Raw genomic sequence first — 418106 nt, 5'->3', positions numbered from 1 at the left:
ATACACGGTGTTCAGTTTCATCGAGGTGATTTTGGCTGCGCTAGTGGTAAGACAACAGCCAACACAAAACAAACACTGCGGAGGTGGATTTCTTGAAAGCAAGAGGACTGGCATGTCTCCCAAAAAAATCTCAGATGAGGCATCTATAAAGAGTGAAAGAAAAATAGAAAGCATCCTGAGTGATGGACTGACCCTCAGGCAGCATGTGAAGACAGTTCTTCCTGATGTTGAGTTCTCGTAAGGCTTGAAGCCTCCCGACCTGAGCTGGCAGTACCTGGATCTCATTACAACTCACGTCCTGCAAGGGGGAGACAAAGTGTAAGAAATGGGATTACACTCTGTCTGCACAGTAAAGGTCACATGCACTGATGCAAACACACTGCTCACCAGCTCCATCAACTCTTTGGCCTTGCCAATCTCCTCGGGGATGGATACCAGCTTGTTGTTGCTCACAAGCAGGACTTTGAGGGGGAGGGTGAACAGATATTTTGGCAAAATTGACAGGAGATTCCGGCTGTGGGAGAAACACAAGGCATTGACCTACATTCAAAACAGTGTACAGAAGCATATAACAGCAAGGACATGATGAGTGGGAATTGAGTTTCAGCAAAAGAGGAAATGTGTCTCTTTCATTTGAGCATTTTCGCCCTGTTTGTGTACTGAAAGGGGAACAAAGCACCTCTCGAGAAACAAAAAAGCTGCAACACATAAACACTCACTTTTGTTGAATGTGTATAATGAAACTGGGGAACATAACTGAAAGTATAGTGTTAGAAAGAGCTCACCTGATGTCAAGATAAGTCAGTATCTGCAGATTGATAATGGCTTCTGGGATGCACTTGATGCAGTTGTGGTATAGGTTGAGGGACTCGAGGGGGGCGAACATACACACTTCTGGGGGGACTTCTGTGAGACGATTCTTGGACAGATCTGCAAGGAGGAAGAACTGAAGTTAATGAAATATGTCCGCCTGAAACATACAGGTGACATTCCGACTGTAACCTTTTCCAGCTGTGCGCACCCTCCTTTGCGTTTGCTTTAGGCCATAGACTTGACAGCCTGATCAATACGTTCCTGTGTCAGAGTAGTGGGTAACGTGCCTCTTCATTGAACACTGGTCTAAGATTACACCAGAGTCTTGGGCTTTGAAGGACTAAGTGCTACTGGCAGTGTGATATCTCAGTATTCCCAACATCGATCTCACTGGGAGTGGCACAGTAATGGCTTTAGATTACTATCAAGGGTGTAGAGTGGTAGAAATATAATTGTATTTAGCTTAAAAAATAAATCTGCATTTTTAATAAACATGGACTTGATTAACAAATATTTAAAGTTTTATATTTGTGAAATCGGTATTGTAATTATAAAAACACAAAAAAGGGCCATTTCACAGGTTGTTGTTTTTTTCTGTAAAATGGCTATTAAATTAAAACTATATGAGAGAGTTAATGCGGACCCGACTACAACTCGATGTCTCTGCTTTACCACTGAAGCCAGTTTGCAGTAAAATCACAGCCCTGCAATCATCAGCGAGGAGCGGCTGCTTCTATCCTGCAACTCGAATATGAATGCAATCTCTGCTCCAGTCAATGAATACGAGCACAGCCTCCCATTTGCAGCTGCCACTTATGATAAAATATTTAGGATTCTGGCACTATCACATCAAAGTAAAGCAGCACACTCAAGCAGATACAGTTGGTTAATGTCATTACTCGGCTGTCTGTCCTCATTCCACATTTTCCCATGTTTCTGATCATGTCAAATCTTAAATTAACTTGCAATTGTAAAATAAATGATTTCTTCAGGGCCTGATATTAAACAACTTTAAGTCTAGAACATATAAGGGGGTAATTTAAGGCTGTTCATTATAGCAAACAGCAAACTAATGATTTTGCAATTCCTACAACCTTATCAACTGCAGAAGTAAAGGGAAATGCCAAAACCAAGAAATCTTTAGGCATGTCAAATGACAAGAAGCTCATTGTGGGTTTAAAAAGGAAAAGGTTCATCCAATAAAACTGAGTTAAACTCATTACTATCTGCCCATTAAATTCTAATATGTCTTATGTACAAGTGAAGCATACAAGTTAGACCTCTAATTGATGCTTCTAATTACTGCTTTTGTATAAGCAGTGCATGTATACAACATACTCAATCCTCATATTCAACATAAACCAGATTCATTCAGGAGTCCTACATTTTCTGCATGCATGCATAAAGCGTGAGTACCGGCACATTATTCTTCAAGGTTGCTGAATCACTCACGCAGCCCATGACATTTCCATGCACACACATGTGCACAAAGCCATAAAATATTTCCATCACTTTCTGTCTGTTTTCGGTTAAATAAACCCTGACACAAACAGCATTTCGACAGGAAAAACGAACATGCATAGGAACCTATGAGAATGAGACATGTAGAGGACACCTTGCATTGTAGAGAATTCACCGGCTGCAAATCGAGGGGGGGGGAATCAATGTGTGTGTGTGTGTGTGTGTGTGTGTGTGTGTGTGTGTGTGTGTGTGTGTGTGTGTGTGTGTGTGTGTGTGTGTGTGTGTGTGTGTGTGTGTGTGTGTGTGTTAACAATCTTGTCTTCTGAATTATCTCTGGGTGACAAGATAATTAGAGACCTGTGTGAGGAGCTGCACAGCTCCAGATAAACAGAGAGCTTTCAATTATTCTGTCCCTCCTAACTGAAGTGGCCCATCCTCACTGCTGTAAAAGCAAACACTACTGCTCCTCCATCCTCTTAATACATGCAACTCCATGTAGCTACCAGCCTTTATCAAACAATTAAGCTCCATGAGCTTTACTGAAAGCAAACACTCATTGACCTACTGTTAAGGGGTTGCTGTTTAGTGTGGATGGATTGGCACAAAGCGTATACATCTATTAGCTTTTATTCAAATAGCATTTTAAGATACTCATGCATATGTTGGAACTGTTAACCCTAAAAACAAACAGTGTGTGAGTTCTGCCTTGGCCTTTAAATAAACTCTCATTTTTGACCAGCCTTAAACGACCAACAGCAGATCTGACAGGCTGCACTCTGTTGCAGACAGCAGTCAGTAAGCAGAAGTGAGAAGCAGACCAGGAGACAGTCAGCAGCACAAAGGGAAAAGAAGTCAAGAGGTTGAGGTAAACAGAAATTAGCACATGGGGGTAAAGACCAAAGCTGAGGTCACAGGCTATACTTGCTTTTCATTTTGAGTTAATTCTGCTTCTCCCTACAGGCCTGGACCTTGATGCTGTAACTCAGCTGTAAACAGACTCCTCCCTCCAGCCCCACAACTGGGGATTCTTCTGGAGCAGTGGAATCATGTGGGTCGATGGGAGATGGAGTGGGGGTGGGGGTGTGGAGGTGGTCTTTGTATGCCTGTCCGCCTCCATCCCCTTCTCCCTCCTCCAACCGGAGACATGCACCATCTGCAGCCCACAGTGGGTCTTTAATCCACCTGCTGGTCGCCTAGAGCTCCCGCAGGACAGGGCCGAGGCAGATGAGCACTCCACCAAGGCTCCACTATGTGCTGCACCCTCAGCAATCTATTCATTTATGTTGTCAGTGCAGATGATGCCTGGATATGTCTTCTTATGACACAGCAAACTCTAATAGATATCCTGCTGAGTTCATAAATGAATATAAGACGTCTCTCCACTGTGAGTTGCTACAGAACAGGAAATGGTTGTAGGCCTATTAAGATTGCCTTCAGCCTGTGATCATCTTACTGTAACAATACAACAGCAGTACAGCACTTATGGTCTACAAGAATCACAGAGTGAAACTGTAGAAAAATTGGACCAAAATATAGAAATCTCTTTTTAATTTTAGCAACATCACCACAGGGTTCAGTTTAATGAAAACAGAGAAGGAACATGACAAAAACATGATTAATTGGGGTTAATTAATTGCCCTCTGCAGCAGACGTGACCACAGAGTCTGGCTGGCAGGTTGTGGGTGTGGTCAGGACTGCTGCTGTGTGTTCACAGCAGGCAGGCACCTTCTGTGGGTTATAGTGTGGGCCTCTGTGTGGATTAAGGTGGTTGGTGCTCAGTCTCCTATAGGTGCCTGAGAGGGCTTAGCATTTTTTAGATTTACAGAGTGCCGATCACTGACAATAAAATAAAGCAGCGTGGGAGTTTGGGTGGGCTCCCGGTTGAGGCGCGCAGATTGTTCTGGGTGAGGTTTGGCCTCAGGGAGCGGGCGGTCTGTGGATCAGTTGTATGCTCAGTAGTAGGGGGTTGTTGTGGGGGCTTGTAATCACAGTCAGCCACAAACTTGGTCTTGTCTGAGCATTACACCCACAAAGGAACTATACTCCCTGACCAGATTAGCTCAAAAATCTTGTAGACATTTTGACAGTCTTCACTCAGCGGCTCCATACTGACAACACACACATGCAGACACATTCATAGACACCCAATTGTACACAAACATAGAGACACATCATTATAAGCTATAAAGTCCATATAATGTTTGATTATGTTGTCAGGCTTTTCCATATATATAGTGCCTAAAATATTTACTTCAAAGTCTTACTTTGAGTCTTTGATCCTGGAAAATGAAATTGGTGACTGGATGAAATGAAATCACATATCAGACAATTGACCTATGTTCTGCATTGTGCATGAAGAAGCAGAAGCTGTGGCTGCACACTTGATACACAGCTTGACACTACAACACTAGAACTACCTGATTAGCAATGTCCCATATGGGATGTGTCACCGCAGCTAACGTCTGATCTTACCCAGACATAAAACGACATCAAAAATTAGCACAGCTTCCCTTATATCACTAACAAGCTTCTCTTTGTATTTTCTCACGATTAGTACAGACTACAGCTGGTTTTGACAAGTCACTCATCAAATGTCAAACACTTGGTGGTTCATCTTTTTTTAGTGTAGGCTATCTGTTTAATATCAATGTAACTTCAATACCTTGATTTTAAAGCTGTTGTTCAAACAAAAGAATCAATTAGAGATGTAACATGAGAACTGAGCAAGTGCTTTCTGACATTATAGACTAAAATATGCATGATCTATTGAAAAGGCAGCATACTGATAAAATGAATGATGAAAACAATCCAAAGTTGTGCCCTTAAAATGAACCCCTGCTATACTTTAAACATAACTGCAGCTTTAACATTATACCCTGGCCAAATTTAAGGTTTTATCAGTGGTATGGGCTTGTTAAGAACAGGTTGCGTTTCGTTTTCCATCCAGCTCCTAAAATATCCCAGAAATCTGACTGGAGTCAGCATCTTCAGACTTCTTAAATTACTGAAGTTATGTGAGGAAGACTTTCCTAACACAAGATCAGTGTCACACTTCCAAAATCTCCAGTAAGCATTTACTAAGAAACCTGTTCCAACGGTTTAATATCCTGCGAACAGAGACATACTGCATTAGTATCATTCAACTTCTGGTGGCTTCATATTAATATCCAAATATTTAACAGCAGCATCATCAATATGATAAGGCCTTGCATACTTGTTGACAGGAATGCCTGGGTCTTGTCCAGACATGCAGAGGTGCAACTAGAAAGAAAACTAACCAGTCTGGAATGTGAATTTTTTTCAGGTTACTCTCTTTTTGCTGATCGCTAAAAAACTGGTTACAAATAAAGACAATCAGCCGTTTTCTTAAAAGATGCACTCTATATGGTGTCTGTTGTATAGACATTAATTGTGGGGTGCAGTTCTTTCGAGTAGCCTCCAAACTGGGTCTGCTATTCACAGGTCGGCCATGACATGAGCAAAGAAGAGAGGCTTTCAGAAGACAAGGATGATATTTAATTTAAGTATGACAGAGCACCAAGCATGAGAAGCACAGTGTGGTGTTGTGGGTATATTTTTGGAGCTGCCAGGCCTCTTGGAGTCTTTGGAACGAGTCAGCCTGCATGGTGCTTCTATTCTAATGAGCAAGGGCACTTACACTGGTTGATTATTAAATCCAAGAATGGCAGCTTTTGTCCTTGTAGAGCTCGTCCTTCAAGAGTCAAACTTCTAAGGAATGTGGCAACGACACAGTGTGAGGTTTACCGTGTGCTTCAAGTCACACTAAATCAAACAAACTGTGCTGCGTACATTTTGCCACCTGATTCAACCAGCTCTGGTACGCTACAGAAGTTTGGACATGTTTTTGGTTTGTTCTTGGCTGTGAAATTACTATTGCATGCACTCTAATTTGGTGAAAGAAATCACACTTCTTTATAATTTCTTTTACCTCACATTCTTTCTATCTTCAACTTTATTTGGCTGTTAAATATTACACTAAACCCTTCATAGATAATACATGAAAGTGTGAGTAGAGGGAAGATTTGTAGAGATTCTGTGCTGTCTGCAGGGTAAATAAACTAAAACCACAATCTCCTACATGTTCCATATTCTTACTGCAAATAAACTATTATAGTTTATGTTTAAAATGTCTTTATTAGGATTCTACAATTTGTTGTAAGTCTGAGAATAATGCATTTTAAACACACCACAGTGGAAGCACCTCACACTTCGACATGTGCGTACCCTTGGGGTTAGGGTAAATGGCAGGCATGGGGCAAGCTGGGATACGAACCTGAGCATCTGCCCAGGTCAGTGCGCTCCTCCCTTGCCCCTCTCAGCAAGGTCAGGGCAGCATCTCGGAGCTCTTCACACTTTCCCATGGGAAAACAAACTGAGTGGAGACAAACTGCCAGCAGCACACTGCAAACAGACACCCTCGTGTGAGCAGGCCTCTCACCTTCTGCTGCTCAGCTGTCAGATGGAGGCCACTCATTAGACACTGCTCTGTGTGTGACATCCTCTGCCTTCTGACTTGTGAGAAATTGCCCTATAAAATCTAAATGAGCTTGTTTATTCTACCCAGTTTGAATGGCTTCTGATGTGATGTGATTCACCGATGCTCCAGAAATGCAGCATCGTAACACACTTTTCACAGCAGAGTTTGTTGATGTAAAGGATGACACTATGAGGTGTTGATCTCTCTTTCCACATTTGAGAGTGACACTTCCTTCTGGCACACCTTTTATTCGACGTACTGAAGTGAAGATGTGAAAAAGAAAAGTTGAAAAGACAATGGCATTCATGGTGGCTGGATTAGTCACAGTCAAAACAAGAGATCAAAGGTGAGTCAGAAATGAATTCTCTCATCTATTTGAAATACTATCTGTTATATAACACACTTGAGGTAACAGCAGTTACTTCAAAATCTTACATGCAACCATCTTGACAGACATTTGGACAGTCTTGATTCAAACAGAGGCAAGCTGATTACCATAACAGTCGATTGTAACAAGACAGGCCAACAGTCCAGAAATAGTTCAAACTAACTTCCTGTTGTGTCTCTTTAACCAAATAATAGGCAGTCTGTGGGACATATTCAGGGCTTCAGCTCTTCAGGGGAAATATTTTAATCATACAAGTCATATACTGTAAGTCTCTGCTGTCATGTTTATTTTGGAGAATTAGGTTAGGTTAGGTAGTTACTTTATTAATCCCTGAGGGGAATTTTTTTTTCGCTACAGCAGCATACAGGAAGCAATAGATAATAATAGAATATTACTGCATTAGACTGTTGAAAGAGGGAGAGTCCAAAGACAGGTCCAAAGAGCCTATAGAATAACATGACGATCAACACAGGACATAGGAGCAAACAAAATCTATGAATCTGTGTGCAGCTTGGAAAAAATGTCTGCTTCAAAAACCTGTTCTCCATCCATGATTGGTCTCCAGGGGCTGCAGTCAAGTCAATCAGTGTCTATAATGCACATTTTATGAGCTACAAATAATTTGAATTTACTTCTGATTTGATGCATGTGTTTAAATCTGTCAGTTAACAAAAAAATGCCTGGGTATGAAGATGTACCAAAACCCTGGCGCAGAAGATTTATATACCCATAGGGTAAGAGCTTTCCAGCAAACCAGTGACTCTCCATGAGCTGCAGATGACAGAGTGTAACCATATGGCACGTGTACACATCAGAGGAGGACACTATTGTTCAGCACCTTCTTGATGGCCGTGATAATGACCGAGAAGGACTAATAATAATCCAATTTCACAATTATTCATTCAATCTGCCTTCTATTTACGAACTTACAACCATGATGCCCTCATACACTAGGTTTCCAGTAACAAAATCTTATTGCAGTCCAATCTGGGGGTCCTTCATGTGTGACAGTTAGACAAGCCCTTTGCTAGAGCACCATGTCTAGTAGAATTTAGTATGTATGACCTGAACCTTTGGAAAACGTGAGCCTCATACTGACCTACTGACTGACCAGACTACAGAGAAAGGTGAGCCAGAAAAAGGTGACCCAATAAAGATCCAAGTCCCAAGATCAGCTAAACAGCAATCAGGCTGCACATGAAACCAAAAGCAGACCTGTGTCTACCTCTTGTCTGAGCTATATGGGCATATACACCAAGGCAGGCATGCAGGAAGGCGGGCAGGGGGGAGAGGCTGGCTGCAAGTACCTTGCATCTTTTGTCTGGGAAAAAAACAAAAAAACATTTGCATGTATCACATGCTCACCATAAATGATATATTGGGAGTAAGAATTTCTACCTGGGCTCAGGCTTCATTCACATTGTTCCCCACATGCAACGTGCCAAATCAACCGCAGCTCGGTGTGCAAACCACTGCACAGCGCCTGCTTGGGTGCGCCTGCCGTCTCATTCATGTGTCTCACGGGGAGGGGGGAAACGATCGGCGTCGATCTAAACAACCACACAACAGCAGCCGAGCCCCTTGTGCAGTAAACTGGTGTGATACACGAGCCTGGGTGCGCATGGGGATTACAACCAGGATGTATACGTGCATTTAGAAAAGTCCGGTCAGTGGACGGCATATCCCTTTAAATATTGTCACCTCCACGTTAATTCGCCCCTGTCCAGAAAAATCAGACAAAATCCGCGCACAATGCGGGCATGCAGCATCCACAAACGCATTAATCCCCGAGCACATTTTTACACGAAGCACACTGAGACTCACTCTCGTGATTTCCTATAGAGTCCGTGCATGCACATCCACCCACCTGCTTGTGTCGTATCGGTCAGATCGTAGCTCATCCCCGGGTACTCCCTCAGCTTCCTGCCGCTCAGGTTCAGGATCCCGGAGCACAAGGCATCCTCCAGAGCCCGGTCCAGGCTGCGGGCCGAGTGGTGCTGCTGCTGCTGCTGCTGTTGCTGCTGGTGCTGGTGGTGGTGCTGGTACTGGCTGATGCCCGGGCTCCAGTGAGGTCCGCTCGGGTTGTGATGGCTTTGTAGAGCAGTGACAGCTCCCACACCTCCCAGACTAGACGCCATTTTCGTAAAAAAAAAAGAAATTACTCCTACAATAATAACAGCGCACAGCGGCAGTTTCTCCGCCCATGCGCATACAGAGTAGATTCCCGGGACGGACGCTAGGGGATGGGCTTCTGAGGAGGAGGAGGAAGAGGTGGTGGTGGTGGTGGTGGTGCTTCTGCTGCTACTGGTGATGATGATGATGATGATGAGCAGGGTATGGAGGCCATTTTAGGCTTTTACCATTTTTTTTTTTTTCACCTGGTAATACCCACCTCTTAGCAGGGGATACAGTACATCACAGGAGGCTGCAGCTTGGGAGAGAAAAACAGAAATTAATCTCTTAAATTTGACTCTCATGCAATAAGAATAAGAAATCAATCAAATTTAAAAATTTAAAAAAATGTTTCAACAATGCTGAGTATCATGTGGTGCCACATCCCTCTGAATAAATTAAGATTGCATTAGATATTTGCATGATATAGGAGGTTGTTTAAAATGTACATCTAGGGTCATTACAGTTCACTGGGTATCAGTTCTGGTTTACTGCTATGAGTAGGAATTAGCACATGACAGAATGAACAAAGCAATGTATGTTTATCCTTTTAAAGATTTTTACTGTGATACAGCATCTTGATTAAAAAAGGATATGCTTGAGTCCAAATGGTGCTTTTAATCTGCTGGAGGAGTGCTAAAGTAGGACGATGGCCCAAGCCCCCATCATATGCCAAAGTAGTCCTCAGGTCAAGTTTTGGAAAGTAACTCGTACTGATACTCAAATAATAAAATTTAAGTACAAATTCAAGGTAGTTGTACTCAAGTATTCTTCTCTACTACATCTCAGAGGCAAATATTGTACTTTTTACTTGACTACAGTTCTCTGAACTCTAAAGGATCTGAATATTTCTTACACTCCTGCTTGGATCAGTTTAACCTTTGATTGGTCCAAACACATCTACAGTGAACACTGGTGCCCAAACACTTCCTAATGTTCAGCTCGAAGGTCCTGCAAGTGAGCACTAAAATTAAGAGATGATCAATAAATGGCCATTTCTATAGGCTACCTTTTACTCTGACACCTTTTGCTTGATTAGATGACCAGTGTGCTGTGCTTTTATAGTTATGCTCATAATAGGAATGGATGCTCAGCTCAAAGGTCCTCTATTCTTTACTTTTTTTTCAATTCTGTTTATCAGATGCTATTACATGTTGAAAAAGATGTTGATTTTATTGTTGGTGAATGGCAACAATGTATTTTAGTAAATGTTGTCTACTTTATGTTACAAATGAAAAAAATATGTCAAAAATGATCTATTTGTCGAGTATCTAATAGAACATGTAACTAATATTCATGTAAATGAAAGGTCTATCATTTCATGTATGCACCAGGTTGTCATCAGCAAACTGATGGATGATTAGAGTAATTTGACGAACACAGGTATATATAAGGGTCATCTGTCCTCTACTGATGTTCAAAACCAGCTGTTTTATCCCTAGAAATCACTTTATTCCCAACATGATGTAATTTAAATATTAAAATATGAACACTTTAATGGGTGTAAGGATCAGGAGGAAGCATTGTGTGCCCTGGATTTTAAGTCTTAAGTATCCTGAAAGTTTTTTTTCCTCAGACCCAAAGTTTGGAAAAGGTCAAATGTGACACATCTAAGCAGTGATGGAAGAAGTAATCAGTGCCACACAAACAAGTAAAAGTCCTGCATTCAAAACCTTATGTAAGTAAAAGCATGTAAGTATTAAAAGTAAAAGTACACACTATATGCAGTAAAATGTTCCCTGCCAGTGTTTTACTATACGTGATGTTTTTGAGTTAATGTTACTGCAGCATTAATCTGCATTTTACTGCTGTAGTTCATTAGGGTGGAGCTAATTTGACCCACTTTACAGTAGGTTGGTTTAATCTACAGTAATCAGCATCATATTTGACAAGATCATCATATTTGTTGCATCGTTGTGACACTTCCCAGCTGGTCCAAAAAAGTCTTCCAATTGATTATTTAGCTTAGGATATATTTTTCCATCTCATATAAGGGAGCATTTCGTTAAGTCTATTACAAACATTCAAATTCAAAATAACTATTTGGAGGTACGTGGTTTTCACCAGACAGGAAGGGTAAAAACTAATCTTAAAAAGCTGCTGCTGTCAGAAAAACTGAGTGGAGTAAAGAGTACAATAATGGCCTCTGACATGTAGTGGAGTAGAAATATAAATCGCGTGACATGGAAATACATGGAAGTACAAAGACCTCCAATTTTCTACTTATATATATATAAGTTTTTAATATTTTTTAATTTAAATATTATTATTTTTTAATAAGTTTTTATATATTAAAATATATAATATATATTATATTATATATAATACAACAGGTGATTAAAACACACACAGTAATTGCGTGAAGAGTTTGATTTGACTGAGGAAAGTCAAAACATCCACGAGAGCCTGTCTCCTTCATGAATATGCACGCGCGCAGGGACGTGCGGAGCGTCCTCCTCTTCCTCCTCCTCCTCTTCCTCCTCCTCCTCCTCTTCCTCCTCCAGTCGGATATCTCCTGGCATCTTATTAGCACGCTGTGTTAGAAAAACAGTCGTCCGTCGCAACCAAAAATGGTGAAGCAATAGCACAACACACATTGTAAGTTGCGGGTTTTGGAGCTTCTTCGTGTTCGTAGTTCTGTCTTGATTAGTTCTGTCTTGATTAGTTCTGTCTTGATTAGTTTTGTCTTGATTAGTTTTGTCTGAATGTTTTGCTGCGTCGTCGGTCGCTGCAGAAGAACATGTTACAGTTGTGTTAGCGAGCTAACTGTGTCTGTCCAGTGTGCGACAACCAAGAGTTCAGCGAGCAGACGGTAATTTATGATCACGGACGTGAACGTGGCGTGTTTTGAAGAAAGGTTTTACGGGATTGTCGTGAGATTTGTTGACGGACAACATCTTGTGCGTTGGACCGTTTCTCTGGGGAGTCCAGCGACTGTTAGCTGCTAAGCTAACGCTAGCAACGTGAAGTGATAGCTTACATTTAGTCCAGGCCCTTTTTTTTATTTATTTATTTATTTTTAAAAAGGCTGTTTGAGCTGCTGATGGACTGAAACACCGTCAGGATACGTGTTGAATGGTGTTTTTTTTGGTTTTTTTAAAGAGCTACACCATGTGATGGAGTTTAATCTTCTCGGGTGTACCTCCATAACCTGAGTGTGTCCACCTCCATCTGTCCTCAGGTCTCTGCAGTCAGCAGTGGGTTTCGCTAATGAGGCGTTATGTGAGGTTTAATTGTGCAACGTTTCCCTGTTTGTGTTATCTGACCAAAGCAGTGACACAAATTAGACTCAACAGAAAACATTTACGTGTAGACGTGTCTGCTGTGGGCCCTGTCCTCTGTCCTGGTCCCCTGTCCTCTGTCCTGGTCCTCCCCCCCCCCCACAGGACCAGGGAGCTGTCGTTACAGTCATCCTCATCATCTGACCCTGAAAGTGATGTTTGTTATGTGCACACAACATCAAGGACGCCAGACATGTTTGAACACCTAATTGGTGAAATGTCTTGGGTTCATAGAAATCCCTCCTGACAGTAATCTCAACATCTTCATTGTATTTATTTATTCTGCTGTGATTGGTTTTTTGTTGTTGTTGTTGTTGCAGTTTGAGCATGGCAGAAAGAAAAGGAAAACCAGCCACCCCAATCAAGCCGCTCTCAAAGAAAGAACAAGAGGAGCTCAAGAAAAAGGTTTTTTTTGGGGGGGATGTTTATAATATTGGACATAATGCTAAGTGCTTTTTTTTTTTAAGTGGATGAAACTGATTTTTGTATTTCGAGGCCTGTTTTAATACAAATAAATGTGTGAAATAAGTGCACATTCGTGATGAACAGTTTCTGCATTTTGAATTTGATCAATGACGGACAAAGGGAAGGGATAAAATACAAATACTTTGTGTGTTTCTGTGTGATGTTTTAGGAGGAAGAAAAAGCGGCAGAAGTTTTTGAAGAATTCTTGGCATCGTTTGAGACCAGCGAGAAAAGCGGAGTGAAAACTTTTGTCCGTGGGGGTATCGTGAATGCAACTAAAGGTGAGCAGCTTGGGACTATGAATCAAGTTTTATGATATGATGGAGCTGCGTTGCAATTCTGTACCATTTTTTATTTTTTTTAATCTGTTTTAATAATGTTAAACCGAATTACCTGCACATGTTATAATTAATACAAAATATCAAGCTGACTCGGCGTTTAAATACTGCATCTCACCATCTTACTTTTTTAGGGCCCACATCTGAATGGTTTCATAAAATTCATCAACTCTTGGGACTCAGTCAGCACTCCATTATCATTTTAATTAAAAATAAATCAATCTCATCCAATATTAGGCAGATCTTCACCTGATCTCAAACAGGTCTTCAAGGACCTCCTGTCATACAAGTAGACGTCCCTTTAACTTCATTTTTAACTGCAAACTCAGCATAAAGACTGAGACTTAACTGATTTTTATTCAGATTCATGGTCGTATTTCTTGCTGACAGGCAAAAGAAAAGCGATGAGAATAAAGCTGCTCCTGTGTTTCAGACCGACACAACTATCATCTAAAATTTCTGAGTGTTGCTATACTCTTTGCAGAGGAGGAAGCAGCAGAAGTCAAGAAAAGTAAGCTGTACCGACCTGCTACGAAGTTTGTACCCGTGTCCCAGCATGTCTCACCAACATCATCTGCTGAAAGCAAAAAGTCTGTAAGTTTGTGCTCTGATTTTTGTTCGATGACATTGTTACTGAATTCAGTAGGAATGAAAATGAATTATTTTACATTTTCCTTTAAATGTTGGTCATACCCTTACTTTGGTCAGAGCAATTGTTAATCATTCAATTGTAATAATAACCACAATGGCTACTTGTTGGATCAACAGACATATAAAAAAAAATCAGACGAAAAGAAGAAAAGTAATCTTGAACTGTTCAAAGAAGAACTGAAGCTGTAAGTATATATTTTTTGTTTTTACAAATGAGCCAGATCATGTTTCAGTGTGCTCTGTTGAAATATCGTTTGCATATGTAAGGTTGTTTTTGTGTGTGCAAAAAAATGCAGAATACAAGAAGAGCGCGAGGAAAGACATAAAAGGAAGAAAAATGACCACGGCGTTGGCGCAGGAGGAGGTGGAGGAGGATTTGCAGATCTGGACTTACCATTATCCGGACGATCAAGTAAGACTCTGCCTTCATTATCAGTGTTTTACTTGTTGGAAAATGTGGCTACCTTCCAAATGATGCTAACCTGAGTCCTGTTTCACTGTGCAGCATTGTACGATGACCTAACAGTGCCAACCACCACGAACCTCTACATAAGCTGCATCAGCCCAAAGGTAAAGAAAGGCGCACTCTGACTTTGACCTGCTCAGCTCAGCGCAGATGTACATCTCTCACTTCTCATTGTTGTTACGTCTCAGATGAACGAAGAGATGCTCTGCAAAGAGTTTTGTAAGTACGGGCCGCTGGCCAGCGTGAAGATTATGTGGCCCCGAACGGACGAGGAGCGCTGCAGGACCTCCAACAGAGCCTTTGTGGCTTTCATGACACGGAAAGATGCGGAGAGAGCCTTGGCTGCACTTGATGGTACTGTTCACTTTTACAAATGTTTTCAATCAGCATTTCTCTTTCGTTAGTGGTTCTGTTCCAGACCGCCTGACTGTTAATATATTTTGTATTGTAGGGAAAGTGATTATGGGGTTTGAAATGAAGCTGGGATGGGGCAAACCAGCTCGCATCCCACCTCAGCCTCTCTACACACCGGTGGGGGTGAGAGCCACGCCGCCGCCCCCATCCGGCCTGCCTTTCAACGCTCAGCCAAGGGATCGCTTCCGCAACGACTTCACCAAGCCGCTGGGCTTGTCCAAGGGAGAGCTCGACAAGGTAAACATCAATCTCCAAGTAATGAGTGTTCACTGCATTGGGACGGTGATGTTGGTGTGATAGGTCAGGAATCACAGCCTGTACAAGAATGTGAGAATTAGCTCATGAAAAGTGTTTTCCTAAAGACTTAAAGAAGTTAGTTGTCTTAAAAGTTCTGTCCCTTTTTTAGGGAAATGCACAAAGTGAAAATTAACCATGTGGCCTTTATGTTGCATTGAAATACAATCATTGCAAACCTCAGCTTGCAACTGTTTTAGAATAAATCCCTGCTAAAGAAACAGAAGCAGTGTTTCCCACACATGGACTTTAGACTGGCTGCTCAGGTGTGTTACCCGCCGTCCAAGCATATTTTCTGACCCACTTTTTTTTTTTTTTTAATTTTTGTCTGCAATACCGACGCCATGCCCGACCGATTGACTAGTGAACAATCTTGCTCTACTTCACCTATCTCTCTCCTTTGCGCCGTCTGTGTGTGCAGCAGCAGCTGAACCACACCCCTCATGAAACACAGAGCACAGGAGAGAAAGTAGAGCCATTGTAAAGCACAGTAGAGACTCATACTGAGCTGTAAACAAAGCAGTGTACCTAAATTAGGTAAATAACATAAATAATATATTTTTTTTGGCTGGACCGCAACAGCTTCTAAACATGACTGTCTGTCACTGATCGTGAAAGTGAGGGATCACACCAATGGCGCAACTTCCATCTCAAATTAAAAGCCCTCTCGTATTTCACACACTGTCCAGCCATATCCTCGGTTCTTACCTAGTCTTGTGTTTATTTGAGCCAACACGGGGGAAGGGGGGGGGGGGTTTCAAGTGGGAGCAGAAACACCGGCTTTCAACTTTGATAAATCGTGCATTACAATGTCTCACTCTTTTTGAAAGTATTTTGGCTTCACACAAATGAATTGTGCTGCAGTAACTGAGAGGGGACTAGAGGCTACATGGTGGACAGCCATTCTGCAGGCGTCTACCGGTGGTCTGCATGAGGCGTTTAGGGAGCATCTGGAAATTGTAGCCACAGAAAATAACCTGGTTTACATTCTCCCCCTTTAAATGCATGAATCTCTGCATGTACATTGGTCACACACCACTTAAAATGAATTATCAACCTGTGGGAAACACTGAACAGTGTAATTTGTCACCAATCATTGCAACAATATTGGAAATAGTATTATTCTGATGCCTATTTTTTCTTTTATCTAACTGATCACCTGTCCCTGCAGTGCCATATTACAGGATGCAGGGGTATGGCAGTACACAAAGTCAAAGTAACATAATACTTTGTGATTACAAAATGTTGATAGAACCTTTATGCTCTTAAATTCAAGTACAAAGATGAGCTCAGCTTGTATAACAATATTAGAAGAATTTCCTGGAGTATTAAAGCTGTGTCACCCTCTTCATTTCACTGACTATGAATGCTATCATTGTTTTCTATGCTGTATGTATCCTGCAGTGTTTCATCTGTACAAGTGCTCACGTTTTAATATTTTTACTATTTGATTTGACTTCACAAACAGACTCTGTCCGAAGCCGTAGTCAAAGTGGTTATCCCAACCGAAAGGTACAGACACTCTTCTTACTACGACCCACCAGCTGCTAGAGTACAATGTTAATAGGACAGAGGCTGTGCTGCACTGTTCTTTTGTCCTTCATATTCTTTGAGGCAGGAAGACTCGGGCTAACAGCTGTAAATGCACTCATTATGTACACATAAACAACACTAAATCTTTCGAGTGTTGCAATACTTGCAGTTGTAGGATGTCGGTGGACATTTTGACATCTGCGACTTGTCGACGTCAAAGATCTCCAGAGCCTCAGATGTACGTGTGGAGAATGTACCTAGTATTTGGGTTGACTCTTGTATTTCCATGTTTTAACTGGGGAAACAACCTCATAATTGACCTCGTTTCCAATATAGTATCTGTCCCTCTATTTGTTTTATGATTGTTGTGATCAAAATTGCTTGATTTTGTTGTGACTTTTCTTTGAAATTGTGTTTTTTATTTCATTGCGGTCAAATTGAAGGAACTGGCAAAAGTGCAAGTCGAGGACATAAAATAAACTCATGCTAGAGGGCTGTATGATTAGACTGATGCAGGGACGTGCAACGATTGGTTGCCTGGTTTCCATGATTAAGACCACATTTCCCATAAACCCAGTAATTTCACTTTTTTTCCCCCTGGTCAATCAGCATGCAGCTTGTTTTGATGATGAGATGAGCGCTTGAAGAGTCTTTCTGACTGTAGATAAGGAGGGTTGGTTTATTTTGTTGTTTGGAAAGGCTTACTTTTTTACTTTAATGCCCACAGCAGAGATTTGTTTTGAGTACTCATATTGCAGGGACACTGCGGGAACATTTCAAGCTCCTGCAAATATTGCGGAGATTGGTTGAATTTGGGTTTATTATTGCGATCGTAAGATTTCCTGGAGGGACTGGTAATGTTTAGGCAGTGTTATTTTGTAAAGTGAACAGCAGTAGTCTTTGTATATGACTTTTGGAGCCGTTCATTTATACCAACATCTCTGAGCCCTGGGTTTCCCACGGGCTGGCTGAGACACTGCAGACCGATACAGCTAGAAGGCAGATAGATTTAATATTAATGTCAGGAGTATTTTCATGCTATTGCCATGAATCAAGTTTAGCACCGCCTCAGGTCAGAGTAGTGAGCAATATGAAAGTATAACTGTAATGGTAGATATGACACAACATTATTGCATGGACATACATTGATGCTCAATATGATAGTTTTCAGGCCTGAGGCCCCAATCCACAGTAACTATTCTATGCGTGTTGTCACTCCAATTCTGACTTACCATGTGATTCATTTGTCGTGTTCCAGTTATAGTCTGAAAGTGACGATTTTGAAGAAAAATCTCTAAAAGAAAAATAGCACCTTTTTTTATGAATTTTGTAGATGAGCCCAATCTTTTTTTATCACAAAGGTTCTGCAGAGTCCAAATAAAAATCTGGTCCTCTGAATTCTCATGTGAGTTTTGTAGCTTGAATCTTCTAAACAATCAAGGCAAAATAACTCAACTTAAACTTTGGATTGGGGCTTCCAATTCTTAAACCCAGTCATTTTTCATGAAGACATAGTGATTTGTGTGATTTCTGTTACCCCTTGAATGGACAGTGTCTCTGGAATATTTAAATATGCTGACACATTGTCCCCTGCAGAAGGCAGTGACTATGCAGTGTTGTACAGTCATAGAGTCACATGGGCTGTCAACTTATTCTATTCAACATTTTTTTTTTAAATTGTGAATCGTTTGAGCTGCAATGACATTGTTGCAACCAACTCCGTGCAGTCTGAGAGTCAGCCAATCATTTTCACGGGCCACTAGTTCCCTGTAAAGAGGTAGCAGAGATCCTGTACTGTAGCTCAGAGAGAGATGAGAGTACACTGAGAGGTTAAATACAAAACCTGCTCTGATAAACTCTTCTTTCCCCGCAGGAATCTATTGTTCCTTATTCACAGGATGATAGAGTTTGTGGTGCGTGAAGGTCCCGTGTTTGAAGCCATAATTATGAACAAAGAGAAAAACAATCCTGATTACAGGTAGGTATGCAGTAACCGGTCACATGTTGGTAAGTGACCCCGGAGAATAAGTGATTTATTGATTCTTTAATGTCGCAGGTTCCTTTTCGATAACAAAAGCCAAGATCACGTGTACTATCGCTGGAAACTGTTCTCCATACTCCAGGTATGTACCATGCTCATGCTGATTTCAAGACGCTTTTCAAATAAACGGTTTTACTCCATGAAAATACAAGTTTATATGTGCCTGGCTTTCATCCCTACCACAGGGAGAGACCCCGACAGAGTGGAGGACGACGGACTTTCGTATGTTCCGAGGAGGCTCATTATGGAGACCGCCGATTCTAAACAACTACTCTCAGAGAGGTGAAGAGAGAGCTGAAGTAGAGGAGGATGTTTCCCCCGAGGAGGAAGTGAAGAAAGGGCAGCTCAGAGCCGAGTAAGTCTTTCTAGCAGACACACGCTCCTTTACCGCTGCCGGGACCGGCCCGGCTCGACCGGTACCAGGTACCCGGTACCTGGTGCTACTTTTGGTATCACCTCCATGGAGGTTCCAAGTGCCAATACTAAAAGGTGATGTGAAAACACTGCAGACCAGGTCAAAGAGAATTGTCCCAATCACCGAGTTACACAGGACAACCAACGCCATCCCACCATTGTTAACTAGCTAAGCAACTGTAGCGGCTGCAGTTTTTCCAATTCCCTGGACTACTCAATGGCAAACCGCTGAGGAGGTCCTGACGTTCTTCTTTCTGGTTGCCAACAAAATGATCCAGCGAGAGTGCGTCACGTTGGATATGGCATCATGATAGCTTCGCTATAACGGCACCGCATTTAGGGGGCACAATCTGCAACAGAAAACGAAACATAAAAGTCCCTGGTACCAAAAGGGAGTAGATTCACGCGGAGTAGAGCCGGTGCTGGCAGTGGAAAAAAGGACTATAGTGACATTTCTGCTTGTAACTTGAGTTGACCTGAACGTTTCTCTTCTGTAAACACCTTCCAGGCACAGACAGAGACTGGAGGTGCTGCTTAAAGAGCTCACTCCAAGCAGGGAAGACATTGCCAATGCCATGCTGTTCTGTCTTGACCGAGCAGATGCAGCGGAGGAAGTCGTGGGACACATCACGGACTCTTTCTCATTGCTTCAGACGCCCCTTCAGAAGAAGGCTAGTTAGCTTCCTTTTGTCTTCATATAAACAAAGTTACACAAAATGTCTGTAAAGTTAAATATTTCATTAGATTTAACTTTTTTGTTTGTTTGTCCTTGATCCCACAGATTGCTAGATTGTATCTTGTTTCTGACATCCTGCACAACTCGTGTGCCAAAGTAGCCGGTGCATCGTATTATCGTAAATAGTAAGAAACGTTCCCTCAATCCAGCTTCAGCACTGTCAGATGGAGAAGAAATACAATATGATCAGTCTTAAAGTGCTTCTTTCTCTTTTCAGTTTTGAAACAAAGCTAACGCAGATATTTGGAGACCTTAATGCAGCACACAAAAACATACAAGCCAGGCTGCAGGCTGAGCAATTTAAGGTAATTGTGTGATTCATTTGCCTCGCACAGCGACATTTCCCAAAAATAGAACAACAAAAAAACAGTTTCATTATCTTGTCTCCACAGCAAAAGGTCATGAGTTGTTTTAGAGCCTGGGAAGACTGGGCCATATACCCGGGGCCTTATCTAATCCACCTTCAAAATATCTTTCTGGGCTTCGCTAGAGCAGGGGAGGAGCCGGCAGAGACGGCAGAGGTGGGCTGAATATTCATCTCCTTGTTACAGACATTGTGGTCCTTTTTATGATGGCTTTTCAACAACACGGACAGCTGCAAGTGTTGGGAAGAATAAACAAACTGGGACATGAACAACTTTAAACGTATGTATATTGGTCTGGCTCCTTCGTAGGAAGCACCCTGTGATCTTGATGGTGCGCCAATGGACAACACACTTATAGACGGGTTACCTCTGGGCAGAACTCCTGTGAACGACCTGGACGGCTGCCCTCTGCGCTGGGACCCTCTGGACGGAGTCCCTGTCGATGACATAGACGGCGTTCCCTTAGGAGTTGTCATTGATGACATCGATGGGATGCCCTGTGAGTCCGCCACGTATTAAAACGCACACATTTCAAGCACAAATCCACATTTTCACACCCCATTTATTAATTATCCGCCCAACTTAATGTGTCTTTCATCAATACACTGATACAGCTGAGTAGGCACTCTGATCTCCTTGCGTCCAAATACAGGCTCTTCCTACAGGGATAAATAAAGTCGTCAACACCATTTAAAAAAAAGGAAACATAAACCACAATCACGGTGTGACCTAAAGCATTTCTGTCCTGTTCTGACCTGTCCTTTTCCTGACTCGGCCGTCTGCTTTGTTTCCTCAGTAGATGAGAGCAATGCTCCTCTCTCCAGTGTGCCTTTGTCCAAGTGGGAGAAGACTGGTGACAGTGGGACGTTTTCTCAAGGTAAGACATGTCGGGCTGCACTCTGTCATCAGTCTGCCTCCTGCGATCGCGCTCATCGTTCTCCTTTCTCTCTCAGCCAAGTCTGAGTCGAAGTGGGACACCGTGGTGGAGCACAACAGCGAGGATGAAGTGAATGTTAGGTGAGGACTAAGTGGCCGGTTTCACGGCATCAAAGAATGCTGCTACGGAAACTCATATTTCTCCCCTCCTCACTCGCACCAGTGGCCACTCGCAGGACGGAGACGAGGACTCGGAGAGCGACAGCAGTGCCGACTCCTGCAGTTCGCCAAACTACGACAGTGCAGTTTTCCAGAGCTCGCTCCGAAGTTTTCAAATGTCGGAGAGCAAAAGGAAAAGGTTGAGAGAGCTGGAGGCGAGTCCACATTTTTCATGAACATCTTCATGCAGTTGTTTTTCTGTGGTCCAACTCGGCCTCTTTTTAAAGTCATACTTCATTTGTCCTGTTGCATTTGTATTGTTATCTTCTGATTCCCCACTGATTCCCCCACTGGAGCATTTTCATCCATTGGAAAATATATCAAATTAAATATGCAGTTTTGATTCTGTAACAGCTGAGGGTGATGAAGATCCAAGATGAGCTGGAATCAGGCAAAAGGCAGAGGAAGTCTGGGATGAGCATACAACAGCAAGTGGAGCTCTACAGAAACAAACTGCTTCAGAAGGTGAGCTGATGGACAGCTGCCATTTCTGTGGCTTTTAGTTCATATTGTATATTTTATTTCACTTTTTGGAGGACTGGAGGGGAGGATGGGGGGGGGTGTCCTAAATTTTTAAGTAGTTAATTGTGCAGTTATTATTTCCCTCATACTTTTTTTTTGTACGGAGGGGTTGCTGAAGAAAAGTTGCTGCTATCATCAAAGTAGCATTTCTTTAATTCTGAACAGTATGAGGTAAGATGTAACGAAAAAAATTTCCCCTCGGGGATTAATAAAGTAACTACCTAACCTAACCTAACCTAACCTAAATGATACTGATGCAGAGCCAGCTCTCTAGTAGTTTCAGCTCTACAGATTTACACAAATGTGCGCCACCTGCAGGGGAGGAAAGGAGCTACATTTTTTTTGTTAAATTAATCCAAATTTTGGTTTTATAGAAGCAAAGTTTATATTCAGTACTAAACTAAGAAGTTTACACTGCTCCAGGTTTTCTTATGTATTTAGTCCTCATTGTATGTTTGGACAACTCTGAAAAAGTAGCAGGATTTGCCAGGTTTGACAACTCTGCTGTGCCTTTATCTAGTGGTTTCATTTAATGAATTAGGGCTCTGCAGATTTGATACTGTGTGTGTGTGTGTGTGTGTGTGTGTGTGTGTGTGTGTGTGTGTGTGTGTGTGTGTGTGTGTGTGTGTGTGTGTCAAAGTTAATTGAATCAGTTAAGCATATATCAAACTGGTCTGATATATCAAACAAGTCACCGTGTGAAGAAACTGCGAGCTAGAGACCATGAATTTGTGGGTTTGTTTGAAGCAATGTCCACGTGGTCTTTTGCATTTTATCGGGCAAAGACAGAAGCCTCCGTCTGACTTGATTGATTTACCTGGTCTCCTGTAGGAGTTTCAAAAAGATGAAGAGAAGAATGAGAGATCAATATCAAAGTCCAAAGACAGGTCGAAGGACGACAGAAGGAACAAAGAAAGGAGCAAAAGGAACGAGGACGGGAACAGAAGGCGGAGCAGTGAGTCCGGAGACCCGCCCCGAAAATCAAGAAGCATCTCTCCTTTAAAGCAAGTGCCATGACACGTTTCTGTAGCATACAAGTCGATCTATCCTGGTGGTTCTCCTTGAAATTAATCTACTATCATATGTTCTGTCTATTAAACAGGACAAGGTCTCCCAAATGGTCCAAACGCTCCCGATCACCATCTCCAGACCAGAAGGCAAGAAAATCCAGGTCACGGTCACCTCATCGCTCCCACAAGAAGGCAAAGAAGAGCAAACATTGACTCTGTCTGGACCTTTTCCTCCATTTCTCTGCTGCATTGGCCTGCTGATGTCCACAAGTTTCCACGAGGCACTTCTGCAGTGCTCCGTAAACAGACTAACGTGTCTGTTCTCTCGGCTCCAACTCACACTCTCCAACGCAAGATTCAGCACTCTTTTATATGAAGAAGTTTGAACACTGTAACTAATTATATATATTTTTGTTTTAATGTTTGTTTTTCAAACGATAACCAGAAATGTTGCTGCGAAGTTCCAACACTAAATAAATCACTGCTGGTGATGAACATCTGTGTGGACGACGTGATTAGTAGTAAACTTATTATTTATTTATTTTTTTCCCCGGTACTCTACAAATTAATTGAAACAGCTTGTCGACAAACATCCTTCTAGTTTGTGTGGATTTTTTTTTTTATTGAGGAAAGAAATAGAGCATCATTTTTGTTTACAAAAGCAGTAAGTACGCAATGTTACACAGTAAATTTACAGTACTATTTTATATAATGAAATGTGCTTTCATTAAACAAAGAAATGTATCAAAAGTACTTAAGAGCCAGTATTGTTTCTGGAAAAAAAAAAACTTGAAGATACCCAGCCCTAGTAATTAGTAATTGTTTACAGATTTCCTGTAGAGTGGCTCTGCTGTTATCTGCTGAAATGTTTGGTATATTTTAGAGGAAAGCTTGAGAACTTGGATTTAGAAAAGCAAATCTAGCTTTTGTAGGCACAAATAATCTGTAAATGACACTTCAGTCCACCTTGATTTCAAGACAAACGCGTCTTTACACAAGACACATTAAAATTGGACTGACTGACAGTGTCTTGGGTCTCTGAGGAAAACTTGTCAAAGAAACTTGTAAGGTGCCCATACTGTTACAAACAGCCTTGAAGCTACACTCAGTCTTAACCGTACAGCTGTACATTTACACAAACATCCCTGAACTGATTTAAGTTTCTGCTCAAACAATACACTTTGCATTTCTGGATCTTTTTTTTTTTTTTTCCTTTATGCCAAACCATTCACAGTTGCTTGGTATGAAAGATAAAAAATAGAGATGTGATAGGGAATCTCACCGTGTCCGCTTTGTACAGTCCATTTCTTCCAACCATTACCTCATCCTATATTTTAGGGTCCCTGTTCTCCAGGAAAAGCTACAGACAGCTTTGTCTCAGAGCTATAACCGTTAGGTAGTTGTGTGACCTCGGAAGTCTTCTGACTGGTTGTCCTCCATCTTTAGGACTGATCCTCAGGCCTGAACGCGGAGAGCCTCGGAGCCTCAGATGTACTCAGTACTTTTTTACATTGATGAAGACTTTGATGGCTCCGGTGAAGTCGGCAGAGAGAAGAACCTCGGTGTGATCTGTCTTTAGGGCTCCTGCGAAGAAAACAAACAATGCAATTTTATAGCACCGACATGACAGTCTTGATGGCATTAAACCTGTCTGTGAATAAACTCGGGCGGGCTCACCTGAGGGTATCGTTTCAGAGTCTGTGGAGTCCAGGCTCTTGCACTCTGCTTCGGGTTTATCTGCTCCAGTTTCTTGAGGAACAATAAGGCCAGGGTGGGGTGCAAATATGGCGGAGGTGACCACTGCATTGTGTGCTGCAGGATAAACAGTGCTTTAGTAACAATCCGACGACCGGGAACAAAATGATTTCAAATGACATGAAATGCTGTTTGTCACTCGACACGCAGCGCAGTTTCGTTACCTTTAATCCCTTCCCAGAAGTCGTTGCGGTCCCGTCGTACAGATGTGAATTTGCTCAGGTCGTGGTAAGTGCTCCAGATGTACACGTATTTATCCTCTGAGCCACTGACTATGAAGGAGTAGTCATGGCTACAAGAAGACAGTCCCATAATCAATTCGTTTTTGTGTTAAAGGGGGAGATGTAGTGCAACATACTGTCAAACAAATAAGACTTGTTTAGGTAAAGCGGCCCCCGCCAGTTGTTAACACGGACGAGAAAAGATTCATGAGAAGCAGCGTTTATGGTAAATAAATAAATCACTAGCACTACTTATAACTTCATTTGTTGGAGAGGGATGTATTGGTGCGTGTTACTTTGACAAGGTAAAGCCAAAATTACATGAACCCTCCTCACCTGAAGCTCGCCTTGATCTGGCTGCTGCTGTTGACGTAACCCTTGTACTTCATGGATAGAGACAAGTCCCTCAGGTCGTAAAGGCGAATGCGGGAATCATTTGAGGTCACCAAAATCTGCGGGGACGGGGTGAATTTTGACATTTAACAAGCGTGACTGACATGTCTCATTGCAAGGACGTCAAACAAGCTGCAGATGAGATATTTCTTATTACCTTGTTCTCTCCAGGCAGAGGCTCAATGCCAGTTATTTTGCGTCCCACTTTGTTCCTACCTCTGGTGGACCTCACGTGAATTTGAGTGTGGTATTTCAGACGCTGAAGAATGTGCGAAGACAAAAAATAAATTTGGTACATCATCTAATTGCATGCAGTCGTGACAAAAAAGGATAAGAAGGAAGTGATCAAATCACACGTTATCAGAATAGAGCAGTGAAACTGGATACCTCCGTGTCGTAGAAGATGCAACGGCCATCGTAGGTGCCGATGACGGCATACTTCCCATTTTGACAGAAGTTGGCGGCAGTGATGAGCCGGGTTTGGCCATCCACCTCGTTCCACAGCGCCACCTTCTTGTCTGGAATGTTCCACAGCCGAAGTTTTCCATCCAGAGAGCCGCTCAAAAAGTATCTGTCATCCTTATAAAACGAGACAAACCTGTTACTTAAGATACAGCCTGGGAGCCCAAATGAATACGTGTGATTTGTGCCGAGAGGAGTAAGGCAAGGTGATCGGACTTACTCTGGGATGGAAAGCAATGGCTGTGACAAAATCAATGTGCTGAAAGCAGCAGAGACACTCTCGCCTGGATATATGCCATAATCTCACGGTTTTATCCATGGAGGAGGAGAGCAGGAAAAAGTTCTAGATCGACACAAAAAACTGAAAAAGTGAGACGAGGGATATCACCAGTAATGTGAGAGTCTAAAACGTGCGAAGTGAGACGATCACCTTCGACCAGGATAAATCCAACAGATCAGCTGTATGACCTTTGTACTTGCAGAAGGGGATTTGGCGGAAAGGGGCATTTCTATCTTCTGTGTCTGGGTCCTCTGGCATACAACTTGCCTACAAAATAAGTGCATGAAATTGGGGGAAACAGTCACACAACAGTCATTTTTCCTGAGCACTTGACATCTCACAGATTCAAATGGTTGTTAATGTCACTCACCCCTGGATCAGTGTCAGATTTGGAGGAGCATAAACTTTCCTGAGAAGGCGAAGGTGAAACTCGACCTGGAGGAGGCGAAACAAAAAGAACGTCACTGCAGCATGCGGATTAAAATGATCAATCAGAAAACAATGTTGTTGTTTTTTTTACAATGAGGTACCTTCAGTGTTGTACTTTAATCTCATGTTATTAAAGTAGTCAAAGGCCGTCTTTAAGACCCAAATGCGGACCACGTTATCTTGGCCTGCAGTTGCCAGCAGCCTCCCACAGTGCGAGAACTTCATCGTCCAAACAGCTCCCTGAAGAAAGGACAAAGATGCTGGTACACAACTTCCCCCCAAACATCAATAAACCAAAAAAAAAAAAAAAAAAAGAAAGATCCTGTTACCATGTGCTCTCCACTGAGGTCCTGCACCACCTTAATCTGGTCAAAATCAAAGGGACCCTTGAAGCTGTGCGCCGCCTTGAATTTAGCAGGCCTGGTGTACGGCGTGCCCTCATCGTCACTCGACGACGGGTCGTCCTGATCTGTGTGAAACACTGAGAGCCCAAAACAAAAAGCACAGCTGAGAGATGATCAAAACCGCATTAATATTTCATAAGCATGTGCCGACATTATGTTTAACTCCATGTAAATGTTCACAGCAAGACGTAGTCTGAAAAAAAGTCAACAACTGTTTTGTATTAGCAGAGGTTTTATGATTATGTAGCGCGTGTGCCAGATCTAATAGTCACACTTTGTCACAGTGAAAAATCTTCTGCAAGTCCTCAGGGATACACTGTGTCAGGTCTTATTGGAAAACAGTTTCATAAACACCACAATGTGAATACATGAAGACACAGATGAGACAAAAATGGGGTTTACAAAGCAGTGGGAAATTTATAATCTGCATTTTTAGAGGAACAAAGTGTGTCGCTTTTATTGATTTGTGGGTTTTGATGATTTATATCTCCTTTATTTGACTGCTGCCATTTATGGCTACAACAGTGAGAAGCTAGAATGAATTATTATCTGTCCTGTAATGTCCTCAATGTCCACGTCCATTTACAAACAGTAATCTCAACCAAAACTCTTCTCCTGCTGACACTTATCTGTGCTGCATCTTGTTGTAGCTTCAGTTTATCATAAAACCTAATCAGCCTACACATCCCGTATGTAAAAAAAAAACCACAAAATACAGAGATACGTCTCCATAAATGCTTCAGATTACCGTGCATGTTTACCTTCATCTCGCACACTTTTCACTTTGTTGACTGCCTTCTCTCCATACTCCTCAGCGAGATGCTTGGCCTTCTTCACAGACTTGCCCAGGAATTTTTTAAATTGTGTTCTGATAGAAAATATAAGGGACATCAAATTGTTACATTCTATATTAAATGATGTGGTGAGAAGGAGAAGAGTGTCAATTCCAGCAGTGAGAGGCTTCGGGAAGTCCGTGCTCCTTACGTTTTCTGCTTCAGTTTCCCTCCGTCTGTGTCTGCCAGTGGAGCCTGAGGCTTGTCATCGTCATCTGACTGTGCTGCATCATTTCTGGGAGAAAAATATTAAAAAAAAAAATAAATAACATCCTTCCTCTGGAAAATGTACAATTTATTTTTACATAAACCTGAAAAAAAAAATCCTTTCCATGGGACAATGTTCAACATGTGTGCAAACTGCAGAGGACAGAACACAGACAACAGCGTCAATGCAACACGCAGCTACCAGTTTATTCACGAGCTGTCAAAATGGCTGTTTTCGTGGAAGCTTAATTTGATGCTCAAGTGTCTCGATTCAGTTTAATTTTCCCCTCTTTGACTTGTATATAAAGTAGTACTTTGTCCAGAATTCAATTAAAATGTGACAAAACAGCAGCTTAAACAGAAAAAGTGATGCTGTGCTTACGTAATGTACTCCTTGGTCCTCCTCATGATGTGTAGAGTGAGAGGGTTGATCCCAGCAGGAAGCTTCTCCTCCGCCTGAATTAGAGGGATCTCTTCCCCGGTGTCTAAGTTCTTGATCATCACACTGGCCAAGATTTCCTGTTTTGAGGTTGCACACGAGTATGCTTTTGTCGACTAGATGATAAGTCAAAGGAATGCGCAAGAGATTTGGGATATACAAATATTTAATAAAAACACAGAAAGACTCCTACTTCATCTGTCAGTTCTCTACCAGAGTTGGAACGTGGCCGCTGAGGGCCGGGAGTTTGTCCTTCACTCGGAGACGAGGCCTGTCCGTCCTCATTTTCCTAAAAGCAAACAGATGGCACAATCGATGAAGAAATTGCGACAATATATATATATATATATATATATATATATGCCAACATATATATATATTTTTTTAAACGTCATGCCCGACCTGTGCCGTCACCACCTTGTCCCCACTGGTGGCACTGGCCAGATCCAAGGAATGCTGTAGCTCTTTGGTTAGACTCCTCACTGTGCTGCTGGGAGACACCAGGCCAGAGGGCTCCAGAGAATCACCGCTGACTGGACTGACTACAGACACTGGACAATGAGAAACCACAACACTTGAACTGAAAAACTGGACATCCTTTTCTGTCTGCTTTGCATATGTGAGCTGTGTTTTGTTATTGTAAATGTTCATGGATAAAAAGCAAGAAAGACATCTGGCTTAAATGTTTTCCTGTTACGTTAAAAACAGCTATAAAATAAAGGTTGTCTACAATGGCATGTAACCCTAAAATATGACTTCCTAGTTTAAAATCAGTGATTTACCAACTTTCTCTCCTTGTATCCGAGTACTGGCTGCATATGTGGCACACTTAGCTAGGTAGAAGGTCATACCTTGAATTTCTTATCATCCACACACAATATTTTGTTAGTTCAAGCCATTCCTCATTGATCTAAAACACTAGTCACGTGTGGTGAGCGCAGGCCTGTCATTCATTCACACATACTTTGCAGTGTCAATGTAAACAAGGAGCATAACTTTAGAGCTTCTGCTAAGAAAACTATGACAACTGCTCAACAGCAAAGTCACACGCTTTACAGCAGCTCCCAATGCAGACATGCTTTCAAATTTGAATTCAGCATTTCAAAACGCACTTTTAATGCATCACTTTAGTGCCATTAACTCAGCAATGTGTTCTCTACCTTCCAGTCCACTTGGCCTCAGACACTCCTGTGACTTCTTGGAAGGTAAGCTCTGCCAAGATGGTGGAGGAGGTCGAGGTGGAGGACCTCCGCTAGGAGGCGGCGGGCGTGAGGGAGGAGGCTTCTTTGTGCTGGCTACAATGTCTGGTTCCATTGTGAACTGCCGTGGGGGCTTCAGAGGCCCAGAGGAGTCCGAGTCAGCCGGACTGTCTGTCAGGGGAACCTGGTCTAAGATGTCCGCAGGTCTACACTCCTGCTCGCCTTCTGCAACCCCCACAGCCCCATCAGGCTGACTCTGTTCGATGGTGCTGGTGATGTCTGGAGGCTGAACGTGTTCTCGCGACCTCACCGATGGCCCAGGGAGATCCGAGGGTTCGGGAGCAGGTAGGGTGCATTCTCCGTTTGTTGCTACACTTTTTTGTTGTCCCTCTGACCTCTGGACAAATTGAGGCTCACCAGCTGGCGCCGATAGCTCCACAGGAACTCCCTCAGCATTATCGTCTTTCTGTGTCCCCGGCTCTGCTCTGACATCAACGTGGAGCTGATCTAACAGCTGAGCCACGTCACCAACACTTCCCTTCTGACTCTCCTCAATGATACTATCAATGATCTGTAAGCAAGAGAAAATAACATATTATTTAACAATGCAGCAACTAACGGAATTTTTTTTCTTTCTTCTCACAGTAAGTGTGACACCTGGGAACTGGGTGGTACAGCAAACGAAGCACTGCTGAATATGGAATTTCTTAAACGTACGAAATCTATGAAAATCTCACTAATTTACACTTTTCTTGGACAAAAAAATATGAGAAAATGTTGGAAATCTAATATTTTGATAAAGATCTTTTCTCTTTTCATTTTACCAGAGCCATAGTCTCAGGTGGGACACTGTGCACGAACAGAGAAAACTGTACCTGCAGGGAATCGTCTTGCTGAGTCTCAGATGTGGCACAGCTCGCATCCTGTGCAGGGATTACTGATCTCTGGGAAAGCTGTTCAGACAACAATGGAAAAAAATAATATATTAGTACCAACAATAGACACATAAAGGAAATAACACAAGTCACATGCCAGCTTTGACTTACATAAAGACTTAGAAAGCATATCAAGGCTGACCGTACTAAAATCGGATTATTATCTGTGCGGCATATGAGTGACTGTGAGTGACGTTGAGGTGAAGTCCTGCATGCTGATTTCACTTTGCTACAAAAATCTATATTTTCAAGTAATGAGACGTACCAACGGGATGTTATGGTGGTCTGTATCCAAGGTTTATTCAACTATCAGTTCACTATTCTGCTCTTATTTCCTCAGTTTTTACTTGTCAATAATCTCTTTCATGAGAAAGTGTAATTCAAGGTAGGTAGGTAGGTAGGTATATACTTTATTAATCCCCGAGGGGAAATTTTTTAATTCTTTTAATTCCTATTCTCACAGTCTGTGTGGGAACCATTGAGAAAATTACATTTTTACAAGTAAAAACAAACCCGTGCAGGAAACCAACATTGTAAATAAGCCTTTCTCCAAATGCTAGTCCAGTGAGATTTTTTTTTTCTTTTATGAACTTAAAATGTGAAAAAAAAAAAAAAATCGAACTTTAACTGTGGCATCTGCAAAGGTTTGGGCACCTATCTAAGAGTGAAGGATCAGAACTTCATTAACTCGATAGGTCCTTAGTGACTCATACAGCCGGTCAACAACCTGCACAGTTTAAGAAGCTCTCTGACTCTTAAAACGTTGTGGTCACACTCAACAACCAAGCACTTGACTGAGGACATGTTCATAAAATTTTTCACAAGAAGATATGAAAATAAAAGCTGGTGCGGGGGGAGGCTATAAAAAGATCAAAGTGCTTTTAGCTTGCCATTTTACAGTCCAAAAAGTTGTTTCAAAATGGCAGTTTAACGTGAAAGTCAAAATAGGATCTGGAAGAAGACTTTCTGATGAAACTGCACATCTGCTGAACAGAAAGGACAGTAAAAATAAAACCCCATCTGATTGCAAAGAACCTGCAGGCAGGTTTAGCTGACACAGGATTAATGGTGTCCAGTTCCACACGGTCAACAGGGTCTACATGACAGAGTCCTCACAAGGAAACTTAACCTTTAACCTCATCACAAGAGTCAGAGGCTGAAGTACACAGAGCCGCATATGGATAAGCCACAGTTGGTTTTGCTGTGCAAAGATTAGGTTAAAATTTTGCTCTTTGGCCACAATCACCAAAAGTATAGAGAAAAGAAAATGAAGCAGCGTCTGATGAAAATAACACCTTGACATCTGCTAAACATGTGGACAGAAATATTCTGCACTGGAAGGAGAAGAAGGGATTTCAAACTGAATACAAATGTCACAGTCAGTCAAGAAAGTGAAACTCAAATGAGTTTGGCTTCTACAAAAGATAATCTATCCAAAGTACATGTGACCACTGACCTAATAGAGCACTTATGTTTGTGCACAAACCAGTTATTGCTGGTGGAAGATATGCTATTTTTAGTTCCTCAAATAAAAAAAACAACCGTGTCTAATCAATTGAGGAGAGGATTTTTTTTTTCTTTCTGTTTGCTGCAGTATTATTTTTTTTGGTACTTTTTCCACTTAAAATGAACAAAATATGTAATTTGCCTTAACTTTTGCGCACAACTGAGGCACTTACAGTCGATGCACCTTCAAGGAGAACTACGATTAACACTTCAGTCACCACTAAATAGTTAAACACCTCATGATATAACAGTGTAATGTATAAGATTTAATCCTTGGTCATTTTCAAACTTAAGTTGGACTAATCATTCCAACGGCAGCTCAGCACCACACATAATGCCTTGTTTTCACAGTACCTGGGTTTAGATAAACATACCTGAGGTGAAGGAATGACAAACTTTGAAGGCGACCTGTAAAAAAAAAAGAAAAAAAAAAGACAAGAGTTGCAAAATGCAGTGAAATTCAAAGTATTAAACACAACAACCTAAAACCAATCTCGCCAAACCAAATATGTGATTAATTTTCTCATAATAATGTGTGCATTGCACCACTTTGATCCCAAATAATAATACAAATTTGCAGCTCTCCGGTGTCATCAAACCTTTTGGTTTGTAACTCAGTAGTGAGCTTATTTACTGACAACGACACGATGGCCCGACAGCCACTTTCCGTAATGAAAGCGAGCATAAAATCCAATAGATCTTGATTCATTTTTAGTAATTGTCAATTGATCCATTCTAAGATGATTACATTTCCTGACACTATATTGGAAAACTGTTGTGTTTTCTTGGTTGATCCCGACTTCAGTCACCCACACCCTTTTTTTTTTTTTTTTTGGTGTTACAACAAACAACGTTTTGAACGGACGTATCAATTTGCATCTTGGTGTCAAGTTCTCCAAAGGAAACCTGTTTCCTAAACGTTATCCCACTGATCCCAGGGACAACACCACGTGACCCGTGTGTTGGGGGTTACACTCCTGTCCTGTGGTTTCACAGCTGGTGAACTGAAACACCCCCGTTTGACACTAAAACAACACTTTCACTATTCAAATACAAAACTGGTCGCACGGTGTTTGGCACCTGACTCGGGGCGTTTGTTGTTGTTGTTGTTGTTGTTGTCGTTAAAGCAGCTGAGTTGACATCGTTTATGTAAATGGGTATATTTTTTTTGCAAACGTAACGCTGGCTGACGTGATAATAATAATAATAATAATAATAAAAAAAAACAAGCAGAAAAAGATGCGCGTCTGCCACTTTTATCAAATGTAATCTTAACAACAACAAAACAAAAAACAAAAACCCAACGTGTTTTCTTACACTTTTGGAGAAGGAGTAAAATTCACGTCTTCGGGAGCATCATAGAATTCCTCCGTGTCACTTGTGTCTGACGCCATGCTAACGTCAAAGCAGCGCGCTAGCTCGTCCGACTCGGCCGCCGGGCAGCTCGTTTGAAAGCCTTCAACCTGCGGATCATTCACGGTTTACACACAACGACGCGCTCGGTCTCTCTGTATCGCTGCCCTGTCGGTATTAACAGCGCGATCTCGAAGGGCTCGGCGTGGACGTCGTGGAAAAACAACCACTTTTCTCTCTCTCTCTCTCTCCCCCCACCACCACCACCACCCCTCTCCTCCTCCTCCACCTCCTCCCCCCGTCTGACGTCACGCCATAACGTTACAATATGCTAAGCCGACAGCGAAGCTAACGTGTAATCTGGTTGTACGACGAAGCAGCGACCAAATGCTAACTAGCCTTTCTGTCTCTTTGATATCTTGGTCTCTTTCGCGATCGAGACAGATGGCCGCCCCCCCCTCCCTTCCTCCACCACCACACACACACACACACACACAAAAAGCGCGTTTTTTACAACACCGGCGTTCACTTTGATCAGCTGTCAAAGCTACCGGAGCCGGTTGACCGCGTCACAAACAAACCGGTCACACAAACAATACATGTTAGCGAGGTGAACCAAAGGGCGGGGCACCAGCGCCTTTCTTCTTCTTCTTCTGCGCTGCTCTCGGTGTGATTCTGACACACGACTGGCCTCTACTGGCCTCTACTGGCCTCTACTGGCCTCTAGCGGCCTCTAGTGGCCTCAATGAAGAACAGCAAGCAAAAGGGTCGGGGGGGGGGGGGGGGGGCAAAAAAAAAACCCCAAAAAACATGGGCTTGGCTGTCAGGTGCCATGAGACGGTGAGTAAGAAGGAGTACTACATTAAAAATGCTGTTCACGTGGACATGTCGATGAAGTACGTTTTTCAGTCATTTATATATTTTATAGCCGTGACGCTCTCAACTGGACCATTTTGCGTAATGAGCACTTTTCCTTTTGATATTTTAAGTTGACGCTGGATTTGTAAAGCAGACACTGACATAGACGATGATATTTTAATATTTTTTGATTAGAATCACATCCATTTGGTTAATAAATAAATTTAACGAGGATATGTGAGGCTACTGATCAGAACATCTTACAGCTGAAACATTTACTTGCCAGTGAGCTCTGGTGATGGATCTATTTGTTAATTCATCCTCTACTCTAAACCTCACAATCCTGCTGAATTACTGCTGCCGGGCCCTTTTTTTTTGTTTGTTTCTTTGTTGTTCTTGGACCCTATACATTTTACAATACAAGCTTCTCCTAAATGCCACATTCATCCTGCAATATCTTCTCTAAAGATCCTACAATCCTTTATTCTGCCTCTTTCCACTCCTTGTATCTGTGTAACCCTGCAACATTTAAATCATCAAACAATCTTTAATTGTATAATTTAATTATAAAGTGTAATTAAATTGTAGTGTACATCTATTGGAGTGCATCTCATGAGGTAAAAGTAAGTTGAGAAGCAGCTGCAGGTCCATCTCATTTATTCCGACATGACGTAGTCAGGCACAATGAAGAACTGTAGACCAGGCCACAGTTTGGCAAAATTACAACTGAATTTGAAGTAGTTTCATATTCAGTCAAAGCCCTCTTTGTTCCAGATCAATGCGTCAGCTGATTAATAACAAGCTTGCAATTTTACTGATGATTTGAGAGCAGACGTTTGGAGGTGGTAGAGAAGTGATTATTGAAAGAGTCTCTTTAATGAATGCATACACTGTTTTTGTTTTGGTCACATTGTAATTGAAGACTGTAGCTATTATTAATCAAGCATGGGTTGAATATTGATTGCATAGATAATCACTGTTTTCATGGTTGAATAATTAAACCCAACGTTCATTGTTTGTTTGGCATCATGAGGTTGCTGTTTTAGGAGTAGGCTTCAGTATTGAACAGTAAACAATATGTCCCTTCATAGGGCGTTTTGTGTTTATTTTCAGTGCCAGTGTTGCCTCCGGATTTATTTTTACTTAATTTTTTTTCTTCTTCATTTAAAGGTCAACCCATCAAGGCAATAACACTATGTACAGTCTGGCATTTAAAGGGAAATGACAGTCATTATTAAATAAAGAAATACAAAAATAGTTTTGGCCAAACCAGTAAAGAAAACTTGAGTTTAAATTTGAGAAAAAAAAATGAATGAAAATAAGTATTTGACAACTTTCTTTGATTATTACCGCAACCACACCCACAGTATCTCTGCTGTGACTGTATAAAAAGATAACTTTAGTGTTTGAACAAGAGCAGTCTCTCATTACATACTTTAAATTAACGCAATTAATCGTTTCGGATTCAGTCACTTCAGCCTCCCAAGTGCTTCAAGTAAAGGGGACTCTTCTTAAAACCACTTTATTTAGTAACGGAAGTTTTGAGCCAATGAGAGAAGAGTGCCTTACTCTTCCACCAATAGAAAGTTCGGATGCTGCGGTTCTCCCAGTAAGCGACGAGCGGATTGGATGAAACGAGGAGGGCGGCTCTAGCGCATGTAAGTGGATTTGAGGGCTTGGGAGGAAAACAAGGACGCTAGTTATCGTTATCCCGCTGTTGAAGGTATGAAATCTGCTATTTAAAAGTTTACAGAGTGTATTTTAGATCCGTGCAGTGATCGGAATATCAAACACGGCATGTTAAGTTCCAGAAATACCAGGTTGACAGTTTGTCACAGGTATATGCTGGCGGTGGCAAATCAACAAACCAACCAACCACACCAACTAATAACTAAAGTAACTAACTCGCGCTGAGAGCAGGTTATTTACGCCGTCGTTAGTTCAGCTGACAACGACTGAAGGTAAAGAGAGCACAACTTGTCCGTCTTACATTTGACAACCAAACGGGAACGTTTTTGGTTTTTTTCTTCTTCTTCCAAGCTAGCCAATGTTAACGTTAGGCTTAGCTTCAGCTAGTTAGCCCTAGCCTGTCCCCCCCACCCCTCCTCAACAGTGAAGACAAGTCAACACGGCGGGGACATTTAGCGAAGCGCCGATCTGACAGCGTCGTCTCCTGTGACAAAACAGGTGTTTCGTTCAGGCTAATAAAGACGAGCTTTTTTTTTTTTTTTTTTTTTTTAAAACGTGGTATCTTTAAACCGGGAGCTAGCAAGCCAGCCAGCTGCCCTCGCCGTGGACTTTAGTTGTAAGTTTCTCCCCAGCGACAACAAACACTTTTAGCTTTTTAAAAGGACCGACCTCTCCGACAGTGTGTCAGCGCGACCGGCGCTTTGCGGAGTCCCCTCTCCATCTCCTCTGTGTGTCTTTATTATTATTTGTCACAAAGAAATCACAACGGTAACTAAGGAAACTTTACTGCTTAAAAAAAATAAAATAATCCACGTTTGGTACGAGTCGACTAAAAGAATCGATATTTATTTTTTATTACGAGCCAGACAGATTGTGAATTTCCAAATGCGAGGAAGCTTTTTTTTTTTTTTTTTTTTTTTTTTTTTTTTTTCTGCCAAGTAACACAGTGCCGATATTTTTAGCTCCAATTAGCCTACTTCTGTGTAAAGCAACAAGTTAGAAATATGATGCAACTGTAACATCTCAGCGGGGGATGAAGGAGGGTCAAGAAACGACCTCTCACCTTGTTATCAACTCCTGCAGGACGTTTTCCATCCCAACATAAGTATTATGAAACCTGGCTTTCATACTCAACATCTTGAGTCTGTTAATTGTCGTTAAATTGTGTGTGAAAGACACAAATGTTTGCTTGAAATTTTGTGTTTGGATGTTTATTTACTGGATTATTCCGATTTTGAAACACCCAATTTAAACAAGTGAAAGGGATTTGATGGGTTTTATGGTCCATCTCGGTAGCATAAATTGTGCAATGTACATTTATACGTGTATTTATATATATTTTTTTTTAAACTGTGTTTACCTGGAAGATTGAATACTTGTGATCTGTAGTACAAAAATGTATTTGTTTTCAAAGCGTCTTTTGGAGACGGCTCGCCAGATTGCGGAAAGGTTTAAGAATGGCTGTGGTGTGGAAAAGAAGACACCGTCAACGGGAAGCAATGTCGTGTCTCTTCTGTTAAAACTGACAGATTTAAAATAGACGTCGGATTGCTGAATTTATACCCTACAGTCTAAAGTTAAAAAGCTTCGTCTTGTTTTTCTTAAGCGAGATTGAATGTATGTCCGTTGGTGGAAAAATGTAATACAAATGTTGACAAGTCTGATGTTTGTGTTTTTGAGGTGTGGTTCTGGTGAGGGTATGGAGCACCCCATACACAGAGGGGAGACAATGCCCGTCGGACTGCATGACAGGTAACGCACAATGTTTCATTTTCCATTATTTAAACTAGCTGCTGTTAATATGTGTATTGATCCACTTTAATTGAACACATTTTCACTTTTAAACTGGAAAATCTTACCAAAACTTCGTAAGTGATCAACAGACAGTTTTTTTTTTTTTTTTTTTTTACTGGTCTCTACATTAATAACTGCAACAAGTCACAATGAATACTTTTTTTTAAAAGAGTGAACCAGATGTACCACTCTTCTACTGTATAGTGCAGCAGTTAAGAGTCATGGTGTCAATCCTGGCAAGGAAAAAGCTTCCACCAGGAATCAGAGGTGTTAATAAAGTAATCCCTGATTACACTGTGAGAACGCTGAGCAGGACTATGGTAAACATGGACCGGGATTGAGAATGACTCCTGAGAGTCTTTCCAGAGTGTCTCCCAATGATTTGTAAGAAATTACAATTTTTCTGTGACTGTATTCTGTTATACACACACACCCTCTGTCACTTAAAGTCAAATGAATCAACTTGATGTAACATGACCTGATGTGGGAGAAACACTTTGTATAACTGTGTTGGATTGTGCACTTTGATCTCAAATTCTGACAGAATGTCAGTAAATACAAAGTTATTGTACAGAATAAACACGTGAAGATGAACACCGACTTTACACACATGGTGCTGCGCCTCAATTAGGTTCTTTAGTCATCTTAATTGATTGTTTTTCCTCCTCACCCTGACTTATTGTATGGTTGCTTGTGATAAAACCACACAATGCCCTGTGATATGATCAAAAAGGCGTTAAAGAGAAAGTATGAGCTTTTTGTAGATTTACAGGTGGCTATTTTTAGCCAATAGGCAGCTTATGACTTCCAGCATGAAAGAAAATGACAGATGGGGCGACAGATGGGGGCAAAGTTTCTTGACTTGGCTACAGAGGAATATTAGTTTGACCGCGAACGTGTTACAGAAGAGCTCAGAGAAACACATGTGGAGAAGAACTTTGGTTCAATTATCCAATTAATTAGTGTGTGTGTGTGTGTGTGTGTGTGTGTCAGTCAGTCAGCCTCACACTAGGATCAGCTTGTGTGTGACCTCGGCAGTAAGTCATATTACTGAGGGTGAGCAATGGCTGAGGACACTTAAACACACAACCGTCCAGAAAGGAGTATACTTTGGTTTTACATTATTCAGAAAAAGGATTCCTTATTTATGGGACCCACTTCCTTCAGCAAACAGTAACTGGTATGTGTTAATTACTCATTAAAAAAAAAAACAAGGCTGGAAGAGTCTTTATCACATTACGTCAGTGTTGTGATCACGTGACAACTTTGATATTCAAATATTTTCACAGCACTGTACCAGAACATTGCTAAAAAGCGTTGTTGTTTCTGTTAACTGACCAAGAACTCGCTTGCGGCTGTTTGTAAGTCAAATGTTGCAAAACAGTGGGACTGAAAGAAAGAATATTTTCATCATCAGTGAACATGCCAAATACTTTCTTCACTAATGGATTAATTGTTTGGTTGCAAAGTGTCAGAAAACTGAAAAATTATCATTACAATTTCCCAAAGTCCAAATATGTACCTAGGTAGGTAGGTTGTGTGGGACACTTGCTGATTTTGAATTTGGTGATTTCTGGAACCCTAGAAGACATCTCCACATGTTTTTAGTCCCTTCACCATTTCCAGAGAGTCTGCACTGCTGGCATGTTGAATCTACAGTGTAGTCACTGCAGTGAGGGATTTCTAAAATGCAGACCAAGTCTGTAAAAGATTCTCCTTCACTCGTAAACAGAATTGTGACTGTGTGGAGGGGGCTGACACCAACACAACTGGATGGGCACTTACGGAGCACAATTTTAGTGGTTATGTAGTATTGTAATTAATGAAGGTGGATTGAGTGACTGTCTACCGTATAAACTATTAATAACCAATATTAAGATAAATACTTTGAATTGATAAGAGAAGCATAAAACATCATGGCATCAATTCTCCATTAGTTTATTGGTTTTTATATTATTAATTAGTAAACCTTGCTATCCACAGGCTAAAGTTCCCTACTTCCCTCTAAAATAAATTCTTGACAGGTGGGGGATTAGGACGAGGCTACAAGCATTATGTGAAACCGGCGTCCTTACTGGGGATTTGCTGTTTTGCGAGGAGAGCGATAGAGTAGACGTGAGGATAACAGGTGGTTCGCTGAGCCTTCAGGCTTTGACAGAAGCGACAGTTTGACTGCTGCCCTTGCAGTCGACTCAAGGTCATTCTGCCACTTCCATTAAAGCTGGGAGGAAGAAGGTGTGATGACAGGGTTTTTATGCGGATAGCGCTGTCGGTGTTTGAAGAAGACAGGAAAAGGGTCACGACCAAGCTGCGGAGCAATGTACTCTAACTTCTCAAGGGGCTTTGGGGTTTTAAAAGTCATAAAGGTGGTACAGGGTTTTCTTCTTCATAGAGGAGAGAAAAATGTGTGGTTTAAAGTTGGTGTTTAAGTAATCAACAGTACCATCATGTTTATGTGGGGTTGGGTTGGTACAAGACAGATGTATGTCATCTCATCCGTTACAGAATGAGTACATATCGTACACGTATGCAGGGCAGTTGATATCTGACAGAAGAACAGATTAGGGGAACAAATATGCATCTTTTCTGAAAAGGACATTGTTATTAAATCTGTCAGCAGAACGGACTTGTGCTCCCGCTTTTCTGTAATAGCTTCACGGTGCCATCTTGCCCACTTGCAGTTGCAACAGTCTGACGATGATTTTGACTGTGAAATAGATAAAACATTAAAAAAAAGAGGACTTTTACTTTAAACCCTTTTTTCTCAAAGCTTTTTCCTCAAAGCGTCACTCTTACTGAGAATCAATTTTCTTCTATTTTCTAGTATTAAATATTACATCAGAAATTGCTGCTTTTGTAGTCTCTTTCACAATAATCTATCAAGTTAAATTGATTTGATAGAAGTGGGGCAAGATGACAAAGGCAAAGACTGTCTGAGTTTTTATGGTGTAGAGTTGCGCTCTAGCCTTTGCTAATACCTTCATCACAACAAATATTTGAATACTTTCCAAAGTACATGAAAATCCATCAGAGATTATGCAGAGAAGTTGAATGTAATAGCAGTGTTCATACTGAATAATACCAGCAGTTTTTAAATAACCAGATCTGAATTTATCTACTGGACAAACTTTTAAAATAAATTGGTGACAGTGAACATTTTTGTAATTTTTTTTTTTATCCTGAACTACTTTTGCGTAGCCGCCCATTAAGTCTTGTGTTCCTGATAGCAAAGGGTTTTGCGAGACGTTTTGTGTTCCTTGCAATCATTTTTGAATCCCTGCTGATCCATATGAACAGTCGGGTGTGTTGGTCCAGTCTAGTTATAATGCGCTGCCTTTTAAAGGAAACAGTCTGCTGAGAATACAGAGCTTAGTGATGTTATGATGCATTTATTTCTTATTCCGTTCCCAAAAGTCTTGAGTTTTGGCAGCACGCAGTCACAGTCACTGGTTGAAGCGACTTTTCCCAGCTGTGCCGAGTGAAGCTGTGGAAATGGATACTGCGCAGATTTCTACTGCATTCACATGGTTGAATTGATGGTGCTGTGGATATATGTAGCTGTTCTGTAACTACTCCATACCGCTCCTGTCCCCCAAAGCCAGGAAAAAAAGCTCTGTGGTACCACACGGGATTTGAGCTCGCGGTTCTTTTACCAGTTATGACAGTTTTACTGATACAGCACACAGTTTCAGTATGCTCAAAACATGAAGTCAGTCACTGCACACGCAGAACCCCTGCATGTAGCTACTATTACAACCATTATGAATGAATGTGTCACGCCCATAATATTAAGGACCGAAGCGCATCCACGGTTACGGCTGCAGTCACGGTAACAGCTCTGTCATCCATCCCATTCACTGCTTACAGTCTGACTCAGTCCACCTCGGCAGCAGTCGTTGAGGAAGCTGGTTGAACTGGCTCCTCTAGTTAACTCCCCAACGTCAATGCTAAAATTTCGGTCTGAGAAGCCGCAGCTATACAACCAGCAGCGGTCTACAAACACAATACTGCATCACAATACATCTCAGCCTTTCTCCTTTAATCAGAGGGAATGGAAAAAGTGACGGAAAGTATTGTTAGCGGAAGCAAAACGTCTTTGAGGAGAATGCAGAGGCAGTTTATTAAAAAAAAAATGTCTGTGATCCATCAGGTCTTCAGTAGAAAAAGTCCTTTTTAAAGCATCAATTCATGACACGAAGGCTTGTATTGTGAGGCAGGTGTAGGAAGTGTTACCTTGACATTAAAGACAGGAAAAATGTACAGCTTAATATCAATTTGACCAAATCTAGATGTGGACTGGTTTTGGTATGTTTTCAATAGATCAGTCATTAAGTAGTGACACGCCTATTTGTCAAGACCCTTCTGGTGGAATTGTATAAAACCTTTTCCTTTTTTTTTTTCTTCTTGATCTGTCATCTTTGCATAGCGCGCCACGAGCTGTAATCACAACTCCTCTAACAAGGTGGCACTGTTGCTTAGCTACTGGTCTATTCACAGACCCTGAAAGGGTGATGGGAAGGCAGGGCTTCTTCCCCCTCCTACCACGAGACAACTGTGAATGCAGCAGGGCAAGCAGTCGTGGTGGATGCAATCTATTGGCTTCTCAGTGCTGCCTCTAAAGTCACAACCCCGACTGTAGCCCGCACTACCTTCACCAGTGTATTTCTGTAGCTGCTGGTGCCGCTGCTGCTCTCCCTCCCCCTTAAATGGTGTGGGCAGAGTGGGATGGAAGACTGCATTGGAAACCTTTTCGTGGACATGGTCTTTGCTGTTGGTATTGCTGTAGCACCAATCTGGTGACAACAACATGCCGTTGAAATGGAAAAGCGGTTCTCCTGTCAGCTGGAAATTCCCAGTGCCAGTTCTTAAGACATCCAGGTCCTCACCCCTTTCACCTGCCTACATGTGAGTAAGAGCTCAATGGCATGCACAATATACAATTGTAGCAATGTGTATGGAGATGGATTTCTTTTCTTTTTAGGTTCTGATATTTTTTTGGAATTTCTTTTTGTAAATTAGTGTGACAGCATTATTATTTTTTTGTTTTGTTTGTTGCAGTCCTAATTAGACAGAATGCGATTGAGCCTTGTAGTGTGTCAAGAGATTTGCCTTGTCCAGCATGAATGTTCTGGTTCGTTGGCAGCACGCCTTGCTCTCGGGCAAAAGGACTCATTTTGCCGCTAGCCAGGACATGGCAAGCAGCACATCCCCGACTCCTGCCCTCTCCCTGTGGCTATGTTTATTTGGGAACCCGGACTCAGCAGCTTGGGAGGAGCCTGCCTTTGTCAGGATGTCTGGCGTGCCCTGGTTTTAGAAGCTATTGTCATCTGCTACTGTTCAGGAAGGGGGAAGGGTAGAACGGGAGTGTTTCACACAGCCTCTCTCCATCCTCTCTCTTTACCCCTTTTTCCAGAGCTCTGCTTAAATAGACAAGTGTCTTGTTTGACTTTTTGAATGATAACATGGTTTTGGCTTACAGACAATGAGAACCAACATTTTTGATTTAAAAAAAAAAAAAAAATGGTTTTCAAGGCAACCTTGGCTAACTAATAGCCTAAAGGGAAATTCAAAGGCTACCAGGGCTTACTTGGATGGATTTTTACAAAATTGGATTTATGCAGTCTCCAGTTATCATGTAGCTTTACTTATGAGCTTAAGAGCTTAATTTTGATAGTTTTACACAAATGTTTATTTTAAGTATTACTGCTTCACACTAGGAGAAATCCAAGCTCTTTCCCCTATTTTTTTTTTTTTTTTTGCACATTTTCCTTTAAATGTCCTCAGTGAAACTGGTGATATCCAAAACATGCCTATATATGTAAATGTTCAAAATAGTAGTTATGGATCAAATCTTTAATTCGGGTTGTTTAGCTCGACCGGCCGGCCTCACAGTGACAGCTATTCACATTCACTCCTGGATGCTCTGAGGTCAGTGTCATCTGTTGGTGTTAAGGGCTTTGTTCAAGGGCACCTCCGTGGTTGTGGTGATCGAGGGCGAACGGACTGTCCCACCTACCGAGAGCTTGGTGATCCAAGTCATTAAAATTTCACTGACAACGCTGTGGCATAGGATCCTTAACATGAGTTGTTCATGTAAATTGAAAAGAATATGTCCTACTTTGTAATTTAGTGGAATAAGTGAACTGAAATTTCCATATGACTCTTCATCTTGTCCGCGGACATTTGAAAAATCCTGCAGATGTATTGACTGTGTGCCTCATTGTTAATCATTGGTTATAGTTCTTGGTATGTAATGACGCTCCTTCAAAATACAGCAACACGCATACAAAATAGATTTCTCACCAGTAAAATTTTTTCTATACATTGGTCTGAATTATTATCATTTACTCAAATGTCCTGTATAATTTCTGAATACCAAGCATGTGCTGTTCATTTTTGCATGGTAAGCTCAATTGTATTATATTTCACGGTGGTTAATATTAATAGAACATTATCTTTCGCTTGTATGATTTTGGCTCTGGCAGATTATTTGAAAACACATTTTTTTTTTTTTTTTTAAATCTCATGCTGTGTCAGTGCCATAAAAGCAACTTTTATCTACTTTGTATTATCTGTGAGTGCCTCCAGCATTCATCAAGGCCTTGTCAAAGACCGTAAGCATTGTCTCGACACAATGTTCACGTTATTTTCATCACTTGGCATCGTACAAATGCGAGAAGAGGATCTTTAAACCAGCATGTCGGTGTGTGATTTGGAGGACTGCGACAACTCTTCCAGTGAAGTCACAAGGACGAGAGACCATCAAGAGCGCTGAAGTGGCTGCAGACGGCCTCTGCCTGTGATCTTAGGACATCGCATGTGCACACTTGCAAGTGATGTGTATTGAAGTCTTGAGACTCCACCTTAACTCTACCCAGTGTGGCTCTGCCCCACCAACACCGCTTACTATTTTGAAACGTGTAAGCTGTGTTTTTAGGCAGGCTGATATTGGGCCCCCCAATTATAGGTTACCCTGTGGCCAGGGAGAAGTCACTCTTTATAGGCCCTCTATCTGTTTGACTTTAGGGACTATTTTAACTTGGCGTGTTGGTAGGGTACATTTTCAGGCATCATAAGTAGCAGATTGACGGAGCACACATGAGAGCGAGTTTTTAGAATATGTGACACACGATACATCATGTATAAAGAATTAAGATTTGTTTGCACAATGAGCTTGCCTGTTTTGAAACCACCCTAATCTATATATGGACCAGTAAAACTGCCTGTGGTGCAAATGTTATGCCAGCAAGGGGTGGTTAAGGTTCACTGCCAGTATGGCCTATGGAATAATCCTCAGCTCAGGAGGAAGTCATTGGGTTTATCTTTTTCTCCACAAAAAGTCCTTGAAATGGACGTCATCCCTCATTTTACGGTGGTTCAGGACTAAGCACTTGATATATGTGACTGCTGTCTTTAGTAATCACCTCTTAGAGGCGTCCTGGTGAGCCAGCAACCTTAAATGCGGGCAAATGCCTGTTTGATTCCTGTCAGGCACCTTTAGCGCACGTCATCCTCCTTTTCGCTCTCCCCATGTTCCTGTCACTCTTTGTCAACAATCTAATTAAGGTAAAATGCTGGAAAATCAACCCTATAAAGAAAATCAAAAGAGGAAGTCCCATCGTGTACATTTTATCTTTAGTAACCTGTTATATATTTGTATATTAAGAATCTATAAGTGACTTTGGCTGTTTTCACACCTGAAAGTTCCTTAACAAGGTTCACGTTTTTTTCTTACATTGAACACGTGATCCAGTTCGTACTGGTTTTACGTTGCAATTTTGCAAAAGCACCGAAGAACTTTGTGTTCCTACACTTGACATTGACTGGTTTGTAGATCGGTGTGCATTTGACTTACTTTGATGTGTCGTCAATTCAGACAGCAGCCTTTTCTGCTTAATTGGGGACAAATTAATGAAAAGGTTAATTTCATTGCTGCCATATTACTATTATGATGGCGTTACGACCTGAGCTTATTTTCCTCTCAGAAAATAAGTTATAAGTTTGGGCCTTTCATGCATTTCTCAAGCTGAGCTTTAATTTATTTGCCGTAGTTAAATACTCTCCTTCTCTCTCTGTTGCCGCAGCTCATTTTTGCCTCTTTTCCAGTTCTTCTTTTTCTTCTTCTATTGTTTAATGAGTTATGATACTCTGCCTCAGTTTCCTATAATTGGTCCAAAAGACTGAGAGTGCTTTCAAACTACAAATGAACTGGACCATGATTCTGTTTGATCTGGACAGAGACGACCTCTGTTAGTTAGACCAAATTTGGTCCTTTTGTTTGGACAATGGTCCGTTCTCCCTTTCACACCCGCTATTTTTAAACACACCCTTAACTGAACGTGATGGCTTCTTGCAAATTGGCTTTACGAGGATGAGGCGAGTTTACTTTAAGTACTTCGTCTCTTTATAAATATTCTTTTATTGTAGCAAGTAGTGAGACTGCAGTTAAAGGCAGTGAGCTCAGATTAAATTGCATAGCTAAAGGTAAAATGAAAGTTTTGACAGTCTGTTTGACAGATTTTTGCGAATGAAGATGTTTCACGTGTCTCATGTCTCAGGTAAATAAGCCGTTAGCTGACATTTGTGTCTTTGGAATCTGCTTCATGACAAACCGAATAAATTCATCTATTGTAAAATAACAATTTGACAGCTGACATTAAACTGAGTAAAAGCTGGGTGTTTGCGCTGGTGGATTTTCATTCGCTTCAACTTTGAAGATCAACCTTGACTGACAAAAGAAATTTTTCAGAATTAAAAATACATAAAACAGCAGAATTATTCTTAAGGGTCTCACCAGATAAATCAAACCAGGATTTTTTTTTTATTAACTTGTCTCTTCCAGAGATGATGTGCCAGAGGATAATTTAAAATCATAACCAGTGCACTGTAGGATTCTAATACAAAGTGCGACGAGAATAAGAGACTTACACATTAATGTACAGATAAGAGCACATTGCAATAAATTATGTATTGCTTGTTACTTGTGTCTTATATGTTGGCTTCTCCATGGAATGACAAAAACAGTCTGCTCTTAAAAGAAGACATTACACATGAATGAATAATATGCTCTCTAAACGCCTGGCTAGATAATCCCTGATCATGGTGATGCGAAACAACGTATGATGATTTTCATTAAACATTTTAGATGAGCTTAATTCTTTGCTTGAAAACCACAGAATATTGAATATCCTCTTTGTGAGAGCAACATCTGTCACTGTTTTTAAAATGAGGCCAGTATTGTGTCAAGGTTTTGATATTCATGTGTTCTTCTTTCTCACACACACACACACACACACACACACACACACACACACACACACACACACACACACACACACACACACACACACACACACACACACACACACACACACACACACACACACACACACACACACACACACACACACACACACACAATGCGGCTTAACATGCTGCTGAATGAATTATAAACTTAAGAAAATCATTTCTGAGCTTTTAATTCATTACCCTTTGGAAGAAATGTTTAGTTCCCGCTGACTTGTGGCCATTTTGCACAAAAAGCAACCAGGGATCATTTATTTTCATTGAAAAGCCAGAGGGGAGGCGCAGGCAGTCTGGCTGGCAGAGCATCAAGTGTGTTCAGTCAGGTGAAACTGTCATATCTGAGCTCATCTCACACACACATACTCACACTTGCCTACTCAAAGATGATGTGGGATGAAGTTCTGTATAGTTTCATCAAATAGTTGACCAGTTGGTGTGTGTATATCTAGTCTGACAAAAATGAAAAAACAAACCCAGATGAATTGCAGAAACTGGATTATACTCCCGTATCAGGTGCATCATGTCAGATTCAGCATGCTCCTATGTAGATGTCACAACGTGCTGCGGAGTACAGTTAGGAAACAATCCCTTAGGATCCCCAAAGTAAAAGTGTGACTTCTGGGGGGGGGGGGGGATGCTCAAAGCAACTGGAAACATCGGAACAACTGTCGAGCCCAAACGTTTGGTCGAAAATAAATGTGTTATTTCAGGTTTAAAGACTGGTTTGCAAAACTAATCTGCAGCCAGTCTACTGCAGAGGTTCCCATAATGCCTATCTAAGTGGAAAACTTTGAATCTCGACCCTATCAGCAGGTCAGATCAGAGCTACCTTACTCTCTGCCAGGTCCATCTTTTTACACCTTGCTGCTTTGCTTTTTCATTGAGGTATAAAGTTCCCTCCGTTCGTTCCCACCAAAGCTGCTACCCTGGCACCTTTAGCTCCGCTTACATAGTTGCATGTAATGAAGGGCGCACAACATCAAGACAGTCAGGGGAATTAAAAATAGAAATAAACTTCAATTATTGCTGACCCGTACGACTGTGGCAGGACCTGCAATTCATCGTGCATCCCCGTTTAGATAGTGACAGGTTAAGCTCCTTTGTATGCAAAGCAATGCCCCCTGAGTATATAGGTTATATTATGCTGACGCTTCTCATTCTGTATTGCTTTGACACAACTCTTGCCTTTCTGTTGAGGATCTGGATTTAGTCCTCGGGTGCATGTCGCCTGCTTAGCCGCCATATGCTGAATAATTCCACAGAGCTGCAATGGTCATCTATGTTGTCTATATTCCTTAAAAAAAAAAAAAAAAAAAAAAGGTTCGTGCAAGCTTTCTTTACAAATTAATATTATTCTAGTGGTAGTTGTCATTTTGGCTTACACAAACTGGGTCTTGCTGGGTCATGTTGCCTCTAGCAGCCTCCTTCAGGTTGATTTAGCATTTGCCACATACTTATTAACAGACTGTCTGCTCCGCCCACAAGCAAACATGCTATGAAGCTCGTTTGGCTTCACCACTTGTAGTGTAGGTTAAAAATGGGTTTGGGAAACTCCATTTTAGATACCCGTCCTTTTAATGAATGGCCTTGACCTGAGTGCTCTTTGATTAGAAAGTATAATTACAGACTCATTATAGCAGGCAGTGCCTGCTAAGATTATTAGCAGTGATTGGAGCAATTATCTGGAGATCATGGATGGCTTGTCCCGCATTTTCCACTGAAGACGTGTCCGTCACGTCGCGTGTGCGCCGCAACTTTGTTCCTTTCTCTGCGCGGCTTCATATTCCGCCGTCGGCATGTCGGACACGGACCGTTCTGTCTGCCCATTTTATCTTCCTTCCTGATTTGGTCATACTTACTTAAGATATATATATATATATATATATATTATATGTTTTATATATATATATATATTTAGTATATATATATTATTTTCCTTTTACAGCAATTCGTTTTTCAATTACTGTTCAATTAAAACCTGCAGGTTCAACGATATTACAATTTGAAATAAGAAGTCAGTCTGTGATTGAAAGCACTTAAAAGGGCAACTGTTGAGTCTGTTAACGGCACACTGTAATTATTCAGTTAGTTAAGCCAAAGTATTAATTAAAGAAATGACCATGGGCCATAGATGTTTGAAATGGTCTGCTAACGTGTTCCTTGGAACCATGAATTGGAAAAAAAAAAAAAAAAGAAATTCCATTTATCATAGGCTTTTTTTGTATGTTGGTGCATTCAAAATGGCTGTATTGATTATGATGATAAATGTATTCACATTTTCATGTTGCAATCTAGCCACCAGACCAGCCATCACATTTTAGATTCACCAAGGTCTGTTTGATGGAATCGAGATGGTATCAAAAGACAATTTGTACACTGTGCCACTACCTCTTTTTCTCTACCTTTGTTGTGTGGTGTGTGGAAACAAACCCTGAAACTAGTTCTCTGAAATGTTGAAAAATATTTTCCTCTCAATTGTGGCTTTTTTTCCAATGAGTTGGAAGAAAATAAAATAGAGGTTGTGGCTGCAAGGAAAACAAAAAAGCTTATAGAAATTTGTAGCAGCTCAATCTAAGCATGTTTGTAGACTAAAATGCAGTAAGCCGTTGGATAATCATATGGCTTGGCTCATGCTGCAATCTGTTAGATTCGGTATTTGATATTATGTGTTCAGTATGGTAATATATAAGCAAGCTATTTTTTAAAGTGGCATATAGATAACATTTGCAGCAGTAGGCATCTCTGTGACATTATCCTTTATCCTACATTATCCTTTACATTTGCAAATAGGGCCTTAGTTAAATAATACTACTGCCAGAGCAGTGTGTCATTGTGTTGTTGCTACAGTCATTTCTGAGGCTTTGATCCCGGTCTGTGATGCTCATGCATCGTGTTGCATTATACTGGAAGGTGTTTCTAAAATGTCTTGTTTTCAATTTATGGAAGTGGAATGTATCATTGTTTTGGATTGAATTGCATTACACAGTACTTGAGCACATGCATCTTTTTTTTTTTTTTTTCCCCCTCACAACTAAAAGCTGTTCAACATTTAGCTTTAATGCAGAGCTGTGCTCAGTGGTTGAGAAGACTCTTCACTATAGGTGTCTCTGATTTCTCTGCTTACTAGGACAAATGGGATTTCTCTCCCGACTCACTTCAGAGGTGCTCCTATGGTTGTCCTTGTTTTGTTTCCATCCGTGCACCTCGTCACCTTTACTTGTGCCTTTCTACTTTTATGTTTGTGGTTTGGATTCAGCTGCTGGAGCGTATGTTCTGAGAGCAGCAGCCAGACTCTAGGAGTCTTGTGATCTTTCTATTGGGGTACACACACACACATGCACACGCACATGCACACAATCAATGGGTTCTGAAAATATTTATTTGCCTTCACTTTATGCACATTTTCTTGTGTTGTGGATTTAGTTTTAAATGGATAAAATTCCATTTTGCCCATCAATCAGTCTATAACCAATAATGACAAAGTGAAAACATGTTTTCTGATTTAAATTTTTTTTTTTTTTTAAATTCCAAATGTGTTAAAAAAAAAAAAAAAATCAAAAACTAAAGTCTCTCATTTTCAACAGCATTCAGACCCTTATATTCAGTTATTTGCAGAAGTTAATTTTGGTGGCAAATCAAGCTTGGAGTCTTGGGTTATTCTCTACAAGCTCTGCAAATATGAAGTTGGACAATTTATCCTATTTTTCCTTGCAAATCCTCTCAAGCTCTGTCAAATTGAATGGAAAGTATCTCTGAACTGTCATCAAGTCTGTTCACAGGCTTTGTATGAGGTTTAAATCTTAGCTTTGGCCCGGGCCTCTCAAGGTCGTCCCGGCTGAATGGTTTGGGCTGAACATTGACCCTTCATTTGTACTTTGGAGCAGGTTTCCTTCAAGGAACTCTGTGTTTGACTGCATTCATTCCCTTAGGTTTGACCAGTTTTACTTCCCCTGCCTTCCAGAAACATCATTCTGCCACCACCATGCTGGTGATGAGCACTACCTGGTGTTTGTTAGCGATAGTGTTTGTAGGTCTGCCCACAGAGTTCAGATTTTCTTCTCAGACCAGAGAATCTTTTTCCTCATGTTCTCGAGAGTCTTTCACATGCTGTTTGACAAACTCCAAGATGCCTTTTACTCAAAAAGAGTGGCTTCCATCTAGCTACTTTACTTTAATAACCTGCTTGAGTAAGTGCTGCTGAGAGGGCTGTCCTCCCAGCACGTATCTCTGCAGAGGACTTCTGAATCTGTAGGAAGAGTCCTTGTGGTTCCAAACGTCTTCCTTTTCACAATTATTGAAGCCACCATGCTCCTGGGAACACTCAAAGCTTTAGAAATGGCTTTATACCTTTACCCTGATCTGTGCTTCGCCACAGTTTTGTATTTGTAAGCCATGACAGTGAACCCACATGAACAACAGTAGGACCTCCCCTAAGTGGGACACAGCTATCATTGATACACTTCTGCTTTTCCAACAGTGTCGAAATGTCTGCCATGAAAAAGGTTTATTAAAGCAAACTGGATGCACAATTTGAAGGGTCACAGCAAAGGACACGAATACTTTTGTAAATGAGAGATTTACATTTGAGATTTTTAATAAATGTGCAAATATTTCAAAAATGTGTTTGCACTTTCATTATGGGTTATTTAGCATAGACTGACCACATTGTCTTACTCTCATGCTGTTCTTGTATTCTTGGTAAAACAATATATCGCATTAATCCACTGTAACTGTAGCAAGTAGGAAAATGTCGTGACATTTTGTAATGGCTCTGTAACAAAGTTGGAGAAAAAATGGTCAAAAGTGGGCTGCAATCAATTTTTCATCGCCACTGCATACTTTATATTTGGGATTTCTGGCTTTGTTGAGCTCGTACTTCTCTCTTGTATGTATGAGGTCATTTTGAAGCCGGACTCGGCAATGGACACAAGTCTTGTGTCTGATAACAGACTGAATCACACAGCATATCAGTCTTTATCATATCTAGTAACTTGTTCCCTTTTTTAGTCCCCGTTACGGTTTTAATACTAACCACTAATAAGCCATTGCTCAGGTGCACAATGAAATGTATGTGATTTATTTCAAAAAATGTGAACGTATCCTTTAACATGTGTGCTAATGTAATATCTGGTAAATTACACCGTCCAAGTTTGAAGGTATTTTTCTCCAGAAACCATGACATGAGTCTTACAGCTATTGAGGACCTCAAATAGATGAGATTAATAAAATGTCTATCAATGCATAGCTAAGCATGACGAGGCAGTAAAGCCACACTCATTAATCTTTTAAGACCTTTCCTCTGTCATACCAGGCAAAAAGCCAACTTGACTTTAGCTTCCTGAACTGTCACTTGTGGAAGGATGTTTTTAAGCTTTCCACTGATGAAGGGACCGCACAGACTGCCACCCTTGTTCCTTCATTACTTCTTTTTCAATCCTCCAACTTCCTTCTCTTCTTCTCAATATTTTCATTTTATCTCTCTCTTATTTGGCTCTTCTCAAAACCGAAATTGACGCAAATGAATGTAACATTGCTGCTCAATGAAAGTGTCACTGATATTAAAGCGGGATCTGTAGCGTCACATTCTTCTTTCTTGTTCTTTTCATTATAGTTAACAATATGTTTTCCTGTGCTCGTCTTGGTAAGAAAAGCCTTGAAATGAATGAGGCTGCGAGAGTAAAATGACTTGTAGCGTAAACTCGAGCGATTGCTGCACTCACAGAACCTCAAGATAAAAGCTTTCTTTTGTGCCATATCCACACAAGTGATGATTGTTCTCTAACTGAATTGGTGCCATCAATGTGCCATCCAGCTATAACGTAATAGGGGATCTAAGATACTACCATGTGCTAATAATCAAACTGGGAATCTAAAATATAATGCATAAGATCAAGTTTAGTTCTTTTTATTAAATCCAAAAACATTTATCTTAATCTATAATCTATTACTTCAGCCTGTGGTCATTAAGCTGTTGGAATGGAAAACACATGAAACAAGAGCTTTCTTTGATCATTTCAATTCCTCCTAATGCAAAGCTTCTGACAACAGTATCCCCTTCAGGAGATGAGCAGGATCACACAATACATGGCTTAATATGAAAGTTTATATTCATCCATCCAATCCATCGTCATTTTGTTTAAAAGTTTAAACGTGCTGCAGTTTATTGCTAAATATTAAACTAAGCTGTGAAATTGGGGTCTCATTAAACTCATAAAAGCCTTTTTAAACATACATTTTCCACAACATTATATTTACCAATCCATCAGGTAAAGCTCAACATTGAATTAAGAAGTTAAAAAAACCAAAAATGAAATGCTAAACAGAAACTGTAATTGGCCTTGGTAGTAGGCATTTCATGGGCTAATAGTTTGTGAAATATTCTTTTGATGTTTAATAAATGACTTTTGCACTCGTCAGTGCAGAGCTGCTCCAGTGGTTTATTATCATTATCCTCCGACTCTCACTGGTCACGGATACAGCTAGAGATTCAGTCCCTGTTCTCTGGTGTCTTCGGGAAGAGCAATACTTTTATGTGGGATGCTGTAGCTGTTGTCTTTTTTGTTGTTGTTGTTGTTTCATTCCGGCAGCCACCAACACTCCTTTGTGGTTTGGACTACCCACTCTGTCCTCGCTGCCTGTCCGACTTGCCACCTGACGGGGTAAATGTACCTGTACATCGCCTGTGCTCTGTGTCGGTGTGACTGTGACTACTGTTAAGCCATCAGCGTTTAGTGGTACTTCTGTTCACAAACTCCTGCTAGACGTGATCCATTATCATGTTCTTGTAAAATGTACCTTCTTACCGATCCCTTCCTCTCATCGTCATTTTTAAAGATGGTACTGTATTTGATTAAAAATCATCGAGGTTCCTATGCACCACACCTTGAGCACATGCAGCCAGATCATAGCTTTCTACCTAGTTTTCCTTACCTATTGTTGTAGTAGAAATCTCCATGTTTTTGTGCTTAGTTTAGTCTTTGCTGTTTATGTATCCTCATTGGTCTCCCTAAGTGTTCCTCAGTTCAGCATGTGAAGGGCCTGACAGTCCGATTCAATCTCACCTTCTCTTAATGTTTTTCCATCATATATATCCAAGATGTCTTTGCCCAATCGTTAAAGTCTTGGAAATAAAGTCTGCAGTGGACTGTTAGTTGGCTGAAGACTTCGTGGTGTGTTCAAGTGCAAAGATGTGAAGCGATGTGAGGTGAGGTGACACAAAACGTTTGATCAGTCAGCCTTTGTCGGCTTTTAAGGTCGGCTTAGTGTTTCAGAGTCCTAAAGTGAAGTTTCTTTTAAGAGGGAAAGTTTTCATCCCACAATTCCTGGCCATGGAACTTTTATTTTAGTAAGACTAAAATGTAAAAGTGCAGAACTTTCAGTTTTTCCAACATCAATGACTTTTATAAAAGCAGCTCATGCAGCAAAAGCCAGACTGAAATGTGTTATAGTTCAGGAGCTAACTTCCTATTCTCACCTCCAAGTGACCCTAAATATTTGTGCCTCACATCATTGCAAATAAATATTGTTTTGCAGTTCCAGCATGATGTTCTTTTTCTGTTTTATTTAATTTTTTTCTATGACATAAAGAACAACTCCTGACATTCTCATGCAGTTCGTAAAGTTAATCAATTACTTTGCAACAGAAACTTTAAAGATAATTATTAAAGGGTGACTGTTTCAATTTCATACTATACGTGTTCATCAAAAACATCACAAGACCCAAGTAGGCGTTTTACTTCCATTCTCTGCTGAACAAAGCAGTCTAAAGAACGTTTTTCTTCACTCGTAAAATGTTTGTTTTTGTTTTTTTTTTTTTTCCACAGTCTAAAGCATGGCATTAGCAGCAATACATCCAAATATGGAAACGCTAATCATTGCTTTATTTTACTTTGGTAAATGGTGGGCCTTGTTGAAGTAAAATTTGTTAAAAATATCAGATCACAAAAGGTCAAATCTGGCACATTAATGAATACGTTATTTTCAGACATGCAGAAGAATATTGTGGCGTTGACAGTAACCTGCTTAACCTTTTTTAAGTGCATCTAAAAACTATGTTTTATTCAAAAATGTAGAGTAACGTCCCTTCAAAGCGCTGGAAAACATTTCCTTACAAATGGTAAAACCACTCTGCTAACCACAAAAAAAAAATCAAGTGTTCAGCCAGACAAGGACTTTGAATTACTTCATTATATAAATAGTCCACCCAAAAACCATTAGTCTTCCACATCTGACAAGTGTTGCCTGCTTCATGGGCCTGTTTGAAGACACAAATTTACTGCTATGCTGAGCCAGGCATTTTTGTAAAAGAATATTTTATCAAAAGCAGGCCAATCTTCATCTGGAAATGAACACTTTTCAAGCCTCCGATGTCACATTCATTGAGTATTCTGTCATCTCCATACAGTTTATTGCACTGAGAGTAGTTGTAATATTTTAAGCCGTGTTTTCATTCGGTGGGAGAAATGCTAATCTTTAGTTGACCATTGTGGTTTGTAGATATTCTGTGTGCTTCACCTCTCGTTAGAGACAAAGTAGGTTATGACACTTTTTGTTGTTGTTGTTGTTTTTACACAAATCGCCCCCATTATTAGTCATGAGTCATTGTTGTGCTGTTGACATTAACTTCATCATCTTACTCAAAGAATCCTCGTGTGCCTGAAGTCAGCTGCGCCCTGCTTTTTCTAGAAACGCAGTAAGAGATGAGTCGCTTCCGATTGGTTTGTTCAACTTTAAACATCAACGTCAGCTGTTTTATCGACACCGCTGTCTCACTTTAGAAAGAGGTGCGTCCAGTTTGAAGCAATGCACAGGGTTCGCTTGTTATATAAACTACAGAGACCACTATGCCGTGACAAATACTCAGCTGATGTTTATTGACCCACAGTTTAAGGTAAGTTTTTACCCAAATGAGCTCTATTCTCTAATGTCAGTTTTGTCTGCACAAAATGTGTCCATATCCCGAGAGCGTACCCCCTTAGGGCTCTGAGTCACACTCACCATCTTTCCACATTCATTCTGTACAGAGCAGTTAAGGACTTTGCACCGTATTACATCACATGTTGAGGGTCCTTAGTTGTATCGGCGCTCCTTATCCTTTTACACAGTTTTGGTTCGGCTGTCCTTGTGTACAAAAATTTAAGAAATGGACTCCACATAATGAGAAGCGCCACATTATCATGTTCACACAGTGTTGATTTTTATTTTTCCTTAATAGAAGACTGGTAAAGACTTTCTAAACACAGTTTTGTGTAGAAAAACAACTTTCATTTACTTCAGTCATCATTAGCAGTGTTTTGTCTCCCAAGTAAAAAAAAAATTCAGCCCCAAAGCACTGAAAGCTGAGAAATAATGACTGCGTATGGTTTCATATTTTAGTCACAGTATTTCTTAAAGCGAATGATCTTCTCAAAGCAGTGCAGCTATCTCGAAATAGTTTATTTTCATTTCATGTCCTCGTTTAACTCGGAGAGACGATGCATCACGGAGCTGTGTAGTTTATTGAAGGGGAACGCTTCCCGACCCGTCAGTATCCTGCAGAAGTCTTGAGAAGACTGTGTGAAAAAAGGCAACATCGCGGGGTGTTTACCAATAAGTCTCCACACAACAATTTCAATTTTTATGCACTGCCGACATGTCCTTCAAGCATGAACTTGAAACATTCGTTTCACTTTCCCCCCCTCCTACTTACTTTTGCAAATACGTATAAGGACATTTTTCCGTGATGCACTTTTTATGTCTTTGGTGGTAAAGCCTCGCTGGCGGCTCCTGGAGGCCACGACATTCATTATCACCTGAAATACAGAAGCGTCGCATGGAGCAAACAACATGAAATAATGCCGCGCTGGTCTTGGATATGGTGCAAGAGGGAAGGCCGTTCTCAATGGCTTAACCATTTCCAAATTATTCATGCAAATTTTTGGCAGTGTCTGTTGCATTGAGATGTATCTTGTAGACATTTTAGCCCGAGGGAGCCACCAGTTTAAAGCTGGCGTGGACCGTTCTGAATGGATCATCATCCAAAGGGCATGAATGTGTTCAATGTATCTTTGAGGAACTGGTCTTTAGCTTTTTTTTTAAATGTTTATTCAGTAAAGGTTAATGGTAAATGAGACGTGTTTATATCATAATTTTACTCAAAGCCCTTTTTATCCAACGCTGGCTACCATGCAAAGTGCTGGACAGACCTCCGGGAGCAATTTTGGGGTTGAGAGTCTTGTTCAAGGACACTTTGACATGTGGACATGAAGAGCTGAGGATTGAACCTCAGCCGCCCGAGTGGAAAAGGTCACCTGTGACACTAAGGTTCATTTTGAGGCTACATTAAATTTCAGGGCGATCCAACAAATAGTTGCGCAATATCAAAGGTCAGTTGCAAGTATGACTGGGACTGGTCATCTCCAGAAGTTCATTAATATTCATGCTGGATTTTAAGACAGTCTGGACAATACTATCATATCTCACTTTGGACCAAACAGTCTATGGACAGACTGACTAATGAAGTAACAATCCCATTGCTGGCTCCTGCTGGCAGTGTGGCAGACGGGGGTTTGGATTATGGAGTCTCTCAATATGACCACACTCATTCATTGTTTTAAAAGGTTTTGTGTTTTGAATTTGTTTGCTTACACATATTGGTGTGTTACGACTGTTAATACAGTGTGCAGCAGTTACTCAGCTTGATTGAGTGGTAGCCTTGGGTATTTCATAGTTTACAACTCAGACATTTGACTTCCGAATAATGAAATAACTGAATCACAATCATCTCTGGGGTTAGGAGAAAAAAATACTTGCATGATATTTAATTTATCTTGAGTGCCTGTTTGCATCATGCTGCTTAATAAAGCTCTCTCTAAAAACTGCTTAGATTTCATGTGGATCTCTTTTTTTTTTTTTTTTTTTTTTTTTAAACAAGAAGAGACTGTTTTCATGAAATCCACAGGCAGCTAGTCCTATTTAAGACCAGTGAGCGGCCTTAATAGAACTGGTGTTTTATTAAGTTATCCAAAGGCACATTGGGAAGGCAGGAACAAACCTTGTTCCCTTGCCGCACGCTCCCCCACTGGTTCATTCTTTCACACCTGCAATTTTTAGGTGACAGTTTGTCTAACAACTAGGCTACCTTAAGTCGTGTCACATTGAAAACTTATCTGTCCTACTTTCCATAAGCTAAAATGAGATGGAAACAAATCTTTTTGGTACCCTTTTGAAATAACGACTTCTTCCCTCTCTTCTCCCTAATAGATCCCTCGTGGAGGACGACGACGCTCACATGAAAGTGGCCCTGGGCTATGGTGATATGGGCATCTCTGCTCACCTTCAGGCATCAAAGACGGGAAACACTCGATTCTTCACAAGCAACACACACAGCTCAGTGGTTCTTCAGGTGAGAGATCGGACGCATGCCGATGGTGTTTTCTGAAAAAGTACATGTTCGGTGAAATGTCTTCACTGTCTGATGATGTTTACACTTTCTTACTTTCTGTTGAGGCTGCAAAGCTCAACCCATAAAAGGTGGCTGATTGCAAGCTGGGAAGACGGTGATTCGGATTTCTTAGCATCAATCTTGAAATTAGATAAGACGTCAATGTATGCCTACTACAACACTACACACTAGAATATTGGTCCTTATTGAATTTCTTTGCAGTTATACCGCCAAATCCAAACTACATCAGAAAGCCACGGTTAGGAATTACTGAGTACAATTTCAAAGCTAGGAAAATATTCCAATAAATACAAAAAAATATATTTTTAATTTGGTGTTTGTATATTTTGATGTCAAGAGTGAGCCCAACATGGATGTTATGATATACTGCTGATCAAATGTGTAACTAAACCTTCAAGTAACCTACTGTTCTTCCCCAAAAACTGTTTCCATCAACTTACACAGATGGTGTTTTTAGTGTTTGTCAGTCAGTCAGGAGCCTGAATCCTTCGACTGGTGGCTGCTCGAGCACGTCACCACCGATTGGTGTACAGTAAAGATTTCTAAACTTGTGCTAGTAGGTGCCAGCGTCGTGCTGTTTGCTGGAGCAGCAGTGGCTGTCCTTCATCACCAGCTCTCATTGAAAATGAACGGCCGTTGGCTGCTTTTGCTGTTCATTAATCTTTTGCCGTCACAGCACAGTAAGATATTGATGATAATTTTTCTACCCTTTCTGATCTCACACCCTGATAGTCCAATCTGTTAGTCTCAGTTAGGTGGTGCATTTGGAAACAACCCACCTTATTACCTGCCCGCTTTTCATCTCAGGAGTTTGAGTTGTTGTTGTTGTGGTATGTTACAGTGTCAGCATGCGTTATATGTTTTTTGGCTGTGATAGTCAAGTGGTAGGTAGTGACATCAAGTGTGGATAAGTGAGTGCAACATCAACAATTTCCCTGGAGAGACAAAAAAAACGGTGAATTGTTCTGTATAGCTGTAGTCAGATAGACTGTTGCTCATGCCGTTTAGCTTGAACTCCCCTCTACGTTGCTATGCCGACAAGGGGACATTATAGCCGCAGCTATAAACATATAATTCTGTAACAGTTACGTGAAACAGACAGCCAAGAAAACAAGCAGGCCACAGCTCAAGTCGACCGGAGAGCTGTCAAACATCCTTACGGTTCTGTCAGCTCATGTCTGACAGGGTGTTGCTGACGGTATTTCGATTTATCCTTACTGAAGCACTCAAGTTGCAGTTTTAGATCAGATGGAAAATAAATTTTTATACAGAGATTGTTTGCAGCGGCTGTTTTTTTTTTCCTTCTATTTGTGACATTTTTCGACTAGTTTCAGTCGTCATATGGTCTTCTTAGCCTGCCCTCGACTGAGCTGAGGTCTTCTGCTATGGGATAAAACCACTACGTATTTCAGATCTTATTGGTTCAGTGACACTCCTCTCCCACATAACTCTATAACTATTGTCTTTTTTGTTGTTGTCAGGGATTCGACCAGCTGAGGATAGAGGGTTTGCTATGTGACGTCACGCTGGTGGCCGGGGACGGCGACGAAGCTTTCCCTGTACACCGTGCCATGATGGCCTCCTCCTCCGACTATTTTAAAGCCATGTTCACAGGTGGGTCTTCGAAGAACCTTCCTACTTCTTCCCACTTCACTGAGACCGACCTTATGCCCACCTCCTTCTCATATTGCGTGTATTTTCATGTTATAAAACCAACTTGCTCAAGTCTTCGTAATGCATTCATGTTCATGGTCGTTTGTGCTCGTAATGAATATAAATGAATGGAATGTAAATGTGAGTTTCATCTCCTCGCTGCACTGCATGCAGAGGCAGAGGAACCTTGAGTACTTTTAAAGACATACGTGTGTGTTGGATATTTTCAGGAATGACTTCATTTTTAGATACGACCAACATTTTAAGACGTAGAACTGTAATTAAACAGAAAAAGACAATTGTGTTATTATATTTCATGAGCAGAGCTTTCATTCGTAACTGAGCACCATAATTATTTGAATTATTTTGTATGTAATGAGCCGAGTTTTATTTTGGAGCAGCTGACAGGGTTACTGTGGGGTCTCATGGCAGTATAGGAAGTCAGTTCTGAGATTTGGCATTTAAAGTGTTTGATTAAGATGAAGAAGGTTCTGCAGTGACGACAGAAGAAGGGAGTGAGGGATAACTGGTTTGTGATAAGGGAGCAATGTGCGCGTAAATACGAGTTGAACCGTGTGTAACCATCACTTTGTTATGTATCCCTGATTCTCTCCTGATGCAGGTGGAATGAAAGAGCAGGATTTAATGTGCATCAAGCTCCATGGAGTAAACAGAATAGGCCTCAAGAAGATCATTGACTTTATCTACACGGCAAAGTTGTCTCTCAACATGGAGAATCTGCAAGACACACTTGAGGCAGCCAGCTTCTTACAAATCCTTCCTGTGCTGGACTTTTGCAAGGTCTTTCTTATATCTGGGGTGAGTCAGCAGACGCACGAGCCACAGCTGCACATGACTGCACAGTGCACAGCTTTCCTGAGGTCACTTTTGGTTTATCTAAAACATTTCTAATACATTTTATAGTTTGATGGAATTTTAAGCCCAAATGTTTTGGACTTAAACTGCTGTGAAAGTCCTGCGAAGAGAGTCTGTGAATTAGAGGAGCAAAAAAAAAAAAAAAAAAAAAGCAAAGACTTCTTAATTAAATGAAGGAAAGCACAGATCGAGAAGGTTGCAAAGGCTGACTGTTGTAGGCTGACTGGTGAGTCAAGAGAAAATCCTTTATAATCATTTCGGATTGATTTTTCCCTGCTAGATAAAGTATCAACAACAACAACAAGGACAGGTGTCACGTGATAAAAAAGGAAGAAGAGGTTACATTGGACAATAACAGCAAGGTTACACAAGATCAACCTAGTGACATCTGAAGACAAGTTGTCCCTGTCAGGACAGAATTACCTGTTAAGACCTCCTACAATTTTCAACATGAACTCGAGTAAAAAGAGTTGTTTTGCTTTTTTTTACAGCACATATTCAACTGTCTAGATAAATATGAGTGTTGAGAAACGCTGACAAATACAATATTAAAGAGGCTCCAATAGAAAGTACCAGCAGTCACTGTATAAACATTTCATTTGGTTCTGTTTTCAGAAGGTATGTGCTTTTTTTTTCTTCTCCATTTAATACACAGCTAAAATATATTTCATAATTCCTAGAGCTCATACTGACGTCTCTGTTTATTTCTCTTGTCAACTGCCTAAAATCCAAAAGACATTAAATAAACTGACATAAAGTAGAGAAAAGCAGAACATCCCCTTCTGCAGATCCAGTCACTCGTGTCCTCAGATGTGTTGTCGGTCTCGGTCGCAGCTTTCCAAGATTTCTGACTTGTTTTTTCTTTGCAGGTTTCTCTCGACAACTGCGTAGAGGTGGGGCGCATCGCCAACACGTACAACCTCACCGAGGTGGACAAATACGTCAACAACTTCATCCTGAAGAACTTCCCCTCGCTGCTGGGCACGGGAGAGTTTGTCAAGCTGCCGTTTGAACGCTTGGCTTTTGTACTGTCTAGTAACAGCTTGAAACACTGCACCGAGTTGGACCTGTTCAAAGCCGCGTGCCGCTGGCTACGCTACGAAGACGGTCGTATGGACTACGCCCCGAAGCTCATGAAGAACATCCGCTTTCCTCTCATGAACCCGCAGGAGCTCATCAATCACGTGCAGACGGTGGACTTCATGCGCACGGACAACACTTGTGTCAACCTTCTCCTGGAAGCTAGCAACTACCAAATGATGCCCTACATGCAGCCGGTTATGCAGTCAGAACGGACAGCCATCCGCTCGGACAGCGCCCACCTGGTCACGCTGGGTGGCGTTCTGCGCCAGCAGCTGGTCGTGAGCAAGGAGCTGCGTCTCTTCGACGAGAAGGCTCACGAGTGGAAGGCGCTGGCACCCATGGATGCGCCACGCTACCAACACGGCATTGCGGTCATCGGCAACTTTCTCTACGTTGTGGGTGGCCAGAGCAACTACGACACCAAAGGCAAAACGGCGGTGGACACGGTGTTCCGGTACGACCCTCGCTACAACAAATGGATCCAGGTGGCGTGCCTTAATGAGAAACGTACCTTCTTCCACCTCAGTGCACTCAAGGGACACCTCTACGCTGTCGGAGGGAGGAACGCTGCCGGGGAGCTCGGTGAGTTTATCCCCCCGCGTGTTTGTTTTACGCTTCCTCTTAAGCAACAACACAAAGCCGTTAATTAATGTTGTGCGAGATTTTACTCTTTAAATATCAAGCAGCAGTACGAGAAAGAACGGGCGCTTGAATGCGACTACAGGCACGCCGACGCCCGTAATCCAGCGTTGTGACTACACGTCATTTGCTGTTTCAACATGTCGCATGCATAATATCTGTGTAATTTAATCAAATTAAGGAGGGGCGCGTAATCACAGACACCCTCCCGATCTAATGTAATTCATTACTGAAGCATTTTGTGCAATCAGTTTCAGTCGTCACTTTCCCAGAGAAGAGTCATGTCAGGATTTCCGAGGTGGTATTTTGGTGAGGTGTTGTTTTGACTTTCATTATAATATTGTTTTTACATTTATGACATAGTGCAATACAACAAAGCCACAGCCTTAGGTTTTTCTGTTAAATTGAACACACTGATACAGTCTCAACACATTTTGAAGATTAAAGTTCTCAGTGTTATGGTTGTTGATGGAGAATAACCAATCTGGAATCTGTGCAGCCGTAACCGTGGACCACAGAGAGGTGCCACCCAATACTTAAATTCAGCTTTGCAACTGCAGTGGACGGAGAGAGGCCACTGTGTGAGCAATCTTCTCTTTCTGGGTTATAATTAGACCAAAGCAACGCAGCCCCAGTTCACTGCCTGTCTACAAAACTGCTTTTTCCTGGAACTCGTTCCGCTGCCTTTTTCTATGCATGTGGTTCAGGGTGGATGTTTTCCTGCCCCTGCGTTGTGTTTGTTTACTCCGGATAGGTCATACGGCTGTGGTTTCTTTTTTTTGAACGTCTGAAATGCCTAGATTTCAAAAGAGGAGTGGAACAACTTCAAGGCAGACATTTACAGGAGGAAGCTTTCAATCTTAACTGGCCCATTTTTATGTGTGCGTAATCAGACACTCACTCTCAGGTTTGGTTTTGTTTTTGATGTGATCCTTTCAAAATAGTAGAACAAATATCTATGTTTGAGTAATACTGGTGATCAAATAACATTTAGATTTTTTTTTTTTTTTTTTAAGATGTGGTTTGTTACCATGATATCATAAGATTTAGGGGTGAAATGGTTAGTATATATTATATGTTTGTCAGTCAACTAACTCTAAAAGCTCTTCTTGCACTGTAGCAGCACAATCATTTTAATGTAAAAGCACTAAATAATGCATACTTTAAATGGTCTATAAGGAATAAACAATCTCTTTTTCATACCGGCTCTGCAGCAAAATGTCCAGATCAGCAAAGATCTCCAGATCACTGGCTCAATTTTTTTTTTTTTTTTTTTTTTTCATTTTCTTCTTGTAGCCCTTTCAAATGAAACAATATCTGAAGATAAAATCAAAGGCAAAAAAATAAAATAAACTGAATTCATTGTTGCAGAATGTTATTCTGCGTTTCTTTCTCTTTCATCATCTTCTTCTTTGGGACCAATCAATATTTTTTTTTTTATCCCATTACAAGGTCCTGGCCCCCATTTTGGGAGCTGCTGCTCTACGACAGAAAAATATGTTTAATAGAAACAATCACCAGATTTCACCAGCTGCCAGCTTGACCCTCGGAATGTTATATTCATTTCTGATGAAAGAAAATTCATGCTAATTAGAAATGTGACCTTTACAGCTGATCAGACATAAGTCTGATAATAAAAAAGCTCTGTTATTTAAATTGATGTATCTGTTAATGAAAATACGTCATCCTCAACCTCTGGTCTCTACAGGAAAATCATCAACTTTCAGAGTTCATGCGCAATTAATCATTTATTTATTCAAGAACTTCTTCTATTTTCATTTGAATTGTTTTTTATTTTTAGGGCAGCTCGATGCAACTCATGTCTTCTAATATATCTGTACTTCTCTCACTGAGTAGCTACAAAATAACTTGCACTGCTGAAGGTCACTTTGATGATAGTTGTTGAGCAATAAAGGTATTCTCTCATTCTGCCTGCAGCTGCCCCCCCTCCCCCTCCGTATTTGGTCCTGAATTTACTGCTGTAATTTGTAACGAATATGATTTTTTTTATTTTTTATTTTTTTATATATTTATATATATATATATATATATAGTTGGTTAAGTCAGTAATTTGACCAAAGCCTTTTAAAAGTGCAAAATTTCATCCATAAAGTTCAGCTGAGGGCCATATTGTCTCTGGGCCCCATCAATCACGAGATATTTTGTCTATTTTCTCAATTCCTGCTTGTGGCATCATGTTACAAAAACAAAGTGTCTTTTAACCTCTCCTATGCAGACGGGAAGATGACAAACAATAAGAATGAATCAATTAAATCTTATTTCTGTAGAACATTTCAAATACATCAAAGTTTTACAAATGAATGACAAAATGTTAAAAATGGAATTAAAGACTTGTGCACACAAATCCCAACCCTTTCTCCCAACGCAGCGAGCCTCCAGGTCGATGGACCCTGACTGCTTTTCATGCCGTCGCCCAGCCGCAAATCGCTCGCCTACGAGCGTCATCCCTATCCGGCGTCCCTGTTCTGATTTCTCCTCCAAATTTTGTGAAAGCGTCCTCGGGCCCTTTAAGATAAAGGATCTAACAATCTCCTTATTTCCTGTGCAGTCGGTGCTTTTGGGGTTGTGGGGATGTGTACTCTGTATTTAAATCCGTGTTTTAGCTCCCACGCTGAGACCCTCCAAGGCCTCATTTGCTGCTGTTTGTCCTCCTTAGTTGTGTCTTGACCTACTTTCTACTAATACAGTGCCTTTTTTTTTTTCTTTTTTTTCCCTTCATCTTTTTCTTCAAGCTACGGTGGAGTGCTACAACCCAAGGACAAATGAATGGACATATGTTGCCAAAATGAATGAGCCACATTATGGCCATGCTGGGACGGTGTATGGTGGTTATATGTATATTTCAGGTAAGTGACTACAGGGAGCTTAACTGAGTTTACAATCTCATCTAATACAGAGGAATATGTCATGTTTTCTGAATGTGCGACAAGTTTAAATAATTGATTGCATGTCTGATTGTCATGATTTGAATGAATTTTATATTCTGCATGCATTAGAGGGGAGCAGGGGGACTGGGGTTACAATAAATATAATAATATATAATTCTGTAGTATCAACTGATTTTATTTATGTTAGTATTGGGATGTAGTCGGTGTTAATATTTTGGAAGAATACTACACACGGGAGATTCTAGTTTTTTTTTAACAGTCTGCCAGTGTTGGGTAGTATTTATCTTTTGAACTTCCTCCATCATATAAAAGGAGTTCATTTCTCAGACTTTTGCACATTATGCCACTCACACTGGATTCGTCTATGCTGAGCATGCTTTTTAAAGTCTTTTGAGGGTTCACCGCTCAGGGCCCAAAGTGGACACTGAGATCGGGCCATTGGGCAGACAGTGCTTGCTCTTTCGGTGGCACCTCAGCCCTTGTTCACTTCATACGATTGAAAACAAATCCTGCAGTATGGAGATGAGCCCTAGTTTCTTAGTGTGACTAATCCCGAGCCATGCTACAAAGCAGGGGAAGGTTGGTGGTGGTAGAGGGAAATTGGGAAAGATGGAGCGACGAAGTGGAGGACTGAAGCCTGTGTAGGAGGTGTAACACAGAAGAGACTGTGTTAATCTCTCCTGGCCATGCGTACCAACATCCCACTGCAACACACCATCAAGTGTTGTTCAGAAAACATGAACAAATCCAATCCTGGAAGTTTCCAGCAGTGTTCTTTTTCCCATATCGGGGCTCGACACTTAACAGTTGCCAGGTTGCCCTTGGCAACCATTTTATGAAATTGGCAACCAGTTCTTGGCGTTTGGTTTCCGTCATTGGCAGCTAATTTATAACATAAGAAATAGAGCTCTCAAACAGCAAAACGTACACACCAAAATAAAAAGATTAAAAAAAAAATGTTTCCATTAGTGATATTTAAATACTGCAGTTACAGTCAGAGCCAGAACAAAATGCCGCCGCACGGGCGTTTGTACGTTTACTTAGGTGTGTTCACAGTTTTAGAGACGATAGCAAAGCAAATGAAGTTGTTTGACTTTGGGGTGAATATTTCAGGTCATCACACAAACTCGTCGTTACCACAAACAAATGTCTAAATTTATGCATACGTAGCATGTTACTTCCTCAAAATTGAAGGTGACCCAAAATGTCGGCCGTATGTTCATTAATGTTGAGTCTATTGAGTTGATATATATGTTATATATATATATGTTATATGTTTGAGTATTTATATTTTTTTAGGCAGGAGAGAGAGAAGGCTCCCACTACAATGCTCCCACCGTCACAACAGTTTGACCCAACTGTCAATCTAAGAATAATTTGACCTGGCCAGTGTACCCAGCTAATCAACCTTTGAAATTCACTTCTTAATACTAGTAAATGTCAGTCTTGCCACCTTGCATTAATCTCCTACGAGCCGTGCTTTCACGGCCATTTACTGTCTGGCCCGGTCGCCACGCAGGCTGCCGCTGGAAAGGGCGAGTTTCATTTCCTGCACGCGCACATGTTTACGCACGACGCTGTTATCTTTTACGAGCTGCAGTTTATAAACCCGGCGTTTATCAATAGTAATAAGTAGTTTCTCTCTCATTTTTGTCGGGCACAAAGTCACAGGACGGAACACAGGCCTGCGAGTGGATAGCAAACGAGCAAGACGGAGACCAAGACTCCTTAGTTAGAGACGGACTGAGAGATTCACTCCGAGACGCATCAACTTAACCTTAAACTTCATCTTCTTTTTTTTTTTTTTTTTTTAAGTTTTCTACGGTAATTCCATTTCCTCCTCTTATCAAAAGTTGTAAACATTGGCAGCCACTACGACACAAGCAGGAGGCGGAGCTCTTGCATAATTTGTGTAGTTTGCGTATATGGCTCAATACTACTCGATATATTACTGTAGAACTGAAAACAATAATGTGACCACACGATCTGTAATCAGTGTCATCCTGAAAATGCACTAGTGTACAATGTTTTCTAAAAAAAAACAACCTCGGATCAGCATTATTTGATCCGGCTTAGAAATTGAACCAGTGGAGCTAGATTAAGTAAAAAAAAAAAAAAAAAAAAAAAAAATCTACTTACTAAAGTAAGAAACACCAGCTGTGTGAGTAGTTAAAGAATTACAAGCAACAAAACCGGAATTTGAAGCAATGCACCGGCGTGTCCAGGAACCATTTAAAACAGTGGTATGTTGGCATTGGAGGTTTAGTCTCCGTAGCCTTGGTGATGCATTAATATCTTTGCCACCGGCTGCACTCACAATACCACCTGGGAGACTTAAATATTAATAATCTCTTGAGTAGTAATATAGATTGAGCTGATTTGCAACGTTACACGATGACTGTCTTCCACATTTCATCAGAATCGGTGCACTGCATTTGATCATTAAATATAATCCATAGATCTGCAGGAGCTTTATCAGTGTTATGTAATTATACACAGAAAACATTACCTGTCATATTAGAGTAAATCATTTTTAAGTATGATTAGAAACTTAACAGCTACCACCAAAGTTTTTTTTTAAATTTTTAATTTTTGGTTTAAGTTGTGTTTTTTTGTTTTGATTGTAAAAACAATTTGTTTTGCAGAGAGAGTTGTCAAGCGAGCAGTGCGTGTCACCTCTTTTAATTTGATTTCATATTAACTAACTCTGACTGGCTGGAGAGACGCCAGAAACGAAGAAGCGCCTCCGCACGTGATCGCTATCGTTACACAAACAATTTACAATTAGTTAATATTTCACACATCCAGCCGAAGAACCGGGGCGTATTTGAGACCGCGGACCGTGAGAGAGCTCATATTAGCGCAGCGGAGATCAAAGCCACGGTTCCATTTTTTTTTTTTTTTTAAATGACTAAACTGAAACGATGATCAACATAATAGTCACGGACTGAGCTAATCTGCTGGTAGCCAGCCGTGTCGTTCTTCTTGCCTCCGGACGTCCTCTGCGGTACACGCCATTTATTGCTCGCTCTTTTTTTTTTTTTTTTGGGGGGGGGGGTATTTGGAGTTCCCGTTTCACCGATGCACGCCGTTTGCAGGTCAATAGTCTGACAAACACGGGTATTGTACCAGCCCCCCCCCCCCCCGGGACGGAGCTGGTGAAGCAGTTTTGCGACTGCAGCTGCGGGTTCTAACTCCAAATGGCGCAGGTAAACGAGCGTTACCCGATGCAGGGCTTTCGCTGCACCGAGGCCCTGAAGTAGCGCCCGCGGTCTCCGGGGATTGCAGTCTTGCTGAGCGAGGTGACCCGTGCTGGAGTGCAGTTGTGTGTCTTACCCGTCACAGCGCATCACGTCACTTTCTGCGCCCGTGCTGCTGCGCTGTCTGAAGGCGTTCCGTCAGCCGGATGAACCTGACAAATGCACTCAGCCCCGCAGCCCGTCAGCGCTCAAGTGGCGTGGCAGAGTTCAGACACGAGTACTAAACCAGCACGGAGCCGCCTCCGCCGTCTTATCCCGGAGATTAAGATCCTTTGGTTTTACAATTCAGATTTGTTTTTTTTAATTTTGGTCATTTTTGGTGGTCGTCTCCAATAAAGACTTTTGTGTGTAATTTAGATTTACAGTTGTTGCCGTGACAGCAGCCAGTCTCACAGATGTCTGATTATTTGGATGATTTGTTTGTGATTACAAGGATTTGTTGTATTTACAGCCTGACTGCTGCTGCTTTTTTTTGTGTGTGTATTATCACAATACACAACAGTATATCTGTGAATATTATATTTTTTTTACATAAATAATAGGCAGAAATATCTGTTGAAAAATCAACAGATATTTCTGCATGACTACATTTTCTGGTTACTTATCAGCCAACATTTCCATTAATGCCAATATATATGTGTAATAAGTTCATACTGGCAGACGGCAGCCCGGCTGATTTACTGGTTCAGTTCAAAGCTGTCTGCCAGTTGCTAATGCTAATGCTAGGTATTTGTATCTTCTTTTTTTATTATTATTATCTTGCTACATCATATAAATGGTGTCTTTTACACTTACAGATTTATGCAAATCATACCTCTCACACACTCGACTCGTCTACGCTGAGCATGCATTTAAAAGCGTTTCGGGTCGACGCCGGGCATTGAGATTGGGTCTCAAAAGGGCGGGGATCTATGAAGTCCGCTTATATCCCGCACGCTTCATCATGTTTGAAATATTGCACGTATTGACAATAATTGCAGCTCTTGCAGCTAATGCGGGTAAAGACCCGAGTGTGAAATCGCACTATTTATGATTAATGCACTGCGGTACATCTCGGCCATTTTATTTTGAGTGTGAAATCTACGATCTGCCGAGTGCCGCTGGAAGTTCTCGCGGTGGAATGAAAATAAGTCGTTTCCGCTCGCTGCTAATATTCCCCAAAAATAAAACGTGTCGGCTTTTATGCAAGTGATTTCATTGCGCGTCTCGAGCGCTGAAAGTTGATGACCCGTAATGGCTCTTAAGTGTCTGAAATTGAAATTTGCTGTTCACCTCGTAGTGAATAACTTGTCTTTTACATGGAGAGAAGTGGATAGCGAACGAGGGAGTGATGTAGATCTCGCGCTCCTGCGGGGGACTGATGGACCGAGTTGTCAGGAACTGTTAAAATGAACTTGACGGGACGACTCGCAGAGGATGGTTGTACTCATTGGAGAAATGCAGGTTTCCGAATGTGTCTTCCATGACTAGGGAGCATAAATAAATAAATGAAAACCACTTTATTTTAATTTTTTTTGTAACTTGCTTTGAAAAGTGCAAAAGAGTGTGAAAGCTGGAACTCGAGTACTTTCAGTTGCTTTCGTCACCCATGCCGAGCTCCCTGTATGTTAACGTCGATCCATATGTTCCCGGCCGTCCTATAGAAAAGTTGATCAATACGTACTGTAGCTCGGTTGTGTCTTCAGCCGTGTGCAACCTCGAGGGACTTAACATCGGACACGAGCACTAATCGTTACCAGTTGATGCAGGATCTCGACTCTCGGACCCTCTTAATCATTATTGAGTATTTTTGGAATTTGCTGAGCCCCCTTTTTTTTTTTTTGTCTCACCTCAGTGTCTATTCTCCGTCATCTCTTCGGGTCCCACGTGTGCCGGCACTGATTCAACCAGGTCACTGGTTTTACAAGGGGACTCTGCAGTTATTGTATTTTTTTTTATCTACATGGCAGCACAGGGAAATGTTTGGGAACCGTAAAATATCAGCATATGTTACAGACAAAACAAACGACAACAACAACAACAACACACTGTCTATGGAGGACCAAAGGCTTTTAGTCTGTCTTTCTGAGATGGGATCAATTTGGCAAAACCCCGTCTGCTCTTAGTGCCTCGCTAATGGCACAGATTGGACATTGAGATACTGGGATACCGATCAGATGTCATTGTATCAAGAAAAGGCCAAAGCCCTTGAACTGGATCAAAATAGCACTAGGAACCCCTGGAGAGGAATTAAAAGGACCCCACTTGGACTCGAGCACTGTTCTTTTGTCAGGATTTAAATAGCCAACTTGCTCAATGGACTGCTTGGATGAAGAAAATGGATAGTCAGGCTATCTTTGAATGTGATCAGTGAAGGAGGTGCAGCACCACAGATCTAAGTCATGGCAGCTGAATAGACAGCTTAGGCCTCGACAATTAAAGCGAGCACACAATCACTGGGCAGCAGCAAAAGAGGGATTCTGCCTCCGTCGTTCGTTCCGGGTGCTCCGCAAATCTTCCCTGCATTTGCTCCGAGTCACTCTGCCTAGGGGGGAGGGGTGGGCTGGCTTCCACCCAAATGCATGCTGGGATTGTGTTCCTCTTTATTTTAAGCCTTCCCTGTAGACATGTCCTGTTTTTTGTTTTCCCTCTCCCCCTCCTCCCCACTTTCCTTTAGCTTTTTGTGTCCCGGCGTCTGCACTGTTTGTGTGTTGTGCGCTTTGTACCGAGTGCTCATCATCAGCATTATTTCACAATGTAGAAAAGAGGCCGAACAACTCCTGATATGAAATTAGTTTGAGTGGAGGTTTGAGAAACGAAGATTCACAGGAAGGTGAGATTTCAAAATGTGTGTACACTCTTATTAACTGAAGCAAATGTGACCGTTCCCAGTGTTGCGGCTGGTGCGCCACATGGCCTAGATAAGTGAGAAATGTTGGTTGACACGGGTGAATGAGTCACCGATCCGCCTGATTGACAAATCCACAAAGTGTTTTCCTCCCCCCAAATGATCAGCGTTGAGGCTAACTTGCGCAATTTCTTCTTTTTTGTTTTTGTTTTTTTTCCACTCTCTTTTCGCTGCAGGGGGAATCACTCATGACACTTTTCAGAAGGAGCTGATGTGTTTTGACCCAGATGCGGATAAATGGACTCAGAAAGCACCCATGACCACGGTGCGCGGCCTCCACTGCATGTGCACCGTGGGCGACCGTCTTTACGTGATCGGGGGCAATCACTTCCGGGGCACCAGCGACTACGACGACGTGCTCAGCTGCGAATACTACTCCCCCGCCCTCGACTTGTGGACACCTATCGCCGCCATGTTGCGAGGTCAGAGCGACGTCGGCGTTGCCGTGTTTGAGAATAAGATATACGTGGTGGGCGGCTACTCGTGGAACAATCGGTGCATGGTGGAAATAGTACAGAAGTACGACCCCGAGAAAGACGAATGGCACAAAGTTTTTGACTTGCCCGAGTCGCTGGGCGGCATCCGAGCCTGCACACTCACAGTTTTTCCCCCTGAGGATATCACGGGGTCGCCCTCCAGAGAGTCACCCCTCTCAGCACCTTGATGAGTAAAGGGGGGGGAGCCCTGTTTTGCTCATACCCCCGTAACCCCTGACCCCCAGAGCCCCCTCAACAAACACTCCTTATAGACATTGTTTGCACTTCCTCTTCGGACAACATCCGTACTGCATCCCCCAGTATCACCGACTCCACGTCCCCTAAAGCACTCCCCGAGTGATTTAAACCTACGTACCGACATGGTTTGGCAACCTAATTACATGTTAATGTTGCATACTCGGTATATTTTGGCAGGAAATACCTTGACTTGAAAAGTGACTTTGCAAATCAACTTTTCTACCTGATGTCGACAACGTTTTCTTATGTCTCCTTTCTGTTGGTGTTCTACCCTGAGATGTTGACTACCACACTGACTCTCTCTTCTAGTCTATGCCAGGTTAGACGCAGGTGACCCCAGAGAGCAGAAGTCCAGGGACGGACGAGCTCCAAAAACACAAGACGGTTTTTAACTCAGGGGTTGGCCCAGGCCCCATCAATGTCTCTCGTACAGTTTCAGTTCTTTCCTGCTATTGGTATGAAACTGCTAACAAAATCTTTGTTTTCTAAATTTAATAAACATGATTTTGAAATTAATTGAATGTTGTTGTCATTACTGACTACAGCAGACTCGGGCCGATACTCAAAACCCCTCAAACTGGAGGTTGATTAAACAACCTGTAGCGTGTAATACACCCATCAGTCCACTAGAGGACACCGTCAGTGTCATATTTGACTCCGCCTCCGTGTGAAAAGTAAGGTACCAAAAACGTCGCGCTCAGGTTGAGGAAAAGCTCACAGTTTGTGTTGAAATAAGTAATTTCACATAACGTTACCTACGGAGTCTGTTCATTTTATGCAAATATCTTGATTATGTTTCCTAAAAGAAATCCTGGTTTTCACACGTAAAGCCAAGCTCCGTTTAACCATTCCCCTTACGCAGATTTTATCACTTATAGTTCCTCACATAACCTTTCTCTTTGACCTTGGCCATGGATGTGTTTACTTTACCAGGCAAGATAAAACGTAACGTAACCCACACAGGGTTAACAGAATACTCGATATGAAATGGACCGGTGTCTAGATTCGTAAGGGAGCGGTTGTAAGGAGATAACGGACCCAATAAACAACTGGAGCCGCAGGGATACGTTCAACTGTAATTGTAATAAACTTAAAATAAAGATATTAAACTATTTACTAATCCCCTGTTCAAACTCGCATTCTAGGTTTTCAACATATGCAATACTTAATGCATTCAAAGTAACAACAACTGCTTAGCAGCTTGAAAACATAACACTGATGAACTTGTTATCAATATCACTTGTGATGACAAAAAAATGGTCTCTTTAGTGCTAACAGTTCTTTGGATCCAAACACTGAAGTTGATTTCGTGTTGAAGTCGTAACAGTTTTTTCCGTCGGATAAGTCCAGCCAGCCAGCCATCATCTTCCGCTTATCCGGGGTCGGGTCGCGGTGGCAGCAGGCCGAGCAGGTTGACCCAGACTTCCCTCTCCCCCGCAACATTTTCCAGCTCATGCTGGGGGATCCCGAGGCGTTCCCAGGCCAGCTGGGAGATTTTATCCCTCCAGCGTGTTCTGGGTATTCCCCAAGGTGACGTTCCACGTCCCTAGAGTCGCCTGGAGGGGTGGGACTTAAACCCATCCCCCAATCAGAAACCTGCGTTGCCTAATATAGCCAATGAGAACTACGTTTAGCAAATAGACAACAACAAAGGAAACATCTTATAACCCGCGCAGTTTTACTACTGGGTTACAGTCACACTTACACGATATCCTCTAGTGGACCGATGGGTGTATTGCAAACTTTGGCGTGATAGCAGGCTGTGTTTAGCATACAGATACAGCAGCGTAAAAGTCATGTTTGGTCTAACGTGTTGGTTTATATTGGTATGCATCCATAGAGATTTCACAGAGCTGTGTTTATGTTGGACGACTAGTAGTAGATTGGTTAGTTTGGATTTACTGTTATTGGATTTCAGTGAAGCCTCTTAACCCTGGTGCAAGATGTGTGGTCATTAATCAGCCGTGAGAGAAGTTGGCTTCCTTTATGTTTGTTTTGTAAACTTCTCCGTGCTCAAACGAAGAAGATCAATCATCCCAAATGAATGGTCATTTTGCTCAACTTAGAAACGGTGTATTCTGCATGGTTGGACATGAACTACGCAGTGCAGGATAACCGCAAACATGAAGCGTTTCTAAATCTACATTTTGTCTCATGAAGGCTCGACCAGTGGTCAGAGCCTTGGTCTACGTGCAGATGTGATGTCGCCTACAGACACACTGATCAGCCTCCCCGGTGACGTAAACATGCCGCTGACCACCGTTAACAGGAAACTGGCACCGGCACCGCTGTCACCTCTCCTCCTGGCGTGGAGACAGACGGTGGTGTCGCCCACAATCTGCCCGCCTGCTCCCGGACGATTAAAGCCTTAATGGCAGCATATGGTGTCAGAGGCGTCTGCTTCACGCTGTTCCCGGGAACAAAAGGTTTGTATAATCATCAGGTGAGTTTGTTCTGGAGCTTAAAATCCTCATCATGTTCTCATTATATCCCATTAATGAGATGCTGTTAGTGGTGCCTCTGATTTCAAACTGTCATGCCTGTTTCTCAGCTTAACGCCTCAGCTGTGGGATTGTCATTATGTCAGGTTATTTTACGTAAGATGTTTTGCATTCATGACCTGGATATTTTTGTTTTGGTGCCTTTTTAATGATTCACTTTTCAGGTTGGGACTCCGAAGTGTCTACGGGATCTTTTCTCTTTTACCAATTGGTACAGTTTGCATGTTTTCCTGCTTGTTTTACAGGTCAGTCGTGTTTTTTTTTTAAGCTTCTTCACATTGTTTTGAGAAGTGCTCTGCTAATGCCTTTGTTGTGACATTCAAAAGCTCTATTTTGTGCAGCAGCTTATTGTTAAGTCGTTTTTGACGGAACAGTTTGCATCATTCTCCCAATTTAAAGAAATAGGCCGTTTGTAATCCTTTAATGGTAAGTCACTGAACAAAGAGAAAAGCAAAAATGTGATGAGCAACGCTTCGGGAAAAGGCAAACATGAGCACAGATAGAAAAAAAAGAGTAGGAATTAAGTGCCACTGTTGCCTGGACATAACACTGTTTTATCATCTACCTGCTGTATTGCCTGAATCTGAGGGCATTGGTGAGAGCTGGAAAAGAAAAGGGAGTGATGCTGCAGTTAGGAAGTAGGAAGACGATACAGAACAGGTCCAGTTAGGCCATAGTATTTATGTCTGTTTAATTTCCTGGGAAAAGGCTGATTATTTTGCCTAAATATCTCCTAAAGGCTGATAACATAATCGGCTTCGTGTCAATTTATGTTGCTCTTACCTAAAAACTAAAAGACTTGGTTGATTTGGGATAAGCAAATTTTGGCTTTTTTTTTTTTTTTTGAGGATTTGCTTATTAAATACCATCTTAAAGATATAATATTCCTTAAGATTAATATGTACATTTGTCATATGGCAGACTGTTTCCATACTGTTTCTAGGCGTTTTATTTCTTAGATAATAATAGGTCGGAATCAATGCAGCAGTGCTTTAAGAGAAAGTAAGACATTTTAACTACTCTAGTGGTGTGGCTCTATTTCACTCTGTTGGTCCGCCACTTTAGGTCGTTCCCAAAATATCTCAACAGCTTATTGGAAGTATTGTAATGAGAGTTTATGTAGACATTCATGGTCCCCAGAGGATTAATCCAGCTCACTTAAAGAGATCCCCTGACTTTTCCGCTTGTGCTATCAGTATGTTGATATTTTGGGTTTGGAATAAAAAGTCTCTACAGCTACTGCTTTGGATTCCTAGAAAATGTTGTACAGACATTTGTTGTCGCCTGAAAACAACCCTTACCCACGTTGGATATCCCCAAACGTTTCTCCTAGCACCTTGTAACGTTGACTTCTTTTTTTGTTGTTTTAGGAAATATCCTGAAAACTACGATTTGTTGTGAAGTTTGGTGACGGACATGGTTCCCAGAGGATGAATTACAAAACTTTTATCCCCTAACCAGAACAAAATTAGTTTATAACACTGAACCATGGTGACAAACTTACAACCATCGAACCTGCTGCCATCAACATGCCGGTTTTGTTAGCATTTAGCTCAAAGCGTTGGTATGGTACAGCCTCACAGAGCTGCCAGCATGACTGCAGTCTTGTCATGACTTTAGCATTTTTGTGATCAAATACTTTCATTTGTCAGGTTTTAATTAAGTTGCTGTAACTGATTGCCCCCTTCAAAAATTCAGATGTTATATCCCTTCTTATCATCATATAAAATGACTTGTACCATGCAGGATGGAGGATTTCATCCACCCTCTGCGTCAAGTTCAGCATTGTTCAAGCAGGGAAACCAGACAGAGTTGCATCCTGCTGATTTGTGAGAAGACACTCTGTGCACTGACAATTTAATGCCCTTCAAGAGGAGTTTTGAAATGACTCACAAAAAAAACCCCTCAGCATATCCATAATCTCTGTAGCGATGCCGCACATGATGTTCCAGATCCGCTGTGTAATTCCTGCCACATGGTCGCATTGTTTCCTGGTGTGTATGCGAGCCAGTGTCAATATTACATGACGAAAAGCTTTGTGTATCCTCAAGACTGAAGGCTTGGATATTAATGAACAATGTGTCCTCAGCGCTAAAGCAAAGAGAACTGGAGCAAGAAATTACACCCGTTCACCCCTTACCCCCTCCTCCGCCTCTTCCTCCTCCTCCTCCTCCCCTCCTCCGCTTCACTACCTGTGTTTCTCAGTGGATTTCATCACCACTGGAGGCATGTTCACTTGATTCATGGAGCAGATAAAAAGAGGAGCGTGTGGATTATGGGGTCTGACTCTTGACACATGAACACAACACACATTTGTGGCTCGGTGTGTCTCCAGACGACTCCTCCTCTCATCTCATCCCAGCCAGAAAATGACCTAGATTCTCCAGGCTGCTGGATGTGTTTACATACACAGAACACTGATGACATTGTCAGTCAGAGAGCATCACTCTCAGCAGCGAGGATGCTTTTACTGTAACCAAAGCTCCCATCCACCTCCCATCACGATGAAATAGTCTGCAGAGCCACGGATCCCCGCTGTCCTCCGACTGCATGCATGATGGTGTTAATGGCTATTGATCCTTCCGGCTGGCAGACAGCCAAGATATCCTGATGTTACTCCTGCTAAATATATTTATTTTTGCACTGAATCACAAGCAGCCCTCCGTTATTAGACACCACAAAGGTCTTAGGTCTGAAAAAAGGTTTACATCTCTCTTCTCTCCCCCGTCATGAATATTCAAAAAAAAGGTCAAGTCCTTGCTCTCCTCCTGAGCTCTCTATCCTCCGTGACTGTGTCCTGAATAATCTGTCCCTGATTCATCTCTTGTTCCAGAGCTTGTTCCTGCCCCGGCTGTATTTTTTTTTTTAATTTTTTTTTTTTTTAATTTAAAGCCGAGGTGGGAGGGGTAGAACTAATTGGGATTTGTTTTGTTCAACATCTGGCCACGCATCAGCCCTAGATTTTTGTTTACGCCTCAGTTATATCTCAAAGCGCGGTGTGCACAGATTTCACTTGTGTATCTTCATACTGTGCTAGATTAAAGGACACACAACTTTGCCGGGCAGAAAGCTCCTCATTTCTTTCTCTATTAAATCTGTTATCCAGCGCCTGGCCTAAATACAGGACACGATGTGCACAAAACTACCTCTCTGCCATCTTGTATTGAAAAATTCCTCTTTCATAGCTGTTGTGTTGTTGCAGTGACGCTGATTAAGAAGTGTTTTTTGGACTTATCTGTGTTCAGTTTGCATGTTTTCCCACTTTTTCATGCAAGTTTCCTCCAACTGCTCAAAGTGGATTGGAGACTTGATAGACGGGAAGCCTGTCTAAAGTGTCTCTCTACATTCAACCCGATGCATGCTGGGATATGCTCCAATGCCCCCCTGACAATGAAAAGGAGGAAGGTAAAGAATATAAATCAGTATAAGCACAGACAGAACGATGCTGTTTGCACACAGAGAGACATAAACTGTGAGATTCTTCTTTGAGGCTACAAAAACACGATGTTTTTTAATGTGCAGACAATTATCACAAATCACAAATATGCTGTAAGTAAAGTAAGAGCCACTTCCTGCGGACCAGCTGAGAAGAGCAGGGAACTGGAACAGTTCGGCCGCTGTGGGAAAACTGCTTGACTTCAGAGGGTTAAATACAGCTCCGGCTTCACTTCCCTCCAGGTTTCCTACGGTGTTGGAGATTCAGCTGACTGCACCTGATCTTAAATTGAAGCTTTTTACAAACTCGGTTTAAGCAAGTTACTGGTCAAACATTTAAAGCATATTTATGAAGCTGACATGCTGATTGTAAAAATGTAGGAACTTTTTTCTTTCACAGGTAACCAGCTAGTTAGAGAAAATGAGATGATGTTGGAAAATAAGCCTAAAAAATATCAGCTTGAGTTGTTGTATTTTATGTATTAATATTTATGACATATTTTAATTTGAAAGGTCTACTCTAAAAAACGATCAATTATTTGGCATTATAATAAATGAAAATATCCTCAAATGAGGGGCTGCAAATCATATGATCATCATAGCACAATGCTATAACATTTTGTATCCCAATGATGAAATGTTCCCTCATGCTCTTGAAATACATTTGCAACACTGCTCAATTTCTTTATTCATGTAGTGATTGATGTCACAAAAATATTTGTATTATTTTCTTCTTGTTCATTGTAAGCCTTTAACTCTACACAGAGATCTGCTATTTGTTAAGCAGCAGCTTTAGTTATTGCGCAAAGAATAACTGGCTTTCTATTGGAAAACAATCTGGAGCATAAAAAAGTTAAAAAAAAAAAAAAAAGACAAAGAAACAAATCCTAAGAGATCAGATACTAGTGATGGAAGAAGCACTCAGATCGTGTGCAATGCAAAATAATATAAAAAGGGCTGCAATCAACATCCTTCTAAAATATTAACACTCAATCAAAAATAAAAGTACTCATGCTGTAGAAAAATGCCCCCTGTGATCAGATTAAGTGGTTCTAGTTTAGTCCACATGTTCCCAACTGAGAAGTCGGGCCCTTTCAGAGGGTCACAATAAATCTGAAGGTGATCATAGAGAACAAAGAAAAAACAAATAGACTGTTTGGATCAGTTAATGAGTTATTGGAATGAAGCTGGAGCTAAAACGTGACTGGACTATGCAACTATAAACACGGAATAAATCAGTCTATTCCAATATGTTGTATTCGTTATAAAATCTTAATCTACAAAGTAATTACACACTATATGTCTAATAAATGTGGTTTAGTAAAACGCCCAATAATACCTTGTGAATTGTGGTGAAATATTTGTCTAAAGTAACAGAAAATGGAAATACTGATGTCTAAAATGTAACTAAGGATTGTACTTAAAAAATACATCAATGAAATAAATGTTGGCGTTTCTAAAAGAAAACGTTGCAATCTGCAAACACTTTTCTCACCTTTGTGTGTGTGTGTGTCTTGTGGCACAGTGACATGTCTGCAGTTCCATCAGAATCTCGACACCGAAAAACTGGAGTGAGTCTGTTGTTCTCTGATGAAAAGGAAAATGTCATGATTCCTAGCCTGTAAGTGACGTGAAGGGTGAAAGAGCAGGTGTGTGTGTGTGCGTGCGCGTGTGCGTGTGCGTGCGCGTGTGCGTGCGCGTGCGCGTGTGTGTGTGCGTGTGTGTGTGTGTGTGAGACAGTGCTGATGCCTAAGTGACTGATAACTCTCCGCTCCAAGCTGAGCTCAGTTTCAACCTCCTCAGCTCTGTCCTGTATAATGCCAGGTTGCCATGGTTACCCTCGCTCTTCATACAAGGAAATGTTGGGGGGGGGGGGTAAAAAAAAAAAGGGAAAGATTTTCTCCTCCTCTCCTTTATGACACGCTCTTGCGAAGCTATCCTGGGGAGTTGAGAGCAGAGTACTGACCTGGCTGTCGAGCAGTGAATGGAATTTTTTGTGAGAGGAAGCGGTGATGGAGAGCAGACATTCAGCTGCCTCTTCCAACACAAACTCCTCTCCTCAAACTCCCCTGCAATGTACAACTGTGGCTGAGCTGATTACCTCTGCAAACTCATTTTCATCCTTATTAGAACAACTAATTTCCATTTCCACCACATTATCTCTGAGTGCATGCCAGAGTTGCCTTTAATCTCTCCAGCGCTCTTTGCAATAATGACCTCTAGTGGTTCCTGTGAAAACAAACAAAAGAAGCTCTGACTCACACACACACTGGACCTGTTTGTAAAAGATGTCTGGATGAAGAAAGATGTCACACTTTTGTTTTTGTTTTCACGATGATGCCAAAAGAAGAATCTAACAAACGCTCTGCAGCATTAACATAAACCCGATCATCCTGCGAGTGACATCAGACTTACACTTGGAGACAGAAGTTAATCTTTTTATTTACAGAGTTGTGGTTTGAGCCAAGACAGACAGACCCAGGAGTAAACAGGATGAGACACCCGCAGGCGGGGGATCAGTTTCTACAACCACCCACTAAGACCCAGAGTTTCCTATATGAGGGCCTCTGCATGTCCCAGGGTCCCCTTGTAAAAAGCTGTTTTTAACGCTCAACTAAACTGCACCTCATTTAGCAGGAAGGTTTTTGATTGACATCCTTTCATTTGTCTTTATTGTACTGTCGGCAAAATATTTAAAAAACTGAAGACATGAAGACCTTTCTACATTGAAATACGAACCAGCATGCATTCTGGCACTGAGTATAGAGGACGGTCCAGTTCCAGTAATGGGCACTGATGGATGTCTGACCTACTTTGAACATTTTATGCCCTGTACAAGCTGACCCCAGCGGGAAGAGGAAGCAGCCATTAGTGGATTACTAATAATAAAAAGCAGTGTTAATTTTTCCCATTGCCAAATGCAAATTAATTTTTCATGAATAATGAATTGCATGAAATTGAATGACAGTTTTCAATAGGTGTCAGTATAACATTATGAGCTAAATATAATATTACAACCTACAATTACTTTCATAGCAGAAAAGCCCTTTAAAGCTACATGCTGCAGCCATGAAAATACAAGCAGTAAGATCTAGACATGAAATAATCTGTCTTTATTCAGTGTGATATCGTACACAACACAGGAGGTGGACACATTTTTTTTACAATTATTTAATTTTGAAAAAGCTGCAACAAAAAAAGGGTTAAACTCGGCAGTCATGTGTTATTTTTCAGCTCCCTTATATTCAAATCTTCATGTTTCTGAAGGTTATCTACTTGAGTAATTCTTCTTCGTTGTCATTTCAGTTTGCTGAAATGATATTTAAACTGACACATTCAATATTTTTGCAGAATGATGAATGACACAATGAAAACAGCTGCCTGACGTATCCAGAAACAACACTGACGAAGATGATGATAGTGAACCTGAACAGTGAGGCTGCGAAACAATGAGATGAAGGAGGCTAAAACGCTCCACAGAGCTGCACAGGCAAGTGATATTTCACCTTTTATTACACTTTTGATCCAATACAAAAGCAATAAATTAGAATAGCCTTAATTAAAGGACATAAATGCTTCTCCCACCTTTACATTTTGCAGTATAGTTTTCACTGGCGCACCTGCAGACCTGTTTTGCATCATCACTTTTCCTTCTGTAATTGACACTGGGCTTAACATGGTCCGTTTTTGTGGACATGATTATTATTATGCTCCTTTTGTGTTCATGTCCTTTTCTGTCCTTTAGTGCAGGCAGGCCTCCTCTCTCAGGTTTAAATGTGACCAGCAGAGGGCAATAAGTTAAAACTTCTTCTCCAAGCCCGCAGACAGTTAACACAGTTCTGTAAAGGGTGCTTTTATTTTGTTGCATTGTCACACTGTGACTATCTGCTCTATTAAGATCCATTTATACCTGAAGTAGAAAATCCTCCCAGATGCTGAAAAACACAGATAAAAGTCCTGGATTACTTAATACACCTTTAAAATGTCACATCCGCTGCAGGGCCAAAGTGCCATTTTCATGTTTAGTAGAGCTCATTCAGTGAGTCAGTTTTATAACACAGTCTGTTTATTTGTCATTAGCAACAGAACATAATGCAACACCTGCAGGTAAAATCCAAAACCTCGCAAACAAATGAAAATATGTCAAACATCAGTTCATAGACTATACAAATACTGTCATTGTTAGTCATGCAGTTACACTAACAGGGGCAGCAGAAGGAGGAAGACACAAAGTATTTCCAGACTGAATACCGTAAAAAATCAGGCTGATTCACTGCTTTATATGTAACTTCTTCACCACAAAAGTAAAATGAGTCACCAAAAGACTGAGTGATTCAACACGACCCGTGTCCAGCGAGTAGTGTGTCAGCACGTATCCTGCTGCTGATCTCAATGCAAAATTCACCTGCAGTTTCACAATTTGTCATACCCGAGATTCATCAGTGCTGTTAACGTAGCTTTCTTTTTCACTTAATGATGCTGAAAATGAAAAACTGTTCCTGCTCCTACATACATTCTGCACCGCACCTCATTTTTTTCTTTTTTTTTTTTTTTTTACAGACAATCCCCCACATTTATTCCCTCTGACATCAAAACCTGTTCAGAGAGACACTCTGTCTGCCTCGGTGCTGTAGTCCAGCAGTGAAAAAATGTTGGGATTTTTGCACTGCAAAGCTTGGGAGAGCCATCAGGAGCCCAAAATATGCAGACAGAAAGCAGCATTGGCAAATGGTGAACGGGTGATATAAGAGGAGATGTGTTCTGTGCCAGATGTCCATTAAATATAATTTATAAATGCATATATTTATTCAGTTTATTTGCTCACATTTTTAGATCAAAACAATTCTAACACATTTTCCTCACATGACAATCTCACATTTCATTCAAGTGATATTCTTACTAAGAAAAAAATATATGGAAGCAAAGCAAAGCTGCCGGAATTTGAAAAGTATTCTCAATATTGAAAATCAATTACCACTGAAGTTAAAGCATTGAAATATATTATATTGAAAGGGGGAAATGCAGGTTTTGCTGTATTCAGGGTTCGCAAATTCAAAACTTCATGTAAGGTCAAAAAATTTAGTTGTTCTGATTTGATTTGAGAATTTCAGACACTAAAATTCAAGATCAAAAACTTGAACTTGAATATTTGACAATACGGATAACAAATTCACTACTAATAGAGTCGATCGATGTGCTGTCACTCGTGATCCAAGAAAAAAAAGTTTAGGTCAGCCACTGGAAACTTTAATTTTCTGTCTAAATTTGTGAAAAACAACCAATTAAATCAGGTTTTTGTCACAAATTTTAGAGAGGAGAATTCAAGCCACATAAATTCACATTCATGTTTTCAAATGAAAACATTTCAGTGCAGCAAGTTTAGTGGGACTGAAATTTAATTGCTCAGTAGTGGTTCAACCTTCAGTTGCTTTTTGATTTAAATCATAGACATTTTGTACTTGCATATCAGGAGATGATGGAGATCTCTTGAAGAGGAACCGGTGGCTTTTTGCCAAGCCTCCTCCAAATTTTCTTTGCAATCATGTAACTCTTAGGTCTTATATTGACGTTATCTACTTTTCATTCTTATCATCAAAGAGCTCAGAAGCTTTAAACTCCAAGGACAGCTGCAGAGGTGATGTAACCACTTCATACTTCTTTCAGCTGTATAACTGGACATGGTGCTCATTGAGAACTTTTTAACTTTGTGTAATACGGGGAGATTTTAATGTCTTCACAATTCAGTATCAAAACACATTCAGTTTCTAAAAAGAAGTTTATTTTCAAAAGGCAAACCACGTACACTTAGAAATACAATATTTTTCTTCTCTTAAGTACATGTTGTTGTGTTCTGCTGTCATCGAGCACAGCATGACGACTCTATGACTGGTTGTGGTTTTGTCCAATTCTCCATTTGCTTTAAGTATAAACATCTTGGTCTGTTTAAAACGGTCTGCTGCCAACAAATGCACGCTCCTGTTTTTACATTTCATCACTGACCCATTCAGGCAAAGATTTCCCTCCCAGTTTGAGAGAGACTGTTATATGTGTCATAAAAGAAGCATCTTGAGGCCATTTCAGCCACTAAAATGAACAGTCTGTTGTGTCTCCAAATTACAGCTGTTAGATGACTTCCATACAGCACTGTGCGATGTAAGTTGTGCAGTTGGAATAAGAGAGACGCCAGGAGCAGTGGAACAACTGCGTGACAGCAGCCAAAGCAAAAAGGAATTATAACATTGCTGCGAGACATGCAGATGGAGGCTTGAACATGAGATAAACTGGGAGGATTAAAATATTGGACTTTCTCTCTCTCTCTCTCTCTCTCTCACATCATGGCAGAAAAAAAAGAAGAAAGAAGCCTGGAGCTTCTCACCAGCCCAATGCTGCATGACTGCAAAAAGTCTCAGCCGGGATGAGACGAACATCGCACAATCCGTATCCGCTGAAAAGGCTGTTGTGTGACAGCTGGAAAAACAGCGCTGAACACTGTTGCTCATCCAGTTCACTGACACAACTTCCGACATTAAGACAGATGGAAAAACACACCCTTGCAACAGCTGCGACACATTTTATACACACTGATGCAATAGAAACTACAAGGCAACGTTTTACTTTTTAATTTAAGTTTAATAGTTAGACTTTTTAACAGACACTGCAGCTCCAGTCTGAACAGTCAGTTCACCCTCTTTATCAAACGAACCAAATAATGTTCATAAATACAATAGATAATACAGAATATCAGTCACTTTTATTCCCCGAATGCCACCAACAATCCAGTCACACTTTAAATACATAACACAACACAACTCTCAGAATTTCAAAGAAAACATTTAGTTTATAATACATTGTATTTCATAGTCAAAAACTGCTACCAAGTCCATTGTAATTTCCAGTGTATTTTATAAAGGTAAAGGTTTTCTGCAACAAAAAAAAATCCCTAATTTAAGTTAAGTTAAATCGTGAGGGGGAAACATCTTTTACTTCCTAAAGATAAGTAATAAACAATGAGTTACTGGTGTTTTTGAAAGCGTTATCCTGCTAACTACTCATATTTGACTCTACTGTGAGCATGATGCACATGCTGGGCTGTTCCTCTGAGTTTAATTTAGAAAAAAAACACAGCAATATTTTTTTATTCCGCTGGGTATCAAATCATAGATGTGGGAATTTTGGGAAGTTTTCACAATAGATTTGAGAAATGAACATAACCAGTTAGATACATTTATGTGAGGTGTCGAACCCTGTTTCCTCCTGTTTTAAAACAGCCTCTTGGTGCAGAGAAAACCTCAGATATTTGAATGCTGTCGCAGTTCATTAACTGCGACAAAAAGCTGAAGACTCTTTTGGGACAGAGTCTCACTGAGCGTCCAGTCTTGCAGTCTTGTCCGTTCACCGCGTCTCCACTGTGTTGTGCATCGAGATGCTGGCCTCCTGCTTCCTCTGCCTCTTGTGCCTCCACAGCAGTACGGCCAGCAAGAGGAGCAGCAGGAAGCCCAGCGCTCCCCCGATGATCCCTGCAGTCAGAGGCAGGGTGTTGTCCCTCGGCTTGTACGCCATACAGGACCCATCACTGTCTCCAGCTTCATTCACAGCAAACACACAGACTTCCGCTTTATGGACTATGTCACCGAGTGCGCCGCTCCTCTGACGCCCCGTGAACCTCTGCCTTTCTTGCCCTCCGACTGTCACAATATAGGATGTGACGTGTGAATAAGGTGCACACCACTTGAGTACAACCTCCGACCCGTTCCAAGACACTGACTTCATGAAGGGCGATTCTGGAACCACATTACGTAGAGTGAACCCTGGACACAAGCAGCCAGTGGAGGCAGCCAGGACAGCGCAGGGTGCCTGCCCCTCAAAACAGGGATTGTAGTTGCACCGCTGGATGGTCTGTCCATCTGGAAGCGCTCCCACGGGCATTTCCTGGGTGACTGTATCGTCATAGTAATCCGGTGGTGGCATCTCAAGGTCCTCTGTCGAAAACCCACTTGGTGTGAGTGTCTTCATGGGATCCATCGCTGTGGCATGTGATGTAGGCAGGGGACAGTAACCTCTGATGAAAACCAGACATACGATCACAAGGGGAAAAGGAAGGTCCCTCATGGCGGCCATCGAGCTGGGGATCATGAAAAGAAAAATTCCATCAGTAAATTTGAAAATCTGTTTTTGTGCACAGGAATGAAGCGTGTCAGCCCCTTGGGTTACCAACTATGTCTAGATTCACCGAATCAGTTTCTTTTGGTCTCGTATGAAAGAGCCTGAATAAGGACATAATGTTATTTCTCCCCTGATTCTGCGTCTTTTAGCGATTATAGACTGCAGAGGGGAGGACTATGTGGAATGAAATAAAAGACTTAAATACGGGCCTAGTTTCCATTGGAAAAAAAAACAACTACTTCACGAGGAAGCATCAACTTTTCACTATACCAAAACAACAAAATATTGACTTTTAAGCAGTTGAAATGTCTTATTCTGTGGTGTTTGTCAATGAGTTACGCTGTTGTATAAACAACTGCTTGGAATAATCCTCATTAGTTATATTTTGGAGGTTCTCTAATTCAACATTCCAGGCGGTATTGCACAACAGGTCCAAATGCCTGCACACCCAAGACACAGCACAGCCTTGTCAGCTGGATCCAGTTACAGGAAAGCTGCCCACATGTGCAATTTACACAAGAATTCACAAAAACATAACTGAAATACGCTGTGGTCATCACGAATGGAGAAATAACAATGTAGCCCATTCAAAACTCTCCTCAGACAAGACTGTGTTTAAATGCATTGAAAACTGAGCGGGAGCCCCCATTGAATACTAATTTAAGTGCTCTTTGTTCTTACCACAGCTACCGTGCCTTCAACACTGAAACTGTGGAAGAAAGTAAAAGATTTGAACTTACCTGTTGCTTACAGAAGTTTGTATTCTTTATCTGAACGTGTTCGAGCTCCTTTCTCCTCGTCTTTCCTCCACTTGCTCCCTCTCTTGCTTTCTCCCTCACTTATATGTTCCCCATCTGCTCAACAATCACCTCCTTCTTTCTGCCCTCCCACAGTCCCCCCTTCTTCCTGACCCTTCTGCACCAGCTCCACCTCCCTCCTTGCTAAACGGTTAAGCTATGTGAGTGACTGTGCACGCTATTACTGTTACACTATTATTATTAAATTCTGATTAAGTCAACCGCATGAATTCTTGTTGCATGCTTTCCGAGCAGGTTATTCAGAGCGTGTCTCTCGTTAATGAGCACTTGTTTTCCTTTTAGGGGCAAAGGAAATTAAATAGGATTGGAAATTCTTTGTGTAGGGGCCTTGATCCATTGAAACTTTGTCATCGCTGACATGTATCAGCGTGCAACAACCAATCCCGTCTTTGTGTAGCCACCATAACCTCTCACCTAAATAAAGTAGATGGCTACACCTGAAACACTGCTGTGAAACTGAAAGAGCTGAGGAAGAAAGATCCTAACTGAACTTGTTCTGGAAATCATTTTGTAATGTATGAGACTGTATCAAGCTGATACCTAAAAAAACCCTCAGAAATGAATTCAAATATGATGATATTATATGGTAAAATAGCAGGTAGTGGTACTCATCAGGTCCCGTTTAAGAGATCTGAATGAGATGCTTTGTTCGTGTGAAAATGAAACTTCATGTGACAGCTGTTGCTTTAAATCCAGATGCTCATCGCATCTCCACGCTGTCAAAAAATGACCACAATTAGCCGGCATTGTCCTGTAGCTGAGAAATTCTGACGAAGCCAGCTCAAAACTGACTTGACACACTGAGTCACTCAATCTTATTCCTGATAAAGTACGCACATATATTGTTCTTGCCCTACGTGTAATTCAGCAGAAACCAATGTCGACAAGCACAACCTCATGAATACCTCAAATTTCATTTTGTTAGTTTCTTTCCTGCGTGTGCGTCCATCAGTGGGTGTACGAATGTGTTTTGGATGCACTGTAAGTACATACATGGGAGAGTGTGGGTGTGTAAGTGCGAAGGAGATGCATATATTTGCATACAGGATGTGTGTGGGTAATACCATGTATACATACGTATTGTGTGATCCAAGCTGGGTTTATGTATTATCTTTCAAACTAATACTGCTAAACACATATGTTTTTGCATTATTTCATAATAATTGTGTTTATTTCAGCTGTTGCAGAGTGAGTCAGGAGTGGGATTGAAAGGACTTCATTCCCAATCAGGCCACAAAGAAGCTGAGACACAAACTTGTCTGTATAATATTATAATAAGATGGCAGAAGAAGCTGTTTACTGGCAGAGGTGAAGTCACACAGTAAGAACTCTTTCTATGGAAGTGACACAATTTCAGGCGGCAGATGGTAAGTGTTAGATAGGTTGTTACATAAGTCCACAATGCATTGCTTCTAGTTAACCACAGACGACGTCAGTTTTTCCCTAACCACTGCGGCTGGCTGGGCTGGGACTGTTTTCCTCATCAGAAATGACTTCATAAGGAATACATTATTTTTATTTATGAATTGGAAGCCGCCCAGTTGAATACCACCAGGTCCTTTTATAGCAGGACCAGGACATCTTCTGAAGTTTGTAAGAATTAAATAAGTATGCCAATTTATTTCCACATATTATGGTCATGTAAATCATTGTTGTGATTTTTCATACAACTACAGGGGAAAACAACAATAACTTGCAGTTGCAGCCTCAGCCCACAGTCTTTCTGTATGAGGCGAAGGACTATTATTATCAGGCCGATTCATTTCATCTCTAAAACATCCAGCCTTCTTACTGTTAAATACAAGCAGAGATGAGGCACACATTTTCCAATAATAATGTGATGAATTTATCAGGCGCAACTCAGCGAACGGTGCAGCTCGTGATTTATCTAATCTTTGTGAAAAAGAAAGAATTAGGTGATGGGTAAAACTCAAGTGTTTTCATGTTAGTGAGGACATTAATTCTGATGATTAATGTAGAGGCGCTGACCTCAGTATCATTCATTATTTAAGGAGTCTTCAGTTCAGTCCATAAAGGCTGCACAGTAATTATAAGCAACGCAGGACTATATCGTGAATAAAGCAGATCTGGTCCATATCTTTCGTGTAACTGTAGCTGCTTGACATTTAATTAGTTTTCATGATGGACTGCACTGACAATGAAACGGGTCATCTGCGCAGTATCAGAAAGTTAAATGATGACTTTGGCCGGTTTCCCAAATCAAGAGGGCCGCAGCGTTTAAGACGCAGTCTGCAGCAGCCTGTGGAGGACAGACGATGTTCTCTTTTCCACATTTACAGTCTGTGTAACCAAGAGGTCGGTGACATGCGGGTATTTTAGACTCTGAACCCTGACACTATCATTTAAAAGTCGCTTCTTTTCTCTCTCTCTCTCAAATGGCTGCTGCACTGCCGCACTGCCGCGAAGGCATGGAGCATTTTTCACCCCGAAAGTGACCTACAGGCTGACAGGCAGAGCGCATATGACGTAGCCTGTACCCTCGTGGTTCTTTAATAAACGATTTGGTAGACATTGATTTAAACTTATATAAAAGATATTATCAACATATATGTAGGCTATATGGAACCAATCAACGGCACATCATTTATTTATTGCAATGTCCTGTAAATAGGCTACATTTTACTTTTGTATACGCCTATTTATTGTTGGATTAAACCATCATTCAATTGAATCTTTATTCAATATGGAAAAAAATAAAAATAAATTTAGGCTACTGTTATTTCCAAGTTTCAAAGGCTCATACCTTCACATCCTTCCTTCTAAAACGCGAATCAACTGAACTGTGTAATATTTGATATATTCGATGAACATTGAAGTAATAAAAAAATATTTTTTTTTTTTTACATTTCGCACAGCTGTGCCAGCCACAGAAAAGATGAGATTAGATTTTGTTTATATAGCGGTAGTTCAGAATAGTTCATATAGATGGAGAGAAGAAAGGAGGAAAGTGGAGGTTTACAAAGAACAGATAAGATTGAATTGAAAATACACGTCTTGGTATGCAGAAGATAATATAAATACCTTTATTCAAAGAGTCGTATGTGCTGTGGAAGTGTTTTAGGCTATGTTGTGTAGGCTATATATTGTAGGCCTATGTTTAAAGGCATTAACTAGGTTATTAAATAGGATATTTTTGATAACGTTTGGTAACATTATAAAAGGAAAAGGAAGCCCACCTTCGTCTGACTTCTTAAACTCGCCTGTCGCGGGACGAGACTCCCTTCAAGTCAAAGCGCAGGGTGAAATGACCAGGACGTCAAGCTGCTTGGTTGACGTCATAACTGCGCGACGGGCCTCTGCGTGCAGCACAGTGCAGCTCTGCAGACAGAAAGGCTGGAAATGGGTGAGTCGCTGTTGAGGGCCATTTATTATTATTATTATTTATTTGATCAAAGTCTTTGAAGAATAACTCGCTTGTTTAACGAACGCATTTAAAGGCTGTCGGCACATTTGTCCTGCAGAGTCACGTGAGTTTGCGGGAAGACGTCTTTAACCGCCCGGTTGTTTTTTTTTGTTGTTTGTTAGCTTTAAAGCTAACAGGCGCAGCGAGGACTCGACCACATAGTTTGTGTCCGGGTCGCCTGTTAAACAGCTAATTAGGCAGATGTGATCGGTGTCAGTCAACCCCCCCCCCCCCCATATCCTCCTCCTCCTCCTCCTCCTCCATTTATTACAGCAGCAACACCCGCCCAGTTCAACCCAGTTCGTTTGAATCGTGGCCTGTTTACAGTAGCAGCGCACGCGTCATGACTTCCCGGAGGACAGGCTACGCTGGCAGCATGGAGTCCTCTCCATCAAACAGCGGCAGCGGCTCGGTCCTCAGCGGGAACCGTAAACAGAGTATCATTAACATCCCGGACAGGACCGGGCCGGAGTCCTGCTACGAGCGCAAGGCCGACAAAGGCGGATACGGAGCCGCGCAGGGCGGCGTGACCGTGACGTCGCTGAAGTCGCGACTCGCCCCGACCATCCAGACCGCCATGTCCGCCGCGGTGGACACGCTCCTCGGCGAAGTGGCGCTCGTGCTCAACGAGACCCAGCAGGAGCTGCTGCACAAGGAGCAGGAGAACGAGCGGCTCAAGGTGCGCCTGGAGGTGTCCGAGAGGGAGCTGAAGACTCTGCAGGAGTGTCTGTGCAGCGCGCAGAAGCTCATCGATCAGCTCCAGATCTCCTACTCGGGCCCTCAGACGGTCAGCCAGTCCGTCTTCGCCCAGTCGCTGTCTTCCATGGCTTCGATGACGTCGGGCCTGGACCGGGACCACCAGAACCCCAGAAGCGTGAACGGGTCGGGCGTGGACTTGGGCCTCGGCGGCCCCGTGGACGAATCGCTTCACGGGTTTGAACCTCGGGACGACTACAAAATGTGTCAGCTTTCAATCCAGCCCGACGGCTCCGTGACCAACCACGCTCTGGACTCCTTCACGTCCAACACGTCTCACATGTGCTCCGACACCAGCCGACCAGGTAAACGCGCCGCGCGCGCGCCCCCGTCGTGTTTCCTTTTTTTTGCACAAAGTTTACAAAGCGTCGACTCGACGTCTCCCGTTAACCGTCGCCGCTTGTCCTTGTTTTGTCCGTAGATGAGCGGCAGCCTCAGGGACCGGGCGGAGCGCCGAGGTTCGAGATTAAAGAGGAGCAGGGACCGATTTCGGGCTCCGGTCCGGTCGGCAGGAAGGAGCCCGGGCTGCGCGACGACAGCAGAGTCGGGGACGCGGAGCGATCGTCCCACAACGTGGGGGACCTCGGCTACGGCCCGGTCGGAGGGGACGGAGGCTCCCAGCGCGCTTTTACTCACCCGCTGCGCCACCAGAGGCCGGTGCGCGAGTGCAGCGGTGCCTTGCAGCAGGGCGCACTTGACGCACAGAAACCGCTGGCCAGGACTTCTGGAGCAGGGAGAGGCGACGGTGTTTCGCCGGGCCGGGCCGAGGACTCGGCGGGACCGTCGGCCCCCGACCCGGCGGGGGAGCCCCCGGGAGATCGGCCCCACCACTGCCTGGAGTGCGGCAAGACCTTCCGCCTGATCTCCAGCCTGAAGAAGCACATCCGCATCCACACGGGGGAGAAGCCCTACCCGTGCGGCGTCTGCGGCCGCCGCTTCCGCGAGTCCGGGGCGCTGAAAACCCACCTGCGCATCCACACGGGCGAGAAGCCGTACTCCTGCTCCGAGTGCGGCAACTGCTTCCGCCACCTGGACGGCCTGCGCAAACACCGGCGCACGCACACGGGCGAGAAGCCCTACGTGTGCGCCATCTGCGGCAAGCGCCTGAGCCGGCTGCAGCACCTCAAACACCACCAGCTCATCCACACCGGGGAGAGGCCGTGCTGCTGCCCCTTCTGCAACCGCAGCTTCAAAGAGCCCGCGGCGCTGCGCAAACACATCCGGACGCACCGGGAGGAAGGCGGCCACATGGGAATCGGCGCCAGCGACGACACGGACCCAGACGCCATGGACGACATTAACAACCTCCACCCGGCAGCTCCGTCTCCTCAGATGAGGTTCGGGGAGTGGGGTGCCGAGGAGGACGACAGCTCGGTCGTGGACTGCGTGTAGGGGATGATTTGAAGGTTGTGTGTTTGTTTTTGTTTTTTTAGCATGAAAACACACCCCGGGTGATAAACGTGGAGCGAGGCGTTTGTGTAGTTTCTCAACACGATGGACATCATCAGGTCATCTTTGATCAATGCTGTTACAGTAAAGAATCGGGCTACATATCACCCTGGCCTCTGAGTTTAGTTTATATTGGACATTTTCCTGTTTTAAATGTAAAAATACATTTTAAATTTTCCACTGTACATTCTTCAACAGAGAGAGGTCTTTTTTTTGTCTCCTGAGATTTATTGAGCAGCAGCAGCAGGGTTGTTCTTGGCCCAGCGAGTTTTCTGGTTTGCCAACTCTCCTGCAATAAGTTGGTCAGTAGTGGACGTGAGCTCAAAGGTGCCTTGAACACGCAGTCAAACATCGACGGAGTCGCTGCTGCTGCTGCTGTTCCACCGTTCCTACCTGGATTTCAGTCGAGACGAGACGGGTACGATTCCGGTCGCGACTTTCTGAAAGCTTACAGTTAATAGAAATGGATGCGCAGTGCTGGCTCATGCTTCATGTACGGGACAAACCACACGCACTGTGTAACTGGGTATTTTTGAATCTTGATTCAAGTGAAGTGGTCATCTCTGAGCATGCTCCGCAGGTGCTGTCTCACCCGATGGATATATCTTACCAAATCTACGGAAAAAAAAGGCCGACGACATTAGTGTCGTCATTCTCATGAATATGATCTGAAACGGTAAATTTAACTTTGTTAAAACGTTTGATCAAGTTTGCTGAACTTAAATGCATCTTTTAAGATTAGGAAACTAAAACGCGTAAACTGTGGTGGTTTTTATAGCCACCATCGGTCTGCTATCACGCTCTTGGTATTTTGTTGATATATGTGCGAGTGGCGAACAAACTGAACACTTCCGATGTCATTTAGAAAAGTTCTGCCCCGATTTTTATGTTTTGTTTTTTTATCCAGATCCTGTGTGCAGGTGTTACAGCACTGTAGAAAACCTGTGGTCAGCCTGAGCCCGGGTCTCTCATTTAGAAGAGGAGGTCATTGATATCAATACACCTTAAAGACAGAGACGCAGAACAGCCTGTTCGTGGTAGAGCTCCAGAGAAGCTCAAGAAAGTAAAACAATGTTCAGATAGCTTTTGGTGCTTAAACCTACAAAAGTTTTGTCTTATGGGTATCAGGACTGCAGATAAAACACACGGAAAAGTGTCAAATATGGGACATTTAAAAAAAATCTAGGAGTATCTCAAAGATGAATGCTTACGATTGTTATTAATGGCATCAATGTCGCCACTGTTTTCAAGTTCTAAATCATGACTATAAAAAATACCATAAAGAGCACGAGTTGACCAAAATCAAAAGAAATATTTGATCTCCGTTTACACCGTTTGCGTGTTTGTCTTTATGAACCACGAGCCGGTTGTACTCCTCCGCTGACGCCTCGTGTCTCCTTTTCGCTCTGCAGAGCGTCATCATCGGTCACACACTTGTAACGTGTTCCAGCTGAAGTTCAGATATCCTCATTTGAAGAAGTCAGTACATGCATTTGTTTGTTCACCAAAACATGCAGGATTATTTAGCTGGCATCAGGACGCACCCACATCAAAGCTTTAACACTCTTTTATTGTCTCTCTCTCTCTTTCTCTCTCTCTCTCTCTCTCTTGGACCACATCTTGACATTCCTCTTTTCTTTTTTTTTCTTTTTTTAAGCTGCTACTCGACGTCCAGAAAGCCTTTCCCCTTCTGGACTTGTGCTCTTGTTACCACCCAGTTACTGGCAATTATTAGCAGACAGACTTCGGTGCTTGCATGTGCGTATCTGTTCCTCCGCTGCATGGCAACACCGCCTCCCAGACGTCTCTGTATATAACAATGTCAGGTGTTTTTTTTTTTGTTGGTTAAATAAGGGTTAACATTTGTGAAAAAGTTAATGTGCAAAATAATAAAGTAACGTGCTTTGAAACCATTAGTATGCTAACATACAATGTAAATATATATATTTATAATCTAATTACAATTCTTCCTGGTGCTCTGATGTTGAAGCCACTCATGCGTCAGGGTTAGCAGCAGAGCATTACTCCTCTCAGCCTTTTGAGCTCGACTGTCCGGTGTTGTTTAACACGTATACTAGTATAACGATGTCCATGTAACTATTCTATGTACATTTACAACTGTAGGTCCTTTTAAAACAACAACACTTAAACTGTAAAATATCTGTCACTGTGTACACCCAGAAAAACGATTGCCAAGGTAGTCTTCGCCCCCCAGATAATCATATATTTTTTTTTATATGACACAGGGGGGGCCTCTGCATGTAGGTGTGAACTGAAATGGCATTATTCCTCAAGAAGTCCACGTTATATGTGAAATGAATTACTTTTTTTTTAAATGTTCAAACTCCTATCCCCTCCAACCCCCCCCCCCCAACATCACATTCATCCTGTTACCTACTGTAAATGTTACTATATTAAAGGGCCTTGTTTATACTTCTCTTCTTCCTCGTTGTCGTTTATTTAACATGGAGTATTAAGAAGAAAAAGGATGAGTTCGTAGTGGAGTTTTGTCTGCGTTAAGCTGCAATGACGACACAAACTGGAGCAACTTTTGTTGAGCCCGAGTTTAAAATACGACCGCACTGAAACGATGTTACCACCTGGACGAGCAGCGTTCACCCCCGCATGTTTCATTTCATTGTATCGTGGCAAGGGAAGAAAAAAACAACAACAAAAACAAACCCGCATGAACCCCCGGAGGAGAGTTTCCACTCCGACTGGAGCGTCGCCAGACAGATCGGTGGTCACGCCCCGAGACGGATCCCGAATAACACCTTGCTCTCCTCCCGCAGTGCCGAGTAACGACGAACGGGTTCACACACACACACACACACACACACACACACACACACACACACACACACACACACACACAGAGAGAGAGAGCGCGCCGTGTGTCCGCCGGTGCCATGACAGACGGTGACTGGAAAACGCGTGGATTCATGTTGTTACACCCGTAACTCCGGTGTCACGTGGTGGCGATTCTCTGGTTTTCTTTTCATTTCCAAAAAGCAAAAGTTTAAAAGGTCGATTTCTTATAAACATTTAACACATCTGTCAAAAACATGACGACCTTGATTGTGTGCCTGTAAGCAACGTCAGTGACGCGGAGGTGGTTTTTTGTTGTTGTTGTTTACTGCTCTGGGATAGTGTGCGGGGTTCGTAAGAACAAATCAAGATATAATGAGACGTCTCTTCAGTCCACCAGCAGTCATGACTCCTCCTCGTCCCTCCCACAGCATGTTGGCGTGACATACTGTTAAAGATGCGTTTAGGATTCTCGTCAAATGTTTGAAATGTCTCAACACGATCCCTCGACACTGAGCTGCATAACCCTTCATCACAGAAAAACGGGATTAGTACAAATATATAGTTACATAACTATAATTAATACATATTGGTGCGTATATATACGGCAATTTTCTTCGGGACATTATTTGGGCTCTCCTCAACAAGAAGAAGCCCTACGATCAATTTGTCATCGCAGTGATAATACTGTATTGTACACTGTTAGTTTTGTATTTGGTCACAAATTTAAATGGGAAAAAAAAAAAAACTGAAATTTGAACCTGCTGATGCACGCGATGAAAAGATGCAGGGTCACTGAAGTTAGTGAACTATAGCTCATCCTACGCGATGCAATTAAGAGCTGTTGAGACTCGAAGCCACAAATGGCGACCTTGTGGTGGCGCTAGAGGATCACCTAATTCATTAGTCCTCATCCTGTCTGGTCTGGAGACCATGAATGTAAAAAAAAAAAAAAAAATCAACAAAGGGTGAAAATTACACTGTAATGCTCACCTTCCATAGTTTGTATGTCACAGGAAAAATTGTTTGCAGCTGATGTTTTTGTAAATGCAAATAATCTCAGTGTTGATCAAGAGTTTTAGCTAAAAGGAGGAATTGCAAAAAAAACCCCCAAAAAACAGGTGGATATTTATTTGGTTTTAGTTTCTTTACATCAAAACTCATTTACTTTCACTGTTATGTTAAATCCACCTGGAGACCTCGAATCCAACGTGACCTTTTGAAGTCCCTCATTTAGACCACTGGGTAAGTGGTGTATCAGAGGCTGATATAAATATATATATATATATATATAGCCATATAATTTCCCTTGAACTTGGCACTGACAAATTGGAAAAAGTCCCAACGCCCCTGAGTTACAGCAGGAGGTTTTTCATGAATCCGGTTCAATAACTGTTCTTATTCTGATGTTTCTCATTCCACCAGACAGGAGCTGCGATTGTGTTTGTTCAACTTATAATACTGTTCCTTAGCGGCTGCATAGTTTAATACTGTCAGGGTTTCGTTCTGCTGCATATTGAGGACCTCTATTTGAACTTTTCACACCGTTAGCTCACTTTCCTCTATGGCCACGTTCACGTTGGATTGTTCAGAGTTTTACTTCTACGTGATTGTGTTGCTACTTTAACTCAACCACTGGATCGAGAACTCCCACTGTCAAGACAGACGGAGCAGTTTTGATCTGTAGGTTGTGAAATGTGCTTGTTTATTTGTCTTTTCTGTTTCCGTCATTATTGTCTGGCGCAGTGAGCGACGCCAATTATATTGTGCTAACGATAATACTCGGGGATGACTCTTTTGTAACCCACATTCTGCTGCGCGCGTGTGTGTGTGTGTGTGTGTGTGTGTGTGTGTGTGTGTGTGTGTGTGTGTGTGTGTGTGTGTGTGTGTGTGTGTGTGTGTGTGTGTGTGTGTGTGTGTGTTGGCAGCTGATGATGCAGTGATGGTGAGCAGCAGAGGCAGAGAGAAATGTGAGAGTGCCTGTGAACTCTGCAGGCCCATGCAGTCATTTCCTCCACGACTGAAAGTAAACACTCTCACTTTTTGGAGAGGAAGTGACTCAAGGTCCCCCCCCACACCACCCCCCACCACACACACACACACACACACACACACACACACACACACACACACACACACACACACACACACACACACACACACACACACACACACACACACACACACTGTGTCTCTTGACCTTTCCCCAAGTGACCCCAAACACTGGCGGGGCCCCTGGGATCCTTACACTGCTTGTGTCTTATCATTTTTGATTCCTACTGGTGGATAATCAGCCTAGTGACTTTTCCCTGAACATATCAAACATGAGCTGTGGTGTCAAATTTACTGCCTCACTTTTATCTGTCTCAGTCAGAGTGCATGGCAGCGGGGTTTCACGCACCGACGGCAACGGTGTAAAACTGTAATATGTTGCAGTTGTTGGAAAAAAAAAAAAAAAATCAGAGCAGCCAATACTTCAGGCGGAGCAGGCACGTGTACTTCTATCTGTGAGCAAATTAATTTTTAACCACATTTGAAAACATTATGAGTTGATACTCTGATTTAAATTGAGTCCAAGTCCGCGAGTCCATGAGGTTTTTTTTTCCATGCAAAACACGCAGGAAGCTGATCATTCATTGCTGAAGTCCACCTGTCGCGAAAAGAACATTGTCATGTTCACGCAATACAGTAAACAGATAACACATCTGTAAATCCTTGGTACAGATGTATCCACATCTCATTTGATTTAATTTGCTCTCTTAATTTGAAGAACTAAATATTTAATTATCACAAGACAATAAAAAAAAAAAACCCGCCCAAGTTCCTTTATCTTTACAGCTTATGGAGCTGCTGATGACCTTCCTGACCCCTGACGACCCAACATAATATCTACACATTTTAGGTACGTCTGTAACAGGGAAGACTTTTTTTGTTGTTGACATTTTTGGAACACTGTGAGAATTTATTATTGTAAGCAGACATGCAGGCCTACTAATGTGGGTCTATGTAACCTCAGGGAGAGCTATAAAAAGAGATCGTTGACTTATCCACAGCTCATGCTCATACATTGTATTTCCACACATTAAAAACCTTTTCTTTTTTTTCTTTTTCAGAGTGACACACACAGCTGTGCAGCTGTGATTTGCAGAGTGGGGTCTGTGCGGGGGCAGCAGAAAGGAGAGGAGAGAAGAAGACAGGAGAGGAGGGGTGTGAGGAGAAATAACCAACAAGGAAACCGCTTTCAGCTTTGCTCCTGCACCGCCTGGCTGGCCCGCGGCCAGGTTTCTCCAGAGAGGGTTGGCTCACTCCTTCTCCTCTCCTCCCTTCTTTCTCTCTCAAACCCACATACGCACTCTCTCCGACTCCCCAACGCAACAGGCGAGAAGGAGGAAGAGCGACCATAGCGAGGGCAACTTCAGCAACTTCTGGAAACGAGGGCAAGGAGAAACTTCCAAAGATGCCAGACGTGTCGGTTTTGCAGACGGATCACTTGGGTACGCGAGGAAAGTGATTTTCTTTTTCCTTGAGGAGAACGCAGGAGGGAGGACGCGCGTTTTTTTTTTTTTTTCGTTTTTTTCCGCCGTATATGAGACGTCAAACTTTTCCCTCGGTTAACAAAGCAGGCGCTTTTGAGCTGGAGCCCCCACAGCTGGCGATTTAATGTCCCCGGGTCTGCGTGGAGGGTAGTGAAGGATGCCAGGATGCCCTCTCTGATCCCCCATCTGCTTGTCATCTGGCTGAGCGTCCACAGGCTGGTGTGGTGCACGGAGCGCTCCTCCACACGGGAGCGCTTCAAGGTGGTCATCGCTCCTCTCATCTGCAAGCGGATCTGCCTGAAGGGACAGTGTCAGGATACCTGCGAGCAGGGCAACAACACCACGCTGATCGCGGAGAACGGGCAGGCGGCCGACACGCTCATCGGACAGGGCTTCAGGGTCGGTGAGTGACCGGGGCTGAAACAATGTTGTTTATTTATGAGGTGGCTATAAATAGCTAATAACTAATAGTGCTGCCATGACCTCGGGGTTTATGGGTTTTCCTCTGGAGAAGTGAGGGAGGCCTGTTTGTTTGCTCATAAATGGACTTTTTGTGGACAATGAAATTGCTAATTACCTCGTGGAACTCCATAAAATGCGTAAAACTAAAGTGAATAATATACTTTAACACATCTTTAATGTTATTGCAAGGCAGTGGTGGAAAAAAGCATTGAGATCCACTAAATAAAGGGCTCCTCTTGTGCTGCTTTATAAGGAAAACATATTTCTTAGTTTCTTAAGTACTAATGACTTGAGTAAAAAATTACTCCTTTCAGCTTCTTTCAGAGTTAATTTGAACCTAGTCCAAGTTGTGCTGAGTCTAATAAAAATAACAGAAATAATAATTAAACTGCCAGATAAGTGAAGTGTAGTCGAGTAAAAAGTAGGATTTTGCTTCCATAGGCATTGGGGAAAAATAAAGTCTCTTAAAATAGTAATTCTTCAATTGCTGTATGATAGAACAGTACCACAGTACGGAAACGCCCTTTTCTCATCAAAAATATAAACTCTGACCTTCTTTAAACGATGATAATAAGCCACACAATAATATAAACAAAAATCCAATATATCTAATTCATTCATGGCTTCATGGTTTGATGCCTGCTGCTGCCATCCACCATGCATTCATGTGTCAAGTGGGTAGAAACTGCACTCCGCAAATAAATAGGTGGCTATAAGATGAGGTAAGGTCGGTTTACCCTCCACTGCCTCGCTGGAAAATGTTCCCCTGCCGCACTTTAATTAGTAAGGCATGGCTCATTACATAGCATATAAATGTACTCTTAAGATCTATTCTCCCCCGGACTCCAGTGTCTGGTTGGCATGAGTGGAGCATTTTCTGTGCTGTATCAGATCAGCTGTGGTGAGACATGGAGCCTCGCAGTCTACATTAGACTCCGGTGTCCACAAATGGCTCTTTACTTTCACTTGCTCAGTGTGTGGAGTGAAATAATACTCAAAGACAAAGAAAAATGACAGAAATTAACTTAAAAAACACACATGGTCCAGGTCATTTTAAATCACTAATTGTTTATCACTTTGTTTGTCTCTGTTTCACCAACATGACTTGACATTCACTAATGTGAACTCCATATTGTTCATGAAAGTAATACAGTAAGTCAAAACAGTAGTATTTTGTGTCTTTTTATGTAAGTATAAAAGACATTTAAAAACGAATGTCTCGGACTGCCATCAAAAATCAAGTTTGTAAGTAAAATCTAAAATTAGTTGGATTGCAAACAATTATCCCTAATAGTTGGTTTTGGTCACAGACTTCAGATTTTTGCTTATGAAGCCTCTTTATTGTGTTATGCAAACCTTTGAGTGCAAATCAGCCCTCTTTAGATGCAAGTCAAAAACTTTTGGTTGCAAGCAAATGGCAACTAACAGTGATGTCACCCTTTAGCTTTTGAACTGCCATTCTGGGTTTGGATTTTGTCTATTTTGGAGCCAGAAGTGACCATATTTGGGAGGAGCGAGCTGTTGATCTGACTTATAACCCCCTCCCCCATAGCATAAATCTGACTGCACCACAGGCCTGTCAATCAAACAGACACACCCCCCCAAAACATATCGCTTTTGAGGCCTAATATCTAATAAATGATGGAATTATTTCCAGATGGACAGACAGAAAATTAATAACAAGGAGTGACTTTAGCGAATGACACTATAATGACTTGTGGAAAAAAATTCTTGTCTTTGTATTTGTTGGGAGAAGTTGAATGGAAGTCTATGAAGCCAGAGTGTTTTTGGAGCCAACTCATACCGGCCCTTGGGGGTGTTGCACTTCCGCACTGGCCTCATTTTTCAGAACAAGAAGCTACGTCCACTTTTATATTCAATCTGTGGTTGCAAGTATCTGTTTGTGGATTTGACCTGGATCCACAGCATGGCTATCCACACACAATTTCCTCCTCCCACAGTATAAACAGTTTAGACCACACCTATTGTGTCCAATTCAACTTGCAACCAAAGAGGCCTGATTCACATAAACAAGTTGTTTTGACACATTAAAGAGGCTTCGAGAGCTAAATCCTTAAGTTTGTGATTAAAACCAACAAAACTGTATGGGAGAATTTGTATGCAATCCACATAATAAAATCCCCAATTCATTTGTTTTTACTTACAAATTGGATTATTGATTGCAAGTCTGAGAAATTTGCTCCAAAAACTGTCTTCTATGCTACCTTAGCCACCATAATGGGATTCAGCTTCATATTTCTGCGGACATTGGCCCCAGAACCACTTTCCCTTCATTCCTCTAAACTCACATCTTGCTGCCTTATTTCTAAATGGTAAACAGCCTCTCTGGATACTCACATGTTTCTATGTTTGGATCTTAAAAGAGAAACTCAGATGCAGGTCTTACACAAGGCCTGTAGGATGTCAAAGGCAATGTCAGTGAGAATAAATCAGGGTTGTGCTTCTCAGTTATCACACAGTTTTCCACAGAGAAGTTGGAGTTGCTCATACAGATGTAGCCTCTGCAGCTGTGTTCTTCGGTATGCCTGTGTGGAGGGACAGCAGGCTGGATTTAACCGAGGTTGGGTGAATCCTACTGGTAGCGCAATGACAGTATTCTTCCTCTTTGGCACAGTGGAGAGTCGGAGAGTTGGCTTCGGACACCAGACTCCCACGATTTCCCTGCAGTGCATCACGTTTTGAAGCATCTGAGTCAAATAATTCAGGAGAGACATATTAAATTCCTGGAATACTTCATGTTGCTTCACATTTGGTCTGTATAACGTAACTACAATACAGCGACCTGTATCCTGGATATCACACGCAGAGTTGTGTGATGAGGGACAGAGCTTCAGGCTGGACAGGAGATGTGTGTTGTTCAGAGCGAGTGCTGGAATGTGGAGTGGACAAGTGGAAATTTCTCTCTCCCGTGTTAAAATGGCGTTGTAGCAGCAACAATATGAAGACTTTTCCATATTTGAGCGGTTGTGATGTCAGCGCAGCAAGGCTGAGGCCCATAATGAACAAACCCAACTACATCTGCCCTCAAAAGAAATATAGTTCCCGTCAGTGTGTGGAAGTGCATTAATGTCTTTCAGTATGTGTTCTTCATTATGAACGGGGATTTTTAAAGTCTGAATTTGATGAACAAACAGGTCAAAAACACAGTTTTTAGTCAGGATCTGATTCTGGGATTCCTGTCAAAAGGTGGATGTCATTTTATGGCCATAACTTTAAAGTAATAGAGAGAAAAAAAAAAACTGTTGGTCTTTTTTGGGTTAACATGAGAAACTGAGTGAAAACATGAGGATGACAAACTCAAAGTCGCTGTCAGAGAACACATCCGTGATGGCAGACGTTTGTCTGGAAGAATGCTTTCAGTTTTTATGGTGATATTAAACTTAAAATCCCATTGATATTTTTAACCAGCAAATGTTGGATATTTTTAGCCATGCTGGTCATGTGGCTCTATCAATCCTGGATTGTGATGTCACTCTGTAGGTCTGTGTAGTGGCTGATGCAGGACTTTGTCCCAACTAAATTATTTCAAGAACTGCTGGATGGATTGCTGTGAAGTTTAGGACAATATCTGTGGCACTAAGAGGATGAAGCCTACTAACTTTGTTGATCTTCTGACTTTTCATGTAGTGTGGTGCTACATGCGAGTATCTGGTACAGACACTCATTGACCCCTCAGGAAGAGTTTTCCACTGAAAACAGATTCTCCAGATGAGCCAGAGTGACACAAAACTGAACCAGTGAGCTGAAGGATGTGAAAACGTTCTATAGAGCTGCGGAAAATGGTCAATTCAAATGATAATGCTCTGTAGGTCACTGAGTGACACATTATATGTTGATTCTTTCTTAATATGCATATAATTAATAGGCAAAGCAAGGTGAGTGTGACATGGTCCTAAAACAATATCATGATTTTTTTTTAGGCTACCTTTGCGATAACTATATTCTTGAAGATGCGATAAAATACTGAAAAATATGCACTTTATTATTCATTTCAAAAACATATAATTGAAACTAGATAAGATTTATGTCTGCATAAACGAAACAGTTTTCCTTCAAATATTCATGACCTAAAAACAAAAAAAATATTTATCAGTTTTTTTGTTTGTAAACAACAACAACAACAACAACTCAGATCCTTTATACAAATGTAGGCACTTTCTGCCATTATTGCCATTATCACAATATTCATTTATTTATCATATCAAAAACGATCCTGCTATTATTATGAACGATGCAATGTGACACATCGATGGATAATAAAATGATTAGAGCAACTTTAAACAACTCCTCTCAGTTTCTGTCACTTACTGCAGCAGTATATCAGAGTAAGTTTGTTTGTGTAGAGGCACGGTCATTCAATCAACCTTCTTTAATCATCATAAAAACATACATTTTCTGATCATCTTTCAGTCAGTCAAGAAATGAATAAAACCCTCTTTGATCTGAGCAGGAAGTGTTTATGCTTTTCCACACTGGTGCAGACAGACAGACAGACAGACGACCACCCAGATCGTCTTAATCTGGATTACCTGCTGTACATCAAGAGCAAATCACCTGAATGACTGGCAGTTTATTTGCACTTCATGTCCTATGTGAGAGCGATTACACACAGAGATTATATGATAATGTTAAATAGCAATCAGAGTCAGTACTGTTCTATTTAATGTACAGAGTACAGAATACATCACAGCAGCATTCACTGCAGTTCACACACTTGTCAGATTAAAAACTATGAAATTCTCATTAACAGATTTTTACTTGACATAATTAAATTTTAACGTCATTGCAACTAAATTGAAAAGATGTCCGCTATGCTCGCGTTGTTTCAATATGTTTCCAGGGAATCAGGGTGTCATTGACAAATTTATATTTCACTGTACACTTCCTAAAACTGATGAAAGCACAGAAAGTTGAAATCCTCCGCAGGCGGACAAGAGTCGACGTTTGCAGCAATATGTGCTGCTTTCATGGACTCCATATGGTATCTGTGCCAGTGATCGTAGACTTCTGCGGGGGCGGAAGCAGAAGCAGTAGCATCGTTTATGTCAAGAAAAAAAGAATGTGTGCATATTGCTCTACTGAAGTTGAATTCTCCTTTTTATATACCACAGCATTCAGAAGGTGTCGAGAAATATAGAAAAGGAAGAAGGGATTGTTGGTGATATTTGTTGGAAGTTTAAATCACAAAACCTTGAATGAACTTTTGCATGCTGATCCCGTTGCATGCGTTCTTCCACATTTCTCCTGAACTTGAACCTGTTTATTGGCAGATGAAAACTGCCTTTGTGATGATCTCCATGTGTTTGGCTGACAAAAATATCCAACAGCCAACTTATTTTCAACATTATGTACTTGAAATTTTGCTCAAAATTCTTGGAGAAAGAAGAATAGAAGCTGATTGAATGTTTTTTTGCTTCTTGGAAACTGTGTTTTCGTATGTGTGTGTGCATTTGTCTCACTTTTTCAGACTCATATTTTAAGTAGTCAGCAAAGACAACCTTTCAAAATAACGTGGTTATATAAAAATCTGTATTTGTACACAGTCCTCGGTTGCTCTGACTTAAGTATGTTTTTTCCAACAAGAATTAGTCCAAGTCCGATTTTTTTCTTCCCGTTGCTAGCACAGAGGCATCCCATATATCAGCCTCTACTGACAGCAGCTGCTCGGCTCCCAGAAAGCCCTCTGTGTCTCGTCTCCCCTCTACATCTCAGCAGCATCCAGTCTTTATCGGGGCTCCAGACACCCAGGCTGCTCTAGATTCCTGTCTTTTTCTGGAATAACTAAGAGCATGGGGCCTCAAGTAGCACAGGATGTGGTCTTATCGTGTCCCACCCTGGGCCCGTCTCCCCTAAAATGGGCAAGTGGAAACGGCTATTTCAGGATTTCCCATGTGGTTTTGTATTTAGAGTAAAGTGATGGTAGTAGTGTGGTTTGTTTTGGTTCTCCCTTGGCATGGGTCAGAGGTCCATGGGAGCCTGAAAACGAAGACAAGTCAGTTAAATCCAGTAGACGGGCCTGGTTCTGCTTTCTCTCTATTTAGGGAGGTGAGTTTATTTTACCTTTCAAAGCCTTCGACTCGTCCCCGCACACTCCTCTTGCTCTCATGCCAAACTTTGGAGAAGGCGGTCTAACACAGGCAACCAAAAACCTGCAGCACTCTGAGTTTTTGCCACAGGTTGGACTGAACTCAGAGGCAAAAGCTGGGCACGGCTCCCATGCTCACACCCTCGCAAACAGACATGCGTGGGGGGAGTTTCATGCACATTCATTGGCAGTTTTTTTTTAATCATGAACGCTGCTAACCTTCGGCGAAAAGTATGTGGGTTTGCAGCCAGGCCATCATCCTCTTGTTCAGGCTGAGTTTTAATATGGTACACATTCTGTCACCTCTGCCTGTCTATTTATGCCTGGTGGTAAAATAATACATGGGGTTATTTAAGGGTCTTCTGTTTTCATTAACCTTTTACCACTTTTTCACAAGCAGGCGCGTGAAAAAAACAAAACAACACAAACACGGATGTAAAAATGGTCGAGAATATGGAAATTTAATGATTCAATAGATTAAACTCGTTTTCTAAAAGTGTGCCCTGCTATGAAATAATCAAGGTACAATTCACAGTTTAGTCTCATACACTGTATATAAAAGTGGACGTAGCTTCCGGGTCTGAAAGATGAGGCCAGTACAGAATACCACTGAGAGCCACTAGAGGTTGGCTCCAAAAAGCTCCTGGCTCCACAGACTCCCATTGAACTTCTCTCAGAATACAAAATCAGTACATTTTACCCCCAAGTTCTTGTACTATTGTTAGCTTAAATTACTCTTTCCTATTAGTTTTCTGGTGGTACATCTGAAAATAATCCCGTCATTAATTAGAAAATAAGCCTCAAAAAGACATGTTTTTGGGAGCGTGTCTGTTTGATTAACAGGTCTGTGGTGAAGTCAGGTTTCCACTATCGGTGGGCGGGACGTAGTAATGTCGGGCTTCCAATCAGATGGAGTCAGATCCACCGCTCGCTCCCCCCCAGATCGTCCAAATATGGTCACTTCTGGCTCCAAACCGCTCCGAACTAGCCAGATGGTGACGACTAAAATACCAAACTCCAGGCTTCATAACAGCAGTTCACAAACAAATGGGTGATGTCACTGCTGGTTGCCAAGTTCCCCTAAATTAGACAGTCCAACAAAGTGATGAACATGTGAAAATCTTATGTCCAGAATAATCATAAGGCTGCAATGATCGCAGTCAGTATCTTTTAATTTCATTGCGACGAGCCCCCCAAAAAAGGGTGTCGTTAAAAGGGTTAAATCCACAGTCAGTTTCTTCTGTTTTTATGTGTGTCGATGTTGCACCACTCATTCAGAGCCAAAATCCACATGATCTTAGCAGGAGTTTCCCATGAAATCAGACTCTTCCATGTCATCACTTTCTGTGAAAAAAAAACCCCTATATTCTGCTGTGCAGATTGAAAAAAAAAAGCACCAAGTTAAATAAAGTTTGAAAAACAAAGCAGCAATTAGTTTTTTTTTTTTTTTTTAAATGACAGGGGAACAGTTTGTATATTTGCATGTGAGCGTGCTAAAGAGCAGTGTACTGAACTGAACTCAAACAAACAACCTTCTTTGCCATCTTTAACACTCTCCTCCCATTTGCTAGCAAGGGGGAGAAACGGAGCAGTTATTTAAAGCCACTCAGAGGAATGCGAGCGCGAGGGACTGCACCAGCACCGTGCAGGACACTGTAGCTGTAGCGATTAGCCAGGGTAAACAGAATAACACGGACTCTGCCAGCGCTGCCTGCTGCCACGGCCTAAGACTGTGCAGCCTGCAGGCACTACCTGCCACGCGCTCCAGTGCTGAGCATCCCACAGGGCAGGTATCTGACATAATCTCAGCAGAGCACTGTCAGCACTCCTCTACCTGCCTGCCCTGCAGTCCCTACAGCCTAGGCCTTTAGATAGTCATTATATGACATCATCTGCACGGGTGCCAAGATTCTGTCTGACTCTTTGCACAAACATCTCAGCCGGAGGGAAGTGACAGGGTGATGTTGGATTTTTGCCCACCCAAGAGCTATGTAAACCACATTGCATATTTCCGTGACATTTGAAAATCACATTGTGCAAGGCAGAGTTTGATTTAGATTTAGATAATTGCAACCTTTCTTACCCAGATTCGTCCTGATCTTCTTAATGCTGCTCCAGGAGGAGTCTGTCCGTCATCATCGTCCAGTTTCTGTAATGCTAACAAACTGTTGCTTTAGCCCGACTGTGAGAGGTAATGAATGCCTTTGGTGACAGTGCTCAACTCCGGCAAAGGGCAGCACTAATGTTTGGATAGCTGAAGAGAGCGCGAGGGTTTCTGGGGGGTGACGGAGCACCGAGAGTTTGGCAGTGGGAGGAGGAATGCGTTTACGCAGGTTTGTGCTTTCAAAAGGCAGTGATTATGTCATTTACTCCAACGTCTGGCTCAGCTGCAGCAGTCTGACCCACTTCATAACGCCGCTCCTCACTTTTTGTGGTATGTGGTCTCACAGGGCCAGTTGATGGTTGGAGTATTTGGGGACGTGGTTTCCTGGTTTGAAGCTGATGGTAAAAGAAAGCACGTCAGATGATTGTAGTCATTCTCCTCTTCACTTTTGAAACAGTGACTCCAGTAGCATATGTGTGGACTGTTTTTGGGCCCAGTCTCAGGCAATGAGTCTAGCAAAGAAAACTCATGGAAGTACCTTTAAACAATGTGTAATGTGTGACAGTCACAGTGGTGAACCCACTGAGAGTTAACATCTGTACCTCTATGCAGCTTTTAGCCACTCGAAGGTCATTGTTTTGGTTTGTTAGGCTGAAAGTTTGAACCTCACAACTTTAATACGACACTCTTGTGTAGAAGAAGTTGCACAAAAATGTGAAAATAGAGACTCTCAAAAAGCGACACCATAGGTGTTTTGTGCAGCTTATTACCAATAAAGTCAAGCGCTCTCTTACGGCCGTATAAATAAGAGCAAGAGCAACAGCAATCTCGCCTCTCACTTCATAATGACCTTTGACCTTACTTGAAATGACAGCCTCTTAACACTACATTACTTGGTTGTGGCAAATAATGTGGTACAATCGAAACAAAGCCAATGGAAAGTCATTTAGGATCGTTTGTGTGAGTTGGAGAAGTGACACAGTTCAGATGACGTCTTTATAAGAGTTTTTCTTGTTAGGAGGCGGCAGACTGAGTGGAAGAACTCACTTTATTGGCTCAATAAAAAAAAGAAGAGAAGATGTTCCCAAACAGATTCTGAAGTTTTTATGAAAAAACTTTTACATTTAATTTGCTGTCATTGGTGATCAGTCCTCCCAATGAAACAGCTGTGTGAGATGTATTTTAAGAGACGGCATCTGCATTATGCATCACAAATTCAGTATGACAATTGGAAAATTCTACCAGTTGAAACATGACTCGAGGTGGTGTCACAATCCGTATTGGTGAATCTGTATCAGCCAACGAGGTCATGGAAATGAACGCATTTTGACCAAAAAGGCATTTTTTTTAATTTTTGAAGTGGGTTGATACAGACAGAGACTGAATCATAGTGAAAGTGACTCAGTGGGCATAATCTCTGATTTTGGTGTGTGAATCTTGCAGACTGAGCAAATTGCTATTTGTAGTTCAACCAGAAGACTGTACTCAAAGAAAGGGACACATCAGGCCATTGTGTCTTCTGTTGGGTTGATGATGTCTGCAGTAGCTTTCAGCTCAGCTCCCTGTGGTTTGTAGGACTGTAATTTGTTGTTTTTGTGCTGGGAGGGTGCGGCTGTGGCTGAAAGGACCCTATGGAGGGGGGGGGGCTGTTGATGCGTCATCTCCAGACGGACAGGAGTGAGTGGGTGGGTGGGTTTTCACAGGGCAGTCAAAGGGCAAACTTTCCTTTCTTTGTTTCTTTGTTTTTATCTTAACACAAATTTTTCTGTTCAGCTCGCTAAAGAAGTACAAGGGTAGAAAACCTTTCCCACTACTTATCACCTTTCATATGATTAAACATATGAGAAATCTGAGTCTGCCTTTATGTGTGGACATACATGGTTTCTTTTTTTTTTTTTTACATATGTCCTGTTAGTCACAGTCGGTTCGCTTACTTAGCAGTTGAGGAATGTTCAGCATGTTTTTTTAAAGGAAAAAAAAGTGTCTGGGAATCATAGTAATCCCATTGAAACACCACATTATTCTTTATTCTCTGGATTTTATATCTCTCCGCTTCATGTTGACTCACTTTCCCAGATCTATGACATACAGTGTTTGACAAATACTGAGATCTGTTTTTCTCGTCTTCAAGTGAAGAAAGAGCTCTCAGTTGTATGTCACATGAAATGCTGACGATAAGAGACTCCCCTCCTTCTGTCTCCTTATGCAGTTCAGTTCGCTCTTCGAGTTGAAGTGAGTGCCATGTGGGAAAATTATACGTTTCCTGACTCCTGGAACGTACCTGAGAGCTGGCTTTAGATGTTTTCTTAGCTTAACTGAAAGCACATTTTGGAAAGACATAGCTATGTATTTAATGGCTGTACAGTGTGTCCTCATTCAAATGATTAATTAATCAACACTTAGTGCAGATCTAAGTGCCACAGATTAGTAATCTCTGAATCCTGGATTGTTTTTAACTTCCTCTGTTTTCTTTGACTTGAACATGTGGCAGGTAATGTTTATGATAAGTCTCACCCCCCCCCGCCATTCAGACACTCAGCCTTGTTCATGCCTCACATTCACTTAGCCCACCTAATGACTCTTAGGCACGTTTGATTTTTAACAACACACCACCTCTAGTCTGAGGAATGTGTCAGATCTGTTAAAACAAAGGTGTGGTACAGAACAAGGGCGGCTGCTGCCTCTGAGACGCTAAGCTAATGGAGACAAAGACCGTCAGTGAGTGATGTCAGATCATAAATCCTGCTAATGAACTCCGAGGTGATGATTTAAGGGGAGATTCCGCTGGAAAGTAAAATCCTTGTTATGATCTCAACTTTTTAAGTCCTTTGCTCTTTTCAGTGTGTAATGTGGTGCACAGCAGCTCACACACACCCTGCACTTAATATAACTCACACTCCCATTTACATTCAAGACCTGCAGAAACCATTAGCCTGTGCATCGCCAGTCTTACTTGAATGAAGGAGGTAGATGTGAAGGAGAGGATTGCAATTATAACATCCAAGTTATTCAGTCCTCCTGGAGCTCTGGAGACAAACAGATATGAGGCAGCTAATTTCAACACAATCCAATATGTAAAATGATAAAAGCATGAAGTGCAGTTGTAAAACCACCTGTTGTTGGGAGCTTTAACTTGATGCTGAGTGGTGATGAACATAGAAACCTTCCCCAGCCCTGTATCAGCATGGGTTTAGCTTACAATCAACTGTCAGCAATTATATTGACACACAGTTTATTATCAATACTGCAGTTAAATGCGTTTGTTTTTTTGTTTTTTTGGCTATAATTATGATTCAAATGTTGGGAAATTCAAAATGCTGAAAATTATTTTACACTTCCCCAGACAGACTGCTGAAGTTGCAAAGGCAATTCCATTTACTGCATTTTGTGTTTTATTACATATTGTTATTAAAATGTGCAGTTAAAAGAGTATGTTTTTGATTAAACGCTAAAGCATCAAGTAACATGTAGAAGAAGAACATATAGATACAACACAAGAAGCTGGAATACTAAGTAAATAAACACAGCACCTAAAATATGATGGTTTGTTTCCTTCACAAATGGCGTCCTAAGTCTCTTCCTGCTATTGCTCTTTAGTCACACAAAGACAGACTGGACATTTTGTGATCATATTCAGTCTTTATGATGTTAATAAATAATGTTACATAAGGTACAAGTTTAGTCAGAGCTGCCATCTCACTTTGCACAGCTTCAGAAGTATATTTCCAGACCTGTGAGGGGTGGAGTTTAATCTTATATAGGGCCAGGAGACACAAACAAGGGAGCATATTTCCCACAAGTCGACTGTCGTTCATGCCAAGACTACATAAAAATGTAATTTATGTATGCTGTGAATGGTATACTCTTTTTTTTTTGGCTTGTTTCCTGTCTGAGTCAACATGCGAAATGGATAAAACTATGTGTTTCATGAGTCAGTGTAAAACTGAACAGTCACAGAAACAATAGAAGTGATGTGATCATGCACCAAATTGGGAGTCATAAACACTGCATGTCAGAGTAAGTAAAGGACAGTTTGTGTGGGTCTGAACTAAATTAAATACTTGCCAATGTTTTGAAATGATTGTTATAATCAGCACTGTGTGTTGCAAAGCACACTGGCTTTATTTCACAACATCAAAAGGTCTCATTCACAGCACCCACAGCGCTGTCCCCACCCAAGTAATATAACCCAAGATATGAAATATGATTTCCCTCCTTTCCTTTGTGTTCATTGGTGTAGCAGAGTCTACATCAGAGTTCTCACTCAGACACCTTCCCAGCCAGATGGGGCCACTAGTCCAGACTTTGCCTACTGTACGCCGTCTCACAGTCTCTGTGGGTTTACATTGTGTAATAGCATTTGGAAAGAGGTCATTTTTGCTCTCTTTCTGTCTGCAATCTCAATTTTCAACCCCTGCATCTTTCCCAGTTTCCCCTCCTTCTAAATCCAGTACTGAGATGAAATCTGAACCATGGAAACTGGAGCTCTTATGTCAGAGGAAGTCTGACAGAGTTGAGCAGGCTGTGCTGCTCACCGTCTTTTTCCTGCCATGCCTCAGCCTTCCTGCTTAATTCTGCATGTTGCTGCCTGCACCCAGTACCGGTGGTTAAAGACCATTGTCATATAGTCTTATATGTAGTGAAAGGCTGCTTCTGAAGTATCCATCTTGCTTCAGATTTCAAACAATTTGCCTCTCGAGTCGGGTGTTTCATTGAGGTTCTTTCCTTTTTCTGCCAGACTTTCACTATGTGAGGATGTCCCTGCTGTGTTTAAAGTGATCTAGTCCCCTAATTATGCCGCCGTCCAGACTCCCTGGCAGTCCTCACCTAATTACGTCCATGTGTACACACTTGGCAGAAAGAGGCCTCCTCTCCTCTCCTCTCCTCTCCTCTCCTCTCCTCTCCTCTCCTCTCCTCTCCTCTCCTCTCCTCTCCTCTCCTCTCCTCTCCTCTCCTCTCCTCTCCTCTCCTCTCCTCTCCTCTCCTCTCCTTTCCTCCTTTTCAGCTTTATGTATGTACTCATTCAAAAAATTTTGTTGATTTACTCTGTATTTTGTTCTTAAGTATTTGAATGCTTTAGGATTTCAGCGTTTCAGGTGTTTGGCTGCTATTATAAAATGACATCAAAGTTTTTTGTGAACATAATATTCTTATACATACTTAGATATGCATGCAGATGAAGGTGTTGCAACATGTTTTTCACAGTGAAACTGAAACTCAGGGATATTGACTCAGGTGTCCTAAACTTTTGAATGTCTCCCAGCTGTAGCACTTACACGGAGTGCTGAAATGAGGTTGCCTTCCTGTCTGAACTTTCACTTTTACTTCATTAGCTGTCACAGTCGTACTTCTAGTCGTATGTTTGGTTGAATCTCTCTCTGGATTTATCCCTGCTTGCTTTTTTCTCCTGTTCTCTATCTCTTTCCTCTGATTGTTCTGTTGTGGGAATTTCAAAAACACTGGACTGAAATAAACACTCTGGGAGACCCAATAAAACTGCAGTGAATACTGTGTATGCCATGAACCTCTCTCCAGCCAGCAGCTTTCCCACAGATTTTGAGATCTTTGCCATATGTCAGAATGAAGCTGTTATACAGATCAATGACTTTACCTGCTTTCCTGCTCAGCCGAGCGGCTGCACGCAGTGACCTGCCACTCCATCAAGCTGATGTGATTTTTACAGGGCTGCAGTTCAAAGTGAACATTTTTACGTGGCCCTGCTTATGCCACAAGTTTTTCTGTCTGTCTGCCATATTTATGTTATTTAACACCCAATCATCAGGTTGATCACATGATCATATAAAAGATCCTATAAAAGTCTGTCTCTGAACTCAGTGGATTCCAAAACAACAATTTCAGTCTGATGAGACTTATGGATATACTTCGATCTTTTTTTTTATTTTTATTTTTTTATAAATTATTACATGTTTGTGCCACTGTTGTTTGTAAGTTTGTCCTCTCATCTGATGTGAATCATAGCTATGCACTGTTCTCTGCATGACAAACTCCTCCCCGGTCTCTCTCTCTGCAGTCGTGTGTCCCCTGACGTGTATGAATGGAGGAGTATGCAGCTCCAGGAAGCACTGCCTGTGCCCTCCTGGCTTCACTGGTCGGCTCTGCCAGTTCCCTCTCCAGCAGATGCAGCAAGCTCAGGCAGCGCGAGGCAACAAGCAGCCCGTGTACCCCTTATCTTTGAAGCCCGACGGCCAGAAATTCGTGGAGCAGTCGGGCTTCGGGCGCACTCAGTTGACGCAAACACACTCAGTTTTCACCTTACCCCTGACACAAGCGGGGCACCACTCATCAGAAGGTATTAATCATTTCCTTAATTATTTCTCAGTTTGGTTTGTGGTGTATTTCATCCTTCTGATGTTGACCTCTTCTCTGTTTTCAGTGCAGATTAACGTACGTGTCCACCACACGCCAGACACCTCGGTGGTCATTCAACCTCACCCAGCAGATATCAAGCCTCCTCTCAAGACCGGGTCGCGCCTGAGCCCATCGAGGTACAAACCAAAGGGGCGCTGCTTCCAGGAGACCACACCCAAGCAAGCCGTAAGTTTACTTACATGCTGCGGTGATAAATATTGAACCTGAAACACGAGTTTGTCATTTCCTCTAATAACCTCTCTCTGTTTTGGTGCTTTAGTGCAACAGCACCCCGCTCCCTGTTCTGACCAATCAGGAGGACTGCTGTGGCAGTGTGGGGAATTCATGGGGACAAAACAAGTGTTATCAGTGCCCCAAACTACCAAGTGAGTCACATTGTACTTCATGTACTGTCTTATTTAATTGTCAAAAAGCTCTAAATCACTTTTCCAGCCTTGTAAATGTGACACTCTTTGTTCATCACATCCAGTGTTTATAATCAAAATGTGACAAAAAAATTGTTTTCTTCCTTGTTACATTTTTATCCAGTCAACATCTTGTGTGTTCCTAAAAATAAATTACTGTTTATTGAGCCAAAAATGTCAAGCATTCCCACCAATTTATACCCTCCACTTTATGAAATTATGGCCCTGGATTAAAACAATCACTTCATACCTCTATAAAAAAAAAAAGTGTTTGAATGTGTACATGAAAGTTAGTTGTAAGGTGGGGTGGGGAGTGTGTGAAATGTTGGGAAGGAGAAAACGGAAGAAATTACGGCAATTACACACAGACAGTGAGACAGAGAGAGCGAATGTGGAAAATAACCCTCTACTTAAGCATGTTCCTATGGGCCTGCCCAGCGCAGGACTGTCATCATACTGCACAAGATTGAATTTCAAGAAAATCTTGGCTACTCACGTTTTTCCACTCCGCTATTATTCCGTCTCTCAGCTCTGGCTCAGACAATGCGGTCTTTAACAAAACCTGATACTGTACGTCTGCTTAGTCTTTAAACAATGGGGTTCTTGCCAGGAGTGCTGTCTGTTTTGTTACATACGTGTCCGTTTTTTAAGCTCCTCTTTGTTTTTTCATGAAAATGGCAAAGTGAAGCCGTGATCTTGTCTCTCTTTTCTTTGTGCTTTCACAATGTGCAGTGTTCCCGCAGCTCTGTAATTTAACTGCCTGACATGTTTTTACTCTCTCATGGAAAGGAGCACAGTCTTCAGCCAGGTTCAAGGCTCATTTAGGGTCTGAATAAGAAGAGGAATGTTGCATTTTATGAGTTCAAACCACATAAAAGACCTTTTTCACTCTATTCTTTCACAAGCTGTGCTTCGTCAAAGGCTTCAGAAAAACCGTCAATAGAAAAGAAAAGAAAAAACAAAGAAAGAAGAAAATAGTAGTTTGTTCGATCACGAAATCAAGCCAAATATTAAAGGAGTAGTTTGACATTTGGGGATTTTTGACACTTTTTGACAAAGAATTCAGGTTGTTATGTATGAAGACAGCTGCAGGCTATCTTAAAGTTAACTTAGCACAAACACCTGGGAGATAGCTTTGTCCAACGGAAACAAAAATCCACTGTGATTACACTCCACATAACGCAGTGGGCTTTATTTTTATGGATGAGACAAATTAGACATAAAAGGTTTGGCAGAAGTCCTATTATGTGGTATTTGTCACTGTCAGGCCGAGCCAGACTAGTTGTTTCCCCTCTTTCCAGTGTATTAACTAAAAGCTAAGCTAACTAACGAGTAATGTCATCCAACTCTCCACCAGTAAATAAATAAGCTTTATTGCCAATGTCAAAATTCTACAAGTCAAAGTTGGCTACAGCAGCTGCAACTGCTTTTACACTTTATTAGTGCCAAAAAATGCAGTGCTGCCTCTGTAATTGGACTGTAGTGAAGCTTTCTATCTTTTTAGACTAATATTCATGCACGCATCAAAGGGATAATTTGTCACCATGGAGTATATTTATCCGCTTTCCTGCCAAAAATCACAACTTGTTATTTTAATGCAGATTAAACCAAGGAGATACAATTACTAAAGTTTTATAGGCAGTGGCGGGTGTGTTTTTTTTTTTTTTTTTTTAATTGGGACAGAAGAAGCCCAGGTATATTCAACAATTTCCAGTTTTAATGTGAAGCAGGATATCACCTCTCATCTTTTGCTCAATGCACAGACGAATGAGGTATCATTCTTCTCGTGCAACTCGCACCAAAAAAAGCAAATAGGGGCTTTTCCCAAAATGTCCATATACTCCTTACAGGCCTCACTATGCATCAAATGAAATCAAACGCAAAAGTATAGTCATGTCACAATCTATACCCTTTTTCTCCTGTCGTAGATGATAGATCCTATCACAGTGGATACTGGGTAAAAGACAGGGTTCAACCTGGACAGGTCCTCAGTCCATCACAAGGCCAACACAGAAAGACAGAGAACTGTCTTCTCTCTCATTCACACTTACGGCTGGTTTACAATCACCAGTAACCCTGGATAAAACCCACGCAGTCACAGGGAGGTGTCAGTGCTACCACTGCTACACTGTGCCGCCCATTGTGTCCCAATGAACAGTACAAATCAGAAATCTTCAACATTTCTTAATGTTTTTGAAGCTAGTGCTGGTAATTGTTCACTTTTTACAGCCTAAATGCTTCCAGGTGCTGAAGTTCGATGCTATATTAGGTGTTCATACTAGAAGAACTACAACTACTTTTTAAAGGAATTATTGGTTAGGGCTTTTACAGTTTTATTTCATATTGTATCCACCTGCAGCCCTTCTCTCTGCTTTTCTCAGACCTTTTCCTTGCTGTGTCTTCTCCTCCCACAGATGCTTCAGTCAAACAGACCATTGTGGAAGACTATGGGTCTACCTGTCCACAAGGGTATAAAAGATTCAACAGCACTCACTGCCAAGGTAACACTGTCAGCATGTCGCTCATAACACAGAAAATGTTGAGCTAAGAGTTCAGTTTGTAAGATGTTTCTACTATTTTAAGTTTTTATGTAGTTAATACAACTTCTGTTCCCTTGTGATAAAGCTGCTGCATCACTTGCTTTCTGAATAGATATCACCAAAATAACCTTTTAATTTGTTACACTTCTCCTTCTGGTCCTGAAGACATCAACGAGTGCTCCATGCAGGGTGTATGTCAGAACGGAGACTGTCTGAACACACTGGGCAGTTTCAAATGTTCCTGTAAGTCCGGGTTTGTCATGGAGAGGAATCGATGTGTTGGTGAGTAAGAGGCCTCTCTTGGTTTTGTTTCTACTTGAATGACATTCAATTTTCATTCCATATATTCAAATGTTTTGTCAAGATTGATCACCAGATGAAACCCTGTCGTCTCCTCTGTTAGAGTCTCCAGCTGAGCAGGATCAGTGTTTCCTGATAGCGTCTGAGGCCAGAGGTTGCGAGCACCCGCTGCCAACCCACCTCACACAGGAGATGTGCTGCTGCACGGTGGGCAAAGCCTGGGGCCATAACTGTGAAAGATGTCCTGAGGTGGGCACAGGTGAGTGATTTTCAATGAAGGAAATGCTCGATAAAAAAACACATTTTGGTTCATCCTGTAAAGGACATTATGTTCTGGTGAAATCTGTCATGCATGTGAACACATTTCAATTTCTTAAAGAGCTTATGATAAAAATTTAACCACAGGTTTCCTCTGTATATTAAATGAACACACTTTTCTTCTGTTTTGACATGTTGCGGGGATCATTTCAGGTCATTATGCAGCTTCAATGCGTTATTGTTCATGTGAAGAGTTTGATACTCTACTAACCAGGAAACATCCTTAGAAAATGTTAACTTCTGAGCTTTGCATCTTGTTGCTGTTCAGTGATGATTCTGTATTTGATTAAGAGTAAACATTTACTATATAATATGAATATATAAGTCAATTAACATAAAAATGATCAGCAACAATTGTTATAGTTAGTTAATGTTTTGAGTTTTTCAAGCACAAATAACAAACATTTGGTGACTCCAGCTTCTCAAATGAGAAGATTTACTGCTTCACTCCGACCTATATGATGAACTGAAATTAGTTTTGTTTTTTTTTAACTGTTAGACAAATAAATAAACTATATGATGACAATGAAATGGTTACTCAATTAAATAATCAGCAGATTATAACGAAATACATTTTAAGTTTCCACCCTTCGCACAATATACTCTGTACTTGGTGTCGCTACTAAATCAACTTTAACCCTCCCGTTGTCCTCGGGTCAAAATGACCCGCAGCTGTGTTCAACCAAGTTCTATTTTATTTCTATATTTTTATATTTTTTGGGATCATTGGTGATCATTCTTTAAAGAAACCCTCACAGCCTCCTTGTCACCAATGATCCCCAAAAATATGAAAATAAAATAGAACTTGGTTGAACACAGCTGCGGGTCATTTTGAAAATGATCAGCAACAATTGTTATAGTTAGTTAATGTTTTGAGTTTTTCAAGCACAAATAACAAACATTTGGTGACTCCAGCTTCTCAAATGAGAAAATAAAATAGAACTTGGTTGAACACAGCTGCGGGTCATTTTGACCCAAGGACAACGGGAGGGTTAATTACATGTTAGATATATAGATAGGTTTTATTTCAAGTTATAACTGAGTATTTTCGTACATGTTTTATACAGTTTATGTCGTTTTACACTCCAGGATCTTTTCTACTTGCAAACATCAAAACAGTGATTCTGAAAAAAAGACAAAATTTGGTTGCATGTATTTTTGCAAAATTCTAACAAACTGAAATAAAGTAAAAAAATTAAGTTTTCTCTTCTTTGGTATTCAGTGGCCTTCAGTAAGATCTGCCCTGCTGGAAAAGGCTACTTCCTCCAGAATATAAGAGAGACTGTGGCCTTCCCTCCCATCATCTTCCCCCACAAGCCTGACAAGGAAGGTGAGTCCTTCAATACGTTTCTCATCACTCCGGATCTCTTTAAAGCATCAAACATTTAAAATCACAGTTTAATTCCTCTCTATCTGTTTTCCTTTCAGAACCACAGCGGACGGTAAGGCTTGATTTATTTCTGTTTTTAATGCAGTAATAACAACTGGTTATTTTTGCTGTTGTGAAATCGGAGTGTCTCTTTCACTCAGGAGAGGCCTCCAGAGACGACGACCGCTGTGCAGCAGGCTCCCACCAGCACCAGCAGCCCTCGTGTGCCAGGTAAACACACCTCGAGTGTCATCAGTCAGAGTCATACATAAACCCACTGATAAAACATGTAAAAATGTGTCAATGTAGTGGTACTAAATGTACTTCAGTTGTCACTGTGAGGGGAAAGTTTCTTCCATGCTGCTAACTGCAACAACTGAATGGTGTAGAGAAAAGTTCCCTTTATGTAGTGAAGACAAAATTATCAGGACTAAAGTTCAACATGTTCCTCCTAAAGTCTGTCCACTTCATTTCTCCTCTGTTGGATCCACAGTTGTTAAACCCACCCCTCCGACAATCATCAGGATGACCCCCGGCAATGACCCCTTCGAAACACAGACAAAAGTCTTCCGTGAGTTTCACACAAACACTCAAATTGACTTCAAAGTCTGCTCTGTATTAACCCCATAAAGAGTTAAATCTTTAAGTGCTGGTTTATGTTTCATCCACCTCAAAATTTGAAAATCTAGCTCTCCACATTCCCCAGAAAGAGAGGATATTGTGGGGAGCTTTGGGTCCATTTCACACAGATGACATGATGAGCGAATAGCTTTTATGCATAAAGGTTATTTTAGATTGTCAACATTAAGACATGGTGCAAGAAATAAATATAAATGAGTCCAGTAAGTTTAAACCATTCGATGCTTTTATAAATTATTACACAATGCTATTGGGAACCTCGCATGTCATGTGCATTCAGCCATGAGGCATGAACCAGCCTGGAGGCTATGTTCACACTCTTTCTGTTTTATGGAAGCAAAGTGTTGTTATAATGACATTTGGTGTTGGTATTTAAAAGCAAGTTGTGTGACACAGACTGCATTTCCATGAAGAGAAAAGAAAAAAAAAAATCCCCAAAGATATAGCTGATAAACACCAACAGGAAACAGTCACAGGAGTTCTGGAAACCGCTGCTGCAATCTTTTCTGCTTCTGCTTCTTTCTCTTTTGAATTCTGGTCTGTCTTATGATGTTTTTAGAAACTATTCCTTCAGATATTCAATAGAGTCTCCTCTTCAAAGCAGCTTCAATCTGTCTTTCTGACTGATGTCTCTCATTGGCTTTGATATGAAAAAGTCAAAGGTATTTTAAAAGCTAGTGTGAACATGGCTGGAGACAGAAGACTTGAGGCATGGCATGAGCATTATCAGTTTTATATACACCGATCAGCCACGGCATTAAAACCGCTGACTAACATTGATTTTCCTGTTACAATGACCCCTGTCAAAGGATACATTAGGCAACAAGTGAACAGTCAGTTATCAAACTTAATGTGTTGGAAGCAGGAAAAATGGACAAGCATAAGGATCTGAGTGACTTTGACAAGGGCCACATCGTGATGGTTTAAAGGTCTCAGTTAGAGCATCGCTGAGGCGGTAGGTCTGGTGAGATGTTCCGGGTATGCAGTCGTTATGATCTACCAGAAGTGATACAAAGAAAGACTACAAGTAAACCTGCGGCAGGGTAATGGCCGGCCAAGGCTTATTTGCCCATGTGAAGGCTGGCCACGGTTTGTACGGCGCTGTGTAGCTATAGACCAGGCAGAGTTCCCATGGTGACCATTGTCCTTCCCTGAAAGCACCTACAGTGGGAACGTGAGCTTTAGTACTGGACCATGGAGCAATGTAAGAAGTTGGCCTTGTCTGATGAATCAAGTTTTCTTTTACATGATGTACTGAAGATGGCCAGATATGTGTGCATCATTTACCTGTGGAAGAGCTGGCAGCAGGATGCACTATGGGAAAAAGGCAAGCCTGCAGGGAAACCTTGGATCCTGGCATTCATGTGGATGTTACTTTGACAACTTCCACCTTCCTAAACATTGTTGCAGACCACATACCTCCCTTCATGGCAGCAGGATTTCTGGATCGCAGTGGCCTCTTTCAGCAGAATAATGCACTGTGCCACACTGCAAAATTTGTCCAGGAATGAATTGAGGAACATGGCAAAGAGTTTAAGGTGCTGAATTTGGTTCCAAATTCCCCAGTCCACAGTCTGATCGTGCATCTGTGGGATGTGTTTGTAAAACAAATCTGATCCATGGATCACAACTTCTCAACTTGTGCTACTAATGTGTTGATTCCTGCTACTATAGGGCACCTTCAGAGGACTTTTGGAGTCAATAACTTGAGAGGTCAGAGCTGATTTTGAAACACAGTGGTAGGGACCTACACAATATTCAGCAGGTGGTTTTCATGTTGTGGCTGATCGGTGTCATATGTTAAATAATAATGATGATATACATCTATGTATCCATATATATGCATGTTTATATATGATGTCGGCCCCTTCTTTGTTCCCTCCTTGAAGCAGAGACAGATGAATGTAGGCTGAGCAGAAACATTTGTGGTCACGGAGAATGTGAGAACAGCCTGAATGGCCACATCTGTCACTGTCACCCTGGCTACCATCTCAACCCGCAGAGGAACATCTGTGAGGGTAAGAGACAATGGTAGAGACAGCGGTTAGAGGAGGTGCAGCAACGGGACAGCGATGAAAACTGAGGAAAAATTCCTCATGAAGTTTCTTATGCATGAATTTCCACTGGCAAAAAAACAACCAAAAAGTCATGGTGGTTCCAGGAAATCATCTTTTATATTAGTTTCAAGCAAACTTTTCCCCTCATACTTACATATAGAACTGACTGGAAAATATGTGAATAAAAACCTGTTACTAAGAGTTCACATTAAAGAAGTCCTAAAGAATTTATACATCCATGAATTTCAACTAGTATGATCTCTGATCCTGTCTACTGGCTAATAAATGGATGCTGCTTTAAAGATGAGCATTAAAATATAAACTTTGGCTCTTAGATCTAATCACTCGCACTGTTTTCTGAATTAAAAAATACGTATATAACATTAAAGATAACTGAAAATAATGTTTCCATCTCCTCAGAAAATAACAGGTTTTTGTATATTTATTAATATTGTCTGGGTCCAAACTGATTCTCATTATGCTGTTTATGTCTTGACTGTAAAGACCCATTCACATAACAGTATTCAAAGATAATTGCACCTGTTCAGATAGTCAAGGCATTAAGTATAATAATCATAGTCATTTTTTTGGCTTATGCAATTGAGCAGACTTCAATTGGTGCAAGTTAAATCTTTTTTAAGCTTTCAAAAGAAGTGTTTGCGCACAGATTCAAACTAAGAATGGTCAAAATTTAAGGCAGCAGAGGCAAATTTATCCCAACTTTTTGTGTCTTTTGTCAGTCAAGCTGGTTGAAAATGCTGAATCCCAACAAGTCTGAGACTAAATTATGTTTTTAAATGCACTTATATTTCTGTTTAGGTGTGTACAGAATTTTGAGAGTGAAATTAATTTACTTATAATATTAGAAAAGTGTAGTATTTTTATCATGCATGTGAATGAATTTGATATTAAGTAAAAGACAGTAGATTTTACACATGGCAGATACAGTTATCACCACTAAAGAAATAAGGTTAGGGTAGGTCTTGAAAAATAATTCCTGGAATCTGACCACTTTGTTCTCTGAGCTATAAGACCCTCTGTTGTCTGTACAATATTCAACTGTTTGTAGTCACAGTATTTTTCACACTCACTCACTCTTGTTGTCCAGATGATAACGAATGTGAGTCTGAGCCATGTGGCCACGGCAGAGGTCTTTGCATCAACACAGAGGGAGGGTACAAATGCCTCTGTCGCCAGGGATACAAGCACATGGTGCAGCATGGGAGACTTAAATGCATTGGTAAGTTTGATTGAGTGATTGCCATGTTTATATTGTCTTTACTACGGGCTATCTGATCCTGTATTGGCTCTAACCTTTTTGTTTTACAGATGTGAATGAATGCGCCAAGCAAGACATCTGTGGTGTCGGAGGCCAGTGTGTGAACCTGCCCGGTTCTTATAAATGTGAATGTCACAGCGGCTTTAGGAGCAAGTCACACCGTCATCCAGCCTGTGAAGGTACAAAGACACTGATTATTGACAGTACATTAGTGCACAGGCTTTTCCCTGACACAACACGTATTATGTGTGTGTTGATATAATGTGTGTTTTATGTGTTTGTGAATATATGTGCAAATATTAACATTTAAAAACCATGTAAAACACATTTATTCCAGACATAAACGAGTGTTTGAATCCCAACACTTGTCCCAATGAGCAGTGTGAGAACACGCTGGGCTCCTATGAGTGTGTTCCTTGCTTGCCTGGTCACGAGGCCCACGCTGGCACCTGCTACGGTCAGTGCAACCCTGTTATACAAGATTCATCACTTATTAACTATTTAAAATCTCTTTTTTTCTGGTTCTGTGTTTCTGTGGGCATTATCCAATTATTATTATGCTAAAATAAAAAATAAAAATTGGTCGGCACGGTGGTGCAGTGGTTAGCACTGTCACCTCACAGCAAAAAAGGTTCCGGGTTCGAATCCGGTCCTGGGCCTTTCTGTGCGGAGTTTGCATGTTCTCCCTGTGCTTGCGTGGGTTCTCTCCGGGTTCTCTGGCTTCCTCCCATCATCCAAAAACATGCACCTCAGGTCAGGTTACCTGGCGCCGCGCTAGTGGTAGCCTGCTGCAGCATCTCCCCCCTGAGAGCCCCCCTGCTGTAGTGAAGAAATTTCCCCTCGGGGATTAATAAAGTGTATAAAATCAAAAAATCAAAAATAAAATGTAAAAAAAAAAGTAAACCTGCTTGGGTTAGGATATAAGGTAGCAGCACTGAAATAATGTACAATATATTAGTAGGAGTTAATCTATGGAAAATACCATGGATATTACTTCAGTATTGTGAATTTGCCCTGTAGTGATGATAAAAAATGTTTCTTGAAAAAAAAAAACCAGCCATCCAAAACAAGTTAACAATACGTAGTTGAACTGGGCAAGAGTCCACATAGGAAACAAATGTGTCAATGCACCGTTAATCTGTCCTACATGTTTCTCCAGATATTAATGAGTGTCAGAAACCCGGCATCTGTCCGAACGGCCGCTGTGAGAACCTCCCTGGTACTTACCGCTGCCTGTGCAACGAGGGCTTCCTCCCATCTGCAGACAGCAAAGGTTGCAGTGGTAAGTCATACCCACCAAACCTTTACATGACACTACATGGAATAATTTACTGGCTGTTTTATGCACCCGTAATGCAATGAGGAAGGTGTGTTTTGCAGATTTGAACCCCCGTATTTTTTTATTTCTCCCAAACAGACATTGATGAGTGCGAGGACGTTCGGCTATGTGCTTACGGCCGCTGCATCAATACAGATGGCTCCTTCAAGTGCCAGTGCTACCCAGGATACCAGCGCACACAGGAGGGAAGCCACTGTGAAGGCATGAATTATTCAAGAATTTGTGTGTTTATTTAATGTTTACATAGAACAGATCGTCAATTGTCTATCACCAGAAAGTGTTAGGATTATATTAAAGTCACTGGATAGTCCATCAACACTGGACTGTCCAAACAAAGTCTTCACAACTTCGGGGAAGGTGCAGAGCTACATATCCTAACATTGTTTTTATTTCCTTCCCTTCAGATATCAATGAGTGTGAGAGGCCGTCAAGCTGTCAGAGAGGCCGCTGTATCAACAGCATGGGCTCATTCCACTGCGAGTGCCAGAAGGGCTACACAGTGGTCGGAGGCAGGGGATGCCAAGGTCAGTCTCTTCAAAATAACTCGTGTGTGGTAGATTTTCCTCATATTTATTAATTTATAAATAAATGTATTAATGTTTTTTTTTTTTTTTATAGAATCTTTATCTTCAACATATTTAGTTCATTTTTTATTATTTTATCTGTAATAATACAGATAAACAGTGTTTTTATTTTTGTCAAAATGTTGCAATGAATTATAGAAGACCTTTTTTGGTGAAATATTTCAAGAATTTAACTAAATTCAGGCTAAATGTCTGAAAAAAACACAACAATAACCAAATGTTTTCTTATTTACAACTCAGATGGGGTTTGGATTGTAACAACAACTGAGAGCAGCCAATGTGTTTTCCCTTTCAGACATAGATGAGTGTGCCGCAGACAGAAGTCTCTGCCAGCCCTACGGCTCTTGTGAGAACAGACCCGGATCATATGTGTGTGGCTGCAATCACGGTTATGTCCTCTCAGAGGACAAACACAGCTGTGAGGGTAAGCCTGCTCTGATTCCTTTTGCTTCACTGTAGACCCACATTCATCCCAGGGTTTTAACATGCTGAACATTTAATCTTTGCCTGCCGCAGACCCAAAACTTTTCAGTTCAAGTCCAAACCCAATCTAAAGGCCTGAAATTCAAACAATTTTAATCACAAGACACAATTTCACTATAGACAATATCTGTGTGAACCAAAGCACAAACTTTAAAGAAAGGCCAGTAAGCTCAAGTCTATTTAAAGTCCAGTGAAGTCATTGGATATTCACACTAAAACCTCTGTCTCCTTTATTTACCACTCTGTCTCCTGCAGCAGTTCAAATGATAATGGATGAGAAGAAGGAGTGCTATCTGAACCTCGATGACACCGTGTTCTGCGACAGCGTCCTGGCCACCAACGTCACTAAGCAGGAGTGCTGCTGCTCCATTGGGGTGGGATGGGGAGATCACTGTGAGATCTACCCCTGCCCTGTCTCCCAATCAGGTACATTTGCATCATTACTTCCTATTTATGTCCAGAATATAGAAAACATTATGTCATATTCTGTATCTGTACACGTACTGTTAATTAATATCTTCTCCTCCAACCCAGCCGAGTTCCACTTCCTTTGTCCAAATGGACATGGTCTCTACTATGAAGAGGGATTCCAGTACAACCGGCCTGCCTACCACGGTATATAATTGAGTAACTTTAAACACAACATTTATATAGTGCACACCAGGAGTTAAACATGGACACAATATTGCACCAATACCTCCATTCTTTGATTATAAAACAAGTAGCAATTGAATTAAACACAGTATCATCCCTATCTGAAGAAGTTGATATTTTCTAATGTTTGCATGAGAAAAAGCTGTTCTCATTACGTTGAACAACACTTCCCATAATTCATCCCTGCAAGTGTTTCGACCTGTGAATCTATCACTGAAAAGAGATCTCTCCTTCCTTGTCTGCAGATATTGATGAGTGTTCTTTGTTTGCTGATGAAATCTGCAAGAAGGGTCGCTGTGAGAACACACTTCCAGGCTACGAGTGCTACTGTCAACGAGGCTTCTACTATGATAGCAACCTTCTCGAGTGCATTGGTAAGTGCTCAGATACACGCCATTAAAAGGCAACTCAAGCAATTCTTCACAAAAAACAGCTGTTAAAGCTCTTTTTTTATGCTTTGTAAAAGATCTGTGTTGTTTAATATAATGGTTGCACGTTCTCCCTCAGATGTAAACGAATGCCACGACGAGTCTCTGTGCACCAATGGTCAGTGCGTCAACACCGAAGGGTCATTTTACTGCAACTGTAACCGGCACTGGACCCCAGACTCCAACAAGAAAAAGTGTGTGATGGCAACAGTAGCAGGTGAGCAAACTGTCTTCTCCCAGCATTAATGAAGCTTCTGGAGGAATCAGTCTGAGCGTCGACCTTTTTGTTGTACAGATGTGAATGAGTGTGAGGACCCAGCGAACTGTAAGAACGGCCTCTGTGTGGATACTCCGGGGTCGTACTACTGCATCTGCTCTCTGCCGTGGATTCTGGCCAACGACCGGAACAACTGTGTGACTCCTGAGGAGCAGGCTGGTGAGTGCAGACCCTTTGCAGTAGGAAGGCTACAAAGAGGCAGTGGTGGGCAACAGCAGTTTAAACTGGGAAAAGCAAAACAGAGAAATAATTGTGTTGGTTTTCTTTTTAGACGCAACATATGTGACACAAATTCAATTTCTGTACCAAGTTGAAAAATATGGTAAAAAAAAATCCACAATCCATTTTGTAGGTTTCATTACTATGAACGACCTTAAAAGTCCCCAGTGTATTTTTTTTACATACAGAGATGGGTAGATAGTGATATTGGAATATATTTTATTATATCAACTGAGCTACACCACACAAAGCCTGAAAAAAGCTTGCTCTTTTCAAGGTAAACTAATTGAGAAGATGCCTTTTAAATAAAGTTACAGATAGTGATTGGAAAAATTAACATATAAATGACATATCCACACATATACCCATTTACATTTTCTGCATTTAGACTGTATTATTGTTTGTTTAAACAGCACATTGCTCATATTTACAGCCATTACTGTAGTAAACATGCAGAGTGGTTGAAATTTAAAAAAAAAGTGTTATCATATCACACTTATACCCCCCACATAGTAGTTCTGGCTTTGTTATGGCTGTATATTTGATAGCCCAAAGTAACTCCAGTCAGTGGTTACATGTATTTCTACAAATGAGCCCTGGATGTTCCAAAGATGGATGTTTGTTAGCATCATACCACATTGCAATTTGTTGTGCAGCTGTTTCATAAAACATTAAGCTGATGTTTTAGTTATGAGGATGAAAAAAACTTGATTTTGAGTTTAATCACATACCAGAGCGGCCAGGTTGACCCAGTCATCGAGTCAGGTTTTTGTGAAAACATCTGGCAGAGAACTTCACCCTTAAAGAAGGGTTAGACTGCAGCAGAATTACTTCCAGGAGCAAATTTATTGAAGCAATAGTAATAAGCGACAGTGGTGGCTATTCAATAAACATGTTGTCAGAAGTTATTGGTCAGAATTACTGTGTGCAAATGCAGTCAAACACTCAAGTTTGGCTCTGTACATCAACATGTGTGTCCCTGTCACCATGTCTTTTTGTTTGTCATATTTATGAACATGACCAAGCTGAGGTCTGGAAAGTGTCTGGTTGACATTGAAGTGCCGTTGCAGATATGCAGATGATGTTGTTCTTTTAGGCCATAATTCTAATGTGCACAGGAGTAGTTTGATTGTGGCAAAGCTGTGATCTTGTCCCACAAAAGGGAGGATTACACCTTTCAGTACAGGTGACAGGAAAACAGCAGTTCAAATTGGAAAATTTCAAGTAACTTATGATCTTATTCAGAATCTTGACACTGACCTCTGGTATTCTACCTTGGCTGTAGCAAAGCAGATGTTGTAGCTGGATGTGGTGACTCAAATCTTAAGTGCTGATAAAACCTTCTACAATGTATTTGAGCCTCCATAGCTTTGGGTAGAAACTCAAGCAATCACAATGGAAAGCACCTCCATATCAAGCCTTCCTTACTTAGTAATGATTGACATGGAAGAGATGCAAACAGGGAAGACGTCTTGAATAACATCACCTGGGTTTTGGGGAATGTGAAGTATGGTTGGCTCAGTACAGTCATGGCATTAATAAATTAATTAAGGATGGATGGATACTGTTGAGCTTAAATACAACTTCTATGCATGATTTCATCATGAATCCATTAATTTTAGAATGTATTTAGCCTTTGTTAAATCATAGATAACTGTGTCCATCACAAAGTCCTCTGTATTTAAACTGAAGTCAGAAATCGTGTGTTAAAAGTTGTTTTAAACTGAAAGAACTTAGGAAACACATTGTTGTAATTTGGTTTAATAATTTTTTAAGTATGGTAAGTTTTAGGAACAGGTTGAATGTGAGGCTTGTCTTGTAATATCTTCGAATTAGAACAGTTGGATCTATAAAAGAGTTGGAAAACCAGATAGATGTCTGTTTTGAGCTTGACATATGAATAGTTCGCAGACCCTCAATCCTGCAGGTTTCAGTGTAGAGACACCATATTGGTTTTTTATTAAAGTAATAAATAGAAACTTCTTCCACATAACAGTACACACTGGCCTACATATAGGATCCTTGCAAAGTGCTGCAAGAACCAAGCTTCCTATTTTAATCTAGCAGATATTAGTGTGGTTGCATTTATACCAGAGACCAGCTGCAGCAGCCTGCATGACTAAATTTATCATAAGCATGCAACACGTAGAAAGCTCAACAGAAAGCAAACGGGACATACAAGGGGGTGGACACAATAACATTACCCACTGTACATTATTATTATATAAAGCCAGTACAATATCACTGCAATAAATGCTACACCTAAAGCGGTTTAGTTTTAATGGGACTGTGTCACAAGTATGTTTATTAAACTCGTGCTGTACAGAGTGGAACAAACGTGTTTTCCACACAGTCTCAGGAAAAACTGGACATCTTACAGTAAACCTGTCAAGTGGAACATTTATTGCAGGACTGAATTGTACTCGATTTCATGATGTAGCACAAGTTTTGTTGTTGTTGTTGTTGTTATTGTGTCCACCGCCTACAGACGAAGAGCTGGCCCCAAGCAGATGTTCAAACTGTAACCAGTGTCTGTGGTGCCCTTTGCAGATGTGAATGAGTGCCAGGACCCCTCGTACTGTAAGAATGGGAGGTGTGAGAACACGCCCGGCTCCTTTCACTGTTTTTGCGACCCTCCCCTCACCTTCAGTGCAGCGCTGAAACAGTGCGTCTATGACGGTGGGTAAAAAACAAAATCAGCGTCGGCTCACCTGAGTCTGACCGCTCAAAATGAGTTTTGGCTTACCTCGACCTCTGCCACTCATGGTGCTCTTTTGTAATTCCTCCCAGTTTGTGTCCCATCTGGCCTGTACTGGCTTCACGGTGTAACATTTCCCCTTTTGCCCACTTTATAGAGACAGTTTCCTTTTCTCAAACACACATCACCTCCAGTAGTTATGAAAAAAGATATTGCATGCACGCATTTATGCACACAAAACAATATCAGTATGTTCAGTGTGAAAATAAGTGATTACATTTAGCATGTTTATTTTTCCAAAAACAATTTGTGTCACTTTTGTTTGTGTTATATATTGTGATTTTTTTTTTTGTAATAGAAGATTGAGCTCTCTAATTATATTTCTGTATGTAATATATATATATGATTCACAGTAATTAAACGTTTTCAGTGCCCTTGGACTTCCATTTATACACAGTAATGAATGTTAGGAATATGGGTGCTTTAATATTTTTAATTGACACTACAGAACTGTATTAGTATGGCAAAATTACATTAAACAATATTATACTCCATCTTCACGGTCGTAAAAGACGTGGCAACATACCGTCCCCACAAGCAACTGAGCTATAACAATAAGCTGTTTGCCTAATGAAACTAAACTGCAGCCATTATTCTTTCATGTCAACCAAACAGCACTGCGAGCCTGTTGTTTATTACAAAAGATTGGTAATCCGATTTCAATAATACTGCTCAGAAATGTCCTGTAAAGTTATGACCATATTTCAGTTTCTGAGTTTGCATCATCTTATCAACATCTTACACTACATTTAATTACAGTTATTTATTTGTCACTGGAAGCAGAGATGTTAAAAAGTGTACTGATAATTGTAATCAGGTTGCCAGATATAGGGTATATATTAATAATTCTTATGGACATGGCTGTGACTTGAAGTGTCATAGTAATGTATAACTGGTGCTCATTTTTTTTACATTTTTTGTTTGATCACCAAAACATTTATCTGTAGATTCTAATAGCTTTAAGTGTAAATAAATGATTAAAGCATATCTATTAAAGCATATTAGCGTCTCTGACCAGATCTTCATACTGTAGAAACAGTATAGTTGCTTTATTCAGGCCTTTTCTTTTGGTGTATCTATAACTTACAGAGGGAATTTACTTAATGTCATAGCAAGCTGGAAAAGTATCACGGCCACTGTAAGCTATAAAGCTCCCCACTGTATTACATGGACACATTTTTGCACTATGGCTGATAGATACTTGGACAGACTCCTGACCTCTATTACCCTCAACCTTTACAAGCATGTACAGATGTTAATGAGTACATATTTTTGCAGTTATTTGCTATTTAAGTCAGATTTATGTTTCACTGAAGCATATTTAAATGGTTTCCTAACTTTTAAATGTGCCATTTATTGAAATTTGACCACATGACCAACATCCATCATCAATTAGCTGATGCTGAATGTCACCAACAATGTGAACTGATGTAAACTGTATATATTTTAAGGCTTCATTATTCAAAATTGCATCCTTTGTTTATGTCACATGCTGAACACACCTGAAATGGTTCTTAAAGTTACTCATTTTAATTCTTCCAGTTGGTTGCAAAACTCTGTCACTTATGTACACCTGAGAATTTAACAGTGAAATTTCATGTGTTTTTCATCTTTTTTTCTAACTTAGATCGCACTGCAGCCCACAAGGATGTGTGTTTCCTGCAGGTTGATGAGGGCTTGATCTGCAGCGAGCCCAGGAACGGCATGGTGGTGACCTACTCAGAGTGCTGCTGTCACTATGGACGCGGCTGGGGGCCTGAGTGTAACACCTGTCCGCCCAGAAACTCAGGTGAGCCAACTAAAGAACCAAATGGCCTCTCGGATTTGACTGCCGAACTTGTACTAAGAAGAAGTTAATTGTTTGTGTTCAGAGATGTTCAGTCGTCTGTGTGAGATGCATCTTGAGACTGAGTCTGATGGGGAGCATGATTTCCTGGCAGCTTTCGCCAACTACAACCCCGGTAAAATCATACATCCAACTTTATACAATCATGCCATTTATTCTTCCTCAATAAAGCTTTATTTACTTTTCTCTTTCTGTGACACATTTTCACTTTTCTTCTGCCTGTTTGTTCATAAAAAGGTGACAGTTCAGAAGAGGATTCAGACGAATGCAGCTGTGCAAATGGCCGCTGTGTCCGTTCCTACCTGGGCACCATGTGTGAATGTAACACAGGCTTTAGGCTAGACCACTCCCGCACCCGCTGTATAGGTTTGTACTACTACATTTACAAATATACTTCTTTTTATTCATAAAAATACTTTTTACTTTTTAAGGAAAATATAGTAGCCAATAAAGGAACATTCATGTACATTTTCTGCTGTTGAATGCTGTTTCATTTTCTGTTTTACTGCTTTAGACTATACAATAAATCACCTCGGCCAAACCAATCTCACAACAATAACACCGTTGCACTGTTGTTTGTTTGTTTAAATCTTTGCACTATTGTTTAGTTAGTTTAATGTAATATTATTCTATTTTTATTGTAAATATTGTGACTTTTTTAAATTTTTATATTCAATATTTTTAACTGTTATTTTTATTGCTTTACCCTGTATAAATGGTGCTGTAGCGGAATTTTTTTTTTTTTTTTTTTTTTAAATCCCCCCTTGTGGGGTTAACAAAGTGACTATCTATCTATCTATCTATCTATCTATCTATCTATCTATCTATCTATCTATCTATCTATCTATCTATCTATCTATCTATCTATCTATCTATCTATCTATCTATCTATCTATCTATCTATCTATCTATCTATCTATCTATCTATCTATCTACCTATCTATCTACCTACCTACCTACCTACCTACCTACCTACTACCTACTACCTACCTACCTACCTACCTATCCTACCTACCTACCTACCTACCTACCTACCTACCTACCTACCTATCCATCCATCCATCCATCCATCCATCCATCCATCCATCCATCCATCCATCCATCCATCCATCCATCCATCCATCCATCCATCCATCCATGCATCCATGCATCCATCCATCTATCTATCTATCTATCTTTTTGTACACTCATTCTTGCTTGTGTTTATTTGCTCCAGACATTGACGAGTGTGCAGAACCAGGAGCTCGTGTGATTCCATGCAAGAACGCTCGCTGTGTGAACACTTCTGGCTCATACAAGTGCTTCTGCAAACACGGCTTCATGGCCACACGCAGGCCAAACGTATGCGTCCGCCGCAGAACCCGGTAACCTCTGTTTGTGTCACTCTGTGTGCCACCCTGTTTACCGCTATCTATGCAGACGCACACACACACACACACACACACACACACACACACACACACACACACACACACACACACACACACACACACACACACACACACACACACACACACACACACACACAGCCAGCCAGCACACGCTGTATGTACACTTCCCTCTCATAGGACAAACTTGGGACTGTGTGTACGCAGTAAACTGAAAAATGTGTTTTCATCAGAAGCCACATCATAGCAATGGCTCACATGTCATATACAAAACATATCGTTGTCAGCTCCTCTTTCATTCGCCATTTCGCATTTTAAGAAAGTAATCAGTACAGACGAGGAATACGTTTGTTTATTTGTTAAACATTTTGTGTAATTATTGTTTTTTTAAAACTGTTTTTGTAGTTTAAGTTTAAATTGTGCATTTTTGTGATATTTTTCTTGTTGGCATTGATCTTGTGTGAATCTCTGATCTCAAGCTGCCCATTATACTACTAAGTAAGGTTTCTATGGATGGATTTCTATGGTATTAATGTTGTCTTCAGCCCATGTCATATTTGTATACTTAAAGAAATGTTATGAGAACTTAAACATGACATACTATCCCCCTACACATTCCCATTAAAATCCACATTCTTTCATGTTTAATTCTAAATAATCTGATTTGTATATTTCAACCAGATATTGTTGATTTTTTTTTTTTTTTTTTATTGTACAGTTTGTTCAGACGAATGGTCCTGGTCCTCCCCCCTGTTTATTTGTTCATGTAAAATATGAGAAACCGGAGGTTTTTGTATAATTTAACATGTTCACCAAAGTTGACTTAAGCATGATTAAAAAAATGCACTTCGCAAGGATGCTAAATGTAGCTTATTTTGAAAAACCAAGACAGTTGAACATGTATTTTCATAATTGCAGCATCAAAGTATTTAGAAACCAAAGACGCTGTTGCGGCAAGAACAAATTCAATTAAAAAAGGAAATGTCAACCAGTCATCAATTTGTTCTTTTGTGTTAATTGAGTTTTGTTCACACATGAAGGCATGTAAAACAGAGAAAACAGCAATGCCTTATATCTTAATTTCAAACAGTGAGGCACAGAGTTCTCATACAGTCCGGTTAAGAAGTATGCTACACTGTACTGTGGATGATTCAGTGGTGCCTCTCAAGCACGCCTAGAAAGCAAATAAACCCAGCAGCACATGGCAAGTTCTCGATAGGTCTTCCATTAGGTTTACTAAGAAGATATTTTCCTAATGTACAACTCTGTAACTTTCATAAACTTGTTTTCTTTTGTTTTGTACTGACTTTGGATGGTTTGCATGCTATTTTTGAACATTTGTGAGATTTCTTACTTCACCCAGCCAGAACACAGATCTAACAATTCAAACCAGATATTTGCAGCATCTAGAACACTTTGGTTTTATTTTAGATGGAAATTTGATGTTCCTTAAGTACTGCAAATTATTTCCTGGAAATATTTGTGCTACCAAATTGTTGGCATAACCTTTTCAGAGCATGCACTGAGATTCTCGTGAATCAGACATATTGATACTGTTCTCTAAGATGTCTTTGATCACCAAGTCTAACTAACTTATTCCATTACAGACAAAAACAGGTTTCTATTGGACATGCTAATATTCTGCAGAAAGAACACAGTTTATGAGGATATGTTGCAAGAAGATAAAAAGGCTGTAGGTAAATAACCCCCATGACCAAGTTCTACCAGTATTTGGTACCCAAGGTTTGCATCTTGTGCCATCTGAGTTCACGTTGATCTGAATCTTTATCTGAAGCCCCTCAAGAGGTTTATTATATTTTGTCAAACAAGAAATGTCTCCTGATTTAAATGAAACCTAACATTTTCAATAACAAATAAATTATTTGCTTTGGTTTAATTGAACAGTTCGTTAACCAGCTCTGATTAAAAGGACACAAAAATCCAAATGAATGACTGATGTTATGAAATATTAACAGAGGCACTAAAATATAATAATAATAAAAAAGAAATAATGAAGCTACAGTTAACCATGTTCTCTTGTTTTTACAGTGTTAACTGACCTTCACACAAGACTTTAAGTCGAAAGTTAAGTGAATGCTTTTAATCTGGACCTGTAGTTGACAAATGAAGGAGCAAATCAACTGCTGTATTGAAATTTAGGAAATCAATCATTTTTAAGTGTTTTAATTGTTCAAACACAGAGTATGATTTCAATTTGGATTTATCAGATAAGTTGACAATGACTAGATAAGAGGAGTACCTCAGTGGAGTTGATTTGACTCTGAATAAAGTGCCCGTGGAGTGGTGGATATGGGAGCGTAAACCATGAAGCTCCCTGATGGTATCAGCTACCTGAACAACAGCAGCATCTTGTGGACTACTTGTGTTACTGTAATTCCTGCAAGAAACCCAGGAAACACCAGCACTTCTTTATGGCAGCTCAGGTACTGTAAAATCCACCTGTTCAAAGACACCAGAGAGGAACTGTGCAGAATTTGATGAGTATGTTTTAGTTTAATGTGTGTGTGTGTGTGTGTGTGTGTGTGTGTGTGTGTGTGTGTGTGTGTGTGTGTGTGTGTGTGTGTGTGTGTGTGTGTGTGTGTGTGTGTGTGTGTGTGTGTGTGTGTGTTTACTGAGCTGTGCTGTGCTGTGTTGTGCTGTGTTGTGCTATGCCTTAATGTGCTGTGCTATTCTGTGATGTGCTGCACTGTGATTTGATTTGTAGTCGTGATTTTATGTCAGATTATTTTATTTTTAAATGATTTGATATGATCTCTGATGATTTGAAGTGATTCGATGTGAGGTGTTTTGATGTCAGATGATTTAATTTGAATTCATTTGATTTGATGTCAGATGATTGTATTTGATATAATCTGATTTGATTTGATATAATATGATTTGATTTGTTTTATTGGATGTCGGGTTTTTTTTTATGTCAGATGATCTAATTTGAATTGATTCGAATTGATTTGACTTAATGTCAGATGATTTAATCTGATCTGATCCAATCTGATCTGATTTGATTTGTTTGATTTGATGTCAGGTGTTTTGATTTTGGATTGGATTGGATTTGATTGGAGGTGTCATATTATGGTTTTTACTGAGAAATATTACCATCCACTGATAAGTGTATGGTAATGTATGTATTTGTAACCAAACTTGTGACTCCGGTCACGGTGCCTGTCAGAGTTGAACATGATCTGACCACATTGCAGTGGAGTAATAAAGACTGGATTGGTGTCATTTTGGCCTCTAGGTAACTCTCCTCACTTCCAGGAACACGCAAAAGACAAACAATACAAATGGGGTAAGTAAGAGTATTTCTTTCCATGCTGGCCATCATAGAGAAATGTGAGAGAGGTACACTTAAAACACATAATTTTTTTATTGAGCAGCAAAACTGACTAGCAACAGAATTTTAAAATATTGAGTTTGATAGATATCAATGAAAGAAAATCATTCAAAATATTCACTGTGGTTATTTTTTGTGTGATTTTTTTTTTTTTAACTATTGGGGTCCTAAAATGAAGAGACAAGGCTAGCAGATGTTACAAGATGTGCGACAGTCCCAGGGTGACAACAATGAGACCACTGAACCTACCTACCTAAAGTAAAACTGCAAGCAGTGATCTGCGGACCCTCGCGCGCTTCACGTCTGGGATGCAGTGGGTCGGGGCCACTGGCTCCCCGGTGCGCAGCACACGAGGGTCCGCATATTCCCCCTTGCAGTTTAAATTTTTTTCTCAATCTTGTTCCTTATTATTCTTTAAAAAAAATGGCCTTTTTTTGGCGGCTTTAACATCTTCAAAAACTCATGAAAGTTGGTGCCTGACGCAAGTTTCGTGAGGTTTGGAGCATCGTTTGACCTTAAACATCAACTTCCTGAGTCACGGCGAAATATCAAAAGTTAGCCGCATCACCCTGGCTGTATATACTCTATACTATATACAAAAATGACTTTTGGGTCACTTTTTGGACAACATGCTATACTATGACTTTTTTTTAAATATTTTGGACAACATACAGTATGAATTTTTTTTTATCACTTTTTGGAGTATGACCTTTTTCTGAACTGAAATGCATGCCTCAAGTGGGGATTGAACCCAGTTACATCTCACTGAGGCAACTGCTCTAACCACTCCACCACTGTCATACTATAGCATGTTGTCCGAAATATGATAAAAAAAAGTTTTACTTTTACATGTTGTCCGAAATATGAAAAGAAAAAAAAAAGTCATACTATGTCGTCCAAATTATGGAAAAAAAGTTCATACTATAGCATTAAAATGTATTAATGGGAGCTTGGGGGATAAAATTTGTGGTAATTCGTCAGAAATCAAAGAAGCTTTAGACACCCTTTATTTTTATTTGAGTATTTGTTTTGTATTGTTGTTGAGCTCTGCTTTTAGTATGGCTGCATTTACAATGCAAATCCCAAACTGTGTGGCTTACCCTTAAAGGGGGCTCGAACCCACGCCCTCATGAGGTTGTTTCCAGTGCTGAAGCAGCATTCGTAGACCACTGGACTATCTCCAGCGCTGAATAATGAGTTACGGCGAAGAAAGTGTTTCACGGAGTTCACTCAGAGCTTTCTAGTGACTCAACCAACAGTCTGGTTAACTCAACAGGTAAAAGATTCTACTTCACCAAGGTTGCTATTAATGGTTCAAATTCCACCTTGGCCTGTTGATGGTGATTAAACTTTTAGTGAAGTTGAAACGTTTGGAGAAACTGAAAAAGTTTTGTATAGACTACACATTACAGGAAGATATTTAATATCACTGCAGACCCCCTTAAAGACGCTGCTTCAGAGCTGGAAACAACTTCATGAAGACACGGGTTGAAGCCCCGCTCAGGTATTACACATGGTTCATGGAGAGCGAGTCCCTTTAATAAGCCACATGGTTCACAGAGAGCAAATCCCTCTAAGGGTAAGCCACATGGTTCACGGAGGGTGAGTCCCTCTAAGGGTAAGCCACATGGTTCACGGAGGGCGAGTCCCTCTAGGGGTAAGCCACATGGGTTTGGGTTTGTACATGCAGCCATACTAATACCAAACCAAAAGTCAACAACAATACAAAACTCAAACAAAAATTAAAATCCCCAAAAAGAGACTTTTTTTTCATATTTCGGACAACAAAATATAGTATGACACAGTGGTGCACTGGTTAGAGGAGTTGCCTCACAGTGAGAAGTAACTTGAAGCATGCATGTCAGTTCAGAAAAAGTTCATACTCCAAAAAGTGATAAAAAAAAGTCATCCAAAATATCCAAAGTATGTCGTCTAAAATATGCAAAGAAAGTCATACTATAGCATGTCGTCCAAAAAGTGACCCAAAATTCATTTTTGTACGTTGTATATAGTATATAGTATAGCCAGGGCGATGCGGCTAAGTTTGATGTTTCGCCGTGACACAGGAAGTTGATGTTTAAGGTCAAACATGCGTCAGGCACCAACTTTCATGAGTTTTTGAAGATGTTAAAACCGCAAAATTGTTTTTTTTTAGAAGAATAAGGAATGAGATCGAGAAAAAAATTTAAACTGCAAGTGGGAATATGCAGACCGTCGCGTGTTGCACGTCGGGGAGCCGGCGGCCCCGACCTGCTGGATCCCCGACTTGCAGCGTGCGAGGGCCCACATATCACTGCTTGCAGTTTTAATTGGTAATGTGTTGAAAAAACAGGAATAAAAAAAAGTCCCAAGATACTTTATATCTATATATGTATAGCTGCTGTCTGAGAAAATGCTTTATTATCTGAAACTTTTTCATGAATTTTGCTTTTCTTTTATTGCTCTTCAGGTTCTTCAGTCAGACCCCAAGGGACAAAAAGATCCCTTGTTAATGAAAAGTAACCCAATGTAGCAAAATAGCTCCATAGGTGCTTCATGTTTACATAAAAATAGTACTGTGGTTTGAGAAAAATGAAATGTTTTATCTCAGAATCAATAAAATATTTATTTATGTGTTTGGGTGACTCCGATATACCAGAAGATAAAAGAAAGCCTCATAGAAGAGAGGATAGCAGCAGAGGTGGAAATCTACCCCAGGAGGTAACGCCATGGAGCAAAATAGCTCTGTTGGTACTTTCAGTTTACATAAGTACAGTGCTTTGTTTTAGGAAAACTGCATTTATTTATCTTAGAATCAATAAAAGATTTATTTTTGACTTGGGTGACTCCACCATACCAGAAGATTAAAAAATACTCCAGATTAGAGAGGATGATGCCGAGGCGAGGATCAACGGGATTCACCCAGGATGCACAAGCAGGATGGACGGCAACAGAGAACCAAAAGTAAGATGAGGGAGTAAAACAACTTCATACTGCACATACTTCATGTTTATTTAAATAAATGTGTTACTCATTTCAGAATAATAAAAGATGCAGTGTGTTTTGCATGTTTGCTTCCTTCCGTGTTGTCATTGGGTGAATGGCAAACGATAAAAACAGTCCAGTGGCCCCAGGATAACAGCGTGGATGAGCAACAGTCCACAGTGAATGAACACGTTGAATTGGTCCAGCCTAACAGTCTGATCTCCTATGACGAGGGAATTCTGCAGTCTCTGTGGCCCCAACCTCCTGGAGACTGTTTATCCAGGCTGAGTTCAGGAAAGCTTTATTATATAATGTAATCCTTTTACAGTTAGAAAGTGAAGTAAAGTATTTTTCTAGTTAATCTTTGTAGTATTTGTTTCAGCTGAAAGCAAGCAGCTGACAGAGGACCTGACAAAACCTGAACAGTGGACAGTGCCACCAACAAAGTGAAAGATTTGGATAATGTTTAACATGAACAAATAAAAATAACAACAGTGTTTCAAATGCATATACTTTTTTGTGGATTGAACTCAATTCTTATATTGTTATTGTAAACTGCTACATTTGTACCTCTTGTAAAATTAGACAAACAATATTTGCACACCAGTGTGCATCCATCATTCATAAAAAAGCAAGGCAGTAAAGCTTTAAATTGCCTTTTTTTTGCAGCCTGTTGGAGCATAATTGAGATTAGAGAGAAATTGCTCATGAGGAGGGTGCAGATTGCTTGTAGCAACCCCATTATGAGCACAGACTATGTAATAAGACACGCAAACTATTGCTTTCTGTCATATAATCCGTCGCACATGGTTTAACTTAATTTTCATGAATCACAATTTAAAATTGAAATCATTAAACAGAATAGTTTAATAGTCCTCTTGTACAAAGACTGTCACATTGAATTTTTTCAATGCCAAAAACAGACATCACCATCTGGGGCAAAACTAATTCACAACATCTTCCACTAGAGGGAACTGCTGGTACATATCTACAGTACTTGTACATTATTAATCTACCAAGGTCCTCACTATCAGCATGTCTCCACTCCGACTTCACTCCATGATGCCAAAATGAAAAAGGGTTAGAAAGTATAACTATGACATGTGAATGAGATAAATCTAAGGGATAAGAGTTGGTTGACAGAAAGCCACAGTAAATAAATAAATCATGTTCATTTTGTTTTAATTCAAAAGCTGCGGGTGGAAACATGCTGTAGATGTTGTATTCATAAATGAAGCCCTGGTTTATAATCTTCAATGTCACTGACAACATTAAAAAAACAAAAAACTTTTTTTTATTTAAATAGGTCCAAACAATGTTATTTCTGGCTTTGGACCGACATAATGAACAGTGTCAAGAAGTAAGAAGTTTGAATCTATCATTGTGAGATGTGTAAACAATGCTCTCATTGCCTTGTGCTTTGGACTGGAGATTCAGGTGTGTTTTGTATTGGCTACCACACCTGTTGTGCGTTCCCCAAAACACTAATTATTTCCACCTTGAAATGCTCTCTAGTTAAATACGAATGAAACCACATGTTATCTTGTGATTCACAAATGTTAACTGCCTGTGGAACAGCTTGTCGTCTGATTCGCACACCAAGAAATGGGTGTTATTACTCACAAAACTGTTTCGCTCCCTCTCTGCCCAGACCTTAAGACAGTCTTCAGCCTGTGAGCTCAGTGAGTCACGTTGCACCACGGTGGCACCACAGCTCCTTACTGTCCTGGTTTCATTCTGTCTAATTATTATATCATTTTTTAACTGGAACAGCAGGGTGACCTCCAGCAACTAGTTTAGAGAGAAACAGAGAAAGGGAAAGGAACGGGAGAGACAAAGGATGAGCAAGAACCAAAACAGATATAGCACAGTTGTCCTTGGGAGGTGACTCAAAAAGTGATATATAAATATCTTTTAGTAGGTCGCCCTGACCGGAGTACAACCCACTGGGTAATGGTGGAGGTAGACTGCAGCTCCTAAACTTTCTTCTGTGTTGATCCAATATAGCTTCAGCTGCTTTTGGAGGCTGAGGGACAAATATGACATAACAGAGCAAGATAATGACGCTTTCAAAGAAATGTCACACTTGGCACAGACCTAGACAATCTGTCTCTCATAAACACTGATTAATTTGAGTGATTACGTCAGTCAGTCAGTCACTTCAGATCGGCTCAGTCATCAATCTGCCTGTAAAGTAATTGCAGTGGTTGATTTATGCAAAGGGGGAAGAAAAAGAGCAAGATGCTATATGTCGACAAGTGTTTTTACAATGTGCTTGGAAATCCCTTTTACGTTGTATCTTGTAGATACCTGGATACACAGTAGGTGAGTGATTTATACACAAAAAGGAACCAATGACCCTTACAGAAAAAAACTCATGATCACATGACATACACATGGTGATTGTGGACATGTGAAACATGTTTTTGCACAGGAAACATGGAATATTTTCATGGGTAATGTGTGCAGCCCATGTAAAAATGTTTCCCCATGCTATCAGATGAGGCAATATGTGTCATACATGTGATCACATGTCCTATGTGAAAACTTGTTTTTTCTGTAAGAAAAAGAAAAAAATAGCAAACCAAACACCTGCTCATATATTTACATAAATACAATTTAAGATGATAGTTTATCTTTGTCTTTGAGACAAATGAGTAGTGAGGCTGCATTACAAAACACTTTCTTGCCTGGCCAAATTCGGAAGAGGAATGGCTGTTATAGCATCAGGGTGAATAAAGAAAAATATAACAGGGCAGCTTTATAGGGAGGAGGTTAATCAGCTAAAATAAAGTCGCATATAAGGATGAGCAAATGCTGTTTGAACATGATTTAAATCGGAAGTAATCTACACAGAAGTAATGATTCAATATTTGATGTACTATAACATGTAACTATGGGACTACAGTTGTAAAAGTTAGAGGAGAAACTGAAGGCCTTCTTACAATTTATATCTCCTGTTGAGTGTTTGGATTCGGTAGTAAACCTGGCACAAAGCTGTACATATCACTAACAGGATGTGTTTACTGCTTCGGGCCTCAGAGACCTGTTTGCTGTGCTCTATCTGGGGTATTCTCTCACTTTTTTTTTTTTTACTCCAGCTCGTGTGTTTGCGTGTCCCTGCCTCAGACAGACACAGCACCGAGACCCCCTCCGTTACCCAGGATTGGAGTCATATGATTCAGCTTTAAGGTTGGAAATATCAGTCACACACACTTATTGTGCTCGGAAAAAAGAATAGCGATCATATCCTCCCAGCTGTGAAGGTATATAGTCACACCAACTTTACCAAAACACCACCCGCTTGCTCCACCCTGGTCACTGCACGCACCAACGATGACCCCACCCATCCAGGTCCCGTCTATAGTGAGCAGACAGAGGGGGGTTTAGCTCAAACTGCTGCAATCTGCAGAAATCACTGTGCTGGACACACTCTGGCAGCCAGTGGCAGCCCTATATCCTGCGCTCAGCTCTTTCCCTTTGTCACGGTGGATTGTGGATGAGCTCTACACCGGCGTGTGGGTCTGTGAGCAGAGGTGGGGACAGGGGCCGGGGTCTGGGGGTGTAAACAGGCTCTGTGTGTGCGCGCTATCAATGCTGACACACATGCGTGTCGCTCAGATGAGTGAATTTTGAAGACCTGGGACTTTCTTTTATCCTTAAACACTACTGAATAGCGTCTGGACAGAGAGCCCGGTTTGATCTACACTGTCCGCTCTGGAAAGTAAAATGTGAATTCATAAGAACTCTTTTTTTTTCAGTTTTGAAAAGGTAAAGTTGTAACTGGCTGATATAAGGTTGTTTTAAGAGCCTGTATTTTGTTTATACGTATTGTGTGATTATGACCCACATGCTTTAGAGGATGTCAATAAAATAACAAAAAAACACTGAGATTAATTACATTTAGATTCAAATCTGTCTTACTGAAGAGTACATAAAGTAAATACAAGATTACATGATTCAATTAAAAGTGTATAAGAATATATCTGAGTTTTTCTATCAAAATGTGTTACAATAAGTACCAAAAACGAACTGTAAGTAGTATCAATTTAGCTATAAAGTTATTTGCTATGCTCAGAGAAGCCAAGTGTTTTCTTCCACTTTCTGACTGTCAGTGTATTGATCTCAAATGTTATGTTATTGAGTTGAAGCACAAAACATATACTGCATGTGGTGTTTCTTGATTTTAATAAACCAGTCAGAGAAACAAATGTTGCAAATGTTTTTAACTCATAGTGTTGAACTGTGACCGAAGAACAAACAGACCATCACCACAGAGCATATACTGTGTAAAAAAAAAATCTGCCTAAAGAAACCTTTGAGTAAAACACACTGACAGCCAAAGATGTGACAGTATTATTTGTGTTTGTTATCAAATTTACAAAATAATCCTAAAAACAATTATTTCAATCCAAAGTAAAATGAGCATTTCTGTCTAAATACTTACTGGCCACTACCACCTCATTTCTTTTATCTACGTATGACATATTTCTTAATTCATTTCTTTGTTTAAAATGTTAATAGTTTGGGCCATTTTAATCATCTAAAAACTGACAACACCAACTTTCCCCACCACTTTAGCAGACCGTGTACTGTTTAAAGCACAAAGGCCGCTTTTAAACCAGCAGCATCTCGCCTCAGCTCAACTCAGCCGTCCATCAGCCCTCCCTGAAACGAGTCTGTTGAGGCAGGTGCCGTAAAAATTCTAAGCGGTGACACATTTGCTCAAATCTGTTGACAGTGCCAATGAAAACGAACCATTGATGGTATAGCTACAGTTTAAACGAGCATGCACACTTAGAAAGCTTCAACTACGATAATATATTCACAGCAAAAATGCAAAATCCTGGAACAACACTAACAACACAGCAGAGCTTTTTCATTACCACTAACTATTTACAATGAGCAGCATGTTATTTTCCAAATGGCTCAGCCCTCCATAAGAGACCCATCATCCCATAAAGTCCTCACCACGACCACTTTATTGGTTCAGCTACACCCAAGCTCACAGACACACACCCTGTAGAGACGGGAGCAGACGAGAACACAGAGGTTCAGAACTAATTTAGGTGTCAGAGAGAGTTTGGGTGCCCTTCTCAGACCGTGTCTTAGCACCAACATGAATGAGTCACTCCATATGTTTTCTAATTCAACCATCAAATCACTGCTCACATTACTATACGGTGCAAAAGAGAGTTGCACAGGGGAAAACACTTATCCTGGTCTTGAGGCTCTCTGGCATCTTCCGGGGCTTTATGAATAACCCAGATCTTGATGACTTGCTCTATGTGACACTCTGGCCAGGTGCCCCACGGTGTCTCAGGAATAATTTAGAGCAACTGCAGTTCCTCAGATGAAGGGAGGAAAATCGAAAGGAAAAAAAAAAAAATCAAAATTGTAGTGTTGGAAAAAGGTTTTTGTTTCTAAAAATCACGTTTGACTCAATACATAATGGATTTCCTTCAATACATCACTATTTAATCCTGCAATTCAATTCAATCCAATTCAATTCAATTCAATTCAATTTTATTTTATTTTATTTTATTTTATTTATATAGCGCCAAATCACAACACAGGTTATTTCATGGCACTTAACACATTAAAGTCCTTAAAGCAAAACTTTACAATATTATACAGAGAAATCCAACAATTCAACAATTCCCACATAAGCTAAGAGGGAAAAAAAAACCCTCCTCTTTAAGGGAGAAAAACCTCCAACAGAGGGAAGAAACCTCCGACAGAACCAGGCTCAGAGGTGGGAGGCCATCTGCCTCGACCGGTTGGGGTGAGAGCAGAGCAGAGAGAGAAAAGGACAGCATAGAGATACAAGAGAAGAACTGTTGGTGGAGACCACCAGAGCAGGGCAGAGACACGCAGCTCCATGACGGGACATCTGCAAAAGAAAGAAGAGAAACTACGCCAGCGAGGGAACTGAATGGGCAGAATGATGTATGGATATAAGAGAGTGTGTGTATGAACTACCAGGGGGCTTTCTGTTTTTAGTAACACTGATGAGGTGAATCCAGCATCTTATACGGATTCCCTTTTTAAGAAATCCTCACAAATTAAGATATAATTGGAGAATTGGAAGCGTTGAGGACCATGTGACATGTTTAAATCCACGATATAAAAAAAAAAAAAAAAAAAAATTTGCTGGCAGGATTTCCCCCATTAAGATCAGTAACAGGCAGCAAGGCCACATGTGAATGTTCCGTTTTAGCACCAGGGACAGCACCAGACTCGAGCACACGGTCTCCCCCTCACTGTTGTTCTCGCAGTGATTGTGGAGAACACTGGAAATGTGCGTTTCGAGACACGTGTGTTTCCGACGTGACTGTGAAGGGTCGGAAACACACCTACACACGCGCACACACACACACACACCCCCTCCTCCTCCTCCCCCCACGCACGCCCCCACCCCCACGCACACCCCCTAACTACCACAACCACGTCCACTCTTTCTTTCTTCTCCCTGTTGAACGGGAGCACGGGGGGAGCGGGAGTCGGTGTAGTAGCTACGGACGGTCCTTCGGATGCTCGGCCGCGCGGAGGAGGAGGGGGGGGGGAGAAGAAGAAGCCGCTGCGGATATCCGTCTCGTACCTGCCTCTAAACGCGGGTCCTCTCGTCGCTTGTTGTGTGTGTATACATTTTTTTCCCCCCCTTCTTCTCCCTCCCCGCTTGACGGTTTTGTGTGAAAGCCAGATAAAGAGAGCCTGGTTCGGTTTCGTAACGCGCTGCACCGGTAGCAGCGCGGAGGGAAAAGATCTTCTTCTTTTTTTTTCTTCTTCTTTTTTTTTTTTTTTTTTGTCTCCGAGGATGCGGATTTAACGGAGAAACGTTATCAGTCACCTGGATTTTATTTTTTAAACCGTAAAAAAAAAAAAAAAAAAAAAAAAAAAAAAAAAATCGAATTAGCGTAGCGGCACGCGACGGTAGCGAAGGGAGCTATTTTTTCATGTCTGGTGAAAAATCACGTTTAGTGACGCGATAGAAACAATATCGACAGGTTCTTTACCAGAAGACAAAATAAGGGGTAAGCGTGATTTTTTTTTTTTGGTCTTTTTTTTTTTTGGTCCATTTATTGTCCACCAGCAGCAGCAGCAGCAGGCTGCCCAGTAATAACAAGGCTAATGAGAGAGGAGGCTTGATATTCAGGTGACTGCTGTTAGCTCGCCACTGCTACCAGCTCTCTCCGAGCCAATAGATCACATTAATGTACCGCATTTTCTGTAACTCTTAAAAGAGACAAACCCAACACCCCCCTCTCCACCCACCCACCGTGCATCTCTGAAATGTTAAGCTGTCTGGTTGAGAAGTGTCTCACTGCAACGCCTCAGTTATTGGGAACCACGTCTCTATATGTCCTGTCTCTTCTTGCCTTTGTTTGAATCGATGTCAAACGCAGCCACATTTTTATCTGCGTGTTCAATACAGCCAGCCTGTGGATCTTTTCAGCATCTGCTTGTAAACCAACCAAGCCTTGTTGCTTGCCCCTGATTATAATTTTTTTTTCTTCTAATCTTAGCAAGATATGTTACAGTGATGACATCTTGTAAAGCTGCAGGTTATTTTATTTTTTTTCTTTCGACATTGTGTGCTGTGTGGTTATGTTATGATAGGTCAAGAGATTTACACTGCGTGCCTGGCCTAGACTGTGACTCATAGCAGGGATGAATCAGGTAGAAGTGTGTTTTAAAAGGTGCCTTTTACTAGAAAAAGATTATTTTTAATTCTAAAGCCAGTGAACGCGTTGTTTTGAAATGTGTAAGTTTGCTAAATGCTCGCCAAGCATTAGACAGCACCTCCAAATCTAGCAGACAGCACAGAGCTTGACATTTACAGGCTACCTACCACGTGCAGAACCGTGTTTTTATGGCCACGGAAACATCAGCCCATTGAAAAATTGTGGAACAAGAGAAACACATGGACACGCGTATAATTACTTTTAAATCGCCAGTCTTGATGGGGAATTTTACATTTTTGTATTTTGTCAAGCATAGATTGGTGGGTGACACCCATGATGGAGAGGGTAGGGTGGTGGTTACAGCCAGATACAGTATATTCAAGGAGTGATGACTATTTTTTTTTTTGTGTTGATTTTCTGAAATATGAAAGGAAAAAAAAAATCAGAGAAAAGGATGAGATTCTGCAAGACAAAGCTGTACCCTCATTAAGGAGGGCATTGATGGCACTGAACTGCTGTTTTGTGCATTTTTGATTGACACTTTGGCTAGAGCGATGCTTTTTTTGTGAAACCAAACCCATTGGTGTCTAAATCACGGAAGGGTTATACGACCCTGTGTCAGTGGGTCTTACACCACTCACTGCTGTCTTGTTGGCTCATTTTATATTTAGTGACTGATTTACAAGTCAACTGTGGGGTTAGATAGAAAGCCATGAGTTCATTCTGTTGTATTTAAATTGCCTCCTTGTCCCCCCCCCTCCTCTTCTTCTTCGTCACCTGGAAACTGGTTTATTTTGAAGACTAAATTTGACAAAATGATAACAGTTAAATAGATCTAGAAATATAGATTCATGTCTAAATAGACAACAAAATTGGCAATAGTGTATATTATTTAGGTTAAGAAGTTAGTTTATAATTATTTCATGTTTGCCTAAATTTATTGCTTTCCATTATTTGTTTCTTTTTATTATTCATGACTCTTATTTACCACTTGGATCATTTTACTTTCCTATGTATGGTTTGGCCAGAACTTCTTTTTTGTTTATATCATTGTTATTTTACTTATTGCGAACTTCCCACTGGATATTCTCATCAATTTATTATCTTTTGTCTAGTCGGGAAGGATATTTCTGTGTGGACATGACTGCTCAGTTATATACAGCCTCAGATACACTTTATACATGTTTCATAGCCTCTTGTAGGGAGTCTGCAATTTAATTTACTCAATGCCCCCTGGTCCCCAAAACAAGCAACAGCTGTACAGATTTTGGTTTAGTTTGACTTGATGGCTTTGGTCTGAATCTCAGTTAAATAATGGAGCAACCTAGCGTAATCCTAATAAAATGACTTAAGCAGCTTTGAGGTCTCTGTCTAAGTAAACACATGCATATGCTATTAAGGTATATACTCTTTGAAATTGTATTTCAATTTAGGAAATGACCAAAGAAGACAAACAGGTTATAAACTTCTTTTGGAGTGTATGTCATTGCACCTTCCATCGTCTTGCATCTTTCAGCACCTCCACATCCAATATAAAGTTGAACTTAACTACTTCCATGAAATCTTTTATGAAAGACAGCAACATGATTTAGTACCATAAAATGGGCTGCAAATCTTACACTTTGACAATCCTAATAACATTTAAGAAGTAAACTACAGTCTGTGGGCTGCCACATACCTGAAAGCAGATGTTACGTTGAGCTGTTTTGTACTGTTCTGCAGTTAAAATCTTTAAAATCTCCTGTGAAGCTGAAAAATGACCCAATTTCCACGGTGCCACAATGTCTAAATAGTCATACGCAAAATATTGCGGAGGTACTGATCTAAACATTCAATATTAACCACCCTGCATGTCACGTTCATTGTGGAGTAGATCCAATATTACCTTCCTACAGATAGAATTGGTTTCTTTGATAATAATCGAATGAATAGGTTAGTCATTTTCTTTGTTGGTATAAAATGTATGTAAAGTAGTATTGTACCACTAGAGGGCAACATGGTGACTTTCCCTTTGTTGCTATTCACCTTGTTGATGGGTTATGGGGCATTGCCGGCAGGCAGCGTTAAGGATAAGGTTGGAGCTGGCCACAGACAGTATATTTAATAATTAACAACATCCCTTTGGGGCTGTAGATGACATCTATTCTCACAGACCTGCCGTGATTTGACAAAATGCCAAATGGGGAAGTTGCAAGGAAAATAACACTGTGTAATTGTGCATCAAAACACTCAGTGGACTTGGAATAATTTATTGGCCAGTGTGCAGATCTTCTGTCTCCTTAATGCTTTGCCCAGCCTTCCTGTGCAAACAACATCAGCCATCATTAGTCCTACTTTCAGATTGTTATGGACAAACTGCCACACTTACAAAACTGAATCTGCCTGTGAGAGAAAAAAATATAAATATATGAAATGCCTGTATTTCCTATACTTGCAGAGAATGTCTGTGGAAACATCAAATATATCAGCATCTCATTGCAGCGTCCGTGGAACTGAGTCTGGTTGTTCTTCTTGGTAATTGCTGGCAAGAGAGAAAACGCATATTAGTTGAAAGATTATTTTTGTATGAGCTTAAAAAGTGTGTTTAAAAAAAAAAAAGAAAAAAAGTTGATTCATTGCAGCTTTTTAAAGTGAGCATTTATCTTCAGGATGGACATGGAGTTTTGCCGTGATGAAAATGATCTGTTGTTATTCAAAACATTTGGTTTGTGTTTCAGTTAGCACTGCAATGTTCCCTGTAAGAACAAACTGAAACAGACTTCATTAAATGAACCAACATCCTTTCTTTATTCTATATATATTTATATATATATATATATGTATATAGTGTGCATGTTGATTGTTAATTCTCGCCTCAAAGGATCCCAGTGAGATCATACTTTGTTATTGTGTTCATGGCCACAGGCTAAAATAACTGTGGAGTCTTTTGAGTGAGAGGACAGCTTGTTGTGATGATAGATGGATGAGAAATGTCTGTTAGCTGTCTGGGTGGCTGGCTAGATGAGCAGCGTCCAACAATAGGATGGGACTGTGAATGTGGCCCCCCATCGTGCTGATTCTGAAAATCCCTCTCGAACAAGCTTTTTTTTTTTTTTTTTTTTTCTTTTCCCATTCGTGCCATTCACACTTTCATTTTGCTGCAGTGAACCATGTCTCTAACCCAGCTTATGTTGTGTGTAGCAACTGTTTAATGTGCAACTCTTCATTTAACTTTTAAATTTATTTTTAATTTTTTTTTTTTTTTTTTAGGCCCATGTAGAACAACACCGCAAACTACAATGGACAGTTTAGTATGGGTAGTCATTATGTCCTCTCTTGCCTTCATTTATCCAGTCTCTTATGTCCAGTTTTGATGAATGTAAAATACCCTGAGAGCAAAACTGTTGCCATGTCTACACTTTGTAGTGAAGACCGAAAAGTGACATTGATAATGGACCTGAAGTCAAAATGTTTTTTTGTTTTGTTTGTTTTTTAATCTGCTTGATGGGCAAAACATGGGCACAAAGGTTTGAGGGAACTAAAGAACCAGTGAGGGTGATGACATATTTTCAAAGTCAAATCAGATGAACGCTGTTTATCTTTATTCTTGAAAAGTTGACATTCTGGAGATACATTTGAGGTTTTCACTCACTCGAACAGACCAGTTTATTTTCAGATTTTCACAAAGTAGGTCAACAGCATGATTAGCATTTTACAGCATCTTTCAAAGACAGTGTGGCCATATGTAGATCATCAAAATGATCCCCTTTAAGCTGTAGCTTTCAAGATGTATATATATTTTTTTAATGTTTAAACCAACTAAAGAAAAGTCAACCAGAGAACTATCCTGAGCAATTGTGTCATCTGCATAAAATATGCATTTTGTTTTTAGATATCATTAATATGAATGGGGAATTATCTCGCATCTATAATTAAACCGTAACCAGTGAGTGCTTTTGATTGAAAGGTTTTTTTTTTTTGCTTTAATAGCATTTACTTTTCAGAGCTCAACAATAGATGGCATGCAGTGAATAGCATATACTTTTAAAGCATGAGTGTTGAAATGGTCTTCACTGACCTCAGTCCTCTTTTTCTATACTGACAGCAATAAATTATATTACTGTTGATTTGATGCCAATATTCTTCCTACATAAAAAACGTTTCTAATGTCCCTTTGAAAGTATTGGAAATACCAGCCATGTCTGGTACGAGTTGGACCACATTAACTCTAAACTTCGACTGCAGGCTTCAAAATTACAAGAGAATATGATAACTGTAGCGCACTGTGTAACGCTCAAAGTTGGAATCACAAACACAGTTAAATGCTGAGGATTTTTGAAAGAGGGCTGTCCACTAATATCCTCTATTTTTTGAATAATATCCCAAAAATGTAGAGAGTTAAAATGACAACAAGCTCTATGAGAGCAGGACAGAGCTGCACAACCTTTGAAAAAGGCCTTTATTTTGTATTTATGACACATTATGTACTATTGAAACTGTATATGGTGTGCTCCTAATACATAAATACCCCTTTTAAAGATTAGGTCATTGGAAGGACTTTGTTCAGCGCCTCTTGCGTGGGCAGACTTTTCATCAGAGATGGAAAGTCCGAGCTGTTTTCTTCCAGCTGTGTTTCATGGGGCACAAAATGTTGCACACCTCCTTAGAAATCCAAAAGCACAATATCTCACTGCCAGTTCAAGTCATAGAGTCATGTTGAGAAATACTGACGTGGGCAGTATTATAGTACTCAGATACTCATAAAGAAAGCAGTGTTTGTAAACCTCTACATTGTATGTATACCATTTATTGTTTGTGTTCAATTTATGAGTCACTGCCTTTCTGGGGTTCTTTGATATTATATTTAGGTTATGTAGGTCCATATTCATGTCGTAATTGGATCGTTTTGTACGTCAGTTTTTTTTTCATTGTCTATGAAGCAGTAAAGCCTTTTCACTGATACATATCTGATGAGTCCAATAAAACACACACACACACGCACACACGCACACGCACAGGAGCAGCCTTACAGGCATGCTGACAGTGCGTATCTCTGCGCTTGGTCTTGTGTGTTTTAAGATGGAAAGAACCATTCCACAGTGGGTGAGTCTGATTTGCATGAATAATTCATTCACTAATGTTTTTCATTTGGATTTTTGGCAGATTAATGCTGCGACTGTCTTCCAGCCAAATTAATTTAGAAGTACAGGTTACGCTTCGGACTCATTCAGCTATTGTAGCAGGACAGGAGCCAAAATCACTATAACTTTTTCCTATTATTTGTACCAATATTAATAGGCCATGCCATGGATGGGCCTGAATTGCCATTGGGCTGCTTTAAAAAGGCACAATATCTCTTTTTACTTCCGAGATGTATGTTGGTTGTACCAGTGGGATTATACCAGATTTGGTTCTTGAAGTAATATTCTGTGAGTTCAGCTATTGAACTTGTTATTTAGATAAGCAAGTGCAGCTTGTGTCACCAACTGACCTGTGATGCACTGCTTCAAAAATGAGACTTTGAAAACGATTGAAAGTGTGACTGTGACACTATTTAAGATAATTTAGAACATACTTTAGAAATTCATAAAATATTCATTCAAATAATACAGTGCTCATTTGGATATGAGATGAAAAATGGACGTCGTTTACAAAGCAGGTGCTTCTTCTTTGTCCATGGACAAGACAAAGGTTATAATAATAGTAATAGTACTTCAACGAAGGAAAAAGAGTATATCATCTGGAAATTTTGTTGTCTATTGATTATATTCAAATATGGTATAATTAGATTGTCATAAGATTTCTTGTCATAATGCATCTACATTAACTCCTGTGTACCTGAAATCAGTCATCTGATTTAAAAAGAATAATTTTGAAAAAAAGTTGGATAAAATAGAAATAAAAAATAAGAAAAGAAAACATCCCTTTAAACATTAAATATGTATTATATACCATTGTGCTGTATTCAGTGCTGGTGCTGAAAAGCAAAGTAACATGTCTACGTGGATGTGTGGCGGGCTCGCTGGCCGCTTGAGTGTTTGATGAATGTGATGCTACAGGTCAACAAAGGACCTCTGCTGTCCTATTCAGCGTGGCATTCAGGCCCGGATCAGCAGCCTGCGGAGGGGCCCCTGATGCATATGTGCCTCTGGCCGCCTCATCTCTGCAAACAGGAAAGGCTTGAACGGCTGGCCTCAACTCTCTGCTGACTCCTCCATTGTGTGGGGCCAGTTCGGCGGGGCAGGCTTTGTGTGCAGCATTTTGGGATCTGCCTCCCCACCCTGCTGGATCATCTGGGCATCACAGGCAGGTTGATTTGGGGCCGATACAGAGATGCCACCTCAGCTTGAACGGAGGCTCGTGGCTGCTTTGCGCTCATAAAACAGCCACACACAGTTGTTTCTTTAATTTCAGAAATGTTTCGAAGGCATATTGACGTATGAAAGATGTTTCACTGATGCCGATTTCTGAAACACATTTAACATTTAATAATTGTGTTATTGAATACCAGAATTATACTGTGGCTTTGAGTCGGAGTTGTATGGCAAGGCTTATAGCTCCTTTGTTTGGCATCAGAGGGAGTGGTTGTGTGTGTGGTTGTGTGGTTGTGTGTGTGTGTGTGTCCTATTCTATTCCCCTGGTGCATGGCGGCAGTGTGGCTGGCTAATGTGCACAGGCCCTGATTCTCTGCGGGTGAGTGATTGTGGGCTATATTTCTCTTTTCCTCTCTCCTTGATTAACGGTTGCAGTGACAAACAGAGCAGCTGAGCGAAGGGAAGCAGCACTGGGAGGGGAGGAGCGCTGAGAATGAAAAAGAAAGAGGTGGTGGCGCTGCCTATCATGCCGCTGGCTCTGCCCTGCTTCCTTTACCAGTGTCATTCTGTTTGTGAGCGATGGCCTGATGCGTGTCTGCCCAGTCAGAAGCTGGGGTTTAGCCTCGAGGCAGTCCTCTGTGCCCCACTTTGATTCTTCCCCTTTTCAGAAGCACTATATTTCTGAACAGTCACACTTGCCGTACTTGTCCCGCTTTCCTATTTTAAGTTGAGAAAGCGTAGTTTAGCATATTCGCAAAGGTTACATTTCACGTCGGCCACACCTCGTTATCCATGTTTTCATTCTGTTCACAGCCCTACGGTGTTGTCCAGTTATTGCAGTTATAAGTGGCTTATATTATAGGTTCTTTGGTATTATTTCTTTCTTTTTGTCTTGATTACACTAGGAAGTGTTCAGGGAGTCATTTTTCTAATGGCATATTGATATATGAAGGATAAGTGACAGATTAAAAAAAAAATCTATCATTACATTAATGCGTGTCCTTTGTTATCTATTGGTGGATTAGGCCTCGAGGGGATTTTCTTTCATAGAACCTCTTTTATGCCCCCTTTTTTGTGCCACATCTGTCTGTCTGCCTGTCTGTGTCTTTTTTTTTTTCAGCTGTGCTGTTTGAAGTTGCATTGTGGTAGCTTTGGGGGGGGGGCTATCATCTGATGTCTGCAGAAGCATTGTTTATGGAAAAGATTGTGCTCGAACGGATCATCTACGTCTTTTAGCTTTGTAGCAGAGGGGCTTCTTTTCTGTCACTGATTTTTTTTTTTTTTTTGTGTGTGTTTTTTCTCTGTCTGTGCAGGGGGGAGGCGCTTGCACATCACTCACACTGGCTTGAGTGTAGGTGTTGAACCGACCCATTTTGTGTGCTGAATACTGATACTCTACATGGTTACATGCTCAGTGGGTGGATTTGTACGTGTGGCTGTTAGAAGCATAGTGTGTGTATGCGAGAGGAGGGCTGGTGGTGGTGGGGTGTAATAGGTCAGCTCGGCTTGCATGTGGGGTTTTTATGCCACACTGTGTTGTGTGGAAGGATGAGTACAGTAGTTTGTATCATAGTAGGTCAGGGGATTGTTTGTCTGATCCAGTGAGGAGCGATTAGTGCAGACACTGAGCCGAGCCTCTTCCTTCCTACAACAAGGGGAGGATTTCTCCTCCCTTGCTATTGTGAGACTTGTGTGACACCCCCCCCCCCTCCTACTCCTTCCCTCCCCCCCATCCTCCATCCCCCACCCTAGTTCACCGCCTCAAACAGATTGCCATGGTCATCACTGCCAGGCCTGTCTTGGATAGCGTGTCCTCTTTGTCGCTTTTGCTTCCATGCTGTGACGTTTTGGTTTTTTAAGCTGCGTAGAAATCTAACCACTTAACTCTTTGTCAGAAGCACCACACTACAAGCAGTCGCTTAGTGTAGGTCTGCCTTCACTTTTCATTTATTCTTTTATTAATGATCCCTATAAGTTGCTACGGTGATGAAGAGGGCATTAACTTAAGAGCGTGTTAAGTTGTCAATCGATGGTTGGGGACTGACTGTGTAATAGCATTTTTAATTACTCAACATTCAAGAATAAATATTATACTCATAGGGTTGAAGGCACTAGCCAAGATGTGGAGTGAGTGGCGAGGTGGCAGATCGGGGGGCGACGTGAAGGCGTTGTTCTGCCTTCTTCTCTAATCCCTGCATTTAGTTTCTATTCCCAGCCACTTCTTAATCTACTACTAATAGGATTTGCCAAGGTTTTTTTTTTTTTTTTTTCAATATAGACAGAATGTCTGTGATTTGTTTGACCCTAAAAATTGTAACGTTTACTTTAGGGATGGGATGGTGGATATTTAGCATCCAAGCATGGTCTGCGGGTTCAAAATGTATTTTACGAAATGTTATGTTTCAGTTATTAGATGTATTGTAGCATAAGTAGTAAATTTATTTGTATGTGAAAAATATAATTTTTGAAGTATATTTTACATGGCATATCAATATTAAAGTAGCTGTTGTCCTGCATAACAGAATTAACTATGACCATGACTCTAACAAAATCAAAGCCTCTTTGGTTGATAACAACTTATTTCAAAACAAACCTCAATGCATCCACCACATAATTGCTACAATATTGCATCTTATCACCCTCTTTCTTGCTTGTTTTCTGTCTTTATCCATACTGCAAACTATCCCATAAATACAACATTGCCAAAAAAAAAGATTGTCAAGAAAATACTAAACAAATAACATAATTGACTGTTTCACACAGTGAGTCGCCCCATGCTCTTCAGCCACAGATCATTTCTGTGCGTGAACTCTCTCCTTGCAGTTTGAAGACAGAATAGCTAACAAAGTGCTGTAAAATAATGTTGGAGATTTCATTTTATAAAATGTAGCCCACCTCAGTCTCTCTTTATCGATACTACTCAAGGATGCCGTTGTCTGTCTCGTTTTTCCACTTAATGATGGAGGAATAAATATGGGCCCAATCCTGCTGTACGCAAGAAGTGCACAATACCAATAGGCGTTGGTTCTGGCAGCTCTTATTGATTTCCAGGTTTGATTTAGAGGGTACATTGACCCGATATGGCAGAACAAGTCCAAGAATGGTACCAGCGGACACATTAATGACAGCTTAACATCCAAACAGATAAATCTCTGCCATCGACTATTATCCTGCTTTTCAGTCACACTTAGAGAAAAGAACAGGGAATGAATGCATAGCCTCATTATGTTATGTGTTGATCAGCTGGCCCACTTAATCTCCCACAGAGTGCCGCCTTGTTTGCTCTCTCCCTTCCATCTGCTCTCTGCAGCACAATCTAATCTAACAGAGGCTAAAGTCAACTTTTCTGTCTGGCATTAAGAACAAAGTTTAGTTTACCAAAAAGTTAGAACTGCAGTTTGTATCATCAAATAAATGAATTGAACATTGATCCAAAGGGGAGGGTTAGCAGTTCTCAAAATACCTTTTTGAGCAACCGACCACTTTTCTACCTTTTGTCCTTTCTCTCATCCATCACCTCCATATTCTGTCTCCCTGAAAACGTCCGCCACAGCTACTAGAGACAACAGAAGATAAACTAACAGGTATTAGCAAACTGACTACTCAACCCTGTCTATTAATCTGTTCAATGCTCTTAAGCAAATGGCCTCAGTTAGTTAATGGGTCTCTCTGGTGGTGGTGGTGGTGGTGGTGTGTGTGTGTGTGTGTGTGTGTGTGTGTGTGTGTGTGTGTGTGTGTGTGTGTGTGTGTGTGTGTGTGTGTGTGTGTGTGTGTGTGTGTGTGTGTGTGTGTGTGTGTGTGTGTGTGTGTGTGTGTGTGTGTGTGTGTGTGTGGTGGGTGGGGGGTAATCTTAATGTTGGTCCCCATTGTCTGTCCGTGCATAATACTAAAGACAAGACCTGTCTGGTTATATGCACTTAGTGTTGTCCTTTGTTTTTGACAATGAAGTGAAATTGCTAACAAAAAGCACATTGTTACCGATAGCACATGGCTGATGTTCATATATCATATCCTCTATTCAGATTTTTTTTTTTTTTTTTTTTTTGTGTACCTAATGTCAAAATATTAAACTTTCATCCTTGCTACTGTCAGTTGAACTGTTAGGTTGGTACTACTGTCTTTGTGACATTGAGGATTCATCCATGTTATGTTATGATAATATGATATGATTGGATATACAGATTTTTTTTTTTGGTAGTTGCGGTATTTCTGTCTGGAACAGCCATATTATCTTGGATATATAACATTACTTGTGCAGTCATACAGGAATTTATACCCATTTCATCTGAATAATTGTCACATGCAACATTAAATGAAGTCGAGGAAATAATGCCGTTGCTTCTGACTCAAAATCTGACACTGAGAAATCTGACCTCCTTGTGTATGAAGTATTGATTGTTACCATATTCGGTAGCCTTGTTTTTTATATCTGGATGCTGAGGTGGTGCAAACAGCAGGATAGGAGGGATGTTGCATGGCTAGCAGTGTTGCAAGGACAGTGACTGAGTGATGTGTTCTCTGGGTTTTTGACCACTAGTAGGGTCTTAACGTTTTGCTGTTTGTATCATATATTCTACCAGCGCACTCACAAGTTCTAATTAATGTGTGGAGTTTTCTCTGCCATCCAACACTCAGGATAAAACGAGATTACTGGACTACCATTTGCTGTCATTTGAACATATAAAACTAGAGTGTAGCTGGGCAGCTGTGTGGAGAGTGTAGGTGATGTGCTCCTATTGAAATAGAAATAGATGCTCAGTTTCTAAAATTGAATCTTCAAAACATTAGCTCACAAACATTTCAAGTGTTGGCCTTGTGAAGCTTCTGGTATTATGCAACGTCTTCTCCCTGCTATGTATAACACTGACTGTGGATGGTTTTGTGTTTCTCTTGTCTAAATTGTAGGTTGAATGTGTTTTCCTCCAGCCTGGACACCATGAGCACAATATCGCCTACGGACTTTGACAGCTTGGAAATCCAGCAGCAATATAATGACATCAACAATCGCTGGGACCTGGCAGCAGAGACTGACTGGGATAATGAGAACAGTTCGGCACGCCTCTTTGAACGCTCTCGCATTAAAGCTCTCGCAGGTATGTCACACTTCAGGATGCATCAAAGTTCTTTACATGCTTAAATTATATTATTATGCACCGATATAGAAATATTTGGTTCTGTTTCAAACATGAATTTGTCACAGTTTGATAACAGGAGTGATTGTACCTCATACTTCTATTTCCAGTTTACAGTACTGTAACACTGCAGTTATAACGGTTCAGTTTGTTAGGTACACCTGTACAACAAGGTACAATCCAATACAAACACTACATTGTGAATACTATGTTTTGTTTTTGTTTTTTGTTGATTAAGCTCTGATCATTTTTGAGGCTGCAGTCAGTAATTTTGTTGTGTTAGAGTGGATTATCTGAAAGGTATTTGTAATATTGCAACTCAATAGTGCCAATAGTTAGGTAATAGACATAATAGCATGCGTATGAGTCTACACCAAAGTTAAAGTGAAAAGGGAAAAACGGTCTTCTTGTCAAGTGTTAACTAATCTTTAGTTGATGGAAAAATTGCAGTGCCTGCTCCATTAAATTGAACAATGTGGTAAATTATGTTATGATCAAATAATACAGTCAAAACACTTGAAAAATACATTCTCAACTGCAAGCAAAAGGGACATTCAAAGATAAGTTTGGACTAACATTTTTTTATATTTAGGCCAATATGTTATTAAAGTTACAGTTTTAAATAGAAGAGTTTGAGAAACAGATGACAGTTGTGACAAAACCACACACTAACAGTAATGTGCAAAAATCTAATTGGGCTCTGTAGACTGGGAACAGATTAGATTCTTTTCTGTCCCAAAAGGCACAATTCTCTTTTTATAGGGCAAGACAGGAATACCTCCAAAAGGAGGTCAAAGACAGCCAGCTGCATAGTCAGTTCACCAAAGAGCAGCTTTAGTCAGGTTCATTTGTTTCTGGATAAGAGGGGTTTTTGTGCCAGAGCTTTCTGCAGCAGAACTCATGTTATGTGGTTTTATTGAAATGAAGGAGGAAGCTGTACTTTTGAATAAAATGCTAATGTTGCTTTGATGATAATTTTATTTCAAAACTTACGAGCCTACCCTTGAGTCTTGACATCCTTCCGAACTGTGAAAATGCACGCCTGTCTGGCTTTGTTGGAAGCTTCAAATAAGGTGACCCAGGTAAAAATCCTGATGGCCTTATTTGCGGTTTCATTACATTCAGTGTATGTCTGTCTGTGTCTGTTTATTAATCTATCCTGTTCGGGTCGATATTCACATCCTATCGATAAAAACTCTGTTGTTAATAGTCAAAACAAGTTGCAGTATCTTAAAGAACCCAGCAGAGGGGAGCACCAGGCAGACACCATGACACACACACACACACACACACACACACACACACACACACACACACACACACACACACACACACACACACACACACACACACACACACACACACACACACACACACGCTCGCGCTACTAAAGTAGTCAAAGTATCTCTGAAAGATAAACCTAATTTCACTTACAAATGGAGCCCACCTCGTGTCCTCATTCAGCAGAAAGCACTCTTTAGGTGAGCTGTATTCTGATTGTGTACACATTGTGCTGTATTTAAAGATATAGTGAGTTTCGCTGTCATATAATTATATTATGTTGCGCCATGCTTTAGTGTGTGTACCCCTGAGTGAATGCCTGTGATACCATCTCAGTTTAACAAGTGTGGACTTGATGTGCACATTCTTTCATGTGCTACAGCAGCTCCCCCCCCCCCGAGGCTCAGCTCCTGCCCACCTTTTACAACTTCTCCCCAAATATCGTGTTCTTCTGCATTCTGTAAGGTCCTGCTCACTTACACTTCTCACTTACAGTGTCTCTCAATCTACTTTTCTTTATGTAATATGATCGTTGGATTTCCTAGTTTACACTTCTGGCATATCTTCTAGTGGGTTGGAGTCCTTTTACTTCTGGTCTTACAGCTGTGGGTGCCACTTGTTTCACAAGATCATTATAATTTGCATCTACTCTTCTATACTGTGTGGATAGCGAGGCAAGCTGTGCAAATTTGCATTATTTTAAGCAACGCCCTGCTTCACAGTTACATGTATTTACTTTCATTTACTTGTATTTCCACAGTTGGAAAGAATAATTAAAAAAAAAAAAAAAGTATTTGAAGCACTTTGGAATGTATCCAAATGAACACTGTTATTCTTCACAATACATATGTAATTACATGACAAACCAGTTAAATATGGAATATATTGAGACTATGGCTTTATATTTGATGGATATATGATGAACTAAAAAGCACAAGTCATCAAAAATCATACACTCTCTCCCATTTGGCCACAGTTGTAGACATTGGTACTCAGACTTTAGTCGCTCTCATGAGAAATCAAGCCTATTAGCTCCAGAGGGATTCCCCTTCAGATCAGATATTTACTGGCGGTTTTGGGAGTATGGTCCAGCCTTCCGTCCTCCCCTGCATCTTTTGAAGGGGTTGTGCTCTGAGATGAATAAAATTTGTATGCTCGGCAATAGATCTCCCCTTTTCCCACTGGTAGTGCTTACTCCCCCAGCAGCTTCTGTCTTTTCCTTTTTCTCGTCTGGGTTCATTCACCACACCACGCCATCATTAATTATTATTAATTCTGGTTTGCTCAATGCAAGAGTTTCTCCCACATTTCACTTTAACAGATAACTCAGTTTTTTTTATTTTTTTTTATTACGACACAACATCCACAAAGTAGCCTGTTAATCTTGTTCAGTACATTTCTTTATCAGTATATCCAAATGATTGATGGTTATCAGGAGGAAACTGTTTTTAACATATGTTAAGATGCATGTGCCAGACGTACTATCTGCCTGCTGTCACATCTGCGTCTGATGTTAAATGAGATTGTGATGTCTGATATATGCCCAATGGGCTCCTAAATGGGCATTACTGTGGTTTACTAGTTTTCTCACTGCACGTGACCATAACATAGCTTCTGTTCCTCAGAGGAAGTGTGTCCTCGTTGGATCTCATTAGTCCAGTCCCCCTCCTCCATAAATACCTAGTCACAGAAGGCCCGGGGCATTTTGTCCGCTAATGAGACCCATCCAGATGCTGCCAGCTCATCAGTACAAACACAGATCAGAAAATAATGAGACTTTTACACCACTGCGCCCTGTCCAGGCCAGATCAAAAAGCTATCTGCTCATAAGAAAGGCTATGACTTTAGTGCTCACTGTGTTTATAGTCTTGTGTAATTCTTGCACTGCCATTTATTAACTCTGTAGCTTTGCACTACAGTTAGATTCTTCAGGGCGCTCAATTAAAGACCGCAGGAAGTAGTAAATCTTCCATTCACTGTTATTCACTTCTCAAAATGTATTTATCAATACATTTGCATTAAGAAATATCAACAAAAAAAAGTTCTGCACACATAAACTTGCATTAGATTTTGAAATATGCACAAAAAGCTGCAATTACTGTTGCTATAAAATAATGTTACTTTGTTCATTGATAGAGGAAAATACTTGTTTTGAAACTTCAAAATCCCAGCCCAGTTTCCTACAGTGTTTGCAAACAGGCTTTTAATATGACAAATGAAAATACCATGATAACAAAAAAGAAAATACATTGTCTCCTTAACAAGAGGTAACATAATCATTTCCATACTTGTCCCCGATCTAGTAAGACATGAAATGTGTTCACGCAGTATAATTCTATAATTGTTTTAGGCAGGTAATGACTCACTTCCACCCCAACCACTGCCTAACCATCTGCTAAACAGACACCCAAATTGACATTTTGAAATCTTATTGAGGCAGGAAAACGCTTGTTGTGTTTCTGAGACTTTCTCAACAACTTCCTTCCTGTGTTAACGCCTTACATCGAGGCAAGCACAATGTACAGAACAGGGAAGATCAAATGTTGTCTTTGACAATGATAGAAAGAAGAACAAACCACACGGGGATAAGACCGCATAAATTGATGGGGACTTTTGTGATGCACCTTCTTGGCAGGCCACACCCCGGAGCTCCCTGGAATTAAGGTGGAGTTGGATAATCCACCTCGAGCTACAGTGAGCAAAGGACTCTAATGGTTTAGTCCACCTCTATACCTCCTCCCTCCCTTTACCCTTCCACCATGTTCTTCCTTTGTGCTCCTCCCCCAAACACACCTTATGCAAATGGTACCATTTTTCAGACTGCACAGCAGGCTTTGTTTACACAGCTATCCAACCATGGCTGGTTAACTTGCTCTGCTGTGCTCTGCATCAGCAAATGCCTGTTCAGAGTTTGGAGGGAAGGAATACCCAGGGTTTCTTTACCAGAACCACAAGGGAGTGAAACCAGAGGGGTTTTTTTTAGTTTTTTTTTTTTTTAACTTTGCTCAGAGGCTACAAGCGTGGTGAAATGAATGAAACAAGAGAACATTTTGTTCTTCAGTTTTGTTTGAAATGATTCTTTGAAAAAAGCGTCCACTCTGCTGTGTTTTCATTGGACAAGGTGGGACATACAGTAGATGAAGACAAGAACAGGCGGCAACATTTTTAAGCTCGTGTTGTGCCTTGCCGAGGCGCACCAGGGAATCTAATAGAGGAGGATAAACCAAGGCATTTTGGATATACAAAACATAACTTCTGGACAAGCCTCGAAAAGATTTTGGTTGCAAAGGTTGCTTCTGCTGTGCTATGTAGGAGAATTCTGAAAGGAATATTTAGGCAGATCGAGAAAAAAAGACTATGGAGTGGGAACACAGGGACAGAGAGCCCTGCTTGTCTCCAGCAGCATTTGTTAATCAGGTGCAATACTCTAACATCCTGGAGGGAAGATTTAAACAGCTGCAAGGTAAGAGTTATACAAATCTGTCAATTTGTTTAAAAGGGAAATTCTACGAATAAATAACTTTACATCATACATTAATCCACCAGTTTGTTTATGTTAGTTGAGTGAGCATATTTGAATATATAAAGTAGTTGTCCTGTTTGCTTCACAGTTAAGAGTCTCAGGTTGTTTGGCGTGTGGCTTATGAAAACATTTGTTAATGTGAACAAATTATTGATAAGATAAGCAGTGTTACCTATTAACACATGTCTGTGCATTTATTGAAACGGGAAATATTAAGTAGGATTGGACTATTTGGCTAGGGATAGTCCCATGTGCACGTGGTTTGGGTTGTAAATGATTCCCCAAATAGTTCAGCATTTTTCTGGCATAAGTGATTACCTGTGGGAAGTTGATAAAATCCCTCTCTCTGTTCTGTACTATTTCCGATCTGTATATGGAGAGAACGAGGATAGCAATTGTACACACGCAGTAGGCTTCAGCTCAGATCTAAAGCAGGCCGGCAGTCTGGCACCTGATCACTGGGCCACCTGTCCTTTCTTATCTTATTACAATGCACTGCTCTGTATCTGCCTAAAGCCTGCGAGGTCTGTGAGGTTCGGCGCACAGAAATCACAGTAGTGGGTGGTTGTGACATACTGTGGTAACTGGCAAAAAATCTTGGACTTTACCACTTAGTGGTTTTATTTGAAAGTAGTCCTGGTACTTCCCAAACCCAATTACCTTCCTAGCAAACATCTGTAAGCACTTTTGTTAAATATTAGTGAACATTATTAAAATAAACTCAACTTTGTGGTGTAACTTTAAACAAATTATTTTCTTGAATTCTTGTATTATCACGTGGCCTGTTCCTTTGATGTTTAGAAGTCTTAGTCGTCACAGGCCACACGGTAAAGTATTTGAAAAAGCTGAGTGTGTACATGCAATAGTGAATGAACACACACACACACACACACACACACACACACACACACACACACACACACACACACACACACACACACACACACACACACACACACCACACACACTTGCCATCTGGAATAGAGAGCTGTCTCTGAGTCTACTTGAGGGGCATGCCTACTTTTCCTGCAAGTTTGACGTTCTTACAGTGGACCAACAATATTTCACATTCAGTATTTCGCAATATTTCCTGTGCCACCAGACTAGTCTGCTGAAAGGATGAATTAGTCGTGAGGTGATGTCTGAATAAAAAGAAATGTCTGCATGCTGACGGCACCAGTGCTCTTGACTGGAGATAATAGCCACAGAAAAGATGGAATCTTTTTTTTTTTTCAAAGAAATATATAAGATTAACAGCTTTATGCACCCAAAAGCTCAGGGTACATTCCTACATTTATTTTTCCACTTGTCAGACAAGAAGATCTGGAACTCACTCTAGTGTTGGGGGTCACCGATAAGCCACCAACCATGATTCAGTCAAACTTCCCTATAACGAGAATATTGTGAAATTTTCAGGCCAATTCAGACTGGACTGACTAAATCTGTAGTAGGGAAATTGAAATAGGAAACAGATGTATGTAAGATAGATATACCTCTTATGTAGTTTGCTGATCATCTCTGTACATGGATATGTTCTGGATAAAAGTTGCTGTAAATATGCACAGACCAAGATGTGTAAACACATTTTTTAGCAACACCCACTTGTATATCCAGTTTGACTACCCTGGCTGTCAAACCCTCTTTGTTTTAAATCATGATGTCTGCTGGAATGACAACATAGATGTCTACTCACATTTTGCCACCACTTCACACAAATAGAAGCATTTACAAAATAGTCTTGCATAGAAAATGTGCACTGAGTTTGAATTTTGTATGAAATATTTGTCACCTCACAAGCTATTTGTGCCAGAGTTACACCCTTTTTGGACAGAATTTTGACCTCAGCTTTACAATATATATTGCTGTATTGATTTCCATGCGAAGGCTAAAACATCTTAACAGGGAAACTTGAACAAGAATATTTTAAAAAAAAGTATTTCCAGTGGCTTGAAATAGGCAGTTTTTTTCCTTGACTTGTCAAACATGAAAGTGCCCAACACATCTAGCATTTTCTGACTGTTAGGTTATATTTAACTGGTAAACATTAAACAGAGCAATTAGATTAATATGGGATGGGGAGACGGTTTTAATGAAACACCAGTCCCCATGGTTTGTGTCAAAGAAGCAGTCTCTATTTAAAGATGGCAGGAGGGCTGTTGTTTTGTGCCATACTTTGACACTTCAGCATTTTCTTGTTGCCCAAATCATATTGTGCACTGTGTACTGTGCATAATATACTGTGCCTTTACGGTGCCTCTTGTGTGTAAAGTACAATAGAGAGGTTTTAGTGCCTTTATATTTCAGTTATGGACCTTGGTGCCAAGATAAATACATTGTAAGTTTGGTTTGACATCCCACTCCATAGATAAATACAGCGGTATGTTAGAGTTGTGTTAGGCTACAGGATCTCCGTCCAAAGGGTCACTGTCCAAGATACGAGTCGACTGCTGTGGACTTTAGCTGGACTGTCACTCAGCAGGCATTAGCAGCATGGCGTTATTCAAATACACAGTACTTTGACACAACAATTTTTTTTTTTTTTTTTCCCCCTCAAGGCCTTTAAAACAAATATAAAGTGAAAAGATGTCCAAACAAAAGTCTGCAACTTAGACTTTTTTTTCTTCTTTTTTTTGTGCACTGAATCGACTGATTTCACACTGTAGTGTCAACTTGTGTACTGTTGGTCCTCTATTTTTTTTTTTTTTTTTTTTAAGTCAAATTTCAAAACAGAAGTGTCCAAAGCAAAATGGTTTTTTTTACTCTCGGTGTGCGTATCTTACTTTGTCAGAGGCATTTTTGTTCTCATACTTTATTTAAGGATTTGAATTGATACTGAAAGAGATCAATGTTGCATTTTGGTCAAATTTCAAGTCTAGCAGCTCACTATGAATTGAAAATGGTAATTTAATATTTCTAAAACTGTTAGTGAATGCTCTGACTCTAGTGGCCTCCAGCTGTAACTCAGAGTCACATTACCTTGGTGAGGGCTCACCATATGTACACACACACACACACACACACACACACACACACACACACACACACACACACACACACACACACACACACGAAATGGCTTTTTGTTTGTACAGTTTTGCTAATATTGACAGGTTCCTACTCAGAAAGGTAACAGGAAAGTGCAGTTCTGGAGACTTAACGATATTTGTTGTCTTATTTACATTTTACGCCCCTTTGGTGTCCAGATGTTGTTGCTGAGAGGTGCTTGTTTCTGTCCTCAGCCTCATGAGATTGGCCTTGGCCTGTCCCCTCCTCCCCCATCTTCCCCATTATCAGCTGCAGCTGGCACAAAGAGATGTGACTGAAAGGCATGTTCACTGCCTTCAGAAAGGGACAGAAAGGCCAGTACTGCGAGAGGTTTCTCTCTTACAGTCATTGTAATAACAAACCTGTTAAAGTTAAGCAAGTTTCTATACTTGCAACTTCAAACTATTAAAAGTGTAAGAATAACTCATGCCACATGTGGCAAGGCGGCGGTTTTACCACAGCCCTATTTTCAAAGTCATAAGCAAAGGAGAGGCAGTTCCGCTTTTATCTGGGGGGAAAACGACAAAGCGTGTGCATCTGCATGTGGCAGTTTGCACAAACGTTACCTCAGTTCACACATTTTCAGTTTCCTAAACACGTACTAAAAATTTCAACATTGCACTGAATAATTTGACAAACAATGGCAGGTGTACACAGTGCAACACCTTATAACTTTTTAACATCTAATGATTGATTTTTCTTAATTGCTGCCTTCCCAAGACTGTTTGAAGCAAATTCTGTTGTTGTAGATATTTGAACATTCTTTTAAAAGTATGAAAATGGTGAATTTGAAAAAGCAGCGAAGAAAGAACTTGTGTAGGAGCACCTTTGGCCCACAATGGAAACTTATTAACGTGTCACTGTGTCCTTGGTTAGGTGTAGGCAGTTACCAAGGGCAGGAGAAAGATTCGAGTCACTCCACATATTCCTTTGTAGAGTTAATTTCTAGCCTCGTAGCTTTAAGTGCTGTGTACACCATGCATTGCTTTCCCACTGTTGCTGAACCATTACTTACGAACGTCGACATCTCTAAGATGGTTGGTCCTCTTGTTTTTGCGTTGCTCATGTCACCCCACACCTGATTCACAGTTGTTGTCTCAGCTCAAACCAGCCACTGGTGTGAGTAAGAAATGGTAACCACCAACCACAAAGCTTACAAGCTGCTTTTGACTATCTGAGTTATTTTTTTTTTTTTTTTTTCCACTACTGTACGTGATAAATGGCATGGCATCCCTGTAATGAGCGCCCTGGGTCTACTCTGTAATCTTACACAGAAAATCAGTTCAAGGCCAATGACTGTGGATTCTTGAGCTTCAGGGCGTTTCCAGATTAGGTTGGTTTGTATCAATTGTTATTGTTGTGTATTTTGCCCCACCAGACCACAGTTTTGTGGCCATGTTCTCGTTCTCAACCGCATTTATTTTTGTGTCAAATGTTGCCACCAGTGCAGCAAAGAATGCGGCATGTCTGATCTTCTATTGGTTATACATTTATTAAGAATTACCTAAATATATCAAACGGGCAGTTAAATATCAAACCGAAATGTTCATATATAGATAAATGAATACGTAGGGTAAATACTGTAAGCGTTTATAAACATATACACCCCTATAATAATGTGGTTTACCTTTTAACTTGCATTACACACATCACACTTCATTCACCCTTCATTTATTCTCTTTAAACTTTGACTCATAGAAAATTTTATGTCCAGTTTAAATCCAATAATATTCTGAATTTACAATATAAAAAAAAATTGTAGCGTAACAATCTGCATTTGCAATATAGAATTGTATTTTAGCTGGGGAAAAATATATACATACAATTACTGCAGAGCTAAAAAATAAGGAAAAAAGTCTGACTCCCAGTGATTAGTGTCTTTCTCTATACCTTTTGGCACAATATGATAATCTTGTTTGTGTGGCGAATGTTCAAGAGAAGGTCATTAAAGTGGACAGATTGATGGAGGTAGTTTCCTCATTCTTTTGAAGGAGGGGGTGACCACAGGTACTCATTTCACAAACTGAGAGTGGGTGACGGACAAGATGTTCCGAGTTTACAGTCAAGGACATCTCAGCTCAGCTAGAAATGGAAGAAAACAATGGCCAAGGACAAAGGCATGACCTGGGCAGGACATGAAACCAGGTGAAATTGTTTGCAGCACTTAATGACGACCAGCCTGTGCCGAGGCCTGACCTATTGCTTAAAGCCTTTGTTATCTCCTCTGAAATGTAATCACTAGACCATATCCCTGTGTTTGACAGTAAATGGCCCGCCAAATGAAAACTTGCATTGCGCATTTGGTGCTATTGTGAGAAATGCTTACTATGGGAAGTTATTTATGGATGGAGTCACTACTTGCCCGCTGGGCAAAAATGATGCCACAGGGAGTCCAAAGTGCAGAGTCATGCAACACAGTGGAGGGATGCAGAAGATGGTGAGCAATAAGGCAAAGTGGCCTTTAAGAAGGAGAATCTCTATTCCTCCCCAACTAATGCTTACTTTTGTCTCCGTGATGTGAAAACAGACAGGAGGACAACAGTGACGGCATTGTCTTTGTTGAAGGAGCAGTGCTGGCATTTTGTTCTGGGCCGGTGTCTGTTGTGTATACAGCAACATATACCAAAATGTTTCGGCCAGTGAGGTGGACGTTTACAGGAACGTGAAGCTTCAGTAGAATTTGAAGATTGTAAACACTAAAAGTTGCTGTCAAAGTCTTCATCAGTTAGTGATGGCCAGTGATCTTTGGATTTGTTGTTTGGCTGATCAAGTGATAAACTGCCTCCGTTAAGTCATAGTTTCCATCCAACTTATGTCAGGGTCAGGGATTTTTAACATTTTACCCATTTGTGCAGTATGAAGAGGTTAGTGACTGGCCAAGATGACTGTTCAACAATGTCCACATTATGCATGCTGGTAGTTAGAAAACAGATTGGTAATGACAAATGGGCGCAGTCTTTTCTTAAACTAATTTCGCTGTGTACCAGCGGGGCAACTTCCACTCAAACATGATTCTGACATAGGAAATCAAAGTATGTGGTGTTTTTAATGAGCTCTTTAAGTGACATCAGTGTTATGGTAAAGCTTTTTTCACAGTACAGGATTCAAATGTGTTTGCATATTTTAAATATGCACCCACCAAAACAACATATTTGTTTTTTTTTCCAATGACAGTCATTTGATGACGTTATTGTTTTTGTTTTTTTACATTTGCTGGTGATCAGACTATCTCTTCTCTGAGATTGTCAGCTCAGAGAGCAGCAGACTTTACAGGCAATAAATGAAACATGAAATATAAACAAGAAATGGGAAATCATTGGGAAATGGGAAATTGTTTCTCTGATCAGTATCAAATGTCCAGGTACCCACAAAGGATCAGCTAAACATTAAACGACCTCAGTACAATCAGTGCAGCTGATAATCACTTAATCTCTGTCCTAGACTGCACGTACGTTGTTCTGAAGACCAGATATGATATGGTTTTCTTCTGCTCACTAAGTCAATGTTAGTTCAATCTGTCTCCATGTGATCACCAAACATGATCCCAGCCACTATGAGCCACACAGACAGGATTAAGCCTGGCGGCATATTTGCTCAGATTACCTGCAGATACTCATCATCGTCAACAGTGCCCAAGTTTGTTTGAATGCGAAAAAGGAAAGCAGCAGTGCGCTAAACCCCAGTACCTTCAATTGTAAAGAGGGCACTGGCTGAGACAGGCCCTCGGTCTACTTCCTCACTCTGACATATACTTAAAGCTTACAATCAAACACGAACATGTTCAAAGTGACTGGACAAGCCCAAATATGCTGTCGAAACATCTAGTGATGCCTCTAACTACTAGTTTTGATCTGTCATTAGTAGCCGAAACAATGGAGAAAAACATGCCATTGAAAATTTGAATCACTTGTGTCTCTGTAGCTCAAACACACACAGGTCTAAGGAGAGATAGAGTTCAAGGATAGGAGAGGGGTTTCAAAACGGATTTAAATGTTCATATCTGTGAAACTCGAATAAGAATAAATGTAAATCTTGTCCCAGAGGGTTTTTAATGCAATTTAGTGGTTAGGAGTACTTGTGTTTCTACACGTTTCAATTGTTGAAAAAAAAAATATTTCAGTAGATTGAATCCTTATTAGACAATGGGGTACACTTGTTAGGATTCATATAAATACCAGAGCAGCCATTTTCTGTTTTGTGCTGGATTACAGGCATGTATACATCAATACATTAAACATAATATTATCACCTTCTGTAGCCCCTGATGTTGGCACAGTGAACTTTAGTGAGAGTCATCACTTTGAATTATGCATGTTTGAAGGCTGGTGTAGAATGTCATTTTAGAAATATTTGTTTGTCAAATGAAGCTAAGATTATGCAGGATTTAGCAAGACTACCTGTAATTAGTACGGTTGGTTTCTGTAGTCCAGATTTCCCCGTTCATCTCTCTTGTCGTCTATTGTGTAGAAATGTTGGTAGGCTCTGCAGGTATTATGCATGATTTTAGAAATCTGACCTTATAGAGGAGGCATAGCTGCTGTTTCCTTTATATTGTCACACCTTCAATTATCAGTATATGCTCTGTTAAAAAATACACTCTCTCACTTCCTGTTGTTGAGGCGGTGCGTTCTTACAAGTTAAATTATAGTTACTCACCATTTATATCTACATTAAACTTTATATATCTTCCTATGCACGAACCAGACGATCCACAAGTGTCGCATTGTCAGACGAAACAGCTGCAGCAGTCTTGCCCTTATTTGCTGCAGCCGGACCTGATGACAAGTTTGTGTTTGCTTGCTATAAATGAGCAAACACGTCAGGGACTGATGTCTGTGTTTGTCTGTCCTGTGTTCTTGTGCAGTAGCCTTGTTATTAGGACTGCAGCACCAGCACGGGAGCAGTATTTCTTCTTTAGGACCCCTGCCGACCGCCTCCTCCTTAATGCTGGGTGCTGTCACAACATGACCAAGCCGCAGGAAGAATGTGGGCTTGTCCACGGTACTCCATGTACCGCAGCAACCCACCTTTTCTGGCTCATTGAACAGCTTCAAATCAATTTGTGGTCTTTTTAATGATTTAATAATCTGTCAGTACACGAGTAAGATGGGAAGACCCACAAATCAGGTCTGGTGAGCGTCTGTTCTTGGAGGGAAGAATGACAAGAAACTTGAACCACAGCCCAAAACCGCCAATTTGTTGTAAAGCTAAAGTAGCGCTGTTTAACTGAGTGGCTGTTTAATTGTAACAGTATAACATTCCTTGTTTGTCTTGATATCTTTGAGTTTAGATAAACCAGGAGAAAACACATTTATCCAGGAGACAAGAGCTGTTAGCCGGGATAGCAGGGAACGCCTGTTTTTGACTTTGTAGTTGTGCCTGTAGGCCGTGACTCTAGTCAGCCCCGGCAGCTGCTTGGAGTTCATATTTCTTTCTGAAGCCACCTATTTTTTTTGCCTTCAACTGTTAAACTTCTCAAATGAAAATTTCAATTATACAGTCGCTTCAGAAAGTATTCAAACTCCATCACTTTTGGCACAATTACTTTTATTTCAGTCAACAGGCAGTAACATGAAAGGTAAAAGTGAAAACATGTTCAAAATATTGTACAAAATAAAAAAAACAACTGAAATCTCTCTTTTGGAAGTATTCATTTCCTGAATTTAATATTTTGTAGAAGTTTCTTTGGCAGCTGTTACAGCTTTGAGTCTTCTTGGGGAAAGTCTCCACAGGCTTAGCAAACCTGGATTTGGGGCGTTTATCCCATTCTTCCTGGCAGATCCTGTCAAGCTCTGTCATATCGGATGGGAAGCGTCCGTGAACTATTATCTTCAGTTGTCTCCACAGAACTTATATTAAGTCTAAGTCTGGGCTTCAGCTGGGCCACTCGGTGACATTCAGACGCTTGTCCTCAATCCCCGGTCTCTGCTCTCTGCACTCTTGAGAGGGTTTTCTTCAAGGATCCAGTCTTTAACTCATGAGTGGCTTCTGTCTAGCTACTCTACCATAATGGTCTGATTGGAAGAGCCCTGGTGGTTTCAAATGTATTTCATTTCACAATGCTTGATTCGACCGTGCTCCTGGAAACAGGGAACGCTTTAGAAGTGATTTTGTAGCTCAGCCTTGCTCCGTGCCTTGCCATCGTTTTAATGTGGACATTTACCGACAGTTCCTTGAACTTCATGACTTGGATTTTGTCCTAACGTGCAGTGTGAATTGTGGGACGTTACGGTAATGGGAAAGCTCCAACCTATGTTCTGAGCTTCGTGTTGGCAAATACACTTAAACATCTGTCAAACTGGGAATATTCCACTCGAAAGTAGGAGGTTTTTGAGAGCTCAGAGAAGTAGGTTTGATGTCACTTGACATGGCAATATTAGTTATGAAATAATTAAATATACTTGTTTCGTAAATAGTACGACTTGGTTAGCCTACCCTTCATAGTTTGCTAGCTGTGTTCCCATTCGGGGCGTTCTTAAATGGGAACTTTCCCAATTCCCACCTGCCTGAACGCACAATTATATACGCTCGTGTTCCTTTCTTAATGTTATCCAAATACTTTAAATGCCGCAGTCATACTCGTCAGGTTCTAGTCTTATCACAAGGATTATTAAAGCAAACAGGTTGCATCTGATCAGAATTTGGAGTAATGAATGAATACTTTTGCAAACATTTCTAATATCATGTTTTCACTTGGTTATTATGGGTTATTGTCAGTAGATTGGAAAAAAAGCCAATTTTATTCATCTAAAACTACCTTTATATTGCAATGCAAATGTGAAGAGATTGGAATACTCTCTGAAGCGATTGTAGATCTCTGTATATTTCTCCAAATCTCCAGATTCAACAGAGATGAAGAAATATTTTTGTAACCAAAAATTGCTCATTCTAACACGGGCCACCTTACTTTGGCAGATGGTGCTCTTAAGAGAAAAGCAAATGACGGAAGGTTGATCCACAGTCCTCTGGCATTTTATCACTTAGCTAGGCTTACAACAAACACTTCTTCGTGATGGTATTTGGCAGAGTGACATTCCCTGATGTTTTCATCTCAAAGCTCAGATGGCCATAAAGGACACTAAATGTGAGTCCCAACAAGGAAAACATGAGACGGGACAGGTGTGGCCTTCTGGAGTTGGCAGAAATTTGTATTAGACCAGTCTGATGCTCATAGTATAACGTATGCAGCCTTATGAGCATGTTGGTGGTGCATTAACAAACAGTACGGAAGCCTGCTCATTAAGATAGAGGGTGAAACAAAAGTCCTGAGGGTAGTTAAGAAGGGACTTAATAATAAGTTACAGAAGTCACACCTGTAGAGGACTCTGTCATATTCTATTCAGGTTAAACAGCTGTGATGCACTTAAACTTTAGTTTAGGGAAAATTTGTAGTTTATTAGTTTCAATTTGCTTTATAAGTACATCACAAGAAACTGCCTGTCTTACTGTATTATATATTTTTCCAAAGGGGACCTGTCTCGCGTATTGATACAGAGGAAGAACCTTCAGCTTGCAACAGGTCAACAGCTATATGTTCCGTGATGTTACGAGAGGCGCGTGTGAGATTACAAAATCTTTTCCTTTTTTAGCTGACGGTTGGCAGAGGTTGATTACATAACATGCTGTCTTTGGTCACCTCAGTTTGCTCACTAGTTTTGGAGTGGCTTAGTATTCATTTATTAATCAAAGTTGTAACAACTCAACTCTGTCATAACTTAGTAATACTTTAGTTTTATGATGCAATTTCAATCACTGTGTACAAAGAAATCGTTTTCGGGCATCTTTTTGTTTCTTTTTTTTTTATTTTACAGAAACTTCCATGAATGTACTAAACTCTTTTAATATAACTATTTTAACCTTGTTGACCTTCATAGTCTCCCACTGTTTCATGAACTGACTAGATATTTAGATTTGGCCTTTGAAAAATGAACATGTCTATGTGTAAAAATACAAATTAATTTAGTGCAACAAAATAAGGAATACATTCTTTCAAACAAACTGAGCTGCCTCAGCTTTTACATTAGCAGAAACAATGCCTTCGATAAGCTTTAAATACTTGTTTTGGACTGCTGTATTATAAATAATTTATTGTTTCCACTGAATAGGGAGGGAGACCAAAAAGGACAGTGGACAGATGCTTGTCAAATTAGTGTTCAGGTTGCTGGACTTCTTGACCCCTTAAAACTACTTTCTGACACGTTGGTTACATTTCTATCTTTCCTTTGGATTTGTCGCAAAATCTAAACTACATATTAAGATTTATTTTTTATCGAGGGTGTTATGTAAGGTGTGCACCTATTATATGGACATACACAGCTGCACTCAACACGTGGCTAATAGTGGTTTGGGTTTTTTGATGATGGATATCAAAATATGAAGTCTTTGCTATTTTTATTGTTTGAAAAGATTCATTTATGTCCGCCAGTATTATATTTCATTTCATTTCATGCTGCTGCAAGTATTCCTATATTTGATTCTTATTAGTACAGAGCTGGTCATCTGATCTATTTTATGTCTGCTACGTGGGCTTTTTTTTCGGTGCAGTGCAGTCAGTACAGGGCAAGAATCGTGTTTTCAAAAGGAACGGAGACCTTGTGTCCTAGAAATGAGGTCACCTTGTTAGGTGGTGGAGCAGGATTAGCTTCTTACTCCCCCGGTCCATATGCCTGAGCTGCTGTTACAGCTTAATTTATTGTGATTCTTTTTTTAGTCCTGCTCATATAAAGTAACAAAGAAAAAGCACTAATTATTGTCAATGCCTTTGTGTGAAATTTTGCATTGTCACTCTTTCTCTTACCTCATTAGAGTAATTAGCAATGCACACAGTCATCAGTAAACGTTGGTCTGAAGAGTGAAAACCTCTCACTAAGCTGTCAATAGAATGATCCTGAAGACTTAATGGCATAGCTTATCTGTGAAATGAACTACAGAGTACCACGGCTCAAGTCCTTATGATTTACTGTCACCTGTCTGCACTCAGAAGTGATCATATTATAGACTGCATCGGTATTTGTTCAGAGCAAAATTGATTCCCTGTAAGTAGTAATCTCCACACAGTAATGATATTGAAGCAAGTGTCACCTCAGTCAGCTGAGTCACTTGTGATTTTGGTTGTGTAATGCGACTTCAACCCCCCTTCTCTTCATTGTCATTTGCAGATGAGCGTGAAGCAGTGCAGAAGAAGACCTTTACCAAATGGGTAAACTCTCACTTGGGCCGAGTGACCTGTCGCATCGGTGACTTGTACACTGACCTGCGGGACGGCCGCATGCTAATCCGCCTACTGGAAGTGCTCTCAGGAGAACAGCTGGTCAGTATCTCAGAGAAACCACCCTTCTCTGTCCCAAGCCTGACCCAGGCCCTCTGCATGACCCTGACCGGGCTCAGCACAAGTCAGGAGGAAGGAGAAGTCATGTGCTTCATGTCTTGTTTTTCTCTTAAAGTCCTGCCACCTCTTCTCCTCTTCACGTGTTTAGTAATTACTTTGTTCAACAATGTCAACCTAAGTCTTCCTTCGTTTTCCTGTGCTCCCCGTAGCCCAAACCCACAAAGGGCCGCATGCGTATCCACTGCCTGGAGAATGTTGATAAAGCGCTGCAGTTTCTCAAGGAGCAAAAAGTCCATCTAGAAAACATGGGCTCACATGATATTGTGGATGGGAATCACCGTCTCACCCTCGGTCTCATCTGGACCATCATCCTTCGCTTCCAGGTAAAAAATAAAGTGATTGTGGGGATCTCATCCTTCCACCATCAGGTCTCTGCATGCAGCTCGGGCAAACTTACAAAATGGGGTTAATAGAGGTTAATGCAGCTGCAGTTTGATTTACAAGGTAATTCTTCATGCTGTTATTTTAGTAATGAACTGACTGCCATTTCTTTTTCACCCCTCCTGAAATTTGGTATGGTGTAGTAACAGATAATTGATTACAATAATAATATTGCGACATCTGATAATCTAGTAATTCTGTAAAATTATGTGGACACAGTTTTAATTGAATGAATGCTCTGCTGACAGATCCAGGACATCAGTGTGGAGACAGAGGACAACAAGGAGAAGAAATCAGCGAAAGACGCCCTGCTGCTTTGGTGCCAAATGAAAACTGCTGGGTAAGAAAGGAGCAGTAGAAGAGAGCTGGAGGGAGAGTTTCAAAACAGAATATCAATACTGACAATATGTTCAGTATACATTTGACAGTTTATGCTAGTCATGTTTTTACTGGAGGGTTATTGATTAATCATTGTGTTGAGCTAATGATTAATGACCTCTAATCTGGTCTCTGCAGATACCCCAATGTCAACATCCACAACTTCACAACCAGCTGGAGAGATGGTATGGCGTTCAATGCCATCGTGCACAAACACAGGTCAGTGACTTTCCCTGCACTTGATGTCACCTACTGCATTAAAACTGTCCCCTCTTGTCCTTATCGGATAACATTGATGAGGGTTTAAATCGTTTTAGGTCATCCTGCAACTGAAAAATGTGTCCAGTATTTTCTGTTTATCTTCCTTTGGCTGATGACGAGCACCTGTCGCAGCACCGTTACCCTCCTCTGGAGTGTCTCTTTCCCCTTTCCTATTTAGGTCTCCTGCTGCTCCTCCCATTCTTCAGTCTGCAGTATGGCTAAAAGGATGAACATAAAATAGGGAGTAAGATGACCTAGATCACAGAAATAATAACCCACTTATTTTCTATGAAGAGCTATGCTCGGTAACTCAGCTGCACACCCTGCTGGTAACACGGCCATCAGTAGCTGAAGTTTAATTTCAACTGTAAATTCAAAGTCAAAGATGTAGCTCGAGCTCCTCACTCAGACAGAGCAGAGAGTATTGTTCATTACTGCACACAATGAAGGTGATACTTGATACATGAATGCCAACATTGCTTTCTCAGGAGTTACTGAGCCCTGGGATACTTATGTAAACCATGACGCTACCATTTACATTATCAGGCAATTAAAAATATGCAAAGAGGTTTTTTTTTCTCTTTTTCTTCCCATTATATCTGCAATGAATTGTTGTGATTTATGAGTTAAAACTATGCTTTGGAGTAAAGGATTTTATTACCATTGTATAGTTCAATACTCTGAAGCTCAATAAGAAAATAGCTTGTTTTTTTCTAATATTTTGTAAATGCCAAGTTGTGCTCATTTAAAGTTGTAATAGTATGTAGACCCCCAAACCGATTTTATACTCCTCCAGTATCCAAGTAAGCTCGACATGAAAACATGGCTCAGCCAAGAATAAGCAATAACTGGCAGGAGCAGCTTGCTTAATCCACAGATGAAAAGCCTGTTTGCATGCAGATGACTTTACCTAATTCCAATGGAATATTTTATCCACCCTGCTCTGTAAACAGAGTGGACTGCAATCATTTGTTTTCTCTATAATGCAACACAATGCTGTATGTCAGTCTGAATGATGCTGCCATTTTCTCATACCCTGCTCTATTCTGCAATCTTCTCCTACTAAAGTCACAATTGTTCCCCATCCTCTGCAGACCTGACCTGATGGAGTTTGATAACTTGAAGAGATCCAATGCTCACTACAATCTCCAGAATGCTTTCAATGTGGCTGAGAAGGAACTGGGGCTCACAAAGCTGCTGGACCCAGAGGGTGAGTGGGCAAAGCCTCCGCAAAAACACAGAGTACTCCAGTAAGTTACATCGAGGGCCTGATGCTGTCCACTAAGGCATTAAGCCGCTGCCCGAAACAGATTGAACGGAGTTAGGCTATAGAGGATTACTGCAATTAATTATAGCTTAGACGACACTACATCACGTCAACTACACTGACATCTCAAAAAGCACGTTCAAGGATGGAAACCGTTTAACACTTCTCATTCAGATTCTTTCTAATTTGGTTATTTTTAGTATTTGCCCACTTAGAAATGGGGAAGAGCGCAGGTGCAGATGTTTCATGCTCTTTTTTTTTCTTCCAGATGTTAATGTAGATCAGCCTGATGAAAAGTCCATCATTACCTATGTGGCGACCTACTACCATTACTTCTCCAAGATGAAAGCCCTGGCAGTGGAGGGCAAACGAATTGGCAAGGTTAGCTGTGTATAAATATACAGTACATGTGTTTGTATATTTTAAGTGTACATTGAGTGTTCATCCCTCCATTGGCTTGGTTCATCAATATCTCTCTGCTGCAGGTGCTCGACTACGCTATTGAGGCTGACCAGCTTATAGAGAAGTACGAAACCCTGGCTTCAGAGCTGCTGCAATGGATAGAGCAGACCATAGTGACGCTCAATGATCGGCAGCTAGCTAACTCACTGAACGCTGTGCAGAACCAGCTCCAGGCTTTCAACTCCTACAGGACTGTGGAGAAACCCCCCAAGTGAGTACCAGCTGAGTCAGCCCATGAAAGAGTCCATGATTGTTATCCAAAATGTGATACCAAGCAGTATGTTAAACAGCAGTGCTGTCTTGTCTCCACAGATTTACAGAGAAAGGAAACTTGGAAGTTCTTCTTTTTACCATCCAAAGCAAGATGAGAGCAAACAACCAGAAAGTCTACATGCCAAGAGAGGGCAAACTCATCTCTGACATCAATAAGGTATGACGACTTCTTCTAGTGGGGGCTGCAAATACAGCCTTCCATCTATAAATGTGACGACAACATTACATGAAGTGTAGTCAGTATGTTAAAAAGGCAACTAGTTGTATGCTTCTGGGAAATGTTCATGTTCACTTTAAGGTTTTGTCAGACCACACGAGTGTCATCTACGACTAATTAAATGTAGTTTTATGAAATTGGCAAGATCGTGTATACGATAATAGTAACCTAAATGCTGGATGATACAGGCCTTCCTATGTTTTCATTTTTGTGACAGGCATGGGAACGATTGGAAAAGGCCGAACATGAGCGAGAGCTGGCACTGAGAAACGAGCTGATTCGCCAGGAGAAGCTGGAAATGCTAGCTGCCCGTTTTGACCGGAAAGCAGCCATGAGAGAGACATGGCTGAGCGAAAACCAGCGGCTGGTGTCTCAGGTAGATAGAAGAAAATCATATTTAATGAATTCTAAACACGTGTGTGTGTGTGTGGCTCCAGATGCATTTGAAACCCAATGAATAGATTCACAATCATTGGCGTTTTCCTCTTAGGATAATTTTGGAACTGACTTGGGCGCAGTGGAAGCTGCCACCCGTAAACATGAGGCCATTGAGACAGACATCGGGGCATATTGGGAGCGTGTGGCTGCTGTAGAGGCGGTCTCCAAAGAGCTGGACGCAGAGGGATACCATGATGTACGGCGTGTACTCGCGCGAAGGGATAATGTGCTTCGACTCTGGGAATACCTAAAAGAGCTCCTGGCTGCACGCAGAGAGCGTCTGAATGCCCATCGTGACCTACAGAGACTGTTCCAGGAGATGCGCTACATCATGGACTGGATGGCAGATGAGAAGGTAAAAAGTGACCCAAACACGTGCTTACACAACTTAACTTGTGTTGAACCACTGCTATTATACCTCCATTCTGTTGGTTTAGTTTTCAATTAACAAAAAGGAATTTGATAATCCTCTCAATTAAGATAGTAGTTGTTCACATATGTCCCTGGCAGCTTTAGTGTCTGCATTTAACAGCACTAATTAGCTTCTTACAGGCCTAGCCTTATCTTTGTTTCCAGTCGATGCTGGCTTTATTAAGGTCGACTGAGGTAGGCTCCAGTCATTGTGTTGTTCGTAGATGGTTAAATCTGGCGATGCCAAATTTTCCTGGATGCTGTGATCCTGATTTATTTGTATCCTTCCAGGCTGAAAATGCTGGTATTGCCACAGGCACAGCATTTTACAGTTTGCAGCATAATTCACTATACTGAATTTACACTACTTTATTAATACACAGACTTCCTGAATGGGAATCTAACTTCCTAGACTGGTGATTCAAATGGGAATTAATTGTCATTTTTGCAGATATTTCCTTTTCACTCAAGTTATATTGTTGGAAGGAATTTGAGGATAGATTAATGAAATTTCCTTATAATTTTGGGAAGCTGCTGCACCTGTTCCTTTATGATCCATATACAAGAAGAATATTTTTGATGTGGTTCTCCCCTGAAACCAATTTATTGTTGCAATGCCTTTGTGAAATCAAATTGCCTCAGTTATTCCACCTTTTTTTTGTGTGTGCAAAAGATCATCATGATGCCCTGGCAACATAGTAAATTATACTTTGTCATGTGCGGTCAATATGACTCCACTGGCAGCAGTGTCATCACTTATGACAAAACACTTTGTGCGTAGGTGTTAAGGATGTAGTGAGTGATGGAGACCAGAGATGGAGACAGTATAAAAACTCAGTGACCTGAGGGTGGGACGGCTGTAATACCCTCTGCACTTCTACTTGTCATAGCTGTTGCTATTGGCGATGTCTTGGTGTGGAATCTCCCACAGCTGTGCATCAGTCTGACAATTGTGCATCTGTTTTATAAGCAGCACATTTACCTGCCTCAGATTAAATATCATGACTGTGCAGTATTAATCTGAGGATTTGTCCTTTTAAACTTTGACCCTTCCCCTAGTTAACATTGAATGTTTTCTTTACATTTCTCTCATATTTGAGAAAGACTACAGAGGTGCTTCATTTGATAGGGAACTGCTTGCGAGGAGGTGAACTATATACATTTGTTTGTCCAGGTTGAGGTTAATCAATTTCTCTTCTACTTTTCAGTGGTAGCTGGAAGCAGGCTGTTAATGTTAGCAATTTAATCACGCATTCCCACATAATTATAATGCTTGTAAACTGCTCATCAGCAGAAGGCCATGATGGCTCAGATTAAAGATATTTTTCTGACGTCATATGACTCTAGCTCTCCTTCGGTTTAGGTTGATGGTCTGCAGCTACATCTTGTTAAAATTCTGGTGTAACTCATTATTATTGGTTTTTCATCATTTAAATGTCACCAACTGCAAACTGCAGCTCGAAGTATTTGCAAACAGTTTAGATGTTTTTTTTTTTAATATATATTGTTAAGATTTTAAAAAATAACAATGATTCTACTCGACTGTGCTTTCTGTCTTTTTCAGGGTCGTCTGCAGTCTCAGGACAGTGGTAAACATTTGCACGATGTGCTAGACCTACTGCAAAAACACAATCTGGTAGAGGCTGACATTTCAGGTCAGGCAGAGAGGATCAAGGGAGTGCAGGGAGCTGCGAATCGTTTCACTTCCTACGAGCAGGGTAAGTTTTCAATCATGGATTTACACATTCTCTGTACAGGCCACGCCATTTTGGTCTGACCTTTTTGTGCATCGTATCTAAATGCCGTGTTTTCTGCCTTTTCTAATTGCCAGCCTATAAACCTTGTGAGCCTGGACTAGTTAGTGAGAAGGTTGACCTGCTCGGTCAAGCCTATGAGGAGCTTGGTCACCTTGCTGGGACACGCAGAGAGCGCCTGGAGGAATCGCGTCGTCTGTGGCAGTTCCTGTGGGATCTCGGGGAGGAGGCCGCCTGGATCAGAGAGCAGGAGCAGATCCTGGCTAGTGGAGACTGTGGCCGAGACCTCACTTCTGCCCTTCACCTACGTAGTAAACATGAGGCTTTCAGGGATGAGATGGCAGCCCGCTATGGCCCGCTGAGTAACAGTATTGCAGTTGGAGAAGCCTTGGTGAAAGAAGGACACTTTGGAGCCCCACAGGTCACTGAGAGGATCGAAGACATCCGTGGACAGTGGACTCATCTGGAGGACGTGCGTCTTCATCACTAATCTTGATATTCATATTTGTACATTTATAAAGGCAGTTTCTCCAAATATTTTTTTCTTGTTCTTTGTGCTCCTCAGACCACCAAGCTCAGAGAGCAGCGCCTTCAGGAAGCGGTGGCCCTGCAACAGTTTCAAACAGATGCCAGTGACATGGAGGCATGGATCATGGAGACATTTAGACAGGTGTCCAGTCAAGAGGTGGGCCACGATGAGTTCTCCACCCAAACTCTAGCTCGCAAACAGAGGGAGATTGCGGAGGAGATCCAGAGCCACCGGCCTCTCATTGAGTCCCTGCAAGAGCAGACTCAAGCACTGCCACAGGCCTACATAAATTTCCCTCAAGTATGTGTGCTTTGTTTTTCATACCTCTTCAGTGACGACAGCTGTATGTTGTACTAAATTATTGTTTATTGCTGACTGTAGGTGGATGGTCGCCTACCTGCTATTGAGCAGCAGTATGAAGAACTGGAGTCTCTGTCAGCATCTCGGCGCCAGGCTCTGGAAGGTGCCCTGGCCCTCTACCGCATGTTCAGTGAAGCTGGTGCCTGCCAGCTCTGGGTGGAGGAAAAGGAGCAGTGGTTACATGGCATGGAGATCCCCACCAAACTGGAAGACTTGGAGGTTGTACAGCAGAGGTGAGTCTGTGGGTGAGGGAAGGGAAAACTGGTGATACATAAGATTAAATTGACATTTAATTATGGCTAAATTACTTTCCTTCAAAACACATTCAAGTTGGAGAGATTAAAACTGACCCTTAAAGTTACATTTTTAATATCAAACAAATGAGATAGTGTTTAAAAATTAAACCAAAGTTGAACATATCTTGTTCTTAAAGGTATGTAGTCAACGCTTTCAAATGTATTGCTTTTATTACATATGGAAATATCTACATTAGGCAAGACTCAGGGTGACTTAATAATTGTCTGTTTTTTATGTATGCAGATTTGAGACACTGGAACCTGAGATGAACAACCTCGGCACTCGTGTCACTGATGTAAACCAAGTGTCTGAGCAGCTGTTGAGCTCAGACACCTGTAACAAAGACCAAATCCATCAGACAAAGGACCAACTAAACAACAGGTCAGAGCTAACATTTATGGTCTATTAAAACCCACTACTTTACACAGAAATATAAAGTATAAGGTAACTGTGGTCCGTGTCTTAAGTCTTACATTTGATGTTGTCCTTAGATGGAAGGAGTTCGAACAACTGGCTGGTCAAAAGAAACAAGACCTCGAGTCGGCCCTTAATATCCAGAACTACCACCTTGAGTGCAATGAGATCCAGACTTGGATGAGAGAAAAGACCAAAGTGATTGAGTCTACTCAGAGCCTGGGCAATGACCTGGCTGGAGTGATGGCACTGCAACGCAAACTAACTGGCATGGAGAGGGACCTGGAAGCTATTCAGGTATGGATAGGTCACATCTAGTGGTTAAAGGTGGAGGCAGGGAACAGAACACTCAATATAAAAACGAGGCAAAATGATTGGAAGATTATTTTGGCCTTCATGATAAGCTAATTTGTCATAATTTCTATAGTTAAATACATTTTCATCTCTTTCCAGGGCAAGTTGGATGACCTGAGAAATGAAGCAGGAAAGCTGGCAACGGAACATCCAGATCAGGCTGGAGAGATCCAAGGACGCCTGGCAGAGATTCAAGAGGTGTGGGAGGAGTTGAACGCCACCATGAAGCGACGGGAGGAGTCTTTGGGCGAAGCCAGCAAGCTACAGGGCTTCCTTAGGGATCTGGATGACTTCCAGTCCTGGCTATCCCGCACCCAGACAGCCGTGGCCTCGGAGGACATTCCCACTTCTCTGCCTGAGGCTGAGAGTTTGCTGGCCCAGCATGAGAGTATCAAGAATGAGGTGGATAACTATAAGGAGGACTATGAGAAGATGCGTGCAGTCGGTGAGGAGGTGACCCAAGGTCAGACAGATGCCCAGTACATGTTCTTGGCCCAGAGGCTCCAGGCTTTGGACACCGGCTGGCATGAGTTGCGTTGCATGTGGGAGAACCGCCACAGTCTTCTGGCCCAGGCCTTTGACTTCCAGACTTTCCTGAGAGATGCAAAGCAGGCAGAAGCTTTCCTCAACAGCCAGGTTAGGAAAATGCACGATGGAAATGAAGACTGTGCCAGGGAGCTGTGGCTTCATTGAAATAACAACTTTTGGCACAAGTGAATGAGTCCACAGTCAGGCAGTCAGTGCCACATTAAAAGCCAAATAACTGTGTGTGCCTTAAATATACAAAATACAACACTACATAATGAATCTGATCTGAATCTCACAGATCTCTATGGTAAAGGTCACTGTCTCATGAAACTCGGATAACTGCTATCATTGGTCAAAGTGGTACAAATATCAAATTAAGAAGAAATTAAAGTTCATTCTTATTTAAGGACCGTTACAACTTCTGAGTTGGCATTCTAAGAAAACTGAAGCAAATGAATGTAACCTGGTGAATACAACAAAAAAAATAGTCATTTGTACCTTGTTGTAGTTTTACCTCTTCTTGACCTGCTTGAATGTTTTGAATGTCTTAATCTCAATACATCACTTACTGTGCGCTTTATGAAACAGGCTGCAAAAAAATCTTTGGAATTAGATAATTGCATGAAAACCAAGTTCAACATTCCTTTTGTCTCTGTTTAGGAGTACGTGCTGTCCCACACAGAAATGCCCACCAGTCTACAGGCAGCAGAAGAGGCCATTAAGAAGCATGAGGATTTCCTCACCACCACAGAGGCCAGTGAGGAGAAGATAACTGGTGTGGGGGAGGCTGGACGGCGCCTCATTAATGACTCCAATGCAAATGCAGATAAGATCCAGGAAAAAGTTGATTCAATCCAGGAAAGGTTAGAGCAAAAGTGAAAGATGTCAGAGACGCTAAGTTCTCAATTTTGATTTAGATGTTTGAAGAGTAGACAGTTAAGCTTTCTGCTTATTCTCTCCAGGCATTTTAAGAACAAGGAGGCTGCAAATGAGCTGCTGACCAAGCTGAAGGATAACCGGGAACTTCAGCACTTCCTCCAAGATGGACAGGAGGTCAAAATCTTGTTTTAGTTAAATGAAATCATAACATGAATAAATTAACAAAAATGATCAAGGAGAAAATGTGGAAACGTTTAGTATTGTAGTAGTAGTATTAAAATTAAAACTTGTCTTGTAAAGCTTTTTTTTTTTTTTCCCCCTCTGTAGCTCACATTGTGGATCAATGAGAAGATGCTGACGGCTCAGGACATGTCGTACGATGAGGCCAGAAATCTTCACAGCAAGTGGCAGAAACACCAGGCCTTCATGGCAGAGCTAGCCTCCAACAAAGACTGGCTAGACAAAATTGATAAGGTAATTTTATAAATATGCACATATTGACATCCAACAGAAGGCTATATACTGGAACTTTTTGCTCATACATTTTTTTGTCCCCTTTTACATTGGGTACAATCTACCACCACTGATGTTGCCAAAACAGCAGATTAAGGAAGTCATTGTGTCCCGTCTTTAACAGGAGGGTCAGGCACTGGTGGCGGAGAAGCCCGAGTTGAAACCTGTTGTCCAGCAGACCCTGGAGGACCTACAGCATCAGTGGGAGGAGCTTGAGAATACGACCCGCACCAAGGCCCAGTGCCTGTTTGATGCTAACAGAGCAGAGCTCTTTACACAGAGCTGCTCCGCTCTGGATGTGTGGCTAAAAAACCTCGGGAGTCAGCTGCATAGTGACGACTATGGAAAAGATTTAACCAGTGTCAACATCCTCCTCAAGAAGCACCAGGTAGACTTCATGTTGCAAGAAAATCACATTCTAATGCAAGTTTGTCAAGAAATACTGTCATATTACAAAGTTTAAAATCACAACATAAATAATACTAGTCCTCACTAATAAAAAAAAAACAGCATTAAGGAATTATTCAAATGATTCTAATGAAAATTAACAGATTTTAAAAGAGCTGGTAAAATCTGCTTGGTCTTAAAGATGTATTTTAAACATTTTGCAAACATCCGCATTACCGATATTATTTTCAGTAGATCCTGATCTCGCTCAGTGAATGTGGTGGAACTCGTCATATTTGTTTGGTGGAAGTAAATGTTTTACCGTCTTGTCTTTCAACTCTTGTCTACTGTCCGTGTGTAGATGCTGGAGCACCAGATGGAGGTCAGAGAGAAGGAGGTGGAGTCCCTGCAGTCTCAGGCTCTGGCTCTGTCCCAGGAGGACGCTGGACTGGCTGAGGTTGACGGTCAGCAAAGGCGGGTCACTGACAGCTTCTCCAACCTTCAGGATCCTCTCAAACTGAGGAGACAGCGACTACTCGCCTCCAAAGAAGCACATCAGTTCAACAGAGATCTGGAGGATGAAATTGTGAGTGGGATCACACTAACTGACTAAACAGTTATGGAGTATGTAAGTGTTTTGTTTTGTATCCTGTTTAGCTGATGCTCAGATTTGATTATTTCTGTTTTTGTCTCAGCTGTGGGTGAAAGAGAGGATGCCCTTGGCGACCTCCACAGACCATGGAAAAGACCTGCCCACTGTACAGCTGGTCATCAAGAAGAACCAGGTAAAGTGATGACAAAACTATCTTTTTTTTATAAACACAATGATTTAGGTGTTGTAATGCAGCTCGCTTGAAGGAAGATAAAGGGGACTAACACTCAATATCATTGACAAATGATCAAACCCTTTCGGTGGGTTCAGATTCAGGAATTGTCAACCATCAGTAAAAACGAACATCGTCTCTGGTTATGACTCAGACGTTGCAGAAGGAGATCCAGGGCCATCAGCCTCGCATCGATGACATCCACAGACGAGGCAAGACTCAGAGCCAAGTAGATGGTGAGAGACAGTCTGTGCTAGAAGAACGCCTTGTTGAGCTGAGGGACCTCTGGGACCAGCTGATCGCAGAGACGGACAAGCGTCATGCCCGTTTAATAGAGGCCAATCGTGCCCAGCAGTTCTATGCTGATGCAGCAGAAGCGGAGGCCTGGATGGGAGAGCAAGAACTGCACATGATGTCAGAAGAAAAAGCCAAGGTTAGTCGAGACAAATTAAGACATGGAATGACTCTTGGCGCAGCTCTTTCTGAAGCTCGTGTCTTGAGAACACTTATTAATTTCCTGTTTGTCTCTCAGGACGAGCAGAGCGCTCTCGTGATGGTCAAGAAGCACCAGATCCTGGAGCAGGCGCTTGAAGATTACGCCCAGACCATTCACCAGCTGGCCAACAGCAGTCGCCACATGGTCACCAGTGAACACCCAGAGAGGTGAGAGAGTCCGAGCAGTTTTTTAAACGTTGAAGTGTCACTTGTGGCATTTGCCTTCTTATCAGTGAAGTCGGACACCCATAACCACTGATCCGTCATGCTCTTATTTTCAATTTAACAGCGAAAGAATCACCTTACGACAAGCCCAAGTTGATAAGCTGTATGCCGGCCTGAAAGACCTTGCTGAGGAGCGTCGCGGGCGGCTCCAGGAGAGACTGCGGCTGACCCAGCTGAAGCGGGAGGTGGATGATCTGGAACAGTGGATTGCTGAGCGGGAGGTGGTTGCTGGCTCCCATGAACTAGGACAGGACTATGAGCATGTCACAGTGAGTTATTTTTTTTCTCAGTCGCATGCTTTAGAGACACAAAAGCTCTGGGAAATTTAACTGAATTAATTATGTTGCTCCCTTTTGCCCTGATTCTTCTTTCTACAGATGCTGAGGGACAAGTTCCGGGAGTTTGCTCGTGACACCAGCACTATCGGCCAGGAGCGCGTCGATGGTGTAAACGGGTTGGCAGATGACCTGATTGAGTCGGGTCATCCGGAGAACGCCAGTGTGGCCGAGTGGAAGGATGGTTTAAATGAAGCCTGGGCTGACTTGCTGGAGCTGATTGACACACGCACACAAATGTTGGCAGCATCCTATGAGCTGCACCGCTTCCATCAAGACGCCATGGAGGTGCTTGGGCGCGTTAAGGAGAAGAGGGAAGCGCTGCCTTCTGATCTTGGCCGTGATCTTAACACCGTTCAGCATCTTCACAGACAGCACAACACTTTCGAGCATGACATCCAGGCCCTCAGTGGACAGGTCAGCCATCACCTTATAAACAGAACTCCTGCTGGATGCCAGGAGCGGCATGTGAATAAAACTCTGAATGTCCCCCTCTTCCTCTTTGAACTCTTAGGTGAATCAAGTGCAGGATGATGCAGCACGACTGCAGAAGGCCTACGCTGGCGAGAAAGCAGATGACATTAACAGGAGTGAGCACGCTGTGACTTCAGCCTGGGAGGGCCTGCTGGAGGCTGGTCAGGCTCGCAGGCTCCTCCTGCTGGACACTGTGGAGAAATTCCGCTTCTTCAACATGGTGCGAGACCTCATGCTCTGGATGGATGGAGTCAACCTGCAGATTGATGCACATGACAGCCCGCGGTGAATGCCCTTTTATGCTTAATGTATCAGTGATTGTAATAAAAGCTGCTATGATCAGTGTCGTATGTACATTTATATCTAACTCTCTCTCTCCTTTCTGTTTTACCAGCGATGTGTCTTCTGCAGGGTTGGTCATTGCCAATCATCAAGACATCAAATCAGAGATTGAGACCAGGGTGGACAGCTTTACCGCCTGTATGGAGATGGGAAATACTCTTATCAACAATAATCACTATGCAGCTGATGAGGTATTTTACATTGGGTCACCTTTACTGTTATCTTCAGGAGGAACAATGAATATTTACACAAAACTGTTTTGAATATAAAATGAACACGAGAACTGATCTTTCACTTACTTAATGAACGAATGTTCCGTCATCCACAGATCCGAGAGAAACTGGCTCAACTCCAGGAAAAGAGAGACAAGATCAACAAAAAGTGGCAAGACAAGATGGACCATTTACAAATTGGTATGCATGCCTTAGCAAGTCCATATAAAGGAGCATTCGGTCTAATAGTGCCACGTCAAAAGAGACACAGGGGTCATGTTGTTGTAGTCATGTTGCTGCAGACTACAGATTGCAGATCAAATACAAACCAGTCCGTCCAGTTTGAAGGCCAGAAAGATGGGAAGAGAGTGCAGCAGTTCGATCGACTTGGAAATAGGATTGTGCGACGCTACCATTAGAGCCATCGTTTTTTTTGGCGGGTTTTTTTTATGCCACAGTCGTACAACGTAAACACTGCATAGTATTCTACAGGCCATGTGTGTTTACATGCATTTGATTATTGTTGATTGTGGTATTGCAAAAATGTAGGCAGGAGTAAGTTTTTGGTTTGTCTGCATGTGCTTTTAATTTTTCAATTTCGTGTCTCCTTTTTCTTTGACAATCCTCCCTGCATCAACAGCAACATCTTACTGACATGAGTGAAGTCTGTGTTTTTTGCAATAGAGGTATTGCCGGTCTGAAAGTGCCCTGAATGAGTCAGCAGATGTACCTGACTCGCTACCAATAGTTTGCTATGCTGTTTGCGATGTATGTCTTAATGCCTCGTTCATCGTTTTCTGTTTGCTGGTATCCGTCTCACTCATGTCAGTGCTGGAGGTGTTGCAGTTTGGACGTGACGCCTATGTGGCGGAATCGTGGTTGGCGGGGCAGGAACCTCTGGTGCGGGCAGCAGAGCTGGGCTCAAACGTGGACGAGGTAGAGAGCCTAATTAAGCGCCACGAGGCCTTCGAGAAACTCGCGGCATCTTGGGAGGAGCGCTTCGTGCTGCTGGAGAAACTCACTACAGTAAGTCCAGAGATTCGGTTTGTTCCGAAGTGGCCTGGTAGATACAGGATGGGTTGGATGTCAGTCACTCGTTGGACGTAAGCAATGAAATCCTCGCTCGTTAAGTATTACGTTGAGATATTCTGAATTCCCGTTTCCCAGCTGGAGGAGCACGAGATCCAGAGAAGGCGAGAGGAAGAGGAGAGAGCACGGCGACCTCCGACACCACCACCAGCAGAAGTGGCACAATCTGAGACGGAAAGTCATGCGCATGATTCCGCAGCCAGGTAAACCAAAGAGGAGTTTAGGTGGAGCAGAGCGCTACCGGTGTAAACAAACGTTTTAAAAATGTATTTAACCTGCTTCCTCTTCCTCTCAAACCCAGAACCAGTCTGGACCAGACCACACTCAATCAGTCGGTGTCGGTGAACGGAGTACACAGCGACAACGACACATCTCAGGTGAGACATGTTAATAAGTGTGTCATTGTGTCAGGTCCGTGGTGTGAAGTCATTTGAACAGGTTTCCAAGGTAATTTAACGTGTCATGTCTTCAAATGTCTTTTCCATGTTGTCCTTCCTCATCTCCTAATAAATGAGATGGATTTGCTAAATGTACGAACACTTGTTATCTTATCTGATCAGGTTTATCAGACAGAATTGAAGAAAATACATTTCATTTGTGTTTATATAAGCGTGACTACCTCATGCATAAGTTTACTTATATTACGTTACTGACAATATCAAAACATAACAGCTTTTTGTTGCAAACCATAAATTAATGAAAATATTGTAGAAGAAGTCCAAACCTGTAAGTATGTCATCATACATAGTGTAAATGTTTCTGAATGTGTGTCCCTGTCTCCGTCTGTTCAACTATAATCACAGTGTTGTTTTGTTAAGGTCATGTCATGACATGAATTCCTTAATTAGGCTATTGAAAGAAATATATTTTTAAGAGTTGACATTCATTATAATTCATGAAATGTTTGAAGAAAATATCAATGCCGTATATGAGGGATACACAGCCGCATGTTGGGGATGATATTTAAGAAATAATACAGCAGCACTTTTTCTGAGGAAAAAAAATCAGTTTGAGCTGAAGGAAGAAACTCAACCACACCTCAAGAGTATGTGGGGTCGCATACAATAAACTGTCATGCATGCGATCTCGACGAGTCTCATCACTGACCGACGAAAAGAAGCACCGGGTGACTTCACGTGTTTCGGAGGTGATGATGGCAGTCCACACTGGCTGCTTGTGTTGTAACTCGACGTTTGGGTCCGCAGCCGATACGCCAGAGAAGGATCAATCAGTGACTGAGACCTTACGCTGAAGTTGTGGGAGTGCAAAGCAGCCATGTACTAACGTTCAAGTTCCTGCCACCGACACAGACTTGTTAACGATTTCTCATTGCGTTTTTACCAGCTGTCATTATCGCTATCGTTGTCAGTGGGAAAGAAATCAGAGCCTAAGCGTGTGTGTAAGCCAAAGCAGCCGGAGCGTGTGAGTACCACGGTCAGCTCTGTAGCCCCCCCCTCCCCCGCCCCACCCCCCCACCCCCACCGCTCTCACACCCTCCACTCAGCTCCTGGTCAACTGCAGTGCCTCTTCTCTTCACAGATGCAACCATTGCTTTATTTATTCATGAGCTAACGTTTCATTAATGCTGCAGATTCATGAACACATTGTTGTCATGGATCAAACATGGTGAAGTCTGCTGTGGTATTTATATGTGTGCTCATATTGACCAGGACAGGAGTGTCTGTAAATGTGGAGCCCAGAGAGTAAATGTGGTGATAATTAGAGCCGTTCAATGCTTATTTCTATGTAGCTTGTTGGAGTCTTTCCTTATACATGTGTGCGTTCCCCTTTGAGTGTGAAAGTCATGCCATGGGGACATATGTCACATCTGTCTAGAAAAGTGTTTATTGAGGAAAAATAAACAATATAAGTGTCTTTGTAGCTGATGTTTTCGACTACTTACGTTAAAAGGAATCCTATTGTTTGTGGATTCAGTGTTTAAATAGTCAGACTGTGACTAAAAAGGAAAAGGAGAGCGCAAGGATCAAGCCTTAAGAGTTGAACTGTGATTGTGTGTGCGTGTCCCTCTGACCAGTTTTTGTCTGTGTTTGTGTGTTACAGTGTTTAATTATTCCTTTATCCACAGTTACCATAAATTACAGAGTAGTAATATTTACATTTGTATTGAATGTGATTTTGTGTCCGCGTCTGCTCACAACAAATCTGGTCTCCGGTTCCGTTGGTACATTTGAACGTGTTCAGTGTAGCGTGCATGTTGTCCATACGTGTGGTTATTTTGACAGTATTTATGTTTGTGTAATGTCAGTGTACTTTGTGATCGTGTTGGACCTTCTGACGCCGTTATCTCCGGCAATCATACTGTCCCGTCAAAGCAAACGTCATCATGGCTTTTCATGTATGGCTGTAAATGGCTGCTTTGCTCCTCCCTGCCTCCGTCCAATCGCTTTTTCTTTTTTTTTCTTTTTTTTCCCCCCTTCCCTCCTCACCGCCTTTCATGTCCCGGTTTGAACCGCAGGGCTCGGAGTCTGAGTCGGTGAATGGACCGGGTAGAGACAGCGGGCTGGCATCTTCTCGCCTTGATCCGTCTGCCACGTTACCGAGCAGGGGCGGAGCCGAGTCGGAGCCAGACACCATGGAGGGGATGCTCTGTCGAAAGCAGGAGATGGAGTCCCACAGCAAAAAGGCAGCTACCAGGTGAGAGGAGTTGGTCACGTGCATGATGGTAAAACACGAGAGAGGCCAGACAACAAAGACGTGGTTTTAGTTCAATTTTGAAAAAAGTTCTAACTTAGTCGGGTCTCGGCTTACTAATGAAAGTTACAGAAATAAGAGGCATTGTCGATAGATTACACAAAATGAATGAGCTTTCAATCCACGGATGTTTTATGTGGAAAGCTTTCTCGTCTTAATCCGGTTCATCTGGTCACACAGGTCCTGGCAGAACGTGTACTGTGTCCTAAGAAAAGGAAGTCTCGGTTTCTACAAAGACGGCAAGAGCGCCAGCAACGGCATCCCGTACCACGGCGAGGTGCCCATCAGCCTGGGAGAGGCTGTGTGTGAAGTAGCACATGACTATAGGAAGAGGAAACACGTATTCAAGCTCAGGTGAGAAGAGAGACAACACAAAAACCGCCTGAACAAAGAGTCCTCGTACTGCTGGGCCTCTTCTAGATTTAAGACAATAAAAGTGGAATGTTTTTAGAGGTGATAGTTTATCTCTGACTCAACCCCGTGTCTGCAGGCTAGGGGATGGGAAGGAGTACCTGTTCCAAGCTAAGGATGAGGTGAGACGCACACAACCAAATCATGTCACTCACATAAATAATAATAAATGAGTATAAATCACGTTTGTGTGCTGCGAAGGAACGACGAAACGTCAATCTTTTTTTTTTTTCTTTCTTTTTTTTTGTCTGTTGAAAGGCGGAAATGAGCTCCTGGATCCGCTCCATCCTCGGCTCCATTCCAACCGGGGCACCGGACTCGCCCGCAGGGCCGCGGGCCCTCAGCCGTGCCATGACGATGCCTCCCATCTCCCCCAGCTCAGGCGAGGCCGGAGGTGTCACCATGCGCAACAAAGAGGGCAAAGACAAGGATCGTGAGAAGAGGTTCAGCTTCTTTGGCAAAAAGAAATAGAACACTTGTAAACTCACCAGTGGAAACGACATCCGTCAAAAAATTTCAGCAGACTGAGGCAAACAGAGAGGAAAGTACAAACAGGTCATAGAAACACGCTGCTCTCAGTGCAGGCCCCAAGGAATTTGTCGACAGCTGCGTCACGTGGCTCACAGAAAACCTTTTTTTTTTTTTCTTTTTCTTTCTCTTCGATTCTCTCCCTCGCCGGTTTTATCTGTCATTTTACTTTTTCATTCAGCCAATCCGTATTTCACAATTAGCCGCACAATGAAAGCCCTCATCCAGTGTCAGAGCAGCCCGGCTCAGTACTCTCTGTCGGTAACAGGTGTGGGTGCCATTAGCAGGGATCCAGTCCCAGTTCAGTTCCAGTCCACCAAACTGGATCCTCCTCCTGAGCAGGAATCTTTTCTCCTCAGCGAGTCCCGACTAGCTGAGCCGTTGGGAGCTCATAAAACGATGGATGACGGCTTTCCACTCTGCTGCACTCTGGTTTCATTTCCTCATTTTCAAATGCTCTTTTTTTTTTTTTTTTTTTTTTTTTTTGGGAAGGATCACAACAGTCTCTCTTTCTGTTCTTGGTATTGATGTTAATAACCTGATCGATATTATTGATATTATTATAATTATTACTATTTATCTTTTGCAATTGCTGGTTTGAGAAAACAAACTAATTAATTTGACAGTAGATAATCTTGATTTATGTTTGTGGAGAGAAACAAATTTGGTTAAACTAGTGGAGAATGTTGGGCTTGCCCTTGTATGTATTTTTTGTATTTTTTTTTTTAGGAATGACAGTTAATGAGGTGTTTTGAAAAGAAAATAAAGCTCATTAAATTTTAGCAGTGTGCAGTAAGTGATCACAAGTTTCATTGGGAAAATGATATATATATTTAATAAGTGGTTTTATTTTTTATTTGATCTCAAATTCTGCCTGTATTTGATTATTTCTTTTGAGTGATCTTTTCTGCTTGATTTTCAACTTTCTTTTTTTTTTTTTTCTTTCTGTACAAAGCAGAGAAGATTAGTTTTCTAGTGTGCGTGTGAGTTGTGGTGCTGTGGATTTTGCATGTTTATGTTCTTCCTGATCAAACGTGGCCAGATGGATGCTGTTTTTTTTTTTTCAGGAACTCCGACGAAAACCAGACACAAACACAAAATAATATTGCCGGAATGAGTTTGCTTTTTGCTTCTTCTTTTTTTTGTGTAAGCTGACATTACCAATGACGTTTCTCATGACGGTTATTATTTCTGTTTCGATCTTCTTATATCTATTTCCGTTCTCTCGATCTCCTGGTGTGAAGGTGTGAAGGCATGGGGGCGGTTTGTAGATAAAAAGCTGAAGCACATTTTATTTTTGGGGGGCAGACTGCAGGGATGTGAGCAGGACAGCTGACAGATCTCATTACAGATGAAGTGAGGAGTGTGGAAGTGAGATTGGATAGGCAGTGAAGAATGCGCTTTTCCGAGATACGGGCCTTACTTGAAAACCCGCTACAGATACACTGAACCCTTTTTTTTTTTACCGACCCACCTTTCATTAAAACGCTCTTAAAAGGAAGTTTTCTTAGGACGAAGATGAGAATGTTAAAAATGTGCCCTGTGGCAATGACCTAATGTATGTCAGTTACATCATATGCATAGATGCAGGTACATCAGGATGACAACTCTGCTCACCAGCGGTAGCAGAGAGGAAACGCTCCTAAATTCTCTTTGATGGGCTTTGCGCTCTTTCATATGTGGCATGACTTCATGTAGGTTTATACTTGTATGTGTCTAATTGTTGCCATCTACTCTCTTCTGTGTTGATGTACTCTGGAAACATGAGATCACTTAATATTCAGGATTGAAGAGCCACTGATTTTATGTGATTGGCAGTTTGAATAAATCAAAACAAGATAATCACAATCGGATATGGATAATGTAAAAAAAAAAGAAAAAAAAAAGGACGTGTTTGTTGGTTTCCTCATACTGTACATGTTTGGAGTGAAAAGGGCATTTGCAGTATATTGTGAATGTAGACAGCAGCGCGGTTTTACATTAATAACTTGCGACTATTGAATTGGTTATTAGTCAGTCACACAAGTGTTAATCTGCTGTTTAAATCGGCACAAATGCAACAGTTGATTACTGGGTAACAAGAAGTAGACTGCGAGTAACTATTTGTAATTTATTACACATTGAAAGTAACTCTTTAAAGCTGGCAACTGCCTGGATGTGTATACCATGCCTTGAGGAAGTGATTAGTTCACGGGAATGTTGAGCCAAAGTGTTGGGATAGCACAACCAGCTGGAAGTTTCAACAGGTCGGCCTTATTTTCCAGTCCCAAATGAATATGGTAATACTCAAGTCAGAGAGGAGAAATATCCCAAACATCCACTTTGAGACTATTTTGAACCGAGTTCAGTCAGCAGCGCTCGGTCCACACTTGCCACTGGCCGTGGGTCTTTGTATCCCGGATGTGCGACAGAGCTCCTAGGTTCAGTCTGGTTTAAGTCACCTTAAACTAAACTACTACGTGGGAACCAGGTTTTAACAAGGTTATTGCATACATAAGTGAGCCAACACAGTTTGCGTACATAGTGCAAAGTTTTGAATGGAGGAGTCCTTCCTCCCCGGTGGATGAGCTAGTCGACTTTTTCCTCTGCTCTGGACATCCGACCCAGCGTCCAGTTGACGTTAGGGAGTTCAAGTTCAAAGGTCACGGTGTATTTTCTTATCAGCTCACTTGAATGTGAATGATTCAAATTAGTTTGGCCAAATTGGTCATGTGAAGCAAAATCATTTCTCATACTTGACATACTGTACACAAGCTCGCTCTCTCTCTCTCTCTTTCACACACACACACACACACACACACACACACACACACACACACACACACACACACACACACACACACACACACACACACACACACTCACCCATGAATACTGTACTGTATATTTAATGCAGAATGACCCTGGCAATCCAGTCTCGTGGAAATGTCCTCAGCTGGCTGTGATTCGATGTTGCATATGGCATCCTGTTCAAATAACATTGTGCTACTGGTGAGCTTTGACCAGAACATGGAACGTATGTATTATTGATGTCAAAGAGATAAGTTATTGGTTCTTATAGTACTTGTAACAATGGAGTACTTAATGAAGACAACACAACTTTTACTTGTTAAGTATTAGATATGAGTGAAAACAGACTGGTGACAATTTGAGCTTCCTTTTTTTTTTAGAAGAAGGCAGGATATTTGCCGTCTAGTGGGAGCTTGTATTTTTTTCATCCAGTGGTCTGTCTTGCAGCATTTGATGAGCCTGTCCACCAACCTTCATTTCTCATTACTTTTGACAAATGTCTGTTCCTTCCTCTGTAATTCAGAGTTGTTAATACCATTACTGTTATTAATTGCTATTATTATCATTATTGCTACTGTTGTTACTATTACTACTACTGTTACTAATGCAACTTATTGCAACAATTATAACTGCTGTCCATTTTCAGGTACGTGTCTGTAATTCAGACCCTTCCACACGATGTCAGTGTGCTGTGGAGCATTTTCATTACAAATTGAAAATACTGTTTGTTGACTTGTGTATCTACATCTAATATTAGGAATAATAAAACGTGATTTAATCAACATTGTGGGTGATCTTTTCATGTTTAAAAAAAAAAAAAAAAGATTTTGCCATCACTCTTAATTTTCTTATTCTGTTAGCTGCACCACAGATAATATATTATTTTTTATCTATATAAAGAATAGTGCAAGTAGTGAATCCAAATGTTGACATTAACAGTGGCACTTTTCATATCAATCATTAGGTAACTGAGATTTTGGTGTTTATTTTCAAAGAATATCCACCAATGTGATATACAAAAGGTTGCAGGGGTACAGACAGCATTTTCAGACAGATTATAATTTGGTATCACTTCAGCAGCTGCAGTGATCTTTGGTGGATAAACCGAATGTGTTAAACACTAAATGTTTATGATGATATATATATATATATTTTTTTGTTATTACCTTTGCCAAAGAGGTTCTGATTTTGGTGTGGTATGTTTTGTTTGCCAGCAGGATTGAAGAAGAATTACTGGCTCGATTTTCATGAAACTTGTCTGAAGGGGGTCATATTTGGCCATGGAAAAAAAACATTCAATTTTGGGGTGGATCCCAGCCACTGGTGATCCATAAATAATTTTTCACTTTATGGATAGATAGGGCATTTAGCCTACAAAATGCCATACATCTTGAAATCAAGCAGATGGCACTAAAGTTCAATAATGACAACAAAAAAAAATGGGCCATTCCACAGTAGAAACACAATGACTTCACATCACAAGCCACATTCATGGCAACCAGTAATCCTCAGGGATACACATGTACTTAATAAAAATTAATGCAGCAAGCTGTTGTAATGGAGCACAAGAAGTGCACTGGGAAAGATGTTCAGCCCCGGACTTATCTGACTGGACTGCACTGCCTGCAGCGTGCTCTCATATGCACCCTGAATGACAGGCACACAGATGTGGTCACTGATGCGGCGTCCCTCTGGGATTTGTCACAGTATTCCCGATGGCTTTGAAACCACTGTGGAGCACTTGGAAACTGTGTTTTCATAGGGGAGAACTGGAACTGGTACAACTGCAACATCGCCACAATTGTAAATATATCCAGGCATATACACCGATCAGCCATAACATTAAAACCACTGACAGGTGAAGCATTAACTATAAAACGACAGCAATGAATCCTGCCTTAATGAGGACTAAAATAGTTGTTATTCATTCTGGTAGAGAGAAGTATTGGTTCATTTTAATGGTTATTTGGAGATTGTAATTTGTGGTGCTGGTGTATACCGAGAGGTGTTCCTAATATTTGTTCCCTCCCATTTGAAATAATTGAGCTGACAAAATAGTAGGAATGCCTCCATGAGCCAGCACCTCTCTGTCAGTTTGAACAACTGAACAATTACGCCAACAATTACAACTTCATAACGGCAGAATTTATTGCTGTTGTATTATACTTAATAACGTGATAAAAAAAATAATAAAATTAAAAAAAATTAAACCCCATGCCTGAGCTGCAGATTGGAATAATAATAGACAAAGTCGTGCAGCTTTTTTGTAATACAAATAAATTCTAGCAATAGCGCATGGCCACCAGCAGGGGGCGCCCGGGTTCACGTTCCCGGTGTATCGGCCTACAAGTCCGGACGGAGGGCACACATTACCCGGCAGCCACTTCCCCCCGTGTGTTAAAAAGCAAGATGGCAGCTGTTGTTGAGAATGTTGTCAAACTGTAAGTGTTGGGACTTTTCTACATACGTTACACCTGCGCAGGTGACACACGCGCGGGAGGGGGAGGGGAGGGGACGGGGCGATCACTTCGCAACGGCTGTGTGATTTACAAGGCCGCCGACTTCCGTCCGCCGGGTAGCTTAGCAACCTTCCAGCTGACTTTTTCGCGGAAAGGTTCAGCGGACGGTGTCGGACCGTCGAGTGTTCACATCCTGGAATGGAAGTGTAAGTTAGCAGACGCTTCTGAAACACGAACCGCGGGTCCGTAGGGGGTTAGGACACCTGTCCGTTTGACCGTACGTGTGTCTGTGAGTGATATTGTGTCGGACTTGCTGTAGCTTAAAAAAAAAAAAAAAAGAGCTAACGTGATGCTAACGTCAGCTGAGTGGGGGCAGCTAGGTGGCTCTCTCACGCTACGAGGAGACGAGGAGACAAGGAGACGAGGAGAGACCGGGTTTAACAACATCTCGTTTCATCTTCACACCTCGGCGCCGCAGCTACCGTCGAGAAACTCTTGTCGGAAGTGTGAAGTTGAACCCGGCTGGGCTCAGACGCACTTCTGTTTCCGCTGCGTCGCTTCGTTGTGCGACTCCGACCACGAGGTTTCACGTCAGACGGCAATTAAAACATTTATACACGTTTAATGTTTGATTACCAGGACTGCTGGTTAAAGCCTCTGGTAACCATGGCGACGTGTTAATAGAGACAAGTTAAACTGGCCGGATGTTTAAATGGCTTTTAAACCGGTGTTGTACTAATTCATTACGTTTCATTCAAAGTTGATTAAATGTCCGTAACTTGTCTTGACACCGAAATAGAAAACAGCGCTGAAAGTAATGTAGGAATTATTAACCAGGGTTTTGAGACGAGGTCTATTTATACTTGACCTCTTTTCACATTTTCTGATTGTAACTCATACATTTATAATAGTTGTCACCAGATAGCACTCAGGCAAACCAGACAGCACTCTGTAGTATTATTATATCTATATATATATATATATATATATCTAATATTAAGACCCTTTATTAAAGATTTAAGACCATGTGTACGTTCAGTCATTAAGACTCAACTGCTCCTCTGATATTTCTGTGATGCACAGCCTTAAAACTTGTATTTGTTGGATGAGACCGTTTGTTTTCATTCCACCTTTTTTTCGTCCTTGACACTTGCAGGTTTGACGTCTCGAGCTTTGAGTCGACTCGGCGTTTAGCTTTCCTAAAAAAAAAACACGAACGAGAGTACACAACTTCTTTTTTTTTTCCTCCAGTATATTTATGATGAAAACACGGCGCACGTGTTTTACTACCAAGCTCTCATGTTGTTAGTACCAACACAGGAGCACCTGAAGTACAAAGGCATCGCCTAGTGACCGAGAGGTGAAACGAAACTCGGGACTGGTTTTGGAGTCGTCACACCCGGCGACTGTTTATTTGTGTTGAGACCGTAACGGCCCTTCGTAACCACGTCTTTGTTTTGATCAGGCTGGGAGAGCAGTACTACAGAGACGCCATGGAGCAGTGTCACAACTACAACGCCAGGCTCTGCGCCGAGAGGAGCGTTCGGATGCCGTTCCTCGATTCCCAGACCGGTGTGGCGCAGAGCAACTGCTACATCTGGATGGAGAAGAGACACAGGGGACCGGGTAACGCGCACGCTCACACTGTCTTTGAACTCGACGACAACTTTATTTCGAGGCTGGAGAGAAGCGATGAGGAGGAAGTCGTAGCGACGCCGCGTTTAAGTCACATCAGAATATATAGAAATCTGGATTATTGGGGGTTTTTTTTTTTTCAAGGGAGCTAAAAACAGGAAACATGTTTGTGCTTGAGTTCAGCTGACAGCAGAGTTAACCGTGTAGAATGAACAATGGGTAAAAAAAACAAACAGCGTATATACAGCCTGCGTGATTTAAATCGCAGCAAAGCAAGCAGTTGGATAATCTAATCTAATCTTCTGGCTTCTCTTACATTTAAATAAGAGTAACAACAAAGCTTGAAAGGCCTTTTTCAGGAAACTGTAGCAAAATATGTGGATTCTTTTCGCAAGTGTTTTAAAAATCTGTCACGTATCGATGGCTTCTAAAGGCTCGGTGTTATATGGATGGCTTTGTGGTGTCGTTCCTCAGGCGTGGCCCCGGGACAGCTCTACACTTATCCATCCAGGAGGTGGAGGAAGAAACGGAGATCTCATCCTCCGGAGGACCCGCGGCTCATCTTCCCCCCGGTCAAGTCAGGTAGCACATCACTGAGAGGAGCTCGTTCTCCACCCTGACAGCCTTGAGAGAAACATATCAAAGACTTTTCCGGACTTTTAAGGCTTCAACATTTCACACTCTGTCGCGATGACATGAGACCTGACAGATGTGTTATCCTGGAGCAATAATTTATTGATGACAGGTTTTTCTATTTGAATTTAATCAAAGTTCATTTGATACAAATATACTTGACAGAAGAGGGAAGCGCCACTCTCCGGTTGTTGTTTTTTTCTGCTTGAATGTGTAACGTTTTGTTTTTTGTGTTTTTGTCCTGACTCATGTGCGTTTCATTCACAGAGCCAGATTTAGGACTGAAGAAGGAGGCCGTGTTGTCGTCGGATGGCAGCAGCCTGGAGGCTCTGCTGAAGGGGGAGTCCGTGGAAAAACGGTCGGCCGCAGACCTCCGAGGGTCCGAGGAGGATTCAAACCAGAGTGACTACACTGGAGGGCTGAACCCTGCGGCCCGGATCAGAAAGGTTCTCGTTTTCACTGAGCTTTTGGTGGAAGATGTGAAGCTGCTGATGTCTGGACTTTGGTTTGGACTCTTAACTCCGTCCTCTTTCCTGTCAACGTAGAGAATCCTCGAGCCGGATGACTTCCTGGATGACCTTGATGATGAGGACTACGAAGAAGACACGCCTAAAAGAAGAGGCAAAGGGAAAGGGAAGGTAAAGAACTGCCGTGTTAACACAAGCTCTCCATCGTAACTGCGTGCGTCCGTCTGTCCGTCCGTCCCTCCGTCCCAGCATGTATGTTGACTCTAATAATGTCCACAGGGTCGAGGAGTGAGCAGCAGCAGGAAGAAGCTGGACACAGCGGCGCTGGAGGACAGAGACAAGCCGTACGCCTGTGACAGTGAGTCCTGATGAACAAGAGTAGAAGCACGTTGACTCAGGTCGGAGTAGAGGGTCACTGCAGATGCTAACAGTTGCAACGTTTGTTGTTTCTGTAATCAAACGAGCCCCTCCCCTTTCTCCTTCTGTTCTCCTATAGTTCATCTTCTTTCTGGTCTTTGTTCCACTTAAATCTGATATTTACAAAGCTAGTCTAGGCTCAGCTGGGCTTTTTTTTTTGTCTGCTATCATGATGTCATACTTTTCTTTAACTTGCCTTTCAAATCTCTCGACCAGCAGGAGGGAGGGGAGATGTTTCTTCCACCTCTTTCCTGTCGTCAGAATACGTATCTGTACCGCTTGATGTGTTTTTCTACCTTCTTCTGTGAAGCTGCAGTTCTCAGTCGGGACCCGCCGTCCGACTGCTCCTCCGTAGATCTAAACCTACTTCTCTGAGTGTCTGTCTGCTCTCTCTTCCCCTTCTCTGCTCTCTTCCAGACACTATCAAACAAAAGCATATTTCAAAACCTTCTGAAAGAGGTATATTTCTCTTCATTACGTTTTCCCCCCTCCGTCTGCCTTGCCTTGTGTTTTTTTTTATTCTCTGTTATCAAGTAGATTTGCTCTTTGTGTAGTTCAGTTCATGAGGTAAACGCTCTCTTCTTCATGATTTATTTAAATGTAATTTAATGATATTTAGAAAAGGTTGATTCTGTGTTGTTTTTGACCTCATTTGAAATGCAGTCTGTAATCAGACACACATCTGAGCCATCTCAGTGTACAGGCGATCAGCTGTGGCCCATGAAAGTCATTTGTTTTTTCCTTTTCAATCTGGCCTTGATGGTCCCACAGGTTTAAATAAGCTACAGGCTGGATGCTGCTGTTATTTGTTCTCGGTGCTTTTTCTTTTGTCTCTCTACTTAATGTGTGCTATTTGACTGCATTACAAGTTTTTTTTTTTTTTTTTTTTCTCCACCACCTCTACACCCTGTAAAGTCTCATTTCACCTCCCATGTTTTAAAGTGCCTCTGCTTTGGTTCTGAGTCAGTTTGATGTCTGCTTGACCTGTTGGGTAATATGTTTCTGCCACTGTGCACAATCACTCGGCATGCGACTGCCCGTGTCTGTAACGACTTGGCTTCGATGTTCTCTCCAAGCGATTATCGCTCCTTCAGATGACAGCCTTTTGAGGAAATGAAAATTAGGGCAAGTGTGGAAGCGAAAGAAGAACTTCTGGCTTCGAGCGTTATCTTATGACAAACATCACACGCACTCCGTGACAACGGCTTCACACAGGGGCATCTCTGTTCCCCTTAAAGTCAGCAAATCTGCACGATTTTACACGATCTCACACGCTTCTTTTACGCCGCTGATAAATAGACTCAAATCAGAAACATCCATTTTCAAAGCAATTTGGTGATATTTAAAAAAAAAAAAATTCATTTCAATGGACTTTAGTCACCAGTGTTACAAAGATCACGCTCCTGCAGTTACCTCATTCACTAACTACAGATGTGTAGCGCTGCTGTGTCGCTACCGCAGCGCTCGAGCACAGAGGATGCGATGACGCTCGTCTCAAAACGTTGTCCCAGAGCATGTTCGTCACTCCCAAACGTCTTCATCACACAGACCACAGGAACCCGGTGATTTCCCTTCTGTCGCACACATCATCACTTCACATAACTGCCGTCGTACTGTATTGAAGCCATCACGATGATGCACAGATCTAATATGTTCACCTGCGTGGTCTTTATCATTTCTTTTTTCTAATTCTTATAATTAAGGACAATTTGGGATGTTGCCTGCCACTGAAAATACTAATGGATTGGTAATGAGACTGTTAACTGTTCTCCAACTACAAGATAAAATGTTTGAACAGTCTCCGCTCATGAGCAGAATTTATTATTACACTATATTTTAGATAGGATGCTGTTGGGCTTTGTTTATTACAGTCCTTGTATCGTCACAAATCGACACTTTTAAATATGATAATGTGGTTAAAGGAAGGATGTTTACTCTCAGCAGAACTGAAAGTATATTTGAACCAGAATTAAAATATACCATAATAGCGCCATTAGTAAAAGTAGTTTTGAGTCACCCACCTTACTTTCACCACTGACTTTGTACAACAAGGACTTGGCTTGTTCATGCTTCTTCTTTTTTCATATCTTACATGTTGTGTTTTTCTGGTTTTGGCGGCAGTCTGCGGGAAACGCTACAAGAACCGTCCTGGCCTGAGCTACCACTACGCCCACTCCCACCTGGCTGAGGAGGAGGGTGAGGAGAAGGAGGACATGGAAATCAGCGAGCCTGTCCTGCCGCTGCCTAATGAGCCAAAAAGTGAGTGACGAGTACAGACCGAGACGTCATTATTAGACCATTGTGCCGTGCGGCTGGACAGTCGTTGCTGGACTTTTGAGTAACTGACCTCTTGAGACTCTCTGGGCGTTTTCATTCTCACTTCTCAGCTCCCAAGAAAGGTCCAGATGGTCTTGCGTTGCCTAATAAATACTGTGACTTCTGCCTGGGAGACTCCAAAACCAATCACAAGACCGGTCAGTCAGAAGAGCTGGTGTCCTGCTCGGACTGCGGGCGCTCAGGTACGCTCCAGGAGGATATATGAAACAAAACAAAAACAAAAAAAATACTCCTTATGCAAATGTTACAAGTAGAATATTTTTGCCCCAAGTATAAAGTTTTGAAACTCTTTTCCTTGACACAGGCCACCCGTCCTGCCTGCAGTTCACTCCTGTAATGATGGCTGCTGTGAAGACGTACCGCTGGCAGTGCATAGAGTGCAAGTGTTGCAACATATGCGGCACCTCGGAGAATGACGTGAGTTGGCCCGCGTTCAGATATTACAGGCTTAACGCTCGGTGAAGTCTGGACAGACGACTGGACTGGTTCTCTCGTCCCTTTTCTCCCAGGATCAGCTGCTGTTCTGTGACGACTGCGATAGAGGCTATCACATGTACTGTCTCAACCCCCCCATGTCTGAACCTCCGGAGGGTGAGTCCACTATATGAAACACACACCACGGTCTATTTAAGAGGCGTACCGGAGAGATGATCTTGGTGACGGGGATGTAGAGCTGAAGAAAAGCCTAAAATATGCCACGTGTGTGCGTCTTTTTCATGGCTGAGCAAAACTGACAGAATGCCTGTACACGCTCGGTGTCGCACCCAGCGAGCCAAGCTTATGTAACACTTATTAAAACCCACGGAGTCTGAAAGCCTCGAGTCAGGCAACGCTGACATTTGTGTACTTGTTATGCTAAAAACGCACAGAAGTGTCAGTCCTGAATTTATGTTCTCAGCAGCGTTAGAGAAGTGAGATGTTTCCTGTCGGAAGGGTTTTCGGTACTTCGGCACGTAATTTAGAAATATGAACAAGGTTTTCCATAAAGTCCTATTTTCATGAAACATAAGACACACATCTCTCGTGTTTAATGGCATCTAGATGCAAATGCGGAAGTATTCACAGCGCTTCACTTTTTCCACATTTTGTTATATTACAGCCTTATTCCAAAATGGATTAAATTCATTTTTTTTCCTCAAAATTCTACACACAATACCCCATAATGACAATGTGAAAAAAAAATTTGGAAATTTTTGCAAATCTATTAAAACAAAACAAAAAATCACATGTACATAAGTATTCACAGCCTTTGCCATTACACTCAAAATTGAGCTCAGGTGCATCCTGTTTCCACTGATCATCCTTGAGATGTTTCTACAACTTGATTGGAGTCCACCTGTGGTCAATTCAGTTGATTGGACATGATTTGGAAAGACACACACCGTCTATATAAGGTCCCACAGTTGACAGTGCATGTCAGAGCACAAACCAAGCCATGAAGTCCAAAGAATTGTCTGTAGACCTCCGAGACAGGATTGTATGGAGGCACAGATCTGGGGAAGGGTACAGAAAAATGTCTGCAGCATTGAAGGTCCCAATGAGCACAGTGGCCTCCATCATCTGTAAATGGAAGAAGTTTGGAACCACCAGGACTCTTCCTAGAGTCGGCCGCCCGGCCAAACTGAGCAATCGGGGGAGAAGGGCCTTAGTGAGGGAGGTGACCAAGAACCTGATGGTCACTCTGACAGAGCTCCAACGTTGCTCTGTGAAGAGAGGAGAACCTTCCAGAAGGACAACCATCTCTGCAGCACTCCACCAAGCAGGCCTGTATGGTAGAGTGGCCAGACGGAAGACACTCCTCAGTAAAAGGCACATGACAGCCCACCTGGAGTTTGACAAAAGGCACCTGAAGGACTCTCAGACCATGAGAAACTAAATTCTCTGGTCTGATGAAACAAAGATTGAACTCTTTGGCCTGAATGCCAAGCGTCACGTTTGGAGGAAACCAGGCACCGCTCATCACCTGGCCAATACCATCTCTACGGTGAAGCATGGTGGTGGCAGCATCATGCTGTGGGGATGTTTTTCAGCGGCAGGAACTGGGAGACTAGTCAGGATGGAGGGAAAGATGAATGCAGCGATGTACAGAGACATCCTTGATGAAAACCTTCTCCAGAGCGCTCTGGACCTCAGACTGGGGCGAAGGTTCATCTTCCAACAGGACAACAACCCGAAGCACACAGCCAAGATAACAAAGGAATGGCTTCAGGACAACTCTGTGAATGTCTTTGAGAGGCCCAGGCAGAGCCCAGACTTGAATCCGATTGAACATCTCTTGGAGAGATCTGAAAATGGCTGTGCACCGACGCTCCCCATCCAACCTGATGGAGCTTGAGAGGTCCTGCAAAGAAGAATGGGAGAAACTGCCCAATAATAGGTGTGCCAAGCTTATAGCATCATACTCAAAAAGACTTGAGGCTGTAATTTCTGCCAAAGGTGCTTCAACAAAGTATTGAGCAAAGGCTGTGAATACTTATGTACGTGTTATATTTTCTTTATTTATTTTTTTTAATAGATTTGCAAAAATGTTAAACAAACTTTTTTTCACTTTGTCGTCATGGGATATTGCGTGTAGAATTTTGAGGGGAAAAAAATGAATTTAATCCATTTTATTTTGGAATAAGGCTGTAACATAACAAAATGTGGGAAAAGGGAAGCGCTGCGAATACCTTCCGAATGCACTGTATGTGAAAACATCCTGGCCATGCTCACCCGGTCCAGACACATAAGTCCAAGTAAAGTCCTTTGTTAGGATGAATGGAGATGAAATAATTCAATCGTGCGGCTGCTCTGGATTCTTCCAGAAGAATAGATTTGATGCTCAGTGTTATGTACACATTTAATTTGGTGCCTAAGAGTTATTGAGGCTCAACGTCCAGCCTTGGGATGTTGGAGGGCTCCACTGCTTACATTTGGCTCATCGACATTCATGTTCAAATGGAGCTCAACTCAATGTAAGAAGAGCTAAAGGCATCCCTTGGCACCTTTTTCTCTGTTCTTTGGTCACTCAGGGAGCTGGAGCTGTCATCTCTGTCTGGACCTTCTGAAGGACAAGGCCTCCATATACCAGACCCAGAACGCCCCGCCGTCGTGATGGCCGCTTCAGCCTGCGCACACGCATCAAACCGACCGTCCTGCAGCAGAATGGTTTCCCCTCCAGGACAGATGAGAAAACTCCCCCGACGAGCTGACTGCGGAGGGAGCGTGTTCTGGACCGACTAATTGTGAAAAGGGAAGTACACTTTACCAGACTGGCGTCAGTTAGCTCCAGATCTGACTGTTACACAGTTCCAACCTCACATTCAGTCCCATAGATGGTTTATTTTCACCTCCTCGCCACACTGCCAATTTGAGCAGTGCTCATTTCAACACGATAGACCGCATAAATAGTCCATAATCACTTCCCGCTCAGCTTTTTTTACACATGGACGAAGTTGCTAAAACCTCGTCTCTATCCTGCAATGTACTGATTTTATGACTAGAGCACACAAGGAGCTCATTGAAGTCAAACGGCATGCCAATGCTTGCTCATAGTAAAACAAGAGACATTTTATAATATTTATATATTTCTATGGTATATATATAGTGTTAAGTGTGTACAAATTGGAAGAGGAATGGTCATGTAATGGTTTTTTTTTTTTTTTTTTCTTTTTCTTTTAATTAGTGCCCATCCCATCATTATGGGGAAAAAAAAAAATCCACAGACCACATGTTCTTTTATGGCACTGCTGATATTTGGTGATTCAGTTGATAGAAGTCAAAGGGATCCGCCGAGACTGTTAACGCTTTTCCATCTCCTCCACCGCTAACCTGCCGCCACACAGGAAACAAAACCTGACATGCTCGTCAAAGTGGCTCCGCGAGCTGAGAAACTTCAGGGATGGAAAGTTAAGACTTCAGTTGTTTACTCTTGGGTTTCGCTCAACGAGGCAGCAGAACACAAGAGGCGAGAGGATGCGTGGAGACGTGCTAATGCGCATGTTTATTTCAGGCTCCGGGGCCTTTTTTGACAGAACTGCCGGGCGCTTCACTCCGCCGGTCCCGACGACCGCACGACTAATTCCAGTCACAAATCCCCATTCGCATTATCGGCCACGTTAAGGGATGATCGCTGTGTTCTAGCAGTTCGCTGATCATGCACCATATCCGGTGTCTGTTGGACGGTGCAGCACCACTAGATTATTTGAAGGCGATTGAGGACAATGTGGCCTCACAGATGGTCACTTGCTGACAATGTAAGAGGTCCTGCTGAACGCCGGGACGACAGGGACTCGGAGCAGAGTCTGTTTAGGCTCTGCTGGCAGATAATGTGCGACACTGTTACATTTTCTTTGGGAAAATGCGATTACAGATGATGGACCGTGGCAGCAGTTATGGATGGCTCCATGCTGTCGCGCGATATTATTCTGCGTACGGTCCCGGGGAGACGTCTCTTTGTCAGAGCAGTCCCAAGTTTTATTATGCAATGGTTTCCTTCTGTGGCACGGTGGAACAAAAAGTCTGGCTGAACTGCTAAGGCAGTTACTTTACCTCAAACAGAAACAGTATTTAAAGGGTTGAAACAGGCTGTAGATGGATGGGACAGCGGCGGGGAGAGAAATAGTAACGACAGCTGCAGTGACTGCTTCAATAACTGATCTACAGTTCAGCAAGCGCATGTTCAGTAATTGTCTGCACTTCATGCTACGTAGTTGTCTCAGTGTTAGGTCGGCAACGGTGTTGGGAAGTGGTGTAATATAAAATAACCATGCTATCATGTCCTTTCAATAGCCAACTAACAATTACTAAAGCATTACATGAATATAACCTGGTTTATTTCCTCATCACCTGCTAAACTTCCTGTTTTATCTAGAGACAGTGGCGACTAGAATATTTTGCTGGTTGTTTTTGTATTCATTGATGATGTTTTGCGTACCTGACGTGTGGGACATTTTGGGAATTAAGTGGAAGTTGCTTTCTGGTTAATCCCGTGATCGGGGTCTCAACTGAGCCGCTCTCTTCCAAAGCTCGAGACAAGAAGGAAAGTGTAATTTGATGAAGAGGCGAGAGACTCGTGTAAACAAAAGTTCATGTCATATTACAGTAAATTAGGTAATTCTTTTTAATATCAAGATTTTTTTTTTGTTTCTGGTTTTGAGAGAGAAATGTTCAGAACAACAAGTCATATTTAAATCAAGATCATAGGTTTACATAGGTGAATTCTCTTGGGGTCGACTTTCATTTGGATTGTTATGGAATGTATTATTATATGAAAATTGTCTTCAGGAAAATAAAATACTAGGCACTATACTCCGCTGTTTTGTTGTTGTTGTTTTTTAACACTATGTAGGGTTTCACTGCAGCATTTGACAAATGGTTGATGGACAAACGGGTCATCTGGAACATTTTAAGTAGGACATTCTCCATTAATCTCTTTTAAGAAGTTAGTTTTTGGTTAAATAGGTGAGCAGAAATGTCCTCGCTGTGATGTGTATAAATATATAGGGCTCACATATGGGGAAGCTGTGGCTCAGATGGTAGAGTGGGTTACCCCTTAACCAGAAGGTTGGTTGTTCAATCCTCATGTCCGCATGCCTACGTGTCCTACGATGTCATAATACAGTAAGTCATCAAAAATTGTGAAAGTATAGCATGTTGTTTAAAATTTTACAAAAAGGTCATACTAGTATGTTCAAAATGTGAAAAAAATGTTGATGCTATAGTATGTCGTCTAAAATTTCATAAAAATGACAATTAAATTTAGTCCAAAATGTCCAAACAATGTCATAGTGTCAACTGAAATGGCATTAATATATACTATCGTAAGTCATCCAAAATGTAAAATAAAATGTCATAGTATAGCATGTTGTCCAAAAAAAGACATTTCATAGTATAAAATGTCATACTACAGCACTTCGTAGCACTTACTTTGGACGACATGCTATAGTATGAATTGTTTGGTAATGTTGGATGCCATGGTGTTAAAATGGGACAGTGGTTAGCGCTGTTGCCCCATAGCACTGAGGTTCTGGGTTCAATCCCCAGGCAAGGTAATTTTGTGTGTTGTGATGCACGTTGTCCAAAATGTCATAAAAAAGTCACACTATAGCATGTTGTGGCAATATGAAAAAAAAGTCATACGTGGGGAATCGAAACCAGGAACTCTTCACTGTTGAGGCAAGTGTAACCACTGCACCAACTGTCACGTTTGGGAAAATTCATGGTCAAAAATATGAAGAAAAAAAAAAATCTTACTATAGCATGTCAACCAAAATGTCATGAAAATGTCAAATTATCGTATGTCGTCAAAAATTTCTAAAAATGAATTTCTTAAAAAAAAATATACAAGTATAGCATGTCGTCTAAAATATCATAAACATGTTTTTGTTTAGCATGAGTTCCAAAATGGCAAAAAAACAAAAACAAATATCATAGTATCGTACATTGCCCAAAATATGATAATGTAACTATGATCCCCTGTTGACTGTGCTAACCAGGATAAACTTTGCATTCTTTATTCTCTCCACTTGGAAAACCTGAAGGATCACTGATAAATATCACTGATGCATAGCAATATGTTTGTATCACGGAGGTTAGGCTACGTACCATAAACTTGTATATAAAGGTGGACGTAGCTTCTGCCTCTGGAAAATGAGGCCAATGCAGAAGTGCCGTAAGATGTGATGCCACCTGGTGCCGCTGGAGGTTGATCAATCCAAAGAGTCAGCTAACTTCCAGTTTAGCCCTCTGCTAAGTTTACTGGTGATAAAATAATCAAATCATGACTTTCAAAAATGTTTTCAGGCCAAAAAGATCAAATTCTGCCTTTTGTTTCATTTATCCACAATTTATCAACCATTTTACAGCAACAACAGTAGCGACATAGTAGGTTTTTGTAATTATTCTCACTGGCAGAAGGGGGAGACAAAAGTTCTGCACTGCAAGTTTGAAGCTCTGTATTTTTTTTTTTTTTTTTACTTGCTTACTTCATTAGATGGCGGCGACACACTAATGTCCTCTCTAATTATTCAGCTGCACCTCCATCCATTCAGTCACCACCTTCTACAGAGAATAACAGGTGAAAGAGATCAGTTGTTATTGCACATTTTTTTTATTGCACTGAAGATACAAGAACAGTCTTCTATGATCCAATACTATTTCTAAAGCAGGATTTTTTTTTTTTTTAATTTGTTTTTTTTTATATCTTCTACCTCCAAAATCACAGCAGAATAAACAGAACATTCTTTGAGCGCTGTGAAACCACAAGTACTTGAGTTGAGCTGTTTGGATGTTGGGAGATCACTGGATCTGTATCAGGAGCTTACAGCAGAGACTCTCAACGCATGCAGTGTCACACACTGCAGGGGGTCGTCTGCTGGAAACACAATGAATTGTAATAGTGGAGAATGGAGGTAATACCGATGGGAAAAGACTATTTCTGCTTCGGGTAATGAAAAAAAAAAAAAAAAAAAAGTGTTAAATTTAAAAGTATAGAAAACTAACTTTAAATGTATTACTTAGGAATCTGTAAAATTTCAGATTAATATTTTATTTCAGATAATAAAATTGATTGGGGTTTGTTTTGTTTAACCAGCTGCCAAAAACTGAAAAGGAAAAGCGCCAAGTCCCAAGTCACTGATAGATGACTCAGCGAAGGTTTGAGTCATTTATCAAGCAAACAAAGACTTCATCTAAATCGTCGTACATTTTCCTTTTTTTTTTTTTCTTCTATTGATTAACGGACAGTTTGTTTCAGCACTGAATGAAGAGATTTCAGTTGATGCACAAAACCTACCTACAAACTAATTATTCAACCCTCAACTGTACTTTTGTATTCAGGACATGCAATAGATAATTAACATGTTTCAGCATTTTAACAGCTTCTGTCACCCTAAAACCCAATGTGATATCATTAGACATTTGAAATAGCTACTCTTTGTAAATAATTAAAGCTAAAAAAAGAAAGTATTAGTAAGATGAAAAAATGTCTGTCTTCAATTTTAAAATAAGTTCCATTTTGCCTTGATTTGGGAAAAGGACGGCACTTTGTCGACACTGAAATACCTAAAGAATTTAGCACAGTACACTCTCAAATTTAAAAATAGTCTAACCAAAATATTTTTTTAAACTCAATTTAAACTTGTAAATAGGAGTTTAATTTTCTGTTTTCTCTTGCATCAAATAAGATTGAGTGCGTCAATGAATCAATACTGAAATAAAAGAAAACGCTGAAAAGAACAAACGGAGTGCTGCTCTGACGTTACATCGTTCATAGTCCACTGAACACACCGACAAAACATGCATTCATTCCGTTACAGTAATTCACAAAGAGGCTTACTCTATGTAGTTTTTAAAAAATATCAAAAACGCCACAAAACTAGTCTTTGTCAGACATTCATTTTTGTAAAACTATGTAAATTATTTAACATTTACAAACAGTAAAAAGTATTGTCGAGTAGACAATGATAATAATTGTACAGCCATTTAAAAAAGAATCACCATGATCCCTTTGGTGGAACATTTAGTTTTGAATTCACAGATTTAAAAACCAAAAACGCAAAGAAAACTGACAGTTTGTTGGTCTAAAAAAAAACAACCTGTGTGAAGTGGCTGTGTCCAGATTATTGTGTATTTTTCAGGAGGACAGAGGAGCAGCAGGTATACATGAACATGGAATTATTATTTGACATAATACACACACACACACACACAAACACATTCAATAACTGTATGCGCGTGTTCTGCACCCGTCCTGATGGGTGTGCTTGTTAAACGTAAAAATGTTCCACCGAAGAGAAATAATCTCAAAATGCACAAGAAACAATACAAACATCGATTGTCGTACCTAAACGTGAAGTATTACAACTAACCAGCACTCAAAGTCATCAAAGTTTGTCACACTCATAAAAGAACATTATATATTAGATTTCATAGTAAGAAGACCTCTAAAAATACTGTAATACTAGGTTAATGTCTGTACGTACATTAAGCTGTCCCAATACTTACTTAAAAGTGGTGAGGCAAATTCATCAAAATATTTTCACAATAAATGTGCATTTTCATAATGAATCTATTCTAAAAGTCATCTGACAACATACACACGGTGTCTTTGATGTAGGACTGATGCACCTCATTTGCTGTTCAGAGGTTCTGTGCTGTAATACAGTGCCACCTGCTACATTTGAATGCATGTAAATATTTTCAGACTAATGCTAAAGTCAACGAGGGTATACATTCAGAGCATACATCAAACATAAGGCCTGATAGCTTTAATAATGGAAAAACAGGACCATGCATGACGGGCCTCTAAATTAGTATCTTGGATTTCAGCCTCTAACATGTCCTGCTCTTATTTTGAAGAGCTGGATACTCAGTAGGCATTTTTTTTAATTTATTTTTTTAATTGTGGAATCTCCCTTTACACAGAATTCCCCCTACATTAAATTACAGCTGTGTACCCTCCTCAAAGCGTTTGACGGAAACTGTCTGAGGTGACAATATGTGGACTCAGCACCAGATACAAGCTAATAAATTCACTGTCTGTTGGAGATGAATTGTGCTTGCTGTGATGTGGGTGAAGTGAACTAGCTTGCGATCTTGTCATTAATTTGCTCAGCTGCAGCAGAATTCAGACCTCTAACATTAAAAATATAAATAAATTAAATAGTAAAATATGTAGAAATAATGTTACTCTAAACTTCTACTTGCTTATTGCTTTTATGAAATAGGGATAGCAAAGCACTTATTTAGAAAAATAATTATCAAGCAGACACTTCAGATTTTTAGATTTGCCTGGTAGCATGTTGGCCCGTAAAGCAAACTTGGCAGAGTTTTAGCAGGAATTGATCTTTTTTCAAAAATGTTTTGGAAAAGATTGGTAGCAGAAAAAGGTCAGTAGAATAGCTGTTGTACATTCAAACATTAGAGAGGCATAAACATATATGGAAAAAGTAGTTTTGCAATGGAAATTTCAGCTCAGTGATGGTACTGTAAATAATTATCATCAAAATATGAACCATTAATTAGCCACAGCACTGTGCGAAAAAAAAAAAGAAACAAACAATTTGTTTCTAAAAATCACATTTTTGTTGGTGCCACCTCTTTTTGTTGTTTTTAGTAAAAGGCTCAATAAACCTGCTGCTTGCAAAATTGCCGCGCTTTACTTTACCAAGTCACCCTATTTGACGTCTAAAGACTGATTTCAAACACTGCACTGTACAAAAAGGACCAATAAATTGTGCTAAACGATTTGTTTGTGTGTATGTGTGTTTGCGTGTGTGTGTACAGTTTCACCTTAGCGAGTCCTACAGAGGGGCACACAAACTCTCACAAGGAACACTACGACACTGTCACTTTTTTTTGGCTTCAGGAAAGAGGACGTGTGGTAGAAAGGTAAGTACTCAGCATGTTGCCTGATAGGGTTGACCTTTGACCTTAAGGCCTCACATCTGCCCAAAGAGGATGGAGCAGAGCAGGAAGATGGCATAGAGAAACAAAAGACCCAGACCCAGCCGGCGGTCCAGCCTCCAGTGGTTCAGATGAACACTCATCACCTGCAAGCAAAGGGCAGGAACAGTGTTCAGGAAATACCTGGGATACTTTTTTTTTTTTTTTTTTTTTAACCAGTTATTTTTTTTACAGTTGGCAGTACGAGATGCCAGAATATTAAATCTATGAAATATAACTGTTTTGGATACATCGCAGCACAGACAGATACCAGATATCCATATGTTAAGTGGTTAAAGAAAATAATATACATCTTCACTGATATTCATTCTGTAACATAAATTTGAATTTCCAAACTATCCCTTAAACCTGCATTTGTTTACTTTTTGGCCACTCGTAGTGGAAGTGTAAACATAAACTGCATATAAAAGCGGATGTAGCTTCCAGGTCTGAAAAGTGAAGCCAATGTGAAAGTGCCTTAAACTGCAATATCACTAAAGGCCACCAAGGGGTTGGCTCCAAAAAGGCTCCGGCTCCTTAAACTCCCATTCAACTTCTCTCACGAAATACAAAGTCAATAAATTTTTTTACACAAGTCATAAGTCATTTGCTAAAGTCATTTCTTTGTACTAGTTTCCTAGTGGTCAATGTGAAATAATCCCATCATTAATTAGGCCTCAAAAAGTCTAAAGGGGGCATGTCTGTTTGATTGACAGGTTTATGGTGCATTCAGGTTTCCGCTATAGGTGGGTGGGGCATAGTGTCCTTGGGTTCAGTTTGGGTCAGATCCATGGTCACTTTTAGCTCAAAAATAGCAAGATGGTGATGACCAAGATCTGAACTTAAGGCTTGAGAAAGGCAGTTCCGCTTGGCTGAAACTAGGTGACAACCCACCCATCACTTTCTTGGTTTGGCCAGAAGTGACTGTATTTGGATGAGCTCGGGGGGGAATGAGGGGTGGATCTGACTTAGAACCCAAGGACATTATGCCCACACACCGTCACTGACTGTACCCCTGGCATGTCAATCAAACCAGACACGCCCACAAACATACCGCTCTCTGAGGGCAAATATCTCATTAATTATGGAATTATTTTCAGAAGGACTGCCAGAAAACACATCAGAAGGAACACATTTTGTGAATGACACCATAATGACATGTGCAAACAAATTTGACTTTGTATTTCATTAGAGAAGTTGAATGGGAGTTTATGGAGCCAGAGGTTGTTTAGTGCAGTTTTAAATTTAGTTAAGAAATGTGAACAAGATGATCCGAGTAGAATATTTTACTTGTGAAACGTGAACTTTTCAGAGACCTCTACAGCACAAAATATGTAATGATTACACATTTCTAAATAACTTCACGCATATCAGAACCGTGCAACATTTTGGTATTTTGCGTTTACTCACCGTCAGGAACACAGATGCCAGCAGCAGGATAACAGAATACACAAGTCCTTTATTATTTATGGAGACCTGTGGGAACAAGAAAACAAGTGTCACAGACCATTGAACAGAAGTGAGGACCCAGGACCTCTGCATATATAACACATGGGAGACTGTGACAGACATGTTGCCGTCACCGTGGGTTCTTCCGGTGCGAACGCACAACAACTAGCCACGGTACAGTTGGTCAACGTGTTTATTCAGCATAAACAATATTTTGGTTCACTTGTGCTCTCCTGCCGGGCATTCGAGCATATACCACACGTCCTGTCCGCAGCCAGCCTGCAGCCAGCCTGCTGCTCCGTGTCCCCGGGAGTGACTGTCTGGTGACCTGCTAGGGCTTTTATGGCTTTTATGTGGAGCGAGACAATCAAGTGATTCACTGCAGCTGTGCTAATTAAGCCTCTTCCAGGCACCGGTCCGTGAACCACTCCCCCAATCACTCCCTCCTGCAGCTGAGCCAAACCACGCCCCACTACCGCAGAGACATATCAGTAACCCTGGGAAAATACAAACAGACGGAAAAAGAGACAGGTGTTCTGTAAAGATAAAAGTGTTTGCATACTGATGATCCGTGTTCCACCACAAGGGTACGTAAAGCCCAGGGGAAACCCAGACCCAGCAAGATGTCAAAGATATTGCTGCCTATGGAGTTTGACACTGCCATGTCCCCCATGCCTGAAAAGAGATGGGAACAGTTACAGAGAAACACTGAACGGAAGCACTCGCAACACAAAGAGAGAGCAGGCAAAAGAGCAACAAGTAACAGCACTTTCTTTTTACCTTGTCGAGCTACAATCAGACTCGCCATGCAGTCGGGCACGCTGGTCCCCGCTGCCAGGAAGGTTATGCCCATGATGTAGTCTGGGATGTCAAGTGTGTAGCTGATGATGGTGACCTGAGAGAAACACGAGTGCACATCAGGATCAAGTATTCAGCCGTGGAGTTGAATGTGTGATGTTGTAGGACTTGTACAGTGAGAAGAGTGAGAAGAAATCCTCTGCTCTGTAACTACTCTAACTATAATATGCACAAAAGGGAGGAATTTGAGGCCGTGTGTTCTCAAATAACAATCCCAGTTTGTCCTACAAATCCTTCAAACCGGCTTCTGTTTTGAAATACACATTAATGCATACTAACATGTAGATGTGTATTACATATATGTTTAGTAGGCGTCGCAAAGAAAACCAGGCACGACATATACTACAACCAACCAACAGCAACCTGAAGCATCGGGGATCTTTTTTTTTTTTTTAATTATTTTTGTCTGCACTGCATTACTGTAGGTTCTTACCATCCACACCATGAGGTAGGAGAAGACAGCGATCCACAAGGTGGAGGCCACAAAGGTGACCATGAACCAGCGGTGCCAGCGTGGCAGAATACAGTTGGGCACAGTGAAGTAGAGCAGGAGGCCCAGAGGCCACTTGATCACCCACCTCACCCGCGCCAAGCAGCCGTCTGTGACGAACAGGAAGTCAGTTGGGAGACCAGTTTTTATTTCAGTAATCAAGGACTTTTGTCAATCAAGGAGTAATAATCTTAACATTTTAAAAATTCTGCAAATGAAAACTGAAATAGTGAAGACAACTGTCAGATTATTGACATATGGGTCAGTTGGACTTAGTCAAGTAAGACATTTTTAATAACCTTTAATTCACAATTAACTTGCCTTTATGAGTGACAAACAGTATGCTCTTGTGTAACTGGTCTTATGGCTATATCACACACATATGTACCATTTTGGTTGAACATTTCATAAAAGAGATGAATAATAAAATACAGTAAAATTGTATTAATTTAAAGCTTTATTAGCTTTATTAGCCCACTAGAGATAAACACATCAACAACATCATCCCCACCTGGTATGCGCACTGGACTGAAAATCCCATCTTCATCATCCTCCTCCTCCTCTGGCTGGTCCCCCTCGACCCCTAGCTTCTCTCCAGACTCGGTGTCTCCTATCCCTGGTCTCCCGCCTCCATTTTCCAGACTACAGGAGCCCGTCCTCTTCATACTGTTGCTGGTTGACCCCCTTCTGGACCCAGGGCTGGCCTCTGCATCCCGCTGGTTCTTCGAACTGTGGATCAGTCTCTGTCTCTGTGGTGACAAACTTTTTGTTGTAGAGTTTGTTGTGTTTTTGTGTTATAATGTCTAAATTGTGCATCAAGTACCTCACTGATGAGCATGCGTCCTGCCATGCTAAGCCTGGTGCGGGGCGAGAAGTGGGGGGTGATCATGATGCGCAGGCCAGCCTCTGAGAAGGACAGTTTGTGGGGGTTGAGGATAAGAAGTTCATCTACCATCATGACTGGAGGAGAATCCTGTCCATGAGCTTGGCCTGTGAACAAGGTGATGGCAATTTAGCCCTCCATTTACACTGAAAGCCCCACAGCCATGTTGATCCTCTTGAGCAATATTATTGCCCAACCTTTGTTGAGAAGCACCATAGAGGTGTTGCACGCTGCTGCATCTTCTCCCATCTTGTCGTCTCGGTGCTCCTCTGATTCGAAGCAGCACGGCCCTTTCCTCCTGAACTGACGTGTCACAAACACCATGAGCTGGGAGTTGAACCTGCAATCAAACAGACACTAATGTCTTATATCTACACACGCAATAAACAGCGCGTGTCCTTACAATTTACACGAGAAGGTGACTAATGACGTCGTTTGGTCTTTGGCAAACTTACTTCATGATTATAATGTAGATCCCGTACATGGTCATGAGGAGCAAGGACTCCCACCTGCACAGTAAAGAGCACACGTGTTATGGATGGATGGATGGATGGATGGATGGATGGATGGATGGATGAGCACACTGTAATGGCAGGGGTGTCTGTTCTGACTTACATCAATAAAAATGTGTGGATATTAACTGTTAAATATAAATAATGTTTAAATATGCATGATCTGAATTATAGAGCATAACATGTCTTCAAGGCCAAGGCTGAGCTCATTACAGCTGCACACTGTATTTGTCTGGTGTCCAAGTAGTATTAAGTTGTGCAAACTCATCTCCATGGTTACAGGATGATGTTGCTTTGTTAGTGAGCTGACTGATTTCTTATTAAACATCCGCCATCAAAATATGGCTTCAACTGCATTTTCATTCTATTTCTCTGTTAAAAACACAATAAAACACTGATGCTAAGAGACATAAAATGCTTTGGGGATCAGAACAAAAACTTGGTCCGAAAGGGTTTTTAAGTTCCGCTGCTCCTCGTACCTCCACTAGTAAGGAACATTTAGCATTAGGATGTTTTGTAAATACAGCAGCTGAACATGTAAAACTCTGTATCTTCATCTCAACTTCATTAAAACCTCCACCAACAACAAACAGCTGATCCACTAAGCAGGAGAGACACTAAACATCCACCGCGGCACAGACTGAGCATCATTTGTCTAAAAGGCAGCTGAAACACAAATCTGCCAAACAGTATTTGGAGGAACATGGTGAGGTGATATACACCAGGACAGCATTGACTTGGCACACTGTGATTTAATAAACAGTCTACCATCCATCACATAAGAATACGTTGCTACAAAGGGCATTAAGTCCTTGAATAAATCTACTATTTCATTAAAACCACTCACATATACAACAATGGAAAGCTATTTTTTTACCCAAGAGCCTCCAGTTGACAGAACAGAAAGGAAAAATCAGAACAGGAAACTAAGAAGGCATCATGAGCACGAGGGGCAGAAACCCTCTCTGGCTTTAAGATTAGACTCAAAACGTTCCTTTTTGATAAAGCCTATAGTTAGGGCTGGCTCAGGTGGACCTGAACCAACCCTTAGTTATGCTGTTATAGGCCGAGGCTGCTGGTGGACCTCATTACATGCTGATCTTCTTTTCTTTCCTCCTACTCTTTAACTGACTCATACCTCACCATCTTTTTCTCTCCTATAGTTTTTTCTTATTGTCTGTTGTCTCCATTCAGTTCCCTCGCTTGCATAGTTCCTCTTCTTTCTTTTGCAGATGTCCTGTCATGGAGCTGCGTGTCTCTGCCCTGCTCTGGTCGTCTCCACCAACAGTTCTTATCTTCTATCTCTATGATGTCCTTTTCTCTCTCTGCTCTCCTCTCACCCCAACCGGTCAAGGCAGATGGATCCGCCCACCTCTGAGCCTGGTTCTGTCGGAGGTTTCTTCCTGTTAAGAGGGAGTTTTTCCTTCTCTCTGTTGGAGGTTTTTCTCCCTTAAAGAGGAGGTTTTTTCCTCTCGTAGCTTATGTGGGAATTGTTGAATTGTTGGGTTTCTCTGTATAATATTGTAACGTCTTGCTGTAAGGATTTGAATGTGTTAAGTGCCATGAAATAACCTATGTTGTGATTTGGTGCTATATAAATAAAATTGAATTGAATTGAATTGAATAGATGAAACTGTTGAAAATGAACAGCAACAAAAAAGAAATCAATCTAACGACTGCCTTCTAATCAATCCAACAGCTGAGCAGCAGATCACTGATCATATGTAAAGTGGCTCTCGCTGATGACACACTACCAAACAATTTAAACTAATCAAAGTTAATTTTACAGCAGAATTTAAAGTGAACTTGTTCCTCATCACATCTGCTGACTCTGAAATGGAAATACATATTCAGATGCTTTGTTATTTGTAAATCAGGAACCTAATCGATTTAACAAGTTTCCCAATCAGTGGTTGTGGAACTAGTTGACACTTTCATCATCATGATTGTAATAACAGTCATTTGAGGAAGAAGTCGTGACACCAATCAGAGCGCGAGAGGAAAGCAATGAACCTGTAGACCTGTGTTGTCTTAAATACCTACTGGAGGAATGTGATCATATGATGATGATCAAGATATTCAGACTGGAATAGACCCAGACTAGACCCCCCCCCCAAGAATTTGTATTTATTTGTACAGTTAGCATGTGTGACAACAGTGTAAAATACTGTCTCGCACACCAACCAGGGAGTTTAGGGACTCCTAAGATAACCTTTTATAAAGTACTAAAGTGGTAGAGACATAAGGTATGTGGACTCACCAGACAACTGTGGCATCATAGATGACCTAGAGAGAAAAAATAGTTTTATTAAATGCAAAGAAGAAGAGTGAAAACTGAACACAGAAGAACTACTGTATGTGGCCTGAATGCAAATCTCACCATGATGAGAGTCAGCACAGACAGGATGTAGTAGGAGGAATCTCTAAAAAGAGACCACCATGTCAGAACCACCGTCTGTGAGGAGAAGTTATAAATGTTATGGTGTTGAATCACACAATAAAAACTGGCTGCAAACAGTGATGATCCCATTGTTCAAAACACCACCTGCAAAACAGACAACAGGCAGAAAGCTCTCTGCTCTCTCTTTTTTATTAGCTGTTATCGAACACTGATTTTTTTTTTATAAGCAATATCATTTTTATAACTTTTGCTGCTTAACAGCAACTCCAGTAAAAATGGACCTACAGGAAATTTCTTCACATACCTACAAGTAAGAAATTATATTTAACAACAACCAGATTGAGTGGATCTGTGTCTCTTATGTGATCGACTCGGAACAAACAAGCATGAAAAAAAGAACAGGATGAGGAGGTATAATCCATATGACAAACAACTGTATGCAAGATGTTGGTAAAAGTTTGCTCTACCTGGCCTGCAAAGATTCCACAGAGGCCAATGATGACCAGGATGTTGAAGACAGCCGAGCCCACGATCGTGCCGACTCCGACGTCTCCTTTAGTGATGAAGACACCTGGAGGTGGGAAGGGTCGTTCTGATTTCAGATTAAATTAAAGTCCCTGCAGTCGGTCATTCCAGGGTTTCTTTTATTTTCTCTGCTTCATTTGTTAGCCTCCTCTAAAGCAAATATTTTATATTTAACATATTAATCTGATTTCTGATTAAATGACGACTCCAAAATGAAGAAATTTAGATTTTCTAAATGAAGGCCTGATAAAAATTCATAAAACATCATTCATTTTAGATGTCATGTATGTTTGAGGGAGGGATTATTTGTGCTTTTAATGACTGTCCAAAAACTAAAACATCACTTGGTAAAAATACTTCTTATGTTTTAAAGTGGACTCTGCTGACATCTCCTGGATCATTCTGGCATGAACACTGTTTGAAATTAAAAATATTTTCTCCATTAAAATGTTAAGAGTAAGTAAAAACTAATTTTGTCATCTTTCTCATAACTGCTACAGCTGTTACTTCGTCTAGATTGTCTGAAGTACTAACCAATGAGAGAGGTGAACAGTTCTGGAGCAGAGCTTCCTGCTGCCATGAATGTCGCCCCGGCTACATCCTCACTGAGCTGCAGGTTCTGGAAGATAAAAATAAAATGTAAAAAAAAAAAAAAGAATACAATAATAACAATCAAAGAATGACATGTGAAAGCAGGTTGCTGCTGCTTTGTCCTCACCTCAGATATTTTTTCTAGGGAAGGGACAAAGTAGTCATCGCAGACGATGGCCAAAGCGTAGAACATGTAGATAGCCTGGAAAGTACAGTTGAGCACAGATGACAGAGCTGAAGGTCACATACACATACTTATATAAAATAAAGCAGTTGTATAGCTCTCAGCTTGTAATTTGTGTCGGTTTATTCTATTGGGATGTCGGATGTCAGCCTGATGAGTCAAGGATATAAATAAACAGAAAGAATATGCAGATTTCAGGCAACACTCACACAGAGTGCATGCAGAGACACAGCCCCATTCTTCCTCTGCTCCTTGGTAAAGATGTCCTCTGGAAACTCATGGATGGCTGCAGGGGGATTATAACATTATAATCATTCAGTATTTTAATTTGATCAGTTCAGCTTTAACATTTTTTATTTCTATATAAAAACAACAACAACCTGCAACCTGAAAATAAAATTTTAAAAAAACCAACCACAATGCTGTATTGACACGTTTTATGACAACAGGAACTCAAGGATGTAAAAAAAAACCAAAGAGGTGTGTATGATCATCCTGTGTCACTAATTTCAGTCACAATTTCTAACAGACATGATACAACCCACAACAACATGTAGACACAGTGTTCATCTTCCATTGAAGAATGAGACAGGAAGTGAGGTGGAAATGTAACTGGCAGCTGCTTCCTGTCCTCCCTTGAGTGTTAAAAAGGGGGGGAAACTGTTAATGACAGCTTAGCTCCCCTTTGCTCATTTGCCATTGCAAAAGAGAACCTCAAGAGTGTGGTTCAGCTCCAATTTACAACTCTGAGCTGAGCTGGATGAATTTAAACTACTGGGGAGTGTGGAGCTATTAATAGCTCCTCTGCTGTGTGAGACAACAGTGGGGCGACGAGCACACAATACGCAGACCGCAGCCGTCAGGATGCACGCTGTACACTGCACCTCGGCTGCATGGAAACTGAACAACAGGCTGCATGGATTAAGAGAGGGTCCCTTGCGATCAGGGATATGAGATTTGATCATTGACACGGCAGTGGCAGAGAGTGAGAGGAGGAGGCCATATGTTCCAGAGGAGGGGACGGCAACTTGGACATGTTCCTTTAGAAAATAATAATGTTTGTGCAGTGCTGTTTACACATTTGTGTTATCGGGCCAAAAAAAATGCTCCGTGTGCATCGTTTTTAAGGCCTCCATTTGAAATGAGTTTCTGACGGTTGGCAGGCCGCTGTCACTCTGCTCTCCTAAGACTGAGGACGGACAAAGCCTATTTTCTTTGTGTGCCAGCTGTTATTGAAAGGCAGGGCTTGTCCAGTAAATCATCAAGGCTTAGCATGTAAACTTTGACATCTTATCGCATGAAAGACAGAGCCTAAATGTGGCGCTGCTCTGTATCCGTCTTCTCAGGCGGCCCGTCAAGCTGATCAGCTGTTGGACATCTGTGCTCCCTCTTTGGCTTTATTTCTTTCACCTTCGTCTCTGCTCCCTGCGTCCTGTCTCAGAGCCCTGGAAACCTTCCAGTCTCCTGTCTGCCCCATAACGTAAACTCTCAGGTTGTGCTGTCGCTGGAGACGCAGGTTTACAACATGTAGCTCAGATGGACGCTTTGAGGGGTTGCGCTGGTGAAGGTAGTTGCTATGGCAACCCTCTCCCTGGGGGCAGCTTTTTTTTTTTTTTTTTTTTTTTTTTTTTTTTGATGGGTGGCAGTAGGAAGCCAAAGGCAAGGCGATCACATGAACAGTGAGAAAGGGGGAGGTGAATATATGTTTCCCATGGTTAGGGTTTATGAAAAAATAAAAATAAAAGTGACAGCAGCTCTGGACCGTAATGTCTAAAAATATTTATTTTTCCTTACAAACCCCCAGGAGAGGTCTGAGAGCGCAACGGAGGGGGGAGAACGGCACAGAGATACACAGAGACAGAAACAGTCGACTGGTTTACTGAAGGTTTCTGCACAAGAGTGTGCCGTGCAGACTGTGCTGCTGCGGTTTCACAATGTGAGGCCGCATCAGAAAAAACATGGGTTTGAAGACTATCTGCAACTTCCGGAAATAGGGTTTTAAGCCAGATGTGCCATCAGCTCAATAAAGTCAGAGGTTTACTGATCACTTGATGTGCAGTTGCTCTGGAAAAAAAAAAAAAAAAAAAAAAAAAATCCTCTCTAACACCACTTTTCTGTGTTTGGTGTCTTTTTAATCACCAGGATATCAAGATGCTCCCACAGCTGATTCACCTCTGATCCAATTCTGTCTGTCAAAGGCTTCACAGCAGCTCACACGTCTTTGTTTCACTCCTACACAAGCTGAAGTGCTCTTACAGAGACGATACTCAGGTTGTGGGATGATTTCTTCAAACTACATGTATCACCTCAGATCTATTCAGTCAGCTGTGCGGTCACCTCTAAAGGGACAAACTGTCAGTAATAGGTGCATGTATTGGTGATTGGGGAGGACCTCTTCACAGACTGAACTAAAGCTTAATCAAGCAAAAAATAAAATATATAACCTTTTTTTTTTTTTTTAAGTAGTTTTCCTGTTTAAAATGAAAAACGTTCAACTACAAGTTCACCTAAAATTCATTCACAAACCTAAAGAGGGACATCAGGACTGTCATTTGGGATTTGGAAATTCAAATATACGCACATTAGCAATAAATTGTTCACTTCATCTCGCATAATTAAATGAAATAAAATGCCTCTCCACTTATAAGTGCATGAAATGCAGAACTCACAATGACACCTCTAATTTACTATGAGTGTGTAGTCTTTTCTGTGAATTACAGAAAATCTAAATATCAGTATATATATTTAAGCATCAATATGTTTCTACTTTGTAGTCACAACTAGTGATATTATTATAAATGACAAAGATCTAGTGATGATTCAACCTAAAACAACAAAGAGTGATGTTAAAGTATCAGACAGAGCTTGTTGCCAGCTTCAAAGATTTTCATTATTGTTTAATCTGCTGGTTATATTAAAGATTTAATTGATTAGCTGTTTGTCTTTAAAATGTCAGAAAACGGTGACTATTATTGATCACAGTTTGTCAAAGCCAAAGGTGCTGCCTAAAATTTCTCATTTTGTCTCAACCAATAATCTGCAACAAAAAAATATTCACTATTAAAAAAGAAAAATACTCAAAACAATTAAGCAATTATCAATATATCAAACATTATATTTCTGCTTATCAACTAATTGATTATTCGACTAACTGGTCTTTTACACCAAAGATTATATATCTAAAACTCTTTTAACAATTATTTAATCATGAGGTAGATATATTAATGCAAACTGGATTCAAGTTATAAGTTAAGTAGTTGATAGCAGATTAAAAAAAAAAGAAATCAGTAGATTTGTGGCAGAGAATTTATTTTTAAAATATACAGTATATAATGAGCAGAACAGTGATAATTGTCGATTGTTTGCTGAACCTGTTGATGGAAAAAAGGGCACGAAACAACAAGTTTATATATGAACTCTAAAGCACTCTAAAAACCAGGAGCCACATGCTAAAATGAGACAATGTTTGTCGAGCAGCAAAGCGTAAATTGGCCCTAATGTGTCTGCTCTCATCCTTAACACACCGAGTGTCCACAATGTAAAACTTTATTAGCTTTTAGTGGAGTCCACGTAAACATTTATGACTATTATAAACCAATGGCTCCTATTTTAAACTGCAGGGAGGCATTAACCAGTCATCACTTTATTTTGGTGTTATTTTGATTGTGTAATGACAATAGATCACAAGTATAGAGTAGAGATGACAGCTTCTTTCTTCAATATGTATTTTATCTGACCGCAGATCAATAAGTGTTTGCGACAGATTGGATCTCCGAGCATTCAGTCAATGCCAAACTAATTCTTCACTAGGCATCAGAAGTGAAGTCTCATTAAATGAAACCAGTGCTAATGTGAGGAGCTGAGCTCTCTGAGTCAATCTGCTGCAGGAGGCTTCATTGAAGCTGAATGACGGGCAGTGGGCGGTGCAGGATAATGTTATCGATCTGAACGTCTGCAGGAAGTCATGGAGTCAAGCTATGGTATCAACTGCCACGGCGAGTAGAGTCGCATAATGCACCAACCAAACCGGCGCTGGCGTATCGGCACACACGGAGACATCTGCAACACAGCTGCATTTTTCATGAAGAATCAAAAAATAAATATTTCATCCAGGTGTGTAATGTAAATTCAATTATGCTTTTGTGCTTTGATTCCCTTTCCTTTGAGGCAGTTTGAATACAACGCTGATGAAACGACAGCAGAGCTTCAAACCGCACAAACCACCTCGCCTATCAATAAAAACACTAAACATCATGTAAACACTGTTGCGACAGAAGAGAGCTTTGCCTAATCATACAACACCGTCCACCATCAGCTTGGTGGGTGAGGAAATAAACATGCAGCCAGAAAAAAAACTGCAAAACATCCTCTGATCAATAACAATCATAGCTTTTAAAAGGAGGTTGTATAATAAACCTCTGGCTCAGAGCAAGACCACATCATCTCTGATTCAGATTTTCCAAAACTTGTCATGCCTACAAAATAATGGTTGATTTAACTGCTGCATCATGTGACTGTCCTGCTAAAGACCACAGTTAAAGACCAGTTTGTGGTACATTAGCTGCCAGTTAGTCTTTCTCAACACTTTCCCCCCCCAAAAAAATCCTCAAACCCAGCTGTGGAAAAATACTATTCTCAGCTGACTGTTACTTGCCAAAATAAACAACATAATAGACCTCGACAACAACACAGCACGATCCATTTACTTCATTTACATTGTTCGGATTCTTTGAACCCCAGCACCCACCCCACAACCGCCCGTCTATTTTTAGCTCTTCGCTTTGCACTTTTAATGCTTGAAAGACAGAATTGTCTGGGTTTCAAAATTTAGCATTCAGTTGCCTAGCAACAGCGGTCTCCGAGGCTTGTCAGCTGAAGCCGAATCACGCCGTCTCCATCTTGTTAAGCAGCGGAGGGATGGAAAGAGAGAAAGAGAGCCTGGGGCTGGACGTTACTGTGCAATCCCCAAGATAATATCCCCCGAGGTCCAGGACAGGCTTTTTAATCACAATACAGATTATGCAATCACTGTCAGACGGCCTGCTGAGGAGGAGGGCGGCAACCTGAGGCTGGAGCCGGGTTCACTACTGAGTCTTATACTACCTGGTGCAGCCTTTTGTTCCACTCCTTTTCTCTAGCGTATTACCACAGTGAAGTAGCTATCCGCAATACGCCTGTGTCTTTGTGAGAGATAATGAGGGAGATCTGTTTGCAACCAGGAACTCAATAAAGGTTAAGTATGTTATCAGGTAGCAAAACACAAATGGCTGCACAGACCAAATGGAGCGCTGGCGGACAGAGACACGGAGTCCCATTATTTTCTCTCTCAAGTGTGGAGGAAATAAACCTCTAATATCACAGAAGAGGATGTGTGGTACACAGTGGGACGTTGAGGTGCAAGCAACATCTTAATTTACAGCTGATGAGTCCATGATTGTGCACCTCTAAGATATCAGCCTTTAATAAAATATAATCAAAACGTTATTTGTTCAAAAGACTGAACTATGACAGAATGATTATCTAAACCTAAAAGCTACTTTGAGAACAAAGTGTCTTAATACAATACCTGAATCAAATTTATTTGGAAACCCTGACATGATGAGCTTCCCTACATGCTGTGACAGATAAGTGCTGGCATGTCCTGAAGACTTGTGGCTTCCTGATGAATATTTTGCATATTCTGCACACGTGCAAACATCTTTCCATGCACAAGATGTCATGCAAGAATTTTTCATTCAAATCTACTTGAATATCGACATAATTATTGGCTGATTATATGTTTGTAGGTTGCACATCGTCATCTGGCAGAGCACCCGTCAGGTGACATTTAGGAGGAGTGTGTGGTCTGAAAAAGGCATTTGGTGGCATAACCTGATTTGCATACATTTATATAAGAATATGCCAGAAATATTGTACTCGGGTTTTAACCCTTACTGTGCAGTTTGCATCCAATACAGCGTTGTAAATGGCAGCCTAACATTAGCACAGCCACAGAGTTAATGCAAATGATATGAAGATACAGAAATATATTCTGTCAGTAAGGCAAGAGATTTTTTTTATTGTGCAGCCATGTTATTTCATCTACTGTGCGCTATTCTCCCCGCGCGACAATAAAGAGATTTCCTCTCTGATCTGAATTTTTAATAATAAAACTGTCAGCTGTGATGAATGCGGCTCATGTCAGCCAGCCAGCTAATCAGCCTGGGAACCAGAGAAACAGAGGTCCGATTATGGCTGCCGACTGGCTGCGTGTCTCAGTGAAAATTTCATGAAAAGCAGCTTGAATCTCATCAAACTATTGAGGAGTGCTAAGGAAGCAAAGGAAAGTAACTGGTTGTCCGTTGAAAGCAGACCACCTGAGAAAATCTGATCTGACTTTTTGCTCTGGCTGTCGGTCTGTCTCCGAGAGAATTTCCGCTTGACACAGATCACAAACCCCTGACAACAAGTTCGCATGACCTTTAAGTTCACATGCAGGTAAGAGGCAGAAATCTCTGGTACACCTCTTTGTTAACCTTCATACACCACACACACACACACACACACACACACACACACACACACACACACACACACACACACACACACACACACACACACACACACACACACACACACGTATAAACACAAGGCAGAAACATATTGTCAAACCTTTTCTTTTTCAAGAATTTAAAGCGTTCAAATGATCTCCTTCACCAACACAAAATACACGTCACACTGATTTTATGGTCTTTCTGGGAGTTCGTGATTTCAAAACCTGCAGGTTTAAACTGTGAAAGAGGAATTGGCACCGCATCAGTACTTGATACAACATGACAGTATTGTTGCATCAATGACCGTCTTGATCAGTCAGGGATTGAATTCAGTTATAAAATCAGAAATCCCTGTTCATCTTCGTTCTCTCATTTTTGACAAAATGTAAAACATCACAGCACAGATCAGAATGCAGACAGTCTGGGGGAGTTTGTCTGTGTGTCCTGGAGGAACACATGGCATCTATCCAAGTAAAGAAAAAAAAAAAAGAGAGACGAGTGACTCACCTGCTCGAGGCTGATCCAGGGTCTGGTTGTCTGACTGCTCCTGCATTAACCTGCGTGTCCATCGCAGCATCCCGCCGTTCACGCCCGGCTGAAACCCAGAAGACTCTGTCTCTGTTGCAAAAAACAACAGCCATTTTAGTGCAAAACGAAGACAGATACACAGACCTCACAGATACAGAAGACACCTCCGTGCTTTGATTGACAGGGGAGACTAAGAATGTTTAATTATTATCATTATTGATTTAGTTGATTAGTTGATGAGTCAAATGAAAAAAAAAATTGTTTGAGTCATTTTTTAAAAACAAAAATATCAAACATTTGCTGGTGCAGGCCCCTCTGTTGTGAGGATTGTTTTAATTGTTCTGTCTTATATTAAACTAAAAATCATGACTACCGACCATAATTAGAATACATTTTTGAAGCCCTGATGAAATGCCAATCATAATTTCCTGGAGCTCAAGCTGATGCCTACAAACTACTTGTTTTTTTCAGACCAACAGTGTGAAAACCTCAAATATTTAATTTATATTGACAGAAAAATAACGGAAGCAGCAAGTTGTTCAACTTCAGAAGCTCAAAGCATCAATTTTATTAATTGATAAAATGATTTAAAATGTGGGAAAAAAAATTGTTGAAATATTTTCTGTTAATATTTTGACATTACTTTAATTCGACTGTGCAGATCTGACTGGACTATAATAACTAAATAAACAGTATATTTATAGTTTGGGATTAAAATATTTAAAAAATGTACAGTAGTTCTTAGAAAATAATCCTCGCATTGTTGCTGCCAGTGTTATTCTTGAGTCCAACGAGGACTCAGACTGTAGTTTTGTGTTTCTGGCTGTGGAAGATAGCCACATGTTCAGTAATCCTGAGCCATCAGCACTAAAATCTTTATAGAGCGTATTTCAGCTCTGTATTTCATTCCTTGACAGTTAATCTCTGTGTGGGTTTCAGCTTTTACAGCTTTAGGGCGACAGCCAAGGAACTCCCATCAGATACAACTGCCTCATCATCTCTGCTACGGGAGTAAAAAAAAAATACAGAGATCCTTCCACCAAGGGCCGAGAAGATAGTGGAGCAGTTATTATGCTCTCTACTACGCACTGTCCTTTTAACATGAGGCTGCTCGGGGTATGTGTCTGCTGCATTTCATGATTGCCAGGCGCTGTAGTGTCCCTTTGTACCTTGCAGCTCAATGAGCCCATTTCACGAGGGCAACGGTTGAGGCTGAGAGGAGACGTCAAGGCTTTCATGTTGAGGCATCAAGAGGAGCTCGAATCGTATGAAATTCAAATAGGTTCCTGACACAGATGGCGCTGCACCATTTTCACACTTTTAGTAACCGGGGAGAAGTCTCCAACACATAAACCACCATCTCGTCTCATTAGAAAAAGGAGAAATAAAAAAATGCGCCGTTTATTCGGTTCCTTTTCTGAATCAAGAGTGGAAGGGGCATTTGATACCCTGCAGCTTCTTATGTGTAGCTCATTCATCATAGGTTGATTCATTTATGTTTATAAAGCTGGAAAGTCTGGAAAAAAAAAACTATATAAAGACATCCCACTGGGCTGTGGGAAATCGTAGTTTTAATTAATTATTAACCTAAAAAATTAACAGATTCCTTTACAGAAGGGAAATAATCATTAGTTGCAGCCCCAATAGTGAGAAATCTGTGGCTTACAGCAGGACTATAATACAACACAAATGACTTACAAGTGCATTGACAAAACACTCTATCAGAAGGCACCTGATTTACATGTAATTTCAGGCTTATCTGGCTGTAACTGTAATTAAATTAAACAGAGAAAGAGAGACGCTGGCAAGTCTTTTTTCCACCCAGTTATTCACCTTGTGTAAATTCAAACTGCATGATCGGTCACTATAAAACTATCACTCCTTCAAAGTCTTTTACATGTTAAATTGTAAGTTTGATGTCCTGGTGTTAAACACTAAACAGGGTTTCTTAGGAAATTGTTTAGCTAAGGTGGTAAGGTGGTGTCTCTCATCTTGTGATCAGTTTAGTAAGTGGATGGCATAAGCTGTAGTAAACATTTTCAAATTCCTTTCCTTTTCCTGATTAGTAATGTATACATTTAAAACTGCAAAAAGTGGGAGATCCTGCCTCAAATTAGGAACAGCTTTAAATGGTACATAAAAACCACAGCCTCACACACTTTCCAGGCATTTAACGACACTTGTCTTCACTCCTGCATTGACCTTTGGTCTGGAAGTGGCTTACGACGCTGGTGGTGATCAATGGTGTTTAAGATACGTTTACAGTTACAGTTATCATTGGTCCAGATAAGGCAGTCGGCTAGATGTAAATAAAGGAAAGAGGGTGCAGAAGCAGTGATGAAAGCTGATATAACATGAAATACCTAAATCCTGCTGCTCACCATAAACACACAGGCTGAAGGCAACAAGGTAGACAGCATAATGTTAAATCATAATTACATCATTCATAATTCACTGTGAGGATTCTCCAAACTGAAGCTATCAGATTAAACGTCGTTCTATTATTTTGCGATTTTATTTTTGTGGTTTTATTGCAACAAAGATATCAGAAACCCTGCCTGTTCATTTTGTTGGAGCACAAGCTGAAATGTTCTAACTGCTTCAAATCAATAAATCACACCATATTTTAAGACATGAATCACCAAAGTCATGCTCTATCATCTGCTCCCTTCTGAAAACTAGTGTTGCCTCCTCCTTCAGGAGAAACAAGACATTTGATGCCGCCGATCACACATCGACTGGACAGACCGGCTTCCTCGGCTCTAACCCCAGACAGCCTCCACAAGACACGACTGCAGGCTGTGGTAGTAAATGTCTCCGACTGTGAAATCCTCAATAGTGGCAATACCAGTAAGCACGGCTACATCTGAAACCTGAATGTTTAGATATAACTGTATAAAAGATAATATCTGTATTTCAGTCCAACACTCTCCGCTTCACTTCCATGCAGACGACACTGCAGCCCTCCGGATCTCCACTTTAACATTTACACCAAAGTGTTGTGTTGCAGTAAACAAAGAGATGATGAACATTTGATTTGACCTTAAATTAGATTTAAACCAGAGTTACATGAATTTCTGAGTGTGGACAATATCAAGTTCAAGAGAAAAATAAAAATATGACAGGGAGGAGCAAAGCAAATCTCAGATTACTATTTTGTTATGAGTGCAACATATTTTCTCTCCTATCAAAAATATCAATTAACGTAAACTGTTGATGCTGCAGTTAATTTGTTTTGCTATCACTACATACAGTACTGGTGCTTTAAGTAATAATAAAGTGGATTTATGATGACCTGAAAGTTTTGAATTCATCATTTATTTGCACAGAGATAGGGCTGCCATCTTCACGGTAAAATCTTGCTTGGTGAGGCTTCATATGAGCAAATTTATTTGTATGTGATCAGCTTTGTTGCTATCTGGAGGGTGTTTTCACACTTCTTCCCTTCAAACAATGTTTGTTCCACTATTATTTTTTTCTTCTTGGCAAAAACATATGAGGTGCACTGGTCAATAGTCTGGATTGTGACAGTATCAGACAGACATTGACATTCAGGGTTGGACCGGCACATCCATAAATGGTTATACAAGCAGCGGGATGCTGCAGTATGTGTAATCGAGTAACGTGCCTGTCACCATTACAAACAGCAGACCACATGCTTTGCCCGAGTGCCTTTACGTGGTTTAAGTTTAGCGGCCTCGGTCTCGGCTCAGAAAACCTCTTCTGGTCCGTGGCACACTCATAATTTAAAGGTGAAGTATAAATATTAATGACACGGCTCATTCGCCAGGACACTCTTTGGAACACCACGATGAAACCCAAATGTAAATCAAACACTCCTAATGGAACAAAAAGTTCACCTTTTCACAGATTCACTCTGCACACGGGACTGCGGACGAAAAGCGTTGTTGGCGCTGGATCATCTGATGAGTGTGTGTGACAGTGTGTGACCACATCAGCAAAGATGATGAGAGGATAATGAGGAGGAGGAGGAGGGTGAAGGGGTGGGGGGGGGATGCCTTTAGGTGCAGTGCAGCTACCTCAGACTTCACTTCAACAAGGAAAAATAACCCAATCTGTACAATGACTGATACTGATGTGACTGTGGACGGTGCATAATGTCACAGTGGGTGTCCATTTTAATAGGTAAGAAACATTGTGGTCCTGTGTGCACATGAATTATAACTAAATGCAGTTATTGATGTGACATCGAGTGAACTGGATGTCCTTTTATAGATTTATGTAAAGTTTATTTTACCTTGTGGGAAGCAGGGGAACCAGTCTGTGGGGAAATCAGGATTATGTCAGGCAGATGTGTTGTGTATGAGAGTGTTATATTGTGCCACTGTACACAAAAATTAATTCATCTATTATTTATCTACATATAGTTTATGTTATTGAAAGAAAAACAGCTCGTGTGACAGCCTGGCAGAAATGAAAAAGGTCAGGTGGTTTATTTGAGGATAAGGCAAATAATGTCCTCAAAAATGAAGTCCCAACATGCCCTGTCACATACTGCATTTCTTCTGGGTTAAAGATGTAATATCTACTGAATATCTAACCTAAAACTGAAGTTATCCCCAGTGATTGGATTTAGACATGCCAGAATTTGAGCCTGCTTTACGTAATCAACAAACTGTCACCTATCCTGCAGTGTGAACGGAGTCAATCATCCCCACAAGGACAGAAGCTGGGAGACGCTTTAAAATCATGGTAGAAAATGTAAGCTGCTTCAGCTCAGGTTGTTAACAGCTTTCCTCCAGGTGGTTGCTTTTGAACATATTCTGGGTTTTCACCTGATCTGGGGAAAACGGCACTACTTTACCGTGCACTTTGGAAAAAAAAATCTAAAATCAGATACATTTATATCCACTGAAAAATGTATGTGCATCCTAAAGAATGTGATGAATGAGACACGTTTTGGTTTATCTTAACATATTGGATTTTCATGTTGTGTTTTATATGTTGTGAGTCTGTGCAGCTGCTATCTTGGCCAGGTCTCCCCGGTAAGAGATGTTTGATCTCGATGGGGCTTCCTGGGAAAATAAAGGTCGAATAAAAAAAAAAATCAAAACTGACCAAAGGTTTAAATATTTGTCATCCAGTACCATTTGTTGCTTTGAAGACAAAGCTTTGCTTAAAAAAAAAAAAAATGGCACACAGCTGGAGATTGAACTTTACAATCTAATATCTGCACCTACTTGCTTTTCTGCTTAAATCCATCTTTTTTTAATATCTTTTATCTGATTACATTTGGATGCAGCACCTATCTACTGTAATATATGGCATCTTTAAAACAACAATATATTCATACACACATCTATACAAAAAGGCGAGAAGTGGGTCCTTTGCTCCAGATGAAGACAAAGCACTACATGTTCTGATGGGCTATGCAGCATTTCCTACCAGTTTAATGAGACCAATAATAGTTTTAAATAGATAAGATTGTTGATTTTTTTTTCTTTCGACTAGTTGTTCTTAAAGCCTAATTATCAACGTACACTGCCAAAAAAAATTAGCATATTTAGTGATATTGTACAGATGGTAAAATATACGGCTACAGGTATTTAAGATGTGGGCTCCTGGCAGATACATATTTAATTCTTCAGAGTAAAGAAACATGCAAAATTCACTATCATGAATTTAGTAAATATGATGCGAAAGTATACGTGTTAGATGCTTTTTTTTCTTCTTTTTTTTTTAATCGTGATATTATTTTGCAGTCAATACCTGCTCAGGATTATGATTATTGCGGACGCACGCGGGCGCGCTCAGCCTGTGGATCTATATTAAGGTCTCACCTGGTGCCTGAATGACCTGTGCGAGCCAAATGACGGCGACCAGCCCGACTCCACAGCAGCAGAACCGCTGGAAGGGCCGCCGGTGCCTCACTGCTGCTTTCATTCCTCAGTCGGCCGCATGTCCACGAAAAAACATCTGTTGCTCTCCGTCCGACACTTGTTTCCCACTTTCTCTGCACGCAGCTCCGAGTAAACCACCTCCAGCGAGCAGCAAGCGACTTCTCTGACAAGTTGTGTCAAAAATCCCCGGAATGACAAGCCCGGTTTTTTTTTTGTTTTTTTTTTCCTCCCTCCGGACTCAGAGCAGGCGCCGTGTTGGTGAACTCCTCCAGACGTCCGGGTCGCACATAGCGGGATGACGCGTAAAAAAGCTTTCTCGGTTCATGTGTGCGGTCTGAAAGGTCGACAGCAGATCCCACAGTGAGGTGCAGCAACAGGAGGCGACATGCTCTGAGCTCTGTGTGCCTTCACCGTCTGTAAGCTCTCGCACGCTGCAGTCCCCTCCGCGGCCACCAGGCGACGACAAACACAAGGGACGTCTTCTTCTGATCAAATGGACACCGATGTGTGTGACACCTCCGCCTCTTGCAGCTTGTGGACCTTTTACGAGCTGCTAGAATAGCACTAATTAAAGTACACAGTACAGAGGGTAAACAAAAAAAATTAATAAAAGCAACATAAGCAGCAAGCAAATATAAGCGATGATACGTCCTTCTGGTCCTGAAAAAACATCAAATGTCCCATCTCTCTCTGCTCGCACCTGATTGGCTGAACACACCCGGTCCTGCTAATTAACCGAGTAGAGCAGGGATAGATGGAAAATGGGTAGCTAGCTCAGTGGCAGCTACTAAAAAAATATTGCATTAGTCTGAACAATAATAGTCCATAGTCCCTGAGTCAAACCAGATTTCTCATAATACAACTCAATAGAGTATTTTCATTAGACCCCTTTATGCCTGGTGAATGCATCTGTCCTCTCTTCCTTAGTTTTTAAAAGAAGACTTTCAGTTAAGCAGTATCCGAGCCCAAACTGAGATAACCCCAATGACATCACTATGACATCATTGGGGTTAGTTATTTTTCCAATATAACAACAGTCCTTCAGAAAGACAGGGCGTTACACTAGTGGTGGAATAAATGTTTTCATGAAGCACTCGTGTTGAAAGAAGTCCACTGTTTCAAAATTATTAAAAGAAAAACCAAAATAGCGACATCTGCTGGTCAAGTCTTCAGTATTGCATGATTGATCTGAGACCATGATGAAATAATCAGTCAGAATAAATGTAGTTTTACTGATTTCAGTGTTATCTTTGTCAGTAAAGCTCAGATACAAGCTGATTTATTTTAATCAGAGTTTACAGCTCTATTTTTAATTTTTAATGAGAAGCTCTTCCTGAACTAAAAACCAGCACAATATCCTTCTGTTGCGACTGCAGGCCTAATCAAGCTGTGTTTGGAGTGGTCAGGTCATATTTGGGGTAATAAAGCGAGGCATCAAAACATAGCGATGCCATGCTTTCAGAGGTGGACACTGTGTCAAACTCTTTGCATCAATTGTTTTCACTATCAGCTTACATACAGTTTGATGTCACAGTTGCACCCCGACTCATCCTCAGGTGAATTCCCTTTTCATTCGATGTTTAAGCTTCATCAAAAATCCTGAAAAGTTGATCAGGCCCAACCAGAACCAGGTTACTCTTCCATCTTCAGCCAAAGCCATCGTGATGCCCCATGCTCTCCTGTGTCACTGGCACCTGCAGATCTACCTGCGCCTCTGTCCCGTGATTTCAATCGTCCTGAGCATCTTTCCCTCCTCCTTTCTGCAAGCGTCATGTACTGCTTCTGCCAGGAGTGCTGCCATGTCTCCAGGGGTATGTCCCCTCTGCTGAAGATGTTTTGAAAGATGATAAGATGATCTGATAAGGTGACGTCCGTAGACACCTCATAGGACAAACTTTTACTTCAAGTCAGTCCAGTTGATCTTTCTTGATTCAGCTACTTTCCACTCTGTCCACTTGCATTGTTGCCTCTTCCTAGCAGCCTCCCTTTTCCCACCATGTGGCAAATCACTGTCTGCATCATCTCCCCCCTCCCCGCTTGGCTCGGCTCCAGCTTGGCTGTGGAGTGCAGCCAACTCCCATGCCTATGGTTCCAGCTCCAACAATGTCCCGGTGACGTAATCTGGACTCTTAGACTGCTGTTGTAGTTGATGATCCTCTCAGTGCAAACTTCTATTTCTGTTAGCATTCACTGCATACTCCCTCACTGCAGTTTTGCAGGAGCAGTAGCATGCTTTAGTCACCTGGTATTCCTCCAGTAGTTACTAGAAGCTTTTCACTGACCCTAGCTATCTTCTTCAGGCCTCAGTTGCAAATGACAACTTGGACACCAGGAGGAGGAACCAGAGGACCCTTGGTAGGACTCCATACTGGTAGATCTAGGCTTTGTGTTTCTGTGGTAGGCCTCTCCTATCCACCCTCTGTGACCAGTCTTCAGCTTGGACCAATGCCTTCCTCACCAGACCTCCACACTCATGGATTTGACTTCAGCAGATTTTATTTAGAAGGTGTATTGCAGCTGCAGCTTTTGGCCACTGCACCCTTTCTCTGTGCTTTGGTGTTGTTCTGTCCTGTTGCTGTCTGAGGTTACAGTGTTTTTGGATGAGGCTTTCTCCTCCTAAACTAGCTCCTGCAGGCCTCCTTGCTCTCTAATTTGTCTACAGGTTTGTCTTATCCTCCATTTCAACAAGGCTTTTTAAAGGTGTCCAGTGGACCCGTCTTGTAAACAAACAAAAGATTTGTTTACATTCAATGTTTCCCACAAGAACACAATGTGTGTACGCTTGAGATTTGGCCAACGTTAAGCTTTCCGTCCTCATAAAATATTTATGTGTGTCACACAGTACAAAACAAATCAGGAATAGGAGCAAAACATAGCTTCATAGCAGTCCTAGTGGTCAAAAACTCCACAAGGTACCTTCAAAGGCAAGCTTTAAGGTTTTTTTATATATATATTTTAAAAAAAAATGCATGTATTTAAAGCTTTTAACAGTTTGATATTGCAAAAGGTTTTGACCTCACAATGTCATCTTCAGGATGAAGATCATAAAGCATGTTCAGGTTATAAAAACACAGTTTAGATAAAATATTGTTTCTTCCAGGATTAAAATAAAAACGATCCATGAAATGCAACAAAGACCTGAGTTTACAAAGTGATGTAAGCTAACAAGGTTTCCATGCATATGTCTATGTTAACTAATATGTGTGTTGAGTGCTGGGTGGGTGTACCGTGTTCAACATCCTGACAGTCTGTGGAAGACCCTTGTTCACTCTGGTGTTGTTTAATGATCCCGGTCTCTTCATCAAGACACCACAGTGTCAGTGAGGCGGGTGGAGGTGGTTCTTTTTGATGTTTGAGGCCTTTTTTATAAACGTTCTCACTACATGTCCCGGGGAGAGAGACCCAGGTAATCCTCTCAGCTGTCTTCACTGTGGGGTCTTATGGTGTGATTTACTACAGTTTCCATACCAGTGCCAGATACGTCTGGACAGGCCAAGCTCAACAGCGTCCTGATAAAAGGAGGTGAGAGTTAGAGAACAGCAATATACGGTGACATTCTTTTTTTTTTTTTTTTTTTTCCTTCTCTTATTCCCAGCTCTTGAATTGATGCAAAATACAAACAACAAAAGTAAGCGGGCCACTGTCTGTTTTGGGAAACAAAGACTACTTGCCACATGGAGCCCTTCCAGAAACACAGTGAAGATTAGGAAACACGGCTGTAGTCCTGTCTGCTAATAATCCACCCGGCCAGTTTCCCAGAAAGTGTACAAACCATTTGCGTAAAAGTGCATGCATTGTATAATAGAAACTGTCTGGTTAATGTCTATCTATTAAAGATAAAGACCTTTAACAACGCACATTCACATTTACCTCAGTAAAAATGAAAAAAAGTGGAAGCAGACTCCAAAACATCAGTAAGCCTGGAGTGCCCAGGTGCATTTTTAATATTTAACTCCAGAGTTTATGGCATGAGGCAGGACTCTCTGATTTGTTTATCAGTGACTTGCAGGGCTTGTTGTATAAGGTGCTTATTAACAGACTGCTTACTTTACAGAACGGATGGTTTTGTTCACAGACACTTAATCAGCATGTATTTATTTTGTCACATTAGAGGAAAATAACAATAGAATGAAAAAATCTGGTCTTTTAAATTGTTCAAGTTGAGTTTTTGAATTTTTTTTTTGAATTTCTTGAAATTTCTCTAAATTTATTTGATTCAAAATGTATTTAAATGAAACATTAGTATCTCCCAAAATGGAAATCTTCAATTTAATGTCTGGGCCGTGTTAGCCTCAATAAATAAAGTACTGAGTTTATTTCAAAACATTAGAAGATTTCATAGATCAAATATTTGCCTGTTGTTTGTATCTGTAGATGTATAATATGAAATCTCACTAAAACATTAAGTTTCATTTATGGCAGGAACACATAAACTCACATTAGGCCTCATCCACTTGTTGAGTATGGAGCAACAGTGGCCATTTCAAATCCAATCTATACACACACACACACACACACACACACACACACACACACACACACACACACACACACACACACACACACACACACACACACACACACGCACGCACGCACGCACGCACCGGCACATGGCCTCTGTATTTACAGAACACGGATGAGTCAAACTGGCGTTAAGCCCTTGAGCTGTGTGTGACACATAGCGCCCAGTGAAGACTCCGGCACTCGAACCCCAAATAAAGACATAGAGCGGCGCATTGTTGTCATCAGTTCTCCTCCTGGTGTCAGGACAGGGAAGACAAAGTGCTTTTCTGAGGCTGGTGTTTATAGAAGCCTTCCAGAGGACAAAGTCCTGAGAAATGTTTGTATGATGTTGTCGTGCTGTATTATGAACAGGGAACGAGCCTTGGAAAGTGTATTTGTCTTACCTCATGCTATTCAGGGAGATGGAAATGTGCATCCAATCAGGATTTCAAGATGTTTAAAAACTGTGTTATCTCCCTCTGAACCTCTACATGTGTTTATGCGCCTGCAGACTGGTTTTACTCCTTTTATCCTGACAGTGAATTCCAGGTGTATCAAACATGTCATCAAGAATGTTTTTAGGTGTTGCACTGATGTGACCGTGTTTACAGACACAGTGACACACAGATGTGTGAGTTTTTGGAAGTTTGCTCGAGGGAGGATGAGTCCATTGACATTGATGATCGCCTGACTTTTCCTCTGAAGCCATCAAGTTGACATTTGTGGTTTTGAAAGAAATATCTCAGCAACAATTGGAGGGATTTGCCATAAAACTCGGTACGCAAACCTTTTCCATTCAGGATGAAGTGCTGTGTTGGCTGATCCTTAACATTTCATCTAGGTTTTCATTTGGTCCAAATTCCAGTTTGTGGTGTATTTTGTTTTTTTTACTAAGTACTTGCAAAACTAAAAGCATTCCCATCAGCCTCAGCTGCACTTATTTAGAGTTAATTAGAAAATATGAACTTGCAAACAAGCTAAACTAAGATGTGAACATGATCAACCTGCAACCATTAGTTGTCTTGTATGTCTTCTGTGAAGACAGATAATGTCAGGGGTTAGAGATAGATAGATAGCCTGGTCTATTAAAGTGTGAAACATAATGATTGTGTGATCGTGGACCAATACCTCAAAACGTGACCCTGTGGGTTGTTAACTGAAAAACAAAGCGATGCCATGACTTATCAGCTGATATCATTCTGGTGGAGTTTCAAAGGGTCAAGGACAGAGCTTATTGTCGTTGTGCCATTCTTACTCAGGTGATGTAAAAGACAAACAGGAAGTTAAACTGTGTGTTTGAAGTTGGTCAAGTGTGATGGTCACAGAATTTTCAAGGCCAAAATACTGTTAATCCCCTTCAACCTCAACACCATTAAAACCTGTTTAATCCTCAGCATCAATAGTTCTTGCTGACAGTGCTTTAGCTTTGAAAAAAGGTCAAGTTGAAATCAAAGCTTCTGACAATCAGATTTTCAAGAGCTAAAGTGATTTCCCAATGATTTTCTCAATTAAAGACTTGCCAAATTCTTTCAAAAGAAAAGCCACTTCATTCAGATTGGATGCTGCTGACCAATGACAAACTACAATAATTAAAGGCTGGTTCAAATGATTTAAGCATGTCTTACATATACCACAGAAATCAGATTTTAAACATTTTGATCTGGTTTGATTGTGAAGAGATAAGTGCTTTTAAATTTTGCTCCTCAGATCAGCTGCCGGGTTTAATTTCAGCCAAGGGATGGATTTGTTCCTGGAATAACAGTGCAGATTAGCAGCTGGTATGATAGAAATCCAACAGTACCCTGGATGTGGACACTAACATGGAAAACATGCAGTTTAGCTGTAAAAGGCAAAGATTTACTACTAACTTTTCCCTAAATCCATATTCTGTTAATCATTTGTTCCTGTCTACAGTGTGTCCTGTGTGATGCCACTCTTGAGTTCTTGTTTCAGAGATGTAACTCGCTGTGCACACCAAACAAAAGAACAAATATATTCTGAAAACATTTTGTAGCACAGCCTTTTTCTTTTATATCAATAGCAGGGTTTTATTCTCCCTTATAAACAGACTTATATTTGTGTTTACTACTTCTCATTTTGCTGGTTGAATAACAATGCAAACCTTTGTTTTAAGGGACTGGGAGCCTGCTGCCTCCTACAGATGACACCGTGAGTTTGCTTGTACATACAAAATTTGTCATCTGACTTTTATGTTTTATTCTTGTCAGCACTTCATATTTAGCCGTGACCTTTGTCCGTCATCTCGCTGCTGTATTCACTTTTGTTTTCCCTTCACCTTCTGGGTTCATCAGAGTCCAGTCCAGGAAGGTTGAACCTGAACTGGACAAAGTCATCCAGCACTTCCAGCGAAGATCTAACTCTCCATGGCTGCCAAAGTCACGTCTTGATCGTCACCACCACTTGTGACTCCACTCTAAACACATGAACACTGTAAATTCACATAAGGATTTAATTGCTCTTTCTGTCCCTGCTTGTGGTTTCAGTCACACAAATCAAAACTGGAATCAAATCTATGGAAACAATTTTACCTTTCCTTCAGTTATTCTGTACTGAATGAAACGTAAAAAGAGGTATAGACAGAGCAAATGATGGCTAAAAATCTTATCCAAGTGACATTTACATTTTTATGTTCTGCTTCTATTCTCAGTTTTGCTTCAAGTCAAATGGCCTGTAAGTTAATGGATTTGTCTTTCCTTACTAGTTATGAAGAGCGACCTGTCTGACCTGTGGGTGAGTAAATCATATCCTATTTTAGAAGTCCCCCAAATCCTTCAGATCCCTATGGCTAAAACAGAATGAGAAAAATACTCCACAATCATTTCAGCATATTTTGAGGTCAGAATGTATCAACATGATCTACTCTGGATATATTTGTCAAACATCTCAACTTTGCAGGGTTAGAGTTGCTGCAGCATGTGATGCCCAAATTATACCAGATTTTTTCTTTCCCTCCTTTTGTCCATTTTAAACCATTTAGCTACCAAAATATGAATCCCTCAAGGGAAGCATACACCATCCAACATATTCAAACTCCATTTCAATGCATCATGAGTCGTTTTAAGCACCTTTTCCTTTTAATTCACTTTTAAAAATCATATATTTGTCGGTTCTTTTGACAATCTGTGGTACTCATTGAGCCGCGAAAACCTTCCAGTGATGCTCGAGATTGACAACACACATCTATCATCATTATGTGATTTTTAGATCACGTGGCACCCAGTGACTTTACCGCACACAGCGGATGAAAGACCAGATGTTGTGATGGTCTCTTAGAAAATCCTTCATCTGCCACCAACCGAGAAAAAACAAAACAAAACAAAAAAAACAACTAAGTGCAACCAACTAAAGACAAATAAATGAAATCACTAACATATATTACATTTTCAGGTAGGCACAAAGTCAGATAAATAAGCCTTCACATAACACCAGTTTGACCATCCACTCTGGTAGAAGAGATTCACTCATTAAGGCGTACCTAATGGTGTTTTAAGACCTTATCAAATGAGAGCTATAGCTGATATAGCTCAATACTAGAATGAAAATAAGACCCATAGTTACATTAAGTTTCAGAGAGCCTTTTGTCATATTATATCATAGTTGTTGGTTTTCTACAAAACAAAGTAAAATGTATAACCAAGCGCACCTTTCCTTTCTGCCCGATTTCACAAATGTATCCCACACAACTTCCCTCCAGTTTAAACAGCTACAAGAAAATCCACATTTGCATGATTAATAAGTTACATTTTTATACATACACACATACAGAGGGGGAGCTTGGAAGTTGCTTGGCACATTCTCATGCTTGACCAACCTCCTACAATCTAAATAACTATACAAGACACAGTAAAACAGGTCTTCTCATACCAGCAGTCTCCCTGTTTTTGAGTCATGAGGCTTCAGCATGTATAGAGATGTAACGGGAGCCTGCCTGGCCACAATTTTAACACTTGTCTGCATAATCATCCTGCAAAAAAGAGGGCATACACGACCCAATGCACTAACATGGAACAGTTCAGCTGTACATACAGTATCTTCACATACTGATAAAGTTTAGATTCATAATTTAATCTGTATATACCGTATCTTAATATGCTGGTACCAGGTATTCACAGTGACTCTAAAATAAAATTACAAGAGGAAGTTTATACAAGAAACAACAGAGTCTGAGTGACTGGCGAACGTTTGGCATCCCTTTTAGTCTGAGTTCAGTTTAAGTCTGTGGTTGGTAGATGAGTTTGCAGTTCCGTTTGATTTCGGTGGGGTTCAGGAGAGCTGCCTGGGCTTTCTTTTTCGTTGGCACTGAGGAGAAGCAGTCCGACTCCTCTGAACACACTCTGTTATTGGCGCCATCAGCAGCGAACAAAGAAAGGTGAGGTAAGGTGGCATCAGGAAGAGGAATGGGGACAGGGGGGAGGGGTGTGGGGGAGGGGGTAGAGATCTAACCCACCTTTGTATATTGAGCAAGACATAACCTGGGCAGTAAATAAAGTACAGTATGTGCCCTGTCCAGGGTTGACTTTACAAAATAAAATTAAAAATAAAAAGTGCAAGAACGACACAGAATCACACACCAACACACACCAGGGTGGAATGGTAAGATTTCACCTATTGTCCTTACCGCTACCACTCATAAGCCATAGTAAACAATTACCCAAAATAGTCACTGGAGACATCCGCCAAACACAAAACATACTTAAATACAATATTCTGTATTTCAACATTAGTTCAATGTGTTTTAATCACACACCTAAAGCTATTTTGCCAGCTGAAAGAAAACAAAAAAAAGCTGCCTTTTGGCATTCAGTGGTTCAGGCCAGCAGGAGGAGATCTTCTACAGTATGGCTGCTACAATAGTGAGGTTAGAAGATTGACAGCTACAGGCAGTTATGGAAGAAAGATGGAGTAGTCCTTTCCTGCCATAGTCTGTGTCTTCAGGAGAGGTATAACCCTTTTTCAGTATCCCTTCAATACTGGTTTTCATACATACTTCCAGGAGGAACAAGCATGCTCAGTTCTTTTTTCTTTCTTTTTTTGACATTTACGTCTATAGGTTTGGATTTTTTTTTTTTAAATTGCCTCTCCATAAAAACAGAATTTCTTAAATACAGTACTACTTAGAAGTGAAGAGGGCAGAGAGTGACGTTCTTACGTAACCGACCTCGCTCTGAGGCAAGTCAGGAAGCGTCATTAAATTTTTTAAAGTAGAAGGCTGCCCACAAGCTTGTAATTGTCACGTTCCCTTTTTTTTGTGTTGTTTTTCTTGTGTTTTATGTCAAGGCCTTCCACACTATCAGCAGCAGGCAGAACCACACTCACACACTGCAACTACACGCCTGGCAGAGAGGATAGCAATACTACTGTTCACATATATTATTGGTGATATATATATACACTTTTGGTCATTTCGGATAAGACACCACCAAACATGCTATACAGTGTCTCTCTTAATTGCCACTTTTTATTCAAGTGCTATTCAGCCGAGCTTGTCAAGTATTTGAAGCAAGGTACAGATGCAGACACACACACACACACACACACACACACACACGCACACATTCACACACACACACAGACCAAGAGAAGCACTCTGGCATAGCAACACAGCAGCCTATGCTGGTCAGTCTGTGAAGGTCATCATGGGATGCTGAAAATATCTTTTTTTTCTCTCTCTTTTATGAATTGATTTGCATACTCCCTCTCCAGCAGGCGGGTCCAGGATTAAGGACAGAGACTGTGGTAGTACACAGGCTCAAGAGGATGTGTGTGGGTCTTTTGCAAGTATGTATGGACAAAATAAGAGTGTCGAGTGTGCAGGTGCATTGCACGATTTGCATCATTCTGCTGATTTGTGTGTTTGTGCATGCAAGCGGTGAAGCTAACAGGGCTTGTTGACGTTGCACAGCAGCTCGGTGACTTTGATGAGGCGGGCCACCGTGCTCTGCGACTCCTCCTGCAGCCGCTGGTTGTTCTGCCTGAGGCTCTGCACCTCGGCCTGCAGCACCGCCTTGTCCTCTTTCTCCTGAAAGACATCGGCACACAACAAGACAGAGAGGCTGTCGCTCAGATGGCTGTGGCAGGAACGGGAGGAGAGCGACAGGTACGGTACAGCGGTGGCTTTGAGGATACTCGTGTGTGCACACATCAACGCAGAACGTGAAAGAAAAACAACACAAACAGTGTGTGGAGAGGCACATCACACGGCAGTGAGGGAGAGGAAACAGCGCAGAAACAATTAGTCATTGAACTGGTTTTGACAGAATTGATTTTTGTTGTTGTTTGTTTTAGTCATTGATCAGATAAACACAATCAAACATTTGCTGACTTTTCACTGTTGCATATCATTTATTTAAATCAGTGCTTTAAGGGCTGCTGGTCAGAAGCAAGCACCTAATAACTTACAACGGGTATAGGGCTGCAACTAACGATTATTTTCGTGATTGAATACTCTGACGATTATTTTTCAACTGATTCTTTCATTAAATAAAAACAAACAAAAATGGTGGAAAAATGAACAAGTTCCCAAAGTCCAAGGTTTTATCTTCAAATTGATGGCTTTGTCAACAAAAACACACAAAAAAACAGAGAAAAGCAGCAAATTGTCACATAAATGCGTAATTGATTATTAAAATTGTTGTCAATCAACTAATTGTTTCAGCACTAACTGTTTTTTGTCATTATCCTTGGCAGTTCAGAGATGATTGGCTGATTAGAAAAATATCCATTAGATTAATCAATACTGAAAATAGTTATAGTTGCAGTCCTAATCCAGGACTTAAAAATAGAAAACTTATCATATAATGCTTTGTACAGACAGAGACATTTACAGTATTGGCAACAAAAAAAACAAAAACAAAATATATATATATATATATTCTCAACACAAGGTCCACTTGTCTGTATTTGACTGAGCAACTCTATCTGCTGAGGAAGGCCATGAGATGTGGTTGAAAGTTCGGGAAAGGCACGTGGACTTTGTGTTGAGAACTTTTTTTTTAGTTCATCACATACAATATTCTGTGGCATCAACATGAAAAATAAACACAGAATTATGTTTAGTGGAAATGTGCAGAGAAAAGTACTGATAACAGCATTAAAGGAGTTTGTCATAAATACATGTTAAAAAAAAAGTATGATATATGATATTCTGAAAATGTTTCTGTACACAAAATTACAAATAAATAAATGCCTTTTTGAGTGTTTTTGTATTTGATACATCTCTGTAGTATGTCAGCTGGGACCTGCAATGGCTGCATGGATGACATGGTTTGTACCAGTAAACAAAAGGCTGCATCGGCCAATAGAAAATCATCTGGTTCCGGCTACTTTCTCCTACCTGCTGACTCACTGATGGAGCTCACTGAAAACACTATCACAGAAAAAAAACATTCATTGGAAGTCAAAGCACCTTTTGCAGGTCATCCTGCAGCTTCTTCAGCATGGCCTCCAGCTGCGACACCTTCTCTTCTAGGTGGCCTGGAGAGTCACTGCAACAAAATGAAGCAGTGACACTTTGTCAAAAGCAATCACAGAGTTTTACAGTTGTAATGTCTAAATGGAAACCAAAGTGTTTGGATGGTTTAGTCGGCGAGCCATCAAATCAACAAAAGTATTCTGTAGAAAGAAAAAGTCCTCCTGTAATAACACGTTCCTTCGTTTTGTACAGGGTGAGGGAACTTTTCAATTTGCTTGATTGGCTGTGGAGCCGTCCGTCATTCTGGCAGCCTCGGAGCTCAAGACTTTGTTCCCGCGGCCTTTAATGAAACCTGTAATGCTCGCAGATCAATTTACAGTAATTGCTGCATCTGACGAGCAGACCCATTCTGACTGAGTGTAGTCATCCCATGATGCATTTCGTCTGGCTGCAGTTATACATAATGACTACACCCAACGGAGAGCAGCAAAAGTGCTCCCCTGGTGATGCATTCAAAGCAGGGCATGTTTAAAGGACGGCACATGGCACTGTTGTGGTGTATTTATGGGCTTCATGATATGGAGAGATGTTTGATCTTTACAGCTCACAGTCATCTGAAAGTGATGCCTGTCCTGTTTTTAGGGGAGAACTTTCTTTAAAAAAAAAAAAGCAGAGACTTTGCTTTTCATTATGGTCGGCAAATACAATCTGGCATGTGTGAACACGAAGAAAAATCAGATCAAAATTTGACCAAAAGAAAAGTACAATAACAGATAAATCACGGTAAGCTCTATATACTGTATACGTCACAGATGCTACCTGTCGTGAGCTGTAATGCTGAAATACTGTAGTAATCGATGCTGACCTCTGTAACATGTGGGTGGACATAACTTGAAAAGCTTTACATTTGCGTTTGCTTGTCTTTTATTGACTCATTGTCTAATTTGCTTTTGGTCAAAAGCTCCGTGAACTGTTCAGTCACAGCACGGAAGAGGAAAGGAAGACGACCAAAGACAATTAAAGAAAATAAAATGGACTGGAGCTGGAGTATTAAAAGAAAGACGTCTGTGGCAGTGAGTCAGACACACTGTGAATACACGCAAGAAACTCAGCGAGTCTCGAGTCAGCGAGTGGTCTCTCTTTATGGGGGAGAGAGGCCATCACATTGACTTAAACAGTTGGACGTAGCCGATGAAGTCTACATAATTGAGAGAGAATAAAGGAGCAGGTCTTATCGAGTGGAGAGAAGGCATGTGTTCCTCGATTCAGATGAAGAGGAGCAAGAGACTAACTACAGAGATATTGAACTGCATCACCTTGTATGTACTATTAAGCAACCCACCTCTCCTTTGAGTCTCTCAGTTTGCCGTCACTCTGGTCAGATCCTGCTTGGTCTCCGGCTTTGCGGTCTGTGATACGAAACATTATACGCATTATTAGCTTTTAAAATAGTTAGATACAATAAACAGAATTAAGATAAATAGATGTATATCCATTGCACTAAACAAAATCCTTTCTTTCTGTTTTTGGATATATGGCCAGAAGTATGCGGACAACTGAACATCTAACTTCAGATCGATGTCTATTAATCTGCTGCTTTAACACCTCCACTCTTCTAGGAAGACTTTCCAAGATTTTAAGACAGTGCTACAAAGATTTCCCATTTAGCATTAGTGAGGCTGGATATTGACATTGAGCTAGGCTCAAAGTCAGTTTTCCAATTCATCTCAGAGGTGTTGGATGGGGTTGAGGTCAGAGCTCCGTGCAGGCCAGTAAAGTGCTTTAAGCTCTAGGACATTTTCTTAAGGTTGAAACAGGTGACGGCCTGCTGCCAAAAACCTGGAAGCAAACTATTACCCTTAATATTTCACAGACAGCATTTCAGAGGTGTCAACATATTTTCAGTCACACAATGAGTGTGGAATTTCTGCACCGGAAGGCAGACATTACATAAATTAATTTACCTGTATATCTAATCTAACTTGAATTAAATCCAGGTTTACACCACTGTGCTGACCACTAAAACAGCCCGTTGAATAATTTATATTTAAATAGCCAGTGAGGTGCGCATACAAAAATAGTTCCTCACCCTCTCGTGACAAAGCCTCCAGGATGCTGCGACAGGCTGTGGCCAGGTTAGCGATGGACTGCCACTCCTCCTCAGTCGAGTCCGTTGTCTCCGAGAGAACTGTAGAGAAACAGGTTGAGTTTTATCACGCGTCACACAAAACAAGTCTCAGTGCGTCTGCAGCAGCACAGGAGAACAAGGCTGCAGATTTTATAAGCAGCTGGATTTCTTCTGGTTCTGCAGGAACAAAGAGTCTCCACTGGGGGGTGCTGCTGTGTTAATGGTGGTCAGTTTCGAAGGGAGAAGATACAGTGATGATGAGGAAATGTTATCATGTATGCTCTGTGCCTGCAGGTTTGTATATTTCAGAATTTTTAAGATGTGTTTGACACCAATTTAGGTGGAATTTAAGGCAGCATATAACCAAAACACAGTAGACAAATGTCACGATCCACGACAACAAGCTTGGTAACATAACGTTTTGGGAAATTATTGGGTGTTTAAAAAAACCTGACATTTAAAAATTACATTTAAGATGCTAAATTGTTGCTTTTGCCTGATCCATTTAGGCTTTCAGTTTCATTACTTGGTTTAAAAAGTCACTGATGCTTTTAGAGACCTGCAAACCTCCTGTAAAAGAAAGTAATGTAAAACAACCAGAGGCTTCAGAGGGCGCCCCCATAAAAACCTGAAGAATCTGATGAGAGCATGAGCAACTGCGCTCTTATGGCGGTTAAATCACGAGCCTCATAGTCTCAGTGGAAGCAGAGCAGATGGTGTAAGAGGGGTTCCTTGATTTGGGGCTGCCTAAAACTCCACCCCTCCCACTACCCATCTGTCCCCCTTTTATCCAGGCCCTGGCAGGGGGTGGCAGCAGAGCAGGGGTGATATTAGATTAGCGGAATAGGGGGCAGCGCGGATGAAAGGGGAGGAACAAAGGGGATCCAGTGGGGGATAGAGGCAGGATAATGAAGAGAGGGGTTTAAGGCAGAAAAAAATCTGGAATCAGGAATTTGAGGCTTAAATCAGGCGGAGATGATTTGCAAATATGTGTAATTGTTCCGTACTGGCATCGTTTGAGCAGTTGTGTCAGCTGTTGTGTCTGAGAGAGCAGCTTTGTTTTGGGTGCACGATCGGGGTCATCACATTCCTGTGAATTTTTTTCTCCTTATTCAATTTCCTACTTTTTGTTGTTGTTGTTGAAGAAAAACAACCTCAAGATATTTAACATGCTAGTCTGTGTTTCATGATGTAATTTTAAAAGAAAATCAGCAGGAATAGGGAAGCACTTACTCTTTGTGATGGAGTTATGAAGACTCAGGGCTCGTGAATTTCTTTCAGCTCGGTCTACACATGACAACCGAGAAGACGAGTCACTCGCCGAAGCTTTGTCATCACCAAATTCTGCCCCCATGAACTGAAGACAAGACAGAGGCGGAGATAAAGGGGGAAACACCACAGTGAGAGAGGGGAAGGAGCGTTGGCGGAAAAATAAAACGTTTAGATGTCTTTCTGTCGCGTTACCTGCTCATCCTCCAGGGGAACCTTGGGTTTGACAGCCAGGATCAGATCAGGTGTGGTGTCCCGCAGCTCTCCGACATTATCATAGATGTTGTGTTCCACCTCCACCCCCACGTTGGTGTAAATGTGCCTGTCGCTGGGCATGGAAGGAGAGTTGTGGGAAGAGGGGGTTGGGGGAGGTGAGAGGGGTGAGTGGGTGGGGAGACACCCACAAAACAAATCTGCTGTTAATGCTTGATTTCTTTTTATCCAATCCCGAGGTCAAAACAGAAACTGGAGCACTCGGACAAGTAATCTCCAGGATGGCTTAGATTTGGGGCTGATTGACATTTGCTCTCATCCCAAAATTGTCTGTCAAATACACTACAGTATGTCATGTGATGCAGTCCAGTTAAATTACTCAGTTCTGCTTTGTGTGATGATAAAAGCAGTCAAATTCAATTTGGTGAGCATCAGAATTTAATGTTATTTTTATGACTATTTGATTTATGCACATTTTCTTGAGCTTAAAGTAATTTAGCAGGGAGATACAGATGCTGCTCTGACTGACTGACTGCCAGGTGGCTGCTGTGACACTCAAGGGGATGAGGAACTAGAGCACAACGCACACCATTATGGAGGTAATCATTTCACTGAAAACAAATGTGATTTCTTATTGTCATTTATTTGGCTTGTCGTCAGTTATTATTGTCCCGAAAAATCAATTTTTTTAATTTTTTTTTTATGATTGAAGAGTTGAAGACATACTGCTTAACCAACTGTTTCCTGCTAAAAGAAAACAAAGTGCAGGAAGGAGTGTTCAGGAAAAGTATTACAAGTAATTTCAAGTTAAAGTTTCCTGTAAAATTTTACTTAAGTATGTCGAGTATCATTGGGAAAATGTACTTAAATTATACTTAAATTAAACATAGTCACGGCAGGGAAATTGTCCCTGGAAGTGTCATACATATTCTTGCTGTTGGTAGAGATAAAGCACATTTTTAAGCATTTTATGTGGGGATGAAATGAATGTTCATTTTTGTTATGGATTCATACTGTCTTCAACAACCCATTAATTATTTAATCGTAAAAAGTACGAAATTAGTAAGAACTCTCCATTCCACTTACCCAGAGTTCAAAATGAGATCTTCAAAAGTAAAATTTTGTCCAATTTGCAAGGTCTCAAATTATTCAGGTTACTGTGATTTAAGAAAAGCAGCAAACTGAAGCCATTAAATGTTTCTGCATGAAAAATGCCTTTAACAATAACAATGAAGCACACATTGACTAACTTTAACTAATCAATAGATCAACAAGTAATTTCATCTTTTTCCAATACCTCATATGTTTTGAATCCAAAGTCTTCACTTGTGATGTAACAAGTAACTATGGTATTCAGATAAATGTAATGGATAAAAAGTGTGATACTTCTCTCTGAAATGTAGAGAAGAACGAAGTGATTTAAGTAAAAGGTCAAATTTACTCTAAAGCAGAGTAACACACTGCTTGGTGTCCTTTCTCTGAGCCTCGTCCCTTGAACAACAACAAAACAAAGTGACACACTGACTGACATTAGATGGAGTTGCGTCAGCAGCACAAAGCATCTAAATAACTTATTACAACTAACAAAGCAGCCGTTCTTCTTACTTTTATCATCTTTCTCTATTATTCAGTGACAGCTTCAGTGAGCAGCGGTAGTAGCATTAGTAACACTCACCCATCATCACATGTGTGCTTGTGGGACGGCTGTCTCTCCAGTGAGTAGCTACGTGTGAGCTGCGAGCCGCTGCCCTCCTGGCACTGGCTGGCCGGCTGGTCCTGCAGAGACGTGGCCCGTAACAGAGGTAAGCTGGGCGGCGTGAGGAGCGAGCCGTGACCTCTCTCGCTCTGCCCTTTATCACACGACTGCTCCTCGCCCTCCTCGGCCTCCACCTGCACCTCCACTGCGTCCGCCTCGTCGACCCCACCCGCCTTCAGCTCGTCCTCTCTCTCGTTATCTCTCGTCGCTGCCGCCGCCGCCGCCAACGCCGCCACCGCCACCACCGCTGCCTCCTCCTCCTCCTCCTCTTCCTCCTCTTCCTCATCCTCCTCCTCTTCCTCATCCTCCTCCTCCTCTTCCCTCTCGTCCAGCACCCAGGCTTCCCCCGACTGATCCTCGCCGGGCTTGCACTCCACGTCCTTGATGGCCTTCTGGTACAGCTCAGAGAAACTTCTGCAGAACACAAAACAACAACATACTTTGTGAGAGCGAAAGCATCACGGCTCGGTTTTCAGTCCAGCTTCTTGTTGCATCATGAGTCATGAATTAATCGAGAAGAAGCAAAAAAAAACATCGATGAGATGAAGAAAAAAAAGAGCCGTGTTTGTCTAACCTTCTGTTCTTTTGAAATCACAAAGCCTGCACTTTATATCACGAATCATGACAACTTTGTGACAATTTGTGCTTTGTTGTTCCAGAACAAGTCCCTCAGGGCTGAAATATAAATAAATCAGGGGAGTTCTCTAAAACTGCTTCTGCTATTTAAGTTAACTGAGAGCTGCAGAGGTGTCCAGTCTGATATTAGTTGTATTTAACAGTTCTGTCTCCAGCTGTTCCTCTCCGATGTCAGCTGAATGGAAATGTGTTTGTAACAATGGAACAGCCAGTGCCAGTGTGATTAAAGATCATTAGGGGGATTGATCGGTTGTTAGCCAGCTGATGTGACACTGACTGCAAGCTGTCATGAACAGCAGAGTGAGCTTTGACCCCAGACTGACACTCGTCTTGTTTCTGATCTGACTTGTCCTGCTAACTCCCTCCTCCTCGTCCGCTGTCAGCCTCTCCCTCACCTCCTCCCTGGGACTATTCTTCACTTTCTGATGCTTGTTATATACCCACGAGTCCCTTCTCCATCCTCACTCTGTGTCTGTCGACCCAAACATGCCCTCGTTAGTGTTCTCCCCCTCCTCCTCCTCCTCCTCCTCCTCCTCTGCTCTCCAGCCTCCCCCACCTGCGAGGCTTGCCGTTCTCGTCCGGTGGGATGACAGTGATGTGGATCTTGTGCGCGGTGCGGAGCAGCCTGGTCCTCTCCTCAGGGCTCAGGTGAACCAGCGAGTGTCCGCACAGCCGCACCACACGAGCCCACAGCTGCAGGCCTCCGCTCTCAGCGTAGCAGAACCGTTGTAGCTCCGTTACGAAGCCCTCCTCGTTCATCAGGAAGCCGGGCTGCCCCACTCCGTCGCGCAGAGGCGTGACCTCCAGTGCTTCACAGCCCCGAGTAACCAGCTGTAGAGGAGCAGACCAGGATGAATGAATCAGAAAGACACAAACCTCCCATTGGAAAATATCAAATCAGGCCACAATCACTCACCTCTAGCCTCTGCACCACCTCTCGTATGTCCTCCGCCTGGGTCTCCATCACAGAGATTGACACCGACTCCCCGCGCTCATAGTAGATGTCCAAGCAGGGGCCCCCCTCCTTTGTCTCTGTCACCGCCTTCCAGCCAATGACATCGCGACAGGAGCAGTTGAACACCACTCTGCGCGTGCACCTCTCAATGAGCACCACCGACTCGGCCGACACCCCCAGCAGACAGGGCAGCTTGTGCTCTACCGCCTCCCATTCATCTCTGCTGTTAACCATCACTGCCCACACCAGTGCCCCGGCACTGTGCATCTCCGCTCCTTTAGCGCCCTTCAGCTTGTCCTTGCGCTTGCCGCCCAGGGAGAGCAGCGGGAACTTGGTGGAGGAGTCGATGGGCGTGGTGGTCACGTAGTTCTCTGCCAGATCCTTCAGGTACTCCTGACGTGTGCGAGTGGCCATGGAGCGAAATTTCTCAGACTTCTCCGCTGCGTTCTCGGCATTCACTGCCTTCGCCAGGAGGAAGTCTCTGAAGGCAGGTGAGCGAGGGAATCGGGCACCCTTAGGGAACAGAGGGCCAAATAATGGCATGTCTTTAGAGCGTGTCACAGCCACCCTGAGAGGGAGAGAGAAAAAGGGGAATGACAGAGTAAGAGAGAGGGTACAGCAGAAGCATTCAATCTATGTCTTGCAGGAGAGTGTTGTGGAGCTCTGCTGCGGTGCACGACTCTGTTTCCCCTGAACTGCCAACAACAACCAAGATGTGGTCAAAACACTCACAATGGTACCTGTTTTTACACTGATTCACACAGATATCATAAAAATATGATGATGAAAATGTTCTCTGAATTCTATTTGTGTCTTTTCCTCAAAGCTTAGATCTTTTCATCCCTTTTTTTAGTTCACTACTTTTCATACAACAACATGAAGAAGAGGATAAATTCATTGTCTTCAGAGATTTTAGTCTGCAAAAGGAGGGGGAGAAAATATATAGGCCTATTGATTTTTCAATCAATTCCTGAGTATTAATGTAACAGAAATGGTATAACAGTCAAACCTGTAATATGTGTTGTCCGAGCAGGGCTCGTGGACCTGAATGATGATGAAGACATGCTGAAAATGGGAGCGGATGGACTTTGGAGTGAAGGGCAGAGCGCCTGGTTCCTGGAACACGATCGTCACGATGTCGTTACCGATGTGTCGCTTCCTCAACAACTGAAGAGACAAAACAGGAACACAGAGAAATTAATCGAACTAGCTGTAATTACAGTAAAACTCGAACTAAAGACACAACAAGCCACATCTCACTCAAACAGTTTGCTGTGCCGTATACGTTTTGATTATTATGTTTTGGCTGTTTTATTCTAATTATTTCTTATTATAGCTGGATGCAGTGATGTTGTTACTACAGTCTATCATTTACTGTAGTGCAAGTGTATGCATTTGTTATTCATGTGCCTTTTCAAATAAACAACAAATAACGATAAAAATTATAAAAAATCAATCATGTTAGTGTAAGTAAAGGTTAACCTGTGCTTGCATGTCGTTCGTTAGATGCCATTTAAATTTTTTTTTTTTTTATCAAACTGTTTGTTTTGCTTCTGCTATAAGAAAGCTACATCAACATCCATGCTCTGTAAGGCTGCAACATCTAGTTCTGACTGTGTGCACGCTCTAATTTAAGGGGGCGGAGCCTCAGAAGAAGCAACAAAGGGAGGTGTGTACGTGTTTGAATGTTGAGTCCAAATATCAACAATCTTTCTCAAGAATGGCAGACTACGCCTTTAATTAATTAAGCAGCTCTAAATACTATTATGTCTTCCACTTCTTTAATAAATTAAAAAATCCCATTAAATATAAATTAATTTAGAATCAAAAATTACAATATATAAATACAGATTTAACTGTGGATTATTTACTAAAACTGCCAAAACCCAAATTGCTGCAGCCAAAAAGCAGACAGTTTAAAGAAGCTTTTCTGTGCTTTATCACTTCTATGTTTTGTTTAATTTAAACCTTTAATCTACATTAGTATGTCCTGTCCAGTTTCTTTGTAAATGACAGAAAACAGGCTTAAACCACAGGCTGCATATTAAGACACGACAGCCAGCTGAACAGGAAGACTGCCCGAGAGGCAACAGTGAATATGTTCATGGTGGGAGTGAACACTGGGGGGCAGGATTTTCATGTCATGCTTGTTGCAGAGCACAGAGGCTTTTTCTAAAGCTTTTACTAAAGCATGACAATCTGAACAGAGATGAGTAATGACGGTTGTACAGAGACTGATTCAATCTTTTAAAGAGCGGAGGAGAAGCATTTGAGGGAAATTATAATTCTGTGGACTCTAACTTGGTTTTGGAAAAAATGATCCTGCGGCACAAAGAGCAGGAAGAGGAAACCAAACGTCACGTCTTTGTCAGGTCAGGGTTTATTTTACCTGCTGCGTGTTGTTGGCTGTGTAGGGCAGCATAGTGGACACATGAAACATAATCTCGTAGTCCTGGTAGCGTGTGTAGAGGGAATGAGTTCCAGTTGAGTCCGCTGCACAAACACGAGGACACACAGAGACAGGTAGAGATTTAGCAGTCAACGTCAGTGAATGAGTGACTGAATTCAAACTGTCACAGCCGAGCTAAAATCTGTCCCATTTGCTGTTCTCTGCTGCTCCCTGAAGGGAAAACAGCTCGGAGATAATCAGCAGTGACTATGCTATTTTGCAGGCATTACTCAGATTACATGTGGCTAGATAAGAGTTATCTTAGGCTTTCAGTGGTGCACTGATGCCCTTTGGATAATGGTGCTGCGACAAGGTGAGATACAGCCAATAGATCTGGGTGGAGCACATGTTTTCAGCTCACTCTTGTTGTCCAGCTGAGCTCGGTATTTCTCCCAGCCCTTCAGCCGCACCCGCCCCCCGAGCAGATCCAGAAACTCCTCAAACGCCGGTCCGGAGCTCTCGTTGTTGTACATGTCTTCCTCTGAGCTCTGTCCGGCTCGGCAGTACATCACCCCGACCTTTCGCTGAAAATTCAGCTACATGGGAAGACAGAGAAACAAAGAATTAATTTTCCCATTTGCAAATTTAAATTATTTTTGTAATCAAACTGCCAACTACTCTATTAGAGCTTCCTGATATGGATTCCCCCTTATATGAAATCGTACTTTACACAGAGGTTGTGTTTGCAGCAGAACATTTCTACATGAGTTCCAGCTGCTGAATGCTGACATAGTTCATACAAGGACAATGTTTAGACACTTTATTATTTTTTTTGAACTAGTTAACCTCAAAGGTAGCGCTAGAAGCTACCGATAGTATACTGAGTGGGATTAATGGTTTGGCAGCCTCTGCAACATAATGAGACTAAAGTTTCTATTCATTATTCAGAATATATTTTTAGTGTTTTTCAGACAAATTAACGACTCAAGGACTTTGGGCTTGGGATATGTGAATAAGATTATGTTGAACATGGGCAAATCAACTGTTAATGGAAAAAAAAACTGAAATTAGAACAATTAAATGAAATAATTACACAAGCAATTTGGTACATCACAAAAGAAACACCAACAATATAAAACTCCAATCACTCACAATAAAACATGAGAGTAAAATGAAGTGAGTTTATTGTGTCTTTTACAGTTCATAATCTTGAAAACGTAGCACTAAATTTTGCTGTAGTTCTACATTGTGGTAGAAGTTACTGAAATAACTGCTTTCACACTTTGACCTCTAGACACATCTGATCCACATCTGATGTACACTTTCAAACTGCAGTTTTTCTACGAACACTGATCTGAACACTCAAGTCTGACCTTTAAAAAGAAAGCCTTCTGATGCTATTTGTCACTCTTTAGCATCCTGCAAAGCTTCCTGCCTGACACAAGCCACAGTCTTTAGTATCACAGACGGAGCTTCACTCACCCCCTGTTCATCCAGCTTGAGTAGAGTGTCCCGGACTTTGGGGGAGTTTGAGGCCAAGCGAAGGCAGTGCAGGTTCAGCTCAGGCATGATGAACTCCAGCAGCCTCTTGGGAGACAAGCCTCTGGGGGTCGTGTGACGAGCGGCAGAGGGCACAGACTCCTCCAAGATGGAACCTCGCAGTGTCTTCATCTGAGGAGAGGATTCACACTCAACTCATCCAGTCAAATCAATTTTACACACAGTGAACCTGAGGAGAGCTCTGAGGCGAGAAAAGTGCTGGTTTACCTCCGTGGTGCGAAAGATGATTCTGTAATTGTACTGAGCTCCACTGGATCCTTCTTTCTCCTCTCGACGGAAGCTGATGGCCACCGGACCGAGCCGATCATCCATTCCAAAAAAATTCTGGTGTTCTGTGACAGCATTAAGATCAAGTAATTACACAGAGGAACAATAATGGAAAAACCTACATTTCACTGGGTCAAACAAATGTGACAGCATTGGGCTTAAAATATGAGGCTTTAAAGTCACAGTATACAAATTATTAGGATAGGGAGAAGGGTTGAATCTTATACTTCATTATATGAAAATGAAAGAACCTCCACAGCATCTACCATATGAAGACATATTGTATTTGGGATACACATAACAACATGGAGAAAATATAGCCACTTTATAAAGTCTTATTAAAAACCCTGTTAAAAAAAAAAAAAAAAAAAAAGGTTATTACAGCCACCAAATCAGAGAATCAAAATGAACAAAAATAAAAGCTGACCTGTAGAACACTCTGGTGTGGCACATACCTTTCATGTAGAAATATTTGCGATAGTAATGGGCTCCCAGGTCTGCATGCTCTATGAAGTAGTTGCTCTTGCCCTGCTGTTGGACGTGACTCTCTCTGGGCTCCTCCAGGACAGACACTGCATCGTTGGGGGTCCGCAGGCTCAACCAGAGTCCCCGCCGGCCGTGGGATCGACTCATGCCCACCTGCTCTTCTCCCCCAGTTTCATTACGGAAGTGCGGGCAGCTGAGGAGGAGCTCGTTATCGTTGCCGTCGCCTTCGTCCAGCAGCGACTGCTCCGGGTCATCTGCGTTGCCCCCGTTGCCTCCGCCGCCCTGTGCAGGTGAGGACGGGGTGGACTGGGAGAGGGGGCGCAGCTGGGAGGCAGCAGAAGCCCCTGAGGTGATATTCTTTTTGCGTCCAATGCTGTCTCTGTTCGTGGCCGCCTCGGTGAGGTCAAACAAGATGCTCTGAACATCATAGTGGGCAAAGTTCCTCACCCAGGCGCCGCCCCCGATGTTGTCATACGGACCTGGCTGAGGGATCTGAGGGGGCAGCTTGGACTTTTTACTAAGACCTTCAGGCTTGGGCGGCTTTGCAGGTTTTGGGGAGTCCCCTATTGAAGCGGACAGCCCACGAAAGAATCCATCAGGCTGTGGAGGGTTGCCCTGCAGTCCTAACAGCAGGAAAGGGTCTTTGAAGCGGAGGGCGTTTGGACTCAGGGGCCCCTGGTCATCTGCCCTCTGCTCCTGGGCTTGAGTCTGTCTCTCCAGTGAAGACAGGCTGCCGTATTCCCTGTGTAGCAGCACTCCCGAGTCGCCCTGAGCCCCCGCACCCACCTTCTCACCAACCGCTCGAGCTGCCTTCCCTCCTCCCTTTCCGGAGGAGTCCAGGTCTCCTAAGGTCACATCGCTGTTACTCCTCTGCATGATGTGGCCCCGGCCCACCCCCCGCAGGCTCAGCCCCACTCGGCTCGGAGTGAGGCTGTCTCCCTCGGCTCCCTCGCCGTCCCTCCTGGGTGGCCACTCCACAACACCTGCCTCCCGTTTGGGGTCAAAGTTGACGGTGGCAATAGGCGGCCGCACATTCTGACGGCGAAACTTGCGGATGAAGAGGTCGTCTGACTGCATGGTGCCTGAGAAACCGACTCCAGTCCGGTGATGATTTGTCCAGTCGGGTGTGGAGAATTCTTTTGCTCTCCCAGTTAAATTCCTGTCCTGGTCCCTATGGTGCTTGGTGTGCACAAAGATGAGTAAAAGCAACAAATACAGTCCTCATTCACACCACTGACGATCATAGATGCCTCTGTGAGATGCCACACTGTGTCAATGAGTTCTCGAATGTGACTGATGAAGACAGAGAAGAAAATGCAGCTGTTGCTTGGTGCGGGGGTCCATCCAGGTGTGCAGATGTGTGTTTGGGTGGTGCTCCAGTTGCGGAGTGCTCCTTCCTGTGGAGTGAGGATGAGAGGATCATCACTGGAGCCCGACTCTCTGTCCTCTGTGTGGGAGAGGCTCTGTGCGTATCGAACCTAACATGGCATCCATTCGTTTGCACTCTTCAGTGCCTGCAGCCTCCCTTTTGGTTTCTTCCACTTGCCACCTGGAGAGGAAAAGAGAGACAGAAATGACACTTTCAACCTCATCTTCTTCACTCACTCACCCACAATGCTATCATCTTAATTGACAGCTTTACAGTCAACCCATAGCAGCTTGTCAGTTAGCACCCAGAAACACTTAGCGGAGAAGAATGGCTTTGATAAACAAGTATTGAATTCCAACAACAAAGTGGCGAGCAGGTCTGACGTGTGTTTTATTGTTGGGTAATGCCTCGTACCTCTGTGTTCTCTCATTATTATTCTTTCCTTTAGACACTTTCCGTTCCAAAGTTTCCCAAAATAGTTTCATAGCAAACTTAATGCTGACCGCATCCACCCTGCACACGCTCACAATAGACAGCATTAACAGAGGGGAGGTGGCCTTCCTGGCTTACTGACAGTGTGCCAGTTTACGAGAGAAATAAGTGCAAGCTGGCTCTCAGCCTCACATACATTCACACACAAACATTGTTGTAGCTTATGCCTGCACCAGGATGTAAAAGAAAATATCAGTCATGACAACATGTTATTACTTTAACTCAAGAGGTGAGGTGTCATTTAAAGACAACGGCTTTTTACTAAAGCCTATGAAGCTTCTCTTTTTTTTTTTTTTTTTTTTAAAGGTCCAAACAGAATTCACCGTTTTAAGTTCTGCTAGCAACTTACCCACAAAGTGGATTTTACTTCAGGTAAAGATCGGCCTGTTCCCGTCATCATTTGTCGCTTGTGCCCTGTCTTTGACCAAACTGACGTCAATCAACTCTAGCTGAAACCTTTTGTCGCTCTCAATAAGGTATGAGGCTTCTTCCTGTGTCGTTTTTTCACATGCATACTCTCTAATGCTTGCAGCCTAAAGAGCAGGTGCGATGGTGCAGAGCAGCTACAAGAAAAAGCTACACACACACACACACACACACACACACACACACACACACACACACACACACACACACACACACACACACACACACACACACACACACACACACACACACACAGAGTTGTGTTTCCATCACTTCAGAGGACGTTATATTGACTTACACTAATTTCCTGGGTACTTACTCCAAGTCTTCATCTTTAAATTTAATGGTTCATGTTATGATGGCTTGCGTTCTGCCCCCAAAAAGGGAGATGAGTCCCCACATAACTGTAAACTGACTTATGTCCTCACAACATAAGTAAAACGAATACACACACAGCACAAAAATGCCATAGAGTAAAGTGAGGAAGTCACAAGAAGTCTTTGTTTCGTCTCCTCGCCTGCTCTCACACTCTCTCTATTTCCTCAAAGTGAGAGAAGATAATACGTTTAAATTTTACAATGAAATGCCTCTAAAAAACATACAGAAGATGAGTGACTGTTGTCAGGATCGGAGTTCATCAGTAGTTTCAAGACTGTGTCAAGCTATGCTGATGAGTGCCGAGGTGTTTACGTTATATCATCTACAAGACTTGGTGACACTTGGCGCTCTCTGTCAGCAGGAAGTGCTGTTAAAACTCAAGAGGATTCTGTCTGCTCCTCAAAAAGAGGAAACGAGGCCTGTATTACACTTGTATTTTTGTTTTAAACCAACTGATTCTGCATGGGATCAATGTCAGCACTGTCTTCTGTGCCTGCTTTCTGATTAGTTGTGGTAGTAGAGGACAACAATGATCCAGATTTTTACACGAGCATATAAATGCTTGTGTTGTGTTCAGACTATATGTTATATTTGATCTTAAGCGCTAACTTTAACTTGTTAGTTCTCTAATTCATTAACATTTTGAAGTCTCTACAGCAGAGGGACACAACTCGTTTCCAGTGAAGAGCAAAAAATGTATCTGGATTAAGGGCCACGGGCCCAAAAATAAATGTTTATGTTATGTGAAATTACCTTTTATTAAAATGCAACACATTTTACACCAAATTTACATTTCAAATCTAAAATAAAACTTTTGTTTAAAACATAAAGCATCCATATGCTTCTTTTTAGGAAAACAAGCATGTTGTGGCATGCCAAAACATAAACAATGTGGGCCAAACTTGGCCTGTGGGCCCCTAGTTGGTCTGCCCTGCTCTACAGACGGACAAACAGGAATATGTTGGAAGGCCTTGGTTTTTCTCCCCGACAACACAATAGCCTGATCCTGTGTTGATTTACCTCTCAGCAACAAGCATCTTCACCTCAGACGATCATGTTTTGGTTTTAACCATTTATATCAACAATTAAACACATTCTTGTTTGGTGGTGTGTCTCTGCTCGTGTAATGCTTAAAAAAACAAGCAGATTGTTGCTTTGCTCATTATCCAGCATTCAAATAACCACCATGTTCAATTTGTTTGTAATCATTGTAGAATGTAAATGCCTCTGCAGGTTATTTAATCCCAGTAATTTTCCGTAACAATACAGAGGACATGCCCTTTATGTCGTCAGTGGTACCTCTGGCTTGGGTGTATGCAGCCTTTACACAAAAGGTTTGTCTTACAAACAGGCTGCGGTCCCATATGATTGAATGATATGTGTAACAACGGACTATAAAATGACTTCTTTGTCTGCCTGAACTGATGTGAGGCTGATTATTTTGTGTACACGTGACAAACAGACGGTGCACCGCAGTATTGAAGGACAATCAAAAAAAACATATTTTAGCATCTCTGATTGATCCAGGCTTCTCTCGCCGTGACAATCCAAGACATTTCCGGCCATGTGTGGTTCCCCATTACACACAAGCCCCGGCTCACATAAAGCAGCCTCTGTGCACTGTCTACATGGTGCCAGGGATTCTGACATTAAAAACCAGCTCATGTTTCTCTCTGGGAACTTTCAAATGTTCTCAAACATCATTACCCATGTGGGCAAAAAGGATGCTGCGTATCTGCAACCATTAGGTGTAGCATCATCTGCATGATTCACAATGCCTTGAACAAGTGTGAGCAATCAATTCTCTCCACTGTCTCAAAGTGGGCACGCAGATTACTGGCAGCAGCTTCTTTTTTGAAAATCACAGATTGCCTTCATGTTGTTACAACAATCTGAACTTCCAGGCTCAGTCAGAAACACTCCTGCTCTCCACCAACACATAGCGCGGGCTGAACTTGGACACGTATCACTCACTTCCTCTGTAACAATCACATGTTCCTGAGCTTCTTAAGACCCCCAACCCATGAATCAGTCCTTGTTTCCATAGCAACCTGCCTGGTGCCACCCTCTCTATGTGGTATCCAGTCCACCAGAGCTTTATAATAACCCTGTTTACACAACTGAAATGGCTTGACTTTTCTAAAAAAAAAAAAGCCCCTGACAGATGCTGTTTGTGACAGAAACCTTGGTCACATTCTTCAGAAAACTACAATAAAAAATAACAAGCGCAAACAAGGCAGAAAAATGACAATATCATTTACCTTAAAGCATTTAAAACACAACAGATGATGGTTCTCAGGATGGATCATGAGCTCCAGAGTCAGAAACAGATGATGTGTATTAGATCTATATAGATTTGGTGGCTGCCGAACTATAAAAGTAACTTCAACCTGAATTTTCACCAGAATTTTATCAATTTGGTATAATAACATTTGGAAAGTCTGGAAGAGCCCCACGATTTAATTATTTCATTCGCAGTCAAGTTAGCATAGGGCTAAACTTGAAGGAAGCCAGCTCAATTAGCGAAAGTCTCTGGTGCATATGCTTTGCCCATGTAGCATGTTCAGTAGGCATTCATGGAGCCAGCGTGGGAATGTCTCACCAGACACTAGATTTAAAAACTCAGATATCTACAGATCTCTGAAAGACAGGCAGGGGAAGAATTAATCAGCAATGTGTGAACTCGTTTAGCAAGGGCTTGAATGTAAAAGACAATAATTCATATGTAAAAGTCCGCACTAGCTTTAAAGCAGTCTGTACAGAAAGAAAACACTATTATACCTCCTACAATCCAGCTGGATGCTGAGCCTCATAGAAAACACGTACAAAACTGAAAAACATGAGAGAAAATGTGAAGGTGGCACAAGTTAAGATATTTTTCATCACTGTGTGAGGGTAATAGACACATTCTCTTTGAATCAGAATCAAGTAAAAACACATAAAGTGTCTCTTTCTGAAAGAGTTTCTTTCTTATAGTAATTTTCTTACCATTTGTAATATGTGATGTCTTCAAGCAGATGTTCATTGATCCAGAATAGTATTTAAAATTCACATTACCAGCCCCTCTGACTGAACAGAAACTGTCCTTTGTGTTACCGCTATAGAGAAGTGTGCTATATACCTTATGTAGAAGTACAAAGTCAAGAGGAACTGCAGTGTTTTGTCCCTGCCCCCTCAAGTTTCTGCTCAATTTGTTTGAGAAGCCGTTGTTTGTAAATTCAGTGCTGATTATTTAAATGTCACCGTGCAGTACTTCCTCCCAACACAAATCGACAAAGCTTTGTCATTTAAAACAGCAACGCCTTGATCCACAAGACTCTGCTATCCAAGAAAAAAAAAATGCACAAATTATTAATAACCAGCTTAATGTTTTTCCCAGGATATCTCTAGCTGAACAATCTTCTGAACAAATATGAGTCTGGCTCAAAGCAAATAATACGATCATAAATGGATAATTTCGTAATAGCAGGACTGACTGAGTGGCAATACAAAAATAACTTTATTACTATTATTATTATGATGGCTTCAGACAATAAACAACGAGGGGAAGTTTGTTTTTTTCAAAAGCTTTCAGTACGGCTGCTGCTGGTCAGATTGTAAATGTGCATGGTTTTTGTTGCGATGATTCTCACTGGGTACCTTCGACAGTGAGGTTACCTTTAGGTGCAGTTTATTTGTCTGTTTATCAGCAGGATTATAGAAATATAACTGGCTTGACTTTCATGAAATCAAATTTTTATGATTTCATAATTTTCATGAAAGGGTGTAACATAAGCAGAAGAAGCAATACAATTTTGAAGCGGATCCAAATCACTTTCGTTAACATTGTGTGTCAGGGTATTTTGCCTATTAAAAGCCATACATCTGAAAACCGTGCACTTTAGATGGTAATGAAGCTCAATCGTGAAAAACATAATATATTATAGAAATACAATGACTCACAATACAATGACTGTGTCACAATACACACTCTCGTGTACCAGTAATCCTCTGGGATACACATGTACTTACTCAAACTTAATACAACAAGAAGTCATTACGGAGTATTTGGGTACAGAAGATTCACAGGAGAAAATGAGAACTGGTACAGTTGTAACATGACCAAAATTATAAATATATAGTTGTGGCTGCTGATTTGCAAATCATAGAAGAGTGGACTATTGGCCTTGGAGGAGCTGTGCACTCTCCGAGGGCCCTTTTAGGTTGAAACCTGTTTCCAGCACAAAAAACAATATTGTAATGTTTAATTCTTGGCTTCAGTATGAATCTCTTCAATCACTTTTGCCGTACTGAACTGAAATAAATACACAGTGTTTATGTTTTCCCTAAAACTAAAGAAGACTAACATCTTCATTATAGAGCAGCTGCATCATTTTCTAATATAATAAGTACATGTACAATAGATCACTGTTCATGCACATTATTTTCAAGAGATATCAGGTAGCAGCACACATCAGCTTTCCTTTCTTCTGTACAAAGAAGCAACTACTCCGTACACTAATCCATCCACAGTGTGCACACGTTTCTCCATGTCAGTCGGAGTAGCAGTTGATGAAAACCATGCTTGACCCCCAATGCTCCCTGAGCCACAGAAACCACTGAAACACGTTGTATTAAATGGCTCTGGAGAGGCGCTGCACAGAATTGAATCTGGTGATCTTTTGGAATGATTTACATTTCTATGATCTGGCTGTTTTACCATATACACTTCCATATGTCCTCTGTGTCTCTGCAACCGTAAGAAAAACCTGAGTCCTTCTCCTGCCTTTTATCCACATCCTTCTGGACATAACTGGTCTGACTGTGTCAAAACAGCTGTATGATTAGTAGTGCTATTCAAGTTCTGGATTCATTAAAAAATGATAGGCAGAATAAAACTGTTTTCTTCTGGCAGAGATTCAGTTCAGGGGGGATGACCCAGACATGTAGCTGATGCACTCCAGGATTTTTTTCAAAGCTCTGGAACATCCACTAAGACCACTGGGAGGCTGCTGCCTGCTGCCCTCCGCAGACTCCCTACCAGAGCCGGTCTGCGTCCCTGAGAAACTCAATAATGCATGTAGACAGCAGTGTTTAATCCTCCGTCTCAGAACTTAAAACTCAGCCGGTGGACAGTGATGATCTCAGTATTGTGCTAACATACTCTCGTTAAACTAGACTTTACTTTAGTGCTGAAAAATCTTGTGTCCGACAGAAGTTAAAGGTGTGCCCGAAATGTCAAATTACACAGTGGTGCAGCATAATTTAAAGTCCCCCTCCATTTAAAAACGTAATTTGGTAAATGTTTGAGTTTGAGTTGAGTTGAGTTTAAGTTTCACTGTACAGACGGATATATGGATAATGTTGTCCCTCTGAAGAAGAGAGTAATGAATCAGAGGAAGTTGTCTTCATGGTACAACTCACTAGAGTTAAACTGGTGGACTGCATTGCCCATACTGTACACTGAATATTAAATTTTTGTGATTAGACATCATCATTATATCCAGTGTTTGGACATTTGAAATACAAAATATTTTTTCACAGAATCTGGATTTTTAAATAAGAGGGGAGGCATTGTTTTTATCTGAAAATCACATTAGACACTAATTATTATTTAAAGCAGATTATTTTTATAGATATCTTCAAATATGCATTGAAGAAAATCTTTAAGGACTCCATCTACTGTTTCTTGGACAACATTGTCTTTTTCCTTTTGCACCAGATTCACTTTAAGGGCCATTACTGCCCAGGGTAAATGTTTGGTTAAACTGATTATAGTAAGTGTGTCCCACTTCCACGTTAAGTCCAGGACAAGGTTAATGAGCCTCTAGTGTACTATGTTAGGACACAAGAGGAAGTCAGAGTCATATCAAACATGCACCGTTTTGGGGAAGTCACGGCCACTTGACTTATTCTGCACCCGCTCATGTAAGTCTGCGTCCTGTGAAACAGGAAGACATGAGTGACTTCTGAACCGAGAGGATGGGTGTCGTCATCATTTCTACTCAACAATTCCACACCTAAAGTAGAGAGGATGCCACACTGCAGCATGAATGAGCAGATTCTAGCTTTCTGCCAGTCACTGAAGTCAATTCAACCTTCAGCTCATGGGCTTTTATCATAATTACCGCTGATGGTGCAGTCATTTGAGGAGTTTAATGGTAAAAGATAGCGTCCTGATCTTGACGACTGAGATTTGATCTGTTTTACCTTCGGGTGAATCTGCAGCAATCGGCTTAACAGCTTAGCAGCAATTAGATCTGATCAGCGACAAAAGTTGTGCTCTTACTGCAGGCTTATCACCTCTATCACATCAGGTTGCCGCAGTTGTTTAGACCAGTGACTTATTGTTCTGCTTGTCGAAGATGGAGTTGTGAAATGCACATCTTGCCTGCTCATATGTGATGAAAGCCTTTCATGGCAGCAAATGGTTTTACATTATTATTATTATTATGACAATTATACATGAAAATGGAAAAAAAAACAGCAGTAATAGTAACATTTGGCAACATGCACATTACTGCACTTCAGTAGTTTTGTTTTAAAGGTGCAATATGTAAGATTTTTAGTTTATAACGTTCAAAAATGATCTGAATTAATCCACAGTGTTAAGAAACAACAGTGGTAATGTGGAGTCAGAGACATCTATGTATTGTGTTGCAGAGACATCTACTGAAGTTAGCATGCTGACCAACCAGCACCGGCCCATACAGCATGTAATACCATTTTGTACGGTGAATCACAAGTCGTAAAAACACTGTTGATAGGCAATGGCAAAGTGGACAGCGCGTAGAGGTCACACAGGCTAACAATTTAGCAAGCTAACAGGCAGGTAATGTAATGCAGGAAATGAAAAGGCACAGAGGGCAATTATGTGGCCTTTGAGAAGATCAACATTTCCCTCTGGTGTAGGCTATTATCAAAGTTATGAAGAAAAACCCTGCATGACTAATGTTACAATAAATTAGCTTAATAATCGTTTAAAAATGAACTTCTAGGGCTTCTGCCGTTTCTGTAAACATCAGCAAACATAACCTGTGAACTTGAGGCTTAAAGAAAATTTCAAGTTCTGACGTCATGAATACGAGGGGGGCCGTTCATAAGGACTCTTCTCATGTATATCGTGAATACAACCCCATCTAATCACAGAAAAACATATAGCCACCAACTACATGGAGGGAAACAACGTAATAATTTATCCCAAACTCCCAAAACTTTGAGGGCTGTACTGAGGGCAGACTGACCGAATGGAAATTGACTCATTATCGCCTCTAAATGTACATAGTGGTATTACAAGTTGGGACTTAAATCCTACATATTGCACCTTTAACGCTGGCCTCTTCCTTTTTAAAATGTCCACTTCGTAGTCTCAGGGTCAGCTGCTCCTGTGTCACTGTCTCTCCTTATAGTTAAAAGCTGCCGAACGATTCTTAACCACAAGATCTAAATCAACTCCTAATAGTGATTGATTTTGGGAAATTTAAAGCCATGCTCAGTCTCACTCTCCTTATTGATCGTACTCAACCCTGCTACTTTTGAGATCAGGTTGCATTCCTGCTGCCGAATATGTGACACTGAACTGAAGCAGCTGCAGTGCTTTTAGGAGAGTAAATGTGTATTAATGTGGCTGGATCTGATTCAGAAAATGAGTTCACTCTAATGCCCTACACTTGCTTCAGGCATCCTCAATCTTCCTCACCAAACTCCCCCCACTGCACACACACACACGCACGCACGCACACACACACACACACACACACACACACACACACACGCGCACGCGCGCGCGCACACACACACACACACACACACACGCGCACGCGCGCGCGCACACACACACACACACACACACACACACACACACACACACACACACACACACACTGCGGACAGTGAATTGGGCCAAGTCTAGAGGCTTCTAAGCGGCTGGTGCTGCTGCACTGTCTTTTTTTTTTGCGATGTGTTTTATCTCTCTTCTTCATTCAAACTGTTTTGCAAACGTCAGTCAGAGCTATTGGTCCCCAAAGACACATAAGCCTGCATCCCCGGCACCTGGTGCTCAATGGGCCGATATAAAAAAAATAAGAGGATGACTGTGAGGGCAAACAAAAAAACAGCAGGTTTGTGAAGAATCTAAAAAAAGATTTATACCATTAATGAGATTAACACTTTGCTATGACAGAAGCTAGTCTTTAAGCCAACAAGTACGACCAGTTGGATCCTGTCAATGATAATCTTTCATGCGAGCATTTTTGCCTTTTAATATTATAAATTTATCATGACTGGTCATTGAATATTTGCTCTTCAGGGTGATGCAGAAGCTGTTGGTGAAGATTTCCTTCAAATATAACAACCGAAGGATCACAGCTTGATCCTAAAAAATACACAAAGCCACCACTTCACCTGTTATTTCAGCTATTCGTCTGGTCAGTTAAAGCATATCTACAATAGCTGAATCTTACTTATTTATTTTATCGTCATAAGATAAAAAAAAAAAAAAAAAGAAGTTTTGATAGCAAAATTAAGTGAAAATACTAGATGTGTGTCAGCTTCGCTGTATGGCTCTGTTGTAATGGTTATCTGTGGAGGTCACGGCTTCCATATGCTCTACAGGATGAACTGGCCTCTCCACACAATAACATACCTTTAATTTCATGGAGTGCTGCTCTGCTTCAGATGTGTCCTTCAAAAATTGAAAATAAGTCTTCTGCCTCATACATTATTAATGAGGCTGGGCGAAAGGGGGGGTTGAGGGTTGGCATGATGTTAATTATTCATTAGTTGGTTGCTCCCTTGTCCACTCTCGTACCACTGAGGATGCACGCGCAGACGCTGGAGGTCATTTGTTACGATTTATAACCAAGTCTGCGTCTGACTTCTGTGTCTCGTGTCATACAGTAAATGGTTGAGGTCATCTTATGTGTGACTTCAGTGGTGTCTGGGCCATTTTCAGTTCGTTTTTTTTTTTTTTATATATCTTTTCGTAAGTAGATGCAGTTTTACTTAGAAAACAAGCTGCTAGAATGTGGAAGAGTCAAATAGTCAGAGCTGGGAGTCAGAGCAGAAAGTTTAACGAATCAGTGCATGTAAACATGATTTGCATTATTTTAACTCGGTGAACCTCCCCCTCAGTTAGTGGAAGCATTTTTAGAGAACCGCCTTCGATGGCATTGTCCACACTACAACCTCACTTCCTCTACTAATAAATAGTACAATTTAATACTGATGCATTCAAATATAAATTTCAGTACTATTGTTTCTATTGTAAGCTACGTGCTGTTAACCCACAGCTACCTAACTCACGCTATTGTTTGACATGTTATGTGCTGTGACATCAACACTGTGTGCTAGCAGAGCACTGCCACATCCTGTATATCTGAAAATACACCTTGTGGCAGGCTGCGAGTGTGACGGAGAGAGTCAAGGCCTGAATGTGAGAGAAGGTTTCAGAGCATGTGTGTCTTTGTGTGCATTTGCTGACTCTATAAAACAGTGGCCGTGCCTTTTAGATGTGGCACACTGTCCACACAGTCACAGGAAGAGCAGCTGTCCCTCTGCAACTGCCCTGTGCGTGTGTGTGTGTGTGTGTGTGTGTGTGTGTGTGTGTGTGTGTGTGTGTGTGTGTGTGTGTGTGTGTGTGTGTGTGTGTGTGTGTGTGTGTGTGTGTAAGGGGGGGAGGGTGTGTGTGGGTGTGACAGGGAAAGGAACTGACCCTCAGCTTCATGACTGCATCTATTATGTTGAGTTCAACGGCTCACTGTTACCCCCTCCGTCATCTGTGTGACCAGTTCTGAGGCGGAGGAAACGACATCACTCAATATTGCTTTAATAGCACTCTGAAGTGTGACTCTACCTTGTCTACTGTCAGGAGGAAGAGACGCCGACCTCCTCTGCTTCCTCGCTGTCCCTATTGTCCACTGAAATGTAGCCGAGGGCTCGTGAAATGACTGCAGCGCCAACACGACCCAAACTGGGCCCCATTTTTCAGCTTAAAATCTTTGTTTGTGGGAGCAAGTCGAACCCAAAGCTCTCAATAAGTGTTGTGCTGGTCCATCAGCGGGGACAGGCCACTCCTAAATGGTTGCCATTAGACTTACAAGCTACACTGGTTCCGTCTATGCCCATTATGATCTCAGAGGACACAAATTGCTGTCATTATTTTAGAAATAGACTAATGTCTCTTGTTGACTTTCACAGCAAAGATGTCTCCCATTAGGTCATTCTTTCTGATTTTCCAGCGAGACCACACACCTACACCAACACCGAAATCAAGGTCGATACAAGTCAGTGAGAAGATTACAGCTCTTACTTCTGATATAACGAGGAGAATTTCTGTATGAGATGCTTCTTGTTATTTAGAATTTTTCGCCCCTATGTATTATACATTTTCCTGTCCTACCATTTCTTCTTATTTTTTCCTTCATGGTATAATATACAAATATTGTTAGAAATGTACAGTTAATAACAAATCTACGCATTTTTGCAAGAAAGTATAAAAAAAAAAAAAAAAAAGTTGGAAAAAGCAGCCGTAGTGTAGTGTTGGATGCACTGCACCTCTAAAGCAACTCTTCAGAAAACTTGCACCTTTACTTTGATGCTAACATAGTGACGATAAGCATCGAGCTAAAATTGTGAGGGAAAATCTTGCTTACAAACTGTTTTCAGGGGGGTTCACTGTACATTTGCATATTGCAGGCCTTTGCTGCAGTTCTCTTCTGCCTGGTGGCCTTGTGTCATTTACACCAGCAGCTCTGCACCTTCTGACCTACATAAAAAAAATAAAAAATAAAACAGCTCTTGCACCAATATGCTAACTACACTGACACTGACAGCGGCTGACTTACGGGAAACGTTCTGTGATGCTATGCACGTAGACTGTGGTCGTAAGAAGGAACAGGTTCTGTGCATCTATGACTTCAGACTCGTAAATGAAAACACACGGCGTGTCGCAAGGAGGCCGCTATGCATTTTGGGAATTACAAGTGAGTCCTAATGCCTGCATGATGATGAGACAGCACAGATGTAAAGTTTATTAATGTATGCCTGGAGCCAACATGATCATTTCTGCTGCTAATGTTTTTCTTCACCAAGTTATAACCTTGACACAACTTCTGTGACTGCCGGGCACATATTTGCGTCACATTAATAAAAAAATAACTCAGAAAAAGGGGAAGTGTGGCAGAATTTGAATTCATAGCAAACGAGAGAAACCAGACCAACTCTCTTCCTTCCTATGCCACGAAGATCACGCCTGTCAGTCAGTTTCCTGTGTGGGGTCGCTGTGCTGTAGCACCAAAAGGTAAACGTGCTCTCTCCTCTCACCTCTTTATCAGCGATGCTAAAAGCAACGTAAATGAAACGGTTGAGGATGCAGTTTCCTCCTCACAGTTGTGACAGAACAAAGAGCCTCTTCAGTCTGAAATAAATACAATGATGATCTCAAAAATGTCCCCAGAATAGAATACTTCATGAGAGTATTTTTAAACTCCCATCAGTGAGGGATGTTTTCTGCCGTTTTGCTCTCCATCGACCGAGCATGGCGATGAAGTGACGTGGTGCGAGCGTGAATGGTTGGTCCTGGTGTGCTTTCAGTGGCTCTGAATGCCCTTGAGTGCACTTCTCCTGTAATAGCATTGAGAACAATGAGAAGGAGCCGCTGCACCGCTTAATGGTTTAATCTATGCATGACATAACTGAGAGGGACATTGTGATTAGGGACAATAATCTTGAATATATTTCTGGAAAGGGGCATTTTACAACATGGACTAAGTTGAGGGATTTTATTCATGTGGGTCGTACTCACAGCAGATGCTTACATAAATATGTCTCATGAAGACAGCCGCTTCCACATATTTTAGGACTATTACGCCAGAGTTTTGTTGTTAGACATGCCTGACTCAGTTACTATTTCTATCTCTTTCTGAATAGAACATACAATAGTTATGAAAACAATTACAACATCATTTATTTAAATATGTCGAAAACATGATTCACCAACACTGATCATGTTCGTTGTACTTGAAGGACCTATTTCTCTGTTCATCCTCGATTTCACGCTCATACAGCTGATGGATTTTGCGAGGGGTTTTGAAAGTGATATTAATGACTATTATTCCCCTGTGTAATTTTGAAAATCTAACAAAATTGTCTTGTGCAGACAGTGGGTGTAACAAAATCACTGAGGAACACTTTAATAGCTAAAGTCTCTGTGTGGAGCTCTAAAGCTGCTGAGAATCGACTCCCCAAATGATAAAATCTCACTGAATATACCAACTCATCTCAAATGTGCAGTTCTACTGTAGCCGACACTGAATCATAAATCATTCTCCTCCATTTTATATATTTTATGCTGCTTACTATTTGTGCAAAGTGACACTGGATGGTTCCAAAAGGGCAACAGCTTCGGACAAAACCAATGAGGCCGGATCTTCCATTAAGATGGCCAACAAGGGGACAGGTGACAACAGAGAGCACAAGTTAAGAGGATCCAGCCAGTGGCTTACACCGCCGGCATCCTGCCATCCGATGAGGGGAAGGCTCCGCCTGTCCAACTGCCTTCCTCACTGAGCCCCCCGCTGGGAGCCTGCCGGGGTGTAGCCATGCAAAATGGCTCCAAATTAGAGGAATGATCCAATGCTGACTCAGACCAGAAGAAAGTCTGCCTGGTAACCTGCGACATGTTTATCTAAATCTCAATGACTGAGTGCAAAAACAGACTCAAGTCCCAGTGCTCTAATTCCATGCAAGATTTTGGACTATTTTTTATTCAGATACAGTCTCATATCGAGCAGTCCAAACTGAAAGTAACATTTTTGCAGCCTGCCATTTACTTGTGGTGAAGTCTGGTAATTGTTGACCGTTGCCAGCTATTTGCTGAAGCTGATGCTCAGAGGACGAGGAGACATTTTAGGAGTCACAGTTTCATTCTGCACAAAAAACAGACAAACAAAGCTTAAATCCTAGCAGACAAACAGCCTCAGAAGATATTAGTCTGGATCTACCAGCTGAATGGTTGCTGATGTCAGAGGCCACATGGTGACCGAGGAAGCACAGGATTATTTTATGGCACTGCCAATAAGAAAACAATGAGAGCTGACAGATAAATCTAAATCCACATGTCACTCACATGTATACAGTGGAGCTCTCTTGGCTCCTGTTTGGTGCAGGAAATAAAAGTGGGCCAATCGATTCAAGAGTCTCCTGTGACTCCTTTCCCCTCCTACTCAACCTGGAATAGTACGCGTCCCGCAGAGGAAGCCTCTCACAGGGAAAAGACACACATGGGTTGTAAATTTTTGCCTTAAAAAAACAGAATTTCTTTATTCTTTTAGTCCTGGACGTTTCAGTTTCTATCTGTGACAGTGGATGACAAAAAACTGTTTACAGGAGGCTTTTGGGGGGGGGGATTTGTTAAAATGTGTTAAATACATAACTGAAATCCCAATACTGACTCACTCTCAGCTTTTAAGGGTTGACTATAGTGTCCACATCAGATGTGACTCCAAAATGTGTTTATATCCTGTTGTCTGCAAACCGGAGCTGAAATAATCAGTCAGTTCATCGACTGCAACAATTTGGATAATTGATTAACTATTTAAGTAATGTCATGATTTGCTAATTTAAAAAAAAAAAAAAATTATGTTATTAAACTTAATATTTTGGGTTTAGTTTGACAAAACAAGCTGTTTGAACACATGAGCATACATTTTCACTATTTTCTGACACTGCATAAGCCAAACAATTGATTCATCGACAGAAAACAACCCACAGATGAATCAAGAATGAAAATAATCCTTCGTCACAGCCCTAATCCCAGCGCCTCTTATGTCTAACCATCACTGCTATACAAAGCTCTAACTCCAAAGTAATAGCAGGCAGATGTGTAATCGTTTGAGGTGATTTGATTATGGAAAATAATGACGCTAATTGCTTCACTGCTTTACCAGTTGAGTGGTGACTTAGAAGTCCAGGAGAGAGGACAAGTAACAAAGCTGTTGTGTTTGGCCAACGAAAACAATTCTATGGCATCAGACGACACAGAGGCCGCAGACGGAGGATTTTTACTGTTGTCATACTGTAAATGCAGTGGATGGCAGCAGAACAAAAGTCAGCAGCAGCAGCCGAGTTGGATGATCAGGCTGCACACTGGGAGCACCATTATATCAGTGCACTACATGCAGACATGCTTATCATTCGCCATCATGAAGGACTGTAGATGGAGGAGAACGAGGTGGATTTTCATACGCACACCTAACTGTCTGCTCAAAGTTGACCCCGATGAACAATGATCACACCCTCCTGCCAGTCAACGCAAACACGATGCCATGAAGTCACATCCAGTCATCACGCGGCCTTTCTCCCATCCAGCCAGCGCTGACTGCATTTCAACATTTAAAAATGCTAATATCAGCCACACTGAATAAACCACGCAATGAGGAACCATGCAGCTCAATATAAATTAAATGCTCCGTCCTTTGAGTGCACTGGCTTATGTAAGCTGCTGCTCGTCTTCCCCCCCGCTCAGCTCTTCATCTCTGCTTTTCTTTCCCTACAGCAGCCTATCCAGCCCCCTGAAGCCCGAGCGTCTCGTATACACACAGCCCCATCCTAAATTAGAGAGTGCAGGGGGTTGGTGTGGAGGGTGAGGTGGGGATGGAGGGAGGGGGGGGCGAGGAGGAGGAGGAGGTGGTGGTGGTGGTGCGGGGGTGAGGCTGACTCCTGCATCCCTCATTTTCTCTGCCACCTTGAAAACAACACCCCAATTCCGGTTTTGTGCTTCTCCATTCCATCATTGTCTGCACATCACATGCAGTGCTGTTACAATCCTCTTTATCCACACAAATCCCAGCGCGCTGCAGACTCATAGTATTTATTTTTTGTGTGGAAAAACATGTATCTGGAATAAATCCTGATCCTCTTTTTGTTCCTGCATCTTCTTTCTTTTTTCTGTCTCTCTTTCATTCCCTGAGTGTCCCTCCATCTATCCCTCCCCCTCCCCCTCCCTCCACCTTGCACTCATCTCTCTGAGTCCTGCAGCCACGAGCGCTCTACAGCAAAGGTTTCGCAGTGCCTTTCCTGACAATGTCACAACACTGCTTTTGAGACAATCTTAGCCTCGTAGGCGAGTGCACAATGGAGGGAGACGGGAAAGATGATTTTGTGTGTGTGTGTGTGTGTGTGTGTGTGTGTGTGTGTGTGTGTGTGTGTGTGTGTGTGTGTGTGTGTGTGTGTGTGTGTGTGTGTGTGTGTGTGTGTGTGTGGGGGGGGGGGGCTGTAGTGTCGGTAGAGGAGGAGGGGAGGAGGGCAGGCCTGGCATAAAATGCGACAAAGGTTGCGAGCTGGTTTTAAACACACAATGTTGCGTGTTAAATGGTGTACTGGGCGCCTCAGCTCACTGCATTAAATGCATTTTTTAAAGAGGTGACATCAACACAATGGGCAGAGAGGCAGAGGGAGGACAAACTGCATGATATGATAATGCCAAGCCATTATTTCATATCCTCTGGTGCTCTCAGACATTGTCTCTGGTTGGACTGGGTGACTAGAAGGGCATATGCATGCCTTTACAGAGGTATGTGGCATACACGGGGTGCAGATCCAACCATCTGAATTCATTATCATCAGAAAGAGGACACGGGGAGGCTGGAATGTAAATCCTCCGTACAGAAAGAAAAGGCTTACCTCCACATTTCAGTTGTGCTCGACCCTGCCTTGTTTCATCCTGTTCCTCTCTGCCGACTCCCTCCCCTTCTCTCCCCATGACAGCATTTTTCTGCTATCTATCTCCACGGTGAGGCTCTTTCTCCTCCTCCTCCTTCAGTTCCTCCTGTCTGATGTCCTCTTCCTCTCTCCAAAAATAAAAATAAAAAGCAGCGAAACGCACACTTCCCGATCTCTGTGTCTACCGGCTCCCTCTATTCCGTTGTTAAAGTCAAGAGGCAGGTTGATTTGTGCTGTCCTCCTCCCTCTTTCTCCCCTCTCGCGCTGATTCTATTCCATTCACATCACACTAAAGCCAACCCCCTCTTTCTCCTCCTCCTCCCTCCTCCTCCTCCTCCCTCTCTCTCTATCACTCACAGCTTCACCCCTCCTCCTCTCCTTGACAGAGAGAGGTTGAGGCAACGATGGACGGACAGCAGCGCCCGAGAAGAGAGCTCTCTGTGTCTCACAGTGAAATCCTAAAAGACTTCATTTAGCCATGAGTCTGAATTTTAACATTTGCTGAATCAAAGGTTCAAAATCCTCAGACAGCGACATGGCACGCACAACCAGAAATGTGGCAGATCAGATGATGATGCAATGTTGTATCAAGACAGACACCTCCTACAGTTTTTAAACCTTTCTTGTACTGATGGAAACAAACATCAAACAAAGTCTCTTTCTTCTGTGTCAAAACAGACACTTCTGCACAAGAGAGATAAAGGCACCACAGCTCGGGGGCAAAGATGAAACTGGCAGTGTGTGTGTGTGTGTGTGTGTGCATGTGCGTGTGTGTGTGTGTGTGTGTGCGTGTGTTTATTTGTAGAGACTTCTGTGTACTCCCCAAACGTGGCCAGTGTGGGTCGAGATCTTTACAAACAATCAACCTGCCTGAGAACAATGAGAACGCAGGAGTATATAACAACACAGCTCGACTTTTCCTTCCCCATCAGCCACTGCACCGACTTACAAAAACACATACCTGTGAATTTGGGTAAACCATTTTAATGATGCGCAGGATAGGAGAAGATGAATCACGCTGCTTTAACCTACACAGCAGCAGAGCTGAGTGTCCGGCACCATCCCCCTAATTACTGCTGGAGTTTTCGACCCGGCCGTACCATATGGCTGTGTGTGTGTTACGAGGTCAGCGGCTCTGGTCTGAGGTTGGGGGCAGGGAGGAGGCAGAGGAAGAGGAGGCGGAGGAGGAGGAGAAGCCTGCGTTGCTGGTCGTGTGTGTCTTGAAGAGATAAGAAAAATAAAAACAGAGGGAAGAGTTGATAGTAGTCGAAACAGTTTTGTAAAAAACAAACACACCTCTGTGTGTCCCATCGGTGGTCAGGAGGCGTTTGTGGAGACAGCTGCTTCTGTTTTATGATTAATCCATGAACAATAAGGCAATAAAAAGGTGGAGCTATCAAGTAAAATATCTCTTACATTTTCATTCACCTAATGTGTTGTTCATGAGCATCTTACACAAACAGTATGAACTAAATAATTTAAAACAAATTAAAACATTAATATTCTGAATTTCCAGACTGTTTTTTTATAACAAAGTTTACATCCAAGTCTAATATAATCTGCCCATTTTCTTCCTGTTATACAATTCATTAACTTCATTAATTAACATATAAATGCATAGTGCTGGTGCATGATTTGTGATGGTCTGACTCAACTGAATCTGGTTTTAGAGAGGACATAGCCTCCCAACTCTTAGTGTTACAGTGACACCAAGTGGACATTTTCCTTTAGGGCCAAGAAGTCTCATGCACTTTTTACAGCTCTGCAAAGCAACGCATCTATCATGTGCAAGTTTTGTCCTTCTTGTGACATAATACATTTTTCGAGGCATCATTTTCTACAGACATGAAGTTTGAAACAACTGCAAATGATGGGCAGCGCTCAGCCATCCTCTTTATAAAGACCAACATTGATTCTTTAAATTTAAAGCATAGTAAGATACAACCACAAAGAAAGAGTGCTTTTTAGTTATTGTACATTAGCTTCCAGTTGCAGAACATTTAACCGATTCTATTTTTTTCCACCAGAGTGACCAGAATGGAGTTTTAAAGAATCTGCTTTAAGTCTTGTCTATATCCTTGGTGAGTTTTTCAGAGTACAAGTATCTGAAGCCAAAAATATAATAAATAAATAAAGCCCCTGGGTCTGTGGCTCCAAATAATACAAATTCTGCCACCAGACAGGAATCAGGATGAGGAAATGTAGATGTCAGGAAGACTTCCCAGATGTAGGGAGGATATTAGATTAGTGTGAAATTCCTCTCTGTCCTCGTGAGGACTGCTGTGGCTCTGCCAGGTGCAGAAAGAAAATGGGTGTGAGGTGACGTTGGGACAGATTTCACCAGAGTTGCAGAGAAATCGAGTGTAAAGCGAGGCTGAGGATTCAAACTTGACCTTCAGAGGTGACAGCAGCAGAGCACTGTGCTGTTTGATGCGGCTGCAGACCCCTCAATGAATTGGTGCCTTCAGCAAAAAAAAAAAAACAATGCCGCATTTATCAACATTGAAGTTCGCACAACTACCTTCAATAACTGAGGGTGTGATATAGGATCGTTTAGACGGTCAACTGTTTGCCTACCTTGTCCTGTCCAGCAGTAAAGATGTCAGTCAGCAACAGGCATGACGTGCAGTTGTTCCTCACACATGCGGCGGTGCTTTGCTTAAAATTTGATTCATTGCAATTGTCCACATTCCGTCGGCAGCTGAAACCGATTTAAAGTGGTCAGTTTGCATTACTGAATTTGCTTTAAACAAGTATCCCTCGTGCCAGACTTCAGCATGTTGTTTAAACTGTTGCATACAGGACAGTAAAATTACAATGCTGCCCCCTGGTGGTCGCGCCAATGCAAATGCTACGAAAACAGCTTAAACGATAACAGTATTTTTCAGTAAGGTTATTTAACCTTAACTGCATTGATTATTTCTATAAAAAAAATTGTTTTCTGTCATTTATTTTATATGCAAACTCACTAATAAATATTTTACAGACTCATCGTGAGCACCGAGTCCTGCAGGAATGATCTGTATTAAGTTACTTCACTGTCCTACATTACAGTTCGTATCAAATATGAATCTTAACTGGTATTTAAACACCGTTTGCCTTACCTGTATACACAGTAGAAGCTGGCTCCTGGGTCTCTGTCAGTACACATAGTTAAAGATACACATTCGGGATACACAAATGGTTTTCAAGATTTTTTTTTTATCAATTCAACAAGCTTCTCATATCAAATGTTCAAATGATACTCTCAACTGTGTTCCACATAAAGATATACTAAATGATTTCAACAAAGTATTTTCAACATCCTTTTAGACATGTAAACATAAAACACAAACTGAAGGTAAGATATCAATTTTAGGTCTTAATATTGTGCAGCCTGTTAGATAACATTGAAAAAAAAAAGAAAAAAAAAAGACAACTGTACACTAAATTTACATTCCTCTAACAGTTCAACATGGCTTCTGTCTTCAGTATGTACAGTCACAGGGAAAATATGTTTAACTCAGGGAAATGATTTGTCTCATTGCACACTGCGTACAAAATGGATTATCAAAGAAGGAACAAATATTTACCTGAATGATCACAAACAAAGATAAATACTAACAACTATGGAAAATAGAAGGAAATGAAAAGCAAAGTGACTTTTGTAAAAAAAACAAACCTGAACTGACCTTGTTGGTTCTTACGCAGCATTTTAACTGCAGGTCTGGTTCTGGCTGTTTATTTAAATGTACGTACTTTTATGAGTCATGTCTTATTAATTAGTTGACACTAAAACCAGCCTGGAGCATGTAGTAAGAGACTACAGGAACATTTCTGTTCTTTAGTTGAGAGACATTAAAAATCAGGCACTCAGAGAATAAAAAACTGAACTTTTCTATTTGTGTGTTGAAATGAGAATATAAATGGGCAGGTGTCTTTCCCCTAAAACACATCTGACATTTTCCCTGTTTACACACTCACAGCGCACTTCTCTTTCACTCGCTGGTAATAAGTGTGAATGGTAAAGTAATCAAGAGTCTGCAGATCAACAGGTATTGTTGTCAAACTGTGAAAACGATTGACACTCCTGTGCCCTGCGAGAAGCATCCGAGAGGCGTCTGGAAGCCTGACCAACTTGAACCAGAATCACGAGTGAGAGTAGAAAATGTTGAAGTGCTGTTCAGGCATTAGTTGTCCCATTGTTTAATGTGCGTTATAGGTCCAGTATATTTTTCATAAACAAAGGTATGTCAAACCTACGGTGCAGGACTTTTACGTTTGAAGGAAGTTCAATCCCTCTGTAATTCATGGTATACAGAAATTCTAAATCTGGTGTCTGATGAGACAATCCCACAATGGCCGAATTAATGTATCAGATGAATTTATTCACCGTTTTACAGCGGTAGCGACGCAGTAGGCTACAGTGGAGCCTATGACGTAAGTATGTGTTGAAAGTGGTTTCAAAGTTACTCTCACTGGCAGAAGAGGGAGACAAAAGTTCTGCACTGCAGGTTTAAATATGACGAGAGTTTGATGACTTTAAATAATGACTGGACAGAGTCACATAATACATTTTGTTGGCGTACGTCTCCAATCGAACCTTTGTGGGATGCATAAATCATTTTAAAAGACGACATTGGCAAAGGGTTTAGACAGAGACATTTTTGCTTGTGTTGGCCGAAGGAGCAATGACAAAAGAAAATAAATCCACTTTGTGTGTTGTATAAAATGTGGACTCGTCAACAGACGAAGCAATTCTACAAAACCACAGCTGGGGGGTTTGTACGTTTGCAATTTTAGCCTTTAATTTACATTATTGAACGGACACCTAATGTCTCTTTTAATGCACTGTTTTGGTCATAAACAGGATCTTTTACACAGTAGAAGGTGTGTTGTATTTTTTTTCTTGCTGTTAACCAGTCGGTCTTCTGTCCTCATGTTTGACAGCTTTTAAATACAATATATGATGAATATTTGCCAGAAAAGCTTCTGCGTCTCAAGTGACACTTGATGTTCAGTGTTCTGAATCTGAACAGAAGTCCTGGGATCAAAAAGGTTCCCGGTGAGAAAGCTCAATAAAAACCTTCCTCTGATCCCATCATTTGCTTCAAGTCCCCGCTGGAGGAGAATATTCAGTGAACCCGGCCGGGACTCTACCACTTGCCCCGTTTGCTCCAGTCTTTAGGAGTGAAGTGAAGGCATTTTGGATCTATGCGCAAGTGTCTCTTATGCATCGCTCTCTCGTGCCCGTCCACAATGTCCTCTGAAAGAGTCAGGATGTACTGACCCTACATTCAGGAAGCAAGACAGAGTTAGCGTTATTTCACGGCACACTGCAAACATTTTAGGAAGAAACATACAATGTTAAATAACACTTTTATCCTCGATCATATTTATCATCTTCTCTTTACTTAAATTTCAGAGAAATATTTGACTGTAAAGATGTAAAGATCAGGACCCGTTGTAAATCCATTTTCATTTAAATTTGAAGCAGAGGAGTGTAACCATTAATTAACACTCTCACCTTGTAATAGTTGATTAGGTTGAGGTACTGAAGCGTTGAAATAACGTCCTCTTTCTTTACACTCGTGATTTCACTGATCTCACTGCGGGTACAAAAAAAGAAAAGACAAATTATGACAGTTCTGCTCTGAAAACAGTAACAGGCTGAGCTAAACAGTCACATACTTGATGGTAATCTGTGGCCTCTCTCCATTGTCAGGTTTCAGGTCCATGAGAATTTCCAAGATGGTCTGGGACCAGTAGGAGCGATAGGACAAGAGACCGAGGTCAGAAAGCGGCTTCTCAGGAGTCCCCGTCTTCCCTTCCACCTTGGACAGCTCGTAACCTGACAGACACAGAACAGACAATTAACACAGGTGAAATATTGAACATAGAAATGCATATAAAACATAAAAATATTGCCTGACCACACGACGACTTCACTTACTGAACTCAATAAGCAGTTTGCCGTAGCCTCTCCGCTGGTAGGGGGGCAAGGTGAGGATGCAGGCAACATTATAATCTTCTGTCGACTCTTTTTCCTGCACACATGGATTAAGAATTTGGGAACACCTGGTTAGATCGAGGACTGAACGTACACACTGTGCACATAGTTCAATATGTTTTCCATGATTTTTGCACCTTGGAGAAGTAGCCCACTATGTGAAAGCCTTTGGAGTCATACTCTGTCATTACATAGAAGAGGAAAGGGTCTGTGTCGTAATACAACGTTTTATGGTCCAGGAAACACTTGGCAAGTAAACACAGGTTCTGGGAATAATTCTGGAAAAAGATAACAGACATGTATCAACCACAAATAAACAATAACAACAAAAGTTAAATGAGAAACACATCTAAACACGAACTTTGTTTTTCCTGCCGTCAATCTCGAAGAAGGAGATGGTGCCTTTGCGGTAGATCTCGTTGCCTGGAGGATGTCTTAGATTACATTTTGTCTGTCAGAGATGGTGGACAGAGGACGATGAGAAACGATCTAAACAGCCATAACTTAAGGGCTCAATACGTCAGGTGTTTCAAAGAGGTTCTCACCAAATGCCTCTGGAGACACTTGAGGCTTTTGAGGTACTTGAGACAGAATTCACAGAGGTAGAGGATGGGCAACGCGGTGAGTTCCTGTGGGTACGGTGAGAAGTACCAGGGCTTCAGTCTGTGCCGTCCCAACTCTATGCACTCGATGTTCTTCATCCGGGTGACGATGTCGTCGTGGCTGCGATCGGACACCAGACTGCCTGTCATGCGGGGCGCAGTCGGGATGCCATCCGAGCTGTCCTGGGAGTCCTGGAGGTAAACAATGTACACACATTAGACACTGTTGCTGCAGTTATCCTGCAGCAGTTCAAATTGTGGTAAAATAAAAAGCTGCTCAATTATATGCATTATAAGATTTGGGTTTTTTTTAACACATTTTGATTCTTTTAAGTAACATGAGTAATCACACACGTTTCGTCGGAAATGGACTGAACTTGGGTCCGAGGTAAGCTGCGCCCACTAAGGCACAGCTGAATTTGGACAGCCACACACAATCAATGGGCAATAATAGGAAATAAAACAGACCTCTGGTGGTGGTAGAAAGACACTGGCACTTTGAGGCTTGTTATACTGCAAAACCTTTATCATCTAGCAGAAAAAGACACAAAAACACAAGCTTTAGGAAACTAAAGCGGGTAATGAAATGATCCTTATTGACACTGAACACGTTGGTTGAGGGGGCAGATTTAATACAATACTGAATTTCAGTCCAACATTTGTAGTTTCCCCTTGCAGCCATAAATACGGACGGAGATGCTAGACAGTGACTGAAGAGTGGTGCAAAGAGCAAAAACAAACGTTCATTTCATGTGGGTTTTGTGAGGATATGAAGAACCCGCCGGCCATCGTCAACAAAGACGATGTGACCATGTAAGATGTCAGCTGCAGCCATTTTCTAAACTCAATACAACAGCTCACCTACTTTATGGAGTAAACAGAAACTATGTTAATCCATTAGAGGTCTGACTTGCTAAGTCTGGTCATTATTCGGCCTTTTTTAGTAACATAAAATCTTCTATTTACGTGCATAACTGTCATTCAGTGTAAAAATGTGGATGTAATCAAAATGGACCAAGTTACAATTACATCTGATGCTGGGTTACATCATTAACCTTTTCAAAACAATAAACATGCATTTTAAATTATTTTACAAAAGTCAGACCATAAACTTAAAATAAATGTGGGATTTATATACGATGTGGAGTTGAATTTTAGCTCTCTGTAATGTTTTGACTACATTTGATCAAAATGTAAATAAATATTCCACATTGCACAGTTGCAACAATTCATTCGGTCACTGAACTTCAACACAACAAAACAAAAGGCCAAAATAAATCAACTCAACATCAAACTAGACTAAGAAAAGAAAAGAAAGAAAAGAAAGAAAGAAAAACCTGCAGAAAAGAACCAGAGTGGAGGTTGGAAAATGAAAGCACAACACATTATCCCCAATACAATAATTTAACTTGCGCAAACTCTTAACAGATAGAAACTAAACCCAAAAACCCACAAAATGTAACATCCTGCTTCAAACAGCATAACAAACATGAGCTGCAAACACACAAATTAAAAGAAATTACTGGAAAATACTTCTGTCAACATAATGTTTCTAGACTTGGCCAAAAAAGAAAAGAGAAGAATATAAAATAGAATAGATAGTTATCTCTATAAAAACAAGTGAGATATTAAAAGGAAGACAAAGTATTGTTGTTGTTTTTTTCTTTCCTCACTATCATTACATTTGAGAGTGGTTTCCACTGCAGAAGAGACAGATTTCTATATTTTTTTATTTATTCGTTAGGACAATATAAACATGTTCTTTGACTAAAGTGTAGAATTTGTGCATCAGCTGGGCTCCAATTTAAAGGATTTTGTCACCTGCTGATTGGGAGAATGCCGCCATAAATCAACTGGTATACTGTGCATGTATTTTAGTTTACAGTGCTCAAAATAAAAGACTAAAAAAACATGAATCTATGAAACCAAAAACATGCAGAGACTCTAACAAAAGGTATACATGGAAAAATGGAGAAAATAAACAAACTATAAAGATGAAACAAATCAAAGTTCCATACCTCGTCTGTTCCCCCACAATTAGCTTTCCTCTTCCTCCCAGGCTGAGCGGGGATGAGTCGTCGGGCAGTGCCGTTCTATTGTTAGAAAGAAATGATTAATTGTTCATCAGCAAATGATAAAAGACTTCAACTCAAACACACGAGAATCAAAGAGGACTGTCTTTACCGTTGTGAGCGAGGAGAGCTGGTCATGGTCTTCGCGGGCCTTGAAGGTGGTGGTCTCTCTCACAGCGGGAAAAACAGATGCCTGAGAGGCTTCAGCTGAACTTGGCAGGGAGGGCACGGGGGTGGCCGGGGCTACCTGAGTCGCCAAGGGGACGGTCTCTACTTTCCTCTTCTGCAGCATATAAACATCGTTAGACATTCGGCTTAAAAGGAGCTCAGACACTAACCAAAACTAACTGAATCACAAGTTTTGTTTCCAAACAAGATTGTTTTTTTATATTTGAGCCGGACCACAGGCATGTGCTTCAGTTTTTAAAATACAAACCAACGTCATGATTAAAAACGGGGCACTCCAGTTCTACTTCAATGAGTGCCTTTTTAGTAGTAAATCAAATTCTATAGGTTTTTCCAATTTCCAGGTTAAACTAGTCTAATGTAAATTACACTTTATTTAAACCTAGTATTAAGATGTGATGGACAAAGATGAGCTGCAACTAACAATATGTCAACAGTAGTCAATAAACCAGTTGTGCTATTTAAGATGTTAGCTGCTTCAGGGCATGCAGATTTTTTTATATATTTTATTCAACAGTTGCAGATGATGAAAGCCAAGTAATCCACCCTCAGCACCACAACATAAGAGATTACAACAAGGACAAAGCATGCCATCTGAAAGATTAGAAGCTGAAATGTTGCTTTACAAGTACGCTGCATGAACCTGACAGACATTTGGTTAAACTGTGTATTAAAACCACCCTGGATGTCATGTACACGACTAAATCATCCTTTTCCTTTTATTACGTCACGGTCCTTCATATCTGGATTCCCAATCAGTTCAGCCATGCAATCACTCAGGACACATGCTAACACTCGGTTCAAACAGGTCTCAGTCATTTCTAAAAGGGGTAAATTCAACTTGTACCGGTGTGGGGAGGGTTTTGCCTCTGGAAGGAGCTGTGGCCGTTTGTACGTTCAGATCTAGACTCTTCCTCTGAATTGAACAGAAAGGAAGAGAAGGAAGGGGATTAACTGACATTCATGTTCACCCTCAAGTATTCACTGTGCACACAATTGAACTAGTGACTTGCATAATAATTAACCCATCAATCAATTGAAACATTTCCATTAAAGAAACCATTAAAAAAAAAAAAAGGCTCTGACAGCCAATCTGAGATCTGAATTACATATGAATACAAATATTTAAAAATAAAAACAGAAAATATGTTTCTTAAAATGGAGTTCTCACAAAAGCCCCTTGAATATTTTCCTGACATTATCTTTAAGTGTCAATGCTGCGTTTTCTGTCTGTAGATTTGAACAAATCACTGATCCGGCAGGTCATTAGTGACCATGTAGATTGTTACTAATATCTTGTAGCTATTCTGAGTTTTCTGCCCAACAAACCAAACACCGGTGGAGATGACCAAATCATAAAACACAAAATTATTCTTTATCAACAACAGTGTTAAGCTGTTTGTAGTATTGACCACTGATTACAAACGGTAATTTAATATTTTTAAATCTTCACCATACACTTTTATATACACAAGGCAGTATTAAGCGATTGAAACTGAAATTAACTTTTGAATTATGTGAAAATCTTTCAAGGCAAGGCAACACTGATCACATCCTGCGGTCCCACTTGCAGCCATGTGTTACATTTACTGTTTCTTTTGCAGCTGCAAAACACACTGGGGTGTAAATGAAAAAACATTGTATAAACTACTGTTTTAACAATGTTAAAATGATGCTGCAAATCCTGAGTGTACTAAAGCCATGTTTGAAGGTGCGAGATAAACACTCAGTGGTGTAGTACACACTTACCACTTCCCTCTCCGGAGAACTGGGACGGGAGCCTGGGAGACCATTCTTGGTTGGTGTTTTAGCTTCTTTCTTAGGGAACTGAAGCTTCTTCATGTCCAGCCTGTCCGCTGTGACCCACTCATCCAGCCGCTTGTTGACTTTTAAACACAAGCAATTTTATACAAACAAGAACACAACTGCTGGGATGTTTATGTGTAATGTAATCCAGTCTATACAGTTACAAAAACAGCAGTGGGAGAATAAATCAATTCACAAAAGGATTATGATTCTCCTACGATTTTGAATTGACCCACAAATGAAATACAAAAAGGGAGACCTACAATGTTGGTTAATGACCCGATGTAACAAGGCATGTGTTTGGGCACATTTTGGATTAAAATACTTCATTAGCTTTGCTTTGTTCTTAATGATCAAGAATAAATTCTGAATCAAATTATGAAATTGCCAATGGCTCCCAGTCCCGGTACTTATTATAAATGATAATTAAAATGTTAAAGAAAAACAAGAAGAACACAAATTACACTCACAGTCAATGTAGTGAACATAGTACAGCTTTCTCGAAGAGACTTCCTTCACACTTAGAATTTCAGCCAACGCTGTTGGAAAAGCAAGAGAGTCACATTTTAACTGAGTGCAGGAAAAAAAAAAAAAGTCAGCCTGTTGTTATTCATAGTTTGCTCTCATACACTCATGTGAGCTGTGACAAGGGGCGGCTTTGATTTAAAGGGTGAAACATTAATCCAAAAGGTTTGGAAACCACAAAACCTACTTGGATGTGAGGCTAGAAATGTCTTAAAATATGCAGATTAGTGCTGAGACAGGAGAAAAGCAACGCTGTCACAAGGAGGTTTGTGACTATCAAAAACAACACCGTTAATTGAAGGAGGGTCACTGCGATGTCCGGCTCATTAAAGCTGATTTTATTGTTGTTGTTGTTGTTTTTTTATCTTTGACCCGCCAACACAAGCAGGGTCAACCACAACCACTTTGACCCAAACTCAATCCTTATAAAAGAGGCAATACACATTCAGGAAAACAACTACTCCACCTGAACACTTCTGTTTCAGGTTTGTAAACATCAGCCTGGTGTCACATGGATTTCCTCCTAAAATGCTTTTTTTTTTTTAAATATATATATATATATATAAATGACAGTAAGAGTTGACTAATTAATTTCTGAATTGATGAAAGTTGGTGAAGCAAACGTTCAAATTAAATCCATGAGCACAGTGTAAGTACTCGTGTCCTCTGAGTGAGCTGTTTACGGCGCTTTGACGGGAGGCCGTGGCTCCTGTTAACAACAGCTGAGCTCCGCTCGTTAGCATTAGCTTAGCACAGGAAAAACAAACGGACAATACTTACGCCATTCGTCTTCGTGTTCTTGGTTTTTACGGAGAACGGGGAGGCGACAGCCCTCCACAATCTCGACCTGTAGAAAAAAAAAAAACGTGTTAATTTACGTCCCGAAACTGGTCAATGTCTCTAAAATAACATTGTATCTTTCGAAAACCTACTGAAGATGAGTTGTCCGCCATTTTCGTCATCTGTGAGAGCAGGAGCAGGGTGTTGTGGGAAAATGCCGGTCCGCACCAAAGACGAAATAAACAGCAAGAAAATACACCTCGCCCCAGGCGGGGAGCGGAAGTCGGAAAACCAAACCGGAAGAAAAACGTATGCACCTTTCTCATCCCATAATACCTTTGTTGAACTCGTCGTTGTTGTTGTTTTTTTTTACCAGCATGTTTACTGTGTGGATATCCTCCGCACTCATTTGTTTTAAACACCCACAGTACGTCATTTTACTCGTCTTAAATCCCAGTTGCTTGGTGCATTCAGTCCACTGAGCAAAAAAAAAAAAAAAAAAAAAAAAAGGTTAAATATGGGCATATGGCTCACCTTTTAAATACTTGTTTTAACAGTTTCTCGGTCATTTATAACAATATAGGGCTGCTTTAAAAAACAACAACAACAACAAAAACACGTAAACTTCGAGGTGACAGGCTTGGCAAGTGGTGATAGATACAGTATATATGTGGCACTGACACAAAAAGGGACCATATGTTGTACATGGAAATTTTAAATGCAGTTTTGCATTACTAAAGCAGATTGTTAATATAATAGCCTATTATTTATCAAAGCTTATGTAAAAGTAGCCTATTTGTTTTGTTTGGCCTCAATATATTGTCCAAGTCACTGTATTTAGAATTTTATCATATAGGGCAGAGGTCTTCAACAGGGGGTCCGCGACCCCTAGAGGGTCCGCGGAGGTACTGCAGGGGGTCTGAAATTTTTGGTTGATTAGACAATTTTTCTTTTGTTTCCCCAATTTCTTCCCCACAAATTTAAATATCTTTAAATACACATCAACACGAATCCAACATATTGTTCTCAAGCTGGGCACCGGTTCACTCACAGCGCGAGACTAGCCTGGACCTGTCCCTGCAAGGCTCCTGCAGTCCTCCAGTTTAATATAAAACACAATTTTATACAATATATATAGTAGGGGGTCCCTGCTCCATCTCTCTATCAGTTAGGGGTCCTTGCCCTGAAAAACGTTGAAGACCCCTTATATAGGGTATTAAATGATGTATGTCTTTCATCAGGAGGGAGGTTAATGAAGGACATCTGCATGCTTTCAGTGACCAATGTATTCCTTCAGTATCACACAGGACTTATTCCACAGCAGCCTCTTGGGCTTCTTGGTCAGGCTTTCTCCTGTTGTTTGTCAACCGTGTCTGCCCCACTAGTGACTCACTTACCCAGGAGCCGATAGTAATCTACGTTTGAAGGTGGTTACACCTCCAGAAGAAACTATTTAGATACATACATGCATACATACATACATGCGCCCAGTACATACAAATAAAATGGAATAATATTAAAATATATTAAATTAAATTAAATTTACTCACAAAGATTACTATTATTTAACTGAGAAATGATTAAACAACAGACAGCCAGGTCGGCCAGCCTCGGGAGAAACTCAGCCCACAAACTGCAATTACTCATGATAGACAAAACCCACCTGCCTTCAGGGCTTTCAGAATTTTCTGGTGGGTATTGTCTGAGGTGCTGAGGCCAAAGGCATTGTTTTTTTAACCAGTAGTTAGAGGGCAGACAACTTGTAAACTAGCAGTTATCTGAAATCAATCCAGTATTATGAGCAAGTGCATCAAGTTGTATTTGCATTCCAAGCTGCGCTCTTGTTCTCAGTTTGCAGAATTTAAGGTGAGCCAAGTGACAACCTTGCAGCACCATTATCGGCTACACAACAGCCTGATTGGACAGTGAGTGTGTTGATCTCTCTGCTGAGGCAGAGCCTTATTAGGCTTTAACTTATTAAAGTCCATTTGATTGCTACACAGTACTCTCAAACAACCAGAACAGTGTGTGTACACTTGCGAAACAATACTCCAGGTAACTATTGTGTTGCAACGTTGCACTTCAACTCAAGATAATCAATTCAGTGTCACAGCGTGAGTTTGCAACATATGGGTGTCTGCAAACAGCTTGACTCAGGTTTTTTTTTTTATCAGACAGTCACAAACAGCAGACCAAACCAGGCACCAGCCCTATAATGTTAAGATGAAATGAGGTTTCACATATTACAGAACACCAAAGAGACTGCATGTAATACTGATATTATCTTGTTTTCTCGCAGGGAGAAAAGATATACATTTTCTTATTGTCTATACATCTACACTGTAGGCTCAGGGGGAAAAAACAGGCTTTATAAAGAAAGTCACTTCTTTCAATGGCAACATAATCTAAAGTTTAATACATGGATATTTAGATAATTTTTGTCTGTCACCACATGATATTTGATGTTTTAATTTTCTTCACTGACTTCTCGGTTCCTGCTGCAGCAGCCTGTTTTTTCCTTTATTTTCACACAATGATCTTAAGTCTGAGTCTCCTGGGAGTGTAGAATACACAACATCTTTGTCAGTGCTGTTTTACTTTTGTTACCTTCCAGCTTTTGCAGAGACAATGAAAATAAATGATGACAAAGCTCCTTCACCACATCAAATAAAGCCACTATACACGTTTGTGGAAGCACTTCAATCCCTCTCATCACACTGCATTGTGTCTGTCTGCAATTGCCGCTCTCACAATCATCAGCACTATGGTGCTTTTGGGCTGTAAAACAAGCAATAATGTGTGGAAATGATAATGGTTCTTCAGGATATTTACACCAAGCTCTATTTTTCAAAAATATACCTCATCTTGACACTTGATTCTGTCCACAGTATTACTGCCTACATTTTAAAAAGCTGTTCAAAGTTAATGGTTTCAAGAGGTTTTTATATTAATACATGGCATGAAACAACCTACAACCTATTTCAGCATCCACTGGTTGTTTCTGAAATGCCTCTAATGTTACAATAAAGCTAAAAGTGCATGGAAAATGTACATGAAGAGTGACCAAAAAGTGGTAATGTTTAAAGATTTCAGAGCTGTGTGTAGGATTCAGTAGCAGCTAGTGGTGAGGTTGCAGATTGCAACCAAATGAACACCCCTTAAGCCTCCGATTCCAGGCTTGTAAGAGAATCTACGGTGATTGCGAAATCTTGCAAAAAACCCAAAAGGCCTTCACCAGAGCCGGTGATACCATAGAAAGATGGAGGAGCAACCGAGCAGTAACCAACAGTGACGTCACCAATTGGTTTGTGAACTACCGTTGAGGCCTCGAGTTCAGATTTTGACTGTCACCATCTTTCTATTTTGGAGCCAGAAGTGACCATATCTGGATGAGCTGGGTAGGAGTGAGCAGTGGTTCTGATTCAATCTGATTGGAAACTCAAGGACACTACGCCCCGCCCACATACAGCAGAAATCTGACTGCACCACAGACCTGCCAACTATACAGACACGCCCCCAAAAAACACTGCTTTTTGAGGCCTAATATCCAATTAATGATGGGATTATTTTCAGATGGACTGCCAGAAAACTAATCAGAAGGAGTGACTTTAACTAACAACACCAGAATAGCTTGTGTCAAAAATTTATTGACTTTGAATTTCGTGAGAGAACTTGAATAGGAGTCCAAAGCCAACCTCTAGTGCCACTATGTGGTATTGCATTTTATGGCATTTTTGCTTCTGCCTAATTTTTCAGACCCAGAAGCTATGTCCACTTTTATACAGTCTGTAGGTGCAACATGTCAGACTCCATAGAAAAACACAAGGCTCCTTTTTTTGTAGGTGCTTGTACACTAATGGAAACATATGAATCTCATTCCATTTTTCCATCTCATAAATCATGCACACTGAACCTTTAAATTTCCACACAACCTTAAGCATTAACCCTCGAGCACTGGAAAGTATGAGCAGACTGCAATGGACAAAGTGTTTGGTGCTTTTTCGGCTTTTAACTGTTGGCTATGTGATTAAGCAAACAACAACACACATATATACATAAATTCTCTGACTTCATCGTGGATTTGTGGCATCAGTGTTTGAGTGAATCGGGCAAGGGCAAAGATTATAAATTATCTTTATTATAATCCTTGGAACAGCGTTCAGTATACAGAACTTGCATTTTTTTTTTAGTTGAGAAACCATAAATTAAACTGTAAATGATAAATTAAATCAGAACAAACAAAAAAGATAAATTAGTGTAAAACAGCCTTAAATCCATCACAAATTTTCAGTTGGAAAAATCAAAGCTTTCTGTAGGGATAGCCTGCATATATTTAGTTACCATGCATGATAGAGTGCACTTAAGTCTGGTGGTTTATCACGAGAAACAGATGAAACTGTGAAATGATAAATAAAAGAAAAGTGTTACAGAGAGTGAAAGGAACATTTTGATTTGAACATGCGCTCCTCAGCTGCATCCTGCACTGCCACTTCTACAGCTTCTTCACAATGCTGCTTACAGCTGATCAAGATTTGATTATCTCCCCATGCAGCCAAAATTATACCCACGAATAACCATACATTTCTGGGACCTGGGAGGTACATTGGTAAACAAATTTAAGGAAATATCACAGTTTCAGGAAACCCAGAAATCAGGAAAATAAGTGGCATTTGAATTATAACCTTTGTGGATGTGTTTTCAGAGCACTTTCTTTGTCCAGAAAGCAAATGATAACAAGAACCATACCAAGAAGTGAATCCGTTAAATTCCACATTTTGAAACAAAAGGAGGAGGATTTGTTTTCTTCTTTGGTACCACATGCCTTTAGACCTAATGCCAAGACTTCCCCAGACTGCTTAATGAATTCAGCACTGCTAATTATCCCTGCTTTCTTCGTGGGCTGGAGCAGATTTGTCTCCGTAGTTAGATTTTCTTTTTCTTTTTTTTACCATTCAAAGTCATACCCACAGATCTGCTACCAGCTGGCTTTAGGTAGAATTTCTGGGCAGATTAAAACACACACCTTGTCTGTGTCGGCAGGAAAACTGACTGGATGCAATATTTCTTTCACATGCTACACATTTTCCTGCGCCAATTTCAGAACCAATTATCTTGGCGAGGTCTGACATTAAACTGGGAACATGTGCCCAGTGGCATTATCTTACCCAGCATCTATCTAGAGAACATTTTATTCTGCTTTCCTTCCTCAACTCAAGTCATTACGACAACCCAGAACACAAAATTAGCTTATGTAACTGAACACAATGCAATGAAACAACAACTAAAAAGTTCTGATTGTAGTGTCACATTTTCCCCTCTCACGGAGTTAAAATACCTTTGTAGGGTTATTGCACATAATAAAACTGGTAGGAACATACAACTTAAAGTGACTGATGCACCAGCAGTGGGAGGTATAATAATAAACTTCACAATGTGGACTATTGCTGTTAGTGACCGAATCGGAGCCTCCGCTGCTGCAGCCTTTTCTCTCTCTGAGCTAAACAGTGAAGCTGATCAGTGATTATGGAGCTGCTTCCTAAAGAGACCACCAATCTCTTTAGGTACATAATGATACATTGGGTATGACTCTTCTTTATCCCTTCCTTCTTCCATCTGGCTCATTTCACACACTCATATGTTACCTTCTTCTCACTCCTGATTCTCTCCGTATTTTTTTTTTTTATCTACACTGGTGACGCACATTTGATTCCAGATATTCTAAAAATACTCCAGCAGAAATCACAGGGTGTGTAACTTCCCCGTACATGGAAGGATACATACACCTGGATGGGGAAATAAAACTCATTATGCTATACTTTGAAATTTAATATTTCATAAATTTCATTCCTAAATTGAACATGCAACATTCAGTCGCTGTTTTCCCGTTATACTTTCAAGCAGCACTCGTCACATAGATATATAAAAATAAAATAAAACAAAATACAAATAAATAAAAAAGAATAAACATACACTGAAAAGTGCAAATGTACATTTGTTTACAGCATGACATATTCACTGTACAATCATTGATTATATACTCACATTATTTTATGCATTATAATAAGGATTACTAAGTAGCATAGATTGAGTAAGAAATATTTCATAGCAAGTCTATTGGAAAATATTTGCATTGCCCTGTGACTAGGAGAGGCTCTTCTAAACATTGCCAAGGTGAACGTGTGTGACTGCTTGTGTGTCGTTGTGTGTATGTCTGTGAGTAAATGTACCTGTATGTGTGTGTGTGTGTGTGTGTGTGTGTGTGTATGTGTGTGTGTATGTGTGTGTGTGTAGACATAAGGTGCATGTACAAACAATGAAGCAGAGGAAACTGAAATCGTTCTAGTTCAGAGGCACAAAAACTGCCCAGGCCAGCATTTCAAGTATCTAGCATTGTTTCGGACAACACACATCTGTCAGACATCAGCAAAGCAGAGAGAAAGAGAAGGAAAGAATGAGGGTACTCCCTTCCGTAGCTCAGGGAGGAGGATGCTAAAGAGTCTTACAACGAGTGGAAACAAGCATTTCAAAGAATCGTGTCAAAAGAGTGACACTGATTAGAGAAACATCACTTCTTTTTTTTTTTTAAACCATAGCATATGCTTGCACTTCAGCTAAAACACCATCTTCTTTCGCATCAGGCAGCGTACTCGCTTCCACGTCTTGCTCCCAGTTCACTGAATGCTTCCTTGCTTATGTCAGAAACAAACATGTTATAATAAGGAACAAGTAAGGACTCATAGGTCTGGTCTCAGGGTGAATCCGTATGAGTCACTGTATAAGACACACCGCTTAACATTTTTACAAGCACTTCATCCAAGTTTAAATGTTCGGCCACCGTCAGCGGTGAAGCAGAAGGCCTGCAAAAATGATCATCTACTGGCAGTCGATTTGTTGTTGTATTCCATAAAGACGAGTCAGCATGTTCAGCCTCCTGAGAAAGATAACCGATAAGGTCATCCTTCAGGAGAGAGAGAGATAAGCCGCACAAAAAAAAATTCTGGCACAGAAAGTTTCCGCATTTCTGATGGCATTAAGAGGAAATCCATCTTGAAATCTTGTTTCCTGGGTCATCTTGATGGGTGCTGTCCAGTCTGGATTCTGATGTGGACCTTGGATTACCTTTTAGGCACTGGCTTGAGAAGCTACAAGTTACTGGACACTCCTGCACCAAGATGATTATTATGGCTCCCCATAAAGCCTGACTTTAGTTCATGAGTCATGTGACACTTTTCTAAGAGTGGCCAAAAAAAGTACAAATCCAAATTTCTCAGTTTGATGAAACATGCTTCCTGTTACTTTGTTGGGTAGTCTGTTCATTTATGGTGTAGATACACGATAATTTGAATATATCTTATTTTTTTGGAGGGTAATAGTGAAAATTCTATTACCTGGTTTACAGCTGATAATCGGCAGGGTATAGAACAACACATCACAGTTTAAAGTTTTGGTTTTCTGGGATATCAAATGGTTTCAGTCCATGTTATACTGTATAGTTTGGGTAATGGTGCAGCACAGCTTTCTGATGATTGTATTTGCTGGGTTCTGTGTATTTCTTTCAATATGTATGTGAAGTAGAGACAGAGGAAGAGAGACAATGTTTTTCTTTCTATCTCACACTGCCAGGATTTAGCACGAGCCTCCGAATCCATCTGTGGTTGTCTCTGGACGTCTTAACGCTCTGATTTGACTTTGTAGCGCAGAACCAGGTAAGTGGCTAGTCTGAGGACCAGGAAGAAAACCCCCAGCACCATGAAGTCCACATAAAGCTTTGCGTCCTCCACATCCAGCAGCTGCAAGACCTCCTCAGGCTTCTGAAACTTACACACAGGGTCCGGACACTCCAGCTCAGACCGGTTCATCCCGTAAATAGAGAGTATCACCCCTTCAAAGCCATACCTGAAAGAGGAAATTTTTAAGAGAGCCCAGGCTCATCATTTAAAGAGAATCATTTTACATCATAGAAGGCCTGACCACAAAGACCAAAGGCCAAAATAAGCTTAGTAATAGTCTATTAGTGGTTGAATAGTCTTACAAATTTTACCTGGAAGATGTAGCAAACATTACCTGACGTAGGAGACATAAGAGCTCCACTGTAGGTATTTAGGAATGGTGTCAAAGTTGACGAAGAAGCCAGAGAAGAGGAGGACAGGTATGGCTGTGACTGGACCCACGAATGTCGCAACCTGTGGAACAAATTGGCAGCATTAAAAATGTCTTATAAGCACTAAAATAATACTGCATTGCACTTTGACATATCAAGGATCAAAGCTGGTACTTGTTCACTCACTCACAGTAGATTGGACACTCAGAAACTCATTCAAATGTAAGCAGTAAATTCACATTTCAGACACATGTACTGTAAAAAGATGTCCTCACATTTAAGGTGAAGTTATATTTCCCCCTTCAGCAGATGAATATAAAAACAGTAAATTCTGAACAGTGAAGGTCAAACACTCAAGTGTAGTACTAAAAAGCAAAGCAGGTTTGATAGTGGGAGGGGGGTGGGGTGGGGGCAACGCCCCTGTTATGTGGACCTGAACCTAAACTGATGCTAAACTAAGTTCTTTATCATAAAATGCAATTTTTAGTTTTTAGGAATTTATAAACTACAAATATGTGAAATTAGAAGTTCATCAGTAGTACTTTTGATGTTAATAAAATCTCTTCCAAAACCCCCTTCGATCGATCAACAGACAGACAGACAGAGAGACAGATAGACAGATAGATAGATAGATAGATAGATAGATAGATAGATAGATAGATAGATAGATAGATAGATAGATAGATAGATAGATAGATAGATAGATAGATAGATAGATAGATAGATAGATAGATAGATAGATAGATAGATAGATAGATAGATAGATAGATAGATAGATAGATAGATAGATAGATAGATAGATAGATAGATAGATAGATAGATAGATAGATAGATAGATCAAATCAATTCATGAAATTTAGTTTTTTTTACAACAGTGCACCATGTCTACATTAACACTAAAATGTTATCTATACCCATAGCAACAAGAAAACCCTGCATATAAACGAATAAACTGTAAAATTGAATATTTAAATGTGTATTAAATGATGAATATTTTTGCTTATCAATTAAATAGCAGAAATGCCTTGTTCAATTCAATGTTATTAAGCATTACAAAGAGGCATGTAAAATCCAGTGAAAAGACTGTAGGCCTAAAACAGCAGCTGCAGAAAGGACTTATGGGATGTAGGTTTTCCTACCTGCAGAGATGTGGATGCAGCTCCTATAAGCAGACCGAGGGATTGAGCTACCAGTGCTGTGGATGTGGACAGGGCCATAAAGAGCAGGTAGCGACCCACTTCTGGAGGCTGCTCAGTCATCCAGTACACTATACTACAGTACATGATGGGACAAATCACCTGAAAAGAAGATTTTTTTTTTTTTAGTGTCAAATTAAAGTGTACTCCACACATACCCAGATCAATGAGTGTTAAATAAAAGAATCATTACCTGGAATGGGATGTCAGCCATGGTTTTGGCCAAGTAATAGGCCTTCAGGCTGTACCAGTAGTTCAGATGTTCCCTTTTAAACACCGACAACTCCAGAGGAACTGTGGAACAACAGCAGCGTTAAGAGACCTTCGATTAGAAAAAACAACACACTGAATCATTGTTTCCAGCCTCTCACTGGACTGAGCATCTTACAGGTGAGTACTGTGGGCATCAGGGCAGCAAACATGAGGAACAGCATGGAGAAGAAGAGGAAGCCAGTGTTGTTGAAAACCTTGCTCGCATCATTTCCGATGTTGAGATAAAGCAGGCCAATCAGCACTCCAATGGCCAGATGGGACATCACCCTGAGGTGGGTCAGCACCTAGAAAGAAAATAGAAAAACACAACAATCTCTAAAGAATCAAACTAACCTAATTTTTTTTTAACAATAAATTATTTAGTTCAGAATTTTTTTTTTGCAGGAATACTCTGCCAAATAAAGTTCTTACCGTGTCCCTGCATATAGTAATGAACGTTCTTTTGAAGAGGATACAGAACTGTGTGAATGTACTGGTGGCAAAGCTGTGCTTCTCAAGAGTTCCTGTGTCCTGTAGAAAAAACACAGAGAACAAAGAGTCAGTTATGTTTTCTACACAGTAACACGATATTATCCCTTTCAAACTCAATATTCAATTGGAGTATACAGCAGAGGAATGTGCACAATATTCATTCATTCAATTAGAAAGTTATTTTTCATGTAACTTGAAACTGTGTTAATATGTTAATGCCAGAAATGTGCTTGATCCTGACTCTGACCCAGAATTGGAGGCTGATGTGAATTTTTCTTTCCACTTGACTCCTCACAGATACGGTTTAAATAATAGGCTGTGACATAAACTTGCCATTGGTTCCTTGTGTATTTTAAAAGTAATTCTAAATGTTCCTGACTGATGTCAAAGACAAAGTTCACTTTTGACTTCTGTCAAAGAGTTCGATGAGCAGATCGATACGACTCTAGTATATATGAGGCTACAGTTTGTGGACGGTTAAATCTTGTTTGTTTAATACATACAACAACCACAAAGTGTAAAAACAACAATACTGTACTCTTTGTGAAACAAGCTGTTTCCATTTATTGTGCTAAGATAACTTTAACCTCATATTTATAGGACAGATATGAGAGTGGCATCAGTCTTCTCACTCCACCATAAAAGTGAATGAACTGAGAACAACAAAGAAAATCAATAAACTGACAGTGTTGAAAGGAGATTCAGGGCAAAACTGCAAACTTTTCACCTGTAACAGTAAAGCACAAAGCTCTGTGGTTTACATTTACAGTTTTACATTTAGCTGACACTCTTCTAAAAAGGAACATATAAGGGTTAGAAAGGCAGAGTGAAGAGGAAGCTGATCAGCCAGCTGAGGAGACAGATCAATGTAGCTGGGAGAGGAGGAACATTTCGGGAAAAATTAGCAATGTGTGATGTAATCACTGTTAACACGAAGAGGAAAGGAGTATTTTGTTAATGATTATGTTCTCAAGGATGTGATAGCTTCCTTTTTTAAGTTTATAAGGATAACATTTTTTAATTTGTTTAATGAGGGGAACATTAATCATTTCTATCACACAGGGGCTTTTTGCATATTTCTCTTAATGAGTAAATCGTGCATTGTTGAAGTAAACGGGTAAAATCTTATGCATTTCCTTGTAACTGAACAATTCTTTGAGTAAAAGCAGATATTTTAGTAGTCTGTGATTGCAGGTATTGCATGTTTTGTTATTTACTTCTGAAGGTGTGCGCGTGTTGTGCAAAAGGGCTGTTTTCACTCACACTGTAACACTGAGAGGGACAGGAGGAGTCACTTTTGTCTCTGGAGTTCTTCTTGCGCTCCTCTGAGCAGAGTCCACCCTGGACTGCCTCAAACAGCACTGGGTTTAGATCTCCATACTCCCCTGAGGCCACCTCAATGACTGGGAACAGAGAGGACAAGCTTGTGAGAACAAATACACTGGAAAAAATAGAACATGTACACTTGTACTCTTACTTACTGAAATCAGCAGGATTGTGATACGTTGGGCAGTGGAGACCCAGGTTCTTCAGATAGGGGATGAGGTAAGGGACTGTGCCCTTGTATATGCACTGACCCTGACTGAGGATGTACAGCTGGTGGATGAACAACACAGGTACATGGTGATCGTCGTATAGCTTCCAACACACAGACTTCTGAATAAAAGATCAATATCTGACAAAACAAAAGGACTGGATATCGACTGCAGCGCCGCTTCAGCTGTATAAAATGAATCATGCTAACCTGTCCTGGTCTGGGCAGCAGCTAATGGAAAGTTTGACGTGTCCAGCAGTATGAGCACTCAAGTTACCTTATCAAACATCTCAAAGAGCTTGGCACTGGGCTGATGAATGGTGCAGATGATTGTTCGTCCTCCCTGAGCCAGAGACTTCATGAGGGAAACAACCTGGAAGCAGGACGCGCTGTCCAGACCACTAGGATGGGAGACAATGGGAAACCATGAAGGCAGGTGCACAATTACGTCTGAAATAAACACTGATTTTGTGAGGTTCGTGAGGGATATTCCACCTCGTGGGCTCATCAAAGAACAAGACAGGTGGATTGTTGACCAGCTCCAGGGCGATGGCCAGCCTTTTACACTGGCCTCCGGAGAGAGAGATGGTGCGTGTCTGAGCACACTCCTGAAGGCCCAGAGCTGTCAGAATCTCATCCACCTTAGACACAAACAGAGAGAAATGTTGGAACACGCTGGGGCACAAAGCTGAAAACAGGGGTGTGCAACAGACAAAATCTTCTGTGATGTGATGTAGAGGGACCTGGCTGCAGACAGGATAGAGGTTATCAGCCATGACCACCATCAGTATACAGTAACCTACTTTTTTCTATTGCTGCAGTGCATACTGTATTCATTGCTGTCTCGTGAAAATGTAGTTTAGATTAGCTGGAAAGCTCCCGTCTGTTGATGTAACATGTGACTAGTGTGGTTGACTTCCTCCATCTTGTCGGCAGCGAGCTTCTCTTGTGGCGGGGAGGCAGGAAATTCAGAAGATTTTGAGAATGTTTTGGCAAAAGTATACAATAAAATTCCTGAAGAATTATAGTATATTAATACACTGATGAAAAAAAAAATCATGTGAATCAATATTACCATCAAGTAATCCTCAGTCAGTTGTATTTTTACCCACAATTACCTAATATAACCAGAGATATTTGTAATAACAGCATGGAGAAATCACTGAAGTGAGACACATTTTACTTATTCTCTTCTCAATCCCAAGCTGCCAGATAATTCTGTACAAATAATTGTAATATAATATAATATAATATAATATAATATAATATATTATATTATATTAATATATTCAGACTTACGAGTTCTTTTTTGATCTGCACGCTCTCATTCAGCTTCAGATTGGCAGAAACCTGAAAGACAAACATAACTCAGCACTCTACAGAACTCTACATTCAGATTCACTGAGGTGTTGGGAGTTTGTTTTTTTAAAATGACCACACCATCATTGCCTCCCTCACAGTGAGGTTTGGCAGCAGCATGTCATCCTGCATGATGTAGCAGGACATCTTCCTGAAGGTCCGCAGGTCTCTCGGACGGCCATTCACCATGATTGTGCCCTTCATGCCGGTCTGCCTGTTTCCCAACACAAAGTAATTTTATAAGCAGGATCTGCTCATGCACACATCACTATGTTAAGTAAGAACGACATCTTGTATGGAGACATAAGAGAGTATGCTCCATTCAGGGATCTCCATAGGTCCATGTCTCACCTGTACCCTGCCAGAATATTCATCAAAGTGGATTTCCCAGCTCCAGAAGGCCCCATGATGCCAATCAGCTCTCTGCTGTTGAATCTCCCCGACAGACACTTGAGAAGGGCTTTATAACCTGACAAAGAGAGAAAAAAAAAAGATCAGTTATTTGCTGTAAATAGTCTAAAATTATTCTTAGCATATATTTTCAGATATTACCCTCCAAAGTTTACATTTACGTTTTAATGCCCAATATCATGAGGTCTACAGGTAACATTTGTTTCTTTGTGACTTTTAATGTTTCCAAAAATTTCTCATGTCCCATGCATTTAGCAATCATTTTCATGGTGCCAAGGAATGTAAAGAAAACAAAAAGAAGAAATAAATGCAAATAAAAATGGAAAAATAAAAGCACCAAAACAAAATAGCAAGTGTATGAATGTGAGCTTATTTGCAAGATTTAACAGAAGAGCCACGGGTAATTTCAAAGTTAATTAGACTGCATTTATCTGACTAACGAATGGTTTAAATTAAACTTCTAGATCAGGTTATTGATCGTGAATATGTTACTGAATGTAAGTTATACCACGCTCAGGCAGAGTGCAGGACAATTATTGAGGGATGACAGTACCTGTTACAGTCTGTGTTCTTCGAAAGCTTTTCAGTGTACTCATAATATCTAGTGTCGATAAAGCCCGATGTAAAGTAAATAACAAGATGTGGGCTCTTTGAAAAAATAACAGCTAAAAATGATTTGACATCATGTATTAAGTTATTTTACCCAATAGTTATTATTAAAGTCATGACCTATCCACTTGGTCCATTATAAGTCTACTCAGTTTTTCAACACCTTTTTAACCTCCTGATGGCGTAAAAGTGAACAAGGTGGAACAGAAACTCAGTTCACTGATTCTTTAAGTGTTTCAACAGATGGTTCTGCAGATAGGAAGGCTAATTTCACTCCATCAGTCACAAGCTGAACACTAGGAACCCTCAGGCACAGCTAATAGTGCTGTAAGTGCTCAAGCTAATGAACAGTAATGTCCACATCACCCTTATTAGCAGCCTACAGTGTGTGACAACAGCCAGCATTTACATAAAAAGATACAGAGAAGCTGGAAATAGGAGGTCAGACAAAGATGCACATGATGTCTGGGGAAAAGGAAGAACATTCCTTGAAGGTGATTTCTCTGCATTTTAGGAGAGCTGGTCTTCAGGTGCACATAAAGCAGCACCGTAGAAAGAGAAGTACACAATGCTGCAAAGATTTGTGATCATGATGCCCTTCCTGGCACCAACAAAAGAACCACAGGCATTACTTCCCTGCAGTGGTTTTAAAAATGGTTGCTGTGTTGTGGCATGTGCATAAAGATGGCTCTGGTTTTTATAGTGCATTTCCTAAACTTTGTGGTTCTTGAAGGAAAGTGGGAACAGTCAAACAAGCAGTTTTAGAGCTGACTTCTTAAAAGCCTCTAGAAGGGGAAAGTTAAAGGGGGCTGTAAGTATCCTTGTTGTGACCCATGTCTCCCTCACCTTACTCGTCTCTCGAGAGTCTACACAGATGCTTCTTCCTGTCTTGAGCTGTGTAATTAGGGTCTCAGCAGAGCTGGCAGCCCCCTTTTATAAGTAAAGTAGCCTAATGGCAGCGCCCATTCCTCCCCTGCAGAGTTATTACATCAGACAGCCTCCACTCAGACAGCAGAGCTGCCTCCTGTGAGTGAAGCAGCCATGCCCTGGCATGTGGTGCATACTGATGATCTAACTCGGTGCTGTAGGTCGAGCATAATAATGGTCTTATCTGTGTGAGTCTGCAGGCGCATCAACCAGTCTCGTGAGCGCCGCACAGCATGTAGCTCACTTTGCTGTTCAACTCGAGACACCACAGAGATGCACAAACTAAACAGCAGATGACAGCATTCACTCAGTGACTCCCGCCTGATCTCAGAGGTAACGTCAAAGTAACTGTTAGACAAATTATTATTTGGTGTGGTCATCACATGCTTAAAACTGAAGCCTGTGACACAAATGAAAACTCACACTTCAGTAGGAATATTACTCTTTTTTTTCCCCTGAAATGTTCTTTTTACTGACACGTAGTCATGGTTGGCTTCTTTACTACAATTTATCAAAATTATCCTATTTTATTCTAATCTTAAAGGAGCCCTTACAGAAAAACACGAATGTCCAATGTTTTCCACATGGGACACGTGATCAAATGTACGACACATTTTTACCACATGTTGCAACATATGATAACATGGGAAAGATGTGAAAAGGTTTTCACATAGGAATCTACAAGGGCTTCACACATTACACCATAAAAACGTTCCTAAACTACATGTTTCCCATGGGCTAAATACATCTTTCACGTACACAAGTGATCACATGAGTTTTTGTACATGGGAAATTCATGTGGGAGCTGTCGATGCAAACTCTGCTAACAGTTTAGGGAGCGGTTGCATTGTTAGATGGAAAGATGCAATTTATCCCAACAGAATAATAACCTGTTTATATAAAATATAATGTTGTGCACATGATGTTTAAATGCATGTTTAAAAGAGTACTCCACCATTTTATCCTTGCACCTGTGCAACATTATTAGACTCATGATGCACAGTCTAAAAAAGGATCAAAATGGAGCAGCAGAACAAAAAATATCATCTTTTATATTCCATGCATTCTTCTCTCTTGTCAAAACCTGGCTTCTACTTTATACAGCTTGACTGCCGACAGTTCAGTCGGAGATCTGGGTGTGTTTTACTGGTGACAGCTTATGCAGCTTTGAGCTGCCGGCCTCAAAAAGAGATGAGGAGCGAGTTACAGAAACTCTGGTAATCTCACTTCTGTCGAACTCCACACCCTTTATAACCTTCAGGATTATTATATAAGCAGTTTTAATGCAAAATACAAGTCTATTAAACTGTTGGGGAATATTTGTCTGAGCTGTGATATTGTACACACAGAGAACTTACCCTTGTCTTAACATACTATGAGCTGCATGTAAAGAGTCTCTTTTTTTGTTTTTATATCTGATTAAAGCTTATCATACATTTTCACAACCATTGTGCAATAAAATGACAAACTGTTAGCGGTGAAGCAGCAGAGATTACTCCCCTCACAGAGTCATACATTTGTGTAATTATGTACCCAGTGATGTATTTTAAAAGGAGCATGCGAGTATACGCTGTGATTTTATCTGTGTAAATACAAGTCTAGTTTTCCTCCGAACACACTCAGATCATCAGCGCAGGTGCAGAGAAGCACAGTAAATCACCCAGAGGCATGTAAACATTTCCTGCCCTCCCCTCCCTCCCCCTGTCCTTCCCCCTTTCAAGGCTGGCCTAGTGTTTCACCAGTTATCTCCCTCGGGAAGAAAATACCCTCAACATGAAAGCAGGTCACAGCAGCTTCATCTCAGCAGCAATAAATGGCCTCACCAAGAAGAGCCTATAATAACAAATGCACACAGAGGGCAGCTTATACATCACCTAACCCTCCTGAACCCTTTTACAGTAAAAGACACAACCTTACATTTACTGCATTTACAATATCTTCCTCTTGGTAATCTCTTTCTGTTCGTTACAGATATTTTAAGGGATGACTCATAGTGTCAATGACTCAAAGACTAAAACACATTAAAATACAAATGGCATCACAGGCTTAAGGATCGTGGTTCATGCTGCATGTCTTCCTTTTTCTCCTCTTTCCTCCCTATCAGCTCTATAATTCCATGTAATTCAGCAGAAAAGGAGAAATAATCATTGACTATTAAAGCGCACAGCAGAATAACAGTGCTGAGGTCTGTGTGGGAACACGTATTTAATAGCTTTGATCAGACAGTTAGAGAAGCAGCTCTGAGCTCAGCTTCTTAAAAGAAACACAAACACTGACAAACCTCTCAGAATGAACTGCATTATAAAATAAGTCATAGCTTGTAATTTTAAAGAGACAAGAGAGAGGCTATAAGGTATGAGATGTGATCTGAGGTTCTGAGAAATTGGACAGAGTAAAACAGCAAGAGAGCCTCTTTATGAAAGGCACTGCTTCATTTGTAAAAGCTGAGAGAGAGAGACACTTCCCGTTCACACATCACCAGCCTGAAGAGCTGAGGCAGGCCCCCCAAAGAGACAACACAAACAAAAGCACCAACCACAGGTTGAGTTTGATTTGACCAGCAAAGACAAACATGCGCATCGATGCCCAAACAAAAGCTGATTTAGCGATCACAGTTCGAGAGATCTCCTCTGTCCAGCCATGATCCTCCTCTTCTTCTTACATTCAGGCCTCACAGTGGAGCAACAAACACTCCTCTGCCTGTCTTTCATAATGCACATTAATATTACACAAGACTGAAAATAACACAACCTGCAATGCATCATGTGAAGGCTTCCCTGGACAACCACGTGGAAAACGTAAATGGAGGGTTCCTCTGAAGTCTCCCATTCTCACCCTGCTCGACACAGAGCTTTATAAGAACAGCTAAATGGACCAGTTTGCTGAGGGAGGATTCTCTGACAAGCAGAGATGACCAAAGGCTGGGAGGCTCTTCATTAATAAGGGTGGTGAGTGTAATGCCTTTCATTTCTCACGAGCAGATCAATCATGGGCTTGACTAACTGCCACCGCCTATATCGTCACACAACACAGAGAAGAGAGAGGCGAGCAGTGTCCCAACCTGAGAGTGTAAATTATTTACTATGTCTAAACTCTGCTGAGCGCAGCAAAGCTCGCAGGCAGACTGGCTGCCACAACATGGTGGAAGTCTGTAAGTGCGTGTGTAACAAGCGGGCCGGGCTACATGTATCAGAACAATGGAGCAACACGGAGAAAGACAGAGTAGAATAGTTCTCTCAAATGTCATGAAGGCTTTTAAAGGCCTCCCTTGAAATTTCTGCACTCCAGATATTGATCGTCACGGGTGGTGTTTGCGTGCTCATCCATCACGGTTACTATGTAAACAGAGCCTGCAGTACCTCTCCTCCTCCACCAGGGACCCTCTCGGATGGTGTACGAGAGCTCGTTGAACTCCAGGTCCACAGCAGAGCGGCGTGGGAGGTGGGAGAAGCGTTGTGCCTCAGTGATGTGGTTTTCCACTTTCTTCAGGTGGATGAGCAGCGGCCCCTCCTGAGGCGCTCCACCGGGGAGCTTGGTCTCCTCCATGGGGATGCTGACCGAGCCCTGTTCCATTGTCCTCTCAGCCATGGTGAAAAGCTGCAAAAGGAAAACAGACAGATGTCAGTCCCTGCTTCAAAGGAAGAGGTTGCAGTCCTGCCTCAGATCCACAGAACCGCACATATAATGATCAGTTTTCACCTGATAAATTCAATAAAATAAGGTAAATAATTGAATCAAAGATCTGAAACTTGCCCAGCACAACCACACTCCCAAGTACATTATTTTGGAATTTCTCACATAAAGAAAAGACAGAATATATAATAGTTATTTAGGCTAAGAAAACAAGCCTGAAAATGAGTAAACAGGTGTGAATGACAGACACATGACTCACAATAAACCAGCTGACATGAAATAAAACCCGACTGAACTTTGGCCAGTAAACGAGACATTTTATTGATTTCCTTTGATTACTTTGAATTATTTTCTAGAGTTTGATTAATAGGCCTCCAGAGGGAAACCAGTGCCTCATCAAAGGTAAGGACACAAAGGTGTGAACAAGGAATGATGTCAGTTTGACTGCAGACATCGTCTTAAAACGAGGTGCTGCACCTGATCTGATTACAGTTTATTCTATGGACAGGCTGCTTGAAGGGAATGAGATTGTGAGTGTGAGAAGTTGGAGTCTGGTTTCACTCCTGCAGCATGCTTACTGCTGATTCACACAGATTTCCTCCTCGACAAGGCGGCTAGTTTGAAGTGTAAACCACGTATAAGCTTTCCAATAATTTGAAATGGAAAACATCACATGGTTTCACCAATATCAGAGAAGGATCAGGACATGTGAAATCTTCACAATTATGTTAATATTACTTCATTAATAGATTAAAAGTCAGTAGTTATTTGACAGAAATATATACTCTAGTACATTAAATTAATTAAGGGGATTATGTGCATGATTGAAATGAGTTTTCAAAAGTTAGTTCCATTAATATTCTTACAATTAATAATAAGCCTTGTCATTGTTAGTCCACTCCAGAGTTCAAGCATTCCTTTAAAGTTGCCTTGATATCTAACAGTGTGGTTTACATGCAGCAACATGTACCTCAGACTCCTTCAGACTAATGTGGAAACTAGTTTGATAATTCAATTTCTACTAAAGTAAGTGGGTTGAGATTGTTGTCTGCCAAAGGTACACCTTTTGAGGGTTACAACACTGAATGTTTTCAGGTTGACGTGGATATGTATATTTGAGAGTAAGGAGGCACTGCCTTTTAAATACAAAATCTTAATATAAACCAACTGTTTTGAACATGTATCCATTAAATCTTACTTATTGACTGACTCACACCCCAATAACAACATTGTTTGAAAGGAAAACTAAACTAAAAAAAAAAAATCATCCCAGTGGGCCTTAATTCAAACACCTCAAGCTTTCTTCAGTCAATTTTGCATTGAGGGGAGGAACACTACTTGGGCGGATGATTTAGACTTTGAAAATAAAATTTCAGAGTATTTCAGCAATGGCAATATGGCAAACCATCCAAAACAACATGATTCTGTCCAATTAGCTGAGAAATACTTAAAAAAACGTCCCAGTAATGCAGCCCTGAAATTAGAATAATAATCTCAACCATCCGAAGAACAACATAAAGACCACGTCTGAAAAATAAACAGCACATTGTAACACACATACTCATATAAACAATGCCCGATCGTCCGACCGGCCATCTCCAAGTAGTGATCAGTACAGGCACATTTATCCTCTGGTAAAGATGATTTTTGTGGCACCGCTCGTGTCAGAAACAAGGCTGCAGTAGGAAAATCAGGACAAATATGAAACAGTCAACCCTCTCATCAGAAAACCTGGAACAAAGACAACTTAAAAGAGAGACTCACAGCCAGCACCCACAAATATACGTGAATAACTTTCCATATCAAAACTGTGAACCTCTCCTGCTGCCAAGCCATGTCCTGCAGTCTTGTACTCTCCACCTACTTTCCATATGACCTGTACTGTATGTGTAATAAAATATCCTTACATGAAGAGGACCAGTGATGAAGATTCTCTTCTATTGATCGTCCTGCCATTAGTGGATTTCCATTACCAGCCTGCATATAAACCATGTAAAACACTGACAGACTTTAATGGCCTCTCAAGCAGAGGAAGGCCTCCATGTTCTGTCATGTGCCTCCCCAAAGCCAGGACACGTGAGCGCTCACAACCACAGTAAAAGTCTCCTATAAGGAGATGAAATACAGTTATTAAATGGATATGCATGGCTTTGCAGTGGTGTGGTCATTCTTCACTAGATGAGGGATGCTCCCACAGCTCCTCAAAAAGCACCTGTTAACAGCAAACTGATGGGAATGAAAACACAATACACTATTTAGCCTGGGAAATAACAGAGCATGAGGGAGAACTGACTTTTTTAAGTAGATGAGTCATACATGAGGCTGTTCTGCAGGAAATGTGGCTTTACCAGTCAGTCCCACAGTGTGTTGCATTGCACATGCACGCGCGCACACGTAAAAACCGTTGGACATACTTATTATTGTGTGATGAAATGACCAGGTGAGCCGCTCAGTCCTGGTTTTCCCCCCTCCGGATGAGTGAGAGCAACAGTGCTCCGTTGATCCCTTCAGACAAAACAGCCCGATCCTTCCACATCAGAAGGTTTCCCAAACAGTCCCAGCCAGGAAAAAATAAACACAAAAATAAACACAAAAGAATCAAGATGCTCACTATGCGGCACAGTCCAGCAAAAATCCAGATCGGTTGTCGGGCATTGAAGGACCGAGCTGTGTTCTTCTTATCAATATCTCTCGGGGTGCGGCGCGCATCATCCCGCATCCACTACAGCAACCCCTTAGATTAAAATCCTATCCGGCCTCAAACTATGACTGCATCCAAGATATTCGTCAGGGGAGCAGGATGCCTGTCATATTTTCCCTCGTAAAGATGATCCTTTCGTGAAACCGGGCCGTCCCGAACTCGCATCGATACAACCTACTCGCATACATCTTCAGCAGCGGCGGCGTTGACGCCGATCTTCAGTCCCTGACATCTGGAATCAGACACACACACACACACACACACACACACACACACACACACACACACACACACACACACACACACACACACACACACACACACACACACACACACACACACACACACACACACACACACACACACACACACACACACACACACACACACACACACACACACACACAAAATCAGCCAAACAGTGCTGCAGATGCTTCAGCAGCAGCTCAATAGCTCAATGTAGCAGCCGCCGTTATCCTCTCACCGGTTAGTGCGTTTGTGTGGTGCGCACGCCGGTCTGGGATACAGGGCGTTGCTGGCAGGATGCTATAGTGGAGCAAATGCTGTTTTGGTTTGTCTTTTTCTAATCCTCATTCTGATCTCATGTTTTAGGATGAATAACGTCTCACAGTGGGGAAAAAGAAACACGAAATATAGAACATTTTGGAAAAGGCACTACGCACAAAATGGGCTTATTAATAATGGACACAATTCACTGATAGGATATTTTAAGGATATTGTGGTGATGTAAAGCTGGGACACTGAAATTAGAAATGATTTCATAGTTAATTAGATTTATTAAAATCGAATTGACAGCCACAGCCTGATTTATTAAATTAGCCTCTCCTGTGCCAATGTAAACATGCTAAGTATTTAATTTGTAGTTTGGGGGGTTACTTTGGGCTGTATTTGGGATAATAAGAGAAATCTGGATATAAGGATAATTTTTTTGTTTTTTTTTAAGGCCACCATCTTGTCACACAAAGCTGTTGATCAACTTGTCTCCGCATCGTTGTTCGTACCCTGCTGTTGACAGTCGGAGTAGACATAAAGAAGGGTTTTGATGAAATTCACAGGCCCCTCTGTCTCTTTAAAGGCCGCACCTGCGCAGCTGCCTGGTGCTGATGCTGCAGTGCCTGGGTTATTTTCGGTAAAACTGTCGGGGTTACTCGCGTTCAAGCGGGCCCTACATGCCTTACATCACCCCTGAGAGGAAATCAAAACCATTTTTAGCCAATCGCACCTGCCTCTTAATCAGACTAATTAAAAACGAAGTCTCACGTCGCCACATGAGCGGTTTCAGCACACCGAGCAATCTCGCTCTGGTTTACCTCCTTATTGCGGCTAATATTATCAACTAGGACCCTATTCTTATTAGATACAGACAAAAAACATAAATCGGAGTCCTTCACTCTGATTTAGGCCTAAATCATCACAGGTTTGCACTGTGTTGCAGCCGTATGTTTATTTATTTTTTATTTTCCTACAACTCAGCCTTAATGTGATGGAAACAAATCACATTACAAAACAAAGATGAATCCTTTGTTTATAGGCTCCAGAAAATGTGCTGCATGACTATAGTAGTTTGGTGTTACTGTTTGACTTCAGAGGGCAAACCCTTGTTGCATAATAGTATTTTTTCTGGGGGAAAGAGAGATTACATTCTCTGTGGAATAAGCTTAAATTTGCATACATCAATTATCTAAAAACAACAAACCATTCTGTTCTTGGCATCTGAAATAAAACAAACATGAGGCCGTTCATTAATCAATTAAATGACCATTAAGTCACTTCAGAGTTAACAGTATTTCTCTATTCGAGAAGCACATTAATAGTGACTGATTGTTCCTTTTATGAGATAAGAGCCCTCCCAGTTTCAGGCTGTGGCTGTGAATATTTATACTCAACACAGGTGTCTTTGCAAAGTTACATAGTGACTAGGGTGTGTTTCCTAATGTGGGTTAGGCCTCCTGTAAGTACTAAGGCGACGTGTTGCTCGACACATCAGAGGGAAAAGATCACACAGGATGGCTCTGAGACCAGCTGCTCTGCTCTCTGTGGGCTTTCTTCTGTTGTTGACACCAGGCGGTCTCTCACATAAAGGTAAATTTATAGAAATATAACCTTTGTTTTTTTGTGCGTGTATCACGCAATGCGTGACAAGCGAATATGACTTTGTATGCAGGTCCAGCATCTGTCCCTATCAGAGTGTCTGTGGAGAATGACCTGTCTAACATGACTCCTGAGTCCTATTCGAGCTCTGTGGTAGAGGGAGGTGTGCTGCTGGGAGCTCTGAGGAGGCTACAGGAAACAGAAACGGACTTCAAGTAAGACTACCCATCATGACATCCCCTTTAATATCTCTGCCTATCATCCTTTATTCTGAATGGGAGCTCGGCTGTTTCTCCTACATATTTAAGCTGACGATGACCCATTTCTGCTTTTTAAAGAAACTCCAGTAGAGATATGGCCTGACTCTCTGTACTGCCTGCAGGTTCACCATGAAGGAGGACCCAAACTTTGGTCTGTTTGTAGAGAGTGTGAATGGAGTAGCTGGAAACGAGCAGGAGCAGACATACTGGGAGATCCTATCTGAAAGCTCCAGAGAGTACACCAGACTGGAAGTGGGTGAGTATCCTCCCCGGAGTTTCAGTGCAACATACCTGAGAAGGACCTAATGAACTGTAATGTAGCAGGAGAATTAGTTTCCCTTTCACTTGTTGGATGGCTGTTTGTGTGATTATTCTGAAATCATATCATATATATCTGTTTTACATAAGGAATATGTAGTGCTGCTAAGGGTTGCTAAGTTTTTTGGGGGGTTTAGGAAAGAAGTTGCTGCACAAATAGTTATTTTAAAGAATTTGTTTTTTATGAATACATTTAAAAATCTCGTGTCCCCTTTCACAGGAGTTGGCTGCTACACACCTGCAGCTAATGAACACATCGTCTTTCGGTTCAGCACCTGGACCTCTGAGCAGTGATGAGTGTTTAGCGGTGACTCTTCAGGATCAGATGGGGAAGAGAATCAAACTTGATTTCCTTTTTAATTTTGTGTTTAATAGTCGTCTGTGGATTAGTGTTCTTGTAAGAGGCACTGATGGTTGTTGTGAGACTAAACACAACAGCAGCATCTAGTGGTATCAGCAGCAATGTCGTCTATCAAGTCTACTCAACTGGGTTGTAAAATATCAAACACCTGAACAAATAATTAAAGATGGTTAAAAATGTATGTCACATTTATTTTGTATCAAGTATATTTTGTGAATGTTTGACTTGTGTCATTCAAGGTCTTTGAATCTTTTACTATTTTTGTTTTACTTTAAAAATAGACGGGGAATTAAGAATGATTACAAAAAAACGAATGTGTACATGTTTTTATATCCTGGTGTGGACTTAAACCTGAATACACAACAGCTCACGGGGACATGTGTCACTGTGTGGACGTAATTTAGGTTTGCAGGGGTAGTCTTGTCTCTGAGGGTTAATACTTGTTTTTAGGGTTAAAATTAGACTTAGGTTGGGGTTAGTGTGAGGGTTGAGGTTAGTCATGTAGTTGTGATAGTTAAGGTTATAGGGTTAGGGGGCAGGGTATGTGTTACGGGGATGAAAATCCCCATTGGGATAATGAAACAAGCGTATGAGTGTATACATACAGTATATCACAGGTCAGATAGCGTACTGCTTAACAACATTTTTTGGGTGGATGCATACAAGATGATGTAATCCTATCAAAATGTGATGAGTTATTATTAAAGCTCTGATGAAGATCTGCAAGACTGAAAGCTTAAAAAAATGAACTGAGCGATGCTTTAACTGTTTAACTTTCAACTTCAGATACACCAGTCATATTTTTGCTTTTTTTATTCATTTCAAATGCACCAGACATAATTTTACATTCATACAATCCATCTACAATATAAAAAAATATTTTTTTTTATTTGAGAACAAATATACTCTGCTATTTTTCACAATGAATGACTTAGACATTAAAAAGTATACATGGTATAGCCCCTATAAACACACTATTCATGTTAACTGACCCCTGATCAAAGCTCCGCCCTTTATAACAAGATTAAGGTTTCAGCTCATTCCAGGACAGATGGACTGAGAGGAGGAGCAACACAATAATCTCTGTGCTTTCACTCCCTTCTCTCCTTCTCTTCATCGTTATAACTTCCTCTCTCTTAGAAACCCAAACATGTGCACATGTTTAGACATATATTGTAGTAAGTGAGGTGTAGACTTTTTTTGACAGCAGACATGTTGACATGTCATTGTAGGGAGTGCAGGTGTAATAATGAGGGTTACATCCAACATAGGAGAGTTCCTGCATTTGTGCATCCTGCTTCACTGTCACTGATTGGAACGGACCCATCATAAATACCCCTGTGCATTAGTAACAAGTCAAAATGGCTGCCATGAAAAAGGTCTATTCCTTGCAGATGGATTTTGTGAAAAATTATATTTAGCATCCAGTTATTTCAACCAACCAGGGAACACTGTCTGAGCTACCAAATACTGCCTTAGAATAATTATTTGTCTTCACAAAATGAGCTTTAAAAAACACCTCATCACCTGTATTTCAATTAATTGCTTGACACAAATTCTCAGACACTTTTTAAGTGATTAAAATTTCTCTTCTTTTCTGACCTTCTCGTCATAATATTATCTATCTATCTATCTATCTATCTATCTATCTATCTATCTATCTATCTATCTATCTATCTATCTATCTATCTATCTATCTATCTATCTATCTATCTATCTATCTATCTATCTATCTATCTATCTATAACCTCAGGCACTGAAGTCTTCCTGTCATATTGTTTAATCCTTCATTTAGAAACCAATAAGAAAATGTTGTTTTCAGTTTGCCAGAGAGATGAAATTAGTGTCTTAAACCATGCAGATTTTGGTGCACTGTTTTGTCCACACATTTGGCGCTGTGGTCTACAGCCGGTCTGTGTCTCCTCTTTGTTTGAAGTCTGAACTGTCAACATCTTTTCTCTGTATTTTAGCCAGAAGATGCTACAAATAAAAAGACAAAACATTTTCTTTGCAGGGACTTCCTCAGACGGGCCGCAACATCATGTTCAAAGCAAATAATTAACCACATTATAGTGGATATGTGCAAAGACACATAACATTGCATCTGTTCAACAAGTCCACCAATCATAATGCTTGACAGTGTGTTGGGGGAAGCTACTCACCACATGATAGAGAGCAGTCACAAATGCAAGGAACACACTGTGCAAAGAAGCGCTTCCAACCCGTCTCCTTCTTCTTACAGTTGTCTATGCGAGTACAGCCCTGTTTGGGTGGGCCGAAGTAGGTCTTGTATGTGCAGGTGGCGTTGCATGTCCCATTTAGTTCCCTCTCACTGACTTCAATGCGTCCCCGTTGACACATTCCTAAAAGGCAGGTGGTAGAAGAGCTGAAAGATTCGTAGAGGGTCATAAAACCTTTAGTTGTTGTGGTCTGTGTTTACTCACGGAGGCATGTAGGCTTCGGGGTCCAGAGGCCGTCAGGCTGGCAGGATCTGGTAGTGTTTCCCACCAGCATGAAGCCAGAGCGACAGGCGTACCTCACCACAGAGCCCACCCACCAGTCATTACCGTACACTACTCCATTATAGTCCACATCTGGCCTCCCACAGTTCACTGACACACAGAGGCAGGAGAACGCAAAGAAAAAGCATGACAATAAACGTCAGGAGAGATCAGTGACTTTAGTTTCGCTGTGTCCGAGTGGATCCATCAAATATCATCAGCCTCACCTCTGCACAGTGACTTGTAGCCAAGCCAGCAGCAGCTCGAGTCTCCACAGAGATCTCTCCTCAGCTCCCGGTGCCGCGCCTTACAGCCTCCTACACACAGGGGCGCTGACCCGGACCAGTATGTGTCGTCTAGGAAATCTGGCTGTACAATCCATACAGCCTCACCTACAGTGAAGTGCTTTTATTGGCATTTGCATACACGGGAACTGAACAAACATCCATATTATCATAAAATGTTTTTTTTTTTTTTTTTTTATGGAAACCCCAAAGTGCTGATGATCCTCAGGCTACAAGGTCAACATTAAGAAAGGTATTGGTTGTAGGGATCAATAAGAACTGCTCCCGCAATACAATAAGTCCTGTGCCATGACAAATAGCATATACAAAGCTCTTACCACTACCTTCCAGCTCTGCATTCCACTCAGGCAGCTGAGGAGCTCCTCTGTGGAAGGACCCAAACAGCAGCAGCAGCAGCGCATTTAACCTCATGGTGCCCATCTTCTGATGCAATTAGTCTTGTGAAAAAACTGCAGATGCATCTGCAACATTACACTATACAGTCTACTATATCATCAAGGCTGCAGAGTCAACAGACATGAAGCCATTAGACGCCATCCCAGCAGAGCTGAGTTCACTGACTGCAGAATGAGGAAGCACAGAGTTTAAGTGACACTTAAACTAAGCCCTGTTTGCCACCTAATCTTCTGGACACAGCTAAAGCTGTGCACTGTGTACTGCGCCGTGACTGGGCTGGTGGCTTTGGCAGAGGTTTGTCGTGATTTAAGTCACCTGATCAAAGCTTTTTATAAGATCAAAGCAAAAAAAAAAAAAAAAAAAAAAAAAAAGGGGGGATGAGAAGATTTTATTGTCATGTGCAAGGCTTTGAGCGTGGTTCAGCGTTGGGAGGGTTATTTACAAGCCGAGCACTGATACTGTATCTATCTGATCAGTTTGATCTTTTTTTTGTTTACTAACCAGCAATGTGTTTTGCCATTTGGACAAAGAACATTTCAAATTACATGGCTGAAATTTTTAAGACAATAACGACTGTAAATAATGATTATTGTAATTGCCGATTAATCTGATTATTTGTCTCTGAAAAGAGCTGCTAAAATGGACATCTCAACATCCCATACAAAAGTTTGTTTACTTTGTCCAACCAACAGTCAAAAAGCCAAAGATGTTTAATTTAAGGTGACACATGACAGAAGCAGAAAATGGACATTTTTTCCATTTCTTACTTGAAAATGACTTGATGAACGAACTGACTATTTAAGTAGTAGCCGATTACTGTCTTTACAGTGAGACCAATTATTGCAGTTAAATAACTTGAATCAATAACAGTAGTTCGACAACAAGTCTGCAGTGACCAAGAGTCAAATCACTGCTCATTGTTGTACTGCCTCATGAAATGATTGAACAGAGCTGCAGTAGAGTAGATACATTCAGCAGGGGGCGCCATAATGAAAGCACGAAAGGTAAACACAATGTAGTGACCTGAAAAGTCACATAAAATAAATTAGAAGCTCATTCCTCTGCTAATAACTTATTTAAAATAATGAAGCAGAATCCTTTACTGTGCAACATTAAACAACATCTGAAAAGGACAAAAGTTTCACGAGTTTATTAGACTGTAACACATACACACTCCCCAGACTGTTGAGGTGAAGCCCTCTTTGCTGGATTCCACACATTTTGGTGAATATTAATGTTAGCCAGAACTGAATATTAATTAAAGCGACTCGTATCCTTTAAAGGCTGTGAATGATGTATTTCTGTATATTTCTGTATTTTTAGTGAATGAAAACTCATCAAATATATCCAGCTGTCTTAAGATGCTACAGTATGATACAATAAAGGAAAATAATTCAAAAGTACTGGCCAACATGATGCTCAACATCAGCAAACAAAACACATTAAAATAAGTTTATGACCTAATATAGGCTTTTAGTTAAGATGGGTTGATTGCATTTGTGTCCCTTCATTTAATGTTTATTTAAGTTAAGTGCCTCACTTTGTTTAAAAAAAAAAATCTAAGCTCCATATTTGTGCCGGACTTAATTAAAGGCTCAGAAACTCCACAGGATTCTCCATACTTTACCACACATCTGAGAAACAACACAGCACATTAGAGGATGTCCGGCCATGTGTCAAACCACCTGCATTTGTTGTTGCTGAGTTGTTTCCTGGAGTTGCAGCATGACGGAGTCCTCCCCTGCCTGTGACACACCTCCACTGAGGACGTACAACACGCCCTCCTCGGCGCCGCCGGTCGGCTCCTCAGTCCTCTGCTCCTCCAGCAGCACACCTCTCAGCTCCACATGTCCCTCTGAAGGAGCTTCCCCGGCCGATTCTGCCTCCATATCCTGAGTCTCAGTCTGGTCATCGTCGTCGTCGTCCTCCTCCTCCGCTTGCCTGTTTTGTCTCTCCCTCATCAGCTGCTCTGTCAGTTCCACACTCTCGTAGCGAATCAGCTGCAGTCGCAAGTAACCGTCCTCGTGTTCTTTATACCTGAGAGAAAGTTCAGAGGCCGTCAGAGCTGCAATACTGCACACATCAGAAATTCAGCCTGACTGCATTAGAAAGCTTACCTGAACCTGGGGTGTCCAGAGGGCCATTTGAACTGGTGCTTTTTGTGCAGATGGACAGTTAGATTGTTGCCCCGGGTGAAACACTGACCACACACATGGCACTTGTAGCGAGCTCCAAAATTCCCCTGATTAACGACGGCAAACATTAGAGAAGAACAAATATACAACATTTAAAAGTCTCTATCGGAGTGCAATTCAGCCATAATTTAAAAGATCACCTCATGCTCTCTTTTGTTGTGAATCTTCATGGTGCTGATGGTGCGAGACATGAAGCCACAGCCGGGAATGTCGCAGCGGAACGCCGGCTCGCTTCTGTGGGTATCCAGGTGTTTGCGCAAGTCGACCAGATTCTTACAGCTACAAATGCAGGAAGCGGAAACCTTCAGGTGACTTTAACAGCTCAATCTTGGTTTCTGTTGTGGCTTCAGAGGACATGATACCTGTATTCGCAGTAGTCGCAGCTGTACGGCTTCTCGTTACTGTGGCGGAACTTGATATGGTTGCGCAGTGAAGAGGGTGATGGGCAAGTCATGTCACACAACGGGCATTTGTAGTGGCTCACTGTTCCAACAAGAAAAAGTCAAATCAGTGTTGAGATGAACTCAACTGTATATATCTAATAATACTACAGAGCAACAGGATTCCTTAGTTTTGTGTATGTCACATGGTCAAAAATAGACATCATAATTGCCTATCTTTAACTCTTGTTGTGTGAATCCAAGAAATTCTCATGAAATAATGTATTTTAAAACTAGACACAGTTGATATAACAGGATGAACATCTACCACAACTTCACAATGTGAGTTGCTCGCAGGATGCAGTAATCTAGTGAGTCAATGCTTAAAGTCAATTACTGATGTTTACAAGTACAGCTGGACACAAACTGGATTGTCAGTGTGTGGGTGGTGGAAATTGGTAAAGATTCAAGGCAACCAGTGGTAGAAATAAAACCCCAAAACAAAAAGTGCAGACTTGTAAAGGACTAAGAAATTCACTGGGATTAAAAAGATAGAAAATTTGCCTCTGTCTTTTTCTGTTAATGTATGAAATATGCTCACGGCTCATAATTAGGCTGCTATGTTAACCTTTACCAGAATGGTGTGCTGCAGGTAAAAACAATATTTTAGTATCATGATACAGTCATGAACACAAACACGGGCTAGTAACAGCAGCTGTGGGGAGAGATCAGATACATTAACATTTAAAATAAGTGATGAAAGAGAAAGTTTCAAGTGCAGCCATAAAGTCTCTAAACGAACTGCATACATATATTCATTGTCCTATAAAATGTTGAGAAAATGTTTCCGGTGGCCGCTGAAAAAGCGACAGCACAGAAGAGCCGGAGCTCAGCCGGGTCCTGTGCACATGACTGATTGTAATACTGGTAGCACAATGAAGGAGGAACTGACCGTGTGTCCTCATGTGGTCTCTCAGTAGTCTTTCTGTCGCAAAACGTTTGGAACAGTGAGAACACTGGAACCTCTGACCTACAGAACACATTCATACCAACGGACAGAGCAAGAATTACTAGATGACAGAATTTGAACCTCAGAAAGTTGCAAACATTGTGATTCCCGTCAGTCTTCTTACAGTTTACCTTCCATGGCGCTCTGTCGTATGATATGGTCAAACAACTTGGTGTTGTTGGCGTACATCCCCCCACAGCCTGGACACGCCACGACCTTCTCCTGGGTGTGGCTGCGCAGGTGCTCCCGCAGCTTAGGACGTCCCTTAGCAGTGGCTTCACAGTCTGGAGACCAACAGACACAGAACTAGGACTCAACAATCCCACGCAATCTTTAGTGAGGTCGACATTGCTGTACCATAATCTTGAGAAAAATGGAGGTTAAACTGCGTACCTTTCCATCCACAGCGGATTGGGACTTCACAGTCTCCTGCTGGTATATCGATGCACAGGCTGTGCATCTCCACATGGCGATAGAACCACTCTGGGTTTTCAAATGGAGGTTGCTTTAACAGAGGAGCACAGAGAGAAGAAACACATAGCCAGGATTATTTTGAGTCGAAGACGAAAGGGCTAAATTCGTCCTCACAGACAGTTAAAAGGCAGAAACACTCCCATATATCACGGCTGTGTGAACTTGGGAGTTTCAGTCCATTGCGTACGATCTGCTTCGCATCTCGTCATACTGGTTTCTACGTCTCACAAACTATAAAGTGTTTAAATTAAGTAATTATGACTGCAAGACGCTGTCCATGTTTCGCAGATGTTGACTGAGTAGAGGTGACTTTTCCATGCAAAGCAGACTCGCATCAGCTCCACACCTGCATGTCAGCAGATGATTAAACGCGGGACACTTTTCCAAGACGAGCTCGACTTCAACCACCGGTCAAGTCTTACCTCACATTCCTCCCACAAGCAGGTGAAGTTGTCTGGGATTTCAGGGATGATGTTGCGGTTGTGGTAGGCGATGGCGCAGCTGCCGAGCCCCGGTTGTCCATTGAGGACCTGCTGCCCCAGCTGCTTCAGCTTCGTGTGGTAACAGTGAAAGAACAGGTGTCGTCGCAACTCTTCAGACCCCTCTAAAGAGCAGAAACCACAGTCTCTCCAGAGACAGCTTCTCTCGCCTGGACACACACACACACAAAAAGAAAAAAGAAAAAGCAAAGACAGTGCATTAGTGAAATGAATCCATCGTTCTTGATTGTCATCAGTGAAAAGCAGGAGATGCAAGTACAGTAATGGATTTTAAGGAAAGTTGCATGAACGCTGCTGTTGTGCTGCCGATCAAGTTGAATCGCTTGCTGGTTTAAAAACAGAGAAAATAGGAGACGGCTTTCTTTCCACACATCTAAATAAGCACGTGTACGTTAAGTTATGCGCGGGGAGACACGTCGAGGTGTAAACACAAACACAAACATCAGCTCACCTTCTTCTTCCTCCTCCACAACAAGATGACCCTCCGCGTGCTTGCAGAAGTTTTCCATCCGACTGAAGGACTCTTGACACGAACTCCATTCACAACCCAGTTTAAGCGTTTTCTTCTGTATACGTTTGTTAGGAGGCATTTCCGAGTCGTTTTTTTTTTTTTAATTTATTTTATTTTTTACCGCCAGACTGAAGCTACAAACGTAGTTTCCCAGGGTTAGCCACTTGATGCTAACACTTGATGCTGCTAAATGTCGCTAATACATTTTCCTGCTCTGCTAAGAGTTTTACAAACATGACACGACGACACTTTGATCAACAGGAAAAAAACGTAACAAGGGACAAATTATTACGAACTTTAATGGAAAAGCAAGGTAACGGTAATAGCAAGCTCTATAACGATGTAAACATTAGACTTGCTTGTGTGTCACAATTGCGCGGCAGTGTGCAACAGATGTTCCCCCTGAAACAAAGCGTACTTCAATGGTTCCGCCTCCAAAATGTCATTTGAATCTGCTGTTAAAGGCTTTAAACACTCGACGTCGGGAAGTATTTAAATGCAATTACACAGAAATTGTACTTAAGCACATTTTTTTTGTTCTTCACTGAAGTATTCCCAATTTATGCTACTTTATGTACTTCTGCTTCATTAAGTTTCAGACGCCGTTTATACAGACACATACATAAATTAGTAGATTTCTCAGGCAATGCAAATGTTTTTATATGAATGCTGTTGCTTTAATAGACACCAAACGTAATATACTTGAGTAAAATTAAACATTTATTTCTTAAATATGTGATTAGGCTATATATTTAGCATTTGTGCATTTCAATTTCTTGTAATTTACTGACTGAAATCAACAGATATACATCAGTGATAAGCTTAAATTGAGTATTTTTGGCTGGAAAGCAACAGTGAGGTCAGCCCTGTAGACGTGCCTGACCAGTATCCATTTAAAATTGAAAGCCCTATAATGTTTAATACCTGGTCCAGCTATACATTGGGTTTTGTCTCAGTCTTGATCTAGTTGTGTTGCTACTTTGAATTAAAGATCTTAATGTATATTACACTTAATCCAAATTATAACAACAGCACAATCTCATATGTTAATTCTTTCATCTTTTATTTCATAATTTGCGTCTTTGAGCGCAACAGTAAACAGTTCCTCAATTGTAGATACATTCCGAAACAAAACAGTCCAGTGCTGGTTGACTTCACATTGATGTTTGCTGAACGCTCGGGGGAAATGTATTATCAGTCATGAAAAATATGTTTTTGTATCCAAAAATACCAAGAAAGGTAAAAACAATAAATTCTCATTCGTCAGGACACCCGTCACCCTATATAGACCTTAAATTATTTTTACAACACTATCATCTCACTCCATCAACTCTAACATTTACCTTCATCCAACCAACTCTCTTTGATAGTCTGCAGACTTAGAGATAGTCTTCTTATCTTTCACTGCGATTCTTCACAATTACCTTTATGTGTGCGTTTGTTCAGAGGTATACCAAACAAAAAAGACTAAATGATCTTAACTTTCCCACCCATATTTCATGGGTAACCAGTCATGCAAAGTAAAGTGTAAGTGGGTACATTTCCCCTTCATTTTTTATCTCCACAGCTGATTTAAGCAATGCACCACCATGTGAATATATTCATCGTTTTTTTTTTTTTTTTTGTTTTTTTAGAGGAATTCTAGGTTCATAAATCTGTTTTCAAATGGTCACAATTCAGGAACAATTCAGCCAATGGTCTTGGCTGCCCTGACGATACAAAGTCAACCCCGTTTCCTGTACTTGCCTTTTAAAAAAAACAAGTATAAAAATATACTTTCAGGCTGGACATACAAGATAGTTAAATTACAATGTCCTGCCTGTAATTAGTGAAACCCAGGAGAAAAACAAACCTTACTGCAGTTGATGTCAGCCATTTATGCTTATATTTATGAAGATGTTCTACCAAAGTGAAAAACAGCTTTAAACTTTGGACTGGGTCACTCAGGCAGAAAAGTAACAGCGAGGTAATGGCAACTATCAAAAGGCAGATGAAGCTCGAACCTGTAAAATAGTTCCACAACAATATCATATTCTCTCAGTCTGTATTGTCTCCTCTTTCCTGGAGAGCTGTCTACACGTCATAGAAGAGACGCACCAAATGGTAACGGATCCCAAAAGCCACCACGCTGCCCATCACCTGAGTGAGACACAGAAATGAGAACCAAGTCCAACATTATCATTTGACTCACATTACTTCAGTGTGTTTGGATACGATCGGTGCTGTCTAATACCTGAATGATGAGCATGATGGCCGTGAGATTTCTCTCGTGGATGGGTCCGAGTAATTTCAGGACCAGATTTATTAAGGTCATGTTGTTGCACTCAATAAAATCTTCATCTCCCTCTGGGCCCCTCTGCACCTCGAGCAGCTTCAATAACTCTGACACCTGTTGAGCATCAAAGGCATTATTGTTATTAACCAATAAACACTGCTAGAATCCTGCCCGGTCTGTCTCTGATGCATGTTTACCCACCTGCACCGATCGTCACAACATGCACTTTATTAATAGTTAATTTGGTGCCCAGACTACTGAATTGCTGTCCACTTCTCCAGTTTTTTTTTCAGTGACTTAAGTTGTAATACTGAACACAAAAAAATGGCCATTACATTTGATAATCAGGCTGATAAATAGGGTCAGAGACTGGTCTTTGATATTAATTACTCTGCCAGTGTTGTTGTTAAAGGTTTAAATGCATCTGCATGATCAGGAAAAGTGCTCCCTGCTTGCTTTCATGCACTGAAGGTACATGCTACCAGACTCTATGTGAGGTATTCAGTGCAAGATGCGCATTCAGTATGTGAGCAAATGTGTATTACATCAACACCAAAGCATGACACTATATTCTAAAACTGCACACTGACAATGTGAGAGAAGTAGAGCAGAAACAATCAGCTTAGTCATTCAAAGCAAGTAACATTCACTAATATTGTCCAATTTATCCTCCTTAAAAGTGACGATTTGCTGCCTTTCTCTTTGGGTCATTGATTGTTTGATCGGACAAGACAAGTGAGTGGCATCGGTCAGAGCCTTGTTAGCTGGATTTCTACCAAAACAATCTAAGTACATTGGAAAAAGAATCCACTTCACCTTTAAAATGAGGAGTCCTAGTTTAGACAGGTCCTTGATTTTGAACTTGGAGTAGCTCATCCCCAGTTTGCCCGTGTCTGGATTTAGTCTTTTATAGGGGATACAATTAGGAGAAAGAAAACGACGTAAGGGTTTAATCAGCATTAATAATGAATTATTAGCTACTAACTACTTGAGAAAAAAAAAAGTTCATACAGATTAAGTTACCTGGGGAGCCGGTGTCTGGGACAGGGGATTATGTGGAAAAGCTGAGGCAAGGAGTAGATAAAGTTAACCACTTGAGGAATGAAGAACAGCAGCATTGTTTTGCTGAAGTGTCCCAGGATGCCGACTACAGCGAAGGTCATCCCAGCAAAGTAGCAGAAAGTGTCTCCCACAAACACAGATGAGGGGTACCTGTGACCGAATAGGTTTGTGATTTGACAGATTGTAAATGCACTGACGTATCAAATATAACCTCTGCATTTTCAACTGTAGAAAACGTGTCACAAAACGGTCTCGGGTTTGACTCACCAGTTGTGATAAAACAGTGCAAATGTGGTGAAGAAAAATGGTATCATGAAGTAGAGGGAGAAGACGTGGTCGTCCCGGTAATCTCCTGATAAATAAGACAAAACAACAAATGCCACACAAAACGTTAAACTTCTTGCATGTTATGAATCATCTTTGTATATCATAAAACACATACACTGAGAATTATCCTCAGTTGTAAACCATGTATCAAATAGTCACATGTATTTGTTGTCCTTCAAATGAGAGCAGAATTGTACAAGTGTGGTGGGATAACTCCACATTTAGTGATATTAGCGACCTGGGGTGTGACCTGTAATGTTGCTGATGAAGTAAAGAAGCACACACCACTGAGCTCCAGCAGGTTGAAGATGATGATGGAGCCGGAGATAAACAGGGCTTGGCCCGACTCGATGCCGTTGATGCCCGCTAAGATGTTGATGGCGTTCGTGCAGAATACTGCAAGCATTCCCATGTAGACATAGTAGAGAATACCTGCAGAAGATCCGAATTTACAGCACTTACAGAATGCCTTGAATGCAATACGTTTCCTCAAAGACATCTGGGCTACCTCGTTTAGGCCGCCGCCACCCCAACAGTGCCGCAAACAACTCACCCAGATCCAAGTGCAGCCCTAGCAGGGCTCTGAAGGGCTTGGGCACCACGATGACCGTGTTACCGAAGTTAGTAAAATAGACCATGAGCAGCGGCAGGGAAGCCATGGTGGGAAGCAAGAGCTTGTGTCTCCACCGCAGGTTCAGTACGTCATCGGCAAAGCCCAGAAAGATCATGCAACAGATGGCCAGAAGTGCACCAATCAACTGTACAAACTGGACAAAATAAACCCAAAACAAGACACGCAGATCAGAGATGGGGCTCAGATTTGAGATACAAACACAGGTTTACTGAACATCAGTCAACCCACCTCATCATGTGGGAAGCCCGTGCACTGATCTCCAACAAAGCAGCTGAGGAAAGGCACCGGGATGAAGCAGAAGAGGATGATGAGGAAGACTGTCCCACTGATGACTCCTTGGGACTCTGGACTGGAAAGAGGGCCAACCAGGAAGTGGAACAAAGAATTAGGACGGGGCACATTTCACGTAACACACTATCAAAACAAACTGAGGGATGTTTGATCACAGGACAGCAATGAAAGTAACTCACACTTCCTTTTTGGATGTTTTGTTTAGGTCCATTCCGTACAATCTGGCTGAAATGAAGTGATCTTTGAAAGCAGGGATGAGTTTCAGTGTGGCCATGCAGCCGAGCATAGACATCAGACAGTTGATCACCAGCGGCAGGACGGGTACTGGTGACATTTTTACAGGCGGGTTTTTGGTTTTTTTTTTGGCAGATCTATTTCTGACAGAGCGAATCACGTCTCAAGCTAATCTGACGATGAACGAGCTCCGGTGGTTTTCACTCAGGTAACAACACGTCATGCCGTCATTTCAGAGAAAAATGCATCTCCGTGAATCCGAGGTCAAAGAAAAATAATGGTGACAATGGTCACAATGGTGATCGATACCATTTTTCATCACGGGTTGTTGCTGCTATTAACCACACACTGACTGCTTGTTTTAACTCCACGTCTGTTGTCAGTTTATCTATGAAGTCCCGAATGATTCAGGGGGGGGCATTTCCGCCCAAACTCTTCAAAGTAAAATGTAATCAAAAGCTCATCAACTCTTTATTGGGTGTCTGACTGGAAACTAGTGAATATTCACAGAATGCATGTAACTTGTTGTCTTCAATCTTTAACCAGTGTAAAAACAACCGTTTCTGTACATGTTTGATGCTCGCACTACACACCTGTAAACTAAAATATATTGTTAACTTCCGGCAACGGGACTTCATTGATGAGAAATTGACGCGGAAGTGACATCTTCTTCTTTGGTTAGAATGTCATGCGATGAAATACTGCCATCTGTAGACCAAATATTATATTTCTTTCTTTCTTTCTTTCTTTCTTTCTTTCTTTCTTTCTTTCTTTCTTTCTTTCTTTCTTTCTTTCTTTCTTTCTTTCTTTCTTTCTTTCTTTCTTTCTTTCTTTCTTTCTTTCTTTCTTTCTTTTTCTGGTTATAATTGTTATTACACAGCCTTAGAAGTGGTGGTCAGAATCTAGTTACTCCAGTACGACACTTATGGATAGATTTGAGAGGGAAATAATGAACTTTCTACTCCACTATAAACCATATGATGAGATCATAAAATATAATACATTGATGAAGATTACATGTTTCCAAACATTTTTGACATCTAGCAATTTACTAAAGAAAAAAAAAAAAAAAAAAGGAAAACTAAAGGTTTGGTCCCATCGCCAATGTGCTGTTAATTAAAGCTTTCACTGAAGAACAACTTTCCCTAAATAACCGGATCAGCTAAAATAATGTATTTAAGTCTAGCTTCACCTTGGCCAGTTATATGAGGAAAATGCATCTTATAGTTGCATCAATATTACCAATCTAACATAGTCCTATACCATATCAGTCACCAAGGACATTAAGGCAGAACATTTACTTAATACGTTATTAGGGCACTTTTCTCATAATACTTTGTATTTAGGAGCTTTATTTGTAATGGACTGCTTACTTTCACTTGGATGTGAGTGTACCATTCACTTCTGCACCATATACTGTATATAAATCAATGTGAACACAATATAAATAAACATAATAATGTCTGTAGAGCTGAATTTCGGCACGTGATCCCCCTGCAGGATTTACAAATAAATTAAAAAGTTGTAACATAACCAAAATCAAAATGACAGTAAAATTCGTCTGAAAGGATTTTTGTCTGCTTTTATTTTGAAGGCTCTGCTTCAGTTTCCTTTTTGCTGTTGCGTTCTTCCCGTGCCTGCAGCGCCATCTGCAGGCCGCTGCTGTTCTTCATCAAATCATCCTTGTGGAGGGGCTGCGGAGGTAGGAGGACACAATCAGCGGAGATTTTAAACCCACCGGAGCCCGTGAGGCGCCAGCAGAGAGCGGAAGGCTCGTTTTTGAGTCGACCGCTGGCAGCAGAGAGACGTCGGTCAAAACATCGCTGACGACTCGGAGATGGGACGAACACATTGGTTGTCGGAGGCGCTGCTTATCGCCATGAAGCCAGCTTCATTTGCTATCGGTCACCTGCAGCCTTTGGCTCGGAGCGTCTAGATTCAACTTCAGGTTGGTACGAGGGTCCAGCTGTTAACGTGAGTTTTCTGCGTTAAGCCGCGCTGCAGCGCGCTGCTCACTCCGCACGATTCATTTTGCGATCCAAACATACGCAACGCAGTTTACAGTGCATGGGCTTCTGCTCCACACGCACACACGCACGCACACACACACACACACACACGCACACACGCACGCACACACACGCACACACACACACGCGGTGTTTCGCTGTCACCTTGAATAAGCAGATTCCTCAGTTATAACGCGAAGGTACCCCGTTAATTACGATGACTGTGTGTTTGCTGCCACTCACAGGCTTTCAGATCTGCTCTGCTGACAGTCCCCATATTTGCACCTGGATGATATGAGAGGCTGCAGGAGGCGCTGATGGAGCTCCAGGAGTTGAGCTGGCTGTGTCTGGTGAGTCTCTTCCTCGCCTCCTTGCTCATCGTGCTGGGATGGCTGTTCCAGTACTCGCTGAGCCTGCTGCGGCTGTGGAGAAACAGGAAGGCAGCGGAGCGGGGCAGGAGGGAGGCAGCCCTGCAGCAGCAGCTCTCCCTCACGCTGCCCCATCGCAGCCAGGCGGGAGGAGTGTGGGGCTTCCTGCAGAAGCTCCGCTCGGGCAGGGATGGAGAACCAGCGTGCGAGGCCGGGGTTAAAGGCTTGTTGACCTCTCTGTTCTCCTTCAAGTCCCTCAGGGAGCACTGGCAGAGGACCTGGGTCAAGGCTCTGAACGAGCAGGCTTGCAGGCATGGGGTGAGTTGAGATCTCGATTTTTTTTTTAAAATTTTTTTTCAAAAAGGTGTTGCATGCTGCAAAAGAGAGCTGAATAAACATGATGGCGGTGTGTAGAGGCGCATGCCTAAGGTCACTTAGCAGAGGCATAAATAATTAAGCAGGAGCTGATACAGTCAGTGTGTAGGCAGGGAGGTGGAGGTGTGGGAGTTAGAGTGTCTCTAGGTAAGAGGATGTGGGGTGCAGAGCGTTGCGTAACAGCTCTGAATCAATGCACAAAAGAGCGGAGAGGCAAAACCAGCCATCATAGCCTCAGTAACACCCACACCTCGTGGTAAAAATAGTCCCAAACCCTGATAGAGGAGAAGGGGGTGGGGGGGGGGGGTGGGGGTGTTTGACCACACTGGGAAAAGAGACAAGAGGATGGTAGTCTCACCTTTACTGATGCTCATAACCTTTACTGTCTTTAAGTTTAAGGCAAGTTATAACACATTCATGCTTGATTCAGTGCGGTCAGTTGTACACCACACAGTTACTGCAGTTGTCTGGCACGTGTTGGAGGCGGACCTCAACTTTCTAAAGGTCTCCCTCTTTTTAAATAGCTCCTTTGACTTGTGGGAATCAAAGCCTGCCACACAGTCAGGTGTTTCCTGTGAGCGCTGGAAGAGGAAAAAGATCCTCTACCCCCTATATCCCTCACACACACACACACACACACACACACACACACACACACACACACACACACACACACACACACACACACACACACACACACACACACACAAACTCTGAGTGTGTGTTGGATCAGAGATGAGTAGGTGGGGAGTTTAAAGGAGTCGGATCAATGCTCACAGTGAACGTGCACAACAAACAGCACTCTGTTGGGATTCACAAGGGTCACCTCACCTTTGCTGATTTGAAATCCTCTCCTTCAGATGTTTAGGTAAACACTGGAGAAGTGTGAGTATTGAGCACCTAGATGGAAACACAAATAAGCAACAGACAGCAAAAGTTTCTTGGGTGCTGAAAGTAAAGGTTTCAAAAATAGTGCCTCAAACATAATACAAGGTGCAGAGAAGAGAAACCCTCTAAAGCAAATCAATGTGACTTTAAAACAGCAACAATTCATACACACAGTTTTTCAAGGTATTTCCAAACACCTCAGCTGCACCTGTCTCGTCATGTGACCTTTAGCCTGACTGCATGATGTTGAGATGAAGGCCCTGTGGGGGCCGCACCCTCCGTATCAGGACCACTTGTTCTTCCTGTTGCAGAAGATAGTTCTTTATGACTTAATTTGGGATCAGACGACGGTACTGCATGATGAAACTAGATATCTAAAGGGGAGCGCCGAGCTTTGAACATCGGTTGCTTCATGTTTTTTTATGTGACTCCATCATACTTTGTGGATTCTCTGTGCATTCTACATATGTTTTGGTATGCAGCGTTAAGCCTGGCAAGCTTTCACAATATCTGTCTTCATCATCTAGCCTCATTGTGCTGGTACTACAAGAGGTCTCTGTGGTATTGTTGTAAGTGGGAGTGTGCCAGCTTAGTTATCTTACATTGGCATAATTAGTTGATCCGTTGTGACCTTTGTGGCAGTTGGCAGTTACCAAGAAACTCCACAACACTTCAGTGAACCTTGGGTGAACTTTGGAGCCTTTCGTGACAGTTTACTAGAGTTACGAGAAGCCAGGTACATTGTAGTTACCTTTCTAAAACTTTTATGACTTCTAAGTCTTACAATGCAACCTAGCTGTAATTATTCATAACACATTTACTTTGCCGAGGATAGATCTAGATCTAGCAATTTAAATCTGAATAACCCTTTGGCAGCTCTAAATATACAAGAGAGGTTTTCAGGAAATCAGGTGCTGATAAGGGGTTGTGCTTTTTAAGGTGGTAGCTATGGAAAGCTTTTGTAAGTGAGAGCCTTTGCCATTCTTTGCGGGTTTGACCTTTAGGCTCATGCTTTAAAATGCCAGTTTTTGTTGTTATGCTGCAAAGAACCAATGCTTTTACCCAGCAGTGCGAAAGAGTCTGATGCTCACTGCAAGAGAATTTTCTAGACTGGGTAAGTGCGTCAGTGGTGGAGGAGACGGAGACATGTGGCTGTTTGCCCATGTGGTGTTTAGTTTGTGAACGGAGTATGTGAGCCAAAGCTGCCCGAGTTCACAACAAAAGTGTCTGCTCGTCGCCGGGTCTGCGTGCTCGAGCAGTCTGTTATTCCTAAATGTGTCTGGAGTGTATGCAAATCAACTAGGAAATTGTTAATGAACTTTTGAACATGACACTTTAAGAACAAATCACAAATATATCTTATTGAACGGATACACAGACAGGATGTAATTTAAGAGCTTTAGGTTTCAAGATCCTTGTCTTGAAACCTAAAGGTCACATGCGTGATCTCCACAGTATCCCTTTAATATCAACCACAGATGCATTAGATGTGACGGTAAGTATTTACAGACACAATAAGTGGTCATTAAGTTGTATCATGTTAAATAGCCAGTTAACTCCATCTTAGTTATCATATTGCTCATGCTTTGTCCTTTCATTTCACCTTCTCCCTAAAAATCTGCCTGGAAAAAAGCTGCTGTCGGAGTCTGTGTGGAGATATGGCGAGTATTAGGTGGCAGGAGGCGAGCCATGTACAGTAGGCGCCTGCCACCTGGCAGCCAGGTTTCTGTGGTCACTTTGAAAACAGACACGAGAGCAGCCGCCCATACTAATGGTCCCCAGGACTCACGTTCTCCTCTAACTTGCAATTCATGATTATGTTTCTACGTCAGGCAAAACATGAGCTCCCCTGGAGGAGCAGGGCCCGATGGAGATACGTCTACAGTGTCATCATGTGGGGATTAGTACACAAATCCTTTATAGCATTAACCTAAGTACTTCTCCAGCATTTAAGATTGATGCTGACAGAGGTCTTTAAATAATTATGATGAAATTCACCCAAATAAAGGGAACTTGAATGAGCCTGCATGGGTGAGTTGAAGCAACAGAGGCTCAGAGACACATTTTCCTCTGCAGAACACATTATGTTCGGTCATGCAGTAGAGTGTTTTTATTGGGTATGCTGTCATTATTTAATTATTATTATTATTATTATAATAAAGATTTGGTCCTGAACAATTGTGACAGAAAATTCAATTGCAAAACCGTATTTATGACATCATTAAAAGTAGAGTTGATAGTAAAGTAAATATCTTGGGATTTTCAACTTTTGGTCGGACCAAAAAACAAATATAATGGAAAGTTTGACCTATTTTCTGACATGTTATAACAAAAAAACAAACAATTAATGGATCATGTCCTTATGCTAAATGTGACAAATCTGATATTTAACTCCCATGTCAGAAAGAATGAAAGTGGAGGGAAACAACTAGCCTTACTGTCCAAAGGTACAACAAACATTTCTAAAGTTCATTTATTTACTCCATACAAAAACAAAATGTGAAAACAAGAAGTTGTGGTTTTTCAGATGCAGATCAATATGTATAAACTGAACTATTCCTTTAAGCCAGTGATACCCAACCTGAGGTATGTGTAATATTGGTGGAAATGTGCTTATGCTTTGCCTGGTAGAGCGATGTGATGTCACGTTTGATAGCTTAACCCTAACGTCAGTCAGATTCAGTCTCAGCCACTGCTCGCTATTTAACTTTATGAACCTACTGCATGGTTAAATTTGGGAATTTTAATTTATGAAAAAAGTTATTGTCTGCTGTTAATTCAAAATTAATAATATTGCATTAGTTATCCCCCAAAGAAAGATTATACCCCGATATTGTGATATAAAGTCATATAATTTAAAGAACTTTATTGGAAGTCACCCACCCCTCAAAGGTTCTTACATGGCACACACATTCACGGTAGATTCAGCACTTATTTATTATAAGCTATATTCTGTAGCTACGAGCTACTTCCATTGTAACCACAGCTTCAGGCTCTTATGACTGGGCGGCTCTTTGAAATTCATAAAGTCTCTCCCAGTTCTAAGTTTGGCAACTTGCCAGCACTTATTACACAGGCAACTGGCTCTTTATGCACACGTGGGCCACTGTCTGTAGTTTAGAAAAACACTCATTTTCAGAAGTCTGATTTGGCTGAGCTCGTTGATAGTTTGTCCACGGCAGCGGAGAGTGACGTAATCAGGAATCCTCATGCTGTCTCACTAATTTTGAGTGTTGACAAAATGCCGTGTCCTTGCAGCAAAACACTCCCGATGGGACACCTGACCCTGAACCCCCCGTAGTCCACGCAACATTCGGAGCAACACGATGAGACTACAAAAATGATTCACAGGGGTGAATACTGACACGGCGTCTGGGGGTTGTTACGTAAACTGCAGCAAGTGTTTCCCGCTAATGCATCATTGTTTCGGTGTGTAGGTCTGTCTGCAGCATCACTTGATACTAGAAAAGGAAACGGGACAATTGACATGAAGGCGGTATGTGTGCTAGCTGGCTGTCCGACTACATTGGTGCTGCAGACGGTTTCAGCTCGGTGTGCTTGAGCTCACCAAACAGAGCGTGGTGGGGATATGATGTTGGTGACAGCGTCTCATCTGGCTTCTTCCTTGGAGATACTTTAACCCCCCCGCCTCTGTGCTTCTCACTCTTATATATATAGTCGCTATATAGTCCACGGGTTGGCCCGAGGCTTCATCGCAGCTGGTTTTACGCAGCGATGTTAGCAGAAGAATGTCTTCTTGCTGCCAGGTCAAATGATAGTGATTTCCACGGAGTTATCAGTTAACTAGATTTAAAAGCCCAGACACACTTTATGAAATACTCACAATAATACCACATTTTTCTCCCCAGTTACAACTTCATCTGATATGACATGGAGTACACAGCACGGTTTCAAGAGCATAGATCGGTCCTTTCTGTCTCTTCCTGCACCTTCGGAGAGTACTCCCATCGTGCCGCTCATTTCATGACTCAGTTGTTTATCTGGCAAAACTGTCTGTCTGCTGAACTGCCTGAGCCTCTGCTTATAATCTTGCCTCATAAGAAATGACTTGATATGGAGCTACTCGGATGTCTCGTGCTGGATTAGTCTGTAGAGGAGGCTTGAAGGCCTGGATTGGTCGGCGGCCTCCCCAGGCCTGCAGTCCAGACCGTATCAGCAGACCGCGTGTGCATCTGCAGCTGACACATGGTGTGAAGCCATCGTTACTGAGTAAAAGAGGAGGACAAAACGAGCGTGCATTTGCGGGGAAGGAAGCTCCCTGTCCATTCACAATCTGCAAGTCATAATGAGGCTGGTGAATAGCATGAGAACAGAGTTCACTTCTCCCCTCTCTGACTGCGAGCTGCTGGTAGATGATTAATGTCCTGTGATTATGCTCAAGTAGATTCCTTCTTAACGACAGGGGACATTAAGCACTCAGCGCTCATTTGATATGATTGTGCAGGAAACTAACCTTTTTATCCCTCAGACACAGCTGCTGATGAGATTCAACTGCACTCGCCAGTTACCTGCCAAAATTTACAATAATGGTAAATACTTTGTGTGGCAGAGATTAATCTACAGAATGGGCTGCTTTCACTTAGCATTCAAAATGAGGCATGATTCTAATCTTATATTGTACCTGGTTAAATTGTGGAAGCTAAGGTAGATCCTAAATGCTTTCAGTTTTAATGCACTGTATTTTGCTTTTAGTAGTTTTCTGTATAGCAAAAAGAGCCGTTCACAAAACTACTTTAAATACAGGTAAAAAAAAAAGTCTCTAATTTAGTGATGGTCTGTTAAAGGTTGTAGGAAAGACATGAGATAGGACATTAAATCAGTTCACAGTCAGGAGGAGGGCACTTCAGTTAGTCAGCTAGTGTAGCCAAGTAGTCCTTACATAACAGGTTACAGTTAAAAATACATTAGCTGTGTTAAGTAAACCAGCCACTTTGTTGTGCTGTTAAAATTTTCAACGCTAAATTTTATTCTCTTTATGCTTTACAAAATTGGACGAGGCGCTCGGCCGGACTATTGCTCAAGGCTTCAGTCTTTCATATGATTATAGTCTGGAAACCCTGTTCGCTTAAAGGTTTGCTCAGCCACTCTGAAAGGGGGACCAGTCGATTACCAGTTAGGGTGGCTAAGTGTGATGTAGTTAAAGTTCCAACAATGCCGGTGGTGGTAGAGTTTCAGTACACAACATACGTCACATGGTGGTCAATGCGGATTGGGGACAAGTTTCTTTAATCATTTTAAAATGAACCCGAGGCCTAAGCCCATTTTGAAGCAACGATCTCTAATGTAGTGCGGCCAGAACCATTCATTTACGCAATGAATTTGGGTCTGGAAATACCAGGCTAGAGTGTAGAGTGCAGAGGATGCAACCTACATCAATTGACTTAGACCACCCTGCTCTGCGGTCTGTCTCTGTTGAGTGAAGTCGTCTCGTTAAAACAACAGGTTAGGTGTTGAATTTAGCTGTGGCCACCTGAACCTCAGAAATGCACTACTAACAGAAACTATAGGAAAGGAAATGAGGGTCATGAAAAGCCACAGGGGGAGAGTATTTCTGGTTGACCCACATGCTTTTCACAGGCGTTGAGCCAGCTGGACCCAAAGGGGGAGACGCTGACAAACCTGAAGTGACACTATGGATGTCCTCAGGACCTATCTCTTTCCAGAAATACCCTCACATACACACTCTGTTGGACAGGGGTGGTTCACAAGGACAAATCAGTGGCCATGCTACTAGCGTTGCCCTCTCCATGACAAAATGAGCTCTGTTGCCATGGCAAGGAGGATACACAACACCATGGTGCACCAGATGGCTACCAATAAAGCCAATGTTTGTCAAATGTCTAAGTAAGCTCCATTGAAGGAATAAACCTTGGACCAGTTAGATATACTAGGTGTTGAAATATTAAATATAGGAAAACATCAAAATGTTAAACTTCCATTGTGGCAAACCGCCCAAACATACAGCGCTGGTATAATAATTCTGCCCAGAAAGGTATTTTTAACACAATACTATATAATCACCCCACGGCAGAAACAACACAAAACATATATGCTCATCATAGATAAGCATATATGACACAAACACAAAAGAAACCACAAATCTGTGCTGTAAATGCAGTCCGGCTCTGGATTTGTGGGTGTTTTTGGTTCCTGGTGGTCTTGTCGGTAAGACACATATCATATAAGTGGGATGGCTTAATTTTACTCTAATCAGGTGCATTTGTTGCCTCATATTTTGTCTGTACCTACATTATCAACTGCCTTAAAAAAAAAACAATAAAATGCAAAACGTTAAAATCTAAAATAATGAAAGTGGCTTTTGACAGAAGTGACACAAACCTCCAGTAATAATGAGAAACCATATGATATGTTTTTTTTTTTTTTTTTATGAAGCCTCACAATCTGAAATACATCACATCCCATTTGTTCTGCACTTTGGACACAATGAACGGTTGGGTGACTGAGCAGTTTTAGAAGCTCCAGCCAACCGAAGTAAACAGAGCTGGTTGTACGCTGTAGTCATGTGACTGCAGTGTTAGTCCAGGGAACCTACGTAAGCTTGCAGCATTGCACTTGGCTTTGTGCCCTTCTGGCTGGAACACTGACAGACACACACACACACACACACACACACACACACACACACACACACACACACACACACACACACACACACACACACACACACACACACACACACACACACACACACACATAGACACACTGCACAAACTTTGTTATATCATCCTCCCACCTCTGCCCCGCCTCCACTGTTGTGTTTGATACAGATTGGACTTGGACCTAGTGGAACATATGCCTTGACAATAGGGGATTTGTTTTCTCTCACTTGCACCTCCTAAGCCAGTTAAAGCCATCCAGTAAAACAGATCCTCTGGCACAGACAGCATGGTAATAGTAGGCCACTGGTGAATATTTTCTTAAAACTGAGACAATTCCTCTTGTTAGGGGTGTCGGCCAAGTCCAACACTCCTACAGGAAAAAAAGCTGCCTCGCCGTAAGCATAACTAATCATTGACTGATGCAGTCTTGATAATAGATGTTGCTGTGGGGTCTGAGCAGCCTGAACCAGTTTAATGAAACACAAACTTCTGCAGTATTAAAAAAGCTCGTATTAATTCCCTCATAACAGCCTTTGGTCAAACATATGTTGTAATTTTTTTGCCAGTATCTTCAGGCACCATTCATCTGACTCCACTGATCCATAGAGCTGTCCTGGCATAAATCACAGTCCTGCTCTCTCATGCATTGTAAATACAATAATTTGGTCTTCGTTCGCAGCACCGTCTTTACAGCCATTTTTATTAAGGCACCTTACAAAAGTATTTTTTGATTCATGGACATTTTTGGCATCATACGCAACATCTTCACCTTGTAATGGGGAAAGATAACATTACATGATCAGCATGTGAATGATACACTCAGTACCATACTTGTGGGATTGTTATATATGTATTAAATTCTTCAAAAAAAAGCTTAAGTTAATTTGCATTTTAGTTTATGATAAAGCAGCCATTTCCTTTACTAATTGACCAACTATGATGAACTACTAAGCAGCTGCGTTGAAGACTCATCACTGCTGTAGAAAATCTTTTATGTCATTTCCAAGTGTCTCTTCTGTTTCTCTTATATAATATTTAGGTCATTTTCTCTTCTCCTCTGTCTCTTCCAGAGCTCCATCCAGATAACTTTTGACAGCAGCCTCCAGTTAACTGCTGCCTCTGGAATAGATAGTGTGACCTGCACTGACCAGTCAGCAAACCGAATGGTAAGTAAACTTTTTAGTTCATGTGCATGACAGCTGTAAAAAAGAAAAAAAAATGCAGGGGTTAACCTCTAAAGCGGGCATCTTTAGTCAGTCAACCAGGAAATTTTAATTGGAGCAACAAATATCAAGTGAATATGATGATGATGAGCATCGTCTTCCTCTTGTTTTGCAGGTTTTACACTGTAAATGTTGGGTCGACACACTGACATTTCCTGTGACGGTCACCCAGCAGTCACCTGCTGCTGTTTCCATGGACACCTATCAGATCACTATACAACCTATGGTGACAAAGGTACCAAAACACAGAACCAGGATTCTTACAGTTTGTACATGGGGGGGGTCAGGCCTCTAAAACAAACCAGAATGTCAGAGCATCATCTGCGTTGTTATCCAAGTGTATAATTTTACGCATTATAATAAAAGATAAAATAAATAAAAAACGCATGTCACTCAGACATTACTGCAATTGTGGATTTTGTTTTCTGCCAAATGGCATTATATGCTTTTATAACCCTCCGAACCTCAAGCAGTTTCTAAGTGTTTTTTTTTTGTTGCTCCTGTCATATTTTTACTCACTGTGGGCTCATTTTTCACTGCAGCAGCAAGTCCTGCACCTCTACAGAAACAGCACAATCATGGCTAGAAGTAGGGGGCACTAAAAAATGACCTCTGTGCAGTATAACACAGTTATAATGTCATAAAGCACAAAAAAAAGAAAATGTAACTTAAATTTCTTATTCATTTTACAGAAATTTAAAAAAGATTGAAAATTTTTCAAAAAGCTCACAAATGTTACCATACTATACATATTGAACTATATACATTTTTACAATCTTTACAAACCTCTCTGTCCTATCTCCTTTTATGGTTCAGCCTGCAGTTCAGTTGAAGATTTACAGAATTTTTGTCACGCGTGTTGGTCACAGCAGGGTCATTCAAGGTCTTGCAGTTGTGTGAGCTCAGAATTTTAACTTTTTTTTTTTTACAGAATATGGATTGTACAAACTGTTTATTTTTGGAATTTTTTTTAATGAGCTATGTACAATAAAATGACTTTCTGGCTATAATAAATGGTTTACTTCTAGTAATTTAAAAAAAAAAAAAAAATTTAATCGAAAACATCTCTTTCAAAGCCTCCGCCGGGCTGAGCGGTTCAGAGGAATGATGTTAAATATGTCGTAGAAGTAGCCAATCAAAAATGGCAGTCTTTTAGGAGGATTTTGTTCTGTTCTGTACTAAATGATGAATATACATGCAAAATCCTAATTGTTGTAACTGCATGCCTGTCAACCTGCTGTCTGCCTCTGTCTCTAACCTGTTTTCCGACCGTGCTCGCCCTGTCTGTCTCCATCAGGTGGTGGTGTGCCTGGAGGAGGTGGAGGACGAGGGTCTCCTGATATCCTGGACTCCTTCCAAGCAGCCATCATTCCCTCTGACCGTGTCTCCATGCAAGCTGCAGAGACAGGTGAGAACACTTGATAGTGCTACCACTAATTTGATATGGTTGCAGTCAGTAAAGGTCTCATTTCTGTAACTGTTTGGTGTTCACGAATCAAAAGCTTGTATACATTCAAACACGGCAACACACATTATGCAAATCTTTCTCTTCATAAATGCCAACATGTCATGTTTTTGCATGCGAGTTACTTTCCAGCCCATTAAACCCAACATGAGTTAGGCTGGAAATGGCGTTCTTGAATATTGTTACATAAATGTGCATGTCATTTAATGCCTTTTGTCTCAGGCAGCAACAAAATTAATAAAGTCAGAAAGAGACTGCAGACAGCCCTGCGGGGATACCCGCTGAACTAAGAAACAAGGATAGCAAAGTTTACGTTTTATCAAGCCAAATGTAATTATGAAGTATTGATATTGGCTCAATCCCCCGAAGGTGCAATGCTTTCTGAACAAACTAAATGGCTTTTAGATGAAAGCAACTGTAAACAGTCACATTAATAGAATGTGTTCCTTTTGGATATCATTAGAAGAAAGATTATATCGAATTATTTAAAGTCCCTGTTTGTGTCTGTAAGGCAACAATTCTCAGCACCATTCAGGCACAAGGCAGTTCAAAGTGCTTTACAGAGGCACAGACATACATTAAAAATAAGATATTAATAAGAGATTAAAAGTGTATTTAAAATAAAATAAAAACAAGGCAAGGCTATTCAGTTCTGCACACAGGTTTTATCATTGTAAAGTAATAATAAGTTGTCTGTTTTCTTCTCAGGGCTCTGAGTGTGAGGTGGACCTGAACATGATTAAGGGACTGATAGAGGATACTCTTTTCAGCACACAGCCAGCCATGGTCCTCAACCTCAAGACATGTGCACCCAGTCCTGGGGTGAGAAATATGTGTTTTTTTTCACTACTCTAACAGCCAGCAAGACAAACAATTTTACATAAATTAATTTCTAAGACTAGATGCTCTTTTTCTTTTGCACAATCCCAGGCCCCTATGGACCATCTCACGGTTGGCTCAAAATTTGTCTCCCAGAGTGTCATGGTTAGGCGACTAGTCCTGCGGCAGCTCAGGGCGACCTTGAGTAAAGGTCAGGCATTTTGCCTCTGCATTAGATCAACCCCGCCCAGCTTCCTGCTGATTGCAGAGATCTCACTGCGTCACTATGTGTTTGCAGGTCAGTGGTCCAGATCAGAGGAGCTGTGCTGTGTCCTGAGCCTGGACCAACCCTCTACAGAGAGGACAACCCGCTTCCTGTCTGTGCCCACCAACGCCAGCGCTGCACTTGAATGGAGTGAAGAAATAACACTGTAAGGTGCTATGTGTAATGCCAAACTTGTGGTAGCATGTGTAAGTTTATGCTAACAATGTTTTTTCTCAGTCAGCTTCTAGCTTTGAGTGAACTGGTCCTTTAAGACCACCCTGTTTTCTTCACAAGTTTTGGTCACGAGAGATTTCTGACTCTTGACTGTTTAAACCACACCTACATATGATGTGGCAGTTTAGCTGAGTGTCTAAGTGTAAAATTCAGAATAAATACACCAAACAATGTTTTTGAACTTTAATTGTTGCTTATGCAGTCATTGATATTCATGTTGTAGAGCAGTACAGGTTTTTAGGGGTTTAAAGTAAAAATCATCTTTAGAAAGAAGCTGTTATTCCAATTAATTTACCTAAATAATTCATCCTTTCATGGTGGTGTTTCACTTGAATTCGAACCTAGTTGTTTCTTTTGTGTTGCAGGGAGCTGGGCCCAGAAACCAAAGAGCTCAGAGTGAGACTTCTGGAGCGGAACGGCAAACGAGAACGTAAGGCATAGCTCAATACCAATTTACTCCTGGCTGCTGTTCAGAAACCTGATCAGCAGGAATGTTAAAGACTGCTTAAGCAAAATCATGGGTGCCTAAAACGCAGGGCTGGCAGACTCACTATAATTGTCTTTGTTGGCGTTTTGGGCTGTAGAAAATGTCAGGAGATGCTCCTTTTATGGCCTCAGAGCTTCAGTAGAAGGAACAGCTTTCGTGCTGCTTGACCTAATACGTTCAGACGATTCTTTCTGTGTTAAATTGTGGTTAGAATTCCTGCCTGGTCACGCCTCCATTGCCTTGGACGTCCACTGCAAAGTTCCCACTGGACAACACATACTGTCCGTAAGCCCCGGCTACGGCTTGGCACCCAACGCTACCATCACCTCGGAGGTAAGGGACCAGATTATTGAAAACTGTTTCAAGGATGTGGGGCAAACAGTTACATCACAGTTTCTTATCTAATATCAAGCAAGCTTAAATGCAACAAAGATTCACAACAAAAGAAGAGGGTGTGTTGTATAACAGCCGATACATCATCCATTGTCACGCCTGTAATGGTCGTGTCAAATTGCTTGTCATCTTTTCAGAAGACATCTTGTTGCCTTTTTTCTATCTTCCAATCTACATACCAAACAATGTATGTCCTCAAAGAGAGCGTAAACATCTGGCTTATCTCTGTAGGCTTTCTGTAGGGTAACGTTTCATGTTTGTACAACATCCTGTTGTTTTCTACAAAAGCATGCATAAAATAACCCTGAGGATACATCTCCTGGATCAGTCCTGCAACCTGATTAGTCAGCTAAAGTTCCCATCGGGTCCAAATGTCAGTTTAAATGAAGTTCCCACCCCCTCTATGTGTTTTATTTGCTTCATTAAATGTGGGAGTTTGTCTAACTTCACGCTGTGTTTTTGATTGAACTCTTCCAGCTGCTGTATCTGGAGACAGAGGAGCCTCGCAGCCCCCACAATGCTTTGCCACTTCGTTCCTCACTCACCCCCACCAAGAAAGTGGACGTGGACCGAACCATCATGCCGGATGGAACCATTGTCACCACCGTCACCACCGTCCAGTCTCGACTTAAACTTGAACGCAGTCCAGGTAAGTTTACAGAGTGAAGTTTTCAGATAAAGACTGTTGTGATCATTTTAACAATGACATAAAATAGTTGTAATGCCTTTCAGGTGATTCCCCTTTGCGTTCCCCATCCAAAGTGGAGGTGGTTGAGAAGAAACCCACCGTCCTGTCTGACAGCAGAGGCAGCAGCAGCAGCAGCCCCAACCCGAGCAGTGAGTTTCTACACTGACAGCCAAACATGGCTTTACATAACAGATGCAAAGCAGGATCAGCAGCAGTGTAACATGAGTGGAGAGGAAAGCACTTTTCAATATCCATCATACACTCTGTGCAGGTACTCCTGTTCAAAAACCTCACATACTGCAGCTCTATAACAGCTGGGAAACTACATGCTTACACAAAATACAAAAGAAGTCTGATAAACATGATTAGACGATTTTCTAAAGGACGTGCAATGCAACAAACATTTATTTAGTAATGAAAAGAAGCGTGTTTTAAAAACTGCATGCTATATTGCAGTTTACGAGTGCTGATTTACATGTTTGTGTTTTGTTGCTCAGAGAGCAGCCGCCTCTCTAACGGCCTGGGTCCCGTTGCAGAGACGGCTATTCGGCAGCTGACGGAGTCTGCATCCAAAGTGGCAAAGAAGACCCCAACAAAGAGGAGCACACTGATCATCTCGGGGGTGTCAAAGGTCAGATAATGGAAACAATCCAAAAGTAATGGGCTGTTTCTCTCTGCTTTTTAGATATGCTGCGTATTATCATTATTTAAGTGCAATTATTTTTTATTTCAAACATCATTTTCAGCTATTGTGTGGTTAACAGTAGATCAGTTACCTGCACAGTTATTTTCTGCAGAGGGAACGATAAAAAAAAATATTCCAAACACTGTTCTGATTATCTGAGCAGTGAACCATTAACCACTACAAGGAATCTAAACTACAATGACATGGAGCCAGGCAGAATGAGTGTGATCTAAATTTAGTCCACTGTCACAGCCCCCCTTTGGACACTTTATGTCTTCTGACCAGATTTTTGCCTGAATATCTGTAGAGATGTTTTCAGTGCACTTGACACACAATTCACTGGAAGGTTCGGGTCTCGTACTGTTGAAGGTGTAAGGATGCTGACGGCTGTAAAGTGTGTATTTTAATGTAACAGTCACAACAGTGTTAATCTTAAGTAGTGTTTTTAGTTTGGATTATCAGTAAGTAGGATCCTACAGTATATCTCTCTGGCTCTGACAGAATAACCCTTTAACTGTGCTAAAAGCACATCATTTAAAACACGTTCACACTCATCAGGTTCCACTCTCAGAAGATAACTGTCCGTTATCAAGCGGCTACGCTGCATCCATGGACGCAGCCACGCATGGCAACCACTACGGGGCGGGGCATCACCAGGACCAAGATGAAACCACACCGTCTGACGTGTCGGAGCGACCGTCCGTGGATGATGTGGAATCAGATACGGGTTCCACTGGTGCCTTGGAAACCCGCAGCCTCAAGGACCATAAAGGTAACGCACTTTGCTAATTGGTCTGTGCATATCATAATCATATCATGTTAATATCATCAGAGGTGGAGGTTCAGCTGCCAGTAACATATTTTAGAAAGGACAGTTTTGCACAATATCCAGTGATTCTAATGTTGTTTTTTTGTGAATTGGGTAATTAGTTGATGAAAATATGAATTATAGATTTAATTTTTTTTTTAGTCCAACAGGTTTTATTTTCATTTTACAGTATAATTGCTTAACATAATATTGAAACTCCAATTTACAAATTTACAGACAGCATAGGCACAAACTCTACTGCCCTCTGGAGGCCATACTGCAGCACATACACGACCAGACTGAGTGGTTTTCAATGAATTTAATTAGGGCTAAAAAGCAATAATCAAATTTGATGATGGGACTATGTCAGGAAATCATTCAATTAATTTGTCAAATAATTTTCTAATTGCAAACAGTAAGTGCATTGTCAGCAAAGTCGTAAATCTCCAGTGATGGAGTGCCACTTTAATACCATGATATATTGCATTCCTTGATGCATGCCGTTTGTTTCCTGCAGTGAGCTTTTTGCAGAGTGGGACGAAGCTGTTGTTCCGCAGAAGACATCGAGACAAGGAGTCCTGCCTCAGCCAATCCCACGAAGACATCTCCAACATGGGCAATAACTTTGCTGCTGCCACGAACAGCAGTCGTAAAAAGTCTGGCAGCTTCTCCCGGCGCCTCATCAAACGCTTCTCTTTCCGCTCATCAGGCAAATCGAAAGGCAAGGCTGCAGCTACCAACGGAGGAGCGAGTTCACCGGATAACTGATTATCATTGCAAGGGGAAGGACATGGGTCATCCAGGATTTTTATCACTGTCAGAAGAAGAACTAAACTTGAGTCCGGTCTTGGACAGGCTGAACACCCCAGGTGGGCTGTCACCTGTACATCTGGAAAGGAGGATACCTCTGGGAGCGCTCCGCTTTGGAGAGAAATTATTGCACCTTCAGGACAGAAGTCATGTTGAATCACAACACTGAATCTAAAATGTGATTATAAAATCAATTTTATGTGAGGAGAAATCTGCTGCTCGCTGAGGAGAAGGGAAGAGCTACAATGAAATGTGTTCCCTGTTTAAACACAAACTACAGTGGTAGTGTTTGATTGTGACTGGTGGTGGAAATGCTCTTTAACTATTTCATGACGTAAAATGCCAGTATGATGCTACTGGTTGCACTTTGGACTTTATTGGGTTTTTTGTGTGTGTGTTTTTTAACAACATATTTAAAGTTTGTTGGTTGTAAAACAGTAATTTATCATCATGTGAAACTCATGAAACAAGTGCTATTTATTTTACCCTCCAAAATTTGTCATCATTGTTGCATTCCATTGTAATATAGAGACATTGCTATTGTTTTTTTTCCATGCAAATGTAATTTTAAACCTATAATTTAAGTAAATTAACAAAAAAAAATCTATCTTAATCAAGCTGTAAAGTCCATTCATATAGCTTATTGGTTTTAAAAAAATTGTTTGTTGTATCTTCTATAAAAAGCAGAAAAGATCATACATTTATTTTATAATGGTACTTCCTGTGAAACATAACTTCAGTTTGCTTTTGAGAATCCAAACAGCCAGCAAGTCTAACAGACTTTTTAAGCCTGGCTATGTCAGTGAAAAAAAACAAAAAAAACAACATGATCAGGTTCTGCTCTCCGGTTGATGCTCCTGCGGACGTCATATGGACTTTCTTATTGTAATAACTATCATTACTGTGGAAAAAATATTTGATATACTGTGTTAAATTCCTCGCAAGGGTTGCAGGCAAAACATTTGCAGGAAATGCTGGCATGTAAATTGTTCATAATCATAAATATCGCAAAACTTATCCTGCAATAACATTTAGGAGCATTAATATAATGTCATATTTTTAAATGAATCCAAGTCTCTCACGAAGGACGGTACTGCAATATTTCTGCAGTTTAGTTTGGAGAAAACTGAACTTGTAAGCGTCTCAAGGAAGTGCTCAGAGACGCTACGCTCAAGCAGCAACGTTTCAGACAAGGTGATGAATGAAGCGGACGTACTGTACTCAGGGCTAGAAATCAAATCGCTACTAGCAACTAGAGATATGAGGAAACCTGCTGCATCCTTCAAAAGCAAATAGAAGCAGTATGTAAAAATGTACATAGGTTTTTGGCCATTTGTGTTTTGTCTGAAAACGTGAAAAATCTTTTAACTGACTGCATTAATTTATGGGACTTCAGAATGATTTAATTTTCTTTTTCTTCATCAATAAAAAGGATCGATATTAAAAGGGATCAGAGCCACTGCTGTCAAAAGGACATGTACCATGTGCTTTACAGAACTACAACAAATTCAAAATGCTGAAGAAATGACTAAAGCCACTTCACTGTCTAAAGGCACATTTAAAATAAATAAACATTTATATATTTCTGTGGTTGTAATGTGAAACAGAAAGATATGGGTTGCAAAAGATATGTATGAATTCTGTTGTTATATTTTAAATATTTAATTTATTGCAAATAAATTATTTTTTAAGCATCAATTAGTCTGTTTACCTGACTCTGGATTACAGGCTACTGTATTTCTTTTAGGAGATAAGATATGTTTTCAGTCACTCTAAAGCCCTTTGTTTTATGACGTTAATGCCAAATCTCTGTGTGCGGAGCTACTTCGGTTAAATTGAGTCTTTAATGCCAAATTACTTCTTACACATGTATCTGCATAGTTTCATTCATGCTCATAAGTTTCCTTTTTGAGCAGCTCCCTCCAGCTGTTTAACGTTTTAACATGCAGGAAACCGACATGCTCCATAATTCAAAAAGTCAAATGAGATACTTTTTACTTTTGCTGCGGAGTTAGTAAAAGCGCCAAAAAGTTCAAGCTGGAGGGAAGACACTCGATTGGTCTTCGATCTCCAACCTCCTTACTTGCGACCCACTCACAACGAGCAGGAAAAACAACAACCAATCACCTATGTTTATTCCCAAAGAGCCATTATGATTGGCTTGATGTCATAAGCGCTAAACCAATGGTTACTGACTTCCCGTTCCTCGCAGCCAATCAACTCTTGCTTTTTGGTTCCGAGTACCAATTGCCGTTTAGGGCGGGACAAAACGTGGAGTTTATATCCAGGTCGTGTATGCCGTTTCATTTTCACCGCTGGAAATTCTAGCATTGCAGTAGTCTGTTAGAAAACAAGGACGATAACAACCGATAATGTCTGGAAGAGGCAAAACCGGAGCAAAGGCCCGCGCTAAGGCCAAGACCCGTAGCTCCCGCGCCGGTCTGCAGTTCCCCGTAGGCCGCGTTCACCGTCTCCTCCGCAAAGGTAACTACGCCGAGAGAGTGGGCGCCGGGGCCCCCGTGTATCTGGCCGCTGTCCTCGAGTACCTCACCGCCGAGATCCTGGAGTTGGCCGGCAACGCCGCCAGGGACAACAAGAAGACCCGCATCATCCCTCGCCACCTGCAGCTGGCCGTGCGCAACGACGAGGAGCTGAACAAACTGCTCGGCGGCGTGACCATCGCGCAGGGCGGCGTCCTGCCCAACATCCAGGCCGTCCTGCTGCCCAAGAAGACCGGCCAGTCGGCACCGAGCTCCGGCAAGGCGGGAAAGAAGGCCTCCTCTCAATCTCAGGAGTATTAGCCTGCTGGCTAATAACTTGCAACCCAAAAGGTCCTTTTAAGGACCACCCACTCCTCACTCAAAGAGCAACTTTCCCGGTTCTTGCTACCTTAATTCACGTTTCGCATGGTTTTTTTTGGGGTATTATTTAATTTAATAAACGCTTGTTTTGTAAACATTGTCTTTACTACTCGTTGACAATAAGCCAGCTGGTGCTATTCGTTAGTTTTTGTGAAGGCGTGTTAATAGTTTAGTGTAGTTGTATTTGGCTGACCACCTCGATGGGTGTACAAATGGAAAGCACGCAGGATATCTGGGTTGTTACATGCTGGTGTTATTAAGTTAGCAGGCCCATTACATTGCATGTGTAGGGGGGCAAAATCCTGGCCTCCACTTACCACAATGTAAGGCTGTTTCATGGGCCACAGCCTCCAACACGTTTTGCTGTTAATCATCTGGTTCCCTGCAGCATGACTCTGCAGCTTCCCTTCAGGCTGGCTTTAAGCCTACAAGTTTTAATTCATTTAAAACCAGGTGCAAAATCTGCGTAGTTGATTATAATTGTTTCAGGTTCCCCAGTTAAGTATAAAACCCTCATTGACACCAAAATTCTAATTCAAAGTGTACCTAGCTGAAACTAATTTAATTAAAAAGAAGAAGAAGAAAAAAACTCCCCCTTTGAAGTTAACCAGACTTTTTAATGAGTGTGTTTGTGATCTGGTCATTATTGATGCTGCTGTGGATCAGGAGCTCCACACACCCTCTCTAATGATCATTGATGTTCAATCAACGCTTCTTTTGAGAATAATTTCAACAGAAACTGAATTAACCCTCGTCAGGGTACGATTCATGGCAGGCCTGCTCTGTTATGTTACATTAGTTTTAGTTGGGTGAACCTGATGAACAGAAAACCTATAGAGTTGGGGCACATTTTAAAACGGTTGTCTTTTGGTAAAAAAAAAAAAATGGCCTGAATACAGTGTTTGTTTGTTCATGTGTGGTTAGATCCTGCATAACATGTTAACGGTTCTGCCAGCATGAAGCTCCAGGTGTTTCCTCCTTTTGAAGAAACAAACAACAGCAGCCAGTTCAGCAGCATAGAGCACAGCGACACGTGACAGCAGACACAATGCAGAGAAGGAATATAACTTATTTCAACTGTCTAAATGTAGGCTACATATGTTCTAGAAATTAGGCAGTACACGTTTCCTCATAGATCATCAGACTATGGCAGCATTTGGTTAAAGTTGCAGTACATTGCGTATGTAATCATTTTAACAAATATAAGTCCATCTGAAAGTGACGTCCAAAGGATCAGGGCAAAACTTTAAATCTCAGATGACTGAATAAAACGTATTGAGAAGAAATATATCTACCCACATGTCAGGAATTAGATGAATAAAGTAGGGTTATGGCATTTGATGCCTGGTGACATAACTGGACACTTCAACAACCAGATCCTACACCTGTTAAATGTTGCAAATGCAACGAATGAAGCATGCAGGAAAAAGTCAGGAAGCTTCCTCAGATGCACACAGTCCACAAAAATACGTCTCAACTGACAGTTTATCACTTTGCATGTCTTTAAATGGAACAAGTTTCGATTATATCACAACTGTATCATATAGCAGAAATGTCAGCTGTGCTGTTCACTGACTTTGCCAGCAGGGGTCAGCTGTTTCATGTCTGATAACGTGGCATGTTTTGTGTTGATGCCCACGTGTGTTTCCATTTAATAACAATTGAAGACAGTTCACTGCACACATTGTTCCAACAGATGTGCATCTCATGCACCCTCACCACAATACCCAGAAAAGACTCATGAAAATATTTGCTGCTGGAAATGAAAGACTTTAAATCATTCCAAGAACCATCATAAAAAATAAGAAAATATCTGAAAAACTATCTTAAGGCTCCATCAGTGCGTGCGATAGTAATTCATGTCGTCTGTGGAGGCGGATTACATGTTTTTTTCATTTCACCCCAGACGTGCAGCTTAAATCACCCTCAACCGGAGAGCATGCAGATATTTCTGTCTGATTTGACTGTTTTATAAATGGCAAAAGAAGCATGACGCAACACACTTGAACCGAGCTCAGGACATGCTGAACCATTTACTCAGGCCTTGACAACGTGTCCAACACTAAAGTTCAGGACAAAAAATTCGTGCCTGATAGGAAAAAAAACGTAGGTGTCCACTGGCTGTGATAATTTCCTGATTCAACACTGTCAGAGAATGTAAATTTAGCAGCACTGTTGTTTTCAGTTGTTTGTGGAAATGACTTTGATAACAGTAATATTAATCATTTCATAGTACTTTATGCATGAAGCAGAGATATGAGAAATTAAATTCAGATACAGTGTCTGGTGATATATCCCTCCCGCTTCTTTCAGAGTGCAAAAAAAACATTAGCTGTCCCTGAGCCACTCTTCATTTGAAGTTTGAAATGATGTCACCGGGAAGGCACCTTTTTCCATGTTTTGTTAATTACAGCTTGTGGTGAATGGAACAAAAAGAGATCATCTAAACTTAGGCTGGGATACCGAATGGAAAAACTGTTCATGTTCACCATTTAGCTTTTGTATTTCCCAGCACTTGAAATTAATGGAAGTGAAGTCCACTCCAATTTAATGAAGTTAGGTTCACAAGAAAAAACAAGAAAAGCAACAAAGTTTTGATGTATCCAACTGTCTGTAAAATTAGCTCTTGGTTTGGTCTGTAAATCTGAGAACATCTAGAAAAACTAAAGCTCTAAAGTACAAGTCTGTCCTATGAGAAACATACAACAATGTAAAGACACGGACATGAAAAGGAATGATGAGTGGCGAGAGAAGGAGGGGTGGACTTGGCAGAATGATGTGTGTTTATGCAGCAAAACATTAACGTTGTAAGTAACTCAACAGCAGTGAAGGAGGAATAGCAGATTTCTATCCTTGAGAAGAGAAGTGGGAGACTTTTCACATGAACATTTGGGAGGGTGCCTCAACTTGTGCTTTTAATCTTTGGACTGAATCCTTCCACAGAGAAGAATACCCTCATTGCCTGCTCGGGTAATGAGAAACAAAAATATTTGCTATGTATGTGTGTGTGTGTGTGTGTCCGGGAGAGAGGGAGATAATGGCGCAATTGTGGCACTTTACCCTCATAGCGTTCAGCCCAATACGACCCAGTTATGTGTCACTCACCATGCACTGTGTGAGAAAGACTTTACACCCTGCCATTATCAGCGTTGTAATATTTCATTTTCTAGCTTCAATGTTACAGAGCAGTAGAAGCAGGTGGAAGCCATCTGGTTTCAGAGAGAAAGATTAGGAGCCAAACCCAGCTGGCTTTGTGAATGGGCACTTTTATGTGTGTATGTGTGAGATCAGGCTGCATTTGGGGCTCTTGTGACTAGTTTGTTGGAATTAGAGGACAATGAAGCATTTCTCCGACATGAGTGTGAGGTGCACATGTGCCTGAGTGAGTATAATTCTAACTTTAAAATGCTACGAATAACTTCTAGTGGGATGCATTTTTTTGTGACAGTATAAAAAAAAAACCTTGTTTGTGTGTAGATATGTAAGTGTTACTCTTCTGAAGTGAACTGTGTTGAACATATTGATAAGCTATGGGAGACAAGCGGGCAGATGTTACAAAGGAAACAGCACATCTGTTTGGTGGGCGACTCAAAGCAAAAGTTTTGGGAATATCAGCAGTTTACTGTTCTTCCTGGATTGTCTGGATGCTGAAATCTGCATGATGTGAGTTGGTACAGTGTGATAATTGTTGCATTGTATGAGAATGTGGGGCAAATCAGAAGATTCAAATGGCATTCATGTGTACACATTGTGAATTTGTTACTGTATATCTGGACAAGTTTTGTATTTTCTGAGAATGTTGCAAGATTGAAACACTGTGTTCTGAAACTATTTGTGTCTGTGCTGCAGATTATATAAATCTCTCTTAACCATCTGTGAATCCAAGCTGCACTCTTCCTTCAGAAGGCTCTTTCGGCTGAGTCGAGCCTCTTGTGCAACATTCCTCCCGACCTGCATGTGTACCATCAAAACAAGATTAGGTTACAGTGGAGTTAAGGCCAAGGTCAGGGCAAAAGTCAATTTTTAACCTGTCAGTGTGGTGGAGAATTTGTGCGTGGCCTGAGAGGAAGTGTTGACCGAGAGCGTGAACTGTTTCTTAGCAGCCTCAGACGCAGCCTGAATGCATGTTTACGTCTCAGACTGAGCCACCACTTGCCTAATCGTTACCATCCTTTATTATTCTATCTGTCTACTGTCATGTTCAGATATTCTGCAAAATCCTGCAGGCATTTTCTCCACAGGGCAACACAAGCTGACTGATCCAAACCTCGCACCAGACACATAATTCAAGATCTGCGAGAAACCTCCAACCCGCACAATCAATCATTTCACATACTGACAGTGGAGCTGGCAAAAATATCCCCATTTAAAGGTCATTCAGTAAATGTTCAGCACCTCAGCTGTAACGTCCACATCATCACAACTCAGAGCTGTAATCATATCTGCAGGATTCACCAGTCTGCAGTCCATCTGGTTACTTAGCTGCCTCTGTTTGTTTGTTTTTATGTTCCTCAGTGAGTCCTCATCTGCTTCATTTCCTCCATCTCCTCTCTGGCCCCCGACCATGGGAAAAGCCTTGAGAGATCAATAGTGGAGTCTTTTCTCCCACTCTCCTCCACCCTCTCTCTGTTTGTGTGTAAGCCAAAGAGTTCCTGTGGGACGTCTGAAAAGATGCTCACATGTTTACTCACTTCCTGTGGAATATAGTATTTCTCTGTCGCTGATGTATTGAGCATAGTAGGTGCATTATAATCCACTGTGCTTCATTATGTTATCATAATTTGTTGTGCAACAGATTTGCAGAGTGGAACCACCCCTTTTTCCAGTTTGTTACATCAATGGTTCAGAGCTCGGAGCAGGAAGTCAGAGGACACAAGGTCCTTCTCCATCTCCCACTCCTACACCACGAGCTCTTTCCTTTGGGGATCAGCCTAACACCTGCTTTACCAATAGACAGTGCTGAGGAGACTTCTCAGATCACCTGGTGTGGTCCAGCTGAGATTTAAGTCAATGGAAGTCTTGTAGAAGCCAATACATTAAGGGACCGTCTGAGCCGGATGTGAGGTTTATACCAAAAAAGAGAAAGGGAAACCGTAAAAAGGAAATAATGGCATGTGTTGGAGGGCAGTGCCTGGTCTCTGCTGCATGTAACTCTGCTGGGATGTAATTCTGCACCGGGATGGGGAGGAGAAGGGGTTGGGAGGAGGGTAAGAGCAGAGGGATTCAGTGCGTGAATGAAAAAAGCAAGACGCAAGACAGACACAATAATGTGGACACTGCTCTACGTGTTAACAATCTTCAGACAAACCCATGGATCTAGCTGTTGCCTGGACTCAGTGAAAGTACAGAGATGGTAAGAGCTGCATGTCTGTCAGTGAAGTAAGTAAACTATTGGCTGTGTTTGCCAGAGCTATTGTGTTTCCTATTTATATAGTCTTTTATTATATAACCCTGTCTTTTATTTTACTGATAATTTTAAAGATCATGTCAAGTTTTCCGTGGCTGTTTGATCCAGTGTTCACTCTCAGCAGAAGTCAGTTCTGTGTAAAAGTAGCAGCCCAGACTGTGTAGCTGGCGGGATCTATTTTCAGAAGCTCGTGGCAACTCTGGAGGGCATAACTGCCTCCATAATGACAGGTTACAGTGCAAGGCCCTGCATTTGAAGGCATTAAAACTGCTCTCAGGCCTGGGTGTGTACGTTAAATCACTGAGGCTTGTGGGAGCAGGAGGAAATGTGTGTGTGTGTGTGTGTGTGTGTGTGTGTGTGTGTGTGTGTGTGTGTGTGTGTGTGTGTGTGTGTGTGTGTGTGTGTGTGTGTGTGTGTGTGTGTGTGTGTGTGTGTGAGTCAGACAGACACATTACTCTACCCACTCTCCTGTCCTGTGTCTGAGAGCGTGGCTCAAAGAGGGCTAGTGTTGACAGCCAATGGGCTGACAGCAGAGGCGCGAGGGGTCCGCGCTGAACAGAGGGGACGGTCTGTTCCCCGTGTCACCGGGTCCTCCGAGACTCACACACTGGACGTGATTGTCAGAATGTCTGTGGTCGCCTCGTCTGGAGTGACATCAGACGCAGATTGAACGACCTGTTGTCTCAAACACTACGAACTAAACTTAGAACACGGCAGATGTGGATATCTTTTTGTGGTTTTTTTTGTGGTTTTTTTCTTCGAAAGTTTCATTGGTGATGACAACATGGAGTGACAAAGAGCTTTAGGATTGATGTCGTCATTTCCTGACAAACTGGTGGGGAAAAACCTGATATATAAGAAACACAGAGCAAGACATGTCTCTGAATGGTCTGATTAGAATAAAGATGATATGAATCATACGCTGTGGCAAAACAGGGACTAACTTTTGGAGAGAAAAAAACGTGTGTATCCTTCTACTAGAGTTTCAGAGACTCTGAGGCGCACAGCTCTACTCTGAAATATAAATTAAGAGTAACACGTGACATAAGTTTAACCTTTGGTAGACAAAACAGACTCTAGATGGTAGGGAGTTGTGTCTACTCCACGCAGAGTCAACAACCAGCCCATGTGTAAGTGATAGTAAAGGACGTGGATACCAGCTTTTCAGCAGAAACACATGGTGAGTCATCTGTGCCGCTTATATGTCTGTGATTGTTTGAGGCACGTCTGCTCCTCGTGGCCTGTTGTTTCCTTTCTTGTCTGATGTGAGTGCGATGAGCAGACGGCTGGATCTAATATGCAGCATCTGTCTGCAAACGTGCGTGCGTGTGTGTGTGTGTGTGTGTGTGTGTGCGTGCGTGTGTGTGTTTGTAAAGATCAGTGTGTGAGTCACAGTGACTCATCACAGCCAGAGGAAGCACTGATCTGACCCCTGATGCGTGAGGCACCTGTAGAGCTCGTTCACACCTATGTATCAAATACACATTTGTGATACTCATAAAAAAAATTAAAAAAAACTCTCCGGCTGCTATGGTTGTGCTCGTTCTCTAACATGTAAAATCAGTCATCTTTTTTTTTTAGGCTGAGGCATAAATCAATGGCAACATGGATCGTTTTGTCCATAGTTGAGGAGAAACAATTCCTCTGTATGACGGTTTGGTCACATGGGCTTATAACTGGGGCAGAAGGGTGTCTAAGGAGCGCACTGTTCCCATTGTAGTACAACTGTAGTAGCAGTATTCCCAGCGCTCCCATTCATGCCCTGCTACTCTCTCTTCTTCTCTCCCATTATCTTCTATCTGTGTGCTTCAGGACCTCCATGTGTCAGGTAATTCGGACCGTCCTGCCGACATGGACCGCATGAGCAGGAACAGAGTGGAACGTGGGCGACAGACACACCAGGTCTTACAGGTGAGGCGTTTCTTCCTGCGGGAACTATTTTCAGATAATACAACCGGGGATGTTAAATATAGTGTGCCATAACTGACTTTATTACCACGAGCATCTGCGGTGACTTAGCTTGTTATATAATGTAACTGAGAGGTGCAAGATTTTAGCAATAAATCGGCTTCAGATTATTAGTGCTTACTAGGGCATGTTATTCTTTTTTACATATATATTTACAGCACATATTGTTTCACATATTTAATGTAAAGTCATGTACGTGTTCTTGGCTGTGTTTTTCTGATATTGACTCTGATAACTGTATTTATTTTTATATTTTAAGTTTGACTTTGTATTAAATCATCTTTATTGAAATTTTACAATGTTCAGTCTTCCAGCTGCAGAAAAACATCTGGGTTTTACACAATGCCATTTCTGGAATCATAAAATGTAGCTAGTGAATATCAATAATTATGTGACAGCTACTGTGTTTACTAATGCTGGCACACCTCATACTTTTGTAGTAAAAAGTTCTGATAGTGATATTTTGACAGTGTTACTATCATCAGCTTCATTTGTTTATCTATATGTATATCTATATTGTGCATCTTATTTTCTGTGTTAGGGCATGTAGTGCGAATCAAGTACTTACCCATTTTAATTATATGCTGTATATTATATTACATATCATGCTTTGCTGTTTAGTTGTTCATGTATGTCGTTTTTCCTTTTCAGATCCAGATCAAAATGATGCCCACCTTAACACATTTTTTTTAATGTGTGAAATCGATTTAAATGCTGTGTGTAAAAAGTAACTTGATCGTTTTAGGATCATGTAAAGGCTTATGATCTATTTTTTTGATTGATTGTATTTTAACAGAGCACTCCTTTAGACCTGATTGAAACAGGCAAGTCCCTGAAAGTCCAGGCTGAGCGCCCCCACCTGGTTAGTTTGGGAAGTGGACGTCTGAGCACAGCCATCACTTTGCTACCACTACTGGAAGGTGAGGACCTGTTTGTGTGTGTGTGTGTGTGTGTGTGTGTGTGTGTGTGTGTGTGTGTGTGTGTGTGTGTGTGTGTGTGTGTGTGTGTCACTCTGTGTCTTAGAGGGGCTTAGGGAAGATGGTTATTAAACATTTTTAGTCTAACTAAAATGGGAAGTTCTGTTGTGTCGATGTCAGAGTAATTCACACTAAAATGTAAAAGTTATTCACTACTTAGTTTTAAAGTACACATAACGTGCCATATTAATAAGGAATGACACAGCAAGGGTCTCAATATTACTGCCTATCTTCACCTACCAAATGCCTCACTAATACACAGGATGCTATGCTAACACTGTACATGCTCAGCTCATACACCAATCGTGCCTTAGGATTTAATTGACTGTTACCTGTAATGGTGCAGCTAATAGGATGCACCATCGCATTGACTATTCCTTTAGTAGGTGCTTAAGAGCAGGAAACTGCAGTTGTATAAGCCCAGACATCTCTACTGACTACATTATCTGTGATACTGTAAGCACCATAAGAAGTAGAGACACTTCTCCAAAGTCTCCAAAATAAGTCAATTGTTCTTGAATTAGTAAGTGGCACAACTTTTCAAGAGTGATGGACTGACAAAAACTGATGACACATGACTCTCTAACCATGTTGTTGTTGCTCACACTGAGCCACAGTTGTAACTGCACCCCAGTCTGTATTTTCCTCGCACCATTTGTCTTGTACTGAGCCTGAACATCAGAGAGGAAGGGAGAAGAGGGTGTGACACTGGCGCCCCACAGTAAAAGCCTCATGGGATTGTCTTTGTGCATCATCTCCTCTGCGCTATCAAATAAGAAGAAATATTGTATGTGTTGGAGTCGGACGGTGACGGAATACAACCGATAATCAAATTACAGCACAGTAAATAGCTCCGGATGGTTGTATTAATTGTCACTGACAACATGCCCGTCATGTGCCAGGCTAAGCCCGTCTCATGAGACTAACACCTGCTGTTCAACATTCATTCACATGATGATTCCACTTGTGACTGCGCCCATGAGGCCTCTGAGACCCTGTCGTCTATGGCTTTGAACCGCAGACCTAAGAATACTTCACAAAACTATTCAGGTCCACTCATCTCTCCGCTAACTGACGCTGTGAAAATGTTTTCTCTTGTTTTAGGGAGGACCACGCTGGGCAGTGAGGAGACAGACATCCCGCTGCAGGGCCCCGGCATCGCACCCAACCACTGCTACATCGAGAACCAGGCAGGCAGCATCACCCTGTACCCATGTGGAAACCAGTGCTCTGTCGATGGCCTTCTCATCACCAAAGCCTTTCGCCTTACACAAGGTAGCACAGTCACAGGCTGAAGTGTCTGCAGTAGTATGATTGCTCGTGTTAAAGACCCTTTTATCTGGACTCGCATTTCAAATTACTTAATCATTTGCCATACAACAATGTAAAACAATGTAACCAAACAATTAAAAGTAGAACAGCAGTTCATACTGTGTCTCTTAAAAACTCCCTTTGATCTGCGCAGTGACACCAATGCAGTACTGCGACACAAAACTGGGAAAAATAATGAACAGATAAGTTTTAAAGGTCTAAAATGGAGGCAAAGTCAACATAAACACGGCCCACCTTCCCAATAGCAGTCCCCATGTCCTTCCAGTAACATGCATACTTGCTATAATAAAAAAAGGCATAACAGTCCCGCCCCCGCTCAGTCCCCTCTATGGGATCCAAGCCAGCAGCTACACCAAAATGTCATTTGAAGCCGGTGTGTGTGGAGGCAGCAGCTGCTGAACAGGAATACTCAAGGCTTTGCCTCATTCAAAGGACAAACATGAAACTCTGAATAAAACAACTGAATGGAGAAAACCGCTTCGTTTGTATCATACGGAACAACGTTGCAGCACTTTGGACTCTGATGGATGAAATGAATATCAAATTTCCTGTGGAATATCCAGAACTGGAAACAAAGCTTCAGCGCGTGACTCCCAGGAAACATATCAGGCATTTTTGAAAGACACAAGGGAGATGATAAGGAGTTGATTTCACTTACTGGTTAATTACACGTAAGTTAAACTAATCAGTCTAAACTCACACCTCCCAACGTATTGAGCATTTAATGTTAATAATCAGGACAACTTCCGGCAATTGTTTCCGTACATACAACATATACACCGTGGCCTTTAAAAACTAAAATTTTTGTCGCTGTATATTTTTGGTGAAATGAATGGAATTAGCTCTTTGAAGATGATGACTAATAAACTGATAGAATATAACTAACACATCACTGACAGATTCCCACATACACTCTCTTCTCTCCTGCCAGGGTGTATGCTGTGTTTTGGTCAGTCGGCCTTTTTCCGCTTCAACCATCCAGAAGAGGCTCAGAGGATGAAGAGCATGCTGCCTGGAGGGAGCCATGGACCGAACACCACAAAAACTCTCCCTCCTGGTAAAAACTCTTATTTGATGACTATTCAGTACGATAAAACAATCTAACTCCAGACTGAATAATGCCTGTCATCCACAAATAAGCTTGTCGTGACAACTGTTTGTTCGAAGGTTGCACAGTTTTCTCAGCAGCTATTCTGGGCAGAGCAAATGCTTTGGGCACACAAACCCCTTTGATCTCTACCTCCATACTGTACAAATCAATCAGTTAGCATTAATGTTAAACAAGTCAGTGTGGTTTAGTTCCAGCTAATTATGAGTCGCGGACATATGGTGATCAAATAACAGATGATTAGCTGATGTTTTAAGGCTTACATCCTCGCAAATGGCTACTGAGATAAAACAAGACTTGATCGGCTCGATAATTTGAAGGGAACTACTCCAAAAATGAAAAAAATGTTGTGCTTCCGGAATTTGACACTAAATTGTCTCTTGATTTATGTCTCCAACTGGATTGGTTGAGGAGTTTGACTGACATGTTGGTTATTATCATCCCTGACAGGATGCAGAAATAGCTTGTTCAGAACTAATTATCTGTGGCCTACATTGTGATCTACTTCTCTAAAATCGGTGATTTTCGCTCAGTGTGTGACCTCATTGTATGAAGGAGATTGTTGTAATCTTGTAACCACAAGTGGTTTTCGTCTGTTTTTTCCCCTGCTCATATTCATATGATGTGACGTTATTCTGGCCCGCTGCCTCCTGCAAGTGCTGTCGGTGATATTTACAATCCATTCTCCTCTGACCTTATTGGTTTGGCTGTCAGTGCCTGAACAGTCATAGGCACCACACCCTGCCCAGTGTCTACGGCCCACTCTTTCCTGACCAAGCCCTGATTTCATCTGCTCTGAATGAGGTGCACGGCTGCAGCTTTTATATTTAGCTGCCCCAGATCCCTGTAGGATTACAACACAACGAAGGAGCATCCCGACCACTGGGTTTGGTTCATATAGGGGACGATGGGTTTGGAGACGTGTATTACTATTTAAAGTGGGCCACTGAGACAGTGTTCAGGCATATATGACCTACACACTTTGTCCCACAGCTGACCTAAGGTGTGGTGGATGTCAAATGGACAAATAAAGACAGATCCTGTGTGTTTGTTTAACTGTGTTTTTGCAACTGTTTTCTTCGTTTATTCAACAGGAATGCTCACACAAGTGTTTCTGTCTCTCCTCTGCAGACCCCCATGGTGTCTTGAATGGGAACCATGAGTCTTTTTTGAGCAACAGTGATTCCAAAATCAACAACATGGCAAAAAACCTGCAGGATTCCTTGGTGCTGAATGCTTCATCATCATCATCATCATCGGGGTTGGGTAAACAGCCTGTTGCTCACCCATGTCCCCCAAACATGCTAAACGGGAGAAACGGCTCCACAGCAGACAGCTACATTCATGAAAAAAACAGCAGAAGCTCTCTGGGCAACAAAACCCCTCCAGTACCTGCTCGGTCCACTCATACCAATCACACCCCTGTGCCCCACCCACGGACCTCATTCTCTGTGGCCTCAAGTGGAACCAGTGGAGGTCAGAGGGCCCAGGAGAGTCCAAAGGCTCCTAGGAACACAAGGGCAGAGGCTACATCAAACCCCACGCCACATATCAGGGGGTCAGGACAGAGCAACTCCAGCCAAAGTCACAAAACATCCTCCACCAAGTTTTCCCCGTCGGCTCCATCCAGCCCCCGATTGAGAGGATCCTCCCTACAGCAGAGATCTCACAGCCCCATGAGAGAGCAGGGTCAGTATCTCCCCCATGTCGATGTCCCTCAAAGGATCAGGACTCCAGAGCCGACTGGGTCCACCAGCCTGAAAGAACTTCCCCCTCTCGGCCCTTACACGTCCTGCAGAGGGACTCCAGGATCACAGGGCTCGGCTTCCCCTCTCGCCTCACAGGGCTTCACTGCTAAACCGCCAGAGAGCCCACAGGGCCACCGCAAACTCACACCTCCGTCAAAAGCAGAAGCCATGAGGGCGCTGTATGCCCAGAGTCCATCATCACTCCAGGAGAAGGAGTCGGGAAGCAGGCAGTCAAGGCCTGGCCTGGGAGGCGCCGTCGTGTCAGGCTTGGGTTCTGTATCTGGTTTGTCTCCTCTCACTAGCCCTCACAGCCAAAGAAAGACCTCCTGCATGACTGTGAAAGGATCCTCCGGCAAGGAAGCCAATCCTGTGAAACCATATAACCGGGAACGCAAAAACAGCATCTCTGAGATCAGTGACAATGAAGACGAGTTATTGGAATACCACCGCTGGCAGAGAGAGGAGAGGCTGCGTGAGCAGGAAATGGAGAAACTGGTGAGTGATCAGCTGTGACTAACAAGTAATAAAGTTTAAAACAATCATATTGGATTTCAACTTTCATATGACTTTAAAGTCTCATTGAGGGTCAGTCCAAATTAAGATGTTGATGTGAACTTTCATGACTGTTTGTTTATTCTTTATCCTGAGTAGGGGTGGAATTTTTATACTTTAAATCTGCAATAATACATTTTTTAGGCCAAATTAGAAAAAAAAACATCAAAATAAGCTAACATCAGCAGAACAACATTAGCACTGGTTTGGAGTCCAGTGTTCACTCTAATTTTACCCGTGTTTTGCTCTGTGAATTTATCCTGCTGTAGTGGTAGACAGTAAACTAGAAAAATATTTAACGTTCAGACACGAGAGTTGCATTTAATTCTCTGTAATAAAACAAATTCAATTATTTCTACGCCTACATGTGCACTTATTATGACAACATGTTGATTATTGCACAGAGCTGGTTGGTTAGCCAGACTTGTGGGAAAAACAAATTTTTGGCCACAGCACAATTGATGAGGATCAACACTATGATTTTAAAGCACATGGACACAATTATGTGGACAAGGCAGAGTTTACTGGGATGGCAGACTGCAAGTCTGCTTCCAGATATCTTCTCTGAATCCTCTGGCGTACGGCCAGTGGCTCATCTACTCGGAGCATTACTGGCATCGTCAGCCCATGTGGCCCGAGTGACACGGGGTGAACATTCCTCCAGAAGTCTCGGGGTGCAGAGCCAAGAGTGCGGCTGGTTGTTGCTCAACGCTACGGTACATTTACCAAAAGGACGAGCGGCATTTACTTTCAAAGCTGCCTCCGCATGACTCGAGGCGCTTTCATAGTCAAACTCACACCAGATCACAGACCGCATACTTGTTATCCATCTTCAGTCCAGCCCCAACACCCACCTCCCACTCCCCCCAGCCCAACCCTCTCCCACTCTTCAGCCCCCCCCACCCCAGCCTGCCTTCTGACAGCTGAAGCGACCACAGAGGCGGGTGGTCACTGCCGGCCCGCCACGTCTACAGACTATTTCAGGAACCAAAAGGTTTCTGGTAACAAATAAGATATTAACTGAGCCACTCTCCCTCTGTGTTGAGTCATTCAGTATGTGTGGACAATGTAGCCTCTGTCAATAGATAAACGGATAAAGGACAGATATCTCTTGGCCCAATAATGTGTTGATTCGTGTATTTGCTTGTAATCCATATTAAGATTTTCTTACATTACATAGTTTTAGTTTTGTAGGCACTAATAACGTGATGCATTCAAGTGATGGTACAAAAGTCTGGACAGCTGATCAGGATCAGGATCATTTTGACAGATTTTGCTGAGGTGTAGAACTTGGTTATGGATGGACAATGTGTTAATTCATTAGAGGTGCTGTTGGGCCGATTTTTTAATCTTTAAATTAAGCCTCGTTAGTTGTTTCTCTGTTTCCTCTATGATAAGCTATGCTAATGTCCTGGCGTTAAAAAGGTAGCTTCATATTTTGACATAATAACGGGCATGAGAGTGGTATCAATCATTTTTATCTAACTACGGGCAAGAAAAGTGTTTTTACTAAAATGTTCAACTATTCTTTTAAGAGGGCCCCTTCATTAGTCTCCATTATACCAGGCCAGGGTACATCTAAAGTACTTGTTATTGCTGCTGTAATTGAGTTTAAATGCAGCTTAATACATTTAGTGACAAATCAGCTGGTGTGTGGTAAACTATGTTTAGGGTGTTAGAATACGTTTTTGATGTGTTTGATTTTTAGCATCACAGCCTTGAATAAAACACCCCCAAAACACAAACTGTAGACCTGCAGAGAAAGACAAAGAGAGGATTTCCTCTCAGTGAAATGGATTCTTTATATTTGGCACAGTGCTCTCTTGGCACAGTTGGCACACATACAGTATATAGAACCCAACTTGCACACATGGATATTGCTGCACGTTAAAAACCCATGCTGCACTCTCACACTCTCTCAGCAAAAGTAAAGGGCATAGACAGAAATGAAGCAATTACAAATAGAGAAGGTAATTTTGGCACTAGCACGAGGACAAACTGCTTGACTACAGCATACATTTTATCTTTTGAGAGAGTTGGGGTTAATTAAGAAGATTTCTTTTATGATACATTAAAAACAAAAACATTTAATTTCCAAATCAAACTGCAACATCTCAGTAATAATGTGGGGTATTTCAGTGTTGCCTTATTTTGTTCTTAATAATGACCTAAATTCTCCAGTGGAAGCAAAAGTAAATAGGGACTAGAAACCTGCATCTGAAGATAAGAGTCTTACAACGAGCTCTAAACCTAACTTCTGTGTTTACAAAAAAAAATTGGTATAAAAATTCTAAAGCTAGCCATGAATATTTTTTATTTTACCACAATTTATTGTGTTAACATAAAACACGCACTGTGTATAAAGTGAAGTAATAATGATTTAAAAGATACTAATATATTTTCTACTAAAATGTGTATTTAAAATAAATAAATAACACCTTGTCTATCAAAATGAGCATATACAAGCAATAATTTTGTGTAATTTTCTTACTATTCAGTAATAAGGTAAAGTAAGTCTGAGTGTATAAAAAATGATAACATGTCATTTGAACTAATTTGTTGAGGAAACCAAGTATCCATAAGATTTCACTTTGAGTGCTACTGATGCTTTTCCTCGAGGATGCGTACAACATAAACAACTGTTTAAGGCGTAAATCTTGCAGCTAAGATCAATACTCAGAGGAGGTGTGGTTATTCGAATAACAATTTATACACCAGAAAATTGAACTGCAGCAACGGGCACATCAGACACAATGGTTCCTTGTCTCTCCTAATTGTGAGATTGGAATGATGATTATATAGTCTGCATTATTTTGCAAGATTAAAGCACGCATCCCATTGTCTGGCGTAACGAGAGTGAACAGAACGGCCACGAGCTACAACCATGTGGTGCGTCAAACGATAGTGTCAGAGTGTAAAAAACAGTTGCAGCTGGTGTGTGTGGACTGAGATACTTACACTTAATTTTTTTTTTTTTTTTTTTTTCAGTTAACACAGTATGTCAAATTTTGTTTTCATAAACAACTCAAGCTCTGACAGGTTTTACTATGAAGCCCCTCCTGAGAGACGTACTACATCAGCCTCAGCCCTCCTGCTATCAGGTTACACACTTGTCCCGTGCCAGTGGCCGAGGGACAGCTGCCTAAATGGGACAATGTCACACAAGGACCCTTGAGGCTAATCTGCAACATGATCTATAATATCGGGCTGCATGCTAACATCTCACATCTCTTCTATAGGAGCGGCAGAGACTGGAGACCATCCTGAATCTGTGTGCAGAGTATAATCATGAGGACAGTGGTGTGGAGCTGGTGAGGAGTGGGCTGCTTATGGGGGGCGCCAGAGGGACCTGCTCAGACACAGGAGGGGGGACGTCTCTTCAGGGAGTAGACAGACCCCAGAGGGTGAGAGAGAACGATGAGGAAATCCAGAGAGAGGAGTCTAGCAGCACAGAGAGCACGCACCAAGAGGTGAAGTACTCATTCTTGAATTTACACGAGTGTGGAGAGGGATGTGATTGATGCTTTGTTTTTTTACATATAAATCTGATTTCAGTGTGAAGAGCTGTTAGCTGGGCAGGAGCAGGCCTACCTGGAGGAGGACAGGAACAGGATCTTGGCCAGGGTCGATGACTTGAAGCACAGAGTCAGCGAACTGGAGCAGCAGCTACAAGAGACCAAACAGGAGGTCAGCAGACACACATGCATATGGCATTTTACCTTGAATGCTTTCAGATCAACTCGCCCCTATCGTGAGACGAGCAGAGGCCTCCAACTGTTCATTTAGCATGACAGTGATTGTTGGTTTGCTGAATCTGACTCCATATTTGTCTCTGTAGGTGGAGATGGAGCAAGCCCTGCTGCAGGCGGAGAGGCGGTCCGAGCAGGAGCAGGTGGAGGCTGAAAATGAAGTCATCTCTCAGCTGCAGCTCAGACTCAGCCAGCTGGACAAGGCCACCCAGAAAGAGAAGGAGAAGGTGAGCACCCAGGACAGAGCAACGTGAGACAATGGATACTGTCAGTTTGCCTATGAGCATTGGTCTACTGCACGTGAATGACATGTTCTGTGTTTTAATATGTAAATCTCACTCCTTCCCGAATGTGCAAACAGTGTCTCGAGACAAGTTTCTCAGATCTCAATTGACTCGCACTGCTTTTTGTAGGCAGACTGTCCTAAAACACAAAACACAACCTGTCTTCTCTCTGAAGTGTCCAAACAAAGACAAACACACACCAGCTGAAATCTTCCTCACAAGTGTTAGGCTTTTAGTTGAATGTGACCAACAAAACTACTAAAAATACAAATTTAGATATATGCATAAGCCTTTTTTTATTTTTTTATCCCATTTTAACATTAACAAATGTGTGAAGTGTTGCAATCCCTAACCCCTAACCTAACCTCTGCCTCCTCTAATACTTCTTTAACTGCATCGACCGCCTGTCAGCTTTAAAGCTTGACTGCATGGATTTTGAGTTGTCCGTGATTTTATTTTTTTCTCCCTGGCGTGATATGTGTGTCTGAATGTGGACACAATTGTGTGTACGTGTGTGTGTGTGTTTCTGTGTGTTTTTAGGGGAGGGCTAGTGTGTCGGCTGAGCGGAAGGTCCTGGAAAAGCAGAGGAATGAGTACAGTGAGCTGAAGAGGCAGTTTGATAAGTGCCCCTTGTCTCTAAGGGAACAGTTACAGGAGCAGCTCAGCAGGGTCAGTGTTCTCACGCAGCCCACTGGCTGGCGACAGTGAGTTATATTAAACCACAGTGCTGTATGATCTGCACAGAAACAGCCGCAGACATAACACTGACTCTGTTTTGAAGCACCTCAGAACAACTCATAAATCTGTTTTCTGCTGTTGCGCTTCATTATATAAACATATAGGGTTTATTATGTCAAAGCCATTTGTAAGTGTAACTATACAGTAGGCAATGCATTTCCTACTCCAGCAGCAGTCTCAGTCTGCTGCTTAATCACTGCTGTTCCCTCATTCTGGATGCTTAATAATATAACATGCAATTAGTAATATTCATGATGTTATTAACAGCTTTGCTCTAAAAATCTGCATGCTTTTTACCATGTCACCCACACCAACTTAATGTTGTTAGACAGAGCACTGTTAGATTTGATGGTATTAAATATGTCAGACTTTAAGTAATTGTAAGTCTGGTGGTTTTATATATTTCTTATTGTCAATAAATCCTATGAAAGGACCAAAACAATATAAAGGAACCATCTTGTAAATGTTTCAAAGCAGGTAACGGTTACATTTTTGAAAAGGTTAGCTGTGCACTGGAGTTTTTAGCAAACGTTACTTACACTGGAATATACAGGGCATTCGTTGGGGACTGTTTTCAACTGCAGATTGATGTGTGCTAGTTGCATTTTATGACAACCATGTGGGATCGACTCAAAATGAAAAATAGTTCCTGTGTCTATCATATGGAATGAATATCACCCAGGGGAATAACATATATCAAGCTCTGGCTAAACAAATAAGACAAGGTAATCATTGCTTTTGGTCTTTTCATTGGATTTGGTTAACAAAAAGAACAATATAGGATATAACCAGCCTTATCCTATAATAACTCATATTTCCCCAATTTCAAACAGTGTGAATAAGCTGCATGTATATCTGTATGTGGACAGAAAGCTGAAGCTCTGGAGTCTGGGACCAAGCAGTTTGAGGAGCTGGAGTTCTGCCAGCTAGAGGAGGAGAGCAGTCTAGAGGAGAAGAAAGAAGCTCAGAGCTTGCAGCTGCTCCAAGAGCGAGCCGAGTACCACTGCAGCGTAGCCAAGAGGAAGGTGGGGATACATGTACAGCAGAAAACACGCACCTGTGCACAATCTGATCATCAGCATCAGATAATATGTCAGCATGACATTGAGAAACTGTTGATTCGCAGGAGAGGATGGCCGCTCTGGAGGCTCAGGTGAAGCAGCTGGGGTTACAGGCATCTCAAGACTGTGAGGGGATGGCTAAGGACAGGAAAGTGACTCTGCAGCTGTTACACAAGGTTAGCCTCACACTGTTCATCAACCTACACAACTTTGCAGTGAATTGCATTTATATAGCCATGCAAGACATGCTGGCAGCTATGACTGGTTGAGAAAAACACCTTTTTGTCCATGTTGGTTGCACCTTTTAGGAGCAGGACAGGCTGTGTGCCCTGGAGAAGAGGTACCACACCTTGACAGGAGGGAGAAACTTTCCAATGCCCAACAGCGGCGCGAAAGAGGTGAGCAGGTACATGTGAGACATCGTGTCGCAACCACCTGTGGTGTCTGAGCTGGAAGAAAATTACTGCAAAAGTGGATTTTTTTTTTTACTTAGGTGAATTTTTTAAACAGGAATTGCTTCACATCAACGAACCTGACCTTCTTTATGTGGATGGTCCTCCTCATAGCCCCTGTCCCTCCTCTGCCTCCTTCTCCTCCTCTCACATCCCCTCCCCTGAACTATATCCTGTCAGGCTACAAGAGGTAAATCTCAACAAAAACCAAAACCAAATCCCATGCTTCGACAATAGAAATAGGCATGATGGTGTGTTAGCAAATACTGACAAACAACAGCAGGCTTGCAGTGTGTATTTCAGGAGCTCAAGTGTCTGCCTTCCTCTATATTCATGTTTGTTTTGATGATTAAAGTCCCCGTCATCAGTTTCATCTTAAAGCGAGAGGCCCTCAAGTTTGCTTTGTGAATCTTTTGAATGACTTGTGTTCACTGTCTTCAGCCCTTCTTATCCCTGTGTTGTTGGCTGTCGATGCAGGAGTACCTCAGGCTGTCTGATGTCATTAGGATGTATGGAAATGCTTCTATGCAGCCTCACTCCTCTTCCCCTGCTGCTCTCCACTGCCTCTCCCTCACTGTAGCTCCAGCTCTTCCATGTGAGGTAGACGCCCTCTCTGCCTTCTGATAACTTTCTCAGACTTGTCAATGTACTAAAACATTTAAACTACCAAAGCACATTGACAATATCATCAAATATTTTTTCTTATAGTTGCATCTTCTTTACCGTCTTTTCCACTTTCTGCTCTCTCCCTGTTTGTTTGTATGTTGTTTTTCACTGTTTCTGTATTGGTTGGCTGTCTGTGTGAAGGACTACATCACAGTCAGTCAGCTAAGCCAGATTTTTGGGATGCAGAGAGTCGACCACTCCTCTTCCTCCTCTCTTCCATCATTCCAACTTGCCTCCTCTGAAACCGCCTTCTCAAGCCACTCAAGTGCATGTGGTCCTTCCTCCTTTCCCTCTGCACAGGTTTGCTCTTCAATAATGCCCACTTGTTCAGTCTTCCCAACATTGCAACCCTCCTCTGAATTTCTGTGATGCTGTCCCAGCTTGGTATTGTCACGGGGACTGGCCCATGTTCACCAGCCTGTTGCTTTTGTTACTGATGCTGTTGCTCTGCTGCTTCCCTTTTTTTCTTTGGCTGGATGCTTTTCATCACCTCAGAGCCAGGTTGAGCTGAGCAGGAATGCATTGCCTCCTATTAATCTTGAGCGCTGGTACCAGGACATCATGGCTGCTGGAGACCCTCAGTCATGTCCTCCACCACTGCCTGCAAAGTCTTTTTCCACTCGCAGACACGGGCAGGTAAATTAAACTTATGCTCTCCTGGTTGCCAGTTTTTAGTGACTCACTAGAGGGCACGAACAGCAATACAGATGTACTCTCAGCACAGTGTCAGCATGAGGGGATCTTCTGAGAGCCACCCAACTATCTGTATTTTTATGACTAGGAAGCCCTCTAGTGGGCAAGAAAGGTCGGGGTAGTCTGTGAACCTCCATGCTGCCCAACAGCTTTTAAAAAGTCAGGATAAATACCAAAATAGCACAAACTATTAAAACGGTCACTGTAACCACAAAAACTATAATGATGTTAATTTGCAGGCCATGAAGCAGACATTAAAATCCAACCTTTAATTCTGGAAATAAAAGACTAATCTGTCTTCTCCTTTCAGCTTTTGAAGTCCAAATCAGAAGGCGAGGTTGGACAGGGGTCGTCCAGCACTCATCTGAGCAGCGCTTCAGCTCTGTCACACTCCACTGGTGGCACATATGAGAAAAATGCATCCACCAAGGTCAGTTTCACACATCTGAAGCGTAATCGAAACGTTAAAGTAGTTCACAGCATGATGCTTTTCATGCGTTTCTCAGGGCTTACAGTTGGTGCTGAGAGAGATGTCAAACCCATTTGACATGGACTCCAGGAGGCCGTTGGCTCTGCAGAGCAAAGGTACTAGAGTCCCTCACAGTCTCGTCACATCCATGCAGCGCACTGGAGGGTTTCCACTGATATGCCCACATAACTTTAAACAGACAAAACTCCACAGCTGTTCTCACTTATTCTGTAACAAGGAGGAAGACTAGCCTCTTGCTGCTCTCAGTGCATCAACTAGCAGCAATGACTTGGCACCATCACTAGAGGGCGATGTTAGTCTGTGACAGCTGACTCTGCACCCGATCTGCCTGCACAGATCCATCTCCCACAGTCCATCACTCCATCCTGCATCACCAGTCGCCACCGAGTGGCAACCAGGCGTACGACACCCTGAGCCTGGAGAGCTCAGACAGCATGGAGACCAGCGTCTCCACCGGCAACTCCGCCTGTACCCCAGAAAGGTGAGAGACTGGAAAATGAGCAGCTGGCTCTGTTTCCATGGGAACACTCAAGTCTGCCCCATCTCTCAGGAGAGGGGTCATTGCGATTTGTTCCCGTGACAACATGTTTTGTTACATGCCTGCTCACGCGACCGCTAGATACACTGGCTGTTGCCATGCCAACCCATTCAAGTTTTCGGTGATCTCATGAAGTTAAGTTTACCGTTAATGAAGAAGCCTCTTGCTCTCCTGCTGTTTTCAGTGTTTTGGTTTCCAGGCATGCGTGCTCACGTTTTTTTTTTTTTTTTTTTTTTTTCATCCAAAGCCTTGTGACTACCGTGTCATCAGATGCTCCCTCTGTGTGTTGTAGTGCCTGTGGGTTGGAGGCCCAGAGGATAGAAGAGATGGAGAAGATGTTGAAGGAAGCGCAGCAGGAGAAAGCCAGACTGATTGAGAACAGAGTGAGTCCTACATATACTCCTGCAGATCTTTCACATGAAAGGCTCCGTCCTAACGGGTCAGTGTCCCGTCACATCCAAAACTTTGTCTCTATCAAGATCAGAGCGCTGCCACAATTATTCAACCCACAGAATATTAATTAGGTTTTGTCGGGGTTTTTCAAGCAAAATTGACACCATTTTTTTATTTCCAGCTTTTCAAATGTTAACACTTGCTGCTTTCCTGTGTCATATATTATAGTAACCTGAATATATTTGGGTTTTGGACTATTGTTTAACTAAAACAATTAATTTAGATGCAAATTCTTGGGCTTTTTTAATTGTTTTCAAAGCATTCTGGAAACAAAATGATTAACTGACAAGGAAATAATTAGTAAATTGATGAAACGGATTAAAACAATCATTATTTGCAGCCCTGAATTTTAGTTGGTAAACCTGAAATTATCACCTCATCTTTGGCATAACACACACTGTACTGTTTTGTTATGTGATGTTATTTCTGCCGTTTTCAGAAGGCGTGGAATCCATCTGCACAATGATCATGTTTGTGGAAAATATTTTTTTAAATTACAAATTAGTTGCAGGTGTTTTTTTCCTTTGTAATGATGTGGCAAATGCATGGTAATCAGATAAACACAGTGATGTTCAGTACTTTTAAACTGTGTGTAAAGCATTTCATCACAAAAATAAAACTCTTTTCACACATATTAAAAACTCTATTGAGAAACAAACTGACCAACCAACAAATCTAGTAAACAAATTTGGTTCGTTTTTAGTGATAATTTGAATGAAATTATTGGTTTGGACTTCAGATTTTGTGAAACAATAGCGTTATGATCACATAATCACCAAATATTCCACTTCCACCTCGAGTCTACAAACTGTAACTGAGTTACTACAAAAACTTTGGTTTCTCCTGTTCAATAGGTGAAAACTATGAAAGTGATCAAAGTGATCAGTGAACTTGAGATGTGGTGAAATGAAGTCGTAATTATTTTGTTTATCTTTGTATTATTTCTTCATGTTGAAACAAAGTAGACCTGTGTGTAAGTATCTGAAAGCTGCAAAGGATCATTTTACATCAGCAAAGCTTACCCTTCCATACACAGACTTAAGGGATATATTTTACAAAACCCTGGATTGGGACTTCAATTCTCATGTGCATCTTCTGACAGTCATTTGCTTTGTATTGCAATATTTGCCTACCATTAACATATTCTCCCCGTCTCCCTTTTCCCCATTATTTTTTCTTCTCTTCTCTCCATCTGTTCCCCTTTTCTCCTGTCCCGACGCTCCCAGGAGAGGGAGGTGCAGGCTCGGCGGCAGATGTTGGAGGAGGAGCGGAGGAGGCGAGAGGAGGCCGAGAGGAGGCTTCAGGACGAGACGGCCCACAGGCGGAGGCTGGTGGAGGAGGAGGTGAAGATGAGAGAGAAACACTTCTCCCAGGTCAGTGGAGCAGCAGGAGGAGACGGGCGGTGGGAAGAAGAGAGAGGATGGGAGGGGAGGGGGGAGAGGGGGAGGGGGACTTGGGGGAGAGGATGAGAGACGAGACACTAAAGAGAGGCTGGGTATATGGGAAGATCAAAGATTGTCAAGGAAGGGAGAGAACGGGAGAGGAAGGAAGGGAGGGGGAAGAAAGTGAGAGGCAGAACAGAGAAAATTATCGGGGGTGGAGAGGGGGGGGTTTACAAAAAATATAATAGACTCATAATTTTAAGCTTTAATCCTGGCTAATTGTGTTTACCAGCGTCCGGTATCGTAAACAAATGTGCTCTATAAGAAATGCGCCAAGGTCAGCCTATTGTTAGATTAACACTTGACACTTTGTTCTCGGGTCAAATTTAAAGCTGCTACAATCAATAAATTCAAATTAACTACAGATCAAATGGCCATGTGTAATACAACATGAACATGGCCCGTTATACCCCGGCTCTGCAGTTCCTCTCAGCTCAGTAAGCAAATAATAACAAAGCTCTGGTAAACAAGGTGTACACAACCTACCCAGCTCTGTAATGGCAAACAGACAAGGAGAGCAAGTACAGCGAGAAAACACAGAGGCATCTTCAGAGCCAGATATTCCTCTCAGAAGCTGGTAAAGAGAACAAAATAGCTAAAAGTAGCATTAATAGTGGATTTAACAGATGGACAGGGACATGATGCTAATGTTGCCTCATGTCTGCTGGATGTGTAAACAGGCACCTGTGTGCTAACACATTCAAGTCAAGTCCATTTAAGTTGTGTAACCCAAAAACACAAATCTGCATCCAATAACATTGATTTGGATAAGAAAAACCCTTTAATGGGGAAAAAAGAAAAGAAAAAGGGTTTTAAGTATGCTTTAAGTTCTACGTCAGTGTTTTGTTAACAAATACCTGATGTGCCCAAGTGGGCAAATAAGGGTTTAATTCACCACAATTTGAAGTAGCATCAAAAAAACAAGAGGGAGAAACTTAAATTGAATAGACTCGCACTTAATATTTAGCTTGTGAATGTATATACTGAAAGGAAATGAACAAAAACAACAACTGTGAAAGAAAATGTTTACATACTGTCATTTCCTTGGTCAGTGTTCAGAGAAACATTTCCGACCGGACTTAGAATTTGTTCATGAAGGTTGCCGACTTGAATAAAGAGACTGAAAACCCCTCTGCTTATTATCCCCGTGGTTTCTCTCAGTAAGAAGCATTAAAGCAACATCAGACGTTTTCCCCACAGGCCCGTCCAATGACGCGCTATCTGCCCAACCGTAAGGAGGAGTTTGACCTGCGCGCCCACGTGGAGTCCTCCGGCCACAACATAGATACCTGCCCCTTCGTCATCCTCACAGAGAAAATGTGCAAGGGCCACCTGGTGAAGATGGGGGGCAAAATCAAGTCGTGGAAGAAACGCTGGTTCGTTTTTGACCGTCTCAAGAGGAACTTCAGTTATTACGTGGGTGAGGAATGACAACGATGATTTTTCTTTATGTTATGAGGGTACATTTATTTAATTACATGGCTACCAGTAAGTTGACCCTCTTTTTTTTTTCCCCCAAGTCTTTTGATAGAGACCTGAGGACAAATGTATTCAAGATGAGAATATCACACACAAAACCAGATTTAAGAAAAGAGTCTCTTTGAGTATAATGATTATCTCTGACCTCAAATTGTGTTGCAGTTCATTCCAACACACAAAATACCAACCAGGTCTTATCAGTTCAGAGTTGGTAAGATGAACTTTGAAAGCAAATCCATCCTTCGACTTTAACTCAGCCGTCCAATTTATGATGATCGTTTGATTGATGTGTCGCTACAGAAATTAAATAACTAAAGTAAAACACTTGCAAATAATAATAATTTTAAAAAAAGGAAGAGGCCAGGAGCTCACTCAGTTTCACACAAGCAGTTTCACCCTTTAAGCTGCTCTTGAAGATTAACAAACTGACCCGAGAAAGGAAAACACGCAGGCGCTCTAAAACAGAGCAAAGAAAGAAGAAGAGTCGACCAGTTTCAATCTCACAGGAGGCAAAAATAAAAACAGATTGATTACACCGGGCACTCAAAATGGACAAAACAGCAGAAATACAAAACAGTGCATCACATAATGAAGTATCCAACAAAGATAGAGCTACCACAATGGCACCAAAATATATATATTTTTAATGCTAAAAAAGAATGAATGACGTATCACCCTCTGTATACAATTATTTGTACGGTCCCATTTTCTGATGGACGGTTCAAACACCCTCTGTTCCCTCTGCTCTCAAAAGACCCTCATTACAATCATAATGTTCCAGGTAAGTGTTGCGCCATTAAACAATCTAGATTCCCAATTCTCTCACGCCATCTTTCAATTGTCTTTTGTTGCGTCTATAAACTCGAGAGGGAAAAGTGAGGTAACAGACTACATGCAGCATGTCTTGTTATAATTCATCATTGTATGTTTTTCTATGTCTATCTGTCTCTGTGGGTTTCTGTCAACACTCCTTTTCCTTTTTTTTAAGGTGGCAGATAACTAAACTAGCTTGTCTGTGGTAGAAGGGCTGAGCCTGTAGGAAGACAGTTGACTGCGCTTTGCGGTCTCAGCTGCAGACACATCCTGCTTACGAAAAACATTGTGTCACATGTTGAGACAACTGTCTACCAAAGTACATTTCAAAACCTGCAAATTTACAAACAGCATTAAAAGAGCGACATAAGTAAAAAAAAAAAACTTCCCTCCATCCCTCCTCCCTCCTCCGTCATGCCTTTGAGGCCGAAAAGTTACAGCTTCTGTTAACTACTACTCCAACAACACAGTATGAGAAAGTATAGAAAATCCAAAAGCAGTTCATAAGAAGGATCCGTTTGCGTTCTGCTCGGCTTGACTTGACTTGTCCGCTTTAAGCCTCTGGCCTCATTTACACAAACTGGTTCAGATTAAAGTGATCAAACCAGTGAACTTCAGGTTCCTGAGTGTACAGTACACCAGACCAGCGCCGGATTTATTCCGTTTCGGCCACCGGCCGTGCTGAACTTCGTCTGAGGGTTGTTTGCTCGCTTGCTGTTTTTCAGTGAAACCTGACTTGTGTCCCAGCCAGTGTTTATTCATCTGGCAGCTGATCAGAGTGACCCTCAGAGGAACTGTCCCCCGCTGTTTTTGTGTGTTAAAACTGAAGACAGTTTTTAATTCACGTCCGTCCGAATGTCCTCTGCATGGGAAACGATCCCAGTTAGTTTTGTGAATAATTCACGAGTGTTTCTTTAGACATTAGCTTACAATCAGGTTCAAAATAGAATCCGAGTGTATTTTCATTACTGACGCCCCTGTTCTTTTTGCTCCCCTCTCTCCACTCACTTGCCTAGCCTTTTCACCCCCTCACTCCTGACGAAGATGATGGTGATGACGATGATGAAATAAGATGCAATACTTTCTCTAGATGTGTTTTTCTTGGGGAGGAGGCTAGCTCCTGGCTTGTTCGTGACTAATAAAACGAAACTCACATTTCAAAAACATTTATCTCATTACTAAGCAGATTTGACTTATGGAAAAGGGAAGGCGAGAAAAAGCGTCGGACGTATTTCAAAAGATTGCTTTTAATTGTTGGTTGATGTTTGTTTTTTAGCCGGGCGCGCCGGTGTACACGGAGGAGACTAAAAGAAAAGACCGCTGTTTATTTGAACAAGACCGGAATTCAAAAACTCTTTAAGCAGATCTTATTTGAAGAAAGCTTCTTTCACTCTTAAATGCCTGAAGTTCAGCCCTAAACTAGAAAAACCCATCAGCCCAGTTAGTGACTGCATCTGCTGAGCTTCATCTGCAGGTTTCACCCAAACACAAAACACAAGACTCTTCAGAATAAAGTGATTTTAAAATGCTTAAAGGTATCACGTGGTTACAAAACAGAAACCCGAAGAACTGGACAGAAGGTCTGACCTGCTTCAAGGGAAATGTTCAATGCAAAGATCAAAGGTGATCTTCTTTTTTTAAGATTTATAAAGATTCTCAACCTCGCCAGCAGGAAAAAGGCTTTTCAAAAAAAGAAAGAAAACACTACGGAGACAATCCAGAAAGTACGAGTGAAGAAAACAAGTCAGATTAATAGGATGGTAAAGGCTTCAGGCATAGCTTGAAATAGACTCGCACTTTTAATTAACTTTTACTCCGATACTGAGCCGCTCATACCTATTCATGGGTATGTGTCGCTGGGGAAAAAGAGTTAACACCTTTTTCCTGTTTTTGTGTCTGGTTTCTCCTTTTAGATTTACGTTATTGTTCCCCTGTTTTACAGGATTAGGAACAGCATTATAAAAGACACATATTTCCTCTTTTAAGTAATCCAATTAAGGTACGACAAACAATTCTCATCCATTTAAATATATCTGCTATTCACTGCTGAATTGCAAGCTCCGACCCTGAGGGCAATTATGGGTTTATCGAAATGTATTTAATCAAGTCTTTGTTAATAAAAAAAAAAAAAAAAAAAAAAAAAAAAAAGGCAGAACATGTCCAAAGCTTGATCATGAAATGATGGCGGATGACACACATCTATGAGATTAAGACTTCACCTAATCAGTAGTCCTACTGAGATTGAGATCTTTTTTTTTTTTTTAAAGAACAGAGACAAATACACAATCAACACATATCCGAGACTAGATGACCGCAAGATTTAAGAGTCATAAAAAACAATTAAGAAAGCAACAAAATCGGACCAGTTGGTGTTTTTAAAGGGATGCCACGTTCTTGGGAAAAGGTCTCATGTCAGTAGTTTCTTATAAATTTTTTTAAAAAAAAAATCTATTTTAGCTTGAATAAGATATCATCTCATTTAACTTTAATGTTCCCTGATTCTTCCCCCATACTCATTTTAACTCAGTGCACTGATCTTATCTTTGTTTTATTTTTCTGAAACATTTTATAAATCCCCTCTGGAAGGGCAAAAGCAGACGTACAACTTGTTTTGTTCTCTCACGTGATTCTCTATTTGCTCCTATTTCAGGGTAGAAAAGTAAATATAAGGCCCTATGTTTTGACACCAGAGATTACAGTATGACATCTATTTTGTAATGAAACTACCTAGTGTAGTCTACAGGTAATAATAAAGACGTTTTTACCATCAGTCCGTTATTATGTATCCCTACATCACTGGCTGATTAGCTCCTGTCTGGTGCCTGGGCTGGCAGAGGTCTTGCATCAGTACAAGATGTAATGTCATGTATCTTAATATATTTATTTCCTTTTTCTCCTCTCAGACAAGCATGAGACCAAGCTGAAAGGGCTCATTTACTTTCAGGCGATTGAAGAGGTTTATTATGATCACCTACGCAGCGCCACCAAGGTAAACACTCCTTTTTCATTACTTACAATTCAGAACTTCATGGACTATTTTTAAATATTTTGCATGCATGATAATCATTTCTAAATTAGAGTGAGTGGAGTAATATGTGATGGGTTTTATTCCAAAAGGCTGTTTTCAAAACATTTTATGCAATATTTAAAAATTACAGATGACTCTCCACTCAAACTGTTGTCACTTAAAAACATGTGAAGGTCCTGAACAATTTCAAATGCCTATATAAACTTGATGTTGATAAATATGTTGGGTGTTTTTAATTATCGATATACTCATTTTGGAGTAAAACTAAATTTCTATAGCCACATATTTTATGTCAACTGTGTGGCAGGTGGCTGTTTGCTGCTGCCAAACTGAGTGTTACATTAAGAAGTCCAGATTAGATTAGATTTATTTAATTGTGAATTTGAAGTATTCACCTTTAATTTATAAAAGTGCGAGATGTTGACGTTACATTAATACAAACCTCCAATTAGAAACAGACTACTGGACCCAATTATGTTTGAGCAGTTATATTCTATTCTGACACATGTCTCTGAGGGAAAATATGCAACAGGTGCTGCTTTGAGTTTTCGGTGTAAAAAGTCTCCCGCTCTTCCTGTGATCCTCCAGAGCCCCAACCCATCTCTGACCTTCTGCGTGAAAACACACGACCGCCTGTACTACATGGTGGCGCCGTCCCCCGAGGCCATGAGGATCTGGATGGATGTCATAGTAACGGGCGCAGAGGGCTACACGCAGTTCATGAGCTGAGGGACCGCCGGGCGACCGACTCGGAGGGTGACGGGGACTGAGCGAGCGCCCGAACACCTGCGAGAACAACCTGAGCTGCTCCCAGATCAACGGCACACCGCCAGTCGCCGTGTAACCCGTGGACATCTGAAGAGATGAATAATGTGGGGCTCTCATAAAAAAAGAAAAAAAAAAAACCCGATGCCTTCGAGCAAATGAGGGCTCCGTCAGGACAGAGGTGCTTTTCAAAGAATTTACGAGTTGTATTTATCTTTTAGCCATGAGAATTAAAAAAAAAAAAAAAGAGTTTGAGCAGCCTGCAGTGGATTTAAGAAGGGAGCTCTCGACGACATCAATCACATTCTGTTACCAAAATGTATTGTTAATATTTTGGAGATTTCAGGAGGAACACTTTACACAAGCTCAAACTGTTTACACCTCTGAAGCCGATTTATGCATGCAGTGTTATCACTCTAACCTTTTTGATACATTTCTACTTTTTCCCTTGAGTTTGGTAACTTTTCTCAAGTTAAAAAATTGTCTCTTAATATTTCAAAGTACTATAAAGGTAAGCAGCTACTCAAAAACATTTTAAGAGTGTCATGTTAAACATCATTTGGTGCCAAATACTTTTAATATTTTGCTAGATTTATGTTAATATCACTTTATATATTGTTCCAAAAGCTTTTCATTTAGGCAAATACTATAACATTAATGTGTCTGTATTTTACATATATATGAGAAACAAAATCTATTAGCATTTTAACAGAAATCAGAAATTATAGTCCTATAATAATGATATTCTAAGAGATACCATGTACATCTAATAAATAAAAATATACGATGCATTTTATGGGTTTGTTTTGTCTGTTCCTGACAAATTAGCTAAACTGAATACATTCAGTTACAAACCATTTCTTGCTTCCTCAATTAGCGCTCCTCACAAACAAGTTGTTAATTACCATCTTTATGTAAATAATCTCTCGCACCCTAATGAGCTGCTGAGATTACAAAGGTGTTCCCTTTAAAATGTGTCTATTTACAAAAGAACAGTCAAGTGGTTTAATGAGTTAATTGGCTCGTTAACTCTGATTGTCTTCAGCTTTGGTCCAGAGACTCTGAAATCCTACCTCATGCTGTGTGTGTGTGTGTGTGTGTGTGTGTGTTTCTGGGGCAGTGAAATAATTATATGGCTCATGTGCACTAGGTGGGCCACCCAGAAAAAAAAAAAAAAGAACATGAAGTGAAATTACATGCAACTTAACATGCATGATTCAATATCGAGAAATTTGAAACCGTGCGCATCAAGTTCCCACAAACAAGTTCTTTTTAGAATAAAAATATATTCGCAAAGTGTTTTCTTCACATGTCCTTCAAATCCCATCACTATAAAGGAGGCACATGTGCAGATTAATAATAATGTATGACTGGTCTGTATTATTCAGTGGAAGGATACTTGTGACTGTCAGGGACAAGTTAGATTCAACATTTGAAATATCAATTGTTATCATCCTGTTTTGAGGTGAAAAACACCTTTCCCGATATTTATTAAAATTAATATTCAGTTCAGCGCAGCTAAAGGCTCCCACTTATAACTCACACACCATCTGCGGCTTCACTAACAACCACTTCTCTGACCTTGGGAGAGATTTTCACATATCGTGTCATTCAGGATCTTTTGAGTCTCTGGTGCGCCCAGCTGAATAATAAATAGATCTTTAAGCGGGCAGTGTGAGCTCATTACCGTGGTGATGAGCATGAGTGACACCCACCCTTATTGTTGGTGAAATATTAATGAGCCCCGGGTGATCTTGTCTCACTTTTTACACACTCTGACTGGCCCTTTCCCCGGGCCTTTATCGCACAAATAAGACAGTCGGGCTGCGAATTAGCAAAGGTCTCGCATGATTTTGTCAATATTAATGGGAGATGTTAACCTTGTCGGAAAACAAGCTCAAAAAATCTGACGAAATGGAGATATCTCTCAGCTCGGAGGGAAAGTTTACAGCAGCACCTGTCAGAGACCTCCACTCCCACACCCTTCACAACATTTCAGAGCAGGCATTTGTAATTTATAAGTTTTCATATCCACATGAGTTCAGATTAATTTGGGAGATTAAAGAGAAAAATCTCTTGCCCAGCCCCGAACATGCTCCCCCTCCGAGAAAACACACACACACACACACACACACACACAGCAGATGAAAACATATTTCACTAAATGCATCTGATACGCCATCCAAACTTCCACTCCCAATGTTTACTGCCTTCAACAAATCATCTCCACTCTCTGTGAAGAGAACGGAAAACGACAGTCATTAATTCAAAATACGGCGCACAATATACAAGTCATTAAACTACAATGCGTTCGGATTTCACGCCGAGCATAACAGTGATGTGTGAAAAATATCCAGAGGGGAGAAGTGCCAGCGTTGACCTAATGATGCCAACAAAAACATGCATAGTGAATACGATGACTGCATCCCACTGTGGGATATTTTTCTTTTCATTTCATTGACTGTCACACTGTACAACTTCAGTGATTTTTAAATAATGATATTTCAACATAGAAAAGAAAGAGAACAATTTAGAACAGGACTGGTTGTTTTATCTTTATGTTGCCCTACTTGAATCCTTCTGTCCACTACATGATCATGTTGAAGTATCATGGCTTTGACCTTTAACCTCTGTGTATTTGTTTGCATGCACGTTTAGGAGTTAAGATTTACAGATAAATGAATATAAAGTCTCTCTGATAGAAAGCAGCCCCCACATGACTCAAACTTCATGTGATAGTGAAGTCATGAATTATAATATTGTAAAGCTAGTAGTTTTAAAATGACTGACTGAATTAACATCCAGAATTTAAAGTTCAGAGTCAATAAAATACAAGTTTGGTGAAAGCTAAGCTCTGATAAGTGGACAGCACATGCAGCACATGCAGCACACGGCCCGAATGACTGTCGGCTGTGTGAAGCTCCAGAGGTGATAGACGCCGAGCCTCTGGGGTTTAAATGGTTCTGCAGAGCAGCATCACATGGCCTGAGTGCTGGAAATGACACCGAGGAACCACTTGGGACCCTTAAAGAGCTCAAATTTTGAAGATCACAAGTCATGTGCGAACACATTTGAGCAAAAATCTGTTGCACTTAACTAACATTTTATCATCTCGGGGATTCTGTTGTTTATGTTGCTGTTTTTTTTCTCACTTCATCTGTAATTTTTTTCCCCTTCAAAACGATCAAAACATGTGGCAACCAATCGACGTGCTGTTATTTACGTCAGCTTTTACAGGTACGGGTTTTACTTTATCGCACCAGGTCAGTATGGTTTGAGCCTCGTGTGCCATGAACGCCTCCGTTCAGGATACCTTCAGGAGTTTTTGAGGTAGTAAGGAGTGATAAAAGCTGTGAGATCCCAAAGGAGGGCAAAACAGACGCTGTAGTCCTTTACATCAAACACCTCTAATTTACCACGAAGTCTTTGAGGAATAGTAAATAAACAACCCTGTGACTGACTTGGTTACGATCTGTCACGGGTGACTGCAAATAAACTTAGCCTAGTTGAAACAACATTCATGAATATAAATCACATTATGCTCGTCACTTTTTTTTTTTGGGGGGGGGATACTCGATTACCTGTTTTCCTGCCAAACATACAAACAAACGCAGGTGATCAGCAGGCTGAACACACACAGAAACATCCCCAAATCCCCTCTGAGAGGCTCCCATTCACAAGTCGTAACTGAATTCCATGTTTTCTTCGTATGTTCAAAGAGGGGCAAAAGTTGAGGACAATAAATTCTGAGAGAGATGATGATGAAATGATGGTGTAACCCTTACTAACGTGCCATACGTGCACTTGGCATGCAGCATGGACTTTTTTGACTTCTCGGCTCACACAAAATTCAGACGATGAATCTGGGCATCAACTGATGGACAGGCTTGTCTCGCTGTAGAAAAAAAATGTACATCTCAGATATATCTGACGTCCAGTGTGATCCTAAGTTGTTCGTCTAAATGGCTTGTTAAAGTTTGGTAGTGTTGTTTTAACAACTGGGAACGGTCATATCATCCAGGTTTTGCTCTGACACTGAGCCCATCGGACTATCGAAAGCAAGATTGAGGTGCTTTGCTGTGTAATTAACACATTTTACATCTCTTCCTAAATAATGACAGGAAAATGAAAGGAAATTGTACTTAATAGTGGAGACGACAGGGGAATGCAGCCATGCAGTGACAGGGAGCACCTTGGATTTCTCTCCTGATGCGCAAACAGGAAGCCCTCAGTGGACCAATTAATACAGACAGAGAGAGCAGTCAGCGATTTCCTGGGAGACCCGCCAACTTCACCAGCTACTACTATCTCAATCTGCTCTCCATTACGACCACATTTATCTAGATTGCATCAGGCTGCCTTTCAACAAATCTCTCAAAGCTGCGCTCATATGGCAGCAACCAAACGGTGGGCTTTTTGCTGAATAGCTCCTCTGTCCCTTTAAATGTCCGATTTTTAAAGATGGACACCGAATGTTAAGAGTCCTGCACGGGACATTTTACTCAAATTCAATATAATCTACAGATACAGAGTTTCTGACCCTGTTCGCTTTATCTGTGTGTGGAAACAACTCCTCTGCAGCCACTAATAATAATGTGATTACGAGCAATCAATACAATTTTGGATGTTTTCAGACTTCCACTCGAAACGCAGACAAGCCTCTAAGTGGACAAATCTATTACAGGCTAGACACTAGTGGCCCGTCAATATGTAAATTCAGCAGAACTGGAAATAAACCTATTGGTTTTGGCAAAATGAGACTGTCACAGAGATGCAACTCAGCAAATGAGATGGAGGAATGGTTGGATAGGGAGGGGTGTAGAAACAGAGGTGAGGTGGAAGGAAAACAGTAGGTAAGGAGGGAGGTAGGGAGGTAGGGAGGGAGGGAGGGAGGGAGGGAGGGGAGAGAGAGAGAGAGAGAGAGAGAGAGAGAGAGAGAGAGAGAGAGAGAGAGAGAGAGAGAGAGAGAGATGCAAATCCCATGGCAACAGCAACCAGAAAACAAGTCTAAAATAGGGGGCAGTGTCCGCTATTGCTATAGCAACAGGAGAACAGCACTTTTGCTCAGCTTCGGGATTTGCTGAGAGGAGAAAAAAACAAAGCTTTATTCCCCCACATAAGTGTTATCGATAGTCATGAGCGGTAACTTCATTTGGTTCTACCGTAGCCACAAAAATAAGGACTCTCAAAGTATATCTGGAAAACAATACGGAGTATATAACTCATCTTCTGTTGTTCACTGTCTGCCCCAATGAAACTGTGCAGACAGTTGACATATGAGCTGACAGGTCCTAAATAAACAACTAATAAACTAATTTGGCAGGATTACAATAGAGTAATTGAAAAATATTTATATAAAGAGATTATATTCCTGCAGTGACAATATGCATTGAGAGTTAATTATTCGTTTTCTAAACTGTATAATCAGTCAAGACTTTTCCCACCCAGGACTTGATGACCACTGATGCTGTTACTTTTCCCACAATATATATAAATGAGTTCGTAAGACAAATATCAGAGCTGCCCTCAGCTTTAACAACTGCTGCACCGATCTCCATACCCGGTTTGTTTACGTGAAACATGTGCACAGTCTGCACTGAGAAAGAGGAAGGGGAAAAAGAAAAAAAAAGATAACAACACAGTGATGCTTTGCCTTGCCTACCACCGACCAATCATATTTCACATGCAACCGAGTCCCACCAATTACAGGACGACAGTTTGAGCCCGCGCAGCCAATCGCTGTGAGCGCGGACCACTGATGCAACGGAGATGCAACAAGACTTCGACTAAACAACAAAGTGTGTTGTGAATCAAATAGTCCCTCTACAAAAACAATGCCATGCCTCGAACTTGTTATTTCTCCTCCGCCTCGAAATTTCACAGCTCAGTTGTATTTGTGACGCTGAGTTTGTATTCGCCTCTCATTAAATGACTGTTTTGTATATTTAAAATGCCCGCTGAACTTTCTTTTCATAATATATTTCTCGCTTTTTGTGTTTATTATTATTTATTTTTTTTCTTAATCAACGCGAGCAGCGTTATTTTCTACGTGAAACAAAATGTATTACAACAGCAACGCGAGAAATTATACCAAAATCCCATCGGTAATGCGTTAACGTGCTGTAACTATGACTTTCAAATCAAGCAACAAGGCGGCACAAGTACCTCGCTGCTGGTATGAAGGGAGCCCGGCGGTGGGTGCGGGACGTCCTTCGGCGGGCCGCGGAGGGAGGGGCGGAGGGATCTACTCGGAGCAGCTCGGTTTAATATCCTGGTGACGCAGTTGGTTGCTAGGTGTGAATGAACTGATGCTTTGTCACAATTACGCTGCTGCTCAGTTTACAGGTCGACCACAACAAAGCAACATCTCGTCGTTTTTGCGTTGTCCCGGATTTTCCGAGCTGAAATATGGCTCTTTAATTGCGCTCAGTTGTCGGACCAGGAAAAGAAAGACGTGCTTTGCTTCAGCAACGCACCCACAAGTGCTCTACATTTTTTCTGCAAGAATGGAGTAAGTCCAACTCTCTCTGTCCTCTCTGTCCTCTCTGTCCACACTGCTGCTGTCAAGTGTACCGTGTTGTTACAGTGATCACTTGGTTGTGTTTGGTGTGTCACATGCGGAGTGTTCTGTTCGTTGTGGGGTTTCTTTACACTTTTTACTTCTTTTTTTTTGGTATTATTATTTGTTTTTATTTTAAACTATTTGCTCAGATTTAACGCTGGTTCCCGAACTGTTTGTGGTGACTTTGATAACAATCAAGAGGAGCTGTTTTGAATTTCCTGGAGGCTATCTGGCGGAGATACAATAGATAAACACACCTAAAACTTTCTGTTGTCAGCTGCTTTTCATTTGATCTCGTGTTGTAATCTAAACTGCTCAAGTGATCAAACAGTGGTGATTAATTTCAACACAGGACGATTAGAAGCAGCTGATCCGCGTTAATCCGATTTAACCATCGGTGTGTCTCTCACTTAAAGAGACATGCTGTTACTGTGGTGCCACTTGTCAACAGCTGGGCCCTTGGTCCCTAAATCCCACGTGCTTCGAGGACATCAAGTGCATTTGGTTGAGGCAGTTCAAAGCCCAAAGGACGCAGCTCCCACTTGTGTATCACTAAATCTGAGGGTTGGGTTTTTTGGTTTTTTTTAAAAAAAAAGTTTTTGATTGTGCTTTTTCAGTAGTTGGCCTTTAGAAGCTCTTTCTTCATGAGAGTAAACTGTGGATTCTTCAAATACACACAAGGAGGCGCAGGTGATTTCTTCATTGTACCCTCTAATCAAAACAAAAAAAAACCGGAGTGATGTTGGGAAACTTGCTGAGGGCAGCACAGGCTGACATTTCTGATCCTATCAGTCGACTGCTGGATCTTTTTAAAGTCCCACAGATCTCTGATCCTTATTTCTGTTTACCCCCTAGGTTTCATTATGCTCATCCAGCCCTGCTCTCTGTGGCCCATCTGTCAGACCCTGCTTGCTCTCAGCATATGCTTGGACTTGGACTGAATCAAAGCACCAACAGACAAAATGATGGCAACATCAGCTCCTGTTTGGAAGAGTCTTCGTGTCTGCCCGGCAGACCCCCTCGCTCTCTCTCACCCACAGGCTAACCACAGCCAATCACAGGGGTGCAGGGGGGAGGTGTCAGAGGAGAGTCAGCACTTAATTGGTGAGTTGCAGCGAGCACACTTTTTTATATTTTTCCCCATTTCAGGTGGGCTCGGCACTGCACCACATTCGTCCTTCTTGAACAGTAAGTAATAAACTAGCTACGTCTGTTATATCGAGACGCTGCAACTTTATACAAATTTTTTTTTTTGCTTTGCATTTACTGTAGTTGATCAGATTATGCCTTTTAGAGAACTGCGACGTGTCCTGTAGGATTACTGCTATTTTCATACTTGCATGGACGTTTTTTTTTTTTTTTTTTTTTTTTTTTTTTAACAGCTCGTAACGAATGCAGTTTTTCTCCCCTCCTCGATAGGTGATGGTCTCACTGACTGGATGACGGAAGAAGTGGATTTCTCCTCGTACCTCCCAAACCCTCCTTCCCCTCCCTCCTCCACCAATGCCTCCCTTCCCCCTTCACCCCTTCAGAATGATATCCAGGTGCCCTCTGACTTGGAGGTCATGACCTCTCTGCTGCAAGAGGAACTTGCCCAGCTAGAGGACTACTTCCTGTCTGAACCACTGCCGGAGAAAGGGCCGAGGCTGGGAAAATGCGACAGGGGTCCATTGCCGGCGGGTCCTCAGCCGTTCAGTCAGCTGCCTTACGCATCATACTCTACATCGAACCAATCGGAATCCAGCCCACTCCTTGTTACCCTGGCAACCGGAGAACTGGACCTGCTGAGCATCTGTGGCGGGCCCATTGGGCGATCCAAAATTCCAAGACACGCCCCGTACAGCTGCGGTCGCCCCAGTGGGTGTGGTAGGAAAAGAGTTCCTGATGGTGTGAGGTTCAGCGAAGGCTATGACAACAGTTTGTTGAGCTCCAAAGGAAGTAACTCAGGTAACTCCGCTGTGACACTTACAGGTAATTACGGCTGTGTAGAGGACGAGCAGCTGGTAGGGAAAAGCTACTGCCTGGGTAGTGCAGTCGAGGTCAGACGATGTGCCGTTTTAGCCAAAGAAGAGAAGAATTGCTGTTTCACCCAAGATGTGATAGGTGGTGCGAAGGTTGTTGGTGGCGGATTTGGCTTCGGTGGATCACTTGATGTCCCTCATAAGAAAGAGGATCTGTTGATGTATAGCATGAGGGAGGTCAGCGGAGGCACCAGCACCAGTGAGCTGCTGAGCAGCATGAAAGCGAGCGTGGAGGTGACAAAAGCCACCGTTTCTTGGAAAACCGGGAGCGGCGAAGGGTGTTATCTTCCAGCGACGCCGCAGTCCGAGGCCTATCACAGTTTCTTAGGCAACATCAACGAACAGGTGAAAACAGAGAGTCTCCAGATAGCTCAACATGATTTACACTGTAATTTCCTTGAGGATCAGGGCCCTGAGTGTCTTTTGATGGCTAGGGAGAGTCTGAACCTTGACTCTTCAGGGCACAGACAAGCATGCAGGCTGAAGGAAGACCACTGTGCTATGAAATACGAAGAGGACCTCATTCCAGCTGAAGGCGGGGAGCGCAAGCAAAAGAAGCGAGATCAGAACAAAACTGCCGCCCATAGGTACGTTTCAGTTTCTGCTTGATCAAATGTGCGCGTGGACACGATGTCGCGAGTGAGCAGCTTTAATTAAATCTCCGTTTTGGTTAATGCAGGTATCGCCAGCGAAAGAGGGCGGAGCTGGATTCTTTGGAGGAACAACTGCATTGCCTTGAAGGGAGGAACCGGGAGCTCCGGGACAAGGCAGAGTCCGTAGAACGTGAAATCCAGTATGTTAAAGACCTGCTGATTGAAGTTTACAAGGCCCGTAGCCAAAGGCTCAAGCAGGACACATCAGCATAACACCACCCTGCTGCAAGTACACTCAAAGAGAGACGAACAGGGAAATGCGGTGCTTTTTGTGTCTTTAAGTTTGTCCAGAATTGAATGTGAATTTTTTTTTTTTCATGGCGAGGAGTGTAAATGCATGCGTTGCTGATGTGAATTATTTTTTACATTGTGAATCAACACTATCTAATGCTTCCATTGCTTTCACACTCAAATCACTTGAGCCTGCACTGTGGCATTGCAATGCTTTAAATGACAATCATTTTTTAGTAAATCTCGCTCATTGGGAATCTACTAATTGAAATAGGGTTATTTCTGCAGAAGTAATGTTCATTACGCAGGTTTTATATTTTTAACAGCCTTACATTGAAATTGATGTCAACAATAGAACTTGATGTTTTTTTTTTTCTATTTTATTTTATTTTAATTTTTTTATTTGCGGTTGCTGTATCGCCCTTTTCAATAGTTGTTGTCAAATGTGTTGTTGGTGTCAACGTTTCAGTTTGAACACATCTTTTAAATCAAATAGTTTTCTCGAATAATTTCTTTCAACAGCAAACATGGCAATTGGTGAGAAAATTTTGAACTGTTGAATATGTATTGACTTTTAAAGAAAGAACCGCTGATACACACAAGAGGAAAAAAAAAAAAACGTTGATCAGAAATCTAACAATTGTATAATTTTATTATTATTTTTGTGACAAAGCATTTGATTGATTTCAGGTTACTTCAGACTTTCGCTCTAAATATTTCTCTGTTAATGGAATTTGTACATTTTGAGCGTTTTACCCTGCAATTGCGCGAAACATTACTTTGTCTTCTGTATTTCCATTTGTTTTAATTTTTCAGATATTTACATTATTTTTTAATATAACAAATCAAACCATTGCTGTTTTATTTTAATAATGGTTGCAAATAATGACCAAGTTATATATTCTGTGACCAAAACATCAATTATTTTTAGAGGATGTTAAACTGACATTTAATTGTGTGGCGGCTGTAAAGTTTTCTTCTCTTGAAATTATATTGCAATTTGTACAATCTGTTTTGCAGCTCAGGATTTCTCCTCCAGTCCTACAAACATCAGATAACTTGGAGACTCAGTTTTCATGGCAAAGATTTCACTGACACAGGTTTTCCTAATGTAAGAATTGTTTTTTCCAAATGTACAAATATTGTAAGTAGCGGAGTTCTAGCAGCCTCCCTCTGCATGCCTTTGCATTAATGTACTCTCTCTCCGGAATAGACATTTTAGGGTTTCAGAAATAAGTGGAGGATTTTTTTTTTTCTCTCTCTAAACTGCTTGTTAAGGCAATACGTTTTTTAGGCCTCTGGCTGATCTGCACTAATTTGTAACAACTTTTGTATGTTCAGGGAGTGGAGTGTGTGTGAACCATTTCTTTCTGTAAAATTAACACACACACAAAAAAAAAAATCACATTAGATTGTTTGTTGAGGCTTTCGCAGCATAAACTTTAGTGTAAGAGGATACTGCTGAATTATTTTACAATTCATCTGTTGCTAGTTGAAGCAAATAACAACCACTGTTACTGTTATACATTCCTATTGCAAGGATAGTTTTATTTTCTATGCATATTTATTTTAAGACAATCTTGAATATAAGCGCTGGTGTCTGGTCAGTTATTTATTTGGTTCTTGTCACGTTGTTTGAGCCCCTGCGGTGTACTATCAACTCCGATTATTAAAACCAAAAATATGTACTGACGGCACATACCGACGCTTTGTAATTTAATAATATATGTATATTTCCTTTGTGTGATGTCAACTTTTATTTTCCTTTAGAAAATAAAGCGTGTCATAAACTTGGCCCGTTGTGGGGTTTTTTTCCGATGTTTTCTTTCCGACTCTTGGTTAAAAATGATTTTTGTCAACATAATGAGAGAATATAATATAATATAATTGAGGCTGAAAATAAAGTAATCCTTTTTGGATGACTTAAATGGAATTTTTTTTTTTGTAGGCAAAGTAGAGTTCCTTCAGGGCCTGATGGACGCGGACATGCGCTCCTTTTCGTTTCCAACCCGGCAGCTTTAGTTCCAATTACTGACAGGAAAACTTTTTTTTTACTACTATAATTATTGATTCCTTTGTGTTTAGTCACCGTCACGGTGCGAAATGCATTATCACACAATTTATAAAAAGGAATGAACAGATAATTAATCATCCTGTCATCGGAAAATGCCGTTCGCCATCTGCTGTGGCCAGCGGCAGTTAAATCAACTCGGTGTTATTTCTATAACCCACAAACGCCGATCTCGAGATTTACCACGAAGGTCTTTACAATTTTTTACAACAAACGAAAGCCAACACGGCAACATGGTCTATTAAAATATGGTCCAACCAAAAAAATTGCCTATTTAAGTTATGAAATGTGCGCAACACCTGAACACAACCAAAATTAAACGGAAATCTGCGCGGAGAAATATTTCCAATGCAGAAGTTAATTCCCCCACTTACTTGTTTCTGTTTTAACGACTGTTCCTTATATTGGGAGAGGACAAAAAGCTATAACAAAAAAATAAAATAATTGTTAATTAGAAAGAAATTCTACTGTCGTTTCTCTGGAGTTTGTACTCCTGTTTTTCTTATGAAATTAGAATTGGCTTCATGAAATTAAACATTAAACTGTTTTACAATTCCTTTTATAGATTTTTTTTAACTTTATTATTATGTAGTGTTCTAACACATTGCTTAAGACAGGAGAAAGTACAGTAAAGTAAGAAAGGAGAAGTTTATTTTTCAATTTTTTTGATCCGCCATCATTTCAGGTGGTGGATCCACTTACAGCTGTCCAATGAGCTGGTGGTAGTCACACTGTGAAGGGGTGTGTTGGGAAGCCTCAAGAAGTTTCTTACTGGCATCCAGGGACATCAGGACCTTCAAATAAATGCAAAAGAAGGGGAAACCTGTGAAAATATTTATGTACAAGTGATTGAGACAAAATAATGTTCCTGACCCATGAAAGTATATGCGGTGAACACGTTTATATAAAGGATCAACAAGCTCAAAGCAATGCAGTAATTAAGGGAAGCCTTAAGGGCAGTAAAAGTGTGAACTGTTTTTTTTTTCTTTTTCTTTTCTTTTGTATTTAAAACATGTAACATTGATAAAAAGTTCCAGCAACAGACTTAATGTGATGCGGTCATCTGTCCTGCTATAACCTGTTCATTTCATTACCTGACGTAACGCATCCTGCCGGCTGTACACGCACAGAGTTTCTATGGCAGCTTGTCTCACTGCATTATGGGAATCCGTGCATGCAGCTCTCAGAAGTAGGCTGCACACGTCTTCCTCCAACAACAAGGGTGCAGCGCCATCAATGTTTACCAGGTTCCCCAGAGCTGCACAACAGTGACGACGTGTGACGGCATCGGGGTCCGTAGTCAGAGATGCCAGCATTGCCGCCGTCCTCCTGGCTTCCTCTAGCCATCTTCTCCCCTCCTCATCGTCAACTCTCTGCTCTGGTATCGTTTCCAAATCGCCTGCCGTCTCAGTATGTGAACTCTTGTGCTTGTTTTGTTCGTTCTTTTTTCCGCACCCTGTCACGTCGCTGCCCTTTCCATCGGACCCGCACATTTTAAACCCCGATCTTGCCGCAATATATCCCAACCAGTTCCCCACTGCCCTGCAAGCCATCCGCCGGACAGGCATGCAAGAATCATGAGCACAGTCAATGATGCCTTTGAAAATGACAGGCTGCAGGGTGTCTGATGTAGCAGGCCCAAATGGATCCACATTTCCCAGAAGTCTGCATGTGGCCCCCCTGATCTGGTCATAAGAGTGAGTCAGCGCCTGCTGCAGCACTGAGGCTTCCACATGAAGCTGAGGGCAGGCAGGCGGAGAGGAACAACGGGCCACTTGGGAAAACAGAGTTAGGAGCTCCAGGGCAGAGTCCCACAAAACATCCAGCTGCAGCAGGTCAGAGAGCAGAGAGCTGGCAGTTCTGGTTGGAGGAGTCTGATCTCTGGGGGCAGCGAGCTGGAGGTCCCGGGGCGGTGACAAAAAGCCAGGAGCAGCTTTTCTGAGGCGGGAAACGGAGCGCTCGGGATCGCACAAGAGCAAACGGCTCAGCAGGGAGAGAGGCAGCTCGAGCAGTGGAAGGGGGAGAGTTTGAATTACCTGCCAAAACATGAAAAACAAAATCACGCAGACAACTCGTCACACATCAAACCACCAACAACAAAAAACACAGCGCTCTCCCAAAAGTACAGACACATTAGTGTACAGTAGTGCATGCCAGACGAGAGCCTGGTGCAAGAGTTATCCTGCGTTGCATCAGAGAATTATGTTTGTCAGTGAGGTCTTTATTGGAGCACAGGAAGGCCCTAACCTGCAGGAGGCTTGCAACAATACCACAACTGTCATACAGCTGGAGAATCATGGACATGGTGTGTGACGGCAGGTCCAGGGCAAATGGAAAACACAACAACTGGCAGCTCAATGTGGATAAGCTGTCGTGACTCAGATCCACCTCAGGTCTCCCGGGACTGCCTTTGGGAAACAAATGAAGGCTGCAGGGTATAAAAAAAAAATGCTATTGTTAGCGCCAGGCATTGCAGATTTGTGGTACAAATGAAACAGGAGGTAAATCAGAACACAAACCAGTCGGTGCCCAGCAGCCGGCCGAGAGTGTCTACAGATTTGGATCTACTTTCAGAAAACAGGGGAATGCATGAGTATGGATCCTTGGTGAAGACGAGCAGCACAGTAGACAGGAAGGAATGCAGCCCTGAAATGAAAGATAAAAAAGTCAACTTTTCCAACACTTTAAAGTGTTTTTAAATACAGTGGGTTTCAGAGGAGGCCTATATTTACCCTTTGCGGAACAGAAGTCCAAGTCTGGTGTTGTGCTGGCTAATGAAGTACCGATATTTTTCCATAGATCCAGAAACTGAACTGGATTTAAAGACGAAGATACCGGGGCATTTTCATGCTGTTAAAAAGAAGAAAGAGGCAGAGCACAGACATGAGGTGCTGGTCTGTCTCTGAAATCAATTCAAGCAAATGTATTTAGTTGCAGTCTGACCTCAGATAGTGCGTGTAGGAGTAAAGACAGGAGGCCATCACAGAGTCCCCAACCGGAGGGGAGTGTAATTTGGGGCTGACAATGCAAACAACAAAAAAACAGCACAGGCAATTGAAAATCACTTAAAACTTTTATGATTTACTGTCAAATTATCAGTGATTTAGTACCTCACATGAGTCCAGGGACAGAGTTTTCAGAAAGGACACGAGATTCTCCACATCAACTTGGACATCAACGTCACATTGTGTGAAGAGAGACAAAACAGAGGCAGCCAGAGGCTAAAAAAAAAAAAAAAAAGAGATACCAAAAATCAACTGTGTCACACATCAGATCAGTTTACTGTACAGCAAAAAGCTATTGCTAGAGACACAAAATAGATGGCATGTGAAGCATGGCCGAAAGTTATTGTAAACCAGGTTCAGTAGGGACTTACTGCCAAAGGACTGAGATCCGGTTGACTAAGAATTGTGTTGAAGGGCTTGATGAAGTCTTCCAGTCTAAAGTATAAGAGCAAATGATGAGCTGCAGCATTTACCTGACTGTGATGTGTGATAGTCAGTCCTTGTACACGCAGTATTCAACAAATGAACAAAATCAGCTTCAGTGAAGAAAAGAAGGATCAAACCTATGTTCTTCTTCCATCTGGTTATTGTGCATCTCCCAGTAGACCATGAGCACTGTCATAATTACTCCAAGAGCAGACACACTCCACTGTTGCTGAGCAAGAGGAAATGTACAAAAAAGTTAGAGACACAGTTGCAGGACTAGAGCATCGTTGACTTTTGTTCCATTTATGAGCAGTAACCTTGATGAAATCTGGGTTTTCTACGATATCATGGATGAGGTCAAAGAGGACACGGGGTAGTCCAAGTTCACAGCTGATGTGGTGCGACTTCTCGAGGTCAGTCATCAGTATCAGATTATGCAGGACCTTCAGTGGTTGGTGAATCTGCTGCACTTCTTTTACAACACCACCTGTGAGCTGAACAAAACAAAAAAAGAGAGTGAATACAAAACTGTTTTGGGGAAAAAAAATCAATTCATACTCAGTTGAAAATTGTACCGAATTACCTGAGCTTTAAATACCAGGATCTTGGATTTAAGCTGAGGTATAATGGCACTGTAGTCTAGTAGTTCTTTCTGCTGCCTGCTTGGATCTGTTTCTAGCGCCAGATTCTCCCAATACTCCTCACAGTCGACATCCTGAAAGAACAAGACAGTATAGATACAGTCAGGCACAATTCTTTTTAGATGGTAAACAATTACTTTGTTTCCAAGGCAGATGCGCTACTGACAAAGAGTAAACATATTCTAAATTGACAACCTCTTTTCACTTTGAAAAACAACGTTCACTGACCTCCCCGTCTTTGCATCGCCACACTTGTCGTGGCCCGACCACCACAGAGGGAAATTGCAGTTCGTAGTCTCTGCTGATCTGACCCCTGCAGAGAAAAAGGGTCAGAGCTGTGAACACAGACCGAAATCTGTTTTGTGAGTATATTACGTCTCTACACTGAGCTTCTGTCAACACCTGTGTTTCGATCTCGTGCTGGCTGCAGTGTTTTGGTTGAGGCTTGGATTTTGATCTAATTGGCCCGTTGTCACAGAAACATCACTGGTGGTGTTGACGCTGGGGACGCTCTCTCCCGGGGACGCCGCAGCCTTCACAGGGTTCGCCCTTTCACTTCCCATTCCATCCTTCTTCTTCTGTTAAAATACATAGAACAGGTCAAAACATGGATTTCCATTTCCCCAATTTTACAAAGAAAAAAAAATATCAATGTACGACTCACTTTGGCATTGTCACTGCTGACTGGTTTCTTTCTGTTGTCGCAATGTTCCCTGGCCCTTCGCAGTAATCTGCTCTCCCCAGAATTCGGCACAGACTTTTCTGCCACTTGCTGCAGTTTCAGTGCCACTATGTCTGGGCTGGGTGTGACCGTCAGAGGGCTGAAAACACTTGTGTCTGACAGCACTGTCGACACATCACGATGGGAATAAAACCATCAAAGTCAAACTGCGCAGTATTCTAAAAACACACGAATTCCATTCATATTTGGAAAGTTTCCATTAAAATGTTACGTTTTTGGCATCACCTAAAACCTCATCAGCAACAAAGGGATGGTGCAGGAGGTCTGGCCATGACAACCGTTTCTGAGGGTCTTTGGTCAACAAGCCTTTCAGGAAACTCTGAGGGAAATATTAGACAATAATAATAATGATAATATAGATGACTGTGACTCAAGCAAAAATATTTTGTTTGTCATACATATGCAAACTTTGCGCTTTGTCTCTATTGACCCCCTTAGCCGAGTTATAGCTGTGATTGAAGACAATAGGGAGATGTATTTTTTAATTTAACTTCTTTTAAGCCAAGAAAAAACTGAAAAACTAAAAAAATTGTTTTTAGTATTTGGTCAAAATGATTTGCACTGGGGGCGTATAAAAAAACAAGTATTTCTAAAAACCCTCTTGCCCTCTGGCACAGCTCGTAGCCACCTGGTTATACAAAGGAACAACAAGGCTTCAAGTTCAACCAGCTCGCCTCGTTAGAAATCCCATCTGCAACGCCACTGTAACTGTAACTGTACCGTGCAGGTGTTGCTCATCGTGTCCGGCCACTTGATTGGGTTTCTCACGATGAGCTGCACCAGGTGGAAGATGGAGTTAGTGTAGAACGGAGGCGCCCCCGTGTGGAGTTCATAAAGGATGCAGCCCAGAGACCAGAGATCAGCTGTGTGGTCATACGGCTTCTCCTCTACCAGCTCAGGAGACATGTACAGTGGCGTTCCCTTGATAGAAGTCAGCACCAAGGTGGAGACGCTCATTGCTCTGGCAAACCTACAGCAAGATTACATCATGCAATTTATGCTTTAGGAAATGATTAATACTTGGGATGCACAATACTGGATTTTTTTTTTTTTTTTTTTGCCAATGTACATGCAGAGAACATCAAGTCTCTTCTGTACTGCAAACACATTATTATGCCTACTCTTTTATAATGATGGCTCACAGGCAGATGCAGGCAATGCTTTACAGAAATGTACATATTCACGAGGAAATTTTAGGTTATGAAAAACATGCTGTATGTATTCAACCTACCCAAAGTCACACAGTTTCACCACACCACTTTTTCCCAACAGGATGTTTTGCGGTTTCATGTCACGATGAAGGATGCGATGGGAGTGTAAATAATACAAAGCTGAGACCAGCTGACAGGCAATCTCCCGGACCTTGAAAGTAGGGAAGAGTCCAATGTGAATCATGTACAATTGTGATAGTGTGTGGCCTAATTGTAAAAACAGTGAATACCTGGCTCTCTGGCAAGTTCCCGTCATCCTCAAGAATCTGGAACAACTGTCCCTCTGCATACTCGGTGACAACTACAACCTGTGGCAAACGTATAAGGGAATATGAACTCAGATACGTTTTGGAGATCAAAGAATCTACGAAACAGCAACTTTCTGTGAACTAAAATAGACTCTTGAGTTTGTTAAACAAGATTGAAAACACACCTCAGCTTCAGTCTCGAAGCTATCAAAGAGCTGGACAATGTTTGGATGCTGAAGACCCCTCATAATCTCAATTTCTCTCTTGAGACTTCGCAGCTCCTTTTCAGACCGACCCACCTTCGGCATGAACTTTAAAGCCACCACCTGATGGACAAACGTTGACACAGGGTGAAACGGTGTGGTTTAAGAAATAGAAAAACACAAATATGTTCGTATCAAAGCTTACCTGGCCCGTACATTTCTTCCTTCCCTTGTAAACTTGACCAAACGAGCCTTCCCCCACCAGCTCCAAAACGTGGTACAAATTCATGTCAAGGAGAAGCGGCGGCAGACAAACTGCAACCGACACAAACTGAACTCAAAACCTGTTCGCATCGGTAACCTGTCTCTCTCTGTTTCACCTCGACAAAATGTAACTTTACAACTCACAAGTAATGGCTCGTAGCTTTCTGGCTCTTGTTAATTTACAGCTGCAGGGACTACTCTTACTTTTTGGGGGTATGGTAACAAAACAATACGACGAAATGCTGGCAAGATTAACTGCCAATTTACAAAAGTAACAGAAGACAAAGTAAAGTTTGACTCGCCATACATATATACTCAGTATTTGTAAGAGTGGCCTTTGAATAGCCTATTTTAACAACAAAACAGTTATTTTTAATCTTTCTTTACTTTGTAATACGAAAGTCAAAACCGGCTTTTCACTGGACAGCACGTACGCAGGGGTCCTTAGCCTAGCAACGGCTGTTGCGTTCCTGACAACGAGCTGCAGAAAGGAAAACAAGCAGACGGGCGGCTGGAGGAGAGTGACGTCATCTGAAGAGTCCCTGCGCACCAGCGCCATTGAGTCTGCTGTGCACCTATCTCTGGACGATAAAATAATTTAAAAACGCACAAAAGTATTACAATTAAATAGAAAATAATAATGAAAAAAAAAAAAAAAGAACGTGGCTAGTATTGCACCACTGTTTTATGTGCTCATAGCCAGCTACAGGCTGCTTGAACCACCTACTACACAAGGTAGGCTATAAATTGATTTCATTCCGTTTTACCTTTCTGGGTCCCTCTCAGTCAACCTGTGCACCAGTGCTGGAGGAAGCCTATAATATAGTCTGTATCTAAGGAATGTTTTAGGTGCAAATATATTGTTGTCATGCATTTAAAAAAAAGAAAGTGAAAGTTGCATTTTAAAAAACGTATTATGCCAGACAGTCATATTATTATTATTATTATTATTATTATTATGCATTTGATGAAAATGAAAGTTATGAGAGTTATAACAATAGGCCGTCTAAAGAGGGGAATTAAGTAGGCTGGTTTATGCTGCTCAACATGTTTCGTTGTAGTCTAATTTATATGGAGTTAGGAAGTTTAGTCAATACCAAATCAATATTACCTATGTGTAAAAATAATTTTAATCAACGGGGAACACCATAGATCCCTCGGTATTGTCTTGTGGAGTGCTAACTATAAAAATGATTAAAAAAACAAAAAACAAAAAGTACTTCTAAATTGTACCAAACGACAGTACTTCAGCAAATATACGTAAGTCACCTCCACTGCTGCGCACTTTACACTGCAGCATTTATCTGCCTGTAATTACAGGCTACACTCTCCCAGTTATTTTGTTGTCCACCAGATGTCGTGTGTGATTCACACAGCGAAACTGAGCTGACATGAGAGCTGATTAGGAATCCCTGTGGCCGTCTACTGTTCTCAGGTACTTCAGATGCAATATTATAGTGACTTGTGTGATATTTATGTACTTTAACATACATTTCTGTTATACTCCTGCTGCACACTGATGTTTCATCTAAGTTGCTGCATCGTTCCTTTTTATCTTTTAAGCAGGGAGGATATATTTCTGCTATTAAATGCTTTGTGTGAGATTAAAAATCATCCTGTTAATAATTTTATCTTCTCCATGTGGCCAAAAGTGTCTATTCAGTATTGACTTGATAAAGGTTCTGTGCTGTCAGGCAGGGTCTCAGAGCAGAGCAGTGAGTTTCAAGTGGTGGCTGAAACGCGCATCCAATGAGCGCCTCCAAAGACTTCCCCCGTAAAAGAAGATTGTGTTTCCATATTTTTACGCATGACGAACATGCATGAAGTCCACAGAAGGCAGCAGTAGACTCAGCATACGCAGGTGGAAGATGGGAGTGGGTCATGACCAGAAGGAGTTTTCTCTGAGTGGACTCGTACGACCTGCATTGTTTTAGAAATCGTGCGTTTTGGATTATGCTCTTCATCCTGATCTGTGGCTCTCATCGCTTCCACTGAGCTTGCGGATTCAATTTCGTTTCATTGTCTCTGTTGGTCATTGCATTCTTTGTTGAATGCAAACATCGTCATGTTGATCAGAACAACTTTTCTCCTCTACTTTGTGGTCTCACTCTTAAAGCTTGTTCGTTGCATGGAAAGTGAACTTTGCTTCCCGGTTAGATTGGATAACGATGACAAGAGGGATTTTGACAACGACGTGGATTTCCTAAATGGAAAATGTGTCCTAAAAATTCGAGCTTTCCAGCTGGAATTAGTCATCGATTTACACCAAGACTCTAATTTCATTGCCCCTTCCATTTCTAACCAAGACGCAGTGTGGCTTCCGAACACCGATGTGACCACTGACCTGAGCCGGTGTTTTTACTCCGGATATGTGAACGCTGACCGATATTCATATGCTGCTTTAAGTCTCTGTAAGGGTTTACACGGTGCGTTTGGCTACCAAGGCTGGGAATATTTCATCAGCCCGGCAGAGAATGACACCAGAAGCGCAGAGAGTGTGCACGTCATCCGGCGCAGAACCAGCAATAACCTGAAGCTCAACTCAACCTCTAGGTGCGCAGTGGACAGCGACATAAGCCTCCAGGTTGCACAGTCCTTGGAGAAATACAAGCAACTGGCAGACTACGATAATGTGACCGAAACGATGCTGAAGAGGATGGGGAGAGCCAAAAGATTCGCCTCGGTCCCCAGATACGTGGAGACGCTCGTGGTGGCGGACGAGTCCATGGCGCAGTTCCATGGAGATGACCTAAAGCACTACATCTTGACACTGATGTCAGTGGCAGCGAGGCTGTACAGACACCCAAGCATTCTTAACTCTATCAGCATTGTAGTTGTAAAGATCCTGATCATATCCGAGGAGGACAAAGGGCCCAAGGTGTCCGGGAACGCAGCCATGACGCTGCGGAACTTTTGCACTTGGCAAAAGAAGATGAACAAAAACAGCGACAAGCATCCAGATTACTGGGACACAGCTATTCTTTTCACTAGACAGGTAAAAACAACTTTATTAGAGCTCACGTCACAGGGATTTGGGGTAACAGCAAAGGAGAGAATGAGCTGGTAAGCGCAATTACGCACAGAAATGCGCAAATATGTTTTTTGTGTCACCTTATTAAAAATAATTAGGAGGAGGAAAATACAACATCCATAGAAACTATGTGTATGTTTGCATGACTTTGGAAAATAGCAGGTATACTGTATACTTTACATGAGAGGCTTCCCCTCAGAAACTCCTGCTGTCAGTTAATTGGCTTGCTCTGGAAACACACTCTCCACCTCTGCTGAACTCATGAAGCACTCACTCAGTCCACCAACAGCATGCAGCTTTGACACTGAGGGTGGGTCACAAAGGAAATTACTTGAGCTGAACAGAGCTCTAGTTTTGATTGTTCTTTGTGGATCCTCAGAGAGTAGTTTTACAGACTTGGAATCCACCTCCATGCTTCTCAATGCACTCCCAAATATTTAGCAGATGACACATGGTCAGAAATGAAGTCATTGTTCAGAATGATAAAATTAAGTTGATAACTTAAGCCAGCAGATGCATATTTAGTTGCTGAAAAAGATACTGTTTAAGCAATGTTCAGTCTCCAGTCAAAGGGTATTGTCTTAAAGCCTCCTCATTGGAATTAAAGAGCCAAAAGTGACATAAGGTGAGTTACTAATATCACCAACATGACTTTGTACATTATGGTATCAGGCCACAAAAAAGAATTATGTTATACTTGAAACTGCATCAATTTTAACGAGAGCCAGTGCCCTCAGGGATGAACTATAGTCAGAAGTGTCTTTTTTCTCAGCCATCCTCCTCCAGTTGTGGGTTTTCCAGCCCAACCCACCACCTTGCCTGCTCCTCATTAAACAGGCCCCCGAAGGGAGGAGGATGGAGGGACTGAGGGGCGTGGTGGTGGCGGTGGTGGTGGGGTCTTCTATGTATGTCAGTTCTTGTTTTTGCTCCACCTGCTCGCTTCAAGTCTGAAACAAGCCGCTCCAGGGGGTCAGTGCTGCACAGTTACAGTCTGTCATACACTTCCTCTGTCATTCATTCTTTTTGCTGTCAGGGTTGTGCTTTTCCAGTTTAAAGCACCACAAAGACTGTCAGTATTTTCCATAAAAAGTATTTCAAATGCAGAATCCAGGTTTCTGCTCCACGTGCAAAGTTGAGGTAATAGACTCTGCAGCCAGGTTAGTCGACCCCATTCAACTATATTGGACCTGCCCACTGTGAGTCATGTGGATTTCATCTGCTATATAAAGCGGAAAGACAGGCGTCAAGGGATTCCGTCACTGCTTTAGTTAACAAATTCCACGAAATGAGTGACCTAATGTACTTAAATCTGAGGTTTGACAAACTGTAACAAGAATTGTTTTGCAGAAAAAGCCACATTTACCAGAAAGAGTCAAACAAAGAAAATGTCTTGGCCCCAACCCGTATGTGTGGAAAAACAGATTCTTGCAGATGGAATTATTTGCATAAATTGTGCAAGAAAAACAGAATGGCCATGAATAGGTAAATACTGTCACGCTGTACACAGCATTCAAAGTATACAACAACAACAAAAAAGTGATCAACTTTAAGTAGTGCATTAACATCTCATATAGCACCATCCATCAAACCAAACCTGTTTAGAAACAACAACAGGAACCTACAGCATTCAGGGCCACTTTACCTCTTACTGTCAATTCCATAATATTGAATCAATCAGAATGATCTCTCCCTTAGAAAGCACCACAGAAAATATTTTTTGGCTTACTAACATTAAACATCCAAGCTTTCAGCATTTCTATGGCTCAGTACTCTATGACAGTGGTAAATATCATGAAATTGCATGTAAAATTGCAGCCCAGTAAGTTATCAAACCATGTAATACACCCATCAGTCCATTAGAGGATACCTTGTCAGTGTCCCGTTTTACCTCGCCTAGGCCCTAGACCGTATGTAAAAGTGGACTTAGCTTTCATGTCTGAAATGTGAGGCCAATGTAGAAGTTTCATAAAGTGAAATACCTCCGAGGGCCACTAGAGATTGGCTCCAAAAAGGGCTCTGGCTCCAAACTCCCATTCAACTTACATAGTCAATACAATTTTTCCACAAGTCATTTATGTGTTATTTCCTAAAGTCCCTTCTTCTTGTAGGTTTTCTGGTAGTCTATCTGAAAATAATCCCATCATTAATTAGATATTAGGACTCAAAAAGCGGTAAATTTGGAGGCGTGTCTGTTTCATTGACAAGCCAGTGGTGCAGTCAAGTTTTCGTTATCGATAGGCGGAGCATAGTGTCCTCGGGACTTTCACCGAGGAGATCAGGGTTTAAGTCTGTGAGGAAGCTTTTTCTACACTTATGGGCTGCAAAACGTGACACTGACACAGTATCCTGTAGTGGACTGAGGGGTGTATTCCGCACTCAGGTGTGATAGGGTCAGGTCTTGTTTATCTAAGACTGACTGACAAATATTTTGTGTCAAACCTTTTGTCATTTAGGTTTTTAGCATGCATTCCCAAGCCTCCCAGACTCAAGATACTCAAGGCTTCTGCACACGTCTTCTGGTAATAGCGCTTTCCACTCAGCTAATCAGGAAAGGTAAAAGATTTAGACAACCCTGTGAATACATGACATGGTGACACAGTCAGCGTATTTGTTCTGGTTTACCACTGCTTACAATGGGCCTTAAGTGCCCATCCATTGTCTGCTGTTTACCAGCCCAGAGTAATTTTCTAGGTTTTATGAAGACCAACTCGGTGTTGTCCAGAGGCAGCTGTGGTCGTCTTTAAACTCTACAGTCAGCATGATTAGTTGTGTAAAGAATGTTGCAAGTTTACTCGGTTCATTAAGTTACACAGAATGTTTATTGTATGAGACGCTGCCAAAAGATTAAATCTGACTGTAAATCTGTTGAAATGCGTGATTCCCCTGGGAGAGAGGAGGTGGTTGTACTTCAGCTCATATCTTGTTTGTCTTTACTTATATGATAAATAATGGGCTGAGAAAAAAAGGAATTCACCCAAGTATGTCCGGATGTCATCAACCCTGTCTGTGATACTGCTGAAATCAGACCAAAAACTCAAGGCAGTACTTTTAAATGGTGCCTCCAAAGCACAAAAGGTGAATAATGGAAATCGGTACACAAAATAAAATGGACATATTTCTTTGCTGAGGTGTTTTTGAATGGCAGAAACACCAAAAAATGCAAAGGTAGCCGACAGATGTGCGAAGTAGGTCATGGCAAAGAACACATAGTCACGGCTGTTTCTTCTCCCCTGTTCGTCTTGCTGTTCTTATTTTTTTTTACTCAAATGGCCCAAAAGTTCAGATGTCGTCTGCGCACATGAGCACATCTGGACTACATTTGCACTGGCCAACAACTGTGGTTTTGTGGTTTATTCTAGGAATGATTTGTCATAGCACTCGAGGTCTTCACTTGGCCCCTATGTTTTATGGTTACATTCAGTGCAGCGGAGGATTGGAGGGGCTGTGTGACATTAAACCAGCGCTGTGCTCTATCTGTAATAGCTAACCGCCGCTGGTTTTCTGTGTTTCTGGCTATATAGACACAGTGGTGTTTAGGGACCGGGCAGATGGGCGGCTGCTGCCGGAGTTGTCCTGTGATTAGGAGGTTCAGATCCAAATGGATGCTCGCTAAGATTGGGTTTTAAAACCCTGTGGTAGAGAAATAGGTCATCTGGAAACTCTGCTCTGGCATGGAAATGTTATGGTTGGGGACAGTTACATTACCTCATAGAAGAAGGTGTGCTCTAAACACTAGTGCCCTCTAAAAAGATTTAAAGACTGGGTGGTGGAGAACTTTGCTTAAAATCTCTAGAAAACAAATCTTACTGCAATGACACCAGGACAACATGAAGGATGTTTTAATAATCTTACTTTGGTAAATTGGGCGTTTTTTTTGCTGGTAAAATACCATTATAGTCAGACAAATTAATTGCTGAGGTTAGGGAACAAGGTGACATCACTACAAAAAGCCAGACAGGGCAAGAATCAGGAAAAGTAGCAGACAGGTTTCAAACAAACTCCAGTCTGCAAGAGAAAAACAGAGACCAATGATAAAATTATAATCCAAACCGTCTGTTGCACACACTATAACTGAGGGCACACAGTTTCTCTGTGCAGTCAAGGACTGTCTTCAGTTTTTCTGTGGTGTTTTTTTTTTTTACCTCCAAATAAAGTAGTTTGACCTGAAATACCAAGATTTCAGCCTCATTAAACGTCAATGTTACCTTATCCACAGAACACAGGGAATCTCTAGATGAGTATAACATTATAATAATGGATAGAAATGATGCTCAAATCTATCAAAATGGTGACTAGATTGTAATAAACTTGAAAATAACCTTTAATGCAGGTATTTAAAAAAAAAAATGTTTTACCAAATGCCAAACAATGTGAAAGGAATCGTTCGTAGTGAACCTAAAGAGAATCATCGAATGTATCTGCAGCTCAGTGCTTTATGGAGGTTTATAATGTGTTTCAGCTCACCATGCTGTTTAGCTGACCAGCCCACAATTTTTTGGCTCACTCCCATTGCTCTCATAGCATCACTTTTGGCTGCAGCAGGCAGCTTTTCAGTGAAAAGGCTTTAAAAACACCCTGCACACTTTGTTCCTCAGCACTGCACAGCAAACACACACATTTAGCGAATAACGAGGGAATATAGTGGCGTATTTAGCAACCCAAGAGACAAACACCGTATGTCGACCAATGACAGATCTAATAGACAGCGAATATTAGACTCTCATTCAACAGGTAATACGTGATAACGATGCTCCATAACTGCTGGCTGTGCAAATAAGCAACTGGTTGCTAACAAGTTTTCCAACTCAACATAAAACGTGATATGTGCCGTCAAGTGAACGAATAATCTGTCACTGCAGGTTTAAATGCCATGTTCACCTGCTTTTACTTTTGATCTGAGACATGTAAATGTTTTTGTCCAGGACCTTTGTGGAGCCTCCACCTGTGACACTCTTGGCATGGCAGATGTCGGCACCATGTGCGACCCCAAGAGGAGCTGCTCTGTGATCGAAGACGACGGCCTGCCTTCAGCCTTCACCACTGCTCATGAGCTTGGTATGACCAGTCAAGACCATCCTTCATTCAATGCACATTAGTACCGTAATGATTTCCATCGTGTTCGCATATGCATTGTCACAGATAAATGAATCTATGTATCCTCTGACATCTTTCTCCCTCTCGACAGGCCATGTGTTCAACATGCCACACGACAACGTGAGGGCCTGCGAGGACGTGTTTGGTAAACTACAAGACAACCACATGATGTCTCCCACGCTCATTCAGATCAACCGCACCAGCCCCTGGTCTCCCTGCAGCGCTGCCATCATCACTGAATTTCTGGATAGTGGGCATGGTGAGTTTCCACGACCCTATCACCCCAGTGTTTGACTGCAAACAGCCTCATGGTGTCTCTGAAGAGGTCTGAAGACAAAATGAATACAGACACACTGAACAGGCATATATAAGGGATCTGAAGGTAGCAGTGCTTAACAAACATGTAGCTAGGTGTTTATCCTCAATGTGTCAGTCGCATACTGCGGTTAGAACCTGAACATATGTTTATGATTGTGTTTATCAGTGCATGTGACTGCCATGCTTTGGTTGTAGAAGAGAAAGCTCTTTTTCTAATGTTTTACGTTTCTTATGACATTTTTCTGAGTTACAATCTTCTGATTTCCACTAACTATGCAATAATTTTGGATAACGCAGTGAGAGAATGGGTGAATTTGTACTCCATTTACAGTATGCTTCAAATTTGGCATCTGTCAATATTCTTAGGGCCTGATTTACTCAAGGTTTGCGTGTGTAAAATCACATGCAAATTTTACACCACCTGCAAAAAAAGGTCCAAGCAGATCTACTAACGACGTGCAGTGAGGATTGCATCTTTCAAATGTGCTATTTAACACACATTGTCCATTTTGCATGTTGGCCTGAATGCATATGCGATATTGAGCATTTCTACCTGAAGGTGCAAAATACTGGGAGGGAAATGCAAATACATTAATTTAGCACCCGCAATGATATTTACTAAATCTGAAAGTAGAAATAGGAGAAGTGATTGGTGTGCATTTTAGTATGACTGAAAGGAACCTATTAATCTGATGCACACATCAGGAGAGACGGCTGCTCTTATTGTGGTGAGAAGGAGACGCAGAGAAACTAAAGAATACGTAGAGACCGGTGGAAAAACTTTTGAGATGACAGAGGCAGAAATTATTCAGACATTTCGTCTGTCCAGTGATGACATTTCTGAGTTATTGAATGAATTGAATGATGATTGACAGCCAACAACAAGGAGGAGCCACGAAATACCAGCAATTAAAAATACTTCTTCAGACTTAGCATTTTCCTGCCTCTGGGTCGTTCCAGCGTATCGCTGCTTGGATATCCCACCCAGTCCTGTTATTCAGGTGTGCTGTCACGGGTCCTGAATGTGTCCCGCAGAATTCATAGGTAGCTTCATAAGGTTCACGAGCACTCGTGAGACACTGAATGAAACTAATTCACCTGCTCATCACAGAAAGAGCTGGACCTGCTGATCGGTGTTTGTTAGAGGATCTCATCCATCGTTCCTCCTGTTTTATTTGCCGATGTTTTATTATAAGCCATATGTTTTCGCTTAATATCTTGCCATCTACTCATAATTTCATCAATTAATCTTTTTTTTTTCCCATTGCATTGACTTCCTCACTGATAATCTCCTATATAGTGTTTTGTTCTTGTTATAATTACATTTATTAATTTCAATGGAATCAGATTTCCTTTTCCTTTTGCAGTCGTTCTGTATTTTTCATGGCTGGAATCACTTTAACACACACAAACCTCATTTAAATACAGCGATTTGCACAGGACATTAAAGATGTAATTACTCTTAGTAAATCACTTGCAAAACGGGTGCAAAGTTAATGTGCAAACTTTTGGAAAAAACACGTAATTTAGTACCCTTTATTTGAGATCTTAGTAAATCAGGCCCTTAGAGTAACATGCTAATAGAAAAACTAGCAAAGGCCAAAAAAGAAATTCATTCTTTTGGACGCAGATTGTTTGCCAAGTGAGACAGACCACAGGACTTGGCTTCGGAGCAACGCTAAACTTTTATTTTAAAAACTGCCCCCACATCTGTCCCAAATTACAGGGCTTGTTCTGGGGAGAGTCACCACAGTGGTTTGAACCACGAGGTGTATCTGCCCAGTGTTTCCCATGCAGGTTTACTCCAAATAGACAAACTTTTTCTTTGCTTCTCTCTGTGTACATATCAAAGATGATCTGAGAACAAAAGAACAACTGATCCAGAACGAGAACATTTTTGACTTGACAGGGAGTGATTTCTACTTGTAAAAAGGTTCCTCCTGGCCATGTCATAAATCTAAACTTCAAGTGGGGAGAAAAAAAACAAAACATGTTGATACATGTTTAAGGCAATTTTCATGCAGTGATGCATCCAGAATTATTTGTAACCTGTTCCATTTGTCTGCGCGCAAACATACGCACTGCCAACTATTGTTTTCCATAATTTGCTCTTTGTAGAGAGATTAGGAAGGAAGAGGTGAGGTACAGTTTATTCAGCATTGTACTATCAGTTAATCAGTGTTTTTCTTCTGCCAAATTTGCGTTGAAATGGGAGGAAACTAATTTGTCACCAGTCGCAGCTCATTCACTCACTGCCTTATTATCTGTTGTGAATCCACCGCAACATGAACAGCATAACAAAGAGTTCAACTTCAGGGAGCCCAGTTTTCCCTCCTCACATTACTCCTTTTGGTTGTGAAAATTCCCTATAAGGGTGAGACGTTGTGTGAGGGATAAAAAAAAAAAAAAAACTTTCTCCTGGAACCTTTTCATCTACTGATGTTGATCTTTCATGTTTCCATGAAGCACATACTTGTCAAACTCGTCCTATTATTAGCCTGTTCTTGGAAAGGTTTCTGTGTTCCCTTTATTCTAAATGGAGACCACACCTTTGACCTTTGCACTGCTTGCTAGCTCCATGACATTTCAAGCTTAAATCTATAAATTAATCTAGAATAACTTTATCCCCGGGAGCCATGCAACAAGGGTGGGATGGAACAAGGGAGGACAAGGTTGTGGGATTTTGGGCAGAGTTTGAGGATGGGATAGGGGTGGGAATGGCTGTGTGTGGGGCGCTCATGCATGTTTGTGTGTGTGTGCCTGTGCGTGGCATGCGGCGTACGCTGCATGCACTGCATCAAGCTGTGCTTTCCCTTCAAAGAGCCCAAATCACAAGGGCAATGGCTGCGCGCTGTGCCCAACCCACATCCCACCCACCCACCCACAACATATTTAATGAAAAGGATAGTATAAATATTGATGCATAAGTATAGATTGCATTGTTTTTGTGATTTTTTTCCCCCATGTGTTTGTATTCTTTGGTGAACTTTTAGAAGTTACATCTTTAATCAATGTGTATCAGTGCCTACAGCTGGTAAAAAGAAGACATAAAAGGTGAGATCAAAAAGTTCCGCGACGGTTCCTGTCATGCACGAACAGAGTATAGAACAATGATTTGCATGATGCAGGGGGAAGCAATGTCCTTCGGAAGTAAGTGTTCCAAGTTACGTTCCTTGATAAACATCTGCACCTGTATTACACATGTTTTTGTGACCACTGGTACATAAGCATTTGTGATTTCACCATGGACCTGAAACTAGAGCAAAGAATGCACATTTAATTTTATGTAAAATGTTTGGGGAATAGGAAGAAGTCACGGAGAGCCAATACTGACGGTTGTGTTGTTTTAGGAAAAAAAAATGTGCGCATCTTCAACACTCTATAAGTCAGCACGTTATCATGGTGGAGAACCAAAGTGCCATTGCTCCATAGTTTAGGTTTGTATCGTTTTCCCTTAGATGCTTTAGAACATTGCAGTAAAACTCGATGTTGACAGTGTGACCCCGGGGTAAAAATTCACAACACACAATCCTGGCAAATGTCAAAGGAACTTACTGTATCTCGTTGCACTCCTGACCTGACGCACCTTCTTCTGTCCTGGACAGAAATGTTTTGCCCGTCTTAAAATGACAATGCAACTCATTGCTTCATTGCCGTAAGCTTAGCGAAGCATTTCAAGGGTCTCCGTTGCCAATATTCTGAATTTGACAAAAACATTTATGTGCGCTCTCGGCTCCAGTCCATGATGATATCAAAAATGTGCACATAGCAGTGGTGACAAAAACACAGGTGCTGATGTTGATCAAGCAACGTATCTTGCAATACTTACTGTTGAAAGTTATTGCATCCACCTGTTTGTGTACAACAGAAACAGTCCCGTAACCTTTTGATAAGACTTTGTAAAAGACAGTTGGTGTTACTTCTGTGTGTTGCTTACCGAGTCTCCCCCTTCTAGGGGAATGTTTGCTCGACCAGCCTCAGAAACCGCTTGTCCTTCCTGACGGGCTGCCAGGAGCATCCTACAAACTCGAGCGTCAGTGTGAGCTCGCCTTTGGAGAAGCCTCCAAGCCTTGTCCCTTCATGCAACCACCATGCAGTCGCCTGTGGTGCACAGGAAAGTCCAGCGGCCATTTGGTGTGTATGACTCGGCACTTCCCCTGGGCAGACGGCACCCAGTGTGGGGACGGACAGATCTGCGACCGAGGGGTCTGCACTGACAGACGAATCCAAAATCTGAAGGTAAAAATCCCACATGGACTCGGTTCTTGAAATCAACACATACGTTGACTAGGATGTGATTCATGAAGGTGTACATATATACATTCTTTTGTATTTCCAGGTGGACGGCCGCTGGGGTAAGTGGGGTCTGTTTGGTTCCTGCTCACGCACATGTGGAGGCGGTGTCCAGCTATCTAAAAGGGAGTGTAACAACCCAGTTCCGTCAAATGGTGGTAAATACTGCCAAGGGGTTCGGGTCAAATATCGCTCCTGCAACTTGAACCGCTGCCCTGACACAGGTACGAGTCACTCAAAACACTTTGTCCAAATGACATTTTTTTCCCCTCAAGCATTTTCACCTCTCACCTTTTGTACCTGCCCTACTCTCTGTGTAGGTATGACTTATCGTGAGGAGCAGTGTGAGACCAGTGGCCGCAGTTTCAACACTAACCGCATCGCCCACTCTGTGGTGTGGGTACCCAAGTACTCTGGAGTGTCCCCCGAGGACAGATGTAAACTAATCTGCAGGGCTAATGGCACGGGCTATTTCTACGTACTGGCACCCAAGGTAAACAGCAAGGGTACACTTCTTTGCCTGAACACGTTTAAAACTAATCTGACAGGTGACTAGAAAAAAGTCTGTATATATTAGGGTTAGAATTTGAGTTAAATTGCTTTGAAAGGCCAAGATAACAACGAATCCTTCTACAATAAACATATATATATATATATCAGCCAGCTGCCTCTGCTCTAAGTGCAAAGAGTGAAGGAAGGAATGAAGGAGAGGAAGAGAGCAGTTTATCACTTTCAGATAGCAGGGTGTGGAGTGAGCTTGAGCAGCAGGGAGACAGAGTTCACACTTCAACTCCATCATAGTGTCTGAGGAGGAGTAGATAAGAGCACTCAGGGGACACGTAGCTCTGAATAACAGGGCAGCTGCAGCTGGATATTTTAACCACAGAGTCATGACTGAGGCAAAAATTAGTTTACAACATGTTCTAGGTAAAAATTTGGTTTACAATTTGAACTGGAGTTTGGTTCATATGGTGTCTGCTTGCAAGGGTCTTCAACTAAAGGATGAAAGAATGCCTGTGTCAGGGTGTCCACAACCACAGTAGATGAACGCATTGGTCACATTTGCAGACAAACAATGAAGCTGATCTCCACAGAACATACAGTATTTTTCAAGTGATCCATGGTTACTTGTTTGGTTTTTATGTCTGTAAATAGTGTAATTATGAGGGACAATTTCAAAGTCAGTTTTGCCTGCAATTAAAAGTATTTGAATGTCCTGGACTTAATAATGCAAGTAAACTCACATGGACCAAAACATTAGAACATATCGGAGTTTTAATTTTTGTAAATGTGTTGCATTGAGTGTGTGTTGGATGATCTATTCTGTTTGCCCCCTGTGACCTTAAGTTTTTGATGGGGGAAGCTAACTTTGAGGTGTACTTGTATACCCCAGGTTGTTGATGGGACTCCATGCTCGCCAGACTCCACAGGAGTGTGTGTCCAAGGAAAGTGCATTAAGGCGGGCTGTGATGGCAAAATTGGCTCCACCAAGAAGTTTGATAAGTGTGGAATTTGCGGAGGTGACAACAAGGGTTGCAAGAAGGTGTCAGGACTCTTCACAAAGCCTGTGTGAGTAAAACCACATCACCTTTAGAGAATATTGCTGAAGTCATTCTTTTTTTCCCCCTCCTTACTTCAACATGATAACTTTATCATCTTCACTCCAACATTATGACCTCTTGTTTACTGTAAAATGTTTTGGCTTGCAGGCACGGCTACAACTTCGTTGTCATGTTGCCGTTAGGTGCAGCCAACATAGACATTCGTCAGCGAGGCTACAAGGGAAAGATGAGTGATGACAACTATTTGGCAGTAAAGAACAGTGAGGGTCATTACCTGCTCAATGGGAACTATGTAGTGTCAGCTGGCGAGAGGGACATTGCTGTAAAGAGCAGCCTTGTGCGCTACAGTGGCACAGCTGGCCTCGCAGAGACCCTGCAGGCCGTGAAGCCCTTGGGAGAAGCCCTGACTGTGGAGGTGCTGTGCGCAGGCAAGTTAACGCCTCCTCGCATTCGCTATTCCTTCTACCTTGCCCGTCAGGCCAAAGAGGACAAGACTCTGAAGAAGATGGGGCGTGTAAACTCCCACAACAGTGTCCTGGCTGAGGATAGTGTGAAGGAGAAAGAAGTAGCCACCCTGAAGAAGTCTTACAGCAAGGAGGATTCCGCTCATGGGAAATGGATATCCACAGGGTGGGACGAGTGCTCGGTGTCCTGCGGCCGTGGGATCCAGAGGAGGATGGTGCAATGTCTGAGACCGGACGGAAAGCCCGGGTTGGACTGTGACTCTTCACAAAGACCCTCAGCCACCAAGGTTTGTGGAGACCCATGTCCTGAGTGGCACATTGGGCAGTGGTCGCCCTGCTCCAGAACCTGTGGGAAGGGCTTCAAGAGACGACCACTGCACTGCAAAAACCAAACTGGGCATCTTCTCACCAGGGATCAGTGCACTGGCTTGCGTAAACCACAGGAGCTGGACTTCTGTAACCTCAGGCCTTGTTAGTGACTTCAGCCTATAAACTATAAATGTTTTTTTTTTTTTTGTTTTAAATGGACTGAATTGATTCCAATATGTCTGTCATATGCAGATCTTTCCATCTGCATCATTGGACTGCTCGAAAATGACGGACATTTGCTTGGAAGAACAAGAAAAATGGAAAGAGTCAAAGCCAGAGGCTGAATGCTGGAAGATAGTTTTTTACTGCCATCATTTTGACTTCAAAAGACATTATCCAGGTGTAACTGTGATGCAAAATAACATACAAGAAGGTCAAATCTGATTTTGTCGAATCCCTTGTACTGTCAGTAGATACAGAATATCCATTTGCAAGCAATCAATCTAGTTTACCTTACAAGTCTGGAACCTATTTTGTAGCATACTATTTGTACTGTGCAGGCTTCAAAGTTTTAGTTGGGTCTTGCAAATAAATTAGTGAAGCCTGCTGATAGTCCAAAAAATTACTAATTATTTTTCAAATTGCTAATGTAGCAGCCTTGACATGTATCAGTATCAACCTAATGGACTGAAACGTAATGTCCATGTGCTGCACAATACTTCACACAGAGAAAGATAGTCAGTGCTTTATTTGACATCTTTTATACGTTTTGTTCTTGGTATCGATCCTGAAATGAACTGGATCATATAATTTGCATGGTTGTAGCGATGTCACTGCTACATTGATGATCTTGCCCCAATACTTATATTTTTTAAATTCAGTTGTTTAGCATCTGCAGTGAATCAGGATTGATAAAACATTGGATAGCCTTCCACAGAAACAACCCCCATGGCATTTCTAACATGTTTTACTCCAAATAAAAAAAACAATACTGACTCAGCCAGCATTTCGACTTCAAAACAAGGAATTTACCAGCGCTTTAGAGATTCATTTTCAGATGAAACTAGATTCTGAAGTCACACTGGTGGCTTTTATGAAAAATCGGACAAAAAGAAACAATGACCAGTGGTTTGATCCCTGACAATCATGTGGCTCAGTAATTTCATTCGTCTGTAACCAGCATTACACGGCTCATCTGACATATGGGTTCACTCTGATGTCACAAACATACATGCACATTCTCAGACTGGGTTCAATTCTTGCCTCCTGTGTTCAGCATGTTTGATTGCCTCCTTCATTTGAACTCAAAGATTGTCTTCAGCCAGACATGAAGCCCGTTAAGTCATGCCTGTCTGGCGCAGTTACTGACAATAATTTATTATCAATGAAACGATAGAGCCCAGAGGGAATGTGTTTTCCTGGATCTCCTTGTCCATGGCCCCACAGCCTGAGTGAAGCAGTTCGATGAAATCCTGTAATCCATTATGTTCCCGTTTTATTTTTAATAGGCCACTTTGACCAGTACAACATCCAACTACTGGATGAATGCTGTTGGTTGAATTATCATTCTAGTTTTAAATTCAAATTTTTTGATCAGCTTTTGCACTTTGTACAGCAAAAGAAACCCAATGACCTACATGGGCTGTACTGTATACTATGTATACATTTATTCAGCTCAGTGCAAAAAAATTATGTAAATAATAATTTTTTAATCTTTTTTTTTTTTTTTTACACAGGCATTTGTAATTGTCTTTGACTTCAGAATATTTATTCCAAAATAAAGCCATTACTTAACAGTTGTGACAGATTCTTTGCATTATTTTCTGTTCTGTAATTATACATAACCTGCTGCTGAGAGACATCTCCTTTTCACTGTTTTTCACATTTATTAAACCTGCAGTAACATATACATTACTTTTATTATAAAGATATTGATTATAGACCCACTGAGATTTTAAAAGTTAAGTTTTACAGATACAAACAAGCTCATATGAACATTACTAGCTGCAATTATATCCTTTCTTACAGCAATTTCAGTGTAAGTGTTGGGTGACAAAACTTAATATTGCTCCATGCAAAACTACATTCTAAAGTTAAGCTGAAGTTAATGGTGCTTCATTAGTCTGAAATAGAAGAATAAGTGGATATTTTGTAAAGTTACTATCTTTTTAGTACTAATTCCTGTTTCTCTGCCTCTGCTGGGGCACAGCAAGGAATCTTGCCGTGCAAGCACCAAAAGGGATTTTCCTACTAATAACACTGTAACTTGATTTAACTCAGATTCCTGAAGCTTCATTTTAACCTCAGCTGAACTTCTTTTGTCATCCAGAATGAGGTCAGTGCATTGTTGTTTTAGGAAAGAACTCAAAAATGCAAATTCATTTAATATTTGTATTTAAAATCCTTACAAATTAAGCAAGCTACACGAAGTTTTGAGCAATCATTATACTTTGCTTTAAACAAGGTATGCTAATAACACTAACAAGCCTTTTCCTTGGTTTAATTTCTGTATACTTTTTTTTCTTCCTAAGAATGTATACATCTGCCAGAGGAAGTAAGATTACAGAATCCATGCTGAGCAAATGTATAGGTCAGCATTAAAATTGAATAGAAGGAAGAGAGGAAGCAGATAATGTGTGGACTGTAAAAAGAATACACCAGTACATTTGCTCAAGTTCTCTGCTTCCTCTCATTGAGATAACTTCATTAATTACCAGCGCTTACATCTGCAGCTACAGTAAAGCGTAAAGGTGATGGGTGGCCAGCATGCCTTATAGCCTTTCACTGTGGCCTATAAACTCTACTTTGCCATGCATTTGTTTCACGGTCAACATTTCAGACATGCAACTACAAATATTTTCCACTGGTTGTGCAGTGATGTGGACTCGCTCTCCCTGTCTGTGTCTGTGACCTGTCCAAGAATGCAGCTGTGTGTTGAGGTGGAAATTATGAATTGTGCGATTTCTGACATGACAACTTACGCATGTCTGACCGTCTGACTTCGAGAGAAAGGTCTGAGTCTGTGGGCGGTCTTTTTTCAGACATTTTTTAGAGTTATTGGGAAAGAAGCAATAGGTCCAAAAAAAAAAAGCTGAGAAGTCTGACCTACATAAGAGCAGATAGAGGAAAAGCTGGAGGAGAGCCAATGGAAATATTTATTTGTTCCCCTAGTTGCCTCTTGCCTGGGTTTACAGTCCTATCTAGTTGCAGGTTTGATGGCTTTAATTGAACCAGACTCCTTATCAGAAGAATGTTTGGTTATAAAAGCTTCTCTCAAATAAAATGTTTGATTTGGAAAAATATATCTTATAATTTGGGATGCCTGTGCTATATCTGAGTTTAAGACCAAGGATTAATGATATCAGTCTTTCAAACAGTGTGCAGTTTATATAATAGAATAGAAACTTTGCACCATGATGTCTGAAGGATTAAGATAGAGGGATAATGGACAGATATTTAGCTAGGCTCTGCTTGACTATTGCTCACAGCTTCAGTCTTTGTTGGCATTACAGTCTGGAAACCCTGTTTGAGCCCTGAATGAGGGGTAAGTGCGATGACATTAAAAACAAGTGTTTGTTTTCTAAATGTAGTTCCAACAATGGCAACAGTAGTAAAGCTAGAAGAAACAATCCAAACAATGCTAGCAAATATAGAGGAATTGAAGTGTTGTAAGAGCAATGCCTCCCTTTTTTTTTTTTTTTCCAAGTCTGCAATGATCACGTACCAACATTGACATTGACAGAAGGTCTCTATTGTTTACGGTTTGGTGAGTTTCGGTGTATAACATACATCATACGGTGGTCAATGGTTAAAAGCTGCTCCAATAGTTTCAAAATGAACCCAGGGTCTACGCCCATTAGGATGCAAAGACTGGAAACAATTATCAATGGAGTGTAGCCAGACCTGTATACACATGAAGCAAATTTGGGTCTGGAAACACCAGCCGGCTAAGAGATATTGTCACATAATTTAAAGTCACAAGTTACAACCCATTGGTTCTTTGAAAAAGTTTTCTCGTGTAGTTTTGGTCCTCATCCCTATAAGTAATAATAACACAGTAATTAGCAAGTGAATGTGACTTAAGACCACTGCCAATAATGTTGGAATGAAAAGGTTCAACAAACTTTTCTGAAATGAAAAGTTGTGAAAAGTAAACTGCTCTTGAACAAATTGTAGATTTCTTGATTGACTTCCTAATCCACCTTTGCCATCCTTTCTGTAATTATGTCCGCTGCATTTCATTTGAACCTCAAAACAAAATGGTTTAGCTAAGCTGCTTAATCTCTTTTTGCCCAAATTGATTCTATATTGAAGTGATGCTACACTTTGTCATTATTGTTGACTTTTACCACTGAAGTAGACAGAGAGGTCGCTTGCATGTACTGTATTTTATTTCTGCAAATGTTTAATCCTGCTTCACTCTCCTCTGCTGCAACGGCTTGACATTGAGCCACAAACTTCACCAGATGTGTTAACCAGCAGCGCATCATTGCAATAACCCATGACTATTCATTCTTTTTCTCCCTTTTTGTAGATGCCTAGTTGCAAGGAAGGGTTAACCCAAAATTAGTGAAACCATTCTAAACTGAAGAGCAGAGTTTCTGTAAGTAATTATAGTGAGGAGCCAACTGACAAATTTTATGTGGCGTCTTCTGTCTGATCCGCTTTTGCTGATTCAGATGGACTGCTCACCACAGACACGTTTAAAGACATCTCAAAGAAGTGCTTTGTACATAGTCCATGTGATTCTGAATGGGTACATGGAGAGGCCCAATGAGCCTCATTAATGTGCATCTCTGAGGAGGTCTGCTGACTATCAGCAGGAGCAGAATCAGTCTGCAAACAATAGTGATGACAGAGCCACAGCTGATCTCTGCTCATGGAAAACTTTTCTGATGATTCAGCAATATGTGCCTCAGTTTAGCATGCCACTTTTGTGACACATTATGCGGGCGATGCTTCATTAGCCACAAAACATTGTGAAGGCGGTTGTCTAAACACATCATTCAATCCTATGCTTCCCTGTTGAACTAAACATCAACTAAAAACGTCAATGTTCAGCATGTTTGGAAATACACTTCAATGTGACTCAACCCATGTGATGTGTCCTCTGAGGAGGAGACAGTGTCCGGGGGTTTGAGGGAAGAGTTGAGGAGAGTCTTTCCATTTGTCAAACCTAAGTTTCCATCTTGGTCATGGAACAGAGGAGCAGCTCTTTACATTCACAAAGGTGCTGAAGGGGTCATGGGAATTTGCCTATCCAGTCTACCCATGTTTCGTAGACCTGGAGAAGGATTATGTTCCTTTTATTATTTCATGCAGGGTGCTGCATGAATACGGGGTGTCTTTGTGTACCCAAAGTGAGAGCTGTGTACACATACTCAGCAGTAGGTGAAGCATGGTTCCTTGTCATGTTGGCCTCTGCCAGGGCTGTGCCTTTACAGACAAGACTTCAGGGCGGAGTTGAGGGCTGGATTGTGTCCAGTTATACGACCACAGGATTGCATCCCTGCTATTTGCAGATGATGCGGTCCTGCTGGCCTCATCAGGTGGTAACCTTCGGCAAGCACGGGAGTGTTTTGCAGCAAAGCAGCTAAGCAATTTAAAATCTGAGGCCATGGTGCTTTGCTGGAAAAAGGCAGCTTATGCCCTACAGGTGGACAGTTGGGGCCCCGAGTGAAGGAGTTAAAGTATGTCCAGGGTCTCGTTCATAAATTAAGGTAAACCGGGGCAGGAGATTGAAAGGCAGATTAGAGCAGCAAAGTAAATGCTGTACCAGGCTGTCATGGTGAATAAGGAGCTGAGACGGAGAGTGAAGACCTAAATTTACCAGGCAATGTGTGTTCCTATCTTTATCTCTGGTCACTAGATTTGGGTAGGGACTGAAAGAACAAATTTGCAAATGCAAGGGGCCAAAAGGAGTTTCCCCTGTGGGGTCTGTGCATTCCCACTCAGAGACATGGTGAGAAGCTTAGACATTAGGAGGCACCTAATGGCTAATCACTGGTCCTTTATTTTGAAAGGGGTCCGCTGAAGTGGTTTTGGTATCTAGTCAGGATACCAACTGGACATCTCCCTAAAAGGGCATCATGGGAGCAACAAACTGGGAGGACACCATGGAGTAGACCCAGACTACGTTGGAGATATTACATATCCTCCTGGCCTGGGAACGCCTGGAGGAGGTGGAGAAGGTGCTCACCCCGGCTATTTTGCTTAGACTGCTGCCTCTGCGACCTAATTCCGGATAAGTGGAGCCAAGTAATGACTGTGACAAGAAAGTAGTTTTAGTCTGCTCATCAACCTCTCGAATAAGCAGTTGATTTACAGTTTGACTTATGTTCTGCAAAACACTCGTGATGTGGAAACACTGCAGGAAAGCTTTTCAGAGTTGATTCTGGTAACAGTGATTGCAGCACTGCAACTCATCCTAACAAAGATGGTTTGGTCACCTGTTGCTGTACCCTCACCTTTGACCTTGTTTAAGGGGAAATGTTCAAAGATAAATGGAAAAGAGAGGGTAACATAAATTCCAAAATCTGTTTTAGTTTTTCCTTATCATTGTCTGGATTTAGTTAGTCAAAGGTGAACATTTTTTTTAACCAAATTTGAGTGTCTGATTTGTAATAGCTTCTTAAAGAAAAAATATGATAAAGGGCAGAAACCAGTGTGCTACAGGGAGTATTTTAGAGATCTAAAAAGAGATAAACCCCTGGCTTCAGTGTGAGCTTGTTATTGTGCCGTGTCTCTGTGTGATTGGGTCATTGAGGACATTCCTTGGCCAGAGCTTAATATTTACTAAGTCTCAGAGCATTTAAGAGGAGTAATGACCACTTTCTGAACTCAGCACTTAGTGTCAGTTACTGAAAGCAAGGCTTTGATGGCAGGTTACACAACGCAGATATTTTAAAGTATCTAGCTGAAGTAAAGAAAGAAACAGGCCTTCGTTTTCAGATAAATATTGGAGATAGCCTTTTTCTATTTTCTTATT

At 41.4% G+C, this 418106-nt stretch overlaps 23 protein-coding genes across 47 annotated transcripts; 12 read left to right on the top strand and 11 right to left on the bottom strand.

Annotated features, from left to right (window-relative positions):
• Positions 1-192: 192 nt before the first annotated feature.
• On the bottom strand, positions 193-9370 carry lrch2 (leucine-rich repeats and calponin homology (CH) domain containing 2; the record flags this gene model as incomplete). The annotated part of the gene is made up of 4 exons (XM_069716459.1): positions 9028-9370; positions 786-930; positions 388-514; positions 193-298 (listed from the first exon to the last, which is right to left on the bottom strand). Coding segments are annotated over exons 1-4 (649 nt in total), but the record flags the coding sequence as incomplete, so codon positions are not given.
• A 2463-nt stretch (positions 9371-11833) lies between these two features.
• Positions 11834-23502, top strand: LOC138631500 (U2 snRNP-associated SURP motif-containing protein). Of its 4 annotated transcripts, none has more exons than XM_069716479.1 (24): positions 11834-11930; positions 12934-13018; positions 13248-13359; positions 13901-14010; positions 14185-14252; positions 14364-14479; positions 14573-14637; positions 14722-14887; positions 14985-15184; positions 16710-16753; positions 18648-18752; positions 18831-18897; positions 19001-19170; positions 19738-19900; positions 20011-20090; positions 20183-20270; positions 20358-20486; positions 20640-20829; positions 21127-21207; positions 21284-21347; positions 21430-21580; positions 21780-21890; positions 22779-22951; positions 23050-23502. In XM_069716479.1, exons 2-24 carry the CDS (start codon positions 12941-12943, stop codon positions 23168-23170), a joined length of 2652 nt encoding a protein of 883 aa, XP_069572580.1. In that variant the 5' UTR covers positions 11834-11930; positions 12934-12940; the 3' UTR covers positions 23171-23502. The 4 variants fall into 4 exon arrangements, with proteins under 4 accessions (XP_069572580.1, XP_069572581.1, XP_069572579.1 ...); XM_069716480.1 differs by having other exon boundaries at positions 12435-13018; XM_069716478.1 differs by lacking the exon at positions 11834-11930 and adding an exon at positions 11981-12144 and having other exon boundaries at positions 21130-21207.
• Positions 23503-23552: 50 nt separating this feature from the next.
• On the bottom strand, positions 23553-33626 carry wdr44 (WD repeat domain 44). The gene is made up of 20 exons (XM_069716482.1): positions 33338-33626; positions 32395-32428; positions 30455-30532; positions 29541-30150; positions 28783-28931; positions 28574-28669; positions 28324-28460; positions 27886-27969; positions 27663-27769; positions 26827-26978; positions 26599-26737; positions 26439-26503; positions 26219-26335; positions 26009-26131; positions 25714-25905; positions 25484-25585; positions 25270-25385; positions 24877-25004; positions 24635-24769; positions 23553-24541 (listed from the first exon to the last, which is right to left on the bottom strand). The coding sequence occupies exons 1-20, from the start codon at positions 33412-33414 to the stop codon at positions 24453-24455; spliced, it is 2730 nt and encodes a 909-aa protein (XP_069572583.1). The 5' UTR covers positions 33415-33626; the 3' UTR covers positions 23553-24452.
• An 8658-nt stretch (positions 33627-42284) lies between these two features.
• On the top strand, positions 42285-73020 carry klhl13 (kelch-like family member 13). Its single transcript, XM_069716388.1, has 7 exons — positions 42285-42619; positions 58262-58403; positions 59945-60077; positions 60739-60935; positions 61862-62657; positions 65468-65581; positions 71947-73020. Exons 1-7 carry the CDS (start codon positions 42522-42524, stop codon positions 72432-72434), a joined length of 1968 nt encoding a protein of 655 aa, XP_069572489.1. The 5' UTR covers positions 42285-42521; the 3' UTR covers positions 72435-73020.
• A 12519-nt stretch (positions 73021-85539) lies between these two features.
• LOC138631453 (uncharacterized) lies at positions 85540-90685 on the bottom strand. Of its 3 annotated transcripts, none has more exons than XM_069716410.1 (2): positions 90619-90685; positions 85540-86562 (listed from the first exon to the last, which is right to left on the bottom strand). In XM_069716410.1, exon 2 carries the CDS (start codon positions 86556-86558, stop codon positions 85833-85835), a length of 726 nt encoding a protein of 241 aa, XP_069572511.1. In that variant the 5' UTR covers positions 86559-86562; positions 90619-90685; the 3' UTR covers positions 85540-85832. The 3 variants fall into 3 exon arrangements, with proteins under 3 accessions (XP_069572511.1, XP_069572508.1, XP_069572510.1); XM_069716407.1 differs by lacking the exon at positions 90619-90685 and adding an exon at positions 87344-87464; XM_069716409.1 differs by lacking the exon at positions 90619-90685 and adding an exon at positions 87355-87464.
• A 76-nt stretch (positions 90686-90761) lies between these two features.
• On the top strand, positions 90762-93518 carry LOC138631502 (uncharacterized). The gene is made up of 2 exons (XM_069716483.1): positions 90762-91906; positions 92023-93518. Exons 1-2 carry the CDS (start codon positions 91189-91191, stop codon positions 92991-92993), a joined length of 1689 nt encoding a protein of 562 aa, XP_069572584.1. The 5' UTR covers positions 90762-91188; the 3' UTR covers positions 92994-93518.
• A 5708-nt stretch (positions 93519-99226) lies between these two features.
• ltbp3 (latent transforming growth factor beta binding protein 3) lies at positions 99227-134333 on the top strand. Of its 5 annotated transcripts, XM_069716439.1 has the most exons (30): positions 99227-99352; positions 99610-99797; positions 114098-114376; positions 114461-114621; positions 114716-114821; positions 117275-117361; positions 117566-117682; positions 117804-117959; positions 119241-119348; positions 119447-119460; positions 119549-119618; positions 119881-119958; positions 121916-122044; positions 123192-123323; positions 123413-123541; positions 123700-123819; positions 124522-124644; positions 124780-124902; positions 125106-125225; positions 125581-125709; positions 126024-126194; positions 126303-126383; positions 126668-126796; positions 126930-127067; positions 127146-127286; positions 129897-130025; positions 131732-131893; positions 131976-132065; positions 132188-132316; positions 133167-134333. In XM_069716439.1, exons 3-30 carry the CDS (start codon positions 114118-114120, stop codon positions 133316-133318), a joined length of 3483 nt encoding a protein of 1160 aa, XP_069572540.1. In that variant the 5' UTR covers positions 99227-99352; positions 99610-99797; positions 114098-114117; the 3' UTR covers positions 133319-134333. The 5 variants fall into 5 exon arrangements, with proteins under 5 accessions (XP_069572540.1, XP_069572537.1, XP_069572538.1 ...); XM_069716436.1 differs by having other exon boundaries at positions 99260-99797; positions 121919-122044; XM_069716437.1 differs by having other exon boundaries at positions 99260-99797; positions 126027-126194.
• An 11846-nt stretch (positions 134334-146179) lies between these two features.
• Positions 146180-197323, top strand: sptbn2 (spectrin, beta, non-erythrocytic 2). Of its 4 annotated transcripts, none has more exons than XM_069716451.1 (40): positions 146180-146291; positions 158538-158725; positions 175772-175923; positions 176151-176324; positions 176631-176722; positions 176899-176979; positions 178116-178231; positions 178557-178669; positions 178774-178961; positions 179063-179180; positions 179458-179616; positions 179731-180033; positions 181654-181807; positions 181921-182315; positions 182409-182672; positions 182754-182965; positions 183273-183410; positions 183521-183740; positions 183897-184433; positions 184986-185188; positions 185288-185378; positions 185532-185678; positions 185842-186105; positions 186466-186690; positions 186800-186889; positions 187083-187361; positions 187461-187591; positions 187713-187917; positions 188026-188400; positions 188498-188742; positions 188852-188990; positions 189128-189212; positions 189841-190037; positions 190179-190303; positions 190402-190477; positions 191445-191522; positions 192577-192755; positions 192993-193166; positions 193303-193345; positions 193482-197323. In XM_069716451.1, exons 2-40 carry the CDS (start codon positions 158569-158571, stop codon positions 193692-193694), a joined length of 7137 nt encoding a protein of 2378 aa, XP_069572552.1. In that variant the 5' UTR covers positions 146180-146291; positions 158538-158568; the 3' UTR covers positions 193695-197323. The 4 variants fall into 4 exon arrangements, with proteins under 4 accessions (XP_069572552.1, XP_069572553.1, XP_069572551.1 ...); XM_069716452.1 differs by having other exon boundaries at positions 146180-146688; positions 158559-158725; XM_069716450.1 differs by having other exon boundaries at positions 146180-146688.
• Positions 197324-198944: 1621 nt separating this feature from the next.
• Positions 198945-208661, top strand: dpf2 (double PHD fingers 2). 3 transcript variants are annotated; one of them, XM_069716454.1, is made up of 12 exons: positions 198945-198982; positions 200466-200626; positions 201110-201217; positions 201536-201714; positions 201814-201906; positions 202015-202093; positions 202570-202611; positions 204274-204411; positions 204540-204671; positions 204794-204906; positions 204999-205080; positions 207501-208661. In XM_069716454.1, the coding sequence occupies exons 1-12, from the start codon at positions 198951-198953 to the stop codon at positions 207581-207583; spliced, it is 1242 nt and encodes a 413-aa protein (XP_069572555.1). In that variant the 5' UTR covers positions 198945-198950; the 3' UTR covers positions 207584-208661. The 3 variants fall into 3 exon arrangements, with proteins under 3 accessions (XP_069572555.1, XP_069572557.1, XP_069572556.1); XM_069716455.1 differs by lacking the exon at positions 198945-198982 and adding an exon at positions 199051-199206; XM_069716456.1 differs by lacking the exon at positions 202570-202611.
• Positions 208662-211560: 2899 nt separating this feature from the next.
• On the bottom strand, positions 211561-236171 carry LOC138631445 (sodium/potassium/calcium exchanger 3). Its single transcript, XM_069716393.1, has 17 exons — positions 235670-236171; positions 229848-229958; positions 223017-223093; positions 222751-222825; positions 222567-222651; positions 221975-222078; positions 221487-221561; positions 221367-221392; positions 219050-219103; positions 218792-218934; positions 218535-218701; positions 218223-218460; positions 217655-217821; positions 217144-217258; positions 216926-217038; positions 216325-216390; positions 211561-215021 (listed from the first exon to the last, which is right to left on the bottom strand). Exons 1-17 carry the CDS (start codon positions 235770-235772, stop codon positions 214911-214913), a joined length of 1830 nt encoding a protein of 609 aa, XP_069572494.1. The 5' UTR covers positions 235773-236171; the 3' UTR covers positions 211561-214910.
• A 7134-nt stretch (positions 236172-243305) lies between these two features.
• On the bottom strand, positions 243306-277975 carry sipa1 (signal-induced proliferation-associated 1). Of its 4 annotated transcripts, none has more exons than XM_069716484.1 (16): positions 277649-277975; positions 259293-260872; positions 258778-258902; positions 258493-258681; positions 257432-257606; positions 257011-257114; positions 255631-255788; positions 254583-255189; positions 254223-254497; positions 252950-253444; positions 251257-251389; positions 251026-251149; positions 249754-249852; positions 249007-249073; positions 247659-247737; positions 243306-246272 (listed from the first exon to the last, which is right to left on the bottom strand). In XM_069716484.1, the coding sequence occupies exons 2-16, from the start codon at positions 260398-260400 to the stop codon at positions 246129-246131; spliced, it is 3882 nt and encodes a 1293-aa protein (XP_069572585.1). In that variant the 5' UTR covers positions 260401-260872; positions 277649-277975; the 3' UTR covers positions 243306-246128. The 4 variants fall into 4 exon arrangements, with proteins under 4 accessions (XP_069572585.1, XP_069572586.1, XP_069572587.1 ...); XM_069716485.1 differs by lacking the exon at positions 277649-277975 and adding an exon at positions 264977-265040; XM_069716486.1 differs by having other exon boundaries at positions 246183-246272; positions 247659-247726.
• Positions 277976-281337: 3362 nt separating this feature from the next.
• On the bottom strand, positions 281338-289865 carry LOC138631463 (histone acetyltransferase KAT5-like). The gene is made up of 15 exons (XM_069716420.1): positions 289800-289865; positions 289648-289714; positions 288813-288881; positions 288286-288422; positions 287384-287452; positions 286463-286633; positions 286297-286371; positions 284747-284809; positions 284222-284470; positions 284038-284127; positions 283814-283954; positions 283620-283713; positions 283358-283517; positions 283194-283275; positions 281338-282957 (listed from the first exon to the last, which is right to left on the bottom strand). The coding sequence occupies exons 1-15, from the start codon at positions 289827-289829 to the stop codon at positions 282823-282825; spliced, it is 1632 nt and encodes a 543-aa protein (XP_069572521.1). The 5' UTR covers positions 289830-289865; the 3' UTR covers positions 281338-282822.
• Positions 289866-293765: 3900 nt separating this feature from the next.
• On the bottom strand, positions 293766-311182 carry abcg4a (ATP-binding cassette, sub-family G (WHITE), member 4a). 3 transcript variants are annotated; one of them, XM_069716488.1, is made up of 15 exons: positions 310773-311182; positions 307888-308125; positions 302933-303050; positions 302663-302795; positions 302522-302572; positions 301718-301863; positions 301500-301623; positions 301170-301284; positions 300952-301091; positions 299629-299727; positions 299333-299501; positions 299138-299238; positions 298888-299046; positions 297712-297830; positions 293766-297543 (listed from the first exon to the last, which is right to left on the bottom strand). In XM_069716488.1, exons 1-15 carry the CDS (start codon positions 310878-310880, stop codon positions 297318-297320), a joined length of 2046 nt encoding a protein of 681 aa, XP_069572589.1. In that variant the 5' UTR covers positions 310881-311182; the 3' UTR covers positions 293766-297317. The 3 variants fall into 3 exon arrangements, with proteins under 3 accessions (XP_069572589.1, XP_069572590.1, XP_069572591.1); XM_069716489.1 differs by having other exon boundaries at positions 310576-310864; XM_069716490.1 differs by lacking the exon at positions 310773-311182 and adding an exon at positions 309723-309825.
• A 1645-nt stretch (positions 311183-312827) lies between these two features.
• LOC138631507 (cobalamin binding intrinsic factor-like) lies at positions 312828-314094 on the top strand. The gene is made up of 4 exons (XM_069716492.1): positions 312828-312965; positions 313048-313189; positions 313357-313490; positions 313773-314094. Exons 1-4 carry the CDS (start codon positions 312890-312892, stop codon positions 313844-313846), a joined length of 426 nt encoding a protein of 141 aa, XP_069572593.1. The 5' UTR covers positions 312828-312889; the 3' UTR covers positions 313847-314094.
• Positions 314095-314715: 621 nt separating this feature from the next.
• LOC138631506 (sushi, von Willebrand factor type A, EGF and pentraxin domain-containing protein 1) lies at positions 314716-317198 on the bottom strand. Its single transcript, XM_069716491.1, has 5 exons — positions 317037-317198; positions 316642-316806; positions 316358-316525; positions 316076-316276; positions 314716-315893 (listed from the first exon to the last, which is right to left on the bottom strand). The coding sequence occupies exons 1-5, from the start codon at positions 317137-317139 to the stop codon at positions 315880-315882; spliced, it is 651 nt and encodes a 216-aa protein (XP_069572592.1). The 5' UTR covers positions 317140-317198; the 3' UTR covers positions 314716-315879.
• A 1052-nt stretch (positions 317199-318250) lies between these two features.
• hinfp (histone H4 transcription factor) lies at positions 318251-322640 on the bottom strand. 2 transcript variants are annotated; one of them, XM_069716431.1, is made up of 9 exons: positions 322125-322640; positions 321596-321822; positions 321093-321204; positions 320831-320983; positions 320643-320720; positions 319673-319793; positions 319451-319589; positions 319233-319357; positions 318251-319152 (listed from the first exon to the last, which is right to left on the bottom strand). In XM_069716431.1, exons 1-9 carry the CDS (start codon positions 322261-322263, stop codon positions 318792-318794), a joined length of 1455 nt encoding a protein of 484 aa, XP_069572532.1. In that variant the 5' UTR covers positions 322264-322640; the 3' UTR covers positions 318251-318791. The 2 variants fall into 2 exon arrangements, with proteins under 2 accessions (XP_069572532.1, XP_069572533.1); XM_069716432.1 differs by lacking the exon at positions 322125-322640 and having other exon boundaries at positions 320824-320983; positions 321596-321791.
• Positions 322641-322672: 32 nt separating this feature from the next.
• Positions 322673-327402, bottom strand: dpagt1 (dolichyl-phosphate (UDP-N-acetylglucosamine) N-acetylglucosaminephosphotransferase 1 (GlcNAc-1-P transferase)). The gene is made up of 9 exons (XM_069716429.1): positions 326953-327402; positions 326711-326831; positions 326402-326615; positions 326134-326280; positions 325789-325873; positions 325483-325671; positions 325276-325363; positions 324418-324573; positions 322673-324323 (listed from the first exon to the last, which is right to left on the bottom strand). Exons 1-9 carry the CDS (start codon positions 327105-327107, stop codon positions 324258-324260), a joined length of 1221 nt encoding a protein of 406 aa, XP_069572530.1. The 5' UTR covers positions 327108-327402; the 3' UTR covers positions 322673-324257.
• Positions 327403-329212: 1810 nt separating this feature from the next.
• On the top strand, positions 329213-346863 carry c2cd2l (c2cd2 like). Of its 2 annotated transcripts, none has more exons than XM_069716427.1 (14): positions 329213-329702; positions 338359-338454; positions 338627-338746; positions 339809-339919; positions 340685-340798; positions 340907-341006; positions 341094-341226; positions 341660-341724; positions 341993-342114; positions 342652-342823; positions 342907-343011; positions 343399-343493; positions 344106-344319; positions 344873-346863. In XM_069716427.1, exons 1-14 carry the CDS (start codon positions 329334-329336, stop codon positions 345121-345123), a joined length of 2067 nt encoding a protein of 688 aa, XP_069572528.1. In that variant the 5' UTR covers positions 329213-329333; the 3' UTR covers positions 345124-346863. The 2 variants fall into 2 exon arrangements, with proteins under 2 accessions (XP_069572528.1, XP_069572527.1); XM_069716426.1 differs by having other exon boundaries at positions 329215-329702; positions 343360-343493.
• A 567-nt stretch (positions 346864-347430) lies between these two features.
• Positions 347431-348121, top strand: h2ax (H2A.X variant histone). The gene has a single exon (XM_069716430.1). It carries the CDS (start codon positions 347538-347540, stop codon positions 347964-347966), a length of 429 nt encoding a protein of 142 aa, XP_069572531.1. The 5' UTR covers positions 347431-347537; the 3' UTR covers positions 347967-348121.
• Positions 348122-352895: 4774 nt separating this feature from the next.
• Positions 352896-378551, top strand: phldb1a (pleckstrin homology-like domain, family B, member 1a). 4 transcript variants are annotated; one of them, XM_069716422.1, is made up of 25 exons: positions 352896-353405; positions 355246-355344; positions 356198-356321; positions 357483-357653; positions 358642-358767; positions 359950-361061; positions 364358-364588; positions 364674-364805; positions 364957-365094; positions 365692-365820; positions 366759-366914; positions 367016-367126; positions 367259-367348; positions 367461-367592; positions 367880-368002; positions 368210-368368; positions 368564-368704; positions 369072-369191; positions 369268-369346; positions 369588-369732; positions 370082-370172; positions 371469-371615; positions 372885-373104; positions 376880-376965; positions 377593-378551. In XM_069716422.1, the coding sequence occupies exons 1-25, from the start codon at positions 353391-353393 to the stop codon at positions 377731-377733; spliced, it is 4218 nt and encodes a 1405-aa protein (XP_069572523.1). In that variant the 5' UTR covers positions 352896-353390; the 3' UTR covers positions 377734-378551. The 4 variants fall into 4 exon arrangements, with proteins under 4 accessions (XP_069572523.1, XP_069572522.1, XP_069572524.1 ...); XM_069716421.1 differs by lacking the exon at positions 352896-353405 and adding an exon at positions 354169-354268; XM_069716423.1 differs by lacking the exons at positions 352896-353405; positions 367461-367592 and adding an exon at positions 354170-354268.
• Positions 378552-383980: 5429 nt separating this feature from the next.
• atf5a (activating transcription factor 5a) lies at positions 383981-389030 on the top strand. Its single transcript, XM_069716428.1, has 4 exons — positions 383981-384280; positions 385187-385435; positions 385751-386939; positions 387032-389030. The coding sequence occupies exons 2-4, from the start codon at positions 385294-385296 to the stop codon at positions 387216-387218; spliced, it is 1518 nt and encodes a 505-aa protein (XP_069572529.1). The 5' UTR covers positions 383981-384280; positions 385187-385293; the 3' UTR covers positions 387219-389030.
• Positions 389031-389986: 956 nt separating this feature from the next.
• stk36 (serine/threonine kinase 36 (fused homolog, Drosophila)) lies at positions 389987-396272 on the bottom strand. Its single transcript, XM_069716469.1, has 20 exons — positions 395989-396272; positions 395766-395906; positions 395563-395640; positions 395353-395483; positions 394842-395091; positions 394347-394440; positions 394044-394225; positions 393782-393957; positions 393608-393692; positions 393322-393453; positions 393056-393232; positions 392876-392967; positions 392684-392747; positions 392418-392528; positions 392251-392325; positions 392040-392157; positions 391827-391953; positions 391555-391735; positions 390402-391343; positions 389987-390101 (listed from the first exon to the last, which is right to left on the bottom strand). Exons 1-20 carry the CDS (start codon positions 396070-396072, stop codon positions 390006-390008), a joined length of 3336 nt encoding a protein of 1111 aa, XP_069572570.1. The 5' UTR covers positions 396073-396272; the 3' UTR covers positions 389987-390005.
• A 401-nt stretch (positions 396273-396673) lies between these two features.
• adamts15a (ADAM metallopeptidase with thrombospondin type 1 motif, 15a) lies at positions 396674-412432 on the top strand. The gene is made up of 10 exons (XM_069716416.1): positions 396674-396782; positions 397402-397482; positions 397742-399042; positions 404001-404133; positions 404264-404431; positions 408446-408729; positions 408830-409007; positions 409104-409276; positions 410177-410352; positions 410493-412432. The coding sequence occupies exons 3-10, from the start codon at positions 398113-398115 to the stop codon at positions 411283-411285; spliced, it is 2835 nt and encodes a 944-aa protein (XP_069572517.1). The 5' UTR covers positions 396674-396782; positions 397402-397482; positions 397742-398112; the 3' UTR covers positions 411286-412432.
• Positions 412433-418106: the final 5674 nt, after the last annotated feature.

This window comes from Brachyistius frenatus, unplaced genomic scaffold (genome assembly GCF_029030835.1).
Source record: "Brachyistius frenatus isolate BFR_SWC_R1_liver_20210118 unplaced genomic scaffold, ASM2903083v1 Contig_157, whole genome shotgun sequence".
In the NCBI taxonomy this organism is placed as follows: domain Eukaryota; kingdom Metazoa; phylum Chordata; class Actinopteri; family Embiotocidae; genus Brachyistius; species Brachyistius frenatus.
Note: the sequence above shows the minus strand (reverse complement) of the source record. Positions and strands in the feature narration are given on the sequence as shown.

Coding starts and splice junctions, on each gene's coding strand:
- LOC138631500 (XM_069716477.1), top strand. CDS start 12,038: ATGTTTTGCTGCGTCGTCGGTCGCTGCAGAAGAACATGTTACAGTTGT. Junction 13,019..13,247: donor AAGAGGAGCTCAAGAAAAAG/GTTTTTTTTGGG, acceptor GTGATGTTTTAG/GAGGAAGAAAAAGCGGCAGA. Junction 20,487..20,639: donor AGCCGGCAGAGACGGCAGAG/GTGGGCTGAATA, acceptor GCTCCTTCGTAG/GAAGCACCCTGTGATCTTGA.
- wdr44 (XM_069716482.1), bottom strand. CDS start 33,414: ATGGCGTCAGACACAAGTGACACGGAGGAATTCTATGATGCTCCCGAA. Junction 30,151..30,454: donor AGCAAGACGATTCCCTGCAG/GTACAGTTTTCT, acceptor TCTTGCTTACAG/ATCATTGATAGTATCATTGA. Junction 26,132..26,218: donor TGGATTTATCCTGGTCGAAG/GTGATCGTCTCA, acceptor GTGTCGATCTAG/AACTTTTTCCTGCTCTCCTC.
- klhl13 (XM_069716388.1), top strand. CDS start 42,522: ATGCCGTTGAAATGGAAAAGCGGTTCTCCTGTCAGCTGGAAATTCCCA. Junction 58,404..59,944: donor ACAGCTCAGTGGTTCTTCAG/GTGAGAGATCGG, acceptor TGTTGTTGTCAG/GGATTCGACCAGCTGAGGAT. Junction 60,936..61,861: donor AGGTCTTTCTTATATCTGGG/GTGAGTCAGCAG, acceptor TTTTCTTTGCAG/GTTTCTCTCGACAACTGCGT.
- LOC138631453 (XM_069716410.1), bottom strand. CDS start 86,558: ATGGCCGCCATGAGGGACCTTCCTTTTCCCCTTGTGATCGTATGTCTG.
- LOC138631502 (XM_069716483.1), top strand. CDS start 91,189: ATGACTTCCCGGAGGACAGGCTACGCTGGCAGCATGGAGTCCTCTCCA. Junction 91,907..92,022: donor CTCCGACACCAGCCGACCAG/GTAAACGCGCCG, acceptor TTTTGTCCGTAG/ATGAGCGGCAGCCTCAGGGA.
- ltbp3 (XM_069716435.1), top strand. CDS start 99,560: ATGCCCTCTCTGATCCCCCATCTGCTTGTCATCTGGCTGAGCGTCCAC. Junction 130,026..131,731: donor GAAACAGTGCGTCTATGACG/GTGGGTAAAAAA, acceptor TTTCTAACTTAG/ATCGCACTGCAGCCCACAAG. Junction 132,317..133,166: donor CTCCCGCACCCGCTGTATAG/GTTTGTACTACT, acceptor TATTTGCTCCAG/ACATTGACGAGTGTGCAGAA.
- sptbn2 (XM_069716451.1), top strand. CDS start 158,569: ATGAGCACAATATCGCCTACGGACTTTGACAGCTTGGAAATCCAGCAG. Junction 176,980..178,115: donor GCCATCGTGCACAAACACAG/GTCAGTGACTTT, acceptor CATCCTCTGCAG/ACCTGACCTGATGGAGTTTG. Junction 189,213..189,840: donor GATGGACCATTTACAAATTG/GTATGCATGCCT, acceptor CACTCATGTCAG/TGCTGGAGGTGTTGCAGTTT.
- dpf2 (XM_069716454.1), top strand. CDS start 198,951: ATGGCAGCTGTTGTTGAGAATGTTGTCAAACT. Junction 201,907..202,014: donor GAGGCAAAGGGAAAGGGAAG/GTAAAGAACTGC, acceptor TAATGTCCACAG/GGTCGAGGAGTGAGCAGCAG. Junction 202,094..202,569: donor CAAGCCGTACGCCTGTGACA/GTGAGTCCTGAT, acceptor GCTCTCTTCCAG/ACACTATCAAACAAAAGCAT.
- LOC138631445 (XM_069716393.1), bottom strand. CDS start 235,772: ATGAAAGCAGCAGTGAGGCACCGGCGGCCCTTCCAGCGGTTCTGCTGC. Junction 229,959..235,669: donor ACAGGTCATTCAGGCACCAG/GTGAGACCTTAA, acceptor TTTTTGCAACAG/AGACAGAGTCTTCTGGGTTT. Junction 215,022..216,324: donor TGGCATCTGTGTTCCTGACG/GTGAGTAAACGC, acceptor CTTTGCTTGCAG/GTGATGAGTGTTCATCTGAA.
- sipa1 (XM_069716484.1), bottom strand. CDS start 260,400: ATGCAGTCAGACGACCTCTTCATCCGCAAGTTTCGCCGTCAGAATGTG. Junction 257,607..258,492: donor TCAAGCTGGATGAACAGGGG/GTGAGTGAAGCT, acceptor CTTCCCATGTAG/CTGAATTTTCAGCGAAAGGT. Junction 249,074..249,753: donor GGAGGCTTTGTCACGAGAGG/GTGAGGAACTAT, acceptor TTCGTATCACAG/ACCGCAAAGCCGGAGACCAA.
- LOC138631463 (XM_069716420.1), bottom strand. CDS start 289,829: ATGACGAAAATGGCGGACAACTCATCTTCA. Junction 288,423..288,812: donor CTATGTTCACTACATTGACT/GTGAGTGTAATT, acceptor TGTGTTTAAAAG/TCAACAAGCGGCTGGATGAG. Junction 282,958..283,193: donor ACCTAATCAACTATTACAAG/GTGAGAGTGTTA, acceptor TCCTGAATGTAG/GGTCAGTACATCCTGACTCT.
- abcg4a (XM_069716488.1), bottom strand. CDS start 310,880: ATGCGGGATGATGCGCGCCGCACCCCGAGAGATATTGATAAGAAGAAC. Junction 302,796..302,932: donor AATATTCTGGCAGGGTACAG/GTGAGACATGGA, acceptor GTTGGGAAACAG/GCAGACCGGCATGAAGGGCA. Junction 302,573..302,662: donor CTGTGAGGGAGGCAATGATG/GTGTGGTCATTT, acceptor TTTGTCTTTCAG/GTTTCTGCCAATCTGAAGCT.
- LOC138631507 (XM_069716492.1), top strand. CDS start 312,890: ATGGCTCTGAGACCAGCTGCTCTGCTCTCTGTGGGCTTTCTTCTGTTG. Junction 312,966..313,047: donor AGGCGGTCTCTCACATAAAG/GTAAATTTATAG, acceptor CTTTGTATGCAG/GTCCAGCATCTGTCCCTATC. Junction 313,190..313,356: donor GAAACAGAAACGGACTTCAA/GTAAGACTACCC, acceptor TACTGCCTGCAG/GTTCACCATGAAGGAGGACC.
- LOC138631506 (XM_069716491.1), bottom strand. CDS start 317,139: ATGGGCACCATGAGGTTAAATGCGCTGCTGCTGCTGCTGTTTGGGTCC. Junction 316,526..316,641: donor CTACAAGTCACTGTGCAGAG/GTGAGGCTGATG, acceptor TCTGTGTGTCAG/TGAACTGTGGGAGGCCAGAT. Junction 316,277..316,357: donor CCCGAAGCCTACATGCCTCC/GTGAGTAAACAC, acceptor CCTGCCTTTTAG/GAATGTGTCAACGGGGACGC.
- hinfp (XM_069716431.1), bottom strand. CDS start 322,263: ATGCCTCCTAACAAACGTATACAGAAGAAAACGCTTAAACTGGGTTGT. Junction 320,721..320,830: donor ACGACAGAGCGCCATGGAAG/GTAAACTGTAAG, acceptor TGTGTTCTGTAG/GTCAGAGGTTCCAGTGTTCT. Junction 319,358..319,450: donor ACAACAAAAGAGAGCATGAG/GTGATCTTTTAA, acceptor GTCGTTAATCAG/GGGAATTTTGGAGCTCGCTA.
- dpagt1 (XM_069716429.1), bottom strand. CDS start 327,107: ATGTCACCAGTACCCGTCCTGCCGCTGGTGATCAACTGTCTGATGTCT. Junction 326,616..326,710: donor CGGGCTTCCCACATGATGAG/GTGGGTTGACTG, acceptor TATTTTGTCCAG/TTTGTACAGTTGATTGGTGC. Junction 325,364..325,482: donor CCCAGACACCGGCTCCCCAG/GTAACTTAATCT, acceptor CCCCTATAAAAG/ACTAAATCCAGACACGGGCA.
- c2cd2l (XM_069716426.1), top strand. CDS start 329,334: ATGGAGCTCCAGGAGTTGAGCTGGCTGTGTCTGGTGAGTCTCTTCCTC. Junction 338,455..338,626: donor ACCAGTCAGCAAACCGAATG/GTAAGTAAACTT, acceptor CTTGTTTTGCAG/GTTTTACACTGTAAATGTTG. Junction 338,747..339,808: donor TACAACCTATGGTGACAAAG/GTACCAAAACAC, acceptor TGTCTCCATCAG/GTGGTGGTGTGCCTGGAGGA.
- h2ax (XM_069716430.1), top strand. CDS start 347,538: ATGTCTGGAAGAGGCAAAACCGGAGCAAAGGCCCGCGCTAAGGCCAAG.
- phldb1a (XM_069716421.1), top strand. CDS start 354,245: ATGTCGTCATTTCCTGACAAACTG. Junction 368,705..369,071: donor CCACTCGCAGACACGGGCAG/GTAAATTAAACT, acceptor TTCTCCTTTCAG/CTTTTGAAGTCCAAATCAGA. Junction 371,616..372,884: donor GAGAGAAACACTTCTCCCAG/GTCAGTGGAGCA, acceptor TTTTCCCCACAG/GCCCGTCCAATGACGCGCTA.
- atf5a (XM_069716428.1), top strand. CDS start 385,294: ATGATGGCAACATCAGCTCCTGTTTGGAAGAGTCTTCGTGTCTGCCCG. Junction 385,436..385,750: donor GGAGAGTCAGCACTTAATTG/GTGAGTTGCAGC, acceptor CCTCCTCGATAG/GTGATGGTCTCACTGACTGG. Junction 386,940..387,031: donor AACAAAACTGCCGCCCATAG/GTACGTTTCAGT, acceptor TGGTTAATGCAG/GTATCGCCAGCGAAAGAGGG.
- stk36 (XM_069716469.1), bottom strand. CDS start 396,072: ATGAATTTGTACCACGTTTTGGAGCTGGTGGGGGAAGGCTCGTTTGGT. Junction 393,454..393,607: donor GGCGATGCAAAGACGGGGAG/GTCAGTGAACGT, acceptor TTGTTCTTTCAG/GATGTCGACTGTGAGGAGTA. Junction 391,344..391,554: donor TTGTTGCAAGCCTCCTGCAG/GTTAGGGCCTTC, acceptor ATGTTTTGGCAG/GTAATTCAAACTCTCCCCCT.
- adamts15a (XM_069716416.1), top strand. CDS start 398,113: ATGTTGATCAGAACAACTTTTCTCCTCTACTTTGTGGTCTCACTCTTA. Junction 409,008..409,103: donor GAACCGCTGCCCTGACACAG/GTACGAGTCACT, acceptor CTCTCTGTGTAG/GTATGACTTATCGTGAGGAG. Junction 410,353..410,492: donor GGACTCTTCACAAAGCCTGT/GTGAGTAAAACC, acceptor TTTGGCTTGCAG/GCACGGCTACAACTTCGTTG.